At 26.2% G+C, this 576,716-nt stretch overlaps 27 protein-coding genes and 19 long non-coding RNA genes across 125 annotated transcripts in view; 23 read left to right on the forward strand and 23 right to left on the reverse strand.

The window, feature by feature from the left end:
• Positions 1 to 17,634: 17,634 nt before the first annotated feature.
• On the forward strand, positions 17,635 to 18,542 carry LOC147656276 (uncharacterized). The gene is made up of 2 exons (XR_015294788.1): positions 17,635 to 17,996; positions 18,075 to 18,542. It is a non-coding gene; the product is annotated as an uncharacterized LOC147656276 (long non-coding RNA).
• Positions 18,543 to 36,790: 18,248 nt separating this feature from the next.
• On the forward strand, positions 36,791 to 62,720 carry Ctns (lysosomal cystine transporter cystinosin). 15 transcript variants are annotated; one of them, XM_086916174.1, is made up of 10 exons: positions 36,791 to 37,464; positions 40,128 to 40,250; positions 58,269 to 58,320; positions 58,414 to 58,504; positions 58,900 to 59,085; positions 59,717 to 59,957; positions 60,034 to 60,153; positions 60,238 to 60,526; positions 60,646 to 60,748; positions 62,570 to 62,720. In XM_086916174.1, exons 3-10 carry the CDS (start codon positions 58,281 to 58,283, stop codon positions 62,649 to 62,651), a joined length of 1,152 nt encoding a protein of 383 aa, XP_086772300.1. In that variant the 5' UTR covers positions 36,791 to 37,464; positions 40,128 to 40,250; positions 58,269 to 58,280; the 3' UTR covers positions 62,652 to 62,720. The 15 variants fall into 15 exon arrangements, with proteins under 15 accessions (XP_086772300.1, XP_086772304.1, XP_031776515.1 ...); XM_086916178.1 differs by lacking the exon at positions 62,570 to 62,720 and adding an exon at positions 61,235 to 62,488; XM_031920655.2 differs by lacking the exon at positions 62,570 to 62,720 and adding an exon at positions 61,375 to 62,488.
• Positions 62,721 to 62,989: 269 nt separating this feature from the next.
• On the forward strand, positions 62,990 to 63,913 carry mRpL55 (mitochondrial ribosomal protein L55). The gene is made up of 2 exons (XM_003691140.4): positions 62,990 to 63,128; positions 63,406 to 63,913. The coding sequence occupies exon 2, from the start codon at positions 63,407 to 63,409 to the stop codon at positions 63,725 to 63,727; it is 321 nt and encodes a 106-aa protein (XP_003691188.1). The 5' UTR covers positions 62,990 to 63,128; position 63,406; the 3' UTR covers positions 63,728 to 63,913.
• Positions 63,914 to 65,786: 1,873 nt separating this feature from the next.
• On the forward strand, positions 65,787 to 102,056 carry LOC100869538 (uncharacterized). 10 transcript variants are annotated; one of them, XM_086916155.1, is made up of 10 exons: positions 65,787 to 67,360; positions 85,444 to 85,690; positions 87,274 to 87,473; positions 88,820 to 89,023; positions 90,381 to 90,608; positions 91,901 to 92,361; positions 93,306 to 100,393; positions 100,497 to 100,618; positions 101,398 to 101,608; positions 101,711 to 102,056. In XM_086916155.1, the coding sequence occupies exons 1-7, from the start codon at positions 67,306 to 67,308 to the stop codon at positions 95,088 to 95,090; spliced, it is 3,180 nt and encodes a 1,059-aa protein (XP_086772281.1). In that variant the 5' UTR covers positions 65,787 to 67,305; the 3' UTR covers positions 95,091 to 100,393; positions 100,497 to 100,618; positions 101,398 to 101,608; positions 101,711 to 102,056. The 10 variants fall into 10 exon arrangements, with proteins under 10 accessions (XP_086772281.1, XP_086772284.1, XP_086772280.1 ...); XM_086916158.1 differs by having other exon boundaries at positions 101,398 to 101,578; XM_086916154.1 differs by having other exon boundaries at positions 101,398 to 102,056.
• Positions 95,934 to 151,224, reverse strand: cdi (serine/threonine kinase). 2 transcript variants are annotated; one of them, XM_086916162.1, is made up of 7 exons: positions 150,658 to 151,220; positions 150,443 to 150,542; positions 147,352 to 149,007; positions 114,223 to 114,344; positions 104,997 to 105,543; positions 103,139 to 103,669; positions 95,934 to 101,973 (listed from the first exon to the last, which is right to left on the reverse strand). In XM_086916162.1, the coding sequence occupies exons 3-7, from the start codon at positions 148,600 to 148,602 to the stop codon at positions 101,461 to 101,463; spliced, it is 2,964 nt and encodes a 987-aa protein (XP_086772288.1). In that variant the 5' UTR covers positions 148,603 to 149,007; positions 150,443 to 150,542; positions 150,658 to 151,220; the 3' UTR covers positions 95,934 to 101,460. The 2 variants fall into 2 exon arrangements, with proteins under 2 accessions (XP_086772288.1, XP_086772289.1); XM_086916163.1 differs by lacking the exon at positions 95,934 to 101,973 and adding an exon at positions 102,491 to 102,989 and having other exon boundaries at positions 150,443 to 151,224.
• A 960-nt stretch (positions 151,225 to 152,184) lies between these two features.
• Positions 152,185 to 154,817, forward strand: Ns1 (Nucleostemin 1). The gene is made up of 8 exons (XM_003691210.4): positions 152,185 to 152,380; positions 152,551 to 152,655; positions 152,729 to 153,096; positions 153,176 to 153,563; positions 153,654 to 154,005; positions 154,075 to 154,297; positions 154,372 to 154,543; positions 154,637 to 154,817. Exons 1-8 carry the CDS (start codon positions 152,362 to 152,364, stop codon positions 154,729 to 154,731), a joined length of 1,722 nt encoding a protein of 573 aa, XP_003691258.2. The 5' UTR covers positions 152,185 to 152,361; the 3' UTR covers positions 154,732 to 154,817.
• Positions 154,818 to 155,275: 458 nt separating this feature from the next.
• LOC147656277 (uncharacterized) lies at positions 155,276 to 156,357 on the reverse strand. Its single transcript, XR_015294787.1, has 2 exons — positions 155,985 to 156,357; positions 155,276 to 155,920 (listed from the first exon to the last, which is right to left on the reverse strand). It is a non-coding gene; the product is annotated as an uncharacterized LOC147656277 (long non-coding RNA).
• LOC100869459 (arylalkylamine N-acetyltransferase-like 2) lies at positions 155,438 to 159,446 on the forward strand. The gene is made up of 5 exons (XM_031920659.2): positions 155,438 to 155,856; positions 157,098 to 157,279; positions 157,352 to 157,512; positions 158,696 to 158,945; positions 159,288 to 159,446. Exons 1-4 carry the CDS (start codon positions 155,652 to 155,654, stop codon positions 158,895 to 158,897), a joined length of 750 nt encoding a protein of 249 aa, XP_031776519.1. The 5' UTR covers positions 155,438 to 155,651; the 3' UTR covers positions 158,898 to 158,945; positions 159,288 to 159,446.
• LOC147656278 (uncharacterized) lies at positions 157,519 to 158,610 on the forward strand. Its single transcript, XR_015294790.1, has 2 exons — positions 157,519 to 158,295; positions 158,439 to 158,610. It is a non-coding gene; the product is annotated as an uncharacterized LOC147656278 (long non-coding RNA).
• A 5,035-nt stretch (positions 159,447 to 164,481) lies between the features above and the next one.
• On the forward strand, positions 164,482 to 246,811 carry CCAP-R (Crustacean cardioactive peptide receptor). Of its 2 annotated transcripts, XM_086916191.1 has the most exons (8): positions 164,482 to 164,738; positions 170,673 to 171,072; positions 220,465 to 220,600; positions 231,538 to 231,735; positions 235,388 to 235,482; positions 236,446 to 236,701; positions 243,147 to 243,327; positions 244,296 to 246,811. In XM_086916191.1, exons 2-8 carry the CDS (start codon positions 170,926 to 170,928, stop codon positions 244,489 to 244,491), a joined length of 1,209 nt encoding a protein of 402 aa, XP_086772317.1. In that variant the 5' UTR covers positions 164,482 to 164,738; positions 170,673 to 170,925; the 3' UTR covers positions 244,492 to 246,811. The 2 variants fall into 2 exon arrangements, with proteins under 2 accessions (XP_086772317.1, XP_086772318.1); XM_086916192.1 differs by lacking the exon at positions 164,482 to 164,738 and having other exon boundaries at positions 170,460 to 171,072.
• LOC147656279 (uncharacterized) lies at positions 176,402 to 181,476 on the reverse strand. The gene is made up of 6 exons (XR_015294793.1): positions 180,885 to 181,476; positions 180,330 to 180,591; positions 179,959 to 180,102; positions 178,588 to 178,695; positions 177,599 to 177,712; positions 176,402 to 176,936 (listed from the first exon to the last, which is right to left on the reverse strand). It is a non-coding gene; the product is annotated as an uncharacterized LOC147656279 (long non-coding RNA).
• LOC147656280 (uncharacterized) lies at positions 181,696 to 183,202 on the forward strand. Its single transcript, XR_015294796.1, has 2 exons — positions 181,696 to 181,938; positions 182,675 to 183,202. It is a non-coding gene; the product is annotated as an uncharacterized LOC147656280 (long non-coding RNA).
• On the reverse strand, positions 184,498 to 186,981 carry LOC147656281 (uncharacterized). Its single transcript, XR_015294792.1, has 3 exons — positions 186,600 to 186,981; positions 185,505 to 185,787; positions 184,498 to 185,306 (listed from the first exon to the last, which is right to left on the reverse strand). It is a non-coding gene; the product is annotated as an uncharacterized LOC147656281 (long non-coding RNA).
• LOC147656282 (uncharacterized) lies at positions 192,200 to 193,554 on the reverse strand. The gene is made up of 2 exons (XR_015294828.1): positions 193,334 to 193,554; positions 192,200 to 192,714 (listed from the first exon to the last, which is right to left on the reverse strand). It is a non-coding gene; the product is annotated as an uncharacterized LOC147656282 (long non-coding RNA).
• On the reverse strand, positions 196,932 to 198,332 carry LOC147656283 (uncharacterized). Its single transcript, XR_015294829.1, has 3 exons — positions 198,129 to 198,332; positions 197,792 to 198,042; positions 196,932 to 197,266 (listed from the first exon to the last, which is right to left on the reverse strand). It is a non-coding gene; the product is annotated as an uncharacterized LOC147656283 (long non-coding RNA).
• On the reverse strand, positions 209,392 to 210,597 carry LOC147656284 (uncharacterized). The gene is made up of 2 exons (XR_015294798.1): positions 210,290 to 210,597; positions 209,392 to 209,824 (listed from the first exon to the last, which is right to left on the reverse strand). It is a non-coding gene; the product is annotated as an uncharacterized LOC147656284 (long non-coding RNA).
• Positions 210,621 to 213,655, forward strand: LOC147656285 (uncharacterized). The gene is made up of 3 exons (XR_015294797.1): positions 210,621 to 210,890; positions 211,770 to 212,738; positions 212,926 to 213,655. It is a non-coding gene; the product is annotated as an uncharacterized LOC147656285 (long non-coding RNA).
• LOC147656286 (uncharacterized) lies at positions 242,601 to 247,868 on the reverse strand. Of its 2 annotated transcripts, XR_015294795.1 has the most exons (3): positions 247,558 to 247,868; positions 244,260 to 244,459; positions 242,601 to 243,320 (listed from the first exon to the last, which is right to left on the reverse strand). It is a non-coding gene; the product is annotated as an uncharacterized LOC147656286 (long non-coding RNA). The 2 variants fall into 2 exon arrangements; XR_015294794.1 differs by lacking the exon at positions 247,558 to 247,868 and having other exon boundaries at positions 244,260 to 244,879.
• A 2,054-nt stretch (positions 247,869 to 249,922) lies between these two features.
• Positions 249,923 to 256,757, forward strand: LOC100869334 (uncharacterized). Its single transcript, XM_012495298.3, has 8 exons — positions 249,923 to 250,365; positions 250,932 to 250,997; positions 251,946 to 252,147; positions 252,989 to 253,106; positions 253,169 to 253,323; positions 253,860 to 254,061; positions 254,613 to 254,695; positions 256,418 to 256,757. The coding sequence occupies exons 1-8, from the start codon at positions 250,200 to 250,202 to the stop codon at positions 256,653 to 256,655; spliced, it is 1,230 nt and encodes a 409-aa protein (XP_012350752.2). The 5' UTR covers positions 249,923 to 250,199; the 3' UTR covers positions 256,656 to 256,757.
• A 1,377-nt stretch (positions 256,758 to 258,134) lies between these two features.
• snsl (snustorr snarlik) lies at positions 258,135 to 263,909 on the reverse strand. 9 transcript variants are annotated; one of them, XM_012495440.3, is made up of 6 exons: positions 263,735 to 263,909; positions 262,493 to 262,567; positions 261,461 to 261,541; positions 260,472 to 260,599; positions 259,551 to 259,706; positions 258,135 to 259,452 (listed from the first exon to the last, which is right to left on the reverse strand). In XM_012495440.3, the coding sequence occupies exons 2-6, from the start codon at positions 262,548 to 262,550 to the stop codon at positions 259,240 to 259,242; spliced, it is 636 nt and encodes a 211-aa protein (XP_012350894.1). In that variant the 5' UTR covers positions 262,551 to 262,567; positions 263,735 to 263,909; the 3' UTR covers positions 258,135 to 259,239. The 9 variants fall into 9 exon arrangements, with proteins under 9 accessions (XP_012350894.1, XP_086772190.1, XP_086772189.1 ...); XM_086916064.1 differs by having other exon boundaries at positions 262,493 to 262,655; positions 263,735 to 263,885; XM_086916063.1 differs by having other exon boundaries at positions 262,493 to 262,655; positions 263,661 to 263,758.
• A 1,427-nt stretch (positions 263,910 to 265,336) lies between these two features.
• LOC116415631 (uncharacterized) lies at positions 265,337 to 268,581 on the reverse strand. 2 transcript variants are annotated; one of them, XR_004226260.2, is made up of 5 exons: positions 268,442 to 268,581; positions 267,744 to 267,959; positions 267,073 to 267,269; positions 266,477 to 266,639; positions 265,337 to 266,245 (listed from the first exon to the last, which is right to left on the reverse strand). It is a non-coding gene; the product is annotated as an uncharacterized LOC116415631 (long non-coding RNA). The 2 variants fall into 2 exon arrangements; XR_015294744.1 differs by lacking the exon at positions 267,073 to 267,269.
• A 1,921-nt stretch (positions 268,582 to 270,502) lies between these two features.
• Syt20 (synaptotagmin 20) lies at positions 270,503 to 282,575 on the forward strand. 10 transcript variants are annotated; one of them, XM_086916071.1, is made up of 10 exons: positions 270,503 to 270,544; positions 272,000 to 272,144; positions 276,718 to 276,837; positions 277,927 to 278,015; positions 278,097 to 278,228; positions 279,176 to 279,403; positions 280,259 to 280,411; positions 280,537 to 280,657; positions 280,736 to 280,908; positions 280,983 to 282,575. In XM_086916071.1, exons 2-10 carry the CDS (start codon positions 272,003 to 272,005, stop codon positions 281,187 to 281,189), a joined length of 1,365 nt encoding a protein of 454 aa, XP_086772197.1. In that variant the 5' UTR covers positions 270,503 to 270,544; positions 272,000 to 272,002; the 3' UTR covers positions 281,190 to 282,575. The 10 variants fall into 10 exon arrangements, with proteins under 10 accessions (XP_086772197.1, XP_086772204.1, XP_086772195.1 ...); XM_086916078.1 differs by having other exon boundaries at positions 270,504 to 270,544; positions 279,230 to 279,403; XM_086916069.1 differs by lacking the exon at positions 270,503 to 270,544 and adding an exon at positions 271,021 to 271,259.
• Positions 282,576 to 282,772: 197 nt separating this feature from the next.
• Positions 282,773 to 412,747, forward strand: Wdr62 (WD repeat domain 62). Of its 15 annotated transcripts, XR_015294748.1 has the most exons (25): positions 282,773 to 282,929; positions 310,754 to 310,790; positions 336,077 to 336,228; positions 370,627 to 370,718; positions 386,703 to 386,925; positions 390,584 to 390,799; positions 391,557 to 391,739; positions 392,906 to 393,066; positions 393,705 to 394,533; positions 395,018 to 395,228; positions 395,766 to 396,015; positions 396,620 to 397,076; positions 397,822 to 397,890; positions 398,177 to 398,290; positions 398,591 to 398,760; positions 399,358 to 399,651; positions 400,192 to 400,342; positions 400,464 to 400,560; positions 404,781 to 404,915; positions 405,520 to 405,668; positions 405,745 to 405,946; positions 406,316 to 406,442; positions 406,531 to 406,721; positions 407,909 to 408,361; positions 411,658 to 411,872. XR_015294748.1 is itself a non-coding variant. In XM_086916080.1 (24 exons), exons 3-24 carry the CDS (start codon positions 336,145 to 336,147, stop codon positions 408,286 to 408,288), a joined length of 4,785 nt encoding a protein of 1,594 aa, XP_086772206.1. In that variant the 5' UTR covers positions 282,773 to 282,929; positions 310,754 to 310,790; positions 336,077 to 336,144; the 3' UTR covers positions 408,289 to 410,909. The 15 variants fall into 15 exon arrangements, 3 of the variants coding, with proteins under 3 accessions (XP_086772206.1, XP_086772205.1, XP_086772207.1); XR_015294747.1 differs by lacking the exons at positions 404,781 to 404,915; positions 411,658 to 411,872 and adding an exon at positions 412,168 to 412,747 and having other exon boundaries at positions 400,464 to 402,900; XR_015294746.1 differs by lacking the exon at positions 404,781 to 404,915 and having other exon boundaries at positions 400,464 to 402,900; positions 411,592 to 411,872.
• LOC147656287 (uncharacterized) lies at positions 293,135 to 294,833 on the reverse strand. Its single transcript, XR_015294763.1, has 2 exons — positions 294,770 to 294,833; positions 293,135 to 293,609 (listed from the first exon to the last, which is right to left on the reverse strand). It is a non-coding gene; the product is annotated as an uncharacterized LOC147656287 (long non-coding RNA).
• On the reverse strand, positions 315,342 to 317,223 carry LOC147656288 (uncharacterized). Its single transcript, XR_015294764.1, has 2 exons — positions 316,985 to 317,223; positions 315,342 to 316,398 (listed from the first exon to the last, which is right to left on the reverse strand). It is a non-coding gene; the product is annotated as an uncharacterized LOC147656288 (long non-coding RNA).
• Positions 360,595 to 364,060, forward strand: LOC116415645 (uncharacterized). Its single transcript, XR_004226273.2, has 2 exons — positions 360,595 to 360,871; positions 363,467 to 364,060. It is a non-coding gene; the product is annotated as an uncharacterized LOC116415645 (long non-coding RNA).
• LOC147656289 (uncharacterized) lies at positions 380,674 to 382,985 on the reverse strand. The gene is made up of 2 exons (XR_015294762.1): positions 382,728 to 382,985; positions 380,674 to 381,261 (listed from the first exon to the last, which is right to left on the reverse strand). It is a non-coding gene; the product is annotated as an uncharacterized LOC147656289 (long non-coding RNA).
• Positions 409,693 to 414,666, reverse strand: GlyS (glycogen [starch] synthase). The gene is made up of 11 exons (XM_031920680.2): positions 414,528 to 414,666; positions 414,266 to 414,450; positions 413,712 to 413,908; positions 413,436 to 413,628; positions 413,088 to 413,350; positions 412,803 to 413,013; positions 412,587 to 412,723; positions 412,383 to 412,515; positions 411,905 to 412,291; positions 411,623 to 411,823; positions 409,693 to 411,523 (listed from the first exon to the last, which is right to left on the reverse strand). Exons 1-11 carry the CDS (start codon positions 414,664 to 414,666, stop codon positions 411,491 to 411,493), a joined length of 2,079 nt encoding a protein of 692 aa, XP_031776540.1. The 3' UTR covers positions 409,693 to 411,490.
• A 1,561-nt stretch (positions 414,667 to 416,227) lies between these two features.
• rept (RuvB-like helicase 2 rept) lies at positions 416,228 to 441,566 on the forward strand. 5 transcript variants are annotated; one of them, XR_015294757.1, is made up of 9 exons: positions 416,228 to 416,348; positions 416,735 to 416,848; positions 416,913 to 417,347; positions 417,437 to 417,869; positions 417,944 to 418,212; positions 418,285 to 418,390; positions 418,465 to 418,496; positions 423,113 to 423,414; positions 424,178 to 424,660. XR_015294757.1 is itself a non-coding variant. In XM_086916084.1 (8 exons), the coding sequence occupies exons 1-7, from the start codon at positions 416,343 to 416,345 to the stop codon at positions 418,488 to 418,490; spliced, it is 1,389 nt and encodes a 462-aa protein (XP_086772210.1). In that variant the 5' UTR covers positions 416,228 to 416,342; the 3' UTR covers positions 418,491 to 418,496; positions 441,361 to 441,566. The 5 variants fall into 5 exon arrangements, 3 of the variants coding, with proteins under 3 accessions (XP_086772210.1, XP_086772208.1, XP_086772209.1); XR_015294758.1 differs by having other exon boundaries at positions 423,113 to 423,223; XM_086916084.1 differs by lacking the exons at positions 423,113 to 423,414; positions 424,178 to 424,660 and adding an exon at positions 441,361 to 441,566.
• Positions 418,625 to 424,429, reverse strand: LOC100868639 (uncharacterized). Its single transcript, XM_012495441.3, has 3 exons — positions 424,143 to 424,429; positions 419,124 to 419,255; positions 418,625 to 419,016 (listed from the first exon to the last, which is right to left on the reverse strand). The coding sequence occupies exons 1-3, from the start codon at positions 424,249 to 424,251 to the stop codon at positions 418,988 to 418,990; spliced, it is 270 nt and encodes an 89-aa protein (XP_012350895.1). The 5' UTR covers positions 424,252 to 424,429; the 3' UTR covers positions 418,625 to 418,987.
• On the reverse strand, positions 438,848 to 444,591 carry LOC105737462 (uncharacterized). 3 transcript variants are annotated; one of them, XR_015294761.1, is made up of 6 exons: positions 444,201 to 444,591; positions 441,659 to 441,749; positions 441,269 to 441,499; positions 440,559 to 440,733; positions 439,479 to 439,731; positions 439,038 to 439,406 (listed from the first exon to the last, which is right to left on the reverse strand). It is a non-coding gene; the product is annotated as an uncharacterized LOC105737462 (long non-coding RNA). The 3 variants fall into 3 exon arrangements; XR_015294760.1 differs by lacking the exon at positions 439,479 to 439,731 and having other exon boundaries at positions 438,848 to 439,406; XR_015294759.1 differs by lacking the exons at positions 439,038 to 439,406; positions 439,479 to 439,731 and having other exon boundaries at positions 440,355 to 440,733.
• Positions 444,592 to 448,830: 4,239 nt separating this feature from the next.
• On the forward strand, positions 448,831 to 453,897 carry LOC116415654 (uncharacterized). The gene is made up of 5 exons (XR_015294743.1): positions 448,831 to 448,938; positions 449,242 to 449,579; positions 451,970 to 452,180; positions 453,304 to 453,355; positions 453,648 to 453,897. It is a non-coding gene; the product is annotated as an uncharacterized LOC116415654 (long non-coding RNA).
• An 8,153-nt stretch (positions 453,898 to 462,050) lies between these two features.
• Positions 462,051 to 508,325, forward strand: sff (BRSK family serine/threonine-protein kinase sugar-free frosting). Its single transcript, XM_086916088.1, has 13 exons — positions 462,051 to 462,229; positions 487,763 to 487,943; positions 488,257 to 488,397; positions 490,979 to 491,129; positions 492,406 to 492,621; positions 493,333 to 493,532; positions 494,318 to 494,548; positions 496,238 to 496,527; positions 500,209 to 500,360; positions 501,582 to 501,734; positions 502,497 to 502,671; positions 504,807 to 505,036; positions 507,473 to 508,325. The coding sequence occupies exons 1-13, from the start codon at positions 462,130 to 462,132 to the stop codon at positions 507,695 to 507,697; spliced, it is 2,445 nt and encodes an 814-aa protein (XP_086772214.1). The 5' UTR covers positions 462,051 to 462,129; the 3' UTR covers positions 507,698 to 508,325.
• Positions 504,636 to 507,535, reverse strand: LOC147656290 (uncharacterized). Its single transcript, XR_015294766.1, has 3 exons — positions 507,297 to 507,535; positions 505,143 to 505,301; positions 504,636 to 505,064 (listed from the first exon to the last, which is right to left on the reverse strand). It is a non-coding gene; the product is annotated as an uncharacterized LOC147656290 (long non-coding RNA).
• LOC100869140 (apoptosis regulatory protein Siva) lies at positions 508,223 to 522,137 on the forward strand. Of its 4 annotated transcripts, none has more exons than XM_086916090.1 (5): positions 508,223 to 508,333; positions 518,628 to 518,815; positions 518,974 to 519,131; positions 520,181 to 520,263; positions 520,337 to 522,137. In XM_086916090.1, the coding sequence occupies exons 4-5, from the start codon at positions 520,189 to 520,191 to the stop codon at positions 521,627 to 521,629; spliced, it is 1,368 nt and encodes a 455-aa protein (XP_086772216.1). In that variant the 5' UTR covers positions 508,223 to 508,333; positions 518,628 to 518,815; positions 518,974 to 519,131; positions 520,181 to 520,188; the 3' UTR covers positions 521,630 to 522,137. The 4 variants fall into 4 exon arrangements, 3 of the variants coding, with proteins under 3 accessions (XP_086772216.1, XP_003691255.1, XP_086772215.1); XR_015294765.1 differs by lacking the exon at positions 508,223 to 508,333 and adding an exon at positions 518,087 to 518,521 and having other exon boundaries at positions 520,343 to 522,137; XM_086916089.1 differs by lacking the exon at positions 508,223 to 508,333 and adding an exon at positions 518,100 to 518,521.
• ATP7 (copper-transporting ATPase 1) lies at positions 520,219 to 540,322 on the reverse strand. 3 transcript variants are annotated; one of them, XM_086916086.1, is made up of 15 exons: positions 539,887 to 540,322; positions 539,351 to 539,422; positions 539,171 to 539,228; positions 529,476 to 529,894; positions 529,114 to 529,400; positions 527,492 to 527,713; positions 527,168 to 527,397; positions 526,897 to 527,086; positions 526,581 to 526,814; positions 525,634 to 526,504; positions 524,968 to 525,554; positions 524,687 to 524,890; positions 524,389 to 524,609; positions 524,150 to 524,314; positions 520,219 to 522,863 (listed from the first exon to the last, which is right to left on the reverse strand). In XM_086916086.1, the coding sequence occupies exons 2-15, from the start codon at positions 539,415 to 539,417 to the stop codon at positions 522,731 to 522,733; spliced, it is 3,888 nt and encodes a 1,295-aa protein (XP_086772212.1). In that variant the 5' UTR covers positions 539,418 to 539,422; positions 539,887 to 540,322; the 3' UTR covers positions 520,219 to 522,730. The 3 variants fall into 3 exon arrangements, with proteins under 3 accessions (XP_086772212.1, XP_086772213.1, XP_003691176.4); XM_086916087.1 differs by having other exon boundaries at positions 539,351 to 539,419; positions 539,887 to 540,317; XM_003691128.4 differs by lacking the exon at positions 539,887 to 540,322 and having other exon boundaries at positions 539,351 to 539,435.
• A 33-nt stretch (positions 540,323 to 540,355) lies between these two features.
• Positions 540,356 to 543,530, forward strand: Alg11 (ALG11 alpha-1,2-mannosyltransferase). The gene is made up of 8 exons (XM_031915070.2): positions 540,356 to 541,163; positions 541,268 to 541,498; positions 541,579 to 541,811; positions 541,916 to 542,133; positions 542,198 to 542,482; positions 542,568 to 542,827; positions 542,940 to 543,074; positions 543,148 to 543,530. Exons 1-8 carry the CDS (start codon positions 541,144 to 541,146, stop codon positions 543,233 to 543,235), a joined length of 1,470 nt encoding a protein of 489 aa, XP_031770930.2. The 5' UTR covers positions 540,356 to 541,143; the 3' UTR covers positions 543,236 to 543,530.
• On the reverse strand, positions 543,483 to 546,378 carry Rtca (RNA 3'-terminal phosphate cyclase). Of its 3 annotated transcripts, XM_086916092.1 has the most exons (9): positions 546,051 to 546,212; positions 545,685 to 545,941; positions 545,423 to 545,567; positions 545,061 to 545,178; positions 544,592 to 544,916; positions 544,360 to 544,501; positions 544,057 to 544,196; positions 543,823 to 543,976; positions 543,483 to 543,746 (listed from the first exon to the last, which is right to left on the reverse strand). In XM_086916092.1, the coding sequence occupies exons 3-9, from the start codon at positions 545,459 to 545,461 to the stop codon at positions 543,528 to 543,530; spliced, it is 1,137 nt and encodes a 378-aa protein (XP_086772218.1). In that variant the 5' UTR covers positions 545,462 to 545,567; positions 545,685 to 545,941; positions 546,051 to 546,212; the 3' UTR covers positions 543,483 to 543,527. The 3 variants fall into 3 exon arrangements, with proteins under 3 accessions (XP_086772218.1, XP_031776536.1, XP_012350923.1); XM_031920676.2 differs by lacking the exon at positions 545,685 to 545,941 and having other exon boundaries at positions 546,051 to 546,378; XM_012495469.3 differs by lacking the exon at positions 546,051 to 546,212 and having other exon boundaries at positions 545,685 to 546,031.
• A 617-nt stretch (positions 546,379 to 546,995) lies between these two features.
• On the reverse strand, positions 546,996 to 548,207 carry RpL24-like (ribosomal protein L24-like). Its single transcript, XM_003691131.4, has 2 exons — positions 547,930 to 548,207; positions 546,996 to 547,663 (listed from the first exon to the last, which is right to left on the reverse strand). Exons 1-2 carry the CDS (start codon positions 548,008 to 548,010, stop codon positions 547,229 to 547,231), a joined length of 516 nt encoding a protein of 171 aa, XP_003691179.1. The 5' UTR covers positions 548,011 to 548,207; the 3' UTR covers positions 546,996 to 547,228.
• Positions 548,208 to 549,282: 1,075 nt separating this feature from the next.
• CycG (cyclin G) lies at positions 549,283 to 555,030 on the reverse strand. Of its 3 annotated transcripts, none has more exons than XM_003691130.4 (7): positions 554,821 to 555,030; positions 551,746 to 551,993; positions 551,218 to 551,631; positions 550,874 to 551,128; positions 550,558 to 550,766; positions 549,981 to 550,048; positions 549,283 to 549,891 (listed from the first exon to the last, which is right to left on the reverse strand). In XM_003691130.4, exons 2-6 carry the CDS (start codon positions 551,863 to 551,865, stop codon positions 550,003 to 550,005), a joined length of 1,044 nt encoding a protein of 347 aa, XP_003691178.1. In that variant the 5' UTR covers positions 551,866 to 551,993; positions 554,821 to 555,030; the 3' UTR covers positions 549,283 to 549,891; positions 549,981 to 550,002. The 3 variants fall into 3 exon arrangements, with proteins under 3 accessions (XP_003691178.1, XP_086772219.1, XP_012350907.1); XM_086916093.1 differs by having other exon boundaries at positions 551,746 to 551,891; positions 554,821 to 554,986; XM_012495453.3 differs by lacking the exon at positions 554,821 to 555,030 and adding an exon at positions 553,877 to 554,038.
• Positions 555,031 to 556,437: 1,407 nt separating this feature from the next.
• LOC100867679 (putative glutathione-specific gamma-glutamylcyclotransferase 2) lies at positions 556,438 to 558,167 on the reverse strand. Its single transcript, XM_003691126.4, has 3 exons — positions 558,052 to 558,167; positions 557,639 to 557,879; positions 556,438 to 557,162 (listed from the first exon to the last, which is right to left on the reverse strand). Exons 2-3 carry the CDS (start codon positions 557,771 to 557,773, stop codon positions 556,623 to 556,625), a joined length of 675 nt encoding a protein of 224 aa, XP_003691174.1. The 5' UTR covers positions 557,774 to 557,879; positions 558,052 to 558,167; the 3' UTR covers positions 556,438 to 556,622.
• LOC105737445 (tRNA (34-2'-O)-methyltransferase regulator WDR6) lies at positions 558,136 to 563,007 on the forward strand. Its single transcript, XM_086916094.1, has 14 exons — positions 558,136 to 558,382; positions 558,525 to 558,702; positions 558,806 to 558,979; positions 559,052 to 559,193; positions 559,286 to 559,495; positions 559,567 to 559,981; positions 560,101 to 560,253; positions 560,334 to 560,743; positions 560,861 to 561,043; positions 561,125 to 561,639; positions 561,816 to 562,258; positions 562,407 to 562,569; positions 562,742 to 562,828; positions 562,986 to 563,007. Exons 1-13 carry the CDS (start codon positions 558,316 to 558,318, stop codon positions 562,791 to 562,793), a joined length of 3,105 nt encoding a protein of 1,034 aa, XP_086772220.1. The 5' UTR covers positions 558,136 to 558,315; the 3' UTR covers positions 562,794 to 562,828; positions 562,986 to 563,007.
• LOC100867796 (trafficking protein particle complex subunit 31) lies at positions 562,742 to 564,150 on the forward strand. Of its 2 annotated transcripts, XM_086916107.1 has the most exons (5): positions 562,742 to 562,828; positions 562,986 to 563,007; positions 563,093 to 563,261; positions 563,329 to 563,638; positions 563,719 to 564,150. In XM_086916107.1, the coding sequence occupies exons 2-5, from the start codon at positions 562,986 to 562,988 to the stop codon at positions 563,815 to 563,817; spliced, it is 600 nt and encodes a 199-aa protein (XP_086772233.1). In that variant the 5' UTR covers positions 562,742 to 562,828; the 3' UTR covers positions 563,818 to 564,150. The 2 variants fall into 2 exon arrangements, with proteins under 2 accessions (XP_086772233.1, XP_086772232.1); XM_086916106.1 differs by lacking the exon at positions 562,742 to 562,828 and having other exon boundaries at positions 562,931 to 563,007.
• ND-B15 (NADH dehydrogenase (ubiquinone) B15 subunit) lies at positions 564,050 to 565,153 on the reverse strand. Its single transcript, XM_003691206.4, has 3 exons — positions 564,936 to 565,153; positions 564,351 to 564,494; positions 564,050 to 564,274 (listed from the first exon to the last, which is right to left on the reverse strand). Exons 1-3 carry the CDS (start codon positions 565,071 to 565,073, stop codon positions 564,206 to 564,208), a joined length of 351 nt encoding a protein of 116 aa, XP_003691254.1. The 5' UTR covers positions 565,074 to 565,153; the 3' UTR covers positions 564,050 to 564,205.
• CtsL1 (cathepsin L) lies at positions 564,930 to 571,530 on the forward strand. Of its 2 annotated transcripts, XM_086916101.1 has the most exons (8): positions 564,930 to 565,341; positions 568,256 to 568,457; positions 569,461 to 569,572; positions 569,986 to 570,138; positions 570,217 to 570,420; positions 570,645 to 570,850; positions 570,926 to 571,077; positions 571,162 to 571,530. In XM_086916101.1, exons 3-8 carry the CDS (start codon positions 569,477 to 569,479, stop codon positions 571,386 to 571,388), a joined length of 1,038 nt encoding a protein of 345 aa, XP_086772227.1. In that variant the 5' UTR covers positions 564,930 to 565,341; positions 568,256 to 568,457; positions 569,461 to 569,476; the 3' UTR covers positions 571,389 to 571,530. The 2 variants fall into 2 exon arrangements, with proteins under 2 accessions (XP_086772227.1, XP_086772228.1); XM_086916102.1 differs by lacking the exons at positions 564,930 to 565,341; positions 568,256 to 568,457 and adding an exon at positions 568,665 to 569,194.
• Positions 571,531 to 571,606: 76 nt separating this feature from the next.
• dlt (codanin-1 like protein dlt) overlaps positions 571,607 to 576,716 on the forward strand; it is a 5,272-nt gene continuing 162 nt past the window's right edge. The window contains exons 1-10 of one of the 5 annotated variants that reach the window (XM_086916097.1): positions 571,607 to 571,931; positions 572,304 to 572,600; positions 572,689 to 572,965; positions 573,042 to 573,202; positions 573,272 to 573,868; positions 573,928 to 574,158; positions 575,188 to 575,550; positions 575,646 to 575,811; positions 575,884 to 576,152; positions 576,224 to 576,716. The exon at positions 576,224 to 576,716 is cut by the window's right edge and continues 162 nt beyond it. In XM_086916097.1, coding sequence (XP_086772223.1) covers positions 572,319 to 572,600; positions 572,689 to 572,965; positions 573,042 to 573,202; positions 573,272 to 573,868; positions 573,928 to 574,158; positions 575,188 to 575,550; positions 575,646 to 575,811; positions 575,884 to 576,152; positions 576,224 to 576,379 — 2,502 coding nt within the window. In that variant the 5' untranslated portion in view covers positions 571,607 to 571,931; positions 572,304 to 572,318 and the 3' untranslated portion in view covers positions 576,380 to 576,716. The remainder of the gene's footprint in view (positions 571,932 to 572,303; positions 572,601 to 572,688; positions 572,966 to 573,041; positions 573,203 to 573,271; positions 573,869 to 573,927; positions 574,159 to 575,187; positions 575,551 to 575,645; positions 575,812 to 575,883; positions 576,153 to 576,223) is intronic. The other 4 variants (XM_086916098.1, XM_086916096.1, XM_012495452.3 and 1 more) reach the window with 4 other exon arrangements.

Consider the following 576,716-nt stretch of genomic DNA (forward strand, 5'->3'; position numbering starts at 1 on the left):
AAGAGAGAGAGAGAGAGAGAAAGGTATAAAAATAACGAAGAAAAAAAGGATCGATTTATCTAAGGGACGGATGAGGGAGGGAGAGAAATGCAGCGTCACGTTTTTAGTTAGTAAGACGATCGACCGGCAGAGGTCGTTATCTTTTAAGGTAGAGAATACATAGAGGATAGGTTTAATATGGCGCGTATAGGAGGGTGGGGGGGAGAGGTTACTCGGCAAATGTTTTCTTTTACAACGTTCTCCTCTTTGCACGAGGAGGAAGTAACTTAAGTGTGCACTGCGCGTGTTATATCGTTGGCGGAAACAGGATATATGGTGGAAAATTTTTCGCCCGTTTCTCGAAGCATCGAAGACTCGAGGTTATTCAATTTTCAAGAATAATTTTAAGTTTGGGGCCAAAAGTGTCGAATAACGATGATTCGGTTATCGTATAAGATACGGGATTGAAAATTTTATGTTAAGTAGAAATGTAACTGGGCACTGACATAAGACGATTATTTGTGTTAAGTCTGTATTTATTTTTTTTTTTTTTTTCATGACGAAAGATTAATGTGTTGCAAACCAATATTGTTCTGTTTATTTTTCACGTGCAATCGCAAGTGTTGATTATTGTAATAAAAAGAATAATATTATTGAAATAACTGGTATAGCTGTTACAAGAGAAAGTTTCATAATTTTATTTTCATCTTGATTTTGTGAATTTTTTCGAATTTTTTTCAATGTGATGAAAACAGTTTCAAAATTTTCTTTTACGAAATAAAAAAAAGGAATTTTCCATTTTCAAATATGGATAATTTTTTTGAAAGTACTGTGTTGTACAATGGAAGATTCTCTGTCTGCCAAACAGGTTTTGCGTCCAGTGGAAAAAGCCCCAGGCAGAATTCAATTACCACACGAAATATTAGTAGATCTATTAAAGCTTGATTGCACTGTTAGCTGTTATGTAATAGCTACAAAGGGTTATTAGCCGTGTTATACCTAAATGTATACCGTAGCTATTATATAATAGCTCTAATAACCGCTAGCTATCTCGATAACTAACCAAAACAGGAAAAACACGTTTCAAAGCTTCTGAATTATTTGCGTTATTTTTCCAAAATGAAAGGAAGGTGTTTTATCGTTTTTTTCAACGATGTTTCGAGATTTGGACGAAAAGATCGATGATTTTGATTTATTAATAGTTTTGCCGAGAAAAAAGATCCGTTTTCAAAGTGAAAAAAAATTTAAAAACATAACATAATTTTGATTTAATCAATGAATGAAACATTCGGATATTCCTATAAAACAGTGTTTCTCAACTGACGTGTATCTCAAGTGTCGTGAAAGTTTTATTAAAATTTAAATATTGGATATTAATTAGATCAAAATACTGATCTTTCAAAATATCTTTTCCTTTTCAATCAATAAATTAATTTTTCCTCCAAAAAATTTTTTCATACGTTCATATTCAATGTGAGAAAAATCAAAGTATATAATACAGTGCTTAATCGTCATCTGGAGCTCTAATTTTTAACAACCACAAGAACATAATGAATCTGCAATTTTTACCAAAATTTTCATCCCAACAATTGTACAATCGTACATAATTAAACCAAAACCCCCGACCTAACCTAACTTTCAAAGAAGCCGCGATTCACGGATTGAGAACCACTGTACCAAAACGATCCTCAAGATTGAGAGCGGAACCCGACACCGGCGACACGATACAACCGCAAGTGTCAAAGAGAAAAGAGTGTTGACGAAGTGAATTCAACGCGGTACAATCCGCAGTAGGATTGCCACGTATCTGATGCGCCGAAGAGTTGAACGCGAGACGAGAAGAATCAGAGTGTATTCGTGAATTTCGTTCTCTCGTCGAGAAAAAAATTTTCTTGAAAAAAAATCGCCACGTGTTACATCGAATAATTTATTCGACGGGGATAATATAATATTATTTCGTGTTTCGAGTCGCGTATTAACTCTCGAATACTATTCTCGGTACAGAGATTCGCTATACATACATACATACATACATACATTCATACACATATATATATATATATATACATATATTCTGCATGGCTAAACAGAAACGTCGCGCGGCCGGATGATAAATTTAATACAAATATTTCTGGTATTTCGGGGCCATCACTATTTCGACGATTCAATTAACTTCCATCGTGGGGGGGGGAGGGGAGGGAAGCAACGTGAAACGATGGAGGCAATTTCGAAAAGCGAAGAGGGGAGGGGGGGAAAGGAGGAGGTTCCACCGCTCAAATTTATTTCATCGCCACTTGCAGAATATCAATGCTGCTCGTTTCAAACATTTTTATTTCGACGTCGACGTTTAATCGATTTTTGTATAAATTCTACGCACTTTTTCTGTACCATTAACGGTGTAATCGGATCACGCGGGATCCGCGGATGATAAAAACCTTGTTCGGGGATAAATTGCCTTGGACGAGTTTCGACTCTCCCATTTCAAGTTCTCCAAAGGATTATTTGAGGGAGGGGAGGACGCGGGGAGGGGGGAGGAGAGGGGAATATTGATATGGACGAACGGCCGAAAACGTGTAAAGTGTAATATTGTAACTGTGATGGATTTATATTCGGTCTGTTGTATCCAACATATTCGAAATATTTCTCTCTCCTCGGTTAAGAAGAAAGAATAGATTCGAAAATTAACGCGAGAGTTGCTTGTGAACAAAGGAGGTTGGAATTATTTCACGAGATAAAAATCATATTTAGAAATTTAGTTGCGAAGAATCGTTTGTTATAAGTAAGGCTGTGAATGTTCGTGCAAATTCTCGTATCTTTTTAACAATTTAAATTTTGGAAATTTAAATTTAAAATTCTTTTTCGTGATTTTCTTGATTGAACAGGCGAGAAATTTGTTTAAAAAAGGGAATAAAAAAAAAAAATTGGCTCGATCATAATAAATGTAATTAATCACGAACTCTGATTCTTCCTCGTTGCAAGATCACTTTCATTTTTCTTTGCCAAGCGTGTCTAGCCTCGTGGAAAAATTCCTGATTGCCAAAATTCTCAATTATATTAATTTATCACCAAACCACCATCGAGTGAGATAAAAGAGACAAATTGTTCAGAGCTCGATCCTTATCGATCCAAATGTAGAAAGAAAACCACGATACTTTATTCGATGAGATCCGCATATCTGCCATTTCCTCGATAAAAATTTCCAAACGTTGGAAAAGTATCGAATTATCGATCGAATTGCAATAATAGTGGTCTCAAACGACGATCACGATCGATGGAATCAACTTCCATCTTGAAGGAGGAATTTTTCCACGAACCTGTTAGGCGTGCACGTTAACGTAAGCAATAAGCAGTAATGTGACGTAAACGTGAGTGGAAAAGAGGAGAAAAAAATCGCGACTTTGTTAAGCCAGAGATGTTCCAGTTTGTCCACTATCTGGATTTTCGCGAATGAGAAGAGGGGAGGGGGGTGGAGGGGGAGGGAGGAGGAAAGGGGGAGGGTGGACCGATCGATCGCGAGTTAGGACGCTACGATATTATTGTAACTAATATAGAGTCTATATTATATTATTGTACAAGCATCTTTGTAATAATTAACCCGAACCGAGTAACGAGAGGTGAAAGAGGAAAGAGGGAGTAACGAGGCAGGAATAAAGGAGTACGAAACAATGGGGAAAGATGAAGTGAGGAAAAAAAGTTGAAAAAAAAAAAGAAGAAAAAAAGAAGAGTGAAATAAAAAGTTAAAAAGTAAGATGAATAGAGAGAGAGAGAGAGAGAGAGAGAGAGAATGATGTGCGCGTGTGAATGAGATATAAGAAAAGCCAATCGCTATTTTACCACTTTTCCAATCGCGGTAAACGTAGTTTTTACGCTGTTTGATCTCTCCTTCATTTTTTTCCATAATTACGGATGAAGATACGAACCTTTGATCCACGAGAATTCGTGGCTTGAAAATTAAATTGGAAAGATAAACAATTGTGTTGGATAACTGCGAAAAGATTGGAACTTGTGTAAAAATTGTTGCTCCCTTTATGTTCGACGAAATAGAAAAATAAATCTGAGCTCTGAGATCGATCGAACTTCAACTTTTCGAAAATTCAAAATACAAAAAAGAAATCAATTTCAATACCTCATTACACGATAAGTGCAAAATTAATGTAGTTATCCAACTATTAAATATAAATCCTCCTCTTATTTCTATTAACATTTTTCACGTATTTTTTAAGGAGAGAAAATGCACTTCTCCTAAGAGTTGTCAGAAAAACTCTCTCCGTGAAAAGAGCGGAAAGTAGTGCAATTAATGAACCGGTTATTGGTCCGCCACCCGTTATTTGTTCGTTACCCGCCTCCATTTGGCTAGAGTATGAGTTATGACCTTGTCCATTTCACCAACTATACTTCTTTCCCCCCCACACTTCTCGCGAGGATAATTTTTCTGGCAACCTAACCTCCAGAGATAAAAGAGAAATGTTTCTGGAACATTTTACGGTCCAAAGGCTCTTTTAGAAATGAGCATACGGTATATAACGTACGTAAAGAAGAGGGGGGAATAAGAGTCGAGAAAATATCGAAGTGTGGGGAAAAATGGCCGCGCGACATGCGGAAAAATGCGGTGGATCAAAGGCTCCTTCCTTTCAGAGGCGTTCATTTAATCGAGCGAAAGACGCTCTCCTTTTCAAGCTTCTCAGAAACGAGAGAGATCGATCGACTTTCATGCGTATCTTCTCGACCGAGTTTCTTAAGGCGAATTTACACTTTAACGTGCATCGTGAATAATTTATTTAATTTATATCAAACGCTGTTTTCACCTGTGTTTCGTTCAAAATGGATAAAATAGGGCCAATATTCTATCTTTGTATATATAATGATTCACAATGCGGTCAGAACACAGTCTTTTAATGACAGTAACGCTCTCTTTAGTATCCTATTACTATATTTACCAACTCTCGAAGAAGGAACCTTGAAGTGAAATTTGACACCAATTTTTTGTTTCTTACACCCATTTCTTTTCTTTCAGTTGAATAAGCTTAAACTAAGCAAAACTTATTATATTTCACTTGTTAAGAAATTTTTGAAATGTTTAGCTTAGTAATGAATTCAATTATTAAACTGGTGTAAAATATTTCAAATCTTTCAAATTTGTGAAAATGAATCATTATTGGTAATGCACAAGTGTAAACTCGCCTTTGTTCTGCCACTTGTACAGAGAAGTTGAGCAAATTACAAGACGAGACGTCTTTTGTTCATTATTTTTTTATTATTATAATTTCGACTTTTGTTTTACTGTACACTGGACAAGTAGAGAGAAAACACTTAGAGGTTAGAACTTTTAAACGATTAGCACCTTAGATGCCGTACTTGTACCTAAGAAGATGCAAGCGTATTTAGCATAACCTTAAGGTGAAAAAAAAAATATAGAGGTTAAGGATTAACTCTAGGCTTCAATAGGGATAATAAGGCTCATTGTGACAGCAATCAGAGGTGCCCCGCGGTCGAAACAAGCACGTTTTTTTCGATCGCACATCTCGCGTCTGTCGTGCACTTCTTGCGAATCTTAGTCTCGAGTCCTCGGTTCTGATTGGAGCGTGCGTGAGAGATGCGAATCGAATCAATAAGAGCGAAAGAAGAGAGAGAAGCAGAGACAGAGATTTATTGAATAAAATTTCTTTTTTTTTTTTTTTAAACACAAATCTATACTCCGTATCTGTTTGTACACATGTGAGATCTATGGTGCATTAATCAAACTATCAAACAAATTGTGATGAAAAAAGCACACGTAAAATTCAAAATCGTCGTTTGCACGGAACTTGAAAATTGGCAGGAATAATTAGTAATAAAATTTCGAAGACTTGCGTTGTGCAATAATTCGATTAAGAAAAATCAAAATCATAATTATTCGAGTTGCCTCGAAAATTTCAAAGAATCAATTCGATTTTTCGATTCGCTTGAAATCTCTGAAATTTTGTACGACATCCGAGTTTAGTCTACTTCTGGCCCACGAATATTTGAACAACGGTTATCATACTGAAAGTCAAACATCATCCCTGCCGGTGGAATATCGGGGACGATGACAGATTCTAGTAGTCGTAGGACCACAGCGGGGAACCAACACCGACCGATCGAAATTCTAGAAGTTGGAGCTGCGGGTTACCGACACCCGACCGCAAATTACCGATTCAACGACCAATCCGATTCGATGAATTACGCAAGTTCGCTACCCGGGACGAAACTATCGAGAACTCGATAAGAAAGTGGAAAAGTTAAAAGTGTTATATCGTGCTTGCAAAGATTAATATTTGTTATCGGTGAAAATTTGGAATTATTGTTTTAATTGTAGCCACTTAGCGGAATATTTCACTAATTTTAATCATTGGTTGAAAAATTAGCGGGGTGGAGATATCAAAAGTAAATTTAATTTTTAAATATGCTCTAAGTTTTTTCAACTTTTTCGATGGCTCTTTAATGGCTCTATACTAATCCAAGTTTGAATGACCTAAGCTTTTTAATCTAACCTAATTTTCTTTAAATTCTTCCATTCCAGATTCTAATCTAACTTTAAATAACTTGATTAATCGTTTAGTTTAATTTTTTTTTTTTTTTCGATTCTTGAAACACATTAATGATTTTTTATTAGAAATAAGCACAGCAACAAGAATCAGATTAAACAGATACACACTTTCAGGTTAAAAATACAACAAATTAAACTTTCCACAACTATTTTTTACGAGTAAACATCCATAGTAATTTATGCAATCCAATAATGCTCACACTGCCGAAAAACAATTCTCGAATGCAATACTCGTAGAGTAAATCTTTAGAATAAAAATATAAAATTTATAATAAAACTTTCGAGATTAATGCAATATCTATATACATATTTTATACAAAAGTTCACAGATGCCTTTAAATTGTCCAGAGTTTATCCATCTAATCTAATCTTTTGCGCACAAAAATTCACAGAAAGTACTTCAAATCGTTCAAAGACTTCATCTTCCTCTATCACGTACACATAACCTATAAATTTTCATCTGATGCAAATGTTCACAGAGCGCTTTAAACTGTCCACAGAGCTCGTTCTATCGTGTATAGACACAGGGTGTGATTATTATTTTCGATTTGCTCGGCACACCTAACCTACAAAATTTTCACACGCAAAACCTCGCACACCTTCCACTCAACTGTCCAAAATCTGCATATCCTGCATCGTGTGTCGTATCTAGATGCCAACCGTTTTATTATTTTCGATTTGCCCGGCACAAACAACGGCCAGGGATTTGATAATTATCAGAGCATCCCCAAACATCGTTACTGACCGACCGCCTAGATTCGCGCCACCCGTTCTCTCGTCAAACATTATGCGCTCCGCTTAATGAGATTGATGCAATCGGCCGGCGCATTTAATCCAGTTAATTTACATTGGGTCCTAATATCGCACGCGAATATTCCGCTAATGCAGTCGGTAATGAGAAACAGAAAATTGCTTGTACAAACCGGTCCCTTCCCCCTCCACAGACGCTTCCCCCTCTCCTACTCCTTCTCCTCCTTCTCCCCCCTCCCTCAATAGCGATGAGCGCGTGCGAGACGCGTGCCCGGCTTTCGACCCGGATTTTAACTTGACGCGTTTCCTCCGTGTTTTCGATTTGTCAGGAGAATAATAATAATAATTGTCTGTGTGCGTACGTGTATCTCCATCCGATGGAAGTTTCAATGGGAGACGCGGAATTAATTTAATTTGGAAAATGATTTAAAATGGCGGGGTTCAAAATGGGATGGATTTTTTTGTGAATCGAAAAATTGTTCGAAAATTCTTCAAAATTTTTTATATTTTCCTTTTATAGAACATGCAAAAATTAAACGCGCGCAATAACTTAATCGGTCTCACGATTTTTAATCACACTTAATACAAATGGTATAATATATAATTGTCCTGTTGAAAATCAAGTTTCAAAGTGTCCACGAGAACGCTTTTTTAATCGCTTAAGAGGGAAGGGGGGAGGGGGGAGGGGAACGTGAGACAAATTAAATTAGCCAGTCAAAAAGAGAAGAAAAAGAAACGGAAAAGAGGATGAAAGAGGCGAAAGCAAGGGATAAAGATGAGCTGGTTGTCGAGGGGAAAGCAACGTCAGAAACGGGACACGTTTATGGGTTGGATGGCGGTTAACGATTTTATGGAGACCCATCTAATGAGATTATCGGATTACTTCCGCGTCGGTACGGGTGCTCCATCGCAGTTTATTATTCCCACACAGTAGATTATGCGCTCATTCTTGAATCTTCTTCGCCCTGTAAACCTCGACTCGGTGTCTTTCAGGAATACAGGCACGCTTTTGCACGCATTTGCAAACTCGAAAATTAACATTGAATAATAATTTTGCGAGAAATATAATTGCATCCATGATTAAATTTCGTTTATTATAGAAAGGATCTTTTGATTTTACAGGTACATTCTTTTTCTTTGTTGGAGTAAAATATATTGCAGAAAAACAAGATATTTTTTTTTCTTAAAACTTTTAACTTTTTACTAGAAGTATATTTGAAATGATTCAACGAAATTATTATTATCAATAGTATCGTTTCTGATGATTTCAAGTGGAAAAGAAGTAGAAAGGAAGGAAGAAAAATTTATTTTACAAAAATCTCTCTCACATTCTTAATTTGAAAAAAAAAAAAAAAAAAACTTCTTTCCAGTATTAAAAAAGTAATCATAAAACTTCCAACTTAAAATATCAATCCACGAACAGAAAAAATTCTTCCTATTCACCATCCTTCAATTTATCCCACCCTCTTGTTGTCAAACCAATTGTTGTCAGTCCTTAATTTGGATTGCACGTGACATATTCGAAACCGCATGGCTCAAAGATTAAAAAGATGGCGCGCCATATGGGTACACGTTGCGCCATCTCCGCTCCAAGCTTCTCTCTCTCTTGGTCCAACGGAGCCGAGGGACAGTTTTCAATCAAGGGACAATCATCCCTCGACGAGCAATCGAACCTTTTTATCGAATCATTGCGGCCAGTAGTCGTTTCCATCCCACGGAACGAAACGTCACCGGCCGATCATCGAGCAACGACGAAGAAATACTTTTTCGCGGCGAGGGTACATACCGAGCAATATATAAGAGTGAGTGAGAGTCGACACTACTAGAGTATTCGCGTGGAAGGAAGAGAGAGAGCGCGTGTGAAGATAGAAAGCGTGTAGAGAGCGTGTGTGTGTACGTGTGTGTGTGTGAGAGAGAGAGAGAGAAAAAGAGTCGAGTTTAATAATAAAGGACAAAGTCCGGAGGGATACATAGCCGGACGAAGGAGGCAATATTTTATAATACGGACAAAGAGCACTACGGCGGCTGGAAGAAATCTCCAATAATTTGTTACTTTAATTTTCAATAAATAATTATTATCGGTGTTACAACAAATCATCGGCGTTAAATCTATCCTTTGATCTCCTTGTGAACGTGTGTGATCAATGCGGTTGTCATTCATTAGAGATTTCAGGTTAGGTTGTTGCACATGAAATGAACGAGTATACGAGTGTAATTATTTGTGTAATTCAGTGATTAAAAACTCAGTGGTATTATTAATTGGTTCATGATTGTTAATTTGACACACTAGAACTACGGATTTGTAATTATGACGATGTATTTATATTTATTTTAGACGATTAGAATTGATTCTTGATTGGGCACATAGAGTTCTAATTTATAAGTCGATTAGAAAAATTGAAATAACCAGAAATTCACAAATTGTCAATGATGGAAAACTGTTAATTAAGTATCTAATTAATTTGTTTTGTTCATTTTGTATCATTTTACGTGTTTAACAAATGAAATAATTCTATTTTTATGTATTTTGTTAAAATAAAATTTTGTACAACATGACTCTTTTTACTATATAAAACTATTTGTTTTACACAAAGAATTAAAATGATTAAATATAATGATATTTCTTATTAATAAAAATGCGTTTACAGATTTTTAAATAATTGCAAAAGCAAAAAAATTTGAAACCCATCATTTTTTTGATCGGTTTGGTAGTTCTAGTGTTAAAATTTGAATATAATATAACTCAATTGAATATTTTGTCGGTCGTATTATTAGTTGACTGTAGATTTTTATGCAAAAATAAAAATTAACTTTATTTCTTAAATATAATGCATATTTATGTTATAGTTTGAATATTTTATATCTTTTTTCACATAATATGCATTTTTTAGGTTTTTATGTATTAAAATTTTGCATAAATGCATAAATATTTACAGTCTATTTATTATAAAGAAACGAATTATATGTTAATACATAATAAATATCACAACTTTTATTCTCGCCTTAAAAATTTGAATCAAGCTTTCCAAAATCAAATATTTAAAAAAAAAATCTTTTTTACCAATCAGTTATGAAATAGAAATACAGTAATGTCTCTATAAGTGACTATATTTATCATATTCATTATATTCATTTTCTGCAATTTTGATTTTTCTTTTAAATAAAAAAAAAAAGTATTCATCACGTTGCATAATAAATTTTACAAATGAAAAAACAAACGCAAAATAATTTTAAATTAATTCTTGGCATAAAAATGTCGGCAAAATTTGAAAACCGAGCCTCCAAATATATATATCGTTTCTCTGCATAACTAACAAAAACTGATTCCAAACCACTTATATACAAGACACTTACTTATCTTACTTAATAAGTAGTTAAAAATTTCAAAAAAAAAAAAAAAAATCAGAATTTTAAAATTTCAAAAATTTCATCTGTAACAACCTAATACGATTCTCTATTCTTCGTCGAAAGGGTACATCCATTCGGAGTTCACCCTCGTGCGAAGAAGTCCCAATCGAGCGTAACTACTAGGGCCCACGCATTGGGCCTATTACTTTGTATGTTTGCGCACACTTTGGAATACGCATGTATATAGATATACATAATATATATATATATATATTATCCTATACCGTATATGTAATAATTCTTGGTCTCGTGGGAAGTGCCAGGTGCGCGACGCGTTGCGTATTTAGCAAACGATGAAACCGCGGGGCAATGGCGAGAGAGAGAGAGAGAGAGAGAAAGAAAGAAAGATTATCTCGATTCGATTTTTAAAATTAAAGGATCGACTCTTGCTTGATCGACGATTCAGGGGACGGTAGGTGCATTCGTCGAACATTTTCAAATTTATCATAGTAATTTTCATTGAAATTTTATTTATTTGTTCGTTTGTTGCTCGGCTAATTAATGTACATAAGAGGAACATGTTAGATTAATTTGCAGTGATTAATGAAGAATGACCAATATGGATCGAACTGAAAGCATAGAGATTAATCACGTTATTTCTCTTGCATAATTAGGTAAATACCTACGTAGCATAATGGAACTTTATAAAATTTATAAATTACATAAGTAATTTGATTATTTTGTTGCGTTATTCAAATTGTAAAAATTTTAAAACAAAAATCCATAATTCATTAATTGCTTAAAGAAATTAACTGTCAAAATAATTTCGAAATATGATGTACAAGCATTTTCATTCAGAAGCCAAATTGTTATTTTTTATCACAGATAAATTATAAAAATTAAGCTTTCTCACCTTGGATTATCACCTTTTTAGTTATTACAAAAACTAAAAGCAGTCAATTTCGTATCGTATTTGATTTAATTTCTGAAAAATTTCTTAATTTTAATGCCAAAATATACAATTACTATTTCAAGAGTCAAATAACTAGCATTAATAAAGTTGATCAATTTGGCTTCCAAGTGGCACTTATAATTCTAGCGTTAAATTTCGAAACCTTGAGACTTTGACACACATAACTCTAACAGTCTAGTTAGTCCCTAGACGACTAATTGGAAAAGAAAAAAGAAAAAAAAAAAAAAAAGAAAGAATTTACGAAGCAAAGAAGCTGCGACTTCACTGAAGTATGATTCATGAAGCAACCGTTCGTTTCTATGCATCAGGTCACGGTCAGTGGCCAATGGAAAAGATGGCTGCTCCTTATTTAGCGGGGCAAACGATCGAGGACATTCCTGTCAGCGGTTTTGCCCCGCAGCCTGGCCAAGAACCATTTTTCCAACGTAAAAATAGCATTCTAAGAGAAAAATATATACCACCGATGGAACGGTTAATAGAATGTCGATTCTCTATGTGACACGTGTCGGATGTGATCGGGGATAAAAGCCAGAGAATGAACGCAGTCGATAAAGCGACAGCCAGTTCACCTGTATGACCGACATTTCTCTTTATTTGTTTATTACTATTTTCTCATGTACGTGAAAAATGGAAAAGTACAAGTAGAAGTCTATTTATGTAAAGCAGTTTTGGAAATGATTATTTCGTAATATGATAGACGTCTAATTGATTTTTCTCGTTGTTTGTGATTTTTTTACGAATTTTTTCGTTCAAATAATCAAAGTTGGATTAGGTTAGGTTCTTTGATAATAAAATCAAACTTAATATATTATCTTTGAATCAATGGAAATTTTTAAATATCTCAACATAAGAAGAAATAGTTCGCATAATTGGAGCGACAATTGATGATAGTGAGATAATAAGAGCTCAGCCAGAATCAATTTAATCAGGCATTAATGAAAATTGCGTTCTAATAAATTGACTTCTACTGTATTGCCAACTCACGCACATTGGATACGAGACAAAGCATTACGTAAATTCACATTCGATTATCTGTTCTTTTCGTAATCACGTTAATATTGGTATTCCAACGTTATTTCAATGAATTTGCGAAATCACGGATAAACTTAGCTCGAATATATCTAATACGAATGTCATACACTGTAAATACGAAATAATATTATTGCGGCAATTTAATTATTAAACAAAATCGTCGATTTTTCAAAATTCTTTTAGTAATAAATTTTAATGAAAAGAAATAAATCGCACACTTGCTAAAAGAATCAAATTATCGATAACCTCAAATTTTTAATAAATTTGCATTTATTAATTTGAATTTCTCAAAGATTGCACTTCATATATTCAGTTATTAATAATTTTCAAATTTGCACTTATAAAATTATTAGATATAGAAAAAAATCATTTTTATCATTTGTATCACATTTTATCATGAATTTTTAAATCGTGAAACTCGTTTCTAATTCAACATCGTTTCCTTTTAAATCGTAATCTTTTGAATTACAATCACTGTGTAAAGTTATTTAAAAAATTTTAAATAATTTTATTATAACTATTTAACACGTGGCATTCTTTCTCAGTCACTTTTTCTTCTTAACAATATATCTTGACGATATTATCAACGAATCGAATACCGACAGAATACCGATATTATCGACGTTCATAAATGACTTTATCGATAAGCATAACTCTACTTAAGAAGTATTCGCATAGAATTTTCATACTTGTCACGCAATTTCGTCACTTAGAATGTCGAACATAATTCGATATAAACCATCAATCATTAGTTGGACAAGGTTTAATCGCGTCGAACGATTCAATTTGACGAGTGAAGCGTAGAATAGACGGCCGATCGGAATCTAGTTTCGACCTCACTCCACGATAGCGACTTTCCAATGCAGTGCGCGTGCAAATTGTGCAATCACGTTGAATCAACGAAGCGACACGAATATCCGCCATAATCGAGAGTTAAAGATCGTCGCATGATCGTGCCTCCTCTCGATTTAATTTATCGAGCTACGTATATGACGCGGAGAGTAAATAAAAAAGGAAAGTGGACAAACGAGAAATCGAGGTTCGTGATTGCTCTGATTATCGAAACTTTCGAAAGTTGCTCTTGGAAATTATTTTTCACTAACCGCGTTGAGAGCGATAGTTGTTATTGGACAATCACTTTGAGCGATGATAATAATAATTTTGAGAGCTACAAATTTACAAATTTTCAAACAATTTTCAGAAATTCTATTCTCAAATGAATTTATACTCTTAAATTTTCTGCAAGGATAAAATTTTTCGAGAATTATTTATTTTTAATTTAACGAGAAAGTACTCTCGATAATTTTATCGTCCAAATCTAATTTCAAACTAAGGATGCGAATTAATTTGGGAATAAAATTCTCTATAATTGTTTGCTATTTTTCGTTAGCATACATTAAATTAATCGTCCAAAAATAACTTTCATTCTCAATACATTATATATATATTCCTAAGAGCAACTCTCAAGAATCAACTGCTAAAATATTAACCCGAAAAAGTATATAAGTCCATTTAAAAAACTCTCGAGAGTTGCTTACTACTTTTGCTGCAATAAAAACTGCAAAAGAAAGAGAAGAAGAAAAAAATATGGCAAAAGTTGTTTCGCTAATCATTTTATTTATACAAAATTATTTTCACAATAATAAAATGCTCCCATCGTCCCCGAACGAAGCGTCGTTCCACGAGGATGAGAAGCAACGCTAGGTTAAACGAAATAACCGATAAGAAGGAATATAAAAAGCGTGGAAAAGGAGAAAAGAAACAGAGTTATGGTAATCTCTGTCGGATGAATGACATGAAAAGCAATACTGCGTGAACGAGGCATGCGTGTTGCGAGCGAGTGAGCGTGAGCGAGACAGATCGACTATAACGAGTGCGAGAGAAAGGGAGAGAAAGAGGGACGCTCAGCGAATGAACATACAGTGTGTGTAAGCTACCTGTGCCTTGTAAAAAAAAAAAAAAAAAAAACTATGTATGTATATACGTACCGTATACACACTGGTCACACACCGGAGTGAAGAGGAGGAAAAGAAGTACATTACACACCACACACGTAACACGTAAACTCTCACGGTAATCTATATATTTAAAAGAAAAAAAAAAAAGAGGAAAAAAAAAAAAAAAGAAAACGCAATCGTTGCCGTCTCTCTGCTTCTGAAAAACAACGGAAGCAGCGAGAGAATCGAGAACGTCCCTTCTCGGGAATTTCGAAATGTCGCGCGCTTTTAACGATCGAGCATACGCGGGAGAGGTGACGAAAGAGAAGAAAAAAAAAAAAAAAATAAGAAATGAGAAAAAAAGCAGAAAAAAAAGAAAAGACTCGGTGAGATAACGTTGTTGAATCGAATGAGGACACACAAAAATAAATAAATAAATAAAACGAATGAAAATAGCAATAATCGAATCTCAGACTGAATTATTAAGTGGAAAAAAAAAAAAAGAAGAGAGAGGAAAAAAGAAAAAAAAAAAGACGAAAAGGGGAAAGATTTGAATATTACACCGCAATCTTTGTTGTCGCGGCGGCGACGCGCGAGCGTGTTAATTATTATAAATACTGTTACAGTGTCTTGCTATATTGGGGAGATTAAAATAAAATCTCGAAGCTCGAATTATGGTTTTATATATTTATTTCTTTGAAATCTTAGTTTTGCGAGTTTCGATCGCAACACGTTTTGATTAATTTACTTGTACAGGGTGTTAATATGATAGAGGCCAGCAATAAACATTTTATGTATTTGGAACAAATTTATAAATTGCAAAAATGTCGATGGAGACTTATTTATCGAGTTATAAATAATGGTTATGCATATATTTATAAGCATAGATAAAGAATTAGAAAAATTTATTTCATCTATTAAATATTATAATGAACATATATATAAGCATTCAAAAATGTACATTTTATATTTCTAAATTTGTATGCATATAAATGCATAAATAGCTGTAATTTAATTACAAGCAACTAAAGTTTCTGTTGATGAAGAGAGATGTCCATCTTCGTTTCGAGTTTGTTTTGGCCTTTAAAATTGCACAATTATTAACACCCTGTATTTTTTCTACCCTCACCTTTCCTTCTTTCAGAAGACATGTGCAAGCGAGAATGAACGAAACGAGAGATCGTGCCACCGTTTGGATCTCAAGTTTGCGATTCAATCGGTGCAATTTCACGAGTAAATATTTTCACACAATCTCTTGTTCATTTGAAAATATTAGTTTGGATCTTCTTTGTTATTCTTGGAATCGAGGCGATGTTATCGAATCATTTTTGAAAAGTCGATAAAATATTCCCGAATGCTTTATTACCGATAAATATCACGATTAAAATTACGAGAAGATTGATATTTTAAAATTTCTCGGCCAAATCAACGCGGATGGAATTTCCTTATAAAAATTAGACAAAAGTTCTATTACGGTCGAGAAAAGAAAAACATAGAAAAAATAAAATGAAATTCGTATAAACTCAATCGATAGAAAGAGAATTAAAATAAAAAATTTTATGAGTAAGAGTCATTCAATTGTCGATCAAAATCAAATTTGATAATTGTTAATGCTTGATTTTTAACTAATAATTTGAAACAATTTGTTTTAACATCATTTAAAATTCATTTTGATCAATCCCTTAATTAAAAATCATTATTATTCTTAAAATTATCAAAAAGTAAGTACAAAAATATATTATTTCGTTTAAAAAAATCTTTGATATCTGAAGACTTTGATATCTTTGTTATCACTTGCAAAAAAAAATTATATCCCTCTCGAGATGAAGTAAGTAAATTTGTTCTGAAATTATATTTTCTTCTTTCTATCATCAAGAACAATTGTTCAAATGTCATAATCGAAATTTAATTAAAAAAAAAACAATTATTAATTGACACATTACTTTAAAATTATACTCATACATTTTGAAGTTTGATTTAAAAATTTAGAAGTTAAATTCAAGTCATTCTTTTATTTTCTGGAAATGATATACATAATTCAAGAATTTCTTTATTATTCAAATTTTCAAGTAAACAAGTCAATTAACTACTTCAATAGTTTAATATCGACCTAATTGATGTCAACTGAAAAAAGAAATTCTTCGAATAGATAAATCATTTTCAAAGAATTTGACTTATATTAATTGATTCGTGATTCATAATCAAATTTGTTTAAAATAATTTCTATTTCACATATCTCGTTCTAAAGTTCGCTATTCTCTCGTAACAAAAGAGTGTGTTAATGATAATTTCTTACTACATTTCGTTTAAATTTCTCACCTCAAATTTATTTCAAAAATTCGTGCAATTTTTCCTGAGATAAAAAAAATTAAATTATAGAAAAGGGATTAACTTCGATCTCTTCAGATTAAGATAAGGAAAATAAATAAAGCGTCAGAAGCGTTTTCTAATCCATAAATTTTTCAGAAATTCACGTCTTGCCTCCATTTTAAAAGGAACGTAGCTTCGAGAAACGAAGCTTTTTCGCCTTGACAGTGCCAATTCGTTCGATTTATAGTCACCGCCTTACATCGACGCGGTCAATTGCCGGTCACCAGTCGTTCCTTTTTTGATTTAAAACCATTTCTCTTCTCTTCTTTCCTTTCCTTTTCTTTTCTCTTTTTTTTTTTTTTTTTTTTTCACGATTGACCAAATCTGTCTCGCCGGTTACGCGGCACGCACACTCGTATAAATCCTTTCCGCCCGGCAGCACGTGCCACGATCGAAATTCTCTTCACGACGATGATTTATCACTGGCCTGCGCGAGTCAAGACTCGGCGATAACCGTGCACCCACACGTCTCCTCTCCTTTGCATCCTCGTTTCGCGTTTAGTCGCGGTGATTTAGGGGGTAAAGACGACCAAGTCACGAGACGAAAGAATAATGGCCCTATCGGTTTTTCGTTGCAACAATGGCCAATAGCTTTCTCCGACTTTTCCATCGACGGCATCTTTGGACGCCATGATGGGTTGGTAATGGAGGAGAATCGTGACTGCGCCGTCGGTAAAGAAGAAAAAGCAGGAAGGCAGTCGGACAATGGAAACGGATAACGAAACGGCAGCAATTTACGTTTAAACGAGGTGGCGTTGTATCGGTGGCGTGCTATCGGCATTATCTTGCTCGTTTTCGCGTGACGAAAGCTGCCATTTGCGCGAGCACTATCCACTTGTGCGCCCACGGGGCTGCTGCTTTTGTTTTTACACCGGGAAGGGCTCTTTGTCAGCACGGATCAGCGCCGATCCACGTATCAGGTCTGACAAAACATAGGAGGAACGGTGCGGAAGGTTTACGGACAAAGAGGCCATCGCGGCAGTCAAAAGGACAATTTTTTCCGGGAGATGGATTCATTTGTCGGGATAGGATATCGTGAATCGTGAGGATAATTGAAATTTTTTTAAATTTTGTTGAAAGAGAAAATACTGAATAATTGAGTATAGGAAATATTTCACAGGTTTGAATATTTTAAAAGCAAAGCAAAGGAACTTGTAACTTGATTTATAAATGTTCAACGATCACAAGAGTGATTTTTTAAGTTCAATATTTGCAAAGAAGTGGTAAGAAATACTCAAAGTCAGCGAAATAAAATTACGAGATTCCTATTATTTAATTAAATTTTAGCGACGACAAACTGGAATAATTTCTAATCTTTGACTTTAAGTTTTGCAAAGAAAGTTAAGTGGTGAGAAATAGGCAAACCCTTGGATACAGAATATCTAATTAAGACGTAATTAAAAGCTGATTAAAAGTTATATACTTTATTAAATTATAAGTTATATACGTTTTAACTTTAATGTGATTCTTATAATTTTGTCTTTTTTTTTTTTTTTTTTGAGATATTTAAATTAAGATTCATCTGCATCTTATATTTGGAAAAAAAATTCATCGTGACGCAATTAAATTAACGTCGATCACCAAACAATATCACATCTTTGTCTTTTCTTTAATTTCCTAACTCAATCAAAAACAAAATTAGAATTTTCCAGAAAACAAATATTATCATTTCAAATTATTTTTAAACTAATTTATTTCGCATTATTTCTAAATTAATATCTATCATCTACATAGTTATCAAATTTTTTAATCCAAAATAATTTTAAATGGAAGAAATATATAATTTTCCACAAGACAGGCAATCGACAAATTAAAATTAATAATCCACTTAAAGGTTAATGTAACATGTCAACCTAACCTCCAAATAGTCCTGTGTGCGTCGTCGGTTCCAGAAAACTTTCGATCAATCGACATCGATAAGTTAATGAAAACAACAAGAGAAACATATCAGACTATTCCAAGTTGGATCTCCTTTCGTCCAATGGACAGACAGAGTGGAACGATTTATTGGAGACGAGACGAGGCGCACGGTCGTGTCGCGGCTGGAACAGGTTCTCGTCCAAGGGAGATCAATGGAGGCGGAGAGTTGGTCGACGTTTCCAAATTGGAAAATAACGCGTGACCCCGTGCACGACGCCAGTCCAGCTCGTTTCGACCGGTTTCGCATCCTGTTACCTGGACGTTACTCTTCCGCGTCGCGGATCCAATTGAGCTCGTGTGTCAGCTGGACGACTCTATCTCGTTAAGCATTCCACTATCCGTGCAATAGGTGGATCTTCGAATCTTCTGCTTGCGAAACTTTCTCCTCCTCCCTCCCTCGTTTATTCGAAGAAGATGCGAAATTTTTGCATATTTCGCTGTGACGTGGTAATCCCCTCCTTGATTAAAGAATTTTTTTCAAATATTTTTGAATTTCACGAGTTCCTTTTTTAACTTTTTCATTTGCATCAACTAGTTAAGCAGGATGAAATATAAAGATAAAAGAGAAAATTGTGAAATTGAAAAATTGGAAAAGAAATCATTCGTATCTGATATTGTAGAGATTTATCAGGATAAAATATTTGAAAAGTATATATTTATCTATTTGACTAGATGTGCACAGTATAAATAATCTTTTTAATTCTATCAAATTTTTTTGAAACGAAAATAAACTTCCCAGATTCAATGTTTAATAATTTCAGGTGTTTAAAATAAAAATTAATCCGTACGATCGTAAGATGATCTTAATCATACGTTGATTATTGAAAAATTATTTAAAAATAACTTATTTAAATTATTCGTAAAAAGAAATAAATAGATTAAAATATTCGACTATTATCAATTCATTCTTCAAATCGTTAATTTTATTTCGAATAAAACGGTGGCCCAAATCCGACATAGAAATCTACGTTCCACGATAACCTTTTAACTAACCTTATTTCTTTTATTACCCATTACTCGACCGTTGGTAAAATTAATCGTGCACATTTTAATCGCGATGCACATCGCCGGACTAGTTGGACTCTGCATCGCGAACACCAATGAAAAGCCCCCCACCTTAATATTGCGATAACGTTTATACGCGTGCAGGAGGAGGCTGTAACGAGTCTCCTTTTAAGGAGCCGCCATAAATTTCCAAAGTAGCTGTAAAATGATTATAAACGAGCGAAGTTATCCTTAACTGTGCGCCAACGTTGATTTAACGTAGACTTTACGTGCCTAAAGGAAGTGTATATTGTTGAGGCCGAGGTTCGAGTCTATCCCTAACGAACAGTCCTTTGAGGCCCATAATTCCAACAATTTGCTCTCAAAAATCGTATTTCGCTCGAAAGTTCGCTCTTCTACTTCTGTTAGATACGAAAATATAACGAGAAAGACAGAGAGAGAGATGATGTGTGGACGACGCAAGAAAAAGCATTGAAAATAGCAAGTATTACTATTAAGGATGGATCGAAGTCTGAATTTTAAAAATCGAATTGGAAATTTGAAAATAATATTTGCGTTGTATGATAAAATATATGATATGAATGTAAAGAATGAAATATAAAGTAATTGTCGGCCATCTGATTAGAGTAAAGACTGTGGTGCACTCTACAGGCGAATGTTAGAATCATTTCTTATGGAAATGTATTTCTATACGTTGCGATATGTTTTATTTCGTAATAAGTTAATTTATTTTCTGATATTTGTTATATTTATTCATCTTTAAAAACTGTATTCTACAGGTAAATAAAATTATTAGCATTGGCTTGATTAGAATCATTTGGTGTTCTCTATTGTAAAATCTTGTGTTTTTCATGTGCTTCATTTTTTCATTATTTTATAATAAGTTAGTTTTTGGATATTGAAATATTTGTACAAGATATTGTTAGCCTTCTACGAAATATTATTATTATTATTTTATTACAATTATTTCTAATTATTTTTTATACAATTATTCACAATTGTAACCTAACAGAAAAGCTTTTCTTAATCCTTAAAATACTATGGAACTGTAACTATGTCTATAGAGTGTACTACATTTTTTTTTAGCATATTAAAATGGCCAAAAGCAACTTTTTTCTTCCGTTTCGAGTTTCAATCCTGCAAGAAAAGGCTTTATCCTTATATTTATGGCAAACAGTGCAATACAATAGAACACCTGTTATTTTCTCTACTTTTCCAAAGTTTCATTTTTAAGTTCTACCACCACAACTATTTTCTTTCATTTTCTCTCCCAACTTTTTCCAGCAATCCTGAGAATATAGAAGTAAAATAATGAGCAGACTGCACACGTTTATGCAAAATTTAAATTGTACAAAAAATTACAGAAATGCAAAAAAGAAAAAAAAATATAAAACATCAAAAATCAAGTACGTATTATAATATTTAAAACATGAAAAACAAATCTTTATTTTTTAATTCCACGTAATTGTGTTGTAATAAAAACTTAAACGCAAGAAGATTGGTATTTCTATTTTAAGAATTTAAATTTAAAATCACCAAAATAGAAAAAGTGTCTGTTAATGAAAATCTAATTGTACATTCACAATTGGAAAATAATATTACAAGTAAAGATACGTGAACTGAAAAAATTCAGCTCCTTCAAACATTTTTGACATAATAAAGAATACACAACAATGCTGACAAACTCGAAAAGCAACCAGGTTTGGTCTAACACCAAGGAATCGGATAAACATTTCACAGAGTATAAAGGGAAAAGTTCTCCCCGACTTTTAACAAGCTTGCAAATCCGCATTGTTGAGCCCAAAGCAACAAAAGTAATTTCGCTAATAAAGTAAAATCCGCGAAATCAAGTTCCCCGTCCAATCTCTCCTAAAGAGATTCTTTTTCCATCCTCCCTGCAATCTCGAATTACCCTAATTCTCTGAAAGATTCCCCTAATAACTGCAAGGTTAATTACTATTTTTCGTTAACAAAGCCCTCCTCCACGGATCATTCTCAACGACGAGCAACGACAGAGAAAACTTTAAAGGGTCCACTCCTTCGATCCACTCTTTTTTCTTAACCTGAAAGTGCACACTGTTTCGAATGAGCGTCCGCTTTCCAGACACGTCGCTCTCGGTCGAAATTTAATTTAAACTCGCTCTCTGTCCTCCGATACGATCTGGTTGAAGGGTGTTCGAGGAGAGATTATAAAAATAGCGGTAACTGGCGGTAACGAGGGAGGAGGGAGGGAGGAGGGAGGAGGGAGAGGAAAAAAAAGGTGAAATTTGCTCAAGGTTCGCAAGAGGACACCTTAACGAACCGACTATTACGTTGATTGGCTGGCTCGTAACAGGACATTATATCTTGGTGCACGTTCAAGAAATAAATGACTTTGGGATTAATGGCGAGACATTATGGATTTCCAATCTTCGAAGAGACTTTCGAAGTTGGTCGAAAAGTGATTTTTTTTTTTTTTTTTTTTTTTTTTTTTAAGGAGAAAATTATTTTTAAGACGTGTTTCATTTCGATACGATTCGAAGAACAATGATAAAAAATTAAAAGAAAACGATTAATGAAAGAAATGGTTAACGAAAGAAGGAATAATCGATTCTAGAGAATAAAATTTTAAGCAGAAATTTAATTTTTATTAAAAAGCTTTGATAGTGGGAAGTGAATCGTGAAATGAAAAAAATTTTGGTGACGAGTATTGGATTTCTGGGCAAATATCAAAGCATTTTTTTCTTGTTAAAAAAAAAAAAAAAAGTGACGAATATTGGATTTGACAAATATAAGATCAGACGAGATATAGAGATATATTCCACTGTATAAATGGAAATGATTTATTAGTAGTTATTTTTATTTGCAATTATTTCTTTTTTAGGGTGTATTTAATTTTAATATAACTGCAACTGAAAATACGATAAATGGAAGTGATTTATCGTCTATTAAATTATTTAAAAAAATAAAGATTCATTGTGGTATGCAATTAAATTGCTGAAATTTATGAATCTATAGAAAATTTGAACGTAAAAAAATCCATGAATACAATGCACAAATAGATTTAGAATATTCGAAGCAATAATTTAATTCTATTAAAATATTCGAATTCTATTTTTATACTTGTGTTGATAAAAATCTAAATTTGCAAAATATCCACAAACACCATATACTTACTAACTAAATATATATATATTTTTATAATTTCCACCTTATCTCACGATTCACTTTTAAAAATAAAACGTATTATTTATAAATTTTACCTTATTTATATAAAAATAGATTTTTAGGTTATCTGCCTATCGTGAAAAATATAGATCAAAACATTGTCGAGAAAAAAAGAGTAGAATAATCGATAAAGTAAAATAATCGTTTAAAGAGAATATAAGTTAACGCGATTATACGTATAAATATACGTGAAAATAAATTTTTAATCGAGAATTTTGCACGGTTTTTATCGGCCTCATGAATCGAGGTTTACATTTGTGGCCAAGTTCCGGTAACCTTGTCGACGATTTCGAAATTTAAAAGCTTCGAATTCGGGAAACGTAAAACCCAATGACCCGGAATCGCGTGATCGCCCCTATTCTGCCTTCCTGCAAAAGATTTATCAGCCGGTTATAATTAACTCGAATTTTTCCAATTTTCACAACAAAAGAAAATTTTTCGATATACGAACTCTTTTTTCATTTTTCTTTTTTTAAAATAATTTTCCACGTGTTAAATAAAAATTAATTACGTTGAAGTGTACATGTAGGTCAGTCAAAATAACATGGCTACCTATTAACTATTGTTCTAGAAGAGATATGCACATAATTGCCACTAGAGGGCTACGTGAATGCACAAACTATATTGTTGACATACACAATACTGTATTCATAGAATAGCTTTGAAGAACGGGTTTTAGAAGCGACAATCGACGTACAAAAATATCAATTGAAACTCATTTGTTTAAGTTATAAGCAATTGGAAGATGGAAACAGTGCTATTGCAATATGACAAAGATAGAACAATTATTCGATATTGTAGATATTCAAGAAAGGACATGGAAACAACTGCAATGAAAATTTAATGAAAGTAAATTAGAATTGAAATATATTCTATAATCGAAATTCTATTCGATTCTATTAGAATTTGTATAAGATGCATTTATTCTTGGAAAAATTAAATCGATTCGAAACTTGAAAACAATTATTAACAATTTATCAATTTAATTTCAATCACATGACGAATTATTATTCTCTGCAAACGAAGCCATTGTATTTAAAATTTTGAAAAATGTAACACATTTTTATAGAATTCTATCCATTTTTTTTTTCATGGTATTTTTTTACAATATAAAGAAAAAATACAACAAAGAAAAATATAAGAAAAACGTAAGACTTAATATTCAATTATTTAAAAACAATTATTTCAAAATGTTGTAACAACAATATAAATATTATTTATGTATCATAATAGAACCTTCATCCGAATTAATAAAGAAAATTGACTTTTCTTCGATTTATTGTAAAATTAAGAATCTACACTTGTTCACACAAATTTTTTCAATAGACAAAACTGAATAGAATTCAATCAAAATTCTTTTTTTTTTCACGTTTCAAAGTGAGAAGGTGCATCTTCACTGCCACTTTCAATGTACTCTTTTATTATTTTGTTATTAGAATTTAAAATATAAATTCTTCACATCTGTTCTATTCAATTCTCTTCAATTTCAACGAAGTAAAAGCTTCCTCAATTCCTTTTACATTGAGATATAGGTATAGCGTACAGTTCGAATAATAGAATATACAGTTCGTTTAATAAAACACTCGAATATTAGGATACTCGTTTGATCAAGATCACTGTACTTGAATGATGGAAACGAGGGCAAAGCCAAGCTTGCAAATAAACGTGCATCTCATTTTCAATTTTGTAAAAACATGTGGCACTTCTGGTCCCAGAAGAGTAGCTGGATCGTTACTCGATGCAAGTTGCGTATCGCTGCTCTCCCTTCCCCTCCTCTCTCTCTCTCTCTCTTTCTCACACATAGATTGCGGTGAATCGCGTTACTGGGTAGTTCGTTAAATGGGTAGATTGCAGCGGTTCAGTTGGAAAATAAAAAGCAGTCTATAGGAGAATGGAAGGAGAAAGAGGTGATCAACGGGCAACACCGGAAAGAGAACTGAAGTCAGAGGAATGGAGAAGTGGAAGACGTATACAGTGTTCTCAGTTTCTTTTTTTTTTTTTTATTCCTTTACATGGACGTCGGACAATAAGAAAATTACTCTCCTTTCTATGAAGAATGAATAGAAAAAAATATTTTTTGTTGTCGAAAGAGAAGTTTCTTGACCAAGATTTTTAATCAAGTGACACGGAAAAAAAAAAAAAAAAGATTGAAAGTTTTTCAGAAATATATCAACATTTGATTAGATTAAAAAACAAGTGTAAATGAAATATATATTGTTTAATAAAAAGTGAAAAGTGGATATTTTGAAATTTTATACGGAGAAAGCAAAAAAACATCTTTAGATAATTATAAATATAAGGAAGTCGAATAATCTTGATTTTATTCACTCGTAATTATTTTGCTAATTATATCTTCAGAAAATTCTAATGTTGTTTGTTTTAATATCTATTAGAAAGTTATTAATAAAAAATATTTCATTAATAGTATATATTAATAGTATTTTAAAATATATTGAATTTAAATTACATAGATTATGTTCAGACTAGTTTATCTATAATATTTTATAATTTTTGTAAAATCAATCTACAATATCTAATATATTTTTATCTTTAAAATATATCATTGTCCAAATAATATTATTTAAGAAAAAATAATGTAACATAAAATAAATTTATTTTTAATAAAAATGTATTCCTAAAAAATGTTCGATTCAATACCACTTTTATAAAATGAATTTATCTATAAATAATAAATTTATTGCAATGATGATGACACAATTTTATTCAACTATTCATTGTCAGTTGCATTAACGACAAATGCAATAAGATTTTGCAATAGATGAACTTAATAAATGGATTTACGAAGTTTATAATATTTTAATATTGATATTTCAAATCTTTTGTACTTTTCTGATACATATTTAAACAATAATAATCTCTTAGCAATTCAATAATATCGATCATAATCGTTTCTTTTTATTTAGCATTTTTAATACTTCTTGAGATACTTATTGTGTTGTACAGAAAAAAAAATATCACTGATCAAAGATTACAAACAATTCTATATATTACTACGATGAGCCTCGTGAATAGATCAGCGAGAGAATAAAACAACATCGATACTGGTTTTCATATTTTTATCTTCCAAATTTAAAAAGAAATAATCTCTATCAAGTAGGATCATTTTAACAATTATTATTATCTTTGATAAGCAACTCTAGTGAACATATCTATAAAATAAAAGAATTAAACTAATCCATAATTTATCTCATCAATTATATTATAACCTAACCAAATCTAATCTCTATAATCCACTAATTCCTCTCCTTTATTATTTATTAAGAGCCAATATATACAATATTATAACCAAATCAAATCTAACTTAACCTATAATCCACCACTTTCTTTTTTATCATTTAAATTAATCTTCACAAAAAAGAAATAAAACATATTAATAATCTAACAAAAGTTTTGACAAATGTTATTCGTGAACACGTCAGAAACTAAACCCAATTATAATATTTATACATAAGAAATTCTTCGAATAAACATATTCCAATATTCTTATCGAAATGATTGAAACGCCAAACGTCTAATTACCGACCAATTTCAACACATCGTTTCGAGTCAAGTCTCTCGTATCTCCAACACAGTTTCAAGCAAAAATAATCGTCGCAACGTGAAATTAAATCGTTTCACCGATCGTTATCGGCGGTAAATGGACGTCGGCCGAAACTTACTCGCCTTTTGCACGAACAGGCACGCCAAGGCTTCTCGAGCCGAGGTTCTCGAGGCACCACGGCGCCACCTAGGCGAATCGTCACAACGCAAAATTCCTGAGAAGCTTTAAATTTTCGAGGTTCGCGCAAGAGGCCGCGCGACTGCACGCGGTGGACCGCACGCGGCACGTGAGACCGCACCACGATGTAACGAGGTGCATTCCAAGCGTGGACCGCATAACAGGCCCCGTTGGTTGCGCACCACTGTTCCACCGAGCAGCTGGCCACGAAAAATAAGGCGGCCGATCAGGTGAGAATCACTTCCTTCCCCGCTCCACGGCCGCGTCTGATTATCGTCTGCCGATCGATCGTATTATTTCGTCGAAGGAGAAACTGCTGCGAGACAGAAAGTTTCGGTATAAATAACTTGAGACGGGTGAGGGAAGTATTTGTACATACAATATATGTACTTTTACTTTTGCAACAAAGTTTTTCTCTATTTGCACAATATATGATTTCCTTTTTACTTGTTGCATTGTATTATATAATTTCATTAGTGATATTGGTTCGAGAGAATTTTTTTATAACTTGGAAGGTTTAAATAAATATCAATTAATAAAAATTTTCATTTAGTAAAATTGATTAGAATAAATATACGAATGGATATAGTTCGAATTAATTGTCGTAGAATCGGAACATTAGAGGGGTAAATTCTTTGAGAATTGTTTCGTCGTAATTTTATTCTTATGTTTGTAGAAGTAAAATATAATGAAAGAAACGCATAAGCAAATGACTAAGTAAATATATAAATATATTGGGTAGTGCTAGTTAACAGCCATGTGGCGCTAGTATCGCGTCAATGGTCGTCTTTATGTTCAAAGGAACATATATGCTTAGAAAACTTCAATTTCTAGAAATGGTAAAAATAACTCCAAATAGTTAAACACATAGAAAGTGTGGCAGTCAACTACCATACATAACGAAATTGATAATTGAATCAGTAATCAGTGAAGTGGAATATATATATGCAAAATACATCATAAATGTCTGATAATCTATATTTTGTCAAGAAAATTATCTATAATTGAGCAAATGCTATACTTTAGATATTTTTATATTATTTTTATTTTAGATATCGTATATCTTTACACCTGAGTTGATTATTCTTGAAAAAATTGAATAATAATGTACGATGATAGATAAGTAAAATTCCAAATATCAATGCTTGATATCCATCATTTTATATAAGGTTATTAAGCTAACAATTAATAAGTCGTTAAAGAAAAAATTAATCAATTTATTGATGATCTATCTCTTCATAAATTTATATGGAATTCTTTGTTTCCTTATAGATAATTGTTCGTTACTTTCAGTCTATATTTTATGATGTACAACAGAGAAAAGATAATTGAAGAATTCTTTTCCATCTCAGTGATCTCGAAAAAAAAGAAATGAAATAAAATGAATCATGAATTTTAATGAAAATTTTTTTTAATCATTTTATTATAATGTATAAAGATGGAATGGAAAGAAGAAAATTGAAGAACATTTTTTGCATCTCGATGATTTTGAAAACAAAAATAGAAGAAAATTAGTGATGCATTTCTTTGTAAATGTCAAGTTAGTGTTTTAGGTTAGACGTTACTTTCTACATATATGCTAACATTAATTTTCTTATATTTTTTCTTAGGATCATTGGAGGTCAATTGTCGTATAACGTTATTTTCCCGTTATATATACATACATCAAAATGGTAAAAGAAAGTCCCGTTTAGTCAATTTCAAAAGTAGTTCATTAAAAGTAGGATTGTCAGCTATTGAGGACGAAAAAAAAAAAAAAAGAAAAAAAAATTTTAAAAGAATTTTGAAAGAAAATTTTTTACTCGATTTCCCTAACAATTATAATATGAATACACAAATAATAATCACAGAGATATGCATTTTTTTAAAAAGATTAATTCGATTTTATTTAATTATCTTCATCCTCATTTTTACCACCTTTTCCTTTATATTTATCTTATATTTCTGTGGTATAAAAATTTTCATTTATTCCTTTATAAAATTCCAAATAAAAATTTCTATTTTTATAACAAAGTTTTTATAAATTATAGACAAAATATCTAGGGCTATTAAAATTTTTTTCTTTCTTTGATCCATTGTCCGTTAATCATGAAAAATATTCTTTATATATATATATATATATATGTATATATATTGTAAAAAAAAAAAAAAAAAAACAAAAATACGAATCTTCAATAATTCCGAATGAAATTCGACACTATTTTTTTTTAAAATATTCTATCCATTTGAAAATCGAATTTTTAAAACCTTTTGCATTAAGATTTTTATATGCAGCGAGTTTTCGCTTAAAAATTGGCGGAATTGGGAAAGAGTTACAAAAGGGATTGCGTTAAAAAAAAGGGAAAAAAGATTAAAAAATATATACGCCCTCTCAGCAATACAATATATAGCAATTCTTCCAAGAGATAAAAAATCACAATGATTAGTAAATAATAAAAATCGATCGAACATGTCAGTTTACATATTTCGAGTAAAATGATAGAAACTGATAATTATCACGGAAAAACAGGTTAAATTCCCGCTATTATTAATCACATTCCCTGTTACGATGCTTTAATTACGTTCGTTAATTACGTTTCCTTTGAAATTGAAATCATATTGGCTTCCTATCGATCAGGAACATGCATATATATACATATACGTTACGTTTCCATTAAAGTTTTGTTTACTCTTTGCCGAGGTTTTTTTTTTTTTTTTTTTTTTTTTTTTTTTTTATTTTTATTTCGACCGCGTCGAGTCGAGGAGATTTAGAGGAACGCTTGTTGTTGGCTTCGAAACTCATGCCAAAAACGAACCGTTCGATCTCGTGACCGATGAAAAATTACATATCGTCCCGAACCTGCACTATTTAATTTTAATCAAATGAGTGGTAACCGTCAGGGTTAAGGGAACAAAATATCGTCGAGCGTAAAAATATTTCTTCTTTTTTTTTTATTTTAATTACATATCATTCTTGTAGGAGAGTTTTTTTTTTAATAAATTTTGTGATTTCGTTACATTACATTACATAATTTGTTTATATATCGTTTCACGTTATAGAATATAAATATTTGATAAATTTGATAATAAATAGATTAAAATCGAATCGAATAAATAAAAATGCTTTATTAATTTAAATTTGAAATATTTGTAATTCATTCTTCTAAGAGAATTTTTAATAAATTTTATTATATTATTTTGTATGATATGTAATTATATACATTATGTATTAATTATAGCTTTTATTGCATCATTTGAGTAATAATATCGATTATTATCATATATTGGATATATTTAGATAAATCTGTTTATTAGATTAGGTTTAAAATAATTATTTATGCAAATTAATTTTGAGATTAATCGATTTACGTATTGATTACGATTTTAATTGTTTGCTGGAATCTGTTCATGAATATGAATTTTATTATAACTTTGTAAATAAACGTTTCGTTATATTGCTTCTTTATTTATTTAAAATCTTTTTTATCTAACGTTTTGAAAAATACTTTGTGACTATCAAAAAATAAATAAATTAAATTCTAGATCCCTAAAAAGCAAATAGAACTTTTTAACCTCAAATGTAAACATAACACTTGAAATATTTCAATATATATTGAAAGATAAAAAAAAAAAAATTCTAGATAAAGAATCTTGATCGAATATACTTTTTCTAAATTAATTTTTTGTCGAGAATTAAATTACGCTTCCTCGTTCATTCATTTATCATCAACTAACAATCTTTATGTACCATCATCCGGTTAGATAAACACAATCAAAATCGTGTTATTTAATTCGGAGAAGAGATTGCAAAAACATTCGTACACTTCATTAATACATGTGGTGAAACTTCGTTTCCATGAATGAAATTTTAATAATGTTTGATTAACTGAACTCTTACTTATTACTCAAATTATATGTACGTAACATTTTATATACGTAAACGTATTATGTAATATAAAATAATTGAAAGTATACACGAAGATGCCTTTAAAATTAATGTGCAATTTTTTAATCTAAAATATAAAATATTAAAGTTAAATTTACAAAAAAATTTTCAAAATTCATGAGATTTGACACAAAATTTCTTCTAGAATCTTCTTATGGAGAATATTAATATATTCTTGAAACATTTTTGGTGAATTGATTCTAGAAAAAGCAATTAAAGCTTATTTGTTAAATTATAACTAATTGAAATTCATTCGCGATGAAGCGAGGCGAAAATAGAGTGAGATAATTCTATCTCCATTTTTCTTCTTTACTTATAACCTCAACTTTACTTGTATATTCATAAGTTAAAAACCTCAATTAAAATTTTTATACATTCATATTTTTTTTTTGTATATGTTTTGTCACTATAATCGAGTTTACAATTTCTATTAGTTTAACAAAAAAAAAAATTATAATTAAAAAAGAATCAAATATATTTCTATAATATTAACCTATATTCGTCCCCAATTTAAATTCAGACAAATATATTTCACTTTATTTCCAGCGATTATTAAATCATCTTTCAAATGAATTAGAACGTTACAAATTATCTTGAACATAATCTATATTACACAACGTTACCGTAGATAACAATTTAATCAACAAACAATTCTCTCCATGCACGCTAAGAACTTCGATCCAACGTCGACGATTCGAAACTGAGCAGAGAGCATTTGTTACACCGAATTTTTGCACGTTCTGACTTAATTTAATTTCCTCGAATTCCATATCACTATCTCGAAGGGATTACAATTGCTACCTCTGAATTTTCGCTTCTTTTTTTCTATTTTTCTTTCTTGGTTTCTTTCTTTCTTTTCTTCAACGAATCGACAATTTATGTTTTTTCGCTGGCAAGCAAGAGATTTAGAGAGACAGCCAACTCGGCTCTGGAATTCGTGCCAAAACCGTGCAATCTGCGCGATCGAAGCAACCGTGCTATAAGCTACACATAGTTCGAGGTAAATCCGCTTCGTCATTCGATGACATCACGAGGCAAGTCGTTCGATGAATATACACTACTATTATTCTCTATAAATGCATGTTGTGGATCATTTTTCAATGGAAACATGTTTTTATCAGAGTGATGTAAATACTTGTATCTTTATCATAGATCAATATTGATGAATAGGGAAATCCAATGTAATTAATGATATAAATAATAACTTAATACTTATTTTTAATTTAATTCTTTAATGTTCGCGATTACGTGTACGTGGTAAATACCAAGTGCTCTTATCGTTTAATTGTCTCTTTATTTTTAATCCTTGTGTATTTAAAAAAATTGTAAATCATTCATAATATATAAAAAAATCTTTCCAATCAAAATGTTTCATATATAATTTTTTCATTCCTCAAAAATGAAAAATTATTCATGTTTTTGTATCAAGGTACTTTATGTTCTATGGATTATTTAATTTTTGATTTGGAGGTTAGGGAATTCTATGTACTTTTTCTGTAGAAAAAATTGTCTTAGTTAACGTACAGTTTAACATTTATTTATTCTTCAAGATATATCGAATTATTTTAAGTTCTTTTATTTCTAGGTTGTTCAAATTTTTAAGTAAGGTTAGAAAACTCTGCGCTCTTTAGGGATTTGAATTTTTCAGACATGGTTTCAGATGCTACATTTATATTTTTAATTATATAATTTAATATTTTAACGTGTTAATAAAAATCTAAATAAAAAAAAAAATTAATCGTAAGAAATCAATCTAAAGTTAAAGCGTTTAAAGTCTTCGAGATTCATAATACCTAGATTCATTAAGAATACGAGTATCATAAGTATGTTATATCGTTCTTTGATCCATTCTCACTTACAATTAGAATATTGTTCCACGATCGGTGATCGACCTATCAACATTATCTTTTTAATAAAATCGAGAGCATTCAATATAAATTCTTACTATTTGCTTTCATTATGGGTTCTCTCATGTCATTATATAATCACGTCTGAACATTTATATTAACTCGTCTAAATTCTTGTGCCTTGAGAGATGCGACATAGACTGATGTCGGTTTCACTATTTTAAATTGTCACTTGTCCGGAAACCTTTACTTGCAAATTATTTATTTAAACAAATTATATATATATATATATATATTTGCATAAATTGTATTATTATATAAACAAAATGCAGTAAAAAATATTTATACACTACTATATTTATTATTACATGAAATATTATTATTTAATAATTAATTAATTTAATTCAAATATTTTTACAATATTGTATGATTACAAATAAAACTATCTAAAGAAAATATTAAAGCCTGTAAAAAAATATTTCATTATAAAATAAAGATATCTTTTCTGCAATTTTTGAACGTAGGTTATTTATAGAGAATTCTCTTCTATTAATAAATAAATAAAGGAGAAGTATATTTAAGATAAAAGTATATCAAATAATTGAAGTTTATATCAGTTCTATCTTTATCACAATATTATGTTCTATTCGTTTTATCTAAAATTATAATAATAATCATTTATAACTAATAAATAAGAAACGATTTTTATATATTTTTGTTTAAAAAAAAAAGATTAAACATATATATTCGAGAAATCGTGTAATTCAAGAAATTTTCGAATTCAATTTTCTCTTAAAAATCTAATTTTTAAATGAAAAAAAAATTTATCCTACATTTATCCAAACAAGAATGAACTATTTTTAAAATTTTTAAAATTTGACTTAATTGACAAAATTTTATTCCATATTATCGTTTTATTTTAACCCCTCTGTTATAGAATCTTCCTAACCTATATTTCTGGTTACGTCTTAATTTCTCATTGTCCTCCATAAATCGAAAATTTTATTTAACGAATAAAACGACGTCCGTCCATTTTCGTCTAAGAAAATTTTCGAAAACACGGAATAACGGAGAAATCGCGTGCGAAGCAACACTGTGAACCAGTTTCGATGATCGTCTGTTAGCCTAGACGTAACGAACGTGCGACCTGGCCAATTAAATTCAATCGAAACTGAGTGAGCCGTGTCAATGTACAATCGTAACTCCACGTGGCTTCGATAGAGAAGCTATGCGATTACTAAGAAACCAAGAGTTCTCGAGAGATACGATTCAGCAGTGGCAATTATCCACCGAGAAGTCGTTTCACGCGACGAACGACGATGAACAATGAAAGTAGATTTTTCACATCGTCATCCAATTTCCAAAGATTGCGAAAGATCTGTCTGGTTTACGCGATATGAGATAAAACACGGTTTTATCATCGGTTAAATTTTTTAAATTGTAAAAACGTATAGAAGCTAAAGAAATTTTATGGAATTTATGAAATTTGTGTGAAGTTACATGAATCCGCTATAAAGTTTAAAATTTAATAACGAAAAAAGATTTGTTTGAAAGCTTCGATGTAATTAAAATAATTGGTAATTTTAAAGAAATAGTAAAAAAGAATTATTAAAGAAAAATACAGTTTTTTTTCTGATATAGGATTTATAGAAGCTTATATAAATGTTCGATAAATGTTATTGTAAAAATTGTTAATCTAGGTAATTAAGTAATAAAATATTTTTCCTGAACGTTGAATTTACGTGAGGATGTGAATGATAAAATAATAAAATTTTCTTTTCCAATTATTTATGAACTAGGATAAATATAATTAAAATAAAATTACTAAGCCATTAACTTGTTAACAAGAGATTGTTAATAATAATTTATTTTTTTTTCCAACGTTTATCAGAAAACTTTAACGGATGTAACTTTATGTAACTAATAAAAAAGAAAAATTGTTAAGCATGTAACTTGTATTTAACAATTGTGAAAATAATTAAAATAACATTTTTCTTCTAACGTAGAATTAATGAATAGTTCGATAATTTCAAAAATTGTTGAATTCAGTTTGTTAACCATTGGTATGTAATCTTAAAAATTGTATAATTTTAATAATAACTTATCAAGTTTGAAGTAAAAAAAATTTTTTTTTCTTCAAAATAAGATAAGAATTAAATATTTTTTTTCTTTTTTTTTTCAAATTTCAACAATTCTAAAAGTTGAAAGCAACGTTACGTGTCATTTCAAAGTTGAAATTTTATCGGAAGGGCCAATTAATCACGAGCCAATGAATCACAATTTTTAAAAGAACCATTTCTCTAAATATAGCGATCGTAATTCACAGCCAATTAGAAGCCATTGATCCCTTGATTCGCTGAGCTAACCGCAAATTATATATATTATATATTATATATATTGTATATCTATACATATATATATATATATATATATATATATATATATTGCACATAATGAAAATAGCTAGATATCCAATACAAGTCAATAACCTCTGGCAAACGGTCTAATATAATTTAGCAATATACTGTAATGTACAATAATACAATACTATACATAATATATAGACGGTTAATAACATAACCTCGTCCGTCAGCTTTAATATTACGTTCTTTTATTTAAATCATACCAAGATATCAGAATAATTTGTCACAATTTGTGATAAATAATAAATTCTTTTTGTCGCTATATAAACAACAATGATATACGTATATTATTGAATATTGTCGTTCCTATCTAAGAATCAATTATGTTGTCAAGTTTATTGTTTTTCATCGTGCACGTTTTAACACTTAATTACTACCAATTAAAATCGAAATTAGCTTGTCTTTACAGGAACATTTGTTTCGAATGTTGAATGGAAACGAAGAGAGGGAGAGAGAGAGAGAGAGAGAGAGAGAGAGAGAGAGAGAGAGAGAGAGAGAGAGAGGAGAGAATTCAATCGAAATATTTTCACGCGAAAAATTTAAAAGCAAATGTATATTTGGTTGATTTCCATTTTGCGATTATTCTGTATCGTGTCGTGTAAAGTAATTGGCCTAGATAGGTACAGTGCCAGTAAAAAGTTTGGAATCGTTAAATATTGACTGACCAATTTTCAACATTTCACATTTAAAAAATTATTAATTGAACAAATTTTTCGGTGCACCTTTTTATATTTTCTTTCCTCATTATAAAAATAATTCATAGTAATTTAATTAATTTTATAATTCGTAAAAACTTACGACTCATATTTTTTATTATAAATTTTTTTTTGATATTCAGGTATTTACAGCAACTTATTTTTTCTTCAAAAATCTAAAAAATTAATGATATCTGCAATTACTGATTTCAAATTAAAATGAAACTGTTATAATTTCTATAATTGTTAATTACATTATAAGAGTTTTGTACTTTATATATATATATATATATTGTTGTTACATAGAATTTTGTCTATACGCATATATATATATGTCCATGATAAAATATGCGTCAGCAAACTATGCGACTGTCACTTATCAACTGTTTATATAAATACATACAAGTAGCTGATACCCAAAATATTTAACGACCAAACTATATCATCACGCTTACAATTATCTTACAATTATCTATTCAACAAACATGTGAGAGAAAAAATTGCATTACTTTCAAAATGGACGAATATACAATGTCATTTACCGATGAATTCTCATATGGATATTTCAAAACACAAATTGAATTATTGTGAATTATCTGTTAAAAACGTTTATGCCGTGTCGTGCGCAAATTATTCATCTTGTCAATTTTTTCCAAAAGAAAACCACACAAAAATCGATTTAAGAAATAATACTGTGCACAAACCTAACCCAACTTTTCTAAGAAAAAAAAGGACTTATAATTGGATCTCAAAGGATCCAATTTATCTATAATTCGTTACATCTCCAAATCCATAGAAAAATAAGCAGCCAGCACCTGATCCAAATCTAACTTAAGAATAGATCGTAACGATCGTAACTATTGAACTCGAGCTCGATTTCATCACCATTTTCAAAGGAATCCAACGCCGCGACCTCTACGCGTAATCTATTACATCTAATCTAGAGGGAGACGAGACAGGGAAAAGCGAGACACGGACGAGCGGCGACGATCGTGAAATTGAAGTGAGGGGGAAGGATGAGGAGGGAGGGAGAGAGGTTTTCGCGGCGAGAGGAGGGGGGACAAGCCTCTTACACAGATTTATATGTAACGTTCGACAGGCACTCGCTAGCCATTGCGAACCGTGTTCGCCAATGCGATAGTGTTTTCTCGTTTATCGTTCGACGATATCTCGGTCGGTCAAGCGAGAAGGAACCTTGGATACGAAATTTCGGCCGAGACCTTGAGACGAACAGAATCGTTTCATCAAAGTTGCTCGAGTCAGACGCGCTACTTGGCTTGCTTTGCGCCGGTTTCTCGCCACGGTTGTTCGTGCACTGCCGACCGACATATCGCGAGCGTGAAAGAGAAAGAGGGAGAGAGAGAGAGAGAGAGAGAGAGGGAGAAAGAGAGAGAGAGAGAGAGAGAAATACAGAGATAGAGAAAGAGAGAGATTTGAGATTCTCTTTTTTCTTTTTTTTGGATTTTGTGATCATTAGAGGGGAAGAGTTACGTATCGAGGAAGAGTATCGAATTGTTTGGATCGGAGGAGAGGAGGAGGGAGCCGATGTTTGGTAAAAACAGGAAAAAATGTCGGGTGAGACAGAGGGATAGTTTCGTGGCAAGTTCAAGGCTGAGAAGATTTGCGCGGTCGGCAAACTGGATTCATTGAGCGTGAACAAATTGAGTGTCGAGAGTGCGTGCTCGCCTGGATGAAGTTGCACCGAGTTACTGGATGATAGAGGGATAGAGGAATCGTTACGATAGACAGGTACATGATGCAATTTTCCAATTTATTTTGTAAGTGATTTTCTTAATTGGAATCGTTCTGATAATTTTTTTTTTTTTTTCCCTGTTCTGATATATCGCTCGTTATCGAGAAAAATGAAATTTTAAGGAAGAACGAGTGAGTTAATTTGTTATTTTTTGAATCTGGACTTTTAAGTTATGTTGTTTCGAATGTTTTTACGTAAGGAAATATTCTGATAATTTGTTTTGATTTTTTGCTCGTTTTGAACAGTGATAATTTCATTCAGATAATTATTTGGGAAAAATGAAATTTTTAGAAGAGAAGAAAATAAATGATTATTTTGGAATAGCTTTATACGTATAGTTATTTTAAATATTTTTATCTCGAATGTTTGTATAATGTTTAAATGAAAATTTTATATTCTTATAATTGAAAAGAATTACTGTTAAATAACATACTTAATTAATTAGTATATGAAAGCTACGATAGATCTGATGTATATCATTTTAACAAGTACGTGTTATTAGAAAGTTTTGATATTAAAATTATTCAATGGAATATGAGAAGCAACTATAGAAGTAGTTAAAAGTTGAATTAAAAATTTTAATATTAAAATCAAAATATCAATATATTGTAATATTTGAAACTATCATCTCTCTTTTTATGTATTAAGTACAATTTATTTGTCTCTAAGAAGGTTTTAAAAAAAATACAATCTCTATAATTCGAAAATCTCGAAGTATTAATCGAATTAGTTGTCATATTGTTAAATTAATTTCTACAATTAAATTTTGAGTAACTTTAACTGATTTTTAAAAATAAAAATTTATTTTTATATTAAATTGGATTCAATCTTTAAATTACTATAATTTCGAAAAGAAATATCGTATAATGATCGATCTGATCTCACATTAAAGGGCAAAGCCTCTACTTTCACGTATTAAAATTAAATTTTCTTAATACATATTTTTTTCTAAAATTATAATAAATTTAAAGAGCAACGATTTTTTGATCAAAATTTTTCTTTTAATTGTAACATTGAGAGCATCGTTAAATTCTCTACAATTCGAATTGTCATTAGAATTCGATATTTTCATACGACCTTTTTTTTGAAACGATAAAATCGTGTCAAATGTCTGGAAATAATAAAAAACGAAATTTGCGAATTTTTTTTTGAAATCTTACAATTGAAAAAATATTTATACAATATTTCTATATGTCAAATTTTTCTTTCTCAAATTTCAATGAGACGTAATCTTTATATTTCTTCCTTTAAATTCGAATTATATAAGATATTTAATGGAACATATATCATAGAATAAGACAACTTCAAAAATATTAATTTATTCTGAAGCATAAATTTTAATAATTTAAAAAAATATAGATTTTGAATTATTACAGCAATGGAATGATATAATAGAGCAACTATTATATGATATAAAAATATTTGAATGAAAAAAATGTGGAATTAGATTGAACATATAAGCCATAGAATTTTTTTCGAATTTTCTCAAAAACTAGTTTTCAAATAAAAAATTTTATTCTACATTTTTTTTATTATCTTCTATCTCATTCGTATCCAACAGGGAATTTCATTTGAAAAATCTTCAAATCTGATTTACTCGGATCAAATAAAACAATTTTATTCCTTTCTTTTGTCTATCGTTGCATGTACAATCGATCCCAATTACTGTGCATTTATTCCCTCATCGATATATCGTTTAAGCAAATATTTTAATTTCCTAATGAATAATTATGAATAATATTTCGTTCTACAGAAACAAATAATAATAACACGTGTTCCGATAAGGAAAATATTATTTTCACTGTAATCAGATTACGGTAAAAAATAATGTTTAATAAAAAATATTGAACAAAAAAATCAATTACTCACATTCACATATATACAGTGGCGATAATGTAAGTAGAAATCATATTTCTACTATTCTAAAGTATTTAAAAAAGGATTGGGATAATTTCGAAAAAACGGATAGAATCCTTGAACGAGTCAATATATCGAAGAATAAATAATCGAAAAAAATATTTCATATTTATATTACATCTTATTCCTTGTAATTGTCATTACATTATTCTTTTTGAGATCTAAGATAAATATAAAAGTTAGGTTAGGTTACAAAAATAGACCCTTAATAAAAGACTTAAACAATTGAAGTTTGCGTTAGAAAATATGATCTGTCTTCGTCACATCGCTGCCTCCAGCGTGTTTCCATCTCGTTTCACGTAACGCCAACTTCAATTGCTTGCAGCCTTAATCAATATTCTTGTATACCAACTTTTCTATTCGTTTTGACATCTAGAATCGATCCTCTAAAGATTGTTCCAACGATACAATAATCTTTCTATTATTTTACACATTGCAGATTTAAAATATATTTATAATGCATTCCAATTTTAATTTTCTTTTTTTTGTATATATACAAGAAAAAAATCAAGCTCTTTCATCTATTTATAATTAATTGAATCGGGAAAGAGAATTTTTCTATTTATACCTTTGTAAAAATAAGAATTGAACGAATCTGTTTCGATTCGAAGATTGATCGATCGAGTCGAGATGAACAAAACTGCGATAAAAAGTATCCTGATGACAGATTAAATCGTTTCTGTCCTTCTCGAAGAGGCGAGCCGTGTCCCGGCGAGTTTTAATGGAAAGCCCGTTCTTGCAGGTGGCTCGGAAGAGAGGAAAAGAGGTTTTCAAAAGTGCGGGGAGAGACTGAGACGTCTCTGTATCGGATTCACTTTACTCCAGGCTTTAACTGTCAACCGGTCTACCGAACGAAATTCGACAGGTGAGTGAACGGAAGCCGCTGGCCAATTTAAATCGTGATCTAATAGAAGAGATCGTTTGAGATATAAATTAATCATTTGAGAAGGATTCATTTTTGCTACTAGTTGCTAGTTGAATTAAATGGAAATTTTAAAAAGTGATTTCAAAAAAAGGTAGAACGAATGGCCCAGTTATTTGTTGATCGGTAAACTTTCAACAAATTGGAAAAAAAAATAAATAGATAAAAATATATAAAGACACACGTATATATAATTGTCGATATACGCATTTGTTACATTTATTATATATTAAAAAAGAAATAAATACAGTAATAATAGCAACAAAGAGGTAAAATAAATTTAATTTAAATTGCTATATATTCTGAAATATATAATCTAATTAGTAATTTTTTTATCTTTTTTGTAGAAAATTAATTAAGTCGGAGAGACTAATAGAAAAAAGATTTTAACTTATAATAACAAATTATCAAAAAAATATTGTGTTTCTATATATTAGAAAAAATTGGGAATAAATAAGTAAAATAGCAATTTGTTTTATTAATATCTTAACAATTCTTAGAGGAATAAAATTCGAAGGTTTATTTAATTTTCATCAAACGTTGAAATCTTAGATATTAGAAATAGAAAACGAACGAACCAAAAATTTTTATTTCGATTCTGTAGATACGATTTACATAATTTCGGGATGTGAGTGCTTACCGTGGTTCGTGGTATTCCATCTTCATTTACTTGGACAGATTCTATTCACTCGAATTATGCTAAAACACTCTTAAAATCTTATTCAATTATTAAAACGTTGAACATGGAAAGACTTTTAATACAGTTAAGCAAAGAAAAACAAAGAATGGAATGGCCGAGTTGTAAAAAAGTTTTAGCAATTACAAATACCACCCGTAAATTTAATCGTTATTATCCATAAAAATATTCATTAAATATTAATTTTTTTAATAGCAAATGTAAAAATGTAAAATACATTCCACTTTATGTCTAATTATTTTATGCACTTGTGCGTAATATAAATAAAAATATGTTACTAAAATATATATTTTTCCTTTACAAATGTGCAAAACATCGTTTTTCTTTACTTTAATCCTTTGCTTGCTAAAAAATTAAAGTTGAATCGGTTATGAAAAAAATCTTCTATTATCAGGACTATAATTTGATATTAAATATAACAAATCTGTGATACGACATTCGTTTTGTCATAATTGTTACTAAAAGTATGTATAAATACATTAGATAAGAGAATAATTAAATTTGAAAGAATTTTTGGAATGTTCTACGTATGCATATTGATACAAATACACTATGTCTCATACAAAAACCGTCTTCTTACGTTTATGTTCTATGTCTTCTTATGCACAGATAAAATCCAGGTTTAATTCAAATTCATTTTTTTTACTTGATTTAGAAAAAAAGCAACTAAGACTTATTATTTCAACAATGAATATGCAATAGATAATAAAGAATTTATTTTATATCTTATCTAAATATAGCAATTTTTATAATTATATTTTGCTCGTATAATTTATTAAATTGAACTAAAAATTGAAAAATTGATCTACGAGTTTCAGTCATCTGTATTTTATTGAAGCTAAAAAAATTGTTTCATTCTTATTTCTATTCTATTCTATTCTATTCTATCTATTTTGTTCTCGAAATATAAGCAAACGAATATTATTTTTTATCTAACCCTAATAGTAGCATTAAATCGTTTTTTATTCCCTTTTTTATCGACTAAAGAATTATCGACCGAGTTTCCAAAAATTCGCAATAGCCACGTCCACCATCACTTTCGTGACACAATATAATTTCTGTGAAACTGGCCGTGAAATCGAAATCGATCCGGAAAACGAGGCCGCCGAATACAAAAATCATTGACACGTTTCTGTATGCACGAATAACGATAACGTTGACAGGTATGTGGAACACTTGCGAATCGCATAGTCGAAGAGTTTCTTGAACTCTGTCGATATTTTCGATTCGAAATGTCTCGCATATTAAATTTATTGTTACATGAATGTGTTAAGAATTGTGACAATTGGGAAAATATTGAAAATAAAACGAGACGATAAATAATTGTGACGAATTGTGCGAGAAACAAAGAAAAAATGTTTTATTATCACGCGTATTACCATAACCTTATCATTGTTTATCGAGATGAAGATTAATTTTTATGTGGTTTTATCACTTAAATGGAGAGCAAATGATTTCGAGAATGTAAGTTTTTATAGAAGACAAAAAATATTAATATTGCTGTATATGATAAAATAGCTTGTTAAAATTGATTTTTGCGCTTAAATTAAACAATTAAATTAAAGAAGCAATTAAAATATAAATGATAATATATATTATTTTTGATATAATATTTTGTCTATTTTGAGTACTATAATAGTATTTGGGTATAAAAAAAAAAAAATAAATATGGAAAAAACAATATAGTAATTGCAAAATATACTGAAAGGTATATTGAATATATTGTAAAGTATATCATTAAGACTTTCTGATTTTAGCTAAAAGTTAAAGGTTATATTAACCTCAAATTTTTTCATTTTTGTTTCAAAATTTGTTTTAAAAGTTAAAAATTAAAAATCAATCATTTAAAATATTAGTCTAAATTAAACGAATTTTTATAAATCATGCCAGTATTCTTAATTGATTAAACATAGCACATCTAAAACGGCGTCTAACCGTTATCGATAACAATGGTAATTTACGATCATAAAAAAACGACTATATATGATATCGAATTATGAAACCCAGGATAGGAGATATTATGATATTATAACTCTTGCAATAATATCCGGCGTAGAAACAAAATGAGTAAGTTTCGAAAACTCGATATGTTTTATGATTGGAGAATTCAAGAAAGAAAGGAAAAAGATAAATTGAATTAAATTTTTCATCAAAAAATCAAGTTTCGATCGATCTTTAATAAAAATATGGATTTACGAGTTATGAAATTTTTGATTTACCATTTTAGAATTGTAATTTGAATATTTAAATTATATTAGATTGGGGTGATTAAATTGTAAACGATATAATAGAATATGGAATTAATGATATATTACGATTTGTACTTGTATTTGAGAAGATTTTAATTCAGAATGAATTCAAACTATAGACTTATAAGAGCAAAGTAATGAAAAATATATTAGAGCTTTAGTAGAGAATATGCATAAGCACATTTGTGCTTAAACATTTAACCAATTTTAAATTAAGATGATTTATAAATAATATGATATAATATATTATAGAAACGAAAAATAGACGCCTTAAAGTCCAATTTTAGAATAACCTATAAAAGCAAAATGACAAAGAATAGACCAGAAAGTGCTTTAGCGATAGATATAGGTTTTAATTTGTGTTTCACTAAAACAGAGCTGAGTTATAAGCAACGTAACAGCAAAATAATGAAAACTAAGCAAAATGGCGTCTTGGTGATAATATAGATTGCAATTTTAAGAGCAAATTATAACACGTTAAAATAGTCTAATTATAAAGGAAAACAGATAAAAAAATCGCTTTATCGATGAGCATAGGTAATGATTCATATTTATAATATTTAAAGATTAGGTCGCAATTTTCTCTTCGTTTCGAACTTTTTACTCGAAATGTTGGAAAACACTGCTTTCCTCCAATGGAACGAAATCGCAATGCAAAGAATGTTTAATTGATATCAGAAGTGAAGTGAAACGACGTTTCTCTCGTATTCTTCGAAATTGATCTTTTTTCCTTTCATTAAATTAATATAACAACGTCTTAAGCAGTCGATATTTCAGCGATATTCTGACATAATAGTTTGACGAAGTGATCCGCAGAAGACGATAAATCATTTAACTTCAGGAAAGGGGTCAATTAATGGCAACGTAGCCCCGGATGTGTACAACAAAGCTTTCAAGATTAATTACGGTGAAATTCTTTCGCGATAATTATCGGTCGCCACTTTTCCACGATTATTCATTATCTCCCCCTAAAATTTCTGGATACTTAAGGATCAAAATCAAGCGAATAATGAAAATAATTTATCATGCACACGTACAGATGTACGCTTATCATTGTCATTGGCAAATTTCTTTACATTTTCTTTTATTTATGTTGAACTTGAACTTCGTGGAAGCATATTCGAATGCTTATTGATACGTTGTTAAATTTCAAGATAGAAATCGTTAATCTTTCTCAAGCGTGTAAAACGATTTTATTGATCTAGCTTGTAGCAATATAATCGAAAGAAATAACGTATTTTCAGATTGTGATTGCGAAATGTGATTGATCAAACTATTGTTATTTTAATTAAACAACCTTCTCTGATAACAAGTATTGAAAAAAACATACGATTGGTTTGATACGTATAGCAAATTGAGTGTCATAATTTTTTTTTAAATTGGCATAAATTATTCGAGATATTTCAGATTTCTCTCTCTTTTTTTTTTTTTTTTTTTTTAATGGGAAATTTTGTTTTAGTCTCAGCATTTCTCAGCTCGCCTTATTTTAATCAATCCTTCCAATTTCTTTGTTTCTGATATAAATTTTATTTTTCAAAGAAAAAATTATTCGAGATATTTCAGATTTCTCTCTCTTTTTTTTTTTTTTTTTTAATGGGAAATTTTGTTTTAGTCTCAGCATTTCTCAGCTCGCCTTATTTTAATCAATCCTTCCAATTCCTTTGTTTCTGATATAAATTTTATTTTTCAAAGAAAAAATTATTCGAGATATTTCAGATTTCTCTTTTTTTTTTTTTAATGGGAAATTTTGTTTTAGTCTCAGCATTTCTCAGCTCGCCTTATTTTAATCAATCCTTCCAATTTCTTTGTTTTTGATATAAATTTTATTTTTCAAAGAAAAAATTATTCGAGATATTTCAGATTTATCTCTTTTTTTTTTTTGGGAATAGGAAATTTTGTTTTAGTCTCAGCATTTCTCAGCTCGCCTTATTTTAATCAATTTCTTCCAATTTCTTTGTTTCTGATATAAATTTTATTTTTCAAAGAAAAAATTATTCGAGATATTTCAGATTTATCTCTTTTTTTTTTTTTTTTGGGAATAGGAAATTTTGTTTTAGTCTCAGCATTTCTCAGCTCGCCTTATTTTAATCAATCCTTCCAATTTCTTTGTTTCTGATATAAATTTTATTTTTCAAAGAAAAAATTTGAGAATTTTTTCCAGAAGCGTGGATTTGGCCAATCGATGCCTCCTCATTCTAAAATTAATTTTAATCCTTCCTTTTAACGAGTTGAAAAATAATATTGTACCATTAATGAAATAAAGTTGACCATTATGTAATGAAAATGTAATGAAATTAGATAAAATGCGCACGGGAAAAAAAAATTCAAGAAGATATTTTACCCCATAATTAATACGAAGCGAGTTTTATTTTTTTCTTTTTTTTTTATATATATAATAAAGAAATCTGAAATATTCTCGAATTTCGTTTTAATTTAATACGGACTTTGTGTACCGTTCGAAAAATGATTACATCAATTTCGTTGGAAAGCTTCCCGTTATCGAGAATAATTTCATTCTCGAGTGAAATTACAAATTCGCAAGGGGAACCGAATTTAATACGACGTTTTAATTCCATAAGTAAATCGGCACAGACCTTTTTTACGCATAATGCATGATGTCAAAGTGGTCCGTGTTTCTTTCATCCCCTTTCTCTCTCTCTCTCTCTCTCTCTCTCTCTCTCTCTCTCTCTCTCTCTCTCTCTCTCTCTCTCTCTCCTCTTTTATTTTTATTTTCATTCATGGCCAACGACGAATTAACATTTATCAAGCACTCGACGCCGACAAAGAAATATAAATTGAAAATTTTCTTTTCGAACGGTATGTATTTATCGAATATTCGAAATATAATTTGTTTATACCGAGTGATAAAGCAATACGTCCACGTTATGATTTATGGATGAACATTATTCGTTTTCATTATCTGTAATGCGTTTCCAATCCCACTGCACTTTTATATACCATCGTTAAATATAATTCCATAACTTTGTCGAGCCTTGGACTTACACACACCTTGGCGTCGAGAGGTGTTGGCGCGCCGTTTCAAACGCGATAGCTTTTTTTTTTTTTCTTAAATAAAACTAAACTTAAACTTGAAGTGTTTCGAGAAGTGTTTGGAAGTTTACCAGTGTGGAGAGAAAAAAGAAAAAAAAAAAAAAAAAAAAAAAGAATCTCGGAAAAAAGTTTCAATTTATCTGCAATGAAAATATTAAAAAACGCATTCTGAAGATTTTTTTGTGAAGGTACATATTTATATATTTAGATTTTACGGAAAGAACATAGATTTTCACCATCTTTCACCACTTGTAACAATTGATTGGTTTTGATGAAATTTTTTAAATCTACAATAATATGAAATACATTTTGAAACCTTTACTATTCTCTTTTTCGACCAATACCGATCTTTTTTTAAAACTCTTTTTTTAAAAATTTTTAAAAACAATTTTTTTAAAACTCTCAATTAAATCGAATTTTAAGAAGTATAATCGGTACAGTGTTTTAAAGGGCATACTAATATTTTTTTTGTAACCATTATGCTTTCGTTCCATTGTTTTATTTTATTCTCTCTTTTTTTAACTTCGTTTTCTTGCCCAAAAGATTTTTCGTTACGAATTTTCATCTGCCAGTTGGAAAAAGATTCTGCGAATAATTATAAACACGCGGAGCAAGCGTATATAATCAGGCGGACTCGCGAGCTCAACAACGTTTTGTTTTTTTCCTTTTTTCTTTTTTTTTTTTTTTTTTTTTTCCCTCCTTTCTTTTTATTTCAGAAGGGAATTAAAAATGCAACACGCAAGCAACGCATCATGCTTCAATTACGGGAGACGCATCTCAAACTAGTCGCTAACTCGAAGAGCGCCCTCTGTCGAGCTGTTTCGAAATTACAAATATCTGCTTCCTTTTTTCGCGAATTCTCGTCCTTCTCTGTGGCAATTTTTTTTCACGATTCGTCTCTCGTGCGTATAATATCTCTCGATTTCAAGATTGATATTCGCGTTTAGATTTATTCGTGAACATTTTTGAAAGCGATTTAAGTTACACTTTTAAAAAGTGTGGAAAAATTTGTTGGAATTTTTCAACAGTAGACGATTATCGTTCGTCAAAGTGATATGTATAGGTTATATATGTCTTGATTTTTCCAATCGTTAAAATAATTATTTGGTGTTATAGGCAGAATGATGATTTGCAATTTGCATTTTTAAATAGTATATTTGACATTTTTATCGTTCCCATTAAAATGTTATAATTGTAATAATTAGATAGTAGAAATAAAAATTAAAAATATGAGTAATAATAACTTTTAATTTTTGCATTCGTTAAAAGTGTATTTAACGTTATTTTCAAAAAAAGTGTAATTATATATAATTGTTTTTATATAAATATTTTATATATGTTAATTTTTCTATTTATGTAAATTTATTTTCATAATAATTAAGTTCATTACGAATTAATATATTTGATCAAGTATTTGGATCAAATAATAAAGAACGTTTAAAGATCGAGGCAATCGATCGATTAACATATCGACCTCTCTAATTATTGTTAAGTAGAAATGCGTTCGCTTAAACGTGCTGGAAATATTTAAATATTAAAATCATGTTTAGCTGACCAGTCTGTTACATATATTATTGGTCAAATTCGTTATTAAAGATATTTTCGATAATTAATTATCGAGAGGATAAAGTATTAAAATGTCAAAGATAAGAATTTGATTTTTAATTCTTTAATATCTCATATATATATTACTCGAATATATTATCGCTCAATTACAGAATTAAGAATGATTTATCGTGTCTTATCACATTATGAATTGTTTATTGAAGTTATAAAGTCAATTTGAAAAAATATTTTGCTTTATAAAATTTATAAAGATTTTTTTTAATATTTTGTATTTTTTTTTATCAAAGGAATTATTAATTTTATATGATTTATTTATTTATTAAAAATGTTTTGTCCAATTAAAAACTTATTACCTTCCAATTTTTATATATCATAATCGTTAAAATGAATATTTTTATTCAATTGATTTAATTTTGTTTATTATTGATTATTTATTTAAAAAGGAAAGGATATTTTAAAAATATCGTTAAAATCTCAAAATATTTATAATATTAATGTATACATTTTAAATAACGACTTTTCATTGTAGCATTTATCGACTTCTCCATGAATCGTATTTCTCAACGTTATTTATAAATATTAATAAATACTAAATATTTTTCAGTAATATTATTTTCGAAATAATGATATAAATAAACATTATTGTTGCAAAAAAGTTTATGAAAGTTTATAATTACAGACTATATTTATTAACATTTTCATATTGTAATAAAAAAGCAACACAAAATATTTGAATAAACATTTCTCATATGAAAACTAAAAAATACAAATATAAGACATTATCAATTAATATTAATATCAATAATGCTTAATTACTTTATCTTATATTTTTTTCTACTTGTATCTCAAGTGTTATATTGATTTTTACATAAAATTTTCTTTAAAAAATCCTAATATACTTATATATAAAGTACCAATTATCAATTATATTAATTTTAAGTAACAATGATTTACACAAAATTTCCTTTAAAAAATTATATCCTATCGAGTATATTATCATTTCAGTTATGCTTGCATTAATTTATACTGTTCTTATTTAATGAATCATATAAGTGTTTGGAAGAGTTCTATCTCTACTTTAAGCGTGTAACATTGATTTTTACATTTTAAACTTACCTTTAAAAGATTTTTATTATATTACTTGTATCAGTTCACATTGTTACACTTACATTTTTACGTAAAAGTCTCCTTTAAAAAATTCGATCAATACATCATAGTAGAAGTTTACATTACCGATTCAGCTACAGATGTGACGATCCCATTTGAATCGTAGGAGATAATAACGGTACAGATACGGCAGGTAGGGAGGCATAGCAGGGCGAAAGAAATATCTGAAATGAAAAAAAACGCTCGTTAAGGAATTACGTTAGGAAAGTTTCTTTCGAAACGCTTTCTCCGGGATTAACAAAATCAGATATAAATCTCGGGGACAGGAAGTTCGGAACTCGTTCGAGACGCTGACAGCGCCTCTGAACGATCGTAATAACGAAGAATAAATTTTCCTAGCTGTCCGAACTTTCTTCGTCCGAGCGAGTAATTAAGTTTTCGACCAATATCGACGCCAACGGTTCCAAAAACCTATTTTCGATTTACAAAATTTTTCTTTACGTACAATCAAAAAGAAGATTCGTATTCTCGTGTCTTTATATACACGGTGTTCGAATATTTCAACTGTCCAACTGTTGACGATGCAACGTTTCGAATAAAAGTTGAACAGTTTCGTTCGTAATTAGTTATTTTTGGAAATTGTTCTTTTTATAGAAGTCATATAAAGAATTTTTCCTAGTAGTAGAAAGTATCGATTAAAGCTTGTTTCCGTCGAAAAAATTTTAATATATACATATAGTAGTATACTTCTAATAGATAAAGTATTTAGGCTTTATAACAAGAAGAAATGAAAATAAAAAGAAAGAATATTTAATAAAAGTAGCAAACATGACAATAAACGAGAAAAATTATCTCAAGATTATTTTTCAAGGCATTAAAGTTGTTTTGAGTAGGATTTTACATATTTTCCTCAGTGTGACCTTCCTATGACCTTGAAACACAAGCAAAAATAAAAATAATAAAAATAGCCTTCTAACCTTTCTTTCTGCTTTCACAACAATTTGTCGATTTGCCAGAGAAATCGCGAAAAAAAAACGTATTTTATTGCGTTAATTATTGTAAAAAAGCGCAACTATAAAATTAGAATCAAATTTAATGAAATTTTACTAATCAAAACACACACATGTAATATGAACATGGGATATTTTATGTTGATGTAAACGCGTAAAAAAAAAAAAAAAAAAAAAAAAAGAAAATTGCGGGAGAAAAGCCTGTCTTAACAGAACACTGTATAATGCATACAAAGAGAGAGAGAAGGGAGAGAAAGAGAGGAAGAAAGGGAGGGAAAAAAGAGCCTAGTTTCCTCTAGAGAAGAAGTTTCGCGATATATCGTGGGACAATATTCTTGAAAACTAGGCCGACACGGGTCACCCGTTGTTTTGTTCTTCCCTCTTGTTTTCTTTCTCTCTATCCTTCTCTTTCTCTCTTTCTTTCTCTTCATCTTAAAGTCGAGCATTCTCGTAAAATCGGGATCTCGGGGTCAAACGCAGCCCCGCGTTGCATTAATATTCGATAGAGAGATCGAATCCGCAAACCTAGCCAAACTGCCGCCTCGAGCTTGTAAATTTACATTGGAAATCGGCCGGAAACACTCGGGGAAAAAAGAAGTTTGCCTTGGATACGAAGCGACGCGGCGCGGCAATGACGCGTATCAAAGACGTTGTGGATGTTATGCACGAGTTTCAGTTTACCGGGACAAATTACACGATTGAACGATCGGCTGACGGAATCGGTCAACCTTCTCCTGTGCTGTCTATCTATCTATTCCGAGTTTTATATGACTGCCCTCTCCGTTTTCAATCGATAAATCGATCGGAACATGTTGAACGTGTTAAAACTTTGTTTCCCTAATACGAAGACAGATTCGTTAGTTCGAATATAGTGAAAGATAATAATAGGCGATTCGAGATTGAACATTAGACTGGTATATCGAGACTAATAGTTTTTAAGAGAGTAATTTTTAGTGACAAATTGGAAAGGACAAGCGATTGGGAGGATGGAAATTTTTTTTATGCAATGTTCGATCGATCTACGACTCTCTCATGTGACGAGAACAAATTTTACGAGAAAATTAACTCTGTTTTATCATAAGGCTGGCTTTGAACTAAGTAACGAGAAGATACTTTTGTGGAATATAAAAGTGTAATTATTAAATTGCGGATTTATATGCAAATACATATGAAATGTATTATTGTTACTATACAATTTTTCATATTAACAGATATACAATAAAAAGTTGTAACTGTAATGTGATACATAGCAACAATGTAATAACAGAAAACAAATTTTGAAAGAAAAAATTATTATCGTACACTGTATAAAATATTTTAACACATTAAATTTTAAACTGCACAACGATTCCCAAATTGATTAAAAATAATTAATCCGTTAAGAGTTACAAGATCTTTTTTTTTTATCTGGCCTTGTGTAATTAAGTGAAAATTTTTTTTCTCGCAATTTCGTTCGTTATCAAAATCGTTGCAGGGAAATGCGATTCCATGGCAATGGGATATATATATACGTTCCATTAATATTCTATAAGGATCGGGTTCGCGAAATAGGTGCAACGGTGAATTTACATTGGAGAAACGTTGGTGGAGAACGAACGATTACAAAGAAAAAGTCAAGTTGGAAAGCCGCGGAATATATCGAGTGACAGGAGGAGAATATAATGCGTTCGAAACACGAAGTTAATGTTCGAGCGAATATTAGAGGTGGAACGAGAAATTTGATCTATGAACTTGGGAATGAGTTTCATTGATCGTGCGCGTAGCGGTGAAAATAGACGTTAATGCGGTGTGTTAAGAAAATACCGTTCCGTGTATCGAATTACACAACATTTTGATTGATAATTGAAATTAAAAATTTTACGAGTGAAATTGTGTGCACATCTAAAATGAAACTATCAAATGAAAGCTCGACTAAAATAATAATTATTAGTTTTTCAAATTTTATTATATACTACTCGTATATACTGTCGTTTCAAACGTATGAGGCAATAACTGTTGTGTTTATTTACGTTTGTTCGTGGATTATATACATTGCTTTGATTTCCTCCACAAATATAATTAACACTGCTCATAATTAAAAAAACAGATACGTGTATTTATAGGAATCTTATTTATATGTTTTATATAGATTTCCTTCCTGCGAGTTTTTCAAGAAACTTTGCAATTGTTTAATAAGAAGATTAAAAAATTGTGTTACGTTGTCATAATGCGCATTCCTTATTGGAAACACCATCGTTCTCTTTAGTTGGAACGTTCTATCTAAGTTTGAAATTTAATTTTCTTTCATCCAGTTAAAATTTCCCACCCTTTTTTTTTTTTTTTTTCTTCTTCCAATGACGGATTCGCTTCTTTCAAGAGGTATAGTACAAGGTGTTACAAATTTTTGGAATTTCATATTTCGAGACTGTATATAAAAATCAAATAAATGACAACAAATCATATACGTTTTTATTATCGTGTCTTAGGGATTCGTATTTTTTAAGTTCTATTTATTTTGAGGAGAGATTTCAAGTTTTCTACTTAAAAAACGTGATACCTCGAATATTGCAAAATATCTTGCAAACGAAAAAAAATATTAAATAGGATATTTAGGTTATGGAGGACGAAGTAATTACAACTGTCATAAAGGTAGTTAAAGAAGGAAATCATTAAATTGTTCTGCATAGTTTCCTTGATAAATTGCTACACATAACTCTTAAATTGCTAAAATTGTGTTATTTTACAAAAGATGACTCATTCGGCCAATTGTTATAATCATATTTTTAACGAATTTCTCCTATCGTTACCATATAAAATACACAGACATTTCAATTTCAATTTCAGAAATAAAATTTTCGAAACGTCATTCGCATTTCCCGAATTTTAAATAAATTTTATTACCACGATTAAATTTTATTATTATAAGATATCGAATCCTTTACTTCTTTTTTTTTTTTTTTCCTTCGTTAAAGCACATAAGATTTAGATTTCGACAAAACGTGGATCTCCGATTCCACGGTTGTTTCTTCGCTTGTCCCAATTAGCTCAACGTGTGTTTGACTGCGTGCGATTAAGTAATTGCCGGCGATAAGAAATTAGCATGGAACGAGCATTACGTTGCCCGATCCAGCCGGCAAAGTTAATCTTTAATTTATGCTAACCGTTATTACCTGGCCTTTAATACTGCCTCACGCAAAACTGTTCGCGAAATTGTTTCAAGGATGAAAGGATAATGCGACTACTTTGGCCAGAAGATAACTATATACGCGGAAATTATTTAACGAAAAAGTCGAAAAAGTAGCGCAAATTGGCGATATTTAGGCCGCTGCTACGAGAATAATTTTAGCTAATCAATATCAGGTTAATTGCGGTGCCGCAAATTCGTTATATTCATTGCAACATTTACAGGGTGTCTCAAAAATATGGGAACGTCCGTTATTCGGTATTAAGGTAATTTTAAGCGATATTTCCCTTTGAAAAAAATATTCGTTTTCGTTTTGTTAACGAGTTATTGACACAAAAAAAAACTGGCCAATCACGGAGCGCGTAGCCTAGTGAGTCACGACGGTAGCGATGGCTGTGTACCGTCGACCAGCAACGCGAACAAATTCAAGCAATATGTGACGAAGAAATGTGTGTTTGAGTATAAAAAATATTTTTTCATCGATGGAAATATATCGAGATTATGTTATATTACGAGCAATGAATGAATCGTAATGTTCAATTTGCTTCGATATATTTTGGTTAGACTTGTTCGTGCTCGTCGACGGTACGTAGCCAACGCTAGCTCGACTATATGGGTTTTGTGATTGGCCAGTGTTTCTTTGTTAATAACTCGTTAACAAAACTGTGACGAGGGTTTTTGCAAAGGAAAATATTGCTTGAAATTACTTCAGGAATCTCTAATTAATATTTTTGGAACACCCTGTATATGTTTGATTATTAAATCCAAATCTACTATCTAGTATAACTAATTTCTATTATTTCTATTATAATTTCGTAATTTATTCTCATCATATGATTAAATTTAATTTATCTTTTATACTTTATAGTATTATTACTATACACAATTATAATTTAATAAAAAGTGATACGTAGAATCGAAGACCACGTTATAACGTCAATAATAAAATTCTAAATTTGAAATATAAATGGATTAGATTTAATTAGATTTGAAAACTTGAAGATTGAAGAAATTAAAATTGAAAATTTCTTAAAATACTGTAAATTTTGTATTAAGGTTATTGGTATAAGAAGATCGATGTATAAATACGTAACAATTCAATTATTGAAATTGATTAACGAATCTTTCTTTCCTCAGACTCTGGAGAATTCCGTCTAGACAATAGTCTAGTTCATGTAAATGAGTGGCATTCATAGCGATAAATTCCTTTTCTTTTTTTTTTTTTTTTTTTACACTTACACTCGTATCGCCACGATTCTTCCTATATATCCATTTCATTCTTTCCAAAGCGAATAACACTTTCAGCAATCTCGATGGAACTTCATCGACACTTGACCTATTTAAGTGTGGTATTAAGTTTATCAAGGAGCAAATAACTCGTATTATACAAGCGATACGTGGAAAAAGGATAGCGGATAACGAATTATAAAACAGAAAGATTGTATTACGAGTGTGTATACACATTAACCGCGTAATGACACATTATTTTTCGATTTAATGAATGGCATATTGCGATATATCCTTCGGGTTTATATTTACCTCGTGCAAAAAACTCTAAAAAATAAATTCATTGTTTGCATGTTTTCAAGTATTTACCTTTGTATTAACGATTCCTCGCTTGTTATTACAGACTATTGCTTATAACTCTCATACGTAAAGTGACTGATAATGATAGAAAGTGTGTGATTTGAGATTTCTAAATTTCAAGAAATTTCAAATGTTTCGATACGGAATTAAATTTTGAACCTCGATTATTCTACGATAACCAATAATAATAATAATAATAATAATAATTTATAGAAAATAATTCATAATATGTTAATTTACAAAAAGAAAAAATAATTTAACACGATAACGAAAATAAGTATTCTATCGAAATGACAAAGGATTCACTTATCACGACGTACCTCGAGTCATCTGATCGTATCACAAGCGGAATCAAGTACGTAAGAAAGATAAAAAAAAAAAAAAAAAAAAAGAAACAGAATTTCAAAACTACATAACACTTATTTCTAAATTCTGATAATCGTCCAGACAACCGAGATGGCTTCGTAAATACACGGACCGTGTAATATCGATCGTAGACCGATAAGTAAATAGTCGACGGGATAGATATTTTCTCCATTTCCATCGAGGAAAATATTTTCAAACGATTCGGAAATTTGCAGGATGCCGCGACAGCCACTCCTTGAATCTTGAAATCCGTGGAAAGGAACGTCGAAGGAGGAATGCGTGCCCTTGGAAATTCCCTTTCTCCACGGTTCGAACGATAATAATTTTTCCAAGTATTATATATACCAACGTCTTGCAAGGAACAATCTTGTTTATCCATATATATATATATATATATCGAGGACGAATTGAAATTGATAGAAAGAGGGATGGAGGCTATCTTCAAGGATTAGGTCCTGCTACGAGGCAAAGAAAAATATTGGCGGCGAGGGTTGGCTGTATACGTCAACAAAAGCGGCGGCTGACTGCCGATCGACTTTCAGAGCTGTTTCCGTGTAAGCTTGGCGAAGGCCCCCTTGGGACACCGAGTGCACTCGAACGTCGATCTCCCATTCGATTTATTCTGTCTCGAAATGTGTATTGGTATACAGTAGTCCACCTCCGAGTGCCGTTCACTTGGATTCGTCGGAAGAGAATTTTTTCGAATGCGAAGTATTAACGTATAGTTAAGTCGTGGAAAGCATGGAAGCGTTTCGATTGGTTGGTTCTTATCTAAGTATGTAAGGATGGAGCTGAACGTTATTGGGTAGAAGATATTTAGAATTTTTATATATGAAAATAAGTGAAAAAGAAGGATATTTCTTTCGTTTTCGGGAAAATATAAAAATAGTATTATGAGGTAAATAAGTATTATTATATTTATTTATTGTAAAAATTCATTGACATTAAAATGTCGATTAGAAATAATTTAATGAACAGATTTCAACGGATATCAATTTTAATTGTATCATGTATTCATTTAAGAATTCAAAATTAAATCGAAACAGTCAGTTTGAGAATTATGATATATATATATATATATATATATATATATATATATATATATATATACATATATTCGTTGATCTTGTTTTAAAATTGGATAAGAAATGCTATTGATCGTAATAAATGTTCAATTTAATATTCGATCTTTTTAAAAAGTAAAATTTTTAACATATAAATTTTAATCTATATTTATTACTTATTATACCTACTATAATCTTGATAAATTTTTAATTTTTATTTTATTCTTATTTTTTTGAAAGCGAAGCCTCAAACGAAAAAAAAAATGTTACTCTTTTTTCTAACTTATGTTTACAATTTAAAATCATCCTTTGTACGCGAAAGAAAATTTAATTTTATTAAGAGCATAGTGTTCTTCGTTTCGAGAGATAAATTTTATTCGAAATTTAATTTCATGTATGTACAAATTTATTTCAAAATAATTTATGCAATAAATATATAATATCTTAGATAAAATGGTATTATGTGTAATTGTTGATTGATCGATAAAATTCTTATCAATTCAGTTGAAGGTTATCAAGTGGTATTAAAAAAAAAAAAACGCATGTTAATATATACACATACATATGTATGTATGAATAAAGAAGTGGAATTTCAAGCAAGAAACTGAGAATCGAATATGAATGGCAAAACAAATTAAATATAATCTTTAAGTCTCACAAATCTGTAACAATAAAACATCTTCGTAAAATGATTAATATGTAAAATTAAAAAAAAAAAAAAGAAATGATAGTAATACAAGAATTATAATATTGAAAAATTATAAAGGAGAAGAGAAATAATGAAAAAAATAAATGGTCCATTATCTTTGAATAGTTGCCAGTTTACCGAGAGAGTATTACGAAAATGAATAGTACGAAAAAGAACGTAATTTGACGAAACGAAAAAACCCCATAATGGAACATTGCGTATCAAAACGATAACCATCACGTTATGGAACTCGTTAATAACGTCACGTTACCCTGCAATTTACATGCAAATATCTCGATACAAGCCAGAAAAACCTTTTTTTACTCTTTTATCTGAATAATTTTACTTGAAATTTATATCGGTTTAATTCTCGCAACTTTCAAAATACAATAAGATTCAAATAAATCATCGATCTCTAAAATTTTTATCTTAAACAAAAATATTATCATTATTATCGATTTGTATATATATATATATATATTTTACGAAATTCTACGATAAACATTATGTATATTATGTATGAGACAGATTTCCCTCTGGGACCACACTACGTTACGCTCCTGTACCTTAAACTCATCTCTCATGCTCATGCCACCACCTTTAGTCGCACAGCATAAACAGAGGATATGTACTATGTTATAAGAGTTTCTATTTATGTTTACCCGGTGTGGAGGTGTACCGGCTCGATCGATTTTTCGATTGGGTCGCCGTGAAATATTCGGCAATGTTTAGTTTTGTCAACCAATATGCCTCGATATGGCCATTAAAATTCGAGCGAAACATTGAAATTTCCCAGACGCATGGTCTTATCGTTTTTAACGCCTCGTGGTATGTTTCATCGAGGTCGTCGTGCTTCCGAGGTTAAGTTCGATTGATACTCTCGGTGTCTTTCCGCTCAATACGAAGCGAACGTACTGTTCGAAATCGTACCAACATGGTTTTCGATTCTTCTAAATTATTGTATTAATAACATTTGTAATATTAATAATATTCAAGTCAAAAAATGCGGTCAATCATGTTTTGACTATGTGTGATTGACAGTTGACGGATTACTATAGATTTTCCGATTTATATCTTAATAGTATGCATCCAACAAAGTGCCAGGCATTTTCTAAGACTTCCTTGTTTCTTCCGCGTATTAAGCGGTCAAAGTCTTCAGAAGTTGAAAGATTCTTTTCTCGGCTAGACGTATATTTTGTCGATTCAATCCATTTATAATGTAATTAAACATATCAAAATATAAGATAATAATGATATCTTGAAATAAGTGCTTTCATAATTTTGAACAATTAGTTGTTGATTATTACCAATATTTGTTTTAATCCATACAAGTATGACCAAATATAGTTATTCTTATTCTAAATGTTAATTTTAAAATAATTTAAGTTAAAAATTTTTTTTTATTTATTTCAGAAATCACAAAAAATGGCTTTAATATGGTACATTGGGATTATCACAATCCTAGGTATGTTGGAATAGTATTTTAGTAAATGATATTATAAATAAAATTATAAAAGAATCCTTTTTGTATTGTACTACATAACAATTAATATTTTAGTTATAGACAAAACACAGGCAGATTTTAAGGTTTCAACTCAAGATCTAACTGTTCATTTAAATAGTCAAGAATCATTTGATTTGTACCTGACGTAAGTATTTTTGCATATAATAAGCAAGCATATAACAATTAACTTTATCTAACAATAAGTATAAAATATAACATGTTTACTCAATAAAGCATAAAGACTCTATTGTTCACTGTATAATCTGTATATTATTTATTTATATTATTTTTATATGCAATTGTTAATTCTATTGCTTTCATTATATCTTAATTTTAAAATATTCTTTCTAAAATATTTTAATTTATAATTGATTGTTGTATTATATTTAAAAATATTTTATCTAGAACAAGAATATTGATAACATTTTATAATAATATATATAAAATAATAGCATTTTAATTATTATCTTATAAAATATGTTTTTTAAATTAAACAAGAGATATACAATTACATAACAATAAAACAATTATTTTTTATAGGAAAATGTTATCTGAAGATGTAGTTGTAAAATTCGAAGTGCAACATCAAGATTTAGTTCATATAAGTCCAGACGAATTAAAAATTAATAAAACTGATACACAGAAGACATGGCCTATAACTGTAAAAGGTCTCAATGCAGGACATTCAATTGTTAGTGTTAATGTCATACCTAACAATGTTTTAAAGTATGTATACTTCTCCATTCTTGATAACAAAATATTTTTAAAAATTAAATTGTTTAACTTATGTTTTTTTGATTTGCAAATATATCATAAAACAATATATATGAGAAAAAATTAATTTCTTTAATATTAAATATGATTGATTTTTTATTTGAAATAATATAAATATTTATTTTTATGATTAAGATTTCAAAAGATTTTAATCAATATTACATTTATTAGTACTCAGTGGTTCGCAGAGATAACCTTTTGACCTATACTTGTCATTAGCTCTTCTATTGAAAGTTCAGTCAGTTTGTGTTCATCTGTTCTTACTAAAACATGATACATTAGCTATTTATAATAAAAGTATTAATTTATTTATTTTTCAAATTTTACTTTAATTTAATGCATTTATTTCTACCAACTTCTACTTAAATATTTAATTTGCAAAGTGTATATTAGATCAAAAGAAACTTTAAAAGTTGACATTAAAATAATGACACTTTTTAAAGTGATTTTAATACCTCAAGATCAATTAAACAAAGTTAATTTGAAGTAAGATTATAAATTTATTGTAGTTTATTTTTCAAATTGTTTTATAAAGTTTGTGTTAAATATATCACAATATTTAATTTTTTATGTTATTGTTCAGTTTTTCAGATGCATTTGTTAGAGTGACAGTTGAAAAATCAGATATACTTTATCACATAAGTATTGTGGTAGGATGGTTTTACTTTCTAGCTTGGAGTGTGAGTTTTTATCCACAAATATATAGTAATTACAAACGCAAAAGTGTTGTAGGATTAAATTTTGATTATTTATCATTAAACTTAGTTGGTTTTATTATGTATGCACTTTTCAATTGTGGTCTGTTTTGGATACCAATAGTTGAGGTAAATTAAAAAAATGCAACAAATGCAATTGATCATGATTTTTTATCATAAGTTAATCTAACATTGTATTTTATAGCTTGAATATTTTAAAAGATATCCAAAAGGTTTGAATCCTGTACAAGTGAATGATATTTTTTTCGCATTGCACGCAACATTTGCGACTGTGATAACTATTATTCAATGCTTTATTTATGAGGTAAAATTTGATTAAAATTTATTGTGATTATTTTATAATTTTAAAAATTTTTTTTAAAAAATAATAAAAATATTATTTTTTTAGATAGGAAATCAAAGAGTATCTACTACAGCACGTGTTATTCATGGAATATTTATAGTTTTTATTTTAATTTCTATAATATTAGCTATAGCAAATGTAATAACGTGGCTTGACTTCCTATATTATTGTAGTTATGTTAAATTGAGTATAACATTAATTAAATATGTTCCACAAGCATTTTATAATTATAAAAGAAAATCCACTGTTGGTTGGAGTATTGGCAATATATTTTTAGATTTTACTGGTGGTATGTTATCAATGCTGCAGATGATACTCAATGCATATAATTACGGTAATGTATATAAAATAAAATAATACAAAATATATATAAAAATAAAAAATATTATAAAATTATATTATAAAATATTATATTTAATGAAAGATATTTAATGAATTATAATTTCATTTTAGATGATTGGGAAAGTATTTTTGGAGATCCCACAAAATTTGGTTTGGGATTCTTTTCGGTAGCATTTGATATATTTTTTATTATACAACACTATGTTTTGTATAGGTATGTACATTTTTAAATATCTCCTCATCATAAATCATTTTTTTTTAATTAGAAAAAATTTTAAATTTTTGTAGAATTATAAATAATGCTTGTATTATTAAAAAAAGTTATTAACATTAACGATTTTAAAGAAAAACTAAAAGCATTGCATGTTTGTTCTAATGCATTATTGAAATATTGAATTAAAAATTAGTCATTGGATTTACTGCATGTGTAAAAAGTAAAAATAACTTGCATGCTTCGTATATTTTATTCATTGAATTATTTATATTTCATTATTTCATAACAAATTAAAATTGACTACATTTTAATATCTATAAACGTGATTAATAAAATTTGTATTCAATATAGATAAATTCGGATGAATTTGATAGAAAATTTCATATGCACTACTTGTTACCTGCTTAAATCAATTCAATTCTTATACGTACGTGCTTTTGCTAGTATGAATTGTAGATATGAGGCAGCAAAAAAATTTGTTTACAGATTTATCCATGAAAAGATGATTGACCTCAAACACAGAATATAAGAATCTTTCGTCGTCAATTTTATTTTAGAATCATTTCACAACCATACGCTTTTCCCTTCCAAGTTGCACGAGCTTGCAAAATCATAAATTCTTACAGAGTAGATAATGAGAATGCAAGAAGTACCGAAATACTGCATAAACAAGAGAATTCATATGACGAAGATTCGGGGCGATACCTAAAAGATACGTATTGTTGTGGTTTTCTAAGTAGAGTATCATAAACAAATATAATTTATGAAATTTCATTTCAATAGAAATGAAAATTCAGAGCTCAGTATTTAAAACATTTTAATACATATCGTTATCATTATCGTATAACGCTAGATATACAAAATTTACATTCCATTCAAAATTTTGTAATATGTTTTTTTGTAAATGAGATTATTTTATTTTTAAATGTTCTAACGAATCTCAGTTGGTTGTTTATTGTGCAATAAAAAAAAATCCTTGCTTAATAGTTGGAACTGTATTAACATGCTAAACGATATTATATATATATAAAATAGAAATTATTATTTTCTATTTTTCATTGAATAATTATAAATATTTATCCAAAATTTTTAAAAATTATTGAAAACTGTGATTATTCATTGTTTTACATTTGTGTACTTATTTTGAAACTATAATAAAAATTATTTGCATGTTTTTATGCATTTTAGTCTAATGATAAATTATATATTATGTAGTTTAATAAATATTTAGAAATCTATTATATTTCAAAATTTTAAATTATAGCTCGTATCTTGATGCTGCAATTAAAGCATGCAGCATGTATTAAATCTGTTTTATATTAAAGATAAATTGTAATAAAATATAACAATGTGACTTTTTATATTTAATCATTGTAAAAAGTTTTTATAAATTCTATAATGATTTTCATTATAGTCGAATTTCTATAAAGTGAATCAATAAAATATTTTGCCATAATTGTTTTGGTATAAAAATATTGGTTTTAATATTTTTAAACCATAAGAAAATTAATATTTATATAAAAGATGTATGACAATTTGAAGTATATCTGTTCTTGCATGGTATGTATGTGCGTTGTTTGTGTGTGTGTTTATGTGCGTATGTGTGTGTGTGCGACGTGTGTATGCGTATGAGTGTATTTTATTGTATTAAATTTACTAACATCACTAATCAAACTAACATTGTTTTGCAATGAGCGAAAGCTAAGAAAAAAATAAATATCATAAATGTAGAATCATTCATTAGACAATTATATTTTTTTTATTTATCCTTATTATAAAGAAAAGCTATATACAAAGTTATATATAGTTTACTTTCCACAGGGATCGTAAAGAATATGTCGAAATACCTGGTAACAATTACGGAGAATCGCAAGAAAATGCATCAACTAGCAATATTGCTTAATTTTGTGACACTAGTATCAATTAGTTGCTTGTTTATAATTACAATAAAGAATAATGTATTTATCTGTGATTCAAATGCGAAAACGAATAATGATCTTGATACCGATTTCATGATGCTTAATTTGAATACGTTAAATACAATTTTATTCTTACCATTATGTGATGTATTCATCCATAAAAATTGTAAAGTCATCCAATTATATAACATAAAAGTTGCATCCACTTTGTTTAATCACTCATAAAATCAAATAAGTCACTTTTTTCAATAAAATTGTCCATTTCACGCACTTTGATTAAACACTCCATGAACTAATAAAACCGCCGAGTTTTTACAATTAAAATAAATATCGATATTTCGATATTCGATTTTATGATACGGAGCCATCTATTGGCCAGACACGTAAAATGACATGTTCAGGTTATGCATATAACAGAACGTATCGTACGAAGTTGTTGATATTGTTAATTCAAGAAAGAGGTAAGTCTAGTTTATTTTTAATTATGTAAATTTATAAAATATTATTATTAAATATTAGATAGAGAATGTAATATTAATGAATATTAATTTTGATTCAGAAATGGATTTTAATCTTAATGTTGAATATAACCTCTTTTTATAGTTCAATAATGTATATATTTGAATTATAAATTTTATTTTTTATATCAATTTCTTAATATCATAATTTTATCAATATTATAGTAATAGAATAAATATATATATTTAATAATTCTTTAAATGTATATTCATATTTCAGAATGAATATATTTTCAATTCTACAACCAATGCAGAAAGTATTATCACTTCATAGAAATCTTAATTGTTGGACAGCAGCAATAACAAAAAAACATAGAAAACTATATTTAAATAGTTTTCCAGTGTATCTTGTTTTACCAGATGGTAGTAGTATTAACATTGATTATGAAGAACCAAGAAAAATAATTATTCTTCCTCTTGATCTTAATACTCTTTCTGAAGAAGAACGTCAAATTAGATTGGAAAAACGTAAACCAATAGTTAAGTCAAAGTTAATTGAGGAATACGAAGATGATTTCGATGAAACTCAATTTTACAAATAATATATTGCATTATATCATTTAAAATATATAGAATAATGGTATATATAAAATAAATTATTCAAATTTTTAATGTTTTTTTCTAATTGTAAATAAATCTCAAACTATCAAAATAATCTTATTATAAATGAATATTATGTATATATTAAGTATTATTTAAAATAAAATGATAAATATATTTAAAATCAATTATGTATTATATTTTTACTTATTATAAATAATATGAAAAGAATATATATAAATATATATAATAAATAATTTCAATGAATTAAATATAGCAAAAATAATTTCCAAAATAACTTTATTTTATTTGATAATGTAATAATAATATAATCTATCAAATTTTTATAATATTGATTTAATATATCCCACACATATAAAAACTATCATAAATATGATACATATAATTATCGATAGAACAATGAAAATAAACTATTATAGTCTTTTTTACATTCAAGTACATTCTCAATCAAATAAATGTTTTTCTTGCACATATTTTTTATTAAAACAATAAAAAAAATTAAATGCATCAAAAAAATTATCCTATGCATTCATTATTCTTAAAAAGAAAACTTCAAATTAATTCATGTGAGATTATTGCATTGATTATCAGTTTTGTTTGTTTTTTTATCTTTACTAAATATTGTTATGAAGTGCTTAGTAAATTTTCTCTACTTATTGTGTCTGAATGCATGCGTCTACTTCTGCTATTATGTTAATTATAAGTCGTTATAAAAAAAAGATCATAAATGGACCTTTTAATAATATGAAAATAAAAATAAAATTTATAAATGTCATATCTCATTATTTAAAATAAAAATAAAAAAACAGAAATTACTAAGATTATTAAATATTTATCATATTTTCTTAAAAATTAATTTTTGCATTAATTTTGTTTTGAATGAGTTTGTTTTTAATGAAACAAGGATACTATAAATATAAAAAAAAAAAATAAATAAATCTTTTACAACTTTGATACAAAAATTCGAGTAAATATAAATAAAAATAAAAAAAAATTTTTGGAAAATATAATGGAAGTGATAAAAGGAAAAGACAATTTAGCGCCTATTGCATTAATCAATCTCAATTAACGAGTATTTGCCAAATTGAGTCACTATTTATCATGGGAAATTCATTTTTATTTTTTATAAGATGATATAATATTTAGTAATGCGCAGTTCGTATGTCATTGTGCGGATGCTTTCGATACTAGTGAAACTCCTCTATTGCGACAACCTAAGAAATTTAGCAGTCTTTGTTAGGCAACGATATACGGTAACCATAAGGTGTTAGAACGCATTAAGAATTAAATAACAACGGTTCGCTGCACACCTAATGATTTCACGCGACAGGAAAACAATATAATTATTTCTAAAAATAGTTCGAACAATGATATATATATATATATATATATCTTTTATATCATAAAAATTTTACAATTTTTGCAATACTTTAAATTATAATATATAAATATTAGAAAATACAAAATTTTTGATGTAATATAAACAATTGTTTAAATACTTAAAAATAAATAAAAAAAAAATAGAAATTTTATAAAAATTTTATAATCCATTTAATAAATAATATTTTAAATTATTTGAAATGTTAGAAATGATTTTTTATTATTAAAAAAAGTTATTTTTTATTCTTTATTAGACAATTTTTTTACTTTTTTTTTATTTGATACTAGAATTATCAAATATGAACTTCATATTTTTTATTTTATAATTATTGAAAAGATATAGATTTTCTTAAAATGTTTTATTTTATTGAAATAGAAATAATTATTAAAATAATTATATAATTTATCTATTTTCATTAGTTTAATTCTAATCATATAAAAAATATTTAATATTATAAAGCTATATTTTTAGTATTAATTATTGTTTTTTTATCAATTTCATAGTTTATTTCATTCATGCAAAGATAATCTTTTTTTTAAATAAAATTAAATTAAATAATAACAAAAATAATATAAATGATTATTTATGTTATTTTTTTTAATTTGATTAAATCTTTTCAATAATTATAAATATTCTAATAAATTTAAAATGCATTTTCTTTCAATCTTATAAATTAATTCAAATTCGATTCGAATTAATTATCTGAATTAACTATTTATTTTTAACAGTACATCATTTTTTGAAATATACCAAAACGAAAGTTTCTCTTTTGTCTTGATATATAATCTTTTTCAAAAGTTTTCCATTTTCTAATATTCCATTATTCTATTAATAGAACAAAATATTTTATTTTAAAACTAACCATATAAAAATGACATAACATACTTGAAAAACAAAATCTATCTAAGTTTCGTGGACATCCCAAAACAAATAATAAAAAAGTTCTTCGAATGTTCGTTGAAATGATCAATTACGGAAAGCAAAGTTGTCATCGATGTCATCTTGATTAGAATGCGATAGAGGAAATGGTTGAACCATCGGTAGACATGGCGAATAAACACCGTTCGTTTATAGCAAGTAAAGAACCACAGTAACATTATGGTGGGAGTCAGTTCTGTTATAGTAGGCCACGAGGTAGCAGCTCTGGTGTTCCTGCAGGTGTAGACTACCGATTGCACGAACTCTCTCTTAGTTTCTGCTGGCGCTTCAAGCCTCTCGTTTTAACGAACTGCGCCTCTCCGCGAAAACTCGAGATCGCTTCGAAAGCGATTTGGACAATGAAAACGTGAAATTCGTGCAGTATCGCGCGATATATCGATAATCGAAAGAGCCACTCGATATCCAAACAATCAATAATTTTATCGATTTCCATGCATCAGTCGTGTTCATCGAAAGATTAGCCGGTTACATATTTGGTTATATTTATTAATTTTGCTTTTTAAATAGTGAACTATTAATATGGAACGACATCATACTTATCGAGTGTTCATTGATCGATAATGCAATTTTGTTAAGTGTTTGATTTATAGGCGATCGATAAACCATCGAGACAATATTTTTAAACGGAATCACAGAATGTATGCATCACAGTTGTGTGCTTGATGATTGTTGATCGCCTGAGCGTTTAAAAAAACGTCGAGCCTTTAGAAGGAGAAAGCAGAAGAACAGTTCAGCAGCTGAAAAAAATACCACCTTTCCTTGACAGTCATTGTTCACCGAATTCAAGAATTTTTTATTCTTTATATTACGAATAATTTTTCACGAAAAGAAATTTGTTTTCAAATTAAATACAATTGCAATACAAAGTGGTGGAAAATTATAATGAAATGAAAATCAAATTGTAAAAGACGAGATAGAATATTTTTTTAGTAATTAAGATAAGAAAATTGATAGAAAGAAACGTAAAAGTATATTGATCGAGTGAATCACGAAAGCTTCGATCGATCGTTTATTTTTTTTCATTCGTACTTCAAACTTTTAACAGTTTCGCCATTGTTTTTAATAATTTTTCGTTGGATATTGAAGCTGTCGAGAGTATGAAAGAACACTGATCTTTACGAGTTTCGAAGTTTTTTGACGCTGAAATACGTGTTTTCCTTGGATTTTTCAATTGGTACGTGGACGATGGATTTTTGAAAGAAAAAAATCGAGCGTTTCCTGCTGATCCACAAACGTGAGATGTTTAGCAAACTCTTATTGAGTTTTTGGATACTCAGATGCATCAGCCTTTATGGTATGTTTCTTAATTATTTTTAATACTTTTCAACTATAATTAATTGAATATAAAAAAAAAATAATTTTTACATCAGATTTAATTCTTTAATATTTAAAACTGTGTGAAACACGTAAATATTTACTTATATAATATCGATAAATTATATTAAAATAAATTATTTATCATTCATCGCTGTGGATTCAAAAATTATCTAATTTATATTCAAACATGTATAATAGTTATAAAAAATTATATTATAACATTTAAATATTAATTAAACATTAATTAGATTCAAGAATTGATTAAAAAATTTATTGTGCTATTTAAATAAATAATAATTAAATATTAATATTGTTATTATTAGTACTATTTTTATACGATTAAATTAAGATTTAATATTATTAGAAAAAAAATTTCACAAAAAGATGCTTCATTTGAAAATAAAGATATGTACAAATATTTTTTGTATTAGTTTATGAAAAATATTTGTATTACATTATTCAGAAATATTTTAAGTCATCAACGTTACAACATTTTCAAAGTAATATTTTATTTTTTAAATAAAATAAAATTTTATCAGTGCTTTCATATGATAAGTTTTTTTCTTTTATTCTTTTATTTTCTTTTATTTAATTTTCTATCAGATTTTAATTTTTTTTTTTTTTTTTTTTTTTTTAGAATAATTTTAATTAGAAAGAAGTAAACATACACATATGTCAATAGCTATAAAAATATTACTAATATTTAAAATTTATCGTAGAAATTAGGTAAACACTTAATGTTTGAATGACTTACTTTTATTATTAACCATTTTTATATTCTCTCAACGTACGAATTTGTAAATTCCGTTGTATGAACCGTTAACGAATCGGGGACAATTATTTAATCATGTAATAGGACGCTGAGGTCACCAATGGTGATGTCTTAAATTTTAAGCATGTTTCTTAACAGGCGTCTGATCATTAACACCACTTTTCACTTGCTTCGTTGAGCGAGATCCAATAAAAACTTTTATCCAATTCGAATTACATTTGTAATTCGCATCGTCAATTTATACAAATAAAAATATCTCTTTTAACATTTTAATAAAATAAAATAAAATTTATTTTTGAAATTATTCTTTATTGTTTGTGAAAAAAATCTCTATAAAATTTATCTAATAGCTCTTCTATAATAATTAAAAAAAGTAAAAAAAAAACAATAAATTGCAAATCTATTATTTTGCAAATCTTCATGCACTTGTCAAAGAAAAATTCCTATCGATTATATTTACAATCACTTAATCACAGTTGATCGTAATTAAAAAAAATCGAAATGAAAAGAATCGCAATATTCTCGATTCACGATAATCGATTTCAATCGATTTCGGTCGATCGCATGAAAATGGTGATCAGAGATAAAAATTAACAGGTAGGAATTTCACGGGCGGATCGCGTCACGATGCGGTTATTTCAGAGTCAGTGAAAGCGACTCTTGTCACGGCACTGATATTATATGCACGCATCGTGCAAGTTTCGTTCGAGTTGTCTGAAAAAAAGTCGCGCCACAAAATTCGCGATTAAATTTCCCCGTGTTTCGACTATTTACGAGCATTCACCGCGTCAAATACGCGAAAGTGGTCTTCCATTTTTCGATGAAATCGTGAAATTTTTTTTTTTTTAAATTTCTACCATGGAAGAAGATTTCTCTTTCATTAACTCTTTATTGATTGATGATCGATTTTCCAACAGGATTGGGCATTATAAAAATAAAAATTCTTATTTAAATAATTATTTAAATGATCCAAATGAGAATAAATATAAAAATTTGAGAATATAAAAATGTTTATCTGCGTGAAGAAATTTCTATTTTCTAAAATCATTTTTCTTTTATTTGCATATAATAATGCAAATGTATTTTCATGGTTTTTCACTTATTCACTTCCTGATTTGAAATAAATTAATCTGTTACTTCTCGTATTGGAAGCTTTATTATTTCTTATTATTTTTTATTATTATTCGAAATAATAAAATTACTAGACACTAATTATTACAATATAATGGTTTTCTTCACATAACATGATTCTCAATTTGTACTAATTCTTTTATAACATGGTAATTTTTCAACATGAATATACAATATTGAATTAAATTTACAGAATTAATTAAAACTGTAATTTCTTTTTTTTAATACGATAAATAAAATTTATTTTAAAACGTTATTTTTTAAAATGACTTTTTTTGTGGACTTTACTTTAATTATTTTTACTTAAAATAAAAAATGTCCAATCCTTTCTAATATATTCTAATATACTACTTATTTATTCTAGCGTGTCTTACATATATAAATTTTTAAGATGAAATGTTGTTAATCTATTATAAATTTTGCGCAAAATTAACATCAATATAATTTTATTATTACAACAAGCTTAATGGATTAAAGAAAAAGGAACGAATATTTTGTGTAATTAGCATGTTAAACTTCTTATTGTTAGTTTAATAATACTTAATACTCGACAATTGTAATATAACTTTAATTATAGTAATGAAAATAATCTATCATATTTATGTACATATTTAACGTAAGAACACGTGATATGCATATATGCGCATAAATAGCATGTCCGTGATCATAAAATAATCTTGTTACTTCTCTTTTATTTAAAGCAAATATTTAATTCTAGTCTAAATCCTCTGATTTTTTTAAATGAACAACCTGAAAATAAAATAAAAAAATCTGAAATAACTTTATAACAAATAAAAAATAATTAAATAATGAAGAAATTTTTTTAATAAATAAACTAAGATAAATATAATAATTATAACCAATGAAATAAGCATAATTTTCTTTTTTTTTTAATATCATAAAATATCATAAAATCGTAGATTACAGTTATTTCATTACAAATATAATATAAACTTCAAATTCTTTTTTTTTTTTTTTTTTAAATATAAAATTTCTTAACTTATATCCATTTACAATTAATTATCATTATGAATATATATCGAAAGCAAGGAAGAAATTTCATAAGGAAAATCTCACGCCCTCGCGAGACCTCTTTCGTTTTATCGCTTTCTTTTATAATTAATTCGGTTTGTTTTCACGCAGAATCCACTCTACATATCAAAACAATGAAAATGATCCGAGCGAATTTTAATTCGCAAACGCTTTCTTTTTCGGTAACAACCTACTTTCAAAGCGGGGTCTCGATACGTGTATTTCGGGCACAAAATAGTCAGGACAATTGTCTTCGTTCATACTCGATTCTCGACGACTCACGCCACTTCAAATTGTGTTCCTAGGCCTATTGTAAATTTAATTTCTCTAATGCAACCGTCGCGTCGTTTCCTCTTGACTTGACGAGAATCAGGTTTGTCAACTGACTCATGCCGGATCTGACCTTTTTCTCGAATTTTGCGATTAAATGCTTTCTTTGTATGTATTTAATTTCTCTTCGTGAAATCTTAGAATTCATTTCTCACTTAAAAATGATGATTATAATAATTGTCAAGCAATTTGAAAGATATTTGAAATTCGAAGGTTTTCTTTGTCTTTATTTTGTTTGTTCTTTAAATTCTTTAAATTTATATAAGATACGCAAAGTTTTCTAATTTTACTTAAAAGTTAAAAAATATATTTAATCTCTTAATATTTAATCCGTCATATACATTGACGAAACGTAAACAATTTTTTAATAATTTGAAATTTTGTTACGAGATTAAAAGATAATTAGTTTAGAATTTTTCGAATTCAAAATGGAATATTGAAATATCGATTTCAGATTAGCGATAAAATTAAAAAGAAATCAATATAAAAAAAAATAATTACAAATATAATTTTTCTTCGAGAAGAAAGATCATATATGTTAAAATGATGATCTGGGGTGGGTTCATAAATCATCGAATTTCGTGATCCAGTCTCCTATTGATGATGTCAAAATGATTCAACAGTAGGTCATCAGGATATGGGAACATCTTGTATGATTTAAAAATTTTCCAAGATAGAAAATTGAGTATATTACACAAATTGGATTTAACGATTAATAAATTTCACATTTCAGAAAGTTAATAAACAGATTTAACATTTTGTAATCTTATTTTTATATACTGAAGATTGTTATTAAAAATTTCATTCATTAATTAACTTATGAAATCATTATTTGAAAATGATTAGAATAGTACAAAATAATTGTTATATTACAAAGATTTTTACATAATCTTATTGTTGTTCTGACAATCTCAATTAAAATTCAGACAATTAGGTATCATTAAAATCTTCTTCATATAAGTGAAGATTTTATATAAACAGAATTCCATTTTATAGAAAAAATATATTAAAAATGTTTTTTTTACAATTTTCAATTTATTACATCAAAAGATCACAAAAACAAAATATTTCATTACAATTATAATTCTAGCTCATAATTCTATATTTTCTTAATTCTAGCTAGAAATAGAAAGAAATATTAATATTTTTGAAATTTCATTTTAAAATTTACTTTTCAATTTCTTAAAAAAAATTACAAATTATTTTATTTTATTTTATTACTCTTAAAATTAGAAAACACTTTTATGCAATATTCTGAATAGCAAGTTAACTGCTATTCTAATTTTTAAAACATTATAGAAAAAATACATTAAAAATACAATTCTTTTACAATTTTCAATTTATTAAATATTACATAAAAAAAAATCACAGAAATATTTCATTACAATTATAATTCTAGCTTATAATTCTATATTTTCTAGCTAAAAATAAAAGAAAAATAATGATAAAAGAAATATTAATATTTCTGAAATTTCATTTCAAAATTTACTTTTCAATTTCTTAAAAAAAAAAAAAAAAAAATTACAAATTATTTTATTTTATTACTCTTAAAATTAGAAAACACTTTTATGCAATATTCGGAATAACAAATAGCAAGTTAACTGCTTGGCCATCGAGGTGCAAAGTAATTTTGAAATACCGTTCCACAATCAGCATAAATGACAAACCGTTTCCTCCTTCCGTTGTTGCGCGTCGGCTGCATAATTGCACGTTCCATTCTGTCGGTGATTTCGGTGTCATCGCAGTCAACGGGGCGGAAATACCAGAAATGTTGCAACACAGATACACAGGAAGTGAAGAAAGGGGGAAAAGGAAAGGCCTAAGAATGGCTCGATTCTTGATTACATGGTGAAGGAGGACGGAACGTGAGAGAAGTCGTTGATGAATTCACGCGAGACGGAACAATCATCGACTACCGCGGTAATTTTATTCCTCGTCTAACCTCTTCTTCCGAGATCAATGGTAGATCTATCATTCATCGCGTAATGAGATCAAAATTACGTCAGTTAAGCGGTTGAAACGTCGAGTAAAAACGTTTCTAGAAAATAAAGGGAATTCTTTTTTTGCGGTTTTGTAACGGATTTTACTTGAGAGGCGAGAAGAATAGACGAGGTTTTTTTTTTGAATAAATGAATGGAAATTAGTTGTATGAAGAAGTAGTATTTATAATATGTGGAAAGAGACAAAAATGAATATCATGTATTTTATAAAATATTAATTTTTTTTTAATATTGATATATTTTTCATTATTGCAATAAAAAATCAAAATTTAGGTATTGAAAAATTAGATTTGGATAAAAACAATAATCAATTATCTAATCGTTGAATAAGTATTTATTTAAAATAGTTATATAAATTAAATATGTATTCTGAGATGGTATCTAAAAATGATTTATTTTTTATAAATTTCTCCTATTATATATAATAAATATTCATATTTGATTCAAATTGTAATTTTTAGTTTTTTATAATAAATTTAGTTCTTTTTGATTGATTATCTGAAAAATTTGTTGTTCAATTAGATAATCGACGTTCTACTTTCATTCGTATTTACAACATAGTTTGTTTTTTTCAATTTCCAATACATGGAATATAAAAAAGCAAAATTTTTTAATAAAATTTCTCCAAGAAGTAGTATTTACTATAATTTAAATATTAAAAAGAAATAATATCAACAAATAATATGTAATTTATGGAAATATTTAGCTTTCTAATACATATTTTATCTTATTTCAAATTCTCTCTATCTCTAATTCATTATAATATCATATCTGTCGTGCGCAAATTTTTCTTACAAATAGTAATTTTATTTTGTGAAATAATGACCAAGGTCTGTAGGCAATGCATATTCATTTTTTTTTTTTTCGAACATCAAATAATTTCGTAAGTTTACACAAAAGAAAAACCACTTCTTCTGAATATGGTCATTCATTTATAAAAAAAAAAGAATATTTTATTTTCAATATTTTAATTTTATACAATATTATCATGTCGTTTTGCAAGATATATTTTTATATTTGAGAGTTCTTGAGAATCTAGAGATCAAAATAGATTTAAAAATTGATTGAGACTATTTATTAAATTAGAAGCAATTTAAGTTTGCATTAGATGAAGCGAAACGTAGATGTATGTACAGTATTACAATATATCTACAGTATAACAAAAGATTATATTATTAATTTTTATTTATTTTGATTTTTAGATCTTTCAAAAATTCTTTGCCGTAAATATATAACATGCTATACATCAAATAATATATAATAATAATATTAATATAATAATAAAATTGAAATATTTTTCTTTAAAATCGTTTTATATAAATATAAATTCAAAAAGAGGAGCAATTTTCTTAACATGATAATGGATTGTGAACTCGTGACTGTGCCATGATCATTGCGTGACTTATAAGATAGTGTTGATTGAATTCTGACAGGAAAAAGACGGAAGTAATCTCAAGCTACATGTCAATTGTTGTGTAATTTAATTTATATCTCATTTCAAACGTTTCCTTTAATTATTTCGTCTTCTTTAAATACATATGTGATGTCTCATGTTATCAAAATTCAATCAATCATTATTCTATAACAATTACGATTCGATCATTGCAATGAAATTTATAAGTTATGAGAAAACAATTGGATATCATTTTTCGATCCAAGTTAATATATTTTTGCACGATAAATTGAAAACGAATATTGATACAAATACTTACAAGATGTAGATTCAAATATATTCCATTGATTTTTTAATGAATTTAGTTGAAGAATTGAAGGTTAGAAAATATTAGGTTAGAATATTGTGAAATTTTATTATTCAATTTCAACAAGTTGTACAATTTTATAATTTGATTTAAATTTCTTAAAGATTCTAAAAGATTTTTTTTCTGTATTTCTATTCTTATACTTATTATCGTTACATTAAAATCATTTATAAAACAAAATTTTTCGTTGCATAAAAAGTGAAATTCTTTTCTCCAAATCTTATGTGCAAATAAAGTAAAATAAAATAAAACAAATACTTCTCTTATTTATTGAAGTATGAAATTCCTTTTTTATAAATAATTTTAATTAATACACGCAAAAACATAGAAATAGACACATAACCTATATTTCTACTCAATACTATCGTTCAAAGTATCCAGTAAAAGCTCTAGTTCCAACGCGTGTAGGTAGATGTCGAGAATTTCTATCGAGTCGAAGTTAGCAGATACTTTCTCCGACGAGCGTCGTTCATTTCCTTTTTCCACTCTCCTCATGAATCCTTGCGATTAACCGATAGCGTGAAGTAAGCGGTCAATTGGCCTGATCTTCGATCATTTATCTCGATTTAGTATTGGAAAGATTTTTAAGATTGTTTCTCGAAAGTGTCTCGAAATAATCGATTCCTCGAGGAAGTGCGATATTCGTTATTACCGTTGAGTGAAGATAGAGAGAAAAGAAAAAAAAAAAAATATTTTTAAAATAAGTAGTATACTTTCACTAATCGTGAATCACTTTCAAGTAAATATCTCGGATGTTTTTGACCGGACAAAGTTTCGAATGTTATTTCGAGAAGACACCTAAGTGTTAAAGAGAGAAGTTACTCTCGAAAGCGTAATACTTAAACCGCACCCTCTTCCAATTATCGTGTACCGCATCTGTTGAAAATTTAATTTTCACATCTTTTATTACTTCCACCAACTTTCTCTCTATTTATTACCATTTCATTTTCCGTCACTGGACCTTGACTATTGAACGTATATATATATATATATATATATTTATATCTTGATCAATTATTTATTAAACTATATTTATTATAGTTTATAGTTATATTTTATATGACAAATTTATTTAACTTTCTTCTTTCTTAAATCTTTTAAAAAATTTCATTTTTTCGATAATTTTAATACAACGTAAAAAAATATGCTATCCGAAAGTTTAATATCGATGTAACAAATATTAATAATAATTTTATTTATTTTGAGTAATAATAAAAACTGTTAAATAAATTGAATTATTTTAGATAAAAAATAAATTATTATATAACTGAGATGATATTAAAGTGTACATTATTAGATTCTTTATACTATAAAATAAATTTGTGATTGTAAAATTTAATCAATATTAAACTCGAATTACCGAAATAGGAAATGGAAAACGCGATGAACATTCGAAGTAAGGTGAGCGTATAAATTGCGAAAGAACGTGCAGCCATTGTTGACTTTCCGTTCTCGTCTTCCTCTTTAAGCAGCCTTCCGGTTAGAAATTTATCGCTGCTCACTGCTTGACCAGTGAGAGCTGTTCACGATCTTCCGACTTCTTCTTGCGGTTGTGATCGTTCTAATTTATAACCGCGTTGTTACAAATACTTCTGGTTTTCTTATTCATATTAGTTAATCTCGAATATCAGATTAACCTTGAATTTTTAATTCTACATATATATCTTAAATTATTCTAATCGTGATTGGCTATTTTAAATTTATATTCTACAATTTCGATTTTCCTTCGTTTTTTTTTTTTTTTTTTTTTTTTTTTTTTTTTTTTTTAATTAACCATATTACGAGAAAAATTGAAAAATTAGAAAAACTATCAAGATGAAATTGATTTTCTTTCTCAAATATTATAATTCGATTCGATAAACAAGAATAATTGTCTAAAGACATAATTTGAAATAGAACATTATCAAGCAGCATAGTTGAAATTGATCTCGATCAAAGTATGTTTCAAGTATCGTCTTTCCACTCGTCTTCTCCTATTTTTTAATTTTCTATTTGAGTCTCGACCGTGTCTCTTCAACGGAAAATGTCGAATGCGGGACACCGTTACTCTCTTATTCTCAGTTGGCACCGATAATCTGGTGTCCCTATATCCGTGACCTTAAAACTGAATTCTTGACCTGGTGTCCGGCATCCAGCGTGAAAAACCGTTACGAAACGTCTTGTCTTAAAATCGATCTTTAAATGCCCTTATATCGAACGTTGTATACAAAGATAATCTGTTTATTATCCTTTAATTTTTACAAATTAGCTATCTTTAATAATCACAACAAAGTTATGTCATAGAATTCTGTTTCTAAGAAAAGTTATTAGGTTAGGTTAGGTTGGAATAACCAAATTCTTAATAAAACTAAGGTTATTTTCGTACTAAAAAGTTAAAATCACCACGATTACTCGTATTGATCGATTGTTAATAACAATTTTAATTTAAACAAAAAATTTTAAACTCGTTTTTTTTTTTTTTTTAATGGTTTCGTGAAATCATCACCATTTCATTTGCGACCTATAATAGAAATCTGTCGATAAGAAGAAATTTTAGTCCAAGTGTGTCAGAACCGGAAGACCTGGGATATACGTGGAGGAGTTTGAAAAGAAAGTGATCGAGACGAATCTTGAAAACGACGCCTGTCATTTCTTTTTTTCTTTTTTACTGATTATTCGAAAGAGAAAAAGAGTGTTTCTCTGGGCAAACTTCCCTGGTTGTTTTGCATCTAAAATGATCCACGCTGAAAGTGGACGGCGGCGATAGCGATCGATGAAAGTTGCCAATTCCTCACAGCTACGCCTTTCTCGTTTCACCGTTCACGAGAATATAATAAATCTAGTCTCAAGGTCTTTCTATCTGTTCCTGCCTCTCATTAACCAGTAACCAGATCTCGGTGAATTAATACGACGTGGTAGAAGCGTATCAGCGTGGAGAAATATCGTTTGCCAAGCTCTTTTTAACATTAAGACAGGAATTGCTAGGAATTTTTTGATTTGAATTTCGCAACCATTTTTAGAACGATTTATCCCAATCTTTGGAGGTTAGGTCGGCAAAATGACTACAATGAACTTATACAATCTGAAAATTGTCCATCTTGAATCCCTCGAATTTGGGCCGTGAAAAGTGAGTGTGGGTCTGAAAAGAGCAGAATTACGAACGAGACATACCGGTCCTTGGATAAGAGGACGCGAGTTATGCGAGAGGTTCGATAACCTCGACTCGGCCGACCACCTGATTTTTAAGATCAACCTGAATAACGCACCGGTCCGATCAGGGATACTCCAAGCCCCTTTTCGAGAACCAGTATGCTGGACATCATCACGGCCACAGCTGCGACCCAAATGCGAACGAGCTGTTGCAAGAAACCGTGTTTCTCCCTCGTGCCATTGTTCTCCTCGCTTGTTTATCCCCGGGAAATTCCTCGAATTCGAATTTGTGTGACGTTGGGTAATCGTTCTTCTTCTTGTTTTTCAAAGATCGGTTTTGTTCTAATCCGATTGTGTTCGAAATCTTCCGAGAAGAAATTATTTTACACGGAAATAGTTTATCTTACTTTCGATTAGTGTCATCTTTAATTCGTATTAATATCCTTTTTTCTTTTGAATTCTCATGAACGTAGAGCAGAGAGTTCAAGTTCGTCAAAGGAAAGATGCGAAATGGTTGAAATCTTTTTCCTCCGATATTGTCAACGATCTCTCCATCCTTGTTACTACATGTCCAATCTTGAAAATTGGCATTAAATTACCATTCCTCTTCTCCATTGAAAATATACGTCTCTCGGCTGAGGATTAAGCTTCGTGCTAATAATGGGTTGACATCGTTCGAGTTACATCCGGAGTTCTTGTTAAGAAACTGCATAAAACATCGCCGTTGCACTAATGGAAGCGCGTGTTTCTGAAGGAATCCCGTTGCGGGTTTTAAATAAACGTCTCTGTACCGTTAAATCTCCGAGCTGATTGCATCCTCGTTTCACGCATGCATTTAAATGTACGATCCTTTCCACTCTGACAAGTTCGTTCGTAAAATTAAATTTCGAAACTTGGACAATATAATAATGTGACTGAAAAAAATTCTAAATTTAATTATTCCAATTTGACGAATTTGAAAAGTTAAAAGTTAAAAATTCAATCAAGTTTTTCACTCGTTAATTTTTTTTTTTTTTTTTTTCGTGTCTCCTCTGAATAAAACGTTAAAGTTAAGAATCGAAGCTTTATTCGACATTCCTCTTGAGTAAAAATCGACGATCGTCGATAAGTTGAATTATTGATTCGAAGGATTGCAACATTGTGAACGTAACCGTAAATGCACGTGGAGGTGTTCCTATACGGTGATTGAAGGTGAGGCAATTTTCCAAACCGATTTCGAAAGCTTCGATCGTGCTCGATTCCCAAGGAATCCATCCATTGTGGATCGATTACGTATGCGATCGGTGTCGATTTCGATCGATCGTGTAAAAAAGTTGAAGAAAGCTGAAGAAAGTCCGAAAGAGGAAAAATTACGTAAGAAGAAGATATGTAATAAAAAAAATCGAGAAGAGAGGTTTTCACGAAAGGAAATCGTGGAAGATTAAAGGAAACAACATTTTTTTTTTCTTTTTTCTTTTTTTCTATAAATCGAAAGCAGTTTACAGCTTCGTCATTCACGTAAAATCTATTAATCCTGGTTTTCAGATTACTCGTGATGGATTGCTAGAAAATCTTTTCTTTCCAGCGATATATCGGGAAAAATGTTTTCTACGACAATTTGGACTTTCGTAACGAGTGGATAATTTTTCCACGAAATAAAAGAGGAACGAGTTTTTACTCGGTTTTAGCCATTTTCAGGTCGATATTCCGCTGCTTCCATTTCGCAACAACGGACAGACGTTTCCTGTGAATTACGTAAACATCGTTGCCGATGTATCAATGGTAATTTTTTTTAAGGAAGTCTGTCAGAAAGTGGGGCTCTGAGTGCGATAGAGATGCATTTTCTCCGGCGTTTTCCATTTCATTAAATGAGATTAGGTTAGTAATTTAATCGTTTCCAGTCTGTCTCGCGGAATACAACGACTTTAATGGGTGTGCAATCGATGGATTTTGCTCCATAAATGACGTGATGCGAGAAATATAGAAGCCTGCTTCTGTAAAGCAGACTGTAAACGAATAAATATTCAATAACAATAATAATAATAAACGATTGGGAACAAAACTATTGACCCAATTTATTTCTTTAGCCTTGAACAAAATTTTGGAAACTATTCTATGTACAATTAAGTAAATATTGAATGAATTTTATTAATAATGGTGATTAAATAATATTCCGAGAAAGAGAAAGTTATTGTAAAATTGGTTACAAAAGAATGATATGAAAATAACATGTTACTTTCCTATTTTTAATACTTAATTTTAATTATAAGTTTCAATTACTTTTATATTAAGAAATATATGTGTGTTCCTTTTATCAAAATAATTCGAATATCTAAGAAATAATCAAAGAAACGTACAAATAGATAAATAAAAGGATAATGGAGTTAATAGTCGTGTGGCGCTAGTGTCGCCAGTATTAAAGGCTCAATAAAATTGCGAAGTTTCACATATTTCAATTTTATTTTAATATAATTTTCTTTGATAATAGCTTTTAAGGATGTAAACTTCTTTACAACTTCTTTTCATTTCATTATAGACAAATTATTTGAAAAGGAAATTTTCAAAAATTCAACAACGAAGAAAATGCTTCGCCACTTTTACTATACTCTTTTCTATACTCGAAAAAGAAATTCGACGAAACGTTTCAATCGTTGTTTCTCAGCCGAAACATTGTTTCGCTAGAGCTGTCACGATGATGTAATTCCCAGAAGGAAGAATTTCTCGATTTCGATGACGAAATCATCAAAGAGCCGAGAAATTTTGATTCGAGGCGTCATTGAGGATGCGTAAAACGATCGGATGCAAGGTGTTGGCTGTTCATTTCTATTCAGCCACCTTGACATAACCTTCACGCTGGATTGGATATTAGATAATCATTCTTATTAGAAAGTCATTCATGTTTAATTCTATTTTTTTTAATTCATCCTCTTTCTTTTATTATTTTATTTTAATGCAAATTCTGCTGGGACAACAATTTGCTGGGAAAAATTATTTTCGAAAAACGCATTAATTGAAAACGAACGAATTCTTGAATTCTCTGGTAAAATTAAAAATTTCACTTCAATCGTAAATTTTAATCCACCGATTTACAAACTACGTCAACAATACGAAATTAAATAATATTGATTTTAAATTTCCATTTTTTCCCCAATTATTAAAAATGCACAAACGTTCGTGTATCATAAATAATCACGATATAACTTTCAAGTCCAAAGTCGAAAACAGTGTATGGCAAACTTGATCTTCTCACATCTTAATAAAAACAAGCCTCGATCGATACTTTTATATATCAATTTTTTTTTTTTTTTTTTTACTTCAATTCAATCCGAACAATGTTATGATGCACGTTGTACTAACACACGTTTCATCAAATCACAATGTGTCGCAAACGAGGTGGCCGGGATCGAGCAGGCAGCTCGAACGCTCTTGATTTCCCTTTTCCTATCCCTCGCTCGAGACTGCGGTATTTTTTGCACGGCCGCTCGTTCCACGGGCAAAAACTCGAGCAACTCGAGCCGCTCTCCGGTCTAGGTGACCATTAACGACCGATTCCTCTTGGCTTTCTTTTTCCGAATTTCTCCCCAGCCCAGACTGGTCTGGTCGGTTCATCCGTGGCGGTTGCCTATCGCAGGCGCCCCGCCTCCGCCTCGATCTCTAACGAGATAATCGACCGGCCGAATAAAAAGAGTTTCTCTTTCTTATCTTCTGACCCACCGCCTCTGATACCGGGCAACTTTCTTCGCCCGATTTTCTTTCTTTTACTTTTGTTCACTCCACCTTTGTTCACCTTTCAAGCATATATGCGAACAATTATTGCTCGTCGATTTGAACGTATATAATGTTTTTTATTGTACGTTTATTATCGTTGTCGGTTTTGGTTTCAGAGATATTTCGGGGAATAATTTTTGTCGAAACCGTTTCGTTGCGCTTATGGCGGAGGTGGTTGTAACGATTAAACACATTTCTCTAGGTAAATAAAAATTAATGAATTATAGGTTAGGTTTGGTTAGTTTATTCCATTTTATTCATTCATCGCGGCATGAATTATTTCAGTCGTTTAATGACAAAAAAGAAAAATTAGTAGTTTAGAGGTTAGGTTATTATTATTTTTAATTCGAATAAAAACTGTATCGTAATTAAAAGTGACGTGATTAATGTTCTTAGCTTTTATTATTATACTATACGTGTATGTATTTGTCAATATTCATAATGTATTCTCATTCATAAATTACTCGTAAAACGTCTGTTGTAAGAAGCAGACAGGAATTTGCTATATAAGTTATAAATCAAGGAATAACGACTGGGCAAGAAGAGGTATCGGAATTAATAAAAATTTCACTTTTAAACGTTTAAGCATAAATCCTTCAATATTTTAAACGATCATATCGAACTAATCATGAATTTACAATTCTTTGAGCTGTCAAGATTGCTTCGATCCATTGATAATTTCACGATTTCTCATCATCTTTTCACGATGAGCCATCTTTTGGCACAAAATTCAATTCAAATTGAAACAGAGATCAAGGAATGGACGGCTTTTTTTTTTTTTTTTTTTTAGCTTTAGTGAAAAGTGGAACATTTGTATGACGACCAAATATGGCATTAGAGGATTATCTCATCGAGATGTTCCAATTATATTCCAGAGATGGCGCGTCGTTTCATTGTTCCGTGTATTTTATGGGTTCCCAAGACGTCGAGGAACCGTTGCCCAAGAACTCGTTTCTCGAGATGGTTATTCTTCCAGATATAAACGCTTGATCCCTTGCCTCGTTTTTTTTTTTTTTACACACGAATCTAGGTCGTAAGTTCAGGAGACAGTCGCAATCCTGATTGGCGACTCCTCGACCTGTAATCCTCGAGTGATAGGTGAGCCTGAATTAATTCTAAGATGAGGTTAACACGTTCCGCGTACGAAGTACATTTTGTACTTTCATATTTGGAATCATTTGAAATTTTTTTCTATTTATTACGAATAAAAATTTTTATCTCTTTTTAACTTTTTAATAATTATGATAACAATATTTGCAACATTGTAAATGTTGCAACTTGTATATTTCATCAGCAAAAGTGTACAGGTTATGATTTTTATTATGACATACGTAGATATTCATTTTTAAAAAAAAATTATAAATCGATATAGGAAACTACAAGCACGCACTTAATTAATTAATCTTTTAGAGAATACCGATATAAAGTATCGATAAATTAAAAAAAAAAGAAAAAGAATCTAACTTTCAAAATCGTGAGAATTGTTAAAATATTACATTCTTCGTAAAAAATTACCTTGCATATAATTCTTAATTGCGAAAATTGTAGGAAATCAACTTGCAAACACGCGTTTATTCCAAAGACAGTAATCTTTGATCTTCGATGCAAATTTGATTCCAGCAAGCAAAAGGATAAAAATCTTCGATATCCGTTTGATCTTGGTATTAAATGTCTAATTGCACTTTTTGCACGTATTGCAAGAGATTGGTCGATAAATCTTCCGCGATTTTCTAATGTTCGTGGGCCGACAGGTTGAGAGATCGATTTATCAATCCACCTAGACCTAGACTTTCCCTTCTCACGAATATTGGAGACTGCTCGATGGACAAGTTTCGTGCTTCTTCGAACCAAATCTTCGATTCAGTTGTATAATAAAAACAAAAGTGAAATTACTTTGAAAATAATGTGATAAAATCTCGTCTGATTTTTCGTGAAATTTGAGTTGAAGAGAAGAAATGTGGGCCAAATGAATAAATAGTTGGGATTTAATTTGGATGTTTGGTTAGATTAGGTTATGTTAGATTATAGAAGATAAGATAGATTAAATTATTCGGGCAAATGTGAATTTGAGAGAAAGAGAAGAAGTGAATGTGAATTAATTTAAAAATTTGGTAGTTTGTTTTATTATTCTGAATTGATAGAAATGGTGTATTAATATTTCGTTAAAAACTTGTATACGTCATCTCGATTTATTTTTAATACCAATCTTAGATAAATAAATAACTTTCTTATTACTAAATTTTTAATTGGATTTTATCATGCAAATATGTATTTTTAACCTTTAGAGAATCACGATTAGAAAGTTATTTTGATGGTTTTATATAATATTGTTCATCTTTCTCTATCTGTTAAAGTTCATAGATCATTGATTTCCAATCATTGGAAATTTTCAAAGTTCGTAATTATAATTTTTATGTTTAAAATTTTTTGCAAATAAGATCTTTAAAACTTGGAATGAAAAGCCATTTTTCTTGAATTACATTCGTATTAAACATGTCTTATATAATACGCGAAATTAATTAATTTTCGACACAATAATTTATAAATAAATTCAACCACTTTAAATAAAAATCCTGATTACCGAATATGAAAAAATGAGAAATTTTAAACACATCCATAGAAGAAAAAAATACCATATTTACTCTGTAAATTAATTTTGAATTTTGAATTGCTAATTTATCAATATTAATTTATCAATATAATCACTTATTCAAATGAATAATGTTTACTTCGTGCAAAGTAATTAGTGATATAAATTATTTGACGTGCTATCATATTTCACAAAGTAAAAATGTTGTACAAAATATTTACATAATATCTTCAGTTAAATATTTGATTTATGATTCACGATCCATTATCATCCAACTTTTGTTGCTCGATTCGAGCAGGAATCGACCCACTTTGAAACGTTAAATTTCTGGTTCGTGAATCTCGATCGACACCGTGAGAAATAGGAAACAGGTTTGTCCAAGAAAAATAAAAGAAAAATCATTGATTCGCGTTCCAGGAGATTGTTATTCAGGCGTCATGCTAATAACAGTGCAACGAGCCAAAGAAACCGTTACGAAGCTTTGCACGAATCTATCAATCCTGCGATGCATGCAACCACGTCTCGAGCAATTGTTCGGAACGATCGGTTTTTGTTAGCTCGATCGAGCAACGAACGAAGATAAAGTTGGAAGATAAACTGGTTCAGATGTGCATGCTCCTTCGAATTCGATTTGAATTACTGGTTCTCTCTGAATCGAGTTTATTTATTAACAAGAGCAATATCAAGAGATACGATACTCGTTACTTTTTACGCCATGTGCATTTTTGGGTATTTGTTATCAAGTTAAATTTTGCATGAAGATTAAATTAAATTATTAAACGAAGAGAACTTCATTTCGTTTCATTTAACGCAAACTTCACACGCACGTAAAAGTAAATGGATATATATATATATATATATACGGTATAAATGTCGGTCAAAGCTTTTATTAAATTATAAGCAATTTATGTTAATTTTTATCTCTGGAATTGATTCTCCAAAGAGTTGTTCCGTATTATATGTTTTTTGATTTGGTTAATTAAAAAAAAAAAAAAAAAAACTCGAAACGAAGTAAATACTCGAGAAAATTGTTAAATATGTATACATAATTGGAGATTTTATATAATTAACAGTTTTTATTATTAGAAAAAGGTTAAATTGTGTAGGAGAGGAAATAATAATTCTGAAATTACATAAAAAGTGTTTGCACAATTTAAGTTTATTTTTGAAAATTTCTAAAATGCGAATTATTACATGTTAATTCTAGCTGAAAGGAATGATAATCCAGATTAAACGTAATCCCTTTCACGATTACAACATATTGTTAAAAAAAAAAGAAATTATAAATGAAATATTGGCACATTGACGCAATGTTGGGGGCCTTAATGGATTAGAAATATTTTGTTTGAAAATTTTCACAATGCGATATCTAGACTTTCGTTAACATATATTATATCATTTCTTGTTAATAATTGTTCTAATAATTATTCACTTGCACTATAAATCGACAAAAGCAAATACATAATTAAAATACACTATACTAATAAATAAATAAATAATTTCGTGACATTAAAAAGTTATTCGAAAGTCAAGTTAATCGAATAAAATAATCGAAACGATCTTTTGCAGGAGATCCGGCGGTTGCACAAGAATGGCCGACACCTCTCGACGAGTCCGCGGACGAGAAAAACGATGCCGAAATATTTCGAGCGGTCGTCGAATCAATGAGACAGTGGACTTTGCACAAGAAATTGCATCACAGGACCAGGAGAGAGGTATCGAAAGTCTGCTACGAAGATGTTGGCTGTTTCGAGGACACGGGGCCCTTCAGTTATCTGGAAATGTTACCCTCTCCGCCCAAAGATGTCGGCACTAGGTACATGGCAATGAAAAAAGTACAATTTGATTGATACGTATGAAATAACTGAACTGAATGAGATTTGAAAATTTTCGTTTACTTTTATCAATGATTTTCAACTCGTACATCTATAGAAATTTATCTAAAAAATTTTATGAAAATTTGAGAAAAATAATAAATAATTATCTTGTAATACATATATATATGTTCTTTATTTTCTAATACATATATATATGTATTGTTTTAGAGTTCATGATAATTGAATTGGATTATTGAATAGTAGTGAAAGGTTGTTTATCATTTATCTTTATAATTCCATAACTTGTTAAAATTGAAAACTGCATGAGATTGCAAATATTTTATGAATACCATTTACTTTCATTTCATTCCACTACTACTTTTATTTTATCAACTCACATTATTAAATTTATAATTGTACTATTTTATTATTGTGTAACTACATAAGAATTAAAGAAAAAGATTAAAAGTTAGTTTTTACTTTTTGATCTCACAAAGATTCTTCCATTTTTCTTAAATAGCATGATAAATGATATAGTATTTATACATTTATACAACACAACATTTATACAATTTATACATTAATGTATATTCCTGATATATTTTTGAAGGATTCTAAAATAAATACAAAAGTTGATATACTAGTTTTCTTCTATAAATATAGTTATAAGCAGTTTGAAGTTTAGTGTTAGATAAAGAGACAGAAATGCAAACTTCAATTACTTGTAACTTAATAAATAAATCTCAATCAAAATTTTTGTATACCAATTTCTGTATATGTTTTGATCTCTGAATTAGTCTATGCATGTATGTGGCAAAGATACATTAGAAATATTACACAATTAAGAAATATTCAATCAAAATGTTTTTCATCAAAACACGCATTTTTTTACCATTCTCTTTTTTCCTTTGTGAGAATATGCTTTGATCAAATTAATCTTCATGTAAATATTTATTAATGAATTATACTTATATGACTACATACTATTTATAAACCAGTTACTAATGATTTTAATATAGCTTTCCTTTTTAAGTTTTTTTCTTTTTTTAAATTCAAATTTGCTTGTTAGAATTAATACACGATAAAACACGATGTTAAAACTTAATGTCCTGATTACCTTTGACAGCACTTTTACTTAAGATGCCATATTATAAAGAAAAGTACAATTAATAGAGGATCAGCAAATCGTTAATTTTATTGTATAGCTAATATTTGAAAATACTATGATAGCTAATACTCACGGTAGATTTCGCAGAATATTTTTATTTATTTATTTGTACCATAATCAAAGAATGTTATATAAAAAAGAAAATCCAATATTTACTCTAGTCTATATCTAGTTAATTTATATAATAATAGTAATATAATACTAGCCTGTAAATTTCAATTTTTAAATACATTTGACTGAAAAAAAAGAAAGCTGTTTTGATTCTCAAAAACATTCGCTTCCTTCAATAATTAGTTTATATTATAACTTTCCATTTTGTCCAGGCATTATAATATTTAAATTCAAATTGAAAATCTACGAATTTTACTCGATGAATTATCATTTGCTTTTTAAATTGAGAAATATTTTTTGCAGATTCCTGGTGTACGGTAGCAGGAAGGCGAGGTCGATCCCGATGGAGGTTCCTGCCGACGATATAAACGACAATGCACACCGTGCCATAGATCCTGATTTACCCACCAAAGTAATCGTACACGGATTTGGGTCCAGCTGTGACCACGTATGGGTTTACGAGATGAGGTCTGCACTGATGACGGTGCACGAATGTAATATAGGTAATGATTTTTTTTTTTTTTTTAATTTTTTTCTTCTACAAAGAACTTTTGTCAAAAAAGAAGCTCGAGAAAATAGTTTTATTCTTAGCACTTTGATCTTCGTTAAAGATGACTCGAAATTTTGAAATTTGGATAAATTATAGCCAATCAACAGTTTTAAATTCTACAAAAAAAGAAAAGATTATTGATTCTTCTAGATTTTTTCTCGAATTCCAATCTTTAAATACAGATAAGTGGCCTTCAAAATATTCCAATTAATTCCATATTTCATTACTTATAGAATATATGTAATATTTAGTCTCACTCCGGATAAAAGAAAACGATAAATAAATTTTTTCAAAAGTTAATAAATAATTTACATTACATTTGCATAAAGTATTTCATCTAATATCTTTGAAATGTATAATTGAAATTTTTAAATACATTTGAGAGATTCTTGTTAGGAAATAAATTACATTTTTAATTTCAGCTAAAAAATAAACAATCACGTATATTTTGACAATTAAAATAAAAATGTTAAAAATCAAGGAGTTTGAAGAATTTTAGAAATTGACATTTGTTAAAATTATAAATATTCCTTACCAAAAAGGACAAATAGATAAACATTTTAAATTTAGGAAATTCCATTCCTTTTTTTCCCAGTATAAGTTCAAAGAATTTCAGAAATTGACATTTGTTAAAATTATAAATATTCCTTATCAAAAAGGACAAATAGATAAGCATTCTAAATTTAAGAAATTCCATTCCTTTTTTTCCCAGTATAAGTTCAAAGAATTTCAGAAATTGACATTTATTGAAATTATAAATATTCCTTATCAAAAAGGACAAATAGATAAACATTCTAAATTTAGGAAATTCCATTCCTTTTTTTCCCAGTATAAGTTCAAAGAATTTCAGAAATTGACATTTGTTAAAATTATAAATATTCCTTATCAAAAAGGACAAATAGATAAACATTCTAAATTTAAGAAATTCCATTCCTTTTTTTCCCAGTATAAGTTCAAAGAATTTCAGAAATTGACATTTGTTAAAATTATAAATATTCCTTATCAAAAAGGACAAATAGATAAACATTCTAAATTTAGGAAATTCCATTCCTTTTTTTCCCAGTATAAGTTCAAAGAATTTCAGAAATTGACATTTGTTAAAATTATAAATATTCCTTACTAAAAAGGACAATAAATAAGCATTCTAAATTTAGGAAATTCCATTCCTTTTTTTCCCAGTATAAGTTCAAAGAATTTCAGAAATTGACATTTGTTAAAATTACCAAAAAAAAAAAAAAAAAAAAAAGGACAATAGATAAGCATTCTAAATTTAAGAAATTCCATTCCTTTTTTTTCCAGTATGCGTCGACTGGGGTCCAGGAAGCGCAGTCCCTAATTACGTAAGGGCGGCAGCCAATACTCGTTTAGTTGGTCGACAATTGGCCAAACTAGTAAGAAGCTTGAACGTGCCTTTGGAGAAGGTTCACCTGATCGGTTTCAGCCTCGGCGCTCATGTTGCCGGATTCGCTGGAGCCGAATTGGGCAACGTATCCAGGATCACAGGTATCGATCACAATTGCGTAAACATAATTATTTAACAACCCGTTGATAAGCGTTTCTTTCTCGAAAAAAAAATACAGTTATGCAATATGCACTCCCGTGATACTTCCACTCGAAGCGAAAAATGAAGAAAATAATAATTCGTTCGTGAAATAACATTCAGAATGAAACATTGAACGCTGTGCATCAATGTCACTGATTACTTTCGCCAAAATTATATAAAGAAATAAGTTGTTTCGTAATTGCGGATAAGTGATTTTTTTTTGCATAAAGATAGATACTCGTGTTTCGAGTATAAAATTTTTCGAGGAAAACAGTCCCAGCTTTGTTGCCGAGTTTCCAATTTGCAATTTTCTCGTTTAATCTCTGAATCGATTAAACTTTTTCCTCACATTCTCTCACACCTGTCCACCTTGAACGAAGTTTACTTGATTTCAGAAAACGTTCTTACCACATATCTGTATACATGATTGCAATAAATTGGGTTAATCGGGATATATTATCCCGTGTGTTGCCTTATAAGTTGCCTTAACGATTCATTCATTATTTAAATGAAAATCGTAAGAAAGAATATCCATGTTGGAAAACGAGAAAGTGAACCACGAAAAGTTGTGCAATCCTTTGATCGATATTTAAACGGAATAACCGTTCACCAGAAACTGCAACGAGGATCTTTGCAAAAATATTTATGGCAAATATTTGATTTTTTCTTGATCAAGATTGATCGTATTTTCTTTATTCTTCTAATTTTTTTATTATTATTTTTCATTTAAACACTTAGAGATCTTGAGCTTTCGCTTGTTTTATTTATTTTGATTATTTAGAATGGAAAGATTTTTGTATAATTTTGAAATTTTGTAAATATCGATTAATCCCTTTAATTTAAAATTTAAAAGAAAATTTCAATAGATAGATTTTAGTTTAATTTTTTTTTTTTTTTTATTTTGTCACAAAATGAATGGCAAATATGAATGTTGAAATATAATTTCAGATAATAAAAAAATACAAAAGAAAAGGTTAGGCCATGAAAAATTTATTCAAAGCAGTATTTTTCAAAGCAAATGTGAAAGTGCTTGCTTAATTTTATGCTTGTAGCTCTTTGCTGAATCTTTAGGTATGATAATTTACAACTAATGATTATTAGTAGTTTTACTTATATAATTAAAGTCATAGTTTGTAAGTTATAGAATTCTTCTTTTTAAATTTATTAATTTTATATCAATTAAGATTATTTGACATTTATATAAAACTTTATATAAATATATATTGATTTTGGACTTGATCAATGGTATAATTTTTAAATTTGTTATAATGTGTTATAGTCAACGTTCAAAGAGTTTATAAGTTTCAATATTCGCAGGGTTAGATCCAGCAGGGCCGTTATTCGAATCCCAGGATCCAAGAGCTAGACTCGATAAAACAGATGCGAATTTCGTTGACGTTATACACAGCAACGGTGAACAACTGTTGCTCGGTGGTTTGGGTTCTTGGCAGCCTATGGGTGATGTAGATTTCTATCCTAATGGCGGCAGAATGCAAACTGGATGCTCGAATCTATTTCTTGGCGCCGTTTCTGACATTATTTGGTGTAAGTATTTCCTAAATCATATAATCATTACTTATGACAGAATATACAATAATGTTATAATGAATTATAATGAAAATAACTACTGATAAATAACAAAATTTACAAGAAATATATATATATAAATAACAATGGACATAAATCAATGAAATATTATTTAGAATTTGTATTTAAATAAGAGAAATTATTTTAAAAAATCAAATACATTTTATTCATAATTATATGTTTTATTTTTCAATTTTAATAAAATATTTTTTTTTATTTCTTTTTTTTTTCCCACATAAGACACATAAATTTTTCTTTTATGCATTATTTACTTTTATTATATACTTTTTATTATAGAAAAACTTTTTTTTTTTGGAATACATTTATACATTATAAATTGTTTTTTATACTTTATAATTTATTTTATATTTTGTTGCAAATTAATTGTTATATATCCTTTTTAAAATGGTATAAAACCAATTCAATAGTGAATTTGTAAATTGTATTAAATATATGATTGCATTCAATGTGTCAATATATAGGATCAAATTCAATTTTTCATTCTGGAAGAAAACGAAAATACAAATTTTAAAACTCTTTGTCCGCCAATTTGTTTCTATTACAAGTGATCGATAAAATTTAATGAGAAGTAATAATAAATCAAAGATTAGAAAGTGCTCTATGATCTTTTTCATCCATCGTTCAGGATAGTGTTACCTTCTCCGCAACATGGATCGAATTCTTTGTCCTTAAGAAAGTGGGTCACACTGCCTATATTGTGAAATATCGCCTAAAGATAGTTTGAAAAAGTTCATAAAAGTCCTGACCAGTTTCGTGACACCAAAATTTTGTTGCTGATCCACGAGTAAATGATAGGAATCGTCATCTCAATTATTATAATGAAGATATTGTTGCATCAATCTTTGCATGTCATCCCAATTATATAAAATTATCCATCAGTAGTGATGGATAATTCCAAGCTGTAGCATTATTATTATGAATAGTGATATAATTTTAAATTATAACGTTATTTTTTGTGAATAGAGATATTTTATTTTCACATCATGGATATCTCAGAATCTTTTGATTAATATATTACTATTAATACAATATAAAAAATTTTATAAATAATATAATACAAAATTCAATTCAAAACATAAAGAATTCTCTCGTTCATCCAATTAACATTCAATGGACGTTTTCATCATCTGTTGATAAAGAATAAAAATTATAATTAAACACAAGATCTCTCATCAATCCAACTTTTAATACACTCTTATCGTTCATTAAATTCAACGTTCATATTGCAGCAAGCGCAGTCGAAGGTAGATCCTTGTGCAACCATCGACGAGCCTATAAATTATTCACCGATTCCGTCAGCCCCAAGTGTCGGTTTCCAGCGTTTCCTTGCGACAACGGGTACGATGGTCTTCTTCGAGGCGAGTGTTTCCCTTGCGGAGCGAATGGCAATGGCAAACCCTGCGGCGACATGGGCTATTACAGTAACGAGTCACCTGCTAGAGGTCAACTTTATCTGGTAACCAGAGACGAGGAACCATTTTGTGCTCACCAGTATCAGGTAAAGGTGTACAACAGTCACAGCGAAAGACCTACTAGGAGTTATGGAAAATTGCAAGTGACCTTGGTTGGAGATGGATCTTTCAATGACACGTTCGCGATGACCAAGAAGGATGAAGAACTTATGGTTGGATCTGTGCTTCAGAAGATTGTCGTCCCACATCCTGCAATCTTTGATGTGGAAGCTATTGAGGTAAGCTATGGCAGTGTTTGATCCAAGACATTATTGGATTCTCTAAAGCTTTGATTTTTGAGCTTACTATTTCTTGTAATACATTGTATAATTTTTCAAACATTTCTATCTATAATAATAATAATGTAAAGAAAGTTTCACAGTCATAGATTTTAAAGATCAAATTTGTAGTAATATTATAAGATGTAATAATGTATAATCTGATATATATGTTCTTTCTGAATGCAGTTCCATACATTATCATATAATAGACTTCTTTTTATCTGATTATATTTTAAATCAACAGTTTTAAAAAGCTTTAAAAAGATTTAACATTTTTTGATAATGAATTAACATTAGATTTTAATTTTAATATAATAATAAAGATACAAACTTCATTCTCAATAGTGATCCTAAAAGTATTTTTTAAATATTTCATATTTTGTTTTCAATATTATAACTTACATTATATTAGAACTGATATCAGTAATTGCTATAATTACCATTAGATGACTACGTTCATAATATTTCATTTATGATTAGTTCATACATTCGATTTTTGCTATTCAAACGTTACTATATCTCTTATTATTATTTACTCTATTAAATATAATTGATTTGAACAAGTTGTTATTCTCTCTCTTTAAAAAACTGAGAGTTTCAAACCAAAGACTGAGAATATATCTTTTTTTTTTTTTAGATATTCGTCATTCATTTTCATATTTTCAGCAAAATGGCAAAGATTTGATCTTGTATTTTCTGATTGTTTCAATAATTTTATGGCTTAAATCAAGTACATCACAAAACGATAATTTTATTAATTAGTAAATAAGTTCTACATGATTATATAAAATAAGATAAGATTGGATAATGTAACAAAACTAATTTTTAAGAATTAATTTTTAAGAATCCAAAAGAGCAAATATAAAAGAAATATTCTTATCCTTTTTCTTTATACATTACAGATCAAATACACAGCATATAGTGGTTGGATCTCGTCAGGTTTGGTGTCCTGGAGCATCGACAAATTGGCTATAATCGACAGCTTCGGGAAAACTCTTTCCGTCTGCAGGAAAGGTTTGAGCTTAGAATCCGGCAAACCTGTCTATCTTCCCTTATTCTCTGGCGAATGCAATGTTCCCAGTGAATCAGATAATTCAACTTCACCAAATTTAGAACGTATAGTGCAAGACAAGCAAGGTGGTGGCATAGGTCCATTCACGAAAGAGCAAAATTACGAGCAAAAAGACAGTTACTCGATAGAAACATTGTCCAAAGAAAGAACCACAGCATCTTTATCTTCATCAAAAGGTGTCGGTCCCTTTACCAAGGATCAAAATCTACGGATAATCGAAAGTAAAGAGAACTTCAAGTCCAACAACTTCGAGGATCTAGGCAATCGTCGTAGCAACAATCCTTGGAACATAATAGACATATCTAGCGATGGTGATTCGAATTCCTTGGAAAATTCTGATTCTGAAAAAGGCAGAGGTTTCTCTAGCTCCAACTTGTTCACCAAGACTTCATCTCCCCATCCCTCTGTGGAACCATCCACAGAGTTTCTTCCAGAGATTCGAGAACCAGTGTTGCAAGTGGACAAAAAGGAAACAGGAAGGTCTTTGAAATTCCCAGAAATAACTGAACCTATTCTGAGGCCACGTTCTGCGAGGCAGAATACCAGAAATGAAGTGCACAAGCAGGACGAAATGCAACAGGAGACTTTATCAACTTCTAGAGGCTTTACTGTACAATTCTTGCCTGAGAGGTTGGCTGGTATATTGGCACAGGCTGAAAGATACGCCAGGCAAACTCTTCTTCCTTTGATTTCTCAATATACGCCTAGTTTCGTGAGTGGATCCAGGTACGAGGAACCCAAGTACTTTCCACCTTTGGGCGAGATCGCCACGGAGAATTATAAAGGATCTGGTGAATTGAGTATGAATAATGGTCAACAGAACATTTCAACAAAACATAATCAAGATAATCAAACGAGTGGAAATAATGAAACTGGCTTTAAGGAAGAAATGAAAACTAAGAGTCATTCTGATATTACACAGGTAATACCTGCGGTTGTAGAAGTGATTTATCCGGAGAAAGATGTGAATTCAAGTACTGCTATGGAAAGTAACGAATGGGTACCCATAGAACCATTCACATTGGGCAGTCCATCTACGTCTAGAAAGGATTTGAACGTTTCTAGATCTCTGAATTGGGAACGCGAGAGATATAATTGGTCCACGCAAACTGAAAACAGTAGTTTGAGATCAAAGATAGACGATTGGGTACCTATTACTGTCAAAAACGAAATTCAGATTAGTAGTGAATCTTCGAATAATGTTTCTAACGAGATTAGTTCGACCCATGTAGTCACCGACAAACAGATTGAATTTAGTCAGATGGAAGCTGCAACCGTAAAGGAGTTTAGAAATAATTCTGAGGCTGTCACTAAAGATGAGAGGAAATATATACCTCTGACTGATCCTGACGTGAAGGAATTATCGTCAACGAGCTCGAATGACATCTCGGAAACTAATTCTTCGAGTACCTCCTCGCATTCACCTTATTCTCATATTCAGAAGATTCCTAGGCCTAAGAATACGAGAAATAGTAAAGTTGGAAATTTGACGAGAAGAACTATGGTCTTCCCTTATGCATATGAGAAGAACAAAGATCCTAGAACTAGATATATACCTTTGATTCCTGAAGAAGATTTGAAAAGGCCTCATTTTCCTATGGAGAGGAAACGTTGAAGAGAAATGGAAGTTTATATTTTTTGAGAATTTGTGGAACAGAATTTGTGGAACTGTTGTTGAAAGTTTTCTTATTGACTTCTTTCGTTGTTTGTAGAGATTGATTAATTGTTACGTTTACCAGGATTCTAGAATCCTAGATACATACATTTTATTCCTGAAGACTTAAGAAGGCCTCACTTTTCATAAAAAAAAAAAAAAAAAAAAAACGTTACAGCGAATAATTGGAAACTTATGTTTTTAAATTATGGAATTATCATTGGAATAATTTTTCCATTTAAAACAAATTTCCAATTTGTTAATGATTTTTTTTCCCATTATTTGTAAATGTTGATTAGTTGTTAAGACCAGTCTATAATAAATCATAAGTTCGTAAGTTTTAAATTTTATACTTATACAATACTAATATTAAAATTTAATATCGATGAATTTCCTTTATATTTTGTTAAACACAAAATAAGAGAGAATAAAATAAGTATTAAAAGTATTAAAACTTATAAAGTTTAATAATGATATGAATAATAATTTAATACATGATTTAATCAGAGTTTTGAGTTTTTTTTTTTTTTTTTGTATTTTCCTAAATATAAAAAGAAAAAGAAAGATAAGATCAAAAGTTAAAATAAATACATAAAATATAATAATATAATAAAGATAAAGAAATTACAATAATACAACATTGATATAGATTGGTATAAATTTAATCTTAATATGATACATAATACCTAGCAGTATCAAGATTTATTATAGACCGGTCTTTTTCGTGAAATTAATGTCGTGTAACATGATAATGTCGTTCGTTGGAAATTAATGGCTTTACAAAAAACGCTTTAAAAATTGTTATTTTGGTAAAAATTGGAGCCTTAACTTTATTTTTGTATATAGGAATTTTTTTACAATATATATAATATAATATATATATATATATATATATAGCTTCGCTGAAATCTGTTTTTTTTTTTATCTTCACATTCGTTATTATTAATTCTTAGTTGTTAGAATTTTTATTATCATCGTCATCTGTATTTTTATCCCCCATCAAAGTTTTTTATTTATATACGTCAAACAGACGATCATAAGAGCGAAAAATCCCCACTTTGTATATAATGACCCGATAATTATTCCCTCTTTGAAATTGCGAAACGACTTTCGATGAAATAGTATTATTAATTTTCTTCTTCTCGTAATAATATGTACAGCTAGCTGTCTACATGAACCACATCGTTCACGATCGTATGGTCCACGTGGACTATAGTCAAAAAAGTATGGAAGAGATGATTTTTAAGTGGACTTCTATGTGTATCTATAATATACCTGTTTTTACTTAAAATAAATAATCATCTTTAAGAAGAAAAATGCGCCTCTCGGTTTTACGAATCCCGATTCATATTACTTTTACTCGTTTCCTTTCACACTTTTACATTATCTGCTTCTCTCCCTCTCTCTCTCTCTCTCTCTCTCTCTCTCTCATATGTATGCATACACACACGCAGCAGACATCTTCCTTTTTTTTTCTTTTTTTCTTTCTTTTCTAAACTCCATTTTTCACGAGCAACCAATTTTCAGGATATGCCCACTCCTGATATGTCCGCGACTATTTTAAAAATAACCCATTCGCAGTCCTTGCTTCTACGTTTTCTTCAGGTACCGATTGACGCGTCGAAATTGAACGCATCGTTCTATAAAAATCGATTCGATACAAAAACAACAGGTACGTATTTTTTTTTGTTTCATTGACAAGTGGGAAGACTTAAAACGTTGAAAAAGGATTTTGCACGCCGATCGATGATACATGCGCTATTCTTCTTAATCAAAAATTTTTTATCTAGCATTTTGAAAGATAAATCAAAAATCTAAATTTCTATCATTTTCTTTGCTGAATCCTTATTAGAAAAAAATAAATTTAAAAAAAGCATAGACTATTAATGGGTGAAGTTATGAAGAAATTTTTGACAATTTTTTATTATGACAAAGATATATTCGTCATGTGAAAAAAAAAGTTATATTTTAAAGTTTATAAGTTTTTATAAACTTAAAAATATTGTCAAAATTATTCTAATCGAAATTCGAGCTATAAAATTGTTAATTTCTCCAACGAAACCATCACGTTTCATTGTAATTACACAGAAGATACAAATTTCTAAAATAAAATTAATAAGTTAAAAGTTGAAATTAAATATTTCAAAATATCTTATATATCGTCAATATAACATCTATACACAATATAAATATTATATTATTATAATTGAAAAACGAAAAATAATAATAATTATGTAACAGATAAAATATTTTAATTAAAGAGAATGGCTCATGAAAATGAAAAGCATCATGCAATGTAACGTGTATTTACGTTATTTTCGTATCGGCTCGACAGAGAAACGAAAAAAAAAAAAAAATCATCTTGGCTTTGACAGTGCACTCCGTTAGGCAAAGAAGGAGGGACTGCGAACTTATCGACAACTTACTACTTACATACATATTTAACAAACACGCAGTCTTATCAAATAGAACCCGTGAACGAACTCTGACAAGTAAAAAGGTATAGTTGCCTATTATTATTATCCTAATAGAAATTTGGTTCGACTCGTCCCGCAACTAGGGCGACGAAACGATTTTTTTCGCGGTTGATGCGCGAAATAGCTAATCCCAAATAAATCTACGTTCTTCGATACCCATACGCAGTATTCTTTAAAAAAAAAAAAAAAAAAAACAAATTTCAATAGAATCGAAGATAATTTATGACGAATAAAAAAATTGAAAAAAGAATTCAGAATATATAGAAAACGTATTTGATACTTATTGAAAGTTTTATAAGGATACCGTATTTGCGTAAAAGAGAATATTGCTTTCTTTAATTAAAATATTCTATTTAATATTTCAAATTGTAATATATGCAAAAAAGTTAAACTTTTTGTTATTTTCTTTGTGATATGTTATTGTTAGGAAAAATAAATTAGATCTGTTTTTAGATATCTATCTGGTAGAGTTTCTAACCTCATAAAACTTCCTAACCTTAACTCTTAATGCGTTTCTTTAAAATTGAATTGAATAGTTATCGACTTAAATTCCGATATTACAATTTTAATATTGAAGAAAATTTTTTTATATAGATAGAAAAGCAGCATAGAATTTCAATATATTGAAAATGAACTTTCAGAAATTCAAAATAGAAAATTTTAACCGAAGAAAGGCAAAATAATATTCCTTGCATGCCACCTTGAATTCATTTCTCTGCCTTGCTAAGTTCTGAATCTACAAACTTCAATTACACAACTAAATATTTCATCGACAAAGTTACAAATTCGAGGAGGCAAACAAGAGATATGCACGCATGATTTCTTACGCTAACTAAATATTCAACCATTCTTATTCACTTATTCACTCATTCAATTGTCTTCCCCGACAAACAATCAATGAAACAATATTTCCAATGGTTCGCTCGTTCGCGTTTTATTAATGATTATAATTACAATCAGTCACAAAAATCTTTATACAAAAGAAAATTCATTTAATTTTAATAAAAAAAAAAAAAATGCAAAAATTTTTATCTTTCTCACATTTCCATCATTTTTTCATTCTTCGAATACAATTTCACTTTTCTTTGAAATACTTGAATATGACAATGAAAATATGACAAGGAATGAATATTTCATATATTTAATTTTGTTCTCTTTCTTTCTGTAATAATAATTAAATTTAAAAAGTAAAAAAAAAAAAAAAAAAAAAAAACTTAAGAATTGATCTTCTTCAATGTTTTATATGTAAATCAAAGTTTCAATAAAATAAGATTATTATTACTTTTAATAACACAACTTATTAACTAAATTTCACTTGAGATGAAATTTGTTATCTTTTTACATCTGAAATTAATTTAAGATTTTTGTGACTAACTGTATAATAAATTTTTCAAACAGAAGTTATGAAGTATTCACTTTTGTTCTATTATTCAACGCTTTATCCATATTTTTTGGAACACTTAAGTTATTAACGCTACGACATACAAAAGATAAGGCCGCCACGATAATACACTGACTAGATCAGTTTCATTTGCTCTCTTTCTCTCTCTCTCTCTCTCTCTCTCATTTGCGCTCGCTCTCTTCTTTTGCACACTCTGTGTGTGTGTGTGTGTGTGTGTGATGTGTAATGTGTGGTGTGTGGTATACGCGCGCATGCGCGCGTGTGTAGACCACCGTTCCAATTTTTTTTTTTCTTTTTTTCTATATCAACAAAAATATTCAGGACACGGTGTATCTCTTTCAACAAAATATACTATGTGTATTGTTTTGTATCCTTATTAAATCTATTACACGCAACTATTAGCTGCGCGTTGGGGAAGAATCTTTCGCTCGATCGAAAGTGTAATTAATTAAAAACTTGTATAAGCACGGTATAGGCCCTGATGAATTCTTTCTAATTTCTAACTAACTTACGCGATATTGTACAAAGAAAAGACGGCACAAGAATAATAACAAAAAACATAAAACATAAATCATCAACTATTCTATTTCTATAAAATGGCTATAAAAAGTATTTGCACATTTTATTATATTTAGTATAAAATTTATACTACTTATACTACTAGATCCAAATATACTATATTTATTTTATTTAAATTTCATTTACGTACAGTATATTTAATTGCAAAAATTCCTTATCATTTAATAATATCTTTATATAATTATAAAAATTTAATATTATGAAGATGAAATATAAAACCTGATAAAAAGATTTAATTGGAAAATAAATGTACGTACTTTTTACAGCCATTATGTAAAACAATGTTACGTAGGAATGGATACATAAAATTTCAAAATTTTTTAAAAGTCAAAAAGTTTAAACTTCATATTTGTTTTAATTGGTACAATCTATTACAATAACTTACAAACAAAAAAAAAAAAAAATAAATAAATAAAAAGTAAAGAATAAAAATAATTTTTTACAAATTCAAAAAATTTTAGAAATTAAGATTCAGAAATTAAAATTTTAATTTCTAAAAAAAAAAATATATATATATATTTTGAATTTCATAAGATTCGAATTCAATCTTCATAAATTTCATAAAAATCATAAAAATTAAGTTTCAGCTCGTCTTTAATTTAAAAAAATTTTTTAAATTAAACGTTTCATTTTTCCTTTCTACTTTAAAAAAAAAAAAATTTTAAAAATGTACCGCCTTTTATTGCATATCGCCATAGTTTTCCATGTTTACCTCAACATCCTTGTTCTTAATGCAAGAGCAACGCGGCTGAACAATGTCAACTTCGAATATCGGCGTCTTCGAAAAGTAACGCGGTACAAACCAAGTAAGAGGAGAGAACTGAGTTAGAAATTGATTACAATGTAAAATTGCTTTACAATGTAAAATCAAAAAATTGTTTTTTCTTTTTTTTTTTTTTTCGAGCATAGACACAAATACAATGGGAAATTCAATTTTCTATGATCGCCATTTAATAAAATTCGATAAAAAGTCGGTTGACGTGGATAAGGACGGAGGTGGCTAACTAGGAACTGCGAGGCACTGCAAAAAGGTAAGAACATGAGCAGCGATTTCTACTGGCAATCGAATGCCGCAGTCTCAAAAATGAAACGTGTATTGCTTTCTTCTCGATCGCTCTAAAACTTTTTTCGTTTCACCTCTCCTCTCTCTTTTCTAAATATAGTATGTCCTATAGGGAAAAATATGAAGTAGTTTTAAAATTCTTAAATATTTTGAATTACAAAACGCAAGAAACGTTCCATTTTCGTGCAAAGAACTATTGACGTCTAAAAGTGAAAGAATCATTTTTTAAAATTGATCGGCTATCGGATCGAGTATAAAGATATTTTTTTTAAAAGTGCACTAGCGAAGAAAAACGCTCGAACGATGGTCGCACGCGAAAAGAGGAACTCGCGCAGACAGCTTCAAACAATAGTCGTGTAAGGACATCAATAATGTATGTAGATTATCAAAAAAGATCACAGTCGGGTTACTAGATTTTTTTTAGAGAAGCGTCCGCTGAACTTCAATAATTGATTGTATTTCCATTGGACTTGAAAAACCGGATAACTCGAATTTAAGTAGTTAATACTGACCCTGTTCAAACCCCTTTAAACCATTTCAAAGTCCAATGGAAATATAATCATTTCATCCGATTCCCCTTACTTTTCTTTCGCATGCGACCCGATCGTTAGATCTCTTACTTCCTCCTCTGATCGTTACTTTTCTCCAATATTTTCGTCGCATCGATATGAGCCGCCACTCTTCAACAATTTCACAATCGTCGAAGCGCTTCTTCTTATAGACACCTGTGTTTCATACGGTCCACAGATATCGGCAGAGAGAACCAAGAAACCCTAAGGAACGAATTCTACGACGTGCAACTGACGTGTATCACTTTTTGTCAAACAAGGATAGTTTGCTGCGCACAGCACCCTCGCAAACGACCAATCTCTGCGCAGCTGAGATGTTGCACAGTGGTACAGGACCCTCCAAGCTGGCCTTAAGCAAGGTTAATCTGCTGGAGCCGGCATCATAATCGGTTAAACGCAAGCTACCAGCTTGTTTTTTCTCAAAATATTCGACTATCTTGGAGATTGTTTTACTGGAAGACCCTATGCCGCTTAATCTGTCCTCCCAACAGGAATCACCACCACCTAGGCTGGCTATGTCCTCGGAGGAGTCAGTGTAAATGGAACTGGTTCGATGATCATCTAATAAGAAAAGACTGCTCGCAGCAGAACTGCTTAGAGTGGAGGTATGACGACGGTTTGGTGGCTCTGGACTAAGATCTTCACCTACGCAGCTCCAGAAACCTGATTCGCAGCTGCCGCGCCTTCTTGGCTCCCATCCGTCCCGGAAAAGCGGATGCATGAACAAGCTGGCTGCGCCTACCTTCGTGGCCACCTGAAAAATTGTTTTAGATATAATTAGACGTATGGAAAATGGAATTTTTAATTTACTAATAAATTGGAGCTAAATACGTCTAATTATTAATTTAATTAAGTAAATTAAGATTAATTTTATCATTTCAATTAAAGTAGAGATCATAGTTGTAAATCTTAGGTTGTAAAGAAAAGGAAAATGAGAGAAGAAGTTTTTCAAATCTTCAAAAGAATACATTATTTGTTTCTTATTAATTTTATATTATTATAAAGTTACTCATGAAGGTTTGAAATTTTTTAATGCTTGTCTTCATGATTAACTAACCTTTTTTTCATCAAACAACTGCAATCATGTGGATCCAAAAACTGAGAATATGGTAGCTTTCTTATTGGCTTAAGTTTTTAGTCTGAAAAGATCGCAGTTGACCAACTCCTTACAATTTATGTTCTAGGACTTAGAATTGGAATTAGGATCAAAAACAATATCAGGACTTTAAACTTAGAATTTAAGATCTTTTTCAGATCTATTGCAAATTGGCTATTAAGATTTAAGATCTAGAACTTAAGATTTCTTTTTAACTGATTGAACTGACCACATAATAGTTACAAGTAAAAAAGGTATAAAAATAACAAGCCTATAATAATGATTGATTTAGATTAGTCATAAGAACAAATTTCTTACGAGCTAAATTTAGAAAGCAGAAATAGTATTATTTCAAATAGTATTACATTTTAAATCTCTTTAAAATTTATTTATAAATTAGTTATTAAAAATTAAGATTTAAAATTTAGAATTCATTTCTGATTAATTGTAATCAAAAAGTAAGCTAGTTTAAAAGATCCTAAATCTTAAATTCTAACCTCTTTATCGTCTTAATATCTTAGATCATAAATAAATTGGCCAAATACCATTTTTTCAATATATGAATAATTGATTGCAGTTATTGTTTGATTTATGTCCTTTTGCAGATTTTAAAAATTGCTTCTTCCATCATTGAATTTTGCTATTGTTCCAACTCTTCACACAAATCCATTTTTCTTTAAGACAGATTATGACTTACTATATAGAATATATTATATATACTGGCTTTTAGTATTCAAATCACAATTAAACGTAAAAAAAAAAAAAAAAAAAAAAAAAAAGAATCCTGAAATAAGGAACAGAATCAAATGGAACATATCGATACCTTTCTTTCCCATTTTTTCCTGGCAGTAGGACTGCTAGGTTCCGAATTAGGTTTCTTTCTGTCCAAGATCTTCGCGATACTATCATTCTGCGCAGGTTTGAATTTGGTGATAGCATCGGTGACGCTTGGTCTGACATCTTCCAGAGATGGAAGTTCCAGACAACTAGAGAACAAGTCACCGAGAATTTTCTTCACACCGCCCAACGCGTGGAACGGATTCGCCGTCATAGGTCTGTAATGTGGATCCCTTCTGCTTGCCAACTCCGCTACCCTCCTTGCAGAGTGACATCTCGCTTTGTCCGAAGGTGTCGCATTGTCGCAACCTTTTGCATCAGCTGATTGGCTCCGCAGACGAGCAGTCTTACGTTTAGTGGAACGTCCTTCTCTCGTAATTTCGTCCATGCTGGACATGAGATTAGGATCCACAGATTGACGCTTGCCTATGTTGTTTTTAGATTCCTCATAATTGGTGATCATAGTCTCCAAGCTGGAGGTAATTTCTGGGAAAGTTGGTCTTGATTTTGGTTCATACTGAAAGCAACGTAAGGCAATGTTTTGTGGTCAAGAATACACTCTGTATACATATCGAGATGAGAAGTTGATATTATAAAGTGTTTTATAATCCGTGTGAAATAATATTGGTTAAATAATGTGTGCAAACTAACATATTTCTGACAGTTATATATGAGAAATGAATAGAATGTCATCATTTAAGAAATTTCGATTATCCGAATATTTAAGAATTAAAATATAGAATTAAATATATAATATTATTATGTATTTTAAAAAAAATGTTTTACAAAATCCCATTATATGAACATGAACTTTTATTAATTGAATGAAATATCATCGATGAACTCTTATTATAAAATATTAATATATTCATGGAATTCTTTTATATAAATAATTATAGAGATAAAAAAAAACATAAAAATTCATATGCAAAATTATTTATTGAATTATTTAAATTTGTATCAGATAAATGAATATTTAATTCATTTAATTCATGTAACATAACACATTTTGTGTCAAATTAGTTTTATATAATTTGCAGATCGCGTGAGTGATTTATTCTTAGCAGTTTGTTCATTACATTTGTTAAATTAATAATTAATTAAATAAAATGTATAATACGTGTGATATAAAATATAAATATTGGAACAGAATTATAATGCATTTTGCAATTTCCATAATATTTTTGAATCTCTAAATATTAAATATTAAAAAATATATATATTATTACATCAGTATATTTTTTTTATAAACTACATTTATTCAACAAAAGTAAAAGTAAGTATTTATAATAAAAAATTAGTTGAATAAAATTTTTAGAAAAAAAATTGAAACAAGAAGGCAAAGATTATAATAATCGATATTTCAGATCGAAAGTGATTGCAGCACCATACGTGGGTAATCGATGATACTAACGTTATAATATACATCATAATTTTATACTGATATCAGAAAGTATTTCACAATTTTGATTTTAATCATAAACAAAATATCGAATACCTGGAAATTCATGAAATTCACGTGATAAAAAATGAATAACTCGCAAACTTCAATTGTTTATAACTTAATAAATATATTTCTCGTATAATAATTTAACCTATCATGTACAACTTGATGACTTATATGAACTTGCATAACTTCCAATATAATTCATATATATGTAACCAAAATTAATTTTCCAAAGATGAATCCCATAAATACATAGTAATATCTTATATAAATAAATACATGTATTATATAAACGACATAAGTATTATTATGAAAATTTTAATTATTTAAAAGAAGAGTTCTCAATATATATATATAAATTTCGACAAAGATTGAATAAACATTCCATTTTACTCACAGTACAACAATTGAAGGCGAGCTGTAGGAAGGCTGGCGGCGGATCAGCTGCTGCACAGATCTCTGCCACGGCTAGGTAATCGAGGCCAAAATTATCCGACCGTGGTAGAACATCCGGATCGGCGGGCACACGGCCGATAAGCTCACAAACTACTATGCCGAACGAGAAAACATCTGATCTATGATCGTACCATTGACCCTTCAGACACTCGGGCGACATCCAATACGGACTGCCTACTGTGCTCAACCTGTATCCAGAGCTTGGATCTGGAATTTTTGCAGCCAACCCGAAATCTCCAACCACGGCGGTCATTTCAAAAGTGTTCTCGTCCTTCTTGATCAAAACGTTCTTGGACGTGAGATCTCGATGGAAGAGTCCACGGCTGTGAAGATAGGTCATGCCACGTGCTACGTCTTTCGCTAGATTCATCCTGATTAGATGGGGCAAAGGCGTGTGCCTAGACATGATCAATTGCTCTAAACTGCCACCGTTTATATATTCTGTCAGGGCATGAAGTTGTCCCTCGTGGACGCAAACCCCCATAAACCTGAAACAGATGAAATGAATTTATTATTGTTTCTTATTTAATCTGGCATCAATCGTTCTAGTCATTAAATTTTCAATTCCATAATTGAAACCTATAATTCTTATCTAAATTTTCTTTTTGTTTTTTTAATATATGAATCATTCAAGAACCAAACTAATTTACTTTTTTCTTAAATTCTTAAACAATTAAAATTAAAATGTATAATAGTCAATGTTTAATTTTTCAGAATAATATATGTTTTTTAAACCTGATTTAGAATCAGGTTTAATTTATTTTTCCTTCAAAGAAATAAAATTTCAATTTTTGGATATACTGGAAGGACATTGAAGAAAATGATAGAATATTAAGAATATAGTTAACAGTCACTCATTCAACGATTAATTGACATAATTTTAATTATTACTATTCTATCACTGTTTTATTCTATATTAATTAATATATTCAGAGATTAATAATGTTTCGAGTAATTCTTTCTTTAATTATTCTTTTAACATTTATTTTTATTTAATATAAAACTTAAGATTAATTTATTTTAAGCTTCTAATCATTAGAATAAGTGAATCCACCAATCAAATCGACACGACAAAAAGTTGAATCTTAGGGAAAAAGTTAGATCTCGTTTCTCAGTCACAGAATTTTATTCAATTCACTTTCTAGGGCAAACGCTGCGAATACCATTTTTCTCAGCGCATAATTAGCAACATCGTTGCTATTATTGTAATCATGCTACATGAGATTGGTACTTTTTTTCTCATTTTCTTCTTCTATTCTCAAGTTCTCATTACCGAAATGGCACGTAATCGAGGAAAGAGCTCGACTCCCTTGAAAGAAATCCACTTTTACATTTCAAGAAATTATTTTCTTCCATTCCAACCGCAACTCGAATCTTTCTACATGCTCTATTGCTAAATATTTCATTGTAATTTTGGTTTTAGAATTATCCTCTCTATCTTTCTCTATTCTTTATACTCATACATGTATCTGAAGTATCATTAAGTTAATTAGACCTGAAATTAGACAAAACTTTTTTTACAAAATTAATACTAGTTTTTATCGATATAGAAATACAATTCTGTTTTTTTTTTTATCATTAAAATATTAATTTCTTTAAAATATTTCTACTTTCTTTGATAATATAAATTCACAATTGTGACTATAATTTTAATTTTAAATTTCTTAGATCTCTATTAAGTTTAGATTTTGGAATAAACACAATATAAGATAGACGTAAGAAATTGCAAACCTTTGTGATTGATAAAATAAATAAATAAATAAGATATTCGAGTTGAATTGAATTCAGGTATTGTGTGGGATGTTTACCATGTTTCTGTCTCTTTTTTTTTTTTTTTTTTTTTTAATTTTAAGGCCAAAGAACCAAAGATGGAGAAGGCGAGGTGAATATTTTCCAACGAGGTTTAATTACCAACCACATTCTCTTTATCAATCCGCGCACGAAGCGCCAAGTCGTTTCGCTCGTTACTCATCTTTCCCTATAAAGATAGGCGGCCTTCGTGTCGAGGATAACTCAGGACGAAGGTCTACGATCCAGATGTGCATGAACGACGAAAGCAAGTATTGTTAATTTTTTATCGTAACTTGAAAGTCAGAAAAGTATTTTAACGATAATTTGTTATCGAAAACAAAGTGAAAATATTGTTTTAAATTTACCTAAATTTAACAATTATTGTTTTCGTGCTCTCTGAAAATTCAAAAACTATATAGGATTTTTAAAGACAAGGTGTTAAAATAAACTTGAAATTTGATTTAAAATTCATTTTTCTAAATTACGAACAATTTATTGTTCTATATTTCTGTGTTAGAAGGAAACGAGATTTTGCTTCGTTTATGATAATAAACATTTATTATTGTATATATTTTTTATTTGTTTTGATCTTTACGTATGTTGATCTCTCTATAACCTTTTCCTTATTCAATTTTTATTTCTTTTTCATTTAGATATAAATACAAGAAAGAAGATTTATTACAAATTTGTAATTCAATCCAGAATACGTATTCGATTGTATAATATTTTCTCTCTACAGCTCGTTTAATTAACAAACTAGAATACTTACACCCTTGTTAAACTCATTAACATCGCCTATCTAATCGCGTGCCTCGACGCCAGTTTGTTTGACTCGTCTGCCAATACAATTTGCAAAGTGGAACTAAAGAGGAGCTAAAAGATTATTAAATCAATAATAACCCCTCCCCTCAAAAAACGATCATATTGTCTAAAACAAATCGTCCATTATGCAAATATGGACATTATTTACAACACATATGATGCATTAATAATTATCTTAAAAGATATTTTTCACTATGATTGATACAACGATAAATCACTAAATATATTTCGTTCGAAATAAAATTCGTATATAAACTCGGTCGATAAACTCGATCGATAAACTCTTGAGCTTTAGATCTTAACACTTAAATTTGACTGTGTTCAAACTTTTTCATATATTTAAACACATTTAAAGTTATCATCTCGCTATCAAACTTTACGACTTCCTGAAATACATGCATATCATAGAAATATTATATTAGAAATAAAATATTTGTACTTTGTCTTGCTTACCGACGCGGTAGGAATAAATAGGAATAAGAATTGTCGGTAAGTTTAGTGTTGAGCTTGATAGTTGATACATCGTTAATAACAATACGAATAACATCGTCAATATCAAAAAGTGGCGTTTTCACGTGCACGAGAGAGGACGTAAGACGATTATGGAGCCCGTATCGATTCGCCACAGCGCTCTCTATCAACACCCAACAAGCTTCCAAAGCTTGTCGTTCGGTCGAACGTTGAGAGGCGAACCACGAATCGGGCCACGGAACCGGAAAATTCGAATGGGCCGAAAGAGATTTTCGTGACTCGCCTTCAATTAGCCCCGATCGAGGCTGCTGCATTTTCGTTCGAGGATTTTCTTGTCCGATTGAATATTCAAATGGCAATTTTCTTTCTTTCTTTCTTTTTATGCCAGTGAAAACGTGTTATTACCTGACCTGAAATTCTGCTTGGTTTAACTGTAGTGAAATATGATTGATCACACGTTGCATACTCGTGTATTTTCAATTCGTTCGATACAAATTAACGTAAATTATTGTGAATTAATTACGGTGAGTCGAAGAATTATTACATATTTCGATGATATTCTCAAGCAAATCACGATCATAAATTATTACATTACATACTTCATGGACAGTAACATTCGTAGAAATTGTTGGAAATTATTCTAAATATAATAAACGTATAAAATTTTATCAGAATTTTATTAACGAATGATCTCATTAACCGCGATAATTAAAGAGTTGTCTATATATCTTTTGATAAGCGGTGGTTGATAATTTGTCATCGTGAATAATCGCTTTGTGGATCAGATTTCGAAGGAAAGCGCGGACAAAATCTACGCTGCAAGGAAATGGAAAGCACGCTTATCGACTCGATTGATTCTTGCCAGAGATTAGATAACTCTGGTGTATGAGTCGGAAGGATCGATTCATTACATTGAAATATTAAATGCTTGATAAATAAAACGTCAATTAGAAAATCACTTCATCCATCACGTTTTCGTTTGTTATATATATATATATATATATATATATATATATATATATATATATATATATATATATATGTAAGTAACTAAAGTTACTTACTTTGGGTTCTTTGAGTATCTGAATTTTCGAGATTGGTAGCATTGAAATTTTCTAGTTTTTTTTTTTTTTTAATTATTTAATATTCGAGGATACGTGAAATTTCAACTTTTAAAACGAATTCTAGTCCGAGTTACATGTAATTCTAAGTATTGATATCTGGAAACGTGTTTAAACTTAGAAGAATTATCGATCCTTGTAATTTATATCGTTGGAAAACAACAACTTTTGAGAAATTTACGATTCTCATTGAAAATGCGTAGAAAATATATCTGGATGAGGATAGATTTCTAACCAGGCTCGATTAAATCGCAATGAAAATAAATTACAAAGTAGAAATTGGCGGAACGTTGTGCTTCATGCATAAGAACTTGTTCTCGGCGAAAAAAAATTCGACTCGTTTCATGCGAGTCTGTATTCTATCGCGAACGGTAAACGAGGTGCGACAGACACGTGTAACCGTCGATTAAATTTCACTACACGAACGAATTAATTAAACACGTCGACGTAATTAATAATAACGTTCAATTTCGTTGTTCTCTTTTTCGTTTCCAACTTCGAATCTCGCGCCAATTATATCATCGCGAAATTACATTAAAAAAAGTTCGCCCGATATAGTCGCGACCTACGTTATTAACCGAAAAATTTCGAATCGATTCAATAATCTTCTCCTAAGATTTTAACTATATTCGAATCCTATTCCTATAATTTTTGCAATTCCAATTCTGATTAAAAATTCTGTATTTCCAATCCTTCGATTCGGGAGGAATCGAAAATATTCGCCGATATATATTTTCAATTTCTAACCTAACCTATCTACTAACCTGAAATTAAATAACCCAACATATTTTTCAAATATTATATTTGAATTTCGTAATGCATCAACGATTCTAAACTCTCGATCATAGTGTATATCAAGTTTATCGCTTACAGCCAAACAAACGAATCAGCGGCCGATGAATTACCAGTCGATTTATTTTTATCGCGATATCCTCGATACGAGTATCGCGGCTATCGACACGATTCGATTCGCGCGCACACTCGCGGCGAATCGCGTTGCGAGCCGATAGTTTCGTATCGGGACGGCGATTTTTCATTGGAGCTCCAACTCCTCGCACTGTTATCGATTATATTCGAGAAAAACACCGGTACCCGTCGTTTCTTCGGCGAAACTACTAGAGATAAAGAGTTGATACGTTCTAAACGTTCCGATAAGATAGGCGAAATTCTTATAACTGCGAACGATAAATATTATCGTCGCGTTCTTTCGTGATATTTCTCGATATCGATATGCACGAAATCTTGTACAAACGATAATTTGAAACGAGAAATTTCTTTCTTCAGGTTTTTTTTTTATCATAACTTAGCGTGATAAATTACACTTTTTTCATTTTTAAATATTTTAAATTTAATTTTTTATCTACTGTAAGAATATTTCTAAGATAAATTATTTACTATATGATTATTATATTTTTAGTTAAATTGATATAATTAAATTATACCATAATAATAAGAATATATGTTTTTTTTTAAATTTTTTTATTGATCTTGAATCAATCGAAGCTATATTGCTACATCTCGATAAGAATAGAAGGAATTTTTAAAAAAATTTTTCACGATTAAAATCAAAAGAATGCAGAGTATTATTTTTTTTTTTGACCTTGAATTAATCAAAAGTTGCTATACCTTTATTTGCAAAATACATTTATCAGCAAATGATTATGATTTACGGTCGAGCTTGTAATAATAATAAAAAGAAAGAGATGAGAAATATTCCACTAATCTCTGTAATCACGAGCCATGATAAGAATCATTCTTCGTGATTTTGACAGAGGTTTAGAGTTAACTTTCCATCGCGAATATCAACGTGAAAAACAAATATACATAAGTAAATAAATTTAGAAGAATATTTTATAAGATTTAAACGAATTTTGTTAAAATCTGTTCGAAATCTTGAAATCTCGGCTCGGGCAAGCTGCAATAATTATTCACGAGCACGCTCCAAATATTTAAAATATCGATTAGTTCGTAGATGAATTTCATAGTAAATCTCAACCTTGCTCTAAAAACTGATACTAATGAAACCAAGTATTGCATCGTATTATGCGTCATAAATAATGAATTCAAACGAATATTTCGAAAAAGAAACAAATTAAATATATATTTAAGAAGACTTCATTCAAATCTTCTAGAATTAATCGAATAAATTTATCGTAAATAGATTTAAATTCTTTATCTCGAAAAGAAAGAACAGATATTTTCAAGTAAACTCAAACATTGACTGAAATTTCATTCGACTCTAAAATGATCTCTATCGAGTTAAAAATTGTTCAAATTTTTCTTTCCGCAATTATTAAATATCAATTTTCCTGCATATGATCTAATTATAAGCAACATACAGTTTATATTATTTCGAAAAAATTGCAACCGAAAGAATCGAGAATAAAATTATAAAAATTCTCCAATGTAATTTACAAACTCGGCTTGCAAATACCAATACACAATTTTACACGTTCCACTCGATCCCATCATTATCCAAAACCATCCAACATTTACGCATTATTTTCGTTTATTAAAAATCGTTCCAAGAAATCCGTGAAATTTAATCGTGTCAAAACTCCGTATTCTCTTCCATATTTCTCTCTTTCTTCAAGCCTTCCCCCTCTTTTTCCTCTCGCTCTTTCCTTCTCTCTCTCTCTTTCCTCTCTTTCTTCTGTTTGGAGATAGAGGCGGTCTCCACGGATATTTCGCGGTTTCCGCAGCCTTCGACGGAGAGAAATGCCAGAAATAAGATCCTCTCGCGGGATAAACACACACAAGCGAATCTGGGCCAAGCCGTTTATATCGTTGGAATGCGTTGTCGCCGCGGATGAGCCAGCCGCGTCTAGTCAGGCTGCGAAGCGGTTACAACTCCGCCATTATGTCATAACTCGGAAACCGCGAAACACTTTTTGGACGTTGCACGACTGGCGCTGCAACCGAGAATCGACGCGATTCGCGGACGTACTTTTGCACTTTGCTCGGTGGAAATTGGTATACTCTCTGAATGTATAATATATGTCGAAGATATGCCGTGGATCTTCGAAACAAAATGACAATACCTACTGTCGATACGACTTTCGGTAGCTTCGAAATTAAAATTATTCGAGAAAAGATTATTACGTTGTAATTGTTCGCAGTTTAACAGCGTAGTTTGAGATATTTATATGTGAAATCATTACGATACGTGATAAAAGATACGCGATGGGTAAGAGAAAAATGAATATTTGTATAATTTGATTTATAGTTGTACTTTTTTTTTCTTATAGCGAAGAACAGAACCTGTAGAGAGGACGAAACAAACAGAAAAATAGTACGAGTATGTAAAATAGTAAAATATCGATCGAGGTTTATTTATCAAGTGACAAGTATTTGAAGTTGATTATACAAGGGATATCGTATGAATGATTGTTGTATAAATGATTATAATTTGCAATTTAGAATAAAGAAAATGCGTTCGATTCCTTCGAAAAGAAGAAAAAATAATATTTCGTTTGGATCACGTTTATAAATTATCGATGTGCAAATGTAACTGAAACGTGTTGATAAAAATAAATATGTACACAAAATATCACCCTTATAAAACGAATTTAAACGAAATAAACGATACGACATGTTTGAAATTACTTAAAATAAAAAAAATTACCTTCGATATCCTATCCAACTATCTACTGAAACGAACACGATACCAAAGAACATTTCTCGATCCATTCATATTCTCGATATCTACTCGCAAACGAATTCGAGTCGACGAATTAAAATCGAAGCCAAAAAAGAAAAATTGGCGGCTTGATTGGTTCGAGGGGCAACAAATATTGCGTTGACTTCGAATTTTTTTTTTTTTTTTTTTTTATTCCAATCGAGCTAGTTTCTATTTCTATCCTGCGACAACTCACGTGGTCCAGTTTTAATTTAAAACTCCAGCAAAGAAAGCGAACGATACGCGTCACTTCCCCCGTGTTCAATGGGCCATTCTCTCTCTCTCTCTCTCTCTCTCTCTCTCTCTCTCTCTCTCTCTCTCTCTCTCTCTCTCTCTCTCTCTCTCTCTCTCTCTCCCCCTCGAATGTTTAAATAAAAAAGAAAGAATATATATTTCGTACAGAGAAGATATATATATGTTGGAGGAATGAAAGTATCGAGATTGCATCTGAATCGAAGAAATAATAAATGATCAAATTATGGATGAATATCGATAATATCGTTATGGGAAGAAGAGAAATGTGTCGATTTTTATTTAAATTAAAGAAAAATATGTTAAATTTCGATTGTAATTTCATTTTTTTGTCTAAATTTAATATCATAAGTATATAATTGTATTTTTTTTTTTTTCGAACTTATATCGTTACAAGATATTAAAAGATATTAAATTTTCTGTTTGAGGAACAATAATTATAATCAATATTTATTTGATGTTACATTCTGTATTTTCTTATTAAAAATTGTTTATATTGTATCTGTTGCATTATCATTATTGTTCTGATTTTATACTGGAATTATTAAAAAATAGAATCGTGATACTCTTTCCGTAATATAATTTTTTTATCGATCGAATAATGTTCCTGCTGGTCGGTGAAAGAGGAAGAAGAGTGAAAAATTCACGAAGATATTTTAATTACATCTTGACGAATAATTTTAAAATCCAACAATGGAATAGCCAAACAAACCGAATGAAAATCTTTCAATTTTTGATTTTAATAATTCTCCAATAAATTGAAAATTATATAAAACTCATAAGTTAGTTTAAACAAAAACAATATCCCTTGAAATTTCAAATGGAAACGCACCCTAATTCAAATATATCAATATATCAATATATATCAATTCAAATATAATCGTTAACTAATATACAGCTATAATTTCTCCATTTCTTCCGATTTCTTCGTCGAGAAACGACAGAGAAAATTCGGCACGTGTACAAGAGATATATAATTTGCTCGTCAGTCGAGTTTCTCTCTGTACAAAAGTGGACCGGATTCGACTCACCTGAGTATGTTTGGATGGCTGAGTTTGTTCATCAGCTGGACCTCCTTCAGCATGTTCGGCCTGTTCGCGGGCAGCTGGTTCATCTTCAGGACCATCACCTGACTCGTCACTTTGTGAGTAACCTGGAAAAATACGAATGCACAGATGTTCACCACAATTTCATCCATTTTACACGCCGTTTTGCCGCGAACCGCTACCACAACATTTCATCATCGAACCCTTGACCGTTTAAGCGTTTTCTGATGCGTTTTACTGTTACTCGAACACCGATCTTGGATTCAATGAAAAATGATCGGTAAACATTTTACAAAAGTCATCGTATATATGTAATACTGCGACGATCGTTGTTTAATTAAATAATTAAAATTAACAAAAATGAAAATTAAGTTAAGTTAGGTTAGGTTAGGTTAGGTTAATTGGTACTTACAAAAAAAATCAAGGTTATCATACTGTACAATATCGTGAAGATTTTACTTGACGATCTTTTTATTTATTTAAATAGTTAAAATTAACAAAATAAATAACAGTTAGATTAGGTTAGGTTAATGGATTAATACTTACAAAAAAATTAGTATTGTGAAGATTTTATTTGACGATCTTGTTGTTTAAATAATTAAAATTAACAAAAATAAAAGTTAGGTTAGGTTAGGTTAATTGGTAAATACTTACAAAAAAATTCAAGGTTATTATATTGCGAAGATTTTACTTGACGATCTTTTTGTTTACTTAAATAGTTAAAATTAACAAAAATAAAAGTTAGGTCACGTTAGGTTAATTGATAAATTATAAAAAAAGTCAAGGTTATCATACTAATTTTGTGAAGATTTTACTTGACGATCTTGTTGTTTACTTAAATACTTAAAATTAACAAAAATAAAAGTTAGGTCACGTTAGGTTAATTGATAAATTATAAAAAAAGTCAAGGTTATCATACTAATTTTGTGAAGATTTTACTTGACGATCTTGTTGTTTACTTAAATACTTAAAATTAACAAAAATAAAAGTTAGGTCACGTTAGGTTAATTGATAAATTATAAAAAAAGTCAAGGTTATCATACTAATTTTGTGAAGATTTTACTTGACGATCTTGTTGTTTAAATAATTAAAATTAATAAAAATAACAGTTAGATTAGGTTAGGTTAATGGATTAATACTTACAAAAAAATTAGTATTGTGAAGATTTTATTTGACGATCTTGTTGTTTAAATAATTAAAATTAACAAAAATAAAAGTTAGGTTAGGTTAGGTTAATTGGTAAATATTTATAAAAGAAGTCAAGGTTATCATACTAATTTTGTGAAGATTTTACTTGACGATCTTGTTGTTTACTTAAATACTTAAAATTAACAAAAATAAAAGTTAGGTTAGGTTAGGTTAATTGGTAAATACTTATAAAAAAAGTCAAGGTTATCATACTAATTTTGTGAAGATTTTACTTGACGATCTTGTTGTTTACTTAAATACTTAAAATTAACAAAAATAAAAGTTAGGTTAGGTTAGGTCAATTGGTAAATACTTATAAAAAAAAAGTTAAGGTTATCATACTACTGTAATACTGTGAAAAGATTTTACTTGGTAGTCATTGTTTAATTAATAATAGTTAAAATTAATAAAAATAAGAGTTAGGTTAGGTTCGTCACATATGGAATAACCTACTGTCGATAATTCATTCGCATCGAATCGAAAAAAATTGGCGAATTTCGAATCTCGAAACAATTTTTCATATGATTAATTTTCTCGAGGACAAAGTCTCGAATCTTATCCCACTTTTCTCCTTATTTCCTCATAAAGAATCACCCTGTCCCTATTCATGATACACATACCTTCACGTTAATTCCATTTCTACCAGTTATTTATTTCGAAAAAATCTAAATTTGAATAAAGACAAGCGTCATAAGAATAATATACATACACAGTTTAAAAGTTTAGATAAAAAAAAAAAATGGAATGTCGACTCGTTTCATTAACAACTCATTCGACAATTCGTGTATTCATTATCGAGACTCGAAGCCGCGAACGTTTCCATTGCGGATAAGAAAATTATTCTCCGATTAACCGTGAACGTGAATAAACAAAGTCGTATTTCGTATCATGGAATATATTCCACGTTTTTGCAGCACGAAAACGTCGGATCTATTCTCACGAGACGGTATTAACGAGCCGTGACAACCGAGGATGTGTATCATACGAATATACGATCTGATAAACCGTGTACCTATTTAACAGCACTTCAATGCTAATTTCACCAACACTGTCGAATCTTTCGTTAACTGCTAATAACACTTGCCGACGTATTAAAATCGTATGCATAATCGTATACAACATTTTATATTATTTTTAATAAAATTACTATTTTTTAAAAAATAAACGATACAAATTTCTTCCAGTCGAATTGATTTCAATTCGGAAGAAAACCAATCGTCTCGTTAATTGGATAAAAACCAGCACGAACGGTTTCTGTAATTTTCAAATTTTCAAATTCGAAATCGTCATACTTACACTTAAAAAAAAAAAAATACAAAAGTTTCGTCGAAATTTCGATCAAAAAAAAAATCTATTTGACGCGATCTCGAACGAAAAATTGTTAAACGATGTTAAAGGTGGGAGGAATTCGTAAAAGTGCGGGAGGCGGCGAGGCGAGGAGGCGTCCCGTTACGCGAGTCAAATTAAAACCGGAAGCAGCACGATTTCGTGCGCAGGCCCGTTCCAGGATTCGATTACGCGCAGCTTCTTCGAAATTAAGGGTCGAAATTAACCCATCGCCAATTAGAGGAGATTCAAAATCGTGGGGATTTTTGAAGAATAGTAAAAAAAAAGAAAAAAGAGAGAAATAGAAATTTCCTATATTTTATTCAAAAACGTTCGAATGGGGGGGGTTTATTAACGAGAATTGTTAAATTATGATTCTTGTCGAGATCCTTTGCCATTTACTTTCCTTTTCGTGTTCTTTCGATCGTTTTGTGAATCGTTCGATGAACGAATTAATGAATGATAAAAGGTAATATTTACCTTGAATATTCTGTACGCGTATAAAACAAAGTTGAAGGATCGAAGATAACATTTATTTTTGTAATTTTGTAAAAGAGGAAAGGAATAGAGAAATATTTGAAAATCATTAATTTCTCTTCAACAAATGCAAGTTTTAATGATAAAATAGAATAGTAATGAAGTTTACGAATTGGATTGTTATGAATTTTTCAACGAGTGGTAAAGCATATGATAATTTTAAAATATAGATAATGCAATCTAATCTGATTTTACTTAAACTGGATGTACCGAATATTTAAAGTAATTGAATTAATTTATGCATTTAGTTTGCAATTATTTTTTTCTCTAAAGCATAAAAATTAATATACACGTCAACTGATAATCAAGAATTAACAAAATATTATACTTTTTTTCAAAGAAACGAATAAATACATATGTACACACATATTAGAATACTTGTAGTTAACAGTTACGTGGCGCTAGTGTTGCATCGCTAGATAATCATCCTAGAATTAAAATTCTATTCAAACGGATTGGAATCTCAATTTTTACAAATTTTCAAGATTCACAATGATGTAATAATCGTTTTATTTTAAAAGCAGGGAACAAAATTATGAAAGTTTACACTTTAAACTCAAAATATTTGCGAGACACGTGGTGCCAATATTTGCTTTAAAACTACTACATTTACATTTGTTGACATTTTAAAAAATCTATTCTCGAGTAAACACTCTACACGTTTTAAACTGAAAACTTAGCAACAAGACAATTTGAGATGCCAATTTGAAAAATCTTACTTTAGAATTCCCTCTCACGTTTCAATCATCCAAACTTGATTGATCACCGCGACGATTCCACCGTAACTGGGTTAATTAATAATAATCGAATAAAGAGAAACCTGTGTGAACGATGGGGGAGGGATCGATCAAATGGAAGACGAGGAATGTCGCGAAATTCCGCGGGATAAAAAGTCGAGAATATATCGAAAAGGAATCTGGCCAGGATTCCTTGGCAGTGGCTGGCTTAGTTGGGCCGTGGCCAAACGATGACGAATACCCGGCCGGAGTAAACAGAGCGCTTGCAAATCGAGCATTTCGCGAGAAAAGAAAAAAAGAAAAGAGAGGGAAGAAAAAAGTCGCTACCCTCGAACTCTCGAGTTCGAGAAAGACGAGCCTCCTCCACTCGAATCACCTCGTCGAGCTTCGACCTTTCGAGAGGGTTAAATCGAACTGATTAAACTCTCGATCACGAGTGGAGGAGAAGCTAGCCGCCCTCGACACACGGATCGATTCTTCGATTTCTAATCCTATTTCGAAATCTTGGATTCTTTTCTTCTCTTTTTTTTTTTGCGAGCGAAAAAATGTTTCTAGAATTTTCATCTTGTCGAACGATCATTTTATCGTGTTTAAGCGAAAATTGAAACGTTCGAGATGATTGAATTTTTGAACAGTTTCTCGATGCAAGGGATTTGTTACAAATTTTTTTGAAAAATCTGGTCATTTCTGTATTTCCAGTCTTACTTTTCACAAAATTGTATATGTTACTTCGCTCGTTCACTTAGATGCTCATCCAATTATAGATATATATATATATACCGATTTTATAAATGTGAAGATTTCAACATTTTCTATTTTCAGTTCTGGAGACGATTGCCCAGATTTAATCAAGATTACGTGTATAATAATAATTCAAAAAGAGAGGAAGCTTGGAAGAATGGAATTTTTGATTTTCGTTTTGCTACGATTTTCTTTGAATTAATTAATTCAATAATTTACATTTTATTTGTTGTTACCGATAAATGTATATTTTTCGATTGTAAAAAGAAAGGATAGAAATTTCTTGGTTACCTAATAGAAATTACAGACAAGTTACAAAATTTGTACAAGCAAAAGTTGTGGCAAGTTTCTATATATCTTGTTATTTCAACTGTGGTAATTTTATGTTGACCTATGAATATGTTATAATATATGTAACCAGGTTGGCCAAGTACACGTAACAGCAATTTTATTTTATTAGGTCGGTAATATATTTTATTATAATTTATGTATGTGACATTTTGGATTAAAAATTTAATCATAACCTTTATGATTATCCTTCTCATTGAATAAATATTAATTTTACTAGAAATAAATGAAAAGATCTGATGACCAGTCAATTTAAATAGTTTAAATAACATAAACTTAAGTTTTAACAATTATTATTAATAATGAAGGATCACATATATATACATTATTACAAATTTTAATACTTATAATTACCCTTCTCTCTGAATAAATATTAATTTTACTACAAACAAATGAAAAGATCTGATAACCAGTCAGTTTAAATAATATAAATTTAAATTTTAACAATTATAATTAATAATGAAAGGTCACATATATATATACATTATTACAAATTTTAATATTTATAATTACCCTTCTCTCTGAATAAATATTAATTTTACTACAAATGAAAAGATCTGATAACCAGTCAGTTTAAATAATATAAATTTAAGTTTTAACAATTATAATTAATAATGAAGGATCACATATATATACATTATTACAAATTTTAATACTTATAATTACCCTTCTCTCTGAATAAATATTAATTTTACTACAAACAAATGAAAAGATCTGATAACCAGTTAGTTTAAATAATATAAATTTAAGTTTTAACAATTTTAATTAATAATGAAAGGTCACATATATATATACATTATTACAAATTTTAATATTTATAATTACCCTTCTCTCTGAATAAATATTAATTTTACTACAAACAAATGAAAAGATCTGATAACCAGTCAGTTTAAATAATATAAATTTAAGTTTTAACAATTATAATTAATAATGAAAGATCACATATATATACATTATTACAAATTTTAATACTTATAATTATCCTTCTCTCTGAATAAATATTAATTTTACTACAAACAAATGAAAAGATCTGATAACCAGTCAGTTTAAATAATATAAATTTAAGTTTTAACAATTATAATTAATAATGAAAGGTCACATATATTATTACATATATTATGCATTATTACAAATTTTAATATTTATAATTACCCTTCTCTCTGAATAAATATTAATTTTACTACAAACAAATGAAAAGATCTGATGACCAGTCAGTTTAAATAATATAAATTTAAGTTTTAACAATTATAATTAATAATGAAAGGTCACATATATTATTACATATATTATGCATTATTACAAATTTTAATATTTATAATTATCTTTCTCTCTGAATAAATATTAATTTTACTACAAACAAATGAAAAGATGAGATAAGCACTCAATCTAAATAGTTTAAATAATATAAATTTGAACAATTACAATTAATAATGAAAAGAAAAATTTATTTTTCTATTCTTTTTCATCACATATATACACATTATTATGTCATATTTGTTCTATCATTATTAAACAGATATATTTACAATACATAACCTAATCTCAAACAAACAAAATTGCACGTACTTATCCATTCCCACCGCGTGTTCTAATTCATTCATATGCAAAATTCATTTCAACATTGAACTTTATTCCTAAGTTCGTTGGAAAGAAAAAAAAAATTTTAAAATTGGTCATAAACGTTTAAAGATTATCGACTGAAAAGAAACATACAACTATAAAAATTCAGTTAAGAAAAATAAATCTTTCGTAATTTCGTGTCTCGTTCATTTTTACAATTTTTTACAATCTTTCGACTATATATTAAAAATGTACAATGCAAGTTTCAAACGTTTTTTTTTTTCTTTATATTATTTCATATTTGTTCTACCAATATTAGATACATTTGGTACACGACCTAACCTCAAACAAACAAAATTACATATTACTTATTCATTCTCATCGCAATTTCTAATTCATTCATATGCAAAGTTCATTTCAACATTGAATCTTATTCCTAAGCATCCAATTATTCCACAAAAAGGAAAAAAAAAAAAATTTTTTTTTGAAATTGGTTATAAAATGTTCAAAGATTCGATCGAAACTGAAACAGACTAGGAGAGAACTATTAAAATTTCACTTAAGAAAAATAAATCTTTCAAGTTTCGTTCATTTTTCACCGATTTTTACCGATATTAAAAATTCGAAGAATCAATGAATTATGAGATTGCACGGGACGCATATCACCTTCTCGAGCGATAAATCGGAACCCTGATTCAGAATCCTCGAACAACTTTCCACTTGACGATCTACGATCTATAAATATCTCCATCGCTGTTTGCATTTACACATGCATTTGAATCCTCGTAACAGCATATCGAGCGACAAGTATCATCCATAAAAAGGATGTGCAACACCCGAATAATCTTTTTCGCAAACGACACGAAACTATGCCAAATATCGATTCTATAAATCGTGTAAAATTTATCATACGAAACGAAACAATATATTTCTCGCGTGTCAATTTTTAAAAGATTGAAAAAAACATTGCTGCTCGCTTATTTTCTTCTTATCGCAACGTGTATGCTATGGTGAATTACAAACTTGATGGAGTCTAATGTGCATGCGTGTAGATTTAAATAGGCGTTTCAATAACAATAGTGCAATAATTAATATTAACCAATGAAATATTACCATTGTTAATAAGAAAATTTTTAAGTTTTGAAATAAGTATATTTCCAAATTTTTCACTGTTATCCAAAATGAACGGATACTTTTGCAATTATAATTACTTTTGTAATAATAAATGGATATTTCTCGTTTTTTTACATATATGGATTCTTTAAAATTATCGACACGTTTGCACGTTTATACATTAAATGTTCAAAAAAAAAGGAAAGAACAATCTTAACCTCACTTTTCGATTCTTATCTTCGAGCCTGGAACCTGGTTATTTTTAACGAAACCATAAAACTTTAAAGGCCTTGTGTAAAAAATTCGTACAACGAGTTAGTTTTCACCGAATGATAGAAAGGAAGTCGAGTTTCGAGTGGAAGAAGTCGCGAAAGTCGCCAAATAATTAGCCAGCTTCGTTTAAATAATTCTCACTGTCTACGTCTTTGCGCGTGCTCGCTCCACGCACTCCATTTCCATTGTTTAAAGCAGGAGAGGAGAAGGAGAAAGCAACGCGGTGATTATTGTACCGCGAGTGATTAATGGCATCGCACACACGCAGCGACTCTCCTCTTTTTTTTTTCTTTTTCTCCTTCTTCTCTTCTTTTTCTTTTCCCTTTTTTTTTTCCACGATTCGAAACCTTCCATTCTTCGTTTATTCACGAAGTGCAACGATCCCACAGACAGAAGCGGGACGAAGCGATCGATACGTTTCTTATTGACCCCTTTTCCTTCGACTTTTGCCACTTTTTTCACGCGGATGTCAATTCCTGCACGTTGTATTGCGATTATGAGTCGTTGAATTGAAGAGTTTGAGGGGGGGGGGGGGGGAAATATATATATATATATATTCTTCAATATTTGTCAATTTTAAATGTAAAAATGTGTCGTTGGAAAAATTAGTATTGCGTTTTATCGAGATAAAAATATAATTACATGTAGCTGTTTATTTTAATGACATCACTTTAATTGCAATCATTTGTATTTAAAATATAAAAGCTGAAATATTTAGATATTTATTATAAGTCAATAATTTTAGTATAGATTCTAATGTATCGTTTAATTTTATATTATATTTTATTATAGTTAAAATAGAGAAAGATATTGTTCAAAACAAATTTTAAATATAAATGATTGTAATTATATATATGTATTCAGTTATTTATTACATATACTTCTAATATTAAGTTAGATTAGATTCAATTTTTTTTATTCTATTCTATTTTACTTACGTTATTTAATTTTACATTATAGTTTAGTTAAAGCAGAGAAAGATATTAACTAAAGAATAAAATAAGGAAGCCATAAAAAAAAAAAAAAAATATTAGATATTATATCTACTCAAGAAAATATTACTATTATTACTATTATCACTAATAAAAAATAACGGAGAGGTTCAGCTCGAATTTATTGTGCATTTCACGCTAGAATTGGCTCGAACAATGACAATTTTCTTCCACAGTGTACTATACCATATTACACTTCGCTGCGCTATACCATAATATATACACTATACACTTCTTTACCGACAAAACCGTGCACGTTAATGGAAGTCGGTTGTGCAGCGATAGAGGCCTTTCACAGGGGTGCCTTTTCCCGGAAGCTTTTGAATCCTCGAAATCTTCGACGCTTCTCTTTTAATCTCTACATTCCCTTTTCCCTCGATCCAAGGTTCACTGAACCCCAAGAACGTGTTTTACGAGATATTTGGATTTTTTATGTTACGCCCTTTTTTTGCCGGAGTCGAACGAAAACGAAACGTTGCACGAATCGAAGAATTTTTATGCGATATTTCTGTACGACTTTTGAACACATTAAGTGATTTTTTTTCCATCTATAATAATAAATAACAAAATTATTAATTAATTCTCTGGGTATCGCTTCATTTCTTTAACAAAAAATTACGGTAAGTGGTATTTATCTCGATCAGACGCTGTAATTACGTGATGATTTCACTTTTCGTATTGTTTCTTTTTCTAACTCGATACACACTTGTCATTGATAAGAAATAATAATAACGGCAAATTAATCGGGAAATGATAACCGTTCTGACGATTAAAGGGCAAACGTTTGTCTTTAATATTCAACGAGACGGTTTTTAAACCAAAAGTCCAGCAAAGGTCAACTGCTTCTATTTGTAACTCTGCAATGGAGTGACCAGCGGGATGAGAAATAAACGATGAGGCTATTTTTACGAGACCTCAATCGCGCGAATTATCGGGTTAATTAATGATAACTCGAACGCGCGAACTTTTACAATTATGGTTATATCGCGTAAATTTCTTCCATCTCTCGTTAGTGATGGGTTTAAATATTTCGCGAGTATATTTGAACATTGAAAAATCGAAATATTTCGATACTTTCGTAATGGAACAGCATATCATTACATTTCTATTTATTTTAGAATACTTTTAAGCGAAATTAATCGAATTTCTAGAAATTCGTGTAAAATCATTTTTCTTTGAAAATAATTCTTGATAATAATCCAATTATTAATTTTCATGTTGTTTAAACTCGACGCTGCTTTGAACTCATTCGTACGTTGTTCACTTGCACACATCGATCGATCGCTACTTAAACCCATTACTTACCGTCTTCTTCGAACCGTAATTTTTCCCGAACAGATAACAATTTGTCAAGTTTCACGATTGGCGTGCACGATGAATGAAATCACAGACGGCCGAGTTGCAGACTCGAGGGGGAGAGACCTCGACATAATTAAAATCCACGCACTAATTAAAACGGGCGAGAGTCGAGAGGGATTCGTGGAAAGTTCAAAGATTATTCAGCGACGCGTGATGCCAAGTTTTTCTCGGCAAGTAGGGTTACATTTAACACGAGGTTAACAGAGAAGTTTAACCGCGCTATTTATTACCTTATCTTATTTCTTATTTTTATTTTCTAAAAACACCTTTTCCTACTACTAATTCTGCTGATTTTAAAGGCAAAAAATTATTTAAAATTTTTGCTCGATCGTATTATTATTTATTATTTATCATTTGAATTAATTTTCATTACAATTTAAAATATAATTAAAAGAAATTCTGTCAGATGGAGATTTTACGTGATTTTATACTTTTTACAAATATATGATCGTACGATAAAAATTGATATACTTTATTTAAATTATGAGTACGAATGTGTATTTTATTTCTTTTCTTATCCTCAACAAATTTATGCAATTGCTTTCTTCTTTTTTTATTGCGAATCTTCTTCTTAATTTTATTACCAATTTAAAATTTTCAACGAAACAATTCTCAATCCTGAAATAATAATTTCTTAATCATAAATGACTTATTATCAATTTAAAAAAAAAAAGCGTGTCTTTCAACCATTATAATTATATATTTATTTTTACAAGTTTTTCTTTTTTCACGAATAATTTATTCGACGCTCTCATTTACTCGTGTTTCTCAATCTCGTATCTCGGATTAAATACGGAACGAGCTGATGATTCCAAACTTTTGATAAGTGTAATGTAACGCGGCTGACGCGAATACCGGCGAATGAATGAACGCGTTATGCGGCACGATGGAGGTTTTTTTTTTTTTCCAGGTGTTTAGGCGTTTTTTTCTTAGCCTGGGACGATAAGATCGCTCGAGTGGCGGCGATCCTAATTATTTTGCGCGGTGTGATTCACACGGATGCGTGCGAAAATGGAAATGTTATGAATACAAAGAGAAATTAAAAAAAAAAAGAGAGAGAGAGAGAGAGAAGGAAAGGAAGAAAAAACAATTCAGAAAGTTCGAAGCAACCGTACATACACTTTCTTCGTTTAATTTATGAACGAATTCATAACAGGTGGGCCTAAATTGATCATCCCGAGATTAGGATAATAATACAAGGAATCGTAGGATTGTTATTTACAATTTACAAAGAATTCCTTTTTTTTTTTTTTTTACACCCGTTTTTCGCTATTAAATTAAGCGGGAAAGATAGTAGTAGACGCGATAATTGATATCGAATATTATATTTCGTGACGATCAACGAGAGATATCGTCACTGCTTTTCATCCCAAATGAAATTTAACATTGTTCCGTCCGTAGAAGGAACAATGAAACGACAAATTCGAAAAGAGAGAACAAAGCAAATACAACTCCACGTTCGTCCGTCCAGCGAGAGGAAGATCCAGATCTGGAGAAAAGGTTAGAAATGAGCTCGTTTCGAGGTTTGAAATCGCTTCGTGGAAATCGTGGAGCGATTCTATTAAAAGCGATTTGCCAATTAAGAGCGAAGGCCGTGCCTTGAAAGGCTTTGCAAGTTCGCACTTTCCCCCCTCCCCTCCTTTCGCGTGCGAAGGAAGTTTCGAAGGAAAATCGCGAAAATGGCGGCGACGATGTCGAAAAGTCGATCGATCGATCGATCGATATCATCGTGTAATCGGCGGCCTCGAGACGCGTCGAGAAGGATTTCTCTGACGACCGATCGCGGGACACAGCGATAAATTTCTTTCTCGTCACGCGCTACGCACTTTCTCTGACAGAGAGTTTCTATATTAATATTTTTTCGATCACTTTTTAAAAACAAAAAGTTTCTCTTTGAGTGAACGTCGATCGGCTTTCCCCGTCGCGGGAGCTTAATCTCTTTTTACGCTTTTAGCAGGACAATAAATTGACCGGTAATTCGCCACCATTTGCAATCGTCGAAATATGAAATATATCGAGAGATTGCGCGCTCTGATAATTATGTTACACTCTGTGTGTATCTGCAATTTATAATTTTGATTAAAATGATGCTTTATTATCGTGTTAATTTTACTGTTTCTGAATTATTAAAATTATGAAATATTTAAAATTTTCGTCTTAAATTATTAATTTTAATAATAATGTCGTTTAATAATTTTTAGAAAATTTACAGAAACTTCATAACAATGTTTTCTTTATCTTATGTCATTGCATTATTTTAACAGTTGAGAAAATAAAAGGAATTAATATCGTTCCTGACGACAAAAAATCGTATATCTATTGAAAAAAATTTAATTCTTATTTAAATCACGTTAAGATTTGCCTTATCTTAGTGTTCTTCGATCGATGTATGCGTGTAAAGTATAGTTTATGTAATATTTACTACTACATTTATAAATAATATTAAAAAATTAATTATTATATTTAAACGGTTAACATTTTTATCCAATCTGTGTATCAAAGTAACGATATGAAAGAAAAAAGTTTATTTGTTTGAATTTTAAAAATCAATAATCAATGTTCACATCGTGAAAAAAAAAACAGAGAAAAAATTTTTAATAATAAATCGTAACATTCGAAATATTAAAATATCTTTATTTCCTTTTAAAACTTGTCGCAACAACGACAAGAATTTTTAAATCAAATTCTTCTTATCCCAATGATTATAGCATCTCGTTAATTTAAAATTTAAAAGAAAACACTGGTATCTTTCCAAACTAAGGGACAATTAACAAACTGTATCGCACCTTTTTCTCCCCTCAAAGACACAACAACTTACCTGTCGAAGCAAAAGAGAGAAGTGGATCCGGCAATTAGTGGCGCTAATTGCCACGCGAGGAAAGCTCGATTGAAAGTCAACATCGTTAAAAGAATCCGACAATTGGAGTCTGGCGAATTTCGATCGACCGAGGCGTGTTTAATCAACTGTTAAATTATAAAAGCTGTTGTTCAATGTCTCCTTTCAATTTCAATTCAGGTGTTCACCATGAATTAAAAATAAAAATTTAAAACGCGTCGGATATTTTATATATTTTTAAATTTTTGTAAAAGATTAAATACGATATAAGGATTAATAATTTTATCGAGTAATAAGATTTATTGATAACATTATTTAAATCACTTTTATTAATTTAGATTTATTCTACAGTTGAAATTATTTCGATGTGTTATAATTATCTATAATAATTAAATTATATGTATAATTATATTCCTTTCCGCGCGTCAAGCTCATTCAAAATTAGCGCCACCGATCGATCGATATGCGCGGCCAGTTTTTTGTGCAGAGAAACCACCAATCGTGCTCCTCGACAGATTTACGTGTCACTAAAATCGATTCTAATAAACGTCCATTTCTCACCAGTCGCGCGACACTTTCCTCGAGCAACCGGATTAAATCGGGAATCACGAAACATTTCGGTTTTGAAACGACACGTTCGCTTTCCATCCAATTGGAAACAAGCTTATCTCGCTTTGTAACGAATAAATTTTAACGGGTTAAATATTCAGGCCAGATTGGGATTTTTTTTCCATCGACCGAATTCCGATCTTGCTTTTACACTCGCGTGTAAAAGTCAATCCGGATGAAATATCAAAGGTTTAACCGTCAATTGAGTGAAACTCGAAATTTTGTTCGATTACTCAGAAGAGTTGGAGAAAATTTGAAATGAGTGAAAACAAATATACGAGAAAATTGAAATATCTTCATGAGCAAATATTATTCGAAGATACGATTTCATTTTATGTTTAAATTATAGGCAAGTGGCATTTATTATTTACACTGGTTTTGATATATATATATATATTATTTTAATAATAAATATTAAATAATATAATAATTTTTTTCCGTTTAATTGAAATGCAATATGTATTGAAAGTGATTATATTCTAGTTTTTATCATAAATGAATTTTGACTACTTTTATATTGCAATAAAATATTTCAAAATAATATTTTTATCAATATACAATGTTATTATTTTAGAATGATAATGATAAGAAAATTATTATGCGTCTTTGTTCAAAAGCCACGTGACATATTTATCTTATATCTATTTAAGATATTATTTTTAATTAATATTTCAATGAAAAGTTTATTTGCAATATTTTATAAAGAGAGAGAAGAGATTATTGAAAATAAAAATATTCTTTCACGGTTACTTGATAATCATGAGAGATCTAAGTCGGAATGCAGTTTGGAGACGAAAGTTGTACATAACTCATGAAGAATCGAAGAGACACGATTCTAAGATGTAAGGTTTATCGAAGATTTCACTGAAGATTCAAGAAACGATTGATTTCTCAACTTTCTTCGTCTCCCCGTTCGAAGAATTTTAATATAATTACGCACGAGTTCGTGATAGTCGTTAACATTTTTGCATAAAAATCGTATTCGTTGTTACACGCATAGCGAATTCTCGTTACACTTTGGTTTCGTTTCATTAACGACGAAATAATGATTTAATAACGAACTAGTTACGAAACCCATTGAATAATCCTCGCTTCATAAGTGAATTCTTTATTACCGACCGTATTTTCTATTCTATTCCAGTGTAAAATTGTTTATAATGTAAATTAAAATAAATTATAACCTATAAGTTTCAATAAGATCTCCTATTCTATAATATTCTTCTATTAGCATAAGTCAAAACGAATACCGTTATTCAATCGATACTTTCCAAAATTATTCAAAAAAATAATAATAATAATAATAATTTTTATTTTTATACTTTAAGAACTGTCATTGTGTCAAAGAATTCTTAAGAATAAATAAATAAAAACATCATTCATTATAACCTCAAAAATAATAACCTCAATTTTCGCCTTCACTTCAATTCCCCGAAATCAATTCTTCACGTTCAACAACTCTTTTTGAGAATAACTCTTCGATTCTTCCTTACAAGCTCACATATTCGTTAATATCGAGAGGATATGGCGAAAAACTTCATCACTTTCGAAATACCACGCTCACAATTAATCCAACCGCGGCGGCGTGAACTTCCGCGGAAAGAGAGAGGGATTCCTGATCGCGGATCGGGAATGAGCGAACCGCGGAACGAGGTGGCTGGCCTCGCTTCTATCCTCGGTTAATGAATCGGTCGTAGAACGAAAATGACCAAGGAACGAGAGCTTGTAACAGTGGCTCATTAGAGAGTGTACGTACTCCATGGCCAACGCGGCGTGACCGGCTTTCTCGTCTGTGCCGAGCATTCTTATTTCAACGTAAGAAGGAAATGCTCGGGCTTCTTCGCTCGCAGGCAAGGTCGGTCGTTTCTATCTGCGCACGCAGCCGTGTTGAAAAGAGAGAGAGAGGGTTATTGTACTTCCGACAGTGAAGTTAGCTGCGGCCTTACGAAGGTCTTTCGTGGAGACGCGACACCTTCGACCTCTCGAACGCTTTCGAGCGATAGAATTCATTCTTTCGATCGATCTTTTCTGTTACGTTTCTACGTTACCGACTAGCAAATTTAATATTATAATTCTTTTTATATCGAATATTTTTTTTTAATTTTGGTAGTAATTTGAAATTATTTTACAATTATTAATTACAGTTTCATTTACAAAGAATATTCTCCAAATCGTTAATAAATTGTTTTTTGCTATCTAAGAAGAATTCTAAATTCGGTTATTTTTGAATTTTATTTTTTAAACCATAAATTATAATTAACTTAACAAATTGTAAATTATTTCATCAATTGTTTAAACAACTAAAAAAATGTTATAAATAAAAGCGATATTTTCTTTGAAAATTCGTTCTTTTTATGTGAAATTATAATCGGTTATTATACCATTTGGTTTTAATACACTCGTTCTTAATATAATTTTAATTTTTCTAAATCTGTTTTATTTTCATATCTACTTATTATGCAAGATAATTTTTTTTTAATACTATAGCTAGTAATTTGTGAGTTTTAAAATTTCACTAATAATATTAGTCTACAATTATGCAAGAGAGCTTTGAGTACCTTTAAAGTTGGAATGCTTACTTTAGAATCATAAGACTGTTACATAAAAGTATTAAAAGGAATAAAATCCGAAATTACATAGTTGATTAGAGAAAAAAAATATTTTAGGGAAAGAGAAAAGCTGTTAAATGGTTCATTGGACTGGGATTCGAAAGCCGGATCTTTCTTGCCGGACCACTGCTTTAACCAATTAAGCTATCCAGGTCGTGGACAAATTCTCTCCCTTTTAATATTTAAAATTGCTGCTTGTATAATTCTGCACAATATGCACATACAAAGTGATAACATTTATATTAACAGACTTTTATCTTCAAATTTAAATGGATATTTTAACCATGATATATTTCAAACATTAAAAATTATTCAAGTGTATATCATTACATTGAAATTATTTATTGTTTTAAAATATGATATCAAATCGTCCATAATCACTCAATTTAAATTAAATTTCAAACAAAATTATCAAACGTCTTATTATTAATCTTTATTAAAATATAAAATATTTATATTCAATATTTTTTATATAAGAATAATCCATTTTTTGTCATGCAATAATTAAATTAAAATTAGACAGTAATTGGAAAACATCACATCTGAATCTAAACCTTCTAAATCCTTTTCTAACCTAACCTCTTTTTTAGAAGATAATTTATAAAAGAAAATTCTATTGAAAAATTTACATTGAAAAAAATTTTATTATTAATGATTAAAGAATCTACCTACGTTCAAAAAAAAAAATATATATATAACTTATCCACTAATATAAACTATATCCATTTTAGGTGAGACGAGAGGAAATCACTAAAAGTTAATTTTAATAACCTAAAAATAAAAATTGAATTTCATTATGATTAAATAAAGAATAATGCACACACATACAATTTTAAGAAAGAAAATAACCAACATTGGAAGCAACTATTGTGCTAAAGCAACTGAAACGCTTAAGGGAAGACACACAGTTTCCAAAGACCGAGGAACAACGGTTGCACGTGATCCCGTTGTCACATTGCGCTTACGGTATTCGCGCAACATTTCCACAGTTCCCTTTGATCTTAACCATCGAATATTTTGAACGCAATTACATACGTACAAAGCTAAAGTTTGTTTAATTGGCGCACGAGTTATACGGCAATTATATCACGAAGCGTATTAATACCGCGTAATTAAAGATCGATCAACGTAGCGTCGCATACGTTATTAATTACGATGTACAAACCGTGTTTTAAGTTGCAAATGTGTACAATCCATCGTAAAAGTGTTTATCTTACAATGAAATTCATCTATTGTGAAATACGTAAATTTTAAAACGGAAATTTATGCAGAGCGTAATAGGTTAGTTTTTAGGTTAGATTTTTATACAGTACAGAATATTTATATGGAAACACAAATGTCTGTTATTTTTGGATTAATGAAAAAATTTTATTAATATAAAGTTCAGTATAAAGAGAATTATAATATGATATTAAAATATATATAATCATATAATAATACATATAATACAGGTATCTAAATATTCTTGACTTTTAAAAAATTGAATGAAAATAATTTTATTAATATTGGTTGTATATAAAGGTTGTATATTAGGTAGCTAGAAGGAGCTATAATATGAGATTAGAATAATCTAATTGAATAGTTTATATAAGGTGTCTCAAAACTTTGGAAACATCTCCATTAACTGGAGATTTCTGAAATAATTTTTGGCAATTTTTCTTTGCAAAAATTTTCAATTTTCGTTTCGGTTTTGTTAATAACGAGTTATTAACAAAAAATATTGGCCACTATCACACGATACATAGATTTGTCGAGCCTTTATATAGAGTGATCCAATAAAACCAGTATTTATCTCCGTTATTTTTAGAAATAAAAAAAAAACTTTACAAATAAAAATTGTTTATTATAAAGAAGACTACAATATGGTAGAAATAACTTTTGGAGGTTAGGAATTATGGATATTTCAAAGTTACGACTCCTTTTTCAAGCTATTTCGAAAAATTATTATTTTAGGAGATATTTTTAACTTTGTTAAATTTATTGTTCGAAAGACAAAGAAAGCAAGAGCAGAAAAATATTACATATTTCTTGTCTTTTACACGATAAATTTTTTTACTTTATAGTTCTCTCTTGTATCATTATGAAATTATATTTAAAAAAGAAAAAAAAAAAAACAACATTGAAACTTTGAGAATTAATTTCACTCTTTCCAAGTGATTTTTTTACTAATAAAAAAAAAAAAATTAATCCATACTCAGAATGTTTTGTACAAAACATAATTATTGTTGATTTTGATAAATCAACTTAGATACTTCTGTGTACGTACATACGTAACACTTTACAAGATTGTTTCACGTACAAGTTGCCTTGAATTAATTTCACGTGCTCGTTCTACGCTTTTTCTGTTTCATTCTAATCGAGTTATCGAAATTGTTTCAATGTTACCACAGTTGATTAATGGCCAATCGCGATAAGAATTATGGAACGAGATCGATTGGATACACACGGATATCCATACTGCATAAATTGATTACATATTTTACCGACCGAGTAACGTTGTTTTTGACCTAATATTACGTCAGGTCATCCCCAGGTAAGTAATTTCGTTTTGAAAGTATAATTTATGTGGAAAAACAACTTACTTATACATACATACATACGTACGTACACCTGGATCTCTTTTTACGCGATACTTTTTTGCATGATTCATAGTTCACGTTTCGTTCACAATTACATTACGATTTTTCAATAATGGAATTACCAAACAAGTCGGATTGAATGGTTATAGATTTTTTTTTTTTTTTTTTAAATTAAACGTGTAGATATTTTGGCAAAATTAACAACGATTTTTATTTAAACATAGGAACATAATTATAGAGTATATTTGATTATTTTTTATTGTTTACATTTAATACGTTAATTAAAAAAAAATTAATTAAATATTCGTATCGAGTTTTATATTAAAATGTTAATAATCGATATCATATAAAATTGCTATGTAAAAAAAGGAAGAAAAGATTTCCGAGCGTGAAATTTTTCGAGATATGCATCTTATATTTTGTAATTTTTTGAACAACGTTAAATGAAATAAAAAAAATATCAATCTCACGTTCAAAAATCGGGTCGAGTAACGAATACAAATTAGCAATTGTGCAAAGAATTTTGTATTCAACAACTCATTAATGAAAAAAAAAAAAATTGTTACTTCGAACAAGCCAGAATTATTTGCAAATCATCGCTCGACAAACTGTGGCTACACGAAAAACTTTCTCTAAAGCATCGACAAACACTCGCATTTCACATTTATTCGCATAAATTTTAGATAAATTGCGCCATTTTCTCGTAATTCGATGCAATAGCTGATCCAAGATTTCATCGAAATTAAATATTTTTCGCGCGAATTGAATGTACAAGATAATGCTCAAAATAAATAAATAAATAAACAAGAAAATTTTTCGAATGCAAATGACATTAATTAATTCTTTACAGCTGCGAATCAGTTGTGTACGATGGAAGATTGTTATAGAATACATTTTTTCCCATTTAAAAATTAATCTCGATATTTTTTCGAAAACGGAGACTCGAAAAATTATTATTATTATTATCCAATCAATCCAAAAAATTAACCCAATTCAAATTGCATATCCCATATTTTGAATTTTCACGATCTCGTTTCTACCATCTACGAATCATTTTGTATTTAATCTCCGGATGATTAACTTTCGATTAAGCGCAAGTGATTTCCCCGAGAATGAGATTTCCAGTGCAAGCTTGAACGATTAAAAAAAAAAAAAAGAAGAATGAATTCACGAAAAAAAAAAAAAAAAAAAAGAAAAAAGAAAATTGCAAAAAAAAAAAAAAAAAAAGAAAGAAAAAATAAAATAAAAACGGCCAGAGAAATCGAGCGAACGATAATATCGCGGCCTGTCATCACGCGTGTCATTACATGATAATTTACTGCATTTTCACCGCTTATAGTGGAACGGTATCCTCGAGCATAAAATTACAATGATAATTATTATACGTTTCATTGGAGTCAGTGATGCGATTCTTGAGGACGTGGTAATTTTTATACGTATAATGAGGGGGGGGGGAGAGAGAGAGAGAGAGAGAGAGAGAGGAAGAAGGGAAGGAAGAGAAACATATACATACACGTGCTTATGATTCCAAGTGTTTGGAATCTAGTGTCCCAGTTTTCCTTTCGCTTATCAAAGGCCACTCGTCCATGGCAAAGTTTCACGTCGTAACGCGTCCACGGTTTTTTCACGGTCCTCGGATTTTTTTCCGTTCTTCGCTTCGATCGAAGGAAAATTTAATAATTTTTGTAAACTGTTATATTTTTATTTTTTTGCAATTGCATTTTCTACTTCTAAAAAAAAAAAAAAAAAAAAAAAAATTAATATAAAATACGTCTTATCAGCATGGTAAATTTTATACGTGATAATTATAGTTTGTACTTGTACAAGTATTTAATTACAATAATGAAAATACACTTGGGACGAAGTAGTTATTTACTTTTTTTTTTATTAAAATTTTTTAATTGTAACTCGTATAAGCGCTAATTAAAATGAAAATAATGAAAAATTTTTTATCTTAATAATAAATTGACATTTACGAAAAAATTAAATTTCTCGTTCAATTGTTTTACGCTTCGATGATACGCATCATCGTATTTTTATCAAATTTTATCGTCTCCGCGATAGAAATAAAAATTTATTGCAGTCTGGTGATCTTGAAAAGCCAGAATAAAATTCTTCTCGATCTATTTCTTCGCTAACCTAACCTAACTTAATCTAATCGAATTTATACACGTAACCGCATTCATGCAATATAATTTATATATCATTTATTTCTTTCAGAAACCAGTAGTCAATTAATTGACCTAATCTTTAATCTTACTTATGTAATATAACCTGTCTTACCATCGTATAATTTATATATCAATCTTTTTGCAACTTTTAAAACTACCAAATCACACATCGGATCAATCTAACCTAACTTTTTTAACAATAGAAATATCGAACCAAATATTTTTTGTTTTTCCAATTATTGAAAATTTTTATTCGTGCATTAAAATTTACGCGGATCCAATTAATTCCAATTATAATTCGAATAATTAAATAAAGCATTTTTAACTTTTGTCCATACTGAAATCCTTTACGTCTTTCTACAGTTTATTTATCGACGATACGAAAATTTTATTTCTCAAAAACTTTTCAACATGAACATGTTTAAAAGATATAAATAAACAAATGAACGAAGCAAGGGCAACAACCTGTACCCTGCAACATCGAAATGCAACTTTCAAATTAATCGAAAAGCGAGGTAACGTTCGATAACGTTTCGAAAATAAGGAAGAAGATTTAAGTGGCGCACTCTTCCAAGAAAATTCCAGCCGTATAATTAGCGAGTTACGTAAAATTCAAATAGGTTTTGCAAAGAGAGCGAATGGCGAGCGCGTCTCGGCCAATTTCATTTTATTCGAGTCGACGGAATTAGAAATAAGGAAAGTGTCGAGGTTAGACGAGAAAACCGCGATGTTTGCCTAGAACACGGCGAGAAAATTTTCATAATGTAGCACGCGAGTTACGAAAACGCGCGAGCCGTTCGTCTAATTCCAGGAGTTTGGACGGGGAAAAGTTTCTCTGTTGCCGCAATTTTAATACCTACCTTTTTTTTTTTTTTTTCAATTTTCCAACTTTCTTTTCCCCGATATATATATATATATTTTTTTTTATAAAAGTTTTATATATATTTATTAAAATAGAAAATAAATAAATAATAAGAATTTATAAAACTAAATTATTTTAATATATCTAATTAAAAATTTATTATATATATAAGAACGGGTTCATCTGGAAAAATTATTTCATTTCCTCTCGAATGGAAGCGTGACATTCACGCGGCCTTGAATGTACAAAAGAAAAAGATTCATAAAAATTAGGTGATATCGACGGGCAAAAAAAAAAATTATTAGGCTCGAAGGAAAATTTATTTTAACGTTATTATTGTGCAACGAACGGCGACACGCTGGCAACAGAAACAGGAAGAACGAAACAACGAAAGAACGGATTCTGAACGGTTACTCTTTCGAGAAAAACGATGAAAGTGTTGCCCGTTGCCGAACAGAGAAACAGCAGCGCTATACGGACGCGACACGGAATTTTCTACAAGGACGATTGCGCGGTCGAGGATCGCGCACAACACAACAAACGCGACTACGTTTCTTGCGCTCGAGTTGATAAAAAAAAACGACATAATGAAACACGCTTTATGAAGCGTTTTATAAAGTCATCGAGATAATGGAAGTTGATAAAGACGATTTCGTTCCAAGGTTTTCGTTTGGAGGAGTTGCGCAACTAGAAAACTAAAAGTGACACAAGTTGTGCATATCTTGGGAAAACTGTTGGATAATAAATGGATGGATATATTCCCTGTAAAGAGATTAATTTTTTTCTCGTTTGAAGAGATAAAACGAGAGTATGAATTCGCTCTCGAAAGATCTGGCAGACAAGATCGATGTCACTTAAAAGAAGAAAAAAAGAAAAAAATAATTATTTAGAAAGAATTCGTTCGTCGATTAAAGATTACAATTTCAAAGAATCTTGCAACATCTTTGTTAACAACTCGACATCGTTTTTTTTATATCTCTTTATCTAAGAGATACAAGAGAATTCCTGAGGATTTTCAAGTATATTTCTGATTTCACGCGTTGAATTGTAACGCAACTGCGCGTTTCTATCTCTTTATTATCTCGTCGATCGTGAATATGATAAAATTAGTGTTGGAATGGGGAGGGAGTAGATTCGAACATTGATAAACCGTGCGATATTTTTGAGAAGAGAAAGACTGGCGGTTCTTGATCCATTTTAGAATCTATAATTATTTTTTCTCATAATATTGTTTTTCTTTGCTTTTTATCCTAACCTTACCAACACGTTTATCCAAACCATGGATTATGTTCAGATTAATGTTACGACTCTGATCCATTCTTTCGATCAAAATTTCCAAATCTCTTTGGATGTATCGATGTATGTTTAACTTGGCTCCATCCCTAGACAAGATGGTGAACGATTTCGAGGTGAGTGAAAAATTTCGGATTCGTGGAGCAAGAGGAGGAGAAAGGGGAGAGATATCAGGCAAAAATAGATCGGTCGCATCTTTTCGTTCCCCCCTCTCTCTCTCTCTCTTTCTCTCTCTCTTATTCGATCTTTCGTCCACTTTCGCGGCTGTTTTCCTCTTTCTTCCTTGGTAGGAGCCACGGTTTCGTTCAATTTCTCAGAGTCACCGTTGGACCACGATCGAGAAAGCCGAGAAAGAGAGAAATCTCCTCTGCCGATTAAACGCATTTGTCAGCTGGTGTGCGTTCCACGTTGCTGTCTTTTTTTTTTTTTTTTTAATTACATCTATTGACCTCCTCTCGAAAGAGGAAAGAAACTGCGTCCAACTCGCTCGAAAATCTTAAATATTCTTGAGAAACTTTTATGAATTTTATATACGTATACCGTTGGTGAGTATGATTAATTTTAACCGTATCTCTGGATTAAATTCTTTGAATCGCGCTTGTTAATAAAACGTTGCGCGAAAATCAATTTCGAATCAAATTTTAAATTGCACGCTTCTTTTTATCGATATATTGGATACGCGGCAAACGAAGAACTCGAGTCAGAGTAACTTTTGCCCCCTATTTTGCGAACGTTTTTTGAAATTGAATAAAATCGCAATCTGTATTATTATTTCCTGCATACATCGACAGACAGGCAGAGATGAAATGATCCTTGGCTTCATACGTTCCAGCCGAGTTAGATTGGGCGGATAATTTGGAAAAGTGTGCTTCGAAACTATTGATCTCGGGGAGAAACTTCGAATCCGTTGGTTATATCGAACCAGTAGTTGTTCCAAATACGAAGCCACGTTCGAAAACGGTCACGGACGGTTTGATTGTTCTAGACTCTTTTTACAATTGCGAAACGATCATTTCACGTTTGACATTATTCCAAATATTATGATTTCGTAATCACCCGCAGAGAAAGATTTCAAAGATACTTTTCTTGTGCATATGGATGTGCATACGACGAGGAAAATTTGATTGTAATTAAAATTTATTATTTATTATTATTTTTATATATCAAATTTTCTTTACTTTCAATAAATGTAAAATAAAAATTCTCATTCAGCAAGTAATTATATATATATATATATATAGAGAGAGAGAGAGAGAGCCTGGATAAATAATCCAGAATTTTTTCAAAGCTCTTTTATAATTTAAAGGAAGAAGCCTATAACAATAAAGAAAGAAAGAAAAGAAGTGATTAATATGAAGATATAAAAATCCCTGAAATTACTGTAACAGATGTTTGAATTGGAAAGGTTAGCTTGGACAATGTGTATAAATTACATGCAAAATGGTTGGTGGTGTAACAAGATCCTTAATTAAATACGGAATATCCTGGCTAAAAATTGATTTTACGACGACTTGCTGCGGACATTCAGGAAGATATAACGCAACACGTTTCTGTCGATTCAATGGAACGAGAGAACTGGTTGTCCAGATGTTGTGGAGAGCGTGCAACAATGATTGGTCGAATTGACATGGCCGCGCGTCGAGAAACCAGTGTGTGCCCTGTTGCGCTACGATTAAGGCGATAGATAAAATTCCTTGCTTCGAAATATAAATCAAGCCCCAAGTGGACAGGAATGCAACATTGTACACGAGATTGACTTCTCTCTAACGATGCGTCGATAGAGAGAATCGTTCATACACACGTATGCAGAAAACAGAGAGAGAGAGAGAGAGAGAGAGAAAGAGTATCAGTTCAGTGTTTCTCAACCTCTTCTAAAAATACAATCGCCTTTTTGTTGTTACTAATTACATAAAAATATTTGTGCGTAGAAAGTATAAATATTGTAATTAAATATAATTGATCATATACTGTTGAAATAAATAATTTACAGAATTATTTTGTCAGACTTATGTACGTGCAAAAACTTTATTACTCCCTATACTCAAGTACGTTTTTTTACTCTCGCTTAACGTCAATAATTTCAGTTGCCGACATATTGATTAAAATCAATTTCATTATAAAACTTGCATTATAGAAACAATTACAAATAAAAGTAATTATACTGATCTCCAGAAATTATTTTTCAACTTAAAGTTATTTCATAAGTTGAGAAATTTTATATGTTTTTCGTATACACAAAATTTTTAATTAAAACCAAAAATTTAATTTGGTTAATTAAATTTTCTTATAATATATTATATATGATATATGATACGAATGACTAAAAAATCAATTTACGATTGTCTTAAGTCTGACTAATTGAAAAACACTATACGCATTATATTTCTACATAATATAAACAAACTTTCGTTAAAATCATAAATTTCGAATTGGATAAATTTCCTTGTTATATTGTATTAAGCAAAATTTTAAAAATTTCAATTATAATTTTAATTTTAATTGTAGAAAATTTAATTCTAAAAATTTCCTAACCTAACAAATGCACGAGTATCATCAAACGTAATAAAAATAATCGTGACAACGGGTAAAGAATTACTTTACTATCCTCCTGTGTGGTCTCACGACTCACAGGTTGGGAATCCACGCAATAAATAAAGGCGAGCTAGCCGATGAAAATTCTCTTAGTAGTAACAGAGTAGATCGTAGATCGAGCGGAGGAAGTCGTTTGCCAAAGTGCTAAGGGTTCTAGTCATGCGATACCAGATGTCGTTGCTAAGGGACACGTGACCTCCGAAACGCGTTCCACTCACCGTGAATCTTTCCCAATTTTTCTCAACTCCTTTGATCGACTTTCGTAACTTTCACCATGCTGAAACTTTCGCGCCAATTGATTCTGCATCGTATCTCGCGTAACGACGATCCAAGGACACGACCTCGAGCATCCACCATTCTCGAAGGAAAGGTATAATGACCTGGTGAAGTTTCGATTCCGTGCCGACACACATTCGAGTGAAAAATAAAAAGGGTAAAGTATACACCATTTGAAGCAAAATTTTTTATATTACGTGTTATATTTGGACTTCTGATTTTTGCTAAAAAAAAAACGAAAGTTATAATCATTTTCTACAAAAAATGAATCTAACCTAATCTAACCTAATTTCACATAATTTATATAATACTAGTTATTTATTTATATAAATAATTTTAATTGTACATTCCTTAAATATCACTTTTAAGGATACTACGATTCAAAGAAATACGATATAATTATAATTTGAATTTTGAATTAAATTCTAGATTATTCATCTAGAAATTACAAAGAGTAATTTTTATATTTCCTCTTGTTATCAGACTATCTTTATTATCATGTAATCCGATGATTGCAACATTGATAATATTATCACGATAATGTAAAATGTACATGTTAGTGATAAAAATAAAAGAATTGATTAATCATTTATGAATTTTTTTCATATTTTTTTATAATATTTTTTTAGTTTTTACGTAATATTCAAGAAAAAATTATTACTACTTATTGATTTATCTCTTTATGTTATTCTTTAATTCTAACTTATTCATCTCGGAGGATAAAATGCGTAAGGATAAATAATGTAAAAACATGTCAAAATTAGTCAAATTGACTAGTTTTAAATTTTTGTGTTTGTTATTATTACAAAATTGGTAAGTGCTCTTGCCAAAATTAATATTAGTTTTTACTCATATATGTATAAGAGAGATATACATATTACGCTTATATTAATAATTCCATTAGTATTATTAAAGTTCATTTAAAAAAAAATTATCTTTCATTTATTACGATTTACGAAATAAAACTTAAAGCAAAACAAAAGAGACATAATAATGATTATGAATATCTTATTTGCATATGTAACCATATAAATCCTATTTAAAAAAAAAAAAGAAACCGTTTTTATAACTTCGTTAATGGAAAATGATGGACAACGTCGATAATGTATACATTGTAACTCGACGCTCCGGGAGCCAGAGTTCAAAAGACTTTGACCTACGGTACAAATTGCAAGGACCCTCCAGAGGCGGTGGATTTATTTTTAAACGGAACGCTCGCAATACATCGGCCGTAGGAATCGCCGTCGTCACTCTGCAGGCCGTACTCAATTTCCTGTTGACCTATTTATATCGTATCTAACCAGCGAGAAACGACGACTCTCAAGGTTCTCGAGTTCGATAGCTTCCGACGACACTAGAGGTGTGCGAGAATCCGAAAATCTCGGGTATCCGATACTCGGCTCGGTTCGGGTCAGATCGGGTCGGCTCGGGTTCTCGAAAGTATCACGTGACACGTGAATATCAAGATTCTCGAGAATTCGAATCGTGTTTCGAGACGATCTTTCTTGAATGCTCACTCGGTTGTTTGTAAACACTTCCAATTCACGATTCTATTTGATGATACGGAAATCGAAATTTTAAAAATTTTCAGATACAGTAGAACTTTTATTATTCGAATTAAAAGTGAAAGAAAATTATTCGGATAATTGGATACGAATTTTTTATTATATATAACGAAAATAATATGTTAATTTATTATAACAAAATTAGTATTTCTTTTGAATAGACAAATCATATCAGGTATGTTTAACTTTACACAAATAAATATATTGTGTAAAATTAAAATCATTTATTGTGAAAATTCTTCAATTTCTTTTCTCGTACAATGTACAATGTACGCGTTATTGTAATTAATAATTATAAAATTATTGGTTTTAAATAATTTAACTCATAATATTTGCTATTTCATTACAATTAATTCAAACAGCAGCATTTAATTTGCGTTTGCTTTCAAAATAAAATTCCACCGTTGAAAAGTTAAACTTCTTCCATTGAACTCGATGCGCTCGACCAATGTGTACCATGCAAATAATTTCACCCTCTTATAATCACGGTAATTACACATTTCCCAGTATTATATTTTTTTGTCAACTCCACGTCACTCTCACCACTTTCTAATTTCTTAAGTATTTTCGATTTTTCATTTATAAACGTATCCAACGTCAATTTCAAATCGCCGTGCCAAAGAAAGCGCATATATTGTTGCAAACAAAAATATATACAAGTAAAGTTCGGATAGTAGAATTAGAGATCGGATTTTTCGAAAATCCAATTCTGATACTTTCGAATTCCCTCGACAAAGTGATCGACGAGCTACCATTCATCAACTCTGGCAAATTGCACGTTTTGTTACCCACACCGGAAGTGGACCGACTTTTCATCGACTGCTGGAGAATAGCAAGTATATACGGTCGAAAACGCTTGCAGGGTATTTCTCGATCACGTGGAAGAGAAAAGCGTGCGTGTGCGCGCGCGAGAGAGAGAGAGAGAGAGAGAGGACGGTGCTAGATGCACGGATAAGAAAAGCATCGGTTAATAGCGGTGGAAGGTAGAGGCTGAAGAACGCGCAATAGAGGAAGTGGTTGCGGGCGAAGAGGAAATTGTGACTTATAGCATCCTTCCTGAACAGTGGATCTAAGTACGTGCGAACTGAAACCTACTTCTTCCTTATCCCGTATATATGTATACTAGTGTAGTTAACGAACAAATTGAAATTTTCACAATGTACAAAAAAAAAAAAAAAATTTATCCTTGGTCTTCACAATTTGGGAAATTATATTTGGGAAATTAAAGAAATTATAATTTATTTTTTAATTCTTATTTCGATTATATTTATATAATCTTTGATCTAATTTGAATTTCTTCATTCAAAATTATTGAACAAAAATATATAAAATCAATAGATTTCGATAATTTTTGTAAAGTTTAATAATTTTTATTTTTAGCAAATGATGCATTTTACCATGTAAAAATTATTTTTGAATAACTTGTACATTTATTCTTATCTCTTTTTCAAGTAAATCAATAAAAGAAATTTAAAAAAAATTTTTTGATACTTGCACATCATTATAATTATTACAACATTTACACATTAATTAATTAGATCAAATTGCATTAGATAAGAATTTCATAGCATGAAAATGTTCATTAGAAGAATAGTGTAAGCAAATATATTCTGCAATTATATTTTTTGAATCAGAAATCTTATTTATTACACTCTCAAACTTTACAATCCAAATAAGATATTTACTTTATAGAGTAATCTTTATAAATCTGCAAATATCGTAAAATTAACGCGAAGATTTTCCACGAATTTTCCACGTTAACTGTTACACAACAATTCTTAAACATAAAGAACAACTTACTTCCAGGATTTGAATATCGAGCAAACTGTAAAAAAAAAACTTCTGCGTCATTCCCCTGGCTGACGTTAAAGCACTCTAAACGATCTAAACGTTCAAACAGCGCGTAAAAACTTCCATAACACGAATAAATAATAATCTGTCACGAAAGCAGCCTAACGTTTGTGTACATACACAAGAAGAACGCCGAGACGATGCTCTAGGTGCGTAAAAAGTCGACGAGATGCAATCAACCTTGACCAATCGAGAGAGAGATCGATTTTTCATGAAACGAATTCCTTTGGAAGAAGGAAGATCGTGATTCATGCAAATGTGGCCATACATATCGTTATGTCACAACATTTTCGTGCAAATACAAATTGGAAATTTTCTACTGTACGCTGCTGTGCACACTGGTGGAAAAATATACAGTCTAACGAGATAAGCCGACCTACACAAACACACAGTCGAGTCACACGCATTCTTATAATTGGCTGAACTCTATTAACTACCACCAATAATACATGTCAGTGTGTGTGTGTGTGTGTGTGTGTGTGTTACATTTGGTAGAAATGGCCATATCTTCAAAGTATCAAGTTACCAGCAACGCACAGTCCATATTTCAATCTTGAAGAAAAGTGTGAAAAATGTGTAAATAAGTTGTTAATGTGTGGCTTAAAAATATCAATAATTGTTTGATTTATGAAATTTGTAAATGTTTAAATATATAAATGTAATACGTAATAAAAATAAGATATTAATATATTTGTCGATTTTAGAGATCAAAGTAAATAGAAAAATGTTTGCTGAGGCTTTATTGAGTTACAGGTATTTTAAGTTGGCAAAAGTAGATAAAATAGGAGGATGAAGATATCTCTGTCACACCGTCCTCTTATTCTCCTTCCATCTTCCTTCATTTAATATCAATTTATAATAAGTAAACCATAATTGATGTTTTTATGTATCAATTTTTTTTTTTTTTTTTTTAGCTTTTTAAATTAATCTTTCAAAGATATCCCACGAATATAATGTTAATAATATAATATATTCTATAATTTAAGAAAAAATTATAATTTTGAAAATTTTATTAAAATCTATGTTTATTAAATCTTATTAAAAATATTATTAAAAATTCATAAACTCTTTTTCTTTAATCAATTTCTTATTATTATCGTATCTAATAGTGCACAATCATCATCATTATATAGACACATCTTAATATTCGTTTTATTTATACAAAAAAAAGAATATTTTTCGATTTATGTTAAACAAAATTAAATTAAATTGAACAATCTGTACTCTGCCGTGCTCGGACGACAAATAATATAATTTAAGTGAAGTTATCAACAGTTATTATCACGTATCTAATAATTGCATTAACTTGGAAATCGTCGTCCCTATTTCCTTTAATTCTAAATCAAATTAAATTCAATGATCTAACTGATTGATCGATAAATAAAAATATATGGTAAAAATACGACACGGCACTTAGTTAAATTGGCTTCGGCATTGATTATTGGTTGTACCATATACGGAGAAGCTTTCTATATGGTTAAATGCCATTTTCTCCGACTGGGAACCGTTATCCCAATGACAATTTATCCTCCCGTTTACGATGGTATTATTATTAATTCATCGTCCAGCAGATTCTTAAATATGTACTTTCTATGTAAAAGATAAAAAAAAAAAAGGATGAAAAAAATTTTCGAAAAGAAACTCAAGCGTAATGGCAATCAAATTTCGAACAATAAAATGATAACTAAACCCATAACTGTGTGGATAATCATTTTATTATATCATTATGATGTTTATTTTAGCAAAAATTACGATAGGATTCACACGATTGCAGGGAAAAATATAGAAAATTAGATATAATGGCTTGACTTTTGCATTTTACAAAAATATGAAATTTGATTTTTCAAAAAACGAATGAATGAACATTTTATATAGTTAAAAGTTAAATTGAATTTTTAATAGAAAACTAAAAATATACTTTCTGAAAGTCAACACTTCGTGGCGAGAATTTAAATGAAAATTGAAAATACTAGGGGTCACTAGCGCTGCAAGTTTACTTTCGTCGAAGAAAAGGTGAAGCGTGATAATCGGTTTGTATACGAAACCGAGATAAATAAAATTCACCTTGAAAATCGTGGAGAAAAAAAAAAAAAAAGCATCAATTCCTGATGCTCTCAAATGAAAAATCGAAATAACTAGAGTTGCACGATTTCGAGGAAAAGAAGGCGAAACGGGACGATCGAATTGAAAAATCGAAGATTTGTATACAAACGAAACCAAGTTAAATAAATAAAATTCACTCACAGTCAGGGAAGAGATTAATTGCACGTCGTATTAACAACGAATAATCACATGATTAAGAATGGTATTAATACGAGTAAGTCATGGAATAATTGAATGCATTCATCGATATTTAATCATCGTCGAAGTGAATCAACTGGATAACATTATTTCCGATTAACAAATGTTAACAACATAATGCATAAAAATAATAATAGGAAAACGATCAAAGAGAGATTTTATATTTTTTGTAATAGTTATATTTAGAATTAAAAGTGTTTCGAACGACGTTAATTTAAAATAAAGTTTGCGATTTTATTTCAGAATAATCGAATTTTATAAAAATATTAAACGTATTGATAATATTGATATAAAATTTATCTAATCAATCAAATGTGCATTATTTTTTGCTATCTTTTGAATATCAGATATTTCATTACTTATAAAAAAGAATGTTTAACATTTTATCAAATTCTGAAAGTATATCTTTATCTCTTCCATTTCTTTAAGAGATTTATTTATGAATAGAATTTTTAGAATGTATTGTAAAAAAAAAAAAAAAAAAGAAAAAAAAAAAGATAAATCTCAAGAAACAAGTAAAAATTAATCAAATAGAATAAAACTTAACGAGGTTATACTAAATTGTAATAAATTTTGTCACAGTTTTGCAAAATTTATTACGTAAATATTGCTCAAATATGGAAGAAGATAATAACAGTAAAAAAGACATAAAGACAGAGTTTTTTTTTTTTTATTTTTGACGCTAAATAGCAGTGAAATATAATATTTTCTTAAAAAAGAATGACTAAAACACTTATTATCTTCGATAAAAAATTAAAAAAGCAATAAACTGCGTTATGAAATATTGCTTCTTAAAAAGTTCTTCAAAATTTACACCTCAAATCATACAATAATTATATTTGTTTCACAAAAGTTGAAACATGTGAAAGAATCTTAACCTGATATTTTATTAAGAACAAATCAATTTGAAATAAATGGTTACCACTATCTTCCATAATTAAATAATCTTTCATAAGCATGACTGAGCATTAAATTTATTCTATTATATTAATCTGCCTAGACTTTTTATTTCACTGAATCTTACGTTTAAACCAAATAGATTACGTGTTCCGTTATTCGTGATTATGATTCGTGATCATTATCACACGAAAAACTAAATCACGAAAAAAAAAAAAAAATTCTTTTCATTTGAAACTTTGTTTTCAAGTAAAAACAAATGAAAGTAAAATTGATTAATTGCCAATTAAATACGAGTATATATATATATATATATATATATATATATATATATATATCACAAAACTGAATTAAGAATTAATTTTCTCGAAAACTAAACGACTTTTATTCCCCATTTTTTTACAAGCAGAGCAACTGATAATTTATTCGTATCCAATCGATCAATTTTAAAATTTTATATCGAAAGAAACTTAAAAAAGAAAAAGAAGGGGGAAAATCCTACCTTGAAGACCTCCGAGAAGAAGCCAGCGCCGATCTTCTCCATATAAAAATCGTCCAATCGGTTCAACGAGGCGACCGCATGCCTCAACGCCTGGCAGGAGGCGCCCGTCCTCCTCTTCGTGCTTGTGTCCTGATACGCATCGGGACCGGGGCACACGTTCACGTTGCAAATATTGCTCTCCATTTCGGTGGGCCGCCACGGGTCACGGCACTTCTCCCTGTAATTCCTCGGCGAGGACAACTGCAGCTCCGTAGGAAGATCCTGGGGCAGGCAGGACACGCAGCTCTGCTGCAACGCGTCCCCGTTAGACTTCATCCAATCCTTGGCGGGTGTCGAGGTGGCGAAATCCCCCCTGCAGTTTCTTTGCTCGCAGGTGGCGGGCGTGGCCGGGATATCGTCCGCGTTCTGCTTCGACTTCTGGCAGGGCTCGTCGGTCGACTGGATCACGGCGGTGGTGTAGTCCATCGGCGGGTTGGCCACCTCGTCGTTCGTATCCGAAGAACACCTGCTCGCACACTTGCCTGGGCCCACTATCCTCTGCGAAACAGACTTTCCAGGCAAGTGTTGCTGCTCCTTGCCCGCGTGCTTCTTCACCAGCTTCGAGGAGACCTCCCTCTCCCTCCCGTTGTCCGCGTTGTTCAGGTTGCTCAGGCTGGTGGAGCACAGCACCCTTTGCGACTTCGTGCTCGCCCCGCAATTGCTGGATTTGGACGGGCACTTGTGGCTGGCCAGGCTCTTCAATCCCGCCTGATGACTCCTTCCGACGGCCTCCTTGTATTTGGAGCAGCTCTTGGCTGTCGGCTCGAAGCTCGATGACTGGGCAGAGAAGTTGGACGAGCAATGGTCGGCGGTCGGCTCGGATCTCCTGCCCTTCCTCTCGTCCATCGTGCACCTCCTGACCTTGTTGTCCTCGGGAGGGCACTCGTTCGTCGCCTCCTTCGCCCTCTTGGGCTTGCACTTGTCCTCCAACGTGACGCCAGGTGGCTCCAGTATCACGGAGGCGGTGCAGCTCTCTTTGGATCTCCACAGGATCCTCTGTTTATCCTCCGCCCCCGTGGAGGGTGCCTCCGAGACAACGGGCGCGTTGTCCTTGGCCCTCCAAGGCCTCGGCTTCTCGTCGGCGAGCACGGGTGGGGCCTCGTCGACCGAGAAACAGGGCAGGCAGGTGGCGGCCGTCGGCCTGGCGCAGGATTTCCCTCCATCGTTGGTGGGTGGGCCTGGCGTGTTCGAGGGTGGCACCTTGCCGAACATTTTCGCCGTTATTGCGGGGATATTGAGCAGGTTGAATCGGGACGGAAGGTCGCCGCCTCTGCGCGCCGCATTACACGGGTCGTGGCTCAGTCTTGTTGTGGTGACGCCGACACTCGGCGAGCTGCGTCCTCGAGGGCCGGCATCTCAGGGACGATTCGACGAGTTCGACGAGCGTTGTCGCGAGTTGTTGTACGGATCACATTTAAGAAATTTTAAGCCGCTCTCTGTTCTCTGGCAGTGGGTGGGCGGGTCGAATGTATCGCTAGGACATGGTCCTAGCACGGGACGCAGTGCGACAAGGCGTCGATGAACTCGGGGAGCACGTGGAACATCCGCAACGACGCAACTTGGCACATCTCTCTTCACCTCTTCGAGCGTTCTCGAAATACGGAAGGAGACTTCAGCCTGGGAAAGAAACGTTATATAAAAATATATGCGCTCTTTCTTTTTCATCTTTGACGAATGAAAAATTAAGAAATTATTGTTCGTTATAGAAATTGTTTCTGAATTTTTTATATATTATTATGCATCTTAGAGATACGTAACGTAGAGATAAGTCAAAATATTTTATGAAATTTATTCTTTCATTATAATATTTCAAAAGTTAAAAATTAAAATTAAAAGTTAAAATTACCAACAAATCGGAATAAAAATTCATTTTCTAAAAAAAAAAAAAAAAAAAAATAAGTAAAATCCAATTCCTGATAAAAATAGTTCGAACAATTCGATTAATTGATGTTATTTAAATTAAAAAAAAAAAAAAATTAAACTGAATTATTTTAATAAATATTATAATAAAATTCGCAAAATATAGTGAATCTAATATTTATTGATTAAACGCTTTAATTGGAAAAACGAATTTAAAAGGAAACGGTGAAGAGGAGCGATTCGTTGAATTAACCTTTCTGATATTGCAACGACGCATCATACGGAATTAGGAGCATATAAATAGGGAAATTATTTCTAACTAATTCATGAAAAGTTTCATTTCTATTCCTTTATATAATACAGAATTAAAAAAATAATAAAATACACATATATATCCATCAAATTACGATCATTCTTACACTTTTTATTCAGATATAAATTAAAAGACTTTCTCTATTTATGTATTCACATACTTCCGTACAGAGTCAATGTAGCATGATGGTTTCACGAATATTTAGTAAAAATTATTGAAATCTCTTTTTCTTGTATCTTTTTAACGATTACGCGAGAAGGCTCGTTGAAAAGAGAATAGGCAAGAGAAATAGTGAAAATTTTGGCGGTATGCACGCGGCGTGCCATTCTAATGTATATGCCAAGTTCTCAAGACCCGGGAATGCGGACAGATTTGTTAAATAACGCGGATATATGTATGCAGGTTCGCCGAGTATACGCAGTGATACGTTAGACAGCGCGCACGGCAATTTGATTTACAAAGCAGCGCTACTTCTTATTCCACCAGTTGCGGCAGATGACCGTTTTCACACGCGAGAATCGCAATTTATGATAAAAGTACCATGCGCAATTACGAGAGACTTATTATGTTTAATTGGTAGAATGTTGTCGCGGGCTGATGCGTTTTTAGACAGCGGAAAGTCTTTTCTGCTGGGATCAAATATTTTGTTCCAATTTTGAAAAATATTATCATTTAAATCTCTGTTCTAAACTTCTGTTGTTGAAATAATATTTAAATAAGAAACAAGAAAGATTTGACGCTCTTACATTTAAATAGAAGATGATTCTCTTGCATTTTCATCGCGTCTTTAATACTTGATTACGGAAATATAAATTACAATAAAATGAATTATTTGCAAAAATATAAAGATAAAAAATTTGATGCATCGAAGTAACATACCTGCAAAACCGAGATTGATGTATTGATACAGTGATTTCCTTTTGCTTTATGCTCTATGAAGATACGATGTCCTTCGTGTCGAAAATTCTGGCACCAAGTCCTTGGAGAATACACGAGAACACAAACGAAAACCGGGAAAAGCGCGCTCGGCGTTGCTGTCAGTGACAACACACTCGAGATAATACATTCGATCGCGAAAGTGGCATGAAACTCACTGGGTCTGTTGGCAACGTGACGTTAAGTTGATTTTAGAAGACCTTGAACCACGTGAGGGAATTCGAGCTCGCAGAAGAACAAGACGTCAAATACTGTCGGCAAACACGAACGAGACGGGAGGCATGACCGAACGGCATCCGCACGCTGTCACTTTTGTTTACTGTCCGAAGGCGAACGTCGGTTCGAGGGAATCGCGAGACTCCGACACGACTCGACGTTGATCGATGATGTTCGATTGCATATCGTGCGATCTCGATCTACAATTCTTCCTCTTACTAGCACGATTTTTTTAATCTACCACGAATCTGAACGATCGGTGGGTCGAGTAAACAGTGGGACACCACGCACATCCGATTTGAATTTTTTCGATCGACCGTCCACCCTGGAGTCACAATTATACACCACCATACGCACTATGCACGAGCGAACTCCACACCTCTTGTTACGTGGATTACTGTACACTGGATTTTCGTGAACGATAATGTTGTGCAAATTTTTCTTCGCGAGATTCTGAAAGAGACCGATTCACCGACAACGCCAGACGGCGGCCATTACAGAAATGAACTGCTCCGCCGCACGCCGTCTATCGGCGATAGCCGACGTTACCCCCACTACCTTTCTACTAATGAATCGAATGTAAAGACGGCACGCGTCTTTCGAATGTGCGCATTCTAAACGCGGAATTTTTTATTCTCCTCTTCTGTACTGTAAATTCGAACAAAACACGCAAGGTGTGGAATGGAATATTAAGCGGAAAAGATTCATCGTATATAGAATCAAAGACACGAATCTTCCTATTCTTTGGCAAACAATAATAGGAAGACTTTAAGTTTTTTTTGAAAAAAAAGTATCTTCTATTATCTTTTAGAAAAAGAATCCTTAGAAACACTTGTTATTTATCCCGTGAATACAACATTTTATTTTAATTTCACACAAAAATATTATTATTATTATTATTATTATGAGAGAACGATATTACCATGAAAATAAGAATAGAGAAATTGTATCACTTGTTTAATGAAAATTTTATGAAACAACGATTTCACTGCACGAAATAATTTATGAGAATTTCCATTCCGACTTTACCGCCACGATCTCTTCTCTATGATGTCGAACAACTAGTTTTTGCGAAGCAGAATGAAAGTGTGAGAATTCTCATATGCATACAAATACACCTTTCACTGTCTTTCAACAATTTTCGGTTTCTCACATAACTACTTAAATTTCTACTTATCACTTTATTGTCAACGACGCAGCACAAATAACATGACACGTAATTTCATGGATTTCATGTCGATCGAAATTATTATCAATTGTCATCCTAATTTTTGAATTTTTTTTCTATTTATTTTTCTTAAAATCAAACATAATATTTGATTATGAATTTTATGAATTTATTTATGAATTCTTGATAAATTAGCAATATTAAAAAATAATTGTCTATCTATATAAGTTAAAATTAATATCAAAATTTGTAATTTTTAAAAAACGAATTAAATACAAATGAATATTTGCATGCACTGCATACAGTGCATGCAAATGTACAATACATATTGTATACTTATGTTTACCAGCCTGACTCTTTCCTAACCTATCTTTTAATTAATAGTTACATCCACGTGATGTATTAAAATATATTTTGTTCTTTTAATTTATTATTATTGTATATAAATATTGAAAATTAATATAACAAATTTTAAAAAATGGCGAAATTTTGTCTAAGTAAGTTAAATTATTATTGTCTCCAATTAATACAATTTATAACATACGTTGAAAGTTTTGTTTATCCTAAATTTCTTGAACAAAAAACATATTTTTTCTATAACTAATTATTTTCACAGTTTTATTTATTATATTTGTTTTATTTGTTGTTTATATGTAATTTATTATAGAGAAACCGAGCAAACGAATGCCAGCTCGAAAAAGATATAAAATTGAGAAAAAAGTTCGAGAACACAATAGGAAGTTAAGAAAAGAAGCAAAGAAACATCCTAAAAGTAAATATTATAATCGTATATTATATTGGATTATTATAGTCATAGATATTAATGATTTCTTGTTGTTTTATAGACAAACCAAAAATAATTGAAGTTCCGAATCAATGTCCCTTTAAGGAAGATATTCTTAAAGAAGTAGAAGCTATGAGAAAACAACACAAAGAAGAGAAGCAAAAGCAACGTGAAGCTGCACGTCAAAAAAAACAAGAAGAACTTGCTAAAACAGGTCTGCAAGGATTAATTTCAGCCGCAGAGAATAAACAACAGCAACATCAAGAGATGGAAATAGATACTCCACATGAAAAAATAAAAGATGCATTAACTAAAGAGGAAAATTCATTAAAAGCTTATTACAAAGAATTCAAAAAAGTTTTAGATGCAGCTGATGTTATTCTTGAAGTTGTTGATGCTAGAGATCCTTTAGGAACTAGATGTAAACAGGTATATTAAATATAGATATTGGATAAATATATCATAAACATAAGATATCTTAAATAAAGATAACTTATATAAATCATAGGTTGAAGAAGCTGTACAATCTGCAAAAGGAAATAAAAGATTGGTAATAGTTTTAAATAAAGCAGATTTAGTACCCAGAGAAAATTTAGATCAATGGTTAAAATATTTACGTAGTAGTTTACCAGCTGTAGCATTTAAAGCCTCCACTCAAGATCAAGCTAAGAGATTGGGTAGAAGAAAATTAGGAAAAAAAACTGAAAAGATGATACAAAGTGGAACTTGTTTTGGTGCTGAATTATTGTTATCACTGCTTGCAAATTATTGTAGAAATGTTGGAAATGTTAAAACCAGCATTAGAGTTGGAATTGTTGGACTTCCAAATGTTGGCAAATCAAGTGTTATTAATTCTTTAAAACGTAGTAGAGCGTGTAATGTGGGAAGTACTCCAGGTATTTAGAGTATAAGATTATAAAATTTATTTGTGTAAATATAACGTACGTTTATATTTTTCTTATTATTTATAATTTTTTTATTTTAAGGAGTAACAAAAGCTATGCAAGCAGTGCAATTAGACTCTAAAATAAAATTATTAGATTCTCCAGGTATAGTTTTTGCTAATCCTGGAGATAATGCAGACGAATCTTCTGTAGCTTTAAAAAATGCAGTAAAAATTCAATCTCTAAAAGATCCATACACACCTGCAACTGCTATTTTGAAAAGAGTTTCCAAACCACAAATAATGGAAATGTATAATATAACGGAATATTCAACGCCTGATGAATTTTTTGCTTTAAAAGCTACCAGAATGGGGAAATTCAGAAAAGGTGGAGTACCTGATACAATAGCAGCAGCTCGCAGTATTTTGGAAGATTGGAATTCTGGAAAAATTAGGTATTTATGAAACATTGTATTTTATAGATTATCAAATATAAAATATAACAATTTGTACTGTTTCCTTAGATATTATACTGTTCCTCCGGAACAACCGGATTGTCACGTATCCGCAGAAATAGTTAGCCAAGTCAGTAAAGAATTCGACATTGAAAGTTTTGCTGCACAAGAAAAAATGATGCTTGATAATTTCGAGGAAGAATCTTTAAAGAAACAAACCACTGATCCATTATTAATTGAAAGTTCTGGGCCAGTTCTATCTGCTATGGAGGTTGAATTGCAAAAGCAAGCAGTAAGTTAATTTACACGTATATACATATTTCTTATTAGAATAATTATTATAATTATTAATAATAATTTTTGTAGCAAATTAAAATTCAGAATAAACAGAAAAAACAAATGGAAAAGTCAAAAAAGAAAATGGATGAAACGAGAAAAAAGAAAACAGATCCACTTTTTGAAATTGAAGGTAATCAGAAATTAAATAAAATGAATAAATTGCAATTTAAAAAAGAAAAGAAAGAACGAGCTAGAAGAGGTAAGAACATTATTTCTTTTTAGAAAAAAAAAAAAAAAAAAATTATATATATTTCTTCAATATATATTTTACTTTATTATTTGAATTTTATAGAAAAAGCAGCTATCAAGTTGGCGGGCCAACTCGAAGAATTCAACATCTCAGCATCTGATGATTATGATTTTAATACAGATTTTGTAGAGAAATAAATATTGTAAACACGTTTTATTTAAGATTTAAGAAAATGTAAATGTAAATAATTGACACGAAACAATAAAAGAATTTTTTATAGAAACACTTTTCTAATAATAATCTTTTAATTGTTCTAAAAATTGTAATACACGTGATTCACAAATATTTCAAAATAATCAAAGAAAAATTATTATTATTAAATGAAAAAATATGCTAAAGCAAAAATTTATTGATAAATAAAAAAAAGTATCCAATTATGATTTCTAAAATTGGATATTATTTTTTTTTTTTTTTTTTATTTTAACTCCGTTGATTCGACGATAATTCACAAAATGTAGACAATAAATGCATCGTGACAAGCAACTGTGATGAGGATCATTTGTCCATTTCTTCTTCAAACGGAAGCTCGTATTTTATGAAACGAAAACTAACGAACTACCAAAATAATAAAAATATCAATATCAAATATAATTTTATAATCTTCTTTATCTAAGCGCGCTTTTTATTTCCGCTTGATCGTTTTAAATATTCATTAATATCATCAACGATTCGTATATACAATTGCCTTTTCGATTAATCGTATATTTCATATTTAATTATTCCACACAATCTACACAATTGCAGTATAAATATCGGATAAAGTTAGTTATCAATCCTATATATGTATATATATATATACTTATCGTAAGAAAAATGAAATTATATAGAGCTCGTAACAGTTATAAAACTATATAATCAGCGTGCATGATAACACAAAACTGCTGCGGTTACACAATTCATAGGCCATTCGGCTATGAGTCTTCAACAAAGTAGCAGTAACGGTGACAAGTGACATTTGATACTTATTAACTCATTAATTTAATACACCGCATAATCGGCCCATTTTTCTCGCAATTTTGCTCACGTATATCATCACAGTTGTGAATATAAAATAATAATGAGCAAAAAGGAAGGGGAAATTATTTTTCCAATAAAACCAGCTGGTCCACCGAGAGTGTGGAAAATTATCGAAACTAAAAGGAAGGACACGGGTGCTCCGATTAAATTTTCTATTCAAGAGATACCGGAAGACAGATACGAGGATGTGATTGATCACATGTGTAAATATTTCATCGCGGACGAGCCCATGTCTGATTCCTTGGGTAAGTCGTTTTTCTCTTTTTCTTCTCAGGTATATATATATATATTTTTAATCGAAGCATAATTCTGGAACAAAACAAAAAAATTGCATGATGGAGACATTAAGAATAGGCCACGAATATGTACTTACGTGACATTGTTATTTCTGCATGTGACGTAGATAGTAAGAGAAAGAGAATTATAATTTTAATATCTTTATTTGATTATTTAATTTTTGTATTATTATTCGAAACAATAGAAGCTATGCTCCCATTTTTCGATTTGAAAAGACACGATGAAAAGATAATTTTAATATTTTTATTTGATTTTTATTTAATTTATATAAGAATATTTCGTTTGATTTTATTTTTCATAAAATAATTATTTACAATATAACGCTGTCATATATAAAATAGGAGTCATACGGCTCCGTTTATAGAAAGACAATTCTTTTATTCATCTTGAAAATGGTGCAGTAATCTGGTCGGAAGTTAGTAGTTATCTATAAACAGATTAAATTTTACAAGTTTATGATAAGTCATTTGTTTGTGGTAATATCTCTTTATGCATGGCCCCAATCTCTCGAAAAATATCTTTCGTTGTGTGTTTTTAAAAAAAAGTAATACGAAATTTCTCGTGAAACTCAAAAAAAAAAAAAAAAAAAAAATTGAAATAATTGAAACAAATTAAAGAAATATATAATAATAATGTTTTATGAAAAGAACCTTTCAAATGATGAACCATAAAACCATAAAACCAAACGATGAACAGAGATTTAATAAAAAAAAAAAATTCCATCATTTTAAAATCTTCTTTAAACGTGAATTTTTTTTTTTTTTTTTTCTACCAAAATTAGAAACTTAGAAATGCAATATTCTTTAAATTTTCCTTCCCTTTCGTTACATTCCTTTTCGAAATTTTATCAAAATCTTAATTTCTCTTTTAAAATGTTAAAATATATATATATATATATTTTTAGAAAATAATTTATAATTAAAATACGCGAATCAACCATATATATCATAAAATCTTTTTTCTCTACCACTTTATTTTTCCTGTTTCGTTTCAACTGCTTGTTTCCTCAAATTTATTTTGAACTCCCGTCGATTCAACTGTTTTCACAGTTAATTATCGGATAACGCTGATCTTTTCGCACTGTGAAAATCATACCATGAATATTCGTTCGACTATTTTTTATTCGCGACAAATAATATTAGAGGGAGCAAAAAAAATGCAAAAAAAAAAAAACATTTGCTATTTTCAGACGGAATAAACGATCCTGAATACGTGGAAACTTTCAAAAACTTTTGGATCCAATTTTTGAAACAAGGTTTATCAGTGGCTGCGTTCACGGAAAATGCGAATGGCGGTAAGCCAATAATCGCGGGATGCAACATGCTCGCATTGACTTTCAAGGGGGAGGAAATAGATTATAACGCGATTAAGGTAAGTTTTAATAAAATCCGACCGAAGGAAGCAGGAAAATAAAATTGAGGGAAACGTTTGAATTTTTTTCAGTCGAGAAATGGGCAGAAAGTAGTGAAAACTGTGGTCGAGCTGACCAAAAAGGTAAACGTATTTGAGAAATATGGGGTGGATAAATATATGACCGCCTTCGGCCTCTCGGTGGATCCGTCGTACAGAGGAGCCGCTCTGGGCGGTCATCTTCTTAATGCCAGGTACAAAATGGTTCAATCATATTGGTATATTGTTTTCCATTCCCAGCTTGTCTTCACAGCTTGGATAGACAATATCTACATTTAAGAGAGACGCGATTAGGAAAATCGAACTTTTATCTTTATTGTAAATTTATTGCTGCTTAAGATCGAAGATTGATTTATTTCTCTTCGATGAAATGCTCATTTTGTGCACAGTTGTTTCGCACACTAATTTCTGGAACCGTGCCAACACTTACCTTCTATTTCTAAAACATTTGTCCCCGCACTTGTTTCTGCACACCAAATTTAAACAGTTCAAATTTCTTCGTTCAAAATTACATACATATTTTATTTTAACTAAATTTAATTTGAACCGAAAAAAAAAAAAAAGGATGAATAAAATTGACGAGGATAATCATTTTTTGAATTATTTGCTATGAGATATTGAGTGAAATGTAGAGAAGTGAAGAATGTGTACTGAAAGTATAATCGTATGTGAAAAAAAAAAAAAAAGAAAAAAAAAGAACAAAATTTTTTTCATTCGAGTGAAACAAGTTTGAAAAATTTTCCAGTACAACTGTAATTATTTCCCGATAAAATATGAATTAGCAATAAATATTGTATTATTTGCTGTGTATAAGCTGACTATAAACCATTTGCTACATCAAATGTAACATTGGTATGTGCTATTAGTGACAGTTAATAATAATAATAATGATAACGAGTTCAGCTAATTATAAGAATGCGTGTGATTACATGTTTGTGTAGGTTGGCTTATCTCGCTGGATAATTATCCCTTCACTGGTAAATTTCTTTTATTTAAAAAATTTTGAAAAAGTTAAATTTGAAATACCATTACACGACTCTTCGACCTAATACATGTTCAATTTCAATTCTTAGTTAAAGACAAATGATAAAATTTATCCTGTGTCTTTTTTTCTGTGCAGAATCACTTATCGATAGTTTACTCGTATCTAATCAAAAATTTAATTGTACTTGAAAATTTTCCAAGCTCGTTTTATTTCAAAATGAAAAATGGGAAAATCTTTCATCGTAATTGTCGCTGATCATCAATTATGAGCCACCCTGTATAACGTAGAAATAAAGGTATAAAAAGAATTTTTTTCATATTTCATATTTCCATCTTAATATTAGCGTATTTACTCCCTTTATGTAAATTTTAATAAATTTCTGTACAACACAGAGTGGACATTGGCCGTGAATACAACATTTCAGTAACGTCCACGGCGTTCACCTCACCGATCTCTCAGAAACTGGCCGCACGATGTGGATTCGAAACGTTGATTGAGAAAGATTACGTAGATATGGTGGATGAAAAGGGGAATCAATTGTTTCCAGGGATCAAAGTGAAGTCTTTGAAAGTGATGAGCAGGAAGCTCTTTTAATGCGAGCACAGTGTTATAAAAATTTAATGCTGTTTATTAATTTTAAAGGTAATATTACGTTCTCCGAAATGTTCTTTTAATTTTTTTATTACACATTATTACCTTTGATAATTTCAAGAATGATAATCCATGTGAAAAATATTCATATATTTCAATGATATTTTACGTAGAATATCCTCTATCGTGTTATTTTTTTCAAAATGAAAACTTTAGATTTATTTGCAAAGAAATAAGAGATAACGAGATTTAATAACATTTTTAAAAATTTCATCATAAAAAATTAATGTGATTTTATTTCAAGTATGATTGTGAAAGAATAAATTGTAAATAATTGTTTCTTGTAAATAATCTAATCAATTTGTAACCTGTTTTTCTAACATTATTTGATAGATCGATAATCGATAATATTCTCAACAATGGAGACCTAATGAAAAAATATTGGAAAGTTAGAAGAGAAATCTGAAAAATAAACATGTATTTTTGAAATTGTGACAGCCAAAGCATATGCTAAATAAATAAGAGAAAGAACTTTTGGATCAACCTAAGAAACATTGGAAAGTCATATACATATCATAATAGTTGCTTATCATTGCGAAAAAGAATACAAGCACACAATTTCTGGTAGTGCGAATTATGAGAAATGCGAGTAATGAGGTGATGCGGTCTATTTCCTGGCGTAGCAAGACGAGCAAATTACCTCACAATGGGACAAACGATTTCAATTTGTGTCAATAGGAAATTTTATCTCCACGTTTTACTATTCAACACTTGTCGAGAGCAATGCAGTGCAAAAATTTTCTGCTTTCTTTTTTTTTTTTTTTTTTGGTAATATCGCTTCTGAAGAATTCATAAAAAATAAAAAAAAATTCACGAAAAGGGAAAAAAAGAAAGAAAATTCCTTCTCTCCTAGAAAGTCGTTATAGAACCGGTCGATAAAAAAGACAGAGCGCATTGAATTTCCAAACAGCGACGTATCAATGAACTTGATGAAAAATGTTTATTGACGAGTGGAACGACGTTGATAAAAGATCTTTTGTTGCTTTGTTCCCCACGAATACGTTGCATACGTTGCGACGTGCTTCGAATTTCGATAGTTTTCGCGATGAGCACCCGGTGACTAACTGTTTTACCATCGGTGCATGCTGAAAATATGGGCGAACGCACTTCCGCCTATATCGATAAGCAACAACAATGCGTGGCATATACGTGTATTACGAAATTCGAATGACAATCATCGTATTTTACCTTCTACGGCAAAATGCGGGCCAATAAGCGCGTCTAATTCGATGCATACTCATTAATGAGATTGTCGTTCGATGCTCGATTAATTATCATTCATTGCTATAATTATACCGGGCAGATAGTTATTTCTCGCTCTCTGCTCACAGCTTTGTGTACATACATATATGTATATATTGAATGATTAAATTGATATCGATAATTCAGTGAATCTATATATTGAAATAAGAAAAGAATATAAAAAATATAATGCGATGAATATGAATGGAACAATGTATATATACGTATACAAAGCATACGTACGATTTTAACGGAATTTATATGATAATTAATTGAGATAATTAAAAAAAAATTGTCGATAAATATTTGAGTATTATATATATTAAATAAATAAAAAAATGAAAATTGTGTATTCAATCGTATTTAACTTTAATTGATAAAAAAATATGTGAAAATTATTTAATTTTTTAATTATTTTTAATATAAATTTTAAAATTGATAAAATTGGATGTTCTTTTGTTAATAGATGTTATTGTACGGTAAATATATTATAAAATATATTTGATAATATTCAGACAATATTTTTGAATACGTATGATTATATATATATATATATATATATATATATATATATAGTATGAATGGTATTAAATGGTATAATATAATAATAATATAATATATAATTGTTAAATAAATTATAATTATCGCATCGTATATTATATTATTATTAATTATTAATATTATATGACATTTTGAATAAAAATCTTAAATAAAATTCATTGTTTATATTAAAAAAGCATAATAGAAAAAAATATTAATATGATATAAAATGATTAATTAAATTTTAATTATCAAATTAAAAATTATATAATTATTATATTAAACATTGTACTAATATATATATATATTCATTAAAAAAAAATATATACAAGATTTTCATGATATATATTCACTAAATATTAATATATTTATAGGATTTAGATGATAGATTCTAAAAATCAAAACAGATATAAAAGTTGGTACTAAAAATGTTTGTTAAGGTTTATTTATTAAATTATAAATAAAATGCAGATATTCATATTCATCAAATATTTAAGAAATTACCATTTATACTTATAAAAATATATATATCGTATATATCTTTACATACATGAAATATATACAAATAATATAAAGTATATATTTACAATTTTGTATATAATTTTTTAAAATATATCTATATTATATTTTAAATTTTAATTTTAAAAAAATGTATTTCAACGACAATGTACTATTGATATTTATGAATACTTGTCGATAACAAAAGAATTCAATTTTAATAATACAAATATGCTATATAATAAGCAAAATATGCAATATCTCTGTACGAATATTCTTCTCTTCAAAAAAGAAAAATGTGCAAAGTATAAACATTATGCAATGCATATGCAATAAAAAAAATATTTTTAAGATCTTCCAATGACTAAACAAATTTTTGTCTAGATTTTGTATCTTTTATCTATATATTATCGTTCTATATTCTATGCATTTGGATGAACATTTGCATTTTAGCTGTAAGTAATTGAAGTTTGCGTTAGATGGCAATAGAATCAGACAGTAGCATGACAGTACTATTTTACTCTACTGGATATATCAATTCTTTAATGTTAGGTTAGAATATGGATTTTTATATTAATATCACTTCTACTCTTTAATTCTTGCTTTTACTGCATATGGTCAATTAATAAAAAAGAATTTGTTTGTAATTTTTTAATATATGATATATTTTCAATGTTACATCTATTCAATTTTTCAATGCAATTTTGATGATTTAATAAAAAGTTTATAATAATAAATGATTCTTTGCAACTGTAATCAAAGTTTTAAAATGACATTATTATATTTAAATAACATGATCAAATATTTTGAAAATACTTGTCTCAGAAATAATTACACGTGTAACATCAATTACTTATAACTAATAATAATAAGTTAAAGAAATCACAATCAATATATAAAAAATTTTTATATAATTTTCTTTAATTATGAATTAATGATAAAAATATAGTTTATGATTCAATGTGTGATATATATATATATGATGAAGGAAAAATATACTTTTTATAGTTGCTTCAGAAATAATAATAATAAATTGTGAATATTTATTCTTCCTTTTTTATTAAATCTTGTATTTGTACTTATTTTTTAACATAATTGCTTTAACACAACTTGACATTATTTTATAATTTTATAATACTTCATATATTACTTTAAGCATTAAAAAAAAAAAAAAAATGAAAAACCATATTTATTTCCAATGCTAATTATTATTTTACATTTATGAAATACTTGATCTCCAGTATCTTTTAAAGATACTTCATGATTATTCTATATTAATATAATATAATATTCTATGACATAATTCTTGAAAAATTTAATATGTAAGAAAAATACTAATGATTCTTATCTCGAAAACTAATGTATATAAAATAGTTTATATAACACTTTTTACTTTCTATTTCAACAAAAAACAAATAGAATTATCTTCTCGAGTATACAAATTTATCATCGTATAATCCATTTTTCTCACCCACGTTTCGTTTCCGCTTGCTATCTGTTCAATTCCCATGTAACTGTAGCATAAGTATAGAGAAATTCGATGCAGAGGTGTAACGGGAAAGCAGTCGATAATCTTGACAAATGGATGTGCATAAGGTGGGAGTAAAGGCATTCGAGAACTCTCTAATGCTGCCAATGTCAAATATTATTGAGCTAAAGACGATTGTTACATTCAAGATGCGAAATATTTTGCATTGTTGATGATACGTGGATATGTGATAATGTTATGTACATATATCATCAATTATATCCAATGTACATAATTCAATATTGGAAAGAGACGAAAGTGGACAAGTTGTGTAATGTTAATGATTATATATATATATATGTATATGCTTCGTATTCAACGAATGAAGTCGTAAGGATAGAGTTGTATTGATATTCTCTCTGAAATTGTCACTGATTAATAAATTGTTCGTTTCAGAGCAATTTCATTCACTTTTTAAATTTTTGAGATTTAGAGAAAATTTAGAGAAAATAAATTTTCAAAAAATATAAAAAATTAAATAAAATGAAAATTATGAATCAATGTAGATCATTAGAAAATAATTAATTAGATTTTTAAATTAATTCTTTTTTTTTTTTGAAGAGAAAATGATTAATTATATTTTCAAATTAATTTTTTTTTTTTTTGATTTTCTTTTTTGATCGAAGTGATTTTTGTTACTCTATAAACTATAAAATTGTTGTAAAGAGGTGTTTAAAGTTCACGTGTAGTTAATCATTAATTGCTATTAATCAATCAAATGTTAATGATTTTTACTTTCACTGTAACAAATAAATTTTAATATATGCATATTTAATGAAATATTCCAATTTATTCTAGAAATGATATTAGAAATATTAATTAATTTTATATTCTAATTTATTTCATAATTTTCATAATTTATTTCGTAAAGAATCAATAAATAAATAAATAAATAAACAAATAAATTTGTATATTATTTTAGTTTTAAAATATTAATGAAAATTCGAATTATTATATCTCTTCGACGAATTTGTAATATATTTGACATTCTGTAATAAGTAAAATTTCTAATTTTAAAATTATTTATTTAATCATTTTTATTTATAACTAGATAATTTTTAAATGAAAAAAAAAAAAGAGAGAGAGAAAACATTTTATATTTTTATTTTCTCTAGTAAAATTTTAGACATAAACTTATCCTTGTTTTACCATCTTTTATCGAGAATTATAAAAATAGAAGATTGAAAAACTTTTTTTTGCTATATTATGCTACATGATATTATCATAAATTATACCATAAATTACCATAAAAATGTTAGAAAATGTTTTAAAAAAAAAAATTATTTACAATTAAATGAATACAAAAATCTCACAAATTCCTCATTATAGACGATTACTATTCCGTTGATTTAATGCCGTATAATTGCAAAGTTGCAAACTAATGCATAAGAATATTAAGTGAAAACTGATCCACGTGTTACATTTTTTTAACATTTCTAATCTTTCTTTAATCCTTCATGTTACATATTGCAAACGAATGCATATCAATTCCGAGAACTGTTCTTCATCAATTCACACGTTAAAATTTTCTTTTCTCAAATATTCTTTTTTTTTTATATTATTTAAATAAAAATTTCAAAACATTATTCGAGATTATCGCGATAGTAGCCGCGGCAGGATTTTTATCGCGCATGCGTACGCAGCTTGCAAACTCCTACACGCGTACAGCATCGTCTACGAAAATGTAAGTATAGTCACCGCGGATTTGTTCGCCGGCTCAGTCGCGTTCGGCGCGTCGTACGAGCAAGTGTGTTCTCGTTTGTTCTCACCCCATTTCCAATTTCCTTTACATAGCATTTTCCCAACTCTTTTTTCCATACTCCGTCCACCATTATTTCCGTCTCGACAAGGAATCGTTTCTTGCGTTTCTTTTTATATTTCTGACGAAACGGCAGTCCGCGAAAAAAAAGCGCAATCAAAAGGATAATCAAAAATGCATCGAACTTAAAAAACCAGCCCAAGGATTCTCGTTAAAGGTGAAAAGAGCAATCGTAACATTTTGCTGTTTTCCTTGTTTCTTTTTTTTTTTTATTCCGATAAAAATTGAAATTTTCCACCCTTGTTCCATTTCTTATTATAACAAGTATATTTTGTTACATTAACAGAGATGAAAATCTGTAATTGGATGCTAATCAATTTTCTTAAGAATTTTTCATGAAAATTTTGATTAGAAATGAAAAGATTCATAGAAGTTTCATTGTAATAATTAGAATTTTTATTTTCGCTTTGTTAAAATATCAGACTAATCAAAGAAAAATTCAAGTAATTCAACTTTACAAACGGATGACATTCATTTATATACACGGAAATCAGGAATTTTTTCATTTCCTGATCGAAATATTTCACGATTGCAAATTGAAAAAAAAAAAAAAAAAATGACGGTGTCGAATCGATGTTTCTTCGCGGAACTTTCGTATTTTTCGATCTCGTTGAAAGACAATCGTGTATTTCGAATAAATTTCATCTCGCGTTCCGAGGACATGTAACACACTGAGAATGTTTTTTTCGCGAAAGACATCGGTTGACAAGCACAAAAGTAAAAGAACGTAACCTGTTGCGGAATGAATTACCAACACATTGTCGTTGCTTGCAAGTGTGACACTGTGCATTTATCGAATGTGATTTTTTTTTTTTTTTTTCTTTTCTTATTCGATTGTATCGAAGGAAAGAAAGCAATTAGAATACGATTCGGAAGGGAGGAATGTATTCATTAAAAAAAAAAAAAAACGAATCAGATCACTTTATCGACCGAGTTTTTTTAATTCTAAAAATTTTATATGATTATATAATATTTTATGAAAAATTTTTGAAAAAATATATATAAAAATACATAAAAAAAAAAAAAAATAAGGATGTCCATGTTGATTGTCACATTTTTAAATTGAAATAAAATATAAAATATTGGAGATATTTCAAGTTTTTTATTTCAATATAAAAATTATTCTATAAAATTAATCATAGAACATAACTTTATTCAAATAATCATATCAATTTTTATAAATTTTATTCATTTTATCTAATTTTCTAATAGATTTTTATGTAACAGTGACTTCCAATATTTCGATTCATAAATTTTATTCATTTTTCGATTATTGACATAAAATTAACTTTTCAAAAAAAGAAAAAATTTAATGAAATTAAATTGCATGATCTTGATTATTTTGTCCTCTTTCTTGTGAAATTAAATTTTTCCTTTATTAATGCGATTGTTTTAATATGCAGTATATAGCAGTACATAGCAAATTCCAATAATCCAAAAAATAATTGAAATTAATTAAAATTACAATATTATAATCGTTATTGATGGATGGAATCGTTATTAAGCAAAATTGTATTTAAAAAAAGGTTAATAAACAATATGAATTCGTAAAAAAAAGTTTGAATGATATTCTATTATTGTCTTGATTAATTTTATAAAGTTGATCTTTATATTTAAATAAAAAAATTGAAATGCGAGATACGATGCTAAATTTGGATGGCTCTATATTACCATTTGTCGGTATATTTGTGTTTAGAAAACATATTTAACTTAAATTCATAACACGAACTTTTATATTATAAATAAAATGTTACTATTCGTCGGTTTAGAAAATAAAAATTTTACAAAGAAAATAATCCCATTATGTAAAAGGGGTTTTATTATTTCTATTTTTAACCAAAGATTGATTAAATATTCCACTTTATCATATTGTCAAAGAAATTTTCTATCAAAAATGACGAATAAATTTGAATAACGAATAATGAATAATGAATAAAAATCCATTACACACCAATTATAACATCGATAAATTTAATTAAATGAAATTGGTAATCATTGAATTGAATATGATTGAACATTTAGAAAGAATGAAAGAGAGAATGAAACACAATTGTCATTCGTTATGTTTGAAATTCTGAGTAGATATTATAAAAGAAAATTAAATTAAAAAACAGAAAAATTCCATATTATTTAACTTCCATTTTCACTGGCTTTCAACATCAATTTTATTTTCTTTCTGTCATTGAAGTTCAAACAATCAGACGATGAAAAAAAAGAATAGATAAAATTTTTTAGAGATTTATTAAAATTTCCAGATTTTTTCTTCGATAAAAAAATAATATTAATAATTATATGCAATTTTGGTTTATTGTTTGATTTATTGTATGGTTTAAATTTCATTATTAAAATTCAGGGAAGTGGAATGATTAAAAATAAAAAAATGAAAATAATGGAATTCTTTATAAATTCAGCAAAATTTCATCTTTTTTCCTTGATAGAAAATTAATATCGATAATCACAAATCATGTAGTTTTTATTTTATTTATTGTTAAAGTTTTTCGAAGAAACAGTAAGTTGAAATGAAATAAAAAAACAAAAGAATAAATGGAAAATGAAATTTTTTAATAAGCTTTTTTCAACGATCTTAATTTTTTTTCCTTTATGTGACGATTTATAAACCAATTCAAAATATAATCAAATAATATAAAAGATTGATAAATGAAACTTCTGATAGTTTGATATATAAAATTTTGATTTTTTTTTTTTATGTATTATTAATAATCGTATCAATGATATATCAATAATCATACGATTTTATTTATTTTCCATTTAATTGGACGAAGGTATCGATCGTGAGATTAGTTTTATTGAAAAAATGATTTAAATTTTGAAAAATCAAAAATTTAGGCTAATTCAAAAATTTAAGAAATCTAAAATTTGACCACATATTATTAGCTGCACGAATTTTAATTTGACCTTGATTTTTCATATTCATAAGACAGATATTATAATCGTGGAAGACAATGGTTCATAAACAATGCAATTTAACTAAATGATTAGGATCATAAATTATGAACACATTTACAGTGAAAAATAGCTTGGAAGCATGATAACTGGATTTCCATTTGTGAAAAAAAAAAAATGTTAAGTTTGAAACATTTATCTCGTTTTTTAAAGCAAAATCTTGCTTGAAGAAAAAAATTTTGTCGTTGTTTTTATAATAAAAAAATATATAATAAAATAAAGATTTCATCGTTCTATGAACAGCTTAAAAATTATTATTCAGATGTAAAATTAAATTACATTTAGGATTATTTTTACGTATATCTACATTTTGGATTTTCAAATATTTTTAAAAAAAGTTACATTGAGTTGCATAAATTTATTTTTTTCAATTTTCATACTATTGTTTATGGCAAATATATTTTTTGCGATTTTTTTTTAAAAGAGACATGATGTCTTAAAATTCAAAGTTTTTTCTTTACCGAAAATATAATTGACTAAAACATTTTCATTTTGATAATATTACAAATTTCTTTTTAAGAGTTTTATTTCATTCAAAACAAGATGATGAGATAACAAAATTTATGAAATAATTTTTCTTAATTTTATAATTTCATAAATTTTGTTTTAAAGTCTATTCTCTCATTAAAACAAGATTTGACTCTAGTCAGCTTAAGAAATTATAGCTTAATTTTTCCATTATTTTATGTAAATAAATAAAAATATAATATTCTCTTTCTTTAATTCGTTTCATATTTAAAATTTATTAAATAGAAAATTAAACTAGATTCAAAATTAAATTAGATTTCAATTATGTTAGGTTAGATTAAATTTACATTAAATTAAATAAAAATTAAATTAGATTAGAATTTAACTTAAATTTCTAAGATGCTTCAATTAATTTCTCATTTCAAAATATATTTTTCAAAAAAAAAAAAAAAAGAAAAAAAAATTAGAATAATGCATTACATCATTTTCTTTCTATAAGCTTATTATCTTAATTAATCTATTTTCATTATACAACTCTTATACATACTTATATATACACAATCTCTCTATATTCAAAATTCTATATAATCTCAATACTTTATGTAATATAACCTATCTCCTTAATTAATCTATTTTCATACAATTTTATATATATAACCTTTCTATAACCTTTCTCTCTATACTCAATCTCTACATTATCTCTAATGTCAACACTTTATACATATAACCTATATTCTCTTTTCTTTCTCAAAAAATAATTCTTCTTTTCACTATATCAAACATATCTTTCTATTCCATAATTCTCACTCATAAAATCTAATTTCTTCATTTTTTCAGAATAATCTTGTACAAATTTCAATATAAAACTATCTCCAAACACAGATCTTCTTTCCAAAGATCGAATAGAATACGAACATCCGGATTTTTTCCATCGATCAGTCTTAAAACATTCTCTAGTACTATCACATCTACGGGTATTACCACCCGTGATCCGCTTCCTTCTATTTCCCGCTTCTCGCTTAGAGGTTACTCGACATAACCAGCATAACGAAATGCTCCCACGTAACAGGAAGACGGCTCGCTTCTTCCCAGAACAGGTTCTCCTGATGCACCGATTTTTAAGAATCGGATTTTTCAACCGGTCACGTTGAAAGGCCCTTGATTTACGGCCTTACTGTCGTCCCACCAGTGATATACGATGTATCTCATATAGGAACGATTCAATCGTCCTCCTGGCCTCATCTTCGTTTCGAGAAGAAATGCAATATCAATTAAGGGAATATCGAGTGGAAAATTTTCGATACTGTTCTTGATTCATTCGTTATTTACTTTATGTTAGAATGACCAAAGCATTCACACTCAATAATTCAGATATAATTAAATATTGATGTAAAAGTATCATGAAAATATTGACTCGTTTGCTCGAGGAATAATAATGGAAGTGATTTTATTATTATTATATTTCTGAAGTATCTTTTTTATTTAGATTCATAATTTTGTTTTTTTGAAATGAATTTTAATATTTGAATAAATTTTTAATCATGCTTTTAAGATTGAAATCATACAATGAATTTTGAATGAATTTTATTAAATACTTGTTGTCTAAATATTAATTTTTTTCAATTATCAAATAATGATTGATCTTGATTATTAGTAAATCGATTTCATTGTCAATTTATTTCACTTTGATTTAATCTTCTAGCAATGTTTTTATTGGATTATCGTGTGAGCGATATTGACACGATCTATCTGTAATGTGAATCAAGCTTAAAAGTATAAAAGGATCGATTGTTTTGTTTCATTTCAGATTTCATTATGCTGGAACAAAGTTTCATTATTAATTAGTTTGACAACTTTGAATGTAATTCATTTAGTTTAAAATAAAAATATTTTAATTAAAAAAATTTTATAATATAAACAAACATAAAAATATATTTATAAATAAGTGTAATTCATATATAAATAAATAAATACATATATATATATTGTATATGTGTTGTATATATTATGTGATATATTTATCATAGACTAACATATTTATGGAATATCTTTGAAAAATCGATTCAAAAAAAATATAAAAGTGAATATACAAAAACATTGATTAAAACTTATTTATTAAGATATAATTTAAGTTTGCATTAGATAAGACAAGATAAAAATAAAATGGAACAGTTCTATCTTTGAACAATTAAATCATCTCATTCTTTCACAGTTCTATTTCCATTTATTCTTCATTTATCTTTGAACAGTCAAATCATCTCATTCTTTCACAATTCTATTTTTATTTATTCTAAAGTAAACTTAAATTATTTAAGGATTAATAAATAAGTAAAAATTTTTATATATCAACTTTTTTGTTTGTATTGGATAATATATGGAATTCTAGGGTTATTTTAACATTTTATATATAATGTAAATAAACAAACAAAAACAATGAAAATGAATGAAGCAAAACGATGAAGAATGTTGATCATCTCACCTTGATATACTAACAATTAACAATCCTTTCGTCTGAATCAGGAAAATATCTCAATTACGATTCAAAAAGTCGAACTACCGAGTAAACAGCCGAGTTTCAATGTCATTTCACTCCATAAACCGTACAAATCCCCCACCTCTACTCTTCGAATTCCCCTAAAAAAAACCTTTCTTCGCGCAGAGTCGTCGAAAACAGTGTCCGGAAGAATGTTCGAGGATCACGACTCTCGGCGGTAATCACAAATCCAGTGAAATCAATCCGAGGTGAATCAAGCGGAAATCGTTCTTGCGCCAGACAAGGTGGGACGAAATGAAGTCGTCGGACGCTTAGTTACAAATTCGTGAGAAGCCATGAATTTTTTGTGGCCGAATCACCGAGAAAAAAAAACTTGAGAATCGCGAAATAACCGCGGTGAAGACGAACAAAGGACGAAATGTCCGTGAAAGAAATCGTGGGTAGAACCGATGATAATCACACATTTCTGAAAGAGGGATTAACTTTGAATTTTACGGAGGATTATCTGAATATCACGCTGCTAGATGCGAACGCGACGAAGATCGACTCTTTCTACTTCTACAAGGTGAGTGTAAAGTAAACACAGGCTGACTCTATAAATATATACACTACTGATTGAGGTTATGTTTCGAAAGAGAGTAAGCTAATAAAAGTAGAAAGATAGATTTTAGGATTCTCTCTTGTTCGAGTGCAGAAAAGGATCGATTTTAAAGATTATGGTTTCGTTTTTATATTGATCCGGAAAATTGTTAAGTACTGTGTATATAATTAGACGAGACTTCCGTAAGATTAAGTGGAAAGAGAACGATATAGACTAAGCTTTGTCTGTCAAGCAACTAGAGCACTCTTATATAGTAATTTATTAACTAGTAATATTAATGAATTGGCAATGCATTAATAACTAGTAGATTTCTCTTCTACAAATATAATATTATAATAATAATATAATTATATAGTATAAAATTATAATATTAATGAACAGAAAAATAACATATTGCTAAATTATAAAATTCTCTTCCATAATTTTATAATTTTATAATAAATAGAATATTCAGATTAATTTGTTCAGATTAAATTTAACTTTAGAAAAAAAAAAATAAATAAAGTAATAACACGTTCTCTTTAAAACTTGGTAAATAATATATCGTAAAATTACAAATTTCTTTTCAACAATTTTATAATTTTATATCAGATAAAATAATAATGAAAACAATTCTAGATTTTATTTAAAAATATAGATATATTTGAGATAAAATATATCTTATGAATTACTTTCAAGATTATTTTTTCCAAATATATAAATATTACATTGAAAATTAGTCTTCAACAATCATTCTTAATGTAGTTTCTAAAATACTTTCAAGAGCAATCTTGATGTTTTATTCTCCAATGTATTCACACCCTAAAGCTTAATAGAGACTAGAGCCCTCTGGCTTTTGAGTAATTTATTAACTAATAATGTTAGGTTATAGATTTTTTCCTTAAAATTTTATAGTTTTATAAATAGAATAAAAAAAGAATAATATTAAATAGATTTATAATAAATTATTATACAAATTTTATAAAAAGTGATTAATTATTATTATTTAAATTATTATTATTTAGTTAAAATTGAAAGAGTTATACATTGCGAATAGATAATCTATCTTTCTAACAATTACATCTAAACTGTTTATATGGCAAATTCACGAAACATGTACAGAATAAAACGCATATGGTGTAACCAATTTCAGAAAGAGGAAACACTCTTGTTTTTATGTTAGAATATGCCGAATATTCCTTGGTGAAGTGCAAAATATTCTTTTGTGCAGTGTACGATATATTTTTTTGATTTCAAGTATTATATAAATGTGACACGGTATGAATAATGTTGACCTCAATTTTAAATTGTATATGGATATGTAGATATTTCGGATTTAGAGAAGAAACAAAAATTAAAGTATTACATATGTATATTTGATAATGTGTATGTAAGAGATTGTATATTATTGACGAATAAGCGAAGGAATTTAAGAGTTTCTTATTCTACGATAAATTTCTAAAAAAATTATTATTTTTTAAAAAATTATTTTGTGCATTCTACATTTCATAGAACTATTTCTAATGAAAAATTTATTAATTAATAATTAAAACTTTAATATAATTTATTTTTACTATTTATTAATTTTGAATTTGATTATACTCAGTTTGTATATATTTCAATCTCGATTTTTTAAAATTAAGGATTTAAATGATAATATTTTATTCTATATTTTGAATTATAAAAAAAATTATAAAAATTATATATAGAAAAATTATATTTTGAATGACACGTAAAATATTTTTACATATAAAATCAAATTAATTTTTGTATAAATAATAGAGAAATAATTCTATAGAAATAATTGTTGAAATAGTTTTGTTGAAATAATATTTAAAAATTTATTTATAGTATATTATTATAGTAATAAATAAATTAATAAAAAACATTTATCGAAAGTATAATTTAATCAATATTTATTTAGAATGTAATATATGAAATTATTAATTAAGATAAAATTCAATTAATAAACAAAATTTAATAAAAAAATAAATTTGAAATATTTTATTATAAATATATGTAAAAAAATATTTATTTCAATTATTTTATTTTCTATTTTATTAATTATTTTATCCTTACATTGAAAAATAATTGAATTATAAATAATAAACATTAATAAAATCAAGTATTCAGGTAATTATTTCAAAAGAGTTTATTTGATATAAAAACAAATTATTATAAAACAATCTATCTAGTATAATATTTGAAATTCAGGAAATATGTAGGTTTATACAAATACTTTTATTTTTTTCTTATTTCTATATATAATAAATAATTATTTTTTAAAATTGAAAGCGAATACATTTAATAAAAAAAAGAAAAAAAATGAATTTGTGGAATTCTATATTTTTATTATCTATAAAATATAACTTTTTTTCATCTAGAAACGAAATTATTTTATTTAAATCAATGATAAATTTAACAAATAATTATCGAATGCGTGGTTGAGTAAAAAATATTAAAAACTGTTGAAAATATCGAAATAATTTTAATTCTGAAGAAATACAACGATATAAAGATAAAAATATATATTATTTGAAAATCAATTTAAAAAATATGTAGGTGTTCATCAAGAGAAAAATTATATTTTGAATGACACGAAATAAATATTTTATAATATAAAAAAAATTTGAAATAAAATAAATATACTAGAAAATTGAAATATCTTTATATAATTAAATACTATTTGAAAATTCTGTTAGATTTAATATTTAAATAATAAAGAAATATTATTTATAATTAAATTTAATATAAATGAAATATTTATTTCACATTTAATCGCAATGATATTGAAAATTAATAATAATATTTTTCTATTTTATCATATCTACTAGTATGACTTCAATATATTATACCAATATAATAAAAGTGAAAAGTTAAAAGTTGTACATTTATTTGTAGTAAGTATTTATTGTTTTTTAAAATACTGTATTTTCCTATATTTATATATAGAAAATATATAGAAAAATTTTCAAATATAAAGCTAAAATTAGCTATCTTTCTGATTAGATATGAATGAATTAGTGATAGCTGATTATTTTACATGTAAAAATAAATAAAAAAATATAAAATAAATTTTTTCATTTTTCAATTTTCGAGAAAAATGAGAATTTGAAAATTACATATAGATTTGATTATATATATATATATATATATATATATTCATGTCAATTTTCTCAAAAATAAGAATTATAAAGTTTATTTAAATTATAAAATTTTATTTTATAATTGTAAAGTAAAACGTTATAAAAAATAACCATCTAACAGATAATTAATTCCTATCTAATCGGAAAATAGTTTTAGCTTGAAAATTTAAAATATTCTTGTTTTACTCGAATATGAGACTTTAAATGAAAAAATTTTACTCTACATTTTCGATTTATTTTTTCATTCACAATATAACATTTATATTTATTCGAAAAAATAAAAATATTATTTATTTTATTAAAAATCTATTTTCCTCAGTTCTTCATAAAAGTTGAAAATAGAATTAAAATATTTTATCAAAATTTTATGTTTCTAATTATTTTTTTTTCTATAATTCTGTAATGTATTTTATTATAGTGTGTATATTATAATGTATACGTATACAATATTCACTCGAACGAATATTCTATAATTTTATATAATATTCATATAATGATGTCATATAAGCTGCCTTTATATTATTCGAACAAAATATTTATTTCTATTCATTTACATCAAACATATCTTTATTTTTCTTAATTTTACGGAAGTCGAAATTAAAGTAGAATCAGTATGAAATTATTCGCGAGCATAAAACTTCAACTGAAAATTTAAAGCACAGTTTATCTGTATCTGTAAAAACGTCATCGGGGTAATGAATAGTACATTTACGTTCTCGTAAACGTCGAGGGACACGTGGACGAGACGTTCGGCAATTTCTCAAATGGTAAAGTGACGTAACCCTGTTCCCACCGTTAATCGGGTCATTTGAAACGAAGTCGGTTGATTTCTACTTTTGCCCGCCAATTAGCAAGCCGGATGCAATCATGCGCGAATAAATTTCGAGGTGAAGGTAAATATTATGAGAATGAAAAGCGATTTAATCATGGTTAACCGAAAATTCATGAAGTACATACGTAATCGTAAATTTTTTCTAAAATTTTAACCAAAATACTGGATAAAATAGTATTTCAAATAAGAAATAAAAATATTTATAGGTTATACTTCTTAAACTTTGATATTATTGGTATTAATCAATTTGAAATAATTATTTATTTTCGTATTGAAATATTATTTGAAATATTTATTTGATTTTGCACGAATTTTTATATGAAATATATATTGACAATTTGAACAATTTGAACAATTTGAAGTTGTTATTTCTTGCAATTATAATGTGTAATGAAATATTTCAATATTATCCTCATCATGTATGAAATATCGTGTATCGTGAATTGCATTCCTTAACAGGTGGTTTTGGATATGTTTAATTTTCATAATTATATTATGTAAAGTAAGCAATTGAAGTGAACAGTAGATTGAACAACAGTAGGTTAACCATTTTCAGAAATCATTTCTGTAAATTGAGCATTATCCAACTAAATTTTTGTTTGAAATGCGTGTATTTGAAGATAAGAAATCGAAATATAAATTAATGTATTTTTTTATACATATTTTGTTAGTTATATAAAAATAATATTTAAAATAATCCTTGAAATGTGAAGTTAGAAGCATGAAACATTATTTGAAATAATTATTTCTGATATATCTTTAAGATAACAATTAAAGATTATTATTTCAATTAATTATTTTAATTTATTTTATGCTTGAAATAAATATTTCTAATATATGTACAGAAGTCGAAATTAACTTAATATAAACTTGTATGTATAAATAAAATAAATTTACAAATATTAGATTATTTAAAGTTATTTAAATAAATTATTTCAATTATTATTTTCAATAGTTTTTATTTGAAATATATTCAATATTAATTTTTATTGAATACAGCAGAAAAAATTGTGAAAAATATTGAATTTGTCTTTAAATAATTTAATATCTGTCAAAATTTTTATTTTGAAAAGTATATTTTGAAAAGTATATTTTTCTAATTGATTAAAATTAATATGATAAAATAATGATTTTCTTGAATAAAAATATAATTGTCATAAATATATTGAATAATAATAATATTTATTATTATTATTTATTTATATACATTTATAATATCATATTCTTATTTTATATGTATATAATGTAAAGAATTCATATTCTTAAAAATGAAATATTATATTTATTTTATTTCTATTAAAAACACATTGTTCTATCACCATGAAAAAACAATAAATAATTGTCATTATGTGGCAATTTATTTATTATAAAAAATTAACTTTACTTGCCTTTCACGTATCAAACATTCATAATATCGCAAATAGTATGCAAATATTTACATTGTTAGCGAATATCTTACCATTAACAAACTATCATTTAACTTATTAAAGATTAATTACCAGTCATGTCGGTTCGGTTCGATAATATTTGCCAATATTTTTTATTTCCATTTATTTAATATTTTTAAAAAGATCAAAAGTCGAATGAAATATTTATTTAACCGTCATGCAGTAAAGATCTTTTCTATGATATTTATTATTCCACCATCCACTTTCCGGAAGTATTTGCAACAAAGAAAATTCTTCGAAGAATGTACTTTAGATGTATTTATGATCTTGCACAAAAGAATATAATGGAAAATTGTGATAAAGTCGGATACATGGTTCCCTTTTCCATCCAGTGATGTTTCTTTCGTTTCATCACAATCTCTGACAACATAAATTTCTCCCCAAAGATTTTGCTTATATATCAACACAGCATAAACTGCAAATCTGCAATTGTATAAACATGATCGTATGATATATATGTATATTAATCGTGATTAATTTTTTTTAAACGTGGAAATATTTTTCGTGATATCTTTGGAATATTTTTCGAAAATAAGATCTCTTAACGCACTCAAGATGTATAACGTATACGTTATGAGAATTTTCTATTCTGTTGATGCATACGGACGCCTCATAAATTTTTTTAAAAAATATGAAAGATAAAGAAGAGTTTTCGACATATCTAATTTTGCTTATTACTTATTCAACATAAGCATTGTCGTTAGTATTATATATGATACACAACTATTTTTTTTTTTTGTATTTCGTTGTATATTTCGTTATTTTATATTATATAGAAATTTTTCTATTTCTAGTTTTTTTATACTTTTATATTCACATTATTAAAAATCAATATTCGTTATAAAGAATTTCTTTCTATGAAGAATACGATCTTGAATGTATTAAGAGAGTTACTGAACGCTGTATTGACAATAATTAAAAATTGTAGTAAAAAATTAAAAATAAGTAAAAAATTGTCACTTTCAATATTTAGTATCTATTAAGAACAAATAATTTCTTAGAGCAACTTTTTTAGAGAATATTTTTTACAAATAAATATCGAGAATAATTCTCAATACAATATGTATCTGTAAAAGAGTACTCACCAGTGCAACTTTCGAACGGAATATTAATTGAGGTTATGTCATTCAGAAGCCATATTTCTCTAACTTCAGTTTAATTATGATTGGAATATAAAAATTTATGGAAAATTTGACAGGCTATAATAACATTGAAGGATATTTCTATATTTTTATTTTTATTTTTTTTTTTAGAATAATAGCAGATTATTATTGTTATTTCTTATGAATACAATATATCATAAATTACAAAAAATAATTTTTGTCTTTTTTTTTTCATGAAATTATATTTTTTTTTATATCAAATTATATAAAATTTTTTTTTTTTTTTTTGATGATATAATCATTGTCAATATTACAGTCTAATTTTTTTCAATCACCAGAGTCTAATAATTAAAAAAATACAAAAAATATAAAATATCCAATGCAAAATATACACATTATGATGTTTCAAGGATGGAGCAGATTTTTATCTCAATTCTATTTCTGTAATTATATTCATAAACATCTTAATTTACATATCCGCAATTTAATTATGATTTTAACTAGAATCTAGAATCTTCCCGACTAAAATTGCGTCTAGAATTATTTTTATCTGTATAATGCTCATATATTATCATTAGAGCGCGAATATTTATTTGCGATACATATGCAAAAAATATATATCATTTAAACACAAAAAAATATGTAAAAATATACAAAAACATATTATATATACATAAAAAATGGAAATTTGTACGAAAAGTATACAAATATACTCCGAAAATTTTGTCCAATATATATATATATATATTATACAATATAAGATAAAATATATGTGTACATTAATTATAGAATATTATAATATTAACAATAATTATAAATATTAATTACAGATCATATTATTGTAATGATAAATTATTATTGACAATACATTTGAGTATTATATATTATAACCAAATGCATAATATATGATAAAAAGAAATCATCGTTTAACATCTGATGAACAATCAGACATCGATTTCGAAGCTACTTACAAATTCTTATTTTTCCAACCAATGTCAAATTTTTCGAACGAATTTTCATTTATTAGAAGATAGAGCACTATAATTTCTAATCATTATTTTTTTAAATTAATTGATCATCTGAAAAAAAATTAAATTATTGTGGTATTAGTTCACCGTTATATATTTTGATTATTTATGTAAGAATCTATGATGTCTCGTTATTATAAGACAAACAAATTAATATCTTGAATAATTAAGTTGAAATTTTATATTTGATGTTTATCTATCCATTCTTTCTTAAATTTCAAATCAATCAGTTATCCAATGTGTCTTTTCCAATTTTCTTGTAAAAATTCTTAAATTTACGAGCTAAATAAACATTAATTACTATTCTGTTATTATAGAAATTATTTCTCTAAGGCCAAATTACGAAAGAAACGCGTATTAAATACAGCTCGTAGAACACGAGAGAATGTTGTCTGCCGAGTAGCCAAAACACGAGGAAATAGGCGCCTGTCTGGTCTATGCTAATTCGTCAGTAGTCTTGGCTGCCATCTATATCTTATCCACTGTTCCTTTTCTAACCGTTTTTCTGACATGTGTCTCGTGCACGTTTAAAAAATCACATGCGAGCCGCGTTCACTGAGCAGACGCCAATCAAACGAATCTCGTTTCTCGAGAAAAATGTGTTTATCAGGAAAAGATATGAGATGGAAATATACAAGGTGTCCTGTAAAATGTACATAACTGATTGAGAGGGATGAGAAAATTTGAAATGATTTGAAAATAAATTAAAAAAAAAAAAATGAGATATATTGATAGCAAATATCATTTCATATAAAGTTTAAATCAAATATTATCAAATATAGGAGATATAAATATAAAAATTATAAAATCTTATACTTAGTTCATACATGTTTCTTCATATATGTCTCATATTATATACAATATCGATTTTAATTATATTATTATATTATATGATAAAATTTAAAAATTTAATTTTAATATATACTATTATTTGAAATATTATTTTCTTATATTTCAATAATCATTAATTTCTTATTTTAAAATAGTATTTTAATCTTATTTAAGTTGATATAAAAATATATTGTAAAATATATTAAATAAAATACATATTAATATAAATATAAAAAATATATTAAATATTTTATATTTTTCTATTTTATAATGTAATCTCTATTTTTAATATGTATATATATTTAATACAACATTATATAATATTATTTCTGTTTAAATATTATTTTAAACAAAAATTTATGAACAAAATTCTATATCATTCGAAGAAATAAAGATATTTATTTTTATTTATGCACTTATTTTCTACAATCTTGTCAATTGAAGCGTAATTCTACAATAAATCGAAAAAATAAAATCACTCACCAGTAATTATTCATGAAACACTATGTAAACTAATTTTTCTGGATAGTCGTGAATAGCTACAAGATGTTATTCATAGGAGACATGTGATGTGGCGTGGGAGTGCATTCCATGAGTTGAAAAACTGATCTATCGTTATCGAGTGATCTATTTTAAGAATGAAAAAATGTTAGAATAAAATATCTTGAGACAGTCGAATTATTTAAAAAATAAAATTTCTTTTCTATAATAATTTTTATGGAATATAATAAGGAATATAATATTTTTATTGTTATTTTCAGTGCATTCCAGTATTATAGTATTAAAAGTATTATTAGTATTATTATAGTATATTAGAATTTGAAATATGTTAACAATATCCTTATCGTTATCACCTTTTAGCACATTGAATTTATTTTGCGACAATGTTTTATTGCATTCTTCACATTCCATATAATATCGTAGTAAATTTTTCTACATCTTGAAAAATGTTCTGTTCGTTAATCTTTTCAATTTCACAATAAAAGTTTTCTCAATACTCTTGCATTGTCGGGAATAATATACCAGTCGGATAATGGAATGTCCAGTTAATAGAACGTTTAGATATCAAGATATTCAGATCATGAATGTTTATATAGTAATGAAGATTCCATTGTACTAGAATTCGAATTGTAATCGATATTGATTTATGATCATGACTCGAAAATTAATTCTTGACAAAGAAATAACAAAGAAACAACAAACAAAGGAGACGATATTGCAAATAATAAATAAATTATTGTATATAGATTACATAGATTAATGTCCCTCGAAAGATTTATAATCGAGACACATGCGCGATCATCATTCGATCAAATTATCCGATAAAATTTTGTTTTTTGTTTCGGGATTTGTTGGATAGATTTCGTTTTTATCGACTCTTGAGAAAAAGGTTAAATTGCAATACTTACGCTTTACGAGGATTGTGCAAATATTGAAACATAGATCATTGAACATTGAAAGATAGATTGATATCAGATAACAAGAAATTCTACGAACTTGTCGAACGACTCTCCATCTTCTAGTTTTCTGAGAATTTTATTATTTGTTTCATCGTTAAAAATCTATCAAAAGTTTGATAGACACAAAAATCTTATTAGTAAAAAACGTTTCAATATAATATATAATATTTATATAGACAATAATTTATTATTATTATTATTATTATTATTGATAAAATTCCGTAAACTGACTGAATAAAAATATGTTTTAATACTATTTATATATTTGTCGCACAAATGAATAGTCAATAAGAAAAATTTTACTACGAATTTTTCGATGCTGAAGACGATTGTTTTAGGTTAAACAAGAAATATATTATTAGAATATAAAAATAACGAGAAAATTATTCATAGAAATCTTTTTTAAATTATTAATACAAAGTTTTCACTACATTATTTAACACATCACCACAATAGATGTAATATTACTAACAATAAACATAAAAATGACAAAACAAAAAGAAAAAAGATCGTTTATAGACACAATATTTAGAACAACAGCGACGCCTGTTATATATTTTTCTTACTACGCATATAGCGATCATAAATTCATCACAAATTCATCCAATATTAATTCTAAATATATAAATATAATTCACTACACAATCAATTTTAGTCGTTTACAGTTATTTATAAACCAAGGTAAAACATAAGCTTCATAAATAATTATTTATTTTATCATATATATAATTTTCTAAAATAAAGTTCCGAAAAATCCTAGTGATCAATTGGCATAAAATTTGAAGAATTGTTACAAGAGAAAGGTAATTCAAAATATAAAACTTCAATTTTAACCAATTATTGGAAATATAAATAAAAAATTTTATTCACATATACTGAAGACTACCTATTTATACATTATTAATATAAGTATCTTCATTGTAATATTGTTATCGATTGTTGTGTACTATAATAATATCGATCTTATCCTAACCTAATCCAACTCAAATCTAGTGAATAACGGGTAAGTTGAATGTTTTTAATTTTTTAATAACTATGATTTTTCAGTTATCAAAATTAAAATATAAATTAAACAGATAAAAATAAAAATAAATTAAAATATGCATAGTTGAATGAAATAATAAAAAATTTAAAATAAAAATAATAATGGAAGAAATAAAAAGAAAAAAATAGAAACTTTATATGAATCAGATTACAAAATATGTTGCCGAATTACAAAATATATGAAAAATTATTGCATGAACATGTTGATATATTTTATAATTGTTCTGTCACTGAAATTTTATGTAAAACATTTTATAAATATAGAGATTGATACTTATAAATTACTATTTAGATAAGTTATTATAAAGATTGTTGTTGCTATTATAGCATTATTGGCTATTCAACAATGTTGTATTAATAGCATTTTGACCAAGCATTCAATGTATTAAACACATATAATATATAATATAATTATATATTCAATATATAGTGAAAGTTTTTTATTAATATCTCAGAAAATAATAATTGATATATGATTATATTTAGAATCTACTTTTCCTCCAAATAACTTTCAAATTTCGTATCGATCACTTTCACAATTCATCAAAGTTTTTTGAAACTAAAATTTTTCTATCACAAAAAGAACTATGTAGATATTTTCTTGGTTACTCAACAAAAGCATCGCAATATATTTCTCTACCTCACATCATCTACTGATTGCAGAAATCCACATGGAATTCGCTTATTTTTACTAGGAATGCGCGGTTCGCGTTGAAAGAATGAAGGATGGAGGGAGAAGAAGTGAAGGAGGAAGAAGAGGGTCATTGACGTGATGCTGGAAAAAGACGGGCGATAAAATTAAGCTCTTACGAATCATTTCATTCGAAAAATGGTAAATACCGAAGATATTGTTTTCGATGAAATATCTTGTTATTATCTAACATCATTTCATTGGATATATGCTATAATTTCCTTTGAAGCAATGAATTGATTTATTATTAAATTAAAATCGAGATATATCCGTTCAAAATATATGTAAAAATATTTCTACATATATTTTATTTCAATTTGTTTTGCATGTACTGATTTAATTTTCCTCTCAAGAGAGAATTATTGTCTTAAAATTCTGTAATTCAATTACCTCATGTTTCTTTCTAATTTTTAAAAAAATTAATTAATTCTCCACTAATTAGACCGTTATATTATTCCTAAAAAGCATTGTGGACATTTATAAATTGTCTTTAAAAATTGTGTATAAAATAAAAAAAACTTGCAAACGATGATTTTTCATCGTTTAGATTACTCTTTAGATTAAAGTCATATATCTATCTAAATGTCACAAAAACCTGAGCACTTCACTGAATTTTATAGCCTGTTAATTGAATCTCGTGTCGCTGAGCCGACAATTGATTTCACAGACGGTGAAATATACCGACCATCAGCCTTGGAGAATAGAAAACATGGTCGTGACCGTAGAGCAACGATTTATAGAGTGCATAAATCTCGAATTATCGCCGACTTGTTCAACGATGAAATCTGGATCAAATTGAAGCACTCGAATTCTATTTTGAAGTTTATAACTTTCTTTGAGTTGTACATATATATGCAATATGTACAGTTTATAAATTAAATCTTTGATTATATAATTCGATCATAATCGTGCGAACCGGCTTCAAATTTCTTGCACGATTTTCTCAGAAACGATTTTTGCGGAACACTTGTCCATCGCGCGTAATCAACTCGCGAAATTAGAGGGTCATAGTAATTGCGTTCGTACCGAGAACTTTAAAACTTTAAATTTGTTTTATGGCGAACAGAATTGAGAAGAAAGAGAAAAAATGTTATTTTATTTTTATTTTCAATCGTCGAAATAATTTCACGCATGTAGAAATACAATTTAACACAAAAGTTTTCGTACGTTATTTCATGAATAAATTTACTTAATCTAAAAATTTTGATTATAATAAAAATTAAGATACATATAAAATCTGGAATTATTATGATAGTGTTTTTTGCAAAATTTCATTGAAAAATTTTAAATGAAAGATATATTCTTGAAAATAACCGTATTATGTATTTATTTGATAAAATTATTTTCTTTTTCCATTAAATTGTCATTATGATAATATTATCATTATGAGTGATATAATTATGTGACTCTAATTTTGTCAAAAGTATTTTTTACATAATTAAAACTAATCGCTTGCTAGTTTCTAATAATATATTATTTATAACAAAATACAATATATTTATCAACAAAGATTTTAACAAAATTGATATTTACTTAAACACGAATATATGTCAACGATTAGTTTTCAAATATTATATACTATCAAGATAACAAGGAAAAATAATTCAAAATATAAAATAAAAATTTTATTAGCAGACAACAATAAATATATCAAAATATATACATATTTATTTGAATATAGATTTGAATAACAGACATTAATATAAAATCATTTCTCAATTTTTCATTTTGGTTAATATTTTTTTTATTTTTTAACAATTTAAGAAAATAATTAATAATCATGTTCTTAAAAATCTTATTGCAAAATAAAATTAAATTATTCGAAAGTTTTCGTATAAATCACTTTATTTGAGCATTGTTTGAGAAAAAAGATGATATAAATTTGATTGAAAAGAATATATATACATTAAACAATTTTTAAATCAATCAAATTGCTGTACAAATTAAATTTCAATCAAATCAGTCACAATTTATATTAAAATTGATTGACATTATTAATAGTTGACTGATATAATTGTCTAATATAAACGTAGCTCAAATGATTTTCTAACCTCTTCCTATCTTCTTTCTTGATATTTATTTTATCTTTTCTTTTTTTTTATAATTAGGAGAATTTAGACCACACTAGGTCAAAATTTTACATAATTCAAACTTAAAATGATGAAAATAGATTGAATTATTGAATTCGAAGAAAAAATTTATGTACGACAGAAATAAAAGTTTTTGCAAAAAAAAGACAAAAATATTCATTAACAACCAATCGTATAATTAAGAACTTCAAAATAGTAAAAAATAATAATTTGGAAAGCAAAGATATAACTATAAAATTGAACAAGATTACATATAAAACCAAAATTGAACTTATGATCTAATCGACGATAAAATTACTTGATAAACATTTGCGAATCAGGAAAGTTATACGGGTGCGATCATGTACACTAGACTGGGAACTTTCTTAATTAAATGCAATAGAGTGAGTACATTGTTATATAGCTGTATTGTTCATGCCAAAATTCAACAAATATGCCAAAATTTCCAGTCCACAAACATCCTCCGTTTTCGTTTAATAAATATATAGTTTTGTTAATATCTTGATAGCATTAGGAAAAACAACATGATAATAATTTTCATCTTATCTATCGAAAAAAAAATTTAAAAGAATTTAATAAAATGATAATATGTCTTCAGAGAATTCAAAATTTTGAAATAACTTTTTATAACTTTTTCAAATTCAAAAATCAGGTTTTGATCTATCTTCATAATAGAATCTGATTTTGATATATTACAGCCATTATATAAAAAGAAAACGTAGAAGGGACTGGAGATATATTTACGATCTTAAGATCACTTCTCCGGGTATTCTGGTGATCTCGAAGATAGAAAACCGTGATGGAGTTGTTTACGGCCGCTTGGAGAGAATGAACTTGGAGGATTCCAGCATCTCTTAAGATATAGAGGAGAAAGAAAAAAAAAAAACAGGTCTTTCATCTACCCCATATATCTTCCCTCGCTGTGTGTGACTATTCCTTATCAGCTGGCTCGATTATTTGATAGCGGAATTGCTCATTACTTTGGCCCAACTTTGCTCGGATAATTCTCCAAAAAATTTTTTCGATCCTTTTGGTGGAAAACCACAAGTAATATAATAAATATTTTTATTATTTAATTTTTCTATTTTCTAAAAAATTTGAAGTCTGTTTATATTTAAATAATATGTAGAATGTTTTTTTCTATGAAATATACAATTTATAAAAAAAATAAGAGATATTTTATGAAATATTTATTTTTTAAATTTATATTTTATCTTTATTTGAAAATAAACAGTTCAATTTAAGAGAAAATGCATTTATATTTGTGAAGAAAGAGGTTATGAAAAAATAAATATTTGTATTCCATTGAAATTTTTCCTATACAATTCTTTTCTCTTTTTCACTAAATTCAAAATATAATTACAATCTTATAATTGTATAAGATATTTTATAAAATTTTGATTTATACGTATAATTCTATAAGGAAAATAAATGTATTTATACTTATCAAGTTTTTGGTTTATTTATGAAGAAAATCATAGAAAAATAAAAATTATTATATTCAACTGTTTGTAAAGTTTTTTTCTAACATTTATCTTTTTTACTAAAAATGTATGAAGCATCCTGTATATACAAAGTGCCCAAAGATTTAGTAGAGACGAGTTAACAAGTTTTTTATTTTCACGCAAACCGTTCATTTTCAAATAAATTTACAAGCGAACGGATGATACAAGTAACATGTTGTTCGACCATAAGCAAAAAGCTTGCTCGAAGCTTATTCGTTATTCGCAATTTGAGTTCAGATAATGACATAACTATGTTCTCAAACAGATATTGAGACACGATGTTATTCAGGTTATATTTTTTTACTTCGTCAATAATAGTTCACGATCGAATCACCTTTTTTTGATAAAACGACCTCGTTCGTTAATATGACAGTTAACTAATAATCGCCGCACAAATTACTGATAAAAGTAACCATTTATCATTCGACAAAAGTCGATATATACTTTTACTGTTCGGTCGTCCACGATACACTCGTCTACACATGCGCCATTATTTTTAATACGACTAAAAGTCTAATTTTATGATCGCGGTCCAGCGCCCTCTCGCTTCCACGGAATTTAAATATCGTAAATATCACGATATAACGTCATTCTTCTTTCTACTTTTAATATCTTTATAAATAAAAAAAAAAAAATCGTTATTGTTTTTTGTATCATGCACACTAACGTAATTTTTTGAAAAAAAGAATTGAGTTTTAACGTTCAACCTATAAAATACACGTGTGAAGTATGCATACCTATAATATATATATATATTTCATATAATTGATTTTAAAAATATTCTATTTTTCTCAATATTGCATGATTAATTTTTAACCAAATATTTTTTATTTTACTTTTTTTTTTAAATTATTGCAAGTACGAACATTATTATTAAGAAATGAAATAATAAATATATATATCCTAACCTAATATTTTTATCATGTATCAGAATTTTTATAGAATTCATAATACATATCTAAGTTTTTTAAAAATGTTGGTCATTATATATATTATTATTGTAACACGTTTAATCAAAATTAATTTATTAATATTCATTTTTTATAATTTAAATAACTTTTAATTGAAATAAAAATTGTTTATTTTTTATACAGTTTTAAAAATTTAATTATTATTATTATTATTTTAATCAATTAAAAATCATTAATGTTAATTTAAATTGCTAATAAATAATAATTAATCTAAAAATTTTTGTAACTGATCATTTTTATTTACTTTTATGGACTTTTAAAAGTCCATAAAAATCTCATAAACATATTTCCATCCTATATAATTACATGTATTAATTTATTTTTATTATCACTTTAATTTTAGTTATAAGTTATATTAGAATCTATAGATATAATAAAAATTTATATACGCATTAAAGTTCCAGTATTAATTAATTAATTTTCAAAACACAACATTTCTTTGTTAAAAATTGTTGCGCATTACACTATGTTCAAAGATTGAAGTAACACGAATCATAAGTCAGAGGTAATGCAAGCTAATCTGGTCACGATAAATTCTTCTGTTGGTCAGATGATGGCGATAAAATTAATTATACGGTTGCTCTGAGTACTTGGTCGCTTTTATGGATGGAAATTAATACTTTCTCGTGGCATACTAAACTAGTGTGTAATCTGTTAAACTCACGAATTCGATAGCCGGTCGTTGAACGAACGTAAATTCAATCACCTCGTTATCGAATTATCAACCATCCAATTTCATTCGTTTCTTTCAATCAAAAGAGAAAGGATATTAAAATATTTTTTTTCTAATTAGCCAAACTGTCTATAGATTCAATTTCAGCATTCGAAGTTATTGGATTTTGAAATTGGGAGATTGATTCATATTTCAATTAGAAATACATAAAACTAATTCTACGAAAGTCTCTTCTTTGAAATTTTGAAAAATTAATCTAACTTAAACTTTCTGCTAATTTAAAAGAATAATTTGTGTAAATAAATTATAAGAATTTTGTTATTTATTTTTTATCTATTATCTTTATATTTTTCTTTAACTAAAAATTTAAAAGTTTTTTAAATTTTGATAAAAAAAAAATAATTTATGTTGATAAGTTATGAAAATTTTGTAATATGATAATTTCTATTCTATTTATTTAATTCTAATCTAATTTAATCTTTTTTAAAACTTTCTGTTAATTTTGTGATTTGAAATTTGAAATTTTAATATAGAATAATTTTTGTAAATATAATAAATTATTATTTTTGACTGAGTAATTAAAAAATCTAAGTTTGATTTTCCAAAATTTGTTAGGATTTTAATTCGAAATATCATCAATTTGGAAATTTCGAATTTCGAAAATCAAGTTTCAATCCAATTTTTAATTGGATAGTATAGTTTTCAAATTGGAATTTTTTACATTATTATATTCTATATATTCTATTAATATTTTTCTTTTGAAAAAAATTGAAAAAAATTTGTAACAAAATAAAAAGATAGAAAACTAAAATTTTCTCTTAAAAAAATAATATTTCATGCTTTGATTTATTAAAAAAAATAAACTAATAACACCGCAATTAATACTATTATCAAATGTCTAAGTATTTTAATGAAATGCACATTTTTTTTTATGAGTTGATATAAAAATATGCAGAATAAAAATAATTTGATCATCTAGAATATTTCGTTTATTTTCAATAATGTTAAGATTAAAAAATGCAATTAATAGTGCATTCAATTTTTATTCGAAACAATTTTATCATCAAAATTAGATGAAATATTCAAAACGATTAAATTATTTAATTCATCCCGTATATTCAAAAATACAATTTAAAATAATATTTTTATACAACTAGATCATATATAACAATATAATTAACAATATAATTATATTAAAATTAATTCAATTTTAATTTTTGTCTAAAAATTTTTCTTATTATTAAATAAGATAAAATGTCCAAATTATTTTCATTTTTCATCCTATAGACTCGCCATTTCTTTATATAAGAAAGATAAATATTACTTTAAAAAGTTTATTTGCAATTGTTCTGTTCTTATTGCAAAAATGAAAATATCGAATATGCAAATGAAAAACATATATAAATATTTAATATTTTATACATTTACATACCGCATAAAAAACAATATTTTTGTTCAATATTTTTTAGTCTGGAAAACCATTTTTTAAATACTAAGCCACTACCACTCAACAAATTCTCATTTTATCATCGCAATATCGAGGCAATTTTTCGAAAACATCGCGTTAGATTTAACTTATTGCTTGTTTATTACTTATACATCCAATATACATTGAATATATCATATTGGATATTGTATATTCATCAAACAGAATCACAATTTAGAAAACGATATTAATCATTGACAATTGATTATTTTGGTTATGCATGAGAAATTATTATGCGAGTACTGCCATTTTAAATTTATTCACACTTCGGCTAAAAAGAATATATGATTATTATTTATAATTAAGATAGAAAAATTTTTTATCAAAGATTTTTTATTTCGAATATTTAAAACAGATAGATTGGAAAATTGTTTTGTCAAAAATTTATAAAATTAAGGAAATTGCTATTGATATTTTTAATAACAATTTATAATTAATAAAAAAAATTAAAAGAGAGGATAAAAGGATGATAAAACATTTTTCGTCGGCAGTGACATGATGAAAGAAAGAAGAGAATTCCAAAACGAATCAATTTTTCAAACATGAGCTAACTCTACGACAGATTGTAATATATTACAAATCGTAATATATTACGATATAATTCTACGTGAGACACGTAAAATTCCACGTTATTTATTAGAGAAGAAATACTAATCTTATAATTTAGAGCTTTCAAAAGAATAATAATGTTTGCATTGGGCTATGATTTATTTTAAAAATATTGTCTTTTCCGTAAAGATCAGATTAAAATCGTGTTAGATAAGAAAAGAAAGATGATCTTTCTAAGAAATTATTTTTCATCGATTTATCTATGTAAATTTTTCGTAAAATCATAATAATGAATATTTTTTCAAAATTGTAAATAAAATAATATTAATGGATACTTAAAATAAGATTTATAATTTAATTAACAATAATATAAAATAAAATTAAAAGTGTTAAAATATATATAATTTTTAAAGCCTATTTTCGAATTTATTTAGTAGAAAACATTTCCTTACAATTTGATCATTTATGAAAGAACATCTTTGTCGTTTTACGATAATTAAATAAAATTATTTTATTTGAATAATAATTTTTATATCTTTCTCAAATATATAAATTTTAAAATATCTTTTATATGTATTTATATAAAATATATAAAATCATACAATTTTACATTTATTTATTGTTTAACATACATTTATTTATGCATAATATCTATATAATGTTTATTTAAAATATGTCATTTATTTTTTAATACTTTTACAGATTTGCTGCAGACTTCATATATTCTACTATATCCTCTTAACCGATATTATAATATAGTAATATATACTTAACACTTTACATCTATAATACATAATTATATATTCTGAGAATCAAAATTTCCATTTTTGTAATTTACGTGTTATTCATAGAAAATGGAAAAGTTTAATTACGGCCATTGTATTCAAAATTAAAATTTTGCAATGATATCTATAAAGGAACATTTGCATAAAGAATATTTAATAGAAAATTGTAACATCGTTAAATTTAGATATTTTTTAACTGTAATTTCAAAAAATTTGAGGTATTATTAGGAGAGAGAGAATGGATTTAAAATTTTCAAATTTTAGTTTTTATGTATTACTTTTTGAAATATTATAAAATACTTTTTTAATTTTTATGTAATAGATATCATTTTATAGGATGTTTCATTTCATTAAAAATTTTTTCTAAATTATTTCTCATAAAGTTAAATATAGTTGATTTACCAAATGTTACCAAATATGATAAGTTAGAATAGAAAAAAAACTAATTTACATATAAAAGAATTTGGCATGCAATGTGATAATTGCTGTTATTTTGAATAAAAACGAAATCATAATTAGGATATTACGTAATGGGATTAGAATTAGAATTTAAATGTAATTGTCTTGAAAGAGACTAAAAAATATAATATTTACATCTTTGGAAAATTATAATTCATTTGCAAATTTATGATTTAATTCCAAATTACAATTGTAAATTATAATTGACGATCAAAAATTAAGCATGTTTATCAATTAGTGAAGAAGTCTTATTATAGTTAATAATAAATTATGCACATTTGAATATATAAATACATTAGAAATATATAATTATAATTCATTTACAAATTAAAATTGTAAATTATAATTGTCGTGATACAATTAAAGAGATAATTAAAAGTCAATTATGTGCATTAAAACGTTAGCTAAAAATAGAAAAAGTGTATTAGGTAAGACATAAATGTAACATAAAAGACTTACAATCAGATGTAAAAATATTCAACTAGGAAAATCATGTTCTAGGAAAATGATCTATTTAAAAATTCTGATTTTATTGAAAGTTTATATATAAAAATATAATGAAATATACATGAAACAATTTTTAAAATATTTATTTACGTAATTTTTTAAAATAAAAGAAGTTTTAATTTTTATAATTTTTATTTTCTGTTGAAATTTTGTGAATATATACATAATAGATTATATATATTATGCAGCAATTTTTTTTTAATAAGAATATAATTTTAATGAGATAAAATCTATAATCAAAATTTCAATACTTTTTTGTTTTTATTAATATTATTTTGTAATTTTGTAAGAACAGAATTTTAAATTATTTTAAATTATATTTAGTTTTTAATGTATCATTCGGTCATATTATATGACATGCTTGAATTTATTTTGAAACATAATGTAAAAAAATTTATTTAATTTATAAATATTAAATTTATTTAATACTACTTTTCTATTTAAAATAATGAAAATCACTTTGAAATTTCCAAAAAATTTGCAATTACAAAAAAATTATAAGAATTATTTTTATATTATATTATATTATATTATTTATGAAATACAATACAATTTTTTCTACAATTTTTTTTATTCATATGATAAATTTTAATAATTTTATTTTGTATAGTTTTATTTTCGAGAAAAACACGGTAGTAATAATAGTCTGTATACAAATATTTAATATAATTAAAATTTTCGAAATGAGAGAATTTCTTTGTGAAAACGAATACTTTTGCTCTTGATTGTACATACTTATATGTATTACTATACATTTCATAATGGAACAGAAATCGACAAAATGTCAAAATGGTGATCAAAGAGATTAAATCGCGTTCAAGTGATTTATCAATTATTATGCGATACAGCCATTATTGAATCATCGTGGTTTAAACGATTGCATCTATGCAGAAATCTGGTCGACAATGACGTTGTAACGAGCTTTGTTAACGAGCTGCCGCTTCAACCAGTTGTATCGAGAATTATATGTCGTCCATGTATCACGTGGCTGATGATTTACAATTGCTCGTGAATCTCAACTGCTCGTTATTCATCATCGTGATTACCATGGTGGTCCCATTTTTAAAACATAGAAATTTGTTAGTTATTGGTGGAATATAAAAATTATTAAATTAAATAATAAATAAAAAAAATAAATATATAATTCAAATTCTATTAATATGTCGTTATAAATATAAAATTAGATAAACATTATCTTGACTAATCTTAAAACTATATTATCTTGACTAATTTCATTATAATTATTCCATCTCAAATTACAAAGTCATGTCTCTTTTTTTCAACACAAGCTTAACCTAAAATTAATATTTAGATAGGAATAAAAAAACCAATCCATCAAAATTAGAAATCTCGTTTTAACTGAAAATTTATCTACAAAATAAAAATTCATGATCCGTTCAACGAAACGACGAATAACCTGGTATCGAGTAATCATTTAATCAAAATTTTTAGTCTGCCATTCTATGCACTCGCGAAATTTCCGGATTCGACATTATTAAATTCCATACTACTTTGAATCTCATTAACCTCCCTCGGGGACAGAGAGGTACGAATAACGATTCCAGTTATATACGTATATACACTGGATTATACACCAACTATACACCGAATTTGCACGAATCGTCGGCTTGTATTTACCAAAGTGTCGCAACGAACGAAGAATACAGTACGTAATACAGTAGACGAGAACCACGTGTTTCTCGTACGGAATTACTATAATTTTGCAATGAAACGATACATGAGCCATATAATTTTAATAGCCGGTTAATATATAGTCGTCACTTTTTTTACAGAGACAGAAATTTTTGAGGTTATGAGTATTTTTTATGCGTCAGACATTTAACATTCGATGAATTTACGGATACGTAGTAGTTTCTCGATAGAGGGCGCATATTCATTGTTGGTATTTTCTGAAAGCAAAGTTGCGCATTAATCTAGTGAAAAAATAATTAATTAGTAAAAGTAACTAGATTAAAAATTCGAATAAAGCTACTTAAAATAATGACTTTGTTTAAAATATTTAAATAACATTATTATTCGTAGCTAATATAGTTGATCCGTTCTTCATACAATATGAGTCTTTTAACGCTACAATTATCTGAGGTTATTTTATGTTTTGAATAAATAAATTATTGATCTTGTTCTTAACTTTATTCATTAATTATTAAAATTTGACTCATTTCTGCCCGAAAGTGATCTCTAAATATGCTTTTGTTTTTTTAATATATATATAGAGAGCGAGTATTTATTGTTAATAATTATTTAAGATAAGTTAAGTCAATGATTTCAAAACGATTTTTTTATAATTATGAATTAGTTTTTCCAAGATATATTTAAATATAGCATATATGATATTAATGAAAATTTATTTGAGCAAAAATTACGAGATGAAATAAAATAAATGATATTGAAAATACGAATGTTTTTATTATATTGTATAAATAGAAACTTTCATATTCATTTAAATAAGAAAAAGCATATATAAAAACAATCAAACGTCAGTATCTTTTTCATGTCATTCAGACCTGAAAAATTATTTTCTCAATATTTCTTTAAAAAATTCATATATAATTTATTATATAAAACCAATATTTTATTATAATAAAATTACTATTTAAGAAAAATCTTTTACATTTATTCTCAGGCATAGAGAATATCACCTATTAATTCTTAATGGGTCATCTTAATCACCATCTTATCTCAACTTTTCATTTCGTCTTCCTCTTCATTAAACTTTAATCGATAAGTTATAATTAAGAAATGAACATAAAAGGAAACGATTAAAACACGCCGGGAAATAGACTTTGAATTGCAAATTATGCTTGCACTTGTGGAATCTTTATTAAATCGATATCCGTAGCTTCTGTGAAATTCGCCTGGGGGAATCTTACGTCTCGAATGATGGCGGAAGTCCTCTTCCGGTGGAAAGTGAGCATCGGCCGCTTTAATCCCAACACAAACGTAAAATTCAATATTCCCTTTGACGACTTTATCTCCTCATTTATATATCCCCTTCTTATGCTCGATATTCTCTCGTGATGAAAACGAGACGACGCGTCGTTCGCTTGTATTAGCAGATTCATTTATTTAATTGTTCATAAAAATACTTCAGTTTAGGCACAACAAAGAAGATAGTAAATTAATATTTTTACGTTACAGTAAAATCTGGACAAATTTAGATTAATTATTTTAATTATTTTATAATTAAATTATTTTATATTTTAATATATGCAATAGAGGAAATATAATCCTTGATCAAAAAATTAGAAATATTTATATTTTTTTTTTAATTTATAAAAGCTTGGACGTGATTCCAAATTTTATTAATTATTAATACATATTGATTCATATAGTTTATATTATGATATATAATATTTTATTATTTTACTTTCTACATAAATTATCATTAGATGATTTAAATAAAAAGTTTTATAAAAATATTATAAAACTATATTTGGTAAAAATCTACATTATTTATATTAATCAAAATCTATATTAATCAAAACAAAACAAGGAAATATAAATTATTAATGTGATATATGATTATATTATTAATTAATAAAAATATGAATTAATAGAACTTGGAAGTAATAAAAATTACTTTATTAAAAATATAAAGAAAGATGAATGATCCTAATTTTATAATCAAGATTAAAGTCTAAGAAAAAATCATATAAAATATATTAGATGCAAATGAAAAGACTGAATTTTTGATAAAATTATTTTACTTATTTTATTGAAATTAATCAAAATTTCTCAATAAATTTAATATTATTGTTCATCGAAAAACAGTTAAAATTATCACACTTAATTGATTTGATTAATTGGTTGTTATTAATAATTCTATATATATAATAATTCTATAGTTTATTTTTTTATGATTGTATTTTTCAATTTTTTATACGAATAGAAAATTATTTTTTTGAAAGTTCTATTAACTGAATTGTTAATAATAATTTTTTACACATTATTCAAATTTCTTATACTTTTCTTGTCTTTCATATAATAAATTTTTAAATTCAAATTAAAACATATTTTGTAAATTGATAAATTTTAAAAATAAATAAATATAAATTTATTATACAACGATTTTGAAGCAATCGGAATATGATTTACGTTTTTTTCCAAATATCGTATAAATTGCACGCTTTTAAAAGGCGTTCTCTATATTTCTCAGTGAAATTTTAATATTAAATCATAGCACAGGGATTTTATTGTGTTGCTACGAGATATTTTTGTTATAAACATTAGTTCTTCTAGAATATGAATTTTTTGAATAAAGCAAATCTTTTATATTCCTTTATTTCTTACTTTATGTATTATGTGCATTTTCTATTTTTAATTACATGTTAAATTGTAAATTAAAAATGATCAATATTGAAAATGATGATTTGTTGATTACATCTTCCTAAAACGATCGATATCCTCATTTATATGTATCTGATTCAAATGTAAAATCGAAAATGTAAAACCGACGTAATAAAATTGTAATCAAGTGAAAATAAATATAATAAATTGAACCGAAACAGAAATCTACGATTTTGAATGAATTTTAATGAATATGTAAATATTAATCTACAAAAGATTAATGTATTCGTTTAATAACGAATTAATACAATTTTTTACAATGTATAATTATTTATCATCCCATTAAAAGTAGAATAATTATTCATTTATAATTTATATTTAAATAAGTATAAATTTTATAAAAAATATTTTAATTGTTTTTGGAATTATCCGAGATATTTGAAATAAATGCACATTGTAATAATATATGCAAATTTATTATAGATATATATATAATAACATGTTAAAATTCTTATACTTCTCATATATACTTCTCTTACTATATTGAGTTATTAAAATTTTTAAAATTCTGTAAAATCATAGATTTTAGAAATAATAATAAAAGAAGAAATGAGAAAAGTAATTATTGAAATAAAATTATTGAAATTCATAATTATGATATTTTTAAAATATTAATTAAAAATATCTTAATTAAAAATTATTTATTGTTAAAAGTATTAATGTTTTGCCAGATCAAATATATGATTTACGAATTATAATTTGCACATAAGTCGTAAATATATATTTTCCAAACATAAATAATTTATTTAAAAATATTTCCATTTTATTATGCGTTTATTTCATAATATCTAAACTTAACGGAGATTAAAAATGATTCAATCAATCATTTATTATCCGATTATTAAAAGATATCATAATTATAAAATCATTTCTAATATCTACATTTGCACAATATATTTAATTTTCAAAATATTGAAAAATATTGTAATTAATTAATATTACATTAACTGCGACGAAAAATTGTAAGCCAATATGATTTTAATTTCAAAAAAAAAAGATAAATAATTATAATTACTCCGACCTCAAAATCTCGATAATTTTTATTAACCACGATTGTTTGTTGGATAAAAATTCGTAGATCCTATATACACATTGATAAAAATCTCGTAAGAATTCCGTTTCCAATTTATTACTCCCATAGGAATCGTACCGCATCAATTCGCGCCACGGTTGATCCTTTTCTGATGGCAGATTGGTTGGTTGCTGTAACATTCGAGATTGCATTCCATTCTATAGAATTCAATTATATTGCGAACAGGTTGTTACGATTCCTCCAGGAAAACTATCATTATCAAAGAACACAATCGAATAACATTCGAATAATTATTGTAATTTATGTTGATCTTAAATCAGAAGATTTTTAATACGTTAGATTATACAATAACTTGTAATCTATTTGCGTTCAATGTTGAAAAATAAAATTGTTTAATTATTGATAAATAACGACAGATTATCGATAAAATAATATAAATATATTTTCGATAATCAATAATTACAATTCTATAAAGAAATATGTTTTATGTTATCAATATTTTCTACGTAATCATATGATTAATTTAAAAAAAAATAGATTTAATATTATCTTAACTGAATTAATGAGATATAATCGAATAATTTTTATAATTAAAATTAATCAAATCAAATCAAATATCGTTCTCCTATACATTTTCCAGAAATCATAAAATTCATTATTTAATTCTCATTACTTAGCCAAGTTGGTTCACTTACATTTTTAATGTTGTAATCGATGTTTATTGTCCATAATAATTTTACAACTCAAAAATGATTAAAAGTAATCGGATCAGCCTTTCAAATTCGAAGGTTAATAAATCTTATCTTGTATCAAAAAAAACGAAAAGAGAAACAATTTTCACAAACATTACGCAAAATCAACGAAATTCCACACTGTATTTCACCTTTCCATCCCGTTAAATCACTGATCGATCGTCACTAGCGACGTGATAAATTGTCGGCGACACCTATCGCGGCAAGAATACATCCAAGAAAACGTTGAAGGAAAAAGTGGTTCGACCCGGAGGCTAAGCAGAGTCATATTTCTCCTTACATGTCGTGGCGTACTCTTTTCGTTAGAAAAGTGGCTAGCCCCTCGAGACTTGTATCAATCTTCATTTTCTTAACTTTTTGCTACTTTTGTTCAAGTCGCGGTTAAAACCAAAATACACGTGCTGAAAAATTTTTCTTTTCAAAGTACACGATATGGATACGATATGTTAACATTATGGCGACTGATGATGCGACACTAACGCCACTTAACTATTGGTATTCAACTTAGTATTGTGATCATAGATATCGATGAATATCGATAATATCGTTAAAATATGCAAAATAAATGAAAATAATTGGAATTTCAATTTATTCAAGGTTATTATAATATATTTTCATTAAATAGTTGAATAAATTATTGTAAAATAAAAGTAGTAGAAATTAAAGATAAACAATAAAAAAAAGTCTAATCTAATATATTATATATTTAGTTATTTATCTATACATTTTTTTGAATTATTTAATACTTTTATTTTTTTATTTATTTTAAATATTCGAGATTATTATAATATATCTTCTTTCTTTGAAACATCTTTTTTACGTACTTGTTTATTCAAAGTTTAGATCTATATACTTGATACGATCTTCTTATTGGCCAGACATTGATTTCGAATTAATCATGACTGTCGACTGAGACTACTTTTTTCTTTCTTATTTTCCTGGATTTTTGTTGTGTTCTAGTTATCTTAAGTTTATGGATAATCGATAGTGAAAGGAATATATAGGGTATCCTAATTGAAATTGATATATTTTGCTAATGCAGAAAAAAGGTATTCTCTCAGAAGAATATTTAAACTTCAAATTCAATATTTATCATATTTTTTTGTAAGAAAATAATTCGATGTTCATCCAAAAATCAATATCAAATATTTCTTATTTTATGATTAATTTTCTTCTTCATGTTTCTCAAATAGAAGCAAATTTCTTGTTTAAATTTTTATTTACATTGTTTGTGAAAACATGTGAACATTATCTTATAGTATATATATGTATATATATATATTTAACATAAACATTCATTTTATGTTACAATATAACCTTCATAGAATTTTTCTGACCAAATATCATCTTAAAAATATGAAACATAACCTTGTAATTGTGCGAGATAAAGTCAAAAAGAAACAAAAAGAGACAAAATTCAAAATTGATTTTTTCAATTTACGCCAAATATAATAAAATATTTTTAAATAAGGTTCGATTCGCAATCAATGAAAATTTAATTGAAATCAATTTATTCGAATAATGACTTGATTTAACACACACAATATTTATTTTTTCTACGTTGGAAATTTTTCACTGAATCAAATTTTCAGATATTGGAGAATTGAAAAAGTTTACAAATATGTAAAATCAATTTTTATATATCGAATGTATAAAAGAATACAATGATTGAAATGCAACTATGTGATTTTGCAATATCTATTTTTATTAAATCATTTTTGATTAATTTCACTTAATTAATTAAAAAAGATAGAAGCTGAAATATGAAGTTCAAATTTTGAATCAATGTATCATGAAATCAAATGAATTTCAATGAAAATGAATTTTTATAATAAAACATAATAATATTTATTGCTATGATTAAATGTGATTAATTATTATTAATTAGATGAAATTATAAGTTACATTATAATTACATTAAAAATTAGTAATATAAACGTTTTGATATATTTTATAATCAGAGCTCATTCAAGTGAAATAAAATATAGTAACTTTTTTTTGTATTAATTTTTGTTTGATATAATGGTGTAAGTTTTTTAAAAATATAAGTTATTTAAAAATTAATCTTATTGAAATTAATGAATACATATGAATTAACATATGAATTAATTAATTCTCAAATTGATATAGGTATATTAGTATATTAGATATATTAGTTTATTATGATATAGTATATTTAAATTAAATGATTATAAACTAATCTAATCTATTATTAATTAAATCTAACCTAATCCATTTTACAACAATCGATTAATAAAATTTCATGAGATTTAGTGGAATTGAATCAAAATATAAAGTTTCAGTTTTCTTCACGAAAAATATACATATATTCTAATTTATCTGTATATACGAGTTACTTTACTAAGTTTTATATTGATAAGTATATAAAGAGATAAAGAAGTTATATAACCTAATCTTACTTTATCATTACTTTACCAAGTTTTACATTGATATAAGCGTACATAGAAGAGTAAAGAAGTTACACAGGTATAGATTTGTAAAATGCTTCTTCTGAATCAAATATATGCATCTTATGATATATCTTTTAAAACTGTTTAATTTAGCTTATAAAATTTTATTATTTCTAACCTAATCTAATTTTAATTTTATTATATTTATTATATTTTGTTATATTATTTTATTATATTACATTAATATATGAATTACTTTATTGAATTTTACATTAATACAGGATTTTTTAGATATACAAATAAATACATACAAATAAATAAATACAATTAAATATATAAGAAAAATATAAATAAAAATAAGTATAACTATAGAGATGAAATTAAAAAACGTTTATATATCTACTACATCAATCACTTAATTTTCTCCTATGAAATTTTATTTTTCTTCCATATTTTAATATATTAATTATATATTAATTATAGCTAACATATACACGAAACATCTTGTATAAAAACCTATATCTTAATATCATGTAAATTTTCCAAATTTTGTATTTTGAATTCAAATCTTTCCTGCTCATCGTCTCTTCTAAATTTCATATTACTAGTACTATTGTGAAATAACGAAAGAATCCAAAGAAAGAAACACATTGCTTTTCCTTAATTTCACATGAAGTTAATCCCAAAGGAGTCAAAAACCTTGTTTCTTCGAATCTCGATCTTTTTCTTTCACCTCCTGAAAAGTTCTGCGGTGACCTATAAAAGTTTTCAGACAGATATATATCTTTTTAAAACTAATTTCAAAAAAGAAAGTCAGGATAGCAGCGTATTTCATAAAACAAATATTGAACAACTGGCCGATACCAGTTTTGTACAAGGGCAGCAAAAGCTTTCATATAAAGTTCGACGCAATCGAACGTGTTCTAGTTACAATTACTTTCCACGATGAAACGAGTTCTTTAAATTAATTTGGAACGAAAGTAATAGAATTTGCTGATTAAAATCACAAATCGAAAATATGAATAATATTCTAGTTGATAAGGTTTACATAAAATCGATTATATAATTGGATTATTATAATTAGAATTCTAGAAAAAGTTAAAATTAACCTCAAATTTATTTGCATTTTGAGAGCCGTGCTAAATTTCATCATATGTGAAATTCGTTATAATTCTTCCTCTTAGATGAAAAAATTAATCTGAAAAAAAAAACTAATAGAAATTGTAATTCGCTTGAAACAATGTTTCTCAACCTTTTATATGAATGTAAATTAATTTCTTTTATTTTTATCAATATATCTTCAATAATATAATTTCTTTTTCCACAGAATATTCTTTAGTCATGTTAATTAAAAACAGTGATATTATTATAGATATGTTATTAAATTTGATAACAGCTATCTAAATGTTAATTATATAATTATATAATTATGTTAATTATATAATATAATTAATTACTAAATATTAATATGAGTTATTTAAAAAGATAGAGAAAAGGATTTTTTCAACTTCAAGATTCATCAAAAATTTGTTGCAATTTATATTATTGATTTTTATTCATTCAATCATTCCTATCATTCTATTTATTACATTATACCCTTGACCAATTTTCATTCTAAAAATCATAATAGAGAATTAATTTACTTTGGCAATATATAATGTTAAAATTTAAATTTATTATAATTTGTAAGAAAATAAGCATGAAGAGATTAATTCATCATTTTTTTAATTTCTACATGGTTTTTAAAAAATGCAATTATGCAAACTTGGCAAATTTTTATAAATACATATCTTTTAAACAAAATTTCATTTTTTTTTTCAAAAGATTGAAAAATACTGATTCCAGACATTTTACACAAAATAACTAACTTCAATTTTATCCTCGACGATGCAGCAGAGAGAAAAGAAAAATAAATTTTTGCGATCAGTTTCTCACTACGTAAACTAACGTATATATAGGATGTTAATGTATTCATGGAAGAATCCTTTGAAGGGATCATTTTAAAGAACAAACCAAAATGTTGGTATACGAAAATATCAGTTGAGATTTACAAATAATTAAAATTTTATTAAATTGTATTAAATTACAAATAATTAAAATTTACTTTAGATGAAACGAGATAGAGATAAAGTGAGATCTTTATTACTTTTTCATTTCATCTAATATAAATTGCTTATAACTGTAATTATTTAAATAAAATGTATTTAAATAAAATTTATGAATATACAAAAATTTATAGAATGCATATAACATGCAGAAGAACAATTAAAAAATATTAAAAAATATTAATATATTTTTGAAATAAAGCAAATATTTATTTAAACTGCATTTTTTAATTACATTTAAAATGTAAAAATTTGACTTTGATACATAAAAATTTGCAATCTATTTGTAATTTAATAAATAAACCTCAATCTAATATTTTCATACATCAATTTTTCTATTTATTTTAGCCTGTGTTTCATGAATATATTTATAGAAATATATTAAACATACATATGTTTAATATTGTTTCATACATATTTATATTATGTGTTTATTATTTAAAATAGTAATATAAGATGTTCATAAATCCATTTAAAACAATAAAACAAAACATAAAAAAATTATTATACAGAAATATCGATTAAAGTTTATTTATTAAGTTATACGCAAGTTAATTTTTACATTAAATTTTTACATTGAAGCAAGACAAAAAGAATACAAGAAATAGAATGCATAGTGATGTAACGAAGACAGAACAATTTTGCTATATTTTCGTCTCGTTTTCTTTAACATTTAAATTGTTTATTACTTACTAAATAAATTTTAACTGGCTTATGTTGGTTTTGATCTTTAGAATCAATATATTAACATATATTGTTATGCATTCAATCATATTAAAATCAAGCAAGATGGCGATATAATGTAGATAGAACTGTCTTATTCTATCTCATATTTTATCTCGTTTCATTTAATACAAATTTCAATTTGGTTTACAATTTAATAAATCTCGACATTTTTGTATTCATCTTATCAAATTTGTCCAAATTATTTCACGAATACACTAATATCTTACACACGTTCATGTAAAAGACACAAAATTTCACTACTTTCCTTTATTGTGAAGTTCAACGACGCGTAAAAAAACTGAAAACTTTACGACTCGGCCGAGGAGCGCTGCGGTTAAATGAGATCAGAGAGAACTTCTTGTTGCTTCCCTCTCCATAGTTAGAAGCGCGATTTTTAAAGAGTGATCGAGTGGTCAGGTAAAAACCTTTTACTGCAATTTACGATTTATTGCTGGAGAAACGAATACACGAAAAAGAAGATCGGTGAACTGAGGAGAATCTTAATTGGAATGTAAAGATTAAAAGAAAAGACTCTATAAAAAATTATCAGAATATCCTTTTTTTTATTTGATTTCTTTTTTTATTTGAAATTTATCCTTTGAATATATCACTTTTTATGAGATAAAAGAAAAAAAGAATTATGAAAATTGAGTTTAAAGGATAAAGAATAAAGATTTTGTTCATCAAAAGAATATCCAACTACAATGAGAGTTGTCAAAGAAAAAACATTTTTGATGGAATAAATTATAAATCATTTGTTTTAAAATTTTGTATATATTTGGTTATAATTTTGATAATATCGTCATTATTATTCTTTAAATTTTGTATTTTCAAGACAAAAAAATAACGAAAAAAAATTAATTTTTATAATAATTCCGTCTCGATTAATTAATAATTATTCTGTAAACAATTAATATATACGATGTATAAATATAATTATAAATATTAAGATGTATCTAGTAAGAAGAATTCTATTTATGTAGCATTAGATGAAATTTCATGAGAATAATATTGAAATAGTTCATTATACATGCAATAATAATGCAAGATCTTCATTCAAGTATTTCAAGTAATATTGGAAAATATGTAAATTGAAATACATTGAATATTGAAATACACATTTCATGTAAATATTTCGAATAGTATAATAATTTCAATTATTATAAAATAAATAATTATTACAATGTAATGTAGTTTAAGAAATAAATTTATAAATATTTTTATTTTTTACTTAAAAAACTATTTTACTCAACAATGATAAAAAATAACGAATACAAAAACACATATCTACAATCTACAATAACACATAATTTTAATATACATAAATTTCAATACAAAAATTAAAAATCATTGTATGTTTATTTATTTCTTCATATTCTTTTATATCATATATAGTATTGTGATTTTAATATATCGTATTATAAAATTTTAAAGAATCTTAAAAATTGTTTATTATTACAAAATACTATTATTTAAAATATTATAAATCAATAAAATAATTATTTTAATATCTTTCATATTCACTTTATAATTTTTAATTTTGTATCTTGTATGATAAGTATATAAAATATATATTTGTATGTATATTATTATTTCAAAAAAAAAAATTTATTATATATTAAAAAATCCTGTATCACTCATACATCTACTTTTCCTAGTCTTGCCTATAACAGAACAATCTAAAGATTCTTTATAGATTCACCGAACAGTGAGAATTTACATAAGAGAATTTTCATTCATAGTAAAGTAAGATTAAAATGATTGTCTTTTTATTTCAATTTCTCATCACGAATATGACGAACCATTTTGGTTTCATCAAATTTTTCAGAAATAAGTACATTATCGGATCAAGTAATTTATCGCTTTTAATCGCATGAATGACAGAAATCAAATAACAAACTTGGCTCTCTCCATATCGAGATTCTCCTCCGCTTTTATTCTCTCGTTCCTCGTATATTTCATTTCTCGAATAAAAAAAAGCTTTTTAAAAAGTTATTTAATCAGATTTAATTATATAATAAAAACTTCGTAAAATGGAAAATGTGCATGTTTGTTTATTTATTCCTATAATTACTAGGTAAACGATATTTTTCTATTATGTGATATGTGTCAACAGTCTTTTATTATTCGCAGATTGAAATCGAAAAAGTTGAGGTTATATAATCGATAAATAAGTTACATCTCTATGTAAAAAAGATGTAAGTAAATGAAAAAAATATTTTTTATTATCAATATAAATTTACAATTAACTATTATTAATTATTTTATTATTAATATAAATTTATAATTAACTTATTATCAATGCATTTGTCATAATAAAAAATCAATTTACGATTTGTCTAAAAAAAATTCGCAATCGATATTACTTTAAATACAATGCATTATAGAAATGATTATTTTTTGACGTTTATTGTATAACATAAAATGGAATTAAAAAATGTAAATATTTTTTTGTCGTAGTTGAAACAATAGATAGATTTTACAAATAATATTTTACAATAGGTTATTTTTATCGCAACAGAATATTATTTTCGATATCACTTCTTTAGTTTAATTTGTTCCAAACAGAAAAATACATATATTTATATGAAAGAATATGAAATTATTCATAAAATATTGTATTTTATTTTATTTAATTTAAGTGATATGGAAGTAGCAACATTTTATATAGAACATTACAAGATAAATTATTTATTGCTCACAATTGTGAATATTGAATCTAACCTAAATTGTAATTGTATAATTTGATAATATTCTATTTATTTATGCTATTTAGAAGACATATCACTAAAATAAATAATTTATTTATCTATAATATATTTATCTATTTTATCATTTGAATATTTATAATATTTATTACATATAGATTATATATAATTTAATAAAAATCATAAGCAATAGAAATATTTAGATTTTATGAAATTTATGAAAATTAAATTTGAAGATAACATTATTTAAATTATATTATATATTATATTATAATAACTATAACATTTTATTATATAATTCTATTTACTAATAAATCACAAATTTCTATTTAATAATAGATAATAATATAATTTGTAAGATCATAATAAAAGCTAAATTTTACAATTAAGTATAATTAAAACAATCAATATCATAATTAAATATATTATTATAGATTATGCAATATTATATTATATATTAATAAATATGATTCGGTAAAAAAACAAATTGTAGACAAACCATTTCATTTCAAATCTTTCGATTAAAGTTTCTTTCTCTTTATCGCTTCACAAACGAGGAAAGCGATTTGCAATAAAATGAATACATTCGACATTACGGGATACGAATCAAATTTACCTTTTCACGACGCTTCTCGACCTCCAGAAACGTAAATCTCGCTTAGGTAGAGGGAATTTCTCGACAAATGTCTCGCGAAAGCCGGAGAACATTTTCTTCGTAACTAGTATTGCCGAGAAAGGAACAAAATGAATCTACATTTCGACCTGAGATTGTAATATAATCTAGGATAGAATATCAGCGGAAAAGAGGAGTGAAGAGAATTCTCGTGACAATCGATATTCGATCGCTCGTTCATCGGGTTAAATCGAGTAAGATATTTTTTGGAACTGAAAAAAAAAATTAATAAAATGAAAATGAAGAACTCAATATATTATTTTTTTATTTTCATAATTTATATCTAGAAATTAATTCTATGCATTTTTAAAGTAAAGTTTCCATTTATTTGAAAAAAAAATCATTAATTCAACAATCAAATAATTCATTCTTTAAATAAAATAAATATTCGCTATTATTTTCGATGATTTGTTCTATCCTTTAGACAAATTTCAAATCTATAAAAGAAAAAATAATTATTTGGGAATGTGTTCTCATCAATTTCAATACTCTTGAAATATATCATTCTGAATTTTCCTCTATATAATATATATGTATGTTAGACATATCATAATATGTATTATTATTCGAATTTCCAAAATATTTGCAAAAATTAAATTTATTTTATAAATGTATTTATTCTAACATGAATTCTGGTATAGATAATTATCTAATAATAACTATATTTCTAATATAATCTAAATTGAACAATACAAAAAAAAATTAATAAATTATAGGTTAGAATTAATAAATTGACTCGAAATTATGTGAAAGTTCGTTTTTGAGAAAAATATATTTGAAAATCAATCTCATATGCATTTAATTAATAATCAATATTACTGAATTTGTGATTGTTCTTAATGTATGAAAATATTAAAAACATCTGCACTAACAGATGTATTATCATTATACGTTTTCTATCGTTTACATATTGTGTCTTTGATAGAAATTGTTAATTCTAATTTAAAATCAAAATTACCAGATGAATCGATAGTAATATCTTGATAATCACAATACCTGATATTGTATCTTGTATCGAAACAGTTACAACAATGATCTGTAATATCATTTATTAATTATATGCACACATATTAAATTAATTTTCAAATATAATAGAGAGTCAATTATCCGAACAAAATGGTTTGGAAAATTGAATATTTAGATAATGAAGTATATATTTACCCAATTTATAATTATTTAAAAATTAGTTATTAAATGCAAAAATAATGTAATGTAATTTGAAATGTCATATATATTTCATGAAATACATAATTTATACTCACATCGGTATCGTACTTCCAAGAGGCGATAGGAATGCAGCTTGTTCGTATTACATATTTTTCTTGAAAATGAAGCTTTTCGTAATTTCATTATTTTTGATTTTTGACTTAGTTTAGAATTTTCCTGATTTCATTTGTACCATGAATTTTGGATTGTACACATTTTTTATTGAAAGAGCAATGAAATACAGAAAAAATAATAAAAATAATATGACAGTTTAATATTTTCTATCACGTTCTGCATCACAGAAAGCGAATTTCGTGACGGAAAATCGCATGCCAAGATTACTCTAGCGGACACATGAGAAAATTAAAAGAAACAATAGGAATTTTAATGCTACAGTCACTGTTCTATTTTATCGATTTGTAACAAACTTGAATATTTCATAGTCAAATAAATTCTAGTTAAAAGAATAATCTGCATGCGAGACAATTTTTTCAAAGAACAAATAATATTTCTTTTTTTGTTTTTTTTTTATAAAATATACCTGAAATATTTCGTGATTGAATTCTGTAAATTTTTTATTCATATTCGTTATTCTTGCGAATTGATTGATAGTTTACATTAATAATCTAATGATTGTGATATATAAATATATAATTAATACATTATAATTTATTTATATTTTATAAAACGAATTATATATAATATAAAATTTCAAAATGAATGTTAAAATAAAAAAGATTGAAATATTTCGAAAATTTGATTTGATATTTTTGATATTTTATGTGTCTGATTTTTCCATTTTAATGAAAACAAATTTCGAATATTGAACTTTATCTAGAAATATGTGTTTAATTATCTCACAATTGACGAATAAAAATAATTTTCGCTCGAATTACGGTTTAATATTTCAAATATATATACGTGAAATTTCTTGAATGAACAATAATAATTTTAAATATAAAAATATATATATCAAATATTACTGTATTTATTACTGTAGAATTTAAAAAATATTAAAGACATTAAATCAAATTTTTCAAATATTTCTCTCTCTGTAAATTAAAATTTAAACTGTATTGTGTATTGAATTCAGCTTGTATTCCAAATTAACACACACTCGATCGATTTTCTATCAATATTCATTTATATCAAGATTTATTAATAAATAGATCTAAGAAGTCAATCATATACATAAGATATTCAAATATTGATGTATTAAATTAAATTAATATTATAATATAATAATGTTTTTAATTTTAATATTTAATATTGATAATTCAATATTGCATTAATTAAATTTATGATTCTAAACATAAAATAATCTAATATAAATATTTAGTTAAATTATATATTAAATTCTTATGTTCTGAATAAATATTATTTCATATATTATTACATATATCATAAATAACAAATAATTGAAATACAATAGTATTTTTGCTTATTTAAATTATCCTCAAATTATTCTTTATCCTCCAATTCATTTAGAAATTTAAGCTTGCAAAATTATAATTAAATAAAATTAAATTAAGGTAAATCATTGTTAAGTTTTTGCACTATTTATAACATTAACTATATTGTAGATACTTAAAGCAATCTTTCTTAAGATCAGTATCATTATCCATAATTTATTATTTATACATATAAAAAAATCTTGAAATTGAATATTAATTATAAATTATGTAAAAAAATTGTTCAATTATTAATAATACAATTTTCATTAATATAAATATATTTAATACATATTTTTATCTCTAATTTAGATTTAATAGATTAATAGATTTAATTTATAATCTCGTTTCATTCAAGAATTAATAGTGTAATTAGTGATAGCACACTAGTGTTATATGGCCATTATCTACATTGCAAGTCAAATTATGCGAAATTTTTATTTATACAAAATTAATTATTTTTCTTTTTACAGAAACAAAATTAAAAATACAATAATATAGATTTATCTTTTTCATATCTCATTCTATTTCCATTTCGCTTTATCCAATAATTTTATTTCTTTATAATTTAATAAATAAATCTCAACCGATATTTTTATACATCAAGTTTATGTTTTTTTTTTGTTTTTAGAATTAAAAAAATCTAAAAACGTTCCACGAATATATCAACAATTCAAATCCAGCTTATCTCTCTTCCTATAAAAAAAAGTATTAAGTTATTTAAACTTAAATTATTTTAAGTTAAGCTACTTATTTAAACTATTTTATCGAAAAATCTTTAAGAGATATTCTAACTGAAAGTTTTATTAAAAATTTATTACATGAAAGATAAGGAATACACAAATTATATTTTATCTTTTACATGATAAATTTCACAAACTTTTTAATATAAAATATTTTCTAAATTAAAAATTCTTTATCATAAATAGATATTTTTTTATAGAAAATGATGAACTGCATTGATTGATGCATTAAGAATTATATAATTCCATTTAAAAAAATCGATTTTCATATAACTTTTATGTATCAATCTATAAAAAAACTATTATACTATATGTCTCCGTATGTTAAACAATTTTCATCTAAAACATTTTTTCCTATCTTTCATATTTTTCGAGATATTTCAGTAATTTGAGAAATTAAATAATATTATGTAAATACTTTTTTAACTGACTGTATGGTATCTTTACTATTTGCAACCATTGTCGATACACACTCATTATCGAGAAAAATTTTCAAAGAGATATCCGTTTCACGAAGCAGTAAGCTTTCAGTTTAGTGAACAGAACAGGAAAGTTAGTCCAATTGGTTTCGAATCTGAGGATTACATGCTCCATGGCCAAAGGGCTTTTTGGACTGGGTATCCCTGTTCGAACGGCAAATTACCTTTCTCCCATTGCCAAGGAAATATCGCCGAATCGACGAAACTCGAGGTAACTGCCACTCTCGTCTTTCTTCTTTCTTTTCTTTTTTTTTTTCTCTACTCAGCAACATATTTATGCCATCAGATGGCGCGTGTGCCTCTAGCTCTGATGGTGGGGATAACTACGATGACAGTCAAGAGCAGTCAATCGAGATTATTCGATCTATGATCAAATCGAATGTTTTTACGTGTGATTATTATTTTCGGACATATGAAATTAATATTTCTTTACGGGACTAGTCTGTGCCAGATAAAAAATTGTTTTTTTTTATTGAATTTCATTACTTTTATTAACGTTGGTAAACTATTGTTTTCATCGATAGCTTCAGATTGGAACAAGTAATATGTAATATTTTTCATTATGTTATGAAATGAGATTTTATAAATATTTAAATCAGATTTAAAAATAATGAAATTAAATTCTAGAATTAATTACGAATTAGTTAGATACTTCATAATTTCACGATATGTCATATTTAAAACATTATTAAAGCATATGATCAACGAGAAAACTGGACTAATCAATGAAATCTAACCTTAAACGATTCTGATGATCATTATATTATTATTTTATATTTTTTTTGCTTTGAGTTATTTGATACATATAGTGAAATAATTTTAAATTTTTTTAGAGTTGTTTTAAAATAAAATAAATTAAAATACATATTACTTTCTATTTAAAAAAAAGCTATTTGGTTTTAATTTTTTATATTCGTATCTCTGATATTATAAATCCTACTGTATTGTAATCGATATGTTTTAATTATTTCGATACGCTATTTTATATTTACTTTTTGTATATTAATTTTTTTAGTTATTTAAAAAAAAGGAGAATGAGTATGTTTTAAATTATTTTCTTTGATTTAACTTAAGAAGTTACTGGAAATATACTCATTGAAAATTTTTATTAAAAATTTGAAATAAAATAAAAAGATTAAGGACTATTTTTAAGTGTAATATATTGAATTCATTAATTTATCTAAAATAAAAATTGTGTCGATAATAAAATTAACAATAAAATTATCAAACCAAATTGACAGTTGGATTATTTGTTTTTGCAATTACTAAAAATGAATTAAAAAGTTTTTGCTAAAAAATAATGTAATTAGATATTAATTAGATTGAAAAATTAATAGATATTTATTCAAATACTAATATGATTATATGTTTATAATTATATATCTATTTTTATACTAATATAATTTTTATTAATTCCAGATTTAATTTTGATATAATAATTTGATACAATAATTTGTCTAGGGGTAATTCAATGTTAATGCAATGTAATGCAAATAATTAAGAAAAATATAATTGAGCAAGATGATATGCATAAGCCATATCTTTGAAATACTAATACATAAATGCAATTAAATTCATATTAACAGAATATCATAATTGTAGAAATATTGTTTTCTACAAAATGATATATATTATAGTATAATTACGTATATATAAAATATTATGTATATTTTCAAAATAATCACAAAGTTAAATGGACGAAAGAATTTATAAAAACATGTTAAATTAATAACAAAAATACATTTTTACAAATTAAATTTAAATTAAAAAAATTAAAAAATCATATTCACAAATGAATTTTAACTATTATAAATTGAAAACATACTTAAAATATAAATGTAAAATCTAAAATTATACGTTTAAAATTATCCAAGTATCCAATGATACTGTGTAATACAAAATATTAAGCTGCAATAATTTCACGTGTAATATTAAATTTTTTTGTATCGTTTGCAGATTATATTATGTAAATTAATTATTATTCACCTATTGTATATGAAAATACTATTAACAAAAGTGGCATTATATATGGATATTGCCTACATTCAATCCAATTGCTCTATTGTTTCATTGTTGGATTCATCAGTTCATACACTTCGTAAATCTGGCGTTGATTATTGGATCGATTACCATTCACACCGAATTTGGAAATCACATTTGGCCTTATATGCTTTGAAATGAACTCGAATGATTTGAAATCGTGATAATCAAATTTTAGTATGCGATTTTGTAAACAATAGGAATTGATGGAATTGGTTTTGGATAAACATGGAATATTTGTCATTCAATTATTACAAAATTGAATATTCATTTTATCATCTAAGTCATTTAGACACTCAATAACAGATGTGCTAATATGTACAACATATATAATGTATCATTCAATAAGTAAAGAGAGAAACTATCGTTTTCTTCATATTGTTTATTTAATAAGTATTATAATTTTCTTATTTTTTTTAAAACTCTTTTCAAGTTTCTAATATTTTTTTCATGCAAAAACTTCTTTTTATCTCAGTATTGTTATTTTTTATTTGAAAACTTCACAAGTAATGATTCTTATACCTGATTCTTTCAGAAGTCCAAAATAAAAAGAAATCCGATCAGACAAAATTTGGACAGAATTTCCCTGAGACTAATTTTTTTATATGGTTCCGAGAATTAATTGTACAGTATATAGTTGAACATTATCTTGGAAATTTACTCTTAACTTAACCATGACCAAATTAAAATACGAGCAACTGGGAATTGCGCAAAGATATGAAACCATCTTTGTACTAAATAGTCAATCCATAGAAAATCGTTGCACGTCCAGTAAAAGAGTCCAAGACAGGTGAGTCTCCACCTGTGAAAGGCGTGGATAACGTAGCGCTTGCCACTTTTCTTATCCAATTGGCTCGCGTATAAAACACCGCCATTCCGTTTTGCGACCTCGTGTTTCTCGATGCTGGCCATTAAAGCTTAGCTTTGATCACATGGCACAAATTCCTGGATACAAGAACGCGATTCTCCTCGATTTGATCGAACACAATGAACTGAGTTTACGAGACTCCATTGAACTTACTTAGAAACATTACTTAAAACTTACATTAGCCTAAACAAGCTAGGTTAATTAGCCAGATTAATCGCGAATCATGTTACTTTGTTACGTCTCAAGAAGTTATAAGAAAACTATTTATTAGATACAGTTATTTAATACTTAGGAGATTATGTTTAGTTTCAATAATAATTCCGATATTTACAGTTTTTCTTGATTGTAAGTTATTTGAAAGTGATAATAAATTAACAAGAAGACATTTTAATATTAATTTTGTTAATTTGTAATTATTCAGGAAAGTGTTAAAGAAGATGTACTAGTTTTATTTCAAAAAGTTTTATTTCAAAAATTATAAAGAAAGAATTTTGAAACAATTTTCGAAATTTGTTTGAGAACTATTCAGAAAAAAGATTATTGCAAAAGAGGATTTTTTAATTAATCTTCGAATTTAAAAGTCTTATTTTAAAAACTGTATAGAAAATATTAATTTTTTTAAAAATATTATTAATAGTAGAATTTTTTAAGTATAATATTATCGAAAATGATAAAGAAGTTTTTAAATTAATTTTTAAAATTTATGCGAAAATAGCGAGAAAAAATTTTTTTAGAAAATTGTTAAAGAAATTTTGAATTTGAAAATTAAGAAAAAAAAAAAGAAAAATTTTGACGTGTTAATATTAGAAATTTCATTGAAAAAAATTATTAAAGGAGAAAACATTAACTAATAACATTAAAGGGAATATGGCAAATGCTATTACACCATAATTAACGAAAATTATCGGTTATTAATTATAATATTCAACGATGATCAAATAATTTAAATCGTTAATTTAAACCATTATTCACCTATATATTATTTAAATATAATTAATTGATAAATTCTAACACGCGTTATGAATTTCTATCAAAGTGAATTTAATATGAATTTAGTTCATCAGAGTAAATTAAGTTTTAATCTAGATCAATGAACAATATGAATAGAATAATTGGACTAATATACAATTTAATCTCAAAGATAAAGAGCACCATGAATATCAATCAAAGAAGCTTCTTTGTGAAAGAAAAAAATTGCAAGAAGAAAAATAATGTTTGAACTAGAATTTTTTTTTTTTTGAATCTATTTAAAAAAATAATATTGATCTTCAAATGATTTTTATATGTTCACATGTAAAAGAATTACCAATATATCCAAATAATATAATATATCCAAGAAATTATGTTATTGCAATGTTTAATTTGAAATTATAATATTAATTAAAACATTTGAAAAGATAAAATATATCATTCTATAACTTGTGAATATCTACTTCACAAAATCATTATCAAGTTATACTATATAAAATATTTTTTATAAACATTATCAGAAATAAACGAGATAAGTTATTCACGTGATTAAGTTATTTTATATCCTGTATAATAATAAGAAATGAAGAGAATTTAATAAAAAAAAAAAATCCATAAATATTAATAACATGTGTTGTATAATTTTACATAAATCAACATAATCAAGATAATTATATGTAATCCATAATATATTTATATTCATTCTCGAATAAAACAATATTGCAATAGTTTGATAAACGATCATTTACATTATGACATATTTTAAAATCACAAAATGAAAAGGATAAAAATATTTTAATTATCTGATAAGTAATAACAAGACTATAAACAAAAGTTTATAGAGATTAGAAAGAGGAACCGCATATTAAAGAATCAATAGACTAAACTTCTCATCGATTTGACTGATTCATAGTCTCTTCCAAGATGGCGAAGAGATGCAACTTTGATAGAGAGGCGAAAGTTTGCTAGGTTAATTAAACGTCTTCGCGTCGACACGTGCGACAGACGCGAGTCGAATTCCAATTGAATCGTGATTTACGATTCATGACCGAGCGGATAGGATAAGCGAAATAACGGCATTCTGTTAATAAGGATCAAGCTGGGAATAATTGATTCACACGCGATTGCGACTATAATTTGTCGACAAAATATGAACTTGGTGACTATTAATTACCAATTACATTGCAAATAACTGATGTTTAATAAAATCAAAGCTCAGAAATGAGAGAATAATTTAGAAATAATTAATTAAATAATTGTTAGTAATAAATAAGTAATAAATAAATAATAAATAATTCATTATAATTATTAATATTCATTACAATTATATTAATGAGTTAAATCCAATTTATTGATTAAATTGATAAATCATTAAGAAATTAAATAGTGATTAGTTAAAAAATTATATATATAATAAGTTAATTATAATAATTTTAATTTATAAAATAGCAACTAATATTATGTATATTTTTGAACATTTTTATATCTATAAAATAATATACAAATTATAATTACTTAAAATAATTATAAATATAAAATAATTGTTTTTAAAATTTTGAGATATTTGTTAATGAATATAATAAATGTATAATGTCGTTTTATAAATAATTGCAGCACTATCAAAAATATCATCAGTATGCTTAGAATATAATATAATATTATACTCAACCATACATTTAGTAATTATTGAATCTTGCCAAAAATTTATCAGATATATCTTGATATTTATATTTTTTTTTTTACATGTTACAAATTACATTAAAAACGAAATCAATGACAGCAAATTACATATTAAAAATCATCAATTATGATTTTATCTACATTGTTGATTTTATATTTATATTTTATTATTATTTCTTATGTAAAAAAAGTAATATATTTTTGAAAAATTGCCATCAATAATATATATATTAAATATACAAGTAGATAAATATAATTGATAATATTTGATAAAACGAATGTCGATGAAAACATTGTAAATAAAAAATGTCGAAATTAGTGACGATAAAAATATTATTGATGAAAAAATAAAGATTTTCTAACCTATATTTTTATTTTTATGCAACTAAAACTTATCCTAATTAATTTAACCTAATTATAAGCATAAATGATTTATGTATGTATTCAAAGAAACTAGTTTTATAAGATTATCATCCTTTCTAAGTCAACATGTCAATTTAATGTATTAATAATTGATATACCTTGTTGCACACATGATTATCAATTATATGTGTAATCATGACGCTTCAAATGGTTCCCTATAATTTATATCATACATCTGTAATTATAAATTTCTGCTTTAATGATCCAATCATTTCAGAAATTCCAGCATGGATGTGTTTCGAAATGAAAACTTATAATCTGTTATTGGAATTCGAAAAGACAGAAATAATCGTCATATTTGGCATACGAGCCAAATATTTAACAAATTAGAATATTTCTAAGTAGATATTTATTTTAAGAAAAAAAGTATTTTTAAATAGATAAATTCAAACAAAGAATTCAAAATTTAAACAAATATAGATAAATATACATATACATATACATTTATAAATATAAATATATAATATTTTGATTTAAATAATATATAGTAATGTCTTAATATAATAATGTCCAATTAATAAGATAGAATAAGCGAAATGTTTTGTTTCATAATTAAGTTGTATGATTTAAAAATTGTAAATTCCAGTAATTGATGATAAAAACTCTGCAAAAATAATTCCAGTTAATCGAGTATTACCATACGTGGCGAATATATCACAACGTGAAAACATATTATTATACATGTGTAATATATTTTCCTTGTACCATTCGAATTCTATGAAATGAATATCTTTTTCATTGGATATGATTCAGATTTTATATGTATGTAGTTATGATGAACTTGATCCCTTCACTTGATAGCCATCCTACGTGCCAAAAACCGTGACAATATTAGCTAATCGATTTTCCATAAATGAACGGTGTCATCGGGCACAGGAAGAAATATGTCCAACCGAATTCGGGATATGGAACACTCCCCTATTTTGCGGATGATATATTTCACGATTTACGTAACCTCCTTTTCTCCACGTATCCTCGAAAATTTTAATATAACCGGCAGTTTTTTCATCGTGATATTCACTTTTACTTAGCTCGGCTTCGTGCGAATCTAAATAATAAATTCCACCGTCGTCGTTTCTCTTTGTAACTTGCGATCTTCTCGACGTTAATGTTAAAGATGACGTACGAAGTGTGCACTTGAAGAAATGAATACGGTTAATCATGGATATTAAATGTACTAATGTATATGTTATTATACATGTAGTGGTGTGAATTTTTAATAAATTATTGACTTGGTGGGAAAATAATTTCGACTTCTCGTGGGCATAAATTTGCTTGAAATGTTAAATGCAAAAAAAATATAACTAACAATATTAAACAATTCTTCTGATTATATCATTTATATTTTTCTGAGTTTTTAATTAGATGGATTTAATTTTTCACAATTTTCTATTTGTGAATGAATCATAATAAATCAATTCATTATGATATATTAAAATATTCAATTTTAAAATTGTTCAATTGTTTATGAATATTGTAAAACTATTATATAATCTATTTTTAAATTTTTTTACTTTTATTTAAATAATGTACTTGAAATTGAAATTCATTTTTATTTGAAATTCGATCACGAAAATTTGTAAATAAAGTAGAAAGTAGGGCAAAATTTTTTGTGTGAATGATTACATTATATTTCTGGAATTCTTGTATTTAATATGACTGAGAATAGAAATATCGTATATTAAATTGTTATTTTCACAGAATCAAAAACTAACATAATACTGATGATATAATAATAATTAATAATAAATCTTAATAATAATAAATCTTTGTTTAAATTAATTTATCTTGGTAACTTCCTTAAGCAATTCTTTAAATAAATAAATAAGTTTTTTAAATTTCTAAACATTTTTGCAGGATTTTATAAACCCCATCATATTATTAACATAATATTAACATGATCACTATAAAAATTATGGATTAATTCTTGGAAAAAAAAATCAAATAAATCCTAACATGACAATTTTATTATCATCTGAGTTTCTTATTTAAATGATTTTTTAATATGTACGTTTTATTCACAAATGATTTTTAACTCTTATTTTCATAAATATATCTCAAACAAAATATTATTGCTTCTCCTCTTTTTCATTAATTTTTTTTTATTCGTTTATTAAATAAAATTCTACATTCTATATTATTTTTTCAAGTTATTTACTTTAATTCAACACAAGTTATAAAGTGCATTTCATTGCAAACTAATTACACGATTTCTTTCGCACAATTTTTTTTACATATACATATCCACCTGATTTATAAAAAGAAATCTAAACTTACTTAAATTTAAATTCAAATTTCTAAATCCAAATTTAAATATTCAGATATAAACAACAAAAAAGTTTCTTTCAATCTATTTTATCAAATCACACCAAAACAGCTAATTCCGTTCATGAATCGTACATTATTTTTTGCTCAATCTTGACTAGTTCGTTCTAAATTGCTCATTTGCCCGGTTAATAATTCCTTTCAGTGCATTGGCCCTCTGTTCCAGATCTCTTTTGAAAATGGCTGCCGCCTGGAAAGCTTACTTACTCTTAACAAGCATCGATCACGATGCACCATGGATCCTTGTCACTGTCGTTGTTGCGAAACGTTCGACATAGCCCTCGGTGACGTTTCCTCTCATACTACACGCGTAATTATACCGTGTACTAATAAATATCGTGCGCTCGAAAGATAAATAGTGATTTACGAGAATAAACTGCGATCAAACCGTCTGAATGAAAAATCCTCGACTTTGAAACAGTGCTTTTATCGCCCACACGAGAGAAATCAAATTACTAGATGGATCTTTTGGTGCCACTGTGCTCAACGGATGATTGAAAATAAAACCACACGGTGGCGCACGTGTTTCATTATTATCGATGTTTCTATTTTTCTGTAGGCAGTTTTATGTTCAGAGTGATTTTTGTGTCGTGATTATTTAGAATATATATATATTATATATATTATTTAGAATCGAATTATTTATTTTATGATAATATATTTCTTACGAAAATTATATAATGTAAAAATAAATATAATTTTATTATTTGTTTTTGCAAGAATATGGACATGAAGAAATTAAGGTTATATTTTTTTAACTGGATTTATTTTTAGTATATTAATCGATACAAATTGATGTTATTTTCTATAAAGTAATATTTATAATATATAATTATTATTTTGAGAGATTTTAATTTGAATTTTGTAACAAAATTTATAACAAAAAATATGTAAAACAATTTTATTCATACTTTGTCTTTCAAATTAAAATACAATAGAATAACATTATTCGAATATCTTAAACATTTTATTATCCAAATTGTATATTCATAATGATATAAAAACACGAAGAAAGTTTTTATTCTGTGAAATGAATATGAATCTCTCAAGAAAAGAATATCTCTCTAGGAAAATTTATTTTCGATACGATAAATTTATTACGATATTATAGGATATACCATGATATGATACGATGCAATAAAAAATGCAATAAAAGATTGGTCATAGTATGGTTCGAATCCGATAAAAATTATAATAAGGAGAATATTAATATTTTAAATTCTAATACTGAAATAATAAAGAAATAGATTGAAAATAATGAGTGACAATATGTTTCTCCAAAACATTTGAGATAATGGAAAACAACTTTGGTAAAAATTTGGTTAAAATTCTACACAGTTTTGTATTAAAAAAATTGTGCAATTTGGCAGCCAAAGAAGTTCTAATTTTATAATAAAAACTGTTTTTTTATATCATAATCTACTTCTGTTGTAATAAACGTACTTTTCTTAAAATATGGATTATAATTCATCGAAGAAAAATCTTCGAAAATTATTTTATAATTTCTTTAGTAGTTTGGATAAGTTCTATTAAAATAATAATTTTTTTACTGTATAAATACCTTAATTAATAGTTTTTTAAAGATATAAAAATCTGTTAAAAAATACGTGATTCTATTTAAAAAAAAAAAAAACACGAAAATTAATAGCGTCAAATTATTCTTTTAAATCGTGCAATATTTATACGAAATATCTTTTCGTACGACAAATAATTTACGAATTATTTCAAGTAGTCATGTTGCGAGATTTATCCTGTATATTTGAGAATCGTTTCGGTTGTGTTCCATTTTTTTTTTTTTTTCTGTTGCAGACGGAACAATTCACGGTCTTGTGGCTGCTGTTCGCGATGATAGTCGTGGGTAATATCGCGGTCTTAATTGGCCTCCAATGGGGCAAACGGCGTAAGACTCGGATGGATTTTTTTATCAAACAATTAGCGTTTGCTGGTAAGTTGTTCCGTTTCTGTTTTTCGAGAGTTTTGCACGGATTGTTGCCAGGGAAATCGATAAATTCGATCGGATTCTGAAATATGATTATTATACAAAATAGGCCATTTGAATATGTTGATTATGTCGGAAAAAATATGTCAGATCAAACTTACATGACACAATTCAATGTGAATAATTTTTTTGATGGAAATGTTATTAAATGTTATTAAGACACTGTATGATTTTTACGCTTTTTCATCTATCAGAAAAATATTGATATCAAACTGATGAAAGTTTGATTTGACACATCAACAACAGCCAATATATTGAAATAGTTTGTTATAAAAATGTTAAATAAATAATGATACGTTTTACAATTATATCTTATATCTTGAAAATAAATGCTTCATAATTTTTATAAATATTTTAAAAGATTCTTGCTTTTAATGCAGCAAACTTCAGAATGTAAAATTCAAATTAAAATATCTTTTAAACTAATAATGTTTTGTATTTAATATGCAGTATTTAGAATTATGATTATATCTATTGATTATCTATATAATTGATATAATTTTTGATATATCATTAAAATATCGTTAAATATTACAAACTTTATTGAAAAACTATATTATAATTCAACTTTAACCATTTCTGTTTGTAATATTAATAATATCTTTAATATACTAATATATAATAAATGTGAATAAGAAAAAATTTTTTATTCTCTTTTAATTATTTTCATTCGTTATCGATATTATCGATATATATTAATAATCACCATTTTACACAATATTCTCTAGTTTTAATAATACTTTCTATAAAATATATATAATTGTATTATAAACCAATTATTTATTAAAAGGAATATTATATAAAATAAAATATGCTGAAAATATTCTCAAATCGAAGCAATTGATTTTATTTTGTCGATAATTCCTTCGTTACGAGATAGAATTAAAAATCAAAATTAAAAAATCAAATTTCAATTACTCGTTATTCCTTTCCATGCACGGTATATTCTCAAATTGACGCAATTGATTTTAACGACACGAATAGTATCAAAAAGTCAAAGTTAAAATTCTCAAATTTCGATTACTCGTCACTTTTTCCATTTAATTTTCACAAGAGAATATCCATCAATTTAATTCACTATTTCGTCCTTTTGCCATTCGAATGAAAAACTCGAATTGATTTTACTTTGTCGATAATCCCTCGACAAACAGAATCGAAAATCAAAATTAAAATATCATATTTCAATTAAATTATTCGTTATCCTTTTCATGTGCACGGTGTATTCTCAAATCGATGCAACTATTATTTTATCGATACCACTGGAATCAAAAAATCAAAAGTTAAAAACTCAAATTTCGTTACTCTTTCCGAATTTAATTTTCAACAGAATACCCATTAATTCAATTCATTATTTCGTCCTTTCGCCACTCGGACGATTAAACGCGCGAAGGACCCGAATGCGATACTCTTAAAAACGTAAACGAGCATAAATCGCGCGTCAAGCGGTGTTGTAAAACATCCAACGGATATTTTCGACCCGTGTGTAACTTTGTCGTCTCCCAGGCTTCTTGAGTGTGACACGTGACTTAGAGCCACGCTTCTCATTTTTCAAACGATCCGCTCGTAACGTTGGAGAAGTATTTCGGTTGCCCAAAAACTGGCGGCCGAATGTAAACACGCCACGAATAAAAATCGAGTTATAGGGAGCCATAAAGATTTACACAAGCGTTTTACGTTTCGGCGTAAACGGTGGATTTGTCGGAGATTTTGTCGAAACGTCGGTGGAAAATGAGTCGCTTTTCAGGAATATTAGACAGGAAAGAGAATGAGCATTGAAAGTTAATGCAGATTAGTGATTTTTACTCTCAATACGTGAGATGTCTCAATTAGTGAGAAGTAATTTTAAAAATAATTTCGTTGTTAAATGAATTCGTGTCGCAAAGGCACGTATGTTTTTTTAAAAAAATTTGTAAAAAATTCTTTTTTTCGATTATTGCTCTCCGTGATTATTTTTCGCAAATAAAAATTACGTTCGCAGGTAAAAATTATTTTGACTTTTAACGGAACTTTCAATTTTCAATTTTGCAAGAAATATTCTCAAGAGAATTTTAAATGTATTCCTAAATGCATTCGTATTCTTGTTAATATAAAAACTGATCTCAAAATATTTTAAAATATATCTCAAAATCTGTGTAATTGTTAAATTATTTTACACTCTGAGAATATCAATACATTTTCATTTAAATAAAACTTTCGACAGTTATTTTTCACTTTTGAAGAGTTGAAGTATTGTCAAATATAACTGTTGTCAAAATATCACTTTCAAAAAATAGTTCACGTACATATGTACAAAAAAATATCAGACTTTTATTTCAAATATTTTCAAACGTATTTCAAAACAATTCTCAAGAAAATTTTTGCTCTCGATGGACATGTAAAATAACTCAAAAAAAGAAAAAAAAAAAAAAAAAAAGAAAGAAACTCTTGAAAGTTTTGTTTATAAATACATTATAACTTGAACTCTAATTTATGATAGCAACCTTTGACCCCTTGGTCGAGTCATGCACCTCCTCGAGGCCTACATTCAACAATCTCCTCTTGTGCAACATCTCGACCTTTTCAAATCATTCTTTTCCGCCTTTTTTCCCCCTCGGTATTATGTTTCTTGCGGTATATTCTCTTGAAATGCATCCATTGTGCTTGTTGAAAAGCTCGGCGCCAGTGGGCAAAGGGGAAGACGAAGAAGGCGGTCGTCGTAACTTCAAGGTGGTCTGTTAATTCTCTTCCGAACAGGGACCAGCGTATTTATTGTCTTCTTCGAGGGAAAAAGATGAAATCTCGCGCTAACTCGAAAATTGCGTTATACTTAGTCTTTCTGGCGAAAAGTTTTGGGCCAAACGAAAATTTCGTTAAAAATTTTTTAAAACATTTAATGTTAAAATATAAAATATATGGAAATGCGAAATCGATAATAATACATGAAAAATAATATGAGTAATATAAAAAAATAATTTAAATATATTTATTTAACATCACGTGTATTATGAAGGAATATAGTGGTAAAACGAAATGACAAAGAAATTTATTAAATTATTTTAGAAATAGTGTTATTTTAACTTTTTGAAGGTAGAGTATGTACATCTGTAAAATATTTTTCATTTTTTACAAAAATTTCAATTTTACTGACAAAAACCATTACATTAAAAATGATACAAGTATATTTTATATAATATATTATATAATATCATCAAAATCTAATTTTAATAGAATTAAAATAATAGATAGAAATAACATGAAATAAAATAGAATTCTTTTTTTAAATGTTTGCTATTCGCATTTTAAAAAATGTTGCTATTTAAAAATGTTCGAGGGAAAGAAAAGTTGATAAATTCTTAATTCTGTGTGGGATTTTAAATTTTAGATATTACAGTTGCATTAATTTTTTATTATTATTGCTTTTGACATGTATATTCAGACATTGCCATAGTTGGAAAAAATTCTTTTGTGTCGATTTTTTAATAGCAATTTTTTTATTATTAAAATTAAAATATATAAAATATTAATTTTCTTTTAAAAATGATAAAAATTATTCAGAAATCGTAGGAAAAAAAATTGCTATTGCATATTCACAAAAAAATAAATATTATCTTTTATTATATTTCTCTGACAAAATATTTTGACATTTCCACGTCCACCTATAACAATTTTTCTGTAGATTTAACTGCACGTTCTATTACGCTTTTATTTTTTTCATCATTTTTGACGAAAAAAAAAAAAAAAAATCTTTTTCTTTGACTGATTTAACTTTAAAAGATAAAATACTCACTCGAACATATAATATTAATTTTTATAAAAATGAAATATATTAATAAATTACAGATGTTCATTTATAAAGAATCGAGATGTAAAAGCGTGACAAAACACACATAATGTGCAAAAATACACATATTCAATTGAAATATTGTGATATTTAATATTCAAAACAAAATTTCTCGGTCAAGTTCGATTTTTTTAATCATATTCATCGAAATATTAATTTGCAAAAAATATCGTACAATCTATATTCAAATTGTATTCTCGTTAGAAATGAATATTAATCCTGAAAATACACACGTTTAATTGAATGAAGAATATTATTGCATTGAAAATGTATTTATCTTATTATTATAGAAATTGTTGTATTACAGAAAATGTTACGTATTTTCATAAAATAATTTTGCGCTCGTATCATAATTCATTCAGAAGCAGTTATTTCGTAACTCGAGAATCGAATAACTTTGTTAATTGTAAATTTAATTTAATTTGATACTTCGCATCGAATTTTAATCGTAATTATTCTTAATTTATTGATAAATTGCGTTTGCTATTAACATGATGAGTTTCGAAATAAATTATCCAATTTTTTTTTTTTTTTTATAATAACGCATTTCAATCAATAAAACCATTATGAACTCATTACGAGAAAACTCAAAAAAAATATTTCTAATGGAGAGGGAAAAAAAAATTTTCCATCAGAATATTAATATTATGTTATTAATTAATAAATAATGTAATTTTAAAAGCTTAATTTCAATGAAACAATAATACTTACATATTATAAGTATCATTAGTATAATCAATATAATGTGTCGTGAAATAAATATGAGAAATTCCAATTATACTTGTCGAAATTAGCATAAATCACCATATATATTACTATTCAAAACTAAAATTATTGTATAGTAACATATATATATTTTTTTATTTATCGCAGAAATAAATTCTATCGAAAATATGCATATGCAAAATTTCTCTCGTCAAGATGTGACGTTAAGATGAATGAGAAATGCTTATTAAATGATTAGTAATGCGATACTAGCGCCACGCTGATCATTAACTATTAAATTATTGCATTCGACTGACATTCCGTCTTGCATAATACATTTTTAAAATTTATAATTATCACAATAGTTATAACGATTAATCATTTTATAATTATTTATGCAAAACTTATTTAACAAACAATTTATTAAATAATAGAATGATTTTACAAAGAGCAAAGAGCAACACGTCCGTACTGCTCCGCGTTCGGAATACAAATACTTCGTTAAATCGATATTTTGGATATCAATGACAATCGATATTGTCATTTCCTGTACTGTACAGAATATATTTACATATTCCTTTAATTATTCATTAGTTCTATTTTTTTTCGCTTTTCAAATAATCGAATTGTATTTTTATTACATTTTTCTATAAAAACGTATAAAAAAATATACTAAATAACTGTTATGGAAAATTATTGTCATTTTATTATTAATCTTATTATTCTACTTGATATAAAACTTGATATCTCGTATTTCTTAAAATTTAGATAAAAATATTGTAAAATTTAAACAAATAATAAAATATCCAATGCAAAATAAATATTACGATGTTTCAATTGTGAGATAAATTTTTATCTATATTTTTATATTCTATTATTAAAAATTTAAATTTTTATAAACATTCTAATTTTTATTCTATTAGTATATGGGATGAACTTACATCACTTATCTTAGAATATCAGATAGAAAAAATTCGACATCTTAATTGGTTAAAATAATCTAACGAGAAATCTGAGCTCAGCTTCCTTAATCCGTAAGATCAATGGTCTGATTCTTTTTCTCTGCACGTTAAGAACAAACACTTATATCCCTGGAGAATTCGAGTAAATCGCACCTTCTTTCATTTTCCCCTTTCAAAACAAACCTATTTACTTCGACCTCCGCATATAGATCTGTGCTATAACCAAGCTGTATCCAATCTAGTGAATATTCTCGACGCGAAAAAGTTGATTTGCCCCTGTTTTCCCTTGTTCCATTCTGACTTACGAGATGCCATAACTTTTGCCCATTACTTTGTTACTACTCGTTCTTCTTGGTATTCTTTCTTGGAATGCTGTATTCTTCTTCTTTATTGTGATATATATCTTTAATCCATTTTTATGCATTTGTGATGTAAAATCGAAATTGGATTTTTAGATCAAATTCGACTCGAATATTTTGGAAAATCTCAAAATTCAAAATATAGACTTGTATCGATAATATTGAAATATTATCAATAATAAAATATCGAACGGATGGATATCCATAATTGATTCTTTAAAGGCATTCCACGATAACATTATTATAACAAATGAATATAATGAACATTTTAGAATGAATTAGTTTATTGAAAAATATCATCATATGTGTGTTTTCTTTTTTATTTTATTCTTTTAAAGAAATTAAATTAAATTAAATAAATTATTATAACAAATTCTTCGAATTTATAAATTTAATAATAAATTTAGATTAATTTTTCATATTTCAAAAAATTAAATTTCTTCTTGTAAACTATTTTAATGAATTAGTGAAATCATTCAATCAGAACCAGTAACTTAACCTTCATTCAGCCAAGCTGCTTTCATGCTTGATCAACTGTTCCTGACTGTGTGTAAGTAACAAATTTAGAATTTACAATTCAGATAATATATATCAAAAGTGGTCACTTTATATGATCAGTAAGGGTTATTGTAAGTTTAAAATCTATATATAATTGTTCGTAATCTGAAATTTTCAAATTTTCAAATTACAATATTATCAAAAAGTTTCGAGAAATATTTCGAAATTTCCATATGTCTCATTTGTAATTTTCATACAACTGTATACATTTTTGTCAATAACGATAAAAAACAATCGAAACATTGGCTGTTACTGTATATATAATAATTTGATGCAATTTATTATGTTATTTGTTACGATTCTATATACATTCATGGTACATATTGATTTTCAGAATTCCATATTTGCAATATGAATTTTTACGGCCGAAAACACGTGTGAACGTTGCCTATGATATTTTACATCGCGTAAAAAAAGACCATTTTTCCATTCCGACGATGATTGCCTGTAAGAGGCGTCAAACGATTCACAAACATACGCGTACTTATACATCGGAAACGTTTCTTACCTCTCTTTCGATACGAGAAAGATAGAAGAAGAGAGATGAGAAGGAATGGAGGTTAAATCGTTCGTATTCTATCGATATTATCGTTCCACGATGTGTTTCATGTTATCGCGTTGAATTGAATGTGTGCATTTGTCGTTTAAAGGGGGAAAAATAAAGGAAAATTTCGAAACGTAAATGAAAAAGCAAAGGAAAAAGACACGAAAGATTGTAGATAAAAGAGAATATGATGAATTTATTTGTTCGCTTTTTGTACGAATAACAAGAGGATGAACTCTCGTTTTTTAACGAAATACTTCGATGAAATGTAAAATTAAACCGATATTAAATTGATTAATGTGTCGAAAATATTTTATTAAAATTTTGCTATAATATTTTCAATATATTTTACAACAAATAAATGTTCACAAAAAGAAAATCTAACCTAACCTAATTTAAGCTAATTCAAGCCTATTATAAAAATAATTAATGTTTTAATTTTGTATAATTGTATATTTTAAATGAAATCTATTACATTTATAGGAAAAATTTGTTCATAAAGATTATCTTATTTATTTCAAAACTTTCTTTTTGAATATTTATCTATTTTATTTTATTTTATTATACAATTTTATTATACAAGATATCAATAATTTATTCGTGATGCATTTTTGAAAAATCGATTTTAAAGGTCAAAATAAATACAAAAGGTAAACTTTTATCGAGTTATAAGCAATTTAAGTTCGCATTAAATGAAGCGAAACGAGAACAGAGTATAACAGTGATGCAACAAAAACAAAGAAGTCTCATTGAAACAAAGATAACGAATAAATATCAAACCAATTCAATAATTTTTAATAATTCGAAATCAAAATTTTCCTTCGAATCAAATTCATTATAAAATAACCATTTTTATCTTTTATTATTTTTAAACAAATTCTGGATAATTCCATATAATTTCTAAAAAAAAGTTATCAACGTCGATCAAGCATTTACAATTATTCATCATATATTCTTTATTTCAAAATATTACCGCTTCCAAACTTTTGGACGATAATATACATTTCAAAATTCATCTGTTATGATCAATCTTTTTATATCTTTATATTAATTATATTATTCGCCGACTCGTCTCGATACGATCTTCATATCTTTTTATATTTTAAATAATTTATCGGTCCAGTTCGTTCGTTGGTAAGAAGGGCAAAAAATGGCATTCGAATTCGAATTTTACGGTTTGTTGGCGCGATTGCCCACTTTCTTTTACGACGGATCATGGATTATTCGCTCGTAAACGGGCGCCCAGTCGTTTTCAAATTTGGCCGATGCGCGTCGCTAGGATCGAGTTGCTTAATTGCGGACACTGTTTTCAGCTTATTCGCATGCAAATATTCCCAATTTTATGAGGCATTTTTGCCGACAGAGAGTTTCTCTGTCATCGTCGTTCTTTATTTCGCGCAAAGGATGCAATTCTTGATGAAATTATTTCTTCTACCGATGCGTTGGTAACATTAACATTATAAATATTATAAATATCGTATTCATTACCAAAAGAAAAATTAATTTTTTAAAGAGGAAAAAAATGAATTGAAAAGACGATTCTTTGAAATTTTGTCAAATCACGATGGATTATGTCACATTTAAGACATATCATTACATGTAAAGTGTTGTGTAATTGCACAACAGCTAATTTTATTTGTCAAAAAAAGAAAGTAAAATTTTTTCATTTCACACTTTATCTAATAAATCAAATTTGAGAATTTTTGTATAAATAAAATTAATAAATACGAATAAATAATTAAGCGAATGATTAATAATCGATTATGTAAAAATGTAAGATAAATTCTTTCATTTAAAAATTATTTTTTGAGAAAATCGAATTTGAAAATATAAATTAATAAAAATTATAATATCCTATATTATTATACATATTATACTTTAATTTCGAATTTACTATAGTCATAATCTACTATAGTTTATACTGAATAAATCTTAAAAATTAACATATATATAATAATTTTGATTAATTTTTTGGATGGGAGATCGGTTAAATAATCCACGTTATTATCGTATGATAAGTATATCCAACTGAGTTTCAATATCAGAGGAAAATATACGAGTTACGTTTCGACCGTTTCACATGGGAATTGGCAGAGTGAAATCTCACTTTCGAGGGTCTTTTTTATGGGTAACCGATCGCAACACTTTATACGATAAACCTTTAAACTACTTCTTTATGGCACTTTTGTCCTCTCGTGGAAAATCAGAATCCCCATTCGTGATATATGTGTTTCAACATTCTTTAATAATGTCTAATCCAGTGATTTCTAACCTCTTTTGAAGTGCAATATTTTGTAATATATAATAATTGTTTAAATAAATTTCCATAATAAGGAAAATAGAAATTAATTTCTTTAACTTATATTTATACTATCTTCATTATTTCGAATCGATAAACCATATTTTCTTATCACTTTTTGAGTTGTAATTCCATTTCATAATATTCAAATAATTTATAGTTTTATAATAAGAAAAATTTTTTAAAAATTAATTACTTTCTAGGATAATTCTATCTTCATTGTTTCGAATAGTTTTAATATTTTTGAGTTTATTATTTCATTGAATCTCTCCGTGACCTCGTTTTATCGTAATATTTATATAGACTGCGAGTTTTCTTTACCAATGTATGGTAAAGAAAGAAAAAACGAAAAAAAATTAATACAATTTCTAATAAATAATTACGTCTAACGACACTGAATTTTTTTGAATTAAATAGAAAGAGAATTTTTATAAATATGATAAAATATAATTATATCAAAATAAATAAGCGTTAAAGATCACATGGTTAGTGACTATAAAAATAGCAATAGCAATTTCTATGTAGATTGCGATTGATTTTATACCTATGTAAATGTTTCGTTGTAAGCAATAATAAACTCACAGATGTTAATTTACATATTGTATAGAAAAACAAGACATTGTAAATAACGCATCGATCAAACGATTTTTATTTATACGAAAAAAAATATTAAAAATAAAAACAATGGAAAATTACTTGAGATAGCATATGTGTTTGGTTAAAATATTTATTTATTTAAATTGTAAATTTATTTATTAAACTGTTTAGTTTAAATATTTCTCGAATCAATTTTCTTTATATTTTTGCAATATTGATAATGCAATATACACGCTTGTGTACACTACATGATCGATTTTCTTGGAAACAGGAATTTGTACGAGAATTAAAGCGCATAAAGTGGATTAAAATATAAATTGAAAATAGTTCACGTGTTCTTGATCGCAATGACTTCGTTAAAATATTTTAAAATAGTTGGTCACGGTTAATGAACATGTTTCCAAATGGTCCATTAAGTTCGTTCACCAGAGAATTATACCAACGTTGCATTTACTGCTACATAGAGTGTTCAATTTAATTTAGAAACTAAAAATTTAACTTTAAAAACGGAAATTTAAAAATTCTACAAATGATTCCTCAAATGAAAAAATGAAGAATAAAATCTAACTGAAATATAAGAATTAATCGAGATTAATAGAAATAAGAAATTGTAAAAAGAAATATAATTTATTGCATTTATCGCATTTATGATAAAGGATATATAAAAGAAATTAAGTCGGTTCAATTATAAAGATTTTGAGAAGACTTTAAGAAAAGGTTCATTTGCATTTATCTAATCCTTCAACTATTTTGACATTGCATTTCTATATATTAACTTTTTTTTTTGCAAACCTTATTTCATTTGCATTCCTATTGTTCCTATTATTCTTTTTTTTATTATTATCTTTATATCATTCTTGCAAGAGATAACTGTACGAAGGTTTCAAATATAACTTTGTAAATAAATGGATTAATTTCCTTCTTATTTCGAAAAAATATTGTCCCTTACATTAATTCTATAGACATCTATAATCGAACATCCCACGTTATATATAACGTTATGATAAATCATCTCACGACGGTGAATATCTCATTGCAGATTTATTGGTGGGCTTGATATCCGTGCTAACAGATATAATTTGGAAAACGACGGTGTCTTGGCATGCGGGTAACGTTGCTTGCAAGCTGATAAGGTTCATGCAAGCTGTCGTTACGTACAGTTCGACATATGTGCTCGTCGCTTTGTCAATCGACAGATACGACGCCATTACGAGACCTATGAATTTCACTGGCAGATGTAAGTACACTTACCGTACGTAAGTAAGTCACTCTAGTTTAATTGCTTATTTAAATGCTTACTAAGAGTAAATTAATTATTTACTTACTTACACACTATGAATTTTAATTTATTTTAATTTATTCAGTTCGAATAACAAATTTAAATAAATATTTATATTAAATTTATATAAATATAATTATACGAAATATATAAATGGATTTACCTTTTTTAACATATGCTAATTGTTACTTAGTAATTGGGACAGGGTTCAATTAAAAATAATTTAATTAAAAACACGAGATAATTGATCATCTGAACTTTTGTGTAACATTTACTTAAATATTAATCAAAAACTTGCTCAATTTATAATTATTATATTATCAACGTAATCCTAGTGACTGTTCCATCCAGATTATGGTACTAGCTTTCAACTTTTAATTGGATACAAAATAGATACAACTTGTTATTTTATTATAACTTTCTGCTTTTTCGAACTTTATAATATCTGTATTGATCCATTTTGAGTTTTCTGATTTCTTGCTTAACTCTCATTGTTTTTTTTAATTTTTATCGTAAAGATACATTTAACTTAACAAAACATACTATTCCATTATTTATCCAGATTATTGTTGTTAAATTCAAATCTCAAATTTTGTTATATAAATGAGATTATTGAAATTCCAATTTCTAATCAAAAATCTATGCGAGTAAAAAATTATATCATATTACTTTTATGAGGAAAAAATAAATGATAATTTGTGAAATTTAAATAATAAATATTTATCATGTTCATTATCATTCAATAATGCTTAATTATTCAATTATATATCAAAATTCATTAGAGCAGCTACAAAAATGTTATCACAGGATTAATTTAAATAAAAATTTGTTCATTTTTTTTAAGATTCTCCTTTTATTGTTAAATCATATAAACAATCATCTATAAAAAAAATCATCTTTAAAAAGAGAAGGAAAATTGTGATATTTATAAATTAGATAAATATTTATAATTGTTCACCAAATATTATTTTTTTTCTTTCCATTAAGCAGAATAAGTATATCTATATCTATAAAAAATTGTTTTCTTTTTTCTAAAAAAAATATATATATACAAATTTATATTTTTTTTTTCTGTTAAATAAAATAGCAATATTTAATCATCTTTAAGAATATTAAAGAGAATGTTAAAAAAAGACTTAATATAAAACACTTTCTAAAATTGTAATATTTATAAAATAGATATTACATATATTTGTAATGTTCAACAAACATTTTCAAAAAAGTTGTCACAAGATTCATAAATGAAAATTCCTTTAACATCTGTTCTTTCTACTTTTATTGTTAAATTTAAATAATCATCCTCTTAATTAATCCCTTAAAATTAAAAACAGAGAATATTTAAAAAAAATGTCATAATATTTAATAAAATAGATACATTTTTATAATTATCCAGTAAATATTTAAAAAAAAAGAAGTTATCATAAGATTCCTAAATGAAAGTTTCTTCTTTTAATATCCATTTCTTCGAGATTTTCTTTTCGTTGTATGTAAACATAAACATTCAAGAATTAAAAATAAGGAATATTAAAAAAAAAAAAAAACTTATTTTTACTTCCCAAAATTTAAATAAAACAATTGTATATTTACATCTTTCCTATAACATCCATTCGAAATAACATCCGAGATTCACATTTACCAAGATGTCATTCTCAAAGTAGATCAACGAGCATTACAATCTCATCTTTTCTTTATTCCATCAAGCTTTGTTTAATGCACATCGTATATAAGAAATAAGCCAAAAGATGAAAAATCGTGACAGAATAAAAAGACATTGAAAAATTCCATGTTTCCTTAATTAATCAATCTTTTTAATAATATTGATGCAAATTCCTGTTTCTTTGAATAATATTTCTCCACATTGAAATATAGATCCCATATTATTTCAAACAGAATAAAATAGAAACACCAAATCGTTATTAAAATAATGAAATGGAAGTTTCTTTATTGCATCGAAACTTTTGATTATATTCTGATTATATTCCTTTTCTGTTTTTTCTTTAATTTATTTTATCATTCGAATAATAATAATATAAATAAAATTTGAGAATAAAACTCTATTCGAAAATTACTACTTTTTTTTTTTATTATTATAATTTTCACTCTCGATATCTAGAAAATATTTTTCACGAGACATTAATAACTTTCACTCTTAACTGAAGTGTTTATTTAATGAAAAATAATTCTCGACAAATAATTTTCATTTGATTTGTATTTTTTTGGAAAAAAGGATATATCATAAAAATATAAAATTTTAGCTTCGAGTATTTATTAATTTCTGAGATATTAATGAAAAATTTTCGATACTGTATAATCAAAAAAAAAAAAAAAAAAAAGAAATTAGAACCAGTTTCAATTTTCAATATTTTTTTTCGTGTTTTTTTAGTAAAATTTGAAGATTTGAACGAAATTGTAAATTTTAATAATTACTTTTCCACAATCAAAAATAATTGGAGTTTATTTAAAAATAATTGTATACCAATATATGATTTAAAGAAAAAAAATCTAGATTTTTATAAAATCATCGAAAGATAAAAGTGCTTTTGAAACAAGTGCTTTTGTTAAAAAATTATCAATTTATACATATATGTGTATGTACTAATAATTAATATAAATCATTAAAAATCATATAAAAAATTTTGAAAAATGTTGCAATCTTTTGGAAACTTTTTTATACATTGTATATTCTCTACAACATACACATGTTTAAACTGCGCATAGAAACGTTACTGATCATTAAATGCCGCTTATGTCGCTAATGCAATAGCTTCGCTGTAAGTCGTCGTAAGATTTATTTATATCGGCCTCGATATCTACAGGGTGCTTTATTTATAAACTCACCAAAAATCAAATCACTCGTTCTCAAAAAATTAACACGATAAGAAAAAAATAACTCACAGATATGACAATTCTTATTACCTGTAGAGATCGTCAATATATAGGTTATTAGAAACCTGACGACAACGACATCTACAACGAAGATATCAATATTTTCAATCACGTTGTCTATATGAATGTCTAATATGAATAGAATTAAAAATTTTTCTCAAAAGCGAATGAACATTTTACACGGGACATCCTATATATTTATTAAAATTAAAATATTAATAAGAAATTTTCAATTCTATTTATATTATAGACAATGTAATTGAAAATATCGATATCTTTATTGTAGATGTCGTTGTCGTCAATATATTTATGTATACACCAATTATTAGAAACTGACGACAACGACATCTACAACGAACATATCGATATTTTCAATCACGTTGTCTATAAAATAGGTAAAATTGAAAATTTTTTATTAGTATCCTCGAAAGTAAATACCTGAAATTAAAATTTCTAACTATATATTTATTCAATCTCCCCGTATTATTCGTCAATATCCGGTCGATCGATTTTTCGAAACTTTATTTTAATTTTCGAAGGTTTTATTCTCGAGATGCGTTATGAATTGGACGAGTTCGAAATCGAGGAAATTCGTAAAACTCGACTCTGTTCATTTATACCTCCCTGCCATAATCATAAGGATGACATAACGAATTTCTCCCCAGAATTGCTTTCCCATTGTGGAGAAATCGACTTAACGATGGAAATCCAATTTTAATTACAGGGTGGAGAGCCAGAGCCTTGGTGATCAGTGCCTGGGGATTATCGGCATTGTTTAGCGCGCCGATCATTTTCCTCTACGAAGAGAAGCGTGTGCAGGTATCGATCGATTTGTTGAAAAGAATATTTTGAGATTTTCACAAGATTTTCATTTCCGTTAAACAAGAAAATATATCGTGGAATTTTTTCGAATCGAAGAATCGTTTAATCAAATGAGAAAGATTGTAGAATTTTTCGATAAATTTTTTGAAGATTGAAGATTTCGATCTTAATTAAAACGAAACGATGAAATTTTTAAAATTGATGATCGCTCAATTCGATTCGTTAATTCGACTAAATTTTTACACGAGATTGAAAATTTTAATCAAGTTTAAATCGAGTGATCGAATAATGAAATTATTTACACGTATCTATATACGCGATTATTTTACGAGGAAAAAGGTTACTCGTAAAATTACATTAAACATCTATTAATCGACATGAAATGAAATTATTCCAAGTCAATTTTAATTACGATTCTATTCAACAGAATTGTTTGAAATTTCTTTAAGAGAATCGATCGTTTAATTTTAAATAGAAAATTAATTGCTACGGGATCGTACGAAATGGAATTTTTAATAAAATCAGATCTTCAGAAGATATGTATAGAGAAAAGATACTTTTCTCCCAATAAAATATTGCATTTAATTTCAAGCTTTTAGAATAAGCTTCAAACTTTCGTAGAAAGAATAATTTCTTTCAATAAAATCATTTTAACACTTTGACGTTGGCTATACTGTCTCATCTATACTCTCTCATCTATACAAAATTACATAAAATGTACATAAAAATATATATATATAGATATTATAAATAAATTTTGAAAAAATCCATTTAAAAATATTATCCCTTTTGCAACATGAAACGTGTACACGTTAAAATACATATCTCCTCGATCAAATTGCTAACAAATTTGATCGAGAACATTATTCCAACGTGTTCAAAATCTCCCCGTTTACGTATAAATTATACGATTGTTGGGTTAATTTCGGCACGAGGATAATCGACAGGACGGTTTACCAGGGGAAGACACAATGCTGGATAGACCTGGGCTCGCCGACGCAGTGGAGGATCTACATGAGCTTGGTCAGCTTCACCCTCTTTATAGTTCCCACTCTGATAATAGGGGGCTGTTATGCTGTGATCGTGGCCACTATATGGTCGCAAGGGGGGGCATTACGCCAGGGACCGACTAGGGACACCAGGAGGGTATCGTCTCGAGGACTTATCCCTAGAGCCAAAGTTAAGACGGTCAAAATGACCCTCGTTATAGTGTTCGGTGAGTAAGAAGCATGGACCTGTCGCTGTGACTTTGCGCATTTGTCTTGCGCAGGTCACGTGTGACGTGGAATATATACATAATTGCATAGAATATATCGAATAATGTAATATACGTTTATAGAGGGGATACGATTAACTGTCGCGCTCTCCGCTTTCCGCTTATTCGTAAAACATATTTGGAGAGAGGGCAGGGGTAAAATAAATACGAAATTTAATGCTGTAATACGCAAAAATATGCAAAATTATATACGATTTAATTTAAATATTTAGTTCGATTTCTCATTATATTTATTCGTTTACAAATTTTTTATAATACTCACTTTTATGCATAATTATTTACACTTCGCTCCGTTATTTACAAAGTGATATGATATTTGCTCGGAAGCAGGGAGGAACACGACTGTGTCCGGAAACCGATTCCGTTCAATCAATATTTTGAATATTAATGACAATCGATGTTATCATGTTCCCGTGGCAATGACGTTTCGTACCGTCTCTGTCAACAGAATAATAATACTTCTGTAGAACACTTGTAGAGAGAATCGATTCTAAAATATGACGATAATTTGAAACAAACATGTATAAAACGAAGGAAAAAAGTATTTTGCATTAAATACATTAAAATACGTAAAGTGAAAAATCTTCAATTCAGATGGTATATTTAAGTAAGTACAAGAAAAAAATGAATTATTAACATTCATAATTGCAAAATTACTATTGACTCAATTTTGTTCTTCTTCCTTAATATTCATTTACTATTGTTTCTCGTTATTCTCCAACGCGAATTCCTGCCAACTCAAAAGATCCTTAAATCGCTGAGTAAATTAGCCGAATATTTTTGGCAAAGTGGATAACCGCACATAACCATACTTGCATAACACACGCACAAGTTTCGAAAGATAGATTTATGCATGGCGAAGAACAATAATCGTAAAACTCTGGACCGCGACGAAACTTCGTCTAATTCTGCTTTAGAATACGATTGAACCAGTTCCATATACGGAATACGATAAAAATCCGTATCAAAGTTAACCGATGTCGTAAACTTGCCAAAATTTTTATTATCGTGATACAACGATAACTTAATTTAAAATCCCTCAATTTTTTTTGGGAGAGAGGAATCCAATCGCTGCACGGCATAAAAATTTAATGAACGAGCGAACTTGTCCAATTGAATCCGCGTTTATCAGGGACGAGGGGGAGAATCGTAAAGATGCCTTTTCCATTTCCTTGCCTCGCCCTTCCCCCTTATATCCACGATTATACGTTTGCGGCGTGTGAAATGGATAGGTTTGGAGGGGACGAACGAAAACGTTCCCTGATCCTGATCCCCCCTCCAACTTCTCTGAGAAATCGCTGAATTCGACGGTGACTGTCGCGCCCTCTGCTCGCTTGATCGTCGCGCCCTCTGCTCGCTTAAGCGTCGCGCGAGGATTATTCCACCCGATTTTTCTGGAATCCGAAATCCAAGTTTTGTGGCCATTCTAACAGTTTCAATGATCTTGAGATATTGTTATCTCGTTCTATATCGATCTATCTCTCGTTCCATCCTTTTATTTCACCAACTTCTATCTCTATCTTCGTAAGAAATGTTCTCCTTAGTGGTTGAGAGGCCAATGAAGTGAATGAAATCGAAATTACCAAGAGAAGAGAAGTTAACGATTCTTGAGCACATTTATCTCTCTGGACGCTATTGTTAGATACAGTCACTCGCAAAAATTCGTGTGTACTTTTATGAAATATATCCGATTTTGGTGAAAATTTTTGGAGCAAAATTATTTTTAGATGGAAAAATTTGTTGTTATCTAATTTGAAACAGTAGAAATATCTTTTATAAGAAGATAATTACAATAGGTTATTAAAACTTGAATATTTTATAATTTAATAATAAAACTTTAGAATTTTATTCTCTCGAAATGAATAAGAAAATTAATGAAATATTTTTGAATTAATATTTTCTTATCTTTTTTTATACAATATATTATTATTATTATTATATATAAATATCTGTAGAAATAAGTTAAATTTATAATTTTTCTTCTATTTAATTTTCCTTTTTAACGAGGAGATTATTAATATTTTAATTTTATATCAATAGTACAAATAAGTAATATTAATGCTACTTTGTTAATTTAATTTCATAACATGCATTTATTTTATCATCTTTTAATTTTAATTAAAATTATAGATATATAATTATATAAATTGGCAAAGAAGTTTATTAATATTTATCATTTACTTTTTATTACATATTTTTAGAAATTTTTTCATTGATTTATCTGATTACAATTATGTTTAAGTTTAAAATTGTAAAATTTAAAAAAATCCATCTATTAGTTTATAAATTATTGTACAAAAGAGATTATTAATTATTTTTCAATTCGTAAATATAAACGTTTTTCTTATTTTGTACAAGTCTTTCAATCTAAATAATTATAACCCAATTATAACTAATATTCTTAGACATTATTAAATACATATTCTATAATAATTAAATATGATTTTATATTAATAATAATATTGCACGTTAATCGTTCATTAAATATATTATGTATTCATATAACGTAATTAGAGGAAAGATCGAACAATCATAATTCATTATCCATCAGATGTTAGCACATACTTACGAATTTTTTTGTTATTATAAAATTGATAAAAATGATCTAATATGAATTGGATTTTTTACAAAAAATAATTCCACGCGAAACATCTTTTGTTAATAATGCGAAAAATGCGAAAAATTGCCAGTGAAAAATATCGTACAACTTTTTTTTCGTTTGCATCATTTCCACCATTGAAATAATGCGTCGTAATTAAAATATCTAACGAATAAATTCTTCATATTGCAAATGTACGAGTATCTTAACCTAATGCATTGGAATATTAATAATATAATAAATATAATATCAGATTGTATGTAAATTATTAGAATTATTGTTTTTATCTGTTAATAGTGTTCGTTTCACAATACATTGGATTTGGATAATAAATAGAGTTTGTTAAATATGGAAATATAGATATTAATAAATTTTTATAATCAAAAAACTTTATATATCTCCCCCTAATTACATTATTTATAAACACTAATATAAAAAAAAAAAATCTTGAAAAAATTACACCCCGTGAAATCCAAGAAAATTTTATTCTTTAGAAAATGAAATCTTCCTTTGTGGTCGTAACCACTGTTCTTTCATTTCGTTAAGTACAGAGCTGTAGAAATTCAAGCCCATAGAGAACAATACCAATCTTCTAAAACAACCAGACAGAAAGAAACGAAAGAAAAATTATAACACGATTTTTTTTTTTTTTTTTTTTTTTTTTTTTATATGAACCCGATGGAATAATTGACGTCAAACGTGTACAATATCAAAGATCGAAATTATTTTCATCGTGATTAAGTTGAAATTACCAAGATGGCCGAGTTCGAAAGTTTCACATCCTTTGCCTCGTTCCATAATAGCCATCCTCTCCTCTACATTTCTCGAGGGAACGAGTTTATATGTAACAAGAATTACCTTACTCTAATCAGACTCGTTTCTCGACGATGTCTCGGTTAAAAAAATTTTTTTCTTTTTTTTTTTTTTCTTTTTTCTTTTTAAAGTCAAGGAAAATCGTTCCCAATGGAACCGATCAAATGAGATTTGAGCTTCATCCATGCAACTCTCCTCGATATAATTCGAATCTGAGAAAGTATGGATGTACCGAGAAAGTCAGTTTCTCGTACGAAACGACCAGCAATTTATCGATTAGCAATTTATAAAAAAAAAAGGTGGGGACGTTATATCAAAGTTATTTAGTTTTTCGACTATTTTTAACACTATGACGATTGCACCATTTTAAACATAATTTTCAATTACGCGAAAAAAGAATTCTATATATATTTTTAGAGTATCTAAAATTTTTTCGAGAGTTTGAATCGCTTTGATGATGATTTTCATTTGGAATGAGATATCGTTAATAAAAAATAACCACCTCAAATTCATGCCAAATTCATAATTGAGCTCTTGACGCTACGACGAGTGAATAATTAAAAAAAGTAATAAAATATTAATAGTAATATAAAATAATCAAATATATAAAGTAAAAAATATAAGTAATAAATAATTGAAGAAATATTATTGGTTATAATAGTTAATGATATGAGCGTGGCGCTGGTATCGCATAACCAATCGTTAATCAGGTAGGAGAAAGATGTCAAGATCGAACATGACGAAAATCGAGGCCGATAAACTTAAGTGCAATCAATATTTCTACCGAAATAACGATAAAAGGGTTCGTTCATGATTAGAGTAAGCAAGAGGCATGGAACAATGCGTTCGTTCATGCGAACTCTTCGAAGCTTTTATGCAATTTCATCGATGTTGTGTATTTGAGACAAGGAAACCATTAAATATCGAATTTAATTTAATCTTCTTCTGGTTTATCGTAGAACCTATTTTCGAAACTTTCAGAAGTAAACAAGAGATTTTTAGAGACTAAAGAAAGATGAAGATTTAAGAGATTTGCTTTATTTCTCAAATATCACAATTCAAAGTATATTTGGACATAATATTTCGTATACTTTTGAATGTTACATCCATTCTTGCCAAATTTTGCATAAATACATAAACATCCGCAGGAAGGTGGTTCTTTGCTTTTATTTATCTTTCCAGAGATGCGTCAAAATTTTGCGATATAAATAACGTAAACTTGAAACTCAGAATGTTTATCTTTTACGTTATATACCTTTATTGATTTCCGAATTACTTCTCATCTCAAATTCACAGATAAAATTCTTTTGAAATTTCTCGAAAAGAATAGAATCACGCGATGCTTTTTAATTAAAACTCTTAATTAAAATTTCCTTTTAAAAGAAGGAAGAAACATTTGCAGACTGTATATTCAATTCAACATTTTATTTGTCAATCTTTCGGTTTTTGAGGTTATATTTTACCTAATATTAATAATAATAATAATGATGATGATAAAAATGAATAACACAAATCTTCGGATTATTTTACATCAAATATGAAATAATGAAATTCAATAGAATTGAATTCAGATCAATCTCTCTGTAAATCCAAAAGCAATAATACCTCGTGTTAACATTTTATTTTAATTTTCATCTCATTTTCCATACCTTCTCAAATCTTTCTCCCTTTTACTCGAATCGACAATTTTAATACGAAAAATAAAGAAATATCATTTTAAAAATTAAATTCTCTTAAAATATTCGATCCTTTAATAATTCATCTCCGATTAAAATTTCTCGTATTCCCTACGACAGAACGAAAATCCTGGCCAAAGAGAGAGACTCTCAAATCCGTCTCATTATCCCTTAACTATGTTTTCAATTATTTTCTTATTAGTTTCTCGAGTTAAACGAATTAAGATAAGCTTTTATCCGATTTTCTAGTATTTTGCTTAATCGTATTCTATTATTTATTCACGTTTATTCAGGAACGAGACAACACGATTTAAGTTTGTCAATTTCTCTTGGGAAATATTCATTGCATTCCTCGACGTTGTAAAAATGTAAAACTTGACGACATCTTGAAACTTACATAAATATTGCATTAAACTAGTTTTTTTTTTCTTTTTTCCTTAATAATTCTTTGTTAAAGAAGAGATTACTCTTATTTATCTCGACGTCAAAGATGTAGTAGCTGGATAATTTATTTTACTTGGTTACCAAGCATGAATATTCATGTCGTCGAGGAAAATGAGAAAAAAAGAAGGAGAGGAGATGGCGGGCGTGATGTTTTGCGAGGAAATTAATTTTGCAACTTTTACTCTCCACCCAACCGCGATAGATTTCCATTTTTTTTCTCATTCACGTTTTTTCCACAATCGTTCATTTAAAATTAATACGTACTTGCATCGATTAAAAGTTTGAAATGAGATTTTCAGTTATTATCTTGAATTTTCCAATAATTTTGTTGTTTAATTTTCGAAATTAATATTACAATGGTGGTTTTATTAATTTTTTCATATGCAATGGAATATTTTCACAAATGTTTAAATCCTTTCTAACAATTAAATATCCTTAATTCAAATGATATTTGTTATGTGTTAAATATAATAGTATATAATATCAAATGTATATATATATGTATGATAGTTACAACTTGAATATTTTATTGTGAAAAAAGAAAATAAAATAAAATATATGTAAATTCTTTCTATTAATAATTATTCTTAAATTATTTTGATATATGTCAAATATAACAGTGTTTGTATAATATCAAACATAATATATAGTACATATAATAGTTACAACTTAAATATTTTATTACAAAAAAAAATAGATAAATAAATTATGTATTTATTATGATGAACTATGTTTTAACACTGAACTTTCAAAATAATAATATTTAAAAGAATAATGGAAATAATAAAAAGATAATGTCAAACTAAGAATAATTTGAAGTTGTCTAATCAAAAACGATTTTTCCACGTTTCAGTATTCATTCTCTGTTGGAGCCCTTATATAGTGTTCGATCTCCTTCAAGTTTTCGGATATCTGCCAAAGACCCAAACTGTCGTCGCCGTTGCCACTTTCATTCAAAGTTTAACGACTTTGAATTCAGCTGCTAATCCAATAATATATTGTCTCTTCAGCACGTCATTTTGTAAAACTGTAAGGTAAGATATGAAAGCTTGGTGATTTAAGTAAAGTATCTCTTCGAGATTTGAATATATTAAAGAATTTGAGCTAAGAATAGGTCAATCGATTCTTTCGAAAATCAAAAAATTTTATATGTTCTTGAAACACTTTTGCTGATTTTTCTGATTTGAAACTTCTGAAAATTAATCAAACAATAATTTGTATAAATAATTTACGAGAATTTATATGACGATGTGAATTTAAACTATTTCTATTTAAACTTAGAATTTTTTTTATAATTGATGCGATTTTAAAAAATAAAGCGTAATATCGTTTATTCGAACCAATTAAGATCGAAATACATGTATATTTGTGTGTATTTATCCAGTTTATAAATATGGGAAATTAATTAATTACTTACTTCAATACAAAAATAATTATTGCTATAATTTAAAATATAGTATACATTATGCAAAATATTAATTTACTTTTGAAAAAAATACTTTCAAGTTTCACAATATACATTAAAAAAATAAAAAAAAAAAACAAATATATATAATATATAGGTTATGTTAAAAGAATATTTATTGTATATATTATATGATATGATAAATTTGTTATATTATTATTATAATGCTAGTGTAACATTGTTTTGAATAATCGAGATTTGGATAATTGATGTTCTATTTTTTTGTAAATCAAAGAATAATTAGTTTCATTATTGGTTAACTATAAATTTGGATTTAAAGAATTCTAATAATGTTAAGATTTTGAATTGAAAAAAACGAATATTCTTTAAAAAAAGAAAAAAAAAGAAATCTGGGTTCAAGACTTTTAAGATCTCACAAATCTCGCAATTCATTTTTAATTTGAATCAAGCATTCCATTCTAAAAAGATTAATTCAATTGTAAAAGAACAAAAAAATTCACAATATTATTTTATATAATTAATGCAAAAAAAAATACAAACCTGTTTAAACCAAACAGAATGATTCTAATTCAACAGAAATACACAAGTGATATCATGGGTTTCTGGATGGTGTGCGACGAATCCACATCATTGTTTCGGCACTGGTGCTCCAAACAGTAGCACAAGGACGACAGTGACGACATCTTTAACGGCTCAATCTTCGAGAAGAAGCGGTCACATCGCTATGTTACATTCTACATCTAGGAAACGAGTTATGGTGTCACTGGTGTAAGAAATGGACGATGAAAAAAAAAACTTTTCTTAAGTGAGATACACTTTAGATCTGCATAGAATTCTTTCATCGAAAAAATAGCTCCTTTTGAGCTTCGACGAAGAGACCACGAGTATATCATCAAAATTGTCAATGCTCCGTCTATCTTTCTCGTAGACGTGGATTTCTGAAATTTTCTTTTCGATCGTTTATCCATTCTTTTTTCTGTCTCAGGTATACGAAAAATTACGAAAAGAGATTGGAACTCTCTGTTACAGTACAAACTATATCTTTATATCAGTGCTGTTTAGCCTGCCATTTTGCAAATAAAGAAGCTTGCGGTTAACCAAAAGAGATGCCGAGGGTAAAACTTATAAAACTAGCCGAGTGAACGTTTAAAAGTTACTACAGTAGGCTCTGGGCCTGCTACATTGCTTTTTATCTAAAGCTTCTCGATATTGCCCGAAGTTAGCCGAACATTGCTTTCGACTATCCGAATGTTGACCGAAGTTTCACGATATTGCCCGAATGTTATTCGCGACTTATCGCTCTGTACGTACAAGCAACTACAACGTTCTGAATAACATCGACGTACATGATTAATATTAAAGTCATAATGCAGGAGAAAAATATGAATAAAATAAGTTTTTTATGCTCACATGATCAGTATTTCAAACGAATTTGATCGTGGTGTATGTTTTTTTCATCCTCTAATTAATCCTTTCAGAATCAATTTTTTTTTATCAATTACCTAATAATAGAATTGCTGTTTTTGTAAAAATAAAATGTATTAAAGTTTGAGACGTATTTCACCGAAAGGATATATATTCATTTAATAATTAATTGAAATATTTCATTGATTATATGCGATATCGTGAAAGGATTAAAACCAAAGATTGTTATATAAAATTTTAAAATTGAAATAGCAAATATAAATAGTCTATTAACAGTAGCATACGAAAAAGTGAAGATAGAAGACTTATAAAACCAAATAGAATTATCGATTTATTGAATAAATTTTACTTTGATGAAGCTGTTTCAAACATTTACAAACTTTCAGGAGGATGGAAGGAACATTAGCCTGGTGAATCGATCAATTTATGTGGAAAATGATACGCTCAAAATATACATATATGTACATATATACATAGCGAACATCAGCTTCATGTGTACATCATATACACATATGTGTCTATATACTGTACGTATGTTACACACATAAGCATACATATATATATATATATACGCAAATACAGGGTGGTTCAATAACTTCCATTATCTTGAATATCTCTTATATTTCTTTATAAAAGTTGTATTGTATAGCATGAGCCCATAATATGTATATAATAATTTTTTCATACGTAAAAGAATAACCTGGATACATCTAAAATATGATAAAATACAATAATGTAATTATAATAAAATAAATAAATGTTAAATAAACAATTTATATCAATTTTTAAAAAATCCTTGTGTGAAACGAATTGTCTTTCATAAATTGGGAAACAATTTGGCCATTGTTCTATCTTTCTTAGTAAAAATTTTCTACATAGCATATTTCTTTTTTATTTTTCAACATTTATTGAATTATTTTATGTTGATCACTGATAATCATTTACCATTAATAAGTTAAATAGAGAGCATCTATCAAAAAATCTTAATTCGTAGAATTATTTTTTTTTAATGAAAATATCAATTCAAATCTTCAATTTCGAAATTTTAAATTTTATTATTTTACCTACAGATGATAAAAGTTAGATGGTCAAAGTTATCAGACCACCTTGTATAAGTAGACACATACGTGTAATCATAAATGTGTAATATATTCATGTATTCCATTCGCTCATGATAGTTGCGAAAACGCCCCTGCCCTCGGGAGTGCAATTTTGCGAGCAATCTATGAGAACGATAAATCAATATTTTTCTCGACTCGATCGATGCGCATCCCTGTGAAACGTCGCAGTATATTGTACAGTATATTCATCTTTGTATCTCTAAATGACAGTGAATATCTTTATAGTATATCTACGGACTCTATTAAATGAAATTGAAAGTTCAACGATAAAGCGGATTTTCCCGTACAAAGATTCGATCGTCGATGAAATTGAATAGAGAATTTAATCGACCATTTCAACTTTCGACTGCGTATAGCGTGTCCATATTAAATTGTACTCTATATAAGTTACGTTTAAAGAGTAGTAGATGAAATTGTTTTTTAAAACTTGTTTTATTCTTTATTTATTGTATATTTTATTAAAAAAAGCAATATGTTACCACATATTTATATTTTCATCACTAAGGAATTTGTACATATTATCGAATAAATTCGTCCATAATGTAAGAACGTAATATTAATATATTTTTTTAACTCCTTATTTTCAGATAATTTAATAATTTATTTATTTATTTTTACAATTCACATTGCAGAAATAAGTGCAAAATCAATTTATGACGTAGATAAAAAAATTTATCTTCAGTTTTTTATTTTCATATCTAATTTTTAACTTCAAGAAGCTGTATGGAATTGTAAGAATGTAATCTAATTCAAGCTCAAATTGTTTCTAATTCAATTTTTATCGATATATTTGTGATATCTTTCTGATATAAAAAATAAAACCAAAAAAGAATATAATTGTATTTATTTATTTACTTAATATATGAAAAAAAAATTATTATCGTTTATTACAGTCATTATTATATCGAATCGATAATTGCAAAAAATCTCTGAATTTTTTAAATCAAATCTTTTCATTCATTAATTTTTCTGAGAAGCAATATCTCTTTTGATCAAAATCTCAAAGTTTTTCTCTTTCATTCGCAATATTTTTTTTTTTTTTCTTCTAAAAATTAATATTTCTTTTAGATAATTACAAAAGTTTCTCTCTCCGATAATTTCAATCTCATTTCAAATAATCTTTCTCTTTCATTATATTTACTCTATAAATCAATACTTTCCATGATCGCAAAAAGTTTCAAATCAAATTAATCATCCAATATCTGTTTGCACTTGACCAAATAATAACTACAATCAATCTTAACACAAACAATATTATCTCTCATCTTTGATTGCTCTAAGTGTGCAATTACCTAAATGTTCAGGTATCTGAAGCAACTCGTGGCTGAGGGATATTACCTACTTCATGATCGATACAATTAACTTCACTTCTAATTTGCCTGTTAATTTGTCTTCAAACACTCCTTCCACTCTCCTCCTCAGTTCTCCTTATTTCTCTCTTCCCCTTCCACACATTTTACGTAATTTCGCTCACGTCTCGAACTCGTAAATTCTTTACGAGGGTAGGCCCACGCACAAACGGACAAATCACACGGAAGGAAGGCCGCCACTGTGCGAAATAAAATTTCTTCGCGTTTCTCCATTTCCTTTTACGGCCTATGCTGGTTATAAAATTCAACGGCGTGGTGGCGCCACGATAGAGAAGGAGGGGATGCCTCGAAACGATCCTTTTCATCGTCTCTTATTTACTCGCTCGAAACGATTTGTAACCACGATTCCGCGAACCATAATTAATTTTAATCCAAATGCTTCTCATTTTGAACGATATTTCGTACGGGTTGCGGTTGCAAACTTTTAAAAAAAAGGTCAGACAAGAGCAAAATATTTAGCAAGAAACGAATAACTTTGGAAGAAGGATAAAAATTTTCCGTCGAAATTCTTCTCGTAAAAAATGTTAAAAAAGGGATTCTTGAATTATATTTTTAAGAATTTTATTGGTCATCGATTTTAAGTTAATTTAACGTTATTTTACTTTGAAATCTTTTTATTATATATCTGTAATTCTTAAGTTGATTGTTATTTATTGTATTATGCTTCTATGAACAAAAAATAAATTTGTAGTTCGTATTTCTTACTTCAGATGTCTCTATTTTTGATTTCACGAATTTGAATATAAATGAATTTCATATCAAATGATTTTTTATAAAAATAATTATTAAGTTTAGCCGATAATTAAAATTAAAGAACTCAAGATTCATTGTTGGTTTAATTTAAAAATTTATCATGTTTGATGACTCAATAAAGTACAATTTATTTCCGAAATTGTGAAATCAAAAATAGATGGAAAAATAATTTATTTCTTATTATTTATTTCACAATTATATTGTAATTTTTAGATAAACAAAAATATTGAGTATATATAATGATTTAAATTTTAGATTTATTGTCAAATAATTATATATAACTTTTTCAAATATACAATTCTTATATTTATTATCATATCATTATTAATATTAAATTTTTTTTCTTTTTTTTAATTGTCACATTGTAAAATACGTATGCAAGCATGAATTACGTAATTCTTTTTCTACGCAAAATCATTTTAAGCGGATGAGAATTCGACTTTACTCGAGGACTATAAGAAATACAAAAAAAATTTTCAGATAAAAGTTGTTTCTTTTCATTTTCACTATCGTCTGGTAAAATTGTTTGTACAATTAAAAAAATTAATAATTTTGTTTTTCAATTCAACAAAGGATCTTTTCTTGTAAGAATAATCAAAATTCAACAAATATATCTTATCATAATTAAAATATTTAATCAATTGTTACCGATTATTCGTTTATTTTTTATATATTCATAAAAACCAATTGATAAAACAATTTATATTAATAATATATAACGCAAATATTCAATTTTATATATATTAATATATAAATATTCAACTCGTATAACTTCAAGCTTTAAATTCACATCCAATATTATTATTATTTCATATTTTGTTACATATTATAAATTATAAGTGGTTCCACGAATTTATGAAATTGGACACTTCGTACGCAATTTAATTAAAATTTGAAGTACGTTAATAAATTGATATAGAAGATTAATTTTAAATAAAAAAAAAAAAAAAAAAAAAGAACGAAAAATGCTCAAGAATCTCATATTTCCAGGTAACATCAACTCAAAGTAAACCAAGACGTAATATCTTTAACGTCATTATAACTGACAAGTTTTTTCGAAGAAGATACACTTTTATAAATTTTCATCCGCTTTCATCTTGCTTATATCATAAAAAAGTTACGTAAAGTTATCAACAATGATAAAATATAATGTCTCGCAAAGGTATTTGAATAAAAAGAAAAATTTATCTTTTTTTTAAAATTTTTATTCGATGCGAAATCTCACGCATCATCTATTCACGCGTGAATAGCACAAACGTGAAAAGATTAAAACTTGATGTATTGTTATAGAGCGAAAAAGAAATTATATTCTTTTTTAAATTAGTATTTTAAATTATTTAAATTATTTTTAATTATTTTACGGTAAATTTCTTATTTTTTTTTTGTAAAAATATAATCTCATTTAAATATTATTTCAAATCAATTAAATAAGTTAATAAAACATAATAAAGTTCAATAAATATTCTATAAGCAAAAGAAACAAGAATTTGAATTTGTTTCTTGCACAATTAATAGAAATATAAATTTCCTAACTCCTTACCGTTATAACATCAAACAAATAACGAGCAACTAGCGATTACTCGAGGCAATCAGGGAAAATTTCAGAGTATCAGGATCGCTGTCTTTCGTTCGTGAAACATTTCTTTTCATCCTACTTTTTAAAAAATACCTTCCACGATATTATGTAAAAGTAAAAAAAAAAAAAAAAACCATCATTTCTCGTGATCCAGGTCGAAGTGGACCTGCTGATCCATTTCAAGAACATCCTCTAACACCCCTTTATTTATCGACAATAGTCACAATCTCTCAACATGTCTTGCGTACATTATCAGCAATCAAATCCGTCGAAGGAGAGAAATTACTTCGATGGCCAATACAGTAACCGTTACAATTTACTTCCGCAATATACACCGCGATCTGACAATTATAGAAGCGGTGGGTATCGTGACTTCGTATCCGAGGCGGCCAATTCATTACGTAAGCATCGATCAACTATGTTCCAAAGTTTGAACGAAAATCTTTGATTAATAATTTAATTCTTTCGAGACGAATTGGAGTAATGGTTTTGACAAATTTGATATAACAATCGCACGAAGTACAGAATAAATAGGTTAAAATCTGAATTCAACCTAAATGGAATTATGTATTTCAGTAAATCTCGTTATATAATTTAAATATCATTAGATTCAAAATCTAAAAATCTTCGATATTGTATAAAGTAATTTTTCAATCTTCTAGACAATTTATAATTGTAACTATTTCAATTATATATTATTTGAAAAGCTACATTAGATTTTGTTTTCTCTGTATATTTCATTTTTATGACTATAATAAATATACATATACATCAAATATTCAAATAATTTAATTAATGGATTACAAATAAGCAGATTACTTTATGATGATTACTCGATTAATGATTATTATGCTTACTTTCAATAATTCTGTTACATTCAAAATAATAAAATTATTATTATTATTATGAAAAATACATTATTTGAATTAATTATTTTGTATTTCATTTTTGCAATTTCCAATCTCAGGTTATTGTACCACAGGATGGAGAGAATTAGAATTTCAAGGGAATCAAGTGGAAACTCCAACATCAGGTAAAATAGTTAATAAAGTTTTCTAAAAAAAAATTCACGATGCGAGCGCCTCTCTTTGTGGGTAGAGATATAAGGATACTAGAAATGCGTGAGCACGTATGCATTTATGGAAAGAATGATCCTTTTGACGCTTTAAACATCTCGATGTCAAATACTGTATGTGTTTCCTATATTTCCGTTATCGATTATTTATGTAATGTATCATAGTAGTTGAAATATTTTTTTACGTATGCTGCTTTTGATGGGATTAATAAAAATTTTTTTTTTATTTATGACAACTCTAATTGAAAATTTTATTATAAAGAAATTATTCGTCATGACATACAGAATCCACTAATTTTTGAAATCTATTGCACCTCAAAATGTACAAACGTAAGTTTTTATTAAGTTATGGATACATTTTTAACCAAATTCTTAATTGAAAATTTTTGTTACAAATGAAATTCACTAATGATAATATATAGAATTTACTAACGTTTGAAGTTTAAACATTAACCTCAAAAAATCATACAAACATAGATTTCTATTAAATTATACATATATTTTGTAATGTTTAACAATATTATTTAAAAATTTTTTTCTAATCGTATATATTAATGTTTCAGGTAATTTGATTATTAAAGTTCAAACTTCTAGATTCTTGTGAAGTTGCCAAAATTTTTAGAACATAGTAATAAAATAATAATTTCTGAAATGCTTCTTCGTGCAAATTGCTTTTGAGAACAAATTATCTATAATAAAATTATAATGATCCATATTATATTTAATTATGCGAAAAATAATTAATTCGTTATGATAATGAATAATTAAATTAATGACTGACATAACCTCAAGAAAAAGATATAATTTCTTCTAATAACACTTTATAGCAGTATCGTATTATATACGATTCTATTTAAAAATTTTTTAAATATATAAAATATTAAAAATTTTCATTTATTTTGTTAGGAAGAGGTGAAGCATCTTATGGAGATGCTCGATTACAATCAGGAAGGACTGCACCGACCTATAAGCAGGAGACGACAAAACATGGGGACGCGATCGTGATGGAGAAGATACAAACGAAAATGAAATTCCTGGAGGACAGCAATATTGTGATGCAGACGCGTAATCAAAATCTTATCACCGAGAACAAAGCCCTCACGTCACAGTGAGTATATTAATACGCGGACAATGGACAAATCTTAATCAATATTCTTCTGGCTTGCATCTGAATAGACGAATCAGTTGAAAAAGAAAAAAAAAAACAAAGAAAAAAATTGAAAAAACATAAGACTACGTTCTCTTCTGCTTCGTCATTACTTGCATTATCGACTATAAATTTTCTCTATTCTTCGAGAGATTTTCATCATTAATTTTATTATATAGGATATTAATATAATTGTGGAACGAAGTTTAGAGATCAAAACAAATGTAAAAATTGATACAAATATCGATTAAAGTTTATTTATTAAGTTACGATTATAGATGTTTATGCATTATAATTAAAGAAGCGGAAGTTAAATAAATATTTAATTCGTCCTCTACTATCGTAATGAATATTTTATTTTAGATATTTTTGCATGTTACGTCTTATAAATTTTTTTACATCTCTCATAAAACATTCGTAGTTTAGTTACGAGCAAATGAAATTAATTCGAGATTAAGAAATGATTAATTTTGCATAAAATAATCATTAAAAATATTGAATGATAATTGATTGATTTATTTTCATATTAAAACAATATTATTAAATCTTGCTTTGAATAGAAACACAATTTAAAAAACCTCATTAACAATTTTTCATTAATAATGAAATCTCTTTAAACATATTATTCATATTTTAAAATCTACGCTAAAAAAAAGACAACGAGTCATATTTCTCAATATCTAATATTATCATCTTTAAATTTAATTCTAATTCTAAGCAATTAAGTATTTTTTTTTTTTTCATATTTTTAGAGAAAATACAGATTTCAAGCGTTGAATAATCTTGATTATTCTTTTGTTAGATTGAAAGAAGAAAGGAGTGAGATAAAAAGATTAGAGAAGAGGTTGACGTTGCTTCGAGAGGAGCTCGATTTTGAAAGATCGAAGATTGAGGAGATAAAGAAAGAAGCAGAAGATGGAGTACGAATGTCTAAAAACAGTTTGATTTCTTCTAGAAATTACATTTCAGTATGATCTTTCAGAAAAGACAAATGTCAATGGGTAGAAATATCGAAACATCAACTACGAATATCATGCATAAGGCTGATCGTGGAGTACAAGTTTGGGCAGTATGCATGGGTTGTCAAAGAAAATTGGAAAGTTGTGAGAAACAACCTCCTACTGTCACAATTACGAAGTAAATACCATATCCTTTATGTCGTTATTCTTCTTTTCGTATTCAATAATTTGTTCGAACAATTCGAAATATATTAAAGAAAAGATAGAACAATTAGTTTTAAATAATGTTCATATAATAGAAACATATCTGGAGAGTTATCTAGCTTTGAATTGTTAGAATAATTTTTTATTTTGAACATAATATTATTGAATAACTGCCAAGAGCAATTGTTCAACTCTCAACATTTTTAATTTTTAAATACATATTTATAATTATAATTTTAATAATATACATAACAATTAATTTCAAGCATAATTTTAATATTAAAAATTAACAAAATATATTTTTATTGTTTATGTAAAAAAATATAATAATTCAAATATTTGAAAAGTGAGAAATTAAAAATAATAAAATAATTAAAGAATTATATGAAAAGATAAATAAATCTAAGTATATATATCTAAGTATATTAATGCCATGTAGCATTAGTACCGTTTCACTGATAATCATTATTTTGAAGTGTTCATATTTTTAAAATAACATAATTGCAATAGGTCAGAATTGGAAGTATTGGAAAAGGATATGCAAACTCTTCGAGATACCATAATCGCACGAGAGGAAGCATGGGATAAGGCAATGGAACGAGAGCATAATTATAGGCAACAGTTGACAAGATTAACTACAGAGACGATCACAGCTCGTCATCTTTCGGAAACTCGCAACGACGAACTCAAAGTTGCGACAAACACATTAATGGTAATGATGTTAAGATTTATTAAATGCATATTATGATCTGTAATTATATATTTTAAATGCACACCATGACTTATATATTAATTATAATTTATTTAATTTACTTATTAATTTACTTATTAGTAAATTATAGTTATAATTTATTTAATTTTTATTTCTTTCTTCATAAAAATTTCATTGACATAATGATAAAGTTCTGATTGAAATGAAATTGAACGTAATATAAATAATTTGATTTTTTTATGACAAACGCTTTATTAATTGCAGTATTTGAAAAATGATAAAATAAAAATAATAGAAAGAATAGATAAATAATGTATAAGTTTATTAAATATAAATATAAAGTATAATTAATATATTTTATATATAATGATCATGTGTCTCATAAGTCTTTATATCTTCTATATGATTAATATTTCAAAACAGTATTGTATTTATTCATATTATATTATTCTTGTGATGATAAATAAATTAACTAAAAATTTAAAAAATAATACAAAAACATTGTATATACATATAATAATTCGAATTAATCATGATTAATTCAATTTCAGGAGAAGGAATCAGAGTTGAAGTCGTTACAGAAGGACAACTTGTACCTGAACAAATTAATCGCGAAACTGTACAATTATCAAAGGTGAACAATATCACTTTATTTCTCTTATATTGAGAGTAGATACAATTTTATGCTCATTAAATTTCGATTACAACTTCAATTTCCTCTGATGTCGAGAACTTCTAACAATTAATTTCTTGAAATAACACGATGCAATAAGGTAAAAAAATAAAGAAAAAACAAAATATAAATCAACAGGAATGTTCGTTAGAACGATAAACAGAGCATAAGCAAGAGAAAGGGAGTAAAAAATAAAATCGCACGGTATAGAGTTATTCTCACTTTTTGTTGGAGAATATAACATAGCATGGTAATCCTTATCGGTTAAAACGAGTTACATTCTCCGCATTTTAGTCGTTTCATTAGCGAAACGTTCTCCATAATGTACCGTCGAGAATGTCGCTTCTTCGTAACGAGAAGAGCGAGCTTTTCTCTTTGCAGACCGAAGATTTCCCTTCGCTTGTCTGTTCCTACGTGCAATAGTAATTTTCTATATGTATAGCTATATGTATAGCGTGATCTTAAGACATTAATTCCTTAATACTTTTGCATGGCAAATACAATTTTAATTTAATTATATATTTATTTCTATGAATTCAAAAATTACGATATATATAGCTAACGTAATTCGAAAATTAAGATATTAATTTTTTAATAATTAATTTCATGATCAAATCTTACGTAATAAATAATACAATTTATATAATTATAATAGAATAATTTACAGTAAGTAATAGTAATATACGTAGTAATTAATTTACATAGTAAATAATTTAATTTATTTTTTTATCATCATTTTTATAATTTATATTATAGAAAAAATGCAATTATCTATAAATACAATGGATATATATATATATTTAAGTCTGTATTATAAGATGATAATTTTAGTGATATTAATGATAAGTATAAAAATTCTATTAAATTTTTATCATGGATAAGAAACTCTTTTTATACTTATACAATAATTTTTCAATCAATGATATTAATTAATTAATAAATTATAAGTTATTAATTATTAATTATAAGTTATAAATTGTAGGTTATATATACAATAATATATGTATATTATATCAAAAATCTTATAAAGAATTGTATTGATACTAAATATTCGTTCACATCTCATAAACAATTTTTTCAAGTTGTATAAAGTTTGTTAACAAAGAAAATGGAATCAAATAAACATAAATTATAAATAAAATTCTAAAATAGAATTTTATAATCTACAATTTATAATCTATTTGTTAACTATATTGGCTCATAATTTATTTTACAAATACAAAAGAATCTTATCTATTATATATAAATATTTATGATTGGTGTTTAATCTTTTCTCTTAATCTCTTTTCTTATATAAAAACATTAACAACAAAATTCTTGAAAATTACTTTTCGAAAATATTTCTTAAAAGTGGATCTCTGAAAAGTGCTCCGAAAATGAAAATTATTTTTCAATTATTCTGAATATCAACTTATGCAAAATATTAAACGTTCTTAAATACATATTTGCTACTATATCAAAATATATAACTTATAAAAAATATACACGCACATCTGTCATTATTATTATAATTTATTATTATAAAAAAATTTTTAATATTTTAGCATATTAATGAAAATTTAGCGAAGAAAGTTAATGGGTTAAATATGAACATCGATTAATGCAGCCTTTCGAAGTATTTTATTTCTTGGAAGAGACACCAATATTTCTTTTATAAAAGGACTGTTTGACTTGTAATTACAGGGGACAAGAGGGATGTCAAAGGAACATTTTGGCAGCTGAATTAAATGAGAAAGATCAAAGATTTATCGAAGAAATCATTCGACGAATAAACGGGAAAAGTAAGCAGAAACCAAAATCGAAAAGTTGCTGTTCAGCAGAGAAAACAGTACATTGTTGCTCTCATCAATCTACTCCTCGTGAGAAGAGTTCGAGATCCACAAGAGAGCAGTCAGGTTATTCGAAAGAGATAAAACGGTAATGGTGACTTTATATAAAAGTCTTTTATAATATCAAAATCTTTTATTGAAAATGAAAAATCATAAATTTGTATATAAAAAAAAAAAAAAATTTTAAGGACAAACTAAGTTTTAATTTCGTTAAATAATTATTTTTTATTATTTTAATCATCATTTAATCATACAATATGTATACACACTTTACGAGAAAAATATTTATGAAAAAAGGAATTACTTTTTTATATAGTAATATATAATAGTATATATAATATATATATTTATATTTTCTATATTATCGACTGTTGAAATGTTAATATCGATTAATCAAAAACAAATCTTTAAAATAATTTTAAAAATATTGAAAATTATAATATTTTAATTTTTTATAGATTATTTGTATAGATTATTTTTATTTGCATAATTTTTTTTCATATCTGACTGATGCTATGCGATAAAATTTAAAGTGTATGCGTAATTTTTGATTTATGTGTTTTTTGATCGCATTTAAACATCATATTATAAATGATTTTTTATATTAAATTTTATTTTTACATATTCTTTCATTTGATCCTCACCTGTTTATTTCAAATGTTTTACAAGATTGCAATATTATATTGTTGACAAATTACTTTTATTTCAAAAATAATTTCCAAGATATCGATTTAATTAACAGTGTAGATTTCCACTTTCTTATTTTTTAATTTGTTTAATATCGGTTGTTGATAGAAGAAAATTTGTTATATGATGATAGAGAAAGCTTTATATATCAAAATAAGGATCAAGAATCATTGGCACAGACTAGATAATATCTTTTATATTTATATTTGTGATTCTTTTGTTGATGAACAATACTATCTTTTGTCTATTTTATATCTATTGCTTATTATTAAGTCGATAATATAGGAATCCTTATCAAATCCTTACTAAATCAAAATATCGGAGACCGATAATGAATATTAATTCAACACAGATATGCTTTTGCGTATTGCATTTGCATTACAATGCTTTTTCTTATTAGGAATTTAGGAATCAGTGTAGATATGTGAATATAAAATATATTTACGACATGTAAAATTAATTTTTTTTAGTATTTAACTTGTGGTGCCATCTCTTGTGATCAAATTTATCACACACTATTATCAACAAGAAAGAATTTGATAATGTTCTTTAATCTCTTGTTTAATCTCTTGTTTAAATGTTAAACTTTTTTTATATATAATCATCGATAGTGAACTCAATAAATCCAATATTTTATAAAACTTTATATTATATAACTTTATATTATACATTTTAAACGTCGATCATATAAGTTTTCATTTTTATGTTTTCTACGACTTACTATGACCAACGTAGAAATTATATAAATTATCAAATATGAAATAAATAAATAGTTAAAAAAATTCTTATTTATTAAAAATTTGAAAAAATATTCAAATAACGTTAAAATATTAAAAATAATGCATTCTACAATATTTGGATTTGGAAGAAAAACAACATGAAAATTAATATTTTATATTGTTTTTTAATATAATTTTACAATGAAGTTCAAATAATGTTGCTCTCATGAGAGTATGACATTATTTATAATAGTTCTAAAAATTTTTTTAAAAATAATTTCATTTTATTCAAAACATTTTATTACAATTTAATATTAATAATTATAATTTTATATTCAAAATATTAAATCATCATATACAAATGTATGGCAATTATGCAATAAATTTTCAAAATTATTTATTTAGTGTTCTTTATAATTCCCTTTTTATTACATTTATTTTTTGTTATTATTTATGCTGTTGTTAATAAGTAATTGCTCGATACTTCCTTGATGGATGAAGTATTTGGAACATCATATTTCTGCTTCTATATGCATATATTTTATTCGCAATGTGATCACAAAACATCCATTTTCATAATAAAATCGAAATATAAAAATGTTGATCCTTTTTCATATTTTTTACCTATTTTTTAAAAAAAAATTCAAAAGGACAAAAATTCTAGGACAAATAGTATAATGCTTAAATCATTAATTTTATCAAAATTTTTTTTAAAAGAAAAGAATAGAATGTATAGAAAAATTTTAAAAGAATATTAATCTCATCATTAATAATATTATTTTGTATTATTATGTTCTTTATAATATATATATTTAATATGTAAAACATATTAAATAAATCAGAATAAACACAAAAGATATTGTATAGAATAAAATTGATTTTGTCTCTTATCAGAAATCAAATGTGATTAAAATTTTTAATTGAAAATTAATAGTAATATTTCGATTATTATTTTTCTTATCTCAAAAAAAATAATTATAGAATGAAATATAAATTATTATAATTATTATTCGTTCATATATATTTATATATTTTTGCATAAAACAAAAATCCAGTACCTTTGTTATTCTCTTATGTATGAGAAAAAAACTTTTATGAGTTAAAATGTTAATTGGCAACTGTTTGCTTGAAATTCTTTATAGTGATAATGAATTTATGCTTTTCACTATTCACTTTCACTATATACGTACTATAAACATACTTATCCATAATTTTATTAAATACAAATATCTAAAAAAATATATTTTCTAACACATTATAAATAAGTTCTTCAACTTTCTTTTTCCTCTATGGCACTTTGCGATTTATATAATTTCTTTAAATCAGAAATAGTATCGCCGTTCAATTCTGGAGGTTGTCCTATCCTTTGAGTTTCTATAGATGATTTATTTTTTTCACCTGAAATATTTTCCACAGATGCTTGATCCTCGGTTGATTTTGTCATTTCTTTGCTCCACTTCGTTAACCATTCACTGCCTGTAGTCTAAAAGAAACAAAAGACACGATCATTATATTTTGTTTTGATTTTTTTTTCAATTTTTTCAAAAAAATGAGGAAGGAGAAAGAATTATTTGAATTTACCTTCTTATTATTATTTTCCGATGTAACCACTTTTAACTTCTTCTCCATCATATCTAATTTTTCCAATTCTTTCCGCAATTTATGTTCCAATTGATATTTAGCCACCGCTTGAGCTAGTGGACCCAGGTCTCCTTTCACTGCTGCGCTGAGCATCGCCTGTATGAAGATATTAAAATTATGACAAATCGATTATATATTTAAGGATAAAGTAATTATTTAATTATTAAAAATTAATTAAATAAATTATTAAATAAATTAATTAAATAAAATAATTATCAAGTAATCAAGAAAATTTTGTTAGTTTTTCGCAATGGAAAAGGAAAATGCAAAAAAATTAAATATAATAAATATGCACAAAAATATATAATTCAAAATATTTTTATTATAAATATCTTCAACTTTCTATTCAACTTTAAATTTCATCAATCATTTATAGAATAATATTGCAGGTTTCATAAACGATTTTCTATCTTATTATATTTTTTATCATAAAAAAAAAAATAACAAAACTTTCTTAGTTACGTAATAGATGGTGGCTCACAAAAATACTATCTTACTGAAAATTATTCGTTCAAAAAATTATGCAGAGTTTTAAAAAATAAGGAAAAAAGTTCTTCGAACGTTGAGTTCATCTTTGTTGCTTTACATGTACAAAATTTCATTAAAAAAATGTTCAAATATTTTCATGAGCCATTCTATGAATAGGTATGAATAAAAAAGAACACCTTACCAATTTTAATGATATTAAAATGTATTGTTAGCGAAAATTGATGAACGTTGATTTTCATTTCATTGATGTTTTTGACATTATGTCAATTTGACAGATGAGGAACACATTAAGTTGCGAAAATGAAGAATGGATGAGAATTAATTGTACATAATTATCGATAATTACCGATTATTTGTTGAAAGAATACTCACATCTCGACGCCTTTTAGTATCTGTATTACCAATGGGTTCGGTTTCCATTTGCGGTCCTAATTCGAATAACATTTGAAAATCTGCATGCTCGCCAAGCCGGAAACCAATGCCTATCCTTGAATCGGTACCTATCGGCATAAATGAAACAATTTTAACTTTAATCAAGCTTACAATTTATAATTAAATTAACAATTATATGTACAATCATATACAACATGTTAGTAGTTATATTCGTATTGAATTCGATTCTAAATGCCAAAGTAAAAGTTAATATATAAAATATATAAAAATATTAATTACTTATTTATTTAAATTATAACCAATTTGAATTCACATTAAATTAAATTAAATGAAACCATTTTGTTTCTCTCTCATTTCATATAATATAATCTTAAACTGGTTATAATTTAATAAATAAATTTCAATAAGCATTTTTTTATATGTTTGTTTTACAATATATATTTCTAGAATCAACCACGAATATCATATTAATACCGTGTATATATGTATATTACTCTCTTTAATTAAAATGTCTTACTTATCATTTTTTTATTTTAATATTTCAAACAAAACATGGAAATATTTGAATATTTTCAAATAAATACTTTTAAATATTTCAATATTTCTATATGTTTTTTACCTTATAAGTAAAAGAAGATTCTAAATATTGTTTGTAGAAATATAAAATTTAATTTGTTTTTCTTAATAAGTGCGGCGCAAAGAAAATAGAAATTCAGTTTTCTTGAATTTTTTAGAATATTAAATAAGATTTAAATAAGAAATTTTTTAGAATATTAATACTTTTAATGAAATTCAAGGAAAGTATACTAGAGACAAGCTTGAAAAAGCAAAACACGAATAGTCAGTGAAAGTGGTATGTATTCGCGTGACGACGATAATACGATTCTCGATGCAAATCGTGCCTGAGAATGTTTCATTTTCATTCGTATTTGAGAATAGCTAGATACGTTGTAACTTAATCTCGTTACCTTTCTTGATTGGTGGAATGTTGGAATAGATCAACGAAAGTATTGTTGGTAACTCCTCCGGGATAACAAGACATGTTGCATCTGAAACAATAATTAATAATAATGTTTCTATTACTATGTAATTATTATTATTATATTATTATTCGTTTCTTTTCAATAAAAATTTAATATCATCGATCTTTCCTTATTTTTCGATGAAGATTGTTACCATATTACCAATTTTCATATAATAATTATTATTAATAACATTATAATAATTATATTGAATCGAAAATTATCGAATCTTTTCTTAATTTTTATTTGTCTTTCTTTTAAAAATTTATAATGCTAAACTGAGAAAATAGATCGACTTTGAAATTTATGTACTTTTAACTGTATATTGAAACTTATGTATTTAATATGTATTTATAATTTTTTTAAATGGTATATGCTTAATTAATTGTAATTTTTGAAACTAAAACTTCAATTTTTTAAGGCACGCACAATTAATTCTAGAAAGTCAAGATACACCTCAAAAAAGAAAACATTAACGCTGTTTTCTATCTTATTCAGAAATACTTTTTCTATCCTTTCTTACCAGTAAAACTTTCTTCTCGAAAAGAAACCGCTAATTATAAAAATAAATATAAAATTCTCAAAATACCTATATCCCCGTTTAACTGTCACTTTTGTAACTAACGAGTTTGAATTAAATGAAATATTACTTTCTAAGCTAATAATTGAATATAATAATAATAATATGGAAAATTTCTTTGTAAAAATTTTTTATCAGAATCCGATTTCCGAAGTTTTTTATTTTTCTCGTTATATACTATAACAAAATATTAAAAAAAATTTAATTAAAATCTATGAGGCATATTGACATTTAAATATTTATTGCAAATATACTCTATTACTTTTGTACTTTTCTATAAATATTTATAGATATGTTTTTCTATAGATTACGATTAATAATTTATGCAAAACAGTTTTTTACTTTCTGTTGAAAATAGGCGAAGGACGGAATATATGTAATGTATAATCATCACTTACATTCATAAAGAAGCATCAGGATACATAATTTCACTAATATGCTTGTCATGTTCGACATTTTTCCATCAAATAGTCCTACACACATGGAAATTGCACGATTTTTATTCTGTAAATCTTTCGCTTTTGATTAAAATCCTCAATTATCGATCATCCTTTCTTAAACCTTATTTAGGAATAAAATAAATTGTAACATTATAAATGACAATAATTATTTTAATAATAGCCGCAATTTATTATTTTTACAATAATCTTGAAATTAATTAATTGTAATTAATATAATTCGAGTTCGGTAATTCGAGATTTTTATTTGCATTCAAATATTTATTTTAATTTTTTTATAATAATTTTAATTTTTTTTATGAAATCATTATATTTTTATTATCATTTTACTGATAAAAAAACACTAATAAAAAATCTAAATGTATCTCTCTTTCATTTTTATTTCACTTATCACTTATTCTCACTATATTCTTTTTTCTTGTCGTCCATGGATTAAAAATGTCAATAAAACATGAAAGTGAATTCGAATTGCCGAACTTCGATAGCTTCTACGATTAAAAATTTTATATTATTTTTAGAATTAATCACAAACTGATTAAATTTGAGAAGAAATTATTATATTGGCCCTCAAACAATATGAGTTTTAATAATGTAGATTTAGTTACTCACAAATTTTTTCCTAACAAATTTCATAACGGTTATAAATCATAAATTACATTTCATACATATACGCACGATACTATATTTTCTTTTTCTCACACTTTGCTTAATCAATCTATTTGTTTAATCTAATTTTCTAATTCACTTTCTATACTTTTTTTATACTATTTTATCATAAGAAAATTACACAGTGAATACACAATTTTACACTGACTCTCAACGAAAATTAATATTTCTAACTTCGTATTGTTTGAGGGCCATCTATAATTTGTTTTATGAACTTTTTCATTATCAACATTAAAACAACACTGATGGTAATCTTTTCTTTCTTAAGATTCAAATGAAATCAAATGTTACAAATTTTTCGTAGAAGTAATAATTAATCAGACGGAAATTAAAAAATTCATATCTTTTTCCGAACACACTGTCACATAATGAAAATCAATATAGGAAAAAAAGTGATCAAATAACGATGCAAACGTTCCGAAGATGCAAAATCTCGACTCACTGATTCTCGATCGATCTCGACGAGTGCGAAAATGTTCACCAACTAGACGTATATCTGTGGCTCTTGGTACTTACATGAAAGTGAAATCTAAACGTCTGGCAGGTAACGGGACTTTGAGTCGGGCTATGGCACGTCGCGCGCGCGATCGAATGCAATCGCGTTTCTCGACAATCGGTGCGAGAAAGAGCTCTCGAAAAGTGTTCGAGTGAAAGGAGATGTCGGATTGGGGATCGAGGTCACCAAAGAGACTCGATAGATCGAGGATGAACTCTCTCTACGTTTCCTTGTTATCCCCCTCCATTTAAAGATATTTGAATAGTAAAAAATATTTTAATATAGATAGAATCGGGAACAAAAGCACGATTTATATGAAGTGCTAATATATTCATGAAAGATCTTTGAAAAATTTCGATTCTAAAGATCGAAGTTTTATACGAAAATATCGATTAAAACTTGTTATTTAATTTTGCATTAAAATTTATCTGTAGATAAGCAAATTTGCGACATTAGTTGTACATATCATATGTCATTTAAAGCCCTTTTAACAGAAATTTTAAAAAACAATGTAAAAATCTATGTAGAAAATATAAATATATATTAAAATATTATATTTTTATTTGATGTAGAAAATTTCATTTAATACATAAACTTGTATTTTAATTTTTATAAATATACATACATAATATAATTTTATAAATACAAAGTATCTGTAGAAAAAATAAATAATTAATAAAAAATTAAGATTTTATTTTTTTTTAAATTAATCCAACATTTTTAATTCTTCTTTAAATGAAACTTTGATTATATCTTTATTACTTACTGTTTACATTTGGATTCAATGTAAATGAAATATTTCTTTTCTGTTTAATTGAAATATAAGAAGTGTTCTATTTTTTATTTCTTATTTTTTATATTAATAAAATAATAAATTTTATTTTATATTTTTATATTAAACAGAAATAGATTAATCTAATATTAATCTATTAATCTAAATAATCTTTCATTACAATAATATGATTTTAATATATTATAGATATTTTCTAAGTTATATGAATATTATATAAATATTTTATAATTTAAATTATTTTAAATAATATTTATTTATTATAATTATTATAATTATTATTTTAATATTTATTTTAGAACAATATTTATATGATATGACATTAAAATATATGAATTATTACATGAGATTTTAGTTTTAAAAGATCAATTTTAGGTACTGAAACTAAAATAAAAATTATATATAATAAATAATATACAAAAAATATTGCTTATTTGTTAAATTGTTAAAAGCAATTTAATTTTAAACAATTAAAAACTTGATAAAACTGACAATCTTTACAGCTTTATGTTTTAAATATTACTCCAGTGTTTTTTGAAATAAAAGAAAAATATTTAAATAAATCTAATTGTAAATAATTGCAAATAAATCATTATTTACATAAATATATTATATAAAAGTTAATTTTTTCTTTGTATAAATAATATGCATATATTATTATTTATATTAAAATATATATTACTTTGATTTGAAGAGATAAATACATTTAATATTTTTTCTATATTACTATCTTTTTCATAGTGTTTTTTAACATATTCTACTTATTTCAACATTGTTATAAAAATGCATCTCAGTTCGTAGAAAATGTTATGAAAATAATGCATATCTTATATAAATATTTCAATATTGTATATAATATAGCTGAAATTTTTTCCTTTTATTTTACACAGTTCTTTTTTCATACATTTTTTTTTTTGACACAATATTCATATATTAATCATATTTTATACTTCAAATGTGCGAAACGGTAAATACAATCAATGGCAGAAGTCTTATATATTTCTTATACATTATCTTATAAAAAAAATTAATTTTAATGTATGCAGAATGTCAATATATTGATTTTAATGTATTGAAAAACCAAAATAAACATATAAGTTGATATATAAAAATGAATAAAAAATAAATCAGTTAATTATTTAAATAATAAATAATTTAAATGTTAAAGAAAGGAGAATGAAAATATAATAAAATCGCTTTATCTCTGTTATCACTATGTATTCTGTTTCTGTCTCGCTTCATTTGATATGCAAAAATTAAATTATTTACAATTTAATAAGCTTCAATCGATATTTTATGTTTTATGTTTATGTTTATTTATATTATATTATATATTATGTTTATTCTCAAATCTCTAGAATCAACTTATGAAAAATGTTCCAGAAATAATATTAAAATTTTGTAGATTTATAATTTTATAATATAAAATATAAAACAGAATATTATAAATATAAAACAAAATTATTTTTTTAATTGGTTTTAATAACGCAATTTAATAATTGAATTCATAGATTTAAGATGAATGAAAACTTTTGTAATTATATTGATTAATATTCTTTATCGAATTGTATACAAATTAAATTGTATAAATTACAAATCGATTACAATGTTTCGAAAGAATGGAAAAAGGAATTTTCTGTTCGAAAATACGTGAATTTTTGACATGTCTCAGTTGTCCATTTCATGATTTTCTTCAATTTTTTTTCTAAATTTACACATTCTCATTCCACATAAATATAAACTGTAAAGATAAATAATAATTAGAAAAATTCACGGCTTCTTTTTTTTTCGCCGTTTAACGAGATCTTGAATGTTTTTATCGCAAAAATTATATAAAAATTATCGTTTGAAATTATCATATCGCTTGAAATAATAATAATTTTTTGACGCATAAGAATATTTTTTTTTTTTGGAAATAATATTTCTTAATTAATCACAGTTTATAAGAGATTTTATAGAAATATATAAATACCTTATAAGATATAAGTTCGTTCTCGTTTGAGGACTAACGGAAAAAAACGGAAATTACATATTCGCTCGGTTGAACAACAAAAGTGAAATTTCGTTTATAATCTGTTATTTTCAATGGTAGTTCAAGATCTTGATTTTCTTCCTATTATCAGATCTGGATATGCCTGAAAAGACATTATTTGAAGTATTATTTGAAATAATATATTTGTTTTGTAATCATTTGAAATACTTCTAGTAGCTACAAAATATTAACATATATTATTTTTCAATAAAATCTTTTTTATCATGTTCTTCATATTATAGTACAAAAATCATATATTCTTATATTTATAAATGAAAATACTATTAAATAATATAAAATTTTGATTTAATTAATTAAAATATCAAAGTTGTAATAAATAAAAAAGTGTACAAATATTTTTTTAAAATTTACACAAAATAATTATTTTTAATAATTTAAAGTAAAATCTTCTATTTGGATATATTTTCTTTGAAATAAAAATAAATAAATAAAATGAAGAATAATATAAAAATGATTACTCTAAAAAGAATAAAAAATAAATTTGTTTAAAAATTTGCGAAGTTCTAAAATCTTACCTGAAAAATAATTTAATTCAGATATCTCTTCTAACTGATGGAATTCAAAATAAAATATACGATTGATATACAGTTTCTTTCATTTTATATATCATGTTTCACGATATCGTTGAATTTTATGCAATCTAGTTGCACAACTGTCAGCAGATCGGTATGTTTCATTCAAGAATAATGAATTTGAAATCGATATATATAATCTTAATAATAAATGCATAATATTAATTAACTAATTAATTAATACAAATCATAATATTAATTCATAATGAATGATAAGTCAATTAATTTTTTATTTGAAGACACTAATTATGACATAATTTGATCGAATTTTTTCACAAAAAAAAAAAATTAATACTATTAAAATATTGGATAATATTAATCATATTGATTATTAAAATTTATGAAAAGAAATAATTCAAATATATTTAATTCTTAAATAGAATATATCGATGAATGGCATCAATTTATTAATTTATTAATTTGCACGTATAATCATAATTGAATCAAAATAAATTCTTATATTTTACTTTTTATTTATTATATTATTTTATCTTAAATAATATTTGAAATATAATATAATATGAAATATAATATATTGAAATATAATATAATAAAAATATGATGTATTTTGAAAATAAATTATTTTAATATTTATTATTTTATTTAATACTTACATATTCATTATTTGATTGCAATTATGAAAATAAAAATATATTTTCTTGCGATGAAATAATTTCTTTTACAATTCTTAGAATTCTTATTCTCAAAAGTCATTCTTCTTTTGTTTAATTGTAAGTATATGTTTGGATTTTTTAACTGATACCTAACCTATTTCTTTTTTTATACTTCTTTTTACATACTTCTTGATGTATCTGATGAAATCTGTATTTCTAGTGTAAAAAAAAAACTTTATTATTTGTTAGATATTTTTTTTTATTACTATTTAAAATAATCTAATATTTGATAAATAAAATTATTTGAAAATAATTTATTTCTCAATATTTCATTTATTTTTTTTTTATTTGAAATAATTATTAATTCTAATGATTATTAAAAGTGGTTAAGCGTTTTCTTATTAGTTAATATTAACACAATTATCGATTAATTCTTCTTTAATGTACAAGTTGTTTTTTAATGAAAGAAAAAAGTGTAACGAAACTTATTAAAATTTACTTAACAATATATCCGGATAGAATCGAGAGTCAAGAAAGTCTCTTTTTAATGAGAATCTTTTTTCTTTTTAGAAATCCTTTTCTCGTATATATACCGATACAGTTGTAATTCAATGAATAATAAGATGAAGTAGAGCAACAAATACATATAATAAAACTTGATCAGTGCAAACAAGTTCTAATTTAATTAAGCAACATACTTGAAAAACTTTTTCTCCGATGTGAAGGAAGTTGAAGTTGCTTCTTAAATATTGACATAAATTTTCCATTACTGAGTAGTTTGTCAAGTATAAGATTGATAATTTGTCTACCATTGCTCAAATTACTATCAAAAGGAAACACTTATAACTATTTACTATTATATTTTACATTGAAGATAGTTGGCAGCACTGGATAACAATGCACAGCCAATGTTGATAATTATAAATTAGAATATAGATTTTAATTAAGATAATTAAAATATTATTTTTATTATGATATAAATAATTAAATAAAAATATAAATATTAATAATTAATTATTTTATATAATTAATTATATCGATAAATTAATTAATATAAAAATAAATTAATTATTCAAAAAATAAAAGTAAAAAGAAAAAAGGAATAAATTTAAATGCCAATATAAATCTAGGTTAATAATTTTAGTTTAATTTATTTGTATGATGTCTCAATGTTATTTTCATTAAGAAGTAACATTGGTAGTTAATTAACATATATTATAAGATAGGAGAATAGTAATTTTAAGTATTATATTTCTAATAATGATCAAGAATATAATGTTAAATATAATAAAATATTTTAAACAAATGTAAATGCTTTTGTTTTAATATAAATATTATAAATTAAAAATATTATTTTTTATTTATTTTTATATTACAATTATATGTAGTACAATAATAATATTTAATTAAAAATATTTCCATTCAAAATTTTTTTAAATATTTTATTCTTTTTTATATAACATAACACGCAAAATAATCTTTGTATCTGGTTAAATGTAGTATATTTATTATTATTGTTGAGAATAAAATTGCATTTTCAATTTCGTTTTTTAATTATTGATAATCAAAAATCAATAAAAATACGCAGGCAAACATTTTATGAAATAAGTTGCTATTTGTGTTTAATTGGATTTGAGAATCACTGTTTAAGTAACCTATATTTATTTTTTATTTTTGTGTTTCTTATTTTATTTTAAAAAATCAACTCTTAAATTTTTACAAACACCTATGATCAAATATAAACAATATACAAATACAAAGTAGAATCATTATTTGAATACTTTAAAGACAATTCAAATAACTATCAAGATATATAAATAAATAACTTCACAAAAGAAATTCACTAACATCTCTCCATTGTTTTTGATATAATTCTAACTATATAAAAAAGATGTTAACATTTTAAAAACTAAAATATATTATTTTGTTTCTTCAAAAAATGTTTCCTATTATATGTTTAATAATAATCAAAATTATAATACGAGACCACATAATTGATGACAGTTGATAATAGTCAGTGATAATTGGTAAAAAACATCTGATCGTTTTTTTAATCATTTAAAAAAACTTGCAAATTTAAAGATTTTAAATAAAAATTAATTATTTTTATAATTATTAATTAATTTTTATTAATTATTTTTTTAGTATAAATGTTCTCTTTAATGATTTCTATTATTATTAGATATTTTTTTCATATTAGTATTAAAAATGTTTTATGTTCTGGAATTGAAATTATATATTATATACTTATAAGTTTCTTAATGAATTGCAAAATGCAAACATATCACTGGCCTATAAAAATATACATTCGCATAACTGAAACTACGCTCATTAAACATTAATTCGTTCGTATAAACGAGGTTCTACTGTACCTAGTTACATAAAATTATAAATATAACAAAAAAAAAATATTTATTATAAAATGCTATTAAACTTTTAAATATATTTTTTTTCAAAAACACAGTTTTTTAATATTTATGCAATTCATTGATATATAAATTGTAATTATTCAATGTTATTCTATTATAATACTTTCTTTGACATATTTAAATTAATAAAATTAAAGTATAATGATCAAATGAATTTATTAAACATTAATGAAAATTTGTCAAAAAATGCAAATATGAAGCGAAGAAAATTTTGTTGAAAAAAACGTACAATAACATTGTCTATATGCGTTCTATCGTCAATGCTGTTGATAGAAAACGTGGACACATGCATGAGACTATACATGTTATCAGTCGTAACCCACAGTTTCCTCGTTGAACATTAAGGTTTACTACGTATAACGGTGTAATACGGTAAAATGTCTATCGAAGAAAACTTTTTCATTACTTTCTAAAATTTCATCCTATTTTATTCGAAATGTTAGATAAATAAAACGATAAATGTAAATCCTTCAATTGTTTTCGTTCGAAATTGAAAATTTATATATTTAGCGACGCATAATAGTTAGATAAGTCATATATTTAAATAAAAAATTCAAAAAAACATTCTTATATGTCTATGAAACTCGCCTTCGTGATTCACACGTTGGGGACACCTGGATCTTTTCCAAGAATCATGAATCAGATTTGGAAGAAATCGGATGAGTATCACCAAAATAATAGTTTTATTCATGTGTATTTGAATATTCTTTTTTTCCATCGTTTATAGAATCAGAATTGAAAATTCTCCGTTGTTTGGGATATTCGTTTAGTATGCATTAAACGTAAGTCGCGCACCGCCAGCTACCGGCGGACTAGGCAGTGTCGTCGTAAGTTGGAGAGGGGCACGTAGATAGCACGTTACTCGTTCTTCGTTCTATGCAGTCGCGTGTAATATACGTTTGTCGTTCATCGGTAGTTGACGAGAGCGCTTAAAGTCGTTGCTTTGGTTTGCGAAGGACATTCGTACCGATTAGTCGTCCTTTCTCGGTTTACTTGTCGTTTTTTTTCGATACAGCTCGTAAATGTTACCTAATTTAACCTAACACTATCAAACTTGTCTCACGTTATGAGACTGTCTCTTGGTCGAGTGAGTATTTCAAAAATTCATCGAATATCGATCGAATTACAAATTCGATACAAGATCGACGTCATGACTGCGAAAAAAAAAAAGAAAGAACAAACGGTGATTTTAAAAAAAAAATGTTACATAGTTAGGATACGTGATATTGAAAAAGAAGAAAAGCACAGTCGTTGATATAGATAACGTTATTCATAATAGTTTTTCGCTAAAAATAGTGACTTAACTTAAGATAAAACCGTTAATTCGGTTGGTATCAGCCATATGCCATTTTTCTGGTGCACTCGATATATATGTTTCCTCTAACAGGTGCTTTATCCCGATACGGTTGAAAAACTACGCAAGTGCAACGAGTAAAGAGAAAAAAAAATTGAAGCGCAGCGGTTTTATTCGACTCAATGTGTACCTATATATGTGTACTTCTCTGCATTAGGAATCCCCTTCCATTTTTTTCGAACGGATAAAAACGAGCGTAAAAAGCACAAGTGTTTTCTACTCGCATTAACATACCATATTTTTCGTATATTCCTCTAACATAAGAATTGTACGGCAGATGAATATGACGTAAAATGCAAATATGAGTAATTTTCTTGTTTTTCATCCGTTATAATGTTCTGAATATGTGAAAAATATTTCAATTATCATATATATAAAATATAAATTAGAAAAATTAAAAATTGAAATAACGAAATAGATTTTATCAGATTTTATAGTTTCAATATATTTGTAGTAAGTTTGAATATTTCCAGTGAATGGTGCACGATGAACTTTTTGGCCCATGGGGCCGAATACTCATCATAGTGGTGATAGCATTAGTCGTCGTCATTATCTTGCTCGTGATCGCCTGTTATCTAATGCCAGGATGCCTTGGATACGAATGCATCAGGAAACGAAGTAAGTTTTATTATGATGAATTATTAAATTATATATTGAATAAACTTGTTAATTTATTGAAGACATTGATTTAGTATATATAATGCGTTGTAAACTAATTGATCATTATTGTAAGTACTACTATTTATTTGCAAATTGTTACAAAAATACAATTAGATCATTTATTATATCATATTTATGTATATGAATATTATTTAGTTCATTATAGATCATTTATTATCAAATTAATGTTAATCTATCCAAGAGATGAAAAATAATTTATATAAATAAATAAGTTAGCCAGGATTTTGTAACTTGAGAAAGATTCATTTGTAATAATTTCACGAAAATTATCATAATTTGTTAAGTATAGTGCGTGTAATAATTCAAAGACAATCATGTGAATTTATTCTTTTATTACAAGGTTTTCAGTTTTATTCTAATTTTCTTATTTTAAATTTCTTGTAATGTGTATACATAGTCAAAGAAAATATTTCTTTTTAAAAATCATTTGAGAAGCGTACATGTAAACACTGTACATGTTTTAATTTCCAGTGTGAGAAAATTCTGTTCGCAATAGCAATCATTTAGTTGAATTCCAACGGCTCAAAGTGTGTCATTTGTTGCAAATCCTTCCAAATATAGAGCGAAATTCTACGTGGCGGTAACCTTTGTCCTACTCGTAACACAAGGATTCCTTTAACGTTACGCGATATTATTTATGATTTATCGATATCATTAAATTGAAAATATTTTAGCTAATAACATTATAATTACGAATTCAATTTTTAGCATTTTCAAAACTCTACTAATTTGATTAATTACTAAAATGATATTGAACAGTAACAAATTCTTTGTTTGAGATTTAAATAAAAAAAAAAAAAGTAATTAAGTTAAAAAAACATGACATTTTCATAAGAATATTTTAATTTTGTACGGTGTAATTGTTAATTCATTTGTAAAAATATTAAAATAATATTTTTAAAAACATAAAAAGTTATTGCCTATTTGATATCTTTATTCTACTTAAAGAATACAATATATTTTTTTCGATTTTTAATTTTCAATTTTTATAGCAAAAGATATATTTTATTTGTTTGTATGATGAATATACTCATTATTACTCTAGAAATGATTATTTTCTCATGACAGACAAATTTTTAAAAATTTAATAACTAAATATCAATCGATATTTTTATTTAACTATTAAATTTTGTGTTTTTTTTTTTTACTTTTAGAATATATTCCAATATAAATATTCCATAGATATTCCACGAATATATTAATACTCTGATGTTATATCTAATAAACTATTATATCAATATTAATCTGTTTTTGAAAGAAGCGACATTCTATATTCTACATCTTCTTTAATTATAAAATTAAAATTAGTCGAGTGGAATATGATTGTATCTGATCAATAATTAATTTAATTAAATGAAAATTCACCCATGATATACATATATGTGTAATTAATATAATAATATATAAATATAAAAAAATAATAATTCTTCACAAATTTTAATGCAAAAGATACTTTCAAATTAATCGAAAACTTTCAATTCACTAAAATGTCCGTTAAATAGACTGTTTCATTAGCTGTTTAAATTTATGTAAGGCAATTGGTGCTAGTCATCTTTGTGTTGATTAAACGCGTCTGGCAACCAAGCTAAGTAGTAATATTTAATTTTCTCGACACGTTTAAGAACTCTGCTTCCGTGCACACGTGCGTGTAGATGAAACGCGTGCCGAGAAAAAATAATTTTGTCCTGTGTATATATGTACGTTTCGCTTTTGATATCTTTCAAGCCCTTTGACGCGCATGCGCTCGTTAATATCTTGATAATCGCTCGTTTTACCGGATGCTCGCGTTTGTCCACTCGCGGAACGATGCTTGATGCGTTACGATTACTATGTGGAACAGTGATTTTTCACACGCGTTTACACATAAAAAATGATAATAATGTGGGAATTATTCAAGAAATTATTTCTTTCCTATGTGCATATTATTAAAGTGCGTCTATATTTAAATAGATCTATTTATTTAATAAACTATTCTGGAACTGTCAAGGTTAGAATAAAAAAAAATATATGTCATATTTTATAAAACACATTAAATAACATTAAATAAATGGCTTATTTAATGAACATTTAGCGATAAATTTTAAAGTTGAAAATAATTTGAAGAATATTTTTCAATTGTTTTTGTATTAAAATTTATATAAAGAATTGATATTATTAAAAATTATTATTTTTCTATGTTAATTATTATTTTTATGGATAAATTTTTAAAAAATAAAATAAGTATTAATCAAAATATAAAAGAAAACTTTGTTGCATCATAATAATAAATTTTTTATAATGAGACTCAATATTTTTAGTATTAATATAATGAATTTATTTGATTAAGCTCTAATTATTATTTCTTATCATGAAAATGAATAAATTACATTGTTTTGCAGAGTAATTTTATCTTTTATATCAACAAATATCTTTTATATTATTTTAATGATTTATTCAGATGAATGAAAATTTTATCTGAAAACTGTATCTCTTTTCTATTTTTAAAAATTCATTAATGAAAAAAATATTACTGTAACTGGGTTATTTTACTGTGTTGCATTTTATTATATTGAAATCAAAATCATTAATATTAAACTTATAAATTATTTATGGCTTTTACATGTATGTATGTTACCTGCACCATTAATCACTAAAGCTATATTTACATTAATTAATTTTTATATCAATAAATTGTGAAGCAAATTCACCTCAAATTGTTCAAAATCACTGCTATAAATTAAAATTCAGTTGGATAAAATAAACTGAAAACAATTTTGTAATTTGTTAAATATAAACATAGTATAACTACCAGTATTAAAAAAAAATTATCAAAAGTTATATTATTAATCTTGGAAAAAAGGAAGAAAATAATATTTGAAAATCGTTTTGAATAAAAATAAGAATTTTTATTATGTTAATTTCTATTATATCATTTTTAAAGAATTAGATATATAATTATTATCTAGAGATAATTATTATCTAGATATTTTAACACATTTTTTTAAATGAATGTTGCATCAATGCAATAGGATTTAAAGAATATAAAGAATTAAGTTGATCTAATCATCTTATATCTGTTTAAATTCTCCAACTAAGCCAACTTGAATAAAAAATTGCATTGTCCTAGTGCTTATTTTTATCCCTCTCAAATATAAATAATAACAAAATTATAATTCGTCGTATAACATTGTATCATAAACAACAATAATACAAAATGAAGATATGCACATTTTAAATCAATATCTACATTAGAGAACAATTTTTTCACCTGAAACAATATTTATGCAACAAAAAGCTGTGTCTTCTCTGAAAGGAAGGAAACTTAAATTCCTGCATCGTGCATATACGTAGTTGATACATTACGCCATTGTTCGCACAGTTATATTTATACACACATGCAAACGATGTTTCCTTCGTTTCCTCCGTGATATTACGTAATTAGGTATGTCATCCTACAAACTAACTGCATATAACTTTCCAAGCGCCTACGGAAACGTCCATCCGCACAGCATCAAAGAATTTTCTTCTTCTTAAAAAATTTCAAATGTTTATGCACAATAAATGTGCAAAAAGCATATAACATCAATGCTTAAGTTTTAACGATTATCAATTATCGATATATTCAATTATCGATATATTATTAAGATATTGTTAACGATATATCGAATTATCGACAACATATCAATATTATAAATATTTGTCGATAATAATATCGATAATTCTTATGATTTATGCACGTGAAGAGTACGTAATATTAGCTATTAATAATGATTATTAACATGTAATTAATAATAATATATGTATAATTATTATGATAATATAATACAAGTTACAATGAATTACAAATATTTTTTCCAAATTCAATGATGCATCGATGAAAATTTACACGCAAAAAATCTGCATGTTACACGATATTATTAGCGCATATTTTTTTCGTATTTTATTCTTGTCAATTTAATGATAAACACTTTGTTCATTATTTAATTATTACGTTTTTATATATACGAAAATTTTTATTAAAGTCAGAATTTCCTTGCAAATAGTATTTTTATCATTCACTGTACATTTTTAGAAAATACGAACTTAACTTAATTTGAATCTTCCATGTATAATTATTATTATTATGATTATTTTTATTATTTGAAAATCATGTAAATCTTATTTAACATAACATTAATCGTTTATGATTAATTTTTTATCTCTTCACCTCTTATACGAGATGCAAATTTATATGCGTAAAATAACATAACATTGATGACAATATAAGAATAACAATTTAAAAATAAGAAAAGTAGAACAAAGTAGAAAATTATTCTTAACTGATATTCGATAAAATGAATATAGAAGATAAAAAAATATATTTATAATGATTTTATTTTTTGAAGATGTTTAAAAGTTGAGAATGATAAATAATACTTTAATCCGAATTGTTGTAGAAATTAAACTATAATATATTTAAATAATGTATAGTAGATTAACTAAAGTTGCATACATTACAAATTGCAAAGCCAAGAACAACTCTTTTTTGCAGAAAGAGAAGCAAAAAGTGTGCCATTATGTCTGAAAGGCAAACAGAATGAAAATGTGAAGTTGAACGATGTCAGCTACAGATCTTGGAGATTGGGCAGCCTCTACGAAGGCAGCAGCAATGGTAAAATTATATAAAATTATATTTTATAATATTGGTCAAAATTTTATATATACTGAATATATTAAATATTCTCAAATTTTTATTTTTTTATCAAAATAAAAATTACTTAGTTGATTGTCGCACTGTTTAACTATTTAACTATCACAGACTTATGTCCAGCAATTGGAATTTCCAGTTTTTGAGACATGCATATTTCTTTGAAAATTTAAAATTTCCTAGTATTTATTGTGAATAGCATAAAAATAAATTATTTCTTGTTTCTGGTCATTTTTTTTTCTTTCGATATTTGACTGAAACACATCGAAGCATTTTTATAAAATATTAATTCATTCTATTTTTTATAACATATAAATAAAATCATTAAAAATGCAACAATGGACATTACAGTTCTGTTCAATAAATGTATGATAGATATGTAAAATAGTATTATAATAGGTTATTGCAAATAAAGTAACCTAGTCTTAATATAGTTTTATTGACAATAGTATTGATTAAAATTGAACTTATAATTTTAGTATGAAAAATCAAAAATAAAAATAAAAACAAAATTAAAATTACTGCAATTGATCGATTTAATGGATTGTTATTAATAATTCTTTCATTTGTATTTTATGATTATATTTTTCAATTGTAATTTTTTATACTAATACAAATTGTTTATCTCTTTAATGCAATTTTTTTTATTAATAGTTCTATTAATATATATAAAATATATATATATGTATGTAAGAAATTATTTAAATTTAATATTAAAATAAAAAATGCGTAATTTGTTTTTTTATAATAGAATAATTGATAAAATAATATTGAAATTTAAAATTGATATAATTGATTAAAATAAATATAAATATTGTTCAATATTGTCTATTTCATGCAATAATCTAATATAAAGTAATCTAATGTAAAATGCAAATATTTTTTATAGTTATATATATTATTAAAATCCATTTCAAAAATCTATTTTCTCTAATCCTAACCTCAATTATCATTACTTACTTCCAATATCATCAATTAATTTTTATTATTTACTAATTTAAAAGTAATTAACATGACATTCGTTTCATTATGATATTAATAAATATTACACAGGTACGATCGATGAGAATGCAAGTCCAAACGAGAATTCCTATAATTCCAGCAACGCTCAGTTTGGTTTTACCGATACCTCATCCACCCTGGTAAGTGCCGTTATCCGTGCTAAATTTCATTTTAATTACGTGAGCTTCCTCGTTAACTTATTCAAGTGTGACACGTTACAGAACTTGGTGCAAAAGGATAAGCAAAAAGCTGAGAAGAAACAAAAAGAATTCCCCACTGAATTGACAATAAGCTTGCAGTATCTGCCGCCTTGCGATGAGACTATTACCGGTAAACTCGTTATCGGTGTCGAGGTATTATTCTTTGATCTGATCGTTGCTTTACATTAATTCAGAATGGAAATCGAGTTATGAATCTTTAATGAATCGATTATTGTAAAGATTTCTTTCGATTTATAATGATAAAATGGGATAAAAAAAATATATATAGATAAGAATATGTATATATGCAATAAAAGCGTCAACTCATTGTCATTAAACGTATATATTGATTAGACAATGTATATACATTAATTTAATGTAAATGTATTCATAATGTAAATGTAATGTCATAATCAAATGTAAACTTTGATTAGTAAATACATATATTTTCAGATCTGATTTAAAATGGTAAAAATATACGTAAAATAAAATGATTGGCTGATGTATTGCATATATTTTGTTCGTTCAATTAATTGTAATGTATATTAACATGATATATGTAATGATACAATTAGGATTGTTCGTTCGATACAAATTGATTCAATATTGGAAGAAAAATAATTTATTAAAATAATAATGTTGATTATCAGGATAAAATCTATTAAAAATAATTCAGTAATTTAAAGATATTATTTAGATTTATTTTAAATTTAGTTGATATTCTGATAATCTGTTCAAGAAAATACATGCATTGTCTAATAAATTAGGAATAGTAAACATTTTTATATTAATATTTTTACTTAAATTTTAGATAAATGATTATTAGATAAATAAATATTGAATAACAATATATATATATATATATACTATACTATACATTTATTACATTTTAAATCTTTATTACATATATAGTATTCCTCCCAAAAATGTACATAATTTAATTGCAGATTCAAACGTGAAATAATTTCAATCAATTTTTTTCTTTGCAAAAATTATTATGTGAAAACTGATTACTACCGCCTTTTATGTATTAATAAGATGTAGCATTATTGAATTGAAAATATTTATCCTTATATCTTTTTAATAAAATCAAACTTCAGAGTTCAGTCAAAGAGTTCAATAATGTACAGGCGTTATCTGGTCTTCCTCCAAAGCAATACAATTGTACGTTGGAGCCATACGTGACACTAAACATTACGAAGCAATCGTGGAATCATAGGAAACGACAAAGGCTACATAGTTTTCGAACAAGAAGTATGAGGCATACGGCGAGTCCCCTTTTTAAAGAGGCGTTCGGTGTAGCGAACGTAAGTCCTCAGGAAGTTAAGGTATATACAATTTTGTTTATTTTATTATTATTGTATTTAATATAAGATTTTAATATATTTAATTATATAAGATAGTATATGTACAGAAGTATTGTACGTGCCTCTTAAGTATATTTTTGAACAAAAAATAATTTAAAAATTTTTAAACAATTTTAAAATTCAATAATATTTCCTCATTAAATGGTTTTTGAATTTTATAGATTGTTTCGTAATTACTAACTGAATATTGCTGGATGATTAGCAAGAAACTATTCCATATTGTTAAAAATTAATATAATAATATAATATAATAATGTAATAATAATATAATATATATAATATATGTAGGGTGTTAGTATTTTGTGAAATATCTTTAGAAAGTTAATATATTTGTGAAATATCTTTAGAAAGTTGATTTTAAAGATTTTATAAACACGAGAAATTCATATAAAAATATCATTTACTTTTAGCTTTCTATATATATATACACATATATAATATAAATTAAAATTATTTAATCAGTAATATAAATTGTTATGTATTGTCTGCAAAATTATAATAATAATATAATAATAATTCAATAATAATATTTATTATTAGAAAGTGGATATCAAAAATCAATGAAAATAATTAAATAGCAATTATTACATTTGAAAATATAAATCAAATAAATGAAAAATCATATAAAATAAAATTTTTAACATGTTTTTTATAAAGTATTTTTAATTATATTTATGAAGGAAAAATATTGAGTAAACAGCATAAAGTAGCAATTATTTTAGTCAAAAATATTATAAATGTATAGTTAAAAGTAAACATAATATTTATGCATAGTCTACTTATACTAACTATATCTAACTCATTTTTTTTTTCTAGGAATGGATTCTCGACTTTATGGCATACGATCATGACAGATATGCTAATGACACGGAATTGTGCAGCTTGAAAGTATCCATGAAGGAAGTGAAGCACGTTCTACAGAGCCCGGAAATTCATATGTTCAATTTCAGGATGAAACCATCTAATTTGGTACTGCTATAAAATATGCATATTGCATATTTCAATTTTTTTTTTTTACATATTTTTAATATAAAAAAAAATAATAAAGAAATAAATAAAGATAATTATAAATAAGTTATTTCTATATGTTACAGGAATTTGGAAACATTTTATTAGGTATAAGTTATTTACCCACAGCACAGAGACTAGCTATAAATGTAATGAAAGTACGTGATGTCAAGTTTACACCACCAGTGTCGAGTTTAAACAATTTTAGTAAGCATTACATATAATTCACATCCTCGCATTTTCTCTTCCACTTGAAAAGCTAAGTTTATTATTTGGAATTTTCAGATTTTTATGTTAAGATATTGATGATCAATGGACGAACTGGACATCGAATAAAAAAAAAAAAGACTAAATCTGTCATTGCGAATTCACAAACAGAGTTCAACGAAACTCTGACATTTGACGTATTGTATAATCAATTAGACATTGTGCAATTTCTTGTCGTACTATGCAGCAAAGTGTGTATTAATTTTAATGATTTTAAATAACAATGAATGAATTAAAATTTAGAATGATTAAAAAATATTTTCAGGCTGTACCTCTTGATATTGTTGCGAGTATTATGGACCATCCGAGTGATAGTGAAGATTCATTAACATCAATTCAGAAATCAAATAATATTTATATCGGTAAGGTTGCGTTAGGAAAAGGAGTCAGAGGTTCGACAGAAAGATTACACTGGTTTTCTATACTTCAAAATCCTAGAAAATTAGTTAGTGTATGGCATGTTTTAAAATAAATAAAAAATTAGGTCGCAAATTTAAATTTTTATGAACATGAGTACAATAATAAAATTAAAATAAAAATTTGTTTCATAATCATATATACTTTAGATTGAATTTTCTTTTTTTGCATATCGTGTGCATTTTGTAAATTTTTATAGATTTATATTTTCTATAAATGTATAAATTTCCAAAGTCTAATAATAACTGAAATTTTATCATTATTAAAGGAATAATAACAGAAATGCAAAAGATAATTCAACGTTATTGCTCAATTTGTATATGAATAACGTTATTGTTGATACCATTTGAAGATAATATTGCTATTGCTATTGAAATTATATTAAATTTGATAGTATTATAAAGTAACATTGTGTCTACTTTCAAATATTATTAAATATATTATTAAATAAAATTTAGTAAGATTTTATAATATATGATACTATTCCTAATGAAAAATTTCTGATCAAAAACAATATTACAAAATTCTTTATAAATATTCTAGTTTTTGAAATGTAAAATACTATGATATAAATATAAAATAAATGTGAATTTATAAAGAAATTAAAATTATTCTTTTAAATATTTAAAATTATTTAATATCTTGTTTATAACTTTATTGATATTAAAATTATATTATTTTTTTACTTTTTTTTCTAATAATAAACAATTCAATTATTTTTGCCTACTTGCAATCACTTTAATATTTTATTGTATTTTATATTTATACCATAATATTTTAAAACTCGAAAATTATAGTATTTTTTAAAAAATTTTGAATTTGTTTGAAAACTTTTTATCAGGAATAGCATTAGAGTTTTCAGTATTGCTGAATAATTAGTATTATATTTTTCCATGAACATTTCTTCTCGGATAAAGTTATTTACAACAGTTAAAGTGCCATACATAGGCGGCCAATATTTCAAAGAATATATAAGTTCAGATCAAAAATAAATTGCAAAAAGTATAAAAAATCTTATTCATTCGCTTAGTTTTTTCGTGTACCTGAATTTTAAATTTTTGTTGTTATTTTTGATATTAATTTCAGTACAAATTTTTAATATTCAATATCATATTAGTTTCAAAACATATTAATTTTTAATAAATAGTTTATTGGTTCATAAAAATATTGTTATATTTTGGGCAATAATGTTAAATTAAATATTGTGTAAGAATGTATAAATATACATATAATATATACTTCTATATTTATTTCATAATTTAATAATAATATATTTTCATATAAAATCGCAACCAAAGATCATGAAAATTGTAAATCTTTTAAATATTGTGCTATTTTGTTAATATGAATTGTTAATTGAATGTTATTTAAAATTAAATAGAATAAATAATATATATCAATTAATTATATTTATTTAATTGGTATATGTGTTGTATAATTACATGTAATGAGTTTAGTTAATATCCATCTTATCGTTTTAAACTTTTATTTAATTCTACAAGAAAACAAAGAGAAAAGAATACATTTAAAATTTGGCGCGATTAGGAATGCTAACTAAATAGTTCCGATATCGTTAGTAGAGGGCAGGAGTGTCGCTTTGATTCGTCTCGTAGCAACGTCGAAGAGAAGTACCCGGCCAGTTAGCTTCAGTCTGTTTTCTGACTCTGTGAGTGTGTTGTGTTCGTCCTCGTCGTGTTCAAATTATTTCGTTATCCCTTTGTCTGTTGTGAGTTTTGTTCTATCCATTGCCTAAAAAAAGTGTATCGTGTACGAAAATCTGGACATTCATCGAATGGTAAGTAATTAAATTATTAAATTATATCAACATCCTGCTCGGTTCCCTGCAAGTCAGAGAGCGTTACGTTGGAAATGTAACCTCCAAAGGCGCTCGAGGTCCTTCCACGTAGAACGATACATATTTGATGTAGCTATCTTTCTCGAATTTTGTTGTCGCGTCGGTATCGCAACGCGTTATCGATGATTTAGTAATACATAATACGATAATAATCAGCAACTGGCTTTGTAAATCGTATAATCTGTATTTAAAAAGGACGAAATATATATATATATATATATATTTATATATATTATTATATATAATATATATATATGTATATTAAAACCGTTTCTCGCGGTAATGTCAACCGTTTTTGAAAATCGCCCAATAGCAGCGCTTAGATTCTTCGTTTGAGATATTTGAAAATTCTTAATGTCGATTTTTAATTGCCATATTTTCTGGAAAAATTAATTCTTTTACGATCGATGCAACGCCTCAATAACATTGTTTGTAAGCAGATTTTACAGAAATTTTCATAATTTCACTAAAACCATTTCGTCTTGGAATGATTCGTCTTTTCTATTCATGTGTTGTGCTGTCAGATTATAAAAAAGAAGAATGGATATATCCATTCCACTTGCAGTATCAATCTTCAGTTTGATCTGTTCGTCCCTTAGCCACATCGCTACCCTCTGTCCATTTTACTATAACTAAAGTGAATTTAGAGACGAACCCGCCCTAGGCGTCGGTTCGTCCGTAATCCCTTTTTCTTCTGTTACTTCCCGCCATATCATTTCATGGACTCTTCGAAAACATTTCGTAATATTTTACTATACGATATTGTGTATATACTTTCGCAGTAATCTTAATCAGGCATCTAAGATTGCTGTCGGTAACGAGACATAGTGCCAAGGAAAATTACGACATAATCGGATACCGTTATCGAAATTGCGTGCAATTAACGTGCTTCTGAACGGTTAGTAAACTTATATTAATTTATTATAACGTGTATGATGCTTTCTCTATTCGATTATACGGAAATTTACAAATAATATATACGAATATTTAATATATATAGTTCTTGAATTAATCGCTTATAAATTACAATTGTACATTTTTTAACACTTAAAAACATAAACATACACGTAGAATCAATTTTTCTTAAATTTATTGTGGATATGAAAAAATATAGAATTCATTTTAATTCGTTTTTTTATTATTTAATCTACTTTATCGTATTTGTGTTATAGCAGGCGTTTGATTTTTCATGTATTGCAAATCAAATTGTTTTTATTTATTTATCTCCGAATATAGCTATCAGTTTTTGTTTGTATTTATAAAAAAAGAATTAACGATCAAAATTCATTTAAATTCAGTATACATATATATAATATATATATATAAATGCATAGCGTGGCAATGTTAACTTTTTACAGGTTAATGATTTTTCAATTTGAAAAACGAGATTTTGCATTGAAATGCATATTTTTGTGTGCATATTATGCATCTTTTTTTTTCTTAGCTTGTAGCAAAAGAAAAAGAAAAATAATGCGTAATTCTCTATGTAATTTTTAAGAGTGTACATAATTAATACTTGACGAGAATTGTTCAGTTTAAAGACACTGTTGCACAGCTGACGATTGATGCCGAAGAGTATCGGCCAGGTAACTCGATATTGCATGTATTATCGATATTCGAACGCGGTACATGTTTAAAGACTATCGTTCCTAGAAATTTATTTAACGATGCTGCGGCAGATTTATACGTGCTGCAATTGCAATAGAGTATATGTAGCAGTTAATAAATGTATAAATATTTCATCATAATGTGTTGCATTAATTAATATTTGCTTTGGATTCTTTTTATAAAAAAATTATAATTTAAATTTTACATATTTACACGCTTTCGTAGAATTGTATACTTATTTATGAACATGCTTTTACTAATTAATGTAAATGTTTACTGACATACTTTAACATTTAACAATATCGTTTTTTATCAAAATTATTCAAAGTTTATTCCAAAAGAAATATAGATATTGAAATATAAATATAGAAATTTGCTATATTTTTCGCTTTTACTACGATGTCAGTATAAATAGTAACATATTATAAATTCATATGTTTATTTGCAACTTAAATTACGAATATATTTCATTTTCCAGTTTTTTTTTTAATAAACTGAATGATTCATAATGATATTCAAAATAATAATTTAAAGAATGTTTGACAAGTATTTCAATATATTATATATATTTTTCAATATAAATGTAATAAAAATAATTAATTAATGTTATTATTAATATTATAAAAAATAATAATTTCTACACCTCCTATTTGAATTTTTCTATAAAAACAAATAATCTAATTTTTAATTTGGAAATTATTTTTTAATGAATGCGATATGCGATTGATAACAAATGAAAAAAAATCAAAGATACAAGATGTTACTAGCAAATTTCATCGAGATATTTTTATACAAAAAGTTCTAGGCAAATGCATCTTATTTTTTATTTCAAATATTCATATAGAATTATATATACTTGTCATACATTTCACATCAATAAAATGAAACTTTATAGTTTAATAACTTTACTTAGTTACAACAGGATAAGAAAAACTCGTCAAGACTTTTAGTTTTGTGTAGTTAACAGTGGGAATTGAATTTGCAAAGAACGATTGACAGCGGTGTCACGCGCGTTTCTTCGTCCAGAATGCTCGATTTCCCATCGGTTTTTCAGAGCTGGCGTGCATTTTTTCGGGCGACCAGCTAAACTATCCAACAGGCGGCCGTACTTCATTGTCATGCAAATGATTTTTGCGTAATCACGAAAGCGATCCAGACGTGCCCGTTTTGTACACAGATCTGTGTGCCGTACACGTGCATGGGAAAAAGATACCGGAATGTCCACGCGTCCCTCGATCTTTTCTCTGCGTATTTCAATTCTCTGCTTCGCTTCTGGCCACTTTCCTTTTCCTGCTACCGCTCGCATCCCAATCCCTCGCCGCCATATTGGCACGTGACTTCCTGGAAAGCGGTTATTGTTTAAATGGCGCTTGTTACAAAAGTTTTTCTTAATTCTAATTATTCTAAATACTTTAATGGTATTTGTAAGAAGTTACGGTGAAATTTTATAAATATTAATTAAACGTTTTTTCTTTTCTACTATCCTTTGATTGAAATAGATTTTGATGAAAAGGAATATGTTGAAGATTGTGTTAACATGTAAGATTTGATAATTATTGATAAAATTTAGTTTCATGGATTTTTTTATACAAAAATTATAAGTTTTATATAAGTTTCTAGTAGTAATTTATTATGAATATTGTAAAATATTATAATATCTAGTGAAAAACATTTAATAGCATAATTTTTATAGAAACATGAAAATATTTAAAATAATAGAAATAAATACACGATAAATATTCATACATTTTTCGTTATTTGCGATATAAATTTTTTAATTTAAATTCAATAAGAGGCAAAAATATGAAATATGGTGATATATGCGCGATAAATATTACAAATCTTAACAAATTTCAAATTTTAATTTTTGAAATTTTTGCAATAATCTTCTAGTTTGTAAAAAATTTAAACACAAACGCAATTATTTATATAAATTATTGTTTAATTGGACTTCAAAATGTTTAAGATATAAATACTATTATTATTGTTAAACTTTTGTAAGAAATATTTAAAAAAAAGAAAAAAATAAGGAATTTTTAAATTTTCAATTTTTGTGTACAAGTATTATTCAATAAATTTAATCAAATACAATATCAGTTAATATCATAATTAATTGATCGATGCAAATACTTTCTACATCCATCGAAGAAAGTTAAATTGAGAATAAATAGAAGAAAGAGTTTTCAAAGTTGGAGAAAATTTATTGAATCCGAAGTCCTTCAACTTAAACTGGAGCTTCAATTCCTATTTAAAAGTTGTTCGATTCTCGATCAGTCTTCTAACTTAAAAATCTTAGTTAAATGAAAAAAGTTGTCGTTTCTGTTTAGCCTATGTTCTGTCATTCGACGTAAAGGAAAACGAGTGGGAGTACTCCTCCCATAGGGATATCAGCTGCTTCCTTTTCGTTCGTTGAACGTCATTGAATTCCTTGCAATTTTTCCATCGACTTGTTCGTCTTCTTTTTGTACTGAAGTAGAAAAAAGCGTGATTGCCATTAAAAGAGCAAATAAACTTATCTTAATTATCATTGTTATGTTATAACATATGTAAAAATAATAATATTCTAATTAATAACCTAACATATTGCAATTAATCAACTGTATCATAAAATTATCCGAATAATCGAAGTAACAAAAGAGGTTATGTCGTGCAAAAAATTGAAATATTAAATAATAATATTTACTTTCAGTATTTGAACTCTTTGAGCAAATGATTTTTGCAAATTCATTTTTTCGCTCCAAGATTTAATTTGTAAGAATTAGCGAGGATATCGACGGATGTTAAAACAGGAAATCGAATGCTAAAATGAATATTATATATTTGCTATTATTATCATTTAATCACGTGATCAAAAAGCTTATATATTTTGAAATTATTAAAAATCTAATTACAGTTATTAATATTAGTTATATTAGCTATGCATGTACCTTTATTCATATTCTTTTATATTAGTTATAGAATCATCTATTAATCTTCGATGTGTTTAAATTAGAGATATTTCGCATATTTTGCTTCTCTTATTTTGTTTGTTATTCGAATTATCGATAAATTCTTAACTATTATTATTCTGAATTATTCTGTAGCATTCGATTACTTGGATCATCCGGATTATTAAATAATTAAATAATTCGTATCGTCCGCTCAACCCTAATTCTAGTAAGATTACCCTATCGGTAATGTCGTTTGAAAAGATCAATATTAGTCGCGATAAATCGTCTATTATAAATTTTTGAAATTAAATTCGTCCACGGTTAAAATTCATACTGATAAACTTTGTGAATAGTTATAACACGCAACTTTGAAAAATAGATGATTTGCATTAACAAATTACATATTATAACAATTATAATATTTGACGTAAGATTTTTGAAACGATATTATTCACGATACGATCCGATGCAATGAAATATTGAACATCAATTTGAAATTATCTTCATGTTCGTCTCCTGTGCCGCCTAAATCGGCTGTTTCCTTTTCGATTCGTCGAACGTCATTGGATTCCTCGCGATTTTTCAATCGACCTCGCTTACCTCCGGTCTAAACCCTCTTTCACACGGAATTCGCGTATTCGATTCACATATACGATATACGTTCGACTACATTTTCATATATATATATATACATACGATCACAAGATACTCATCCTATGCAGTATCCAATTTCGTACAGCACTGACCTTGTTCACTGTTACTGCAAGTGAACGATTCGTATAACTGCCGCACACCACTATCATTTGTTCGTGTGTTTTGAAGAAATTCACTAGTGACCGACCGAGCATATACGAAATTGGAAATGCGTTCCTAAACCTCACGAGAATTGTTTGTTAGAGCCAAGACCATAAAGGTAGTATTTTTAACGTTATTGCATGTTTTTATTGTAAAGAATTGGAATGGTTTCGTATTTATATCTATCTTTTATCTTACAATTCATCTTCGATAGAATATAATAATATTGTATAGGAATAATTAATTATATAACATGTAATAATATATACATATTGTATTAAAAAATATAGCACGAACTAATATAAATTATATATATATATGTTGTGTAAAACAAGGTAATTTTCTTCTAATTCTATTCTTCTTTAGATTCAGATTTCGTCAGATTCTCTTTTGCTTTTTAACCGTTACTTGATCGTGAATGTAACCGAATCGGTGTAACCGTCGCATCGTGATAAAAATTGCACACAGAAACAAAAGACGGGCGTCTGCGAAACTAATTCTTTTTTTAACGTAAGCATAAAACTTTACAATGTGTAACGGATGTTTGAGATTGGAATATCATTAAAATCATTGAAATCACATTCAAATATCAATAGTCACGAAAAAATACGAAGAAATAATAAGAAAGAAATATACGCATCTTCTTTAAAACATAAAAAATTATTACAAAGAATTTTAAGAATTGTATTAATAATAATAACGAAAAACAAATTTTTTTTTATTTCTCAACAGTATTTAACTTAATCTTGACTAAAAATTTTTCAAATTTATTTTCGTTTAATTGGATCATCGGTTAATTGGATCATCAGTAAGAGAAACTTCCATAAGGGCACATGTACGATCCGCCATTGATGTTGCATCGTAACATACACAAATCATCAAATATGAAAGAAGACTAACCGATATTTCGTGATGTTTCGAGAATAATGCGTGAACCGTGTATGTGCTTTTTTGAACAATGGCAGGAACAATACCGTTGCTTGTACATACGATCCGAAAAACGTGTAAGCAAATAAGCCAATTGGATTAAACTGGCAATTATTTGTAATTTCTCGCAGAGAATGCACCTGCGCTCGTTAATTAAATGCGGAAGAAATTCAAAAGATCTTAATTTTTGATATTATTTTTAAATTGTTGGAATCGGGGAAAAAATGAATCGTTTAATCCATTTATAAAATTATTAAATATTATTTTTTTAAATAAATAATTATTTTACGAATAACTTGAAAATGGTATTTTGTTATTGAAATTATTACATATTACATTATGAATGAAAGGATTAGAATAAGTTGTTTAATATGTTTAAACTATTAACGGTTTTATTCAATATTTTTATTGAACAAATCACATAAATAATAATTAAGAAATAATATCGGTTTATATTATATTTATTGTGTATTTTGAAATAGTTATATGGTTACATTGTACCATCGATTGGTAATTTTCAACATAACCTCCAAATATCGAATGATATTTAAAAATATAAACATCTTCTATTCTAGTGCTGATTGAAAATTATATAAATATATTATATGTTCAGTATTTTTCCTGGAAAATATTAATCTTTAATTAAAATAATTTATTAATATCAATGTATACTTATCGTATAGATATATTGAAATAAGTGAAAAAATGAATGCGATATAAAAGATGTTGAATCCTTATTTTTATTTTTCTCGAAAATTATTTCATTAAAAATGGATATTCGATAATTATGCATATTACAATCGTGTCGCGATTAAGAAAGTGAAGCGGTGGTGGTCACTCGCGTGATTGTTCAGTGATGCATCGGCTTGCAAACGTGGTGAAAGCAATTTAAAACAAAAATAGTGGTCTGAAAATAGGCGGTCTCCTAAATACCATCGAACAATGATTGGCGCGATCGTCGTCCGCAGATCAAGACCGTCACCGTTACTATTTCTGTGGCCACTGTGGCACGGAAAAAAATAATGTTTATTTGGGTTACTCAAAGGAAGAACAAAAAACGAGGTTGTCCCGTGGCCGACCCTTGACGGGCTTAATCGTCGTTGTATCAGCCGCATCCGGTGCATCGGTGGCAATTAATTTCTTCGCTTAAACGTCCGGATGAAAAAATATCGCGAGTCTGATGTAAGCGTCTAATTAGAATTACAAATTCGGGATCCGCAGATGCGCATGCGCGCGCAGCAATTATCTCTTTGTCCGGACCAATGGTGCCAACCGTAAAATTCTGCCCTTAAAAATATCTTCTCTAATATTTTTTTTATTTTTTTAAGATACATCGAAACATTTTATGCGCGTTTTCAATAATTTTTAATTTTTAAATAAAAAAGTAAAATCTGAACTAATTTGTTTTTATCAATTCATTATTATATTTTGTTTAGAAAATTGTATCGATAATGATTAGTTATTCTAAACTAGTTCATATATATCATGCCTATTCATAATCCGTTGATTATAAACTTGTATAGAATTAAATTCAAGTTTTCAAATGTATGAATATTTGAATTCAAGTTTTTTTCTTGTATTATATAAAATTCAAATATATGTACCGTTCAAAGTTTGATGTATTCACGTGAATTTCATGAGTCACGTATATATAAGCACATTTCCGTTCAAAAGTATTAGCTCAATTAATTATTAGAAAATGCAGATTGAATATTTTACTTCAAAACTAGAAAAAATTAATCAATAGTTGAAAAACATAAAACTATTCATCTGATTTTACATTTATGCCAATTTATTATAAATATATTATTCGATAAATATTGCTATTTCTCTATTGTTTATTAGGGCAATACATTTTTATTTCATTTTATTTTTCCTATGTGAAATTATTATAATCAGATAGCGCACGTATTGAACATGACATGATTGCAACTGTCAATTCGATTCGAATAACTTGCCCGACCAAATAAGAATCCATTTGCAACGCGTTGTAACACTTGCGACGAACGTATTGACACGGTCATAAATGTTTCATAAAATTGGTTAGCATCTGTCATTTCGTTCCGCCAAAAAACAAACCGTTTTACACGTTACCAGAAACATTGGTACGCTTGTGTGGGGTGAACGTTGAAAACACTCCCATAATGCATTCGAGGCGTTTTGATGACGATTCCCGTTGCACGAACGTTGGCGCATGCGCAAACATACGTGTCGGGTTGACCATTTTACCGTACTTTCCGTTTAGTTCAACCGAGTTGAAGATAGTTCTCGCGGAAGGTTCTCAGGTCATTAAGTCGAATTCAAACTTGCCTCGCTTCCAGTTGTACCGAATCGTAATTAACGTTATATTAAATACAGTTACAAACGTTGTGAACAATCCAAACATCTGCCACGTTGAACATTCTATATATTTTTTGGAAAAAAAACTGTACAGAATGTTTCCTATAAATGTTGGTGAAATGTAATTAATTTGTATAGCTTATTATTTTTTACAAAAAGATAATTAAATAATATTTATATCGAAAAATGTATTAATGTATGAATTTTAATGTGAAAGAGAGTAATATAATGGTATAAATAATGAAACATTGCTTCGTGTGCTTCTTTTTTATATCAAGTAACTGAATTAACGTTTTTTCGACGTTAATAAATAATTTATTAAATTCCATTTAAAAAAACAAAAGTTTATTTTCATCTCCACAAAAAGTTTATTAATATTATATTTATACCAAATACAACTTTTATTAAACTAAAAACATTTTTTCTTTAAAAAACATTTTATTGTATTTTATATAAAACAGGCATTGATGATAGAAAATTATCAAAGTAATAAGGAAGGCATATTTTAAGCTTTCTCGAATATTTCATCCAATATATCCTCACGAATTTTTTCCGGAACTTAATAATATTTCATCGATAAAGCACTTACGAGTGAAGTCTCAAGATAGAAATTCGAGAACGCCGGTGCATAACTGGGTCGGCGAGCAGGTTGGTTAGAATGCAGTTTTCAACGTAGGCAGTCATTCTGCATTCTGCGGAACTATAAATACACGCATTTGATGCCATTACCCCGTAACGACAGTTTCATCGAAGAATAACCGCGTTCGATCAACTTTTTTTTACAACTTGAATACAACTGTTACATTTTGTCATCTCGATTGATGCAAAAAAATGTTACAAGTCATATATGGTTATATCATTCTTGTTTCAACTCGTTTTAAGTAAACTTTTAAGAAAAAAATTGACAAATTTTATTTTTTATATCAATATTTTTACACATCTTTCATAATTCAAAATGAACAGTTAAATATTATAATTGTTTTTAAAATTTCAGATTCTACTGAAATTAAATTACATCTTTTTTTTTTTTTTTTAATAATTTACAATCCATAATTATTATATGTTATCATTAATATAAGTAAATATGAAGAAATAAGTTAATTTATAATACATGAAAGAATAGAGCTATGAAAGATTAATACATGTAATAAAATTCACGTTTTTATCATTTTTATCAGTTCCAAGTATCCGCAGGTTACAATTAGAAATTATTGAATGGTATGAAAATAAAAGAATGATATGATACATTTATTTTATTATTTAGTTCATTTCATCTTATCGCCATATAAATATGACCATTACATAATGGTAATCTTATTATAGTCTTATTGTATTATGATATCAACTTAACCTTTTGTGTTTTCTTCCATTTTTCCATTTTTCTTGATAAACATGTACTGTATTAACGTTTTCCATTATTTGTAATTTTAATTATCTGCATTGAATTTGAAAGCTATTCTTCTTCATGCATACAATGAACCTATTCTATTATTTTTACTATTATTATCTTATATATTATAGATAGAATAATTAAAAAAGTAAATATATATAATTACATTATTATAATTATAAATTTGCATTTACATATTTCTCAATATATTCTATATTACAACTTATATCATTATTCTCAACCACTCTATTTCTATTAAATATGCTTAAAAATTAGAGATATTTCTGGCTCTGGAAAACTTGTTCTTTCCTTTAAGTTACACTGAAACGCAATTAAGTTTTCGATTCCCACGCCTCGAATTTTCTTCTTTTTTTGTTGTTGGAATCGTCTCAATAGAAATAGCTAGTTACAGTTTATTATGGTTGAAAGTTGATGGAAAATGGGTCAGGAATATTCTCCCCGCGTTTCTTTCTACGGTGATTCTGTATCTCCTTGTGAAGGACTTAGAGTCAATAGAAGGAGACTTCTTTCATTCGAATTTCACGGGCGGCCCAGTTATGTATGCACCATGAGGTTCCATTTTAACGAGGAAACGCTCGCTCTGTCGGTGGATCTTTTGTGGACGTTTACCTGAAAAAAATTTTTTTTTTGTACAGCGTTTCGCTTTTTTTTTTTTTTCTGAAATGGCATTCAATGAAAACAGAGGCAAACTTTGTGAGTCTGTGAGTCAAATTCTTCATCTGTTTTTTCATATAGCAACGTGAATTGTGAATAAATATAAGTATTATAAATATAGCTTTTAGATTACAAGTTTAAAATTTTAGAATTTTAGAATCGTGAAATGATATGTATGATATACATTTTTTTTTTTTAATTTTAAAATATTTATTTATACAGTAAAAATATCTTTAAAAAATTCATCTGGATATTCAGTAAAAAGTTTATGTACAATTAAAATTAATTTTAATTAATTATCGAATTGTTCAAGATAGCTAAATTAGATCGAGTATTCATATTTCACACCAATATTTTTTCTATTTTAGTTAAAAAAAATTAGGAATTATAAGAAAAACAATGGAGCTATAACTATAAAAGAAAATTGTTCATTGTCATAAAATAGAAATGTCAGGATAATTGATATTTTCTTAGTAACGAAAATATTGTTTTAGAAACTTTAATTGAATTTTACAAAGTTAGAGAATCATTTGATTCAAAAGTAATCAAATTAATTAATTTTATAAATAAAATAAAAGTATATATCAAAAAGGTAATTATCAAAAAAAGCTATTTCATAAAGTTCTTTTTAATTTATTTTATGTATTAATATATCGAGACATCGAAAATTGACTCATACTTTTTTATTATAAACATTTTATATAATTGCATAATTTAAAAATGGAACACAGTTTCCAGATATAATGAGAATAGATAAAAATAAAATTCATGTTTAAAGTATTTCAATTCAAGAATAATTATTTTAATGAATACTTCAAACGTCTGCAAAACACCGTGTATCTAATAATTCAACTTGCGAGATAATTCAAAATTGAAACGCAAATCGACGAGCTTTTATTTCTAGATAATTAGATTTCGTATAGATAGACTGTCATTTTTCTTTTAACAATTAGAAGATAACTCAATGTCGCGCGATAACGATAAGTTAACAGTTGGACAAAACTGGTGAATCACAGTTTTAAACATGAGTGTTTTAAATCTGAGTAGTTAATAATCCAAGTTAACTTGCTCGTGTTGTCTCGTGTTTCTTATAAGCACAATAGTACTCCTCCTACGTTAATTAATCGTTGTGAGAAGATAGTGCGTGGGAATCAATATATTTGAAGTGGTTGGTATTCGACACCGATTGTCACTGGTTGACTTGAGTAGCACGACACCTATTATTGATCATCAAACATGTATGTGTATGACAGCAGTACACAATGCACGACTCGATTCTATTTCGAATTTATGAAGTGTTGCACAGTAAAGCTTAAGCCTTAATTGACGCAGTTTAGCATTATTGTTTATATAATAATTCCAACGAAACGAGTATCTGTGTTATTTCTATTGATAAAATTTTCTTTTTGCAAGTAAAATATGATACTTGAATAATAATGGAAATAAGAAAAAAAATTTTTTAAACCAGTTAATATGAGTTTTAAAATCTGTTTTCTAGTCAAATAATGCATATATTGTTATCATAAAGTAAGGTTGTTTCATCAAATGATATTTCATGAGGTGACCAAAAATAATTATGTTACGATATTTATATTAAATTTGTGCATTATTTGATATTGGATTCAGTTAGTTCCATCCAAAGGAAAGAAATCGTTTCAATGTCAGATTCGTAGCATAAGTGAAAGGAGAATAGATAGTTACCAGTCGAGGATGAATAAAATAAATCGCGGGTCATATCAATGCGAATTCCAGGACAAAAGAGACCGAATTCTAGAGCAAAAGAAACGGTCGACTTTCTTCTCGAACTCGATCGATCTCGTCTTTTCTGCAATTAGAAATCTTGCTATTTATCCTTATAGAGCGCGAAAACATTTTCTCGGTGTACACGTGCGGTTATATACGTGACAATACAATTCGAAGGAAAAGACGCTAGTTCTTTATATCGAACTATTGCGCACTCGATTCGCGCAAGACGGTTGCTTCGGGAATATTCGCTTTATTCTCGTAGATGGCGATCTAGTTGGCTGTTTGAACTTTGTGTCTTTTGACACAATGTCGACATCTTTAATCTATTCCGTTGATTCGCTAGTGAATTAGTGATTTTATAATTTCAACTTGAATTTATTAACGTGTTTGAATTAATCTTTTGCGTATTTTGAATAAAGATTAATTGGATTGATTAATTGGAATTTACTAATTTCACTAAAGATAAATATATTAATCGTATCTTGGAATATCTTCAGTTAAAAATGGAATAGAAATAAATTGATATTGATAAGATTTTTCATAGATATATAGAGATTATATAAACTTCCTTTGTTTTTTTTAATGAGTCATATATAATTTTTAATGCTTTTAATGCTTTTAATCGATAAAGAATTTCCCATAAAAAAGTATTAATTTAAATTTCGTAAAATTTATCATATTAAAGAAGAAATATAAATAAATACTTATATCTTCGTATATTCTTTGATTGTGTGAATATACATTTAGTAAATTTAAAATTTAAAACAACGTTAAGTGCCATTTGCCTTGAAAGAATATAAATGATTTGATAGAACTATTAATAAATTACTTATTTTATAGAAATTTTAACATTTTTGTCACTTTTTTATTATTCATTAACAAAATCATTATAATATAATATAAAACAGATGAATAAAATACTTATTGTATTGAATTTTTAATTTATTTCAGGTGTCAATGTTGCCAAATTTCATATACTTTTTTCGATGCATTATTACCAAACCAATCAAATTCAAATAAACGCATACTCATCTATGATTGGTGCAAATTAAACATTGGTTCTAATTAAACATTGGTTCTTGTCTCACATCCTGTTACAATTTAAATAAAATCTATTTATTTATTTTCGAAGAAAGCGTATCAGAAACATTCGCAGAAAAGTTAAATCTAAAATGGAAAATTTTGGAAAATTTAAAAGGTTAGGTTTACTTCTCTTACAACAGCGATCTTTACTGGGATTGGTCATCTTACAGAGTCGTAGGTAATGATTGACGCACTGGATCTTGGTGAAACAATGAGAAAGACGTTTGGCCGGAAGAAACGGGAAAGCCCGAGAATTCTTTTATTGCGCGATGACTCGTCGATGCGTGAAGCGACATGCAAAAATTTTTCTTGCGCTGCTCGCTCGCTACTTTCTATGCATCCACTCGCGGTTCCCTCGTACACGGTATTGGACCGAAAACTCTCGACTTCTCGCCCTTTCTCTCTTTTTCTTCCGGTTCTTGGCGAGAAAGTATTCTTTTCTTGTTTCAACTAGCCTCGTGAACGAACGATTGCTCGATTAGGAGAAATTTAAAAAAGGAGGAATTGATATTTGAAACTAGTCCGGTGAATTACTTAAATTTTAAGTTTTTTAGAGTAGATAAACCTTATTTTTAACGCGTTGCATTGAAAAAGTTAGGAAGTATAAAACCTGTTTATTAGTTACACGCGAGAGAATAAATTGTTCCAAAGATGGAAATATACGATGCAACGAGAAATGAGATTAAGAGGTAAAAATATAATATATTTTTGTAGAATGTAGAACTTTTTTTTTTTTTTTTTTTTTTTTTACTTTTTGCAAAATAACATACAATTATTTAGAAAATTCTAAATAAGATTTCTTTCAATATCACGTATGTATATTAAAATAGTCAGTTTGAACTTAATGAAAGATAGAAATTTCATCTGCAGTTGAATTAAAAGATTAATATTTGTTAAATAAGTTTATCATCTTGAGCATTACTCATTTTGGATTCTCAAATGGATTTTTTTTTAAGAAAGGAAAAAGAGTGTATCTTAAGTATTATAGAATCATTTTATTGTACAACTATTTACAGTGTTCATTGTTATAATTTAGAATTTAAAAAATTATTTAATATAATCCTTTTATCATAAAAGGATTTGAAAATTTTAATGTAAAGTACGAAAAGAACATATTTTCTCATAGCCAATAAATTTTATTAATAACTATGTTTCACATTATGTAATATTTAATCAGATCAATTAATTTCGTGATTCATTAAGAATACGTATTTTTCTTAATTGCATTTTACTCGAAGAATTTTTCCAATTTCAGTTTGCTTTTGAGCTTCTCTCATATTTTATTATTATCGTTTTATTTCGTGATACTTGAAACCAGCGCTGAAATTGCTCGAACAGCAGGCGATAAATCTGCAATGTCCTTGTTCGTTCTTTATACGATCTAATATATCACTTTTTATTGTGTCCTGCAGAATCGATGCACGAATTATTTTGAAGTTGAGTAACACTTCTATTCCAGTAGGGAAAAAGTTGTTAATATTTAACGAAGAAAAATTTTTTAACTTTCAACTATTTATATAAGTAAAAAAATATAGATAGATGTCTTAATATGTTCGTGAATATAAAAAATTTTAGTTAATTAATTTATTTATTAAGTTATGAACAAATTAAGTTTACATTAGATGAGATGAAAACAGAGTGAGACGACAGAAATCATTTTATTTTATCTAAACTTAAATATATATATATATAAGCTTATGATATATAATATATTGCTAATAATATATATATATATATATACTTAATTTAATTTAATGTGTTCGATACACGAGTATGAAAATTATATTATTGGATTAAGCACGTTAAATGGATATATAATTGTATGTATGTGTAATGCACGTGTCTTCGATATACATTTAAAACATAACCTCTAACACGTTATTGCTACGTTGCTAATAACAACAGGTGGCGCAATTAGTCACATTTCATATATACTCCAATAGAAATTTTATCATCGAAAGTCAAGTTGGAAAACAAGTTCTGCCCAGTTTTCTAACATCTAATTGATCGGTCACGTTTTCTTTCCGAGTGAATCTAACCTAACCTTGTTTGCAAACTTAGTCCGTCGCCAGAGAAACTTTAGTCGACGGCCGATTTTTCGCTTAGCTTATACATTTTCCACGGGACATTTAGAATCAAAGTATTATTTTTAATCTCGAGGATCGTCGCGTGAAAAAGTAGGATGTTTCAATGTGTCGCGGGATGATTCGCATACGTGAGGTGAATAACCGTGAGTAAATGCGCGCTTCTCGTAAAGTGTTCGTTGGAAGCAATAAAAATTCAGTTAGTTGACGCGCGACGTTTACGGTCGTTCCTCGATGCGACATACTGGAAAAAGTTCATAATTGCGTATTTTTTTTATCATCTAATTTTTGCCCCAAAAACAAAAATATTTTGGGTATTTGAAAAAATATATATTTAAATTTTTTCATTTTAATTTTATCAGTTTAAAATATTTGAAGATGTAATTTTTTCAAATTTTTATTTATTGAAAATAAAATGTCAGGTATAAAGTGATTTTCTAACAAAAAAAACATTTGCATAAAGTAAAGATTATTTTTCAATTTGTTCAATGAATTTCATAATAAATCATAAACCGTGTAATAGAAATGTAATTTCGATTTTGAAATTTTATTTATCTTTATAAATTTTATCGTATTTTTCGAAAATGTTACAATGATTCTACATATTTCCATTCGTTTGCAATTTTATTGCGTGCTAATTGTAATTTTATATTTTTTTCTAGCAGCAATCAATTATTTTTAATATACATTTGCAACATTCAAAATTATTTATTTTATATATAGGGAATATTCGATAAATTTTATTCGAAAATTCGACGAATTGAAAATTTTGGCAAAGATCGATATCGATACGAGAAACGTACATCACGCTACGTGTCACCAAATTTCTTCGATTCGGTACGGCACGAACGAAAACGAAAACAGCATTAATCGCGGAATCGTGGGGCAATCCGCGTTACACCACACTGTGTCCGGGTTCACGGTGCGTGCATAGGTGTGTATACAACCGCGTATAAACAGGCCGCGTATTTTTAGCGTGGACCCGTGTCAGATTTCTTGTATACTCGATACACACTGTAAACTCGGTGGTGCGTAGACTCACGGGGGATGGATGGACGAACGGATGGATGGATGGATGGATGGATAGATGGTTGGTTGGTTGGTTGCCATGCCTACGTTTCCCTCGATATCTCGTCTCTTCCATTTCCTTCTCTGTCTAACTTTCTGCACGTCCGTCGCTTCGTTCGATACCTAACCTTCCTTCTCGTCTCTTACGTTGTCGCCTTGTTATAATATTTATTCGTTATGCGAGGTTGCCAATACTGATTAATTTTGTAAAATAGATAAATGATATATTAAAAAGTCGTTGATTTTTTTTATTGGTTTATTAATTGGTACATTTCATTTAATGATTTAATTATTATAAGTTTTCGTTTATTTCTTCGTTTTAATTTATTTCATTCATATTAATTCAGTTTTATGTAAGTGTATTATAATGCTTTGTTCACTAATTGATTCTGTTCGTTTAAGTAAATAAAGAAATATATTTTGAACTTTTCAATTCATTGTTATGAAAAAAAGTTAATCAATTTGAGTTTTGAAATCAAGAGACTCGGAAATATAGTAAAAGTTGAATAACTTCTCGAAAATCATGACCAAAGTCGGATTCTTATATAATAATGAAGCTGAAATTTAATTCCAATATTGGCTCGACCTAAGCAAATTCAGCCGGAATTCTCTTTTATATTGCCGAACATAAAAAGAGATAATTAGAGGATCAAAATTTTAATGATGACGATAATTATTGTGCAAAAAAAAATTGTTTCTTTAAATAAGATATACTATATTAAAATTTGAAAATCGAGAAGAAATACTAATTATTTCATTATTTAGTGAATGATTAAATGGATATAAATAAATAAAAATTTTATATTTTCTGAAACAAAAGTTACTTGTTTTTTCAAGTATTTATTTTTGTTTTTCTCTGCAATCATTGTTATCAGCAAAAAATGAAACGAAGCTTGAATTTCATATTTCTTGCAAATATTTATATGATCGTGATATGTAATTTCGAGATTCCAAGACTATGGATGTTCATGCAAATGCATATTTCGATTAAAAAAAAAATGATGAAAATTAAACAAAAAATTTTTTTTCTAAATGAATTAAAAAAGATATTCTTCTCTTTTCCTTTTTTTGTGTTTTCCTATTTTCTACTAGACCAATTAACAATCTTTTAGAATGAAATTATATTCATTTAATTAAGTGACTAAACTGTGTCTAACCTTGTATATTTACTACTTTTTATTTTCCGTTTCCTTTTTCGTTTTACGATCAAGAGAAAACTTATATATATATCTATGAAAAATTCAAATCTTCTTTTTCTTTGTTAGGAAGAATCCGTCCCAAATTTAAAATTAAAAAAAATAGTCATTTTATAATGCAAATTGCATATATTCGCATATATTTTGCGAAACTGAAACACTATACATAAATTTCTTCAAATATTTGGTGGAACTCTCAATTCCTCTTTGTCTCCCACTACCTGCCATTCTTTATATTCGTCGTTGTCAGCAAAGACGAAAGAAGGTTAAAATTTCGTATCCGTTGCAGATAAATACATGTATGTATATTCACGGCGAGGTTATAACGAATAAATACTGCATCATTTATGGTTTCCTGGTTTTGCTGAATCCGCGAAACAACGCGACTTTTGACAATCTTGTCAAAAGTCGAAGCGACCTTCTCGAATCGCTCGAGAAGATTTAGTGTTTAAGCCGTCATCGGACCGAAACCGTGACGCAGTCTCTCTTTTGTACTCTCGCTGAATTTTTTTACGTTTCGTCCCTGACGAGAGTAGAGAATGTTCTTTCACGCTTGCTACTCTTGCCGCGATGCATACTCTGTATATTAGCACGTGAAACAAACCGCAGTCGTTTAGTCGCGATGTAAACGATGTGCACGAGGCGCGGAGTGTGTTTGGTCTAAGGTTGCGTGGATATTGAGATCCAGAAACTTTACGCGAAGTATATGCGCGCGCAGCCGGTTTTGTTTAGGCAGTCGAACCATAAAATAATGTTTCACGTGCGAGAGAAGGCATAGCAGAAGGGTCGTATAGTCACGCGCGGCCTTCGTCGTAAGAATACGAAAGCTTTTTAACGATTTTTTTTTCGACCGTAGTCGAATGTCGAAATATTGAAAAATAAACGTATAATCGGCCACGAAGGTCTTCGCACACTCTTAGGAAAGAATTATTGGTAAGATATGATCATTTAATCATATATTTCGTAATCAATACATGTATAACAATCTATTATAAATTATAAGTATTTTCACGTGATTATTAAAGTATCTATTGGTTAATCATATTCCTTATTCGTCGTAATTAATAATTCAGCGAAAACTTAAATTTTAGATTTGTTCCTGTTTTAATGAAAATTTAGTGAAGAAAGATTTGAATGTTAAACAATTAATGGAAATTTGTTTCATGTATGTTTTATTTGTGAAACGAACTTTTTAAAAAAAAATTAAGGCGATATTATTATAAAGAAGTTACTAGAAGTTTAGTAACTATAGACAATATCAAAAAGACTAAAATCTATTTATTTTATATTTATAAAATTTTACTATAAACTGGTTTTTTGTTTAGCTTTGATAGCACAATTTATTAATTAGCATAAAATATACAAAAATTTTTGTAATGTATCATTTTCTCTCATAAAAATCCTAAAAAAGGAACTAAGTGCATTCGTATTCAGATTAGATCCTTGTTCAATTTCGGTCGTACGATCCACTGTCTATATGATTTAATTATTTATGATTCAATTAGATATATTTCTTTTTGCGATATAATTATATACATATCACTTGATTATAGATACACACAGATATTGTAGATATTAATTACAATAATCATGCAATAGTGTACACGAAAAACATATTATTAATAAAAATTTTATTTTGTCGAATAAAAAGATTTTAAAATGCTAATTTTTTTAAACCACATAAAGACGAAATTTAGACGCTTGAGTGACTTTTGCAAATTCATACTCTAAATAATTCATACTTCCATTTCCAAGAATGGATGCTAAAAAATATTTTTGTATTATTCTGTTCTTCCGAAAAAAAAAAAAAATTAACAAAAGTCATTTTCAATTCGAATCAAATTATTGTTCCTATTAATTTATAAATCTTAAATCTTTTCTTCATTCAACGTGTTCTGTATTATTAAACATTTCTGTACACAAAGAGACGATTGTACACTCGATTGAGCAACGATAAATATTATTGGCTAGATTTTCGATTGGCTACATCTCTTGTATGTCATGGTTAATTTCTAACTCTAAATCTATGGGATCTATGTGTATACGTTGGGCGTCTGGTGTAAAATCCTGCTTCCTTTCCGACTGTTTGTGGATTTATTCCATAAGACCCTGGTCTTTGAGTGAAAATAACTCTCGTCGCGAAAGAAAAAACTCGCGCGTGTTTCCGCTGCGTTTTCTCTCGGTTCGATAATAATGCTAATCGAATGGAAATAATTGCAGCTTCGTATAAACAGCTCGTTCTTGTGCCATTAGCTGGAGATAATCATTTTAATTAAACTGTTCGAGTATGATTTAACGATTGAATTTTTAGTAAAAAAATTTTTAGCGTCATATTTACTCATTATTTGACAATTTTTCAAATATAAAAATACATAATATGAAATTGTAATATTATATAATGTTAATATAGTGTTTCAATAATATAATTATACCTACGAAATAAATGTGTATGTAATTTGCAAATATAACATTATTTAATATGTGTTTCTTTTTGTTTATAACATGAAAATTTAACAAATATATGTTTATAAAATAAAATAAATTATGGTTGTCTTGCGTAGAATTGCGATTATTGATTATTGATATGTTATCGATATTTTTGATTAACAAATAAAAGTGACTAGATTTTCTATTCAAGATTATTATCATTAAGTAAAAAAGGTTATGTAATAGATCAATAATCATTGACATCTTTAATAAAAAAAAACTTACATCGATATTTATCGCTAATATCTAACTTTACCACCATTAATTAATTTGATTAATTTCTAATTTCTAACACGTTTCTTAAATTTAAATCGAAAAATTATTCAAAACGTTAGAATTGAAGTTGATGCTGGAAACATACGCAATAAGATTTCAACCGACAGTTACATTATTTAATAGATGCGCGCGCCTCTAATGTCTCGTCTTCGGAAAAAGTCGAGCGTGTTCGGTCGAGTTCGGGTCTGCTTTAGCATTCGGCTTTTTGTTCATTTACGCGTTCGTCATTATTAGAAATCTTGCAATCTTTATGTATAAAACTAAATATTTGATGCTTGCGGTTTGAATTCGTTCGTTCGTGCTGGCTATTAGTATTTCACTCGTACTTTTAATTTTACTTACTGCTTCATTTGAATTCAAAGAAATTACCTATTCGCATAAACGTCCGTTTTTGATCTTTGTGGCAGATATAAAGTGAACACCAATGCATGTAAATACCTAAGATAATCAACTTTTCAATAATTTAAGATTTTGTAATATAAGTTTTATACTTTTGGATAATTCAAATATTGGATATTCACGAAGTTTTACGACTAGATTAAATAAAATTAAAACGAAAAATTGAATTTTTAGTTGTAATAACGACAGTTAGATACAATAACCTTTGAAAAAGTTAATTTCACAATTTTCTAGATGCATTATATTATTTTCGAATAAAAACATTAGAGATAGTCACGTGTAAAATAAAACCGATTTTACAAATATACAAAATATTCAGAATTTGAATCGATTAAATTTATCGTCATGTCATAATATTTGTTATAAAATTTAAAATTTCAAATTAGCAAAATCAAAGTAATAATTATTTTTTTTCTTTTTGCTACAATCTAATCCAATCTTTGTTTCAATTTGTATATAAATAATGAAGAAAATGAAAGATATCGGTAAAATTTTCACGAGGCGTCGATCGGATTAGAAGCCGAAGGTGAACCTCGGCGTCTCGTTTAAACACTGCTTTCACGAAGATAGATTGGAGGCTGGTGCTATTTCGAGGGGAGGCCGACGGGTCATCGCGTGTAAAAAAGTGTGACGTTAATTAAAGGCTCGACATAAATCACGGTGAACGCATGGAAACGCTTTTCTTCGTACACAACCACCACGCTGCATTTCCAAGTTTTACCAAGCGCTATACCCTCACACGTGACAAGTATGTAATCAACGGACGAGCGAGCGATGCATAAACGGCGTGACTGTCGAGTCTTGGAAATACCTATGGATACGCTTCGCTTAATTGAAATGCTATTAGCTTCAGAAATTTTTCTATTCGATTGTACACTCTCGTCCATAAGTAAATTGGTTAAAACGTTAAAACTGTCATTGTACAATGCGTATCCAAATATTTCGTGTTATATATATACATGTATGAAATATGACGAGATGAAGATGTTTCGTTTTATGCCTCGCTTCATCTCTTGCAAAACTCGATTGCTTTCAACGAATATGTTAAGATTTTGTATAAATAATTATAGCTGATAAAAACAAATAGATAGATTTGTAATTATATTTGTCTCTATAAAATGCAACAATGAAACGCAATAAAACAAAAATTAAAGGAAAATATAATTTATTATAAATATATCGCCATTTATTTTCAAATTTTGTACGATTGTACATTTGTAGACAGAAGATGAAGTCGTTTCGAGAAAGATATTTAAAAGAAAAGAATTAAAAATTTATCAAATTTTTGCAAGTTAAGATAACAGGTTAAGATGGTGATTTATTATGAGTGGGAGTGTAAATGATATAACGATTAAAAGAATTCTCTGTGTCACAAGTGGAACAAAGGCAGCCGCCACGTGGAGGGTCGCTCTCTATATTTGGAAATATTTGCAACGAATGACACACTTCGAACCGTTGGAATTCAAGTTTGATTATTAACATATATAATAAGGTTAAAAAATTAGATATATTAATCAATTGTCTATTTAGTTAAACAAAATATTCAAAATCTGTGATGAAAGAAAGAAAAACGCGTGATTAACAAAATAGTGAAAATAAATTATCATTTTATCATACATTAAAAATTATGATTTACTTTCCAAATAAGTAACGTGTCTCGATTCCAATCGCGCGACAGTTTCATCTAACCGCTATTCAAAAGGCCACGTATATTTGAAATTAACTATTTAACTATATAATACTATATATATATATATATATATATATATATATATATATTAACTATATAAAACTATATAATTAACTATATAAACATTGAAATTAAGAAATGGAATCGAACACGTTGATTTTCATTGAAAACGGTGTACAGAAGACAGGAAAGACGATCAGTTGGCGGTGGTAGCACGTGTAGCGAGGAAAACGGTGTTATTTAACGCTGCAGCGCTATTTCCAGGTGCGTGCGTCGCCGGTGTCGAGTGGGCACTCACCGACGAACTACGACGCCACTCGAGCCAGCCTTTATACCACTTAATCTCCTTTCACCTAGTCCGTCGAAACGAGTCATTTTTAGTGGCACTCCTTTTACTGCCATTTTCGACCTCCGTTTATCGTATCAGTCACGGGGGATTTTCAGTTTAATTCCAGTGCATCTGGAGCGAGACCGGTTCACGGACGATGATGTTGATTAAACGTTTCGCCATATTAAGCGATTCAACTCTTCGAAAATCTCTGTTTATAACGTGATTCGTCTTTTACTTATTGATCGATCGATCGAGGAGGAAATTATTTTGTTGATTTTTTTTTTTTTTAACGACGTGAGATAATTTGATGATATTTCGCTTTCGTTAAATATCTTGGAAATATAAAACGTGGAGTTGTTAATAGATTACGTAATAATAATTTTTATATTTGTGAAAAATTGTATGGGTGCTAGTAATACTAGAATTCTTGAAAATGTTAGCATAACTAGTTAAAAATTTTAAAACAGCATTTAATAGTGTTAAGTGGTACTTTTTTTACGTTCAAATTAAAGTTTATGCATAAGATAATTTTTGCAATTCGAAACAGGATTGGCAATATTGATCTTCAATATTGATCCTGTTTTACCATAATTTGCAGGCTCTGATATTTTTAATTGAAAACCTTTAGAAGATCTCGTAATATTTTAAATTATCTTAATTAATTTGTACCGTAGATGACAGTATTTTAAAAAAAATGAAATATTTTATTTTCATTCTATTTTTTTTTTTTTCTATTCTATTTTAATCATTACGGATTATTTTATTTCTCTTTTTAATTTCGTTATAAAATTCACAGTTAAATTCAGTTTGTTTTATCCTAATTGGCGTATTACGATAGAATTCCTTATAGTTGAAAAAACTGAACCATCCCAAACGAAGGGATCGTTAATTGAAAGGAACAAAATGGACAAAAAAACGTTTAAGATGATTATCTCGGTCGGTAAGAAATCCCGCGCGAATTAATGGGAATGGGAATATGACAGAGACGGTTGAGCACAAGAGCGCGTGCAACGAATCGACTGGATCGTGCACTGTTTCCTCGCCATTTGATTTATACTAACCCTCACTGTTGGATCGCTTGAAATATCTTGGATAAATTGCGCTGTTTCGATTCGAAAAAAAAAAATTTTTCCACCAGGTAATTGCATTATAATATACCATCTTTCGAACCTCGATCGTGCGTTTAGCCGCGTAATTGTTAGGTTATGTTAGGTTTTTTATTTCTCTACAAGGAAATAATAATTGAATAGGTCGTAACGACAAAACGATTCTTGTCCAATTTCATTTAAGATGCGTTATAATTTTATGATGAATTAAATATATTCTTTTTCAATATAATTATAAATATCACTAGCGTATAAATAGTGCATTTTGTTAAATTTTACCTTCTCAAAAGAATACAGTTTCTCTAGTTGCTACAGTAAGAATTGAATCTGGATAAATACGTAGGCAACTTCTTTAAATTTGAGTAACACGATATATATAACGTATAAAAAAGAATTTTAATATAATATTTCTCATTTTCAGAAAAATGATATAAAACACATATTCAACATGTTCAATAAAAAATGGATATATTGATTTGAACTGCTAATGTACAATTATCACGTAATATCTTTTTACATTATTTCCAATGTTTAAACTACGTATGATGTACATTGATGATAATTTGTGATAATTATGTCATTTGTTCCAACCTTCGCGCTATAATAAATCGCGATTCGATCGATGACGATCTTTGTGAGCAATTTCGTTAATGATCATCTTGCGTTAGATTAATTCCTTTTCTTTTTTGTATTATTTATTATTAAATTTATATTATAAGGTCGAAATCTAATTTTTTTTTTACGATTACGCAAAACTCGAAATTTTACGACTCTCATTCTTTTTGTTAAAAATTAAAATTTCAACTTAATTTTGACTCGTGAAAATTTTCAAACTCGAATTATTATCTACGATAATAAAATTAGTTATCACGTAAAAAAAATCTAATTTTTGTATCAATTCTCTTAGCAAAGAGTATCGTAAATTTCGAAATATTGACTAAACATTTATCTCGATGTCCGATCTTCCAATCAGAGGATATCTGCAATTACGAGGGAGAGAATCGGACGGTAAAATAGATTTTCCCGTCTTTTGAGAAGAGTTCGATCAGATTTCAGCGTGCAGGATACGATAGAATCGCGTACGATATACGCGAAGTAGAAATAGCACAACAAAACCATTCTTCTAGAAGAAGAAAAAGAAGAAGAAGAAGGTCGAGTATTTCATTGTACATCTGTTCCCTGGGGGGAGTTTACTGACAATGCGTTGATCAAACTTTAATAACTCGCCGCCAGAGTGCGAAAATTTGTACATTTTTTTTCATTTCCCGAGGCGCGCACGGAGTATATGCGATGATGAAAGTTTATATTTCGAACGTTCTGCGCCATTCAGCCAAGAAGATTATAAAATGATACATTTTTGTATGTAAAAAAAAAAAAAGTAATTACATCAAATTTATATACGAATCATTATTATCTTTTATACCGATAAATATTTATCTGAAACATCTTTCGTAAAAATCGTTTACTCATAGAATAAAAGTAAAGTATCTGTAAAGAAAAGAATATTTTAAATACAATGTTAACGTAAAATATAAATTAAAATTCTGCTTAATATAAATATTTTATGTCTTCAGAGTTCGGTCTTATTACGAAACGTAGTCTCATCGAGTTATGTTGTTAATATAAAATCAGAGGAAAAGAAAGTAAATTCCTCGCATTATTTCTTCGTTGATGATTTATCGGTTTTTTTTTTCCCCCTCCTTTAAATCCCGATTCTTAGCGGATGCGGTCTAAAATCTGAAACATTATTAACTTTGAAATTGCGCTTCGAGGCATATCATGACCTGGTTTCAGAAAAGGTTAATCCAGCCGCGCTTAGTTTTTAAGCTCCGACTTACTGCTATACCTTTAAGAGACGGAATAACCTTTGCATTCCAGCTGATCTTTCATGCAAATGGACAACGATGTACAGAGTGTCTGGATTCATCTGTGGAAACTTTATCTCAAAAAGTGTATGTAGATAGATGAAAAATTAGTTTTTCGAGTAAAAGTTTATAATCAAATTGGATTATTGTGATTATATTTCACCTTGACAAGATCTTCTTACGAAGATCTTGGATTGTTTTTTGCGGATAATATTTTGTCATTATGAATATATGGATTTTTCAACGGTTATTTATTTTAGCAAGTAAATACATTTTATATCATAATGCTGCCACGAATTGAATGTATTTAAAATCCAAATGAAATGATAGTTGTACGTGATATATAACTAAAATTTTAAACATCTTCATAAGGTATATCAAAAATCAAATGAATTTGTGCACGTTTTTTGAAATATATTACGATTCGAAGACTATGCGACGAACGATAAATCCAGAAAAGATTCATCGACTTCTTTTACTTCTTACTTCTTTTCGTAGAAATCTCGACGTTCTATCGATTCCCAAACGTTAATCAATTCTCGTGCGATCAAAAACGGATCGATCGTCCTTCTACGATACTTTTCAAGAATGTCGAAGCGAGGTGAACAGGAAATCCGATTCTACGACGCCATTTCACACAAGATACTGTGTGCGCTCTTGTACTCGATACATTTGCGCGTGCGCAACACGTGATGTCACGTGATCTCTCTGTTTTACAAATAAATATCGAGAATAAATTGTAATCGCGTCACGTTTTCGAAAACGTTTTAAGGATTAAAGCTTCTTTGGAAGAATTCACGTGGAATTGGAGAATTCATATACAAATTGTTCCAATAATTATATAACAAATATTTTTTTATCGATCGAAAATTACATCGAACCATGTGACGAACAAACTATAATATTCGACGCGTTAAGCATGAAATCAACCTCGAGTGGGCTACGCTTCGTGATTGGCTAACGTGTTTTTGTTGCCAACAGAATGGCAACGAAAGTTTTTGGAATTACCACATGTCATATTTTTAGGATGTGTATATTGTTGCATCTGATGAGCACACACTTCTCCATAACATTTCTTCATTTACGAATCGCTTGATACAATTAATATTTATTTACGTGATAATATTATTAAATCGTTGTTATTTCCTGTGGCCACGATAAACGATATTTATTATTTATCGTCATTTATAAGTTCGCCATTTTGGAAACGAATAATTTTTTCTCTAATCTTATTGTATTATATTTAATTTTGCCGCCATTTTTCCTCTTTTAATTATATTATTCGCGATACAAATCGAATCTGCGAACTAAAATTGCGAGACGTTTTAAATACGTAGTTTCAATAATATTTTGTTTAATCTCTTTTTAAATTTTAATTCACATTAAAGATAACATTTTGTAAATTATAATTTATAAATTATTTCCAATTTCTGAAGCTGAAAAATCCAACTTTTGAAATTATTTAATTATTTTCAATTATTTTCACATTGACATCAACTGATACTAGAAATTCTATCGTTTTCCACTTTTTTGAAAAAATCAAGGAAAAGAAATCTAAAATTTTATAAATATTTTCACGTTCTAAATTCGGATAAAAAATATTTCTACAATCAATTTGTACCGATTTCATGAAAATTCCGATCGAAAATTTTGAAATCGCATATTTTTCGATGCACGATGGTAAAAGAAAATTAATTGAAAATTGCGTTTTAACCTCGCGATGGTGCATTATCGAATATTCTAAAAACTGGTGTTATTTTTGTCGCAGGTTGCGCAGGACGCGATATTTGGCCGGGAAGCTTGCGGTAAGTGCTCGAGAATTACTTATTCCGTTTTACATTACCGCGTCCATTCATCAACGTTTCTCGTTGATGTGTATATATGCTCGCGCATATCTCGAAACATCCATGCCTTCGGTCACATCTTTCGAAATGGTACAGCACATTTGTATTTTTCAACGACACAGTTGGGCGAGTGAAATATAAATCGAATATTATTTCTTCCGTTCTACAATCGTCTACAGCTTTATATTAATTTTTGTATTATTAATGATAATTTTGATTTATATTCGTTTAAATTTAAGTTATCAAGATTGTGATATTCTTAATGGAGTAGTAAAACAATTTTCAAGAATTGTCTCCTTTCTTAAATAAAGGAAGGAAAATAGACGAGAAAGAAACAGTGTGCCGAAGCAATAATAGCCAAGCTGATTATTTGATGACACTTTTTACATAGACAGAATTGAATATAATTGATAATAGTAATAAATATTTTTTTTTTTTTTTTTTACAAATAAAATCGATTTTATAAAAGGAAAAATTGCTTAAAAAATTAATAATATGTTCCAAATTTTAAAAGTAATAAAAAGCAAGCTAATTCGCAGATTAACCTTTTCCTTTTTTTTTTTTTTTTTTTTTTTAATGATAGATCTCAAAAATCTCAAATACGAGACTGTAAACCTCTTTGGTTTAAAAATCGCAACCATTGTACATATAGTACACGTATATACATATACCATAAAAGTGAGTCACTGTCTATCCATCTTCTACATCCTGTTTCAACAAAATCTTTTAAACCCGTATTAAATACATATTTATACTCGCTCATTCTCGTTTATGATGTTTAAACAAGAAACAAGTGTTACGTAAAGGTCGTGTAGATAATTAATAACCACAGGAACATAAACTCTAAATCTGTAAACTGTACGCCATAAATATCCTTAATTGATCGATTTACGAACGCGGCATGCGTCGAAAGTTGTTCGATGTAATAGTTGAAAGGGTGGGGATGGCAAGAGGAGTGAGAGAGAGAGAGAGAGAGTGAGAAGGAAGGAAAAAACAGGAAGGAAGAGTCGGGGAACTCCGGTCGATAATTTCGTAGGTTTATATTCGTCTGCAGTCGCTGCATCGGTCGTGAAAAATTTATTTGTCTAGCTCTCGCTCTAACATTTTTACAGTTGGACAGGATCTACCAAATAATTCGTCTCGCGCTTAAATAATATATCGCGATTCCAGGCTTCTCGCTTCTCTGTGTCTACCTATCTTATGACCTTGAATCCATAAAACGACAATTTTATTACGGTCTTCCCCAGACAGCCACCTAATACACTTGTAGCTGTGACCGTGTTTTCGTGGAAAATGTTTTTTGACATAAAAATGTTTTACGGGCACGGTATTCTCTCTGGAGATTGTTTTGGAAATTTAATTTAACGAGAAATATTGATAGTTGATAATAAGAAGTTTGCTTTCTTTCTTTTTTTGATCGATTATTTGAATGGAAAATTATTTAATCATACAATGGTAATGTGATATCGGACACTTTTGAATTCTCATTTATTCAAGTAGCGTATAGAAAGGTTTTTATTATTTTTTACGATTTTTGACCATTTAATTAAATGGTACATTACAGGTTACGTTAAATTCTATCTAACATTTGAACTAAAATGTAAACTGTGATAAAAATTTTGAAAAAATTAATTGATATATTTTTCAAATGTTTACCTTAAGGCTATAAAATTAGATGTTTAAACAAATTATATTTTGATATTTGTAATTGCGATATTAATGAATATTTCTTTGAAAACTCTAATCTATTTAATTATATTTATTTAATATATGTCTAAAAGTTGGGAAAAATTAAAAATAAATTGATTAAAAATTTCCACAAACAAATGACCATTTGTTCCATGTTTTTTTTTTTTTTTCTTTAAATTTCTAGTACGATCTGAATATATCGTAACGAATTTATTTCGATTCCTGATTGTTACTTCATCTGTTAATTATGCTTCGTGTCTAATGTTAATTTTTAGCCATTGTACCTTTCGACGTATCGTCATCCCTCCCTGAATACCTCAACGATATATATATATATATATATATATATTCTCTCAAAACAAAGAAACGAATATCCATCATAATAGACACAGGGGATAGAGTTAATTTTCATGAAGCGCGTGTAAATTTTTCGTTGATGGAAGATCAAACAGAGTGAGCCTCGCGTCTAAGTTCTCTCTAAGCCACCTTTCAAAAAAGTGAAAGAAGGAGGGGTGGAGGAGGGGGGGGGGAAGGGGAAGAGAGAGAAACTATAACTTTGCTTGCCGACCAAACCCGCCTTCCTTTTCATCGAGCACAGAGACGCGATCTTCCTTCGTATCTCTTCGAGAGGTGTTTGCTTTGAGCAAAGATTATGATAAAGCTGAAGCAACTCGGTAATGTTGACGTTGCCTCGTTGCACTGGACCCAGCGTAGTTTGCCGTTCACGGATAACGAGTTAAACACGATAACGCTTTTTTACTGCGACGCCGACGATGACGAGTGAATTAGAAGAAAGGAGGCGAAAGAAAGAAGGGGGAAAAAAAAAATTCTTCGAACGGCCGACAGCGACTCGGCACACGAAAATTAATTATTCTTTTTTTCGAGTTTAGCCGTTCCATTAAATTTTACGTCAATATCTAACGATTGTAGATGGGATATTTGCCTCGGTCAGATTAAGTTAGGTTAGGTTAGATTGACTCAGATCGAACTTTTTTCACATTTGATTAATTTGTCGATTTTTTTTAGAGTTTGAATTGTCAAATTATTAATTCTTACGTTAATATCCAAGGATTGTAAATGGGATATTTGCCTCGGTCAGATTAAGTTAGGTTAGGTTAGATTGACTCAGATCGAACTTTTTTCACATTTGATTAATTTGTCGATTTTTTTTAGAGTTTGAATTTTCAAATTATATTAATTCTTACGTCAATATCCGAATAAAAGATTATTGATAAGATTATTATTAAATTTTACGTCAATATCCAAGGATTGTAGATGGGATATTTGCCTCGGTCAGATTAAGTTAGGTTAGGTTAGATTGACTCAGATCGAACTTTTTTCACATTTGATTAATTTGTCGATTTTTTTAGAGTTTGAATTTTGAAATTATTAATTCTTACGTCAATATCCAAGGATTGTAAATGGGACATTTGCCTCGGTCAGATTAAGTTAGGTTAGGTTAGATTGACTCAGATCGAACTTTTTTCACATTTGATTAATTTGTCGATTTTTTTTAGAGTTTGAATTTTCAAATTATATTAATTCTTACGTCAATATCCGAATAAAAGATTATTGATAAGATTATCGTGTTCTTTTCTATTTTTTATTTTCCAATCTATTCAAAACTAATGTTTTTTCAAACATTGAAAATAAAAAGAGTTTATGTTGTGCACATGTTTCTTTATCAACTAGAACAAGGTTAGCTTTCACGTTTATCGTTAGATGTTTTGTTTTCAATTTCAATTCTCAACAATTCTTTCAATTTTCGAATTTCCATCGTTTAATTCCACTTAATTTTCTTTCTACGCGGATCAATACACCATTGTCGAAATTCAATCGAGCACAGGTGTATACTATCTATGGTGTAATTGGACATAGGTTCATAGGAACGGCTAGATGCACCGGTCTCGAGCCTTAAGCGCCTCTACGTGACTTTTGTTCCAGATTGCGGCACGTTTCCTTGTATTCTGTTATTTCTCCCCTTATTAGGTCTTACTTAAAAGTTGTGCTTTATCTTATCACTAACTAGATTGTTGCTGGTTTTATTGTGTTCTTCGTTTTTTTAACGACACGTACAATTTAATAATTTAATAATTAACGAGGGAGGAACGATTTTTAATAACAATTCTTAGAAAAATTAATTTGTAAAATAATTATTTTGACTTAACAATTACTTTCCTATTTAAAAAAAATATATTTATATGCTTCACATAATTTGTACATTAATATATATATATTAGTTACCATAATGAATTGTATGTTTGCAATAAATATTTTATATTTAATAAATAATTGCTCGGTTTTCTGTAAAATTATTTTGCTCAAAATTTCAGTCTCCGTTTCACGTTTTTACGAAACACAATTCTTTTCAATTACATTTATGTACAATAATTCAAAAATGGATCTGAACGATGCAAGATCGTTTGATCGAATCTGGATGGAGAAAATAGAAAAAAAAAAAAAAAAAAAGCAATATTCTCGAATAAGAATCGAAAGGAAGATGACTGTTTCGAAACGTGGCTTCAAAAGCCGTGTATCATTTTCCTATTAATCAGAGCGTTAACCGATTGTGTACGAGAAGGTCTAAGGAAGTATGCTAATAATAATGATAAACGCGATAAAAGAATATTTTTCACTGTTGGATTCTGTTTGATATGCATATGTGCGTAACACGTATGAAAAATAATACGATTCGTGCCTTCTGGAGACGCCATCTTTATTTGTGAAATTTTATAGGTTATGTACGAATTTATGAATTTTCCATAAGCAAGAAAATAATACGAGCGACGAATGATGAGAAACGATGAAATTAAATTACACAAATGCGGATTGTCAATTCGATTATTATTATTTTTTTTTTTTTAAACATACATGCATTACCGATCGTACGAAAGCAAAGAAATTAATCGTTTCGCTATACAAAAGACTCGAAAGAGAAGAAGCGCAATTACCGTGGCACTGCGTCTTTAATTAGAAACTATGCTAACAATAACATCGTGACTCGACTAAATCGTTGAAGTTAAGAAAATTTGCACGTAGGCGAATCGCCTCTCTTTGGATTTTAATGCCTTGTTTGTCGGTCGTATACCAACCGTAAACAATCGGGAGGAAAACGAAACGTTTCCATTCGTTCCCGCCATTGATTTGGCGAAAGTGGACGAAATTTCCCTCGAGACACTTTGCCTTAACGAAAGAATAGGCGAATTGTATTACCGAGTTGAAGATGTTAACTAAATTCATATATATATATATATATCAAGATTTTGAATTTGTATTACAATGGTAATGGTGTGAACCTCGCGTAATTTTTAACATTTATGCAGTCGTGCTATCGTTTCATTTAACTTTTGCTCTCGAAAGAATTTTTTTCTACAAAATTGAACGATTAATATGTTCCAGCACTATGGCGAAAGCAACACCAGCGCTATTATTAATTCTTTTAATTTGATATTATTTTTACTTTTCCATTTTTCAAATATTTAAATTTTTGTATTTTTTTTTTTTACGCGATAAAGGTTTGATCGATCTATTACTAAAATATTTATATTTTATAATTTTCGCACACTTTGTTATAATCTTGAATGATCTTAAAATTGATTTTTTATTTTTGCAAATTTTTTACGTAGAGATTCGTTGAATTTGAATCGTAATAATATTTTTTTTTTCTTGACAATTAACGTATTTGAAGCAAGATAATTGAATCACGGTGACCAATAATCTCGTTGCGTGATGCAATCTCTGTAACGGTGCCTCGTGTACTCATCCTCGTTATTTGCTGGTTGACTGGGAATCCAAATGGTTTTCCGTCTGGTTACTGGTCATCCACCGATCAACAACGAGGTTATTGGATTGGTATCTTAACTCACCAGTACAATTAATTCTAATGAATGTAACGATTGTTCTCAGTTACTCGGCAAAAATGTTTAATTCCAATATAAAATAACCTCAAATTCTCGATAAAACTATCAATATTTATAGCTTACTTACTGAAAATAATATTAATTAAAGTATAAATTCAATATATTTTATTTATTCAAAAGCAAGATTAATAAATATAAACATATTTTAATATCGAAATTTATAAAAATATCTAAAAAAAAAAAAAAGTTCGATTTAAATTTTAATATTTTTTCCCGATTCCGCTCATTCAATGAAAAAATAAAAAGCGAATGATAAATCGAAAGTTCATTACGTTTTTCAAACAAAATAGTGAGCCGCGATACCAACTCGTCATATAACATATTCGAATATATTCTCTTAATCATGGAATTTTTTTCAAACTCGTACGATCACTTTAGAGAAAAATATTTCGTTTCTTCTTTCGTATGTTGGTATTATTATTCGGTCGGTAACTTTTTCTCGTAGCTCTCGAGTTCGTCTCGACGAGTGGCAATGATAAAAGAGATCGCATAAATGCTCGATGAAATTGTTTTGCACGTAGGATTAATTCAATTGACGATACTCACCGTTCAATTCTTTTCACCTCTATGGTTATTTTAATCGTAAAGAGTCGAGACGAGTCGGTCGTAGCAGCAACGGCAAGTTGGCTCACAAATCACGTTCTTCGTCTCGTCGTCCTATCTCTGTCAATGCTGCTGGTAGGCGCAAGACCGATCATCGTACAGCCAATCGTGCCAACCAAGTAGCAACGCGTGACGTGCTTCACTAGTTGCTGCTCCATACGCTACTGCGCATCTTATGAGACCTTGGCAGTGACCAGAAGTAAGAAAAACATGGCCGTATAGGGAATGTAGCGTGTAGTCTGAACGTAAAAGATATTGTGTAAAGTAAATTCGTAGAAGATGAAATTGGAAGGAGAAGAGGAAAGTATACCTATCTTTTAATGTTAAATTGAGAGTATATTCTATAAAAAAGTTTAGTTATTAATTAACAGTGATATGGTTTATTGTCATTTGGAGAAAGTGTACATGTATATATTTATTTCTGTATCGTCTGAAGTTGCATATAATCGCTGGAAACATTGCAATCTTGTATCTTAGCGATTTGATGAATGATGTATACGAGTATATTAATTACCTTTGACCTTAGAACCTACTAATTAGAATTAATTAATTTTAAAAGATGATTAGAATGATTTAAAATATTAATTCTATTATTTATTTTGTTATTCCGTTATAATTATTATATTTAAAATAATATATTATTATAATTTGACGATTTTTATATATTTTATTGCATTATATATGCAGAAGAGATTTATATCTCTTTAAAATTTTCTTTTTTAATTTCGAAAAAAGAATTATACTTTAAGAGTGTTTTCTCCAAATTCGATTTTTCTTTTCGTCTTCAGTTTCAATTCCGCGAAACAAACGATACGACTTCAACTCTGACTAACCATGCAACCACACGTATATGTATTTACGTCTCGTTTTTCCAAACCTCGATCACGAGTCATCGCGACCGCCACTCTCCTGGAATTCTTTGTTCCGCGTTCACAACCTTCCGCACACTTCTCCTTCTCTTGGTACGGGTCAACGAACCGACCGAGCGAAACCGTTCTCGTTTGCTTTCAGATAATGGTATCGATCATCCTCGATATGGATAATACTATGGAACGTCTGATTAACGATATTTTCGCTCCTGTATTATCGATATAATGTAAAGGGACGAAATTAGTCAACATAAAAAACTATTTATTCGAGCGGAGATATCAGTGTCTGGTATGATAATAATTTAAATGTTTTTATGATCTAATTTTTAAGTACTGATATACGTAAGAAAAGTTCATAACTTTTAGGATGAATTTTTAAGATATGAAAATTATCGAAAAAATTTTCTTTTCAATATGGACAATGTAGAAAAGTAGCAAATTTTATTTGTAATATATATCGCCATATATTATTTACAAAATAATATATAATAAAAAAGAATAATATAGTTTATTTTACAATATAATACATATCTAATGATCTACATTGTTTATAAAAAATTATAAATTTGACTAAGAAAAAAAAAGTATACATATATATTAATTTAGAATTGAGTTTCTTCTACACTGTATTACACTGATGCAACGTTGTAACTTAAAAAAATTAATCATATTTATCGATTAATTTTAAATAGTAAAACTCTTAGAGTATCTTAGAGTATTCTGCGTGTAATCTACTTTCAAAAGACACACTTAGTTCACTTTTCAAAGTACAAATTACGAGGCGTCCAAAGAAACGAGCCAATAAACGCACGGTTTGTTGTACAAACTAGAGCAAACTAGAGTAGATCAAAGGCGCCGGTTAACCGAGTAGTAGTTAACCACTCGACTGGCAATCGGTCTCCCCTGTAGAACCTTGACAGTGACAATCACCCATGCGAACTCACCCAAGCTATCTCTTCATAACACGATGATTTCTTATTTGCCGTATTTATTATTTTGTTATATGTCGAAATTTTAATCTTTATTATATGATATTAATATTCTCCTTAATTGAAATATCCTTTTGTGATTTTCTTTGCTTAAATATTAAAGAACGCAAAAAATTATGTACATTTCAATGTGAAAAATAAATAGAAAGGTTAGATTTTAAGAGGACAATAGTATAGTGTTGTTAAAATGTATATATTCTGCGCTACGAAGCTTATACTGTTCTTCCACACATCTGTTGGAAGATTACGTTATTTCTACCATTCTTGGAATGGTGGGGGAACCTCTTAAACCCAGTGAAGCGAATAATTTTCACACGGCCAATACGAATGCATGAATTTCTTTAAATGCTCGAGCTCTCTATTCTTCTTCGTCTTTATTAACTACTATTTTCTATTCCATCGTTAGCAAAGAAAAGTAAAACTAGAATTTTATATTTTTAGCAACTACGTAATTTGCAACAAATTTTTGTTTATAATTTATGCAAAATTTTTTTTAAATATAATTCAAACTTTTTCATTGATTTGTAATAATCCATATATTATATTATATTAAATTACAAACAGGTTAAACCTTTTATTATGCACAATCGTGTGTCTATTTCACTTTAATATTTTTTTTCATATTTTTAATAAAATTTGTCAAATCCCATCCTTTTAATTTTAAAAGATGTTTTTACGTTCTGCAAATTTATATTCTGCAAATCATCGTTAAATATATAAAAAAAAATCATTTACGAAACGAAGAATGAACACAAAAGCTCATAAAGCGATTAGTTTGAGTTAGAGCAAGGTTTTGTTGACGAAACGTAGAAAAGGCGGTAGAGGTTAGACGTGCGCAATCGCATGCACGCAACAGCACATATATCAATCGAACGCGACAAAGCGTGAGAGAAAGGTATAACGACTTTGCACGATGAACGAGCAAGCCGAGAAATTCTTCGTATCTTTTGTTCGTGCAACTTTTCCGCGAATTTCGTTCTCTCTTTTTGTTTTGACTCGAAAAACGTGAGGTCGTGTCTCGACGAAAATAAAATGTCTCGAAAGTTTTAGTCATCGAGAATTTTTCTTAACCGTCGCCAGCCTACATTCAACGGAAAGAACGTTCGATTTCAAACTGTTGCTTCTTGGCTAGAATCGATGCCATTTTCGCTCCTATTATCACCAATTATATATTATAGTATTTGTTTTACTGCAAGTGGTATTGGTTTAAAATAAATCAATGTCAATTATGCGATATACGATATAGTAATATGAGATTTTTAACACAAAAACGGTTGCTTGGCTTTGGTCCTCGAGTATTCGCTTTGTTTTGCTGATATTTTTATCCCACATGTAATACTGATAAAATACGTAGAATAAAATTGAAGATTTCCGATTTAAAATTAATTATATCGAGTTTGATTTAATTCCCATCATATAATGAATATATATATATATAAAAAATGCCATTAAAAAAGTCTCGAATTCGATCGAACAGGAAGAATTAAATTACTTTTAAGTAAGAATATACAAAGTTACGAACTGCTAATTATAGAGGCGCTGTTGTACCATATATTCCAACATTTTTCTTGATATCTAAATTTGGTATATAAATTACGATAAATATAATTGTTTAATTTCTTAAATTTCCAATTTTTCTTCGTATTTTATTAATTATCCACAAGTTGTCGACAAGATGAAAGATATATGAAAATGAATAGTTGGAGAATTTCATATCCTTAACGTGCAGCTGGCCTCATAAGCGTCATCGCTTACAACGAATATAAATATTGCATTGCACGGATAATCGATACGAGGCATTATCTAATTAATTATACGATAGATTAACGGGTTAACAAATTAATTCAACGCGCGGCGTAATTTATTTTGCATTGTCCCGTAATTGGTGGGCTGAATGAAAGAGAAAGCTTTCCGTGAATCGTGGCTCGGCGAAAAGGGAATGCAAATTATTCTCGGATCCTGCGCCTTATTTGTCACCGTTGCCGATAGATTCAGCCCTCACGGATCTAAATAACATCCGCTCGGGACGCTAATCGACCGTCGGTAAAAGGTTACGACGCCGTAATACTATCCTCGAAAGATGTTATTTCTCCTCCTCGCTATGTAATTGTTCACATTGTTACGCGATGTCTTGCAGCCAGGAAAAAGTTATCTTAATTTTGCACCGAGGCATTGAAAACAAGCTTGTCCAATTATTAATTTTTATACAACTTTCTTTATATGTTTTGTCCACTTTTAAACACTTTTTAACGTGAATGTATAAAAATATACGTTATTATTTACGATCCATCATTGCTTTAATATATTATATAATGCAATCTTGTATTTTATAGCACATACTTATTGACAAGAGACTGATCTAATTATTCGCAAATTTCTTTATATTCTTTTTATCATTATTTGGTCTTTATACCAGCATATTTAAAAAAAAAGTTATTGATTGACATGATTTCCTTTATTATAATTCCTTATGTTATTCATCTCAGAGGATAAAAAGATATGAATAAATTCACAAACGATTGGTTTATTTCTTTTGCAGTAAATGTATAACAATACTACGATATTAAAAAAAAAAAAAACTTGTATACTCGAAATTCGACACGAATCATCACTAATAATAATCGATTATTTTAATGTACGTTCAAAGTTCGACTTTCTCTCGCCGTTTTCATCCTTCATCAACAAGTTTACGGTCGGTTGAATGGGGCAGATGATTAAAATTCAATCAAACGTGGATATTCAGTGACAAGCGTAGTATTGTAAATTATCGCAACGGTTCGTAAAATTACCGGTTCAAGGACAGATGGAGGACACCGTTCGCGCATGCGTGATACTCGCACCAAAGCAGAGGTGCGCTTCTCTCGTGAATTTGCGCTAAAACAGCGTGACCGATCATTTCGTCGATCTCTCTCTCTTCGTAACTGTCGCGAAAAAAAACGCTGCGTTGAAACGGTTGTCGCGAATGTTATTTATAAAAAATTTAGTTATTTATAAATATAGAAATGAGAAGAAAAAGAAAAAAGCGTTGTTACAGCGAGAATATTAATTCTTATTGTGTAAATAAAGAGAATAATTTAAAACACCTTTCTTTGTTTTAGAACGTAGAAACTTAATAGAGTTGAATAACTCTTATAATAGTCACGTTCGTTATTTTTGACAGAATTTCTTCTCGTTATAAAACGAATTAACCGGAGGCGGGTCTCTGATCCATAAGAGAATTTCTCCCGTTCGAGTTATAAAACAAAAAACTAATAACAGTCATATGCTCATTTTGTCTCGTAAAAGAATTTCTTTCAATTTGGTATTATAAAACAAATTTTCATTCATTTTTCGATTTATTAACGAAATTTCTCTTCGGATTATAATATATTGTGTGTGTATAATATAAATTTTGTACGTGTCGCGTGTTACTTATTCTATCACGCCTAACTTTTGACACTATTCCACGTATACGTCGTACGTGACAGGATTAAAAACCTGTTCCTTATCTTATTATCAGATACAACGAACGAAAAATACGTTTTATCATCGATGTATTAATGGCTGAGATAAGAGCTTCATCATGACGCATAATGGAACGTAAATATTCCGTAAATCATTGTATGTTCCAGACAATGTACATCATATGTTCGTCAACTTATTAGTCAAAAGTTTGGAATCGTTAATATAATCAAAGGAATTAAATCGAAAGTTAGGTTAGAATTTTATAAAGAAAAATTCTCTCTTAATTTATTATTTTTTTTCTATTAATAATTTTTTTTAATGTTAAAATAACATCATTGTAAAAAAAAAAATTTAATCCAATTACTTGAATTTAAAAAATTATCGTACTTATACAATATTGCATACAACATGTGCTTTGTGTTAAATAAATAATCCGAAGAAATTGGTTATCTTCGAAATGTTACAATTCAATTATATTATGTCGATAGACTCTAAATTGAAAATTTTTAGCCAACAGTGTACATCGTAATATCCTTTCTATTGCGTCAAACTTCGAGACACATAGACTTCCTGTCGGGCGAATCGTTTCCTGATTCTAACTCGATACGAAACTCGTAATTATATCGGCGAAAAGTTGTTCCGTTCTTTGGATTCTTTGGCCGCACAGTAAAGTCGATTTCCGATCCGTTTATCAGTTTTTCGTCTTTTTTCCTGATGCTTTACGAAGTCTTTTTGGGCCAACAGAGCATCGGAAAGATACCGCGATCGAACGACGACGAACATACAGGGGCTGACCTATTTACCACAAACGTTTTATTTCGTCGAAATTCCTCTTGGAAATGAGAGATGGATCCGGACTGTGGATTCTCCATCCTCTTTAGAAACTAGAATCTAGATTGCAAGGAACGAAACAACCCGTTCCAATTTAGCAGTCTTCAAAGAAACACGACACATTTTCGATAAGACTGAAAACCGATGCACAATTGCAAAGCGTGTCGATTACTCATAATCGTAGGTTAGGTTACTTTTCCTAACGAAGCGTGGTAGGCTCGTTGAATTACGTCGGCATCACGTGACAGTAGCGAAACGAACCGTCATTTGTATGTGTTTACCTACTGTTGGCAATGATGCATCGATGCTTTTACCATACATGTTTTGTTCGAAAGTGTAAACATTGCTTGGTAAAAAAAAAAAAAAAAAAAAAAAATTGAAAATCAAACTGAACATTCACGAAATAGTAAAATTAAATTTTTATTTCGATATAATTTGACCAGAATTCTTGATCTTTCGTTTGTATTTTGCCGAGAAGAAAGACTTTAGAATCAAGATAAAAATTTTTGTGAATTTTATAGTGTTAAAAGAAATATGATGTATAGATCATTTTAATCAATTTCTATTACTTTAATCAGATATGATATGTGTACAGCATTTCTATGATAAATGTGAAACTGAGGTTCTTTGATAAATGTGAGAATTTTATCCCCACTATTGAGACAAGTCTCCGGGGGAATCAGTCAAGCGATTAATGCGATATATTACTTTAATTGACGAGATAAGCTTTTTCATGAACAGTAGGCAATGGAATTTTATTATTATTGGCCTTTTGTCAGTGAAAATATTATTTTCATATTCGATAGATATTTCTGATTCTATATAAAGTGAGATGAAACTGACATAATATTTACATAATTACATATTTAAGTATTATTTAATAATATAAAATAATATAAAAATAAATATATTTATAAAAACTACAGAATTAAATGATTAAATTATTATTCTAAAATTATCTTTACTCAGATTATCAAATTTTTAATATTATATTTTTCGTTTTTTCATATTAATATTCTAAAAATATTATCACTAAAAAATTCAAATTGGATTAAACTTCATACATTTAATGAAATAAACGTTAAAAAAATATTAAAGTTAAAATTTCTTGAAAATCTATCCAATTTCGAATAAATTAAAAAAAAATATTGATATTGCGAAACTTTGATGTTTTTTGCTTCGATGGCAATTCAATACTGACATTTCGATGTTTATCATATTTTACCAACCCTACTCACACCACCTTTCCTGCCTCTAGGTCATTGCGATTCTCACGCTCCCTTTACGACATTTAACTGTACGTGCAGCTGACAGGAGAACGCGATAGCGTTCATTCGGTTTCCACCGTTCGCGTCAAACTCGCGCAGCCCGATAATAAATCGCGCGCTCGATCGAGATTTACGCTCACATTTTCATCTCTCTATCTGCCCTTTATCCATTCAAACCGGGAAAAGTATCGTGAATCGAACCGAAGATCGATTAAAGGTGCAATCATACCGATATAAATGCGACGACAGCATTCGTGATTAACTCTAATACGTAGAATTATTTATTATTATTATGCACGTAATTAATTAGTATAATAATATTTAAATTTCTAGATTTTTTGACGATGTTTTCACTTTGATTAAAAAATGGAAACAAAATGTATATATATTTTTTGTAAATCAATAAAAAATTTATAGTTTTTTGTCGGGTCGATCAGTGTAAAAATAAAAAAGATTGATATCGTTCCATTCATATTTGGCGCGTAAATAAATCGAGAATTCTCTGCGCGAGAATGAATTGGGTTCCGGTAAAACGGTAAAAACTTTTACAAGTGATCTTTCTCATGGGTTGACATTATGTCCGTGTCGGACAATTCACAGTATCCGGAAGAACGAATCTTCTTTACAATAGAATTCCATTTATCGGTACGAAATTTTCGAGTGTCTGGTTTGATGAATTTTAGATAAATTCCTCTACTTATAATAAGCATATGGATTCAATAAATATATAAGTTATTTATTCCCGTCTAAAATAGAAACTTGTATTCAAATACTATTACAAATATAATTACTATTTTGTATTAACGTTTTCAAACGAATTCTTAAATCAATTGCGTTCGTAGTTCTAGTCCGAGTGAAGTCTTGATACGAAGTATCGAGATCTCGTCCGATCTCGTCCGAATTTTTCCGACTCGTCCCGAAGTTCAAATTCTCGAGACCCAAGTTGCATACTCTTACTATCATTTATTCATTACATTTATATATTACTTGAGATTATTTCGCGGATATATGTTTAGAAATCATTCAACCAATGAAGAGATCTTCTTCAATGAAAGAAAATAATTTCGTAAATTTTTTTAAATATGGTTTCTTAACCTCTCTTTATTTCTTATTTCCTACGATTTTAAATTTCAACAAAAATAAAATAAGAACTTTGTGAATCTAGCAATTATGTCCTCAATTTCAAACAATGAGCTTATAACGAATAAATATCGCAGTATATCGCAGCGCGCGATCCCGACATGCATCTGTTAATATCCAAGCACTATATACCTATATTATTTTTTCCTTCTCTCGTACACGCCATCTAACTTACGTAAACGTAACTCGCGCGCTTGCCGGCGTTAGTTGTTCTATTTTTAGCCAAAGTTATGTCACGTTACCCTACGCGTAACGCGTACTTTCTTTTTCGATAAAACTCATTCAAAGTCTGGCCGCGTTTCGGCTATTTTTGAAACAGCGGAATCTCCAACAGCATTATCCACGACGAGAACCTTTTCAAGGAATTCTCTTTGAATACGCGCGAAAAGATTCTGAAATTAAACTTTGGACGAGTTTATCCAGAGGATGAAAAAACGTTTCGAATAACGAAACATCTTTTTCTCTCCCTGGCTATTCCTCGGGAAAAAGTCATCTGTGACCTTAAAACGTGGCTTTCGTAATGCATATGTAATGTATATCCCACAAGTTAGGATATATGTTTAATCGAGTGGTTAGAACATCTAAAGGAACTGTTATTAAAGATATTGAAAAGTTTGATGTAATAAAGAGACAATTTTATTTTACATATATATTTGTCTGTGATTATTAAAAAAAAGTAAAGATTTCGTCTCATATAAATAATTAATATAAAAATCATATCATCTTCTTATTTTTTAATGATTTGTTAATTAAATATTATTACTTCTAAATACATTATCCATTATAATAATCATAATAAAATAAATTAAATAAATAAATTACATAAATTATCGAAAAATTTATTTCTATTGCAATAATAAATTCAATTTCGAATAATTATGTAAAAGTTGCAATCAAATGTAATTATTCTTTTTTATCATAATTTATACGTTTGAAGTGAATAGCGAATACATAACAGTGTATATATAATGTACAAATATAATAGCAGTGAATAAAAATGAAGAAAAATTTAATTGAGAAAAATTTTCTTAATAATATATTTTCTCTAACATTCAGAAAAAGATTCTGATTTGACGTAATTTTGTGAACTTTTAACGCGATGAATTAGGATTAGTAGCGCGGAAAAATATATCTTGATGCCTTTCTCTACGTAAACATACGTTACATTTGAAATTGATGCGCGCGCCGTGTCGGTTAACTACCATTTGACGTTTGAACATCATCAGAGCTCATCGCAGTGCGTTATGTGCCTGCACGCGATTAAATTTAAACGTCGGTGTAATAGAAACTAGAACATCATTACATTCGATTCTTCGCAGTGCTTTCGTTGAAAACTTATTTATTTTTTTTTTTTTCACTTGTCGAAAATTTTATAAAGTTAACCTATATTAAAGTTGTTAATGCATTTCCTTTTTAATTTTTCTCAGTGAATAATTAAAGATAATTACGTAAAAATTTTAAAAATTAATCTAGTTCATAAAAAAAATGTAAATTAAATGAGATTATTTCTTTAATCTTTATGTGATTCATAATATTATATATAAATAAAATTATGGTTTTTTAAATTATATCTATATTATGATTATATAAATTATATAATGTATAAATATTTTACTATTGTTTTTGATCATATGTAATGAGGAATAAAAACGAATATACGTAAAGATAACTTATAATGTCACTATTTAATTTAAAAAAGGATAATTAACAAGATATATTTGTAATTTTTTTTTCAATTAATATATATGATTTCATTATATTTTTTTAATATTTTTTTCATCTTCGTTTCTTCTTTCATTTAGAATTAACAATATTATAAAATTTACTAGAAAATATGAATTACTCATTATTACGATCAAAGTAAATTTTGTGAAAATTCAATTATTTTTCTATTTGATCCAAATGAATCAAAAAAGATTTTCAAATAAATTAGCATAGAGATATTTCAACTAAAATCAAAAATTTCATCGTGGAATATCGGTCGTGGACTTAGATCACAAGGATCGAAAAATTTTGTCGCGGTTGTGTCTGACTACTTGTAAAGCTAATGGAAATGTGCCAAAACCTGTGCTAATGCGAGACCGATTCGTGAACTAGGCCGACAGACATTATCTTTAGTAATTAAAATCCCTGCAATCCAGCTCCAACCAGTTGTTCATTATATCGAGAAAAAACTTTACTCTATTTTATTTTACAAAAATTAAAAAAAAATGGAAACAAAGTTAAACAAATTCATCTTTTATACCGTAATATTTTCTATGATTAAAAGAAGGAATTAATCATAATTATTTCCATTGATTATTATTCAAAATTCATTGAAATAGGCATTCACACTATATTCAATATTAAAATACTCAATTACAAAAGTCAAAGTTATATAAACACTCTAAATATAATTTTATTTCGAATTATAACAATCGATTATTTATATACATTTCAATATTAAATTTTTGATAATGTATTTTTGCTAGAATCTAAATCTCTCTTCTATTAAAAATTTAACGAATAGTCTTAAAATATATGTTATTCTTTTTTCACATGTATGGTTTAATCATTACTTTAATGATATATGAATCAATTTAATTTTTATATGAATATTGACTCGAATTTAATTTTGTAAATAAAAAACTGATTAATTATATTACTATAGATTTGTTATTCTATTCAGATTCGTGATCATAGTCTTCTTCCTGTTATATTGTTTTTTATAATATTATAAGACGTGCATAGATATGACTGATGTATGCTTAATGTATTCCTATGCTTTATAATGTAATGTTTAACGGATAGACATTAAAAAAACTGAACGTAATACTGCGGTGGACGTTACGTTCATTGTTTTGATTCGCTTGACCTCGGCTTAGGCTTGACTTTGTTGACCAATAAGATGAGAAGTTTGAGATGACAACAAACCATAAAATGGTAAGTCAACCAGCTATATGTTATTCTTCGGAAAAGAACGGAAAATAAAAAACATGTTCTCTCACTTGTCATTAAACGAACGCAAATAAAGTTTTATTAGCTTTTCGCTTTCATGGATTCCTTGATAAATAAAGAAGAGGGGATTATTAATTTCGAATTAAAAACGGTTATTTTTTTCGGATTAAAATTGTATTTGGGATTACTTTTCTATATAGATATTTCTTGTTTTAGAATGAAATATTAAATTGATATTATGCTAACTCAAAAATTATTGGATGCAACATTAAATATGCTTGATCCTTTTTATATATGAACGAATGGATTTTCGAAAATTTGTTGATGTTATCCCATTTCGGCTCATTTTATCGTGTTTATCGGGAAAAAGACTGGAAAATAGATTAATGAGACAGAATAGATATAATGTATAATGTATAACTATCATGTTTGATATCGTACGAATTATATATATATAAAAATTATATTTTTCTTTCGCCAATAATTCAATATCAGTTAAATAATTATTTCGTAACATTTATGAATCATAGATGAATATCGATAATGTTTGCTTTAAATTAACAATTCTAGAAATTGGATATCCCATAGTCAGATACTGGACATAATTTTGTTTCACTGTATTTATATTTTTCTCAGATATCTTTGGAGATATCGATACCTAATTGATACTTTATGCATTTATAATAATATCCATTATAATATCTATTTAATCTCTTTAGAAATTACAAATACTTATCTTATGTATAGAAATATCTATACATAAATCTTAAACTTAAAATTACTTACATTTTATCTACGATTAAGAAATATTAAGATATTACATCGATAATTCGTGTGTTTTTTAAAAATCGGAAAAGTAATAATTAATAAAGCGGAATCAATTAAAAGATATATTATTTTAAATAAAATTATTATTTCTTAGTAGTAATATCCAATCTTATTAACAACATAATATTATTATCTAATAATTATAATAATAAATAAATAAATTTATTAAAATTAATAAATCATAGGAGTCAAATAGAATTTATTACCAGTATCATTTTTAATAATAGACGTGAACTATAGGAACGGAAGTCGATATAAATTTCGTCCTCCTCTAATACTAAATGTGAACCATGAGTGAACCAGCAGATCGAAATTAATAGCCTGTTATTATTTGATCCAATGAATCGACTAAATATTCGGTTGGTTCGTAACCAGTCTACAGCAGCGCCTGCCTTCTGAACGAAAAGAATAGACGATTTGGTGATGCACCATTTAACATGAGGAACACATTTTCGATTTGAGCATTCGTTCGAACGACGGTAGACCTCGATGACATTTGAAATTAGGATCGTCGATACTTCCTTGTTAGCAATTCCACCCTGAATTCATCGATAGCAAGGACAACCGGAAACATCCGGTTACGTTATTGCTTATGATTGGAACGATTTGCATTTTGAAAAGTAATAAGAATTGATGCGTGAAACGTTGTGACAACTCCTAGTCTTTTTATATTGCATTCCAATTTCATAACACGCATTTGTTCAATTCTTAATTTTTTAAACAAATTTTTTCTTTTTTAATGAAATTTAATAACTGTGTACAGCATTAAACGTGAAACATTTTTTCTGATATTTATTTTCTGAAATATAACTTCAATAAGATTTTTTTAAAAATAAATTCTCCAATGGAAGAATAGAGCAAAAATTGTTAATTCAACTAAAAATTTATTATAAATCATATTTAAAAACAAAAATATCAAAGTTACGTTATCAAAACTTGACGAAATATCATCGCTTTGAAGAAATTTTCATTAAAATTTGAATTCTTAGGTCGAATCAATTTTTTTTCTAAAATAATGTACGAAAACTTTTGTCCCTCACTGTACATATATTGAAGTACATATTAACTTGCTTCCCCTCGCAACAGAAGTTATCAGTTTTTTGTTCGAGAGAGAAAAAAGAAATTTTTTGAGTCGGTGCCAAATACGGGAATAAAATAGCAAGTTCATATTCGTTATTCGATCGTCTTCGAGATACTTATATGCATGCCAAATTTTACCCTTCGTCGAAATCGCGAGAAAAAGATGAGAGAGCGGCCGTTGTTCGAAGGAAAAATGAGAAGGAGGACGAGTATCGAATCAGTAACCTCGAAAAATCGTGGATTCTTAACCTGTAGATCGTGAAAAATTTTTACAATTTTTAGTATTTATTTATCTTGATGTTTACAATTACATTGCAATATTTTACAGAAATACCAGATCTATTTATTTAAATCTCACTACTTAGAAAATTTCAATTATTAAATTTCTTTGAAACAAGTTTTTATCTTTATTAAAAATAGTTTTACATATTTTTGAAATCAAAATTTTGTACATTAAATTATATACTATTTAAATATTTTATAATTTTTTCAAAAGTCTAGAATAAAATAAAAAATCAAACCTGAAAATAAAATGATATGATTATTTACAGAAAGATGATACTATTAATCATAGGGATAAAAAAATGAATATATAAAAATGATATAAATTCTTTAAATTTTATGTGCATAGTTTGTAATCTCATTAGAAATACAACTTATATATCCGCTGTCGTCGAGTATTCAATAATAGAATAACGATTCTAATCTATGCATAGACAAATCGTTAAAATTGTACAAAAATAGAATTATCGATATTTTAAATGGCTGCACTGCTTTTGAAATCCATTGATGAGAAAAATATTCTATGTTAGAAAATCCCTTATTGCTTTGTATCCCAAGTTATTTGAATATTACGAAAGAGAATCAAACTTAAAATAGAGAATACTGTTCTAGGATATTATCGCAACACTGTTAAATAGCGAGGCAGAAGATTTGACAGAACGTAACTTTCATCGAACCAAGGATACCCGATCCCATCGAAATACCGCAAGTCTTCTCGTCCCCTCGATTTTCGAATATTTGGCCGCGGTCCAAGCTTTTCTCATCAGACGAAGCAGCGTCCCGAGTCACGACATCGAATACGTATTAATGGACAAACCTCATCAACGGTCTGTTAAAGATGCGTTTAACGAACGCCGACACCGGCTCTTCTTCCAACACTGTCTCTACAGCTCATAAATTCAACCGACTAACCCAAGCTACAAATATTCGAAAAGGCCTTCTCTAATTGGTTCGGCGCGCGCATGCGCGTTTTTATTACGTATACTCTTTACTTTGTATTTACGATATTGTGCTTCGGTATGCCTACCGCGTTAATGATTTTTCCTATAGAGATATTACGAAAAATTAATTTTTTTAAAGCTGTGTATTGATTTCTTTAATTTATTTTGTAAGAAGATAAGCAAAATTTAATTAACCTCGGTAGTTGACTGAGTAATAACGTTTTACGAATGTAATAATTTTAGGTAAATAAAAGATTATCGAATTCTTGCAGCAGAGCTTTTTGCAGCAGAAATCGAAATTATTAAAATTTTCAATTAATTATGGAATAAGAGTGATTTTTCGATTATTTTTTTCTATAAATGAAATGTAATAACTGAAAATTTTAAAAAATTTAATTACCAAGGATTTTATTTCATATATTATTGCATAAATAAATAATTTTTATTTTCTCGAAAATGGAAAATAATTTTAATTAGACTGGAATATTTATTCTACTTGGAAAAAGTTGAAGATATGGCAAACAAATTTTCCGTTACGATGGTATGCATATGTATTGAAATAGTTTGGATTCCATAATCATATTTCGCGAAATTCCGTTTATATATACTGTTGTTATGCAAAATACAAATATTCCTACTACAAATTTTAAGATCTGGAATCTCATTTATGTTGTAATTTGCTTTTTGGTTTGTTTAATTTTTCTCTTATTTTTAAAAAAAGAAACTTTTATTTAAAAATTATAACTTATTTTTTCTTTTATATCTATCTTATTTTCTTGTTCAATTCTTTAAATGATGATAAAAGAATAATTATAACTTTTATATTTTGTCTTAAAATTTTTAAATTAAAAATAGTATACGTTGCTTTCAAATTTTTATTAATCGAAAATAATTTTTACAAAAGAATGCATTAGTGTATATTGTATGATGAAAATTGTAGAAAATGAAATTCTCTTTTTTTTGCACGATTATCTTTTCGAAAGATGTATGTAATTATGTATGTAAATTTAATCGAGTTAATTTCAGGTAATTTTATCTTTAGTTTATTAATATTAATTTTTTTCTTTTTTTTTTTTTTACTGCAAATAGGATGTAATTAACCTCGGTAAGATAAATGAAGAAATAATTCATAAGTTTTACAAACTTATATTTCATGGATGTTATATTAAAATTTTTATTATACAAAACATTGTTCTATTATCTATGTTCTCTTGGATGAATATTTTATTATCCAAACGAAATATTTTCTATTTTCATATAATGAAATATTATTTTATATTAGAATATTATATGTAATTATTGACATTGTATTTATTTCTGTCTACAAAATGGAATTCGTAATAATATGAAATTAAAATAAACGATATATCAGAAAGAGATAAATGCATTGATAATTGAAGAAAGATATAAAATAGAAAGAAGAAAGTAGGAGGAAGATAGATATAAAAAAAAAAATACAATGTTGGAAAATGAATTATGACATAATTGAAAATTATTTATAAAAGATGTAACCATTAGATATCTCAACTCGTAATGATTTTTACAAAATACAAAATATCTCAATTTGCTTGAAAGTTTAATAAAAAATTTTAAGATAACCATAAATTTGATTTTTTTTATTTAAAAAAAAATAGAATATATAACTTTATATATCTTACATAAAGTTATACAAACTATAATTTATTTTATTTTATTTTAAGAAAATATCTATTAATTTTAAGATTGTATTCTAGATTTTTATTCCATTATGTGTAAATCCTATTATTCAAAAAGTTTTATCTTTCAATTAGTTTATATAGCAGAGGTTATATTGATTCTTTACATGATCTTTTCTTCGCAAGATATGCTCGAACTATTATTAGGAATCCTTGTTGAACTCAAGTGAACAATGTCATTGAAATAATATTTTATATATATATATATATATATTTCTTTTGAAATGCTTGAATTTCTCTTCGTCTTTTATTAGCTATCATTGTCTATTCATTCATAATAATAATCGTAATGTAAGATTAAAATTTCATATCATGCATCATTGTATGTTTGAGGTTATGTTAAAACGGAAATTGTATTCGATTTACAATTAAATATTTCTTGCATAAAAATTAATATTTCTGGTAAAATTTCCATCAACCATTATGTATTTGCTGACTCTGCTATAAGAAAGGAGGGATTAATATCGCGCTTTATTGATTTCATGTCATGCTAAACTGCTTTCTGTTGCCGATGGAAGCCATATTCGTGTCCCTTCTTCTAGCCTTTGTATCGTGGAACACGTTTCTTGTGGTTCACGGTCGTCGTTATCACGTACAACAAAAAAAGAAATCAATCACACTCGTTTCTTACCATAATTTTTCAATTGCCAAATTAATCTAAAGTTACGTTAATATAATATAACGTTCAGTCGATTCATGTCGAAAAGTAACAGTTTGTAACATCCTGTAATGCAGAGGTTATAAATTGTATACAAACATGATGTTGATATTAAGTTGGCAGCATTGTTTTCGAATCTACTAGATACTAAGATCAACTTGTATTATGAGTCAAGATATAGTAAGGTTGTAAATTAACCATTAGGACTCGGCATCGACTGATGTCAAGTGCTGGCACTTACGTACTTACTGTAAGTATTGCAATCTCTCTTCGAAGTTTCAGGTTATAGATATGTCAAAATATTAATTTGTCGATTCTCGACTGAAAAATTAATATTCCACGTAAATCTAGTGATTTTTGTCAATTTTGTAAATGTCATTACTTTTTTAAAAAAACTTTATTTTATTATTAAAGCAAAATTTCATTTAATACTCGAAAAATTAATGTATTTTATATTCTTTTATCAAGAAAAAGAAAATTATCATCATAAAAAATTATTAAATATATATTTTCTCTTTTCAATTGAAAGTCTAGAATTTATTAAAAAATTTAGATTAGATTATATATATATATATATTTAGAAATTGCGAAAACAATCATTAATTAAAACTTTCTATAATTTTTATTATCACTCTCATAATAATAATCATTAAAATTTTTGCAAACAAGTAAAAAAGCCACTGTTTTGATTCTAAAAATAAAACGAGCCAGAGATTGAAACATCATCGTCGAGGAAGCACGTCAGAAGATTATGCCGATATAGAAAAGATTCGTGGTTCGTCGTTCAGAGGCGTTTGTAAGAGGAATGAAGAGGCGAGGTCGATATTCGAGGAATCCCTGCTCTCGGATCTACACAACTCCTTGTACCTACCTGTTCATGCATTATCTTCCGTTAACTCCGTGCATACCGTTATTCGTTCCTTTGCAACCACCAGCTGTACCGGTCGAGCTGGAATTCGCGTAGGTCTTGATCTCCCACGATCGAGAGACGTGCGCGCGCGCGCGCCTCTACTCTTACTTTCGCCTAACGCAACGACCTGCTGTTCGAGTCGTAGAATGACACCATTTTTTTCCCACAGTTACCGACCGATCATCGTCAAACGCAATGTTTCTCAACGTTTTCCGATGCACGACTCTCTTTTTTTACGTTATTCGAATAAAATATTATCTTCCCTTCTCTTTCTTATAATTACAAAACATTTTTTAATCTGGAATCGATTATTGATTATTTCTCGGCAAAAATTGCCGGGTCATTTCTGATCCACGATGAATTTTTTAAAATTGATTTTTTATTCACGAATATTACTATTTACATGAATTTATTTGTTACGTTTATTACATTTCGAGCAGTAAAAAAAAAAAAAAAAAAAAAATAGATTTTACATCACGAATTAAAAATGATCCAATCAGGGTCGTTTTTGAATGTAGGTATAGTTAGGTATAGCGTTACTTTGAAAAATGCAGCTCGAGAGCGGCTTTGTTGCCTTTTATGGATCAGACGTACTATTCGGCTTCCTTTGTTCTCGAAAGAGAAAAGGGAAAATACAAAAGAACGAGCAAGGGGCTCGAAATGGCGGCAAATCATAAAGTAGTCGATAGAGCAACAATTTTTTGAAAAGAATAGAATCGTATGTTATCTCTAAGTTTGTGTCACAAATGACACTGACAGATGTTCTCGGATCTTTCATTTTGCGGTTGATTTCAAAGAAAGAAGACGAAAGAAGGGTCTTTCTCGAGCCAAAGGACTGTTATCTTTTTCAAATTCTATCATTTACATTGCGAGACAACATATCTGAATAGTAATTATAATAAATGATAATAGCATTATAATAAAAATTACCAATCGCCAAGAAGAAAATAAATTAATTAATAATCTTATGTAATAAATGTTAAAAATCTTCGTCGTAAGATAATTTATCGCATTAATGTGTAATAATTAATAATTATGGAAAATTTTATTATAAAATTTTCTATACGTAATTGTACTTATTTCTCAAAAAAATATATTGCTCTCGTAGGTTGAAAAACACGTTTGTTTTCTTTTTCATTACAGAACATGAAGTGAGAGAGTCGAGTTTTCATCAGGGATGAACTCCTGACGAGAGAGCAACGTCTATCATCATGATGGAACCACCAGTTACGAGCAAAGTCCTGCGAGCTCCTAGCCTGAAGAGGGGTCAGGAGAACGTCAGGATTCAGGATAGGGTGAGTAAAATAGAAATTCATTCATCGAAGCTACGATATATACATGTATAGATGATTATGAGAAAAATACGATTCGAAATATATCATTATTTTTCGTACTTATCGTGGACGAAAAGTTCATAATAGAATTTCGTGGCAGAAACTGTAGCAATTTTTTAGATCGAGCCATGTAATTCGCAGTGTTGTTTACTATTGTATCTAGATTCTGTGCGCAGGCGCAGAATCATTCCCACATTCGCTTTCTGAACTTCGGTTTGTTTTTTTACACGTCAGGAAAGAGAGTCGAACGTCGTTCTTATTTATTTTAGTTAAATTTATTACATGTTTCATTTTCAGTAAAGGATGAAAATAAATAATTGTATCGATAATTCACGTAATTTTATGATTATATCTATATTTTCTTATCGTCATAAATAAAATAATATATTTAATTTCGCGATCTATTGAAAGAATTAACATCAAATTAAAAAAAGATTTCCAAAGGTTATTGATAATTCAAGATATTTCACATATAATATACATACGTATACATACATTATTAGTATTTTAATGATTTTTTTGAAATTTTTTTTACTTAAACTATCATAAACCAAACCTCAATTACAAGTAACGATAGTTTTAAAGTATCAATGGAAAACATAAAACATTATAAAATGGTTTAATAAAACATATTGTTACAATGTTTCTAATATAAAGAAGAAAAAATTCATTCATTTTGTCTACAATAATATAATTTAACTTTTTATTATTATTTATTGTGACATATGTTAATGTTATAATTAATTATTGCAACATATGGCAAAAATATAGACACTTATACATGATGTGATGAATATCTTCCATGATGAACAACGCCATCTGGTCACTCTTAATTGTTCCTTTATAAAAACAAGTACACAACAAGGAGGACAAGTTTTTTTCTTTTTTTACTTAATTATCGCGTTTATTTCTTTTTAAATAATTTTTAATTTGTCGTGAGAATGATCGTTTTTTTATTTTCATTCCTCTTTTTTTTTTTTTTTTTTTTTTGCACGAATAATAAGAAAGTCTGCTACTTCTTTAATAGATCCGTGTAGTAATTGGTGCCAACCATGTTGCATTAAAGTTTTCTTTGACTAGTCGGCGTGCTTAACGGGCGTTTGCTTCGTTTGCCGTTTATATGTTTGAATGTACATTTGATATTTCTAAATCTACAAAGTTGATTTTTTTTTTTTGTGATTCATAAAAATGCCAATTAAATTTTACGAGCATTATTTCGATTCAATTAAAAATTTAATGAATAACGGTTAACAATGTATCAATTTGTAAGAATTCATAAATATTATTATATGTGATCTCTTTTTTTAATCTCGAATTTAATTTTTAAAAATTTTAACAGAATGTAATTAATTAAGAAATTTAAAGTAATAATAATATTACAAATATTACTTTTGTTTAAACTATTACGAATATCAACATGCTTTTTTTTTTTAAATTAACAATCAAATATATAGAATAAATAATAATAAATTTTTAACATATATTTTGAAAATTTTTTTTCATTTTTTTTAAACTACACAATTTTTTATTAAATCGTATCCAATAACATTTGAAATATTTTTTTCTATTTTGTTTAGTTTAAGAATTATAATGAATGCTATAACTGTTTTACACAAAAGAATAGAAGAAAAGAATTTATGTCACATATACAGTGATATACATTATTTTTTTTTAAATATGTATTCTAATATAGAATATTCTTAGCTATTATTTTAGCATATTTTTCAATTATCGAGAAAAAAAAAATAATTAGTATTCGTGAATTTCAAAACTTTGCTGTTCTCTCAATGTATATTCCAAAGAAAGATATTTTTTGAAAGTTCAAAAATAGATATTTGGTCATGAATTGCACGAATTTCCAGTTGTATATTGTGCAAATGTCAAAGAAAGAACTCTTGAAAAAAACACGTGACGACACGAGCGACTCCACTATAAAGCATGCCGGTATATACAGTTGAACCATCGAACAATAGACGCAGTCCAGTTGTGACGATTTCTCGATACGCGCCGGATGCACATTATGCATCCCTGTCGATACAACAGTCTCAGATTGACGTCATTGCGATTCTCCTTTTCTCGAAAACTCGATTCGGCTCGGTTCAATTTTGATCAGCCGGTTCCTATATTCGCACAGATATATATATATATAAACATGCACACACACACATACAAAAGTATTCGAATATTTGCTACTAAAATGTGAAACGATAAAAATATATGTGTTAGATTTAAAAGATAATTCTTGTAAGATACAAGATATGAAGATAATATCTATAAAAATCTCAAGTGAATCAGATAATATTTACAAGAATTATGAAACATTTACTGCAAATATATATATATATATAGATATAAGAAAATCACAAAAATATTATATTTATACTTACTTGATTATCATTCATTGATTCATTTCCAATTAATTTTCGTACGAAATTGATGTCTATAGTATGCCATATTTTAATAATCTTCTATTTATATTCTTAAAACAATAAATGCTTAATAGAATTAATGTCTAGACTTTATAGTGGAACGTTAAGATTTATGTTGTTATATACATGTATATTTATCTTACAGTTATATATAAAACATTATCTTCGAAACTTGAATTTGACGCATGTACTTTCATTGTTTAACATCTTTATAACAAGCATTCGAACACTTTCGCGTACATATATGTATTTCAGGTATGCGCGAACGTGGGCGTGTGTGCTGCGCTGCAGTGCGCAGCTATGCGGTGCCATGCGCGCGCGTTGCACTTGCAGCCCGCATTCCGGGTTCGGTCGCTTCTCGAGGTCTCGTCATTCTTTGTGGAAAATTCACCGTTCGCTTCCGCGCCACTTTCCCTCTCTGCCAACCTGCTCGTGGATCGGATTACATACGTGCGCACGTTGCTTTCGTTACATCAGCTCTTAAGTGTAACGTCTAATGATTTTTTTTCTTCTCTCGCCTCCGTGCGTTATCGCGATCAACGCGAATTTCTTTCTTGGTAGGATGAACGATGGATAAGGAGAGAGAGAAAGAGTCTATTGTCAGTAATTTTTCTCATAGCGATATCACGATGGATCAATGTTTTTTTAGATGATAAAAATATCGAAGCGTTAAATAGTTATTTACTTTTGAAATTTTCGATTTTAAACTTTCTGCGGTTGACGAGAGTTTCTATTCTAAAAATAGTAATCGTTCGAACAAGTGGTCGCCGATAAATGGACAATCTTCTTTATCTTACGAACAGTGCTCGGAATGATTATGACTCTAGGCGCTCTCTATCAATTGAATCGTGTACTATACATTGTTACATAGACATCAATCAATATTGAGATTAATGATATCTGTATAATGATGAATATGATTGAATTTGTAAGTTGTTTAAATTAAAACATACATTTAAAACAAAAAGTAAAAATTTTCTTTATATTATCATATACGTTTAATGTTATAAAATAAGATGACCTAATTTAAAATTTGAAATTGAATTATGTGATAAACGAATAAAAATTTGTCAATATAGTTTAATTTAATTCAATAATTAATAAGTATTAATTTCTAAAAAACTCAAGTTAATTATTTTTTTTCAGAGATTATAAAATCAAAAAAAAAAAAACAAATAAAGCATCGAAGAACTTATGTTTTTATAGAAAAATATATTTTTAATAATTATGAAATCGAAATATGTGATATTTAATATCTCAGAGTGAAAAGAATTTAAAATTATCTTGAAATTCAGAATAAATTTTATTTCAAGTAATTAAAGAAAGATGAAAAAATGAAATTCAAACTTCAGCTTTCGAAAGTACTGTCCTTTAAATCGTAAACGTTGAAAACGTTGTACGCCCACCCGAGCTCCAAAATCACAATTGTGTGTAAATGAACGCGTGGGTGGGCGGTTGAGAATTATCAGTCTACTTCTCTGTCCTCGAGAATATTTCGTAGCAACATGGCTTTCATGTTATTGACGGTTCTAGAAATTGGGTTAAAATTCGAATTGTCTGCATCCGATGGAAAATGGATATACATTTAGAATTTTATTTAAAATTCTAATAAATCGTCGTTGATAAATTGAAATAATCAAACATTTTACTAATTATTTTTGTAAATATACACATTTTTTGAAATTATAATTATGAAAGGAAGAATAATTTGTTGAATAATTCTTTTCATTATTCTTTTTAGCTTGGATTTTAGCAAAATTCCAAAGATTTAAATTATTTATGGAATATTATGATAATTATAAATTATTATTATCTATTATATTTTAGTACATTCGTTACATATTACTCGAATCCAATTAGATTGGATGCATTAGATTCGTGCATTTATGAAAAATAAAAATAAATATAAAATATTTAATGTACATCGTTATATTCAAAAACAGATTTAAATTTTATTCATTCTAAAAATTTCAATCCAAACATTCGTAGTTTTCGATCATTATTTGACATATTCATTATTGTTATTTACAATTATTTCAAGCTTAAATTTTTTCTTACCGAATAAAAATTGAATCAAGTTGTTTTTGTATCGCAACACTTTCACGTTGCCATTGACTTTCGAATAATTTAAAAAAAAATAATCTTCTGCCCAAAAATCGTAACTTGAATCTCGAATTCGGAACTGGTTTCCCTCCGGCTGACCGAGACCTCGAGAAATTTATTCGGGATGCAGAACAAGTGCATCTGGTGTAACCGATACGAATCTTTGACCCGGGTCGACAAACTTTAATCGAGCCTTTAACTCTCTCTTAAGAAATCGAACTTCCGTTTGTCCAGTCCAGTTTCTGAAAAATTATTTATTTTAACGATTGGAATTTTATTTTTCGAAAAGAAAATATAACGGCGCTGGAATTTCAGTTCCAGAAACAGATAATTAATCAATAATTAATTTAAAGTGTGATAAAAGTTAATTAATAAGGGTTTTTCATCAGGGTTTTTCAAGAATATTTAATTCACGATAATACTTTAATATAAATTGTGTGTGCAAGAATAAATTAATTATTAATAGAAAGTATTATAGACAACGGGGTATTAAATTTTTAAACGTGAATCTATATTTTTTATTCTCATATTTCAGATGTCAAAATATTAATGCTGACGTCATATTTGAAAATCATGTCTTGAAATTGCCTTATTATTAAAAATATTTTTACGATCGTAAAAAATTTTTATGTTAATTCAAACACGATTTTCAAGGTTCAAGGCAGAAATAATGTTTTTAAATGAAACTTCAAATTTTTCAAGAGAGAAAAACGAGAAATGAATTCTTTATGTAATTTTAAATTTCTAAGAGCGTATTGCGTGCTTTGAAAACTCGAATCCATTATTTCCAGGAATAGCGATGCACGTTAAAACGAGCACTATTGTATTTTGCCACACATGTATCATCCGTGTGTTTTAACTCGATTTGACGGCTGGATCATTCTTCACCCGATTTAGCAATCGACGATAATGCGATTAGACAAAAAAAAAAGGGGGAAAAAAATTAGATACGTTCGCATCTATCTATGCGAATTATTTTTACACTATTTTTACCTCGAAGGTTAACACGTATCTGTTGTTAAAAAGCATACACGTGTATTTTTACTATTTATACCGAGTATGTATTAGATATCTAATAAGATAATAAAGCTTTGATGCCATTAAAGGTGAAACATTGTATAATTACGTGGTTTCTATTTATTTACAAAAAAATTATAATCCATCTATTAATAACATTGTATATTATTTGTATTCGAACGATATTTACTTTATTGCAATTTGAGGAAATTCATCTTCAATTAAAGCAATTCGAAAAATCAAATATAAGAGCGAAAAGAGAATAGTATACGCGTGATAACAAGCAATTTTATTAATACCGATTTCAGACAAGTATAAGACATAAAAGCTCGTAGGAGAAAGAATAGAAAAGGACGAGAATAGAAAGAGCGTGAAAGGGTTGATAGCGAACAAAGGTGTGTCCTTTATTAGCCATTAACCTCCGACGTAATAAAGCCTAAAAGCTTTTCCGAGGCCACTGACAACAGTTGCTAAACACATCGTGCTTTAAACAGCGTTTCTCAACTTACTCTCAATAATATTGGATGGATAATATTAAATTTTTAATGTAAACTGAAAAAATTTAATAGAATAATTATCGTAAAATCAAAATTAAACTCATCGAAGAGGGAAAAACATTTTTCACCAATTTTTAGAAATCCATCTTTTCAGTTATATAGATCGAGCATGCTTAGCTATATTCAATAACCATAATTCTATATTTATTATAAATTTATAAAATTAAATCTAAAAGTTCATTTTACAGTAATTTTTATTTTATTAAACTATTAAATTAATAAAATTAACGGTACGATGGTCAATTTTAATCAAGAAATAAATACGCAAGTCGATCTTGACTTACTCAAGTCGATTTTAGTCGAAAGTTACCGAATATACACGATTGGTCGTCGATGTTAGACGACAACTACCGAATACGCACGATCAACCGTCGATTTTAATGTGCAGTATATACGAGTAAGCGAATGTCGTATTGAAAAGATTAATAGATAAATATTTATTTATCCTTATTTATTAATTCTCGTGATTTCGAATCTCAGAAACACAAGTAGAATAATATTAATTATCGCAAAATGGTAAGAGAATGTATCGATTATTCAAAGAGATAGATGTTCCGAGAGTTGCTTACACGTGTCTCAAAAACTGAAATCCAGTTCTAGAAATGCATAAAGATAACTTACAATAGTTAAATAGTAGTAGCCAATTGCTCGAAATAATTGAATCGAAATTATTTAAGTTTCGATCCAATCTTACACATATATAATTCTATATATCGATGTAATATATAGCATGTACATATATTACAAATAAATATATTAAGTCACGCGACAAGAAGGTTGAGAAACGCTGCATTTCAGAATATGCATTTCATTCATCAATATTCACTTCATTAATTCAAACTGCTTTTTCATTTACAATCTGAAAGATTGAATTATGAAAGATAAAAATATAAATGATACGAGTAATGAAAATTTAATAAATATTTAATGATATTTATTATCAATTTGAAAAATTTTCTACAATTGATATATTTGATAAAAATTTACAAAAAAATTATTTATTTCGTTAATTATTTATTTATTTATTTATTTTTTTTTAAATATTGATCCAAATTTTAATCCAATCTTAAAACAAAATCTTTATTGTTACTAGATGTGATGAATTTTCGATAATGAATTATGATTTTATATACATATAAAATTGCAATTATTATATAGAAAGTAAAAAGAATAACTTTCTGTGAGAAAGTGTGAGAATAAGCAAATAAATCGTTAAATGAAATTTATTTTATTTGAAATAAAATGATAAATAAATAATTTGAAATAAATCATTTCGTACTTTATTACTTTCACTTTTTCAAATGAAAAAAGAAAAATATTTAATATAAAAATAAATAATTATTTTTAAATGTTTCGTTCAAATTAATTCGCTTAGACAAAATAACGTAATAATTTCAGATTGTTAATAAATAATTTCACTATAACTTCTTACATAAAATTTGCTATTATATTTATTTAATTAGATTAATTTAAATAAAAATTATTTAACAATATTAATTACTATACAAATAGAATAATATTTTAATACCTCTTTCAATTTCTCTTTAAAAATCTCAATAAGAGACTTAATTAACAAATTACCATATATTAAAATTGTATGTGTAATTAATAAGTAATTCGTTCTATTAGTTTAATCAATCTAATGAAAATTGTAAAGAAACGAATTTTATGATCGAAAATCGATTCTCGATCGATAATCAATATCAGAGAAATCAATTTACCATCGCGGAAGCGGAAGGAACGTTACCTCCGCACGACGGATGCGAAGATCAGTGATTGAATTAATTATTCGGCCGTTCCATTCTAGTCGCACGAGTTCGTTCTCTTTTCACGCTTCGAGTTCGTTGTCCGATCGAATGGTGAACTTGTCACGCATTGCACTTTGACTAAGTGAACTAAAATAATCGTTGAATTGTATCTGCCAGTATCGAAGATCTTTATTCCCGATTTAATCCTATTTCCAAAATGATAAAAACCAGTTTTCTCTCACAATTTCATCTTCGTCAAAAATTTCTTTCTTTCTTTTTGCATTTTTACGTTTGATATATTTCTATTCTCACACATGAAAGTATTTCTGGATAATTTCATATTTTTCATTCAAACTCTAAACTTATATTTTCGAATTTAAAATTTTAATTTCTTTCAACTTGAACATCCTATATATACATCATTCAACGACACAAAAAAAAGGAAGAATGAATTGCAAAACCTCATTGTACAATAATACAATTAATCTTTACATTGATAATAACAACTATTGTGATTAATTTTCAGGTTAGGTTATTTTTGATTTAACAGTAAAAGGATAAAGATAAAGAAAAATTAGATAAATTTTGATCTACCGGTGTGATTCATACTCTGTAGTTCATATTTCAAGAGTTTATCACTCAAATAATAAACTATTTAATTTTTTATTTATTAATTTTTGACAATAGTTTATATTTTTTTTTTTTAATTTCGATCACTACCATTTCTTTGTAAATAAAAATATTAACGATTGTTGATAATATATAAATTCAATGCAGAAATGATAGAGTCATTCTTGTAACGGAAATACATATGAAATTTCGTAAGCGATCAAATGATAATCGACACATGAAACATGGAATTTGAGTGAAAAACATTGATCGAATGACGCGCTTAAACACACGATGCGCACATTTTGTGATAACGATTAATAAAGTGCGTCGATTGTTTTTACTCTTCTCGCGTGAAGCAATACACGGATGATGAGTCGTATGTAAATTTCGACGAAATTACAACAGGTTTGGTGGTTTGTCGAATCGATATGCATCGACGAGCAACTTGATTACATCACATGACTAAATAACTCGCCACCGTTTCTATATAATTATATAGAACCAATCCGTAATTCTATTTTTCACTAGTGAAATTTATCAATGATGATATTGACAATTCTCTCATTTTATATACTGCCCATTAAAGAAAAGAAACATTTATGTTTCTTGAAAAATCCATAAAACAATTTGACGATTAGACTTCGATTTCAATTATTTAAAAAACAATATTTTATGTAGTTACTGTCGTTCTTTGCATTTGTCTAAAAACAAGAAATGTTTTAATATTTTTAATAAAATATATTATATATTACTGCTATATTACATTTTTCTAAAAATTCGGAGAAAATTCGTTTTATGTTTTTTATAATTTTTGTGTTATTCTATTTCAAAACGAAATCACAGAAGAAAAATTTCACTTTTTCCATGAGATTCGATTTATCAAGTTTCCTAAGATTGTATATAAATCGATTTCAATCGATGAGGAGTTACGTATGTGAAACGATTCGATTGTTCTATTTCCAAAGATTGACGCGAGACGTCGCTTGCGCTTAGTGCGTAGCCCTCTACGTTCAACAGCAGAAACGAAAAATTACAGATTCGCTTTTAACCGTCACAAGTAGATTTTCAGACATACATATTCACCGTTCCGGTTCTCGCGATCCGTCGGTTGCACAGACCGTTTCAATCTGAACCCGTAATCTTGCTTTCGGAGTTTTACTTTTTTTCTTTGAATCGATAGTCTACAATTCTCAAATATAATCAGGCCAAATTCGAGTTACATTGTGAATCATTTTAATTTTCATACACTATATTCATCTTTCGTAATATTAAAATCTTATAATGCAATGTTAAGTAATAACATAGTGTTGATTTTTATGTGCGGGCTTTAAAAAGATGTTAATTTATCAAGAAATTGAAATTCTTTCACAAATGTGGGTGGAAATTTTGTATTCGCTGTTTTTAACGAATGCCTACATAGCATTCTGTATTAATACGATTGTTCGAGAACGTTCTTCATAAGAAGTGTTATTATAATGATAGTTTAAACAAAAATCATTGTGATTCATTAGTATTTAAATGTTTATTATTAAAAATAGATTTATAATATATATTTTCAAAATTTATTATTCAAACTTTTTTTAATATACATTAAAAGTTGAATAACTGTGCAAAACTCAGAATTCAAAAGAATTTTTTGGATTCGAATCAATATTTAATTCCAACTTAAACTTTTTATTTTTTAACAAACATATAAAAGAATAGTAAATAAAAGAAAAACAAGATTGTCAAATAAACATAGTTTTGCCATATATCTCTTTGCTTTTGTTTCTCTTTAACAGTAGAAGGGCTCGTGCAGTTATTCAACTTTTATTGTGCGTGGTATCAAATTACGTGTCGAATACGAAACAGACGCGTGCGAGGATGCGCGTGTGAATGCACGAATCCGGGAGCTTGTTGAATTGAATGTTTTGAAAAGAAGTGTATGATTGGTAGATAATGATGAGTAAGAGATCAGAAAGTGAGCAAGAGAGAGAAAGAGAACGAGTGACGAAGGATATTAGAACGTGCAAAATTTATAATGGTATTTCATAATATTAGTAATTACATTATATAAAATATAGATGTAATAGTATATTCTATAGACAATGTCATTAATAGTTTAGACGTAACTATAAATTAATAATTTTTATAAGTAAACATAAAAAACAAATTCCAAAATATATTAAGGAACTGTATTAAAAATTATAAAATATTTATTATAAATGTATTTCATGAATATTACAAAAATATTTGAAAAATTAATCCAAAAAAAGAATTAGTTGATATTTGATGAAGATGAGTCTATTGAATATTAGTTCAATCGTATAAAAACAATTAACTATTCAAATATTTTTATGATCTTCATAAAATATACATTTATTATAAAACATTTTATTATTCTTATACTTTCAAATTTATTCCAAACTTTCTCTATGTAATACTTATTATCTATTTTATAATGCTAATAATATTTTAAAAAAATTTATATAATAGATATATAATAGATATTACATTTTCTATGAAAATATCTTCTGCAAGAATAGCATGAAGGAGTCATAAAATTTTCAATTCTTTCTCTTTTCACGATCATAAGTATTCGATTTTTAAAAATTTCAAAAACTTAAAAAAGTCATGTCGAATAAAAAAATCTTCCTCTCTAAGATTGTTTCTTTGAGATTATTTTTGTATCGCTAATAATTCATTTCGTCGTAAATATTTGATATTTTCATCGTCAAATGTTAGAATAATTATACAAATATTTTTTTCAAATTTTTGAAGTTTGTTTTTTGACTAATAAATATCTTAGAAGAATTATATTCAAATTTTAATTAATTATCATAAAAACGAACATAGCGTAGACGAAGTGAGTTCATCGACGATTCAAAAGCAATTCAAGTTTTTTTTTCTCAGTTAAAAGTACATATGATGAGCTACAAATATGGGACGAAATTGATAAAAAAAAAAAAAAATAGAAAATAAGAGGAAACGCAGGAAAAGAGAGGGAATCGAATGGGCATCAGCAATAAAGGTCTGGCAAGTGGCAGGTATACATTATACTCAAGAGTTCAGTGGTGGGGATAACGTGATCGTTGGCCGGAGGAGCAAACCGAAGACCTCAGTTCGGAGTCGAACGTCCTCCGTTGCTCTTCTTCTTTCTGTTTTTTCTGTTTTCTTTTTCTTCTCTGATCAATTTATTAACCGTCAATTTACACGCGATTATCGATGTGAGTAATTATCGCCGATTAAATCGACCCATTACGTAATTGATACAGATCCTTTCGAACCCCGCATTCGGTCGACTTTTTTTGTTTGGTTCAAATGGTTACACACACAGTGGTATTTTCAAGTGGTATTGAAACTAATATCGTGAATTTGTGAAACTGTTTTCTTGGTTCATGGGAAGGAAAATATAAAATCACGCGAATGATTGGTTCAGTTGTTGGTAAATGATTCTCTATATATGCACAGTGTGATGGATTGCTAATCTAGATACATAAAATTCGAGATAAACATTTTTTATATTGCATTTATCGTTTTAATTTCAATTCTTCTTATATTAAATATAAATGATTCTTAAATAAATAACATATATAATTATATAAATTAATTTCTAATTAATAGATTTGTATATGTGATGATTTATTAAATTTAATTAAATTAAATGCAATTAGTTACAATCAATTGTAAATATTATTTTGTTTGTCCTAGAATAGAACAGGTTTTTTTCATTGGAAAATTAAATTACTTTTGAAAAATGTTGATAAGAAAATTATTGCTGTTAATTATATAATTGTTTAATCATTATATGAAAAATCAGAAAGCAAATATACATATCTGAATATAATAACGTTATACCCAATAGATATAGATAAATTAAATTACAAACATAAGCATTATATACGGGACAATCGAATATCACTTAAAAAAAATAAAATATTTTGATCTGGCAAAAAAATTTCTTACAAGCAATGAATTACCTAATTCAATACTTTTATATAAAGTTGATACATATATTTTAACTTTGAAATATATTTCGATAAAATTTTTGCGAATTATTCTTGTGATATTAAAAAAATACATTTATTATAAATATTCATGAAATATTCTTTTATCTTTTAAAATAACAACTTTACAAAATACATGAAAAAAATACATGTCAAGAAACAACAGTATATTAATAATAGACCTTGAAATAGAATATTCTTTATAGTGTAGAAATTATATAAGGATTACGTTTTGTATTATCAATATATTTTACAGAATTATTTAACGTAGAAATATTTAAATATCCGATTAAAATTCTATCATTTTTAGGAATTTTTTTGATGAAAAAAAAAAATCGAAGTAAAAGAAATTATTACAATAAATATTTTATAATTATAAGGTTGATCTTTCACGTATTTTCAAAAGCTTTTTCTCGTTATTAAAATGAAAACACTTTTTGGTTGTATTAACTCGATGCACAAACTATATCCGACTCAAGATCAATTATGAAACAATATTAATATAACGATAAAATTTTTTTATTTTTATTTATTTTTTTTTTTTTTTAATGAAATTTTTTCCTAAATATTTGTACAATATTTGTTTTTCTTTGATTGAAATAAAATCAAACAATGTATAATTTGAATCACATTTGTTTATTCAAAAGGTAATAATAATATTAAAATTTTTTAATTATAAAATAAATAAGTAATTCAAATTATTTAATCTTATTCTATTTAGAGAAATTTTAAAAATGATATATTTGAAAACATTTTATTAAACAAAAATTAAAAATAGAAAAATTTTACGATTACATTAGTATTCTTTCATCGATATGTTTTTTGAACGCTTCGACTCCTTGAGTCTCTTTCTTTCGCTGTCCTTTTTTATATTCGGTAAAAAACGTAAACAAACTTGGAGCTTAGGTCGAACCATATTAGAAGATAAATGCCAAACTTCGGTTCTAAATACGTAGCTGTTCCAATATATGTATCCAATTATACTATTACATATTGTGCTCATCATAAAATGATGACAGTTATATAATTATTTTATAAATCTTTTATAACAATAAAAATTAAAGAATTATTTATCGGTCATGAAAATGACAATTATATTGGCAATTCTTCACATTGCGTCGTCTCAAGCGTTGAAGGTGATTTGAACAACATTCGCGCGTTTATAACGTTCAAAATCATTGTCACGCACGCCAGTTGACTTAGACATGGCTAATTTACACACGTTTAGAGCAACCATATAAATGTTTCGAACAAGTATTTGCTTGTCACTCGTGTCTTTGTCTCGTGTTCAATAAATATCAGCAAGAATCTCTCCGTCTTAGGAAGATAGTGAAATCGACGATCGAATAAACTCTGATCATTAAATGAAATTTTCCAACTTGCGTTTGTTTATTAATTAGGAATCATGCGATCGTTGCCCGGAAAGCAATTTGTGTTTCGTAACGAACTTTAAACGATTATAAAGTGATAAAATAATTGCTGTGATTCGTCATAGTGATCGAGGACAAGACAAAAACGACAAGAAATGCAAGAACCCATAAACACGCGGTGACCGAGAAAGGCGATACGCAAACACGCCTTGGACAAGAACGTGCTCGTAGGAGGAAAATAGTTGGAAAACAGGCGATATTCTATTGGAAAAAATGTCTCTGATAACAACAAAAAACAGTTCACCCGCGATGCGGGACAAGGAGAATATTCCAGCCTACGACGTATGTATATCGCACTCGAAATTATTTTTTCTCGCGCCTACCCACCGCCATCTTGCCGTCACAAGTGCCACCTGTTCAATATTTGCAATCCTTTCTTTCTATTCACGCGTCTTCTTTCTTATATGTCGGGAGAAGATTAACTAAGGTGTTGATTAAACAAACGTAGGAATTTCTCATAATTTTATTCTAGCGTAATTTCACCGGTATTTTTCCGTAATAAATATGTAATTACTATTTGGTTGAAGTTGTTAAAATTTTTATCTATATTTATTTATTCATTTATGAGAATATAAAACAAAATCAAACATATAAATATATACTATATAACCAATAAGTATATAATGCAAACCGACTATTCAGTTTTGCTCTAAATACTCGGTTTTGGTCTACATAAAGTAATTTATTAAATATATCAAATATTTACATTTGATATATTGCATGCAATGAAAAATTAGATAAGATAATATAAAGATTGTAAATATAATTTAATATCTAATTGAATATTAATTTCTCTTAATACGAACAATCAAATTATTCAGAATTTTTTATAATTTCTTTAAATTATTATTTTGAGGTTAACTCGACACCATGCGTTGGCTGTATAGGATAACTCTTATCTTAGAGAAATCCAGTTATAACCTATATTCCTCTATGCATTTGCATTTTTTTTTCTTTCTTTTGCAAAAAATTGCTCTTAACTTTAATTACTCACGCGGAAACAACGTTTATTTTTTAAAATAAAGTTACACAATTAACAGATCCATAATCGTAAGAAAAATCTGATACGATATTTTTTTTTTTTTTTGCCCTCATAATGAACCAACATAAAAATTAATTTACTATCGAACTATTTGTTGAAATATTAACGTCTCGAAAAGTTGCAAGGTACAAGATGGTACTGCGATCTTGTTACGTCAGGGGCTGTATAACAAGATAGCCGCATTTTAATCGAAACATAGCGGGATTACGTAAACGCGTGTGCACTTCTGAACGAAGATCGTGGATAATATGCCGTTTTCTGGCGTCCATTCATGCTCTCGGAGTTAACAAGTAAGCCCACCTTGCACCAGATCGCGATTGTGCAATAATCAGGCGTAAAGTGATGCTTATTGCTCGATTATCGGAATTCATTCGCGGTTAACGCTTGCGAGGCAAATTAATCAACTTAATCGCGTTTTGCATAATTCGATATCTCTAATCTACGTTGTATTATTCGGATGAATTATTTAAGAATAAAACTTCAAAAATATTTTTCACGAGCGTAACGCTATATTAACAATGATTAGATATTCATTTCGTTATTAATTAGCGAAAAATAACTCTTGAGAATCATTTTTAGCGAATTTTACCCTCAAGTATAAAACATGAGCATTCCTTTTTTATTTCATAAAAAATATTTTTCACGAATCAGTAAAACCGTCGTATTCTCGATTCTCATTGCGCGATCCTGCACCGACGAATTAACGGAGCATTGTTGTATTTATCATACGTAACACGTGGTTGCGAATGAGTTAAAAAATTTATTCTCTTTAGCAACTGTTTATCGTTGTGAACAAAAATTGCACAACGCGCACAAATCGAAAATGATACGAAAGAATAAGTTAATGCAAGAACTGATTAATAATAATTTTAATAAGACGCTTCGATGTGCTATTAATGAAAATTTTAATTGTTGTCCGCGATTTAATAAATGTATTTCAGTAGAATGGAATGGAATTGTAGATGTGAATTAACGTATTGCTGATAAATTTTTTTTTTTTCGATGTTATAATTTTTGAAGTTTTATTGCCGACTTTCTTGAAAATATTTCGTTTTGATTAAAATTTTCGTTTTATCTTTTTTAATTGGTAGCCTAATTTGTAAACGATATCAATTATAATGATAATAATGGATTTTTATATTAGAAATTTTGCAACTAAAAAGTTTATAGGATATTCGATTTTTATAATAATAATAATAATAATAATATATAAACGTAATTTTAATACAATTTTACACGATTTGTCCACTTTCTTTTTTTTAAATTCTTAATAACGGATAATAAACATCATTAATGTTAATTTATTCATTTTTTGTAAGACAAATGAGTTAATAAAATCACGTACAAAATTTTTAAAAATTTTCTTTTCTTTCATTAAAAATTAGAAAACAAATGCAAATGCGTTGAAGAGAAATATAATTTTTCTAGTTATTTTTATCATTAATTTTTTCATTTTTTTTTTTTTATTTATTCAAAAATATAAATTTTTAAAAATACCAACGACATTTTCCATATATACGTTCGAAATATCAAAGAAAGTATAACCGTATAAAAAAAAAAAACACGCGCTGTGAAAGGGGATGGGTTTGTTTAATGGCGATCCAATTAACTACGGCACAATATGCCACGTGTCTAATTATTCCGTGATAACGAAAGACCTATATTAAAGCGTAGACGCGCATATGGCCTCTTCTACAACGATATTCGTATATTCTTACCACTGACAATCGTGTATTAATTGCGATTCCCCCGTTGTTCGTCGTGTCTAACTAATTAGATTAAAATTTTAAGTTATTTTATATTTTAGATTATAAGTTGGATCGTTTTGTAGAGGTTAGGTTACGAACATTCCTTTCAATGATGGACTTTAGTTGAATATTTATGGATTCAGAAATAATTATTGTCGTTTGATGTTGTGTTAATTCTTTATCGGAATGGAGTTCAAAAATTCTAATAAATATTTTTCATTGGTAATTTTTTCTATATATTTTCCATAATTTTTAATTTTTGGCGACTGAGTAAAAATAGTTCTCCACAATTTTTTCAAAAGTGTGCCATTAATAACAACTGTCCGTGCAATGTGTGATATATACTTGCAATAAAAGTGTGTTCATAATGGATTTAATAAAAAAATTTGAGAATATTTTGCTAATCTTTAAAATTAGAATCCAAAGAATGAATTTTTAAATTTCTAAAAGAATAAAAATTAGCGGAAGTAGGAAAAAGGGCGATTGAAAAGATTTCGCTTGATAGAGAACGCCAATCATCTCACCTTGGTATGCTAAAGGTTAAAAAGCACGTTCCATTGAAAAGCGGCGTGATAGCGCATTAATATCAGCTTAAAGCAGCCAGCGATTTGCATCCATCTCGCAGTTCCGCGTCTATTCATACACGTTGAAAAAATTTCTATTCCGCGCCTTTCCACCGATTCACCCGGTTAATTGCTATTTCCATTCCGCAAAAGAGAACCATTCAATTGCGCCTCTCCGATTTTACCGAAACTGTATTCAAATCGACGCTTGATAATCACGAAGCGTAGTTAAAACCAAAATTTGTATCTATTTCTAAATGCTCATTTCAATACAGATTAATTAATAACTTTTTTAAGCAATAATTAAAAATATGATCCTAACATAAAAAGTATCCTAGATGTATCTATTTAAAATTCATGGACGTGTTTCTACAAGTAAAGTGAGGTTAGAAAAATGAGACTATCGTGTAAGAAAAAGTTTATAGATGCTCGTGAAACAATTATTAACAATTATTTAATAATTGTCGATTTATATATTTTACAGGAAGGTTTAATCTATTATTAATTTATGGATCATAAATTATTTTTCGAAACGAGTTATATTTATTAAAAAATAATACATGGTATACTTTCCACGATAGTTCTTTTCACAAGCAACGAGAACATTGGAATAACACAAAATATACCTGTCCTGGTTACGATACCTTTTTCTACTTGTTCTTTATCTTTATGTCGTGCAACACATCCATTTATCGGACGCGCACGCAACTTCGAACTTTCAAGCTCCATCACTTTCCTATTTTAAGCTTTTTAACTGCTAAAATTGGTACGGTGAAATCGAAATATTGTTATAATGTATATTAACTTTCTGACGATAAATAAACGATAAAGACGTAGTATTATAAATTATAAATATTTTAAAAATTATTGAAAAATTCGAACTTAGCGCTATATATTAACAGTTGAACAGCGGATAGTGGAATAACAGTACTGGATCATTTTTGACTATAAACTATTTTCATCTTTAAATAAATAATTAATCTGTCATCGATAAAAGACCTGATATAAATTGATATATTAATTAGAGGTATCGAGCATCAAAGTTATTAAGATTTAGTATTAACTTATTTGAGTATAAGCTGTTTTAGAATAAAATTCCAAATGGTTTGGAATAAAAGTTTCGAAAGTATCACAAATCAAAAGATGACTGATATTAGTATTTCATACGTTATTTTGAAAGTTTAATCAAAGTATTATCGCTATTCGATTTATCATTTTTGCAACATTCGAATTGCAACGAGCTAATAACATTAATCTTCTAATCTAATTTACATACACGTTTTCCACGTGAAATTCTTATAATAACTTGACCTCGTTGTAAACAATAGACGATTATAGATTATAATTACAAAAATCGTTGTAGGAACTTTAATTATTTTGCGAATAAAAAGCGGGACTAAAATAGACGAATTCGCAATATATTTAATACGGGTTGAAAAACGTATAGCTCGCTTATATAGTTTACACTCGGTCGTCAAGATTATCGCACTCCATACAGGATTCTATAAAATAAACTAAAACCATTACGGCATAGTCCCACAATGCTGGCATTATCGGTCGTAGCACATATTTTCATAACTATTGATTGTATTTCTATTCTTTTAGCATTATAAGTCGCAACTTATTTCCACATTGATTAATTTCGCGCAAATGATTCTTTAAACATTTTGTATTAATTGTTAGCGATTAAATCGATTCTTAATTCATTGGTTTATATTTACGTAAATACTTTCGTGAAATACTCGTCGAGTTACGGGAAATTCAAAATTCAAAGTTGAAAGAATTTTGTTTTTCAAATATTTTATTCATTATACGTTCAGTAATTATATACAATGCTATTCGGGAATTTGAACTTCGGAAAAATTCGGACGAGATCGGGCGAGATCGTGAAACGCGCTTGCATCGTTCGGGAACTTTCGGTTACGATACGTATTCGTTATATTCGAGCTCTTCTCGGATACAGTTATACCCTCGTAATAATGGCAAGTTGGAATTATAAATGATGACAATTTACTATCCTTGCTCAACAGAGAAACGATCATGAATAAGTAAAATGTCCAGTTCCAGATTCTTTTGTTGGCAATTTAAAACATAATTAGATAATTATAATTAGTTCCCAACCCAATTAATAGCGATGTAATGTACTCGTTTCGACGGAGATGCAAGCGTATATTATTCAATCAATCACTTGTGTTAGATGATATCACAAATATTAACATAGTAATTACCCGTGATATGAAAACTTTGGAACGGTTAGGAGAGAGGAAAAAAAAAAGCCAATGTTACATAGATCGTATTAAGTTGCAACGCAATCTGTCTTGTTCCGATTGGTAGTAGTCGAAATAAATCGATCGGTACATCGAGATAACTAACCGAACTGGTTATCTTCGAAGCACGCGTAAATTTCCGCGTCTGGTGTTCGTTTAACCAATCTTGTTTGCTGCGCACCTTAGTGCACCTTTTCAGGCCGTCTTAGACATGCGTTCTTGCAAGCTTATTCTTATTCTTCGCCGATGTGGTATAACTGTACCAGGGTGTGGCTTACACGCCGCGACGCGACGAGAACGAGACATGCGAGGGGAAAAACGGTCTTGCACGAAACTCGTAATAGCCCGTTAGATCGAACTGCTATGGCAACGCGTGTGTGCATGCAACATCGAACCCCTCTGTGACTCGCAACCTTTTCCGTGTTGTCTGCTTTGGCTTTGTTTTCAATTCTTTACACCTGGCTTCCGAATCGGTGGCAGATTGTTTTGATATTACGTAAAATAATCGTGATCATTTTCTCGATTATAATATGTATAATACGTATAATTGCAGAAATATTAATATAAAAGGAAATTTATCCTGTTTAACCGAATTGGTAAATAAAATAAAAATTGTCACGATCTTTCCGAATGACTTGTTTATATTTTTTTGTGAAATTTTTTGTAGAATTTATTTTGATTCATTTTGTGTAATTTTCAAAAAATTAACGAAGTAAAAAAAAAATGTAAGTTCTTGTACAATGATATATATAAATATAGTTAATATAGTTACAAAATTTATGAAATAATAAATAAGATAATAAATAATAAAACGATTCAATTCGTTCGTTCAAAAAAAAACATGTTAAGAATAAGAAATGCTTATCAAGCTTATTACGATTTTATTGTAGAATAGAATTTACATAATATAGTTATTAAAATTATAAAACGAAACGAATTATATTTTTAATAATACGTATATAATATATAACCAAAATACATTGTAACAAATAAATGTTATTATAATAAATGAGATTTTAGAACGAATTAATTCGGATACATCATCGAACTATAATCAAATTTAAGCAAATGTTTAATCTTAGTTTATAACTGTTCCATAAAATAAATCCTCCGTAAATAAAAAAATAAAAAGAAAATATCTCATATATTTATCCTCTTTTCTACGTGTTGTTAACGAGCAAACAACAATCCCGTGTTAGTGTTCCCGCTACGTAATAACAATCCCGGAAGCCTATTCTCTTCCATACATCCATCTAAATTCTTCCGATTCGAAACGGCCATTATCACCTTTCGATTCAGCATTGTTACATCAGAGAACAACTTTCCATTCGATGAAATAGGATAAAAATAGGCCTAGACATTTATTCCCATTGCGAAATTTATATTAGCGGCGAGCATAGCAGTCCAAATGTGTACCGTCAATATCTGTTCCTTCTCGAACAAACGAGGCCCAATCGACTTGCGGAAAGAAGGTCATTAACAAGCGCGCCACCTTTGGTGAAATAACTCGATGATAGGTTCCGCCGCGGGAGTGGAATATCCGAGACGGCAGTTCCTCGTTCGTAAGACACACCACGTATAAGTGTGAACGCTTTATCTGCCAGATCTTTTCCCATAGATTGTTCCTTTTCCCGATTCTTTTTTTGAGAACAATCTTCTTCACTGAGAGGATATCGCGTTCATCGCGCTCATTCGACAGATATATCGGTTAGAATATTATTCTTGGCTCAGAAAAGTCGACCGATACCGATCGAGCATGCGTTTCAGTCGGTATATATACATATTTTGTTGGTGTTTGAACGTTTTTTTTTTTTTTTAAGCTCTTTGAATATATGCTTCGCAAATCCAAGAATTTGAATAGATAGAACTAATGTTCTTTAAGATTCTAAGCTCAATTTAATCTTAATTTCATACATAATTTAATATATCAAATTCTAATTTAAATAAAACTCTTAAAAAATATATAATATTTAATATATGTATTGTATATACGTAAATATATATCCTATATATGTATATATCAGAATGTTGAAAACGTATTTTAAAATAATGGAAATTAATAAAATATATTTATTTATTTATTTATATTATATTATATTTGACCAGTGATCATATGCATGAAAAGAATAGTTCAGAATATTGATAATATATTTTTTTATGATTTGATACTATATTTTCTATTTTTAACAACTAGTGATTATTTTTAAAGTAAAAAAAAAAAAAAACTAGTCTAAAATATCTTGAAAAAAGTAAATAATTGATTTTTAAAATATTAATTCTAATAATATTTGATTCATTCTATGTATATTTACTAAAAAAAATAATATTGTGTTGACACACTCTTGAAATACATTTCAATCCGACTTGAAGATTACTTGAATCGCAATCTCATGGAAGTTCGGTACGCGCGTAGCAAATTAATTAACCTTCCATTTCATTATTTAAAACAACGATAAATATTTATCGCGAATAACCTTATTCTTGAAATCAGCCTTCACCGTCTATTTCTCCATGTAAACATGCTAAATACCAGATATTTTTGAAAATTATTTACCACAATCTTTGTTCTGGTATCGAGGATTTTTATCAATAATTTTGCATTTGCAATTTTCATTCATTTTGAATAACATTTAAGTGCTAATGTATTTTTTGTATTTTCGTTTTATTGGAATAATGATTTATTCAATATTCATTTATTTATCATATGAGAAAAATCCATTATCCACACAATTTAAAAAAATTACAATAGCTTAAAAATACAATTAAATCCTGTGAAACAATATATATATACATTTTAATATATTTTTGAAGAATCGATGTACGATAAAAATATCGATTCAGATTTATTCATTAAATTAATTGTAATAAGTAATTGGAATTTGTATTATGATAAAGTGAGATAGAGAGGAAAGCAAACTTCAATTGCTTATGACTTAAAAAATAAATCTCAATCAATATTTCTATCTATCAATTTTTATATTTGTTTAGAGGTGAAAAAAATAAGATGTTCGTTAATAAATTATAATTAATTAGTTGTATTAATTAAAAAAGATGTTTCACGAATGTATCAACATCATAATGTATAATAAAAGCTGAATAACTGATGATCTACTATAGAGCAAGTCACATTCATCTCTATCATTAGGGAAACTCCCCTAGACACGAAACACGTATGACACGTTTATTTTATCTCTCGATTCTCTTTCTTTTTCGTTCAATGAGCTGAAAAGAGAACACCGAGCTTTGATCGAGCCATATCCAGATTAAATTTCGATTCCATTGTTTTATAAGTTGATTCGATTTTATGAATAGTTATAGAATTTTTATTATATAGTTAACAATATGGATATTCGATTATATTCAAATTTCTTAAAAAGAAATAAATTAGAATCATCATATTTTATACACATAATGTTTTCTCTTTTGTATAATAAAATTTTTCATGGATCGTGCAATAAATTATTATTCTTATTTTTCATGTTATTTGAAAATCAATTATCGTCGAAATCATCCTATCTTTATTTTCTTCAAATAAAAATTAACAATTAAAAGAATAATAGATGTAAAATTTTAGCCTTCAAAATCTTTCTTCATTTTTTCTTTTCTATAATAGAAATTTATAATAAATAATCTTAAAGAGATATAAATATTTATTAATTCTAAGAAACAGTATTTTCTGCAAACAGTATTGCAATAATTAATTTAAAAAGAAAAATCATATATCTGTTCGAAGATTTTAGGTTATGTTTATAAGAATAATAAGAATGTATTAGTCTTTTTCAATAAATTATTTATTATATTATTTAATTAATAAATAAATTTATATTCATGACACGAGGTAACAAAACAGTAAATTATCAAAATAATAATTGGTTTTTGCTTAAAACTAAATATTTATCGTTAAAGCGAGATTAGTTGCGTCCTTCGAAAAATGTTTTGCGTATATACAAGCATTATCCCTGCCACGACTTGTACTCGACGAATCACACGTCATCGTAGAAAACGATTTCTTCTTATTTATTCGACTTGAGTTTTCCATTCGTTGAAAAAAAATTTAAGTGTGACTACATCTTGTATATTTTCATATATTCTTTTTCTTTTTGTAAAAGTATAATCTTCAACTTGATAGAACAAATGGATTTGCATTTTACGATTAAGTACTCGAGCGAAACTAAAATTTGCATTTCTTCACAACAAAAATTATATCTCATTATTTCGAAAACAAAAGAGAATTCGAAGCAATTTACAATGTAAAATATAGGATTAACGAACTTTATGCAAATAACTTAACTTTTAAGCGGAATTGACGGAAAGTAAATTTTTTAAATTTTCAATTTTCGATTTCATAATAGAATACTTTTTCCTTGAAGTAGTATTTATTTTTCATGAAAAACGATATTTCGAATAATAGTAATAGTATTTCAAATAAATAATGTTTGATACAACATATAAAAAACTCAATTTATCTTCAATGTCTAAGAAATAAATGAACAAGAGAAATAAAACATAATCATGTTCCATTATGCTTATACTAATATTTTATACCGAATTCGAATGTAAATAATAAATGGTATTCATTTTATTAAATAAAATATCATTCAAATATATCAGCTTTCTAATATAACTTTTCATTTTTATCCATTTCGATTATTCCCTGTCTTTCTACAACTTCGGACATTTTCGTTCGTTTTCGGGCATCATCGTTTCTCCGTCGATAAGGATCGGCTTTACCATTGAAAAAGTACGCGTGGCGCGTGGACGATCGTATATGTATATAAGATCGAGATCGCGAGTATGTCGGCTCTTTTCATTCAGTGAATCGCGACGAACCCTGTTGATGTTACGTAAGGCTTCGTATTATATGAGAGAGACCTTGGTCGTAGATTACGTCATCAGTGTATCGCGATGCAGCAACTATTGCCGTCTTCAGGGTGACGCTCGCTGTTAGTCTCGCAAATTACGTCTCGTACGCATGTTTGTCTTTTTCTTTTTTCTCGTCAGTTCGTCACTCGCCATTGCTCCCGCGTCTTGCGATGGACTCCCTTCTAGATTAACGTTTCGTTTGTTTCGAGGAAACTCTGTGGAAAAGAATGCTGGATCGCGTAAGAATTATTTTTTTTTATTTTTCGGGAAGTTGACGTTTCATTTTTTCGCGGTTATTTAGTTGTACTATTTATTTGATACGAACTCTTGATTGAAGACTAACCACAAGCATATGTAATAGTGCCTCTGTATGTATAATAAAATAGAATATTTTACGATCTCTTTAAAAAAAGTGACAAATCGATATCAAATTAAATATATATATATTTCGAAGATATTTTAATTTTTGAAACGCTTTTTTAATTTGACATTAATTTATTGCTCTTTTAAAAGATCGTGAGACATATTGTTTCGCTTGAAACGACTAAATTATCGCTGCACGCCAACTATAAATGGTGTATGATCATAAAATTTAAACTACAATAGTACTTTAATAACAGACTCATATTGGGACCACGTTGCGTTTGCTAACAAGGGAAATAAGAAGTTCTGGGAATTATAGACGTTATCGCATTTTTACTTCGTTCACTTCTTAACGAGAAAACGAAACAATCATTCCGAGTGAAATAAAAAAGACGTTCGATTGTTTCCTGATGCTGTTGCGTTTATTATCGAGCCACTATTGTATCCGCAAGAATAATTTGACCACATAATATATTTGTATTATATTTACGTTGAGAACAAGGAAAAAACTGAGGACAGGAAATTTCCATAATAATTCGATGATTCGTAAATTGGTTAACATTATGTGATGTATTAGTGATAAAAGTAATTTTTTTAACTTAGTAGGTTCTAGTATATTTAACATCATTTATACATTGTGAATAAAAATACATGTAATGTTATATGCGTATATATAATATTTTTTATTTATATATAAAATTTAAATAATTAAAATATAAATTAAAGTATATAAAGAGATAGTCATGTAAAAAATAAAATTATTATATTAATTTAAATAAAAATATCCATAATAGAATGTAATAGAATAAATCGAAATTGTGTTTGAAATCGAACAAGTGAGAGCAAGAGCAATTACATCGCTATGGTAATTCGGTTTGTTACAAAAAATTTTTGAAAATTAATTTCAACTTATATTTCCTCTTTTTATTATATTTCATTATATTATAACATTGCGTCAATTTCTAAAAAAATCTCTGATTAATGATCAGCAACAATGATATTATTGTGAATCGTGTCCAATTATAAATTTTGGAATCTTTCATTTTAGGAGAAATGTTAAAATCAATTATTCGAAGAACTAATTTGAAGATTATCGACATCTTTTTTCAATTTCATTCATTTCATTGATTTTAACAATGTCGGTATATCGATAATACATTGTTAAGATATTGTTAACGAATAAAAATGATTTTTATTAAGTTTACGTAGATCGCTTTTATTCATGTTGATATTCTCAAATATCATATTTAAAACATTTCGAAAATTCAATAAAGTATCGTTAAACCTCTGACAACTTTGAATAAACAAAAGTTTCGTTTAATATTATCGATAATTTAACACAGATGGTCGCAATTCCTAATATACAACATTTGTTATCACTTAGAAATGAGCGTGTCCAATAAAATAAATTGTCGAATAAAACTTATCAATCCTCCATCTTTCACGCTCTTCGCATATATCTTCTTTTTCGCTCAGTTGAATTCACAGTATCCTGGTTGCCAAGAATAGCCTGTATCATTTTCTCCTTTTTTTCTCTATTGACAATTTCTCGATTTTTGATCGGCTATCGATTACTTGGACCTGATTTCCTTGCCAACCGAACATATATATATGTATATATATTTTCGGATGAACGAGCTGGCGTTTATAAGCTTGGAACGTGGTCAGCATGCTATATCATGTTTTCGTGGAAGGAGGATAAAGTAGAGACGCGAATATATCGAACGAGCGGAATACACGTTCGTGTCTCTTAAGAAACGCCTTAAGGAGAACCGATTATCGTTTACATACACACATAGGGCACGAACGAGTTGTTTATCCGTTCGTCCTTGCGCGGAGCGCGCAATGCCGCATTTTGCAATGGACTTTAACGCAATCTATATTCTTTAGATACTTAACGACACGTTTCGGAATAAATAAACGTTATAATACGATATTGAATAGTATTCCGATATTATCGATAATTTTATCTATAATCAAATTTTTGTGCAATGCTCATTGATCGATACATTTTGTAATATCAATCAATTAAAATTTAACAATTATTTTTATTCTGCTTTATCCGATAAACAATTATATATTATATGATATTAAAAATATTAATTAATATTAAAATTATTTTGGATGAGCCATGGAATTCGTGAGATCGTTAAATTTAATAAATCCGAAATTGCCTCAATTATACATGTACACTCGTTGTTTCGATTTCATTATATTCTATTTTAAAATAACTTAACATTTATTTATTTATTAAAAACATTACAAAAAAGCTAAATTATATCGTATTTAATTATTTATTGGATGTAACTTCAGATAAGAGTTAGATTATAATCGAAAAATTATCGATAGTTACGATATATCGATCTAATATATGTATTTACATCGATATATTGATGCACTGTTGCCATTGTTCCTTATTATTATATACCTCGACGTCATCGAAAAATTAACGGCATTACTTTCTACCCTAGGTTTCCCTTTCGTTCGATATTTACGAAATACAAGCCAGTAGAAATATATGTATCTCGGACGAAAAGGGTCTTGCTACGAGAGATGGCCGAGACGATAAAAAGTAAGGAGGAAACGCGCAAAAACTCGGTTAACATTAACGCGACGGTGCTTCTCGCGCAAGGACGTCGACTGTATCATCGCTAAAAGCGTCGCCAACCGGTTCCACAAGAACCGCAGGTTTATTCGATTGTTAATCGCGAACGACGAAGATAAGAGACTTTCCGCGCGATATCCGGTCATCGAGCGATCAATCATCGACGAGCGCAATCCTTATTTGCATTTCGATGGAAAGGAACGATCGCATTTGTGTTAAATTGTGCTCTAAATCGGCTTAGGTCAGCGATTCTCAATCTTTTGTACTAATAAATGTGTACCGGCTGAAAATAAAATTCAAAAATTTGTGTAGCAAGGTATCATATATGTATAAGAATTTAATATTTTTTAATATTTTTTATCAATTAACTTATATAAAGATTTTAATTAGATTAAAATTTGAAAAGTTTAATTTATTTAGTATATTATTTATATTAATTGATTAAATTTTAATATTAAAATTGATCTTCTCAATTGTATCTTGTTCCTATCTTTTGTACATTATACGATTAAAAAAAAAATAATAATAATATCTTTAATTGGTTTTTGACAATAGTAATTTTATGATATTGACATTTTTTAAATTTATTGAAATTTCATAAAATACATTATTCAAATTATATATACAATGCAGCTTGTATACATGGTACATAAAATACATCATTTAAGAATTTCTAATTTCAGATCAATATCAACAATCATATTCTTTCTATCAAATATTATATGTATCAAGTGGAATCATCATTGTGTTTTTCATAGAATTCAAAAATTTAATAGAATGTCTCGTTAAATATTACCAAATAAAAGATTTTAATCAAAATATTTTTTATTTTTGTTTTTTTTTTGATTAAATTGAAAACATGATATAATGTCATATTTGCATCTTTAATTAATAATTAATAACAATAATCTGAAATAATTAAATAATTAAATACAATCCAAATTATATCGTATTTGGTTTTATTTTAATCAGAAAAATCTTACAAATCGTAAAAATTTAATGAAAAAAAAAAAAAAAAAAGAAACAAAAATAACAAAATTTTAACTTTGCATTAGGGTTGTCTTACGGTTTTTTTTCATTACTTCAACTTTCGATTTTCTTTCTCTTTCGTTCACTATCCTTTTCTACGTTCAGCAAAAAATGTAAACAAACTCGGAGCTCGAGTCAAGCTACATGCGAAAATAAGAATCAAGAATCCAACCTTCGTTGGATATTTTAAAAATATTATTCTCGAATCTTTTCTCACTTTATATATACATTTATATTTACTTTATATTATTATTTATATTCATTAATTTCGAATTAATATTTAAAATTAAAAAATAATATTAAAAAAAAAAAGTAATTTCAATTCTTTTACTATTTTAATATATTTGATCGATGTGCAAGTGCAAATTCAGCGAGCTGCCGGAAATTAAATAATCGATGAGAAAAGAGAAAGGTCGACAGGATAGATATAATTTATAACCATCATCGGGTACAAGATCCTTAGACGATCTCGTGGTCGTTTTATGGCATCCGTGTACACAGCTGGTTTCTCTGGCACACCTTACGACACTGGCACGCGTTTTCCAGCCCGTGTTCTGTGAAACGGCTCGTTGCGAAACCTTCCGTACAACGACCATAGATGTACATAGACAGAAAATCCGTGGCACGCGCATTCTCGTGCCCACATCCGGCGCGTTACGATTTCCATGGACCAATCGACACAGTGTAGGTCGATTAACGAGATAGTTTTCGAAAGGGATCGACGATCTCTGTTCCCCTATAGATGTATATAAATTTATAGGAAATATCAGTTACCATTGATATGCCAAAATATTGATTTAACGAAGTCATGGACACAGAGCAGAGTGAATGTGTTCTCTGCTCTTCGTAAGAATATTGTGTTGTTTGTAAATAAATTTCATAAATAATTAATATAAATTCGTTAATTGTTGTAATTATTGCGAAAATTGTTATGGAAAAACATTATTTTGCCATTCGGATACAGAGAACATTAGTTCCAGCAAAGTTTTTGATCAAATGCAATGAGAAATTTGTCAAAAATACTATAATGTAGTAATTTTTGAAATGTAAAATAGTATAATATGAATATAAAATATGCTTAATGTGATATGAAATAAATACAGAATAATTTAATAATTTAAATATTTATATATTATGAAGGAAAATATTCTGTACTATATTTTCCTCCATTATGAAAAAAATATTTCTTATTATGAATAAACGTTATATTTTAAAATATTTTATTTGCACGTTAATAATTGCTTTTATTATATGCATTAGCATCTTTTGGAAAAAATTGATATCGATATGTTTATATCTGTTTATATTTTGAAACTTTTTTTATTATTTTTCCTGTTTTTCACATTTGATAGTAAATATATAATATATATGGTTTTAAGATTCGATTCTTTTCGAAAATCCTATACTAGTTCGAATAATTCTGACACATATTATATAATTATATAAATATACATACTGAATTTTCAAATAAAAAATTTTTTTGAAAATCATAAGAAAAGTTGATATCATATCCATCATTAAAAATGTGTGCAAGTTAAAATAATAAAGGATCAAATCCTTTGATCAAAAGGATCGTTCAATAATTTATTTCGCATTCTTCAACATTCTTCACTTAAAAATCATTATAAAGTTCTATTTCCAAGAATTGGTAACAATATATTCTAAAAAAGCAAAAATTTGATTAAAAATTCACAAGTTAAAATAGAAACTATTGTACCATGTGTATATTGTATCGCAACGTAATTCCTCAGCCAACTTTCCGTTCAAGGTCTCTCTCTCTCAGCAATAGATGGAAGAAGAGGAGAGATCTCATTGTTTCATTCCGAATTGTTCCGTCTCTCGAGATTGGCCGTGGTCTATTAAGTAATTTAGTAATTCGGATACGCTACTGGCAATCGATCGAGAGAAAGTTGGAACTCGCGGATTGGTCACATGCAAGGACCAATGAGAGATCCTTCAAACATGTCTTTATTTTGTGCATTTAAGAACACGTGTATCAATGTATCTTTATTAACAGAAATATTACTTTAACTTATTTTTGTTTCTAAAAATCTCGAATCAATCGATATAATTTTAAAAAAATTACACGAATTAAAATGGAGATACATTTAATATGTGAGAATTAAATATATGTAATGTATAAGTATAATATATTTGAATATATGTAAAATAGTAATAGATGTATATACACGTGTCTTTATAATTTCAATACTATGATTTATTTATAATCAAAATATTAGGATATTAAAATAATAACTGAATTAAAATAAAAACTATCTATAAATAAAAAATTCATATTGCAAGTGAATTATTCAATTTTTTAATTTTGTCAAAAAATTTTTATATGCTTCGAGACAAGTTTGTATAGAAAATTCTTTGGATTAAAGATTAACCATCTTATGTTCGATTTTCGAGTCAGTGATTCGAAATAAAGTTTTCTATCCGTGAAAAGTGATGTAAAAGAGTTTCTTGGTTCGAGAGAGAGATCTGTGAACATCGCTATTAACATCGTTATATTAGTATTATAATGAAACGAGTGGAGAGTTTGTTAAATTACTGAAAACATGCCGTCAAGTTTTCATCCATTTCACCGTTTTCTGTTTAATCACGGTCTTCCCTTTCTACCTGTCACTTTAACGTGATTTTCTCCGGTCATTGTGATGATCGATCAGCTGCTCATAAATGAAAGATTTTCACCCCGTGAATAATTACTTATACTTTCTCTGGAACTTGAATCAATCTTCTCTTTTAATGCTTTAAGAGGCAAAGTAAAATTATATTATAGATTTTATAAATATAATTTTCTTCTCTAATTTTGCTTTATTTAGTTTAAAATTAAGTTATAATGTAAATATAAGAAGTTTCAATTAATTTCTATTTGTTTTGTCCAAAAATCATCCACTATATAAACTTAGATTGCATATTCAGATTTTGTATTAGAGTTATAACAATATCATTAATAATTTTACTTTTCTGATATGTTGTTATACAATTTTTAATTTCTTTTCAGATCTTCATTTACGATATCTTATGATATTTTATATGTAAAATGGACATAAATTTCGTTTTATAAAATGCAAGATAAAGATAAGATTGAGAAAATTGCTTACACTGGTTACTTGTATTGATACTTTATTAGACTAATTTCAACTGACAAAGTCCTTCGTTAGATTCCGTCAGGAATCGGGATACGATCGCCCAGAGAATCCGAAAATAGCCGAAAATAGCCGAAAATAGCCGAAAGAGTAGATCGACGCGACGCGACAGTCGGCAGTGAGAGCGAGAAAGACGATCACGCAAGTGGCTTAATTACATGTTACACTTTTTTTCTATAATAATTGAAAAAGACTTATTAATAAATTGTTATATTAACATAATATCGGGTGTTATTGATTTATCAATAAGATTTCTTGGATTTCGCGGTACTTTCCGTAAGGAACCAAATCAATTCTGTCCATTATTATATCGATGATTCTGTGCAATGAACATTTTTGAATATCGTTTAGACGCCCACACGGAGGTGAACTAATCGTTCGTGTAACGAATCAATGTCGCTCTAGCGGCCGTGTAGTCATGATACATGAGCACACGTTCTCTCTGCCTACACCGATCTCGATTCTTCACGGACCATATACGAGTCGCATAACTTCCGCCGTGACGGAAATTTACTACGATCGGTGCGATTACTCGCGTAAAGATCGCTTCGGGCCGTTATGACGCGATCGCTGATTCTGATCGTCGTCGACTGTTTTCTTCACCGCAGTGATCGATTTACGATGGTTCAACAACATGTACACTATTGTTGATAAATATTCTGTAAATATGAATATTGTTGCAACAACATTTATAATTATTTATAACGTGTTATAATTGCAAAGAATAAAATTACTATAAATTCTTTTGTGACTCAAATATATATTGCAAAAAATAAATCTTTCTGACTAATCATATCCTTGATGAAGCTGAAAGCTGACGAGGCGGAAAGGGATACAAATTTTTGTCGCAAATCAAGTTTAAATCATGGATTGAGTTTTTCTCGAGTTACGGAAGCAGAGTAGTATAGCGTTTAACTGCCCTTAATTATACTAGTAATCTGATTCTCGAATCATCTTTCTTCAAGATAACTCTGATTATGCAACGATGCCGCAACTACCACATTATTTTTTCCATGATGCAATAAAATCTGAAACAAAAATTGAAAATTTGATATAATAGTATAAAGTCAACACAAATAGAAAATTTAAATTCTCCGTATACTATTTGAAAATAGTATTTCACTTAATATTTAAAATGTTTTAATTATGGATAATATTTTTACTTAATATCTGAATAAAATATAGATATTATAGATAACCGTTAACGATATTTTTAATGATAACTTGGATAAAAAAGAAAAAAATAAGAACTTCTTTCTTTTAACAACATTTTAGCGATATTATCGATATATCGAAAACTATTAATAAATTTATCGATAAATAATTAAAATTAGTTTCTTAGAATTTTATCACTTATATAATTTAATTTAATGCTGTGAATTAAAAATTATCATAATCAAATTTTCCATTCAAAGATTATTTTAAAATTATTCAGAGGAAGAAAATCTTTTTATTCGTGATGTTGTGTAGAAGTAAAACAAGTTTTACACGAAATAATTTGGTGGCCTATAAAACTGGCAATGAATAGTCACGTGTAGTGAATCTCGTTCGAGAACTCGAGCAGACGATGGAGAACGTCGAGTGTAGTATTCTCGTTACGCCGCGCCGTCTTGCTGATATCGATCTGACGAGTTTCTCTCAACTTCTGCCGACAGCCGTGAAAAAAACGGAAGCACGCTGTATTAACAAACTCCGCCTTTGCGAGGCATTTCAGATCGATGCACCGGTAGTTTAGTAAGTGAATTTTCTATTTTTTTTTCCTCTCTCTCTCTTTCACGACCTTCTCTTCGACTATCCAAATTCTTTGTGGATTGGTCACGCTTCGATTGAGCGCGTGATGAATGCATCGATCGATCTCTGCGCCATCTCTTCGTACAATTTTTAGATAGCCTAAAAGTAACTAGGATTTTTGTTAGGTTAGGAAGTGGGAAAATTTTTTTGCAAAAATTGCGCGTTAACTTTGAAAATAGGAATTGAGAGTTAGAAATAAATTGAAATAATTGAAATATTTTCATACATTTTTATACATATTTTTTTACTAAATTTTTAAATAGATGGCACATTCGTTACATTTCAATTTCTTAGTTATTTTATATTTTTCTTCAATTATCAATATATTATATGGATATATATTTTATATTATACAGATTTAAACACAGATGATAAATTATAAAAGTTTTTTTAGATATATCTTTTCGTTCTATAATATAGAAATAAATAAAATGTGAATATTTATCTAGGAAAATACATGTAGATAACAATGTTCAAATAACGGATCTTTCGATAATGGAGATATTGCATTATTTGTATTACTGTATATTACTACTATTTTCATATACATAATATATATGTATAAAAAAAAATTTATTTGCAATATCCTGTATTAGTTAAAAAAATAAAAATACTCATTTATAATTATCTACTTCAAAAATCTATTTTTCCCAGTCTTGCGTAAAACTACGTTACTGGCTGCAATGTATATTAATTATAAAAGCATTGTAAATCGCAAAACTGTCAAGAAATTATAAAACACCGCTATTATATCTATGATTTATAATCACACATATATATTCTCTGTCCAACGACCGTTTAACTGATCACGCTCATTAATAGTTCTTAATCTCTTGTTTCGAAGTACGTGTTAACAAGTATAAAGCGTGTTTAATTATCGTGCAGGAACTAATTAATCAGAAACGCATTTTTGCCCATTTTTAAACTTAGAAAATATAATTTATTTTATATAAATTTTATAGAAATCGATCGCGATTGTTAAGAAACATATTCGAGATATATTTAATTTTCGATAACGTTTAATTCGAATTTGGTATTCGATCTGTTTCAGATCAAGCTGGAACGCGTGCTCGGCGTAACCGTGTCGAGCAATGCAGCCCTGGACTGCGACGCGACCAGTGAGCTAGTCGCCTATCCTGCCGGGTAAGTTTTAGATCTCGTTTTCGTTCATTAATTTATTCGTACATTCGTTCGTAAGTATGAAAACATATGATGCGTTATAATGTAAAAATATTATTGAGGAATTATAAAGAAATTATTAATAATTATAGTAATGGTTGCTTAAATTCTAATAAAATTTATGTGCATATGTGATTTAATAAATTTATGAAGTTAAGAAAGACACAATATATAATGAAATGTATAATGTGATTGTAAAAATTTAAATTTTAATAATTTTTATTTTAGTCCAAATATGTATAAATAAATCGGATAAGTTTTTATTTTATTCTATCAATAATTAATTTTAATCACAGATATATAAACAAATATAAAGTAAATGTGAATATGAACTTATTCGATTTATATCTTTAAATTTTTTTTTTTTAATCAGAAACTCACGATACCAATTTTTAGAAATTATAAAAATTAAAAGAATTTCTATAATTAAACATTGGCATTATTACACGGTCTGTTATGCTTATAATTTTTATTTACATTTGTTCATCAATTAGTTCTATGCATACTATTATCTATATCGAATTTAGATATCGGTTTTTATATAATTTGTCGCAAATTACAATGGAAAAATAAATTGACAAATTTTATTACAGCAAATAATAATAATTTATTTTTTTATAATTCTCGCAAATAATTTTTATAAATTTTTATGAATTTATAAATTAATTATTAAATTATTGAAAACATAGTTGCGAGAATATTTGCATCGATTAATGATTCATTTATACATGACATGTATGATTCATTATTAATACTCGATTATAACATTTGCAAAACAGATAATACTTAATAATTAATACTTATGTACTAGTGTATAGAATATTAATAATGATACATAAATGTATACGTTATTTCAACTCTATATTATATTAAAAAAATATAAATAAAATTTTTTACGATATATTAATTCATAGAATTAATTTAATTAAAAATGTGCATTTCCTTATTTATTTGTTATTGCATCTTAGGATAAATTCTCGATTCTCAAGAAATGATTCAAAATATCTTGCCATCTTGTTACAATCCGTTTCGCAATCAATAAGACGCACATGATTATTTGCTCTCCGAATATCGCGATGTTACGTGAAACAAAATTGAATCTGACGAAGTTAGGTTAAGTTGATTTTAATTGAAGTTGTAGTGGTTGCGCGTGAAACAATCGATTCGATTCGATCACGTCGTTACTGGCTGATTCGTTGCAGTATTAAATCATTCGTCGGTAACGACCGGTATCGATTGTGGAATTATAGTAATTGTTAGGTTAAGGAGGCGCAGAAACGGGTAAAAGGGAGAGTGGCGCTGCGCTCGTCGATAAACCGTTACACTTAGACCTTATCGCCTTCAAAGCATCTTTTTCTACACTTCACTTTTGTAACTTTTGCCTTTGAAATCATACGTGAACGAGGACTCAACTGGTAATTTAAATTGCAATTGATAAATAGGATTTACAAGATTAACTTGAAATATTTTCGATTTCAATTTTTTCTAGGGATTTTTTAATGTACTTTAAGCTTAGTTTTCAAAATTAATAAAATTAATAAAAAATTTTTGCAAAACACAAAGTACACACTCAGTGAAATATTTTTCTTTATGTAAACAAACATTGTAAGAATACCATATATATATATATATTTATTCATACATGCACACACATTCTGGCTTCGTATTTGGCAATGCTCGCAAAACCGTGGAAATTTGTAATACGTATCGCGAACAAAGGTTGTAGATAAAGAGTGCTTATTTAATTCTCGAACTTTGTGAAAAACCTCTTTTAATTTTTTTTGATATTATATTTGAATGTTTTTCTTTGTTTGATATAAAAATAAAAATTTTTCGAAAATCTATGATTTTAATTTTACATTCTAAAGATTAATCTTTTACTTTCGAAAAACAATGAACACAAAGCAGTCTTTTAATAATACGACGTTAATAAAACGTTTGATCTTTCGAATCAAAGAGAAAATGATAAAATGAAAAGTATTCACATACAAATTACATATCTGTAAATATAAAGACAGAAAGTCATAAATCTATCTCCGATTTTAAAAGTGTTAAAGAGTTGTGCGACGAATCGGTGTATTCGAATAGAAAAGAATGGAACCGTATATAAATCCGCCGAATTAAAAGTCGGTCAATATTCGTGAGAACAAAAGAAAGAAAGAAAGATATTCTTTTGCATAACGCTCGGGTACACGAGAGATTATCTCGATTCTCAATATCAGTTCAAGACGTTCGATAAAGATGTTCGTTGGTCGCTGGAAATTGCAAAACGCTTCGTCATGCATATGACCTAGATTTATTGCTTTTCTCATCACTTTTTGTTTCTCCAAGTTTGAGCGTCCTTGGTTCAATTAATGATTTGCTTCGTTTTATATTTTAACACACACTATACTATTCTTCGTTCTATTCGAAATGAATAAGAAATGACTGGAAGAGAACGAGACAATAATTACGCGGCAATTTCACGAATATTACCGAATATTACCGAATATTACCGAACATTAGCGATCGTCTCCGACCGAAAATTCACTACAATTACCGAATAGTGGATATCATGTGAACCATGAATGTAGTTACAATTCTGTCCTAATATTCTAGCGTCAACTTCACTTCTAATGTTTTTTACGTGCACATGTATATAAAATTTTCGTTGCCAATTTAATATTTTTTGAGAAACAAGGAAAAGATATGAAAAGAAATGTATGATTTTTTTTTATTAATTCTATATATTCGCAGTTATTCTCTACAATAATGAAAACAAAAATCTTATTAGAATAATAAAGATTCTCTTGAAGCCTCTTGAAGATATTGAATCATTTCTATATTCGGTTAACTAATTATTGATGATGAAAATTAAGCGTTTCTTAATATTACAAAATAGCGTTTCGTTCGACAACGAAAGAGAAAAATATATGTACGATTCCAGTGATCGCGGATAAACGCGAACAGCGGAAAAGAATACTCGCAGTGAGAATGGAAGAATGGCGAAAGTGCGATCGGAAGATTGCGAGGTGTCGAGAAACTAGGATTTCGTCGTTCCTTCCACTCTCGAAGATTTTTCCTTGAAATTCGTTTCAGCTAATTCATTCTTTTTCAATGAGTGGAAAGAAATTTATCTCAAGTAAAAAGTATTGAAAATTATTTGTGGAAATAATTTTATTACATTGAAATATAATACTTCAAGATTTATGTCTCTGATGAGAAAATATAAAATAAAGTAAATGAAATTATTAATTGAAATCAATTATTTAATACAACATATAATAAATAAAAATATTTATTTCAATTAATCATTTTACAAGTTTATATATTTTTTGAAATATTTATTATAATATATTCATAACATTAAATTATTACAAATAATATTAAATATAATAATAAAATTTATATGAATATATAATCAAATATTATATAAAAAATGATTATGCAAATACAATAATTGCCTTATTTATTTGTATCTGTTATAAGGATATTCATACAGTATCTGTTTTATTTAAATGAAATATTTTTAAAAAACGATGCATTATCATGCAATATTAATTGTAAAAAAGACCAATCAATTTTTCGTATAATTTTTAATGTACTAGTTCATACAAGCTCATTATTATTAGAAAAAAAAAAGTTAAGTTTATTTAAAAGTTAAAAAAAGAATACTCAAAATTTTTGAAACTTGTTACACGAAAGACAAAAAAGAGTATGAATAGAGTATTATTTGGTGATGCATTCCTTCTCGCATATATCTTTTTAAATTCTCCTTTTCTAATCATTGAAAAGAAACAGCATCCCCGTTGTCGTCATTATAGTTAGCTGTTGTTAATTACGATAATGGAGAATACATGCGAGAGGATAATGCACGAGCATGATCGAGCATTGCCTCGACCGAAAGCGCGGCCGCGCGCAAGAACTGTTGATTTTCGCACGCGCTACTTAAACCGCTTAAATCTACAGCTCGATCAAGCCGGACGTCAAGAGCATACACATTGCGAATACACATCGAGACAAGCAGTCAGAGCTTATGTACGGTACTCGGGCGGAAATCGGGTCAAGAGAGAGGTGAATGGACCAAAAGATTCTGTGTCGGAGATCCGCCTCAACCGATAAGAATCGGGCGACAATTAAATCATTCGATTGATCTGAATTATTGCTCCCTGTGTCTGTGTTTTTAGCTGTGATGAGGCAAATAGCGATTTTGTACGACGAGTCTGAAAGATAATAGGATAATGTGTGATATTTGTAAAAAAATTATTTATTTTATTCGAAATTTGTTAATTAGATTTGTTAATAGAGTGAAGAGCGTCAAATTGATAATTAATGAGAGTAATTTAAATAACTTCATGAATAAAGTCTGATTTATAACATCTATTTGCCAATTCATTAATATTATTAATTAAAAAAAAATCCTTAAATAAATTATTCGTTTTCCAACTTCATATATAACATTATAAATAAAAAATGATGCTGTTCAATTATCCTATTTAATTCTAAAAACTATAAAATTATAATAAAGAAATCTATAACCTATAAATCTATATCTATAACATGTTATTAGTTATCAAGCTATTAATATTAATTAATAAGTTATCGTTCAAAAAAGATCTTAAATGAATTTCATATAAGTGGACTACTATTATAAATAAATGATCGAAATTATGATTTCTTTTTTCTAATTAAAATTCTTATTTGATTTATTGATTAATACCATGGAACTTTTTCTTCATTTTGTTTACCAATTAAGTTTTTATAAGTAAAGGTGCACGCGATACCCGCTTTAATATCGATTCATTTAACATTTTAACGTTTTCTCGATATGTTAATCACGAAGAATTATTATATTTTCAGTCACGTAACATGATATAATTATAAATACGACCAAGGAGCTCGGTCAGATTCTTCGCGCATGCGCATACTTAAGCGTGCGTGAATAAAGCTTCCTTGGATCGAAAGTAGTCCCTCGATGCGTCTGGTCATCGTTCGAGTGTTGTTATGTCATCGTGGTTAGGAATTGAAGATCACATAGATAAAATATATACAAGATATATAAAAAGTAAGTATAAAGAGCGTATTTCTACATTTTTATTTACAACTTTCTACCGATCTCCAGAAGTGTAGAATTACGTTGCAATGCTCTTTATATTTACTTCTTATATATCTTATGTATCTCTTTTTTTTTTTTTTTACACAATTTTCAACATGTTTTATTTATACGATTTTGTTCCTTTGTAAACATATTTTAAATATGGAAAATCAACGATGAATAAATTTTCTTTATAATTTGCCTTGCCAAGTTGCTTAACACAAGTTTCTTTTATTTCGTTACAAATCGTAATCATTATATATACACGATATGAAAAGAGATCCTGATTTAATTAAGAGATCGTAATTTAATATAATTTAAAGAAATATTGCATCACAAAGATTCAGTGTATATCGTTTTTGTTGTAACCAATTTGATATCAAAAGTCGTAAATAAATAAGTAAATAAATAATCGATGATATATCGCAATGCGACATTGTCGAGAGCTCGATTCCAAGGTTAGAAAGTGCTTGACATTGCGTGTATTGTATTACGAGGAATGAAGGAAAGTTCCGCTTTCCCGGTTTCTCGATCTACTCTGTTTCCCAATTTCAAATCTCTAGATACTTGTCCAAGCTTAATCGACAGAGGCGATAAAGCAATAAACGCGAATCCATTAATTGCCAGAGAAAATGGTGTGCAAAGAAAAGTAATTGCTTCTCTCGCAAATTTCACCTCTACTCTAGTGAGAACTTAAGTTAGATTATAGTTTGCATAGCGTTAGGAATAAACGCAAGACCTATATTTCTCTCGCGGTCGTGATCGCCTCGAGACTTTCCAATTCGATAAACTCAAACTTTGAAGACAAAACTCTCTAAAGACGAAATAGAGCCGATCTTTTGTTGTTCAAACATTGTTCATTTCGAAGTTTAACTATGTTGAGGTCGTGGTAAAAATTCGTAAATGGATAAATGGATCTACGTTATCTTTCTTACAATTTTTTCTTCTTGTTTCGAAACATTCTTTATCACAGCATCACATTGTCTATTCTATATATTTTGTTAGAAATTAGTGTTTGTTCTACATGTTCCGTCTTAGAAAATCGAACAATTGTTTAAACGAAATGAAAGAAAAAATTTTTTCCTTGTAGCTTATAAAAGAGCGTTCGAGCTCTTATCGCGGATATACGATCTCTCCCGAATTTTTCCGATCCGTCCCGAAGTTGATATTCTTAAATTCGAGCAAGACGGCATATTTTAGCACGTACGTATGTACGTATTTATTTATATATAGCAAGTAAAGAAGCAAGTAATTTTATACGAAAACAATCATAATTTATAGTATCATAAATTTTTCTATTCGCAATTTCTCTTCTCGTCTTTATAATCATACTTTACAAGACTTTGTTGTTGCTTTTAAGGATAAATAAAGTTCAAATTTTATATCTTAGCAGTTATATTTACATGTATATTTATTGCTGATTATGAAATTATGAACTTGTTACGAATAAATATATGTAACAAGAAATCGCTATAAGAAGTACAAAATCGTATAGAAAATTGAAACGAAAAGAAATGTTTTTATAAATCAAAAAATCAATATTTTCGAAATTACAATTCGTTTTCAGGAATTAACTAACCGCATAATTGGATTATTTTATTGATTTTTATTTACAAAAAGATTTTTTACATATTCTTTAAATTCACATATATTTAATCTTTAAATACAATAAGTGTAACAATTTTTAACCCATCAATATATCACCCGCTTTAATAAAAATTGTTTATAATTTTAAAGATATTTTATTTTTTCAATATACGTTTATTAGATTTTCTTTAAATAAATTTTCTTCTTATCATCCTGTATCATTTTACAAGACGATAATTTGAGCAACATGAGTAAATCGAAATCGATTCGATCATCGCCACGAAGGCCTTGTGGAAGCTTTTCATTTCACGCTAATTATACGAAGCTCCCTCATTTTCTCGTCCGTATGCCAAACACGAGATTAAACTTTTCTTCAAGGGCAAATATTCAACGTGGCATTTCCTTCGCTCGTTGAGAAAGTTCACATCGAGTGGTTCTAGATTCCCTTTTAATGTAAAATAAATAAGTAGAATAGATAAAATAAGTAAGATCTTTAAAGATAGTGATCTAATAAAATAACTTAATAAGCAAAAGATTAAATAAATTTATTTAAGTTAGGTTGATTTAAGAATGTGATATCAATGACTTTTCAAACATTCAAGTTTGTGGCGACTCAAAATCGCCAAACCGTTATCCCTCTGTAACAAGAAAGATTTTATAATTCTCTCGAATAGTTTGACAATCTCTAGAAATAGCATTTAAATGTAACATTTTAAACTTCTCTGTGTTTTCTCACAGAGATAATTGTAAATAGTGTTTCTTTTCTACCACAATTGTCTATTTGAGAGCATTAGAGGAAAGATAAGAGAAAAGACTGGTCCATATATCTATTTAAAAACGAAGAAAGTCCTTTATTAGCAATTAGATGGCGCAGCCATCTGCAACTGAGCAACTGAAAACGGTATTGTGCGGACAACACACTGCCGGAATTAGTGACCACAGGACAATTTTTTCCGGCTAACGAGCAAACGTGTTACATATTCGAATAGGACGAGCAAGAAAACGAGAGTTTTGTTTTTTTTTCTTCAAATACACTTGTATATTAGTTACAAATGTACAATAAAGAACAAAAATTAAATTAAAATCATGTAACATTGTTACATATTTAAATTATTGTATATTCTTATAGTATTATAAATTATTTAGTTAACAATTGAAATCAATATTTATAATTATAAGACTTTAGACTAAATTAAGTTTAAAGAAATAATTAAACAAATGCAGATACAAATAATTTAAAATTAATAATTATAATTAATATTCTTCGATACAATTATTGCCTGCAATTATGCATATTCTTTATGAGATTTTAATAATTAATATAAAAAATATATTAATTAATACTTGACATAACAAATACTTGTTATTCAAATAATTTGAATTATTAAAACATTTGATATTTCTTTTAATTATAACAAAATTTTATAATACAAAAAATAAATTTCTCATTCATATATATTTTTAATAATATCTTTTCAAATTTTCTTCATTTAAAAAAAAACAGCTACTTTAATAGTTATAATAAACAATTTCTTCAATATTTCTTTATTTTGTTTTCTCCAAACTCATTATTTTTTCTTTAATTGTCAAGTCAAATTTTCTGTAATCATCAATTTGCATGCTTCATAATTTCTTTCAAAATATGATATCTAATGACGTTATAAATTTCATTACACAAAAGTTCATCGATAATAATATAATAAATTTTATTACATATTATAACAAATATTTTCGAATTTGACTTCGTATGATGCTTTTCGTTCAATAATAGTTATATTAATATACAATTTATCAACAATCGGTAACGAAAATAGGGAAATTTTGAAATCATAACCGTAAGCATATCATAATCACGATAACAATCGTATGATCGAACGAAACGTTGAACGACGCCTGAACACGAAAACATTTGCCATAATCGAGTCTCTTCTATCACGAAACGAGGATCGTTCAGCAAGATTCGTATCGTGACCCATCACTGTCGTCGAGATGGAAAAGAACGAGCCGTTCTAAATCAGCCGGGTCTCCCAATCGACCAACTTATTAGATACGTTGTCGTCGGCCGGTTTCCATGCTCGATAATCGACCTAGTGACCTTTATACTAGCGACCTTACGTGTTCCTCGCTCCACACGCAACCCGCGGCTAGAAATTACAGTCACGGGCTTCTTCCTGGTGCATTGCTCGGACTCTTGCGAGACTTTCGTATGGAGTTTTTGCCACGGAGATAACGTTGCCATAACGGTACGCTCCACCATCACTCGACTCAAGTGTGCGAGAAAATATTTTTCTTTCTATTTGGAGCATTTGGTAATATAAATGTCTAGTGACTTTTCTCGATTTCGGCAATATATATAACTGTATATACGAATCGAAGCGAGTTTTATTCTCGATCATTATGTTATCGATATGATGCTATCTTATTGTATATAATTTTCGATGTATCGATAATTATTATTAATGTAGAGAAAAAGGTTAGAGTTGTTATTTTTTCTTATTTAAAATTATTGTTAGAATAATATTTAAAAAAAAGCCAAGTCTGTAATAAGTTATATAATAATAATCAAACTGTAAAGAATATATTAATGTTATATCGATAATCACAATTTTAATTGAAAAAAGAAAATATCTTATTGATTTTTATGAAACATTTACAATATATTGTAAAATAACAAAAAAAGGTACTTTCCTCAATTAATCTTTTATTTTAAGTAATAAAACGAAAATAGTTATTGAGTTATGGTGTCAAAATTAGAAAAAGTCACGAAATCACGGTATTGCTTAAATATTGCATTTTCTATCCGTTTAACTATATCGTGAAATTATACCAAGCAATTCCTGGAATTGCTTCGAGCGACGATGCGTGTAATCTGAGACATACGATGAAATATGCGTAGTTGAATCATCGCTACTATCCATCGAGCAGTTATCGAGATACGAAGAATAAAATTTTCATTTTTCTTTTACTTTATAATCGTGGAATTATATTAATATTTTGTTAATATTAATGTTTTTCCAATAAAAAATGATCTCAAATACGATTACATTTAGATGATTTTCAATAATAAAAATAATATGCCATATCTCTCCACGAACTTACGATGCATAGCGTAAAAAACAATTAGAAACATTCTTTTTATCTCATAAGAAATATTTTTCTCCCTTAATTCTCACAAATCAATAAAAGATAATTCTTAAAGCAATTATCTCCCCGGATTACTCTAGTCGCTTTAATCTTAAATTATATAACAATTGATCGTATCAATTAATCAATTTTTATATTGCAAGAAAAATATTGTAAATTTTTTGATTTGTTGATCAGATCTAAAGTTGACTCGATAATCGTGGTCAGTAATGGTAAGTCGTAGGTGCGTTAAGTACGTCTCGTCGCGAGACGACGGCTCTCCTCGTTATTAGAAAAGTCTCACGTACTTACTCGACGCGAAAAGGCGCTTAAAGCTATTCACAGACATGCTTGGTTTCTCTATCTCTTCTTTGTCTTTTACAACTTCGTTTCACCATGTAATTTTTAGTATAATATATGATACATAAATATTTTGCATGTCTCTTTTCATCAAAATAAATATTTGGATTGGTTATTTTGAATATAGAGATCCTTAGTTAATTTTTCAGATCTATATTTATTATTTTTCTCATTAATTAAAGTCTTTTCGAGTCTCAAGTCAATTTCTAGTGTGGATTAAATGTGGAAAAAAATGATAGAAGACGAAATTTTCTTTATTGCATTTTTTTTTGTAATATTCATTTGAATATTGGCGAGCTGTTATTTAATGTATATATATATATTTCATTTCCTCTTGTTTATTCATTTTCATTTTGTCGAGTTCTGAAAAAATTTTGAAAACAAAAGTTAAATGGAAAAATTATTGAAAAAAAAAAAGGATTTATATTCCGAACTTAATTTTAACTAATAATAAATTTAATCGAATCTACTGACCAAAAGTTCACACGACATCGTATAATTTTTTATTTTTATTTTTATTGGTAAACAATGTTCTTCTAATTTCGTAATAATTTTTAGGAAAATAGAATTATTAGAAACATAATTAAATCATTTATCCTAATCGTATTTAGAGATTTATATTCAAAATTTTTCTCGTTCTTCAAATGCGATAATTTAAAATTTCCTTTTCGAAATAATCCTCGATAACAAAAAAGTTGAGTGCAAAGTTCGCGTGGGAAAAGTGGATTTTGAGGTTAATCGAATGAAAAGTGTATATCGGCCCCGAGCAAAACTTTACTTACAAATTCATTCTCTCTCTTACTTGTGTACACGATATGATACGCTTGACAAGGATGAAAAACCTCGGGAACAAGCTACGATTTCTCTATGGTTTCCACGTGTTCCTTTCAGACGCGCCTAACACGATTCGAATGCGATTCGAATTCACCTCGAGACGCGTTCCCACGCAAACCTTTCAACTAGACAAAAGTAGACCACATGCGACGACTCGACCGAGCTTAGATTAACGAGGGAAGCAATTCGAAGACTCTAATTTCGGTGAAAACGAGAGGGAGTATATAGGTTTAGCTTGAACCATTCCTTTCCCATATACGGCCTCTGTTCTTTAACAATAGTGTAATAATAATAATAAATGCAGTCATCTCTATCATTTCTTCAAACTGTTTCGCCGAGTTTTTTTTACATTTATATCAAAGGACGGTCGAATATAGATGTTCTTTTTCTTTTATTGAAAAATGCAATTGACAAAACATTGACACTTCCTGGAACATTTATCTTCCTTATTAGTAAACTCGACATGATTTCAATAGTCAATATGCATTTACCGTCGAAGTACTATTATTAAATTGATAATAATGGACTTTGTTATTAAATTGTAAAAAAATAATTAATGAAAGATACAATGAAAGATATATTTAAATATATATTCACATCGTATTCGTTGTATAAAAGAAACAAACAAACAAATGGATGGTTTAGAGGTTATGATTTCGAACATATATTGAAAATACACGTATATTCAATATATTCGTATTATAAACAACAAATATCTTAAAAACAAGTATATATTAAATATACGTATCTTAAATTTGCATCTTAAAAATACAGATATAGAATATTTATATATAAATATATATAAATCAAATAAGACCTTTAGTGTATATTCGCTTTAAAATTTGTGTACATTAGTATTTTTAACTTGCGTATTTTCGATTATCACATATCTAACCGTCAATGAACTTTCATTAAAGAAATAATACCAGGAATAGAAGATAAATTTAGTAAACGGAAAGGTGTTTGAACTTCTAATCGTATTATCGATACATTACCGTTTTGGCGAACCGAAAGCGAAGCTACCGGAAACATGGCGGACGTGCATGACGGACAGCTAGCTCATTCGCAAATAGAATCTAATCAAACACTTGAATGTAGACACTTAATTGATTCATAGAAGAAATTGTTCGCGATTATCGATCGGAAAGAACTATGCACTAATCTATTTATATATTATATATTTTTGAATGATGAATTTACGTGTTCGCAATCATATCTATATAATTTTTCTACTGCTACTATTGCGCCATCCTGTGTTAAAATGACAAAACACAATTCATATATTATACTATAATTGATTTGCGAAGTATTCAAGTTGCAATCTTCTGGACTTATTTCATCGATAAAATTTATTCTTTATTATTTCACTTTAGTCTATTAATCTTTGATCTTAATAGTAATAATTTTTAAATAGGGATAGTAAAAAATTTATAAATCGATGTATCTATCATCAATCAATATACGGATAATATCGATATATTGTTGTAATAAAACATCGATATTTATAATGACATTTCGATATATCAATATTTTTTTTACTTATTTAAAAGTAAGAAAAGGATTTTTTACGAATTTTAATAAAAATTTCTGTAAAATTTATTTCATATCGGAACATAAAAGTTTTATTCGGTTAATTCGTTATTTGTTTGATACACTATCTAAAAATATTCTTGTTATATAAACAATTTCTTCTTTATTTTAATGAAAATAAATTACACCATTATAATTTTTTAATTTTTTAATGAAAGAAAAATATAATTATAAAATTATATATCATTAAAATTATTAAAATCCGGAAAAATATCAATGGTTTTCGATATATCAATTTTCAAATATCGACAATAAATATATCAATATATTTTATCGATATCTTGAAATCGATATATTGCGAAAAAATAATTTTCAAGAGTTTTATTTTGAAATGTATTCGCACCTTTAAACATATCGTACGATTTGAATCGATCGTTTACCAATCGAGAATGTAAAGAGACCGATACCTAACTTGGTCGTCAGTTTAGATCATGATTTTTTGTAAGACTATAAACAGTTATAAACAGCTAGCAACAAGAAAGTAGCACATATTTTTTTAGCATCGTAATTATATGAGTTAGCTTTAAGTGCAACGACCTACGTGACTTTTCATTAAGGATCAATGTTAAATATTTATTATTTATTATTTACTCTTATATTATACATAATCTTCACATTGGTTCTTGACTGATGTTTTTAGAAGAATATAGAAAACATATAATATATATAAAATATATATAAAATTACGTATATCTCATATATATCATTACAATCATGTAAAAATTATGTTTAAAATTTACATATCTACGAATCATATATAATATGTATATATATTTATTATATGAGAAGATCGCATCGTATTATGCCATCGTGTCGCATCATATTATCAGTTATCAAGTCTCCATCAACAATTTTAACTTGCTTTCTCTTTGCTGCTTTTTAAACTATTTTATTAATATTTCTTATAAAATAAATATTTTTATGGTTTTTATTTTTCAATATATTTAATTTTTTTATCAATAGATTGTTTTAAAAAAATTAAAATAATCGCAAATAACAATAAAAATAAAAAAGAAATTTATGAGCAAAGTTAATATAGATTTTAAAAAAGAAAGATTTATTATGTTTCAATTACAATTGAATACTTTCTTATTGAATACTATGCGTAAATTGATTATTTTTAATTTAATAACATTATTATATAATTTATCATACAAAAGTAAGCAATAATTAATCAAAACATAATACAAATGTTCTACACCTTCACATACACCTATATGGTTTTCTCATCTTTAGCAATCTTTGAAAATTCAAACTTCGGGACAGGTCGGAAATATTCGGACGAAATCGGTCGAGGTCTCGACACTTTTATATTGCTCGGGAGCCCGAATTTTTCCGATCTATCCCGAACTTACCATACTACTAGACACTCTATATTCTCAGTTGATTTAAATTAAATAATCAACATGTATCATCGATAGTATTTGTTGTCAAAGAACGAAGAAATTTTCAATTAAATCAGTTTTATAGATTTAATGTGAAGTAAAATTACAGTGAAATTACATTATGTTTGTGTTTTGTTAACATAATGTCAGAACAAGTGCAAAAGAAATATCGCTCCGTTAGGATTGAGTTTATTGACACGTTGCGGTTAGGGTGACAGGCGAATAAATCGCCTCCGCAGACAACGAGATGCAACCAGCCGCACGAGTCGCGTTTCGTATTACCACAATAACCGCGTGCCTATTTACACTTAGCCAGTGGTGCTCGTTAACACATTTAAAGAACACGATTGTACGATTTTTTTTTCATATTTCGTTCACAAACCGTTGGATGTTCTTTGTTATTAAGCATCGCCATCATCTGGAATCCGGATATTGCAATGTACATATTTATTTTAGGTTTTTATTTTATTTTAATTCTTTTCTTTTTTTTATAATTTCTTAGCTTTTTATAATTAATTTTTTGAAACATACAATAATAAGAATATAAATAAGAAAAGTTCTTAACTTATATTTATATAAAAGATAATTTTTATATTTTGAGTATATAAATATATAAGTTTTAATTCTGCAAATATTATGTAAAAAAAAAATAGAAACTTTTTGGTATACGATTGAATAGAATTAAAAAATAAATATTTTTTTTATCTATTCATTATTAATAAATCGAGAAAAATAAAATTCATTGAATTAATTCAAATCAAAAAATGTGATTCGATATAATTCCAAAGTGAGTGTCACTGAATTAAAACCGTGTACTTAAGTTTCTAATACGTTATTCAAATGGACCAAGAAACACGTAACGCGTGCTCGAAACATTTGCAAACAAGCGTGACTAATTTTCTTCTCGTGACACATTCATTTGCCGCCAATATTTTGTTACATATTATCGATTGAATTTATAAGAATTTCACAAAAACCATCGAATCAAATTGATTTCGAAAGAAGTAGTTTCTATAATAACATATATTCAACATATAAAAAACATAATTATTGAGGGAGATGAGTCATTCATTATTCAAATACATTTATTAAGTCCATCAAGTTACATATATATATATATATATATATTGTATTTGTTATTTCTACAAAATATGAAAATATCCTGCGAATATATTAACACCTTGTATATTTGTGATTATTACATATATTATATTTAAAAAGCAGATGTATGTTATTCAATTTTAACAGTAATGAAAAATGAAAAGTTGGAATAAGATATTGAACGTAAACACGTTATTCGTGTCACTTTCACTGACAACCGATGGCATACAACAGAAGATTAAGTTATTGTTCGTTCCTTCGAATCAACTACAATTTCATACGTCACGGAATTTATCTTTACGACTTATAATTAATGTTTGCAGCGAATCGTTTTTTTCTTTTCTTGCGGTTATTTCATAATTCCAATGGTGAATAGTTATAATTAAATGTACAGTAAGGAGCTGGAAAGAAATCTTGCAGACTTGCACTGAGGTAAAGCAAATATATTCTTTTCTATCACACACTAATACGCAATGCTATATGATTCTATTTGTAGATGTGACACTTCAATATATATATATATGTATATATCTGTTTTTATGAATGTATTAGATTCACTAAAATGAAGAATATTTTATTCCAGTTGAAACATAGATTTCTATACAAAGTGTTAATATATTCATATTGAAAAGTGATATTTTAATGAAATAAAACGATCTCATTTCATCTAATTCAAATTTCAACTGCATATAACTTAATAAGTACATCGATTTTCCTACGAATATATATATATATTTTTCTTTCTTTTCTTTCTTTGACATTGATAAAATGTAAAAAAATGATAAATTTTTCTAATGAATTCGAATTTTTACTTTATGTTCTTAATAATATGAAAGAATTATCGATTTATTATCCGACAGAAGGTAGCATAATCGAACAATTAATTTGTTTCAGCTGCACCGTAGTACTGTTCAATCCACGGAAGAATACCCAGGCTCACGTGTTGAACGCTTGTCGTAAAACGGTTACCTCTTTAGCGCTCGCCGGCGATGGAAGGTTTCTGGCGACTGGCGAGTGCGGCCATATGCCAAACGTCCGCGTCTGGGACATTTCTGACCCATACAATGCCGTGCAGTTCGCCGAGTTTTCCGGGCACAAGTATGGCATCAATTGCGTGGTGAGTAGTAATCGCAAATATATATCGATCAGAAGCAATCATAATATTTTTCACATCGAATTTATATTTTCTATATATATTCGAGATATTTGACAAATATTCGCAATGATCAAGTTTTTTTTATAATCTGAATTCTTAACACGAAACATGTCTCTTATTTTAATACGTCGTATAATTCTTTCGTCGTTAACGATGATTATAGTTACCAATTACGAATATAATTTATTCGTTAAAATTTCGAATTAATTTCATTTTAATATGCATTCTTTTTTATTATTTTTTTATATTATATATTAAATATAAATATAATTCGATATATTTTTTTATAGTAATTGTTATACGATGAATCGAAAAAGTATTTTTTCAACAATAATTTTATATAAACAAATTATACATACAAATAAAATCTATTTTGATTACAGAGATAATATGCAAAATTAAAATTTTTTAATGTTGCAATAATTTAAAAATAATATAAACAAATTCAAGAATTTGCAAGCCAAAAAAATAGTGATGACACTTGTGAGTTTAATGCTAAATTATTACTTTTAATTGTATATAAAGTTGATATGCAAAATTATTCGTTGAAAATTATTTTACAACATAGGCAATTTAATTTTGTACGAATTAAAGAAATAGTTTTAAAATATATTTTTACATTTTGTAATAGAGAATCACATGTAAAACTTCCTTTTTTTTTTTACTATACCTCATGTTTCTTTCATGTGATATTTTTCTAAATAATTCATATATTTTACTTACTTTTGATTCGAACAATATTAAATACAAATATTATTTCTTTGTTCTTTTCGTTTTCATCAACTTTTCTTTCTACATATCCATTAATTAAAATATTTTTATCGAATATATTTCTATTTTAAATTTTTGCTACAATTTGTTTCAGTTTAAATTAAAAGTACAATCTTATGCTTATATTACAAATTAATCATTATACGATTTTTTTTACATCCTGTAAAAAAAATTCACATATATTAAATTTGTTACTTCTCTATTCCATGGAATAATATAGCCCTGTTCGCCATTCAGTAGTATAACTTGTTATTTCTCAGCCAACCAACTGAATCACTAGCATTCACAGTAGTGCTCTTTTTAATATTTGGAATCGAGACCGGATCTGAGTATTTATCTGGTGAGATAATTTTCTGTGAATTCTATTTAAGAAATAAAAAATAATAATAATAATAATAAATGAATGTGAACAATTATTGAACCAAGTTAATTATTGAACTTAGAATATGGGAATTTTTGTAGTTCATATTTTCTCATTTCAAATAATTCGTGGAAAAAGCATACATATGGCAAAACTATTATTGCAAATGAAAACAAAAAAAGATGATGACAGTATTATACTTTAAAAAAAATTTCTTTATATTCAGTCCTATATTCATTCAGACATAGTGGATGATGTCAATAAAAAAGTATTATTTTATTTGAAATTCAAATAACTAATCAAGAGATCATTTATCAATTGATTCAAATAAATCAATATATGATTATTTTTATTTTTCAAATAGTTTATTTGAATAATATCCAATTTTGATAAATATACGGTTAAAACTGCGTTACCGACTGCGAAAATCTGACTGTGTTAAGGAAGTAAGAAGATAAGTTTTATTTCATCGAGAAAAATTTCATTTCGGGGGTTTTTATCGCATCTCTTTGTTCGTTTCTTTTGCGTTCATCTCGGCGCACCGAGGTTCCAGTGTAAAATTACTTTTCGCAAAGACGAAAAAGGCGCTTTTCAACTCCCATCGCGACGAATATCAAGGGGGCACAGTGGATGTTCACAATGGAAAAAAAAGGGCGCGCTTTTATGACTCGACGAGTTTATCACTTTCTACGTCTATCATTTTCTACTGCTCGCATTAATTAAGATTCGCCGCTTTTATTTCGCGACACTTTTGTAAAAATTTACATAATTAAAAAGTTACTTTATGAACATTTTATAGATAATTAAAATATATTTAAAAAAAAAAGACTCATTTTACATTTACATCATTTGATATTACCACATTACTAATTTTATTATTATTAATAGTAATTACTTTATTGTTCATATTTGATTTTAGGATACATTCTAATATTATTATTTCTATAATTGGATGTGTGAAAGATCAAATATAAATATAAATTTTTTAATGCATCAATTGACAGCTCGATAGTCTTCATAATAACTTATTTATTATTTTTCCAAGATTAATTAGTTTAAGAAATATTTTAATTTCAGTTTTATATACTGTAGAATCATAATTTTATGCTAATATTGAAACTAACGTTAGTATAAGAAAATTACGAGGTACTTTCTGACGCATCTAATTAGAACAGTATCGGATTATATTTAACGTAATAACTAGTTTTCATACATTGAATATATTTTAACAGTTCCAAACAAAATTCCCATTAAAATTATATTTTAGATTAAGATTTCGCTTCACTTTGATTGGGAATCTGATAGAGAAAAATATTATCTTATGAATAAAACTCGCGTTTTGCTTTGTAACAATTGATTAACAATTAAAATTATTCACAAACATTTAAATTATAACAAAATACCATTCCAAAAAATTCTCTCATGTTTCGTAATACACATCCAGCTAATTCACGCGATTTCAATATATCAATTTCTTCTCGAAACATGGGCAGAAAATTTTTCTTCGTAAAAAAAAAAAAAAAAACGAAAGGAAATACGGTCTTAGATGCGTTTAATTCACGAACGAACGCCACGCGCATACACGTACGCGCAACTCGACGTACAATTCGAGATGTCGACACTGGGCAGGGCACGTGAATACTAAATTGCTTTCTCAGCGAACGGGACAACGGTACCCTTTTTATTGTTCCACCGCATTCCCTCGATATCTTGGGTACAATGATCCTTGCTCGAAAGGTTCCGCGTGCACGCGGTATTACGTCGTTCGACCATGAACAAGTATGTATACACACGATCTTTCAACGGATCTCTCACGATCATCCTGATCGCAATTCTTAAATTATGGATCGTTGAGCTTTTCTCTGAGAAAGTTAATGGAGATTTGTTAATAATTTTTTGAATTAAAATTGATATTTAATTTTTTATTACAATCAATTTCTAGCCTAGTTATGTTTATATATTTACATAAGTTGTAAGCTCATGCAAAGTATCAATGTATTTACTTGTGAGATATCTTTGATCAATTTTAAAGATTAAAAGAAATAATTAAAAATTGGCATAAAAAAAGAAATTCGATTGAATTATATTTATTAAGCAATGTTTCGAACGAAGTAAAACAGGATAGTAAAGTTTATGTAAAGTGTCTCTGTTCTCAACAGATTCTCTTGTTTCATTTTGTCTAATGTAAGCTTCAATCCCTTACAATTAAAATAGATAAATTATAAATAATTAATAAAATATATTGATATACCAACATTTTTAATCTCTGGAATCAATCTTTCGAAAATATCTCATGATTATATTTAAACTCTCTGTATATAAGTTAAATTTTGTAATCTTCATTATTAATGATACGTAAAAAGTATGGAAGATTTAAGAACTATTAATTTAGATCTTGGTGCCTCTATTTTTTTCAATCGATCATAACCAATATAATTAACAAGAGAGACAACATGTTCCTATATATATATTTTTCTTTTTCTTAAGGCATTTTCACCGAGCAACAAGTACGTGGTATCGGTGGGTTCTCAACATGATATGATCGTCAATGTCTGGGACTGGAGGAACAATGTTAAAGTGGCGTCAAACAAAGTCTCGAGCAAAGTGAAGGCCGTATGCTTTGCGGAAAACGGCAATTACTTTGTTACCGTCGGTAACAGACATGTCAAGTTTTGGTATCTCGAGTATTCGCGCAGTGCCAAGGTAATTAATCCAATCTCTTTATCCCTTCTAATCTGTTCGAATAAAATACACTCGTCGATTATTGCATCTAAAATTGTGATCATCGATTATCGATATCTCATCGATATTTTATCGATAGTTTTCGATATATCGATAATATAATTTAGATTATCATTAACGGATAGAAATAACTAGAATTTTTTTTTTTTTTTTTAAATTATCGATGTATTACCAATATCGAAATTTTTACAGATTTCGATCGATACTCAACTTTGTAGAAAAAATATATATATTATAAAGAACGGAACGAAACATAAATTTTTTATAAATTTCACGAATTTACAGTAATTTAATTTTTGATTTTAATAAATTATTTCTTTTTATTTCTATTTCTTACAAATTATGCTTGGATTTGAAAAATATAAAAGATTTCATGCGTTATAATTAATGTTGAAATTTAAAATTAAGTTTTTGTATTTTCAATATTAATTGTTATATTTTGTAACATTAATTACAACGAGAGTTTGAGACAAAGCAATTAGGATTTTTTATCAATTTATTCGAATAGCCATCGTTTTGAATGAATAAAAAATACACAAAAAAAAAAAAGTCTAAAAGTAAAAATTTAAAAATTCTTGTGACACCTCAAAATTTAAAGATTAAGTGCAAATTTACCATTAAAAAATAAATATACAATTTTAATTTCTTCGCTCAACTCTATTGGCGAAATTTGGAAACAGTATAATGCGAAAGAAGTGATAATGGGAATTTTGTGCAGTATAAGGAACCTGTGCCTTTGATGGGTCGGTCTGCCATATTAGGAGAGCAAAGAAATAACGATTTCGTGGACGTAGCCTGTGGTCGAGGGGAAATGGCAGATTCCACATATGCGATTACGAAAACAGGCCTTCTATGCGAATTCAATAACAGGAGGCTTTTGGATAAATGGGTAGAACTTCGTGTAAGTATCTTTGCCTCTACTGCCCTCTACCTAAAATTTTGTATTTAAACTTGTTATATATATGACTGTACACGTGACTAACCTCAATTTCGATGTTATCACCATAGAATTAATTTCAATGCGATTCTGTATGAAAATAGAACTCGTTACGCCACGTTAACTTATCTCTACGACTCCCTATTACTTTTATGCGGGACATGTTAATAGATATGCTAGTTTCACTGTTTCACTATCAAATGGGTAGGTAATTATGCGAGAAAAAATATACTTTACCGATTTCGACAACCTTCGTATTGTTGAGCTCAACATTCTGAACAATTTTTCCTTATATTTCTTAAACATAATAGCGTGATTCAGAAATACATTCAGAAATAATTATTTTAGAGATGAAATTAAAATATTTAAAAACCATATATACCTTTTTATAGTTGATAATAATGTTAATTGATAAGTTTATGAGCTTTTAATTGAAATATTTAAAATTCGGTTTATATTCACTGATTATATTTGGTATTAATCGTTTTAATTAATATTGTTGGAAATATTGAGAATGCATTCGTCCATTAAGAAAACATGACTGCGATAAATATTCAATTTTCTTTTTCGATAAATAATTAAATATTAAATATCGACTGAAATTGAACTTGTTCTCTCGCTTTCTTTTAGTCTTCTCTCAAAGGTATATTAATTATTTAAAAGAGTCACATATGGTTCGTGAAATAATAATTTGGCCACTGTTATTGTACGAACATGTTAAAGCACAAAATGCTAAATAAACACAAGCAAATAGAAAATAAAATTATACTATAATTTAATAATAATAATAATAAAATAATATTATTTTAAATATAAATTATTTTGTATAAATTATTTCAAGATACTCTAGATATATAAAATTCATTTATTCGAAATAAAGGATTTTCTACCAAAATTATATTTCAAGATATTTAAAATTGAAATTGTTTTTTATTTCTAAAAACTTTGATAAAATTTTCATTTTTGATTTTGTACATTTTTTAATTATTAATAAATTATCCAATATAATAATCATTTGATATTATTATTATTATTAATTTGTTAATTGACATATATTTAATTTCTTATTTTGTATAATTACACGAATTTTATTATATGATAACTCGTTTCAAGCAACTGGCTATTTTCAGACGAGCAGTGCCAATTGCATGGCCGTTGGAGACAAATACATTTTCATCGGTTGTGCAGAGGGAATTGTGAGGTGCTTTAGTCCTAACACGCTTCAGTTCATCACCACTTTACCGAGAACACATTACCTGGGCGTGGACGTTGCTCAGGGATTGTCCATTAGGTATATGGACAATTTTTAACGTTTTCTTGATTACTTATTTACCAAAACTTAAGAAAGAATAAATATAAATTTATTTCTTCAAATAATATATAATATATAATAAATATATTATAACATAATAAATCGAGGATATATGTTTAATTCTAGGCATTATTAGATAAAAAATTTATCCAATAAGATAATTTTTAACATTTTATTTATAGACTATATAAAAAGATATTGGTTAATTTATTATTGTTTAGTTATTAGTTATTGCATTAATTTATCTTGATGAAGTTTAAAATCTAAGTACCAAATACTTCTGTAAATATTAAATAATATTTGTCAATCTTAGACCTACAATAATTCTACATTTTTTTTATTTATGGATTTTCTATTTAAAAAAAATTATTCTATTTCTATATTCTATATTTATATTAAAAAAAATTTAACCAAAATTGATTTATATTCATGATTAATGAATTTATATTCATTAATCAATTTATATTCAGATTAATTTTTATATTCATGATTATTAAAGAATTCTGCTTAAAGAATTATATTCTAATTAAATAAAATAATACTTACCTTAAATTTTCCTTAGCTCTGATAAACAAAACTAAATTTAATTCCTTTCTAATCCATCTTATCGATTCCAGCCATATGTCTCAGCACCCAACAAATGCAAGGTATCCAGACGCCATCGCCTTAGCATTTGACGAGCGAAACAACAAGCTCACCTGTGTTTACAACGATCACAGTATCTACGTTTGGGATGTACGAGATATCAGACGAGTCGGCAAGTCGCATTCGTTCCTTTACCATTCGGCCTGCATCTGGGGAGTCGAGATGTATCCCACTGGATCGGATTCCGTGGGCACCATGCCGGCTGGTAGTTTCATTACATGCTCCAGCGACGACACCATCCGCGTGTGGAACCTTGAGAAAGACATTTCCCCTAATGACACGCTTTACAAACGGAACATCTACAGCAACGAGCTACTCAAGGTTCTCTACATAGATCAAGAGCTAACTTATTTAAAAGATCTTGATCTGGCCGCAGCTGGATCAACAGAAAAGAGCGACGCCTCGTATGATAGTCGGAACGGTGTTAGATCAATCAGAATCAGTCCTGATGGAAAACACTTGGCATCTGGTGATAGGTCGGGTAACATTCGAATTCATGATCTCTCTTCGTTGGACGAGCTGTGCTTGATCGAGGCACACGACGCGGAAGTGCTTTGCCTCGAGTACTCCAAGTTCTCCAGATACTCGACAGAACCTCCTAGACTGTTAGCCAGCGCTTCTAGGGATAGATTGATTCATGTGTTTAGTGTGGATCAAGGATACAACTTTTTACAGACGCTGGATGATCATAGTTCTTCCATTACTGCCGTCAGATTCTTCAATCAGAGCAATCAGAGTAATCAGATACAGATGGTGTCCTGCGGTGCCGACAAAAGTATTATTTTTAGACAACTGCAATCGGTTAGTTTGATTACTGTTTTTTCTTTCTTTTCTATTTAAGTGGAAAAAATATCGATTTTGAAAGTATAAATTTACATATCTAATTTTGAAATTCACGAAAATTGATAAATTAATATTATTGACACATATTTTTATTCAAAAATAGAAAAAATTTTTTTATAAGAATATTGCATTTATATTACTTCTTTAAATTCACCTACGAGTGATTGAAAATAGAATTATTTTATATGCAATTATTATAGCTTATAAATCAATTTATATGTGATATTAATTTATATAATATATAAATTAATTTATACTTCATATCAAATTAATTTCCAAGTTCAGATAAAAATAGAATATATTATGAATATAATCATTCCTACAAAATGAATTTATTATAATTAGTGATATTTTATTTATTCTATTTATTTGAATTATTTTATTTTACTAAATCCAAAAATTAATATTTCTATTTCATATTAACGAATTTGATTGTTTCTAGACACCAGGAGGAATGCCTCAATTTGCCAGAGGTCATAATGCTCAGGGAAAAACTACTCTCTATGATATGGAAGTCGATTCTGGACAAAAACATGTTTTAACTGCCTGTCAGGATAGAAATATAAGGGTTTACAATGTAACCACGGGCAAGCATAGCAAAACTTTCAAGGGATCTGTCGGCGAAGATGGATCGCTTATCAAAGTCGTTCTGGGTAAGTCAAATTTGAATATAATATTTTTATTTTGAAAAAAAGATAACAGAACTTTATTTATTATTAAATTTCATTTATTAAAATGAGAATTTTGATGAATGAACTTGACTTAATGAACTCTAGTTATTCTTATTATCTAAATTATTATCAAGTATTATATAATAATATAAAACATATATATATAATGTATAATATGTTATAAATAAATTTAGTCTTTTAAAAAAAATATCTTCTAAAACAATACATGTGATTTCAAAGTTTCATTGACATATAAGGATAATCTTTTTTATCTTTTATACATTATTTACAAAATTGAAGTATTTCCTAAAAATTAATAATTTTTTTTCATAAGTAATTTAATATTTTTTGAGAAATGACCAATATATTATAAAATATGTAATTTTTAAAAACTATTTACATTAAACTTCTCTTTTCAAAAAAAGAATAATTTCATTTATAAATTAATATACTTTGTAAGTGAAGTTTTATTAAATTTAAATATATATGAAATTAAATAACTTATTTGTAATATTTCAGATGCATCAGGAATCTACGTAGCTACCTCATGTACGGATAAAACGTTGTGTGTATACGATTACTATAGCGGCGAATGCATGGCTACCATGCTTGGTCATTCGGAATTGGTGACAGGGCTGCGTTTCAGTCCCGACTGTCGCAACCTCGTATCCGCCAGCGGCGATGGTTGTATATTTGTCTGGCGTGTTCCACGCGATATGGTTGTGACTATGCAGGCGCGTCTTGCTCAACAAGCGATGCGAGCTGGAAAGTAAGAATATTATTTAGTTTTAAGATCGATTATCTGTTTGGAAATACGGAACAATTTGTTTTAAATAAAAACAATTTAATATTTATACTTTATTAGGTCATGTTTGTTAACGATAGGTAACAAATGTAAAAATGATACAATAATTAAGTTAATTGTTGTATTTATTTAAAGAGTTATATGGAATTATTTCTTAGATTGAACCATTAAGTTTTAAGCCATTATATATTTCATAAAAGAAAATATATTTTTATACATTTTTTTCTATGAAATATGAATTATTCATATGGAAGAATTTTTCCCTGCCATACAAGCTAATGAAAAAACTAATAATTTTTAGATCATTTATCTTCATGAATTAGTAACATGTTCTAATCAAATCAACCAACCATTATAGTATTTTTTTCACATACATTTATTTGCTATCAAAATTTTGAAGAATTTTATATATCTTTTAAGATATTAATTTTTGACAAACTTTTCTTTAAAGAAAAAAAAAATATCATTTTGGTTTTCGAAATCTCATAAAATTTTGAATTCGAGTTTTATGATAATTTAATTTAAAAATTATTTCCAATCCATTTATAATTAAAAATTGTTGTTAAAGGAGGCCATCTCAAGTAAACGGCACAGGAATCGATATACAACTGGACAACGAAACTTTTGGGTCGCCACCACCGGAATTCTTAGATCCAAATGCCAATCCAACATCGCAAAACGTAGGCGTGGATTATAGATTTAGTGTAGGCCAGTTGCCTCTTTGGGCGAAAAAGCAAATAAACACTGCGAACGCGGATGAGAGTACCGTCCTTGGCTCGAATGTCAGATCTCTTGGCGTGGACTTGCCGAAGGGCAGATGGGCGCAAAGAGTCCAGCAAGGAGATGGTATAACTGTCAAGTCTGTCTATGATAGCGATGAGGTTATACCTTTTCCTCCACCTCGTGGTGCGATCGATTCAGATGGTGGTGGAGGAGGCGGAGGATCGAAAGATAGCTCGATCGATAGTGGAACCGAAACCAAGTGTAGCAGTGATTATCGTAGAGAAACAATTATTATTAAAAGGGTAGGATCACTTTTTATTAATTTAGATATGAAAATATCATTATTAATTTTTCATTATTCTCGACATAATTTTAATATCAATTGATCCTATTTCCTAATATATTAATATATATTAATAAATAACTTTGATAATTCCAAAAGAACTATCTTAGTGATTTCGATGATTTTAAAACATTGTCAAAATCATCATTTTAAGACAATTATACATATAATTGTCACTTAACTTTTAAATCAAAATAGGTTTACATTGGATGTAGAATAAGTTTAAATTAGATTAGATTTACAATATTTAAAGGATATTCTAGTTTGATTTCTTTTAATGCAAATAATTCAAATCAACTCAAATTATATTAAAATCTATTCAATTGCTAATTGAAGTTTTGTGATATAGATTAAAAGAAATAATATATATTATCTAGCTATACTTTAAATATATTTCAAATTTCAGAAGTATATGTAACATCGAAAATATTTAAAATATATCTGCGAAAGAGCAATCGTTATATGTATAGAAAAAAGTTGTTCAGAATGATGATCTTGATAATATGTTTAAAGAATATCAAAATCGTATCAAGATAGATTTTTATATAATTATTTTAAATAATTAATTTAATTTCATATTTTATTTCGATTTTAATCATAGCGAATGAACTACTAATAAATTAATATATATTAATAAATCATTATTTTCATTTTTTTCTTAAAATCAAGCACGCGATATATTAACAATCGATAACTGATTCTAGGAAGAGGATGAAACTGTATTTCAACCTTGTCCAGATAGTTACAGAGAATTAGCAGATGAAACGAAACAGGTACTAACTGATTCCCAATAACAAAATAATTATAATAACTTATTTGTTGTTATCCAATAAGTGTTATTAGTGTCTATTTGCAAATCGTAAACAGCTTATGAAAAAAAAAGGTTTCGACGATAGTTCTTTTGTCATTTATTCCATTCACTCAGCTTTCACTCTTGATTTTTTTTTCTTTCTATTTTTTTTTCTTTTTTTTTTTTTTTTTTTTTTTTCATCTTAACGTTCAATTATTTGTTCGCGATTGTTTTGTGTTGATTGTATTTTGTTTCAACCGATGACATAGGTGATCGGTGGTAACGTGACTGTAACTAGAGGTAGCAATATCACGGAATTGACACGACAATCAAGGAGTCGTCATCATACCGACGATAGCAGTCTTGGCAGCTTTAAATTTGAGGTATATCTCATTAACGCCTCAGACCCCTGTAACAAAGCATCGCCAAACAGTAATTCAGTCGAGCAAAAAGACATTTAAATATATTTATCTGAAAACAAACACATGTTTTTCTATATTTATGTCTTTTAAGTTGCATTTATTATGTTTGCTGCTTAAATTTGTTATAACAATTACATATCTAACTTTAAAACCTCAAAACATTTGAAACTCATGCTTTATCAAGTAACAATTGCTCGTACAATACAATACAAAATGAATTTAAAAAAAAGAAGGAATAAAATATATGTGCATTATGTATAGGATCATGAAAGTACCGAACATGATGGAGATGTGGAAGATTATTCCGAAGGAGAGAATGGAACAACTGGTTCAGAAAAGTCTCATCATAGATTAATGTATTATCCTGCACCAGAAGACACAGTTTCGAATCAATTTACTGTAAATGCAATGGACGTAGAAGAACTTCGAAGGTTAGAGATGTTGTACGATTTTTTTTTTAAAATTTATGTATGATAAATGAAAAATTAAGAGAAATTTATTTTAATTAATAATTTAAAAATTATTATTTCAAATAATATAATTGTTATTGGATAAATAATTTGTTATTTTTATTTAATTAATTAAAGAAATTTAAGATAACAAGCAAAAATTTAGAAAAATAATAAATTGAAAAATTGATTATTTGAAGAAACGTTTATTTTTTAATTGAAAATATATTCATATAATAGCATTTAAAACAAACATTAAATATAATAACAAAATAATAAATATATAACAAGAAATAATAATAATATAAAGATTTGATATTGCATATTAAAAAATCAATTATTTTCATCAAAATTGAATAATAAGTAATAGTAAAAATAAAGTAAATATTTTATAAAATGGCAAATAAATTTATTCACAAATGCATTAGTTTACTTTTCATATAAAATATTTGAAACATTTGTGAAACATTTGTGCAAATTTAGATCATTTTTCAAATAACTGAAATAATTTTGAAATAATTTAATTTGAAAATTTCTCAGATTTGAAGAAAAGATTATTAAAATATTTTATGTTTATAGGTCTCAAAGGAGGCAAAAGAAACCAAGAAATGGAGAAAGTGGTCGAACGAGCGAGTTAACTGCTTCGGGCAGTCAAGACGATTCGGATTCTGAGGGTGGCGCTTCGACACCTAGTGCTGAACGAAATCCTCTGTCCATGCTGTCGGAAGCTAGTTCAGAAGGATTCGATCAATTAGCTAAACAAAGTCATCGCGAAAAATTTCTTAAAAATGCTTTTGAATCTCTTAGCGGTGCCGAAGAACCTACGAATAGAAGCGCCAAAACAACTAGCATCAGTTCTCAGTTCCATGGAAGGTAAATCTCATTTACTGAAGAAAATATTAAATAATTAAGAATGCTTTGTCATTTTTTTTATGACAAAAAAAAAATAATAAAAAAATCATCTATAAAATTTATACAACGCTATTATATAGATAGCGACAGATATTTTTAATTGAGATTTATGAGTATGTGATGGATTTTACTTGGAATTATAAATTTCCAATAATGCGCATATCTGTTTAATTACGATGAATTCAGGTAGCATTTATACAATTCACAAATGAATATTTTTTATTCACTTCTCATTCTATGTAGTAATCTTATTAAATCAGAGACAAAATATCTCCACAAAATTAAAAGTAGAGAATATTGAACAAGAATTTTCATAAAACATATAACTTTTATAAAGTTAATTTGTTAAAATAAAATATTATATATATTTATTTTAATGAATAAAATTTTGTTTTTTATATTTTTTGCATATTTTTTATATTTCTTTTTCGTTAAAAAAGAAACAATAAAACTTTCTTAATTATTTAGTAGATTTGTTTCAAAGTTAATGTACATTTTTAGACTTAGCAGCGGTGGCGATAACGGTAGTAATAAGGTTCGCAATGCTGCAGTAGTGAATGCAACGAAACAAGCAAGAGGAGATGCAGATGTTGTAAAGAAGCGCGAAGAATTACAAAGAAGAATAGAGGAAACTAGAAGGAAATTGCAAAGTGTAAGCATTGCAATATTTATTTCATCGTAAAATTATAAATGGACATTATATTATATAGATTTATAAATAGATCTATAAGTTTAATTTATAGATCATAATACAATCTAATTATCTGTTATAGGTTGGCTATAAATCATCGTTGAAAACAAGTCAAAGTATAACCGACTTGAGCAGTCATATACCGGAGAAACATCATCGTTCAAATAGATTAAGTACAGGTAACAAATCTGGTCAACAAAATCAATACTCGAAACCGATTAATCCCTGTAAACCTATGCCGAATCCAAAGCCCCCATTAAAACCTCAACAACTCGTTAACAAAATATCAGGTGTGGGTAATGCGCTACCTAAGCTAGATATTTCGACTGAAAACTGCTTATCCAAAAGCCCGACTACGTCGTGTATAAGTGACAAGACAAAGCCATCTCTTAGTCGACCGTTAACATTAACCCTAAAGAAAACTGAAAAGTATAAGCTATCGCTGAACAAACCAAATCAGTCTTTACCCGACTCGCCTGTTTGCGAAGAGTTAAAGCTCTTGAAGGAACAGTGTAAAAAGAATGTCAGTCGATTCGCAAGATTCGCGCAGAAAAGACGATCGTGCAGTTATTTTATCGGTCTCGATGATAATGAGGAAGACATGGAGAATATAGCCAAGTCTTTCGAGAGTTTACCCGCTATGAATGAGCGTAACATCGAAAATTTGAATGACGTAATGGACGATGGGGATGAAGGAAATGGGAACTTTAGCGATGACTCTCTAGAAGGTGATTTTAAAAATCCACCTCGCCGATGCGTCAGCGACTATCAGATAAATAATATGCACAATATGGACAATCAAGCTACACAAAGAAATTATTCGACCTATCAGAATTTTCCTAAACGGATTCTAACTGGATCTCAAGAGAGCATCCTTTCAGATGCTTCCGTGGAATCTTTCTCAAAAGGAAGCGCTGAGATTTTGGATTACAGTCACTATGATAACGACAGGCATTCAAGTGCAAGCTTTTTCCTGTCTCGTCGAAAGATGCAAGCTGGTCGAAGCCACGAAAGCATTTTGACAGATGAATCCGATTACCAAATGTTCCCGTTACATGAAAATATTGATCACCGAAGTACCGAGAGCGTGTTAACTGATGATTCAGATTCTTTGGTAAAATCTGCGCCATTAGAAATGCTATTCGATTCTCATTACAAACGAAAAAGACAAAATTCGGAAACGTATAGCGGTAATCCTAACAATGTTGTAGAACAATCAAATAATGTCGAGAATGCCGTCAACGATTCGTCTTGTCGAGCAGTGTTTAGATCAAAATCGCTTCAAGATACGCGGATAAGCCAAGCGAGGAATGAAAATAACTATAGGGAGGATAACGTTCAACCTGCAACATGTATTTATTACGAGTTTAACTTCAACGATCAAAACGACACGAATGTCGAAATGAGAATTGGAACGAAATCGGATACGATCTCACGAAGCAGTAGTTTGAAAGTTCCGAAAGAACCACAATCAATGCTAATTCTGAATGATTTCGTGGCCCATAAACCGCCCAAGCCTAAACGGAATTCCGCTCGAACGCAAAGTATGCGAAATAGGGCACGCCCTGCGTGGAACAAATATGTAGATTCAACACCTCAATCTTCCCATGTTAAATCCACAGAATCTGATGATTACACAAACAAGTCTCGTACAGAGGATCGAACAGTAAGAAGTGATACAGATGCAAAATCTGATGGGAACGAAAACTTGCATACTTCAAAGAGAATCGAGCAGTTATTACAATCTTCTAACTATTCTTTACAGGGTAGCGAAGATAAAGACTCGAAGATCAAATTTTACAGCTTGCAAACTCGGCGATCTGACAAAGGTGTTGTCTACGATGCTGGTGGTCCAATGGACAACTTTGCTTTCGATCCAAACGATTCTACTTGTCAAACGAAAACCTATCAGCAGGATCAAATAGACCCTCCACATACGGATCGACGTTGCTGCTTTGAGTCTCAAATTCCAACGAAAGATACTCAGGAAACTTATGACTCTTTGGAGCCTAATGGTACCAACTGTGACTTACAGACAACGACTATGCAAACTGCATCGAATTTATTAAGTACGAATGCACGTATTGACAATTTAGACGCGAGTGTTGATCTCAGAATTACTCGAGCCATCGAAGGGACAGTGAAATTGCTTTCAAAGGAATTTGAGAACTTGGTGAGAAGAGAGCAATATTTTATGAAAGAGAAATGTCTGCGAATGTCACACTGCCAAGAAACGAGCGAGAATTTTGCCAAATTGGAGGCAGAAAGAGACGGTAGATTTTGTTCTTTGAGGCGTGACATTAGATTTCATTCTGGAGGTGAGGATAGCGATTTTGCGGATACGTCTGCTATAGACAGATCGATAATGGAAAGCGGTTCCTCAACATCCGCCTCGAGTTGTACCAATTCACCAAAAAGAATGTGGCCGCCAGCCTCGCGATGCCAAAGTCATATGAAATGGACTAAAACATTACCTACCATTAATCAAGTCATACTGCCATCTAAGCATCTTTATGCAGGTACTTACAGCATACACAGGAAAGAAAATTGTTCTCTCGTTCATTTTGTTCCTGTTTGTTGAATAGTACATACTTTCTTATTTGAATGCTGAAATATAAATTTATTTCATCATAATGTTTTTTCGCTGCTCGATTATCGATTTCGATGCCCAGAGAGAATATGGCTACAATAAGAGAACGAGACTCTTGAGAATATCTAATTTAAGAAAAAAAAAAAAAGTATAAGATACAAATGTCAGATAGTTAACAATGTGTTGGGCAAGAAAATCGAGGAACGAGTCATTAAATGTCTATTTGAGTTTCTTATGACAACTGCAAATCGTGTAAATATCGTTATATAATATATAGTAGCACGATTATATAAATTTTTAATTGTCCACTCATTTTTTTTTTTTTTCTTTTGTGTTCTACATGCGAATTTTTATAATTATAATTTAGTCATTTTATCATATGGTCAATAAGATACTCTTCATATTCTTCTTATTATTATACGATGAAAAATTTTCTTATTTCATTATCTTATGTTAAGACGATAGCGATCATGTACTTTTCAGTTTAATATATTATCAATATTTTCTTATTTTTTGATTTAGCATGACACGTGATCGACAGCATGTTTTGTCCTTACGATGTAGTTTTATTCCTTTTCCTTATTCCACACTATCGAAGTTTTCTATCTTATTTTAATAATGAAATTTTGTGATCAAAATCAATCGTATTAATTAATAATGCAGAATTTTCATTCATTTAATATAAATGAGTATAAATAAAATACCAAATTACATGATTGATTTTGAACCTAAATTTTATACTTATTTTACGCATTCAACATATACTTTGCATCTTTATTTTTGCATTTTAAAAATGCCAAAGCTAGTGATAACTTTTAAAGTTAATTATATTATATTTTATTGTTTCACAATTAATTTATTGCTTTCGCAATATGCATGAGAGAAAAAAAAATAGAAAGCTGCTTATTTAATTCTTATATTTTTAAAATTTCTAAACTATAAATTACAATTTACATTATTATAATTTATTGTGATAATTATTTAAAATAGTTGTCATTAATTTCGATATACTTGAAATATGTTATCAAGATTATCATTCTTCAAATTTTTTTCTGTACATATAACTATGACTCGGTTTTAATTTTCAAAATATGCATAAAAATATTTTTGACAAATAATATATATTTATAAAAATTAGGTTATATAAGTTTGAATTAGATTTAGATTTTGGTTTAATTGAATTTAGAATAGATTTATATTAATATCCATCTGTTTTGTCATGTATTTTTGATTCGTCAGATTTTAATAGGCGAATTGGACAATAAATTGATATTAGAAATATTCTGTTTTTATCATCAAACGATACATTGCAGATTCTATTATTATTTCTGTTGCCAATTTGCGGTCAGAGAATCTGGATATTTTTATATCTGTTATATTGTTATACAGTTAAATATACATATATATATTATAATGTAAATATATAATTATTCTAAACTTTAAAAATTCGATATGTAATATCGAAAAACTATTTTAAAACTATTTTTACCTATATCTTGAAAATAAAACCATATAATGTATGAAGAAAAGATAATCATGATTTTGATATATTTTTAATATATCAAAATCAATAAAATGATTACACTTATTCTAAATAATTATCTTCGAATATAAATTAGATTAAAAATATAGTAGTATTGCAATATTTCATTCATAATGTATCAGATTTAAAAGATAGATCTAGCTAAGGTAATTGGTGTACTAAAAAAAAAGAAAGATACAATTATAACAAATATACAATCAAAAATTTTGAGCTAAGGGAAAAAGAATTGTAGCTTAGTGCATGTGTGTGCGTGTTGTTGTCGACAGTTGGCAGTAGTGGGGGGCGAATCTCGTCAAAAGTTTTTGACAATGAAGAAGAGGGGGGTGGCATGCGACGTGCCTGCTCGCTGAGTGATCTTTCCGTCAGCCCACCAAATAGGTTACTGCATGGTCCAATACAAGGTATCCTTGTTTCATTGTGTGCCACATCTATAAGGGTCTTTCCAATGAAAATTATTCAAGTAGATACTTGCGCTTATAATTAAAGTATGGTATAAATATTTTCAAAACTAGTACTTGATCTGGCTATTCCAAAATTATTTCTTATTCCTTTTAACAACAAAAATTATCCTTTACTAAATATCAAAATTATGACACAAAGTTATTTTAAATCTTTTAGAATATACTTTGGAACGACCCCCTTACAATATAAAATCTTTAATCGATATTTTGATACTCTGATTATAATGTTAATGATACTTAAAAACAAATTAAATTTATGTATATATAAAATGATTTTAATCTAATCTATTTATATTAATTTTTATTTAATTTAATCTATTTATATTAAAAATCATTATTATTTTGATTTTATTCAAAGTATCGAATAATTTATTATCGTGTTATTTCCTTTCTTTTTAAAGAATGTTTATTCATATTAAATTAAATGTTAAGTGTATTGAACGAAATTTTTTTTTTTCTGTGTAGAATTATTTATAGGTAAATATGTAAAATTTTATAATTTTCTAAATAGCAAATTGAATTTTCATTAATAGTATTTTAATAGTTTCAGGGAAAATAGGTAATAAGAACACGAATGCTTCGACGAGAAGTGGATTAGGAAGTGCAAATATCGGGAATCAATCTCGGCATACTTCAACGAAAAATCATTCCTCTCACATGACAAGAAGTAGTAGTGTTGGTGTTTTAAATCAGGTATAATTTTTTATACATTGTTATATTATATCAAATCATAAGAAATATATTTTCTATTTCAATGATAATATTACAGAGTGATTCCGAATCAGACGTTGGAGCGGGAAATGGTAGAGGTTGGAACAATCAAGCAGGAAATAATAGAATCAATGCATTAATGAGACCAACAATTAGTTCACAAAATAAAATCAATCATCAAATAAAATCGAACTCTTCTTCCAATAGTAATTTACCATCGGTTCTTAGAAGGAGAGGCATGCAGGGTGCATATTCAAGTGGTAATTATTTATAAAACAAAAGGATAATTTGAATAATTAAGCAATAATTAATAATAATTGCTAAATTTTTTACATCAAGAAAATGAATTCGCAAATCGATAATTTATAGAATTTTATATACCTTAAATATAAGATATAATAAGATAATTATCAAGATCAATATTTTTGATAATATATATTAGTATATATACAATATATATTAAAATACAATTTTATTATAAAGTATCGTTTTATCATTTTAATTTAAAATTAAAAGTAAATTAAAAAATATTTATCTCATGTTTATTTAAAGAGAAAATTTGCATATTCATGCTTTTGATATAAAAAAAAATTTAGGAATATTTTAATTTATACATCGTTATCTTTTAGTAAATTTAAGTCAAGTGGGCAATCAAGAAGATTCAAGTTCGGAAGATACCTCTTCTAACGGAAACGGGGGAAAACCAGCTCTTCCTCCGAGACCACGAAGTATCAGTATTGATCATTCTGCTGTAAAGTATGTTAAATTTCACAATCTTCATATATAATTTTATTAATATTATTTTGATTAAATTATTTTATTAATGTATTATATTCTTTTACAGCTTAAGTTTACCTACAACAGTAAGAAGATCGGGATCAACGACAATTATATCTAATGGTCGCAGTGGAAATAGCACAATAGGACAGAATGCAAACAGGATGTCGACAGCTAATCGTAACCAATTAGATCCTAGTCCTCAAGAACTTCCAGTTAAAGATACAGATCGTGCCATCGATGTAGCCAGTGCTGAATGTAAATATCGTGATTATCTTTCCTTCTTCTTCTTTCTTTTTTCCATATGTGTGTGTTTTTCACAATTCATGATCATCTTGGCGTTCCTCTAAAGTGAAGCATGCAAGATTGCAAGAAAATAATATTTATCACAATAAAGTCAAAAAAATATATTAAAAAATTTTATTCATTGATAAACAAAATTAAGTTTTTATTATTTAATTTCCGTCTAAAATATTATAATCTAATAAAGGCTTTACTCTTACAGTAGGCACGGATAAAACATTAGGTAAACTAAAGACATCTATTGAGAATGCTGTCCTGTGAAAATAATAAATCTTTCAGTCTATTAAAAATTTGTAAGTGATCATGCTATGACAAAATCTCATTCAGACAGAATCGTTGCGAATTTTAGTACAGACTAGAATATAGTCTGTAGATTGCTGTATATAAAATATGCTATATATTATATTCAGAATTTTCGAAAAGAACATAGTTACATCGAATAAAGAAAATACAGCTTTTAGTTAAAATTTATTAATTACTTACTATGATTTATAATCGTCACTGCATCTTGAAATTTAAAATATTGCATTATTTTTGTTGTTTTTCTGCTTTATGTGTTTAATTGTGAAGAAAATTTATTTATTTAATTTTTTTTATCATATTTCAATTTTAACCGGTTTACAAATATTATAAATAAAATGTAAATACTGTATATAAATTTTATAAATATTGCTTTATGATTAATATTCATAAAATTTTCCGCGTCATATCAGTCATAAAATAAATCATTAGAGAATCAATCATGAAAATTTTCTTATTTAATTCATTATATAATCCTGGAAAAACTAGCCCTCATCGTTAGAATGTTATCCAAATCTCTAAATCGATCACAATAGCATGGTCTCATTACGGATTTTAGAACTGATGTAACCTGCACGCTGCACGATCATCCATCCTTTTTTCATATTATGAAGCGGATACTACATGTTCTTATGTATATTTGAAATACAAATCATGTAACATCCGTTTATATTCTTATATCTGAAATATACGTTGTTAAAAATGTAAATGATTTTTCAATCAATCAATCATATATATATATATATGTTATAGCATGCAAGAATGTTTACATTTTTAACAGCATATTTAATAATATATTTCTAATGTAATCAAAATATTAATAAAAGTTTTACTCTTTACAGTGTCAACGCAACTGTGCAATACGATCGCAGATGAATTAACACGAACAGCAGACAATGTTGTGCAATTGTACAAACGTTTAACAATAGATAATGAAGATGATCCATCTCGAGCGAGCATCGATAGAGATACGATGCTGCGTGGACTCGAATCATCGGTAAACGAGACAATGCGCACGTTACGGTTAGTCGTTTCAGGCGAAAGTCACGAAGGTACAACAAGTACTGAAAATGTTACGATAAATGAGGCCACCGCCAAGTTTCAAGAGCTGCTTGCCGGCCAAGATCAAGGAAAAGTGGTTAATATGATGCAGCAATACTCCGAGTTGCTCCTGAACATGATGCAACAAAGAATGGGAGGGACGCAATCGAGCCATACGTAAAATCCGTCCATTCGCTAGTTCTCCAAGGAAAAAACGATCAGGACACTCAACTATACACGGTGTACCAAGTACCGTATGTACCAATATAAAAAACTAAATCTCTCAGTCTCTATAATACCCATCCTAAAAATATTGAGACATGTGATTATTTAAAATCCTGATTTTCGGCTCTATTTTTTAAATTCTCTCGGTGTTTTTTGAGAGTAAAAACTATTTTGTGAGCACGCAGGATAAAAGATATATAACTTATGAACTATATTTTAAATAAGCAAAACCATTGTTTTGTTATAGACATATTATGAAGTTGATAATTCAACAAAAAGAATTGGTCGTTTAAAAATTAATATTGAAATCTTATTTTCTCTCTCTCAAAACAACAGATCTTTGTTTTCAATTGAATAAGTTTTGAATTTTTATCTATAACCGTGGTATATTCTGTACTGGATAGTGTTTGTAGCCAAAGTTAGAATATTTATCAATTTCGTATGACCAAATATATACAAAATTTGCAGAAGTTTAAACGGGCTAATTGTGCGATTATTACACATATTCCGTTTCGAAATTAATTTCTATTTAGGAGAAGAATTTTTTAAAATTTTGTCCCATTTGGAAGAAAAATATTGACTGCGTGCAACTTAACTCGTATCTTGAGGCCATACGCCGTTAAATGCCAATTAACTAAAGACTCTTAGATTAGTTTCCAAATAAATATATACAATATATATATATATTTATCGAATACGCGCGATATCATAATATTAGTCTTCTTGTTATATAACCAAAGGTTGTCCATACCTATGGTCTAAAATGCAACCTCTCTTCCTTCCCTGATGTTTAAAAAGCTTCGATGAAACTGTAATAAACATACAGTAAGTGATGTAAACTTGCCAGTTCGAGAAAAAAAAGAGCATCTAGTTAACTAATTAATGCATTTAGAAAGAAAAAACGTACCGGCTTTGTAGTCTTATTCCGTGTATCTATCAAAGATAAAATATGTGATTTTGTACCTTTAAATCGAATATAATCGTAAAATATCATTAAAGAGCATCTTTTAACAATTTTAATTTATAGAAAAATATTGTAAAATAATTCCAAAATCACAAATTTTAATATCTAATCTTAATCTAAAGAAAACGAAGAATTGATTTTTCGTCGATGAATTAATTTAAAATGAATCTACGATAGATACGCGGAAAACTATGCTATGTTAGCTGCATATTTTGTCATAGAAATTACAAATATTTTTACACGCAAATAATGTCAAGAGATATGCAAGGCAAAAAGTTCCACAAAATATCGTAAACTTTTGTTAGAAGTTTGTACTGAATTTGTGAAGGCAAAACGGGCTTTACAAGTTTCAAAGGAAGGAATTGCATCGAGGAATCAAAGTATTAGGAACATATGTATTATTAACAATTTTAACTTTTATTATAACGATTTCATTTCTCTGTTTAATCAATTTTGTAATTACTTTTTTTCCTCTATGTAAAGTTTTTCATATTGTATGTAATGTATAAAACGTGCCATTTAGGTTTAATCAGCATCGCTCACATATACTTTCTACGAAAATGTTCTATTGCTTTTTTAGGTATATATTATTAATTTTTTTTTCCTGTTAATAAACATGTAACATATCTTTAGTATCGTTTTACGCGAACATAGGCCTAATGTTATTTTGACGTGATTATATAATTTATTAGAAACAATTTAAAAAATGACTATACAATTAACTGCGATTTCATTAATATTTCATGAAAATCACTTTTTTTTTCTTTTTATCAATATTTAATTGAAAAAGTCATTGTTTCCTTTAATCATGTAATCGTTGCTAGCGCAAAAATTAACTTTTTATGGAAGTGACATTATTATTCTTGAATAATACAGATCAACACTTTTACCGTCCGTTGTTTTCATATTTTTCGACAATTATAGTCAGCAAATAATGTTGAAATATAGCTGTATTAATAGTGAATAAAGATCAATTTATTGAAAATCAAAAATATCGTTTATCGTTTATAGCATTTACATTATAGTTATCATATATCATAACTGCCTCTGCCTCTGAATTAAATCTTATTATCTTAGAAAATCGAGGCCAACTTTTAACTTCAACGAGAAAAGTGTTGATCATATTTAGTATAGCATTATGTATTCTAGAAACTAAAATATTTTATATTCGATGTCAGCATTTTTGTAATACATAAACGTTAGCGTATAAATCATGGAAGTGGACGTACGTTAAAAACGGAAAATGTGTCGAATCTCGTCTCATACATCTTCTCGTATATTTACCCAGCTTTGCGTGGTAATGAACCATTCCAAATTTCACTCTCTCAGTGTAATAATCATCAAAGACATTTAAATACTTTTAACTTATCATAAAGATGATTAATGGCTTTGTATATTGTTGTATTTGTTATATTTAGATTTATTGTTATATAATATGTTATTGGTTTCTTAATGTGTACATATTTATTTTAAAGTTTTTGCAAAAAACAAGACAATTTGGTAATTGTGAATGCCAAATGTAATAATTTCGTTTTAAAAGAATGTAACTTTTTAGCACTTTGTTTTGTATATTATGTTGATAATTAATAATATAATAATTCTTACAAACCGAAGATATTCTATTAGCATTGTTAAAAAGAAACTGATTAAAATACACACAAAAATTTTATTTTCAGGAATTATTGCATCAACAAGATCGAATATATATAAGAAAATCTCCAAGAAAAACATTAATCGTCCCAAAGAATTGACTAAAAATATTAAAAAAACTTTTATTCCTGCACTAATTCTCATAAAAATATATACCGTCTCTATACACACAATAGGAACACTCGCTAAATATACGCATATGTATAACATTAAATATAATTTTTAAAAGATAACAATATCATCATAATCAATGAAACATTACGTGCGAGTATGATTCGTGGAAGACTTGTTCGTAACGATTTTGCATGTCATGTAAATACTGTTGTATATACTGTTATGTTGTCATGATCATTTCTCGTATGGTGTGCAAGTAAGAGTATATGATGTGTAACTATAAAAGTGAAAAGTATGACAAATGACTGATTTAATTCATTCTCTTCATGGAATATTATATTAAAGAAATTTGGCACTATTATCAGGAAGTCTCCACGTTTTCATTCAATGTATATAATTATTTCTCACTAGTTTGGATATTTTTGAGCATTTATCTGCCACTTGTTTGGCGCAATTCTTCTAACTAAAATAAAAAATAATAATTTTAAGTTTCGAAATTTAATTGAAATTTTTAATTTTTAATTTTAATAGAATTCAAAAAAATAAGAAAGAATTAGAAAACCTCTTTCTCATCATCTACTTCATCTTCTTCGTCAGATCCGTGAACTGAAGCAGCTGGAGTAGTATGTCTAGAAGAAGAAGGTGAAGGTGGTTCACTAATCGGTCTAGGATAACTAAAACGTCCTACTCCACCTTCGGCAAATTCAGAAGCTAATTCTGGATAAACAGTTGTCAAAGCTTTGATTCTGGCTTGGCGATAATACTGTAAAAACAATTGCATAATTTAAAAATATATGTGTATGAAAAAAGAATGAATTAGAATTTATATTAAAATAATACTTACAATACCAAGGTTTCTCCAATCAAGAAGATCACTAAGACGTTCTGTACGATTTCTTTGAATAATACGTTGTCGACGACTTAATCGTGCAAAATCGAACATATATTGGGCAAGTTGTTGAACACTACTTTCCAGGCTAATAAATCGCCTATCCACAATGTAAATACCATAACTCATTGGATCAGCTATATGCTCTTGCATAAAACATCCGAACCCAGATAGATTTGTAGTTATACTAGGAATACCCATAACAGTACATTCCGCAGGTGTATATCCCCAAGGTTCATAATATGATGGAAAGACACCCAAGTGACATCCTCTGACGAATTCTTCATAATCGAGACCAAATAATGGATTTGTTGATGATAGGAACTCTGGATGAAACACTATCTATGATTTGAAATTGATATCAGTTATATATGATTGAATAATAATAAATATATATTTAAATATAATATATGTATATATATTATCAGATTACTTTTACTCGATCGTGAACCGTATTAAAAAGATTGCATCTTCTAATGGCATTCAATACCGGATCATTCCAATCGTCTATAACATTATGCGTAGTAACTGGAGGCAAACCATTCCTTTGTAACGCATATAAACACCTATAATAATGTAAAAAATTATAATATTTTTGTAAACTTTAATTCATATCATTATTAATTCTAATATTTACCGTTTGATTTTTATAGTATCTTCTTTTTGCAAAAGGTCTTGCACGTCAGGCATACGACCAGAAAGGCACATTTCATACATACGCTTTCCTATTTTTTGTTGTATATCATTAATTGTATCTCTCAAAGACTTTGTAACCTTTAAGAAAAAAATAATCTCAAATCTCTTTTATTATTGCAGTCCTTTCTCAATTTAAAAAAGAAATTATTTAACTTACAGCATGACCACGCAATGATTCTACATTAAAATTATTAGTCCGTGCTGGAAAAATTAAGAAAGCCACAATAGTTACATCAGGTCTAGATGTTTTTAAGTAATGATTCAATCTAGCCAAAGCTTCGATAAATATATCGGCACCCTTGTTTCCAAATTCATAACGCCCCGCAATGAAAAAATATAAAGTTTTGTCCAAATCAAAATCATAATGTCTAAAACAATGATTTAATATAGATGATTTATATAATAAAAAAAAATTATTATATGGATTTTTTATCCAACATACCCATAAAAATGTCCTCTGACAAATTCATGTATTTTTTCTTTACTAACAGCGTGCAAATTTTGAAATTCATGAAGTGCTGCAAATTTTTTTACATTGAGCCCATTCGGCGTGATTATATCAGGTTTTCTTTTCAATAAATGCTCTGCTTCGAAACCTGTTATGTCTGAAACTGTTGTAAATATATGTGCTAAATGTGTAGCTGCACGTTCCATGCAATATCTATGATAAATTTGACGTTTTCCCGCTTCTTCATCTACATTAAACTGTGAACAAATAAAAAATTAAAAGAATATATTTAAATATTGAAAAAAATTAATTTTAATAGCTTTATAAAAGAGAAAGAGATACCAAATCTAAATTATTATAAAAATCAGTCTTTCCTGCACATAGGTATCTTCCAAGTAAAGTAGCATGTGTAGTAAAAACTGTAGCAACATCTACATGTCTAGTTCTTAAAGCAATTAAACCAACACCAGCTTGCCATTCATGACAATGAACTACTACACGAGGAGGAACATCAATATATCCTTCAGCAGCTGATCTAAAATCAAAAAATTTATATTTAATATTTTTCAAGGGATAATAAAGAAAATAAAATTGATTTTTATTTAATGTAAAATTCACCTGAATTCAGAAATAAATTGACAAACGAGATAACCGAGAATAACTGCATCATTAGATTCTATATCTAAATGAGGAATACCAAGATTACAAGTATTCCATAATTCCTGCTTATATTCATCCAACTTCCATGCTGCACTTCCAATATCAAACAAAATGATTTGTGGGTTTCCATCCACTAGCCAGGTTCCTGTTACCACCTCAATAACATCTTTTACTTTATAGCAAAATAAATTTCATTTTTAAAAAATAGCAAATAAAAAACAAACAAAGACAAAGAGAGTAATTATATTTCATCTACAGAGGCAATTGACCTTGTATTAATTTTAACCTTGTATTTGGACTTTAGCCAAATCATTATTTTTGGTTCATTATAAAATGTTAGTAACTGCAAGTATGTATCTCTGTTAAAACATTCTAAATAACAATGTTATATGTTCCATTCATGCTTTTTTTTATTAGTTATTTTTATAATTAAAGTATTAATAACTTTTAAAATATCTTACATGTTATTGTATATTATTTCTATATTATTTATATATTATTTAAATCCTTACTTTAAATCCTTGATCACGTAAAACTTGTACAGCTATATGCAATGGATTATTATGCGGAAAATCTGCTTCTTCAACTTCAGTACGTGCTGAAGTTTCCTTATATGGACCAATAAGACAATATTGATCACCCATTTCTTCTGTAGATACGTAAGCTTTAGAACGTATTACAGTATATATACCACCAACTAAAAATACAATTTGTTAAAATTATAATTGTTATAAACAAACAAATTAATGTTTTATTATGTTATATTATTTATACCTTTATTAGCAGCTTCCCATGCAACTTCAAAATACCATCGATTTTCATGCTGTGCTGAATATCCACGATCCATAAATTCAAGTAAATCATTACTACTGTCCATACGATAAAATCTTCTAGATACACGTTCTCTTGACATTTTTTTCTCTTTTTGCAACCTTAAATATTGTACAATAAATTTAAATTTGTAAATATTTAAAATCATGTAATATTACTTTTAGGAAAATTTGGGTATATAAAAGAATTGACCATTTTAATAGCAATATTATTAACAATATATTTAGGGTTTAATAATAAAAAATCATTATGTTTTACAATAATAATAAATTGTTATCAAAATAATTTTATATATTAATTTTTTTTATATTAATTTTATATATTAATTTTTCTAACATATTTTTCATTCAATAACAAAAATTATATACACAATAATTTTTTTTTCTTTGAATAAATAATGTTAATTTTAATTCGGTATTACAATTCAAAAATAAATGTTTTAAACCATTAAAGAAATATTAAAATGATTATTGAAATGGTTACAGAATATTCTATTTTAAGATTAAAATTAGTATGAATGAGAATAACTTTATAAGCATTAAACATTTTAATACAAGTTTATTTTGCCTAAAAAATATTGTAGCCGAAAAAAGCACATTGTGTCTTGAAAGAATTTATTGAAGGTCAATGACAGTATGAAGTAATGCCATTTCTCTAAGGGTTTGCCGGTTCCATTGAACCATGCGACGAAAGAAATTTCCTTTAAGAGAAAACACGAGTCAAAAAACAATTTTTAAATATAAACTCACTTATTACCACTTGAAATAATGTATCACAATAGAAAAAGGAAAAAAATGAAAAACAAGTGGTGGACGGATGAACAATTCTACGGTCAACCTCGTGTGAAGGTCACCACAAACTACGAAAGGTCACAAGGGCTCAACGGGGCTCGGTTTCTCAATCTATATTAAACACGATGAAACTTTGTCGATTCACTGATAAACACATTGCTTTATGTTTCTTTTGTAACAACAGATGGCACAAGATATCTCAAAGAAACCGTCGTTGGCTTAAGATTAGACTCTTCAATTTCTTCGGATAATATATGTTATATCTCTGAGAAATATGTGTTATTCAATTGCGTACTTCTAAAATATTTTGACGCAATTGTAAATGTCATTTTATTTTTAAATAAGAACTATATACATAAAAATATCATTACATTGTTAAATTTATATTATTAATAAAACTTTGTTTTAATCACGAAGAAAATTTGGAATATTCGAATTGTTGAATATGAATATTCATATTCATAATCTATATTTCTTTAATATTATTTATATAAATACAAATTTTAAATATAATAAAATAAATTTGTAAAATATATGATTTTATTATATAATATGATTATTATAATAAAATTATGAGATAATTGATTATATAAATTCCATAAGAATTTTGATTTATATAATCGCATTTATAATATTAATTAAAACATAATTAAAATTTCTTATAATATCAAAATTGTATTAAAAGTATAATTAAACATTTTAAGAATTGGTTTCATTAATTTTAAAGTTATAAATAAAAAAAGTCTTATTCCTTTTCTATTTCTATTTGAATTTTTACCGCTTACTTTTCATACAATCGACAATTTCATATTCATTTTATTAGTTTATAACTTATTCTCTAGGTGTCACTATATTCTATGCAGTTATAAGTTTCCTTTCTAGTACATAGTCATGAAGTTGTGAATTTTTAAAGTAGTTTAAAATATTTCAATTTGTTGATAGTGTAACACGTGGAAAACCAGTGAACATGGCGGTAAATATTTATTATAAATTAATATTGTATTTATTATTTAATTTCATTTTAATATACTATATTTGATAAATAAATTCATATTAATATGCTTTATCTTGTTTTTGCCGCATAACCTTTCTAATAGTAAATTTATTTTTTATTTATAAATCTTCCCATTAAAACTATAAAGAATATTTTTGTTTATCTTATTATTTATTTTAATATATTGTATTAATATCAGATATATAATAATATAAAATATTCTTATATTTCATTTTGAGTGAAATTTAAGATAAATAGGTTGGCATAGCAACTGTTGTTTGATCAGTATTTGCTTTTGTAGTATTATTTATATTACATATTATAAAATATTATAATGTATTGACATAATTATTTTTTTATTTTAGGCTGTTGGAGCTGCAAAAGTTCAAGAAGTTCGTGAAATCACAAGGATAGAAAGAATTGGAGCTCATTCTCATATTAGAGGTTTAGGCTTGGATGATAGCTTGGAGCCTCGTCATGTAATATATTATATTTTTAAGTATTATTTTAATATTTATTTTTATTAAACTATATATTGCTTAGGTATCTCAAGGAATGGTTGGTCAGCTTATGGCTCGTAGAGCAGCAGGAGTTGTTCTTGAAATGATTAAAGATGGTAAAATAGCAGGTAGAGCTATATTATTGGCAGGTCAACCTGGTACTGGAAAAACTGCAATTGCTATGGGAATGGCACAAGCTTTAGGAATGGATACTCCATTTACTTCAATGGCAGGTTCTGAAATATATTCTTTAGAAATGAGTAAAACTGAAGCTCTGACTCAAGCTATTAGAAAATCTATTGGTGTTAGAATTAAAGAGGAAACAGAAATTATTGAAGGTGAAGTTGTTGAAATTCAAGTAGACAGACCTGCTACAGGTGTAGGGGCTAAAGTTGGTAAACTGACATTAAAAACAACAGAGATGGAAACAATTTACGATTTAGGAAATAAAATGATTGATAGTTTAATGAAAGAAAAAGTTAGTAAGAATAAAGATTAATGTTAATGTTTTTTTATTTTTAATATTTTAATATTTTTTGGAATTTTTAAAATGATTTGTTATTTAAGGTACAAGCTGGAGATGTGATCACAATTGATAAAGCTACAGGAAAAATAAATAGATTGGGAAGATCATTCACTAGAGCTCGTGATTATGATGCAACTGGTTCTCAAACTCGTTTTGTACAATGTCCTGAGGGTGAATTACAAAAACGCAAGGAAGTTGTACATACAGTAACTTTACATGAAGTTGATGTTATAAATAGTAGAACCCATGGATTTTTGGCATTGTTTTCTGGCGACACAGGAGAAATTAAATCAGAAGTACGAGAGCAAATAAATGCTAAAGTTGCCGAATGGCGTGAGGAAGGAAAAGCTGAAATTGTTCCAGGTGTTTTATTCATCGACGAAGTTCATATGCTTGATATTGAATGTTTCTCATTTCTCAATCGAGCACTTGAAAATGAAATGGCACCAGTCGTTATTATGGCGACAAATAGAGGTTTTTATATACGGTTTTGTATATATACTACTTTTAAATAATGTAAAATTAATTGGCAAACTCTTCTCTTATAGGCATTACTAGAATCAGAGGAACAAATTACAAAAGTCCACATGGTATTCCAATAGATTTATTGGATCGTATGATTATTGTTCCAACAAGTCCTTATCAAGAGAAAGAATTGAAAGAAATTTTAAAAATAAGATGTGAAGAAGAAGATTGTGAAATGGCAGATGATGCTTTAACAGTTCTTACTAGAATTGCATTGGAAACATCATTAAGATATGCGATTCAATTGATTACGACTGCTTCTCTCGTTAGTCGACGAAGAAAAAGTACAGAAGTGAGTATACTTATTTCTATGTGTATTTTTGTATTATTAATAAGAATGTAATTAAATAATATATAATTTCAGGTCAATATTGATGATGTGAAGCGTGTTTATTCACTGTTTCTTGATGAAAATAGATCCACTCAGTTCTTAAAAGAATATCAAGATGATTTTATGTTTAATGAAATACGTAAGTAAATTTGAAAAAAAATGGTAACGTTGTGCTCGATTATAACGTTTCATATATATTTATTTTTATTTCAGCGGAAGAACCAATGGAAATATCGTAACAATAGGTAAATGAATAGAAATTTTGAATGTTCAATAAAAGTTTATAATTTTTTACTTATTAATTACTTATTAATCATAATTAATCATATTTCCTTGAAATATTAAATGTAGGTAAATATAGTATACATAAGCATAATATTAAAAACGATGCATTATATTTCTTATTAAATACAAAAACTTAACAAATTCTGTTTTTAGTTAGTACAATTTGGCTTTTTAGTATTTGATTTTTGTTTCACTTATTAAAATTAATATAAATTTATACTGAAAAAATTATTAACATTAATTATCGAGGTAAATTAATTTTTGGTGTGAAAACTTATTACTGCATAATGCAATTTTAAGATCTGTCGTACACACACTCGCACGCACACATATATAAAATAAATTCGAAATTTATTTGAAATTTTTGCACAATTAATGTAGATTATTATGTAATAATGAATTATATTATTACGATTTACCATCGTAAAATCACATAATAACTTTCATAGCTTTATGTTTTTTTGTCTTGGCTCTTCTTGACTGTAACAAATAATATTTATTGTTTTCTTCATTGGCCATATTGTGTGCAAATATAAATATATATATATATATATATATATTTATAATTTTTTATATATTTAACTTACTTGTTATTAGTTTAACTCCATCTTCAGGTTTGGAGGATGATTGTGCTTTTTTATTTTTTGATACAAATCCGAAACCATATTCCATTTTATAAACGGGAAGAGGAATCACTGTAGATGAAACTGGTATCATCACTGGAATCGATAAAATGTCATAATTTTTTTCGTCATTTCAAATTTTTGATGATTCATAATATAATTAAATATTTTTGGAGTATGTATTCAAAAAAATTAAAATATCGTACAATAATATTATTCAATCATCTCAATATAAGTCTCAAAATGTCTCTTACGTGATAATATAAAAGTACAAAAATAGAAAATAATTATAGAACATATAAACATTCACCCGCAATATATTATTAATGAAAATCTCTTATCAATTTAATTTTATAATAATTTATAATTAATTATTGATTCATTGAATATCTATCAAAATATATAGAGCGATATTTTATTTATTCGTTTAAAAAATTAATATCAATCAAATTAAAATCAAATCGTCAAGATAATAAGCTAATGTGAAATAAACTATTCATTATTTCACTATCAAGATCTTTATATTGTGTCTATTTGTTCTCTCGTCATTGTAAAATCATAATTAAATAGCAACTTTGAAATTAAAATAAATTTTCATTCAAAGTGATAGAAGTAATGAATATTATATATGTATATAAAAAAACTTCAAAGTTCTATTATTTATTTTTCTTATGTTACTTTTTTTTTTTAATAAATTAGATTAGTAATTTTTTAAATAAAATTCGTATGAACTTTCTGAAATAAAACATAATATAACATTTTGATTTGGTAAATCAAAAAATGCTAGATAATATATTCTAATTAAAAAAAGCAATATAATGGATAAAATTTTTAATTTATCGATTTATTTATCAAAATTAGATATATTTTATTATAAATTGCAATGAAAATGATTTAATTTTAATATCTTTTAATAATGTTTCTTTGCAAATAAAATTGGGCTTATTTATAAAATGATCTAATGAATATCATTAAAGAAAATCTACGAAATAATAATCTACGAAAATAAATATAAAAACGCGTATTCATCAGCAAAATATTCACAAATATTTTTCAAACATTTATTCGTTGTATGTTATTTGTTATTCATAAAAATATCTACACTGCCGATAAACATAGCTTGTGAACTGCCTACAAACAATAATGTAAATTCAACCTAAAAAGTGCAATTAGTTATTCAGACAATCCTAAGTAAGTACTAGCGGTTAAAAGCTATTTCAGTTTCTTAGTAGACTTTTAATTATATATTAATCATTGACTCGCAACTTTATATTAATAGTGATTGAACTCTTCGGTGCTATTAAGAAGCCGATAACTCGATATCACTAATAATCTAATAAACTCGATGTTACTAATGGCCTGATAACTAAATTTTCTTAACGATTTAATAACTCAATGGAACCTTTGCTTTCTATTTCACCCAAATATTAATCTCTGATTAGATATTTCTATATCTATATATAAATATTGTATATTCTATCTTTCGAAACTAAAAAACAAATTGTTATTTGCAATAAAGAATAAATAAAGATTAAAATCTTTTTAGAAAATAATAATAATAAAAAAAATAACAAAAGAAATTTTAATTCAATAATTATGTGTATATATTACTTTCTTTTAGAAAAGCAATTTCTCTAGCAATCCTAGTATCGACATTGAGTATCAATATGGATGGGAAATATAGTGATGAATCTATTTAAATATAATTCAAAGATACATAATAGAATCGACTCGTCATTTATTAGTTTTATAGTGTCATCGAAGAAATGGTGTATGATTCAATTAAATTTAAATAGGATATACTTTATTGCTTCATTGCTCGCTTATTTCATATTTATACATATAAGAATATACATATTTAAATATTTTATTTATACATATAATATTTTTTTCATGTTTTATCGTATATTATCGTACGATGTATATTATTTATTCATCAGTCATATTTATTCATTTACATTATTTATTTATTTCTTAATCATATTTGCATATGTTGTTGTTATTGTATATAACAATATATAAAAGATATTGCAATAACTTCTTTTCTTGCAAAATTTGTTTTTCGATTTCTAAAAACCAAAATAAAACATAAAAATTGATTTTCATAAACATCAATTGAAATTTATTAGTTATTATCTATTAGTTTCATAAGCAACTTAAATTTTAAATAAAATAAAACGAAAACTATTCATTCTATCTTCTAATGTAAATTTAAACTTGTTTATAATTTTATTAACTTGAATATTTAATTATTTAATTAATTATTATTAACTTGAATATTTAATTATTTATTTAATTAATTATTTAATAAAGAAACCTCAATTATGTTTATAATCGATTTCTAAAGCTGTGTATATTAATGTACATATATAGTATAAATACTATAAATATCTTATTTCCATTATTTAATTTTATAATTTATTTCCATTATTTCTTTGTTCTATTCTTTCTCTTTCTGCTTTCACTTCATTAACTATCATTTTTTTTCATTTTTCATTAACTACCACTTTTTATATTTGTCAAAATAAAATTAGGTTAGAATTTTGTGTGTTTATTTATATTTTTGTAACTGATCAATAAATATTACATTACATTATTAGATATTATTCAATATAATAATATATATGTAAATCCATCTTCAATGAATTTCTCTCTCTTTCAAATTATGCAGAAAATCAAATCACAAGACACATGTTTATCCGCTCTAAGAATCGTATTGAAAATAAGATCTACTCGGATCTCGTAGCCTTGCTATAATCGAAGCCCACGTTGTGCGTCGAGTGACGTCATTGTTCCGTTATTCCCACCTGTCAAATGTCGCCTTAAGAAAATTCAGATTTCAAGACATCCTTTATTTGGCAAACCATGGCCATGATTCGCGACTTCTCAATTTTATTCTTGTCACCATTCTTCCAATCGCACATGTAGACATTTCAGGATAAAAATTATAATTTTAATTATAACCAATGAATTAATCAATTTTCGATGCGAAACTAATACTATTTTAATTAATGCTACTGAAAAAAAATACAAGAATATATCGACTGATATATACAAAAATATACAGTTTCGTTAAAAAAAAAAAGGATTACTTTGATATTTTTTAAAATAAATTTTTTACCAATTATTATAATTCTTTGTCAATTGAATATTGAATAACTTTTGTTCGAAATGATTTATTAATTTAATCTTTATTAATTTAATGAAATTGTTTAAAAAAAATCATTAAAAATGAATAATTGTATTGCGATTATAATATAATCTATTGCTAGAAATATAAGGAGCAAAATGAAACGAAATAGGAATAAAATTTTTTGCTATTCGTAACTTGTATTCATAACAGCAAAAAAATTTTTGATTAAATTTTTTAAGATGCTAGAAGTAATTTAAACAATAGAAATTATTTTTATTGATTTTATAAATTTTTGTTTATTAATTTTATTTTTATTTTCAATATTTTTTATCTTAATGTAATGAACAATTTTGAAGAAATTGACATTAAATTTGGAATAAATTTAATTAAACATTAATTATCATTTTGTAAATATTTTTAATTTCGTTATAAGTCTAAAAAATTCCAATTTCTATAAAAATCTATAACATATTAAAATTTCAAATTAAGAAAATTGTTTGATATATAATATAATTCCTACTCGAAAGCTTATAAAATTTTATCGATAAAATACAACAAATATTCAAAAATTAATTTTACAGGAACTATTCTTTTTTATTAAAGAAAGATTCAAAAAATTGAAAGAAATTTTTTTTTAAATTTTTAAAAAATAAAAATTTTTTTCATTCAAATTTTAATTTTTTTATTCTAATACCATTATTCTTCTATTTAATGTTACCATCTATTTGTTCTGACTAACGAAAAAAATTCTATACGAATTAGTCATCACGATAGATTACAAGTTACGCCTGTTTGTCAAGATTCGCATAAACGTTTACAGATAAAGCGGAAAACGTACGAAGAGGAAAAAAAGGAGAAGAAAAAGATTTATCGGTACGAAAAGGGAGGTCAAGGCGCATCTCAGTATCTATGTAGCGTAGCAACAATTAAGGTGAAAGCTTTTCTGCGGCCAGATGCTCGCGTGCGACCAAGACCTCGATCTCTGTCGAGATCGGAAAAAGAGAAACCGAAACTTTCGATTTTTTTTTAAGAAGCATCTTATTCGACTCGTTATCTCTCGCTTTCTGAGATTCACTCAGGCAAGAAGCACTTTTATGGAATGAAAGTCTCATTACGAAATCGGTAAAACTCTTGACAAAAAGTTTTTAATCAAACGAAATATGAAATTCATTAAAAATATTTTTAAAATGTGTAAAATTATATAGATACAAAACATATAAGAATGCTGAATTAATATGATATAAAGAAAAAATAATTTAAAATTATTATTATTATATGTAGTATATATGTAATATATTATAAAAGATGTTATTAAATTCGTGAAACATCTTTGAGTCAATTCTAGAAACTAAAACGAACATGAAAATTGATATACAAAATATATAAAATATATAGATCAAAGCTTATTTATTAAATTATAAGCAATTTAAGTTTGCTTTAGATGGAGAGATGGAAATAGAACGAAGTGATGGTGCGATTAGAAAATTCTTTCATTAAAGAAAAACTAATTTCACAAAAATTATCTTTCTTACATTAAATTTAAAATGAGTAAAAATAAGAAACAAATCTACTAGTAGAAAAATTTATTATTATTATACTTTATTTACTAATTTTTAAAAAATTATTGTGAAATTTTTATTTTTTTGTTTCGCCTTCAACATTCAAAATTGAACATTTTTCCACGTTATAAAAAAACTATCACATCTAAAAAATATCACAACAATATAATACAATATAATATAATATTAGACTTCTTCCAAAGTGAATGTCAATCATAAACAACAACACAGGATACAATTGTTCGAATTTCAATTTCGAATTAAAAATACTAATACATTACAATTGCTTACCTGGTTCGAACACATTGTCTTGATTCCTTTTATAGATGGTCGGTTTTGCGTATGAAATAGCAATGGTTACAAGAAGACAAGCCAGAAAAAAGATGGAAAGTCGCAACATGGTCCGCGGAAGGATGGATCGTGTTTCCGGTAAAGAGCGCGGCCCGATCGAAGAGAACAAAGTCTCGTCGCTTGTCTTAGCGATGTTTGGACCGGCACTACGCTGAGCAAAGACTAAAGAGGTGAAAACACTTGCCACGAGTGGGGAAAGCCGCGAATAAACAACAGAATTGCCGTTCTCTTACAACTCGATTGCTTTGGATTCCTATTGCACCAGAGTTCCGTGATTCGGTCAAACGGAAATGCAGATTTTCATTTTAAAATTGAGGGATTTGATCCAAGAGAGCGCTACATAATTAAGGGATATTTATTAAGGCTCTTGTGAAGATTTTGTTAATTGTAAATGAGATAGAAAAAAATGTTTGTATTAACTTTTATGATACATATATTAAATTCCATATATTCCATAATATGCATATTATTTTTGTTACTGAAAATCATCTGAATATTGTGTTGTTTTTTTATGTTATCGTTTTCACTAGAAAAATATTAGCAATTTGATTAAAATAATTTTATAATTATAAAATAAGAAAAATGAAAATTTTATTTTTCATATTTATTTATTATTTTATTTTTGAATATATAGTTTTGAAATGTATGAATATATGTTTGCAAATAAATCTTAAAAATTTATTGAAGAATAAACTATTTTTACTATTTATTATTTATTTAGATTTATTATTTTCATTTATTTATCAAATTTTTAATTGTTTTAAATTATAATAGAAAATAAATAATATAAAATAATCGATATTCATTATATACAAAAAATACATTCATCTATGCATATAATAATCAAGAAGTGCATACATAAATAAAAAACAAATATACTTAAACTTAGCTAAAAAAAATTTTAGTAGATAAAAACGTTTCAAAAAATTATTTAATCACAAAAAATATTTTTATATTTTCATAATTTTTGTTAATTAAATAAAAAATACTTAAATACAAATCAAATAAAGAATTTTAAAATAATTCGTCCATCAAATAATATTAATTATAATAAAATTATATAACTAATTATATAACTATAAAGAATAAAATAAAAATTATACTTAAATGAGAATTTCATTTGCTAGCGCTCAATTTTGCACTGAATAATATTTAATGACAATATAATGCAAGGATACATAAAAAAAATATGTAACCAATTAGATAGGATGGATGGATAAATGACAAACATCGGCAATGATTAATTCGAATCCTTGACGCACCTTTGCAATTCTTTCCTGATCGCCTTCCTTTTCTCTCTTTTATTCTTAGCTATCTTGTCATCTTTTCTTCACCATTTCTTCCATCGTGATCATGAGTGTACTAATTCATCCTTTTTCTGTGAAAATAAACTACGATGAATATTTTATGTTATTTTTTGCCAAATATCCATAAGAAATATTATGTAGGAAATTCTATGTAAATATTTGTATATGTAGTTTTCTGTCTCTTTCTTTCAGTTTGAAAAAAGTACGTTCTACAGCTGACATTTAGAAAGAAATATGTGAGGTTATGAGGTTATGAATATATATTGTAAATAAATATTGAAATAAAAAAAGATAATCTAATATTAATGATATTTTATATATTTTATATATTAGATAGATAGTATAAGTAGTAATGTAATAAGTACTCACGAAAGTATTTGATTTATTTTTTAATGAAATATTAATGAATAATATTTTATTTTTAATGAAACTTTGTATGTGAATAAAGCATGATGAATGGGGCAATTTCTTTTTCTTCTTAAAATATTATAGTTAATATAAACGAGTCTAAAAATTTGTTTCAATTATTTAGATTTATATAATGAAAAACAAAAACCATTTCGTTCTTTATCATTCATACAATTTTATAAAATTAAAATTAAAGTGAATTCAAAACATAGATCAATATTTTTTTTTATAAAAACTAAATTAAATTTAAAAAAATGAAAGTATTTAAATCTCTTTTAATATCATATTATAATTCTTCATATTGAATAACTTTTGTTAATCAAATTTTCTTATATTTCAAAAAACAACAAAAATATTCAAATAATAATTTTTATTGGATCACCTTTTACCATTATAAAACCAAAAAACTCGATATTCATAAAACTAGTGAAAAAAATACAAAGTTGACCGACGAGGCATTTTGCACATTTAACCCAACATTTCTTCCCAACATTTTTTTTTCTATTTAGTTTGTGATCGCGTAACTGCATCTCGGTTGCGCAACGCGAATACTTGACCACATCGCGTGAAAATACCAACTAGAAAAATCCGAGATTCCGCGGGAAAGAGCATTATCGAAGGAAATGAACGAGAAAGAAAACAAAAGGACGATGGACATTGTAACGTTAATTATAATAGATTGGTTCGGTAGTCGAAACACTCGTGACAGCAGTGCAGTGAACTGTCGAAACAATGAGAATTAGGTTAAAAAGTGAAAGGATCCAGAGATTGGAGGTGGAACGACCATGGCTTTTATTTGGATCGCTATATGTTATTCACTCTATTCACATGGCGGCGCCACTAGTGGTTGGTAATGTTTGGCTGTGAAAGATTGAAATTTTACAATTATATATATTTAAAGAACATTAATTATCAAAGTTTTAATTGTTTAAATAATCTATTATTTGAATACAGAATATATAGAATGAATTAAAGTATATATATATGGCATATATATATAAAGTATTAAGATATTTATAAATGATTTTTGAAGGAAAATTTTTTAATTTGATAGAAACCTAAAATATAAAAGTGATATGGAAAAATATCAATTAAGAAAACATAAAATGATAATTCTAGTTCTATTTCTTTCTTTATTTAATGCTTATAATTTAAGTCGATATTTTTATATATCAATTTTTTGTGCTTTTGTTCAATGTTTAAAATCGATCTTTCAAAGATCAATTATAAATAAATTTTCTTGTATAATAATATTTTTATTCTGAGATATTTTAATTAAACATATTTGAAATAAAAAGTATTAAAAATTATTAATGAAATAATTTTCTTATAGTAATATAATACATGAAATTTTATTTCACGGTCATTGTGATAAATAAGTAGTAATTATTTACTTAAAATACAATATTGATATAATATGAAATTATTGATTGAAATAATAGATTTTCAGAAATGATTACTTGATTTAATATTTTATAACCGAAACTTTGATTATTTTAATAATGATGATGTAATACATTACAAAATATAAATGGATATAACAAATATTTTTTATAAACATTATATTTATAGGATGATTTTTGTAGTACTAATTTTTATGTAGTAAAAAACAAAAAATTTGTAAAAAGTAAAAACAAAAATTATATTATAAATTTACGGCAAATAACTATAAAATTAATATTGAAATTTATAACATCAATAAAAGAGATGTGTAATATCTCTTATATAAATAAAAATTTTTCGATTAAATTTATATTGTAGAGCTAAAATATTACTATAAGAAAAATCAATACTGTAAACATAATACAATTTAATATTAATATAGAAGATAAAGTTTGTTCTCTATTATTATGCATAGCTAAAGAAATTTCTTTTTTCTCTTTAGAATCAATGGCTGATCAAATATATTCTATGTTTACTGATGCATAATGACAACCATTTATTATCAATATTTTTTTTAGCGATTTTTCATTCAAATTATTTGCCACGCCCACAACTTCACAAGCACTTCATTTGAAAGTATAAAAAAATTTGTGACAAACAATACTAAAAAATAATGCTATTAGGCGGTGATTCTATATTTTATTTCACATAACTTTCAAGTAATTTATCATATATATGTACAAAGCTGAATTATCGTGCTTTTGATATTATTCTTGTTGAAAATTTGACAATCTTAAAAATTCATAACAATTTTAGATAGTGTTGAAACATTGAAATCTATATTAAATATACTTTCAGTAATAATCGATATAATAAAATATATGTCATATTTTTTGTTTATTTAATTGTTGCAAAATTACTTACTTAAAACGAGAATTCAGAATTTTTAATATATTATCTTTAGAAATTTAAAATATAATAGAACACCATTTTATTTATAAGAAATATTATTTTTTTATTTCCCAGAGCAATAAAGAAAATAAAATTAAAAAAGAAGCTATCAATAACTTTCATAACACCTAACCTCTTCAGATATGTTCTTGACCATGCAATATTATATTCATTATATTAATCTAGTTTTATTTGAATTCAATTTTCAATTAATTTGATTAGTCTGAATAACATAAATAATAAATTTATATTGATAGAAAATGACTTAAATAAAATTTAAGTAAGTAAAATTTGATTAATCTGAACAATCCTTAAGATTAAATTGAACATGATGGCAAAAAACTTAGAGTGACAAATTGGCCAGAATATTTGGTGTAGAATATGGAGAGTGAAGACATGTACAGTGACACATCCGGGTCTTGCTATGTATAATCTATTTGCTTCGTGGTGGCAGGTTGTTCTTGTGTCGGTCGAAATACACGAGCCGAAATTATTCCTCCGGTCTTATAGAGGTGATGCCAGCGGCGTATCAGAAGAGTGCGCGTGACAGGGACGTCAGGAACGAGCAGGCAAATGGTCTGTGAAATCGTGACGTCATGCCCTTTTTTAAACAGCTCAAAATAGAAAAAATAATATACGGCTTTTCGATCGAACTATCACTTTTTCACGATCAATTTGTTACGTGACACATGAATTTCTGATTTTCATTTCAAACACTGATTTTCATTTTTGCTATTTCATTTTGAATAATTTCTTTTAAAAAATTATATTTTTGGCCAAAGTTAGATCTCTTCTTTTAATAATTCCTTTAATAAAAATTCTGATTTACTTTCTTAAATGGTGATGATTTAAAAATAATAATGGTGAAGATTTAAAAATAAAAAAGAAAAATATTTGCATAAAAATATTCTCTTAATTGTGTTAAATAAGATTAATTTGAAAGGATTTGTTTTTAAGGATTTATTTTTATACTATATAAAATAATAAATATTAAATATTTAATTGATTTTACAAATATGAAATAAATAAATATATATTTATTATATATTAATTATATATTCATAATTTTTATAAAATTTATTTTATATTAATATATATTTTTGTATTTGTCTTCGATCTTCCATGAACATATTAATATCTTATGTATATACATAAATATATCTTGCTATGCTAAACTACAATAGCTTATGAAAATATACAATAGCTTCAAATATTATTTTGCAGAGAAATTTATCATCCAACTTAAAAATCTTGTTTTTAAAGAAAATGTATGTATATAAATATAACATAATGCATTATACATGGAGCAATTTTTTTATCCATAAAAAATTTTTTTAATTAGAAATTAAAAAAATTAATTCTCAATTAATTACTATCGAAAAATTTGAAAACAGTAAGAAATTTTAAATAAAAACATCAAAAAATCAGATATTATCACATATTAAAAATATAACTATTGAAATAAAGAAATTTCAAATAAATAATAACTCAAAATCAAATTTTTATTTCATCAATAAAAAAATAATAAAACAAAATCCATTTATCACAAAGTTAAATATAAAAGAAAAAAAAAGAAAAAAATTAAAAAATTCTTATTATTGAAAAAATTATTGAAAAACAATTAAAACATTAAATATTTCTTAAATGAACTGTTTATTACTAGTAGAATAGAAACATTATATTAGCAACATATCCAACAACTTCTCAGAAAATAGAATGCGTTGTATCAACAGAGAATATGGATCGTCGTTATACCAACCCTCGATGAAGAAAAAGGAGACATTACGATGGATAGTGACAGAGTCACGTATAATATAATTCCAACAAACATATATAGTATGGTTCCACAAATAAATGTTCCATTCGTTTGGTTAGTCTTTATCTACATCCCTCGAATCTTCGCTTTTCTCTATTAAAGGGAAGCGAGGGGATTGAGTGGGATCGAGACGAATGATTCATTCGGTAAGTACATTAACTTACGATGTGATGCACGCGTTATGCCTGAATGTGCACGTGGAAATCACTAGACAAAGAGTCTTTTATATAAAAAAAAAAGATATTAAAGTTAAATTCTAATTATAAATAACCAATTGATACACGTTACATCTCGTTTCTCCATTTCAAGTAAGAAACTTTATTAATTTACTTATTTCCAATTATATCAAAGTAAAACTAATTTTATTGTTTATTATTTATATAAAAGAAACTCAATAAATTATATATAATTGCAAAGAAAGAATAAATTAAATTTCTAATGTTATTGTCATATTTATGAATAGAATGATCGTGTGATAGTCATATAATAACAAACAGAATGTATCTAAGTTCACTTTCTCTTTGTTGTATGACTGTCAACTCTGAAAGTCAAAATTAAAAATTCTTAGAATTTAAATGAGAAAAAATAAAATTAGTATAAAAAGATTGTGATATTTATATTATTTAAATTAATTTATTAAAATTAATATTATATTTAATACTATAATTATTATAATTATTATGGATAAAAAAACAATAATTTTAAAATTAATATTGATATTACATATTTTATTCTTTCATTTCATGCAATATCAGGTATCAATAAAGCAATCGATCGTAAAGAAGCTATAATAGCAATTTGAAACGAGATTTATTTTTATTTTTACGATTTTAAAAGCAATCGTATATTTTATCGCGTTCTTTCAGTATACAATACGCAAACAGGATACGGAAGTGAAAACAACATAGATAAAAGTTCAATAACAGATATTTTTATCCAAAATAATTCCAAAACGATCGAATGCCATTTTTGAATATGCAATTTATTCACAAAACAATTTATAAAAGGAAATCTATTAGATGGAAAAAATATTATAAAAATACCATATACGACAATGTTCTCATAACCAGTTCATAATCAGATTTATCAGAGAATATACAATATTCTACAAATATTTTAAGAATTGGTGGTTATTTTCTTGATTTTGTTCGTTTCTGAAAAATTGAAAAATATTTTTTGCAACAAGAACAATAATAAAGTTATAATATATAAAAATGTTGATTTATTTATTAAATTATTAAATATATATTATTTAATATTATTAAATAAACAATTAAAGTTTACATTAAATGAAGCGAGATAGAGATAAAATGAAATAGCTTTATTTATATATATCTCGATTTATTTAAAGCATAGTTATATAATTATAACTTAATAAATAAAGATTTAATAAATAAATTCGATATTTTTGTATTATATTTGTTTTGGACTCTAAAATTAAAACTACCAATATATTAATACATTCTTTCATCAAGCTAAGATATGATTTGATTTGTCATATAAATCAATGTAATGTACTTAATATATTTATTATGTTTGTAATAAAATATGTTCTATAATGCTTACAATACGAATAAAAATTATTATTGTAATAAGAAGTGTTTAATGTAAAAAATGCAGTACAAATACAAAACAAACATTTTTTTAAAATTTGTTTAATATTAATAAAGATTTGTGTAATTGGTAATTTTTTTATAATTTATATTAAGCATAAATATATAAATTTAGAAATAAGGTTATTTTATACCTGGAACTTCATATTATTTTGTATTTTTTTGCTCAAATAATTAAAATTTTTATGTCAAAAAATATATTATTATCAGATAATATTTTTTTTTTAAATGTACATTTATTTAATTGAGATGAAAATGAATATTTGTTACAACAAAAAACAATCAATCGAACAAATTTCGTATTGAAACAAGAAGCCATTGCTTATGCTAATCGATATTTCAGATCGAAAGTGATTACAGCGCCAACATAAAATATCGGCGGCCTATAGTACTAACAGTCTAATATATAAACAAATATCAAGAAATAAAAATTCATAATTTTAATCAGTATTGACTCAGTAATACAAACAGTAGTGATATAAAACGTATGGACATATAGAATTATAAAAAAAAATTGAACAAAGACAACTGAAGTATAATAAAATATATATCTTGATTATTCAATTTTTCGATTTCTCCTATAGTGCTGAAGAACTGTCGAAAACTACCAACCATCGCAAAACTACCAACTGCTGGCCAAACTTAGCAACTTTACCACTTGTACAAGTAAAAAAACATCTTGATATTGATTTTAGTCAGTCGCACGAGAATTCGCTATGAACGATGTTTGGTTATGTCTTGATTATCACACGATAACGGTTCTAAAGCAAACGGATTGTATAGAAATTTATATACAGAATTAATATATTTGTGAAATAGTTTTGAATTTTTAAGCCAAAACATAATTATTTAAAAATGTTAATTGAGATTTATTTATAAGTTAAAAAAATACCTGCAACAGAGAGAATATAGTATAGAATAGTATAGATTATAGTAATTTAAATAAATCAAGAATATCAAAAATATAAATATTATCGATATCAAATTATTATTTTTATATGAAAATTATAAACAATATATAAATAAAAATATTAATTTAGAATTCCATATAATAAATATATAATTGAAAACTTCAATTTCAGTTTTGTGACTATATTTATCCACAAAATTAAAGAAATTAAATTTTATTAAAAGAATATTATTTTTGTTTCACATTCTATTTTATATAATTTTATAATTATTGAGAACCCCAAAAACGTGAGAAATCTCAACTTTTTTTAAATTCTCGGAAATATCGACATTTTCAAATTCTGAGATAGATTTCAATTAAATTCAATCTAACCTGTCTTGAACATTGAATCTCGATTCGATATTTTTGAATTTTCGCACATTTCTATATAATTTAATAAATAATAAATAATAATAAAAATAATAATAAAAGTTTATAAAAATAAATAATAATAAATAAGCTTCATCTAAATCGTATTTTTATACCAAACTATATATTTGTTTTAAGTTACAGACTTCTTAAATATGTTTCATTAATATATTAATACTCTATATATTAATATTACATATTCAGAAAATTCAAGCTTGATAGCCGTCAAATCATATTGATGAGTGAATAGTCTAGATCTCATATCAATTAAAAAAATGGAAGAGAACTTTTCACGGGACTTTTTTGGTTTTCATCGCGATAGAAATTGGCAGTTTGAATGCTAATTCGTTCGCGACAAATATTAATTAAGAGAAATTCCTCGATATTCGATATTGATTTCCATTGCATTTGAAATTATCTAAAGTAAGGACATTGAATTTTATTTTTTTATAATAGATTTCACTAAATTGAAACAAATTTTCAATTAAAAAATACTAATTACATAAATTTATAATGTAAGATAAAATAATAAGATCAATTGTACGTATAGCATAAAAATAATTTGCAAATATGTACTTTATAAATTTATATGATTTATTTAAAAATAATAAGATCATTGATATTTTATTTTATAATCAATATATATATATATATATATATATATAAATTTGTTATGGATTGATATGATTGAACGAAAAACGAAAATGTAATATTGAGAATAGGAACAATAATCGAACTGAAAGAAAAAAGAATGGAAAAGGTTAAAAATTTGTCAATTCTTTTTTTTCCCTTTATGGAACCTTTATAGATCGAGAATTTTTACCGTGATATCCGTTCATTAATCACACGGTTGTCAAGAGAACGACATGGTGGCACGAGACCACTAGGCGAACTGACATCGAGAATAGGAGATCTCCTATATCCCGGAAATGCGGCTTAGTCACTGGTTGGGGGTGGCCATTGTGCCTCGTTGAGTGCACATTCGTGTAAAATCCATAAGGAATGGTCGCGTCGAATCTAGGTATGTCGCGCTACGTCATGACCGGGTAAAATATCAAAGGTGTATGACCCATAAACGTTGTTGCTTCGATTGATTCGTATAAATACGTCGTATCGATAGAATTTATTATTTGTGATATCATAAAAGGCAATATTGCTTTATTAGATCGTTCATTGATTTTAGACAAAATAAAATGAAAAAAGTATTATAAGATAAAAGAAAATAAAAAAGAAAAATAAAATACAAATAAATTAAAGTAAAAATAAATAAAAATTAATTAATAAATTAAATATTATAGGATAAATAAGAAATGAGAATGAAAAGATATTGTATTGATGTAAATCTAAATCATCAAGTGAAAATACAAGAATATAAGGATAAATAAGAAATGAATGATTAAAATTAATAAAGTTTCAAAATTAAAATTAAAAATAAAATGAAATTAAAGAGATTATTAAAATTATTACAACATTTATTTAGATTGCATGGAAATTAATTGAATTTGAAAAAAATTGAGATATAAAAATAGAATTGAATATTAAGTACATCTTCTATTTATCGAATTAAAATTCTTTCGAATATTTTTGCTTTTATAGAATAAATAATTACTATTTACAAAGTTAAATATTGACATGAATTAAGGTAAACACTTTATGTAAGCAAATATTATTTTTCTATTGAAATTATGATTTTAAAATGACATTATTTATTAGATAATTTAATATAATATTTCATTGATTTGGATATATTTAAAATAATATTTTAATATTATATAATAATTAGTTGAAATAATATTTCAAATAATAAGAATTATATGAAAAGTTGAGAATTATAGTGCTAAGTTCAATTGACAAAATTGCAACCATACCAAATTTTAATATTTTAAAATATTTTTAATTTAAAAGAAATTTTAAAAAAAAAACGTGGATTTGATTTAATTTTTCATTTAATAAAAATATAGAATATAGAATAATAATTAATTTTAATGGATACAATAATTTATATTCTTATCCTATATATAACAATATATTAGGTACTAATTTTATGATTTAAATGCCGCAATTTTTTATTTCACGCAAATTTTTTGTTTATATTGATTGCGATTACGTATAATAGAGTTTGCATAATATAATATTATATTATATTCCAAAATATTTATTTGCACAAAATATAAAAAAAAATTTTATTTCTTGTGTATCAATATCGTATATATGTATGTATATCGATCTCATTAATTTCACCATTTCAATAGAAATGTCACGATAATTATTTCGAAAAAAATATATAACAAACATATGAATAATTAATAATTATTCGTATTTAAATTTAAACTATTCGTAATAAATTTATTATAATTTAAATAATTTATGCAACTTATTAACATTATTTATATAATTTAAATAAATTAAATTCATAATAAAATTTATAAATATTGAAAAATATGCAGCATCTTAAAATAGCAAGTATCCTAATATTTTTGAACAGCACGATATATTGGCAAAGGTGTTAATCGCGTGACGCACGGTCACGCATTGCCGTCAAATAGAAAATCAATCTTCGCTAACCAACCAGGCAAAAAGCTAACTAAAATCGATCAACGATCGCTCATAGGAAACCGAAAGTCCTTTATTTAATATTAAAACCATCAGCCTATAATATGTAGCTAAAATTATTATATTATACAAATAGTTAAAATAATTAAAATTAAAGTGCTATTATAAAATTAATATATATATATATATAATCATGTTTATACTGTATAAGAATTATTAATTTTTACAAAAAATACCTGTATATTTTTAACAATAGAATTGTATTTATATAAAGTTGTTTGAGGATAAGCAATTTACATAACCAAATTCATATAATATTGAATGCTTATTCATTATTTCACTACTTAATTTTTCGTTTCATATTCACATAAATAGATTTGATAGTATATCTAATTAATTTCTCGAATTATATAATAATTAATCTATCATATAACTTACATTTTTGTTTAATAATGTTCAACATTAGTTCAAATAATAGTTCATTTAGAGTTCACTCAATTATTCACTTAATTGATATAAATTTTGTTCCAATAAATAAAGTTCAGATGATTAGAGCACAACTTCAGTAATATAAAAAAACAAAAATTTTGAAATCAATATCAATTTGACTAGGTTAGGTTGTTCTGGTATTAATAAATCGACCGTACAACATTTCGCAATTAGACTGCTCTAAGTTGTATGATGTTTTGTGGTTGATATTCTGCTTGATATGCCCCCTAGGGTTGATAATTTGCACGATATAATCACAATCTGTTGCATCATAAGGCGCGTGAGACTGGATTTAAGGCCAGAATGCTTGGAAGGGTGGTTAAAAAGGAGGTACGCTGCATGTTGCGGCGAGACAAATGTACGGAACGAGGGAAGAAATGAGATGGAGAAGAGAAAAGGATAGAGTGACGCATGTAGATTTTCAAAGACTGGAAGCACGCGTGCGCACGATTACGTGTATCCCGACAAATAACCGAACACAGTCATTCCCCTATGAATGCGAAGTGCTCGTAGGGGAATGATTCGATAGAAATAGACAAGAAGGAAGCACTCGTCGCACTTATAAATCAGCAAATGTGCAAAAAAGAGAAAGAGAACAGCAAAATTAGTATGGAAATAAGGTATAAGAAAATAGTGTTAAGTATATTTGAAGCGTTCTTAAGCGTTCTCTAAATAATGAAATGCCAAAAAATAAATTTTCTTCAAATTGAAGAAAGAAAATATAATTAATAGTAAATTTTGATTTATTTTATAATCAATATAACAAACATAAACAGAATTTTGTATTTTTTGAAATAAATTACAAATTGAAAACATATTTAATATTTAATATTTTATTTCTATTTATTTTTATTTATGTATTGAATAAAAATTTTCAAATAAAAAAGAAGTTGAAAATTATTCTATCTTCTTTAATTCAATTTTATCTTTTTTTGAAATTTTAAAAATTATAATATATAATGAAAAATAAAGATATATGCTAAATAAGATATTTTAATTAATGATTTTAATTAATATTATTACTAAAATAAAATAGTTTTATTATAATGAAATATATAATATTTGAAAATATATTTCATAATTATGAAATACACGAATTATTTATAATAAGTTAGAAATTAATAATTAAAATAATAATTTTTAAATATATATTAAAAAATAATTATTTAATATAACGTTTTATGAATCTATGAGTTGATTTGAATAGAATTTCATGGAAATTATATAATAATATATATAATTATATAAAAATATTTTATAAATATATTAATATCCTAAACATGATATCTTTGAACATAAAATATACAAAACATATTATGCAAAGAATGCAAAATAGAAAATATATTTCTAAAATCCTCTATCCAGATATTTTTTGCATATATGACTTTCCGCATATATAAAAATATGCATTTGCATAAATATTACAAAACAACAATTACGTTAATTACATTTAACTAATAAATTTAATTAACCTAGATCCAAAGTTGAAAAAAAATTCATTTTTTATTCGAAATACCATTACCTAATACTGAACTCAGAATTAAAGAGAAACAAGGAGAGCATGAGAAAGAGCGAAAAGGGATGGTTACCGTTAAGAAGGGTGTACTACCCCTTGCAAGAGCCGAGTCTTACCGCGTTAATTGCAAGTACTTCCCTCGGGGTACCACAACGGGTATACATAGAGTTTCTACCCACCTTGCAGGTTCCACCCCATCCAGTAGGGTTTAAGGGTACGCAGAGATGATTCGCGCACCCCTTTTTCCCTTTTCATGCTCACCCGGGTCCTTTCATTCCTCGCCAGTGGTTAAAATATTAGGATTTCCCCGAGGTCTCGTGCGCTCGTGTTAGGGCTATCGGTGCCTCCCTTCCTCTTCTCTCCTTATCCAGTGACTCGTCAACAGCTCGACGAGACGCAGTAAGCTCTTGTTCCTTCGATTCAGCTCTCGAAAAGCTCTCTCTTTTACTCCTTGACACCCTCGTTCGAATGACTAAGATTCGAATCAAAGACAAGGCTCTTCTTTCCATTGATTCTGGTCCATCGCGTCTTGATGTTTTTGAAATTACTCTAATCCTTTGACAAGTGAAAATGCACACTGACGAATAAGCTTCGTTTGGAAACGCAGATAAGTTTTTATGATATTACATATTTAGTATATTTTTTTTTATAGCTTTTAAACGAAAAGTTTCGATAGTTGATCGACACAAAATTTAGAAAATGATAACAGAGAAGTATGGATATTAAATGTAAAAATTTCTTAAATTTGAATTTTAAAAAAGCACTATATTATATTAATACAGATGTGATTAATACATTGAATGTTGTCTATTCAGATAGATCTTACTGATGGAATAATATTGTTTTAGTTCAGTTATTGATTATCAAGTAATGATAATTTATATTCGAAAATTATGTAAAATATGTATTTTTCATAAAGTATTATTATTGTAAATCAATCATAATTAAAAGTATAATCATCTTATGATTATTAATTATTGAATTAATTAATTATAATTTCTCTTAATTGTGATTAATTATGATAAATTATTTAATGATCAGTAATTACATAATTATTAAGAAGATTAATTAGTAATTATAATTTTCAATCAGATTAATCAGATTTTTGTTCAACTCTGCTCATATGTAATTCAAAAATGAAAAGAATGAGTATTTGAATGAATTAAAATATCTTCTCATTTTCTTCATTTAAATTTATAAATGAAGAATTTGTAAAAATGACTTACTATATTTAATATAAATAGAGAAAAAATAACATAATAATGGAATATGTGATTACGTATTGTAATTATTTTTCTATAATAAAATTATATATATTTGACATATATAATAAAATTACATTATAATTAAACATTCCTAATCATTGCTAATTTATACATAATGATAACAAATGATTAACTATTTTTGTTTCTCAAATTAAAAATTTTTTTATTTTTTCAAGAAATATAATACTTTTTTGTATAATACTTTTGATTCATCTCTTAATTAGCATATTTGATCAAAAATTTCTTTTTAAGAATATTTATAAATATTAAGAATATAAATTCAATCAATTTATAAATAAGACAGAATCTTTTAAAAAATGAAATAGATAAATATAAAGAGAAACTTACTGATATACATTATTATAATAAAATAACTGATCTTTTTAAGGACACAAATTAGAATTAAAATGATTATAATTTTCTTGTTATCTTATCCTAAACAAAGGTATCCCATTCATATTATAAATATTACTATCTTGAATAATTTTAAATCGATGAAATTTTTAGGACCTTCTTCTTTTTTATTTTGAATACTTTTGTTTTTCTTGCCATGATTCGATACGAAGCAAATCGGACGAGGAGAGACTGGAAAGAAAAAAAAGAATGATTATATGGTGACAGATGCGAAAAACCGGAATGTAGAACGTATTAAATTACTTTCATCTCGAGTACTCGTGTTTTCCTACCGCATATTCTCATCTTATTACACTTGAACACCTTTAATTGCATAGCAAGTCATTTTAAAACGATTATAATTACTGAATTGTCATTTTTATCGTTGTTTATTCGAATCAATATTTGAATTATATTTTATTATTTATGTATATATTATTGATAAAATTTTTTTTATTATTATATAGAATATTAATATATTCATGAAATTTTGGAAGTCAATTTTATTTCGTTTTATCTAAAAATATAAAAAATTTAAATTGTTTATAATTTAATAAATAAATCTAAATTGATTTTTTATATATCAATTTTTGCGTTTTTTTTTCTTTAAATTATTATTTTTAATTTATTATTAATCTCACTTATCATTGTATCATAAAAATACTTGCAACGATTTTTATAATTTAACAATAATTTAACATTTATTTTACATGTAAATATTATAATATGTTATCATTTTGCAGACATTCCAAAAAATATCATCATTTTTGACGTCGGATAAATTGAATTATTTGAATTTAAATAACAACTTTAACCATTTTTTTCCCATTCATTTCTGAGTTTCACGAACCGTAGAATTTTTTTGTTACGCAAGAAATTCATCAAGATACGGGAAAGAAAACTCCTTTTTATTTCTTAAATTAACGAGTTGGCTGGGAGATTAAACGCTTCCAACGATTTTCTCTTGCTAATTCGCCGGTTCAAAGCCCTTTGACCTTTTCCTATAAACTAAGTTGCGATAAAATTTATCTAGAAAAATTACGAACGCGTAAAGGAGAAAAGCTTTTCAGCTATGTTTAGTTTAAAAAAAATTTAGATCTTTTAAGATATGATGCGTCAGACAGTGAAATAAATATCCTGTTGTACTTACTTTTATTTATTAATAGTATATACGATATAAAATACAAATACGGGCAACCACATCTTCAAATACCGATTTAAATGAAATATAGCAATGAGACAAAACAATGTATTGGTGATATCTGAATATGACACGAGTATGTTCAGTATATCTAAAGTTTGATTTATACAGCTGTAAATGCGATCTCTATTAAATGTGTATACCATCATGAACTCTGGAGATATATGGTAAATCACTAGAATCCTGCTCCCACAGGACACAAGCTCTAACTAAGTATGTTCGTACCAACTTTGGTATTGTATATTGCCATTAGAAGTTTATACATTCCACCAGTTGTTAATATATTATGTATTCATGAAGCATTTTGGAAGATCGATTCTAGAGATGAAAACAAGTACAAGTTATATACAAAAATTTTAATTAATATTTACTTATTATTTATAAAAAATAATTTAAGTTTTTGTTAGATGAAATAAATGAATATAGAGTGAGACATTATCTCACTTTATCTCACTAAAGAAAACTTAACCTTAATTTTCGATCCTGATTGGATACAATGGATATTCCATATTATTCTTTTGTAAAATAATATATATATTATATATACACATTATGTATTATTTTATATTTTTATAATCTGTTTGATTATATATTATTATGTACAAGATAATAAAAAAAATATGGATACTAGATAATTACTAGATATTTCATTCCTTTTTATTTTTTCGTTTTGCATTCGTGATTGTTTCTATTATTATTACTATCATACAAACTTAGTCTTAATAAAAAATCACGCATATTTATAAAATCAAATAAATTCATCCTATTTTTTATAATTTTTGTAACAGATATAATTTATATAATATCATGTAAATTTAAATGATAATTAGTATATAAATTTATTCAAACATACCTTGAGGATAATAATATAATAGCTTTCAGCATTTAGGCTTTGCAGCATGGTAATTATAACTGTAATAATAGTAACTTTTTTTTCTCTTGTAGATTAACATCTGCACCGATATCAACAATTACGTAGAATTATGCAGATCAACCGGAAAAAAAATTCTCTTGTATTTGGAAGTATAAAGAATTATTTAACGAAAAATGTTGGTTTTTACATTTATAGATATTCTGAAACTATCTAAAATAGAAAATAAAAATATATTTTATAAATAATTAATAAAAATATATGTATGTCTATAGAATAATTTTTTGTGACATTTTATATAATAAATTTGATTTTTATTTATATATGTTAATTATATATGTCATATAAAAATCTAGGATTTATATCTTTTACCTGTGAAAATTCTGTGTTATCTATATTATATATTATATATGCATATAATAGTTAATTTACATTTTCACTTCAATGGAGATCTCAACATAATCTAAAACAAAATAAATTTTTTTATATTTTTTATATTATTTCATTGTTAAAATATTAATTGAAATATTTTGAATTATTGAGATTCATACAATGACATTTGTATTACATTCTATTTATTCTGTTTCATCTATACTATATTTATACTATCTTTTTTTTTACCCTTAACACAGCCAAAGTCAAATAATGTTCATTTTTTCAGATATTTGGTCAAACATAATAAGTAGCCATATATCCGGATATTATTGTCTTTATTACATAAACATGTAATGTACATACATATATGTAAATATGTAAATTACATATATATGTATTGTAAGATATAGTTGCTATTCGATTGTATTATATATATTTTTTATTGATTTTTATATACAAAAATTTCTTATATATTTACAATCTAACTATTATTGATGGATATTCAATCTCTCATTTTTCTTCAATTTATCTCGTTCAATTTTTTTTTTGTTCTTTCAATATATTCCAAGTAAATAAAAAAGAAAAAAGTATAATCTTATAACATTATGTTTGACAAATATCGAATTCTACAAAATAGGACATTCGTTTTACTTTTAACAAAATTTTTCAAGGGTAAAAAATGAAGTACCATTTCTTTGCAAACAAGAAATATCGGGAAAAGATATGACAGAAATAATGACAGTTTGAAAGAAGGGGATCGGAGAAAAAATGGATGGACAAGCAAAAACTGATGAGAACGAGGCATCAAAGAGTTTGGAGGAAACGAAGGTTGAAAAGGTAAAGAAAGGGAAGAGAAAAAAAGATGGCTGAAGAGTAGGTAAAGAGCGCTGTTTTCAAGTGTCTGCTGCTGTTCTGGCCTGTGTTAACACTTTACGCCTCCCTTTTACGTATTATCGTCCCCACTTAAATACTTTTGTTCGAATTCGGATAGTCTGATTCATAAAATACAGCCACAACTATACTTTTATATATATAATATATTCGAATAAAAGTTCAAGAAAAAGTTTACAATTGTATCCGTTGAATATTTCTTGATTATGAATCAAATTACTTTCTTGCAAAATGGTCTCATTTTATAATAATTTAGTTATATTATTAAAATCTTTTATAAAAAAATAAATATAATGTACTTCCATATCTAGATTATCTATAATTAGCTATTATATATTGAAATTTTTTAACAAAAATATTATATTATCATTTTATAACGGCAACAAAATATATTTTCAATATAAAAGAACAAAATAAAATATAAATAGGATGGAAAAAATTAGGAAGCAAAAATTTTTTTTGTTATTCATAGTTTCTAATAGTGAATAAAAATTGTTATTTTTTTTTAAAATAATATTTAAGTTGCTGAAATCTAAATTTAATCACAGATTTTCTAAATGCAGCAAACTACTGAGGAATTGTTTTTATAAATTCTTCTTTATATAATAATTTATGGTAATATCATTTTTTATTGTGTAATATAAAAATAATTTTATACAAAAAACTCGAAAAATTCTAGATATTATTTTTAATTTATATATATATATAATATGTTCTATATATTTATTTTAAAATATTAATATATTTCTAAAATAAGATTAACTAAAATATTATAACTGATAATAATTTAGAAAAATTAGTTGTAATTTCGATTTCAATCGACGCAACATTCTTCTGCACTGCGGACATTTCAATGGATTATTGAAAAAACAAATTCAGACTGTTACACAATACGGAAGAATTTGTGTCAGCGAAAAAACTTTGGAATCTGAATCTAAAAATCAATGAAATGTAAAAAATGCAAATTATATATTATTTTTTTTTAAATGTATATTATATATTTGGAATTCATTCTTTTTTTACGTTTTCTTGAAAATATTATTTGTCATATTTTTTAGGTTATGTATTTTTCGTAAATTTTTAGGAAACGAAATATTATACAAAATAAGCACATTGAAATGATGATATGTATTTTAGTAAATACTCATCTCGTCATAAAAAAATGAAAGCAAACAACAATGCTTTGTTGATAATGCATCTATTCATTGTACTATGGTCATGAATTTTTAATCAAAAATAAATAGTAACGCTTGGTCATTCATTTCACTGCATTTACCTGATGTGGTTCTTTGTGGTTACTTTTTATTTCCAAAATAAAAAGCACTAATGAAAAAAACTCGCGAGATATTTTAATCATAGAACAACGTAATAGAGATATTCAGTGATTTTAACATCCAATAATCTATCTTTGCGACGGTTAACTATATTTAACGAACTATCGATATCGGAAAAAAATACTTTGAATAAAAAATTGAATAAAAAATAATTTTTATGAATATCATATTTTCGAATTTATATATTGTTATTTTCGTTATTTTTCAGAAAATAGATCGAAAATATCAAGTCGATATAATAGAATCGAAAAGTTAACGATCGTTAAGAAAATCGATCGTATTATTAAATTGAAAGAAACAGACTATATACATACATGTTTCGCCGAGTAAACAATGTGCGTTCTGAAGAGTTGCTAGGTTGCAGGATACTTCAGACTGCATTCGGTTTCCGGGAGTAGTACAGGGGTGAGTATGCTAGCGATCATGTCGTCTGCGGTATGGTGAATAGGCTACAGGCGAAATGCCAACTTCGAACTTTGTTTACTCGTCCCACCGCGCAACTTGCATCGTGCTCGATAGAGGGAAGTACAGTCTACGAGTGGATACTAGTCTTTCTCTTTCGATGCAACATGTTGCGTATGTAAAGTGCGTTTAAACTAAATGAGTGAATGCTCGTTCTTTCTTTTTTTCAATAAATTAAGATCCAATATTGTTTTAATGCAACATTTCATTTGTAATTTTTTTTTAATTAATATATCATAATTATCAGAAATCAAATTTTTTAATAGTGCAATTATGAAGACTCCAAGAAGGTTTAATATTTTTTTTATAAAGAATTATTAAAAGATTTTTTTGACATTTATGTTTATACCTATATATCTTGGTAAGTTATAAATAATCACATATGTACAAATTCTAATATTTATCATAATATTGTATATTATTTATATACTCTTAATAAGTTAAATGCAAATAAATTTTTTTTTAATTAATATATTCTTATAATATATATTCATTTATTCTAAATATATTAGATCTTATATCTAAATATATTCATTTATTTTAAATATATAAATGCATCTTAAAAGATTAACTTAAATCGATAATGATTCGCGTTTCTTTCGAAATTAGTTGATTTTAGACAATGTCTAATATTTAATTATATATCTGTGAGATCATATCTGTAAGATTTTGGATTATATCTAAATAAATAGATTTATTATAGAAAAAGATAATGAATAAAAATATATTTCATATAAATTTATTAAATAGAATAGTAAAAATCTATTTTTATCTAATTCAACATATACCAATTCATATAACAAATCCAATACTTTTTTTTTTAGATTGCTATATAGGTTAGACTAGATAAAAAAGATGATGTTAATATCAAATCAAATATAATAAATATTAGTTAAATTATAAAATTTCTTATTAAGAATAATTTTTCGCAAAATATTTTTTATATTTATAGTCTGTTATATTATAAAAATATTTTTTAGCTAATATATTTTTGTCTAAGTAGATTTTGTATATGAATTACAGAATGCAATTTATAATATTGATAATATTATTTATAATATTTATAATATTGTTGTTATAGAATTGGTTTTAGTCAAAATAAAAATTGTTTTAATTTAGATTTCGTCTGTAATATAGATCATTATATTATTATGAAAAGTTGTTATATTTACGAATTTTTTTACAAAAATCATTCATATCATGTTTATATGTAACGATATGTTGTATAAGATTCTAAATCTTCTACAAAGAAATTTTTTTCTTTTTTTTTTTTTGTTTTTTACTAAAGAAAATTTTAATTTGTCTCAGTAAACTTTGGTACTGTCAAAAACAAAAAAATTTATGTGTAGGATGAAAGCTCTAATGTAAAGCATTGTGACACAATTCAAGAGGAATAATATGTTTAAAAGAATGTATATGTTATGTCGTTAATTAATTTCTGTTTGTAAATAATGATAGATTAAAGTTCATACATAATAGTATCTCATACATAATTTTCCTCTGTATATCAAAAGTTATCCATTATATTACAAAAAAATAGATGAACAAGTTCATTAATTATATTACATCTGTTAAATAATCATGTGTGTGCTTATTAGAAAATGTAATTATATATTTTTGTTCTTTTATATTAAAATGAAAACTTGTTATTTTAATATATATGATATTTAATATAAATATAATATTTTATAATTGCAAAAGATTTATCTCTATAATAAATTTTTTTAGGTTATATTTGCATATTTAATGAATTCGAGAGAGAATAACAATTTTTTTATCTATTAAATAAATAAATACAATAGTATAATAGTGGATAATTGTTATAAGATTAGGATTGGCAATTAGAGATTAGGATTAGAGAAAAGAAAATATGTGTTCTAAAAATTCTTTCTTTGTATGACTTCTTTCTTAATATAAATATTTTATAAATATTTTTAAATCTGTCATGTACATCATTTAGAATGATGATTAGAATAAAGATTCTAAATGACTTAAAAATTGAAATTTGAATTCCAGAAATTACTAAGAATAACTTCGCAACAATAGGCAAGAAATGCGATGGTTAATCTGAGGCAACTATATAATCCAAATTATATTGATTTCGATCTCCATTTAAACTTAGAATAATCTCACAAATATGTTAGCAGAAGTATCATTAAAGAAAAATAGAAAAATTTTATCATTGTATCAATAGTATCTCGATTATATATCTCATCGATATATTTCAAATGATATTTACTCTTTTATGTTTGCTTTTAATTTAATTTAAAAGTAAGAATCAATATCTTTGTAATAAATTGGCTTTGATCCTGGATCTTCTGCAAATAAAATATTTGCTTGTAAAATATTTATTATAACTATATATCATGTATTAATATTAATGTATTAATATTTATCTTTTTTGTTTAATTATTAATTATTATTTTATTTAAATTTGTTTTTTTCAGAATTCAGATCTTTTGGATATTCAGATACCGAAATTTGGATTTTGAATTATTACCAGTACCTCGAATATTATATATTCAAATATCAAAGATTTCTCAAGTAGAAACTAATATAGCAATTCGCCTATAGCCATATATAGTTGATATACATAGATAGTTGAGTACATCGACCTTTAAACATCAGAAATTTAACGATTTGCGTTACTGGCTGGATTCCGGCATCTCAAGCGAATTTCGCAATTTACACGTCAAATAAACGCCAAAGAAAAATCTAATTTTCCAGTGTCACTTTGGAAATCAATCTCGCGACCAAACGAATAGTTTCACTCCCTACATTTAGGAATTCGTTTTGCGTTCTTATAGATTGTTAAAATACTAGATTTATACAATAGGATTTAAATTTAATAGGATTTAAAAGGTAATTTTTGAATGAAATTACAAAGTAAATTTTCTACAGTATGTCTGAAAAATAATAAGGTATATATATAAGTTCAACATAATATTCATAAAAATCATTCATTTATTCAAAATACAATGATTTATGAAAATAAATGAATACTTTTTTATTTTTGAAATGAAATTTTGTAATTATATAATCGGTTGGTTATTATGAAACAATTTTTTTTCGAAATAACATTTTAAAAAATAAAATAGATTTTTAAACTTTCAATGCGTTTTTTTTAAAATATAATAAGAAACAAATTTTAAATTATAAAATGTTTAGAATTTATAAAAAAAATTTTTTAAATTTTCTAACCAAAATATTTAAAATTTAAAAAAATGCTGAAATTTTAAGAATTGATTTTATCTTCTAAAAAAAATTTTCTATCAACAAAAAAATTGTTTTATACATTATTTTATATATTATTTATATATATAATATATAATTATATATAATATAATATAATATAATATAATGTAATATATAATTATATATATATATAATATAATATTATATTTTATACAGAATTTTTTTTAAATCAAAGTTTTTTGTTAGATGAGTTTTTTTCTAAAATTAAATAATAAAAGTATTCAAATATTTTTATAAGCTATTGTATATTTATGATTTATAAATAAGTTTATTTAATTTCACATTAATTTATGGAATAACATCAACTATGTATACAATGCACATGAATTGTATTATCAGAAATGCTAGCATTTCTTTTATTTCTTTTTAACTTACAAAGAATCCAGATAAACCTACTGATTTTAAAAAATATAATGTTGCAAGTTATAACTTTAATTCCTAATAACTAAAATTCGCTTGAAAAATTTAATTTTTGCTAGAAAAATGGCATTAAAACTTTTCTTGTTAGAACTTTTGTGATATTACTCTTCATTATGGGGTCGATATATATAGCTATAGATATACATATAGTTTCGGAAATTTCAAAATTATATATACATATTTGAAAAAGATCAAATAAATTTATTTATAAATACCGATTTTAATACGTACTTTTTATCAAATATATTTCAAATGAAGTTTAATTTAAAACAAATATTTATTTCTTGAAACTATCATTTTGCAGATTAATTTATTTGAACTTATTAATAACAAACAATTATGTTCCAGTTAATATCTTTATAATATATGTTTAAATAATTAATAGATAAATCATGTTGCGCCATATAGGAGCGAACTTATCAACAAGATGCTATAATATCACTTTTACAACTTGTGTGGCATATACATGTTTCCTGCCTATGAAAAATTGCTATGAAAAAATGCATACGAACATATAATTTACAAAATGTCTCAAATAATTGAAGCCATGATTTCAGAAACAATGCAAATCTATTAATTAATATTTTGAGAAAAACGCATTGAAAGTTTGAAAATCTATTTTACATTGAAATAATTGCATAATTATTAATAATCAAAAGTCTCAAAAATGTTCTTGCAATTATAATATTTAAAAATATTTGTGATGTTTCCATACGTACTTGTGATCATAAATACTTTTATCGTTGAAAAACTTGTAAAGGATAAGATTTTTATGTTGCTTTTAATATAATATATACGTCATAATTAAACATCACAAAATCAAGATCAAAATGCATCAGTTATCTAGGGAGATATTTTTGGTATATTTTCTCGATTTCATTTGCTTCACTGATTTGTGAAAAACGAATAAGAAAGGTATAAATGATTTATGAGTGAAATAAAACAACATATTCATATTTTGTTTCACGATGCATAAGTTTTTAAGTTTCTTAAAGTATATATTCAAAAAGTAAAATTCTAAAATTGTAATTCTAATAATTCTAAAATAATGCGATAATTAATAGAAATAATAAATAGATCTAATTGTAAATATGTTTATAACAATAATAATAATTCACAAAATGAACTTGTTCTATTTTGAAAATTAAAAACAGCTTTAATTGATAGATATCATTTTCAGAAAAATTCAAAAAAAAAATTAATCTTATAATTTTCCAGACATATTTTATATATCTTTCGATATGATTTATCGACTGCACTGACGTCGAGAAGTTTCCGGTATTTATGGTGATTATACAAGCCTGTATTGCAGAAGACAAAGAAGAATCAATTAATTGTTCGCAGCCGAATTATTCCAAAACTCGAAGGAAGGTCTCCTATTAGTTACCTTGAAATCCCATTTCGGCTAGACTCGCAAATAGCGAACAACATGAGCAATTCATGAGCAACTAACTGTATCACTATAAAGAAAACTTGTTTTCTCTCTTTCTCAAGAGATCTGCAAGAAAATCAAAAATACTAATTGTTAATTTACGTGTAATTAATGGAACTCTCATGTAAGTATATTATCCATACATGAATCCATAAATGAATCCATAATTCATTTGATATTTGCTAATTTTAAACATAAGTTTATTTTAATTTGTTTTTATTAATTTATGAATTTGTTTTAATATAACAGTTTTAAAACAGATATTGATCGAAATAAAGAGTTTCTTTTTTTTTTTTTTTAAATTTTAATAATAATTCAAATAATTTCAAATTATGTACAATAGCGCCCAGTTGCAAGATCAAAATTGAAACATATTAATTATTTAAGGAAAATATATTAATATCCTAAGAAATATTTGCAGTCTTTTTTTCGATTTCATATTCTTCATTGATCACAAAAAATATGAAAAAAAAAATATATTTTTTATAAGTAAGAAAAAATAAAATGTTTACAATGCATATCATAAGAATTTTATTGTATTCTGATTTTCATTGTTGCCGATAAAATATTTATATGGAAATATATTTTAATAGTAGATGAAGTTAGTAATATAATTATTAGTCCAAAATATATTGAATTTTTAGAGGCATATGTGTATCTTAAAAGCTAAATTTTATAGGAATTCATTTATTATTGTTGATTATTTAATAATAATTATGTATATAATTATTTTGAATAGTATACTGAATAATATTCAATCTTTCTTATTTATATATAAAATTTTTTTAATGTTAAAAAAAAATTTATTCTTATGATAAAAACATTTTTAACTTATAGATTTTATTCAAACTTTTACTTTTAAGAATCAATTGTTTTATTTGTTTTTATGTATAATGAAACTTATTATAAGAATTTTTTTAAAAATGTTTCATTATCCATTTTATAAATAGAACTTATTAAAAAGTTCCATAATTGTTTTAAACTTTTTTTTAAATAATTATCTAATATCTTTTTCATAAAATTTAGCTCTCTTTTTTTTTCATCTAATTTAAAATCAATATATTTTTCTCTTTAGAGTACTAAAATGCTGAAAAATTTTCAAAATTTGATTTTTTAATTATGATATATTCAAACTTTCGTATAAATATTATATTTTTAAAAATTTGAAAATTTTTCATTTTATTTATTTATTTATTTATTTATTTTTTTTTTGAATTTTGACAAGCAATTTATCTCACTTATACAGAATATTAATATATTCATGAATCATCTTTGGAAAATTAATTAGAGGTAAAAAAAAAATTGGTATATAAAAATATCGATTGAAGCTTATTTATTAAGTTATAAGCAATTTAAATTTGGATTAGATAAAATAAGATGCAGATAGAATGAGATAACAATGTGACAGAGATAGAATTGCCCCATTCATTAAACTTCAGTAGCTTATAAACTAACTAAATAAATAAGCTCCAATATTTTGTATATCAAGTTTTGTATTTTTTTTTTTTTTTTTTTTTTGACCTTTAGAATTGATCTTTCAAAAGTGATTCAAAAAATATATTAATATTTTGTACACAGAATAGAATATATTTATGCAAAATTTAATTATAGAAAAATTTATAGAATGACACATGATATATAAAAAGACACAAAATATTCAAAATGTAATATGTATTGTGATCTTGAAGGCTGAAATACGTTATAACATTATTTAAACTTCATTTTTTTTCATATTGATAAAAATTTGATTTTGCATAAGCATTTGCAGTTCAAATATTTTGTTTTTAGAATAAATCTATTGACTTATATTGTTGATATTTAAAAGATTAAGATAAATTAATATTAAAATTATTGAAACATAATATTTTCTTAGAATATAAATAATTAATTATTGTCAATATCATATTATAATGTTCATTTGTCCTATTTTGAGACGTATTATTAAATAATTTATGGACAAGAATGTATGTAGATTTTCTATTCCGTTTTGCCAGATATTCTTAATTGTCCTTTTTGTTTGTCGTCAACTTCGTTGATCGTTGATCAAAAGGAATTTTAATCTCTTAACAATGGTGCGTCGTTCAATAGACCAGATTTAAGAATTAAAAATGTAAAATGAGAAAAAATTCTTGTATTGTGAAAATTGTATTATTAACAAAATATGTGTTAATTATATTTTTATATTTATATTATAATCTAATATTATTTAAAAAATATCCAATATTTTTATAATTATAAAAATATAATTACAAATAATGTTAAAATCAAATTATAGACTATTGATCACTGTATATTATATATTATATATTATTATTGATATACATAATATATTATCATTGATTTTATTACTAATATTTCATTCTGATTGAGATTAAAACTTTTTCACATTACTGTTTATAATTTAATTTTTATAAATTTAATACTGTCTTTAAATAATGTCTTTAAATTATTTAAAATTAATTTTAAAAACAAATAAATTTAATTCTTTATATAAAAAATTTATAAATATTTCAGTGATTTATCTTAAAGACTGCTTATCCGGACAGATTTGTCTTCCAATTAGTTCAAATAATCGACTTTTCACTGTACGTTGTGAATAATTTCGTATGGTCGTTTTATTCGAGTGACAGTAAGCAAAGAAATCGATGGAATTTACGAGCCAAAAAATAGCAGTCTGCTCGCTTCGAATAAAGAATCGTTCGCTTGGTGAATAAACACAATGCAGGTATGGAAAAACATGGATTGCCAATACAAAATTATTTAACAGATCGTTTAATTTGTGTCATTAATAATTGAGCAACTTAAAAAATTAATTTTGTTATTTGCAAATGTTATGAAATTAAGCAAATAATAAAAAAAAGTATAAAAATATTATTTCATTTCTCATGTGAGATGGAAAACTTTAGATAATAAAACTCAATTCACTTTTTCATCAAAATTGAGATATGTGCTCTTTCATATATATCCAGATAAATTTGAATAGATTGTAGATTGTTTATAACATAATTTAAAAAGAGAAATAAAAAAGCAAACTATATTTTTTAAATTACATCATGATTTTTTATAGTTGAATAAAATTTAAAATCATTGTGCTGTAAAATTAAAAAATATGAGAGATTTTATTATCTGATCACAGATTAAATGCCTGAAATATTATTTATATTCAGATTCATTGAAGCTTAAACATTTATTTTTTTATTTGATTAAAGTGGATAAAAATTTTCCAATAAATATGGAAAATGGCTGTGTTCTATTTTTCATTTCTTATTTGTCAAATTTTGAAAATAGATTGAGGTTTTTATATCGCACATTTACTATAATAGTCACATAAATTACAATTTAAAAAAAAAATGATTTTGAATTTCTTGCATATTCAAATTGCTATGAGAGTGCATGTTGCAAGATGCATTATGTCAAAATACTAAATAAAAAGTTGACAATTTACAGAACTTAACTATTAAAAAATACAATTATCAACGATTATTTATTTAATAAAGTGATTAATGCATATTTTGTTATTATTTCAGCAAATATATAATATGTTATGTGGCAATATAAAAAATACAAGTTTTAAATTTTTGGTAAATCTGCTACATATTATAACATATAATTGCAACATATTTTTTATTGTAATATGTTAAAATTAAGAGTTATTTATTTAAGATACATGTCATTATTTGAAATACTTATTGTCATGATAATGTTTATATAAAATTAAAATATATATTTAAAATATAATTTCTTTTTACAATTATTATTTTGAAAAGAAGTTTATTTATAATATATCTAAGAAAATTATTAATATCACTCTAAGAAAATTATTAATTTTTTGCCACTTCTAATTCCAGATAATCAACATGACCTAATTTTATGTAATTGATTACAATAAAATTTTTCATCGTAAGTTTAAACATTTTCTTTCATTTTAAAAAGTTTCGTTTTAAAATATTTGAAATATTTTCTATAATTATTGTCTTTGAAAAAGTTTAAACTATTTTTATGATATTTTTATCAGTTAAAGAAATAATAATATTTATTTCTAATTATCCATCAAACATATGAAAAATCCATTTTCTCCAATTCTATCTATTATTTCTAAATTCGAATTTCCCTTTTTTCTTTCAAAAAGAAAAAAAAAAAAACTTTCACTATCCTCTATAAAATGTTGTTTACTTCTTCATACCTGTTCCAGGATATCGACATAAAACTTTTTATGATTCGCATAAAGGAAACATCGATTCGATTCATCGTTTCTGAATGGCATGAATTTAACGTCGAACGGATAAAAATAAAGAGTCGAGCTTTATACGAAGAGACAAAGATTTAAAAATATATCGTGGAACAAGAAGATAGGAAAGAGTAGGGAGAAGGGAAAGAGAGAGAAAAAGAGGAAAACAGATTGTTGTCGTCAGTCGGTCAGAACTAGCTCGTAAGAAGCCATCCCCCAGGAGCTTTCCGGTGTCAGACGCTTCCTGTGTTCCTATCTGACTCTATATACCTATCGATCCTCGGTCTGCACCCTCCTCTTTGTGCCATCCGACTGTCGTCCCTCTCTATTCGTCGCCCTTTCGACCTCCTCTTTCCTCCAGAGCTTGGAGATCTACAGGGTGTTAATACAGTACACTTGTCGAACACTTTTGGAAAATAAATTTTAGAAGTCAAAACAAATGTGAAAAATTAAGTAATATATAAAAATATTGATTTCAAGGCCAATGTTCGATAAAATAATATTTATTTAAAAAATAAAAGTACAAATATTATTTGCCAAATTATGTTACATTGGTCAATTTGAAACAATTATTTGATTTTGATTATATATTACATGAAATATATATTTCTGTTATATATTTTTCAGTCATGAGTTTGAAATAGTAATCTTGTATTATATACGTATAAGTATTTCAATATAATTTTTGTAAAATTGTATTTATTTAATGCATTCTTTTATATATATATATGAATGAAATTTTCTTTATTAGATAGTTAAGTGGATCTTAGCATTCAATAATTATTTTTATATATTAGAAAATGATTAGATAGTTCAAAATTAACAACAATAGATTATCTAAAAATCATTTCTATAGAATGACTACTAATTGATTTTTTATTTGAAATGTATTATTAAATTATCGAAATACTTATATATTTAACAAACATAAAACAAAGATTATGAGTTAATGATTAAACTTTTAGTTTTTTTGTTATTTTGCTAATTATATTTTTTATATAATAATAATGAAAAATAATAGTTGAAATGATCAATATAAGCATGAAATTTCTATATCAGAAATAACTATTTTTAATATATATTTAAAAAATTATTATTTCAATTAACATTTTCAATATATTTTTATTTCAATAATTATTTACAATATATCTTTTTCTCAAAATATATCTAACATTGGTTGAAGTTTGTTTATAAATTTAAATTTAAATTTGCATTAAATGAAGTGAAATGAAGGCTGAGAAAAATAGATTTTTGAAATAAATAAATAAAAATGAATATGAATGACACAAAGTTTTGAGAATAAACTTTTTTTTAAAATAATATTTAAATAATAATATCTCAAATAAATATTTTATACTAATTTATAGAAATGAGTATTTCATTGAAACATAAAGAAATACTATTTCAAATAATGATTTTTAATTTCAATTTCATTTTATAGTATGATATAACATATTAAAGTTACGCTTTTATTGTATATAATAAAATGTATAAAAAAATTTAATTTTTCGTAAAATTTATATTTTCTATATTCAATAATAATATTTATCCATAATTTAATTATTAAATAAAATAATAATTTAATTTAAATATTAAATAAAATGATAATTTTAAACAGTGTTTGCTTATAAAAAATATTTCAATTTTCAATATTTTCTCTCAAATCTCTTTTCAAATTTTTTCAACTCTGATAAATGGCGAAACTTATCTATTAAATTATGAACAGTTTAAATTCACCTTAGATGAAATGATACGAAGATAAAGCGAGACGATTCTATCTCTATCTTGCTTCGTTTAACGCAAGCTTGAACTGCTTACAATTTGATAAATAATCCTTAATCGATCTTTTTGTACAGCAATTTTCGCATCTTGTTTTGACCTCTATATCGATTCTCGAACGATATTCTATTCTGAATATATTAACACCCTGTATATCGTATTCGTACCCCTTTACACACGAGGTGTCCTCGGTCGTAGTTCGCGCCATAACGCTCAGGGTAATTTACCTTGCATATTTATACGCACGTCTCATCGAGAAAAGTGCCTCCGTTAAATGCTCCTCTTCTTCTCTCTTTTCGTTTCTCTTCTTTTCTCCTTTATTTTACTCTATTCTCTTCCCAGACCGTTTTCTCTCTCTTTTAGCTCGGGGTTAACCGCGTTTAATAGATTCTCGCTACCTTCGATATTTCTAGCGCGCATTTCAAGAATGATAAATAGAAAATTCTCTTTGACTTCTAATAGCAAACAAAGTTGCTGCTTCTATAATATTAATTGAGATATTAAAATTATTGTATTTGAATCAGAAAATTTAGTTTTGAGTTTTATTTTAATATTTTTATTGATTTTATAATGTTTTCAGTGAATAACGTTTCTTATTACGAAAAAATAATTTTGGATGAAAAAATTCGGATTAGATTTTGAATAGATTAGAGAAAATTGTTATTCTTAATTTGTCCAGTTTGAAATGTCGATAAATTTATAAGCATGTATATGTATATATAAGTATGTTAAATTTATAATATAAATATAATAATTAAAACAATAATTTATATTTCTATATTTCTATATTTTTTTATATTTATCTAGTATATTAAAATATACATAATATATAGAGTATTATATGTACATAGTGTAGTATACTTATATATGTACTTATATTCTTATTGAATCACTGATCAACAATAGAAAAGTAAAAATATTATAATTAATGTAAATAATATAAATAATTTGTATACGTATATATATAATACAGATAATTAGATAATTAGATATTCAGAAAATGTATTTAAATACATACTTAAAAGAAAATGATAAAATTAAAAAAATTTCAAAATCTTTTTCAAAAGCATCCTAAAAATTAATCAAATTAATTGAAAATTAATTTTACAAAATCTTAAAGATTAAAAGTAAATTTTTACTATTTAAAAATAATTATACAATTTTAATTTTTTCATTCCAATCCAATTTTCGAATAAAACTTTCCAAAACTTTCCTCTTTCGTCTTTTCAATTGACTCATTTTTCTTATAGCCTTTGCAATAATTTTTCAATCGGAAACATTTCGTCTTCCTCAAAGAGAATTCAACGTGAAATAGGATTGCCTCGAGCGTTTCTATTCTCGGCAATGGCATTTTTGGATTCTCTTTTTCATTTTTATAGTTATAATCAAAAGAAATTGATCAGTTTCTTAAAATTAAGTTTCTTGCACAAGCAATTTACAAGATCTAATTTCTTAGTCAAATTTTTTTTAATTAAATGGTTCATTAAAATGGTTCACATAATTTTTTTTTTAAAATTAACTAATTAAAAATAGATGTAATTTACACTTTCACCTATAAATTTAAATTTGTATCTTAATAATGTTATCGTATATTATAATATTATTAATAGTTACTATTAATTTTGGAATTTTTAATATCACAATTATAAATTTTCATATATTTGTTTAATATGTTTTATATAACGATTCTTTTTCCCGTCTAATTATAAAATGCACGAGCAAAAATTATATTATTCGATATTCGAATATATTTTTTGTATTTTGATATAATAATATATACGATTTATTCTGCATACATTTTCCAATAATATATTATTGTCATTGCTCGGTGCTTAAAATGCCTAATGGATTTATATTAAGATTATTAAAACATAGTATTTTCAAGTCGGGTCGAGGTCGAAATTGTTCGGGTTAGATCGGATCGAATCGGGTTTCTCCGAAGCATGTCACGACGCATGAACGAGATTTCAAGAATCCGAATCGTATATCGAGCCGAATTTTGTTGAATTCAATCGTGAATTTGAAGTGTTTAGAAACAACCGAGTGAATATTAAATAAAAAGATTTCGATATTTATGTGTCTGAAGTCTCGAGATATTTTCGAGAATTCGATTCGATCCGACTTGAACCGAACAATTCCGATTCGAGTATTGTGTAGTCACCTATTCGAAACTTTTTCATAACATTTTGATAATTCATTTGTTAATTCTATAGCAGTTTCATTATTTAAGCATTGTGATTTCGCTTCAGTTTCAATAGTTAACACACACAGTTAATTTTCGATATATCATATCATATACAAGTTGCTTGAAATTACTTCAATCAGGAACTTGCAATTAACCTCTCTTATTTTTAAATCTATTACGAATATATGTATATATATATATAAGAGAATATTACCAGAATATGAGAATTGCAAATTTAATTCCGTTTTTATTGCTATGACAAGTGTCTATCTACATTATTGCGAATAGAGATAATGTACAATTTAGATGATGGAATATTCGATAAGTAGTATATTATTATAATTCGGATAATAGAGAATATTATATATTTTTACTAAAATTATTTTCTAAAAATAGATACTACTTGTAGAATGATTTAATACGATGAAACATAATCATTTAAAAAGATTTAGAATAGTTATCGATATAATAATTACCTTATATAATTATCTTACTAATACGATTATTAAAACCGTAAAATTTACTCATTGACGATTAAAATGCACGGAGACAAGCAATGGTTGAATATATAAGCAGACAAGGGCCAGAATGACGGATATTCCGATTTCGTTAAATAATTAATTCGTTAAATGATTAATCACCATCCGACCAGCCAAACCGTCTGACTTAACCTGTCTAATACCATCATGAATTATTCATTGCGTCGATATAACTTTCGAGTTAACTTCGATCGTAACGGAAGACGCTCCATGTGCCCTATAAAGTAACGTTTCCACGCTTTTCTCGGAAATTTATATGTTAAAATTGGAATCTGTTACATTTACTCGACTAAATCGAAGGTTAGCAAAAATCAATTTACAATCTATAGTATCGTGTAATCGTGTTTGGGATGATTTCTTTCCAAGAGATGATCGATTTTTCTCGATAAACTCATTTTCTGTTGAGAAAGAAAAAAAAGGTGATACGCTCTGTACGATTTCTCACGAGTCCAATTTATTTTTCCTATTTAGCGCCATCCGATGGAAATCTGTTCTGAGGAAAACGCAATTACAGATTGTAAATAGATCCTCGACATCGTGAAATGTTTTGAGATGGAAGGTTCTTTGAAAACATTTTAATTTGAGGAAAATCAGAAATAATATTTAATAATTATTATGTATATAATAAAATATGTATGTAATTTATCAAATATTCCTGACAAGATTAAATTGAATTTTTTATTTGTGATAAAAGTAAAAATAATTACTTCAAAAAAAATAAAAAATAAATTTATTTGAGATAATATTATTTATAAATAAATTCTAAAATCTTATTTGAGAAACAAATTATTTTTCAAATGATTTATTTCAAATAATTTTCTTAAATTTTTCTCTAATATTTTCGCATATTTTTTATGATAATTTTTTATGACAATTTAATAGAAAGATGTATGAAATGTTCATGGTAAACAATATTTAATATTAAATCGGAGAGATTGAAAAATGTAATAAATTTTTTAAATGTTGTAAATTATTTCAGAGATTGTTAGTAAAATAAAAAAAATTATATATAACATAGTTTTTTATATTAAAACGATATAAAAAATTATAAAAATATATTGTTTTTTAACTATTACATTAATTTTAAAAACGAATCATTCTAATCAAAATAAAAAATTATTCATACAATATTTGAAAATATTAATATAATTTTTATAATTTTTAAAATGTTTATTATACTTTTATTATAATATTTATTTTTTATCATAATAATAATAATTTTTTTATGCATGTTTATTTGATTCATGTTTTTATCATTTAGTATCATAAATTATGAATCATTCCTTTTTATTATTCTCTACATATAGATAATATAATACACATTCTCAACAAAGACGGAAAAGATTTCTAAATGTAATATATGATGATACGAAAAATTGAGAATCGATCGAAAATTTCATTTACTTCTTATCTTAGACACAAACCACTAGTAGCCATCCTGATACCGACGAGAATACATCGAGCCATGGCCTACCATGTACGCTAAACCGAGAGAATCAAAGCTTTAACTCCCTCGTTATTAGTGATAGCTTCGATCGTTTTATTTTTGTTCATTCTATAAGTATTAACATTATGTACAAATAAATAAGGAACAACATATTGTAAGTTGATTTTATGTATATCTCTAGCGAGATATTTCTGAATTATTTAAATCAGCGTTATCAAATGCAAACAATTTGTTTCATAAGTATTACTTATCATAAAACTGATGAGTCAAATATAACAACAATGAATCGGCAAAAGAGCGAAAATATTTATAATGATAAGTCAAATTGTATAAAAACTAAATATATGAACACATAATAAAATATTGAATACATAATATTCAAATTTAAAGTATTTTAAAATATATATATATAATTATTATCCTTAAATTATAAATATAATTTATAAGGATAATAAAAAAATTTTAAACGTTAAATTCCTATATATATAATTGTTAACGAATGAATTATATTCGACGATTACATCATTAATTTTTTCCAATATTCTTGATCGTTAGTCAATATTCCATTATTTACAGACATATATCTATAGATTCCTAACAAGAGATTATTTATATAGAATTAACAATTTGATTAATAATCGTTTTATAATAGAATAAATCTTCACATATTGTGTTTTAAATTACGATTGTATATAACATTTTTAAAAATTTTATTTCTGTAATGTTAATTATAATCATGCGAACGAATTTTTATATAATTTTTTTTAATATATTTGTTAATAATATATTGACTCTAAGAACATATCGATTCAAAAATTAATTATATAATAAAAATTAAAAAATAAATTCAAATAATTTTCATTAACAATGCCATATTATTTTGATAACAAAAGTGACGCCATAAATATTCACATAGTCAATTTTCAAATTCATCATTTGTAAAAATAACTTTTACATTCTACATTTCATCGAATCGAAATATTCAAAGCGATTTGTTCATTCCATGACATGTTCGAAGAGACTCGAATCTCTCGCTACGCACCACCGATTCACCCACTATCGAGGAAAGGGTGCCTGCAGGGGTGGTGACGGGTTTGGAGGTGCGCGCGCAGCTTACCCCCTCTGTCGGCCCCCGTGTAACACGTAATCGAACTGGGAGCGCCGCGGTTCGTTGTCAGCTCCGTCATCCGCGAACGACAGGGCCGAATCGTTGATGAAACGACTAAACGAAACGTCTTTAATAAATCGGCGAGTCTCTCAAAACGAAGGTATAACCGTGCCCAAGTGAAGTATCGTTCGAATTCATCCAATTGTAGTTTCCATCGAACCTTCACCGCTCGGTGAATCAAAAGAGGAATCTCGCTTTGGTTGCTGCCGGATATTGTGACATATCGGTGGTGGTGCATGAGTGCGCGTTGGGTGGAGGTACTTGCGGAGTGAAGGGAGTTTCATACTTTTTTCTCATGGTGGCTGGACGTCAATTATACTCAGGAAAAAGAAACGTCTTGCATTGCAAAGGACGATCTCGAAACAAAAGTGATCGAAATATCCGTATCATTTTGATTTCGATTTTAACAACGTGATTAACAAACGCATCCAATCTTTCCGAACGAACGAGCATCAAAGAGCTAGCTGATTGGTTTCGCGGAGTCGAGAGAGCGGATCGTGGAACAGTGGCACTCGTGAGGAGTCGACCTAAGTGTAATTCGTAGTGATTCGGTGGAGTTGCAATGGCGCCGAGCGCGACTCCGTCGAGGAGTGACTTGGTTTCGAGCAGTGTAGCCGGTGGTGATCGAACGAGCCATTCACGTGAGCGTACCCCATGTTACTAGAACCGCCACCTCGTGATCGAACTGCCGATATTATTCCTCCGTACTCGTACGAGTTCTCTTCTTTCTTGTTTCTCGGTGAATCAGCCGCCCATCATGAAAAGGATCCGCAAGAGGCAGCCGCAGAAGATCAGGGGCCGGTCGCGCGAGTGACAGTGCGTGCATGTGCGACAATCGTGTGGTGGTGGCAAATTTCTAGGTGATTTCTCGATTTCTCGATATATATCGAGATCGATCGTGCCCCTTATCCTCGTCGAAGGGACAATTTATTCCCTTCGACGATCATCCGTTCACGACAGTGATCACGACAGCGATTACGCCACCGATCGCGCCATGCCGTGGATAACGCGATACAACGCGATACGACGCTTCGTCACGGATTGATCGTGACGAAAATTAAGGACAAAAGAGAGAGAAGAGTGGATAGAGAGAAAAAGCGGAAGGAAAGGCTGGTGAAAAAAGAAAAAAAGGAAGAAGTGGTGGAGAAGAAGGAAGAGCAGGAAGGAAAAAGGAAGGAAAGGAGAGGAGCGAGAGACCGATAAGCTGGCTGGGTGGGTGGGTGGGTGGTTGGCGGAAGAGGAAGTTTGGAGGAAGTTCCTTGTCGGCAAACCTGTTTTTCTAGGATAATCTAGCCAACCTGGCGGACCAGGAGGAAAGTGGCTCGACGATGCAGGGCAAGGAGAGCCCCGTCGGGTCCAACACCCAGGAGACCCATCAATATGTTGGTCCTTATCGACTGGAAAAGACCTTGGGAAAAGGGCAGACCGGTAAGTGCAACAGATCTCTTTCGCTCTCTTGTACGCCTCCTATGTATCTATAAACGACTATACAGCGTTGACAATAAATCGTTTGGAAGATTCGCCGCGATACAAGGTCTGAAACGGCGTTGCAGCGTTATTCGTTCGGAATGAACAAAAGACAATAAAGGACGAATAAAAAAAGTACCTACACGTTGTGATATTCTCATCGTTTTTTCATACCGCTTCGTGTCTCTATGATGAGTTTAAATATTCAGTAAACTTTTTGATCGAATTGTAACGTCTCGAAATGATAGTATCGAAATTCTGGAAATTCTCAAAATTTGAAATTTTTGAGATATAAAATGGTTATTTTTTTTTTTTTAATATTATTTATTTTCTTAAAAACTTAGATTTAAAAAATTTTAATTTCTAAAATTTTTCGAATTAAATAGTTAAAAGTAATTTTGGCTTGCAAAAAATTTTAATTCATATATTTTATTTTTTCTCGATATAAATTATTATAATAAAATAATGAAATCACTCTAAAATGAAAATCTAAATTTAATTGAATTTATATTCCTACTGTAATCGCTTTATTCTTATTTTTAACCAAAAATATTTCTTATCAATTAATATACCAATTAATTAATGTTAATAGAAAATTCTACTCATTACTTTAACAATCTGAATAATAAGTAGAATTGCGATATGTTACAAACGTTGATAAATTATTATAATAATATAATTAAAAAAAAAACATAATATAAAATATATAAAAAATAATATAAATATGTATATATATGTAAATGAAATAAATCATAAAATATAATTAATATATATAATAAATCATAAAATATAATTATAATAAATATAATAATTAAAATTATAATTAATATTATCAAATGTGTCAAATTATTAAAATTTAATTAAAAATTTTTTTCTATTATAATAGAATATCTAACATCGATTTGCCTTTCTGTTATTTTCCTTTTTTTTTTTTTTTTTTAAATTGATGAATACTCTTCTTTAGAAAATTAAATTAATCGTGTGATTACAAAAATTATTTATATTTCGAGAAATATATATACTTCTATTAATAAACCACGATTTCTAATTTGAAGTGTTACATATTTAGAAAAATTTGCATTATTTTTTTTTTTTTTTTTTTTATAATATCACACAGATACACAAAGAAACATATTTTCAACTATGAAAGTAAAAAAGTACAATTACTTATTTCATTTTAATATCATTTTTGAGATATTATATTGCAAATTGCTATAGTTATTGGAATATATTTATTCTTGTACAAGAAAAAACTTAAAAAATCGACAAAAATCACATGATTTAATTCTAGAATTTCTAGGATAGGGAATATAAAATTTCTATTTTATATTTACGGCCTTATTTGAAGAATTGTTTTTTTAATTTCAAAGAATGAAAGAAAATAAAATGAGGATAAAATCAAGCGAAAGTAAGACAAGCACATGTCATTAAAAGAACAGATTAGAATACTTACTGTATTAACAATAAAATTTGAAATTTAATGTTAATTTTAACAATAGATATGTAATAAATATAAAAATTAATTCATTATTTTCTTAGATTTATTTGTAAAGAATTATTTCTTATAATTTTAATATATATTATTTTACATTTTTACAATAATTATTTATGAAAAAAACTATATTGTTCTATTTATATTATGAATATCCAATTTAATAATTTATAAAAGTTTATATATAATACTTTATATATAAAATAGAATTAATTGAAATCAAAACTTTTAAAATATCATTATTAGATTTCAATTTATTTATAAATTTAGTAATAAAATATATCATTTTATAATAATTTGAATTATTAAGAAAGTTAGGAATAAAATAAATAATCTAATATACTACATCAAAGAGAAAATTAAAAATTTTAAATTAATTAATTGCATAAAAATAAAAATTTGCATATTTTGTGTCACGATGCAACTTTCTGGCACAAAAAATTTTTTTAAAATAATAAATATTATATTCAACGAATTTGTTTCAGACAAGTTTCAAATTTTTTAATAAAAAACTTATATATATTGATCTGATAATTGGTTTGAAATAATTTAAATGAAAAATAAAGCTAACATAAAATAAAATCAAGTTAGGAAAATAAAATAGAATTTAAATTTCAATTTTGAACAATTTAACAAGAAAAAAAAAACGTCTAAATTAATTCTTAATATTACAGTATGTCTAAAAAATAAAACAATTTATTCTTTTATACTTTCCTGAAAATGCCATCTATCAATCATTCATGAAATTTTATAGGTTATGTAATTATATTTTTCATAATTTTTCATTATCTGTAACAATTAATGTAGTGAGTCTAGTATCTAGTTCTAACATGAAAATACAATAAAAGAATGATACTTGTACAATATATGTGCTTGAATCGAATTATATTTAAATTTTTGGCCAAAATTTACTTGCTCATCTAATGTATTCATATAATTTACTTTCTTATGGTTATTTATAATAATAAGTAAAAGGAAATAACGGAAATTGTTATAATAATATACACAATTGTAATAAAAATGCTTAAAGCAATTATGATAACAAAACTTTCCAAAAATTTATTTTTGTTTTGGTGTTTTATTTTTAGTTAATATAATATAATATAGTATGCATATTATATTACACCAATATTTAACCAAAAATATTTTTATATTTATTCTTATATTGTATAACATTCTTTCCTTAAAAGATGTTTCACTGTATTTAAATAAAATAGGCATTCTATACATTATCAATGTCTTACTTTTTATATATAATCACCGTGTATAATCAGATATATTATAAAGATCCATCTGAAATAATGCATATATGAATTATATGTTATTCTATTATATATATATATATAAATACAAATTCATTATATTGAATCATATGTATCCCATCAGGCTTGAAAAAGTTAAGATGTATTTTTGTTAAATATACTATCGTATTATATATAATGCAATATAATATTAATCATATTACGCAGATACATCGAACTCGCGATAAATACTACTATCAACATGCATAAAATAATTATTTAACGATTGATTAAATTTTCTAATTCGATTGAATCATTATACAATGCACGATTGATTCGATAAAAAAATTTAGAATTTCTTAGCGAAGAAACATTTTGATATAAATAGGAGACAGTTCCATATTTAAAAAATTGAGATTAAAACATCACAAAATCTGAATATTTAAGTTATATAAATTATATAAACTATTTGCCTATTATAGTCAAAAAAACAAAGAAAATTATTTAAAGATTTATTAATAATCATTCAATTATTTTTTTCATTAATATTAAAACATTAATTTTATAAATATTTTTCCAATTTATCTAAAATTGCTGCAAGATTGCTCTTCAATTTTTACCGCAGCTCGTTATGTTTCGTTCGATCGCCAATGAGATCTCAGATCCGCAAAACCTCGAGTATATCTATATCTCAACACGATTGTTTTCAGTGCGAAGCATGAGGGCGTTGCATACGCAAACGTAGAATTTCATTGCGCGGTTGAAAGACGGCGCAGAGCTGTAAAAAAAAAAAAAGAAAGTCGAGAGCTATATGTCCCCTTTCCACGGTCTGCCACGACCGCTTTTACAGCGTCATCCTTTAACGTGTTGTTCCATATATCCCCAAAGCGGTCAGAAACGCGAAGAAAATGCATCTTCCCCGAGGAGGAAGAATGCGCTTTTCATTCACCGCGTATATAGTTTTCTTTGCTGCAAGCTTGTGACTGTTCCCGTGAACTCGGCCACGGCAAACAAAGCTTGATGAAACAATTGTCGACTCGTGCTACGCGATAAACGAGTTGACCGATTAACACGTTTGTTGCTCCAGACCTTTAGTCATCATTAGCCAACCATAGATGCCGCTAGTGTTTTTTGTTCTCGTAATATAAGAGATAGATTTAAATAAAATTTATTTTAAATAATAATTAATTAGTCTCTTGAACGTTCAACATCATTTAAGATGCATAAATTTTTTGTCGTTATTATTATTATACAACATTATTATATTAAACTTTCATTTTTATTTTATTTCTTATATTCTTATTATATTATACATTACAAAGCATTATTTCATATAATATACATTGAATGAAATTTTTATATTATAATTTTCATAATGCAATGATAATTAATATTTTCACCGTGCAATGACTTTGATCATGATGATATACGATATAATAATTAAGATGAGGACAATTTAAAATAATTTGAGATTAAATATTACAAAACCGAAATATTTTCACAAATATTTTGAAAGCAAATACTTTAAAATTACTATTTTATTTAATAGTTGAATTTAATATGATTTTAAAATATTATTTTGATTAATATTATGAATCATTTTAAAATACAATATTTTTATTTACAGTGTTAAGTTTATTATTTACAATTATATTTAAGAATTTAAATATTAAATTGCTTGTGCACATCTTTATTCTTTAGATTATAGAGCGTGATTCATATAATTTTTATTATTTATTATTATTAGGTAATTCTAGAAATAACATCTTTTTCTTTTTATTTTTTAATTTGCAATAAACCATCGTATTATATCGTTATATTGTAAAATTAATATGAGACATATCACTATTTATAATATATTATTCAAATTTATGCGTAAGTTAAATGTTATTTTAGAATGCTATATCGTTAATATTTAAATTACAAATAAATTTTATCGGAAATAGCATTCCAAAATAATATTCATTATTTATACTTAGATTCAAAAATAAAAAATAGTGAATTAAAAAAAAGAGATATAAATTTCAATATAAAAATATTATATTGAATTCATATATGTGTAGATTGTATATTTGGTATATTCTTTTATGTAATATAATACAACATTCATTAGTATATAAATAGTATGACTTTAATACATATATCGTATTATAAAAGGATAAGAGATTAGAAAATATTTATTTAAAATATTATTTTTTTATATTTCAATAAAATTATTTATTTCAAAAAACAGTTTATTTGCAAAATTTCTGCAAATCTCTTGAAGAAATAAAAATATTTATTTTTAATTATTTCTTTCAAAAATTTTTTTTTTAACCTAAATAATATCAATTATTATTATTCTATAATAAATAATAAATATAATAATAAAATAATATATTTCAATTAATGTTTATGTAATATTATTGTATTATGTATATTATTTAATACTTATTAAATTATTTACATAATATTTAATATTATGTAATATTTGTTTATATTGTTTTTTGTTATATTGTTTATAGACAAAAAAAGATACTTTATATATTAAATTTATCAACAAGATATATGATTATTTGGTATCTTTATTAGAAATAACATTCAATATAAATATTGAATAATAGATATGATAATAATTATAATAAGCATATAATAATGTTAATTAAGAAATAATAATAATATAAATATTTAATATTGCAATACCAATTATTTTCATCAAAATCAAATAATAAATTACAGCAGCAAATAAATAATTTATTTTATGAAGTATATATTTGTGATAAATAAAATATTTAAATATAAATATATACTTACATCAATTTACTTTTCGTATGAATTACTTTATGAAATATTATTCAAGAAATAAACTATTTTTCAAATTACTTTAAAACATAATTTTAAAATAACTGTAATTTAAAAGTTTTTCAAAACGTATTTATGGATCATTTTAAGCCTTTAATACATATTACAACTTAACAGATTAGAATTTATTCTATAACAATATTTATTTTATATTTTTTAATAAAAAGTATGAATACTGACTGAGAAGACACATTTGAAATATTATTTCAAACGATATTTTATTTATTTCATAATTATTTGAAATAATAGTAATTACTTCAACAAATATAATTTCATTAAATTATAAAAATAAATTATCAGAGTCAAATTTATATATATAAAACTTAATAATTATTATATCCTGTTTCTATTAATTCTGTTTGAAATTATTTTGATTTTTTTTTTTTGATTAAATAAATAATAAATTTGGAATAAATAAATAATCAAATAATTTTTAATTATTATTATTATAATCAAATATTATCTTTATTTTCAAATAACAATTACAATCAAAATTAAATTATTTAATATAATTATTCATCATTTCTATTTCAAATAGATTTAATTGATTATTGTGAATATGAAGAGTATTTATTGAGAATTAATTGGAACAATATCTTTTATACTTAGCTTTAATCTTTATATTATTTCAATTGATAAGTTTTAAGATATAATTTAATTAAAACGATACATTTACACAACAATATGGATATCCAATATATATGGATATCTAATATTTCATAAATATTAGCTAAAATAATAATAATATATCATTTTAATTTTATTGATAACTAATGTATTATTTAAAGTGGTTCTTAATTTCTTAGGATTTAAATATAAGCTTTTAATTAAACATTTTATTTATTTAAAATAAGAATACATTTTAATATTGTTATTAATTTATTTATTATATTATTAATTCATATATGTTAGTAATTTACCACTTATTTAAAAAGGAAAAAATATTTGAAAAATATTACTATTAATATTTATAATATTAAGATATATTTTAAATTTATTATAAAAAATTAATTGTTTGATCGACTAGTCCATTGTACAAATTGCATTTTTCAAAATTATCTATGTAAATACTAATAAATATTAAATATTTTTTATGTATAATAAAATTTTAAAAAATTTTTTATGTTATATTTGTATCCTAACATATTGGTTCGTATAAGGAATGAAGAAAAGTTATGATGGAGGGTTTACAAGTTGGGTTCATGAGAGGTGTAAGCGTGACCAAGCGCAATTATCCGTAAGCGCGACCGTTCGACACGACCGTTTTATGACAATATAAAGGAGAACATTTCACGCGCAATGATCTATTAACAAAAAAAAAAACTAATTTTGAAAAAAAATGTTTCTATTATATTGATTTTAATCAAATTTAAGGAATGAGACCATAGAATTTGATTTTATTAAAAAACGAGAACGCAAAATTTAATTTGAAAAAAAAAATCATTTGCATATTTTTTTATTTTCATCTGATGAGATTTACAATTGATTGAATTTATTTTATTGAAAAATTGATTGATTTTCTGATATTGATATTTTCTGAATGTATATTATTTCCTAACATTAAGCATTTTTTTTTAAATAAAAAAGAAAAATAAAAAAAAATGTATTTAAAATAAAAGTATTTAGGAATAAAATTATATTTAAAAAATTATTTTGATTTATATTAAATTAAATATTAAATTTTAAATTATAATACAATTGTATTAAATTATGGTATAATTAAGTAATACAAAATAAAAGATAACATATAATAAAATATAGATTTAATATAATTATATTAATAATATAATTATTATTAAATTTAATATAATATAATTATAATTATAATATAACATAACTATAGATTTTATCATAGATCAAAAAGTACACAAGTTAAAAAGTTGAAAAAACAAATATATATGCACAATATCATATATCTATGCTCATAACTAGTAAAAAAAAGTAAAAATAAAAATATCTGTAAAAATCATCATAGAAAAACATTTTTACATTTTCGTAATAAAATAATACTTAAATCAAATAATAAATAATAAAATAATTCATTTTTCAAATACAGATAATATTTAAGATGAAAAATGAAAAATAAAATGCAAATGTAATAATAATTATTTAAAAAATTTATTTCAATGATTCGTTATATTATATGTAATATAAAAAGATTCTATAATTTTTGGTAATATTGTGGTGTAAACTTTCATTTTATTTTATAACATTTTACCCGCCTATATGTGTTTATTTATAAGTTATTTATAACTAAAATCGATTCATTTAGTTTTATCTTAAAAAGAAGAATTTCAAATATATTGATAAAAGTTTAATTACAAAAAGGAAAAATAAAAAATAATATGAATTTTTAATCAAAATACCACAAATATAATAATAAAATATAATATTAAAAATTAAAAATATCAAAATTTTATTAGTTTACTAATATTAAATACATTTTTTTCAAACGATTGATACTTGGTCCTCTTTTTTTTTTTTTTTGCTTATTATGCTCTTGCTCTTCTCGGCAAAAAATGTAAACAAACACCAAACTCCGGTCAAGCCATATCAGAAGAATCAATATTCTTGTTAGTCGACTGTGAAGCTTTGGTCTCGAATCTTTCTTGGTTATCCAACATTTGCCATAATGAAATTGTCCATCGTCAAGCATGAAACCAACTCCTGTCTACGCATACACGCGGCACTTTGTCGACAATCGATTAAGACATTTTGAAGGTTACCTTGCTGCCTAACCTTTGATTCCAAAGTCATGCGCTTCAAGATGAAACAGTTTCAAAGAAAGAGACAAAGAGAAAGAGAGAGCTAGGGCATGACACGACAAATCGATGCGATCGAACATTATGCGGCAAAACGAATTCGGTATTCGTGTCGATCCTCACGATATCATTCATGTCTTTAAGGTCATCGCACATGTAATAACACAACCTCACCAGATATATGAATATGAACTTCACTAGACGGACATGGATATATTCAGAATGTTGATATATTCAAGATCGATACCAGAGGTTAAAATAAATGCAAAAATTGGTATATGTAAAAATAGTGGTTTAGATTTATTTATTAAGTTATAAGCAATTTAAGTTTGCATTAGATGAGACGGAAAATGAAGTGATAATATAAAAGTGAATAGACATTTCTTCGTTTTTATTTCTGTTTTAATTATAATTTAATGTGAACTTGAACTACTTATAACTTAATAAATAAACTTCAATCAATATTTTTATACACTAGCTTTTATGTTTATTTTATCTTTCAGAATCGAAATCTTAATATATATTATGTTATATAAACAGATTGTGTAAATGATAATATTAGTGATTTATTTTTTATTCTTTTTTTACAAAACTTTTAGCAAATATTTCTTATATTTTTCAAAAAAATAAGATCAAACATAATATATTTTCAATTATAGTTAGAATGAAAGAATGAAAAAAATAAAATACGTGTTTTCAAGAAAAATGTATACATGTATAAAATATATGTATAGAATACATGTGAACACATGTATAGAATACATAATGAAATGAAAAAATATATAATAATTTATAATTTTAAGAAAGTATATTTTATTATTGAAAAACTGAAAGATCATATTAAAACTCTAAAAAATTTAATTATTATTAATTTATAGGAATTGGGCATAAAATACTACAAAATTATTAAAGTAAATAAAAATTTAAAAAATAAATATGAAATAAATTTATTTATTAAAATAAAAATATTTGCAAATTTGCATATTTTAAAATCTTATTACAAGATATAAGAAATAAAAAATAATAAATAATAAAATTTTTCATATATAAAAGACACAGATTTCAATTTATATTAAATTAGAGATGTACAAAAAAGAATACATATACATATTTATTGGTAAACTAACTTAGAAAAAATAAGCATTTTTAAAAATTTCATTGTAAAAAGACTATTTTATCATAAAAACATTTTCATATTTTCATAAAGAAATTAAATAACAAATATCTAAATACTAAATAAAATAACAAATATTTAAAAATAGTTTTTTTTAAATGCATTTTTATTTTCATAATAATATTATTTAAAATAATATAACTATAAATTATATATTTGAATAATTAAATAAATAAGAACTTAATTCCATAATATTCGATAATACTTAAATAAATAAAGATCCAACAACGACAATACGGTTGATTGTCACAGTTATCAGTCATAGTAGTACATACGTATGTATAGTCAGACAGACTATACTTAGGTACAAAATAACGGATATATGGATTACGTATCGTCCCATAGAAAATCAAAAATATTTAGTGAATCGTATTCATGATTGAAAATAGACATAACAAATATGTTAATAATTTAATATCGTTTGCCAAACTTTTATCATCGATCGTAAAATACAATAAAAACAAAAATCAATAAAATTCCTTCGTAAAATAAAATTTCTTCAAAGATTTTTATTTTACGCTCTATTATTCTCTTCCATCAAGAAGTTGCTCGATCAAGAAAATTCGTCGGATATCGATACATCCTTGTCCTCCTATAATATCCTCGATACATAGTAAATCTCCGAAGGTTGCGGTGTGACCTAATTCTCTCTTCACTTATTACAAAATGTTCATAAAAGTGAAATAATGGGTAAGATTTAACTTTATTTTAAATCTTTTCATATCGAATTATATTCGTTTTCTTCATTCATTTGTCGTTTTCAACTACAGAATTTCATTATTTATTTGAACACTTTTTATGAATATACATATATAGAGAGAGAATCGCTGCTCTGAAAGTAATGACCTAAGCTAATGAAATAAATAATTTTACACACAAAAATATAAATATTTCCTTCAAATGGCTCTCAATTCATCTTTCATTTTTCATTAGCTTTCATTCTCTATAGTCATCTACAGTTATTAATAAAGATAAAATGAGGAATTTTATATCTTTAATTATTATATATGATAATTTTTTATATATCCATCTTATAGGAAATTCATGTAATCTAAAAATTTTAATGGAACTTGGCATGTATATAGAATAATACATATGATATACACATAGTAATTTTCTTTTCTTGATGTTAAAAATAATTCTAAGTAAAATTATATTAGAAACATAAAACAGTTTTAAAAATTTTGATTAATTTCATTTTTTCAAAGAGATATTCTATCAAAAAAAAAAAAAGATAAAATTATGTGAACAAATAAATATTATGAATGAGTTCCTATTAATCATTTTTAACAAAAAAATGTTTTAAAATATGAAAAAGTAATAAAAATAAATAAATAAATAATCAAGAAAATTTATAAATAATTCAGATTATAAAATAAATATAATTTTATTATTAATAACATATAAACAAGTATTCTATATCTAATCTAACTTTCAGATTAATTTATTCACTAAAAATAAATATATTTTCAAATTTCCCTCGAGATACTGGTTATGAATAACCAACATATGATCCAAAGGAATTGAACTCAATTTAAATACAAAATTACGTCTATGAGATAAATGTAGATTAGATTGTATGCTAGAGTAATCAGTGATCTATCAATGTAATATATGTATGCGTAATATATATATATATATTAAAAATGTATATATACAAAAAAATTTATAAAAGTTTTTGATTGAATATAATGAATTATATACAAGATAAATAGTTTATTTGCAAAATTTGGTTTAATTCCAAAAGTAATAACTTCTCAAATATTTTTATCTATATATTAATTTTTAAAATATAATTTTATTATATTTTAATATAAATATAATTTTCATAAAATTTATCAAATATCTACATATATAATATGGATAAATTTTGGAAACTCTCGGTAATTATTACAGATAAATATTTTAAACAAAAATTATATAATTTTAAAAAAAATGAAGTCAATTATTTATTTGATTTTTTGATCTTGAAAATTTCTATGAAAATCAAATTTAAATTTATTTATTAAATATAATTTATTAAATAGAAAAATTAAATAGAAATATATATTTATTATTATTAATTTTATTTAAGATAATAAAAGATAACATGTACCATATTATTAGACATTATTTATTTTTGTAAATTGTTAAATCATTTTCAAAATTTATATATGTATATTATACAAACCGATTTTACAATATGAATTTTCAAATTTAATATATTGTTGATCATCATGATGTATAAAGAATCGAGCAATCTCTTATATCAGATACATTAAATAACACTAATACTGCATCACAATAATTTAATATTTAAAAATTATATTGTTAACAAAAAAAATCTTTGATATTTCCTTTTATTTCATTTTTTCCTATTATAATATAAAATAATTATAATACTATAACCTAACATATTCTTCACATTCACATTTATCATATAGATTTTTGTAGAAGATTATATAATTTCACTTATTCAATTCTTTAATAAAATTATAACAATAAAATGATTTGTCATACATTTCTGTACGTATATTCATAAATCTTTATCAAAATTTTATCAATATTCACAAAATTTATCAAAAAGACACGATTTAAATTAAAATCAATCGAATAATTCTCATGGAAATGCAAATTTCAATTTGTTTTTAATTGTATGTCGTTTTTGTTATTAAATACAGTTGCAATTTAATTAAAACTAAAATACAAATATATAGGCACACAAAACACATATGTACACAATACAAAATTCAACCCGGTCGTTTAGAACCTTGTAAATATAATTATGAATATAGACATAACTTCATGATTACATTGTGAAGTAACAACTAAAGCATACTACGCATGGCAGCAAGTCGTACTATATTGTAAATATACTCTGCCATCTGGTGGCATATGAAGAAAATTTTCAAATGCATATAGATTTCCTAAAACTTTGTTGCCATTCTACAATGAATATTTTATTTTAGTTAAATGATATTTCTTTTGAAATTATTAAATGCAGACACAATTATATGAGAAGACTTTCCACGATCTGCCATGATATTATGAACTTTGTTAAAAAAATTAATATTTATCGTGAAAAAAAATTTAATACAATTTGGATGCCAAAAATTGAGCAAACTAAATTAAAAAATTGTTTTATGCAATAATCTTGAATTATTTGGATAAAAATATTTAAAATGATGAATTATTTATATTAATATATTGATAATGTTTTACCTCTAAATTTCTTATCTTCTTTGAGAAAAAATTATATAAATTTAAATATTTATAATATATTAAATTATTTAAATTTTGTTATTTACAATTTATAAAAACATGAATTAATAATTGTAATTTAATAAATATATTGATTAAAATTTTATAATAATATCTATTTATGCAATAAATATTAAAGAAAATATTATATAGAAAAAAATTTTTTGAATATGATAAAATATTAAATATAGTTATAAAATAAAGGGACATATGTAATAAATATATACATATGTAATAAATATATTACAAAATATTAAACATATCTTTTTTTATAAATTTTATGATATATATACTTTATAGTGATTCTAATTTTATGTTTTACAGTAATAATAATCAAAAATCAATTATTTAAATTTTTATTTTTCCAAAAATTATTTAATTACATTATAAAATATAAATATTTTAAATATATTTAACTTTTATTTCTAATTTTTGTTTAGACAAAAAATATGCATATAAAATAAATTAATTTTCATACTCATAAAATTTAAAAACTGTTTTTTTTATCATCTTTTTAAAGATATAAGATTCTTAACTTTTATTATTTTTTTTATTTTATAAATTGTATTATTTTTTTTTCTAAATGTATTATACATTATATTATACATTAATTGAATTTTCAAAATGAATATGTAAAACATTTACAATAATAATTTTATTTAATCTCTACCAAATTTAATCTGAATTTTTTTTATCCAAAATTATTTTTATATAATATAATAAGAAATATTATTTGTTCAAAACAAAAATTATAACAAAATTTAAAGACAAAGAAGTTTAATGTATAATAATAAGTTTTAACGAATTCGTTTTTAACTAAAATCAAAGAATCACATTCGTGAATTTCCATCGAGTGAACTTATTATTTCCAGGAAGAGAAGAAACGAAGACATCTTCTGAAATTGAAATATGTCTGGGCCGCGTTGATAATAATTTGCCGATAAACCTGTGACAGACACACGGGACGTTCCGTCGTTGGCGAATTTAAGGAAATTCGATGAAACGCGCAATCCGTGAAATATAGAGATATAATTCGATTTCGTCAGTGAGCACGGTCGCGTCCAATACAAAAAGAGGATTCCCGCAAATACATTTGCATGTTGCCGTGGGTCATCGACCGAGCGAGACGTCGAATCGGTGCACTGCGTTTCAAATAAATTCTTCCATCGTTATTTTCGGAATACAGATTGCGAGAAAACTTGTTATTTCTATATAAATATTTTGTATTTTATCTATAACCTATTTGTTAAAATATTATTGTGTATATTAAATATTATTTTCGGTTAAACACTTCCAAGGATTCACTTTTACATAATCTTTTTTGTATTTTTTGATATTATTTATTGAAATAACTCTCTATTCTCATAATATGTAATATTTCTACAGATATAAATAATTTTTTGCTTCCTTTTAAAGAAATGTTATAGGATTGAAGATTAATATTAATTTAAATTAGTGAAAGTTTTTAATTTTATCATTCAAAAGAATATATATACTATTGAATATATATGTATTGAATAGAAATATAAATGGATATCTTTATATTTATTGAAGAAAACATATAATTAAAAATGAACAACAAAATATATATATATATTAACATATAAGTTTTCATCATTATTTTAATTGTGTTATAACATATTTTTACATATAATAATTCACATTATGTATTACTCTTTTATTTAGTAAAATATATCTATTTAATAAAATATATCTAATTATGTTAAAAGGTAATACAATATTACAATTATAAATAATGAAAAATATTAAAGATAATGAAATCAGCAATCTCTGAAACTCCATCTTGGTAGTAGAGAAATGAGGTTAGGTTAGATTAAGTATCTACTTTCTTTACAAACGTTTTTTTCTTGCTTCTACTTAACATCGATTTCAAGTTCTGCTAATTGAATTGATTATATCATCTTATAATTCAAACGTGACATAGATTTTATATACGATATAAGAAAATTTGATTTTTTCACAAAACAAAACAAAGTAGCACGGTATCTAACTAACGAGAAAATTTAATAGTTTGACACAGATTCATCGAATTAGTTCCGAATAAGTAGTACCTTGACAGATGTAGGATCAAGCCGACTCGTCGTCCCGATCCCTAGCACAAATAGGGCTTCTCTATTCTACATATACTATAAAGCGACCGATTATACCTTCATGTATGCGCGAACATTTCTCTCTAGGCGAAGGCTATACAGAGTGATTCGTAAATACATGTTTATAATACGTACTACATAAAGAGATAAATTTAAAATTATTAAAATAGATAAAGAATATTATATGCAATATTATATGCATAGAAAATTGAAAAATCAATTAATAAATTCTAATTTAAAGAAAAACAAAATAATATACTATAATAACAAAATAATAATAATAATATACGATAAATATATGTATTTTAATATTAAGTATTAAATAAATTATGAAAACTTTTTTAAAAAATTTTCAATTTATTTACAAAATTGAAATTGACTATATGTATTTTATATTTATTACATTTTACATTTATTTTAATATTAAAAATTGCCTTCATAATTCAAGTATTGAGAATTAACCAATTTTATTTGTAATTGAAAAGTTTTCAAACTAGATTTACTTAAAAACAGAATTTTAAAATAATAAATTTTGTTTTTTTTTCGAATTATTATTACATATAAAATCATTACCTAGTTATACTATTAGATAAATTATTTTCATGATTCTTTTAATTCAATAAACCTAAACAATTCTAATCTTATTTCTTACTTATTATTATTATTATTATCGTAACATTGTTACCGAAATATCGATACATAGATAAATAATATTCGTAACTTTTTTACTCTATAATATTATATAAAAATATCAAGAGCAATAATGATCAACAATTGGATATCTGTATCGTTCTCTTTTACAAAAGAATCGAAATATTAATTTGAAAGAGATTGATTTAGAGAAGAGGCCTAGCATCAATGTCCGTAAATTGTGCGTGATGTAAAACATTAGGGGAAGTGCACTTTAACGCCCCATAGTGCTGCTAATGCAATTCCTGTCGATTTGTTAGCAAGTGCGACCAACCGTGAAATCATTCATCGAATTGACCGAAATTTCGTTTATTACGATATAAGTTCCACTTAAAAGCATATTTCATAAATAATTACGATTTTTTTCTACTGCCTTTTAATTTTGCTGTAATATTTTATAATTACAAAGGATTTGACATTTGAGGTTATCTAAAGATATCGACTCATTTTTAATATCGATCAACTGGAACTCGGAATCGGTTTATATTTTTTATCGAAAAGATTGTAAATAAAAAAGAATGATAAATAAAAGAGAAAAAGGACTAAGAGTATAAATGATCAAAAACATGTTGGTAAGACAATAATAATACATTAGTAAAATATATTTATTTTTAATCTTTTTTTAATGGAATTTTTAATAGTAAGATTTTTCTAATTAAAATAAAACGAAACACGTTAGAAAATAATTCATTAAAGAAAAATCAAGAATAAAAAAAATTGTATCGTTGCATTAATTTATCTCGCAAATATTTGATTTCGGATCATTATATCGCTAATGCATTGTATTCAGTGCTGCCAACTTTTTTACAGTTACTTTCTATAGATCTTATAGTTATAAAATATTTACTATAGTGTATATAATAAAATATAATATTTTTTAGATTTTATAATAATTTCGAGCGATTAACATATTATTATATATTTATTATATATATAATATTATATATTATATATAATACACAAATTGTACATAAAAATTTTTTATAGATGATAGTATTATTATATATTTTTTAATAGATGGCAGTAATATACATTAAAAACTATATTTTGTATTTTATAATCTATATTTTGTAAAACAACACACGTAACCTTCTTATTATTTGCTTCTTAGCTCATTGTATCTCATCATATTGAATTATTAATCGAATAATTCATAATATATATATCAATATACTAGTTGGTTCTCTTTAAAGAGCAACATCGATTTTTGCATTATATATAATTTGATGCAAAATTATATTGTGATTGCGATTTATCAGCATCGAATATCGTCGTAACGAGGATAAGTCACGTTCAACAAAGAAAAATTGTCTGGAGCGTTATGAAATGCTCAATAAATTGGAAGAGGAATTGTAATCACCGGAAAATCGTAAAAGGGCATTCGATTAATTAATTGACGAAGGGCGCTCGATTCTTCTGCGCCATCGCCGACGCAACGAGCTCTGATTCTTTCATCGTTTCTTTCCTTTCTTTTTTTTTTTCTTTTGCTTTCCTTTTTTTTCATTGTCTACTTAGAGAACAAAGGAAGGAGTCTACAGCGACTGCTTTTAAATGGATAAAGACATCGCGTCGTTGTGGTCTTCGGAGACGGTTTAAGCCAATTTAGCTAGTCCTATGAATCTTCCTTTTCGCGTTATTCTCTATTACCTCTGTTCCATCCAATATTTACTCTTTCTCTCTCTTATTACAAATCGTATACCTATGTTCTATCTATGTAATTCTTTGTTATACGAATAACTTGTTTTTATTTATTTTACCTTCCAATAATTGAACAATTGTATTCGACTTCAATTATATTTGAGAATGTTAAAGCAATTTATTAATTATTAATATCAAGTCGATATTTTTATAAATAAGATCAACCGTGAAGAATAACTTTTTAACCTGTACATCAATCAATCATATTCAAAAATATGATTTCACATAAATATTCTCAATGATGTTTGTCATGACAGATATACAATGATTAAAAAGAAGTTTTTTAAGATAAAAATAAATATATAAAATTCAAAAATAATATAAAATTTAGTAACATTATAAAATCTTTATTCCATATTAATAAAAGTTTATTTCAATAAATTTTACAATAATTTATACGTCACTATTCTTATTATAACCTCTAATAGAACCATGTTGAAACTATCTTTTGATAATAAGGAAAATTTTATACGCAATAGTATTTACATGATTTAACTCACTTTATTTTTTCAATACTTATACAATGCATATAATAAATTTTCATATGATATTATTTTAATGATTATAAATTCATTTCCTCAAATATGGTTAAAAAATAAAAACAAAATGATTCACAATGATTTTTCTTCTTATTTATTGAATACTGTAAATTATTAGTTTTTTTTTATTACCTTATGTATACGACACAATCGATTTAAACGATAGGGCAATATTTTGGTCGAACTTTTTTCTCGTAATCGTGGAACACTACGTAAAACATTTTTCGAGCATGCGCAGACATTGATGAAAAGCAAAAATTAATAGCGGATACACGTGGTACTCGACTCTTCTAACGAATATACGATATCAGTGTCTGCGGTTTGAAAAGTAATTTCACGAAAGAGAGCACACTCGCGGATTAATTATGAACCCGTATAAAACAGTCCGTTTGATATCTCGAGTAGGGAAATGCGAAGAAACAACCGTAATTGAAGCGTTCCACTGGTCGAAACGTTTTCAAACCTGGCTTGGCTAAAGTACTTACTTTATCCCTTCGATTCGAAACTGTGCGCCCCCTTTCTCCGCACAATTTCCACCCAAACCCTCTTTTTCCGCCTTCCTCCTTGCTCCATAACCCTCCACTCGCTCTTTCTCGGCAATTTGTCATGCCGAAATAATTGGACAAAACGATTCTTTTGAACAAGCACAACGAAATAAAGTACGGTGGAGTGGAGTAACGCTTAGTCTTGATTATCCGATCGGCCAAATGGTGTCTAGAAACTCGAAAAACTGTGGACAAAATTTATTTTTTCGGTATTTATATGGAAGAAAATTAAATATAGGAGAGTATAGATATATACAACAGGAGGGACATGAATGGGACAATTTTGAAATATTGAATGGAATATGGATATTTATGAATGGAATAACGTAATAAAACAGGATAAAATTGCTTATAATTTTATAATTATACATTGTTTCTTTAAGTTTTATAATTATTATTACTTTCTTTTTCAAATTAATTTTGCTTTTAATAATATACTATATTATTATTATTATATATTATATTAGATTAAATTATATTATATATACATATATTATATATATACAATATCATAATTTTATTAAATTTTACATTAAACTACTATAAATTAATTAATACTTTCAAAATTGTCTAATTATGATACGACAAAGTAAAAGTGAGGTTAAACATAAATTGCGACATCCATTATATATCACGTGACCATTCAGATCTGTCATAAGTGGATAAAATATCCAATATATTTGTAGGCAAAATTATATTCAATATGAAAACATGTTAGAACTTTAAGAGTTAATTTTACTTCTTCAAAAACATTTTGTGTATATATATACATATACACACATATAATAAACATGATTTATTGGAGTTCGAAATTCCTTTATTGTGCATGAATGCAGTTTTTCTTTCGTTTTCGAAATTAACGATTGTCGAATTCTTTCGAATATTTCTTCTCTTACAAAAATAGTAATAAATTTTGGATACATTCCCAAACTTGATCTTCTGTGTCTATCACATCTATTTTCATAAATCAACTATTTTGCTGACCTCATAAATAATAATTTTCCTTCAAATTTTTCGACGCTTATAACTTTTCAATAAAATATTTTTGAATATAAGTTTATATGAACTTTTTTGACTTTCTATAACATATAACATAAATTTGACCGCGATTTTTTCGAATATCTTATATTATGGTATACGTAAATATAGAAATTTTCGTTAAAATTAGAATTTTTAGACGAATTTCCTTATAAAATAATGCACAAAAATTTTTGTCTCTCACTGTAATTGAAATGTATCAGATTTTGATAAAAAATATTCGTATTCGTTTATGATTTTGAAATAACGAGATGCGTCGGTACTTTAACGTTTTGTACTACTGTGAATGAAGTAGTCTCACCACGAGTAGTATAGTCGTTTGTATAATCAGCCAGATTAATTTCCCTATAATTCTATATATGTTCAAACATTTTTTATTGTATTGAACTATTGTATATATAAGATAAAATAATATAAAATGTAAAAAATATTTATTTATTACTTAAATATTGAATCTTTAAATCTTCTTTTTTTTTAAATATTAAAAAATTTTAAATATTAAAGATGGATATGTTTATGCTATAAGGTATTGACTTTATCGATAAAATAGTTTTTCACTAAGATTTTTTATTCTTAAGCTGGATTTTTTATTTTTCTAAGTTTTAAAACGTCTGGAAAAATTGATATAATGAGATATTTATAAAAATTTTTTATTTAATAACAAATAATATAAAAATAAAAATAAAAATTTCAAAGGAAATTCAAAAAATAAAAAAATATTATGGAAGAATTTAAGATATTTTTTTTAATGTATATACTTATGTAATATATGCATACTCTATACAACGAGAAAATTAATTTTGATTATTAATTTCAATCACTCAAAGATTTTATTTATATCTTATATATATTTATTATAAACGAAATTTAAAAAGTTCAAATTTATAAAGAAATAGATTTTTATTGAGTTCACTCATACGTATGATCATCAACTTCCCTTAAATGACACAGCATATATGTAATGATAGAATTCAATAATATAAATATCAAAAAAATTTTTTGCGAATAAATCGAAAAGTAAAGCTGACTGTTGATTATTATATTGTCATAGAAAAAAGTTGCTCAAAATGAAACCTTGTACAATATATTTCAAGCTTATTAAGAGCGATAAAGAACTAATCGCAAGTTGACGACAGAAATGACTGACGTAATTATTGATATTTGAAATTATGAATATTATAAATTTTTTTAGAATATTTCAAAACATTTTTCGAATAATTTTACAATTATTTTCGGTTCGAAAAAATTGAACAATTTTCACTCGGAACTTAATAACTCGTTACAGTTAACATATACTTATTTATTTAACAAAAAAATGCGTTTTTAAATTTTTTCTCATATTTTTAATTTTTTCCAAATATTGTGCAGTGTCAAGAATCGTGTCCGATTACACGATGACAGCGGCTCGATACGATGTTACACGATGTTGAAACGTGAAATACACGACCCAATTCTATATATTGGAAATATTTCAGAATCTAACCCAAACATATCGAATCGTTAAAATATCCTAGTTTCCCACAGGAGAATGCGCGCGATCCAATTTAAATTTGTCGTTCGATTTACGAAAAGGGTGAAATGGATACTTTCAATTAAAATTTATGATGATATTCGATAAAATTTCCTCTTTATTACGATTTTAACTATTTTTTAACTCAATTTGAGCTTTTTTTCTTTTCCGAAAGAATCATTGATCGTCTAATGGCCACGTTTTTACAAGTTTTCAAGAAAAGCATTTTCATATAGTTTCCTGATAAATTGATATTATTTAAATTATTGTTACATTTATGCATATATTGCTTCAATATTATAAAGCTACAAACAACTCAAAAATTTTTCAATTTTCCAATATTGCATAATCGGAATACGAATCTCTATTTGCAATGTTTATCACATAAATAAAATCAATATGAGAAAAAAATATGAGTATAATATATTCATTTACATCTCTAAATATAAAATATACGAAACATATATGAAAATATGTATTTGCACAAAAAACAGTTTATGAATTTGCTCGCTATTTTCGTTTTATTGCATTTTGAAATACCAATAAATTTGTAATATAAAATTATATAAGGAAAAAAATATTAAGTATAAAAATAAAAATTAAAATTTCAAAATCCTTGCAGCATTTCAAAAATTTTTCAATAATTAATTTATCTTTCTGTAAATAAACCTATAAATTTAGAAATAATTTGTTTTTATTATTAGAAAAAATTATAATTTTAATATAGTTTTTATTTTTTCATTCCACTCTATAGAATTAGTGAGATTAAGAATCGAATGACGAAGTATACTAACTTACGTTAGTAAGGCTTGACACGAAGTCTTTGCTTGGAAACTTTCCGTGATTTACCAAGTGGAAGCAACTCGAAACCACTCAAGTAAAACCTCTATGTTTACTTATCAAGGTAGTAGTATGTGCACATACATATTTCCGACACCGCCTTCGACACCTAACCTCGAAAAAAGGATCGTATATCCATTTCCAATGTTATTTGTCGTTCGAAACAATCTTAGAAATTGCTTTTACTATTATAACAAGTAGTACAAAGATCAGGATAATGGCATTGTTAAGTGAAAATAAGTGTAACTTTTTTTATTTTTTAAGCGAAAATAAAGAAGTGATATTGAAATATTGAAAGATTTGATCGTTGATTAAAATTTGGAAGAATAGTAGGAGAGAAAAAGTAGGTTTAGATTTAAAATTTTAACTTTGAGTATTAGTTATTAGTTTCTGAGATATTGATAAAAGATTATTTGAAAAGTGCATATACAGATGTTGAATATTATGCTTATTCAAATGTTACTAACATGCAATAATCTTTACTATAGTTGTTGTCGAGTGTTGACTAATTGATAAAAATTAAATACATACATTTGATTTGTCATATATAACAATTACTATTATTTTTGAGCACGCTTTGAATGAAAGCGATTTTATAGTGGATATTGTCAGGTTAGAATTCAAAAGAAGGGAAGCTATAAATATCTCCTATAAATAAAATCGATTATTAAATATTTAATGAGAACAAATTTTAAATGAAGACAGTATTAGTCATATTTGTATTCAGGTAGATTCAATGTATAATATTGAAAGTTTTTTTATTAATATTTCAGAAACTAATAAATTAACTCAAAAAATAATTTTTATTTCCATTTCTTTTTTTCTTCACTTATTTCAATTACCTTATCAAATTTTGTCACGAGAATCTTTTGAAATTTTAGAATCAAAATAATATTTTACTATAGCAATGATATGTTATTATATTTTAAAAATACAAATATATACGAAGAAATTATAACAATTTATAGAAAAAATTATATAACAAAATTAGGAAAAAGATACAACTGATATATTTTTATAATAATAACATTTTAAATTATATAAAATTTTATTTGAAATTTTTTTTAAATTAGAATATTTTTTTAAAATAGAATAAAAAAAACAAATATAATGCGTTGGATTACTTTGTATATCAATTATTTCATTTATTAAATTGTTCTTATTAATTTGTTCTTTTTCATTTTTCATTATATCATAAAAAGAATATGATATTTTATTAAAAAATATAAAATGATCTAAAAAATTCATAAAAAAATTTTTTCTTGTTTTCTTTTCAAATTCCACGTGAAATACAAAAAAAAAACATTCAGATTGTTTTCATGTTTGAAAAAAATATATCATATATAGAAAGTTAATTAAAAAATGATGCTCTTTGTCATAAATTTATAAAAAATAAATTTTTAATATAATCTAATATCTTATTTTACAAAAAATATTATTTATTATTTTATTTCATGTGGAAAAAAGATTACAGTTTAAATATACAATTTAAATATTATTATTAGAAAAAATTTGTAATTCTAAAAAAATTTTTTAAATATTAAATAATAAACAATATATCTTTATAAAATATCGTATTATTCAATTTTATCCCGAAAAAAAACTTGTCGGCAAAGAAGGAATTACCAAAAATGAAATTAACAAAGAACGATCGCGCTGATGGGGCCAAATACAACGAGCTATTCTTTATATAAGGAGTTCTACTTACTACACTATGATCCTATTCAGCAGCTTTTCGAATCTTTCTTTAGCGAGATTGTTCGGTTCAAAAACAAATTATATCACTCGTATATCATATTCAATTACTTCATTTGTAATCAAAATACCGACCTATCCGTTCGAAATATAATCGTAAACGAATACGAACATCTTTATCGACGATTCTTCTAATGCGTTTCAATAGAAAATATTGCACACTTTATTTTTATTTAAACTAAGATTACAAATGTGAAATAATAAATTTTAAATTTTTATTTTATTATTTTCATATTATAAGTGATATGAGAAACGTATATTTAATAAAAAATCACATAACTGTGAATCGTGTAAATAAATACTGTAAAAATAGGTTAGGTATACTTGTGTTTCTTGTGAGATATAAATAAATCATTCTCTTTTAATATTTTATTTGAATAGAACATCAGATATATGGTTTAACTGAAATTTATATAGCTTGACAAAACAATATTTCAATAACAAATTTATATATAATAAAATTCATTTTTTTTATGAGAAAATGTAAAATGGAAAAAATGAATACGGATTATCAATAATATTAATAGAACACATTAAAGAAATATTGCTTATTTTATCGAATTGATTAAATAATCGTATCATTTGAAATAATTTGCATCGAGGATAAAAGTGAAAAATGGATGAGAAAAAATATAGTGAATGTAATAATAAATGTATTAATTGAAATTAATATAAAATACGAAAATACATATGAATTATGTTTCAATTATAAAAATTTCAATAATTAAAACTAAAGTTACATTACAATAGTAAATATAATATAATAATTATATAATACAATAATGTGAATCGTAGATATTTCTACTTTGAATTAGCAGTTCTAGAAATTAATGAAAATAATTTGTGATCATATATTCAGATATTATATTTAGCATACAGATTGTAATAAGATTATTTCTTATTTTCTTTGAATAAATTAATTTTAATTTTAATTATATAATAAATTACCAAGTTATAATAAATTTATAATTCGTTTAAAATGTAATCATAATTAATACCAGAATTGTTCTCGCTTTAAACAGTTCGTTAGAAAGATATTCATATCGTGATAAACCTACCATTGTAACAATTGAAAGCGTAACTGACTCATTGTAGCTATTGACAAATATATGTCAATGTTTGTATGCATGACACAATGCAATATAAGGGTATCTATATTTCTAATGCAATTGTTAATGTTAATATAATAAATTATTTAAATAGATGGAAAAAGAAAATAGGAAAATAAAATAAAAAAATCGTTTTATCAAATGATGAAATAACGTAGAAAAAAATCATTTATCTGTTCAAATAAATTGGTATATTATTATAAATATGATGAAATGATTAATTCCAATAATTATTAAAATAACAATATATTACGATTACAATATCTTAATGATTATTTTTCAAATATTTTATTTCTGTAATTTCCAAGTCTATCAGAAAATAAATATATAAAATCGAAAGTTATATTATTGTTATAACAAAAGATTTTTTTAATAAAAGATAAAGATTTTCTATCCATAGTGAAAATTCATATAAAATTTAAATAAAAAATAACAACAATGCAATATTAATTATGCACAATAAATAATAAAAACAATTAATTTCAATTGCAGAAAAAGAATCTGAAAATTGTGCCCTCATCAATTATTTTCAATGACTTCTCTTTTTTAGAATTAATTAGATTAATTGCCCGATCAATTGTCTATTGTTTAAAAATAATCTTGAAAGTGTATATACAAAGAAAAGAAGATTGAATCGCATATATTTATATATTTAAAAAATAGAAAAAAAAAATTTTTAGAAATTAAGAATCTTACAAATATATTTAGAAGTATGTTCTCATCTTTTCATCGCAGACTTATATCAACATCCTGTATATTTTATATTCATTTCGGTTAATATCTATTGTTTTAAAGCAATTAAAATGTAAATATAGAATACGATTGTAATATTAATGTAAGACCATATAAATAGAATAATTATATCGATAAAAAAATAATCAATCGAATTGGTCACCATGCTTGTTTCAGGATTGGTCAAGCTTGGGGTCCACTGTGTGTTGGGCAAGAAGGTGGCGATCAAGATCATTAATCGAGAAAAATTGTCGGAATCCGTGCTGATGAAAGTGGAACGAGAGATCGCCATTATGAAACTGATCGACCATCCTCATGTACTCGGCCTCTCAGATGTATATGAGAACAAAAAATATCTGTGAGTATTTAAAAGTAGAAAGAAAGAGAGAAAAAGAAAAAAGTGGAATTTTTCATGAATTTTTCTCTGAATGAAGTCGAGAGAAACTCTGGGTCGAGTTCGAGTTTCATCAAGCTCGAGATGTCACTGAACTTTAATTCAGCCGTTTTAAAAAAGAGTATTTCGTAATTCAGCTATAGGAGAGAGAAAGTAGCGACATCTACACGCTAAACAAAAAGTATTTTACTCGCAGGACACCCATTGCTTGTAGAGAAGTGAATGTACGCTTGGAAAAGTATGAATGTAACGTTGAAATTCCACTTGTTTGTTTCAGATATCTTGTTCTGGAACATGTTTCGGGCGGAGAACTTTTCGACTATTTAGTGAAAAAGGGTAGACTAACGCCAAAGGAAGCGAGGAGATTTTTTCGACAAATTATCTCTGCGTTAGATTTTTGTCATAGTCATAGTATATGGTGAGTATTTTATTTCTGATTATTTTAATCTATTATTTTAATAATACGAAACGAATATAAAACTAATGTAATACGTTACATATTTATTTATAATTCTAAAGATATGAAATTCTAACCTCATTTTATTTTTGTCGATAATGCGCATAGAAAATGAATTCGATTTCATTTGAAATAAATAAAATAAATAATAATTTTTAATAATGAGAATTATTTTAAATATTTTACTATTTTAACTTTATAAAATAATTTTACATCATATATATCAATAAATTTTTTTAAATAAATTAACTTTTATTCTGATTATTGTAAATTTTTTATTTAACTTTCAAACTAAGAATTTTTACAATATAATCATATTTGCTTCTAAAATTCTTGCTTCAAATTTTTCCTTCATCAAAATATATATTGTGATAATTCTAAAACAATAAAATTACTTAGATAATCCTTATAAAATTATTTAAAATTATTAAAAAAAATAAAATAGAAAATTATTTCATTTAAAAACAAAATAATAATATTAGAAAAAATCATTTGTCTATTCAAATAAACTAATATGTGATCATTTCAAACTAATCAAATGAATAATTATTTTAATTATTTTTCAAATTAATAAATAAAACTTTCTCTTTTTTTCATTAATGTTCAAAAATAAATGTCTAAAAATAAGATTTAAACCAAGATCATACAAGTGTCAAAAAAACTATTATTACGATAATTCATTTTTTATGTCAATTTCACATTTCATTGTAAGTTACAGAACAATTACACGAGCCACGTTTATTCTTTTCTACCTTACAATAATATGATATTACAAAAAACCATTTTTTTAATATGAATTTAATTTTACTTAGATACAAAGAAGAATGGAGAATCCTGAACAATTAAAGAAATTTATATTATATTATTCTATATATCATAAATGATATATTATTGCTTATTTTATCGAATTCAAGAAAGTCTAATAATAGAAATGATTCCCGAGATATAAAAATGAAATAAACGTAACAAATAAACAAATAAACTATATTACGAGAAAAAAGGACTTTATAAATTTTCTACGACAGAATAAATTGGCTGCTAAAAATGTATTTAAATGAAAACTTCAAATCAATTGATTCAAAATGAGAAAGATATACAAGATGTTTCAAAAGTCAATTAACAAAACCTTAATTGGTGATTCTTGAAGTTGTTTCGATTTGTTTGTTCGAACTCGCTAGCAATACATACCCAATACTATCATTACGTTATGGCAGTTCTGAAAAAGTTGCTTAAAAAATTTAAAGAATAATTCTAATAACAAATAAGTATATAAGTTTGTATGCAAAGATATCTGTTAAAGCTTATTTTTCAAATTACAAGCAATTTAATTTACAAGCATTGAATGAAACAAGATAAAGATAAAATTACTTCATATACTGCTTATCTAGTAAAAAATTAAATTTTTGCAATCCTTAGCAAAAAACCTTTTTAATTAAACGCAACATACGAAATTCATTAAAAATAATTGTACTTTCTGAAATATAAAATATTATAGTAATATTAAATATCAAACGCATAAAAATGTTATATCAGTTTTGTATGAAGTAAATACAAGGAAAATAATTTGATAAATATTTTTTTGTCAAAATAGAAGTGAAAAATTAAAACTTTTTTTGGATGTATTAATATAATTAAAAACTTCAATTCCAACATGTATACTAAAAAGTTATACATAAATGAAAACATCACAAAATAATATAGGAAATATTTTAAAAAATAATATTTATTTTTTTGTAAATTTATAATAATGTTTATCTAAGACATTTTTTAATTATTGTTTTATTTTTTCATTGCATTCTCCTTCATCATATATAAAAATTTAAATTATTTTCAACAATTTAATTATTAAATATTAATTTCAAAATTCATCTTCTTTTGCTCCTTTCTTTATATGAGAAATATTATTTAAAAAATGCAAAGTGATTTTCAAATAATCTTGAAAAATTAAAGAAATAAAAATTTCATACATACATCATCGTAATGTACATAAATAATATAAAGTATTTTTATACTTTCTTCTCATTTATTGTCAATTATTTCAAATGGCAGAAATTTGTAGTGTGACTCACGATAAAATATAATACCATTTAGCCAAAAAGTTTTAATCATAGATATGAAAAATAAATGTTACAAAATAAGTTTCAACAGATATTTATTAATACCAACTTATTTATTCACTTCAATCTCTCAAAATCGTCCCTCAAATTCTCCACGTACTTAATCATCTGAACACCCTGTATACAATTCAACAATGATGCTAAATTCCTTCCGGTCAATTTCGCACCGCGTTTAACTCGACAACAGTGGCAAGAGAAAAACGAGCAGCGTAGAAACGCGAGGGGTTCCGAAAGGTCTAGTTGGGGTGACCTACCCCAACAATCGAATAAATTGAGAAACGGACCTAATTTCGCTGGAGGGATACCCCTGTAATATTGGCTTCGATCGATCATTTAAATTAGCTCACCCTAAGCTACGATAAGCTATGTAGACTTACTACCAACGTTAGATGGCTAATTCTCTAATAATCGTTTCTCACTTCCAGTCACAGAGACTTGAAGCCTGAAAATTTGTTGTTGGACGAGAAGAATAACATTAAGATAGCGGATTTTGGAATGGCGTCGCTGCAACCTGCCGGATCCATGTTAGAAACTAGCTGTGGTTCCCCTCATTACGCTTGCCCTGAAGTTATTCGAGTAAGTTCTATAAATATTTTTTGGTTTAAGTCTGGATAAAATTTATCTCAAATTTAAAGATAAATTAATATTAAAAATAAATATTTCAAATATTGCCATTTATTATTTGTATGTAATAAGTAATATATTTCAATTAATAGCTTGCTCTTTGCAAACTATAATATGATGTATATTTATTAACAGTATAAAAAGAGAAAAGAAGTGTTCGATTAAGTTTGAAACGCCAGAAAATCGTATAACTTATAAAGCATGATCTATCAACAGATATACCTTCAAAATTTCATAAGCTTGCATACAGATCTATTCAAAGGCAATTTCTAATATTTACTTTAGAGTATAGAGTATTCTATTAAGAGTTAATGTATCTTATTAACAGAAATATATCAAATAATATATTAATTTTTATATTGATCTGTAACAATGTCGTTTTTCATTGAGTAACAATAAACGCTGAATAAACATTGTTTTTGTTGCTACAAATTATCACGTGTTCCTTACTTTTCTTCAAGTTTTATCCCTTCGAATGAAAAAGGCAAACAATAAACAGCGACTTATTTATTGTTAGAAATATAAAGAAATATATTCAACAACAAAGTGACTTTTTCATTTAAACAAAAATATTCCTTATTGTTGCTTCAATGGAGATAAGCAACATCTTAATACATCTTTTCAATGATGCAATATGTGCATCATAGGAATTTCCTATGAATATTTTGTCCAGTTTTTCTTTCGCATAGTTCAGCACAAATATTCAAACAAGTTTTCACAATCATTTTGAATTTCATTCCATTTCTTCTCATTTTTCAATTGTTTTGTATTTATCAATATCCATCACCAAAAAATCCTCCTTTATCCATTATCAAAATGAATCAACTTTTGTCGTATTTCCCATACGTTTTGAATTTTTATTCTTCACCTTCATCTTCTGAATCTTCAAATAAATACTTAATTAATACGATACTTGAAAAATGAAAAAGATACTTATTACACCCACTAATGTATGTTTCTGCAACTGTTTGTACACCAAACTGCAATTGTACACCACCACCAATTGAGAATCGCTGTTTTAATTTTTCGCGTTAGAAAATGTCGTTCGTAGGGGATTTAAAGTTTTTTTCAATTTTAATCGCTTGACGTTTAACCAAGAAAAAACTTTAATAACAACTTTAATAACTTAAGAACAATAACGTGGTTTTTAAACGTGAAGGGGGAAGCCAGTTGGTCGAAGATTTAATTAAAAGGGGGAGAAAAATAAGGAATAATTGCGCGTTTCCAGGGTGAGAAATACGATGGGAGGAAGGCGGACGTCTGGTCGTGTGGAGTGATACTTTACGCGCTTTTGGTAGGCGCGTTGCCCTTCGACGACGACAATTTAAGAAAATTATTAGAGAAAGTGAAACGAGGCGTGTTTTACATACCCCACTTTGTGCCGCCCGAGTGTCAAAATCTGCTCAAAGGGATGATCGAAGTCGACCCGGACAAGAGACTCACGGTAAGATATTCTTTTCATTGACTGTGAAATTTGAACTCGAATGCTTTCTTGATTGTAAAAATATTTAATATGGATTATGCGATATTAATATAATAATAATAATGATGGCGCTGGCTATCATATCATCAGTTGTCATTGTACATTTAATTTGTTGCAGATAAAATGAATTCTTTTAATATAATATATAATATAATATACATTTAAAAGTGGTTGTTATAATTATTAATTAATAATTTTTAATACTGAATTTTTAATATTGATTGTTTAGTGCAATTCTTTTCAAAAGTTTTATTAATTTTGTACACATTATGTTGAATAAAACACTCTGTATAAGAAAACACTCAAATTATCTCTAGTAAATGGTTAAAACTGATCTGATATAATCTGTTTATATATTCTTAATAAATTTTTAAATGAAAATTAAAATTTTTCACACAACACACAACTCAAGATGATAACTTTAACAACATGTTTAAAAAAATCATCAAGATCAGAGGATATTTTTTTTTTTTATGAATGATTATTCACTATAATAAAATAATTAATCTTTCTAATGGAAACTAACTAACAAATGGTTGTCAAATGTTTTTCAATCTCATTCTAAACAGAAAAATATCCCATTCACTATCATCATCTCTCCCCTATCAATTCAACTCCATAACCATGATCGGTAGAATAGAGAAGATAAATCATAATTTCAAATTTTCTCAGCTGGCGGAGATAAACAGGCACGTGTGGGTGACGGCGGCAGGCAAGGGGGAATTAGAATTAGAGCTGTCGATGATGGACGTAGTGCAAACGCACGTTATTCCGTCCGTGGAGGCAATCGATCCGGACGTGTTGCAAGCAATCGCGAGCCTGGGTTGCTTCAAGGAACGGGACAAACTCATCCAAGAACTTCTCAGCCCGAAGTAAGACGATACAATGGCGTACAAACTAACTGAGGAAGAGTTACCAAGTTATATATCCAATTCTCGTTTCATTTCCATTTGATTCTCATTTAACTTTATTTTCTTAGAAAAGAAATTTAAACATTTATCGAACGATGCGACCCAGCAAATAAGAGTTAAGAGTATGCCCAACTTTCTCGAATAATAAATAATTAATAAATAATTGATTTATACCTTGAAATGTATTTTATATATAGAATCGTATATATTGTTATTTTTGATTGAAATATTCTATCTAAATATTTTTTTATTTTTCAAATTTTTTATATGTCAAGCAATATTTAAAGACATACATTTAGCTTTTACTTTTCAAGTGAAGGTAGAAAATTTATATGAATTTTGTTAAGATTCTTGACAATGCAGATATGTTTTAAATAAATAGTGGAAATAAATAAATTGGAAATTATTATTGAAATAGACAATTTTAATAAATAAATATAATAATAAATTATTATCTACATTAATATAACACAATTTATTAAATTTTTTTAAAGATTTTATTTATTGTTCATTTATTACACGTTCGTAAATTCAATTATTTTAAATAGTAAATCATTGTATGAATTATTCAAAATAATTATATCTAATACAATTGAAAATACAATTTCATATAAATATTTTTATTTTTTATTTGGAATACTATTATTCAAGATTGAATCCTAGACAAGAAATATTAACTAAAGAAGACAGTATATTCTAAAAAAAAAAAAATCAGATCGTTCTAACTAAAAGTTTTTTTTATACAGTCACAACACGGAAAAGGTGATATACTTTCTACTATTGGAGAGAAAACGGAGAAGACCAGCTTGCGAGGACGAATTGGAAGTAATGAGAGGAGGTATGAGGGGTTCTGCAGGACAATTAGAAGCGGATCCACCAAGAAAACGAGTGGACACCTGTCGTGTGAACGGTAGCACGGCTCTGAATCTTGGTGAAATTAGCCACGGTTCGCCTCTAACACCCAGAAGACAGTCGAGGTAAAATTTAAAAAATCAAATTTTATTGTTTTATTAAACGTTAAAATACAAATTAATTTGAAGATAAAACTATCAAGACTTATTTTTCATTGATGAATATTAGGTTGAAAATAGAATTTATTAAAATTATTCTCAGAATAGTATCTGTTGAAAAATAAGTATTTAAAGAAGAAAATAAGTCTCAAATATTTTATTCTCAAATTTATTGCTAATATTGTTAATATAAAATCTTATTAATAAATCTGTTTAGTCAAATTAGTAAATATTTGCAGTGTTTTTTAATGAAAAATAATTTAGTAGTAAGTTTTGAGAATTTTATATATATTCATACTCTAAATACATGGATAATTGCAAAAATTAACCAGTCTGTAAATAAAAAAAAAAAAAGAAAAGAAATAGGATGATTTAGTAATAAATTTGATTGGAATGAATTCAACTAAAATAAATCTCAGACAAATCTAATTTACAAATCTAATTTCAATTCAAAATCTAAATTTAATAAATCTGATCAATAAAAATATTAAATAAATATTAAACAAATCAATACTTAATCAAATTATCGATAAATACTATCGATTAAAAAATGCAATAATTCATAAAATATCATAATTTTACACTCATAGATTTTTAAAATTATTATTTTCTATTTATTGAAAACTATCAAAACGCATAAAAATAAAAAAAATGTTGTATCTTCTAAAACAAAATTTAATCCCAAGCTTTGTTCAACTTCACGATTGCGTGACCGTGATTGATCTCTCCATTTGAATGCATCGCATGTACAATCGCATCGTATCACGTGTACTTTCTCCACCTTTCTCCCTCTGTTTCCCTATTTAATTCTCCATCACGTGAGACTTTTATACGGACAATCCGGTTTTATTCGATTAAAATCGTATCTTAAACATCATTGATCAATTGACAAACAAATTGACCGCGTAGAGACCAATAGAATATCAAACACGCAAAATGATATATAATCTGGCTCAAATCATAACTTTCAAATATGTATGTTTCTCTTATCATTGTTTCTATTTAAAAGCGACAATTATCAATTATATATTATAACACGATTGTACATTATAATTTACTTATATTCTTTAACTTCTAACTTTAATTAATTTACGAAATTAATCATAAATTATTGATTAAAGAAATTAATCGTCAATCAGTAGTTAATCATTAATAAAAAGAATAATTATGTGAAAATTTTTGAAATAAGTATAATCAATAATAAAAATTTCATTGCATCAAGCACTAATACTTGAATCATGAATATATCTTTCTGTTTTATCGTCAACTGTTTCGATTTTTCGCCATAAGCAATATCAAAAAAATTCGAAATCGTTTAAAAATGTTCGAATTAACTCTTATGTAAAATATTAATTTTACTACGAAAAGAATTTCAAAGAATAATCGTTACTTAATTATCCAATTGATGAAAATTGAATTTTTGAATTTAATCTATGATCAAATTTCTCAACTTTGACATTATATGCTTATGAAAAATTGATAAATGTAATTGATAATTGATAATATAAATACATAACCTATAAAATGCTACAAACAGGCGGCATTATGATAAAAACTTGAAATGAAACTTGTTACTTTCCAGACATATTCTGCATTACAATTTTTCCCTTCTCCTAAAACTATGAAACAAACTTTGAACGAATTTCTTTTCTTCAGTACCAGGCATCACACGCGTCGTTCACCAAGTACCGGATGTCACACACACGCGTCGCACTCCCACGCATCGACGCCAGGTAGCTCGCCATTGCATGGCTCGAATGCTGTCGCAGGACTGCTCAGTCCTCACAGAACTCCTCCAACCTCGCATCTAGGCCAGACAGGAAGCCCTCACAGGCTGTCAACAGTGACAACTGCCGCGGGCAACGGAAACACTACCACGCCGCCAGTCGTCGCTCCTATCGCTGCTCTACCCAATGTGGGAATAGAAATAAACGATGTCCAGCAGGGTGAGTTTATATATCTAATTCTCTCTTTTATTCTCTTTCCAATTAATTTTAAATTCCAAGTTTCGAATTGTTTCATCGTTTTAAAGAAAATCTTTTATCCTCGTATGCGAGAATTAAACATAGTAATAAAATTTGTCTCTTGAGAAACGATAATGAAAATGCACAATGATGCAAATGAACAATGCCGGTAAATCAGAATTGGATATTATCAAATAATTATTCAAATAATTAATTCAATAGAATTTTTTATTTTATTTTTCATATGTTAATTTATTTTAAATATTTGTTTAAATATTACAAACATTATTATTTCAAATACGTTTTTTTATTTATAAGTTTTATTTATAATAATTATATTTGTTATTATTCTATATATATGTTAAATATATTATTGATTAATTTTAAATAATTATTATTAAATATTATGAAAGTACACGAAGATTAATAATTATAAAATTAATCATGATTTTTTGTTTTTGCTTCTTTAATTAATAATTATTTCATTAAATGTTATTAATTTAAATTTTGTTGAAGAATCAGTAATCATGATTAATTGTTTGTACAATTTTCAAACAAATTAATCATAATCTTAATAATTAATCAGATTGCGTTTTATCTAATTCTATCTTGAAATTATTCAAAAATCTTCAGATTCTAATCTTTGTTAAATTAATAAATAGTTCATCAATCCTACAAAGTTTTTTTTATCTCTCTTTTAATAAAAATTATTAATTAATATTAATAAAAACTCAATTGAAAATAAATCAGAAATTAATATTAACGTTCAAATATTTATCTTCATAAATAATTCAACTTTATAAACTGTTTTCCATTGATACAAGAGTTGAGATTTTAATGACATTAACATAAACTTTCCTATTTAATTCTAGATAATCGATATTTTCACGAGATTGCATTATTTCGATGAATAATCCATTCTTCCAAAGTGCTCTTTAGATTGCATTTTATGAACTAATCGATTATAAGTCCTCTTAAAACTAGTTATATGTTCAAAGCATTTATGTGCTGTTTAGTATGCCAAATTTCTATTTAGAAATTATCATGTCATAAATTTAATAAGAATAATAAGAATAATATCAAGTAGAACAAATATTTCAGAATAGCGTTATGAAATAATAAAATCATAATTTTATTAATTTTTTATTCAGTAGATTAATGAGAGACAGATTAATTTTCGTATTTTTAATTCGTAAAATTATTTTATCGTATTCTCTTCTTAACATAATTAATTATATTAATTACTACTATAATAAATCAAATTAAACTAATTGGATTATAAGAAATCCAATTTGATTAATTAATTGGCAAATTAATTCATCCTAATTTTTTATTTTCAAATTCATTTATTATTCTTAATTATTTTATCTTTATATTTAATTTGTGAAAAATGCTTAAAGCAAAATAATAAGATAAATATAATGACAATAAAAAAAAAAAAGAAAAACGATACAAAAATGAAAGAAAAAGAAAATATTAGTAATTATATAATATTTATATTGCATAAAACTTGAATCTTTCTTTGTAATATTCAAACTCTCTCTTTGTAAACATGAATCTAGAATAAATTTAGTAAATAAAGTAAAATTTATAATAATAATGAACGCAATAATTCGAAAACTTTCGTGAGCAATTAAAATACACTATCGTTCAAAAATATCAAAAATAAACTTACGAAATATATAATATCAATAAATGTTACTTAAATATCTAATATCGTAATTAAAATTAATCCTTATTATTTTTTTATATAACAATATAATAAAATATAATTAAATATTTAATTTAGATATTATTGTTTGCACGTTAATCTTTCTCTGATTATTTCTTTCCATGTTTTTTTCTAATACACTTCTCAAACAACGAGATAATTGTTTATATTAAGTATCATTTTTTTGAAATTATATTATTAAATTATCATTTATATATAATTTTTTGCATAAAAATTAATAAATTTTATTATGCTACGATACGATTTTGTACTTGATTCGTGAGATTAATATAGTTATAAAAGAAAAAAAATAATAACTGTACAAAAATCTTTTTTTAACAAAATTCAAATTACATTTTATATAGAATAAAAAATGTTTGGATACTTGTTTTGAAACGATAGTGCATATTTTTTTCTATATTAACAATACTATTTGATAAAATAATAATAAAATAGAAAAAAATAAAAGTTGGCGTGAAAATAATTCAAATATCTTGTTATCTTATATTATATATGTGAAAAATTCTACAATACGTATTAATCGCGTTATAAAAGGAGTTATCACTGTAATAAATCGTGGGTAAAAATAGTTGAAAGGAAGGCGTAAATGTTCAGAAATGTTTATACGGGGCGCACAAAAGCTTCTTCGGGCATCAGGGCCCCTCGTCGATGTCTGAGTGTCGCGTTTTCATTTTGCCGGAAAGGGTTAGTAACCAAGACGGTTTTTAAAAAATGCAAGTGACCTCGCGGCGCATAACGAGCGTACACGAATCATTGTTAAAGAGATGTGACACGGAGGATACGCGTGCATCCATCGTCGTCCGCGTGGAATACTCGATCTCTCTCTCTCTCTCTCTCTCTCTCTCTCTTTCTCCCTCCCTTTCTCTTCTCCTCTTTTCTCTTCCCTGTGTTTGAAAACGAAACGAGCCGAAGAAACGTCCTTTTGTTCGAAACAATGCGACATGTTGAATCGTTGCTTATCCATCTTTTTTCGCGGAAATAACCAATTTACTCTGCTGAAGGCTAATTAACATTGAGGATATGAGAGGAGTTAAATTGACGTGCAGATGCTTTGGGAAAAATTAATATTGACATTTATATTGATAGAAAAATAATTTGAAAAAAGCAAATGAACATATCATTATTTTTATAAGTATGTCTTTCGGAAATATTGAAAAAAATTTTTCAAATAAAAATTGAATGGTTTTGAGGAAGGCGCGACATAATGCAGGTTAATTACTTTTTTCACGGGTAAATGCGTGGAAGTTTGAAATATGAAGGCTAAATTTGTTTCTTGTCACAGGATCATATATTTTTTAATGCATAAATGTAACATTATTTTCTATAACATTATTAATTATATTGAATCAATTTAATCAAGAACAATTAATTTAAAAATAAGAGATATTTAATTATCTTCGAAACTAATAATTTTCCAAGTTATCGTCCTCGAAACGATTCTTCCGTCTGAAACATTTTTTAATATTTCCGAAAACATGTGAATTATTCCAGATGTTGGAATTACATGAAATATCCGATATATTATATTATATACAAAATATACAAGAAACAATAATATTATTGAAATTACCATTTTCTTATATTCATTTCAAAATAATATTTATACGATATTTGAAATATTATTTTAAAAAAATAAAAATTCTCGAAGACATAAAAATATTTATTTATCTACTTCAAAAATCTTATAAGAAATCAAAAAACCGAGCTTTTATGCTTAGAATGCTTCTCATCCTTTTTACTTCAACAGATCATCACGGTTCATAATATAAATATACTATCTTTATTTAAAATCTTTAAAAAATCTTATTTAAAAGCTCATTTTAACGTGATAATTTTTTTCGTTTGATATTGAAAAGAAATTATCACGTTATCTCTGATTCTTAATGAAAAGAATAAAAAGTGACACAGATAAAGAATAGTCCGTTTCGCAGTAGTTGCGGTCGGTGTTACACCGCCAGGCTCTCCCCACACTGGCGCCGGTTCAGGTGCCCATCATTGGCGATCAAGGCTCAACACTATCAAGAACTCCTTCCTTGGTAGTCCTCGATTTCATCGGCGCAAATTGCTCACAAGTGCCGAGGAGGTACTTTTTTATTTGATTAAACAAATATATTTATGAATTACTTTCGTCCATAAGTCATCTAATACGTGGGAATATATTTCAGAATATGAAGAAATGAAAATATAATTATGAAATATGATGTTGGAATAATTAACCGTATTATAAGGAAATAATATATTTTGATAATAACATAAATTTATTTTAATACATTAACAATAATAATGCAAATATTATTGGAAAATGTAAATAATTTTATATAACGTTATACCAAGATACGGATCAGATAATATAAATGAGTTACTTTTGTTTGAGATAGAATAATAAGATAGTACGATCATTCTAATTTTAATTTGTAATATTAAAAGATCAATTATTTCACTATAATAGTGCAATATAAGTTCTTTTCTATATTTACTTGTTTTATTTTTTACTTTAAAGCATATTTTATCTCATTCGTTAATTGATTGAATTAAATAAAGATATTTACTATGAATGAGATATATTATATTATAAAACAAATTTTTTTTCAAATAATTGTAATATTATAAATATTTTCTTAAATAATATTTATGTTATAATATTATTTATAACCAAATATAATTTACTATTACTTTTAAGATTATTTAAAGGAAGTGAGATTAAATGTACATGGTGTAATGATATTCATATCATTATACATATACGTATCATGCTATTTATAGATTCAAGCTATTGATAGATAAACACATATTCCATCCATAACTTTCTTCATACTTTCCATTGATATATAATAAATATTAGAAATTTAACTCATTCAATTATTATATTAAAGAATAATACTTTTTAATATATATATATATATATTTTATAACAAAGAACTTTGTTATTATTCTTGAAGAAATATTAAATATAATAATTAAAAAATGAATAAAAAATAATAGACATAACTTTACAAAATATGTTTTGAAAATATAATTTGAACAAATAATTAGAACGAAATCTATTATCATCATATATGAATTAATAGCAACTTCAATTTGGATATGGAAATAATTTTTCTGATCTTTGATTTTGAAAATGAAATATAGTTTTAATTTAAATATAGTTTACAAATTTTTGTAACTGCGATATTAAGAAATAAATTCACAAATTAATGTCAACCATAAAATGTTTAAAATTAAAAAGTGACTTATGGATACTTATGGATTGTACATATTTCAGAAATATCATTACGAATAAAATATATTTCTTTGATTTATACAGGTACATCTCACTCCAGATTCCTCTCCAGAACTTACAAAAAAATCATGGTTTGGTAGTCTAATGACCACGGAGAAAGATGAAACATTCACCATTCTCGTAAAAGGAAAGGTGTTAGCAAGCGTCAAAGCCGACTTGATACATGCTTTTTTATCGGTAAGCTTCTTTTTTACTTAATATTCCTCATTTATACATTATCGATCAAAAGTTTGGAATCATTAAGAAATTCTTGAAATTATTATATTGTATTATAATTATTATAATTATTATAATGATACATTTATCATAATATCTTTCTGACAAATTGTTTAAAGCGAAAACAATTCTGACAGCAAATGTGATTACATTTCAAGCAAATTTATGAACTTGGAATTTAATAATTTACTATGGTCAAAATGAAAATTAATTCATTGATATGTAATAACAGATAATCTCATTACAATCTTTTATATCAATATATTTGTTATTTTATTTGAATAAATTAAGAAGATTATTATTTATTTATTATAAAATAATTTATTTACATATCACATGAATTGAAATTATTTTTATCACATTATTTATAGAATAAAAAAATAATATTTAAATAATATATTAGAATAAAAAAAATATTGAAATAATTCATAATTTTAAAATATTAGTATTATATTTTTATAGACTATTAATTTAAATTTTTTATTTTATTAAACGTCACGTTAGTAAATTTTTGTAGTTTTTTTTTTTAGATATATATATTTTAATTATATTATTATATTTATTATATTTTTCTTACTATTATATTTTCATAATGTGCAGTTTACAATGTGTCAATAACAACATCAAAAGTAAGAAAAAGTAAAGATATCAAATTTTTGATCAATAATGTACGTTTGAAATTTCTCAGGTTCATATAAAAAGCAAGCAAGTTTTGATCAACAGATAGCAGAGTTGTCTCACAGTGTAAGCTCACCCATGTCCTTCAAAGTGGAATATAAAAGGGGTAGTACAGCGCCTGCCATGTTTCAAAGGCAAGTCCGTTTTCAAGTAGACATCAGCGCCATATCGAAACAGCCAAGTGAACCATTGTTTGCCATTACTTTTACTCTCTTAAGCGGTAAGTGAATTTTCACTTCATTAAATATTGTCGCAATAACTCTATATCTGAAAATCAGAATAACTTATATTTCTTTTTTCAGTATTTATCAGTAGTTCAGAAAAAAACTACAGATCATACATTATTGGATTTTAAAATTATTTATACTATAATAAATTTTTATTATATAATTTAAATATGATCTTATTTAAAATTTTATTTTATTATAATAATGCTTTGAATTATTCTATATTAATTATTCTATATTAATATATTTGAACATTTAATAGACATGATAAAAAGTATTTTATATAATTATAATAAAAATATAATTATATCTTTTAATTTCTGATATTTATAATTTATATCTCTAACTTAAAATCATAGTATCATAAAAATATTTATAAAAATACAACAATATAAAATATATATAATAATATAGCTTTATGAATTATATATATTGAAAAATGTTATTTTATTAAACAGGCTTTAACTTTAATACTATTTTTGTTTTAAAATTAGTTTATAATTTTAATATTTTTTAGTATTTTTTTAAATATTTAATCCTATATTTGATTAGTAAATAGAACAACTTCACAAGATGTGATTAATGTCTTACTTTGAAAATATGCAATTACACTTACAAACAAATTGATATCTATAGAAAATTGTTTGATTTTTATTTTTTCTTTTTTATTAAACAATTATAAAGAATTTAAATTTGCATTAAATGAAGGAAGACAGTAAAATGATAATATGATCCCATCTCATTCTATCTAACACAAACTTAAAAAATTACTTAATAAATAAATTTCAATGTTTTCTATCAACTTTTTGTACTTATTTTGCTTTCTATAATTTCAAATATATATCACGAATATATTAACATCTTATATGTATAATTGAAATTAAGAAAAAAAAAAATTTGAAAAATGACTTTCAGATATAAAATTTTTTTTTCACTCTTTTCTCTTATTCTTTTAATTTGTTTAATGTTTATTTATAAATGTCAAAAGAGAACAAAAAGGATATATTGTATTTTTGAATATAAACCGCGAAAAATGGTAAATTAGTAAGGTAGCAATGTTTCGAGTTTGGCAATCGTCCAAGCGCAACTAGATCGATGTTACCTTGGCAAGTATTATTTTACATTCTGCCTGTATCTACGAGAACCGTGTATAATGTATAATTCCAATGTTATTTATTTTCTTTATGCTTTTTTTTTTCATGATTGATTTACATTGTACACCTACAATTAAAAAAGAAAGTATATTACAGTTGGCTAAAAAAAATATCCAATTATATTAAATATATTCTAATATATAATTTATAATAATATAACTGTGTACTAGTAAAGAAAAACAACTAATAAAAAAAAACAATATATGTATTAATTTTTTATATACATATATACAATAACATATGTACAAAATAGCATAGACATATAAAACATAATAATGGAATATTGAAATAGTGTTATTGAAATAGTTGATTTACAAAATATTATTAAATAAATTGATAAATTTTATGTTATTTATCAACAATTTACTTTTCTGTATACTAAAATGGTAAAAAACTATTATTTTAATGCATAAAGTATCTTTTTATATCAAATAAATTTTGTAATTATATTTTTAAAGATATTTTACTACATTTTAAATAAAATATATACATACACTGTATATATATTTATTATTTTGTTCTTCAATGATAATTAAAAATTTAGTATTAAATATTCAGAAAGACGAATACTTTTAGAACTAATTTTATCTTATTTAATTTAACTTAAAAAATTGTAATTTTAATAGGAAATGATTTAATAGAAAATGTAATTAATAAGAATATTCTTGACTTAAAAATAAATCAAAAATATTCACATGAAACTTGATTTTTAAAAAAATTAAATTTGAAGTGCTTTTACAAGTATTTAGAAAACAGTAATAACAAGCATTTAATGTTATATACTAAAAGAATAATCATATTCATTAAATAATTAATAAATAATTTAATTATAAATACATTAATAATTTTTTTAAATAAAAAGTGATTTTAAAATAACAATTAAAAAACATCATACAATCTTTAACTCTTTTTTTAATTATATATTCCAATTTCAATAATAAATAATTATCAATTATGTTCGATTGATTTTTCAGGAAACATTCGAAGATTTCGAAGGGTTTGCGAACACATTCAGGCACAAGTCTGCTCAAGGAATGTAGGAATCAATTTGGGAGGACAGAGTCGAGCAGCGCCACCTAGTCCACGAGCATCACGAAAATTTACCACGGAGATGAGTGAAAGTTCCAGCTGTGGAAGCGACACTAGCGAACGGTTATTTCTCAGCCCGCATCCAGCTACCAGACAGGTAGTCTGTTTCAACAAGGTAGTGCATCATCTTCCTCCTCCTTCTCCTACATACCATTATCGCGATAATTATTACATAATTATTATATTTGGAAACGTTATCGTTCTTCATGGAAACCAGTTACCAAAGGTGAAAATCGTTTATCTTTTAAAAATTGTCTCAATCTTGACAAATTGCCACAAATTGCCACAAATTACCACAAATTACCACATATGTTTCACAATATATTAATAGTCCTTAGTATATGTCACGCATAGATATTAATGACTGTTCGCGTTATGCACTGAAAAGCAAATGCAAGTAGATACTATAAACTGAGAGGACACTGATAGAAAGTTTGATAGACTTTATAGGATGATAAAAAAAATTCATAAGTTTTAATATAGAGATTAATATAATATATCTAATATATTTTAATAAGATTCGTCAAATGAAAAAAAAGGTCTTGGTAAATATGGATCAAAAATTAATATTTTCAAAGTAATAAATAGGACTTCGTTTAAAATTTTGAAAATATTAATTCTTCTATTAAATTTTCTGATTACAAGCTTTTTATATATCCTTTAATTTCTGATACACTTCATATGCATCTTATACGCACAATAGTACAATGAAAACAAAAAATTGCTTATATCTTTAAAAACAATTATTTTTCTAACTATATTTATTAGGGTTCTTTTTTATTTAATGAGAATTATTTATTGTAAAAGCCATAAATTCTTTTATTACTTGTATAATATAAAATTATAAAATATTTTTTTAAATTAAAATATTAAGTTAATTTAAATTTATTATTTAATTAAATAATTATATTATTTAATTAAATAATTTAAACATTGTTAATTCTTTATCATTTTACTATAAATGTAAAGATTATTATATTCTTCTTTGTTAATATATATTAATTACCTGTCAATATTATGCCGTAATTAATACTATAATATAAATAACACTAACAATATAAACTAGAATCAATTAATATTTAAAATTTTTTTTTATTTTTAATATATTTTGTTTCGATTCATATTTATTTATTTGAATAATTAATTTATTTTCAAATTAATTAATTTATGTTTATTATTAGAACACAAAATAATAATTGTGATTTAAACTTTTCTTTACTTACATCTTATTTAATTATTTATATTTTAATTAAAATCTATTCGTTAATTTATAATTAATTGAATATAAATATTTTAAAATGCCAATATAATTAGAATCTACATCAATGTTATCCAATGTTACCAACGTTACCAACGGTATTCCCCCAGTTTATAGTAAATGATTAGACGCTAGCTTGATAGTTAATTAATAACGAAAAAGCCATTACGCATTAAATGAATTTTTTTATATTTATTCACGTATTTTATTTCAATAATTATATATAGAAATCAAATGAAACTGTTAAAATTTTCAATTATAAATAAAACAATAATTTTCCAATTATTTTTTTGTTTCAAAAAATATTGAAACTTTTATTGCATTTTTATATAAAAAAAAAATTTATTTCTTTGAAAATTAAAATATTTCAGAAATATATTTATTAAAATTTTATTTCTTGACAAATAATATTTTTATTCATATATATATATATAAAGAAAGAGAAAAAAGAAAGAAAAGAAAAAAAAAATAACGTTAAGTTTTAAGAATTTTAAATTTCGAAATTTTTGAAACCTTATAAATTTCCAAATTTAAAAATTATTTAAAAATTGAACTCAAATTTACTAGAAACAAAAAAAAAATGATTTAAAAGTTAAAAATTCAATAAATAATTTTTATTCATTAAAGTTATTAACAGTTTCATTTATTCTCTAGTTATATAGCCAATTACACGTAGCTATAGCTAATTTTCCGCAGTAATAAAAATATTAAAGCATCATCAAATCAACAGCTTTTTATTATCTATTAAAATATATATCTAGAACGAAAAAATCAAAATTATAAATAAAAAAAATAATTATTTTAATATCATATAGAAAACGTATAGAAAAAAAATTATTTCTATCATTTCTTAATCTTTCAAATTTAATAAACAAAAGATTTCTTAATAGATAAAATTAAATTTTAAGATGCCGTAAGGATTTTTAAATTTATAAAAAACAACGTTTACAATAGTACAAATATTATATTAATAATATTTTTTCATTTATTCCAAATCCAAATTTTAATAATTATTCAAAATTATTTTTTACAAAAATATTTGTCAAAAACAAATATTATATTATATTATAAATTATAAAAATTTATAAAATCAATAAGAATAATGTTTCTTACGTACTTCGCAGCACTTAAAAAATTCGTTCAAATTTTAACAGCTTAAATATCACTATCGAAGGCAATTTTTACTCGCTATTAGAATTCATGAATAGTAAAAAAAAAAAATTATGCCTCTATGCTTCGTTCCTGATTATTATTTTTCGATATTTAATTCTCGTTATTTCATATTATTTCCAGATCGACTCGGACATCGAGTCGGATACATCCGTATTCGACGTAAAATCACCGACCCGTGAAAATGGCCGCAGAAGTTCGACCTCGACGAATAATAACAATCCGTTGCCGGGTGACACAACGCCTACACCGGGAAGTCCGACGAAAGCGGTGCGCAGCAATTCAGAGAGTCAAAACACGCCGGAGAAAAAATGCGTAACCACGATGAGCGGCAACAACATAGCGTGATACTATCAGAATTTCCGTTTCGAGTTTCGATCAAGTCTGAAGAACTTGTGGGACAGCGCCCAGAGATTCTGGTGAATCCCTCATCCGATCGAGAAATGATCCGAGGAACTAACCAGCAACGAACCTTGAAATGATGCCTCGACTGAGGATAAACTTCAATGAGGCATTAAGCTATCGATCCGAATAACAATAAAGAAAAAACACTTAATGCGATGGCACAGGAGTTTGAAAAGATATCATTTCAAAAAAGTCATAAAAATACTTTGACTTTTTTTTTTGTCGCGAATCAACGAACGTCAATCAAAGCGACCGAGAGAGAATTTTAAAAGAGAGAACCAGTGATAAACGTTCCTACGAACGAGAATATTCATTTAAAGAAAGAGCAAAGTCCAGATCGGAGGAAATTCATTGAGGAAGCACAAAATGCAATTCAACTGGTAAAAAAAAGGCGGAGAGAAGTTTGTGCTGCCACGCGAATTGTTCTGATTATTTCATTGCAGTGATCGCACAGTGAATGTGTGTAATGATCGTTTTGTCGCGGGAATCATAATACGGTTTTTTTAATCTGAAAGTGAAGTGCAATAGTGACGTTTGTACCGGTATACTTACATCGGATCATGTAAGAATGATTTATCGGTACGTATTATACTTGTTGTGCATCGCTAATTAGCGATCTCGTTTTTATCATTCCGTTTAAGAAAAAACCTGAGAAGTTGAATAAACATTGATTATGCACTATTTTATATTATGCGAAGGAAGTTTTAATATATGTTGCTGATAAGTTAGCAGCTAAAATGGAAGTCCTTTTCTTTTTTGTTCATAGAATATTTGCAAGTATAAGTATTGTGTTTCTTGATATTATTTTCAGATTTTTTTTTTTTTAGTAAAATAAATCTATCTATTTTGTTTCTATTTTCCAATGTATTGAAAATATAATATTTTTCCTATTAATAGAAATTTTCGTGAAAATGAAATAAAATAACTTCAAACGATGATGAAAATAAAAAAAAAAAATTTAATGAGTTTGAAAGAGCAATAAATGTATGTCATTTACTCTTACTTACTGAATATCTGTATCTTAGATGCACACTTAAAGTTGGTTAGATACACACAAAATGGTTGCTAATTAACAGCATAAGAGAAGAAGAATAATTCTTCGTTTTAGAGAAAATTAATAAGATAATGATGCAACACTAATAACTTGATCAAGCCTTGATTAGCATCGTATTGACGCATTTTACTTCTACACAACGAATCATTATTTCCTTGATGAAATTGCTAGTCTAATTGCTAGTCTAATTATTGGCAACTATTTTATCCCGATACAATACAATAATACAAGCAAACTTAAGATTAATTTTAATTATTAGATTATTTAAAAGAAAAATCAAAGTATTGAATTCAAATTAATTATTTTTCAGTAATATAAATATATCTTATAGATACAACTTCTCATAGAAAACAAAAATATTTTATTTTTTGAGCTTTTTAAGTTTTTAATAAATAAAAAAAAATCACACAAATTTAAAAAATTGAAAATATTATATGTTTATATGTATAAATTTTATCTACAATCAAATATTCCAATATTTCAGCCAATATGTGTTTATTCTTATAAATATATATAAAAATCAATTAATCAGATTCCTTGTAACTGCCAACTTACCAACAAGTTTCTTCGCTGTTTTATTTTTCAATTTCAATCAATTTTTAATCAATTTCTCTGGATTTTTGAATTATAAATTTGTTTCCTTCCTTCGTTGGAATGGTTGCGTTTATATTAATTAATTGCATCGTTATACGACGTTTGTTACAAAAATGTAAGTGCTAAGTATTCAATTAATTAGGATGCGTAAATTATTCGCTCGTTTCCGAGTTGTTGTTCCGTTGTCCACCGTTTCGAAATTATAAACTAATAATTATCTTTAAATCGAATTTTATTTGAAATTTATAATGAAACATTTCTCGCGATAAGAATGCATTCACTTTTTTATATTTTTTTCTCCTCTCCAATATACATATATATTTTTCTGAAATAATATAAACAATAATATAAACAATGAAGTGATCATAATCGGAAACGAAGTCTTTCTTGTTCGCTTGAGGCAATCGATATTTTATTGCAAACGAGAAAGAACCGGATATGCCTTATACGCAAAAATAACCCTAATGTTGATTCCGCCTTAATCGAATATAAAGTAATGCAACTAATGTTCCACTAGAAGAAAATATTAAGTATTAAAAGTTTCGTGGAATGCAGCTTCCCGATTTAATGAGCAAAAATGAAAATCTGAAGAAGAGACTCTTCGATCGATGTATTACAGCAACGCTATTTTTACATTTTCCGCGCAATAAAGATAAAATTTTTCTAGTTCGTTTAGTGCTTTGAAAAGAGAAAAAAATATCTAATATAAACAAGTAGGCACAGTTTTGCAAAGGGGAAAGAAAGTACGAGAGAGAAAGATTCCAACCATTCATCAGTTATCCATTTTTGCCCTCTTCAATTTTTGAATGGCAAACAATTCTCACGTTCTCGACCATGAATCGTTTCTCATGCCGACACTTTTAAATCTCAAAACTTTGATCCAACGTCTTCTCAATGACGTTGCGATTGTAGCCAATCGATTCTACATACGAGTCGCTAAAAGCGTCTCTTGATGTTTCTATAACTTTTTTGCGAAATACGTATGTGGTAGGAAAGAAAAGAAAGAAAGGGAAATGAAGAGAAACTAGAGAGAGAAAAAAGAGAAACGTGTTAAAAGAAGAAAAGAAAAAAAATTCACTCGCGGCGCAACGATCGCGTCGAGAGATTTATTTTTTGCACGTACGAGAAATCATTTCAAAAGACTAATATATAAATAAATAAATAAATAAATAAATACGAATATAAAATATATAAATAAATTAATTAATAAATAAATAAATAAATATATATATATATATGTATATATAAATAATTGTGTATATACATATATATATATATAACATACACAGAACATCACACACACACACGTACATGTATAAGTAAATTTCACTTACGAGCGACGCGTTGCGACGCGTACGGCTTCTTGTCTGCTAATGTGAAAATAAGAAAACAAGAAAGAAAAGAGATAGAGAGAGAAAGAAAAAATGCGAAATTGCAATAAGAAAAGATAAATATTCCTCTCTCTCTCTCTCTCTCTCTCTCTCTCTAACATTTCTATCATAGAAATAAAGATAAGTGATTCCAAAAGATAAAAAAAAAAAAAATAAGTATAATTATCGTACACGTTTTTCTCAACACACAAACATATCTCAAAAATAATCCCGGCTTCTTAGTGGAACGACGAACGCATTATAAACGCGATTAGTATCGAACCATTTTTAATCGAAGGCTCGTTATAGACGTAACCAAAGTCGAATCCTGCCGAACGTAAAAGTCTCGACGACGAACTGAACGTAACACTCTGCTCGCTTCTAATTGACGTAGTAAAACTCAAATCAACTCCAGAGAATTTTAAATCGTTATATTAAATTTATATTAAATTGTAAAAAATTTTAAATATTATTTTTAAAAAGAAACATGCAAAATATAATTTTTCAAATGCATTTGTCGATTGGATGAAAGATTATTAAAAATATTATATTTCACAATTTTGATAAACGAAAGCAGTAAACATATACTATACTATATATATTCAACGCGAAAGAAGCGTTTCAAGCGAAGAGAAGGTAATGATTTTTAGTTTCTGCAATTTGATCGTTGCTCGATATGGTAATATAGCGAAAAAGGATCTGGTGAAAACTCACTAGTCTGATGATTCTAGTAATACTTGATCGAAGTTTTAGCGGCAGACGAGACGAAACATAACTAGGCGGGGCAAGACATTACTCGCTAAGATTTTTGCGATTAGATAAATATAAGCGAGAAAATTCGAACCTCAAATGTTCGCTCGAATCAAAAATTGCAATTGTCCCTAACGATTCCCGACAATTCTCGCTTTAGATATAACTTGTACATTGTATCGCACATGATGACTCGTTCCTACACGAACAGTATGTACTTACGAATTATTGAAGGAAAGGTGTAGTAAGGATTGTTGTTTTAACCAACATTTCGAAAACAAAGAAAGATTTTTTTTGTCAATAGAATTGATGTAATTATTGCTTTTATTAAGGAAGAATTTGTCATTTCAGAAATATAAAAACAGTTTTGTTATAACATACGCGCGACGTAGATCAAAATTTTAGGATAAAATTTATTCGTAAAAAAATTTTTTTTCTCCCCATTGCATTTTTTTTCTTTGCTTTGCTTTGTTTTGCTTTGCTTTGCTTTATAAAAATTGACAAAAAAAAAAAAGATTACTTATAGTATTTACTCGGTTTCGACAATAGCAAAATAAATAAATGACAAGTGTGGAAGCATCGTAAGAACAAAAAGGTGAAAAGTCAGACGTAAGCCTGGTTAATAGACGATTAGATAACTCGATTCGATATTCCCTATATTTGTATTATAACATTCCATTAAGAAGCTTGCAGGTAGAAAATAAAAAGGTATTGTATCGTTCGATGAGCGGTACCTTACATGCTTCTAACCTAAGTAGAGAAGGAGAGGATGGAAGCAGCAAAGAAACAGGGAGAAAGAATTCATATTATGGTGTGAAAAATGGATTTAATACATTTCCTGGAAATAGATCGAATTTTTCAATATGTGAGATCACAAAGTGAAATAGGAAATGAAAAAAAGGAAAAAGGGGAAGAATGAATGTGAATGAGAGAGAAAAAGAGAGAATGGTTGTTGAATATTGAGGCAAATCGTTTTTCATGTATTTCATGCATCATACAACATACACACACACCATTAATTCATAAATTGACTTAGACGTTAAGCTTGCGGTTATCTATTTACTAATTGCGGATTAATGTAAAACCATTCGTACGATATAAGTAATATGAACATAATTAAAAAAAGGGGGAAACTAATAGGAGGATTACGGGAGGGGGAGGGGGGGGAGAGAAAGAAATGTGGGAAGGAAGAAAAAAGAGAAAGAAATACGAGGACACAAGAGAAACAAATTACCGGCCATATTAATCTAGGATTTTATATCATGTGAATTTAAGAATGGAGAGAAATACTAAAGTACTTCGGTGAATACTCGAGTGAATGGATTTCTATCTGATGTATTTCATTTGCAATTGGGCGTGCCGTGTAGCGCACGCGCTTGCCTCATTTGTCACACGTATTGCACGACGAATAATTAACAATACTTCTGCTATCCTTATGTACTCTCTGATTTATTTTTTGATTCATTTTTGCCTCTCTGTGCCGATATGCACCGATTCGATTATCCATCTCGTTTCAACAAATGCTGAAATTATTTTTCAATTATATATTGAAGAATGAATGAATAATGAATCTCTTTTTAAATTTTACTTTATATTATTCTACTTATTGATGATAATTGCTGTATCAATCTTTCTTTATTGTCTTTTTATATTTATTTTAATATATATCTTTAAATTTTATTAAATTTTATTATCAATTATTTATAAAATGACTTTTCTGCTTATAAAAAATATATAATAAACCTTTTTGTTAAATATCTTTCAATGCATTTAACGGAAAAAAGAGTCTGAATGAAATTCACCGTACTTATCGCTGAGTGCACAGAAAACAGGTGTTTTTCCTGTGTAGTGAATACGAGATTGCTAAACAAAAATAATAAATGCAACAGTGTCTCTTTGACTGGGCATAACTGTAGGAATTATACAAATTCCCAATACCGTATCCTTAAGGCATTAAGCTAGGCAAATAGAGATTTTTATACAATTTATAAGGCGATTTGCAATCGATTGATTTATTGCACGTTTACTTGTTGACTTTTTGTTATATACACATGGGTGCACTGTGCTTTCGAGCTTGCATCGTGGCAGCCTTGTTTGAAATTCAGATATTAAATAAATGAATTGTATCGTTATACAATTTAAATATCATTGTCGCTGTATAAAAATCAGTTTTTCTATTGGAATTTAAACATAAAAAAAATTATCATCTCATTTCTTTGTTTTAGCTTTCAACTTCATAAATCATTATTTTTACTATATTTATTTTAAAAGTGCATCGATAATGCTATGGCTTTGTTGAAGCTCGACTGTGTCAACTAAAATTAGAATTACAAATAAAATTGAGATTAAATTAAAAAAAAATTACTTGAATATCTTATCCACAGTTTCCGTTTTATTGAGACACCAATTAACTAGAAAGGTTGCTGCGATGCATCGTGGTGCCTAGTAAATGCATTATCTATTGTAAGATATTCTCTCTCGTCACTCGAAATTTTAACCGATTATTATCGTGCTTCTGTCACATTCGTATAATTACCGTGTATATTTATGAATCTCTATACGGACGATTTAGTGCATGAAATGGATGGATCACCAAAACAAAAAAAATTGAGGTTATGCTCGAAACTTGAAGATTGCCCACATTTTATTCACTTACGTTGACCATCAACGATTTCGTTCACGAACAATATTCACTTTGCTAAAATCAGGCTCTCTTCACTGAAATTAGGCTAATTACGGCACAATAACATCGGTAACATCATTTCGTTATTCTGTATGAACTGAAATCTTTGCCAACCTATTCAGCTCGCCAACTATTCCAATTAATTTATTAATTAGAATAAACTATCTCATTCTCTTATTTTGTTTTTCAATTCGTCTTTGAATTTATTTATTGACATATTTCTAATTAAAATGATCCATTATAAAAGTGATTCTGTCAAATTCTTGGTGCCAGTCATATCTATTACATTGCAAATTGTATCTTCGTTTAGATTTAATTGATATCTTAAAGAGAAATTAGCAATATGAATTTTCAAATCTGAATAACATCATTTAACCTAAAGAAACATTCGAAAATATCCCAAATATCTATTCGAAATCGAGGAAAAAATTGAATATTTTTAAATGTTATTATGAAAAGAAAAGAAAGAAGAAGAACATTGTTTTAAGATAGAAGTGTTGTCTGGTATAATAGGTCGGCGCACTTTCACCTAATCCAATCTTGTACGAGTTAATGACACGATGAACAAGTCCAATTAGTTAGTAAAGTTTAGTAAAGATGTGAATCTGTAGTTCCACTGTGTTGATCGCTATACTAAAAGCAAAATCAATTAGAAACACATCCGGAGACGCTTCTTTTCACGCTATACTGTTCGCTATACCGGTTACTGGTTTTCTTCACCACTTACGCATAGATGGCAGTATGCACTGATTTTCGTCATTTCGATTCGCTTTTCACATTAGCCTGCAACATTTTGTTATGTTATTAAAAATTTTTTACCCTTTACACTTGTATTTTATTATTTGCTATTGCATATTTATATTTGTCGATGTCATATTCTACAATAATAATAGCATATTAAATGTTTTATAAACATGTCATGTATTTTTGCAAATACATACTGTTATGTAATAAAAACTGCATTGAAATTTAGATTTACAAGTGTAAAGTGGATCAAATGTAATTTTCTAATAGCCAATATAGATATATAAGTAGACATTACCTCGAGTCAAGATTTCAATCGTTTCTAATTTGACGGAAACAAATGACTAAAGTCTTTTATATTTATTGAATTTTGATTTCATTTTTAATATAAAAAAATTAAACAAAAATTGAATAAAAAATATATTGGAAAATTATCAGTCAAAATTATTACTCGAGAATTCGATTATTTTTTCTCGAAAGAAAAAAAATTAAAATACTTTTTGATTAGGAAAATCCATACCGCTAAATTATCAATATTTATAATCGTAGCAACGAAAATATTACTTTCACGATTCATTTAGCAATATTACGATATACTTTTAATACAGGTATATCTTGACAATGAAATGTTTCAAAATCGAAATGTCGTACACGAGGGATCCACGAATCGTATCTTGTATCAATGAGCTTCGATTCTGAGTATCGATTATATATATTTCGATTGAAGTCTTTCACTTTATTAGAATTTTAACAATATATTAATTATTAAACATTAAAAAAAAACAAATGACCAATAGATGTGTATATAAATATATAATAGTGTGATGAATATAAGAATACTTTCAAATATTATTCAAAATTAAAATTGAAAGTCTTCAAATTCGTAAATAACAATAATGATTAATAAATCGTTTAGATTTAAATTGTAAAATTCAAAGTAAATAATTTCTAATAATGATTATCCAATGTTTTCCTATTTATCGACAATTGATTAATTCAAAATTCTTCAACATTGTTAAATTCTTAATATGCAAATAATCAACTTTTAATATTCGTTATAATGAAGCTTTTAGTAAATTTTCGATGCATATTACTGATTGCAATACGCGTATCAAATGAGCAAATTATCATCTGAAAATTTCGGGTGAAACAATTCATATCAAAAATACATAATCAATATTCTAGTTAATGGATCCCAGGAGTACAGCGATTCGATTTACCAGTTACGCGTTGTATGTACCGAGTATTTAGTAACGTCCATGACAACTGACAATAACGGCTGTGAGTCCGAAGATGTGTTTTCCAAAAAATATTCCTTATTGTAAACCATTTCGCTTAACTTGTCTGCGTGAGTTTGCACTTTCGTCGAAATTCTAATGGAAACCGATTTATAAAAATTACATATTTATTATATTATATAAATAATTCGAAATATATACAGATTCATAAAATATAAATTTAATAATATAAAACAAAGATAATTATTGTTTGTAATTGTTGTTATTTTGATATATTACTTTTTTAAAAAAATGAAAGTTATTTAATTTTATTAATGAAATATTGAAACATATGCAGAATTTAAAGTATTAGAATTTTGGTCGGTTTTCATGAAAAAAATTTCGAAATATGGAAGGACGAACTATCTAATCGTCGCATGAGTACAGCAATATACATAATATACTCATTATATGCAGCCGATTACGACGAAGTTACAAAATACTTAATACTGTCGCTTATTTTGCAAATAAAGAACATTTCTAATGAAAAATGGTTATGTCGATTATTCTTAATCCGTTCTTAATCATTATAAAATTAACAAAAAATTATATATGTGTAAATTATATATTAATATATATTATATATTTTATATTATATATAATATATATTAATTTATGTAAATTATATAATTATTTAAGATATGGATATGGACAAACAATAGAATAATTAATTCTATCAAATAATATAAATCGACATCAATGAAACAAGTTTCGAAAAAATAAAATCATTAAAAATTTTTAAGAAAGATATATTTCAATATAAATTAGAAAAAAATAAATTCTGTTTCAAAAATTGAAATATTTACTATATTGTAAAATCGACTAACCATTTTTTAAATATTAGCGTTTGATGATAAAATTTGAACGGTTGTGTTCAGAGGAATTAGAGATTTGCGCTAAATTCGATGCACTTGCAGTAACTATTTTTTTACGAAGAAAGAAAGAATGATTCTGCCCTGAAACCCTTGTTCCGCATAGCAAAAAAATTAGCTTCTTTTAAATATTCAATTTCTGAAACTACGGCAACGGTGTACGCATATTGTGATTCGAGTGTCTCACGGTCCCACAAATTAATTAAATCATTTCTTTCTTCGCGATCATAAATGCATATCGTCTTCTATTGTTTAAATCAATTAATTTAATTGCAATTATTCTATCTTATTCAATTTTATCGAATAAAATTTACATTCAATTGTTTAATTACTTTTTATATAATAATTTACCTGTGAAAGAAGCTACAAATACAGTGTACAATTATACAATTATTGTACTAACGAATACTACTGATACTTGTCACATAATGACTATGGATTATGTATTATTATAAAATAATATCGTTAGTTTCCAAACAAACGAATAAACATGAGAATGTGGGGAGATGAAAATTGTAACATATTTGTTGATGGCCAATATCAAATATGTATAAAAGTAATAATAATGCAACATTACTAATAAACAAATATTACTAATTTTGTTGTAAATTTAATAATTCCCAGATTAAATATATATCAGTTTTTTATTATATCTATTTTATTTATTATATCTATTTATATTATTAGAATAACCTATATCAATTAAAAAAATATATTCTATTTTTCATTATAATAATTTATATATAAAATAAATTTGTTAGATTATAAAAATAATTAATGATTATAAAAATATATAATAATTTCATAATACAATAATAAATTATTAGATTAGAGATTAATATATAAATTAAAAACATTTAAAACAAAAAAATATATAAATATGTAAATTAAAAATGTTTAAAAAAAATGTTAATATTTGTGAAACGTTTTTGAAGTTTTTTCGATTTTAGAAATCAAAACAAATATAAAACTTAATATTCAAAATGTCAGTTGAGATTTATTCAATGAAGTAAGACAACGATAAAATGAGAGCTCTATCTTCGTCACATTGTCATTTCTTTATCTCCATCTAACTTTATTTAACGCAAACTTCAATTATAACTTAATAAATAATCTAAACTGACATTTTTTTATATTAACTTTTATGTTTATTTTTGCTTGTTAATTTTCTAAAAAGATATTTCACGAATATATTTAACTTCTGCATGAATCAGATAGTTGACTTGTTATGTCAAATGTGAAAAGATGTTATAAAATTTTGGCGGTATGCTTATAGATCTTTTGTTTATTAATTTAAGTTAAAAAATGCCAAAACGTCCATGTCCTTTTGAAGATAATTTATTACCCCAATTGAAAGTACACGTAAGTCAGAAACAAGTAGATAACGGTGTTTGTCAAGAGGAACGAATGAAAAATGTTTATGGTATGGAGGTTATAATACAGGATTTTCAAACGAAATATAAATATTAATACTATTATATTATATAATTAATAATATAAGCATTAATTTTTCTTTTTATTTTATATAGAGAAAACAATGGATTTATTAAAAGAAGGTGTTAAAACATTATCACAAAGATTAAATACTTTCACAGAATTAGATCCCATTAATATACCATCGTCGAAATCTTGTTGCAAATTCAAAAATGAACGTATTCAAAAACAAATGATATTAAATAATAAATTAGAATTATTACGAGCAGATAAAATTATAAAGGTAAGTTAATTATTTACTAATTCTTAGATATATTTTTTTATTATAAATATATTTATCTTATACAAACAAATATAAACATAAAAGTTTTAAAATAAAATTATCTAATCTTACTTTACCAAAAAAAAAAAAAATATCTTACTTTCTTTATTTTCTATAAGGATATTCAACCAAAATATGATCTTTGTGAATGCAGTCGAATAATAAATCAAAATATGTTTAGTAAATGTTCCTATTGCGATCAAATTTTATGTAATTTTTGTCTTTTTGAATGTATCAATTGCTCAGAACTATTTTGTCAAAACTGTTCTTTACCCACGTAAGTTATTTTAATATGTAATTAATATTAAATTAAATTTAATATATTTTAGTATTAGAAAATTATATTTAGTATTAGAAAATTAAACTTTTTTTATTTATTTCTTTTTACAGATATGATAATGAAGAACAAAATAAGTGTCTTAATTGTTATAAATAAAATTAAAATATTTTATATAATCTTTTTGTATCTCATATTTATATTTACAGATTTTTTAATGTAAATGTTTTTAAATTAATGAAAACAATAAATAGAAACATATGCATAATATGTATTATATATTTTAAATAAAAAAACAACCTATTATTTTATCCTTGTTTCATCTTTTTTTTATAAGAAAAATATATATTTAAATTTCTTTAATAAATATTGTTTTCGTTATTCACTACATGAAAAATTAAAAGTATTTCTATAAGAAAGTATTAAAATTAATCTTAATATTACTTAACTAGAAATTAAAGATGTATAGAATTAAAAATAGGGAAAATAAAAGATCATCGTTTTAAAGTATCCCATAAAAATAAAAATTCACTAAAATGTATTTTATAGAATGTTACTATTATTTCGATGAGTTCAAAGTGATAATACATCGGTAGTCGATAGTTCGAAAAAAAATATATTTTAAACAATTATTTACATTAAATATATTAAATTTATAAACAAATAAAAAATAAAATAAATAGATCTTCAAAAAAAAATAAATACCTTATAACGAAATATATCTGCATATTATCACGTGTATTCTCTAAAACATCTGAATGACAGAAAGTGAAACTGAACGAAATAAACTTTAAAGTAAATCCTAAATTTAAAAATATAAGTAAGAAATTGCATAAATAATTCATTTATTATTATCATTTATTATACTTATTATTAATATTTCATAACGTTTATTGTAATATAAATATTATTTTTAAAATAGAATATTTTAATAATTAATATAAAATTAATTTATTTAACTTTAATATAAACTTTATTTTTAAAATTAATATAATAAAATTATTAAATATTATAATATAGATATAATATAAATTTGTACTTAAATTTAGATATCAATATGATTCAAGGAGATAAAAGATCACACATATTAATTGAAGATAAAAATAATAATACATTAAAAATCAACAGTTTGGTAAGATACATACATTTAACATTTTAAAATTTTATTGCTAATAAAAGAAATTAAAATTAAATATAAATCATAGTTACAGAATGCTAAAAAGAAAAAATGTGATTTATCACAACATTGTAAAAAAGTGAATGTTACACAAAAATTAAAGCAAAAGAATATAAAAAAATGTCAGAAGGTTAAAGAAAATTTAAGTATTCCTAATATGCTTTTAAAATATAATGGAGAAGCATATAAATATCAAATTCAACAATTAAATTACTTATTCAAACAACCCTTAAACTATTCAACACTTACACAGGATGAATTATATGTATTATATAAAAAATATAAATCAGATGGACATTATAAAAATAATAACTTACCACCATTTACAAGTCATTTTGTCAATAATATATTTAATGAAAATATACATTTTCATGATAAGTTTTCTGATATACAAAATATGAAATCTAAAAACAATGAAGACATAATTGCAGATCTATATACTCTTAATGAAAATCAACATATAGAAGAAAATTCAAAAATATATGAAATTCTACACTCAAATATAAATCAGGATCTATTAAAATGTGCAGAAACTTCTCAAGTAAATAATATGGAAAATAGAATACATAATAAATATTTTTATAATGAAGAAAATACTTTAACAAATAACAATTATAATTATATGAATCATAATGTACAATATAATAATTTGGAAATATTAAATGATATACAAAATATTACTCAGTCAAAATCAAATACTAAAAAAATTTCTAATATAGAAGAGGATTATTTTACATGTAATTTAATAAATTCACAAAATATTTCCAAAGAACATCAAAATTCCAGATATATAAATAAAAATTTACTTTATAATGTTTCTGATACAAATATGCAATATGAAAATTTAACTAATGATAGCGAAATTTCACAAGAAAATAATATACATTATCCTGTACAATATAATAATTTCTCATTAAATCCAAACTTTTATAATGATTTCTATTTAAATAAATGCAATAGCACAACTTCTATAAATAATAACAATTGTCAATCATTAAAAAATGCACAATCAATTTGCATTCCTCACATCACTAACTTGGAATCGTGTTTTAATGTAAAAAATTCTATCACACCTTATCCATTACCATTGATTAAAAATCATTTAGAAGAACAAAGTAATTTTAACTTACCTATTTATACAGATACATATTCTGTATGTAATAATAAAAAATTAACTCATATTTCTAATGATGGTGTTAATGATATTCAAGCAAACTTTAATGCTTATAATTTAAATTCAACTGTAATGTCAGATGATATACATTCACAAATAAATACATTCATCCCATCCTGTGCTAATATGATTAACCAATATAATTAAAATATTATAATATTTAAAAATTTTACAAATTAAATTTATATAAAATTTTATATGTTACAAATATTCATTTTTTTTTTTAAATTACAAATATTCAATATTTATTTTATATCGGTAAAAATTTTTAAGATAAATATGTAGTATACAAAAGTCTTTCTTTCAGATAAACTTTAAGAATATTTTAAACATACATGCTTTAAGTTTGAAATATAAAATAAACATAATATATTAATATCATAATTTATATGTAATCTTTCTCTTTTTACTATCAATTTACATTTTTATAAAGAAACAAAAAGATGTTTTTAAAAAATATTTATAATAAGTAAGAAAAATTTATTTATAAAATATATATTTTTAATAGAGAAAACAATTTAATATAATTATGTAAATCAAAATATTACAATTTATTGAATAATATTTTATTTCAGTTTTCTTAAAATTTATTTAAGTTGTAAAAATTCATTGTATATCATATTTATGCAACAAATAAAATATATATTTTCTTAAACTTTAAAGCATTTCAAATTTGTACATAATTGAACCAACATGGTCCCTATGATCTTTTTATTTTTTTCTTTTATAATACTTGAAATATAATATTGAATTATAAATATTATGTTACAATATAATAATTATATTATATTTATATAAAATTTATATATTTATATTTGAATATAAATATATAAAATAATAATTGCATTTTTTATAAAATATATTAAGTACAAGATATATTACTATATAATGTAATATAAAAAATTATTAATTATTTTACTTTAAATAATTAAAAAATATAAGTATGATAATACTATTGATAAACTTAATGTAAAAAAAGCAATTAATAGCAGATCTATAAAAACATTAGAGTTCTTAATTACATTTTGTTTGATTTTATACAACTTAATAATTAGTATCAAAAATTTAACAATTAGTTATAAAATATATTCTGAAACTGTTTTAGAATAAAGATTATACTATTCTGATTAAATATTCATTAAATTTTAGATTATTATATTATTCATAAAATATATGTAAATATATACAAGAGTGCTCACGTATAGACACACAAATAATATAGTTATTTAAGAAAGACATTCTTACAAGTTATAATGGTGTTATATTTGTATGGTCCTTCATATTTTTTCGATAACCGGAAAAATCAGTTATCAAATCAATTTCATCAACATCTTCACTCAAAAGCCGACCTTCGATATCATCCTTTGATCTTCGAAATAATCTGGAATTGAAATATGAATGAATTATTAAATTTATTATAAAAATATAAAAATATTAAGTATTACTATATAGATTAAAATATACATATTACCTTATTTTATACTTATTGATGATATTCTTATATTTCATGAATTATTTCTTATAATTATGTCACATCATTTTATGTTAAGCTAATATACAGCAAAATATTGCATAAGACATCTAAATTTTTTAATGTTAATGAATAATTATTATAATAACATAAGCATTAGTGAAATGTTATTTAAAATATATAATTTAATAATCAAATTAATTATAATATATTTTATAGATTATTGCTACTTGCTTTCTTTCTTTTTTCTGTAAGCATATTAATCAGATACATTGCCGAATTAGCAAAGAAAAAATTTACAATTACATAGAATACTCTTGCAATCAAAAAGATTGAGAAAAGAGTTCTCACAAATTTTCTACTACAACATCATAAATCTCCAAGACAATATTTAACTAATACATATAGATCATAAAAGATGATAACTGTAAAAACATGCAAAAAATACACAAAGATTAAGAAATAAGCAAATTTTTAGGATCAAATAATTTATTTAATAGATAACATATGGATTTTTAAAAGATATGAATATTTATTTACAAAATTTTTTTACAATAATTGAAATTGATATACAATAAAATATATCTTATTTAATATCAATTATTTACATTTAATACAATATTTACAATTTATATAATAGAATTAAAAATGTTCCTGTTAAAGTATTATTTTGATATTATATTTTGTGACTATTTAAAATTCATATAAGAATAATTTTTTATTGGACAAAACTTCTTTTAATCAGTCTTATATAGTTTTAATAATAGTTTTAATTAATAATAAATCATTATTTGATGAAAACGAAATGTTTTCGTAAAATTAATTTAAAGTTCACAGCCTGTTTTATTTTTTTACAATATAATTAAAATATTGATAAAAAATTTACTATTTATAAAAAAAAATTACATATATTATCAAAAACATGACTCACATGATATCAAAAACTAAGTTAGTAGTTTTATCATAATTTCTATTTAAATAAATGTTCTGAATATTTTTGTTAGTTTAATATAATATTAATGATGTAAATAATAAAGAACAAGCACATACAATTTATTAAAAACTGACACCTTGATATTAGTATGTTACAATTGAGAAAAATATCAATTTATAATTTTGATATCAAATTCTATCAAGCAGTAGAATTGTTACAATTCCTTATAAATTTTGAAAATATAGGAGTGGTTTGAGCATACCTGGATAATGTCGATGTCGATCTATGCATAATGGGTAACACAGAATCATCTAAACCACGATGAAGAGATATTGTATCTAAATCAATCATTCTTGCAGTAGAATGAGCATGCATTGCTGATAAATATTCTGGTGTTTCTAATGTAGCCTTTGTTGGTTTATGGTATCTAAAAATAAAATAAATAACATAATATTAAATATGAAATTTTTAAATATGAAATTCTTTCTATTTAATACTTGCAATTTTAATAACAAAGAACTGCCAACTACAGATGCTGAGCTTAATGCCATTGCTGCTGATGACATCCAAGGTTGAAGGAAGAATCCAAAAGAACTAAATATTCCAGCAGCAATGGGAATACCCAATAAATTATAGATACTAGCAAATAAAAAATTCAGCCTTATTCGAAGAACAGTTTTTCTCGATAAATCCAGACATGCAATAACATCCAAAAGATCGTTCTAAAAAATTATTATTATTAATATTAAACATTATTATATAAAACATAAAATGTTAAAAAAAAATTATTTTAACTTACTCGCATGAGAACTACATCAGCAGCTTCTACAGCAACATCTGTACCAGAAGATATTGCAATACCAACATCTGATTGTGCAAGAGCTGGACTATCATTAACACCATCTCCTACCATAGCAACTCTTAATCCTTGATCTTGTAAACGTTGAATTTTAGCAACTTTATGTGAAGGTAACACTTCTGCAAATACTCTAGTAATACCAACCTATAAAAAATGATAAAATATTAAATGAATTCATAAAAGACAAGTATGAAATTACTAAATGAAATGAAGTAATTTACTTGTCTGGCAATAGAAACAGCTGTCTTTCTATTATCTCCAGTTAACAGAATAACTTCTAAACCCATTTTTTTTAAAGTATAGACTGCCAAATGAGCTTCTGGTTTAACTGTATCTGCTACACTAATCATAGCCACTAATACATTATTCACTGCTGCTAAAACAGCAGTACATCCTAACTCTTCTTCGGCAACCATTTTTAATTCGACTTCTTGTGGTATATTTATAGCATTTCTTCGCATCCATTCTCTATTACCAATGCATATTTCGTATACATCCTCAAGATTACTTTGATCACCATGAGAATCTGGATTCAACAATAATTCCAGATCCAAATTCTGTCTTTCTTGACTTGTATTTGTAATTGGCGTAACATCAATTGGCACATTGTTTAAGGTATATGTTCCAGAAGATAATTTTTTTACCTCATTAATATAGTTAATAATTTTCTCAGATTTTAATGCATCGGTCAATATATTTGAAATATATGACACTTTACATTTAAGTCCACAACCAGCAACTGCTTGAAAATTCATACACTGTCCAGTTGTTTCGGAAGCTATTGTTTCCTTTACGTACCGGACAATCGCTTTAGAAGAAAAAACAAGATTTTCTAAAAATTTTATGTTAAATTTAATAAATATGTATAAAGATTTTCAATATTTTACCTGATGCAATTGGATGTTCACTGTTTGCTTCAGCAGTACAAACAATAACTAAGAATTTTGCTAATGAACAAAGTTTTTCGTTTACAAAGAGACTTATCTTTGTTACCATTAATACACCGTGTGTTATCGTTCCGGTTTTATCAAAAACAATGCATTTAATTTTGTGCGCATTTTCCAATGGTTCAGCGCCTTTTATTAAAATACCATTTAATGCACCAACTCCAGTACCAACCATAACAGCAGTTGGTGTAGCTAATCCTAAAGCACATGGACAAGCTATTGCTAATACACAAAGAGCACTTCGAAAAGCATACTGAAATATAATCTCTTCTCTATTCATTCCCTGTTTATTAATTTGATCATTGTGCGAAATTGGTAAACTATTTATATTTATGTATCCCACTATTATCCAAATAATTAAAGTCACTATAGAAACAGCTATAACAAGAGGAATGAAATAACCCGCTATTTTATCGGCTAAATGTTGGATAGGTGCTTTGTTTGTTTGTGCCTCTTCTACTAATCGCACAATTTGTGCTAATGTCGTATGTTCTCCTGTATGTGTGGCAGTAATTAAAAGTGGACCATTTTGATTTATCGAACCGCCTATTACAACTGATCCTTTCTTTTTTGGCACTGGCATGCTTTCTCCAGTAATCAAACTTTCGTCGCAAGTAGAATGACCTGATAGAACTTTACCATCGACAGGAACTTTAGCACCTTGCACTACTTTTAATATATCTCCTCGTTGTACTAAATCTATACTGATTAAACGTTCAGATAATATCTCATTATTAGGACCTAATGAAACAAGAACTGCGTCCGTTGCTTTTAAAGACAATAATTTCGATAAAGCTTCCGAAGTTTTGCCCTGAAATATTGTATTTTATTGATTCAATAATTTTTCTAAATAATATAAGCATAATATTTCAATAAAAAATTAAAACCTTTGCAACATGTTCCAACCATCTTCCTAAACTTATGAACACTAACAACATTGGAGGAGTATCAAAAAATGTCTGAGGACTAACATGTTCTTGCATTATCATGGCTGCTGTAAGTACGGCAACTGAATACAAATAAGATATTGTAGTAGTCATAGAAATTAAAACATCCATGTTTGTCGTTCCATGTTTTAAAGCTTTGTATGCTTGTACATAAAAATGCCAGCCACCAAAAAACTATAAATATTATTATTTATTAAACTATAAATATTAATTTTCTAAAAAAATGATTTTTCAATTTAAATAAATACTCAATTACCTGAACTGGAGTAGAAAATATAAAAAGAATTAGATTTTCCAAAGAAAGACCAGGTACTATACAACACATATCCTTATGTGTTTTTTCACCAATGGACATATCCACCATAAAATATGTCATAGCTAACATACATGGTATACCAAAAATTAAAGAAACTAAAAATGCAGTCCTCCATTTATTTATTTCTTCCCTATAAAAAAAAAATAATATAATATAAAATAATATAATAAATTTCCTACTTATTTAATACAAAATAAAATGCCATGCTTACTTTTGATCCAAGTAGTCTCTATTTTCTTTATCTCTATTACTAAATAACATGGCTGTGAAACCTAATTTGTTAATACATTCAATAATATCTCTAATGCCAATTTTTTCTACATCATATTTGAATTTACCACGTTGAGTGGCTAATGCAACTGCTGCAGAATGAACACCTGGCAATTTTTTCACAGTTGATTCTATTTTATTCACACAAGATGCGCATGTCATACCTGCAATCTATGAAATCACAATTGAAAATGATCTCATTAATTATAAATCACATGAAATAAATGATTTTAGCGGCGAAATTGAAATTGAATATAGAGCTTACTTTCAATTCAACTTCACCTTCCCCTGTACCAGGTTCCTCAATCAAAGTAGTAGGAAAACCCAATTCGGATATGCTGGATGCAATGTCTACTGCTCTTATCTTATCCGGATCAAATGTAACTTCTGCTTTGGCTGCCATCAATGCAATCAAAATACTATTTACACCATATAATTTTTTACAATGTTTTTCTATGGCAGCAACACAGGAAGCACAAGTCATTCCCTTTAAGTTCACAAATCATTTATAATAATTTATTTTAAAACAATAATGAATTGAAAATGAATTAAAATATTTTACGAAAAATATTGGTGACCAATTGATATGAAAGACAGATAATATAGAGAATAATGAAAAATAGAAAATCTTTGAAAATTCAAATTTTCTTCAAAAAAAGTTGCAATTATTATAATTATTATAATTATTATAATTGTTTAATTCTATTTTTATTGTCAAATCCAATATACTCGATGAAACAGCTTATTAGCATAAATTAATTTTTAACATTTAGAATAGAAAATAAGATTTATTGATTTTGATCTTGAAATATATTTTCAAGGTCATCATATTGAATGATTTCTTCTTATACACTATTTATATGTAACTTGCATATTAATTTTTAGATAAGATATAGTTTTATACCGAAATAAACAAATCGCAATTACTTATTATAGATAAAGCATGCTATTCGGTTTGACCTTATTCTCGAATGGGATGAAAGATTTGAGATAACAACAAATCATAAAGAGATAAGCCGAATAACAATGTTATCCTTCAAAAAGAATAGAATGATATTTATTTTCAATCTGTTACTATGCAATTTCAAACAAATATAAAAATTTACGTCTTCCTTCGTTATGCATTTCTCACTCGTTTTCGTATCTTTTATTTTATGATTTCAAATAAAAAAAACATAATTTACTTATTTTAGAAAATTATTCAGTTATTATTTACAAATCAAGATTTTATACACAAAAAATATTTTCCATTCATCGTATTTATACACGTTTGAATAAAGTTTGAGATAGATTTATAAATAAGTTTTAATAATTTAAGAATTTTACATCGTCATGATTTGAAATTGAAAATATTTTAGTCATAATATTAAAAAAAATGCAATTATTAAAAAGTTCATCAATTTATGGTAACTATTTATGATTGAAAAGAAGTCACTTGGAAATAAGACATACATATGGATTAATTATGATAAATTTAATAAATTATAGAAATAAATATGCATATTAGCTAAAGTTGTCACATCTTTAGATAAAATTATATAGCATCGCGAAGCGAACTATGAAGAATATTCTATTTGAAGATTTTTTTTTTTTTATTTCTGCAATATTTTTCAACCTTTTAATCGAAACACACAAATCTGAATTAATTTCAAATTCAAATTTAACTTAAATTAAACTTAAATTAATTCCATAAGTTAATTAAATTTAACTCAAACCTAATCATCCGAATCTTAGACGATACGTAATATTTTTGCATCTCGACTAAGATCGATAGTTATAAATATATATAGAAAAAGGTTATTCAAATTGATGACCTTGACAAGTTTTATTTTAATTAATCTTTAGTGCAATTCCAAAACATATTCTTTTTTTTTATATAATATTTACCGTTATATGTAAGAAGCATTTTGCTGTTTGATTCTCTTTTTTTACATCACCTCCTCCATTCATTTCCAATGAAACATTTCCACTGTCTGGAGGATTATTGTTCAAATTAATCGATGTGCTATAAACCGTGCCATTTACTTCTTTAACAAACGAATTAAAACCCATTTCTTCAATGAATCCCGATATTTGATCAGCTGTTACATCATTATCGCTATAAGAAACTCTGGCTTCCTTGTTCTCTAAACTAACATTTACTTGTTTTATTCCTGATTTCTCTGATAAAACTCCTAACATTGGAAAAAAGAAAAAATCCAATAATTTCTTTTTTGTTGCGAACAAGATTTAAAAAATTTGTTACTTACCAGTAATAGTTTTAACGCAAGACATACAAGTCATTCCATCAATGTGTATACTACATGTACTAATATTTGATTGTGATACATGATTTATCTGTTTTTTTTCTATAGAATTATTTTCCTCCTTGAATAAAGAAGCAGTAAAACCCATATCTTCTATAATTTCGACTAATTTTTCAGGTGTAATTTCGTTTGCTTTGTATTCAATATAACCTAACTTTTCTTCTAGAATTATTTTAATGCTTAGAATTTCTGATCGACTACCTATAGTTCCCTCAATATTCTTCACACAGCTTTGACATCTCATACCCTCGATATTAACCTTCATCGTGCTAGAAGCATTCGAAGAATCTTTAATTTCCTGAGATCGAGGAACGCAGACCAAATGTGTCGAGCCTTCATAATCGACATCCTCGTCACCATCCCTAAACAAAGAAAGAGAATCGATCTTTTCAACTTTATTCATTCTTGAAAAGCATAAAAAATCATTAACATAACAAAATCATAATAAAATAATAATAAATTCTAAAGTTATATTGAACTATTAAAATAAGTTATAATAATAAATATTTTATTTTAATTTTCTGTATAGAATTGACGAACGATAAAGAAAAATATTAATCATCGTGACAAACATCGTGCTCATTATTAGATTATTGTAATTACATATAAATATTAATTAATATTAATAATAAAGCAATAAAAATAACTTAATTATTAATAAATTTATAAAAAAGAAAAAAAAAAGAAAAAATAAATTGTGATCGATCAATTTTACAAAAATGCTGTTATCCAAATTAGATATTAAAAATAAGTCAAAACATGATTTTTTGATTCAAAACTCAAATCTAAAATTTTATAAAATTTTAAAATTATCAAAAATCATGATTCAAAAATCAAAGTGTTTATTTTTTTTTTCTTTTCTCTTTTCGAAAGAGTACTATTTTAAATTAAAATTTTAATAGAAACAATTATAAAAATTATAATTATAAAAATGAGAAAAATATAAATAAAAATATGTATTTATATGAAAATTTAAAGTTTACGATGACAATTAATTTTTTGCCTTTGATAGCACATAAATATTTATAATCCTCTGAGACAATATATAGCTCACATGTGCTTTATTTTATACTTTTATAATTTATTTGATTTATACGTTATTATTGATTAGCAATCATGACAATTAACAAGATAATTACAAAATAGATAATTTTTTTATTTATCTATTTTTTCTATACTTAAGTAGGTAATTTTCTAAAATTGTTTATTGCAATTTTCAGTTTCTATGTATAATTAAATACCTTTTTTATGAAAAAAAAAATTGTGCAATTATTACATTATTTATAATTTTATTTAAAATAAGAATAAGTACATTTTTTTAAATACATATATTTCACTTTTCATTATTATTTCTAATCTCTATTGTTTATAAATACAGAAAATATGTTATTTGTTTTATGTTTAGTCTTATTTTTAAAAAATGTAAAAAATATGATAATAAAAATTTTGTAAAAAGTGAATCAAAAATAAAAGTTTCATCATTATTATTATCATTTATCATTAGTTTATGATAAATATATTAAATATATACATATGTATATATAAATTCATAGGACAATATATAATGTAAATATACATGTATAAATACATATATATTGATAAAATCTGGATAAAAAAATCTGATACCTGATAAAATTTATAGTAAGATATATCATACAGTAAGATTCACTAAAACGAATAAAACAAGTTTAATCAACGAATTAATTTCAATCAAATGAATTTTAAAAGCAATTTTTCTTCGTAAGTTTCATTATCAATTGTTGTTATTTAATTTCAAATTATGATTATATATTTCGCTTTTAACGTAGAAAAATATTATTAGAATGTAGTATAATGCTATAAATAGAGTATTATATACTAATATTATTAAAAATTATTTCATCGTAAATATAATACAAATTTTCAATAATCACATAGTTAGATAACTATTATTCTTGTACTATTAATTATTAATTTCCATTCATTATTCTATTGTGAAAAATGGCAAATAAATATAAATATAATTCAATATAATATAAAAGAATTATAATATACTAATTATAATATATAGAACATTTGTAAATAATAAAAATTGATTTTACAGGAAAAAAGATTGCTTTTAGAATCTATGTTAATTTCTTGGATATTATAAGTCCTATAAATATTAAACATCAATTTTTATCTCTTATAATATACACTGTATATTATATTATGATATATACATATAAGAAAAATGTATATCGTACTAATAGAATACTATTAACATTATTGAAATACATGTATCCCATTCATAAAATATTGCTGATGCGTATACATTATTATTCATAAATCATCCAAGTTATCAATTGTAAACATAAGCTTATGAAATATAATCAAATCTATCAAATTTAATTAATGAATTTCCTTTCTCATATTATATTTATAAACTTTTTAAATTATTTGTTTAATATTTTTTTTTTAATCTACGTTAATCATAATATAATCTTATCTTAAAAAAATAAAAATATTTATGATACTATGATACAGTATACTATTCATTAAATCAAAGAAATTTCTTTTAAATTTATTTAATGGATTAAAAGTTTAATTATTTATTATTATTCTGATATATTTTTTGTATTTCAATCTTGATATAATAATGAATTAATCCATTAATATTTTTATATAATTATTTATTTAGTTATGCATTATTATTATTGCTTGGTTTAGTGGATTAAAATAAATTTATATTAAAATTATTAAAAATAATATTTATATAATTTATTATTAAAAATAATAATTATATAATTTGCAATCCTATATTATGTATAAATTTTATTCTATTAAATCCAACATTCAATCTGGATAATTATTTTATTTCAACAAATATTACATATATACAAGATGTTAACATCATTAATTTTTAAAGGAGATCAAAATTAATTCTAAAGAAAAACACAAAATAAATACAAAAAGTTGATGCACAAAAATATCGAATCTTATTTATTAAGTTATAAACAATTGAATTTATATTAGGAAAATAAAGTAAAGCAAAATAATATAACGAAGATAGAACAGTTTCATTTTATTTGTGTCTCGCTTCATTTAATAGTATATCTAAAATTTCAATTATTAAAAACTTAATAAAAAATTTTAATCAGTCTCAATTATATTTTTAACTAAAATTTTTAAACTAATTAAAATTTTAATACATTTTTATATATCAACTTTTATCTTTGTTTTGATTTTTAATTAACTTAATAAAATTATACTAAAATTAATTCTACAAAGTTGTTGTATAAATATAATAATACTTTATAGACTTCAGACTAATATTTGAATTGTAACAATATTATTACTCTTTCGTATTTCATATTTATTCATATTCAATTATATTAAATAATTGTAAATAAATAATTAATTAATTATAAATAAGAATTAATTATCAATATCATATTGCAATCTTGATTTTATTTATTTTAATTTCATTATATCTATATCTTGAAATATATTCTTAATATCTTGAAATACTGTTATATTGAAATATATTGTTAATTATTGTATCCATTGATTTATAAATGGGATATTTAATTTTTAAAATTGACATATAATTTCCATATGTATTCCAGCTTTACTATCAATTTTTAAAAGAAAAAAGAATAAACATTAAATCGAAAAAAAAAGTTGAAATAGCGAGATTTTGTATTGTATTATACATGTATAATATTTTCATATTTTCATTTCCAATGACTTAATACGTCAATACATTTCATCTTATCATAAGAGGAATTATAACTCTTTGATTTATATAACTTGCACGTTTACTCATTAGTGATAATGTTATAAAAGAAGATATGCTTTCATGAATTTATCAATTTGTTTTGCTTCAATTTTTGATTCAATTTTTGTTGAATAATTTTTTTGTCAATTCTTTATCATAAATAATCAAAATCTGTTTATTGTCAAGGATTAAAATGAAAAAAGTAATTAAGTATTTTTCATTATTAACATGTCATTAATAATTATTATTCATTTCAAAAATTAAAAGATATCGATAATAATACTACGATTTTACCATTATTGAAAAATCTTACCAAAAAAAGTCCGATCCATATTTTTCATAAATTAAAGGCTGTCTATCGTTATCCATTTTTTTAAATATATTTACGAGCAAAAACTTCCGCTATATAATCAAACGAATAACCTTTGCACGTTAGATTGCAAAAAAAAATTGCAAAAAAAAATTGCAATTCAATTTGAATATAATAATCGTTTAAATGTATATAAATTTAACGATAAAGCTAAATGTTATAAATCGTTTTTTAATAAAAGAAAGAAAAAAAAAAGAAGAAAATAACAGAATATTTAATAAAACGATATTTAGCAAATCGAAATATTAAAAAATTACTCGTCAACGCGAAATTGTAATCTATATTTGTAATACAAAGAATACTTGGTTGCTTCAGTTAAAATCAATGGATAAACAGGATAACGAAGGTCGATAAAGTAGATAAAAAGAGAACACTTAAAATGGATAAGTGAACAAATTCTGGATACTAAAATATCGATTATTGCTAAAAAAGATGTAATCACGTTACGAATCTCGTAACATATAATCGTAATTGTTCTGCGACGGGATTAGTCCAAAAATTTGCTGAATGTGTTTATATGTATAATTCGCAAGAAAATTGAGATCACGTTTGTCGAAAGCGAACAAGTTCCGGTAACGAAGAGTGGGGTACGTTCGTGCGTTAGACTCGAGTTGATATCACCGACCGACTGACTGATAAACTATAATTGTATTGCCACACGATCTTTTTGCTCACGGCACTTATTCGTGACACGATCGTTATTCTCCTACGAAAACTAGCCGATATACGTTACGGTTGTACACGACTATTTTACATTTTGTCTAGTCGATACTAAGAGAAATCTTATTTCCAGTCTAGTCGATACTAAGAGAAATCTATTTCAAGTTTCCAGTTTAATTCACAGTCTTATGATCGTTTTAAATATGAAGAATCAAAAAAAAAAAAATCATACTTTCTACACATGATTTTTTGATCAAGTTTAATATCGGATTAATCAAATTTTATTAACATTTACTTTTTGATTCAAATTCTTTTTCTTTCATTTTTTGATGATAAATTAATTTTTTTACACCAAGATTAAGTTTTATTAAAATAAATTTTTATTGAAATAATTATTCGAGTAAAATTTTTATTTCATTTTTTATTTATGTGTCTGTATATATGTTATATTATTTTATTTCAAATATTATTTGAACAATAATTTTATTTTTGAAAAAACTTATTTTAATATTTGTTATTTCCTTTTTGTATTTTCATTATGTTTATGAAATAATCATTCTTTAAAAGAACATCAAACATAAATAAATCATTTGAAAATAATTTATTTTTCAAATAAGATTTTGGAATTTATTTGCATACATTTTTATTTCAAATAAATTTACTTTTTATTTTACCTGAAATAATAATTTTATTTCAAATAAAAAATATCTAATCTTGCTTAATATCTTTCAATTATTTAACATATAATATTGAAAATTATAAATAAAAGAAAAAATCTTTTTATTTCTATATCGTGCAATTCTTCAAACTTGAAAGTTTTAGATGCAAATTTAGGAAAAAAAGAAGAAAAATACTGATCCCAGTAATTTCATATTTTCATATCTTCGTAAAACTGTAAGCAAGAAAATGACTATTTATTGTAAATTAAATTATAAATTAAACGATTTATTTAGCATAAACTTGAATTTTAAACAAAAATCTAATTCAATTTATTATTATCGAAAACCGCATATTACTCTGCTCTATTTTTATTCATGAATAAGAAATAAATCCAATTAAGAAATAATTTTTTTGAATAAAAAAGAATAAAAATAAATAAAAATAATAGGAAATTATTTTTGGTTATCAGTTCTTTTTACGTACTATACAGAGAAATTGCAGTATTTATTTATACTTAAATTTTATAAAGAAAATGAAATATTTGGAAAAATAAAAATATATGGATATTACATAAGATATTTATTTATAATGTTATCTTTCTTCTTTCATATTTTCCATATTATTTTTAATTTTACAATAGTTTAAATATATTTTTTTAATTATAAAAAAAAATAAATATTAATTATTTATTTAATACTAATTATTATTTATTTTTAATTTGAAATTATATATAATTAATTTTAATATGAAATTCATATTTAAATAATTTTTTCTAACATTCATTGAATCTTGAATCGAGATATCTATTTATGCAGAATATAATTAAATACATTATTATTATATTACAGTATGTACACACTTTGAATGAAATTGGAAAAAAATTTAAGCAGTAGTTCTAAAGATTAAAATAAATATAAAAATTGGTATGCAAAAATGTCCCTTAAAGCTTATTTTTTAAGCTATAAATAATTAAACAACTATTTTATATTAGATAAAGCGAGACAGACAGAAAGAAAGTGACGAAGATAAAACTATCATTATTATATTTCATCTACATGTATATTTCATATACATTATAATACAAATTAAATTGTTTGTAATTTGAAAAATCTTTAAAAGTCATTTTTGCATATATTTTGGCAAACTTTTGTTTTAATTTCTAAAGTTAAATCTTTAAATTTTTTGTCAAATTATATCTAAATATCTTACATATTTGTATATAGAATATTAATATTCATAAAATATTTTTTAAGAACTGAAGTATTAAACAATCATAAATATATATAGAGATATGGATTACAATTTATTTATTATATTACAAGCAATTGAAATTTGCGTCGGATGAAGTGAAATAGAAAAAAATGAGACGACTTTAAAGATATTCCACGAATATATTAATTCTTTGTCCAACTATATTACAATAATAACTATTATATAATACAATTATAAATATTAATAAGTATAATATTAATATGTTGACTTTGTATAAAATGAAACAAAAACAGTTAAAATTATAATTTATATATGATTGTTTTCAAACAGATTAAAAAAACTTGCTTTTAATTTTTTAAATTTAGTGTACGAAAAATAGTTTTTATAAAAATAATTAAATTGTTTTAAAATATATTTTTATAAATATTTATTGATTTTTTAATTTTCATTTTTATTATTATTATTATAAATTAAATAATATTTTTTTCTCTTAATTTTATATTATAAATTTTAATATTTCAAAATTGATATTTCATAAAGAATATCTAAAATCATATTAGATCATATGAAATCAGATTAGATTTCATATCATATAAATTAAGAATAAAAATATTTATGAAATGACAATTTCTTTTCTTTATTTCGAATCTGAATTTTTTTATTCAAAATTACTTTTATACAATAAAAAAAATATTATTTACTTAAAGCATTTAAATTACTGAACAAAAATTTATAAAATCAATAATATTAATTTTCAAGTGATTTGTAACACATTAAAAAATTTGTTAATTAAATTTTTCTTTTAATATTGAGTATAACAATAAAATAATATGAATTATAATAGATTAAAAAAAAATTAAATTGAATATAATTTTTAATATAAAATATATAATATTTTTTTTAATGAAAAATTTATTTTTCAATATTTTAATAGATTTCATATCACTCATTTTAACAAAAATATAATAATCTTATAAAAGTAATCTTAAAACATATTATTCTATCATATCTCGTAAAAATTATTATTATAAAAGATAATTTTTTTGCAATTAGAAATTATAAAAAATAAAAAAACTATTCTTATTTTTTGTACATATAAACATATGCACATGTATAGAATTTTCTTTTTATTTAAATTGTTTTTATTTGTCTTTACGATTTTGCTTACTTTTAAATATTATATATGATATTATATGTGATAAACACATATATATTTTCAATATATAAAAACAAATAGAACAAGTTATTAATTTTTTGCAACATTCAATTAATATTTAATTCAATATATGAAGCAAAACCGATATTCTATTTCGATATTTGATTTATTTTTACAACTGTAATGCGAATAAGTATGAATAATTCATAAAACCGCAAATTTTTATCTTGTTTCCTTTTTTTCGATAGCTTCTATTATGTTAAATGTTAGTAAAAACATTTTCTCTTAAAATATAATTTGAATAAATCGAAAATACATCGAGAAAAACCAAAACGAAAACCGTTTGATTACTTTCATCGAATTATTTTTATTTGTTGAATAAAACTATATTTTCGATAATGTTAAAAAATAATTAATAATAAAAACAAAAAATGTATACAAAATAATGAAAATGTTGAAAAAATGAAAAAAAATGAAAAATAAAATTAGATAGATTGAATAAAAATGTGAATGCAATACACTGATCAAAAAACGAAATACGTTGAAATGGCTGAAAACTATTACGGAATGAATATTTAATACTATGTGTATTTGAAAACGATTCGAATATATATTGCACAAACAAGAGAGAAAGGCATGTTCCAGATCCACGTAGCGAAAGATAAATATTTCGATTATACTTATAATTTTATTTCTTACATTATTTTGTACTTTTATTTCTTATAGTTTTATATTTTTTATTTTATGAATTGTAGCATTTCAAAATGTATTCATATATATACTAGATTTTTTATAAAAAAAAAAATTTTTTTACTCTTTATTTAATAAATCAAATACGAATAAAAAATTTAGACATAGATATATATACATATATTTTTCTATAATACAAATTGATGCAATAGTTAACTTACCCTAAATATTTAGTAACGTTCAATAATTTATATCGCCAATCGATATTTACTATCTTCCGCATTCCGACGCAAATGGATAATATGTTTTTTTTTTACATTAATAATTTTTTTAATATTTATAACGATTATTAAATTTTATAACAATATAATTTAAATTTTAATTTAAAATTTAAATAATTTAATATTTAAAAATTTAAATAATACGTAATAATAAAAGTATGTGTTTCTCGAACTGAATTGCGATAAAATCAAAGTCATATAATAAAGTAAAGGAAACTCGCGTTTGCTACACAACGTCGCGTTTGACGTTTAATCAATAGATCATGATCAAATTTCGAAAATCGATCTATTCTCTGTTTCGATTAGAAAATAAAACCGTCACGAATCACTATGCTTTTTGAAACTCGATCATTCAATAACATTCTTCTATTCCACACGTTCCGTCATCAAAGCATTGTCGTTCAACTTTCAAAACTATTACGTTAAAATAAAAAGATATAATTTATCTTCAATACCAACTTCTATACTTCGACCAACTTATATGTATTATTTTTTAACAAACTTATGCTTCTTTTATATACACATATATTCTTATCAAGAATTTTAATAAAAAAATTTTAGCAAAATAAGTATTAATGTAATGTAAAAAAAAACTACTTGTCCTTGTCCAATAGTTAAATAATTAAAAATAAACGATAATATTATCAATAATAATTATCAATATATGTTATTATAAAGCAATTTTTTAAATTTTTTTTACTTTCTTACTTAACCTATTTGATTAGCATAAGTACAAAAAAAATATGCAGACAATTTTTTTAAAATAAAATATAAAATGCAAAAAATCAAATATTTTGTAATTTTTATATGTACATATATAAAATTTTGTTCTATTTTATGTATATATTCATAATAAAAATAGATACTTACTTTTCTTTTGTCAATGCCAGCTCTGCATTTACTGCCTCTCCTCTATTGCTCTTTTGTCCTATGAAATCAAAAATATTAATCTTAAATATTATAAAAGCCACTTAATATAATTATTCTATAAAAATTGTTACGAATAAATGAATAATAATTTATAACAAAGAGATTAACGGATAAAGTTACCTGGTGTACTTATTTTATCAAGCTGATGATTTTCATCTACTAATGTTTTTGTGTTAACCACTTCCATGTCTTCTGTAAAAAACATTTCAAATAGATAAATATAATTAAAATTATCTATTAATAATATCATAATTATAACATCTTTATTATTGACATAATAGATTACTAATGACATTTTATGTATTAATATTTTTTTGATATATATATTCTAATTGAAAAATTATTTAAATTTAAATTTAAATATTTAAATTTAATTCATAAATTCAAAAATTTATTTAAATTCATTGATGAAAAATATATAAAAATAAAATAAAGAAAAAAAATAAGGAAAAAAATAAAAAGTTTGCATTAATATTAAATGCAAATTATTAATAATATAAATTAAATCATGAATCAATATTATTCGTTTATTATTATTTGTTATATTTATACTATATAATATATATATAATATATATATATATATATATATATATATTATAAAAGAATAAAATTATCATACAAATTACGCATAATTAGGAAAATGTAAAATCATACCAGTAAATTCTATAGATGAAATAAAATACTTTCATCAAAGTGAATAGTTCAATTTATGTTCCAATCTTTTCACTATTTCACACACACTGTACACTATCAGAGTGGCATACATTACTCATAAAATTTTATTCACTGATGAAGACTATGAAAATACACTTTAATTCAAATTAATGAAAAAGAAAATGTTTATGTACGTAAACATATGAATCAAAATATATTAACAAAATACAAATTAGGTTAAATAATTTCTGTTTTATGAATTATTTTAATCGGGCATCAAAATTGTTTAATAAATATAATTATGGTAAAAAATTTGATGTTTAAATGAAATTGGAATATACCCAATAATAAACTACATGGATATCAAAGGCACAAGCAATTGGCAGATAATGGACTTCTGTTCACATCTGTAATACTGAATTGTTGGTACTTCAGTGAGGTGCAATGAGAAAATGTAAAAGGTTTGGTTAGTTTCAGGGATGTATGAATCGAATTGAGACCTAGAATTAAATATTAAGATAAGATTAAACTTTAATTTGAAACTTAATCATTTATACAAATTATAAAATAAAAATAATAAATCTGAATTTAAAAAAATAGTCAAATATTTAGAAATTCAATGTATAAAATCTCTTTTTTAATTTAGAAAAAGATTAATTTTTTAAAATTTAATTTAAAAATTTTTTAATTAAATTTTTCGTTAAGATATTAAATATTAAAATATTGAATATTAAAAAGATTAAAACATTATATAATATTTTATAATATAATATTTTTTATAAAGAACATACATAATTAAATCTTAAAAATATTTTAAATTTTTAGTTCAATGTTCTATTTAAATCTAATACAGTTTCTGTTGATCTATTAAATTGTTATCTCTTAACAGCTGTTAACCTTAAAAGTTAAAACAAGGAAATGAAGAAAGAAATAAAATTGATATAAATTAAAAAATAAAATTAAAGATTAGCATATGAGAACAAACAATTGATGTTATTTTAAATGTATCGTTCATTAAACTTGATCCATTATATTAATTTATAAAAATCAATCTATATTTGTATATATTAAGTGATATGAGATAATAAGTAGAAATATTGATTAAAATAAATATTTTTAAAAAATTTATAGAATCAAAATAAGTGATTTGAAAATTTTTATAACATTTTTTATATAAAATTTTTAAAAGAGCATATGAAAAACATATCAAAACAATTTATTGTTATAAAGTATTGAATTGTTTGTAAGGACAAAAATATGAATTTTTATCTTCTTATGTAAGATTTCTATATATATATTTATATATACTATAAAAATATCATTTTATTAAAGTTTAATTAAATTAATTTTATGTATGTTTAATAATTTTGTATTTTTTTAGGATGCATATGGTATTATCATTAAATATGTTGCTGGTAATAGTTATATGTAAAATATTGTGTATATTTACTATTTTACCTATTTTATTAATAATTTTGAGAAGATACTATTTTAAAAAACGAACAGAGAGATCTCACAAAGAAACAGTTGTGGGTTTCTTTCATCCATATTGTAATTCAGGTGGTGGTGGTGAAAGAGTACTTTGGGCTGCTGTTAATGCTATACAAACAAAGTACAATTAACTTGAATAATTTGGTAAATTAATTAACAATACATTATTTTTAATATTTTTAAATTATAATACTTTTATAGATATCCTAATATACATATAGTTATTTATACTGGAGATCTTGATGCACATCCGGAACAAATTTTAAATAAAACAGAAAAAGTATTTAATTATAAAATTGAACATAAAATTGAATTTGTATATTTACATAGACGAAAATGGGTAGAAGCTTCGATGTATCCTTATTTTACACTTTTGGGACAGAGCTTAGGATCAATTTGGTTAGGTCTTGAAGCTTTAAATAGTTTTGTGCCAGGTAAAAATGTCTTATTTCATATCATTTTTTAAGTAACTATATTATTTATATATATTATTATTATTATAATTATATTATGTAAATCATGTAAAATATTATTTTAGATATTTATATTGATACCATGGGTTATGCATTTACATATCCACTATTTAGATATATTGGTGGATGTCGAGTAGCAACATATACTCATTATCCTACAATTTCAACTGATATGTTAAGACATATTTATAAAAGAGTTATTTCTCATACCAATAAAAGAGTTATAGCTAGAAATCCATTTTTATCAGCAGCCAAACTTACATATTATAAATTATTTGGATTTGTATGTATAAGAAAATTATTAAATAATTGTATTACAATATTTTAATCTATAATACTTGCTTTAGATATATGGTTGGGTTGGTAGTAGAGCAGAAATTATAATGGTTAATTCTTCATGGACTGAAGATCACATTAATACAATTTGGAAATGTCCATTAAAAACTCATAAAATTTATCCACCATGTGATGTAAAGCACTTAATATCACTACCATTTCTCAAGGATAATGAAAAATGTGATAATATTCGTATAGTATCAATTGCACAATTCAGACCAGAAAAAAATCATCCATTAATGTTAAAAGCTATATATGAGCTTAGATCAATTGTTAAAGAAGAAATTTGGGAAAAAGTAAATATAATATAGTATAAATATATTAATAAGACATATTAGAATATTTCTTTTTATAATATTTCATGATTGGAATCTCAATCAGGTTCGTCTAATTCTCATTGGATCCTGTCGAAATTTTGAAGATGAAATACGCATGAAAGATATGCAAGATTTATCAAAACATTTTGCATTAGATGAAAATGTGGAATTTAAATTAAATATACCATATTCAGAACTTCTATTAGAACTTCAACGAGCAACAATAGGTTTACATACAATGTGGAATGAACATTTTGGTATTAGCATTGTTGAATGTATGGCAGCAGGATTAATTGTAATAGCTCATGCTTCTGGTGGTCCAAAGTAAAGTATAATTCATATAAATGATAAAATACATTATTATATAAAATAAAAAAGACATTTTACATATAAGTTAACATATAGATTAACATATAGTTATAATATATGAATATAGAGCCGATATAATAGAAACACAACCAGGATCTCAAAATGGATTTTTAGCTACAGAAGCTGAAGAGTATGCAACAATTATGGCACATATTATTAACATGCATCCAAAAGATAGAAATGCTATTAGAACAGTTGCTAGGTATTAGTTTCATTAGTTTATTACTTTTTTAATATTTTTCTGCCAGAAATATTAATAAAAATTAATTTTTCAGAGCGTCTGTAAATCGGTTTTCGGATGAAGTATTCGAAAGAGAATTTTTGCGAACTATAGAACCATTTTTTAGACAAAAACAAGAATGATAATCTTTAAATGTTAATTTAAACTTTATTGCATTTTTTTAATTTTTTTATTTTTCTTTCATTCTTCTGTCAAAAAGTATTTCAGAAAAAGTTTTTAAAATGATTCATTTATCAATTTAATAAAAAAAAAAAAATATATATATATATATATATAAGTATAAAATTATTCTTAAATTCTTTAAATTCTAATATATATGTAATTTATTTAAAAATAGATAAAATATACAAAAAATTATATGTACATATGTTTTTGCATTCAAATAATATTTATTGCAATACAAAACATATATATTTATTCTGCATATTTATTTTCATATTCACAACCTTTACATTCTAAACTGTATGAAATATTATCTCCATCATTACTATTTTCACATAAGTTAAAATGAAGATTAAATTGAGCTAACATCAACTCTGCAACTTTTATAACTGTTTCTGTATGACAAGTAAGTTTTTTACTGCCAAGATTAATTCTAGAAGTACCTTTAGCTAGAGCCATAAAGATGATTAACTGAAATAAATGATTGATTATTGTATTATTTGTAAAATTTAAAGAATTACTTATAATTATTTGATAAAATACGTACTTGATCTTGCGCGTAATCGTCGACACAAGATCTTGCTAAAATTGTGTCCAAAATTTCATTAGCTGCCTGTATACCTGGAGCTATTTGCTCTTGACGTCCAGAACCCAATCCTGATCCACCAAAAATACATTCACTAGTCGTAGTACACGTTACGCTAATATTAATTATATTTTATTAGAAATATTATGTACAAAATTTATCATTTTATATTTTTATTCAGTATTAAAACCTTACTTAATGCCAGAACCATTACCAATAGCTATAGATTTATCCTCTTTATAGACTTCAATATTTATAGGTGGTAATGGAATATTATGCTTGTTTAAACCTTCTATTAAAATTGATTTTACATCATTGGCCATTTTATGTGCTTCCTCCAAAATGAAGAAAATATGAAAAATTATATAAATAAAAAATATATATAAATTTAATATTTAAAATTAGAAATATATTAAAATTATGAATATTAAATTACATATTAAAATTATATAAAATCATATTGAAATTATATAGAAACTATATATAAAAGTTACATACTTTAATAGGAACAACACCTGCAACATATGCCCATCCTAATATTTCACGGGGGATTCCTGGATCAGTTAAAGTAATAGCTTTCAAAATATGTACAGGTTTTATATATAAATATATTTCTCCACCTCCCTTTGGATAATAACCCCTTTAAAAATAATTAAAATATTAATACTTTTTAAATAAGACAATTTTACTTTATAGTAGAATATTAATAATAATATATATTAATATATACCTCGTTATAACTCTAAAATCAAAATCTGCTCCAAATTTATTAAGTAATGGCTTTAATACTTCTGTAAGATACTCTATATGTGGTCCCATAGGAACATTCGTACCACCTTTAAGAATTAATGTAACCATATCTCTTTGTGGAAAAAAAAGAGCACATGGTAAAGCTACTTGAGCTAACAAACAAATACAACCAGCAGTTCCTGTATCTATAAGAAATGTATTATTTCTTTTTTCATTTAATTGACCAGGTTTAAATTCTAGAAGTGTTGATCCTATATATGCTCCATGAACATCTGCATTACACATAGCTTTTAATAGTTCTACTCCTATAATATTTAATTTAATATATTAATTATTGTATCTTATTTATCTTGCTTTATTAATTATTATATAGATAATTTAATATTGTAATATGTATCTCTTTTTTCAAATATTTAACAATAATTAATGAAATTTTAATAAAAACAAACCTTTTAAATGTTGTGCAGCAAGTCCAGGTTTAGGACGACCTGCTCGTATATTATTAATTTTAATTGGAATTTTATACAATGCACTTAAAGAAAGTGCTATTCTTAATACTTGACCTCCCTAAATGCAAACATGATAATTTTTAATTGAAAACATTAAAATAATATATTTCAAACCTGTAATTTTTACAAGAAATTACAATTTTAATAATAATTAATTGAAAATATTAAAAATAACATATTTCAAACCTAATGACTAAATACCTAATAGTAAATATCTTACAAATATATTTTGTAAATTCTATTAAAAACTGATTAACCTTTATCATTTTTAAAATGATTAACTATAAAAAATATATACATACACCCTCTCCTAAACTTCCATCAATTTGTATTACGGACATGATATGAATGCAGTTGAGTGTGCGAAAAGCACACAACACTCCTCTATATAAATTTTGCACTAAAATATTGTTTCTTCTTTAAGAAAGCAAAATTGAAGTTATTTACCTAAAACAATAAAAATCTAAATACAAATTATAATGTATAAATAAATAAAAAATTTATTTTATATAAATTCATTTTAAAATCTATATATAATATATTATTTATACATATATTATTTACCAGTTAATAAATCACAAAATATATATATCTAATCAAAAAAAAATCACACTATCTTATGAGAAAATTCACTTAATTCGTAAATTTTAATTTTAATAAAAATTTATGTGTATATAAAGCATAATAAGCTATATATGAAGCAATTGTTTTTTTTCATCAAAATTTCTTTGACGGCATGAAATCAAATTATTTAAAATTTGAGCAGTTTTGTGGGAATATTGCCTACTAGAGGTTTCTCAACTCATTATATTTGTTCTTTCCTACAAGTGATCAAATCGTTCATTTTCACATATACGATTTTCGACTTTATCTCTATTTATTCCTATGCTAAAAACTAGTTTAGAAGAATAATTAATCTTAATCATTTACCAAATTTGTTATAATCTAGATTATTAAAGATTATTGTAACTCATAACTTTAAGGAACGATTCCCAACTATTTTTGAATTTTATTCATATCGAATTTAATACTCAATATTATAAACCAAGAAAGTCAAATTCATGATCCGTGAATCATAGAAAGTTAAAAAGACAAATTTAATCAAAATTATTATTCCAATGAGAAAAAAATTTTATTCAAATAAAAATATAGAATTTCGAGATATTGATTTTTTCAATGTCTGATCATTTATATTTATTATCTATTAGATAAAAATTCTATTCATGTGAGAATCAATCAATGATATTTATTTATCTTTATTATCATTAAAATTAATTTATGTTTATTATCATCTATATGCCAGTCTTTGATTCTAATTTTTAATTTTTATTTATATTCATTTTTGTATATTTATTTCTTTTTTAGCTTATGTATATTTTTATGTTTTGTATTGTATTGTGCTTACTTTATATATAGATATATATATAATAATAAAATTACAGTTCATACCATTTAATATTTGTATTTTAGCTGTCATTAATGTGAATCTGTATAGTGCATTAATACATATCATGATAAATTTACATAATAGTATTATAAATTAAAAAATAAGTATTAAGTAATATATATATAGTATTATAATATAATCAATATATTTTTCTTAAATTTTTCTTTCTTTAGAATTTTATAATTCATGAAATAAAATAGATCTTAATCTAAGTAATTAATTACTGCAATAAATGTAATAAAATAAAACTTAATTATATCATAAAAAGAATTTTTGCAATCATATTTATAATTTCCTTTTTCGTAAAATATAACATGATATTTATATTTTTAATTCACATATATTTGAATTTTAAATTGAAAAATATTTTTATTTAATATATAAAAATATAATATATTTAAAAAAGGATTATCATTAATGCTTACTTATTTGTTGATAGTTAATTTTATATTGTATTTTTATTTACAAATTTTTAATACAAATTATTTTGTTGTAGTATAAAAATTAATAACAATTTATAATATAACTTATTGTTTATTATAAATAAAATTTTATTCATAATCATGTTTAATATATGATTTTAAAAGGTTTTGTTAATAATTATTATCATCATAATATAAATATTTTATAAATGAATGAATGATTTTCATAACAATTTAATCTAATTCATTTCCATTTCTACTTGTTCTTGTTCATCACTGGATTCCTGCATTTTGTCTTGTTCAGTAATTTCTTCTAATTTCCTTCTTTCTTTTAACCCTACAGCAGGTGATTTTATAAGTGATAAATCACGTTGAACTTCTTTAATATCTCTTTCTTTTTCTAATTCTCGTCCTTTACGTAATCGTTGCATTATATGTAGATTTTGTCTCCTTTGTTTGATATTTTCTACTTTTTTCATAGCATCAATTGCATTATGCCATAACTCTCTATTATACTTAATAGGAATATTTCTTCTTTTTTCAAATTCAAATGATGGATCTACTGCCAACTCTTTTCCAACTGTTTTCCTATATGCTTTAGTCCATTTTACTTTCCTTGGATTTTTCTTTTTCTTGAATGCAGCATGACATTTTGATCGACAAAACTTAAATATCTGTAACAAACAAAATATGATATACAAATATATGTAGTATTATAATAATATATATATATAATATATATAATAATTGATTATCAATATTGAATAATTGTTAATTGTTTATATATTTACAAAAATATACAAACAAATAAATAATATATATATAACCTAAATAATATCGAAAAAGTTTGTATTTTATAATTTGAAAAAAATATTTCAAAATATAATTTTGAATTTTACTATTATTAATATTATAAAAAAATATATATAAAAATTCTCACCTTACAATCATTTCTTACGAATTGTATTCCATGTCCCGGATATATTCGAGACGAACAAAAATAACACGTTTCTATACGCATGTTGCATTCATTTATGAAAATACTGTATTAAGTCGGAAATCAAGACAATGAATATAAAATTACGGATAAGATAAAAAACTGTAATAATATTTTTCCATAAAAATTTATTATATTCTAAATATTTTTTTAGAATTTCTTATAGTAATTTAATATATTTTCATTTTTGAAACAATTCAATGTCAATAATATTTACTTATAAGCTATAAATATAATTAATATATAAAAATTCAAAATAATATTTTATATATTAAATTATATATATATGTAAAATAAATAATATATTTTTTAATTTAATAATTTTTTAAAAAATATTTTGTAAAATTAAAATGAAAAATTTAAATCATTACTAACTTGAACAAAATATTTAAAAATATAGATATAATAAAAATTTGAATTTTTTCTTGAAAGATATTAACATACGATATTAATATTTTTGAAATAATATTGTTTACTATTACATTTATCATTATAAGTATTTTAAAAATAACATTTTATAAACAATAAAAATATATTTTTTGCAATTAATCTTTTCTGTTTTAATATTTTACAATTGATTAAATAGAATATTCATAATAGTAAATTATATATATATATTTTAAATTTTATACTTACTTTTATATTTGTATTCATTTTAATGTTCTGAAGTTGCTGATTTTTAGTAAGTTATATTTTATTTATTAAGTATAATAAAAATTTTTCATAAATATTGTGGCTTTAAAATATTACAATCTAATTTATATATATTTTTTAAATTTTACATATAATTATTTTCATAGCAAATATTTTTTTTTCTTTGATTGATTTTAAAAAATGCTTTTTCTCAAGATTACTAACCTTTTGTGCTCTTAATTGTATTTATTTATTATTATAAAAATTGTTCATTTTTAAAATATTTTCCCAAATAATATCTAAATGATTTTGTAAAAATTTTGAAATAATTCTAGATTATATGGAATATGATTTTTATCAAAGATATCTATTATTTTTTCAAATTTTTTAAATTATTTTCTAATTATTTATAGAAAATAAATAAAATTTACGATTAATAATAATTATTAAAATTAAAACAATATAAATTGAGAACAATATTTAAAATACAATTTGAGTACAAAAGATTATACTATTTATAAATGCATAATTACATCTTTTTTTTAACAAAGATATTGTAAAATCACTTAATAAAAATTTCTTATTTACATTCGTTCATACTTTATAAACAATACTTAAATACAATCTTACAACGAAACATCAAATAGTAATTTAAACTTTGCATAATTTTCAGCATTATAATTTATTAAACATTTTGATTTTCCTAAATAATTTTATTTATCATTTATAATCTATTTTTTTAAATAATTTTTAACTTTATATTTATAATCACATGTAATTAATTTTTTGTGTTTTTAACACGTTTTGCAAAGGTATGTATATATTTATAATAATTCATAATATACGAATTACAATGGACATTGTATCACATTTATCTTACTACTATACGACATTCGATTGTTATTTATTTCTTTTTTACGGCATTCGTGTTTTTGATATAATATTAATAATCGATAAATTTGAGAATGAAATTCTCGTCCATTTTATAAAATGTACAATACAATTAAAAAAAATATATATATATATATGTTTCAATACATTTAGTATGTTCAAAACCAAATTTAGTATGAATTAGGTACTGCACTGAAATACTTTTTTTCGTTTTTCAACGCATGTCATAAAAAGAGATATCACAAATTTCGCTATTCGACGTAAATACATTGATATTTGTACTTTCTATTTAATTTTTAATGAAATTTATTTTTAATTTTAAACTGAAATCTAATTTTTTTCTTGGTATGTTGAATAAATATTAATCTTCTGATCCAGCACCTTAAAAATAATCCATTATTAATTACAATATATTTTATATATAGCATTGATTATTATGTTAATATTGACAATTATAATCATTAACTTACTTTAAGGCCTCGATACTACCATTTAACGTCTTTTATTTCCATGACGTCGACCGAACTTACGATTTTTCCTATAAATAAAGAGAAATTAATATTTATCATTATATGTTATAAATGTTGATTCAAATTGTTAAAAAATGCAATATTAATATGAAATCTAATATTTAATAATATTAATATAATATATATATATATATATATATATATGGATTGTACTTAGTTAATTGATTAAGGATATAATTAAGAAACTTATAAATAACTAAAGAAATCCAATAAAGATCAGAAATTTTCATTTATTCTTTTAAAATCATTCAAATTTAAGATATTCATTTAATTAGTTTTTTTATTATTTATACGTTATAATAAAATAATTAAAAAATAAATTTCATTCAAATCAATAACACTTTGACATACATCGTTTATATTTCTTAGATAATATGTTTTTTAATATGTTTGTATCTTTATTTAATTTCTTTGCTTAGAAAATTTCATATGATATGCCATATTTTTCAATCACTTTTAGCTCAAATATTGTAATATTGTTTAATCATGTGTACTATATAAAAAGTAAAAAATATACCTAATTTTACTCGGTGAAGGAACCGGAGTATGTTCGGCAATAACAGGTAATACAGAAGTAAATTTATCAGTTGGACGTAAAAGGCGTGCTGTACGAGAAGATAATCTCCATATCAGTCTTTGTCTGTGAGGAGTTTGCTCTTGAGCATTATATTTGCTCAATACAGCACCCACAGCTTCATGTGTAGAAAAAAAACTTGTGTCTGAAATCTATATATTTTATTAAGTTACTCATTATATTGAAAAAATATAAGAAATATAAATATATAAAATATAATAATTAAATATAATAAATATATAAATTGTTATACAATTACCTTACATATCTTTTGAAGTTCTATAGCAAAGTCCAAAAGTCTAAGCATTTGATGTCTTGATGTTATAGATGTATTAATAGTAGAGGAACTAGGTATAGCAGTTGTTGATATGGGAATATCTGTATTAGTGTCTAATCGATTCACTGCACCATCTAAATATGTGCAGAGTAAAACAAGTGCCACTTCTGATGGTCTCAAACTTGCACAATTACCATCACATGCAACCATTTCTAACCTAAGTAAAAGCTCAGATTCCTAAAATAAGATAGATAGCAAATTTATATTATACATTATATTCATATATTATATTAACGTAATATTTTTAACAAAATTAAAATTATTACCGTAACAATATTGGTATACATATCTAGTCCTAAGTGTGATGCAATTGCAAGGAACATTGCATTGAATAATTGAAGAAAAGTTAAAGATGTAATAGGTTGAGTACCAGGTGCCCATTCTAACTTATTCCGTATTACTTCTGACATACGTTTAAGATCACCACCTGTGCATTTACACTGAGAAATTGAAACTAAGTGATCAGCATCCAATGACTGTGCTAACTGAACAGCAGCTATGTGAAAAGCAGATACACTTATACAAGCCATATGTTTTGGTCTTGCTTTCATTTTTGTTAAAAATCGATCCATTAAATTAATAGCAACAAAAAATACATCTGATGGTAGATCATACCATACTTTCAAACATCTTAAAACATGAGCAGACCCATCACGAGCTCCAATTGTTATTTCATCATTCTGAAAGAAATAAAATTATTTAGATAAAAAATATGTACTAATATAATGTTTTTTTACAATTAAAAAAAGTTCTTTCAATTTAATATAAATTCTTTATATAATTTATATACATACTTGTGTTATATTAGGTAATTGAAGGTTAGGTTGATATTTTACTTCAAGGACCAAAGCTTCTTGTAATTGTTCAAGTAGCGGGTGGATTGCATCCGGTACAGGCAAGCCCGATGTGTCCATTCCTGCAATGTGTGACTGACAGCTCACTACAGCAATAATGAAAAAATAAAATAATATAAAAAATGCGTAGTGTGGCTGATAATATAAATGTCACACAACAAGAATGGCGCAGCTGGCTAGCCTTGTATCTATAAAAAAAAAATAATATTAATATAATATAAAATAATTATTTAAAAGTTAAAAAAAATTTAATTTAAATTATTTGTAATTATTATATTAATAATAATAGATAAATTTATTCTAAACATATGCTATCATATATTTAATTGATTTAACAATCAACAATGGTTTATTTTTTAATAATATAAATTCAATTATGTACATATATCTGTATTTAAATACTTAAAATAATTAAATAGTTAATGAACTATTTTAGAAAAAAAATATAGAAAAACAAGAAATATTTAATTGAATCATAAATTAAAATTGAAAATTTCATAATGATATAATTTTTATGTTTATTAATATAATATTTAAATATTAAAACTTACGAATACTATTAAAAATAATACTTTTTATTATTTTCATTATTTTCTTTTGTTATTATTTTAGCGCATTTATATATTATGCATCGTCATTAAATTGTATACTTATTGAAAGCTACAAAGAATGTACTAGAAAAGTACTTAATTCGAAATAATTTCGACTACAACATCTTCGATTGTACATTTTTTCTTTTATATAATTTGAGGATATATTAATTTAAAACTCAATCAATAATAATAATAATAATAATAATAATAATAATATAAATATAAATATAAATATAAAATTATGTTATATAAACAATATCGCTAATGATCAATGAAATTATAAAAATATTTATATATAATATATAAAGATTTTATATATTTTAACAATTTTATATTTAAATAATTTTAAAATCATTTATATATTATAATAACATGATGAAATAAAAAAATTAAATATTGAAAATATGTAAATACTGAAAAATTCAAAACAAAAAAAAATAAAAGTTATAAAAGTAATAATAATAATAAAGTAAAGTAATAGTAAAAAAAATAATAATAATAATAAAAAAATTATAAAGTAATAATAATAATAATAATAAAATTATAAAGTAATAATAATAATAATAATAAGAAGAAGAAGAAGAATAACAATAAAAACAATAACAACAACAATAATAATAATAATAAGATATTTTTTTTATATTTACTAATAAAATTACTAATAAAATTAATTGTATAAAAAAATAAGAATTATATGAGAAACAAGAAGGAAAAAAAATATTTAAAATTTAAAATAAAATAACAACAAAATTTAGAAAACAGTAAAATTTTCGAAATTTATTCTCTGAATATACAAAATATCAAAAAGACATTATATGTCATTTTAATATTCGAATTGTTATTATCATATTCAAAAGAAGATTGTAGAAAAAATTTCAATCGGATGATGCAACAATGAACTGTCAAAATTAAGAGAACGTAAGATCGTAATTTAGACTTATCGTAAATGAATGAATATGAAAACAAAAACAAATTTAAAATATGCAAACGTGTAAATGAACTTTTCCTTAATAGAATAAGTATAAATAAAATTTGCAATTAAAATCTGAATAAGTATAATATATAATATTCATAGATATTAAAATGTCAATAGAAAGTTTAAGAAAGATATTAATTTTGAAAAGGTGTAATTATTGTAAATACATGTACAACATGTAAAAATTAAAATCATATTTATATTTATATTATTTTAATAGTTATATGAATAATAAAAAAAATGATATAATAAAAATAACATTCTAAGATTGATTTCATAATATTCTAAAAATATAATATGTTTGTTTTAATCGGTAATTAAAAAGAAATTACTATAAAAAAATTGTTTATTTAAAAAATTAATATGATTAGGTTATGAAAAATTAATAGATAATATAAAAAATTTAATATAAAAAATTTTTCTATATTAATCGTAAATTGATTCGTTATTGGCAACAAAATACATATAATAGTTTTTCGTATATAAAAATTAATGTACATACCATTTATTTCAAATTTACAATACGAAATTAAGATCATTGAAAACTATATGTGTATTTATATTATCTTTTTTCTTTACATAAGAATGAGCTCCCGCAAAGAGCAAAATATACACTACACACGAGCGCGTACATGAACGATATTGTAATTCGCATCTGCTTGTGAATCATCACGGACGGAAAATATCCGAATTACTACGGACACATACGAATTTAAACGAATTTAACCGAAGTATATAACGTATAAAATTGCTGATTATTTTTGTAAAATATTTCTTAATAATTTATTTATTAAGTAATTCAAATAAATTTAAAAAAATTATTCAAAATTTAAATAATTGATTATTTAAACAAAAATTAATAAATAATAAAAATTAAAACGCAAATAATCATATATTATAAACAAAATAAATAATTCGCATAAGAATTGAAATTTTAAAATATTCTAGATTACATTTTCAATATTCTCTTCTAGAATATTTTTTAATAATCTTTATATCTGTATCTATAATATTTATTTGAATTTATTTCTAATATATTTGAAATGAATTTATTATCTTTTAATATTAAATAAATTTCGAAATAATTTTTATCTTTTTCATTAGTAATCATAAATAAACATTATATTATTTATTATTTTTAAAAACATAATATACAAAATTATAATGATTTATTTGTATTAATTTGTAGAAAAATAAAAATTTAATTTTTAATATAATTGTAGATATTGTGTTAAGTTTAAAAATATTAGAAAATTGTAGTAAAATAATTAATTAATATTATATTATAATATATATCAGATAATTAAATACACAATTAAAAGTCATTATAATTATAGTTAATAGTTGTACTATTCCCGTTATTTCGCCATTTTGTTCTAGTTAGACATTTGAATGTATTTTGTAAATACTTTCTGAATTATAATGAAATTTTAAAAAAAAACTTACCCGGATGCGTCCGAAACGCTTTTACGTTAATAGATCACCCAATTTTGGCTTTTTTATCGTGTTTGTCAATATAGATAGGAAACAGATTCACGAACGAAATATTCCGTTTGACAGTTGTTTTAACAATAAGAAATGGTGGAGCTATGAACGTTCAGCTGATCATTATGCGTCAGTATACGCCTTCACAGTCATGCGTAATAAGAACTAGTTCTATAAACATAGTTTATTTAATAAAAAATTCTGAATAATGTTATTATATGTTATTATATGAATCATTATCATTATTAATTGTTTTTAAAAACAATTTTTGTTAATTTTAAATAAAATTTAATGCTATTTTCATATTCATTCGATATTAATATGTATTAATAATTTATATAATTTATATAAATTATTAATACATATTTTTTATAATATTAGTAATTTTATATGTAATGTATAAAAAATATAAATATAAATATATATAATAAAAATAAATAATAAAAATATTATTTTTATACATTATATATTATATTATATTTTTAATCATGTGAATCAAATTCTTGTCCATACATTTATATATCCTTTTGATATTACATTATAGTTCATGAGCAAACTTCAGTTGATTCTGTTGCAAAATTTATTACAACATTTGATAGTCATTTCATAATAATATACAAGGATAAACTTATAACTTCATTTAAATAAAAAATAAACGGAAAGAATATTATATTTTTATGAAATATTAAAAAAATAATAAGTAAAACTTTTTTTTTATATATAAATTTTTCCATAACCATCTATTGTAACATATTTCTATCAATTTTTATATTCCGTTTATGAAAAAGTCATGAAATCATTTTTTCAAATCATATTTCATCATAATTAAAATATTTGTCTTTTAAGTGTTTCAAGTTATCTTTAGTTTCAAAAACATAAAAATTACTAGATACCATTTGAACTGTATAATGAATAAATAAAGTTTCGAGAAAAAAAATAATTTTTTTATGAACACATTAAAAAAAAAATACAATAAAAATTGTACATGAGCATGAAATATATTTATAATAATTTATAAATATATTTATAATATATATATATTTTAAAATATATTTATAATATTTATAATATATTTATAATATATTTTAAAATATATTTATAATAAATATATTTATAACAATGATTACGTGGAAAAATAAATATATACCATTTATTTATATTTAATATAAAAATAAACAAAAAATTTTTTTTGCTGTTACTTCATAAAGATATATCTTTCCATTTGTTTTTTATTTAAATAAAGATATAATTTTTCATTTTCGTATATATATATATATATATATATATATATATATATATATATATATATATATATATCTATTATATTTTTATAAATATACATATAAACATAAAAAATATAAATAATTTTCAATAAATAAATATGCATATTTTAATATTACAAGGTTTTTGCTTTATTTTCATGAAAAAAATAAGTATTTCACTAATAGTATTATATATATAATAAAGAAAAAAATAATAAAAATATTTTTTTCTTCTTTATTATTATATAAACTATATAATAATAACTAAATAAACTATAAATTTATTTTTATTATTTCTATTATAGAAAATATAAGATTTCTTATAAAAAATTTATTTTTATTTTCTAATTGCACAAATAATACAAATAACTGTCTATTTTCTAAAGTTTTCCTAATTATATAGATAATACAAATAATTTTCTTATTTTCTAGAATTTTAAGTACAATTTTTTTATTATAATAATCATCTTTGATATGTAAATACTTATTAAAACAAAATTCTTATCCATTTTCACTAGTACATAAATTTTCATTTAATTTTATTTTGATATTTTTTTCTTGTTCTAAGGTTTTCACAGTTGCTTCTAATACATATAAATGTTCATCATTTATACCTGGTGCTATTAGTCGCATTGCAGATGCCAAATTATACAAATATTCTGTGTTTGCTCCACTAGGACCATGAGACACTAATATTTGTTTTGCTATTGTATATATATCTTCTACACCTGCATAATTTGGATTATCTTCTCCACCTATATAAATTGTAATATAAAATGGTGTGTTTTCTGAAACTGATGATAATAATTTTTCATTTTCTAAATCACTTGGAAATTTATTATTTGCTAAAGAATATGATGCAGTATCTTTAATTGAATAAGATGGATAAAAGAGCACACTTTTTCTTTCATATCCTCCTTTTTCTCTGTAATCCAAGTGTTTTACAACTTTATCTTTGTTTTGAGGTGATATTCTATAAGCAACACCCCATACTTCATCATTAGGATTATCAGAATTAAGTAATGTTACAACACGACCAGGCTATAATATTATTACATAATATTATTATTTATTTAAATATTAAATATAATGTATTATATATCACATAAAAGGTAATAATATAAATTATTAATAAGTAATAAAATATATATTTATATATAATATTTATATATTTATATATATATATATATATTCATATTTATATATAATATATAAATATGAATACTATTTTTAGATATATATATTAAATTATATTAATTAATTAATTTAATATTAGAAATTATATTAAAAGGAATTAACAAAGAATTTAGAAATAAATTTTCACATAAAAAGAATTTATTATAATTTAAAAAACATTAATTACATCTACAATATATAATTGTAGATATTTTACTGAATTCTTAGAAAATATAAAAGAAATTATAATTAAGTTTTAAATTTCAATTTATAAATGATAAAAGATATTTCAAGTGAAAAAGATTGAATAAAATTTTATATTAAAATAATTAAATACATACTCTACTAGGTATTCCTCTATGATCTATACTTTTTTGGTAAAATCTCCTGATATATCCTTTGATATGACCAACAAGAATTTCTTCGTATGGAAAGTCTGCTTTCCATATCAATGAACCATAACCAAACACCCACATTATCACTTTTCTTATCAAATGAAATTTAAAGATTAATTAAAAATTATATTTTTTTGTAAAAATGTATAAATTTCGAAGAATAAATTTCGAATTATTTCCTGCATTCCTAAAAAATATTCAATTCAATTGAATTCTCATTACATTATCAAATAATATAAATATATGTAGACATTTTATTAAAAGTTTTAAAAACATAACATAATAAAATATTTTATATTAAAATTTTAAATATAATATCTATAAGATACAATTATTTCAAATGAACTATAGTTTCTTACATATTAAAAATTTTTTAACATTCAACGAATATTTTATGAACTTTTGTCAAAAATGAATTTGAATTATGTTGTGAAATTATAGTCAGTATATACTTGTGCTTAATTAAAATTACATTAGATAACCACGCGGATATTCAAACAGAATCAAATTCTTTTATAAAGAATAAATTTTTATATAGATCAAAATATATATAAATTTTAATGCCTATAATTTTGATTAATATATACTTATTAAAAATTTGATATAAAAATTTGATATTCAAAATGTTTTCAAAACTTCTGTGCACCGATGTTCTTGCCATTCGATGTATTGATAATTTAATTTTCGTAGGTTAGTACAATATATATATGTAATTATTTACATATAATATAAAAATTACAATTTTTCATATATGTTTTCAATATCTTTAAAAAATAATATTTATTGATTAATGATATTTATTTAATTTTTAATTATTTTATTATTTACATAGGTGTGGGATGCTCATTATATATTTTTAATGTTAATACTTATAAGTTAGAAAAAAAAATGAATTGTCTTTATCCATATAATATACATGGAATTATTGAAGGTCCTGATAATAAATTAACTGTGTTTGGTGCTAATTATTTTTGTACATATAAGATTTATTATGAACAAGAAACATTGATGTAAGTTTGAACATTATATACATATATATAACATTTTTTTGATTATTATGTATTTTATATATTTATATATTTTTATAATATATATTTTATTTCTTTTTATTAGAATTAAAGAAGATTTAAATAAAAAAGAACTTAATGATTGGATAATAACAGCAAAATGGTTATTATATGATGGATATAATTATTTATGTGTTCTTTTAGCACATAATAATGTTTGTATTTATGATATATTTAATAAATGTTGTCAAAATACATGGTGTGAAGAAAAATGTATTTTGTATCCTTATATTTGTAATTAAATGAAAATGTTAATTAACTAAATGAATATTGAACTTAACTTTATTATTAGATATGCTGGATTTATATTGAATAATGATAAAAATCTAATTATTTTTAGTGGAACTGTATATCAGGAAATTTTAATATGGGAAGTAAATTATGTTTATCATATTGAAACATCACCAGTCTTACATCGTTTACAAGGACACAATGTAATATATTAATTTAAAATTATTTTTTTTTAATTATATTTTTATTTTTATTTTAACGTTTAAGTTTAAAATTATAAATGATTGAATTTTAGGGTGTAATCTTTTCTGTCATATATGATCCAATTGCACAATATATTTGTTCTACATCAGATGATAGAACAATAAGATTATGGAAAATAAATAATAGCAAAAGCAAAAATTGGAAGAACATTGATATAAAATTAGTGAGAACAATGTTTGGTCATACAGCTAGAGTATGGAAATCTGTTATTAAAAACAACATTATAATTACAATAGGAGAAGTAAATATTATTATGCAAATATAATAAGCATTTATATTGAAAAAAATTTAATTTTATATTTATATTTTAAGGATTCTCTTATGTGCACTTGGTCATTGGAGGGTAAATTACTTAACAAAGTTTGTGCACATCATGGTGCTGCTATATGGAGTATTGATGTATCAAATGATAATAAAACTATTTTTACTGGTGGTGCTGATGGTGCAGTTCATGCATGGCCTTTTGTTAATGATTATATTCAAAAAACTATATTAGTACCTAAAACAAATGCATACACTTTGCCAAAATATGTTTGTTATTTAAGTAGTGGTAATTTTTTAATTTTTTATGAAAATGGTACTCTATCTATATTTAATAAATATTATAACAATGTGCAAGAATCATTATATTTAGAAAAATATAGTTCATATTGTATTATGGAAGTTTCTTTATGTCATTCCTACATTTGTTTTGCATCAAAAGATGGATATATAAGAATATATAAAGGTAATATTAAATTTTTTTTATAATATTATAATATTATTAATATTATAATTATAAACTAAATTATAATATTATAATTATATTATATTAATTATTAAAAATATTTTCTATAATGATTTTAGAAATAGAAGTTGCAACTAATAAAAAATTACTACAAATTTTAGAAGAAAAAATAATGGAATCACAAATACTTTCTGTGCAGTGGCTAGAAAATAATAAATTAGTAATTTGTGGAATAAATGGAATTTTAAAAATATTTAATTTTACTGTAGAAGGTATATTTAAAAAAATATATAATAATTTTTGTACAGTTAATATTAAATTATTTAATTTTTATTATTTTTATTTCATACAGGATCATTTACTATACAATCAGTATGTCTTTTACCATATAGTCGAGAACGTTGGTTAACAGCAGCTATTTTATATGAAGAATTATTAGTATGTGGAGATAGAGCTGGAAATATGCATATTTTTGATCTTAAAACATATGTTCCATATAATGAAACAATTATATTTGAAACAAATAATAAACCTATTCAAACTATTAATAAAGTTCATGGAAAAATTGGTATTCAAAATTTCATGGTTGTAAATTCAAAATTAATATCAGCTGGTCGTGATGGAATGTTAAGATTTTATGAATTAAATAAACATAAAAATACAAAATTATTATGCATTTTACATAAACAAAAAATGCCAATGGATTGGATTAGTGGCCATTTAAAATCTTTTGATGATATTCTTATATTAGGTTTTAAAGAGGTATATATATATATATATATTTAAATAAATGTTATATGTATATTTGTACATATTTTTTTGTATATATTTATATATGTTTTATTATATATATTTATTTTTTGTTATTATTATTTATAGGTTGAATTTGTAATATACAGTATGATTCATCATCGAATTTTAATGAAAATTCCTTGTGGTGGTGGACATAGATCATGGGATTGTATTTTAAAAAATAATTTTATTATGTTTCTATATATTCGTAATAAACAAGTATATACATCTGATTTTTCATTAACTTCTTTCACATTACCGATTTTATTAGTGAGTAATTTTTTCTTGTTTTATTTTTTTATAAAAATATATATTGTTAAAATTATATTATATATATTTTTTAATTTTCAGAATGGTTTTCATACAAAAGAAATATCTTGTATAAATCCAATATCAAAAATTAATCAAAACAATATTTTTATATCTGGAAGTGAAGATGGTACTCTTCGTATTAGTTACATTTTGAATCCATTGTTGAATAATAATATTCACACCTTTCAGACATTGAATATTTTTGATGGTCACATCTCTAGTGTAAAATTTATAGCTTGTTTAGATTTGCAATTTAACTTTTTATGCAACAAATATCTTATATTTTCGGGAGGTGGAAGAGCACAGATAAAAGTTTGGGAAATTGATATAGAAAATAATGAAACATTTTTACATAATAAAGATATTTCTTGTCGTGATATTACATGTCATATGTTGTATGGATTTGATCAACATCGTAAGAAGCAATTGCATGAATCTAATCATTCTTACAATATGCAACCTGAAACTCGATATATGGATATTGAAATTTATTATTGTGCTACAAATTTTTATTATATAATACTTTTTGTTGCTTGTGCAGATGGATTTATAAGGTATTTTTTTTTGACATTTATAAATTTGAAATATAATATTTTATTTTTATATTGTATATACAAATAGCATATTTATAGATATAAATAGAATATAATTTTTTTTTAATGATTTTAAATTAATATCTTTCTAAATTTATATCTTTTCATTTAAATATTTATTTAAATATTATTTGTAGAACATTTTTATATGATATTAATACAAAAAGTATTTCGTTAAAAGTATCTTTAAAATGCGTAAATCGTTGTATAACAAAAATAGCTATTATAACATATAATGAAAAAATAATTGTGTTAATAATGTCAACTGATGGAATTTGTCGATTTATTGATTTTACTGATACTACTTCAAACATAATAGAATTTTCGCAAATTGAAAAACAACAATTTGAAAATTATAAAGATATATTTATTACAAAGTTTAATTTACATCAATCTGGAATTAATTCATATGACATAAAAATAATTGAAAAAGGCCACTATTTGTTAGCAACTGGAGGTGATGATAATTTGTTTAATATTATTCATTTTAACGTACAATTACAAAATAAAAAGATGGAAATACATATTTCATTATTGTCGAAATGGAGTACTTCAACTGCACATGTTGCTCAAATTACAGGTAAAAAAATCATTTATTTATATATATCATTTTATATTATATATGTTTTATATTATAGTTTATTAAGCTAAAATTATATTTATTGAATTATGTAAAAAAAAATTAATAAAATAATTTCCAGAAATTAATTTGAAAAAATATTTTTCAGGAATAATATTTCATGATAAAAATACAATTTTTAGTGTTGGAATGGATCAACAAGTGATTATGTATCATTATAATAACAATGATATTTTATCTGTAACAATATTGAAAAGAATGTTTACATTTGTCACAGATATTAAAGGCATAACTTCATGGTATAATTCAAAGTATGTTTATTACATTTGATATTCTAAATTAAAGAAAAGAAAATAATAATGATAATAATAATATTATATTTTAATATAATATAATATATTATATTTTAATATAATATAATATATTATATTTTAATATTTTTAAGATTAATATTTAGCTAATATATATTAAAATTTATTTTAGGAATGAATCAGTTATATGTGTATATGGCAAAGGATTTGAGATATTGATTTAATATCTATATACATGCACAAAAGATTCTGAAAATAGGTAATATTATGTTTTCTAAAAATTTAATAATAATTATAATTTAATAATAATTAAATATTTATAGTAATGTAATTATATATATATATATATATATATATATATATATATATCATTACTTTCAACTTAAAAAATATTTAATTCTGTTTAATATCACTAGATGGCGAATCTACAAGATAAAAGTTAGTTTTTTATTCAGTTAACTAGTTAAAGTTTTTTATTTTTACGAATAGTACAATGTTATATTATATATTAATTATTTTGTAGAAATGACGAGTATTACAATATCAGCAATTCGAACACGAACAAGCATCCTTGATAAATCATTAAGTAAAGGAAAGGGAGAGGTTAGCTTGAGTTGTTTTGCACTTTTATTTTCAGAACTTGTACAATATTGTCAAAATCGAGTGTACACCGTACCAGAATTGCAAAATAAGTATGTAAATAATCAAGCTTATTAAAAAATTGTTATACAGAACAAGTGTTTTCTATTTATTGGTTAGATTGGCAGAAATAGGTATGGAAGTTGGCCACAGAGTAACAGATCTACTTGTCGTACGGGAGAAAGGTGGAAAACGTGAGATAAAATTATTAAATATTTTATTATTTATTAAAAGTACAGTATGGAAATCATTGTTTGGTCGTGAAGCTGATAAGTTAGAACATGCAAATGATGATGAACGTACTTATTATATCATAGAAAAAGAAGCAATAGTAAATAAATTTATATCAGTTCCAAAAGATAAAGGAAGTTTAAATTGTGCTTCTTTTATTGCTGGCATAGTTGAAGCTATTCTTTGTGATTGTGGTTTTGTATGTATTAGTTTGTTAATTATTATTTTTAAAAAAATTAAAAATTATTAGGATAATGAAAAATATATTTGTTTTTATAGCAAGCAAAAGTGACTGCACATTGGCATAAAGGAACAACATATATGGTTAAATTTGATGATGCAGTTATTGCTCGTGATAAACAACTTGAAGATCGATAATTAAATATATAAATATTAAAGAAAAAATTAAAATAAAATATATTTAAATATGATTAAAAAAACAAAAATCTTTTAAATAAAAACATAAAAAAAAAATCTTGGATTTTATATCAATCAGTCCATTTTTAAAATATAGATTTTTTATTATTAGTAGACTAATGAAATCATGTATTTAAAAATTAAATAAAATGAAACATCAATATAAAATGATAAAATGAATTTTATAACATTATTATTATTAACTAATTTTGTCATGCTATTTTTATTTGTAATTATTCTGTACTTATATTACATAAAACTATATGTAATACTAATATATAATTTATTATCTAATAATGTTTAAATTTTATTAGCATTTATAAATGTACTATAAGAAAAAACAATATTATTAGGCAAATTTAAATTCTCTATCAGCATAGCTTACTTGACCACTACGGTATAAATGTTCCTTATCATCCTGTAAAATATAAAAAAATTATTTTCATGATCTTTATTAAATAAATATTTTTAAATTATTTAATAATTAGTTTTACTCTTAGTTTTTTTAAAAGTAATGCTCCTGCAAATATAGATCCCAATAATATAAAACTCCTTATCACATGAGGATATAATCTTACTGTTGTGATATATTCATGTTGAAGTCTTAAACCATTTAAACGCATAACTGCAGATTCCACCTATTATATATTTTAATATATTATATTATATATTTTAATATTTTAATGTAATAATAATGCCAATTATAATTAATTACAAGAATATAGCAAAAAATTAATATTATATTTTTGAATATGTTTGAAAGTATATATTTATATCATTTATATTTATATTTTATGGAATATATTAATGAAACATTATATGAATAAAAAAAACTTATATATTATAATTTATATATATAGTTATATAAATATATATAAATAAATTCATTTTTAATAAAATGATTAAAAATATAAAACTATAAAACTATTTTATTTTTAAATTTAAAATAATTGTTGAATCAAAAATAATTAAAATAATTAAATTTCATTCAATTACATATGAAACTAAATAAATCAATATAAAGTATATTTTAAATAATCAATTGAATTATATAAGGTTAAAAAGTTATCGACACATACGGGCATTGTTTGTTTTATTGGATTATGAACTTCTCTTAAATACTTTAGACGTAATTCTTTTCTTCTCGCGTCTCTCCATAATATTATTTCTCGTTGTTTTGGTGATACATCAAACAATTCTATTTTGGATGAACTCATTTTATTTGTTACAAAATTTGTTCTCAAGAAGAATATTTCCCAATTCACAAAAAGTATTATGTGCACAGAGTTACCAACAGAAAATTATTAATAGTTAGTTAGCCAAATACCGAAATAAAATTATATTAGGACATTAGAATATCAGAGAGTAACAATAAAATGAAAAGATATCTGTCACTCATCAATTTAAAGCTCAATATCGTGACTTGACATCATAATAATGTGATATTTTGTATAAATATTTTTCAAAAATAATAAATACTGAAATGTAAGAAAATCAAAATAAATTTAAATATTAATAATAATAATAATATTTACTTATACAAAATAACATTTATTAGTTATTTTTTTAAAATGCTTCATTATTATATATACAAAATATTTATATATTTGAACATTTTTAAAGAATTTTTGAAAGATTGATTTTAGAAATTAAAACAAAAAATTTAATATATAAAAATGTCTATTGAAACATGCTTATTATATTTTATATATATATTATATTTATAATTCAATAAATAAATAAATATTATATTTTATATATATATTACATTTATAATTTAATAAATATTTTAACGAACATTACTAACTTTTGCATTTGTTTTATTTTCGATTTTCCACAGACATTCGAATATATTAACTCTCTGTAATAATATAATTGCTATAATATATGCAAATTTATATAAAGAAGATTTGATTTATATATATAAAAAAAATAGAAAAATAATACAATATAATAATATAATACAATAAAATATACACAAATAAATAAATATATACATATATATTTATATAATAAAACTAAAAAACTTATTTGTATTATATATTTATAAGAGATAAAATAAAAAAGATTTATAATACACACATATATAAATATATACATTCATAATAATATAAAAATTATAAAATTAAAGATATTATTTATGTAACATATAAATACATCATATATATAAATATACAAATGATATATTATGTATTAATAAACTAATTGTCATTTTTATCAGTTTCATTTGACAATAAAATACTTATCTTAAAAAATGTCTTTAAAAATATGTTTGTATCACTATTTGAATTTTATATAAAATTCATTATTAGTTTCTAAATTTATATCATAATTTAAAAAATTATAATCAATTTTTGTTTTTTAAAAAATTTTTTTTTTTTGATTGAAAATGATGTAGCAATTATAAACATTATATAAATATATATCTTGTTTTGTGTTTTAATTTAATTTATATTAGGTGCAATCATTTTGTTATTAAAGTCTACATATTATTTTATAATATTATAATAACACATTCTAAAATTAAATATAAATATAATAAAAAATTTCTAAAAAGTTTTTTAAAAAATAAATTATGTTAAGATAATTATGAAAAGACTAATAAATATATTTAGCATCTCCATAATAAAATAAATATTTATATTTTTTAATAATTTTTAAATATATAATCATTTTTAAAATTATATTTGATATACACAGATAGAAATAAATTAAATATTAAATATTTGTTTTAATTCTTATTCATATTGAAATCTTTAAAAAATAAAATATAAAATTGCAGAAAAATCACTTTCACTATTGCAAATAAAAATTTATAAAATTTATAATTTTCACATTATAAGTAGCATAACCAATCGCATCGTATAATTTTCAATTTACTCCTCTATTAATCATGAGTCCAATATCACACTCTATGTAGAGAATAATAGAAGACAAATTAACAACGAATTTAACAACGCCATCTATTCAGTGATACGATAATACTACTGAGTATGTCAAATTTTATCAGTCTGTTTCCTTTCTATTATTCTATAAATAATGAGAAAGAGTACAATGTTAAATCTATATGTTATATGCATAAAGCAATTTAATATTGTTGGCAATTTTGCTTGTGATGACAAGGATAAGAAGATACAGACTAATATAATAAATACATTACTGATATTATAAATTAAATTACTTATTGACAAATAATAGATTTTTAATCATTTACATTTATATAAGATATTGACTTTTAATCATTTTACATTAATAAATTTTTAATGTTTAATTGTTAAAATATTTTTTTATTTTAACATATACTAATAAAATTTAAAGATTATTTCAAAAGTTCATGTTTTCTTTTTATTATATCTTTAATTAAAGAAAATAGATTAATATAATTTAATACACATATTTGGTATTTAATTAAAATTATAATTTTAATTTTTAAATTTTAAGTAAATAAATTAAATAAAAATAAAAATAGGAACAATAAATCTAATTTATATATTTATATATATAAATATATAATAATTTGTAAAAGAATAATTTTAAATAATCATAAATAATTTAAAATCGGAAGATTAGAATGCAATTCAAAGAATGCAAACATTATTAAACATGATAAAATGCATTATTTTCATATGTGTTTGAAATTGCGTTGCTAACTAAGTATTTATCAGAATCACATGACGATTATAATGTATAATGAATGATTATTCAAATCAATTTATATAAAATATCGCAAGAATGTATTCAGATAAAGTGATTATGATAACTAAAAATTTCAATGTTTCAGTTAATATATTGAAATTTTATTTAAATTAATTGTTAAATAATAATATTTTATTATCATAAATATCTTTTAATATTACTTATAATATAAATTTTAATATTAAATTAAAATTGTATTATATTATAATATTATATATTATATATATATATATAATGTTTGAGATAACATAAGATTTATATAAAAATAAAATATGAGATGAACTTAATGATAAAATTCAAACATCTTGAAAAATAGTAGTATACAATAATCAAAAAATCATATTTTCTACACATATAATATAATAAATTTAAAAATAATTAAGAAAAATTGCTTTCATCATCTTAAAAATAATTTAAAAGTTATTTAAATTATTTAAATAAAATGCTGAAAGGTTAAATAAAAGAATATAAAAAAATTGTAATTGTTTACAATAATTGAATACAATATGATGAATTCAATACAAATTGAAATACAAATTACAAATATATTTTGAAAATAAATATTGGGATAATATTTTTTTTATTATAATTATTTTATATTTATATTTTCCATTTTTTTAGTATTTTTTTTTTTATAACTCAGAAAGCTCATATTCAATATGTAATTTAATAATGTTCCCATTTTTTTTTATGAATCACTTAGTATATCATATCATGATACGGAAGTTGGGAGACGCTGTTGTACAATAGAAGCTAACAAACGATGAATCACGTAGTACATAGAAGGGGAGGCTATAGAATATAGAGAAGAGAGAGCACTTTGTATTAGTTTCAATTCTGAAGTATTAAGAATCAGAAGATATATTTGTTTTATTTACGACAAATATTTCTTATTTAATTAAATAGTAAGTTAAATTATATAATTTATAAAATATATATAAAATATTTGAAAAATTTTATATATCATTGTATATGTTAATAATAATTACATTATAATTATAGACAGATATAAGTATAAACTTTCATTATTATTATTCTTTTCTGTATTTTTTATTAATATTTGATTTTCAATTTAAGTATTTTTTTTTAAATATCTATGTAATTTTATTCTCTTTTTGATAAATATTTTATTTTAATTCGTATAATTCGTAATATTATTTCAATTATGGAAATATATTTACATTTGAAATAGATTGTGCTCGATTTCATTGCAAATTATTTAAAACTATTAATTTCTTTGTATTTTTTATTATATAAGTAATTTTAAAAATTCTTGTTCGTTTATTATATTATATTGATATAAATATATCTAATAAAAAATAAATATTTATAAATAAATATATATATTTTGATTTTCTTGTACGGAATTTTATTTTATAATTAATATTTAATTGTTTCTTTGTTTATATAGTATCAATAATGAAAATGTAATAAGTTGCGTAGTAGAAATTTTTGTATAATTAGTGTATCGTATAAATATATCGTATGATAGAATAATGACGTATTTTTTATTGAAAAAAAAAAAATAGAATTCTCATGGAATTTAAGAGTATTTCTTTGTTGTTATTATGTGAACTTCATAAAATTTGACAAAGGAAAATGAAAAATTATACGATTGAAATTATATTATTTGATTTATATGGTTATTTCATTTTATTTTCTTTTTAAAAATAGTTTTTTTAATGATAAAAAATATTTTAATGAAGTTTCGATAAAATTAATTGATAAAAATTAACTAAGATACAATACAAATCAGTTATAATATTAATAAAATTCTATCATTTTTGTTAAATAGTTTAATATTACTTAAAGTATTTAATATAAAATTTATTCATATTAATATATATCTTAATAAATATAATTTATTAACTAAGAAATTAATTTTTATATATTTTTATATATTTCCAGATATAATTTTAAAATCATGAAATTATTTTTGATTTTATTTATAACAATATTTGCAACAGTACATGCTGTATCATTCTTTGAATTAGTTAATCAAGAATGGATGACATTTAAGGTAATTAAATAATTTACATATTATTTCTATTTTAGAGAATTATTTCTATATTAAAGAAAGGAAGATTAATAATTTGACAATATGTAGAGTTATATATATAAATTTTGTGTATCCATATTAACAAATTTCATTTCTTGAAATAGACAAATTATATTATATAAGTAAATAATGATAATAAATTAATAATGATAATAATAATAAATAATGATTAAAGTATGCATTTTGTATATTTAAATATCAGAATAACCTTTATCTTCAAATGAGATAAAGAATTTGCTTACAAACAGCGTAATCATTTGTTTATTTTTATAGTATCTAAGAATTGTAAGATGATTTAAAATGTAAAGTAGTTATAAGTGACAATAAAATAAAAAAAATATTTTATTTTATTATTATTTTATTATAATTTCTAGATGGAACATAAAAAAGCATATAAATCTGATGTTGAAGAAAGATTCAGGATGAAAATATTTATGGATAACAAACATAAAATTGCTAAACATAATAGCAATTATGAAATGAAGAAAGTTTCATATAAATTAAAAATGAATAAATATGGAGACATGGTAATTTATAAAATTTAAATAATTTTATATTTATTAAAAATTTAAGAAGTATATAATTTCATTTCAACTTTGCTTTAGCTTCATCATGAATTTGTAAATATATTAAATGGTTTTAATAAATCAATAAATACTCAATTAAGATCTGAAAGGATGCCCATAGGTGCTTCATTTATCGAACCAGCAAATGTAGCATTGCCAAAAAAAGTTGACTGGAGAAAAGAAGGTGCTGTAACTCCAGTTAAAGATCAAGGCCATTGTGGATCATGTTGGTCATTTTCTGCAGTAAGTTATTATAACTAATATACAATAATTTAATTATGTAATTAAATTAATAGTAATTAAAATAAAATTTAATTATAATATATTTAATAAATCAATTCAATGAGTTATTTGAAATTAATAATAAAATAGTGTTTAGTTATTAAATTATAATAAGTTGTAAATAATTAAATAAAATAGAATAAAAAATTAAAATAAAACGAATTATATTATTTATTATTGTATAGACTGGGGCTTTGGAAGGTCAACATTTTCGACGAACAGGAGTATTAGTTTCATTAAGTGAGCAAAATTTAATTGATTGTTCTGGAAAATATGGTAATAATGGATGCAATGGAGGATTGATGGATCAAGCTTTTCAATATATTAAAGATAATAAAGGTTTAGATACAGAAGCTTCTTATCCATATGAAGCTGAAAATGATAAATGCAGGTAAATATCGAAGAAAAAATCTTTTTTAGATATCATATATGTAAGCAATGAGTATAAATTTCATAATGTATACAGATATAATCCAGCAAATAGTGGTGCTATTGATGTTGGTTACATAGACATTCCAACAGGAAATGAAAAATTGCTTAAAGCAGCAGTTGCTACTATAGGTCCAGTTTCTGTTGCTATTGATGCTTCTCATCAATCTTTTCAATTTTATTCGGAAGGTTTGTTGACTTATTATATAATTTGAAACGAATATAAATTAAAAAATTATTGATTTAACAAAATAAATATTACATAAATTATAGGTGTCTATTATGAACCAGAATGTTCTTCAGAAGAATTAGATCATGGAGTGTTAGTAATAGGATATGGTACTAATGAAAATGGTGAAGATTATTGGCTTGTAAAAAATAGTTGGGGTGAAACATGGGGTAATAATGGATATATCAAAATGGCTAGGAATAAATTAAATCATTGTGGTATTGCTTCTAGTGCTAGCTATCCTCTTGTTGGTTCTAAAGGATTATTTTAAAAGAACTAGAGATAACACAATGTAAGAAGTGGAAAAATAACAAAATAAAAATTATTATAAGTATTTGAACATATTTAAATATTTGTTTATATATATATATATATTTTTTTATTAAATTCAATAAATGGGATATTCATTGATATATTGATCCTTGTTTTAATATTTCCTTATATAAAAATTTATAACATACTAGAATAATAAATATATATATTCTATTTGTAAAAGCAAGATGGATGCCATTGAATTATTGTATGTCAAGAATAAGTGTTCAAAATGCGAAATACTACAGCATTGATATATGTATATTTTAAAATATAGCCTTTTGTAAAAATTAAAAATTTTTTTTCAATTAACGAATTATAAATGTGTGAACTAATATTGCATAAGTTTTAGTTGTAGCACATTATTTTGAAGCGTATTTACAGTTATAAACATAACCTACTAGATTTCAAAATTGATCGACATTTATCTTATGTATTCCGTGATTTAAGTAAATGAGTACGTTTAAAATATTTGTAAAAGTATATATTTTTGAAATACAATGTAAATATATTTCCTTTTAAATTATACATACAATATTTGTAATTATATGTAATTATATTTACTTAAAGAATTATTTTTAATAAGACTATTTTGCAATTGTATGAATAAAATATAACAATTTTTGTATTATTTACAAAATTTGTACATAAACTAATTTATAAAATAGTTTTTTTTTTTATTATTTATTATATGTAATCTTTATGCATTGTGTGATTATTATTATTGAGTTTTCCTGAAATATATTATTCACTATTGAAGTAAATATTTTTATTTTAATATAAATATTTTAATATAATTTAACAAATCAAAGATATAAAACAAACATTTATTATATATAAGAATAAAATTATATTTTTATTTTATTTTTTACAGCTACTTATATACATAATGGGTGAATTAAATGTGTGTTTTCAAATAGATACAGATAATCGTGAAAATTTTCCATCTGCAGCTGCTTTTCAAACATTTAAAAATCAAAGAGATACATTTTATGAAATATTTAGAATATGGGAAAAAAATCATTCAGTACCTGGTTGGAATTTTCAAATAGCTTTAGGAAGTAAAATAAGAACTATGTTAACATTGCACAATGATGCTATAAATTATTATCATTTTGCAAGATTATTTAAGTCACAACTTTTAATTTCATGTATACAAAATAGACAACAGGTAAGCTTAAACAATTAAGTTATATGTTTGCTTATAAACAATATTTTATTTATTTGTTAACTTTTCAGTTTATTTTTATGATTTTCAGACAGAAGTAGAAGATGATGAAAGTATAAGTTTTTTAAAAGCTTTGAAACATGAAAATCCAAAAAAATTGAATCAGCTTCAGAAACGATTAGTAACTCCACAGCCTTCCAAAAATCAAGTCACTGAACCATCTTTCCCTGGAGTGCAAGAATTTTTCAAAGATTTTATATTGTTTGCTTTTAATCCAATTTTTTATGTTCATTTGGAAAATTGTTTAATTCATGAAATAATGGAATTGAATGATACTCAATTTAATAATAGTGAAATAGAAGATTCAGGTATTAATATTTATTCAATACTGATATTATTTTTAATTATTGTTAATATATAAATATGAGTTTTTTTTTTTAATAGAAACAATAGTTGATGAACAAACTCAGCAAAATTTTATTATATGCTTATGCAGTTTAAGACTTCTTGCAAAAGTGTTAGGTCTCCTTGTATCATTACCTTATAGATCAGAATCAAATAATTTCAAAGAATTAATAGCAACTCAAGTGGAAATAAGAACCAAAGTAAGTGATCTACTTTTAATGTTTTATGATTTTACATTATATATAATTAATGTTTAAGTTTTTATTTAGGTTGTGCCAGCAATAAATTTACATCTTTGTCTTCATAATGCAATAGCATCAGGAAAATTATCATTAACTGTACCTTGGATAGCAAAATATTTGGCTATGATGGATACTGTATCTCTTCGATTACCATATTATAAGCAAACTTTAGAACTTTTATATTATATCTATAAAGTTGTAAATCATTTTGATTTTTCTACATCTGATAGTTTTATTTCTCAACAAACAGCAATTCTTCTTAAATCTACTTTATGCTGGTTATTTGAATTATCAAATGTTCCAAAAGATTTTTATCTTACTTGGCAAGAAATATATAAAGTTAAAGAATTAAGAAATTTGAAGCAACTTGATAAACAATACGTGCAAAAGAATATACTATTGGGGGAACCTACTGTGTCTGTTACATCAACTAAATGTAACTTAGACAAATTAGATATTATTAATGAAAGAACATTGCGTATATGTTGTCCACTGGTTGGATTAAATGTATCTGTATCGAATTCAAATGCAAATTTAAATAATTATAATTCAAATAAACATATTACACCAGTTTCTAGTCAACTTCATAAATCTGCTAAAAGTGCAGGTATAAAACATCTAGAGGTAAGTTTATTAATTAAATTTATTTTATAAGAAATATTATAATGGTTATATTTTAATAGTTGAAATTAGAAGAAGCATTTTTTGGCGGACAACCAGCATCTACACGAAAAACTGTTGATTTTGTATCTGAGCGAGTTGCTTCAACTTGTGTGAAACATATATGTAACACTTTGTTAATGTCTTCTAGAGAAATGAATTTAAATATTTTTAGGGAGATTTTGGAAAAAAAGCAAATTGAAAGGCAACCTGAAAAAATTGGAGATTTATTACGTAATATTACAGATTTTAAGGTAAATTTGTTAATTTTTAAATATATTTATATTACAATATTAAAATCTATTTAAAATATACAATATTTAAAATATATTTATATTACTATAAAATTACATATATAAATTGTTAAAATATTTTTTGGAAAGTTAATTTTAAAGGACAAAACAAATGTAAAAATTGATATACAAAAAAATGTTAGTTAAATTTTTTATTTATTAAGTAATAAGAATAAGCAACTTAAATTTGTATTAGATGAAGTGAAACAGATATAATGATGATAATGAAACAGATTACATTATTCTATAATTGTTTTTGTTACATCATCTTGTTTTATTCTCACTTCATTTTATTTAATTAACACAAATATAATAATACATATAATACAAACTTAAATTATTTATATTAAAAATTTATATATTAATATATTAAAAATATGTCAATCAATTTTTATATATCAACTTTTGTATTTCTTTTGATCTTCTAAAGGTATCTCATATATTATATACTTGATTGACAATATATTTATTTGAACCAAACCAATTAAATATTAGAAAATATAAATGATATGAAAAATATTTGAGACAAATTTAAAATAATTTAATATAAAAAGATTGCAATATTAATAATTTTTTTATAAATTGATATCTCAAAGTCACATGAAGATCAATTTTAATTTTTTAATAAATAGAATTATAATTTTTATTGCACTAATTCATTGTGCAATTCACTATTTCTTATAAAAAAACTTTATATCAAAAAATTTTTAGTTAAGAAGATATTGTAATTTTGAGTAAATTGAATTCAAAAACTTATATTTAAACTTATATTTTTAAGAAAAACATAGCAAAGTAATGTTTTATTGTTCATATTCTCTTCATTTTTTGTGATCTCCAAATTAAAATATGTGTTAGATTAAAAATTTTTTTAATATAATATTATAATAAAATATAAATAGCTTAATATTTTTTTTATAAGAAATAAGGAGCATCGATTAAGAACAATCAAAATTATATAAAAATTTAATCATATTATATTACTTTATTTAGGCATTTATATCAACTCATATGAATACTTTAGCTACAAATATGTCTAAAGAATTGAAAGATCAATGTGAAGCATCTATACCGGGAATTTGTGAATTACGGGTAACTAAATGTATGGAGTCTCTCTTAGCGGAAGATTCTTTGACATCCGTGAAGGAAATGTGTACTAAAATTGCTACGAGACTAGCTATGGAACGTATACATCAATGGATACAATCACACATAGTGGGTGGATCATTATTTATAAAAGATATGGAACTTGAATTAAATAGATTTTTAAAAAACAATGCACCATTACATCCAATTGAAGAAAAGAAACATAACCCAAATGCTATGAGTCCAACAACTATCACTGATAATTTAAGAGTAATTATTTTTATATTTTATTTTTCTTTGCATAATATTATAATAATACGATTATTAACATGAAAATATTATTTTTTATATTAAAATTTTTATAGGAATTTATATGGATTATACTTGATAATGGTGGTGATTCTTTAACAATAACGATGGTTTTAACTGTATTGGATAATTTATATCAGACCTTAAATGAAAGAGCTGATTTAGTTGTGGGGCCAGAGAAAGTTTTATACTCTCTTAGTATAGATTTTGCTTTATTTTTAGGTAATAAAATATTAAGTTACTATAACTATAATTTATTATAAATTGTAATATTAATTTCTTTTTTATTTATAGTTGCTTATCGAAGTGATTTGTTTACTTTAAAAGTTCAAGAAAAATTTATTAAAGTATGGGCAATGAGTCGTTGTAAAACTTTGGAGTTGGATTCATCAATAAATAGAATACTTAGTTCTAGAAACGTTATGCTATTAGCTCAACCAGAAAAAGAAGAAGTTTGGATAGTGTTTGGAAAATTTATTAATAAATTGATAAAAAAAAACGTTTTAGATATTGACAATTTTAGTGATCAATGTGTAGCTCTATTTAGGCAAAATTGGCCTGTGGTAAATATTTTATTATAATACTGTGATAAATATCATTTCTATTAAATTATTAATTTTTGTATTTTTTATAGCCCATACTAAAACGTTTATCAAAATGTTTAATGGAAGTTATAACTGATTTCAAAGCATCAGATGAAACAACAGAAAAAGTAAAATATTTACTTGGTTGGATAGCTGAAACATATAACGAAATAGAGTTTTGCGATAATTATAATTCTATAGACTGATATTCTTTTAATCATTTATATTTTTAACTTCTTCATAGGCTAATGTATTAATTGTATAAATTATACAATTCTTGTGCATATATGAATGTAAATTATTGTACATTAATTAATTTAATGACGAAAGAGATGTGTGTTTCACACTAATTTCGAAAATTGTTATTACCATATAATTGTAAATCTATAACAAATTTTAGTTAACTTCGAATGTATAAAACTCGTTAATTCTGTATAAGAATGCGATGAATCTCAAATTTACAACTTGATTGGTTTGACATTTAGCAATATTATTTGCTACTTTTATGGTTAAAGTATTGGTTATTATATCTGTACATATGCA

This window comes from Apis florea, unplaced genomic scaffold (genome assembly GCF_048593485.1).
Source record: "Apis florea isolate Af1SG1 unplaced genomic scaffold, ASM4859348v1 contig_37_pilon, whole genome shotgun sequence".
NCBI classification, from domain to species: Eukaryota; Metazoa; Arthropoda; class Insecta; order Hymenoptera; family Apidae; genus Apis; species Apis florea.

Excerpts from the sequence above, each read along its gene's own strand:
- cdi (XM_086916162.1), bottom strand. The coding sequence starts at position 148,602 with ATGTTCGGCAAGGTGCCACCCTCGAACACGCCAGGCCCACCCACCAAC. Across the intron at positions 114,345-147,351 it reads TCTTCTCGGAGGTCTTCAAG|GTTACTCACAAAGTGACGAG; the intron begins GTAGGATTTTCC and ends GTATTTTTCCAG. Across the intron at positions 105,544-114,222 it reads AGCCATCCAAACATACTCAG|GTTTATGGGGGTTTGCGTCC; the intron begins GTGAGTCGAATC and ends CATCTGTTTCAG.
- LOC105737445 (XM_086916094.1), top strand. The coding sequence starts at position 558,316 with ATGTTTTCAAAACTTCTGTGCACCGATGTTCTTGCCATTCGATGTATT. Across the intron at positions 558,703-558,805 it reads TATGAACAAGAAACATTGAT|AATTAAAGAAGATTTAAATA; the intron begins GTAAGTTTGAAC and ends TCTTTTTATTAG. Across the intron at positions 559,496-559,566 it reads TTATAATTACAATAGGAGAA|GATTCTCTTATGTGCACTTG; the intron begins GTAAATATTATT and ends TTATATTTTAAG.
- sff (XM_086916088.1), top strand. The coding sequence starts at position 462,130 with ATGCAGGGCAAGGAGAGCCCCGTCGGGTCCAACACCCAGGAGACCCAT. Across the intron at positions 487,944-488,256 it reads TATGAGAACAAAAAATATCT|ATATCTTGTTCTGGAACATG; the intron begins GTGAGTATTTAA and ends TGTTTGTTTCAG. Across the intron at positions 494,549-496,237 it reads ACACCCAGAAGACAGTCGAG|TACCAGGCATCACACGCGTC; the intron begins GTAAAATTTAAA and ends TCTTTTCTTCAG.
- LOC100867679 (XM_003691126.4), bottom strand. The coding sequence starts at position 557,773 with ATGTGGGTGTTTGGTTATGGTTCATTGATATGGAAAGCAGACTTTCCA. Across the intron at positions 557,163-557,638 it reads ATAGAGGAATACCTAGTAGA|CCTGGTCGTGTTGTAACATT; the intron begins GTATGTATTTAA and ends ATAATATTATAG.
- rept (XM_086916084.1), top strand. Across the intron at positions 416,849-416,912 it reads ATAGCTTGGAGCCTCGTCAT|GTATCTCAAGGAATGGTTGG; the intron begins GTAATATATTAT and ends TATATTGCTTAG. Across the intron at positions 417,348-417,436 it reads ATAGTTTAATGAAAGAAAAA|GTACAAGCTGGAGATGTGAT; the intron begins GTTAGTAAGAAT and ends TTGTTATTTAAG.
- CCAP-R (XM_086916191.1), top strand. The coding sequence starts at position 170,926 with ATGTCCGTGAAAGAAATCGTGGGTAGAACCGATGATAATCACACATTT. Across the intron at positions 171,073-220,464 it reads ACTCTTTCTACTTCTACAAG|ACGGAACAATTCACGGTCTT; the intron begins GTGAGTGTAAAG and ends TTTCTGTTGCAG. Across the intron at positions 236,702-243,146 it reads GACCCTCGTTATAGTGTTCG|TATTCATTCTCTGTTGGAGC; the intron begins GTGAGTAAGAAG and ends TCCACGTTTCAG.
- RpL24-like (XM_003691131.4), bottom strand. The coding sequence starts at position 548,010 with ATGCGTATAGAAACGTGTTATTTTTGTTCGTCTCGAATATATCCGGGA. Across the intron at positions 547,664-547,929 it reads TCGTAAGAAATGATTGTAAG|ATATTTAAGTTTTGTCGATC; the intron begins GTGAGAATTTTT and ends TGTTTGTTACAG.
- Ns1 (XM_003691210.4), top strand. Across the intron at positions 153,097-153,175 it reads TAGGAACTAGATGTAAACAG|GTTGAAGAAGCTGTACAATC; the intron begins GTATATTAAATA and ends TATAAATCATAG. Across the intron at positions 153,564-153,653 it reads TAATGTGGGAAGTACTCCAG|GAGTAACAAAAGCTATGCAA; the intron begins GTATTTAGAGTA and ends TTTTATTTTAAG.
- mRpL55 (XM_003691140.4), top strand. The coding sequence starts at position 63,407 with ATGAATATATTTTCAATTCTACAACCAATGCAGAAAGTATTATCACTT.
- Ctns (XM_031920654.2), top strand. The coding sequence starts at position 57,656 with ATGGTCTTATCGTTTTTAACGCCTCGTGGTATGTTTCATCGAGGTCGT. Across the intron at positions 58,321-58,413 it reads TGGGATTATCACAATCCTAG|TTATAGACAAAACACAGGCA; the intron begins GTATGTTGGAAT and ends TTAATATTTTAG. Across the intron at positions 58,505-58,899 it reads TCATTTGATTTGTACCTGAC|GAAAATGTTATCTGAAGATG; the intron begins GTAAGTATTTTT and ends TATTTTTTATAG.
- snsl (XM_086916064.1), bottom strand. The coding sequence starts at position 262,577 with ATGTGTGTAGGACTATTTGATGGAAAAATGTCGAACATGACAAGCATA. Across the intron at positions 259,707-260,471 it reads ATACTAAAAGGCGTCGAGAT|GCGATGCTCAGCGCAGCAGT; the intron begins GTGAGTATTCTT and ends ATCTTCATACAG. Across the intron at positions 259,453-259,550 it reads CGGAAAATAATAATAAGAAG|ACTACAGGCAGTGAATGGTT; the intron begins GTAAATTCAAAT and ends TGTTTCTTTTAG.
- Syt20 (XM_086916071.1), top strand. The coding sequence starts at position 272,003 with ATGGTGCACGATGAACTTTTTGGCCCATGGGGCCGAATACTCATCATA. Across the intron at positions 278,229-279,175 it reads AACTCGTTATCGGTGTCGAG|AGTTCAGTCAAAGAGTTCAA; the intron begins GTATTATTCTTT and ends ATCAAACTTCAG. Across the intron at positions 280,658-280,735 it reads GTCGAGTTTAAACAATTTTA|ATTTTTATGTTAAGATATTG; the intron begins GTAAGCATTACA and ends TGGAATTTTCAG.
- LOC100869459 (XM_031920659.2), top strand. The coding sequence starts at position 155,652 with ATGAGCAAAAAGGAAGGGGAAATTATTTTTCCAATAAAACCAGCTGGT. Across the intron at positions 155,857-157,097 it reads GCCCATGTCTGATTCCTTGG|ACGGAATAAACGATCCTGAA; the intron begins GTAAGTCGTTTT and ends TGCTATTTTCAG. Across the intron at positions 157,513-158,695 it reads GGTCATCTTCTTAATGCCAG|AGTGGACATTGGCCGTGAAT; the intron begins GTACAAAATGGT and ends TGTACAACACAG.
- CycG (XM_003691130.4), bottom strand. The coding sequence starts at position 551,865 with ATGGACACATCGGGCTTGCCTGTACCGGATGCAATCCACCCGCTACTT. Across the intron at positions 551,632-551,745 it reads AATTACCTAATATAACACAA|AATGATGAAATAACAATTGG; the intron begins GTATGTATATAA and ends TATTTCTTTCAG. Across the intron at positions 550,049-550,557 it reads CCTTCACCGAGTAAAATTAG|GAAAAATCGTAAGTTCGGTC; the intron begins GTATATTTTTTA and ends CTTTATTTATAG.
- LOC100869140 (XM_086916090.1), top strand. The coding sequence starts at position 520,189 with ATGATTCAAGGAGATAAAAGATCACACATATTAATTGAAGATAAAAAT. Across the intron at positions 520,264-520,336 it reads CATTAAAAATCAACAGTTTG|TTACAGAATGCTAAAAAGAA; the intron begins GTAAGATACATA and ends TATAAATCATAG.
- LOC100868639 (XM_012495441.3), bottom strand. The coding sequence starts at position 424,251 with ATGTTGCGACTTTCCATCTTTTTTCTGGCTTGTCTTCTTGTAACCATT. Across the intron at positions 419,256-424,142 it reads AGACAATGTGTTCGAACCAG|TGATGATACCAGTTTCATCT; the intron begins GTAAGCAATTGT and ends TATCGATTCCAG. Across the intron at positions 419,017-419,123 it reads TGGAGTTAAACTAATAACAA|TCAAGAAGAGCCAAGACAAA; the intron begins GTAAGTTAAATA and ends TATTTGTTACAG.
- LOC100867796 (XM_086916107.1), top strand. The coding sequence starts at position 562,986 with ATGGCGAATCTACAAGATAAAA. Across the intron at positions 563,008-563,092 it reads GGCGAATCTACAAGATAAAA|AAATGACGAGTATTACAATA; the intron begins GTTAGTTTTTTA and ends ATTATTTTGTAG. Across the intron at positions 563,639-563,718 it reads TTCTTTGTGATTGTGGTTTT|CAAGCAAAAGTGACTGCACA; the intron begins GTATGTATTAGT and ends TTGTTTTTATAG.
- Rtca (XM_031920676.2), bottom strand. The coding sequence starts at position 545,461 with ATGTCCGTAATACAAATTGATGGAAGTTTAGGAGAGGGT. Across the intron at positions 543,977-544,056 it reads GGTAATGGTTCTGGCATTAA|CGTAACGTGTACTACGACTA; the intron begins GTAAGGTTTTAA and ends AATTAATATTAG. Across the intron at positions 543,747-543,822 it reads ACGATTACGCGCAAGATCAA|TTAATCATCTTTATGGCTCT; the intron begins GTACGTATTTTA and ends CATTTATTTCAG.
- Alg11 (XM_031915070.2), top strand. The coding sequence starts at position 541,144 with ATGAATTTTTATCTTCTTAT. Across the intron at positions 541,812-541,915 it reads TTTAAATAGTTTTGTGCCAG|ATATTTATATTGATACCATG; the intron begins GTAAAAATGTCT and ends ATATTATTTTAG. Across the intron at positions 542,483-542,567 it reads AAGAAGAAATTTGGGAAAAA|GTTCGTCTAATTCTCATTGG; the intron begins GTAAATATAATA and ends AATCTCAATCAG.
- Wdr62 (XM_086916079.1), top strand. The coding sequence starts at position 336,145 with ATGATGGAACCACCAGTTACGAGCAAAGTCCTGCGAGCTCCTAGCCTG. Across the intron at positions 400,343-400,463 it reads CTAGAAGGAAATTGCAAAGT|GTTGGCTATAAATCATCGTT; the intron begins GTAAGCATTGCA and ends TATCTGTTATAG. Across the intron at positions 406,443-406,530 it reads ATTGATCATTCTGCTGTAAA|CTTAAGTTTACCTACAACAG; the intron begins GTATGTTAAATT and ends ATTCTTTTACAG.
- ATP7 (XM_003691128.4), bottom strand. The coding sequence starts at position 539,435 with ATGTTTTTTACAGAAGACATGGAAGTGGTTAACACAAAAACATTAGTA. Across the intron at positions 529,895-539,170 it reads CTGGCATTGACAAAAGAAAA|GGATGGTGACGAGGATGTCG; the intron begins GTAAGTATCTAT and ends TTCTTTGTTTAG. Across the intron at positions 524,315-524,388 it reads AGTTCTTTGTTATTAAAATT|ATACCATAAACCAACAAAGG; the intron begins GCAAGTATTAAA and ends TTTTATTTTTAG.
- ND-B15 (XM_003691206.4), bottom strand. The coding sequence starts at position 565,073 with ATGAGTTCATCCAAAATAGAATTGTTTGATGTATCACCAAAACAACGA. Across the intron at positions 564,495-564,935 it reads CAATAAAACAAACAATGCCC|GTGGAATCTGCAGTTATGCG; the intron begins GTATGTGTCGAT and ends AATATATAATAG. Across the intron at positions 564,275-564,350 it reads TACTTTTAAAAAAACTAAGA|GATGATAAGGAACATTTATA; the intron begins GTAAAACTAATT and ends TATATTTTACAG.
- GlyS (XM_031920680.2), bottom strand. The coding sequence starts at position 414,666 with ATGTCAAGAGAACGTGTATCTAGAAGATTTTATCGTATGGACAGTAGT. Across the intron at positions 413,014-413,087 it reads GTCAGAGGACATTTTTATGG|ACATTATGATTTTGATTTGG; the intron begins GTATGTTGGATA and ends TCATTGTTTTAG. Across the intron at positions 411,524-411,622 it reads AAGTAGATGATGAGAAAGAG|TTAGAAGAATTGCGCCAAAC; the intron begins GTTTTCTAATTC and ends TTTTTATTTTAG.
- CtsL1 (XM_086916101.1), top strand. The coding sequence starts at position 569,477 with ATGAAATTATTTTTGATTTTATTTATAACAATATTTGCAACAGTACAT. Across the intron at positions 569,573-569,985 it reads AAGAATGGATGACATTTAAG|ATGGAACATAAAAAAGCATA; the intron begins GTAATTAAATAA and ends TATAATTTCTAG. Across the intron at positions 570,851-570,925 it reads GCTGAAAATGATAAATGCAG|ATATAATCCAGCAAATAGTG; the intron begins GTAAATATCGAA and ends TAATGTATACAG.
- LOC100869334 (XM_012495298.3), top strand. The coding sequence starts at position 250,200 with ATGTCTTGCGTACATTATCAGCAATCAAATCCGTCGAAGGAGAGAAAT. Across the intron at positions 250,366-250,931 it reads CGAGGCGGCCAATTCATTAC|GTTATTGTACCACAGGATGG; the intron begins GTAAGCATCGAT and ends TTCCAATCTCAG. Across the intron at positions 250,998-251,945 it reads AGTGGAAACTCCAACATCAG|GAAGAGGTGAAGCATCTTAT; the intron begins GTAAAATAGTTA and ends TTATTTTGTTAG.
- LOC100869538 (XM_086916154.1), top strand. The coding sequence starts at position 67,306 with ATGTTTAGCAAACTCTTATTGAGTTTTTGGATACTCAGATGCATCAGC. Across the intron at positions 87,474-88,819 it reads GGTGCACGAATGTAATATAG|TATGCGTCGACTGGGGTCCA; the intron begins GTAATGATTTTT and ends TTTTTTTTCCAG. Across the intron at positions 90,609-91,900 it reads CGTTTCTGACATTATTTGGT|CAAGCGCAGTCGAAGGTAGA; the intron begins GTAAGTATTTCC and ends TTCATATTGCAG.